This window comes from Dromaius novaehollandiae, chromosome 6 (genome assembly GCF_036370855.1).
Source record: "Dromaius novaehollandiae isolate bDroNov1 chromosome 6, bDroNov1.hap1, whole genome shotgun sequence".
Classification (NCBI taxonomy): domain Eukaryota; kingdom Metazoa; phylum Chordata; class Aves; order Casuariiformes; family Dromaiidae; genus Dromaius; species Dromaius novaehollandiae.
This window is the reverse complement of record NC_088103.1, coordinates 31288740-31785999: the sequence shown is the minus strand read 5'-3', so window position 1 is coordinate 31785999 and position 497260 is coordinate 31288740. Positions and strand designations below refer to the sequence as shown.

The 497260-nt window shown below is 38.5% G+C and overlaps 5 protein-coding genes across 5 annotated transcripts; 4 read left to right on the top strand and 1 right to left on the bottom strand.

Annotated features, from left to right (window-relative positions):
- The first annotated feature begins 54841 nt into the window (after positions 1-54841).
- On the top strand, positions 54842-336205 carry LOC112989796 (adhesion G protein-coupled receptor A3-like). Its single transcript, XM_026111146.2, has 19 exons — positions 54842-55304; positions 98460-98531; positions 154829-154900; positions 158742-158813; positions 167990-168061; positions 168938-169101; positions 185849-186062; positions 198663-198827; positions 202183-202381; positions 203755-203904; positions 207061-207222; positions 211444-211659; positions 280190-280397; positions 281333-281541; positions 290943-291070; positions 292234-292357; positions 301085-301230; positions 328262-328357; positions 331562-336205. The coding sequence occupies exons 1-19, from the start codon at positions 55084-55086 to the stop codon at positions 332781-332783; spliced, it is 3912 nt and encodes a 1303-aa protein (XP_025966931.1). The 5' UTR covers positions 54842-55083; the 3' UTR covers positions 332784-336205.
- Positions 336206-382634: 46429 nt separating this feature from the next.
- Positions 382635-448432, top strand: LOC135328725 (kinase non-catalytic C-lobe domain-containing protein 1-like). Its single transcript, XM_064514071.1, has 30 exons — positions 382635-382815; positions 387470-387668; positions 390270-390328; positions 407068-407214; positions 409341-409458; positions 409839-410860; positions 418312-418426; positions 420765-420836; positions 420930-420991; positions 423225-423383; positions 423723-423800; positions 424941-425034; positions 425197-425359; positions 425446-426293; positions 426405-426549; positions 428202-428293; positions 429917-430320; positions 436170-436263; positions 436378-436475; positions 436767-436978; positions 438429-438542; positions 438956-439103; positions 439358-439537; positions 441246-441461; positions 441775-441857; positions 443065-443215; positions 444468-444590; positions 444702-444761; positions 445402-445559; positions 445790-448432. Exons 1-30 carry the CDS (start codon positions 382708-382710, stop codon positions 446019-446021), a joined length of 5754 nt encoding a protein of 1917 aa, XP_064370141.1. The 5' UTR covers positions 382635-382707; the 3' UTR covers positions 446022-448432.
- Positions 448433-449343: 911 nt separating this feature from the next.
- LOC112979716 (homeobox protein VENTX-like) lies at positions 449344-461051 on the top strand. The gene is made up of 5 exons (XM_064514464.1): positions 449344-449389; positions 451513-451591; positions 459262-459425; positions 460383-460600; positions 460740-461051. Exons 1-5 carry the CDS (start codon positions 449344-449346, stop codon positions 461049-461051), a joined length of 819 nt encoding a protein of 272 aa, XP_064370534.1.
- Positions 461052-467899: 6848 nt separating this feature from the next.
- Positions 467900-469145, top strand: LOC112979766 (homeobox protein MSX-2-like). Its single transcript, XM_026094189.2, has 2 exons — positions 467900-468247; positions 468651-469145. Exons 1-2 carry the CDS (start codon positions 467912-467914, stop codon positions 468951-468953), a joined length of 639 nt encoding a protein of 212 aa, XP_025949974.2. The 5' UTR covers positions 467900-467911; the 3' UTR covers positions 468954-469145.
- Positions 469146-472181: 3036 nt separating this feature from the next.
- On the bottom strand, positions 472182-473526 carry LOC135328790 (homeobox protein vex1-like). The gene is made up of 3 exons (XM_064514463.1): positions 473352-473526; positions 472943-473136; positions 472182-472586 (listed from the first exon to the last, which is right to left on the bottom strand). Exons 1-3 carry the CDS (start codon positions 473524-473526, stop codon positions 472215-472217), a joined length of 741 nt encoding a protein of 246 aa, XP_064370533.1. The 3' UTR covers positions 472182-472214.
- Positions 473527-497260: the final 23734 nt, after the last annotated feature.

The window sequence follows — 497260 nt, the reverse complement described above, 5'->3', positions numbered from 1 at the left end:
AAATGTTCTGTGCCAGAGCCTTAAATGTAGAGAGGACTGAACAGGCTAATTTATTATATTTTGACAAGGACAAGCCTCATCTGGCAATCCGGAGTGCCTGAGTGCATCTGGCAAGTAGTGCATCCACTTTCTCAGGTCCAAATTGCTCTGTTAGTTTTCGTGACCCTCTTATCACTGGCCTGTCTCTATCCATCCTGGCTTCCTTATCACATAATGGGATTGTGTCTGTATCTTCCAATTTTATTTTGATTGGTTTTCAATGTGCACTCTGCTGAGAGTGCTCGCCGGTGCGTCTGCCCCTCTCGCAGAAAGGTGGGTGCTGGTAGCAGCAAGAGCCAACACTGCAAAATACGTGTGTACATCATCCTCATCCGCAGTGCGGGGAGCTCTTCTTTGGCCTTGGCTGCTGTCCCCTGCTGCCTCTGAGTTCATTGCCGGGGTGTTTACTGATAGCCTGTACGTTGCTGTCTGCTGTCACTACCCGAGACGCCCAGACGGCGTGGAAGACACTAGCCCCGGGCAGTCTGCAGCCCCTTCCTTCCTCACCCGGCATCCCAGGACCTGGCAGGATGCAGTTTGCAACCAGACTGCTTCGAGCGCTGAAGGAAGAACGGGAAACCTCTCCCCACACCTCTGTCGAGGGCACCAAGAGCTTCAGAGTCTTAAACAGACGGGGCGAACGATGTATAAAGCTACATGCATCTCTGTATCTGCCCACTGATTCCTGCTCCCTAGTTTTTGAACCCATTGTCCTTTTTTCACCAAAGATGATAAAAGAACCAAATTGCTAAAGATAGGAAGTTCCTACAGGCTTTGTGAAAATAGATGTCCAGGTAGGAGAGACGTGTGACTTGCTCACTGAGAAAAACGCTGCAGTGAGAGCTTGAGTCTTTTTAGATACAAGAGAATACAGATCGAAGGGAGCACACCGAAGTGCCGCAAATGTAGGAAGAGCTTCAGTCACAATTTACATCTTCGCAGACATGAGAGTCAATCAACACTGAAACACAAATCTGCAGAAAATCAGGCTTCATTAGTTCCAATATTCATGAGCTACTTTTTTTCTGTGGTCCTCAGAGGCTGAAAACGAGGTGGGAGGGTAGAAGCACTGCTCTGTTTGGGGTTTTTTTTTCTGACTTACAGCCTGAGTTAGAATTTATGTCTTCAGCTTGGTTTGTGCGAGAAGCCTATACAAATGATGCTGCTGTAGCTATGGAAAAATATTTATATCCCTGATATTTCTCTTGCTCTCATTCTCCCCCTTCTTTCCGCCTCCTTTCATCTGTGTAAATACTCTCTTTTAGTATTAGAGTAGCTTTTTTTTCAGCTGAATTTAAACCCCTCTCTTAAGCTAACATGAGCTAAATCAAAAATCTGGCTGCCTCCTTCACCTCCTGCTCCAGACGGCCTCATGAAAGTCAAACTGGAAAATACAAGGGGAAGGAATTACTGAAAAAAAGTAACTTCACTTTTGTAAAAAAGAAGAATTAAAGTTAAAATGTTGTTATGCAACTGAATCAAATATATTGTATTTCTCTCCCAAGTAGATTAGGTGTTTGTAATCCTGATTAAAGTGCAGCTCACTGGAATTTTACAGCATATGTAGAAGATATTTTATCTAGACCCTGTAAACTGAAGTAACGATCAGGAGAGGGTGCTCTCAGCTCATGTTGCTTCGCTTTTGTTTTGACCATATTGGTGGTAAACTGCAGAATTTTATTTTCTCTCTGTTGAGATTAATAAAATTTTTTTGGTGATATGTTTGATTGAGAGTGTTCACTGAATAGATCATCCTCCACACTGCACCATATGTAAAATATTAGCTCAAATCTTTAGTTAATTCTAGAATTTTCTGTATACTTTAGAAGGTTTTCGCTAATATTAGCACAAGTCATTCCACAATGAACTTGCTCTGCTTGGGTTTGCACTATTTTGTATGTTGGTTCTCATGCAGGCACTCTCTGGTGCCATTACTGTTCACAGGCATTGAGTGCCCAGAGTCCATGACTCTCTGTGGTGGAAAAAATGTTTAAACTTTGTAAAAGCAGCAGTTCATTCCAATACTACTTGTATTTTTATCCAGGTGTTATGAAGGAAAAATAACATATAACTTAAAGGATCAGTTTCCAGTTATTGAGACATCACAGATACCCAAGTATTCACAAACATCTGATTAATTGATCTTTACAGATCTATTTAGTTAAAACCTAGTGCTGTCAAGATCAGCTTCTTTTTTTTAAGGCCTGAACTAGCAAAGCATTTAAGCAGAGAGTTCCCTTCACGGAGCATGACTGATCAGAAAATAGCAGACATTTGGTTTTCTTTATTACAACAGTGTTGATTTTAAGGATAAAGAAGAGCCTTTTAAAAGGTAATTGATATATGTATGTGGTTTCTTCTTTTTTTGGAGGACCAATCTTGAAAGATGAAATTTTTCTGTGCTCCCACCGCTAGACAACAGGAATAAGCCATCCATAATCCTCGACATTTGCAAACCCGACTTGCGTGTTAGACATGGTGTAGCAGAGGGTAAATTCAGGTAGAAGGATGGCACCTACTTCTAGGTGGAGCAACACAGCATTTACCCCGGCGCAGCATCGCTCATACTTGTATCACCGCTGCTGCCCTTAGTGTAGCCCCCCGCCTCCGCAGTGATTGGAATAGATCATAAAGGGCCTCACTTGCACTCTGTGTATGCATGTATACATCTACACATAGATATGTGCAAACGTGTCTTGAAAAAGCATGGCTTTACAGAATGCTTCCTTCTGCCCTTAAGAGACTGCTTTTCAATTATGAGCATCAACACAGTCAGGTCAAAAATCAAACCAAGTATTAAACAGAGTTCCTGCAGGTCCAGGTGCAGAGAGAAACTCCCCCCTAGGGTGGTCGTTTGGGAAAGAGTGAAGAAAGCAAGCAAAAGAGAAAATAGACTCCCTACCTCACTGAGTTTGTTTATACTAGGGGAAAATGATTGATATTTGCCAAGACTCTGATTAAGGAAAACCTGTCTGCTACCATTTGAGACAGTTGTTTTTCAGAAGGAAAGGAAGAAACGAAAGTGAGAAAACAGCTAGCACAAAAACAAAACCAGTTTTCTTATGAAATATTAACTCTGAAGCACCTTGTAGCATCTTGTAGCAAAAGAGATAACCTGTTACTGTTGTTCTAATGATTCACAATAAATGACATCTTTACAGCCCGTACTGAGAGAAGTCTCCTCTGAAACATTTCCATCCAAGCACCCACTGTTTGCGCACTCTTCAACACGACGAGTTAAAAATGAAGGCACCATGTAGCTGGAGAGCATCATCCCTGCTGCCTGGAGAGATGCTCTTATCTGGTCCCACACGGATTAGTGTCAAGTGGGATTCAAAGGCACATCAGAGAAAAATCATACAAATTATAGCATATCCACTACATTTTGAAGAAGGGAGACCAAGGAACATAGGTCACTCTTGTAGGTACTTGGGCTAGGATAGTGCCTGGAGGGTCAGCAGTGAGGGTGCATTAAAAAGTCATAAGAAAAAGAATGAACTGAACAACCAGGTCAGTGATAAGCTAGCACGGATATAAAAGTAACACATATCATCTGATCACATCGATTGTGAAAGAGACTCTAGACTGTAGAAAGCAATTGCAGAGGGATGTTTGCAAAATCATAGTTGACCTCTCTGAGACTTGGACAGGGAGAATAGATATTAGTGATCTGCACTGCAGCGAAAACACTGCATTGCAGATGGGAGAACTGAATTTTGCCCTGAAGATGTAACAAACATCACAAACGTGTGCGTGGCATGATCTGAGAGCTAGTAATGCACTGCTTCCATTGTTGCCTAGCAAATTCAGTCAGATTCATCTAGGGATTATAATAATGTTAGCAATAATCACTCTGGTTCTAAATGCCTGAAAGAAAACTAGAACAGGTGTAGTGAGAGCCCTACAGGATGACACTTTGGAAAATATCAGTCTGTTTCACCTACTTCCAAGGTAAGTTTCCACCGGAAATGGGTTCACTGCAGTAAAGAAGGGCAAGAGAGTCCCATCGCAGAACATGATTTCCCTCTCTGATTGCCTCTGCATTTGATGCAACATAGGCTGAACAAAAGCCGAACCTGAAGGCTTGATTTTCAATAGATCTCGCTTCCTGCTGACAGACCAGCATAAGCAGCGCTGTAGCCTCACGGAGAGCTGCCCTGAGATTTTGGAGACCGTAGTGCTAGTCCCAGCTCCGTTGCTGTCCTTTGCTTTTCAGCTGGAAGCTGCCCACTTACACAGGGCAGTTAGTAACCTTCTGCGTAAAACTCCTTTGAGCTCCGATAATGCAAACTGCTAAGCAGCAGCCGTATGTTACTCTTAAAATATGAGAACACACTTTCTAAACAAGGTTTTGGACATACTAGTCTCCTGCATTGGGGAAAACCACCTGGATTTTTGGGGTGTCTTTCAGTCCTTATTTCTTTGACTCTGATCAGGGCAAGCTGAGGTACATGGCAATGTAAGTGTCTGCCAAAGTCATATGGTGAATATATCTGATTCATAATTGAAATGTTTCTCAGTAGAAAATTGTGTTCATTGTCAATAAAAAGCACGCAGACTGTGTTTATTATAATAAATTTTGTATCACAGCTTTTTCGATGTGAAAGGCCAATAAAGGTGAATACACTATGCAACACAATTAGCTGCAAAATATTTTGCATTAAAAAAATCTACCCTGTATTTAAAGCAGATTTAAATCAAAAGTCTCAAATAACACTGCAGGGTTTTTATAGCTCAATAATAACTGCTTTTTTAAGAGAAGTCATATTAGTATTTTCTCTTTTTGATGCCTCAGTCTGCAAAGAACGAGCTAAACTATTCCACTACTGAAAATATCCAAGGACAAGGGACTGTTTTTTATAGGTCACAACAGAGAATTTAAATTCAGTATTTCTGCCTTGGTTTGTCTCTACCTCCACCAGCGCTTTCAGAGCTGGCAAATGAGCTGTGAATAGCTGCTCCTCTGGCCCCAATATCTGAGGGAGCAGCAAGCTGTAAATTGTCATGGCTGTGCATATTCTTAAATAATCACATTTGTTGCTTGTATTATTCTTTTGGCTGCCCCTGAAAACCTGGCCTGATTATATGTACAAGGGTATATCTCTATTTATTGCCTATTGCTATTCAGATAGTGTTTTACCCTCACATAATTTTTGTGTAGCTTTTATCATTCACTAATAAATATTTTACTGTTCATAAAAATCCATGGTCTGAAAGCTGCTACTAAGCCTGACTTGCCTGCATTAATTAGCAGTGATTCTACATTAAAAAAAGACCACTAGTTCATTTATTTCATAGAGATTTAAGGCTATTATGATGATAGAAATACCATTTATTCTAATCATTAAACAGATGCAGAAATTGGCCATCCTGTCAGGCTAGGATGAAGATCTACATTTCTCTCTCAACTTTCTGATTATCTCTTAATCATTCATGATCAATACATACTCAGAGCTCTAGACTGATTACCACTTTCCTGCAAGTGAGGTACCAGAACAGCTAGGAAATACCATGCTCCTTTGAATAGCAAGCCTCAGTGCTTATTTCCTCAAAGGATTTTGGACCTCTGAGGAGAATACAAGCAAGAAAAATGAAGAAATCATGGAAAAGTCCTCTGAATATAATTCATATTTGAAAAGTCAGCATGGATTTCTGCAAAAAAGCTAAAGCAAAGAATGTATGACTGATCCTGTACCCTTTGCCCTTGCTGGCAAAGTCTTTGGGGATTGTCTCAGATTTTTTAAACAGAAGAAAATGGAGCTTTAAAAACAGCAGCAGTTAAGTTTTGATTTAAAACAGGCATTTGTACAAGTTGATTTCTTTTCTCCGACATCAACAAAAAATACAATGAGTATATTATAGTTAAAATTCATTTATGTATAAAGAACCACTAAGTTATTTCCTTGTTGCAATGACTATAATTGTATTGCTTCAAATAACCCACAGACGTCTCTATAGGACAGAGAACTATTCAGTACCATGTGAATTCAGTTCTCCTCAGCATTATCACAGCTGGCAGAGAGGGAATAAATCACTGAATGAAGGTTTGCAAAGCCCTGCCCTGTACTGACACAGCAATTTCAGCTATTCATGGGATTGTTTGGGGAATCTCTTCATCAAGTAAGTTATTTAATCTGCGGGGACTTTTCTCCAGTCTTGTTTTCAACCATGCCATTCTCTTTTTAGCACTTTTGAGATATATTTAAGGTCTATGTCTCTAATACTGACTTTTCAAAGACTTAAACTCATGTGGCACACTTTGGGAATTTTGTCTAAGTACAGGATTGAAGGTTGATCCCTGTGCTTAGACACTTCGCTCAAAGAGGAGTAATGTGGATTTAAAATATACTCGCTGTTCATATCTGAGTATTTCCCCTGAAATCTTGCTGGTGAGAAAACAGCATCCGGGCCTGTTGCCCAGGTGAGATAAGTAAGATGCTAATTTGATGTTTATTAGTAAAAGTGGTATCTAATATTGAACACGCCTATGGAAGAGTCTTAGGAATTAAAGGGACTAGAAATAAGAGTTGTAGCTGTTTTTACTGTTATAGCCCTGCAGAATAAAGATGCAGTGATTGAGCAACACTTAATCTTTACACAAACAGGAAAAGAGCTTCTCCTGGAACATCTGTATAGGAACTAACATAGTCTGCAATTTCTTCCCTTTCCTTTCTTCTACCCTGTTATATTTGTTGCATGTGAACAAATGCTTCCGAAAATGATCCAGCAGCATGAACAGATAACTCTCTTAACTCTTTTTTTTTTTTTTTTTTTTTTTTTTTGAATCAATGGAAATGCTCTCATTGACTGCAACCCAGTGTGAAAGCATGCCCTGAAACCTTCTGCAAGTAACCCTAGCGAGAAGGCTAAAATCTAGAAGAAGGGCTATGGGAAGATAGAGAAGGAAAATCAAATTCCTCTGCAACTATTGTCTTTTGCCTTCTCATATTATTGAAATATTTCCTTGCTATTCATCACACTTCAGATGCACTGCAAGTGTGTGTGTGTGTGTGTGTGTGTGTGTGTGTGTGTGTGTGCACGCGTGTGCATGCATGAGAGACAGTGGCAGACCAGGATCAGGCCATTTTCCAGGGCACTAAGGTACTATCCTGTCTCTGGCCAAGTCAGACTTTGTTGCATCTTCCCCTTTACTGCCCTGGAAGGGCTTTGGGCTGCCCAGACACCAGCAGAAGGCAAAGGGGTAAATAACTCTGGTGCCTGGCTGCGTTACCCACCCAGGCATAACTGTGTCTCACTCTCTCTTTCTCTCCTTGAAACTATGTCTAGCTGGATAAAGCAAAGAAGCAAGATACAGAAAAAAGAGATGAAGAAATGCTGGACCAAAATATACATAAGCAGTAAAAGGGAAAAATACTTTAAAAGGAGGAAATCATATCTGAACTTTTAGATGAGATAAATGTATTTTATTCACTTGTGTTGCAGCATCTTATGCTTTTTATCTGGCAGACCTCCTGCAATGCTATGAGTCTCAGGGGAAGGTTGACAGAAAGAAGATGCTGTGGGGATTTCAATCTTACTGACTTATAATTTTGGTTATAGTGCTTGGCTATTGGATCATGTATTATTTCTTCCAAATGACAGGCTGTAGAAGCAGGTAATATTTTCCTCTGAATTTCCATATTCATTTGGAATGCATGATATTTTAATATTCTGTTGTTGTTCTTGTTTCAGTTGACTGGGTCACAAAAAAAGAAGAGCAGGGATTGTATGGGATTGATCCCATTTAGTAGGTACCAGTCTGGAGAGAGAGAGGCACTACACTTAGGACAGTTTGTTAGTCCAGAAAAGTGCTGCCCTAGTCAACTAGTCTAGCCAGCTAGGAGCAATACTCCCAAGAATGCTATCCCTGGCCCTCTTGGTACTTGACTCCAGACTGCAAACAGCCCTGACAGAGCCGAAGAGTACTGTCTTGTCCTTTGCTATGCACAGACATATGTGAATTTAATCTGGTAAATTCTTACACTGGATAGAAGACACTAAAATTTGCTTTTCTTGGGAAACATAGTAGCATCGTTTTGTAATTAGACCTATAAATTGCTTTTTTTAACCTTGCTTTTCTGGGTAATTCTTGTTTCTGAAGAGGATGTCATCAGCTCAGTTGTCCCTTGCATCTGAGGTCAGGCTGGTGCTGCAGTGTAGATCGGGATGTTTGGATCGAAACAGCTACTTGGTGCTCTTCTGTCAATGAAGGGCCGGTGCAGCAGAGCCCTCTCGTATTACATCTCAGACATATGTTCCCTTTTCCACCTGTGCCAAGCGAGGTACAGGGTGTGCTTCCTCCAATACTTCATGAATGAAGTTTCCAAATACCAATTAAGTATTAAAGATAAGTATTTAATCCTCTTTTGTTCTGTCACTGAGTGCAGGAATCATCCAAAGTGGGAAGGTGTCCAGCAGGTTACATAAGGAACTGGGAGCTGAGCAGAAAGACTGGATTTACAGCAAGCTCTGCCTAAGGAAAGGTTTGGACCACTGATATGTGTCATGTTGTTCTTATTCAGTTGTGTGCATGCATTTGACTCGTGTATGGAGATAAAGACTTAAATTTTGCTTTGAAGCCCATCTTGGTATTAACAACCAAATAATTCCCATAGAGTGTTCACTGCATCCTGCTTAAATAATCTTCTAATATCTTCTATATTTACTGAGTCAATATAGATCATACTCTTTACTGAAAACCGCTCCATTCAGTAATGTTCCAGAAAAATATTGATAGTCCTGCTTTATATGTTACAGCCTTTTCAAATATTATTTCACACAAAGTCATTCAGAAGTTGGCCATCGTCACAGGAAATGTGGTAAGTAGTAATATAAAGAAAAATATGACTGATGATGTCTAGCTCCATATTCTTTGCAGGCTAAGTGCCTGACTGAATTTGCAATGGAGCTAATGAAAATCTTTGTTTGACTTCAATTAAAGTTTCATCAGACTCTCAAGCCTCCAAGCATTAACCTATGTGGAAGGAGTATGTTAATAGGAATGGACAAACTCTTGCTTAAACTTTTCAAGGCTTGGGTCTGAAACATGTCTGCAACAGACAGATGTCACCAAATACTTCTGGTAGACAGAAGCTTAAATAATCGATTACAGTTTAGTTGTTTTCCAGATGACCGGCAGTGATCTGGGAAGATAAATTTAACTGGCCTTAGTAGAAAAGGAGATTTTTTTTCATTGCTTTTAATTTGCTTTTCAAGTTACAAAAGATGGTAAGCAGTTTGTGTGTGTATAGCTTTTCACAAAATATCTACAGCAATAGAGAGAATTATATATTGGAAATGAAATGAAAGATCTCCTGCTTTTATATCGGCATTGTCACTAGGGGGCCATTTAGCCTGAATACTCCAGATACTTTTTATATATTGCAATGTATGAACTATTATGAGATTGCTGAAAAAACATGATGATCTTGAGACATTCAACCCTTAAGGAAGTAAGCACTATTCTATCCTGCCCAGTTAATTTATTTTTGTTCACTCCTAAACTAAATGTATCTCTTCATTTTTAACCAGAGGAGTCTAAAGGCTTTGCTCCACATCTTCGATATAAATGGTCCAGGTTATACCAGACAGAGATGTGGAGAGAGCTGTGCCATCAGCTCCTTGATTGTCCCATCTGGAGGTGGGTCCCAGAGCCTTGTACCAGTCTTTCCAGAAGGTACTAGCTCTGATCCCCCATCAGCACCTGACAGCACAGTATTGAACAGGTCAGATGGACTCCTTAAAGTAAAATTAGTAAAACTGAGGAAATGGGAAGGAGGACAAAGCACATGCAATCACCTCGCAGAGTCCAGTTCCTACCTGCTCACCTTTTCTGTCCCTCTTCTGCGGAAACTGAAGCTCTCTGGCCACAAGTGATGATCACACAACTTTTCCTTTCTGTGCTAGAAAAGGAGGTTTTCATAGTAACTAAGTTCATAAGAGTCCAAGACTAGGCTAGGTAAGTGAGCAACACTTACTGATTGTACCTAAAGACAACTGAGGAAGCTGTGGCATAATAAGACTTTTCTCCCAAAGATGGGCTTAGCACCCTTTTCACCCATGTGCAGAGCTCGACATGTGGAGAGCCATGCTGTAAAGCTTTTTGCATGCCCCAAAGACTTGCATGCATGACTTACTCTGAATTTATTTCCAAAATGCACCACTTAACATGAAATATTCTTAAGGGAACCCTTCATATACCTCAATTTATCTCTTTTTAATTCCTGTGTGCATAAATGCATTGATAATGAGTTAGAGTTCCCTGCATCCCACTGGTTCTGAAGCACTTGTCTTGCATCTGTCTTTACCTGATTTTATTGAAAGTGGTAAGAGTATTACTTAACTTGTTTATGCACTCAAATGCATATGTCATTCTTTGCTGCTGTGCTAAAATGAATAATAGTGTGTGTGGGGGGGGTAACCCATAACGCCTAATAGTATGTTCAACTACTAAATGAGTGTGTTAGTCTCCAAATGCGAATTAACCCACTAGTGCACTCATTGAGGAAATTGAGGCTGTGAGGCATTTTTTCAACCTTGACAGACACTGAGAAGTAGCATTTGGGTAACCATTCATGTATAACTGATGTAAAAGCTTTATACTCGAGCAACTAGGGGACACACACATGCCTTCCTATTTCAGCTTGAAAGGTCTGAAATCACCCCATTTCTTGGATCTGCTCAGATATATCATTAAGGTAATGTTTCGCACAAACTCCTTGGATTTAGCCTTTGGAATTTCCAAGCATTGAGCAATAATGCAGTGACATTTGCTGGAGGACTGGGAAATCCAGGCAGCCTGCATCAAGAGACGGAGGGATATGGGTCAAGAATATTCTCCCAGGGACTACACATCCATAGATTTAACACATTTTCTCCTTTGTAATTAGGCATGAATATTGCAGCATGTTTTATGGGTGCAAGATCTTCATGAAATAATTTAGAGATTATCAGATTTTTCTCTTTAGTATCTAGTCATTATCATGAGTGAGAGTTCATGAAATTTCAGCAGAATTGCCTAACTTTCTTTTCCTAAATGACCTGTATTTTGAAGGCTTTAGGTTCTTCAGATGTTAATTGTTTGTGACGTAATTTCATTTGCTGGTAACATGAAATTATCCCATTAGTCTGTGGGTTTTTCACATGGCATCACCACGCAACTTTCACTGGAATGAGTACACAATAGATGCTCTGTGAACAATACAAGGTTACTGTGTTCTTACAAAGCGCTTGGAGGAATCTAGCTTAGAGATCAGTCTTGAAGCAATTAGTTGTTGTGTGCATGTAAGGAGGATTTGAGTGGTTATGTGTGTGTCCCCCTCCTTTTTGTTGGACTATTGCAGATGCAAAACTGCAAATAGATTGAAAATTTTATTTACATTCTGTTTTGTTTAAATACTGTCTATGCAATGTTCAAGGGCATGTACAGTTGATCCACTATGAAAATAGATTTCAGTTTATAATGGTCATGACTACTTAATTTCAGAATAATTTGAGATACCTTTTCTTCTCACTAGCAAATCACTAGCAATTTGTTAAAAATATTTTGTTGGGAAGATATCAGAATCTCCTGTAAGTTTTTTCCACTTTAAAGACAGCTTATGATAGCACATCACAGAATGTCTTTAGGCTTCAGTGAATAAATTCAGAATTCCTAAAAATGATTATTTTTATTTCTGCCTTAAAGGGCAGAATAAAAATAAGCAATGAATCAGCTTTTCTAGTTACCTAAACAGCAAATCATCAGACGTAAGAATACTGCTGTCACAGCACAATGAGTTTATCCCAGAAAAATCTGTTTTTAATTATACCACTGAGAAATTTTAAAGATAAGGTAGCTTTAAAGGATTTGGATAAACTATTTCTAATGCCACTACACCACTTCAAGTCCATAAAATCCAGAACAAACCTACCCAGAATTTGGCAACCGCCGTTATCAGTAAGTTAGCTTGCATAGAGACGTGGTTACCAGCATAGGTAGAAAGGAGACCTGTCACAGTGTGAACATGTTGAGGAGGGATAAACTACCTCAAACCGCTTTGTATTTGTTACTGTGCAAGAACAAACACCTAGGCAGCAGAGCTGCTGATGCTTATTTATGCCTGGTGAGACACAGAAAATGTACAATAAAGCTAAGACTAGAATGAAATTTTTCAATGTTCAGTCTATCCTCCTATGTTCAGGGTTGTTTTTCTTTCTTAGTTCAGTTCCCTTAACAGATAAAGTAATGAAAGTAATAAATCCATCGGGCGGGGGGGGGGGGGGGGGGGGTGGAACCTGGCCCTATCTGTTATTACGATTTGGTTGGCTATCCGTATACCTAAAGTTCAAGCTGCAGATGCCAACTCCTGAAGAAATTAGAGCAAAATTTACATAGTGAACTTCATAGATAGCGTTACAGCTTCATGCTATTCATGCAGAATATATGGCAGAAACACACTTATTAAGCATGGGAGAGGAGGTGATTGTTACATGGGCTCAGAAGGTCCTTAGAAGAGAAAGGGGCAACAGAGTTGTCCGTAAAAAGATGAATGCTTCCAGTCTTTTGTGCTTGGCTAAACTCCTTTCCATGCTATCTATCTACTTTAGAAATGGAAACAAGAGCATCCCAATCTGTCCATTAAGGTTAGCCTATGTCCAGCTTGTTTGCAGTGATTCCAATCACTAGATGGAGATATTATAAATGAAACAACCTGGTGTAAACCTTATTTTCTTATTAAGCTGCCATCAAGTTTCGGGTAGCAATAGGTAGTGTACTTGCAATGAAACTATACGTTCCTGTTATGCCTCCATTCAAAAAATGATAGATTGTGTTTCCGTATATGACGTGACCTTTAATATGGATTCCATATCCAGTGTTGGTTAATACAATTGCACATTGATCAGCAGCTAATGTAATTACACTAAAACTCTAATCTTAAAATTAAGAAAAATATTTGTTAGATATGTCTTTTATTGCACCAACCATATAAATATTTTTACAAGTGTGTCTAAAGCATAGTCTGTGACATAAAGGTGATATGTTTTGCCTTGGAACAGGGTTTTGTTACTTAGTGGTGTTAGTTCAAACAGAAAAGCTATTGAGATGTGGCAGCCACGCGCAGCTGCCGGCGGCCCTGCCGGACTGCCCACCTGTGCGTTGTCATTGCCTTGGCTGCTGCCGCGGCGCTGCACTTTGCTCAGCACCCTATGAACAGCCAGAATCGCACCACTGGCCTTGCATTCCCTCTACTTTTGCTCTGTTTTGATTCACATTAGCAGGTAAATACCAAAAAGCCGACCCCAGGTGACCAAAATATTTTCAATAACCTCCAGGTAGTACTTCCCAGACCGCCAGTGATGCACAGCCGTAGCCAGGACTGCCTGCTGTCAGCTGCCTAGTTGCCCTCTGATTTGTTTTTAGCTCACAGTGAATGTACCAAAACCTTTCTGTCTTCGTCTTACAACAGCAGCGAGCCCAGGTAGCCACAGCAAGCTTTGCTCTCGTAACCTTTAATGGGGCCACGTCACAACTGTAGTCCCTGTTGAGAAATAACGCGTGCTATTTAGCTTAGCCTCAGCAGACTTTATTACAGTTTTAGTCACCCCTTTCAGGTACAATTACTATTTGCTGTGAAATATTATTGTTATTATTCACACATTTATAGCCCACAAAGGCGTGCTAGGTCCCTGGCACCAGACAGAGGGGTAAGTGGTGAAATACTTTAGTGCGGAACAACCTTTATGTTCATTGGAACCGGGATTTCCACAGAAATTCCTGTCCCCAAAGGACAGACGGTCTAACCTCGGGCAGAGGGCAGCAACACTGCAGACCAAACCAGACTTAAAAAGATCAGACCATCATCATTAAGGTATTTATATTATTCATGTGTCCATACCAATTACACGAAATCTTGCCTTAATGAATCCTTTTACATATTTTTTGTGAATTTTGCTGACGAGGAAGCAGTTCTTGTGGGGGAGGGAGGAAAAGGATGGAGGCCTGGCACAGACCCAGCTGTGCTGCATAGATGGAAGGTCAGAGAGAAAAATAAGGTCCTTACTGGATTAAGTTTCTGATAGCTAATAGTTTTTACATCTGGAGCCAGATTACCAAGTTGAATTTCAGTACGGGGAGAGTTTTTGCCCACACATCCCACCCACCCACAAGGACTACCCCATAAGTGAAAGCTCACTGAACTCGGGCTGTCAGTGGTGTATAAAACAACCTGTAGGTCTTCCCTTCATCCGTGATTTTCCTCTGCAATGTAACATCAGCCCTGCAGCTAAATTCGTGCACTTAGATGATCACTCTATGTGGCACTGCTGTGCTATAGCATGAACAGAAGCTAAACAAGCCGACAGGTTGTTTCACCATTTTACCCACCTAGAAATAACATACTGTTATTTTCTTTTAAGCACAGAAACAGTACGCTGGACTTCTGTTGTATTTGCAATAAAATCAGAAAACCTTTTCTGGAAAGAGCTTGAACAGAGATTAATTTTAAGAGATTATAGGACAGCTCTGGTCTTTTTCAAAAGAAGACAGAATAATAAACAGACATAACTCCCTTCTCACAAACATACTCACTGACTATCATTTCTGAGCCCTGTTGCTGGAGCAATTCTTATTCCATTTCCAGCATCCCAGAGAGCAATGACATACAGCACTCACCACACTGCTCCTCACATCAGGAATAAAAGGAACAAGAGCAAAGCGGAGTGAACATGGACAGACTTTCCATTACTCCCATTTTCTGAAGTAAATCATTTTTTTCCTCTCCTATGATCTGCCCCTGCACATAGCTGATAGATGAATACTTTCCCTTTCCTTTAGCTGAACCATCTGTGTTAGTAAGGTTTGCAAGAGAGCCCTATCCAGCAACTAAGAACTAGTGCTGGCCAAAAAATGCAATCTGTTTTTATGAACTATTTTTTTTTTAATTCTTCCATTTCCATTGTCTTTTGGAGCATCACATTTTTTACTCTGTAAGCTGCAAAAACCTTCAACTATATCAGCTGTGAAAGTTATTGAAATATTTAGTATTCCAAGATCTAGTCTTTATAAGAAACTAGATTTTTAACTTTTCCAAATTTCCTGCATATTCTGCAGGGATTCTGGAAGAATTAGGTAATTTTATGGTAAAATGTGAAATATTCTGGCTTGACCTAGGCATTACTATTCTATGTTGCATATTTTCAGTGTATCCAAATTATTTACTATGTTTCATTTCTCAAAAGAGTTTAAAACTCGAGCGTTAATCTGATAATTAGAATGCGCCTTTTAGAGCGCTAAGCACATTCTTGTCTGGCATGCTTTACAGTGAGTCCACTATATATGACATTGTCTCAGTACAAGACTCACCCTGTCTTGTCTTCCTGACTAATTAGAAACAGATTGTAGCCAGAGTTTTGACTGGTGGAAAGTGATTGTTACACAGCCAGGGACAAATGATTTTCCCACAGAGTCACTCCAGTATTCTAAAGCCAAGTTTAAAAATATCACAGTATTTTAATATTTACATTCATCATTCAAGAAAAATGAACACATGGAAGAATCTCTAAGATATGGTATTACAACAGCCATTGTTCATTTCATGGCACTGTACAGAAGCTGATCTAATCCTTCAGTTGTTACAGCTGGCAACCAACCAGTTTTAGGGCCAAATTCTTGCAGCATCTGTGTATAACCATCCAGTACAAAACTGGCAGTGAAATGCAGTTGTACAAGCAGGAAACTGTATATCCTCTGTTCTTTTCTATATGGTTTCTTATCAAATGCTTGGGATCATTTCTTGGGAAGCTCCTTTCAGAACCACACTGAGGAAAAAAGAAAAACAACAGCATCCCTCACATCTGTCTTGGGTTGTTTGTACACTCATTCCCTCCCCAGGGGAAGAAAAGTTTGTAAGTGTGTTTCATTTTGGTATTATTTCCTGTTGTTGTCTCAGTTTCTGTTTATATGTACTTATACTACAGAAGCACAGTCAAGAAAAAAGTCTTCCAACCTGCCTTCTGCACTTGGAGCCTTTATCCTTCAGTGGGGAGTAGCTCTTATTCTAGCTCTAAGGCCTGAGCTTCACTGCAGTGAGTTGCATGGAGACAGAGGAGCAAGGCTCTTGGTTAGATGTTTCTTGCCTTCTTCCTAGATTCTTTAAGTCAAACTTCCAGTTTTCCTGGGTGTAGACCACAAAGCCATAAAGATAAGGATGAACACATGAATCTAATGCAAAACTTTCTGAAATACCAGGCTATCTATGTGAGCATTGTCAGGTCTGTGAGCTGCACCTAAACTGCAAGACGGATGTGCTCCGTGTGTCCTGCTGCCTCAGCTCCTGGACTGCCCAGGATGCACAACTGTGCCACGACTCCTTTCCCTGCTGGTAGCGGGAAGCTGGGGCACGTGAGGAGGAAAGCACACGCCAGGAGCATCGTGCAGACAGGCAGCAGCCGTGCCTGCCTTCTGGACTGGGAAAGTCCATCGGGATCTCACAGGTTACGCGCTCCTACAGAAGCCCTTGGAAATTCTCCTTCACAGGACAAGAGAAAGAAAAGATTTTCCAGTTAATTCTCAAATGCAAAGACATAATAAATGTTGTGGCTTCTAGGTGCTGAGTGGACTGGGCCCATAATTAGGTATTCAGCTGCTGAGAGAATTTCTCCTCGGTTGCTCAGGCCAGGTTGGACGGCCGCCGGCACTCAGGTTAGGTCTTGCAGTTGCTAAGGTATGTTTATCTGAAAACTTAGTTTATATGCCTGCTGTGAATAGATCTCAGAACGTCTATAATTTCATAATCTGCACTATTTTTACTGCATCTTCTTGTCAGGGTTATTTGACCATCACTTCACTTGCTACGTTTTCAGGGCAAAAGTCTGTCATCAGGGATACATATTTTATATAAAATGCTCAGAATGCTTCGGAGTCCTATAAAAAGATAATTTATTAAATGAAGCCGTAATTATTTCTCTCTCCTTTTTAACCCATTGCATAACAGTAATTTAACAGAAGGCTGACATTAATTTTTAAAGGCTTCTGAAGACTGAATTTACAGTCTCATGAATTTACTTATACATGTCTAAAATATCAACTGAAGCATTGCTGGCATGGAATATTTTTAGTGTTTATTTGGAATAATATTTTCCAGTGCAAATAAGAAATCTTTTCATGCGTATAAAAATAATTCAAAATGTGTGTATGGGGCACTTAACAGAGGTATGTTTTGTTCTCTGTGTGTTTTAAAACTGTTTTGTTTAAATATGTTACGGTGCTCTGGAGCGCCTTCTTGTCAGTTAAATTAAAGTCATTTTGTAGCTGGAACTTATGTGCTGCTGACAAGCAGCTACAAAGAATAGTACATTTGCACAGCAATTGCTGAAAGTATTTGAGAAAGACTGTACCTTTCTCCATCAGGTAACAGAAATATCAAGCAAATTTGGGGGTCGGGGAATCATGAAAGGAAGCTTATAAAGATCTATTTCTATGGCTGATGCTTTCACCAGGCTTTGGACCAAGTCCTTTGGCTTTGCTCTGGCGAAAACTTGCATCCTGCTCTGTGATTTTCAAATCTCGATTGCAGATGTGCCTTTCCTTGCAAACATCACAGAAGTTATTTGCTCAAAGAGAGAATCAAATCTGTGTGAATTTATTAAGTCAGACACAGGATTGTAAGTATGCATGATGAACCATATGTTTGTCTAAAGAAGTGCTGAATCAAATGAATGGATGTTTACACAAATAAATAGCTGTGTACACAACAAGTGATATATCACAGATATCATTAACAGAGACATTATCCATCCCTTCTAGAATCCAAACCCTTTCCCTACACATAAACTGGAGAACCAACTTAATTAAATTGTAGTAAGTTGCTCTGTGCAAATTAGCTACGAATACATCCTCCTGCTATGGCTGCAGGTTTCAACAAAACGAGCACAGCTTAGAAAAAGTAAATACACCTGCACATGAAAACTAAACAGACTTATTTTTTTATAAGCTATTATAGTCTCTTATCTAAAATACCGAGGTGAGAACAGGGAGTTTTGACATATATCCTGCTTACAGTGCATGTCTTCTTCTATCCATCTGTAAAACAGATATTATGTTCATTAGGTTTTGTGAGACTTAAGTAATGTTTATACAAGTCTTTGATATAGCTGATTATAAATCAGGATTCAGGTCACAAGTTTTAATTACTTCATTTTATTTCATGGGTATCTTCCTAAGTTATTGGGATATTTTTTCCATCCATTTTGACAAGGATTTGAGACCTGAAAGATTATGGATTCCAGCACCTGCCTGCAGGATACACTCTCTAGTTTCAGCTGATACTGCAAATATATCACATCCATTAAGCTGAAAATGTGCCCAATTTTACTTTAAAAGAGCAGATGTTTAAGAATCAGGACTTTCCAAACCCCATATGGCACCAGCCAAACAGAAGATTTGTTTTCTACGGCTATGAAAGCATCATGTTCCTGGAAGAAGATAGAAGAAAAAGGAGTCTGTGGAATGAAGCCTGAGATAGAAAGATGCAAAATGATCAGACCTCTGTAAGTAAATCATATTTATTTGCAAACTTGAAGCAAATATTACTATTGCTTAGAAGAGTCCCACAACAACACACGTCTGTGTTAGGTTGTATCTGCTACTAGGACTTTGTCATATTTTATAAAACTGTCTATATTTTGGAGACTAGTTGCATTCACTTTCAGGTTATCATTAGATATAGGAACATGAAAGCAGCTGTATTAGGCCAAATCAAAGAACCATTTAGTTTATCACTGACTCTCACAGTGCCCAGAGAAAGCAGATGCCTGGAAAATAATATAAGACAGGACAAACATACAGGATACTTCCCTCTAAGAGCTTCCAGCCATTTGTAGTTCAGGGGCTTCCTGAACCAGACATAGATTCTATTTATTTAGTAATACTTGGTGGATCTTTTTATTTTCCCCCTTTCATTAACTTGCCCACTTTCCACTTCAAGCCATGTAAAATTTCCCTTGATTTCAGAGGATACGGAGAGAGCTAACCACTGTCTCACTCCAGCTCTCCAGTATATTACTCTAGCGGTAGAAGGAAGCATTCAGTTGCCTTAACAAGGTGATTATCTCTGTTCCCACAGCAAAGGCCATCTAAAATAATTACTCCCGTGCATATTTTTCTGATGTTAACAGGAAATGTGCAAATAGATTGATGGTGCTTTTTCATCCTTAGAACGGAAACGGTATTTTGATTAGCAGGCCTCTGCCATCTCTATGATATACCATATGCATTGGAAGTTGATGGTGTATTTCCATAACAGCAAAAAATAATGCCAGTGAGATACACATACCATACGAAGTGACTAAATTAGCATGGCTATAAACACTGACCATCAGTATAGTAATAGTGCCACACAACCTGGGCGGTGATGGTGACTAGGAAGCTTGAACCAGAAAGTAGCAAACCTGTTGGAGAACTGGAAAGGATGGAAAGGGCGAAAGAATGTAAAAAGACATGTTAAAAAAAAGAGGTTTGATAGCAGAAAAGCTAAATGGATCTTTTGCATTGGTGCTTGTGAAAAGAAGGAGCTTGGGGAAGTTCTTGCCTTATGGGAATAAGTTTGAGGAGCTGTCAGATTGCAGTGTCAGTAGAACTGCTTCAAGAAGAAAATAATAAAAGGAGTAGTAACAAATCCTGACAACTAGGGAGGCCTAATAAAGTTGTCTGGCAGCAGACCCAAAATAGACAAAAGGAACACTGTTTCTCACAACACATAATTTAACCTTGGAACTCATTGCCACCAGACTTTGTGAATGCAAAATTATTAATGGGTTCATAAGGTAATTAATGCAGTCACGAAAGAATATCCATGAAAGGCTATTAAGCAAAGTTGTACTGATGCAACTTCAAACTCGAGAAGTCAGTCTCTAAACCACAGACATATCAAGGTTATCTCTAAACCATAGAAACATGAAGTTTGGGAGCATGTACTACAAAATATCACCACTTGCACCGTTTCCTAAGCATCTACTAGTGGCCACTACTGAAGACAAGACAGTGTGTTAGGTGGATCTTTGGTCTGATCCAGTTCAGCTGCTCTCATGTTCTAGTTACTCAAGAAAGTGTTAGATGGTACTATCATCTTAGGAATGGGACCAGGCCATTTATTATGAAGCAAGAAAGGCTTTTTATATTTTTGACTGCAAAACAAATCAGAGCAAGTCAGAATCTTCACATAATTAATAATAGAAGATATACGTTTTCACTCTGACACTTTCATAAAGTGTCATCGCCTCTTTTGAGAAGAAAGAATTTACTGTACATACTGAGAGAAAAAGGCAATTAAGCGAGTGATTATTTCTCTGTTTGTATAGTAGTTAAAAATTGCTGTACAAATATTATTTGTGATCTTCATTCATACTGTGCTGGAAAGATACAGCTGTTTCAACAAAGCAGATAAGTATGGAGTGAAATAGGAAACAGACTTGCTGGGAAAAAAGTCAAAATCTATATTATGTAAACTGTATCCACCAATGAGACAAGCTTCTTTCTTCTTTCTCCATCCTGTATCATAAGATCTTTTCCAGTATCTGTAGTCAGAAGATGACTCTGTTTTGTGCAGTTAATATGCATTCCAGTGCACAAGACACACTCATATTGGGCTGGTGTATGTGAATCTGGTATGGGAGACATTGGTGTATTCTGCTCTAACTTGCAAAATATTGAAATGTTTCTACTAAGACTTTGAAGGCAGAATTCAACTGGTGACAGAGGTTTTTCATCTGTAGTTTATTAAAGAAAACATTGAACAAATTTCAACTCCTAAAAAACTCAAACAAGTTTGATTACATTTTAGACTGAATTTTTGCTGGCTAACAAGGACCAAGTAATAGGAGAGTAGGCCTGTAGTTTCCCGTATTCTCCTTCTTGCCTTCTGGAAGACGAGTGACATCTCTCTGTATCCAATCCACAGGAATGTCTAACTGTCTCAGCCTGTCAGAGAGGACAGAAAATGGCTTTGCAATGGCATCAGCCAGCTCCCACAGCACCCTTGGAGGCATCCTACACAGGTCTATGCACTGGTGTTATGTTCAATTTCCTTAAGTGGTCTACAACTCCATTTTCCACTACTGTGAGTGGTAGTTCATCTTCCAGACTTGCCACAAGGTTATTGGAGTAGTGGGATAATAATTCATCTTCCAAATGGGTAGTGATTCATCTTCCAGACTTGCCACAAAGTTGTTGGAACTGGGACGCCTGAGAGTAAACCTTGTCAGTAAAGACTGAGGCAAAGAAGGCATTGAGCATCTCAGCCTTTCCTGCATCGTTTGTCACTAGGTCCCCTGCCCCATTCAGCAGCCCCATTTTCCTTTGCTGCCGTCTCCCTATCGGAGTCCTCCCTGCCACCCTTCACATTCCTCCTCACCAAGTCCATCTCCAGTGGACCTTGGCATTGCTGATGCAGCCCCTGCATGCCTGGGCTGTGCGTCCACATTCCTCCTGGGTTGCCTGTCCCGGCGTTTACCTTCTGTATGCTTCCCTTTTGGGCTTGGGCCCAGTCAGGAGTTGCTCATTTCTCCTGCCAGGCATCCTCAGCTTCTGGCATATCAGGACAGACTGTTCTCATGCTCTGAAGAGGCTGTCCTTAAAGATAACCAGACCTCCTGGGCCTCTTGCCCTTTCAGGGCAGTGTCCCAAGGGATCTTGCCTCCAAGTTCCCTGAACAAGTCAAAGTCCTCTCTCCGGAAGCCCAGTGTTGTTCTTGTGCTTTTTGCTTCCCTTGTTTCCCTCACGGTCTTAAATTCTACCATCTAATGGTCACCACAGCAAGTCTGCCTTTGACCAAGACATCCCTACTTGTGAGATCCAGTAGGACACCTCTTCTAGTTGGGTTATCCGGCATCTGTCAGAAGTTGTCCTCAATGCACTCCAGAAATCCAGACTGCATCCCACCATGTTGCTCTTTCAGTAGAAGCAGATGTATTTAAACTCCCTTAAGGATACCAGGGCCCATGATCACGAAGACTGATCAAATATTCTGGCTTTCATGGTGTAAAGGAGATACCTACTGTCTCCCCTTTGCTGGTCTCCCCTCTGATCCTGACCCCTAAGCACTGAACTAGCCCATCATTTTTTTTCATAGTGAAACTGTGTGCATTTGGGTAGCACGTCAGTGCAGAGCACAGCTCCCCTTGTCTTTTCTGACTGTCCTTCCTAAACAGCCTGTGTCCTTCCATAATAGTGCCTCATCCCTCTGATCCCAGGGATGATATGGCTATGGGGCCATACAAGGACTTCTAGCTCCTCCAGTTTGTATCCCATGTTGTGTGCATTTGTGTTCAGGCACTTGAAATCGGCCCCCAGCCATGATTGTTTCTCAGGGGACATTTGAAGGCATCTCTCATCAGCATTTTGCCCAGACCTCCTTTCTTGTTCCCCATTCTCCTCTTCTCTTCAGGCTTTAGGGGGGGCTCCAGCCCCCAAAGAATCTGGTTTAAGGCCCCCCCCCCCCCCCATTAAGTTATTAAGCTTGTTTGGAAAAAATGCTCTTGCCCTGCTTTGTCAGACAGGTCCACCCTTATATATTTTTCAGCTTCAGGGTAGACAAATAAAACATGAAGAAAAATCACTTTTCTTGCACCTATAATTTTTACTTATGTGTTTACCTTATTCAACCCTCAGCCTCTCTGTTTTGTTCTTGATCTCATGCAGCTAGGCTCTCTATTAAATATAATTTTTTAAAATGACATTGGCACATAAATCTGGTCTATGTTTGCCCTCTCTTTTTCTGCAGCTCTGCAATTCTCTTGGTCAAACAGCAGGCATTATATATTTGCCTAATCTCTTAGAACTGCTCTCTTCACTGCATGGTCTGCACCTTCCATAGCCTGCCTCAACCTGTTTCATCCTTTCCAAATCTTTTCTTGTTTTCACATACAGTCTTGATACAAATAAATGGTTATGTCATCTTTAGTGAAATACTTCTGTGCTCAAGATGTACCTCATTAATGATGTTGGAATTTTGGCCTTTATATTTCCTGACGTTGGGGGGTATATAACTATATTAGTATTATACTATACTAATGCAGTTTATTGTATTTAACAATTGCCTTCCTGTTGTTTCTGTTGCAATTCATTTTCATGATAGGTTGTATATTTAAATATGGGCAAGGAAAAAGATCTCTCTCAAAATAACCATAGCCCTTTTGTTTATTGTCAGAAACTGTCATTTACAATGAGGTTATCACTTTTTCCATCCTCCTGGGCATACAGTGTGGTACAAGTAAATTGCTGCAGCACATTGATTCTAAATTGCTGAATTACTAGTGTCTAGCACAGTATTCAAATGGGTTTGTGCTCAGAGAAACATTTTTTTCCATTGCTGAGCACTCTGAAAGAGGCTGAAGTTAAAGTAGATTAATAATTTACATTTCAAACTTGCTCCCAGCACATTCAGTGGCAAAGCTCTCATAGCTCTGAGGATAGCAGGGTCCTACTTCCTACGCAGGCTCTGGGGGGACTCTGGTGTGGACATAGCTGAGTGAATTAAAAGTTTCCATCAATACACCAATCCATGTGTGACAGCATTGTGAAGAAAGCTCTCCTTTATTCAGTGAATGACAGTAACCAGACTTATTCAGTTGAGAACATTTAACAAGAATGCAATCGGACAGATCTTCCGTCATTTTGACCAAGGCTAAATTTAAGCAGATGCTCCAGAAAATATAGGTCACTGATTAATTCACTAGGATTCTGCATTCTTGCTCTGCAATAATCACTTAATGACAAGTTACAGCAAATGCTTCAACATGATAATTAATTCTGGTTACAAATTATTAAGGTCAGAGGAACTAACAGGTTCACTAATGATTTCTATTTTAGAACATGGGACATTTCAATCAAGAGTATATAAAATAGTAAATGTAAGGGAATTAAACAGTACTTACTGGCTTAGTACATGATTAAACCGTGACTCCTGCTCAGTGTGCAGAGAAATTAAACACTACATATCAGAGGAGAGAGACAACATTTTTGTTGAAATAAGCATTTCCAAAACTTTTTTATTCAGTTTAATTACAATTTAACAAAAAAACTGCACATGGTTAATATAATATAGACATAAAAATAGTTCTGACCTCTCCTGCACAGGATTAACCTACATATGTAGGGAGAAAAAAGGGCTGTGATACAGCTGTCTTTTTTCCTAGATGAGACCAAAGCAAGAGAGAGAGTCTAACCTTCACAGTTCTGTGATGTCTCATGCCTGCTGGAGGCTGGGGACACATGTAAGTTCACTCACTTAGAAGAGCGGTCTTCTCAACTCCCCATGCCCACCTGTGTTGCTTGGCAGTCTAAGTGGAGGGGAATATGATGTTAAGGTTACCTGGGGTAGCCTTTATACCAGAAGGCTCTACTGTATTCAGAGATACAGACCACCGGGGAACCAATAAGGCTTTATGCATTATTAACATCTTTTTCCTCTAGGGGATTTCTAGTGAACTCATCTGCTTCTTTTCTGCTCTTCCTCTTCCTCTTCCAACTTCACAGACATCCTAGAGAAAGGTTTTCATAGATTCAGGAGAAACAAGAATGTGCTGGACTTCTGGGACAGTCCTTCCCTAGAAATTTAGAAACTCTAAATGAGTAGACAAAAGGAAATTTGCACCTTTTGGTGCTTTGCTCAGTTCTTTCTTAAGCTGTCACTGAAGTCATCAGAAGTTTTTCCAAGCCAAACGCTCAGAAGCCAGTCCTGAAATATCACCATTACTATGAATGTGTTACTAGCGCTACTACTCCAGTAGGTTGTCTACATAATCTATCATAACATAAACTGAAAACTGATATAAATATAAACTGATGGGGCCTCATCTCCATCATTATCTGTCATACTTAGCTCTAAATGACAATATGAAATGTTTATTAAGCTTATCGAAGTGCTTATTCATCTCACTGACAACACTTCCGAATTATACACAATTACTCATCAATCTGATCCTGATAAGCTGAGCTCAGCTCTCAGTTTAAAGCTGCTAATGAGTGATGAGAGTGCTCCTGTCTTACTGTTTGTTCTACATCAGGTCCTGACTGAAGCTGTGACCTAGTGATGGAGGGAACAAGGAGGCTGCAGGTGAGAACACTCGTTTCTGACTGCCTCCATCAGCATGGTCATAACATCTTCATGTATGCTCTGAAACTTCCTTGCAAACTTTGGAGTGCTGTAACCCATGTGGCAAAACAGTAAAAATACTGGATTATAAGGAGAGATTGCTTTTTTGTTCACAAAAAGAACAATTAAAAGTATTAAAACAAGATAATACTTACTGGGAGAACCAGAGTTTGAGGGTGTTCAGGGAGGAGCAATCTGGGCACTCTCTTCATTTCTTTTTTAACCTTATTTCCTTGGGGAATGAAGCCTTATGGGTTCCTCCTGTCTGTATCCCCTAAATGATTTTGTTCTGTGTTGGCCAATGTCAAACAAATTTAAGGCAAATATAGAATTTTCGGAAAGCTGAAGTCCCTGTAAGTTTTGTGAAAACTGCAGAGCCGCTCCACTGGAAGGACACTCAGGTTGGTATCAACACACAGAAAAAGTACATCGTGCAAGGCTCAACACCGTTCTGTTCCGCTTGGCGTGTACCAGTGAAGCAGCAGGCGTAAAACTGGCCCATCACTTAGAAACAGCTGCAGCACAATTTGCTTCTTGTGGACACAGGAGTCAAGGAAGGTGCTGAGAGTTGGGGTACTTCCCGAGAAATGGTAAGGATGAGGCTGTAGCAGAAATGAGAAGGCGAGCTGGAATTTTGGAGAAGGTCAGGAAGTGCAAGAATATAGGACACAAAGCCCTAAAGAAGGTGGGCTTCATTATTTCCACTGCTTACAAATCATCTTGTTAAGTTCAAGACAGTTGTGTGACTGCACATGATCCTTAAACTTTCTTGTATTCATTGTCTGAACTTCTGGACTGATTTCTGGGCTTTGAATGATGTAAAGACCAAACAGCCTGGAGGGCCTGCTGGCTAAATAATGTAGTTCAGGTAACTAAGGGTAGTTTTGACAAGTTAATTTATTGGGTATAAAAAACTGTTAGCTTTTCTAATTTACAAGGCTGTGAATCTCTAAAATTTCCATCACTGTTTAGCAAGAAAGTTCATTAATTACTCATTCCTAAGGTCTGTCTTGGGCTTTCATAATTTTATATCATCCAGAAGTTTATGGATCTTATAATGTTATCCTTTTCTCCACTTGCAGTCTTGATGGGTTTTGATTAATAAAAAACTAAACAAATCACCTGGCGTATCATCTGTTCCGATGTTTAATCAGAAGGTTAGTCCAGACTTGTATGTCATCAATCAACTTTAAAAAGCAGTAGAGAAAAATACTATTTAAGACAATATTTGGAAGTTTCAGAAATAACAGCACGATGATCTAGCCTTTGCAGGTATTTTTAGAAAGATCTGTCCTTTTATTGTCAAATTGCACATAAGTCAAAGTTGAGGAAGGAGATTAAAAGCCACACTTTGCTGTCTTCCTCCCTCTGACATCTGGTAACAAAATTCCATATACGATGACTTAAACATGGCCTGTTATTAACACTCAGAAAAGATGTTAACAGGACCCCTTTTTTGCAGTAAATGCAAAAAATCTACTTTTCTTTGCCTCTGTAGCAATTTCGCCATCCATCTTGCACTGGTTGTTATTTCTCTGAATCGAATAATCCATCTGGCTTTCTCACAGAGACAACCATTAAGGGGGTTATCACAGTTGTAAGAAAATAATTTAAATAGTCCCTCCTGACTCCTTTGGTGCGTGCTGCTATTGTACAGAATAAGTAAAACTAAGTAGCAAGTGTAGTGAACAGCCAATGGGAAACCGTAAATGCCAGCTTTTTTGTTTTGATTCCAGCTCATAAATAAGGCTGCAAGAATAAAATAACATGTTCATTTATTAAAAATTGTGTTATTATACAGACTCAAAAAGAAACTTTTGTCTCTGTTTTGACTTTTGAAAGTTTCCCTTTGTATCATTATATAAAAACTATAGTGTTCTTTAGCAACATGTATATTAAGTAGATCTAACCATAAAATTCAAATTTACTGTACTTACAATACAACCACAATGAGATTTTTTCCTTGGCAAGAATTGATAACCTAAATAATAAGAGTATATCTGAATGAATATTTAAAATCTCTTCATGAAAACTTATATATATTATTCTTTGTAAAGTTTGCTGTGTTCTTAATTTACAGTGACAAGTCAAATGTGCATTCAGAAAAAAAGTGTTCATGCAATCAACTTTAACACTTCAAGAAGGCCTGGAAAAAGATGTACGAGAGTGAAAGGTTTTCTCCTTAGTTCTGCTCTGTTTTAACTCTGCAGGTCAGTATGGATGTGGAACAAAGCCATGACTTTGGCTGTGTCCAATTACTCGTATAACCAGTGACACTTCTAAGGTATTTGTGATAAAAAACTACTTTTCTCCATGGCTGTGTTCAGGAAGGACACACAGACTAAGGCTAGGCTCGTATCCGTGCTTGCAAGAAATGGACAGAAGGTTATGTGAACCCATTTTCCTTCAGTTTATTGTAACTCAATCTAGTCATAAATATTTACTGCCAAAGGCAGTTGCTGTCTCAGATAATAAACCTGAATCTCTGCCGTTCTCATTTAATGATTCATAGAATACTGTAATTTCCTTTGAGTGCATTACTCACACTATCTTTTGCTGCTAAGATATTGAATTAAAAAGAAAAAAATCTGAGAAAAGGAGACATCAACTAAATTCTCATTAGCAAAATGGTGACATCTTGGATGCCCAGACAGAAAACCGCATTTTTGCCCTAACAACCAAATCAACTTTGTAATTTATTGTTAGATGAAGAAAAGAACTGCCATGTCCCCAGTGAGGAATAACTGCTAGAGACAACATCTTACTTGACAATTTACTCTTCCTTAATTCTTCTTTTCTCTGAGGAAATGGTACTTATAATATTTGCATTACCATAGCTGTGTTGTAGTTCCCATAAAAATACAAAGGGAGATGTTTAAAATGTAAAAGCAAGTTTCTTATATTACCAAGCAAACCCTGCAGACCAGCCAGGGGAGGTATCCTCTGAGAGTTACTATGTTCTATCACAGGGAAAAAGACTAATTTGAGTAGATTCATGGTAAAAATTATATATTTTGTTTATTTCTTCAGCAGTTTTTGAAGATTATGGTAAGGAGAAGACCATTTCCTACAGCTCAGTATCAGTTCTTGTGTTCTTGATTCACTTGATCTATTAAGACCTAAAGTAATCAGAACTAATCAAACATGAGTTTGGTTGCAAATGAACTTGTTATCAAGTTGATAGAAAAATAATAAAAATATTCTAAGTTTATGATATTTCAACAAGTATGTGTTTCAATGTTTTGTCTTATGATTTCAGTACTTAACTCAGTCTTATCTCAGTATTTTCTGAGTCCATAATTTCGGACTTCACTCTGTTAGCATCAGGACAAGGCACTACTTTTTAAATGAGAGTCAAGACGCTCACATATCCACGGGACACCAGAGACCGAGCTTTGAAACAGAATTATTTACAATTGCATCACAGTTAAATCACAACTTACAACTGTTGCAAGAAAATTCTTTGCTGTATGCTGGGGTATGTCCAGCTCCGCTTTCTCCCATATAGGGCCCATTTGTTAGCTTTATTTTCATGCAGAGAAGGACACCTACGTTCTCCATCACATGGAAGCCACTTTTCTCAGTAAATGCACAATGATGGCTTTGCCCTTTGTGACACTTGGACATTTAAACCAGCATGTTAGTGGAGCCCAGGAAGGCAAATGGGATTCTAAGAGCCCCGATACTTTGCAAATCAATGATGATGGCATCGTTCAGCTGCCATTTACTTATGATTATTAATTTTACCCTTTGGTATATGTAATTGTATCTTTGATTTATGGAGCTGGAACTATGGGCTTGCCCTGAAATGTGATAAAAACCAGTTCTGCATAGTTTAGTTGACTGCGAGGCGGTGATTTAATTTTCTCTGAAAAAAATGACAGAGTCTGTTAAATAATCCAAAATACTTCCTACATGGAAAATCCCATAAAGAGGAAGGAAAGCTTTATAAGGTTCTTTTCACAGATACAGATGATGGTTTTAGGTTATGTGTACTGAGAAAGGTGGAATGAAAAATGTAACAGGCATATGTAACCTGCATATGTAAGGAAAACTCGCTGTGTCTAATAGCCTCCTCCAGATAGCAGGGTTGTGGCCATGCAAGGCCTCGTGTCTCTGTACTCCTTCCATGCTCCAGGTTGTCCTTTGGCTTCCCAACAGCAAGTAACACCTCAGTTTATTGTCCTGCTGCCACTTCCTTGGTAACATAAAAAGGTTTGGAGATAAATTATAAATTCTAAAGCTAGTAAGTAAATTCTTCAGTCCGTTAAGTGCTCTAGCTATTTCTTTCTTGAGGGCCTGCATTTTTTTGCTCAACAGACCAGCGTTAGCCCTCAAAATTACTTTTCTGTGCTGTTACGTGTTTCACTGTAGACATTACTGGAAACACTGCTGGACTGTTACGAGTGTTTTACTAGGTGGTAGGATTTGGGTGGTGAGATGCATCAGAAAAGTATAGAAGAAAAGTTGGCATTCTCTATAAAACCTTTGCACATACCAAACCTAAAAGCTCAGGGTTTGTGTGGTTTTTTGAGTTGTTCTTTGGGGCTTATTGTACTTTTGCAGTAGTTATATCAATCCTACACTGCACCTTTAAAGCCCAGAAGTCAGAGGGAGAAAGCTCCCATTTTGTGTTCAGTTCATCTGCAACCTATTTCTCAGCATGAACCATATGCTCTCTCAGACAAATTCCATTTTCTGAATTTCTAATCATCTAAAAAACAATAATCAGTCAGTCTGAAAGTATGTAGTTGCTCCTGGTCTGTGGGAAAAATAATTCATGAATGTTTTAAGCCTTACCTGCCCTTACATTAAAAATCATACAGTCAATTTGAAAAATACATATCCGGATGAAAAAAGTGGTTGACATAAATCTTCACACAAACAAAATATCTCTGTCAACAAAAGGCATCTGAAGAGAAATATCCCAAAGACACATTTTTCAATGTTTTATTTTAAGGCCAGCTTCTGGGCTTAATGAATGTTCACAGTCATAGCTAAAAACAGAATTGATCCAAAACCTCTCAAAAATATCTAATAAGTTGAGGTTAAAAAGGGGAAAGCAGTACTAAATAAAAATGCACATTTTTTTGAGCATCCCAGATACCTAAATGTATTTTTTTGATTATTTGAATCAGGCTGGTACACAAATACATGGAGAAATTCCAGGCATGAATCAACATTAAAATAAGGAAAAATAGGTAATCATAAGAGACAGCTAGTTTTATCAACTCAAAAATCCACTCACAGAGGCCGTGTAACACATAAAACAAGGAGAGTAAGCTGTCAGCTCTGATGCTGTTTGGGTCATTGTGATTATGTGGAGTTGAGAGTTGAGCATCAAAACATGCCTTCTGAACGCTGCGGTGTCATAAATGTCACACTGATGAAACCATTTAAGTCGGTGAGTGATGCAGGGAGCTGGCCTCCCTTTCAGAAATGAACATTAACCAGTGAACAACACCAGTGAATCATCTGGTATTTTCTTTGAAATATCCCATTCCACTCCATATATTCTTCTTCTTTCTTCTTTTTTTTCCTGCAGTCATTTTCTTTTTCTCCTGCAGTCACAAGAAAAACTCCTAGTTATTTCAGTATAAATAAGCAGGAGTTCTCAGTAAAGTAAGCATCTAAACCAGAAATTTCCTGCCTTAGTCATCTACATCTGGGCATGCATAGAAGATAGACTTACAACACAAAAAGAGCACAACACAACAGCCTCTTGGACTCAAGTAATTTATTTTCATCTTAATCATCCTTTGCAAATTTTTCTGTAAAAAAATTATTATAGGTTTTTTTTGAATCTCAGTCATGAATATATTGACGGAATAATCATGTATTTTCCGTGAAAACCGTATTTCCAGTAGTTAGAAGATACTAAATTGCTTCTGTACTGCTGGAACCTTGTGAATAAAAAGCTACATCATTGCATTTCTGCTTAGTTTATTAGATGCCTACTCTCATTCACAGAATCAGAGGGTAACACATCTAAGCAGACTGAAGAGCTCTAAGCAGTCAGTTCAGGTGACTGGATTTTTTAGAATTTATTTAAAATTAACTTCTTCATGATAAACGTACACAGTGTGGCGCCTGAAATACCATGCTTTTGTGTGGTTTATGGGCTCCCAGGAAGTTAGAGAAAGAGTAAAAAGTGCAACAAAAGAATTAATGGCAGAAGCAACATGCAAATAAATGGACTAAAGATAAACATTTCTGTTTGGAGGGCACGGCTAAATATTTACTCTTAAGTTATTAAACCATTCTATCAAGCTGAAAAGCTACCCCTTATTACTTCTTCATAATTTTTTCAAGGTGGCTATAAAACTATCAGCAGTAATGAAGCATAAGTGAGATGATTGATTTTGCCAGTCATTGGGAATGTACCAGACATTGTTACGTAACATTATGCATTGCAGGTCATCTGGAGACTTCATTAATCATTACAACCCACTCATTCATGAGCAAAAATGGTGATTACAGTCTGTTGAAGCCTAATGTTAGCCTCACTAACTCCATGGAAGTATAGGATTTGGGGCAAGCCTTTTTCCCTTAGAACATGTCAGGGACTGAAATCTGTAATCCTGCACGAAACTTTAATTCAAGTAAGCAGATATTTCTGTCCAATGGAGCTTCACTGGTTTTAGTAGTTGGTGCCGGCACATATCCGATTACTCGATAGCTGTCCCGCTGCGGATATGATGATAAAACTGTATATATATAAAGAAGGGAGTAGGGAAATTATTTCACTCAGTTTCAGCCAACTAAGATTTAGGCCCATAATCAAAGCTGTCATCTGGGCTTCCTTCACAGAAAGCGCATAGAAAGTACTTCTCTTTGGGTTATTAAACGAGGGCAACAAAGTCAGGTTATACAAAATGGATCAAATGCAATACTTCCCACCTACGCTACAACTATTTATTCTTCTATCAACATTGTCTAATGCTGTAAAACCCTCCCCTTTCTCCTAGTATTTACCCAAGATATATTTATAGACAGCAATCCTATCTCCCGCCTCTCATTTTTTAGGCAAAACAAAGAAAGATCTGAACCTCTTAATAAGTTCTCATGAAACAGGATCTTTGTTGCCTTGATTATCCTCAGGATAATCTTAAACGCTGGTGACAAGAACCACTGGCATATTCTAGAAGAGATCTCACAAAAGGCTTATACTTCTCAGTCTCTACTAAAAATACAGCAGGTGACAAGTCATTTGCTGCATACCTTAAAAAAAAAGATACTTGAAAATAATTACGCTGTTTGTGTCCTGAAACGTTTTATTTACTGCTGTCCTCAGCACCTTCTATTGCTGAGTTGTCTTATCATGCTAACACTTCATGTCCTTGCACTTCACTGCCTTTAACTTTTTTGTTTGTCTCTTGTCTTCTACTTAGACTGTTGCACTTCGGGTAAAGAATTTTTTCATCTTTTGTACAATGCTTAGCACAATAAGGTTATGGCTACTTGGCTTTATGGTGATGGCTACGGTAACACAGCAAGCTGAACATACACATTTTTGTCCTCTCAGGATATGCCATAACGCTGCCAACTTTCCATCTAATGGCACTGGCATCTAATGGTGGAGTTATCACAAGCAATAGCTGAGAGTCATCACAATTACATGTTCTCCTAACCTCTGTGGGACTTCAGTGACACTTTAAAGGACATTTCATTTTCCATAGTCTCTAGATAACTAATCCATTCCAGTCTCTGCAGTCAGAACATGCTGCAAAAAGTCTCTGCTTACTGAAAACTATGTACCTCCTTTTTTACTCTATTAAAAATAAATGGGGTTTAACTGGCTTGCACTGTAGAGACATTTCTTAAAGTGAAAAAAACTCTCATTGCAAGGACTGGAAAAAAGCTGCCCCTGCCCTCGGACTCGCTTTTCTGAAATACACACACGTGCCGAGACCATTTGTTTCCTCATGTAAATAAAGGGGGGCTCTGTCTCCAGACTTGCATGTGTAACTATTAGCTATATCTTATCACCATAACCATTTTTAGATTGATTGTGAAAGACATTGCCTCTGGTGGTCACTCATGCAGTACAATGCACATTATATTGCCAACTGACATTTAACAACATCTAATATGCATTCAGTTGCTACTGGAAAATTTTTATGTAACACTTTTAAAATTCTGCTTTAATGTACAGATTGTAGAAGAGATATGCAGTGTGCTGAACAGTAATCGCCACAGCAGTTATATTCGCTTTAGAGAGAAAATGGTGACATTTGCTTACATTTCTTGCACAGAAGAAATGATCACAGCTAAGATAACAGCTGTACCTACATCTTTTAACCTTGTCTTCAGCTTGAATTGCAGAGATCTAAAATGAATGAATGATGTTAAAACTGGAAGGAATTCCACACAGGTTAGTAACCACTGCAGGAAATCACAGTTGCTATCTAAACTAATTTCCTGTTTAATGTTGTAGAAACTTTTGAATGTGTGATTCACATACAGAACAGTACCAAAATTAAAATGAAAAAGAATACCTTGAGAAGGTATTTGTTTGTAGCCCCTTTCTTAAGTAAACAGACCAATGTAATTAATAGATTCACCTGAGATTCAGGCTGCTTAGACTTTGAGCTGAGACTACTCAAAGCCCTCCAGGGGATTTAGGCATATATTGGTTATTGAAATTAAATCCCTTAAACTACTTAAAAAATTCTCAGCCTGGGATTCCTTCGGCCCACCTGGGAGACTGGCTGGTTTCAATTACAAGAAGGCTCATGCACAAGCCGAGGCAGGTGACAAGATGACTGCAGACACTAAGTAGTGAGTAATGCTACTAATGAGTTAAGAGCTGCTGGGCCCATGCACCATGTGACAAAATTAGACAATCAGAATCTAAAGACGTGGAAACGTGATGTTTGATCCTGCTGTGAATGAAACATCTCTCATAGGACTCCTTAGTTACTTATAGCCTGCTGCCTCCTTAAGGCTTTTGCTTAAGAAGTTTTTAGAAATACAGAAGTTTTATCTACTGAAGCAAAATATCCACTCTTTCTACTGTGTTTTTCTGTTAGATTTTACAATATATTACCTGAATGTTCTTCAGCTTCCTTCCTGGATATATTGATCCAGTTAGAAACATTTCATCATTAAAACATATCAGATCTAAGTAGTCTTAATTTTGTTTTCTCTTCAGCTAACTGAAATCTAGTATTCCAATCAGTGACAAGTAGTTTCATATTCTATAATTCATGATTAACTTTGTTATAGCTGCAATAGCATTAGAAAGTAGAAGTATTTCAAAGTTATTTAAACAAAGGGCAAGGTGACTTTACTTTCAAAAAGAATAAAAACATACTCTATGGGTGCATAAAGAGTATACATGCACAAGGCACCTAATAAAAAGAACAAAACCACACGTGTCATGGTAAATTATCACACAACCATAGTACTACACCCTCACAATAAAAACAAGGTTATCTCCCTATATTCCTCCCTATACTCTGCAAAGCCTAATGCTTCTCTGCTGTTAACCATGATATCTTTGTCAAACCTCATACCTACAGCATTACTCCATAAGCCTGCTACCACTATATGCTATAGAAGAGGGCTGTAAGGCATTTCTCGTTTTAGGAAATGAATCTCAGGTGTGTTAGGCTGAAGTTTGATTGGGGGGGGGGGGGGGGGGCAGGGAGGGGAGCTCTTATTAAGGACCGTGCCAAGGGAAGCTCTTGGGTGTGGTGTGCTGCACAATAATAACACAAAGAGAGTTATGCCACTGCTAACTGTAAGTTTACCTCCTACTTTTTCCTCTTTAGTTTGTTTTATCCATTTTATCCTCTGATAATTCTAATGCTTATTGGATTGGTGGGAGCAAATGGATGACTAAAACACCTTTAAATAAGCTTTTATGAAAGAATGAGAGAATAACCTTTCTGCAAAATCTTTGAAAAGACAGTGCAATAACATACAGCAAGGAGTGGAAATGTTTTCTTGAGTAAAACATTTCCTCTGTTGTACCTGTTTCATTTCTTTCCCCTATTGTTTTAGCTAGATGGCATTAGCTTTCTACTATCTTACATATGTGTGCTGATTATAAACATGATGATAAGAAATATGTAGTACTAGAAATGTGTGATTATTACTGTACCTACAGCCTAAGAATGTATGCTTTGAGATTCCTGTATCTAATGTTTGATTAACCTCTTTTTGGTGAGCAGGAAGTAAGTTACAAAAAGGCTTTAATATCATAATAGTCAGTTCAATGCTGTATTTGGTTCATGGCTCAGTTCTAAGTGATGGGAGAGAGCTTCAGAGAAAATCCCAGAGAAAAAGTTTGTTTTAAAGAAACATGTTATAATCATCTATAAAGAGTTAAATGAGGCAACTCCTGTGTGGGTTTTTTTTTTTTTTTTTTTTGACTTTTCCCCTAATCAGAGAAACTTCAGCTGCTTCAGAAACTTTTTTCAGAACTATTTGGGTGAGGGATTTGGGAAAAGGGGGAAGCAAAGACATCAAAAGCCATATTTTGGAATGTAAAATGATGAATGTGGTGACACTCACGTAAACCTGCTCCAAATTCAAACCTTGTTGATGACTTTTTTTTTTTTCCCCTCAACAGGGAACAGGGCCAGCAAAAACAAACAAGAATTCCCCCTGCCATTAACTATGGAATTTCTGAAGCTTTTTATAAAATCCTAATATAATGCTGTCACTGAAAGGAGCACTGTTACAGAGGCATCTGAAGAGAGGTCCACAGAGGATGAGTAAGGGTGATAGGGAAAGGCCAAACACTGTGTAGCTGGAGTTCGGAGCAGCCTTTCCTCAGAACTGCTTCTATCTCGGAGATAAACTGGTGTGACTGCCTCCCCTCCCGAGGCCTGTTGTTCAGCTGGTGGAAGAAGCTTATGATATTTTTCCTGTCGCTGAGATGAGAGTCCAGTCCATACGACTGGTTACAAAGACAATCAGATTATGGCTTTTTTCGATATCAGATCAAAAGGCTGGCTGCTTGGAAGAACTTCTTGGCCACTGGAAGAGCTGGGAGAAGCAGCTCTGCAGCAGAGCTGCCTCTGCTAACCTACCTGCTGCTCCTCACCGCAGCCAGAGCTCCCTTGTTTCGGGGACAGGGTGCTGCTCGGCCACCTCTCTCTAGCAAAGATGCTTCCGTCACTCCCTCCTTAAACTAGTTTACCAAACTCTCATGTCACAAGAAGTCTTGCCCATTCTATGTCTGGCTTTATACCCACAACGAAATGTGCAATGCTTCCCAGTACAGTGATGCATCTTACCAGTGTATGAGGGCCCAGAACTGGCTGAACAAACACAGGGGCTTGACAAACAGTAATGAATTAATCCCTGAAGTGTTTATAAAATTGCCAGGCAGAAAATCTTTTCAAATATGTTAAGGTCTTTGGCACGTATATTTTTATGTCTGTATCTTCTGTGGAATTTCTGGGAAATACAGTGCTTTTTGACTGATGGATCAGACCGGATGGCTAAAAAGACCCAGCCTTCCTGACTGTTTTCTTCCTTCTGCCCTCCCAAGGTAAGGGTAGGTAATGTTAAATGTAATTCAACCAGGCATTATTAGTTTTCTGGCATACCCGATATTATTCTAATACCAAATGCAAAAATCCCTGGAATAATTTTATGATGACAATAACACAAATCTTTGGTCTGCACCTTAAAACTGACTGGTTTATCTCATAATCTTATGAGTCTCATCGCCTTTGGAAGTCTGCACTTGCTTAGTCTTTGGTCAAATGAATTCATCTACCAGTATCTCCTGGGGTATTACTTCATGCTGAATAAAGAAATATTAGCCAATCTCTTTGACCTGTAGGAAGCCTACAGCTCATCTGAATTTACTTCTTGTCTTGCGTCTCATAAGTGGTGTTATACCAATGAAGTTAAAATAAAACCTTCAAAGTGCAAGCAAGAGTGAATGACTTTTCACTTCATATTTTTCTGAATACAAGGTACTGCGTACAAAAATAGTAATGGTATGGCACTCTCCAGCTGCTCAAGTGCACATCAGCTGCTTCTCAGTTTAGTCTTGTTTTCAATACTAAATTGATTTCCTTCCTCTCCCCCACCCACCCATTCACATTCCTTTCTACTTCAGTTCTGGAATGTGTGGTCTGTGGCCAGCTGACAATTTTTTTTAAAAAAAAATTTGAAGATATTTAAACGAGGCATTTTAAAGATATATGGGTCACTAGCAGGGAGAGCTGCTGGAATGAGGAGACAGTAGCTTGAATGGTTTGAATGATTTCTCTTCCCCACCCTACATTTCCCACCTATGTTTTAGTTATGAAGATGGCTGTTGTAGGCTTTTCAAAGTGCTTTAACAACTTCAGATTTTCTGAAGTGCTACAGATGAATGCCAGAAGATGTATGCATATACTAGGAGATGCACAGCTCCATCATACTGCTTCCTATTTGTGAAATGTTTGCTTAATTTTAGTCTAAGTATATTAATTTTTCAGATATTTTATACCTCTAAAGATTTATTCTTACACAGTTTGGCTAATCCAAACTGAACTTATTTATAAATAGGCTTCATTGTTGGGTTTTTTTTTTTTTTCCCCCTGTTGAGGATTAAAAAGGACTATATTCTGCCAGACTACAGAAGGAACCTGGTGTCACCCAAGACAACGTTCTTTCTGGATAAGCTAGGATTTCCACCAGAATATAATGCAGATACTTGATCAAAGTTAAATAATGTAAGGTCATCTCTGCAGTATAGGACAAACTGCAGTTTGTACAACATCTAGTTAACTACTGAATAATAGAATAAAGCCTGAGTTGAAGAGAAAGTAAAAGAACAGCTAAAATCATTTCAAATCATTATTACCTAACTCGGAAATACTTTGATACTTTCTGAAATCACTTGATATACTTTAAAATAAATTTTGCTTAGCTAGCATAAGACATACATAACAGTAGTTTTCAGAAAGCTAAAGGGCAGTAGTTCAAGTAGTTGGTGTCCCTATAGTTGGGGAGTGCTGGGTTGGTAGAAATCAAAAAATGGATCTCTCTTTATTCTACAGCTAGTGAATAAGGGATAGAAAAACATGTTTGCCTCAATCATATAACTTGTGTAGAAAAAGCTATTAACAAATGTTGATCTGGCCTACCTTGATTCTACTGGAAGCTTTTAGCTTAGTGTCAGAAAAATTCTAAGCTTCCCCAAATTGTTGCCAGAAGTCTTGATCCCACTTCTGCTGAGGTGAGCAAGAACTCTGACATGCAAACTGGAAGTAGGATTAGACCTAAAATCACTAATTATATAATGTAAATAATAACTCTTTGATATCTCTTTTTTTTTTTTTTTTTATTTTTTTTTTTTTTTTTTTTTTTTGCTAGTAAGTTGCAAAGTACTTAGTAAAAACAACTGTTGGGGAACTAAATCATAGATACAGAAGGCTATTTGGTCAGACTTCCTAGTGAACCAGGAGTAGATAGTAGCTCTTTCAAGTCCTGCCATGGCGATTAATACATTTGACTGTAAAACATCTGAATCTGTGTCCCTCAAAGTAATTCTCTGAGAAGAATTAATAAAGCAAAGCAGTTCTATCGTTCATGCTACATTTCTTGAAGAAGTGCCTGCCTTAACCTATTTCAAGAAGGGTTTAGTGTGGAAGTTCAGACATCTAAATTAGCCAGTTATGTCTTAAATTATTTTCACCATAATATCCTGGAAGATAAAATCTGCTTTCTAAAGCAAGCATATTTATACAGTATTATAATTCACAGCTTTATGATATCTTAATGGTTAATATTTAAGTGTTAATAGTCCAGCTTGGAAAATAGACACGGGTCTGATACAATTTCATATACATCCTGTGGGTGATATATAAAGTGGGGGACAAGTTGGACAGCTTAGTTAACCACTGCCAATTTCTCAGTTATTCTTCAGCCTCATAAGCCACAGCTGATCAGCAGTACTAAATTTCTTTTGGGACAAAACTTATTCCTGTATGTGAAGAGTTAAACAACTTTTGGGTGGCAGCACAAAATTTCCCCTTTTGACCTCCCTCACAAATTCAAGGAAGCGTAATACTAGCGGATATAATAGGGAAGACTAATGTGAACTGAAATTGCAATGGCGAGATTATGATTTTGCTGCTGTTTTGGGAAAATCTTGGCTTGTGTTTCAGTAAGAGGTTATGGGGAAAAAAAATCATCTCCTTTAAAAAAACCTGTTCTTAATGTAATTTGCTGCTAGGACGGTGATGGCTGGGTGTGTGTGACTAGTGGACTTATGAAGGTACTTAACCAGTAGAGCAAAACGGGGGCAAGGTGTCTAATACTGTTTGTACTAGAAAATAAAGGGGTCAGCAGGAATTGGCCCTATCTAACCCTGCCCAGGACTGGTGAATTCTGATGTCAGTGTGGGAGACCACACGGGTCCTAGTCACGCTGCATTGCTGGTATAGCTGTGTGTCTTCAGTACTCCTTTTTTTTTTTTTTTATCATCACCACTTGTATTAAAAATATCTTCTTTCTTCAGACCTATTAGCTACTCAGATATCATCGTTTTTGGGAGGAAAGAGCAAATAAGTAAAAAGAAGGGCAAAGTACAAGCTCTTGCTGACTTGCTTCCAGACTTGCTGTGGATGGAGTGATTTGAGGCATTTGTTTTAATTCTCACTGTGAGCATTTGCTTCTCTATCTTTCCTGGTGTAGGCTTTTCTTTTTTCCTCTCCTCTTTAAAGGAAATTTCTGGTAGATCAGTAGGATGTCACGCTACCTTGGGACATCCGACAGACCTGAACTTAACAAAGCTGTTGAGCAGACCCTAAATGTGCTGGGCTGCCTGGGCTGCTCTGAGTTTCTAGATAAACCCGTGTAGAAATTGCTGCAAACAGGGGCATCAGATGTCTTTAGCTTCCACAAGCAGGCTACAGAACTGCAATGCTTGAAACCAAAGCCTCTGTTACACTGACTGTTGCGAGTGTTTGGTATGCATCTGTCATATGCAAGACCATTATTTTAAAACAACATTAAAATGGTTTCTATTCCAGTCATGTGACATAAGGTAACACTGATCATTTATCCTATTAAAAATAGAGAAAAAAGGTGTTTACTTTTTTCCATGAGCACTTTCCTCCAAATGATCACAGCAATCATAAAAAGAAGTAGTAATTCCTATCACCAGTCCTTGTTTTTATTTGTGTTACCATAAAAGCTACTTCAGTAGCTTTCAGGAAGCATGTTCAACTTTAAAAATGTATGTTTTATTTCACCAGCTTCTAAACTGAGTGCTGGATTAATTTTAAAGCTGCACTCTTTGATCCATTCCTGGGTGGAATGGATCCCTGTAACCTTTTAGGAAAGTGTATCAGTTTCCAAACATCCCTTTGCAGACTTAAAATTCTTAGAAATGCTGGATATTTTGATTCATGTTGGTAACAGTGTTGAAGAAGTAAAAGGGGGACAACTGTACGCTGCCGTTGCACAGTCTGCCTTCCAGCTTGGCCCTGCTGAAGCCCCGGGGGTCCCCAGGGTCCACGTTGCCTTCTGCCAGCACAGACCCTACCTGAGGCCACCAGCTGCAGGTACTTCCCTGCTTGTGAGTCCGTTCTCTGGTGGGCTATTGCTATATCAACAAAAGCAACATTGACTTGATCGTTAAGAAGAGAACAGGGCAAGCTTTATTTTACTTTCATAAATGAACACATGACTGTAATGTCCTGTGGGAAGGCACTTCAGGCTTCCTTTCACGCTCTTCCTGCAAAGTTTTTAGACTTGTTTGATGTTCTGCATCACTGTGAACTACTGGCATGTATGGCAGGAAGGCTGGCTAGGTACCTGAAACTGTTAGTGATGGAATGGGCTGGACAAAAGCTTTAATTTGGGGGATAATGTTTGGAAAGTTTCAGGAGGAATGCCAGTTGTGCAAGAGGAAAAATAATACATTAAAGTTGTACCCTTAGGAAAAAAAAAAAGTCTACCCCTTTTCCAGTATGAAAACAAAGTCAAGAAAGTTGGCTTTGAAACACATTCTTAATGCTTAAACCATTATCTGGCATACATAACTACTTAGACTGAGGGGGGGAAATGGAGGGTAGATGAAGAGATTATTTAAATTTTTTTGTTTTTTTAAGGTCGACTGTTATTGCAATACAGGTCAGTTGTACAACTATCTAAAACTGTTATCACCTATGACAATATTTGAACTTCCTCATTCATAATCAGTATTCACAGCCAACTGCTAGTTTATCATAGGTATCCAATAGTTTTAAATGGCAAACAAATTTGTTCTTTATCTGGCATGGACTGATAAGAAAATATTGTTTACTTACTTCATTCAGAGCAGGTTGGATCACTTGGCTTATTCCCGAGCAAAGAGTACCGTGGCATATTGAAAGCCCTGGCCAGGGGAATCAACACCGAACAAACTCTAGGTAAGCATACTGACAGCAATAGTGTGCTTTCAAATAGCTGTTTGAAGTATAAAGGTTTTACGTCCACAGAGAAGGAATTTAAGACTGCAGCGAAGCTGTACAATGATGACAGAATCTCAGCCCAGCAGCTCAGATTAAGATGAGTCCCCCCCCAACACTTTTGCAGTGGCAGTGTACTTGTCTTCAACATTGAAAATATGAAAGCCACCAACTGAGTGTCATTTTTCTGCAAAATGTCATTTTTTGAATTTTCTCTAAAGCATCCAGATTAGGCCTTGACTAAGTGAAAAGGGTTTTTTGCTGGCACTTGACTTCCCGCAACAGATGATTCTGATTTAAAGTTAAAACTTGCAGCTAGGTGATCCTTCTAATGATCATTAATATAGTTGTGGATCTTCAGCAATAGATAGCTAGGACGTTTCTTTCCTGTAATGGAAGAAAGTGTTGACTACTACTACTATTTTTACTTTATTGAAGTGAAATAAAGGATTAGATCAATTTGGCAGCCAAACTGAGGATTTGCTGTGTGTTGTGGTAACAACTTAAAAAATTCAGGCTGCAGAATACCATTAAAATTGGGATTAATCAGGATTAACACACATTGGGGGGTGGGGAATGCATTATTAAGCCTCCTTGTCACCTTCACAGACTTCAGGGCTGAGTTGCATAGAAAAATAAATACCTTCTGAATCCCTGTAAGCTTCGATAAGTACTTTTTTATTGATCAAATATAGGCATTGTCTTTAAAAGAGGAGCATTTAAAACAAACTTATATTTACGAAAGCAGTACATCCTTGGGTTATTTTGGGTTTGTTTTTAATTTGCTTGTCCCCTGACCTGCTTGCTTGTTTCCTCTGGCGATAGCTATTCCTAGCCAATACATGTATTCTGCACACAGAGGAACTCTGCTGTTGACCACGATTTCAGAAGTGTAAATCCACGGTAATAAATAGCCTAAAGTCAAGAAAGACTAGATGTTAAGCCTTTCTTTTTCTTTTTCTTTTTTTAATCTTCTGGTGGCCAGTAGTAATAGTGGCTTGATATAATATATACAAACTAGATGAATATTTTTTGGTAAATATTCTTTTTTGCTTTTCCTGTTTCCTCGTAACACAGTTGGAAGCAGGAAGCTCTCTCTGAGTTTTGAGTTGCAGTAGTCCAAAGGATATCCTTGTCTCTCTCCACCTCTATAAATAAAATGGGAGAACTTTTACCCTGCCTCAGAAAAACGGTATGTGTAACTTCTGGGTTGTTTATAAGAAAAGTCAGAGCTGTTTGTAACTACTCGATTGTCTGCAAGAATTGAAGTACCAGACACTCTAGGATACGTTGCGGGGTTTCTGACAAGTATAAGATGCTCCCTCCCTAAACGTGTATGTGCACATGCTTTGAGTGCCTGACTATTCACTTCAGTTATATAATTCTGCTTGCAAGGGAAGTACCAGAGGAGGATCATACTTTGGCTGAAAAGGGAAAACTTGGTTTTGTTTTATAGTGGTGCAATTTGGAGGCCTCTTTCTTTCCTCTCTCACTTCAGTGACTGGGTAAATTTTCCAGGATATATCATATCTTAATGTAATCCAGTAGTTTTGCTGGTAGGATGAGCTGAAATAATGTTTTGTTGCCTGATTTGTTCAGTAAGGCACAAGGAAGTGCCTTTACAATAGCCTAGTTCTGGTTTAAGCTTTGAGTTTTTCTTACTTCGATTTCTTGCTGGAACATCTGCTTAATCATTCAAACCAGTTCATTACAGGCCTGCACCAGAGTTCACAGAAATATCTGGTTTCAAGGAAGAGCAGTATCAGCTCTGGTGTAAGTGCTCGAATCCTGGGCTCTTGGTTCCCACATGAAATGTGGGAGTGCTCAGAGAGGAACCACAAGAATGACAAAAGAATGTAAAACACTATGTAAAAACTCAAGTAGTTCAATCCCTTTACTTTATCATGAGTAAGAGAAGGTATTATTTTTTCAGCCTGAGACAGAGTCTTGAAAATAGCTACCTCTCCAATTGATTAGTTTAAAAAGTGGAACAAGATTCAATGTTTGCAATTGGAAGTTAAGCAAATTCAGGTTAGAGACAAGCTGCAGATTTTCTAGAAATGACAGTAATTAACCTTTAGTAGATTTTTCCATTACTGGAAACCCATAAATTAAAGCTGAATACTTTTTTTCAAACAGTTATTTCTATTTTAACTTCTATTTAGGCCATAATTCAGGAAACTTCTAGAGCTTCTCTTATGCAGGACATAGACTGTCAGAGCGTGAGTGGGAGTCCCTCATTACTAATAAACGTTCCGCTCTTTTAGCAAGATTTAGTGGATGGAAGCCTGACTAAATTGAGTTCAGGGGAAATACTGTCAGTTATTTAAATTATACCACAACTTTGTGATATTTTTTTAATTTGTCTTGGGTGATCTAAATAACCAGTAGTCATTCTGGATTATGAATTAGGATTATGAATTTTTATTCTTGAAATGTTGGTATAATCAAAAGATGAGAGCAAGGTTTTATTCTTTTGCAAACGAGGAAGCTGGAGGACGTGGTCCCCTCTCAGCCAAGCTGCTGGCCGTGGTTCACAGGCTCTATGTGATCCAGAACATCCATTCAGTGCTTTTAAGACAGAAAGCATAAATGGCAGCATCAGCAGATGGAGACATCTGATTTTGCAGTCTCTCTGGAAATTCAAAACCTGTCTATTAACTCAATATAGTGCTTCCCAAACATAATGACACTGAGTGCCATAGGCTGGAAGTTTCCTGGCAGTGAGATTTTCCATGGCTCTTGCTGTCGAGGAGCACTGTTACCTTCCCGGGTGGTGCAGGCAGGCCGTGGCCATCTGCACCGTGGTGTAACTGCCATCCCGGGAGGGAACGGGGCTCGTGCTGGGGCTCACGTGCAGGCAGAGGTGTACAGCCACGCGCTGGGATAAGACCGAGGAACAGACCTCCGAGTCATGGATCACTAACTTAGGCCACGGAACTTCGTTTCCCCATGTGCAACGAAAGCTGGTTTTGTGCATCTTCCCTGGTCAAGGTGTAGCTAAAGAGTTACGAAGAGCAGTGGAGAGATCAGAAACTCCATTCACAGCCGAGTGTACGAAGGGATATGACATACAGAACAAAAAAGGAGCAAGGGGATAAACTAATCTGTTCGGAAGAAACTTGCATTCACGGGCCAGTAATCATCCAAACAAAATTAGGCAAAGAAAGAGTATGTAATTGCTTTGTCTCTAACTGTTCTCTCCCTGTTTTCCCTCTGCTCCCCAGATACATGTCATGAAGGATGCAGACACATCCACTGCCCCCTTCTTCCCCCTCTCTTTCTCCTCCAGACACTTGCACTTGCTCCTCATTTTTACTAAGGTCTGGGAATGTTCCCCCCTCCTTTGTCATGAAAGCAAAGGATTAATCTTACCAGAGGAGATGTGTGGAGCAGTCTCATTCCTGTGATCATCCTTCTTTGACTGGTACTGTACAGTTCCACCAGATATCTGATACCCTATCTGACATGTGGTGTCCCTGGATGTCCTAGTCAGGCCCAGCTCTTCCGTCGGTACTTTTACTGGGAGCTCTCAGCTGACCGTGCATTTGCAAGGCGGGAGGAGGAAGAGCTGGGAACCCCACCAGGGACAGAGAACAAGGAGCACCCTTGTTCCCTGACCACCACCACTTTTGTCCCCTCTCCTCAAAAGGAGGGAGCTTTTCTCCCTTATGGTCCTTTCTTTTCAACTTCAGGGCATCTTGTATGATTCTGCTTTGCAAAGCAACAGCCACTGAACAGCGCTGGCTACAGCTGGAGCCCCTTGTGACAGGTGTTGCACAAACACCTACTAAGGAATGGCTTTGCCTCGGGAGCTTATAAGTCAAAGAAGACAAACAGAAAAAACAGTGGAAGACGGGAAAACTGAGACACACAGAGTGATCGACCCACATTTACCCAGGGAAATGGATTTGGCCTGGCGACTTCTAAATTGTTGTCATTCTGTTTTAATAAGAAACAAAGTAGGCATCAAAAGAAGCTTGCTACTAATTGCTTCTGGTAGGTACACCAAGAATCTGAATTAATGGAAAATTGTGGTGTTGCAGGAGATTTAGGAGCACCTTTAATCCATGTATTTGTATCCTGTTCACCAGCATGCTGTCTTTCGAGGCTTGGCCTCTGTAATGCAGTGGCTAACCCCATGCACGGGAATTCATGGCTCCAAGGGAGGCGTCCCTGCTCTCAGAGCAGAGCGGAATACTTCACAACTTGGTTTTTGGAAAAGACAGATCAAGCGTCTCTCTTTACAAAAACAAAAATGATGAATAGAAGTTGGAAAAGGATATGGTACAGTTGTGACATTTTCATCATTTATCCTAGTGGTTAAAGCAGCTCACTTTGGATGCAGGAGGCTCTGTCTCTGCCTGAAGAGACTAAAACCCACCTTGCACTTAAGTCAGGCTATTTGTTTATACAGGAAATGAAGACCCTGCCTCTCCTGTTGAAGCTGTGTTGCTGGGGAAAAAAGAGCTAGCTTCACTGGGATAAAGGCAGGGGAGTAATTTAGTATTTGTTTCTACCCTCTCAACTGAAGATATATCCTGGGAATAGGCAGACCTATATGTTAAAGGTGTGTGGGGGGTGGTAGTTTGCTTTGTTTCAAAGCTGTTGAGTATAAAACTACTCTGATAATCTGTATACAATTTCCTGCTAGTCCTTTTTTTGTCTTGCATCAGAAGTAGCTGTGTCCCAAGCAAAAACAATGTTTCATCCTGTCAGACTTGGGTGGAAAGGGGAGGAGAGGATAAAACATGAAAACAATTAAAAATGTTTATTTTTAATAGTGTCTGGCAGTAGTCAGGATTTTTAAAACTATAAATAAACAAAGGTCATAGCCAACGATGAGAAACACATGCTATACACATGGTTTTGAAAATGTAGATAAAGAAAACAGATAATGAATAGTATTATGTAGATGGTTCTTCACAGGAGATGCATCAAAACGTCCATTGCAGTACTCCAGAGTGTGAGAAACTAGCTGCATGCCTTGGCCCAGCTACAAATGCAAAGTGGAGATGCTGGTGTCCTGGTTTTTGCATTACCATCATCCTGCTGGACGAGTATCTTCAGATTTCACTACTTCTTCCCCTTTCCATCAGCTCTGCGGCAGGAGCCATCCCTTCCTGTGCCTGGACAAGGCACCTGCAGTGCAGCAGAGCCCAGGTCTTTGCACCAGTTGGTAGCTGCTTCTGTAACAAGTTGCAGGGTTTTGAGAAAAAAATCCACTCATCTGTGGAAAGTGGGAGGCTAAGGTCAGCGGCATAGGGACTAACCAGTGCTAAAGGCCTGGTAAACAGGACAAAAACTAAACTTGCAATGTTTGAAAGAAGATGAGGGCAACATGAGGATTGCCAGCAACCCAGCCCAAGAAGCTAATACAAAACATGGTGCGTGGTCAGCAGCCCCTCTCTCCAGCGCTGGGGATGGGTGCAGGAACACGGGTCCAATTATCCGAGCTATTTATGTGCACTTGCTTTTGGCAATCTTGCTTTGGAATGCTGTTTGTAAAAAGGTTTCATACTTTCCTATTAAGCTTCTTAAAGGACCATTATGCATTCACAAAAATCCATATCCATCTGGTAAAGAATGTTTCCTGACTCAATTAACACTGTGTGCATACCAATTGCCACCATTCTGGAGTGTGATTCATTATTCCAAATGCACTTGCATATTAAGAGAGCACATTAGGAAATAGAGTGGGGAAAATGGTACATTTTACAAGTAAAGAACAAAGAATAATAGCTTTTTAGTGATTCTCAGGAGCTAGAAGTCTTCATTTAAAAACCAGCTCTCGTCAGCTTGTTTTGTAGTAGGTTTACTGTCTTAGTTAATACCTGTACTACACAGAGCATTACAAACAAGAAACAGAAATCATCTTGATGATCTTCTTCTGTTATTTTATTTTCCTGAATATTATCCTTATTCCAGTAGTACATTTCTAGTTTTATTTTAATCACAGATATTTAAATTGGTTCTAATACTATTCATCACAACTTCCAGAGAACTTGAGAAGGATTTTTTTTCTTTTTTTAAATACAGCATTGTGAAGTGTTTTCACATTAGGGTATTTTGGATATTAGCATTTCTGAGCTGCAAGGCAACAGCTAAATTCTCAGTATCTAATAAGACATTATAAGATTCAGAGGTAGGCGGGATTCTTTAAAAATGATAATGTTAGTTTGCAGTTCATCTATACTATAATTATCAACAGTTAAGACTTTCAAATATGTATGCTTTTTTCCTTTGTCCATTATACTTGTTAAATGTCTTCTTTTTTTGCAGGCATCTGCTGCTGTAGATGTACATAGAATTGCACCTGTACAGTACTTTTATTTGTTTGAACACTGAAGATTTTCCTTTCTAAAAGTAGTAGGAGGAATGATATAAAAGGGCATAATATTGCATAGAAAATGGGATGGGTTATTCTTGATCTCTTTGCAGGAGGAGACACAAGGCAACACCAATTCTCCAAGAGCGCAGAGAAAGTGTGAAAGCAAATTCAAGAATGATGGATAAGTCTAAAAGGTATTGGAAATAGGAGGAAGAAGGCCTCCACCTGATGGAGGAGAAGGTCAGTTTCCAAACTAACTTGAGGAAAAAAATCCTCCAAGGAAAATGTGAGCTCTCTGAAGGGGCTGGAAAGAAATAGTATGTAATAATAACTGACAGCAATTTCAAAAGGCCTGAAGTAGGAAATGATATGGGAGTATATGAACAAAAAATAACAAATGCAGTTTTCTGCTTGTAAGGCAAAAAGGACGTGAATTTGCCTTGACAGAAGGGAATTTAGAGAAAGATGGAAGAGTGTTAGGATTTAGATTGAGGGATTACTGATATTAGTAGACTCATTGCGCAGCCGTTTGTTGTAATTGGATTTGTTAGCTTTCCATGTTAGGCCTTTTATCAATGGAGTTTCTAAGTTGGCCACAAAATATGAATCTGCTTAAATCCTTTACAAAACTTTAGTTCCACCACAGTATAGTTTACTTCTTAAAACTCCCTGTTCAGGTCTAAATAAGAGTTTTCATTTAGTCCTTCTCAGTTGTTTTCCCCCTATTTTCACATTTTTGACAATTTAAAAACAAGTAAGTTATTAGAAGCACTATCAACATATGACAACTTCCCTATACTACTACTGATGGTATTCAGATAGGATTAAACAGAAAAGCATTCCTTGTCCCTGGGTGATAAGGACAGAATGTAACTGATTTGAATAGCTTAAGCATCCCCTATATAATATTTTTTTTATCATTGTCTTTCAGATTATAAATTGCTATTTTCCCATGCACACCACTTTTCTGCTAAAAGTGAAGAAAATAGCAAGCAGCAAAATGCAGGTTAGGTTAATAAAGTCACTTGAATTGACTGGATACATGGTCACAAGGAACCCAGAAATTTGCTGAATGTCCTTGCCATTCAGTTCGTTAAGAAGGAAATAATAGAGTAATAACTACTTTTATGTTGTGCCATTCATATATTGTCACACAACAGTAAAGTCATACAAAAAAGACTTTGACAAACTGGCGCTAACCCAGCTGAGGGTCACCAAGATTGCTGGGGGGCTGGAGCACGTGACGGGCACAGGCAGGCTGAGAGTGGGGCCCATTCTCCCGGAGGAGGGAAGGCTAAGGGGGATCTTACTGCTGTCTTCAATTAGCTAATGGGTAATTAAAGAGAACATGGAGCCAGCCTCCTTTCAGAGATGCACAGCAGAAGGGCGAGAGGCAATGGATACAAGTGGCAGCAAGGGACGTTCTGGTCAGAGCTAAGGTAAAAGTGTTTGCAGTGAGGATGGCCAAACCCTGGAGCAGGGCCCAAAGGGAGCTCGTGGAGGGATTCATAATGCCCCTGGACAACCCCTGAGCAATGAAATGTGCTTCTGAAGCTAGTCCTGGTTTGGCAGGGGACTTGCATCAGGGAATGTCCAGAGCTTCCTTACAAAACAAGTCTTCCTGGGATTCTCTGAGTCTGTGCGTAAAACCCAAACCCTATCAGCAGCTGCAGTGAAGTGTATTTAATGTCAGTTTATGAAGCTGCACAAGTAGGTAATGCATTTACTATATGTCTGCGACTCTGGTCATCTTCACGACCTCAGATCATCTGCTTACCATTTTACGCCTTATCTGCAGTGATGAGAATACCTAGCTGGTAGGCCTAGAAGTACAAAGGAAGGTATAAAGATCTCTCTGGATCCTCAGGAACAATTCGGGAAGGTAAGGAAAAGCCTGATTTGACCTTTTATATGCAGGGAGATAACAGGGAGAAAAAACGTTCTTGTGTAACAGGAAAATAGAGCTTGAAATAGATCTCTGTCAGAAAGACTCAATTTTCGGACGGTTAGATTTTTCCTCACTTTTCTCTCCCTTTCTCTCGGCTATGAGGCTATGCTGGTAAGTCGTGCAGAATTCTCCCATGTCTTAGGAACCGAACAACGCTAGGAAACACAGGCATGCCTGCAGCAAAGTCCAGAAAAACATGTCCTCACAGTGCATCTTAAAACCATGTGCAAGAGAAAGAGGACGCGGCCGTCCCCTGTGTGCTTTCTGCTCTGCCTTCTGCAGGATGCTGCCTCTGTTTCCCACATCCTCTATTTTGCAGTATGAGCCCTACCCCACGCCAGACCTCAGACAGTACAAAATTCAAGAAGCTTCTTCTCCTTTGGCTGACCATGCAAAAGAGTTATTCTTCTGCTGCCATGCAAGTAAATAAAGTGGTATCAAGAGATAAAAGCTAGAACATTCAAAAATACATGCCATTAATATCACTTCTGAACAATTTCAACCTGTTTTCTTCTTGCAGGCAAGGACCTTGGTAACAGTTGGAATTGCATTTAGCGATCATCAGAAGTTTACACTGACATGCATTCACGTGCAGATTTGTTTGGGCTTTTTGTTTGTATATTGTTTGGTAATAACTCTGAGGTTTTCATTGGAAAAAACTTGGCTCAGCTTTGAGAAACAGCTTACACTCTTGTTCTCCAAATATTATTTATTTATCCCACAGCTGACAGTTTTGTGATAATTATTCCACTGTCTGCTGATAGTTTATGATTATTTGTATGTAACTGCACTGCTACATTCTCTGTTTCTAACAGATTTTTGCATTTGTCCAGTCTGCCATGTAATAAATAGAGCCACACTTTTCCCAGGAAGCCTCTAACTTCAAGGACCTACTTATTTCAGTGAAAAACTTAATGCACCTTTTTCTGACAGCTGTCACCCTGCAAAGTGTGTGAAAATATTTTGATTTTGCATAAGGTGTGGTATTTATAATGGTAAACATGGTGTGAAATATAAATGGAGGGAAAACAATGCAATTATGTTGGAGGTTTTCCTATAGTATAAAGTCTGTTTAATTTTTTTAAGATAAAATCAATACAGAGGTGTTTCTGATTGTGCTAATGCAGAATAGCAGCAGAAATGAAAATCCTGTTCTGTCGTTTTTTTCTAATTCACCATTGTTCCCTATAGTACATTATTCATGGCTTTGGGTACTCCAGCTCTAAATGACACAGTTTCTGCCTTTCCTCACAAGCTTGCTCAAAACCGCTACACAGATTTGGGAGTTTTTGCCGAGAGTCTGTTTCTGCACCCAGTTTTATCCCACTTTGGTACAAATTTTGAACAACTTCGCTTTCACTCTTTTATTTATTATTCTTGTTTGTTTTGAGATTGTCAATGCAGCATATGAGCTCTTCATGGAAAAGGAGTCTCCTACCCCTAATGCTGACATATTAGTTCATTGTGTATGAAGCTAAAAATCACTGGACTCCTATGTGAAAGTTCTGCTGTGACTGTTTTTATGCTTCCCCCCCGCCATGGGCTTTCAAAGAATGTCTTTTCACAAAATTCCAAGTGTCCGAGTGGAAACCTGCTCTGGACTGCTTTTCTCCAAGTTATTTTACCTGTCTCTTTTTCTAGGCCGGATCCCTTCTAGGCTAGTTTCTTTCATTATTTCATTCTAAGGTCTAACAGACATAACACTGTGCTATGCTGATGTGAAAAGTTGCATGAGAGGTAGTTGCTATCAGATAACGGTTGTGGAGCACCTCGGCGCTGGAGGAAATGGGGTGGATGATTCATTGTTTCACTGCTGTCAATAAAGGGTCAATGCTTAAGGAATTAAAGGGCTGATAGGGTGCCAACTTCTGGATAAGAAATAAAACAAAAGCCCTGACCATTTGCGGTTATTAAAGTTTCCATGGCTCTCTTCCAATACTAACATACTATTTTGAAATCCTGACAAAATTCAAATCGACTTATTTACATTCTGCCTCCCCATATTTCCTATCATTGTATAATGTGTTCTTGTTACTTAATTGCAGGGCAATCTTCAGTGATGTTAAGCAGGTGCTGCTGTTTGGGCTTGGGAAAATGGTCCAAATATAATGTAAACCTGTAGTTTAATGAATTACCTGTATCTCTAACTTTGGATTCCCTTTTATATTGTTTATCTTTGTTCAGGCTAGTACCATTTTAGGATTATCTTCTTAGATTTATTTACATTCCTTTTAATTCTTACACGCTCTGCCACAGGGTAAAATCTGTCTCTCAAGTGCAGTTGGAAGGACATGGCGGATACAAACACAGACATTTCCACCTACTAAAAATCCTCAAGGCTCTTGCTGAACAGAATTAAAAATAGAAAGAAAATAGTCATATATATAGTCATTTTCTTACTTCCACGCTCTGTCACAAGAAAACTTATCCTCCATTTCTGTTAATTTATTTACATTTAAATACTATTTGATTATGTTAATAACTTAGAAAATAATCCATATTTCAAGTGACTCTCCAGTCTTGCTTCTGTCTGCCACGAAGTTCATCTGAGCAGGGCTCGGCCACTGCTCTTTGAGCACTCCCTACCTGCTTCTCAGGGCTTCCTGGGTGGCCGTGTGAGCAAAAGGGCATCAGTGCATGTCACATGCTGGATGCTGAGCAAACCAAGAGGGACAACTGTAAGAAGGGATAGCTGGAAGTGTCCTTCTCCTATGGTATACATGTACCATAATCTTGGGCTAGATGCAGTAAAGATTTAAGCAAAACTGAAGGGCCCAAGGTCAGCTCTAAATTTAAAAAACTCTCGTTCAGTTTGTTTAACTGCAAGGCACCACAACTCACAAAGTGTCTTTCTCTTTGACGTTAATGTACGCGATATAACAGAATATTATAACAGACGAAAACAGAATTGCCATTTTGCACTTACCCAACTGCCTGTTTAAGGAGCTCAGGCCTTACCGCCTACCTAAGTCTCCACAAGCACCCAGGCTGGGAGGCACGCTCTGTCTAAACCTGGCAGTTTTGGGACCCAAATGTAATATAATTTTCATTACTTTTAAAATTGCAGTGCTACAACTGTGGGTGTTTTTTTTTCTTTTTTTTCTTCCCCTCTCCCAACAGATCCTGGGATTATTCCTTTCACAAAAAACGAGAAACTCTGTTGTTTCCACATCGTGGGAGAGCTGAAGTCGCCTCTTCCAAAGTAGCTATCATGGGTGCGACACGTCCTGCTCTGCTGGCCCAGGCAACTGAAGCGGGGCCTGGCTTTTAGGTGCCCGTGTCCTTATTCAGGCTTGTCCTTTACGTGAATTTAGAGTGTAAGTTCTCAGGGCAGGAAACATTATCTGGGCTTGTAAATCATCATGCAAACTTGACATTATTCATATTTAAGGATGACCAACAGTGAAGGAGGGGGAAGATAACTGAGTTTTTTGTTTCTTTGTCTTAAAGCAAGAACAAAAATGGATCAAATGTGGGAAGCGGAGAGGAAACTTTCTCCTTATTTTTCATGTGTAATATCAGGAATAATAACTCCTTTCTTTTCTACTTTTACTGTAGGATTTGATAGATGGCTTGGATCTGACTGTGAATCTTCTTGTTCCTTAATAAAACCTTGTTCCGCAAAAGCTTTCGGGATCAGTGAGCTAGAAAAAAAGTTAAAAATCGGCTTGCATGTGTTCAGGAGTCAGACTGAAAATTTCCCTTCCTTCTCTACCAGGTTTATGCTGAATGAAAACGATGTTACATTTCAGTAAATGCGTTTTTTCCACGTGTGCCCAGAGCTTTCAAAAACAGTATGGATGAGACAGAATTTTTCAGAGGTTAAAAAAAGAAGCATTTATGAATTGAAATGCTACCTAGATTATCCTAAAGAACAGCATGTAACCATTACAGTGTTGCTCAGTCTCATGTAACACAGTCCATTTTACAGCCTGCCGGTAAGTCTTACACAAGTTTGCTTTTAAAAGAACAAAAGTTGCAATATTAATGATTCTTTAAGTCAACAAATGTGCAAAGCACAAAAAAGTGTTCCCGAGAAAGTTCCTGGTGTCCTGCAATTTCACAAGGGCCCACCGCTCCGCCGATCATTTATTAATAAACTTAGTGCCTAAAGGCTCCAATTAGGTGTTAAAACGCAGTGATAACAGGCATTGTACATGTGCAAGACAAATCTTCCCTAAGGGGCTATAATATAATGTTGCTTTAAAAAAATGGTAACTTAGAGCAGCTTTACAGGCATGGCACGCTGTTACTGACGCTTCAACGCAAACGCCCGTGGAGGGGGAGGAGGCAAGGAAGGCGCAACTCTGGTAAAGGCCCATTCAAAATGGAAGTCTCTGTTAGCAAGTGGTGGTTTTGTCCACTTTCAGCAATAAATAAATTAATAAATAAATAAACAGAGCAACTTGCAACGGATACTGAAAAGCTTCCCTAAGAAACAGCAGTCGTATGACGAACTCACGAACAGCTACTGGAGAGGGCTCCACAGCCGCAGAGCGCCCCAAGGGAAGGCGAGAAGCACCTCCGCCTGCTGCCCCGGACTCGCAGCGCTCTCCCACCGCGGGCCAAGCCTTCACCGCAGGCAGCGGCCGAGCGCGGGGGCGGCGGGGGGGGGGGGGTGGCCCTGCCCTGCCCGGCCCGGCCCTGCCCTGCCCTGCCTCGCCCCACGCCACGAGCAGAGGTGCGAGCAGCACGTGGCGGGCGCGCCGCCACCGGGGGGGGGGGGCTTCCAAAGCGGCAGCCCCCCGCCCTGCTTTTGCGGGGAGCGCTCGCCGCACCGCTGCCTGTTGGCTCTTTCCCCCTGCCCTTCACTGCCGGGCGTGAGCTCGGGCCGGCGCTAGCGCGGCGGCAGCAGGTAAGCGCCTTCCCCCGGGAGCGGCCGCCGCAGGTAGCGGGCGCCCCCCCGGGGAGCGCGGCGGGGCGGCGCTGCAGCCCCCCCCCCCACCCGGGGCCGGCCCCCCCCCCCCCCCCCGGGCAGCGTTATTCCGGTGAGTGGCCGCGGCGGCGGCGGCGGGAGGAGGGGGCCGGCTGCACGCCTCGGGGTCCGCCCAGCGCCGCCGCTCGCTGCACGGGCTGAGGCAGGAAAGGAGCGGCGGCTCCTCGGAGGAGGAGGAGGAGGAGGAGGAGGAGGAGGAAGGGGAAGGGGAAGGGGGTCCCTCGCGGTCCTCCGCGGTGCGGGGCGCGGCGGGCCATGCGCGGCGGCTGCGCGCCCGCTCGCTCAGCATGCGCGGGCTGTGCCGCCGCCTCTGCCTGGTGGCCGCGGTGCTGGGGCTCTGCGGGGGCAGCAGGAACTGCCCCGACCTCGTCGTTGACAGCTGCCTCTGCGCCGCCGAGCGCGCCAAGGGCCCCGGCCGCCCGGCCCTGCGCATCAAAGTGGTCTGCAGCGGCGGCGACTTGGTGGAAACTTTGCAGCCCGCGCTGCTGCCCGGCCGCACCGTGTCCCTGTGAGTACGGCCGCGGGGCAGCGCGCACCTGGCCGGGAGGGGGGTGCGGGAGGGGGTGTGTGTGTGCCAGCTTTCGGGGCACCCTAAAACGGGGGGGCGGGGGGGCAGCGCACCCCCCGCGTTTGGGTTAAGCCGCGTGAGCGGTGCCGCCGCCCCCGCTGGGCCGCGGGGGGCAGGAAAAATCGCCCCCGGCAGATGATGAGCCTGACGCAGCTGTTGGGAAGTATGCGAGAGTTTGGTTTTGTTCCCCGTCTGGGACCTCGCCGGCGCTTTGGTGGCGCTGGGGCAGCTGCGCTCGCCCTGCTGCGAATCGCGGGCGGCTCGGCCGGCGCTCGTGGCGCACCTTGCCCCGGCGGGGCGGCGCGGGGGGCGGCGGCGCCCGGCTGCCTCCCCGGCCCGGTCCCCCTTCTCTCCCGTCCCGGGGAAGCTGGCAGTTTGGTGGAGTTTAACACCAGATTGCGCACAGCCATCGGAAAGAACCGAATCTCCGATATTGCCCCGAGTTGCCTGGTGGTTCAGGATGACTCAGTTCGGTGTTTTCCTGATTTCTCCCTGCCCCCCCCTTTATTTTTTTTCTTCAAGTCAGCTGAAAATAGCTTGTGTTTATTGTTGCCTGTTGCACATAAATTTGAACGAATGATATTTATTACAAGCAAGCCGGGGAAACTTTTTATAGCTGCATCCCCAAGTGGAGGTGCAAGTAATGTCCCTATAATGGACCCAGGCATTAACACGTCTGTGACACTCACCCTTCAGATCGTGCGCGTATCCAACAGATCTTTTACTGTTGAATTTAGTTCTGTTGACAGTTCATGCTGTGAACATCTCCACTGTTCACTGCATTTTCTTTAAGTCAACACTTCTAGGAGACAACTGGTAAAGACAGTAATTTATAACATCTGGGCAGCTTGTGCTGGGGAGTGTACAGATGTGCTGCGCGCGCTTCGGTTCAGCTCCAGCTAGAACCGCTGAGTGACTTTATGCTGATTAGGTGTATGCTGATTACTCATCTGGGAAGCTTCTGCTTGTTAATATACCAGAGATAATAACTGTACTTCCTGTTAAATTTTAATAGACTGTTTTAGAATAATTTTATTACAGCAACACAAGTTTTGGCCTAGCCAATAAATTCACTGTTACTTTTGTTGTTTGTATAACTGGTTATACAGTTATAGCTTGTACTCCCCAAAGTGTATAAAATGTCGACATCTTGGGTGCACACAAACTATTTTTCCATTGGTGAAAGGTTTGTGGAAACTCTCACACTTAGCATATCTACAAAAGCTTCTCAAGTGTTGATTTGCAGAATTGTATTTGGATTTTTTAGGAAATCTTTTCTATTGACTAGGTAGGTGAATCCAGCTGACCATAGGATGAACAGAAGTATGTGTTCACTGTTTAGAAAAAGAAGTTGAGTTCTGAGACACAGAAGTGAGAAGAGATGAGTGGAGGAGAGGGGTGTACTTGTAGTGGTAGGTGGGAGGATTTGCTCACTTATATCTCTGCTTTAAGGACCTGAAAGCAAATGCGGTAATACCACCCTAAACATACACATTTCAGATGATATTTGCTCATACTCACACTAGAAGCACGCTGTGTGAAGTTTTTAAACTTACTTACAGAAGGCCATTCATCCGATAGCTTATTATCTGTACTTAGAGGACATAAAACTATAGGCCATCGCTTTTTCCTGTATTTCACTCAAACATGGTTCCATGTATCACCTAAACATGTCCCTTTTATCTTACTATCTTTTCTCAGGTTTTTTCTTTTCTTTCTAACAGTAAACTTAAAGCTGAATCTTGCAGGTAAAATGGAAAAAGTTAAAATCTTGATTAGGGATATAATACTTTTCAGTAGTTGGAACATACAGATGACAATTTTAGTGAAAGTGTCAAAGACTTTCTAGAAGAAGCTGTTTTTAATGAATTAAGTTACACTGGTGAGATTTGGCCAGCTGCAAAAAATAGTGGTAAAAAGCTCAAACACTAGTGCGCTTACTTTGTTTTTGTAGCTGCATGGAAGACTTAGGGAAAAGAGAATATTCTAGTAGACACTGCCTGTTTCCATTCAGTTTTATGGGCCCACAGAGAGGAACAGAGCTTTAACATATGGAACATAACCTCTTGGATTGCTTTAAAAATTAAGAAATGTAGAGGTGAAAAAAAGCAATGTGTGTTTCAGATACAGTAACACTTTAATGAAACAATGTAACAAGCAGTAGCGATTTTATTTGGTGGATTAAATCATCTCCCTATATATATATTTATCATATAGGGGTGCTGTTTCTCTAGTGCTATTTTCTTTTGGAAGGGAAGATCTAAGCCAAACTCTTTTAGCTGCTCAGCAGAGATGACAGAGAAGTTTCCTCTGCTGTATCTCTTAAGCCATTAAGAATGAAGTTGTAGATGTGCAAAATTTGATTTATATGCTAGGTAATGTTGCTTAGCAGCAAATTTTAATAAGTTGTTATTTGTTAGCTAAATTTTTTTTTCACCTAACTGCCCATGGACTTTGGCTGAGACTGACGATTTCAGCTCTGTATGGCATATATGTACTGAAAGTATTGCTGCTGAAAATACTTTAAAAATGTGATTGGCAATATTTGACTTCCCATAAGCTAGCTTGAAGTCACTGGAGAAATTTATTTATGATAGGTTTGGACCAATTATTTCCAGTTTATGATGTGGGAAAGTTTGTATAGTTTCTTTGAAATCATATGAATACTAGACCCATTCAGTACTGTCCGGATGCTCCCAATAATAAAACATCACACTAGGGAAAAAAAAAAAAAACCACCAAACTTGGATATGAGTTGATAAAGCTACTATTCCCTCCTTTTCCTCTTTAAACGCACGCACGCACGCACACACGCACGCACACACGCACGCACACACACACGCACACACTCATGTATATATGTATGTGTAAATGCCCTTAATTGTTTTGGATTCCTTGTTTCACTGTCTTCATCTAGTGTTTCACTGCTTTGGAAATGGGATTCAAGTGCTTGGTTTGGATTAGAAGAAAAAGCTTGCTGTAGCTTCAAAATCTTGTTAAAAAGAATTATAACCATTATTGATTTGCAACATCTATTTCTGTGCCTTATATATCGGAGCAGGAGGAGGAAGGGAGTTACTCTTTTTTTTTTTTTTTTTTTTTTTTTTTTTTTTTTTTGCTGTGGAGTTACACTCCTCTTCTGTCACCAAATTATGGGAACCATTATACCCACATCACTCTCATTAGGCATGAAAGCATAGACCCAACAAGGAGGAATAACATCCCTCCAGGATAATGTATTTTTCTCAGTTTAGACTTTATGGCTGAATACTTGGGTTTTCTTATATTGAATCAATATTTGAGATTTTTTTTTTGTAGTTGTGTGACTGGATTGTTGCAGTGTGACCTTTTAACGTGTAACTCTGGAGAAAAAGGTTATTTGCCGTTTTCTTTCTCTTCTGCATTAATGGAAGTTTTAGTTGTTAAACTTCTGACTGACTTGCTGAAATTCTGGCTATATGGAATAAGACGATGTAAAAACTTTCCACTTTGAGCAACGTGAAAGGCCTACAGTTTGAAATTTCGGGAGTTAGGAGGTTAGGTCCTGTCACCAATTATTCCACTTATATTGGACAGTATATCTGCAGGTGGTTACTTACTATCTGTGCCTTTTTTCTTTGTGTCAAGTGGTGTAAGAAGCTTATCCTTTTCCTTTTCTTAGAAGTTCTCAGTTCATTGCAAGTCTTGAAATCAACGGGCAGAAGGTACTTTGAAGTTATAAATGCCATCCCTTTCTAATAGTGGTATCACTGTTTTTCCCCTCCCTCTTAATTCAAAAGCAGGTCCAACGTTTATTCCGAAGGCTGCCATTTTTACAAATTTAGCCCACAGGTACATCTGTGCAGGTCTGTTCCTTTAAATGTCATTGTAGAAATGAAAATTTAGGGTAATGTGATTCAACAGTGATTATAGTGGTTCAATATCGTACATGAATTTTCACATTTTCATATATATGCTTTTCTTCAGACTGTGAATCAGGGGCTGTCTTGAACTCCTCATATTCTTAATTTCAGAGCGAGGCTATGTGATTTCAGTGGTGATCCATAGCCATAACTTGTACATTGGGTTTTTTCCCCCATCTTCAAGGCACTTTACAAACGTTAACTGCTGTTCTAAAAGCAGCATTTGTCCCAAAATTTCTTTCCCAAAATTATTTTTATGTCATTTTCATTTATGTCATGTCTCAATTTATTCTAAGTTATTATATTACTATATTTGTTTCATGTCTAGTCTTGTCTTTTACACTTCTATATTGCTTCAATTTAGGATGTATCAATATGGTTTAGTACAAATATCATGCTATAAAAATACATCACAGAAATACATTTCATGCCCCAAAAAGCTTTAAGTTGTCCAAAGCAAGCAAGGCAAGAATTGAGGGGAGAATGAAGAAGAAAACATTACTTAGTAGTTTTATCTCCTCATCTTAAAAATCTTTTTCTTTATTGGTACAAGGTCTCACATAATATTACTAATTTGTAAATAACAGAGTTCTTAAAAAAATTCACAAACATTTTCACCTTAGATAACTTCCTGTGTTCACTTACAGTGTGGCAGCAAAAAGAATAAAAAGCAGGTTTCCTGCTCCATTATTTATGCATGTATACATATTTATACATGCTTTCTCCAAAAAAGACAGTTTGTCATTGTGAAAGAAACTCCTAACATAAGGCAAACCGGCCTAAAACATGCAAAAGGCTTGGGAACTCTGGGACAAATGGTAGGGGAAAGCAAAGGAAAGAGAGGAGAAAAGCAGTAGGGATGAAAAGTCTTTAGTGATTAGTCCAAGTTTCTTTAAATGTTTTTTTTCATATACATTCAGCTAGAGTAGTTATGAAATACCATTACTGGAGTTACTTATTTTTTTTTCTCATGTTATTTCCAGTGAGAGAGTATCTACATTTGCATTCTCTTGTTTACTTGGCAATACCTTGAAGAACTATGATCACTTCTAAATTATGACTTTCTGATTGCGGAACTGGTGTGTTGGCATTAAAGAAAATTTTGACAATAAAGGAGGGTGGGAGGATTGATACACTCCAAGACACATAGAATGCTATTTGCAAATAAGGTCTAATATACAATAAAGGCTTAGCTTACTGTTTTAATAGTTATTCGAATAACTCTTTAAGGTTATACTACTACATGCTGGGATTTCTTTGCCTCTTTATGTGAGGAAACTTGCAGTATGATGACTTAATACTTAGTTTCCTTACACAGGTAAAAGTAAACTTGCAAGGAGAGTAATGGGTATGGGAAGGGAGGAAAAAACTTTATCATATAAATGTATATCTGATGTCTACTGGAAAAACCTAGATGAAGTCGGCATTTAGTGAGGTTGTATAATTTGTCAGCTGGCTAGCTGGTGACTCTCTTTGCCTTAAGCAGGAAGAGATTTAGTATATATCACTGTCTTTTTTTTTTTTTTTTTGATTGGCCTAATAGTCACATAGCCTGTTGTGTTTTTTCTTTTTCTCTTTTTTTTAATGATCAGAAGATACGTGCAGCAAAACTTTGTTTCTGAAGTGTAGGTATCTTCATCTGTTGCGCTGAATTAGTGGCCAGGCAGTAGGTGATTTATGCATGTGGAATTTCACATTTTACGAAGCGGCATGAGTTTTTGCCCCTTGGGACCAAAGTACTGTCAGCCCTTAAAATGGAGTATTCTTTAAAGATTTGAGAACGCAGCGTTCTTTCTAGAAGGCATGTTAAAATGTTTTCTCAAAATACCAGGGTATTTCGAGGGGACAAGGAGAGAAAAAGGTGGCATAATAAGCTATGAGGTGAAGCGGCATAGAAGGGCACAGAGGAGTGTCTTGCAACAACTCTGTAGAGCCAGCAGAAAAGGGTCTGAAGGATGTTAGTAAAAGGAAACTCCTAATTTCATTTTTTACATACGTTTTCCTTTCTCTGCATCTTTCAGAGGTTTAAAATCACACATCTTGTTTAATTGTTTGATGCTGTACGACAAGAGGGTCACATGAACACCTGTGACCCAAGAAGCCCATTTAGTCCTTTGCCGTTAATACAGATGCAGAAACCTTTTGCGAAAAAGGAGGCAGGGTAATGGTGCTTTCCTGTGCGAAGCTGCTCCCTGCATGGGGCCCTCTGTCATCACAAATTTTGCAGCTGTTGGATCCAACCATGTCCAGATAATCTATCCCTACTTTCCTCACTACTGTCTTTTGTCCTGTTTTTGTAATACACAGCTGGCATAAATCGGGAAGTTAAAGGGCAGATTATCTTCCCTGAGACAGATTCTCCTCTAACAGCCACCAGGAAATATATATATGAAGCTCACGCACTTCCTTCATGCACACGTGGGAATTGGAGCTTTGTGCCAGCTTGAGTTTCACCTCTTAATAGTATCTGTGCATGTTTTCAAGCATCTCTGCTTGTGCTCTTTAACTTTGATTTTGAGGAAACCTACCTACTGATTTCTAAACTTTGTCCTTTCCCATCATCCTGATAGAATATTCAAACCCACCACATTAAAAGTACAGGAAACATGAAAACGTTGCCTATATCCTTCTCTAGTCAAGTATGATTCTTTGGTCAGTTGTAAGTTTGCTGTTCAGTTCTAGAATTCCCAAATCTAATTTGACTAAAAACTGTGTATTATTTATACTAATAACAATTTTTCCATCTACTTTGGAAATTACGTAATACAGAGAAAGTTTAGGCTTAGTTCTTACTTTTGTGGCAACGTGCCATTCTTCTCCCTTCTCTTAAAATCATTTCCAACTGTGTTTTCATGCCTGGGACTGATTTGGGAGTACTCTGAAAGTACATTTAGTCATATGGAAACTCTGCTTTTACTGTTTCTATTATAGTCTTACAGACTTGTTGACAGTTTCTTTTCTGTATTAAGTTGGATATAATCTTATCTGAACAAGAATATGTCAAATGTATAAACCGTTCTGCCAATAAAGTAAGCGCACACAGATTTACGGGTTCTGTATTATGCTCATAGACCTATAAATCTTTGCAAAAAACCTGAGATTTATTCTGAGGTCATATAGAATTTAGATCTGCTGATAGCTATGCATAAGTAAGCAGATTCTTTTAAACTTGTATTTTAGGCTTTCTGTTGGTAAGTGCTTTGAAATGGCTATTCATCAAAACTCATGAAGGTATAAAGGCACTGGCATAAATTTTCAGCATATATACTGTGAGTTTTGTATAACTCAAAATGAAATTTAATAGACTTTCTTTGTTATTAAGGTATCATTATGGTTTTTAAGTAACCTGATCAGTTAAGGCCTCCAAAAATAGAAATATTCCAGATTATGGCCATTTAAGATTCTCCTTGTCTATTGAAGAATTACTGTGATTCCTTCCTTCTAATAGCAATCAAGTCAACATCTCCCCATAAAGATCTTGTTCTGTTATGAGGTAGACTATTCCAAAGAGTACGTTAGTGTGTGTTTTATACACAAAAGTATAACTGGAAGGGTAAAGGCTTGTGTATGCTGCAATTTGAGCAAAGAGCAAACTAAATCATAGATTGGAAAAGAAATTTAAAACTAGTAATAACCAAATCAGGCCTAGAAAATTTGGAGCAAAGCAGAGACTTCGTCAAAGAACCGAACACTTAACATTGATACATATTATTAATTCCTTGGCAACAGTTATTTAGATATCTGCAGTATAAATTAATAAGCAAGATACCAATTTCTGTGAGCGCAGAGGGGTGGAAGAAGAGCATGATCTGTTCTTGAACAACTTTCTCAATAGAAGAAGCTTTGTAGAAGTTTCAGAAGAAGTTTACCGAGATGCTCGGAAAGTCCCTCTGAAGGAGTGTGTTAACAACTCAGCACAATGGGAGACTTAACAGCATTAAGAAAAAAGGGCATTGCCAATTTTGCAGAATCAAATTTACTGGCACTCCAGGTCTCTGCTGAGAAACTGAACTTTTACATGTTAACACGTATCCTATCAGAGGAGCTTTGCCGGCTGAGAAAAACGCCTCGTTCTGTGTCGTCCCTGGGCCATCCTCTCTGCACGGAGCCGTCTGCTGTTGTCCCCAGAACCCCATGATTCTGCTCTTCGCCTTTGATGTTTCTGCCCATTTTCTCCTCAAATGCACCTAATTTTTGTTCACATGTATCACACACTTTCCTTTGCTACAAATACTTCTCAACCCCACTCCCATCTATCTCCTTCCTTGTCAGCTCTGCTCTTGGTCGTCTGACGCACCTCATTCTCACTTTGTCACGCGTGTCCCGTTCTCGGCCGGGCTGCCCGCTTCCTTGGCCGAGCGCCGCTGCTGCTGCTGCCAGCTCCCGCTCTCCACCGTTGCGGGGTGTTCAGAGGGGAAGAGGAAGAGTTCCGTTCCCAGTTTTCTCTGCCCTTTTGTGACAACTTCTGGATCAGTGTTGCAGCCCTCTCTCCAAAGCTGTTAAATGCGTAGAATGCAAATAATTATAGTGATAATGGTGAAATCTTGAAGTGTGGTGTTATGCTGATTGTAGTTCTTGAGCCAGAAAACTAAACTTTTCAATATGTGGGCAAATGTACGCTTGAGGGACCGCATTCCTTTCTCCTGCAATATAGCCAGTGTTATTCATGTTCCAAGTTTATCATACAGCTCCATCTTAAATTAGATAAATTAATGAGTTGTTCTCAGATATGGCTGTAGCAGTTGACAACTCCATACTCGTTTTGCAAAAGCCACGATTTCCCATGCATGCTGCAGGTGGAGTGTTGGAGAGAAACCTCCACCCAAACGCGGTGGCCCTCATTGATTGCAGATGATCATTGCTGTGAGCTACGTCCTGCAGTCCTGGCCTGTGACTGGCATTGCTCTGTTAAACAGATAAAAATGGGGCTTTTTTAAAAACAAAGTATGCTTTCCATTGTAGGAAAATGATGTATATTATTCCATCTGTAATGAATGTCATCATTATAAGACTTTTCTTTTCCTGTTGTGCGCACATTTTGCAAAATATATGTACCAACTTCTTGTCATTAGACTTATTTATTACAAGAGGCCCCGAGAGAGTCGTACGTCTCATCTGTAGCAATTCAATAATCCGTAGAGGGGGAAGGGCAGAATTTTGTCTTGTGCTTCAGGTAACCCTTTACAGTCTAATACCGTTATTGTTTAACAGAATTCATGTTACCTGGTGTTCAGAAAATGGAGTCAAGCTGTGGGAGTTATAACCACGTATTCAGGTGGCTGTTTAAGCTCCTGGTCTGTGTAAGAACGTCCCTGTAGTTAGGGGTTGGGGGGGAGAGGTCTTCCACTTTTAGTAGCAACAGGCTCTCAGAAAGTTAAACTGCCCTTTCTTAAGTTAAGTTAAACTTGGTAGGAGTATTATGTAGGAAAAAAATCCCTCCACAAGACTCCTTTAACGGTGGAAAACTTGAGGAAGAATTGTAGGTCCATCCAGTGCTAGTAGGAAGCCATCCCTAAGAGATTTTTTTTTTTTTCCCTGTGATCATGCTTTGCTTTTCCTTTCTTTTATAGCAGTGCTGACAGAGTCCCATTACGTTCTTAGTGTCTGAGCACCTGGTTGACATTTGCAGCATACCTTAGGAAGAGCAGAGGAGGACAACGTTTGGGATATGAACATCAGAAAATGAGATGATGTCAATCACAGATATTTGATATTTACCTATTAGTTTGAAATAACCTGTGTATTAAATGAATGGCAATTGCTGTTCATGTAAAATAAAGACTTCTCTGGCATATTGAGATGCTTGCTAGGCTTCATGAAGGTACAGCTAAATTAGCTACAGTTAATTTAGTTAAACAAAAAAGATAATGAAATTTTCAGAAAAAGGAAAAGTAGTTTTTCAAGCTCTTCATTGTCTTTCTCTTTACTTGCGTAATAAAAGGATGAATAATGAAGTTCCTTGCTAATATTTAAAATGTGGAAAAAGTGTGGAGATGTTCATTTGTTATTCTGCAGTTTATATTCTCTCCACTTTCTGCAAAATTATGTGTTATAAATAACAATGTAAAGAGTCAACAATATAGATTTATGAACAAAAAGGAACTGTAAATGCTAAATAAATGTAATAAATTCTAATCTTCTGAATTTAGAGCAAGTGAAATCACTGCTTTAGAATACTTCATGCTCATTGATTATCATTATAAACATATTTCTAATAAACTGTTCTTCCTGAAACACTTCCTTTTAATTAATTTGTGCCTGAGTTTAATAACTAGTTCATTAGTGAATTGGTCCATAAAGTTGTCTTCATAGCAAAATTTTACAGAGTTAACAGTAAATTGCTGACTGGGTCATCTTGATTTTTAAATACTCAGATAATACAGCAGTATTGGTAACTGGACGAAATTACTTCAGACGAGACTGGCCTCCATATTTTTCATTTATTGCTACTGAGACTAAGAAAGTTGAGTGCTTGAATATCCCTGAAATTAAATGTTAAGTTGCTGTTTTATGTAGGTACCTTTGAAGAGCTCAGGCCAACTGTTTGATATCTTTATTACGATCACTTTACAAACCGAATACGTGGTTGCCACACTCTTTGGCAATGAAGAGGGATTAAATGCCAAGCCCAAGTTTGGAATGGACTAGAGCAAAAATTTTTTAATGCTAGTTTTCCAAGGCACTGTTTTAGCTGAGGCAGGGTGATTGTTTCAAACAAAGAAAGTCCCTCAGGTAATCTTTTATTAAATAGCACTGAAGTCAAAGTTTTTCTCTGCAAGTAGCTGTCAGAATGGTGGTATTGAATTCTGTGCTGAGCCAGTGGTCCCAGATGACGTGGAGTTAGTGTGTAAGGCTTTGTGTTTGCCTGGCGCTGCCTTTTTATCCTGGACCAGACCAGAGATCCATATAGCCTTGTATGCTGTCTCCCATAGTGTTTAAAAGCAGGTGGGTAGGGTGAGATAGTGGTATGATTTTTCCCCCAAAGGATCTTTAGCCCCTTGTGACTTGGAGACGTAGTTCTGTGTATTCGGCCTCCGAAATGTATTGTTTTCCCATGGACCTGTCCAGCCCTCTCTGGGACCATGTGAACTTTTTGCGTTTGTAGCACCCTGTGGAAAGAAGGTGCACTGCTATACAGCTCATTGGTAAAGAACAGCTTCATTGTACTTATTCCTGAGTTTTAAGAGTTCAGAACTTTCTTTGGAATTTGTTTCAGCCAGAGCTGACTTGGTGATCAAACTCGGGGATATGGACCTGCTTCTGTCTTTAACCAGGGAGCCGCTCTCTGTGCTTTCCTAGTTGTCCTTTTACTTTTTTCTTGTCATCATTAATCACTGTCAGCATGCTGAAAGGCAAGGGAGTGCTGAAGTTTCAGGAGATAGAATTAATTTATACTATTAATAGTATTCTTTCTTGTATGTAATTAGCAATGTCTTTAATTTTGTGAAGAAGGAAAGGTGATAAAACTTTTTTGTAAGCAAAGTCATTACATTTAGCTCAATCCACAGAGAAATGCACTTGTGTTCTAGAAAAAAAGAAACTCTATTCCTGCTTCTAATGGTTTGGATTACTGAAAAGTGAATAAAAGTTTAAAGTCAGACTTTTCATTGGTTGGCCTAGTTTTCTGGTGGCAGGTTGATAGATTTACCTCTGTCTTCCTGAATATTAAGTGCATCTTTGCTTTTCTTTGAACATTGAGGCCAATCTTTTTTTGTTTCTTAGTTACTTGTCCTAGAGCGGGGAGAGGCATGATTGAGAGAAAAGCTATCAAATTGCAATAACAGCATGCCTATGAAAAAAGCTTTTGGAGGAGGAAAATGATTTTAAAAGGTACGTAGTACTGGTGGATTGGTTTTCATTTTTTTTCCTCTGCTGAAAATCATTTTTATTGGTACTGATGCTAGTAATTTACTTGTGCAGAAAGACTGCAGGATGTTGGCTCTACTGATACCCAGTTTACTACAGTTAGGTTTGTTTTTTGCTTGTGTGTATTGTTTGGTTCATAGCTCTAAGCCTAATAATGTGCTAATATTGGATTAATAGACTTTGTTTCTTTGAGCATGGGTGACCATTCTGCACATCTGAGACTGGAGTGAAATGGGTAAAAGAAACTAGAAATGGAGAAAATGACATTTTGAGCCCAAAGTTTTGGACTAGAGTAAAGAGGGTGAAGCTATTGACAGCTTTATTTTGAGCTGGATTTCTTCCCCCCCACCCCAATCTAGAAAAACTCTTTTTGGAATGCCTCCTTCCTTTAGTTAGTCTCTCCATATTGCACTTTTTTGGGGGGGACCTACCTGAGATGGATACTCGTTCTCTAAACATCTGCTGTTTTGGGTAGGCTGTCTGCAAAACCTCAGCTTTTCATCTATCTGGGCCTAGGGCAGGCTGCTGATTGCTATTTTTTGTTGTTTGTTCTGTGCCATTTTCCTGATTTCTTGCCACACTGCTGACCACTTCTTTTCAGGGTTTCTTTACCCGTAAGTTTTGGGACTTACCTTCCAGGAACTCGCCAGCCAGGAAGTCCTCTCTCCTGGCCTTTTATAGGAAGGTCTTTGCCTCTGCAGACCATTCAGGGTGCCTAAAGTCTGCTAGATTGACCCTGAAAGAGGACATCATTAGATAAATGGCTGTAGTACACATATCCTCCCCCCCCCCCCCCAATCAACTGGATCTGCACTTCTAACAGAAGGACAAAATGCTTAAAATTCAGATCACTTCTTCCCTGTATTGATCTGTGTGAGTGGTTTGAAGATTTACGGACCGCGTAGGTAAGATGCTGTCCAGTCCGTTAGAGACAGATCTGCTTGACAAATGCACTTCCCCCATATCTGGACAAACATCCGTTGCTGACTACAAGCTAGAGGTTGAAGGCCTTCCTGCAGGTGCCCTGGGCTAGGCGACCATATGGGGCTTGCTCCGCTTGAGAGGTTCCCCAGCCCTGAATGAGGATGTGGTTATAAGGGAGTGACTATCCACTTTGAGCTTGCAGGAGTTTACTTCAAGTAATACTTTTTTCCAGCTTGCATTCTTTTACAATAGAAGTCATTTTGTAGAAAAAGACATGATCTCTAAACAAATAATGTTTTAAAAAGGTTACTTTGTCAGTGCTCAAAAGAATAATGATTTTATGGGGGTATGGGGATGAGTGAGAATGTGAAATGATAACTGGAAAAGAAGTATACTCTATTAGCTGCACTAGTCTTTTTTCTTCTCTATATTCTGTGATTGAAAAGAAGATTCCTATAAAATGAAGATGAAAGTCAGTACTCACAAAAGCTAAGTGAAAAAGGGTGGGTGGAACAGTTTAACTTTACGTATACATTGTTCAACTCTGAACTACATACTACTTATCTTTAGGAATGATATCCTGGAAGCAGGATATATCCTATCAAAGCTTAGCAGTAGGCAGCATGGGGATTAAAAGAAAGCGTCATGTTCCCGCTGTGTGAGTGCTTCGTGCATCTGCGCCTTGAATACGGTGCACAGTTCTGGTTCTTCCATGTCAAAGAGGATACAGCAGGACAAGAAAAGGTACAGGGAAGGGCAATAAATGTGCAGAATTGTGGATTGTGTGTGAGGAGTGATGAATAGCTGAGGGAGTTTGCACCTAAAAAAGTCTATGATATTATGGTGTAAGTGAATAGGGAAGGCTTTTCACTGTGCTCCATAGTTTAGGCCTGAGGAGGCACCAAATTACTGGATTGGGGTTTCATGAGAAGTAAGCAGTAGTTCTTCACATACCACATATGTCAGCTGTGGAGCTTTTTGCCATGTTTTTTTAATACACTTTTCTATGCATCTTCTGTTGACCCTTATGAAAGACAGCAGAACGATCTCTGTGGACTTCTGGTCTGATCTGTTCTTATGACTTGATGCCGTTCAGTGTATCTCTTGGTCATCCAGATGGAAAATATAAATGTTTTCAGAAGAGAGAATCCAGGGAATGATTGCAGCCTCAGGCAGATCTGTGGAGTAGCTAGGATCATTTGGCAAGCTGCACTCGATAGATCAACATCCATTTTAACATGGCCAAGAACAATGTCATATATCCAGAACAAAGAAAGTAGTTCACACTTGTATGTTCAAGAAAACAGTTCCAAACTTATGTCATTGAAAAGCAGTTAATTATAATGGTGTGTAATCACTTAAACATCTGTTCCTGCTGAGATATTACATTAGAAGGGCACTAAAAATATCATCTTGGATCCAAAAGCAGGGAATAAAAAGCAGAATTAAGGAGTCAGTATTACTTTTCTGTGCTGCTACTGAAAAAAAAGAAAAAAAAGATTAATAGGAAAAGGTGTCGTAAATATATTTCAAAGTTTCAAGGACAGTTTAAGGACTAGAAAATACACGTCATAGCCTTAAATGTCTGAGGCCCAGAGGTCAAACATGTCCCATCAGAGTGTACATAGGAAAAAAGATGTCTGATATAAAAGATAATTTAATTTGAAAACTAAATAAGGAAATCCTGTCACTGACAGCTCAAACCTCATGCATTCAGAATAAAAATACCAGTGGAAATTTAAGTAAGAGTGATTAGCCTTTGGAAGCCATTGGGACTGTAATAAAACTTCATTCCTTGAAATTTTGAAGTTAAGACTGGATATTGTAAAAGTCAACAAGAAGTCAGTGGCTTGATGTGTTTTCTATGGGGAGAGGTTCTTTGAGTTGCACTGTGTCGCATGATCACGTTGATCTCCTTTGGGCATTAAAATAAACCATTGAAAATCTATATCTAGGTGCTAGCAGCTCATTATGTAAATGCTATCAAAAAAGTGATTGAACTGTAAAGGCATGTAAATATATGAGAACTTGAAGAAAATTCCTTTCCTAGCTGCCAATCTAGTATTATACTTGTGAAAATACCACTTTTTTTATAAATACAGAAGTAGAATCAGAACAGTATCAAAATAATTGATGGACTATACAGTAGTACACAATGTATTTGGAAATTTTCAGCCCTGGAAAGTTTCCAGGTGTCGTTTGGCTGGACAGTGGCAAACGTGTTCACCAGGTGTGCTGCATCTGTGCATGGCTCTTCCGCTATGCGTTCTGCCAAATACTCCGACTCCGATTTAACTCTTCAGAGACGTCCAACCCAGTGATTTTCAATGGTGTTTATCTGATGTTGCCCAACTAATTCACTTTCTCCCTCATATTTAATCTTTACAGCTTTACCTATGAAACACTGACAACAAAAGAAGGTCAGTAAATGTATTAACATAAGAAGCTGCAATTTAAAAATAATCAGACTGTGTCTGCTTGCTGCTTTAATGAACTGTATTGCTGTTCTCCCTGTCTGTTGCTGCCAGTAGGATTTTTATTGGGTGGTGGGTGTTGGTAAAAAGGATGCTACTAAAAACCAGCATAGCTCTAAGTCAGTGCATAGAAGCTTTATTGCAGAGATGAAAGTCATGACGAGCTTTGTGATTTGAATGTTACCTTCCTTTGATCTTTAAGTTACTCGTTAAGTTTAATGTCTCGGTAGCTACTGTTTTTAAAGTCCTCCCCTATCCCCTGCATTTTAAATAAAAAAAAGTAGTAGTGATTTCTGTAATTTGGCACTGTTTATTTCCTGTACTAGGAAGTGTGACCTTTTAGCCATATTAAAAAGATTTCCTCTTTGTCTCTCTGAATATTTTTTATAATTTATACTACAATGAAAGCAGCATGTTATAATTTATAAAGATAGGCTAAACAAGTTATAATTCAGATATCTGCTCTTTTCACATCACTTCCAATCAAAGAACTTCACAGCTAATGGAAATCCTTGAACTACAGGTTGTCCATATGAAATTAGTTTATTTTAATTACTGACTGAAGTGATAACTATTGCAGGACCGTATTAATTACTCTGAAGAGTAACAGGTAAATTCTTATGTAGTCTGATTACTTTTGTGTTATTTATCGATAATATCTTGTGTAATAGGTTTAAGTATATACAGTATATTATACAAAAAAGTAAGCCTAAAGGTGTAATCCGAAGTATCAGAGGAAGAGAGAACCTCAATGCTGACAATTACTTAATCACAAATGCTTTCTTGACTGTTAAGTTACTGTTTTTTCAGTTTGTAAAGTAAGGATATTTGAAGAGGGGAATGCAGCTAGCATTTAACTTTCTCCTATGTAAAACATCTCCACTAATCATTTGGAATTCTGATATGATGCATAGCTTCTTTTGCTGGGGTGGGGGTGGGGGCTTTTATGCTTAAAAAAAAAAAGGCACTTAAAATCAGCAACTTTTTTTTTGCTTTTTGTAATTTAAAACTGCATGACTGACTCTTCTCAGACAATGTGCAAACTATTATAAAAGCATTCAAGAGCAAACTCCTTTGCCAGGATTCAGTAGCAGGATCTTGAAATGTTTTTATGGCATCCATGCTGCAGGCATTAAGGGAAGCTGCTGTTTTCTGGCTCCGTTCGGCGCTCCTCACTTAACTGTGTCTGAAGTTTGTCTGTAGTATCAGGATAGGATCTTGTTCTGGTAAAAATGATGTTGTTTATTGCAATCTGCAAACAGGGAGCTATAGCAACTTGCTACAAGAGTTAAAGTTGCAGAAAAAGTTGCATTTCTAAGTTGTGTCAATTTATTGTTTAATGGCACTGTTAATGAAGTCTAAGTGATGCATTATGTGGTAGTTTTAGGGTACAGCATATATGATTAAAGATCATTAGTCTTACTTTGTATAATATATATTTATACAGCATTTTGATGGAGTAGATATCCAAATGTCATTGTCAATAAATCTCGACAACAGTGAAACTGAGAAAGTACAAACCGACAATAGCAGCCGGCACAGCAGTGGCAGAATTTGTACTATGGGGTTTTCTAATAATATAAAAAGATATTGAATGACTTAAAACAAAAGCTTTTTCTGAACTTAATTCTTCCCAGGACACATCAATTGTACAGTATTTTATTTAAGTGTTTAAATTATGGGTCTGGCAAGAGTGATAACCACAGGTTTTGGGACTGACGTTTCAAGAACAGAGTACAGAACAAGTTCTGTGTTCTTTTAAGGTGAATAAAATCTTACTTTATTTTAAGGAATACAGAAAGGGGAAACTTACCGTATTGGTCTGACAGAAATACTTCAATAGATTGTTTAGTGCAGGATGATAGCCTGGTACTTGATTCATTTTGATCATGTGAGTGAGAGAGAGTAAAATTCCCATTTTTATGGTGAAAAATCAGCACTACGTTGTTTGTCCAATATTCAAAGTCAAGATCTATTATTTTGAATAATGGTCATTTCTTTTCTATTTTTGAATATACTCAAAACACATTTCTTGAGTTACCCAGAAGAGATGCTTTCAGTAGTCTGTGACAAAAATGCAGTATTATAATAATTGTTTTCTGATTTGAATACCGAGTTCACTTAAAATTTTTAGCCTTTACCAGAATCTGTAGTCTGGCCTAAAGCTAACATGTATGCCATTTTTATCTTTTTTTGTGTAGTTTTGGGTATGTAGTTCAAAACAGCTGAAAATTTTTGTTGTATTTATGGTGCAAATGATTTTTGGAATCAAAATCCATGTTGTATTCTGATAAGTCGACCTATCACTTTTGTGCTGATAAAATACATGTTGAAGTTTTTCAACATTTGGGAACGCTTTAAAAAAGAAAAAACCCCATCCTGCTGGGTCAGACAAATGGTCCTATAGACAAATACTTTGTCTGTATATTCTGTCATTTGAAAAGTGTAAGTTTAGGTTGCAGTATTGTTACTTTTGAGAGGATACAGAAAAAAGGAAAATGAGAGGCAGCAGTGCTGATTATTTTCTACTTTTATATAAAAGTTTCAAAGTGCATCATCCTGCAGAGCTTGTAGGAAAGCTGTAAGCTGCTGAAAATCGTTCAGGTTTGGATGAATGTTGGCAATGTAGTGAATACTGCCCTTCAAGTAAGAATAGATATGTCTTTAGTTGCAGAGGGAAGTCTTAAGGGTTCATCTGCACTTCCTCTCAGTCCGATTATATTTTCACTGTTACTTACCACAGTATTACCATTTACCGCTGTTACGGTAGTGCTAAGGGGAGCCATTATGCCCCACGTGCACCATAAATGATAAGGGAAATGGCCAAACAATTTATTCTTCTTACATGTAAGAAGTCATGGATGACATGATAAAATTGTAATAGTTCCTGATGTGCTTAATAAGTAAAAGCATTACTGCTTTGCTTTCCTAGGCCTTTCTGAATGATCTGTAGGGATCACGGCAGAGGTGTTTAAGGGAGGCTGGTTGTCATGGCTTTTCAGTGTTTCCAAGAAGTTCCTGCCAAACATGGAAGCTCAATAATGTCTAAGCAGGTTAATCCATCATCTGCTGTGCTTTTTGCCTGTACTTTCATCTGATATCCCCAGGAATAGGGAAGGATAGGAGTGTGGTGACCAGAAGGAAATATTTCCTTTCCCTTATCACCATGTAAAATATAAAAGCTGCTAGAGAAGCTTGAGGGCCAGAGGACATGGTGTCTTAATTTGTCTGGAAACTATGTCTGAGAGAGAAAACGGGCTGTTTGCCTAGGATTTCCGGGTTTGCTCCAGAGCCCGCTCCTGTGCTGAACTAAAACACCAATGTGCGCTCGCTGACGGGTGGCAAGAGAAGACTGCTCAAAGACCAGAGGTGATGGGCCAGGTTTTGATACAAGTCAAACTCACTGAATTAATGAAAACCAGTTCTCAAATGAGCACCAGCTCTATAGAAGCAATGACCAGGGGAAGCTATGGAGAAAAACCCTTTTTATTTCTCTTCTGTCTTCCATAGATAGTCAAACGGCGAAACCACAAGGAGAAGGTCTAGGCAGATCCTCAAAGCTCTGGCCACCTTACGGCCCCATCACACACACTTAAGAACTATCAATGCAGGCAGAGTTTTACATACTAGCTCAGAAATTCATAGGAATTCTATTTCATTTCTGCACACAAACTTTGTCAGTTCTCTTGATAGATGGTGTAGCATTTTTGTGCGTCTCTGGCTTGCGCTGTGACGTAACTGAAAAAAGCGGGCAAACCATAGTATGCCTTGCAAGTGCCTGTGATGAGGTGGTCTTTGGATAGTTCCTAGCCTCAGTTCTGAAGTGTTCACTGCAAGTCTTTTTGAATATAATAAGAAACATTGGCACTGAAGGCTGTTCAGAAGTGTTTCAAAAAAATCCACTAATTTATTTTTGTTTGCCAATATTATGGATGTTGCATTTTGAAATGGTCAAGCTGTATGAAAAGGGAAGGAACTAGTTCTGCTTTCAAAACGCTTTGTGTCTTCTCTGCTACCAATCCCTATTACTTCCAGTGACACCTAATAAGTTAAAAGACTAGGTTTAAAAAGGGCAAAGTCTGAACCAGCAAGTCAAGAAGCAAGTTAAGCACAGCTTTTACTTAAGACTTTGACATGTCATGAAGGATGTGTTGGATTTCATAAAGAATCTGAGCGGTAGAAAGTTGAAGCAATGTTGCCAAAATTAATGATGATTTTTCAGTACTGGTTCAATTCAGTTCTTACTGAAGAACAAAACCATACCTTTTCTCAGCTGGGTTTATATGTGGTAGTTGCTGTGTTGTTACGTGGGAACGCCACAGTTTTGAGGTTGCCTCAGTGATTTTATCACATGAGTTACCTGGCAGGAGATATTCAGTAGACCTTTAAGATAATGCAGGAATATCAAGTTCTCAAATACATGTTAATTGTAGTTATGATATTTTAAAAATCTGGAGTCCAGAAAAAATGATACCCCATAAGGAAGCCAGCAATTTCAATGTATTAACCTTCGAAGGTTAATTTTGAAGTTAATACTTCAAACCTCATGGATGCTGATATATAAAAAATAAAATGCTGATGTATATTAAAACAACAGAAATACCTTGAATTTTATTATGATACAGCCTTAAGGACATGGATATAAATTATCTACATTAGGAAGGAAGAGAATGAAATTAAAGGTATATTTTAAAGTACTTTGTCAGAGTAATTTCTTAGCACACATTAATCATATTTCATATATTATTTTTGATGCTTTTATTAGATGCTTTTGTGTTGAACTCGAAGAAGTAAGTGTTCAGACAAAAAAACTTGTCTGATAAATATTTATACTTAGACTGTATAAAGTTTACTAATAGCCCTTCATCCCTCTTTTTGGCACAAATGAACCTGAAAAACTCAATACTCTGAACTTTAGAGAATGATGAGAAACAACCTTCAGTAAGCAGAGTGGGAAAAGAAGAGTGCACCAGTGTAAAGAGCAAACAAATAAACTGACAGAATACAATGAAGGCTAGCCTTAAGGGGGAGGTTTTACTAAAATTGAAGAGGAGGTGAGGTTAAGGAAGTTTAAATTTTTAAGTACAGCTCAAATATTGCTTATGAAAACATTGTTATTTCAGAAGATATACCACTGTATTGGGAGTGGCAGCTCGTAACTCTGATACCAGAAAATCTTCATGATTGAAATAGGAATACCTTAATGAAGTGGTGAAGTTAGTTAATCTGAAAGACATTTGAAATTGATTAAAAACCTACTAGTGCCTATATAAAATGCAAGGACAGAAACTATCAAAGCAGATAATAGGCTTCAAGCAAAATTTGGAAAAGAGAGATGCATTCAATGAGCAAATCTGTTTACAGTGGAGTAGATTAAAAGGCTTACATTAATTGATGTTATGGAGTAATAAGCTTATAGAGGATAGACTTTAAATAATGTGGGATTTTTTAAAAAGTGTGCGGTATCACATATGATTAGATTTAAGGTTATAGATACACAATAAAGTATGGTCAGTCAGTTTATTAATTCCTATTCGTGTCTGTTACCAAAACTAAAAGAAATATATTTTAACTGTTAATAAAATGCAAGAAAACCTTCATAAATAGTACCATAAAAATAGTTTATGCTGTTTCTTTTTGTTTTGATAATTTGCTATGTGTTGACACATTAAACAAAGCTCATACTCTTTTCATTTATTGGCTCATATCAATTGCTGTTTTAATATAACCTATACTCAGGACAATACATGCAGGGTAATATTTATTTTTATTTTTTGGCAGGTTCAGGTCGGCTGCACATTTTGTTATTTTACTTTTTCCTTCCATTCACTTCCCTTAAGTCAGGAACCATAGCTTCCTGTAATGTGGTTTTCAGATATTCTCTAAGGAAATTGAATTTCTAGATTCAAAAGCTGCCCATTTCAAGTTCAAGAGCTCTTCTTTCTTCGTGAAAACAAATTTATGAAACTATATAGCTTAGGGAAATTTTAATCAGTCTTACAAAAGTTCTTTCTGTTTAAGCATAGTAAGAAAGCTGAAGGAATTTAAAGATAAAGGTGCATTGTTAAAGTTTAGAAAACTGTCTCGAACATTCATAATAACACCATAGGATTTAGGAGTTTAAATTCCTTTTATTATAGAAGCAAAACCACTGCTAAGCATATAAAATACTTTGCCTAGTTTACAGACTTAACATTCCCAAGCAGCATGGCCAAGAGCTCCACTCTTATTTTGAGTTTACGGAACTATTAGGAGCTCTCGATACCCTTCCCTGGGGAATGAAGTGAATGTTGTAAAGTACCAAGTCCAGTTGGAAATCAAACTTGGTGTATTTTTTTAAGTTGTGCTGCATGTTAGAAAGTAGATATTGGAATTTTCACTTGTTTAAGTGATAATTCATTTGGGAATGAATGAGGGTAGTGGTGGTTTGTAGTTGATTTTTGCTGCTCATTCTTTCTAAAACTATGCAGCTACAAAATTATGCAGTATAAACTTTGCAACTGGTAATTGTGCTCATCTCATGAATGTTATATGCCTTGGGCTAATACAACTAATAAAATCTTGCTGAAGGTTTGAGGAAATATAAATGAAACAATAGCACTTGTATTGTATAAGCTTGCTGATACAGACTTGAGCTCATTTAAACTCATTCAAGCTAAATAAGAAATCTATTAATCTTATTCTTACATACCTCTCAAAGCCCACAATAATTTTGTATATATTTTTAAAAAATTATGTAATAAATTGCTACCTAAAATGTGTAATTGCTGACTAGTCAGTGGTTAGCTGATGGTTTGCAGATGGGAGTGAGATGATCCAGACTGTAGGCCAAGGAGCTTTTTATAGTCCCAGTATATCACTTATATAACATTACAACTGCAGAAGCTTTGAAGAAGGGTGATCAAATAGTTAAAGAGGGATACCTCTTGTTAGATGTGTTCCTTATTTGAGTATGGTGAATTCTGCAAAACTCATGGGGGGATTCACTGAAATTAGGGAAGTGAATTCCCTTTTTGTTATTTTCTGACACTTTTAGTATTCTTTTCAGAAGTGCCTGAGAGATGTTTCAGTCTGATACAGTTAAATACTTGCTTTAGAAGCCTGTATGTTGCATCAGGATGGTTGTCCTGCCTGTGTCCTGTCTCTCTCCTCCTGTTCTGCTCTCACTCTTTCATCTGGAGACCAGGAGCTCTCTTCTACGCTGTGCTTGAGATGACAGGAAACTTCCTCTATTGCTCAGCTGAGGAAGGAAAAGCTTGTTCTGATAGTGGTTTCTAAGGTACATGTCTTGACGCTCTTTGCCTTGGTAAAACAAGTACTCTCTGAGATTATGCTACTTCCTTGCGAAGAGTTTATTTTGGCGGATAATTGCTTAGAAATGTGGGGAAAAGATTTATAAACTGACCTTCTAGATTTTCAGCAAGACTTGCACAGCTAGTTGGTGTTACTCGAAATGTGGTGGACTGGAGCGCTAAACCAGTGTAATTCAACATAAATGAAAATGGCAGGCTCAGGTATGGAGTCACTTTTGTGGTTGTTTTCAGACCTCTTAAGATGATTCTGATAAGTATTTAAAGGTAGAAAAGTGGTAAATAATACCTAAGAGAAAAGAATGTCCTAAACAAAATGAGAAGTAGTCAAGTACAATATGTAGAGTATCTCTACCATTTTTACTTTATATTCACACACAGGAGTATTATGCGCATGTTATAAATCATATTGCTTGCCATTTGTTAATGTCTTTGGCTTTAAGAAATATGTAATATATAGAAAACCCAAAGAACTTGAAGAAAAAATGCTTTGAATTTGGCATTTTGAAAACAGTGATCTGCCGTAGACAGAATCGGTGTCTATGATGAAATCTCTGAAATCGCGACAGTGCCTTTGTTGCTTGGTCAGGTAGCGTAGCTGCATTGCTCTCTTCCATTGGCGTTCTCCAAGTGAGACTGGTGCTAGAGTATGCTGTTCAGCTAGACTCGGCGGTGTTTCAGGTAGTTGTTATTGTTAGGAGATGTGGTAAAAAGCTTGCCTCTGGGAGCACGAAGGAGCAAGGAGGTACAGCGGCAGGCGGGGGAACCCAAATTACCGCTCAGAGGAGCGGGCGCCCTGTCTAGCTCCTCTAGAGCTGCCCTGGGCACCATCAGCCCCATGGGCCAGGTGTGGGACCAGCATGACGAGGTAGTGGGGGCAGCTCTCTGGAGCACCTTGTGGGCTGGCGGGGGACAGTCTCTGCCTGGTACCTGTTTTGGGATAAAGGGGAAGAGCTTTTGGGGATTGTGCAAGATTTATTATGGGATGTTTAGGGGAGGAACCACCCATATATATGTGTATGCACGCACACACACACGTGTTGTATGTGTGTGTTGGTATGGGTGCTACTGGGGAATACCTGCTCAGCCTTGCTACTGGTGAGACCTAGGAATGTGGTGCTACGGCAGCCTCACCCCATGGGGCGGCTGGGTTTGGCCTCCTTACGTAACGGTTGTGCGTTAATTCTGTGCTTTCCTTGTTTTGCCACATTTTGGTTGTTAAAGCAGAACAGATGCTATAGTTTTGAAAGCATCTGATTTCAGGCTCCAGTCTTAGCAGTAGATCTTTTCAGTCCTAAAATCATGTTTAAAAATGATCTTTAAAAGGTTGCAAGAGTAACCATCTTATTTTGGGGTACAAGCCATAGCTACAAATGCAACGTCAACTTAATTTAAGATAAATTTGCAGTCACACAAACCACAGTAATTTATCACAGCTGTGAAAGGCTGGTGCAAGCTCAGAACCTTATCCAGTGCTGAATGTTTTCATGAGACTTATTGCCATGGTAGGTATAGAGGTGCGTGAGAAGGATATTTTTTAAATATCATAGATGATTTAGTTGATCTGAGTGAGAGCAGGGTGGCAATTTATAATTGACAGATCGAGTAAAAGTCTCTCTGTCAGATAGTATTAGGAGTGGATGAAAGGTCAATGAATGCCACTACAGTTCTTCATTGCTTTTGGTAGCCAATCATCTGTGTAAAAGTCAATGTTAGAACTTGACCATAACAGTGAGAAATGATGTAACCCTTCCTGGACCAAGGCAGGGGTCAATTCCAAGTGAAGATGCTGTAACGAACTGTGACAAGTGTTAAGTGAAAGTGCTCATCGTTAACTGGGTCCAGTTGTTGTCTTAATCTTTAGAATCTTCCGATTAAATTTTCCGGCCTTGTGCCCTTCAAATATGTGTGAAGATTATCGATAAAGAAATTTTGACAGTCAGAAACCTTCCTTTCAAATCCAAGTAATTCAGGAGCTCTGTAAAAATGCCATCAGGTCCAGCAATTTTTTTTTTCTTTGAATTTATCTCTCACACTGGAAAGGGAGCTGAAAATATAGCAGACCGTTGACAGCTCGATGGAGTTCCATAGAGTCCTTTTTCAGGCAGCGTTTGTTGCCTGGTGCCTTTAAGTTTATGATGAACTGTACGGCAATCAGATTTTCTTGTACTGATTCTTAGGTCTGTTGGTACCCAGCATCTGTTAAGTGGGAGAGATTTCAGGTTTCACAACTTGACTTGTGAATTCATACTCCATGTGGTATGTTCTCATCCTTTTAATCTTGTCTGCTAAAATGATGTCAAGCTACATCTGAATTTCTATCAAATCATACCAGTTGTGATTAGTGAGTATCCTTTTAAAGCTGAATTATAAACTTCTTAGGGTTTGGTATCACAGAGCAGATACTGGTTTTCTGAAGAGGCCCACAAAACATTTGGTCTCTGGCATTAACAGAGATCTGATCAGGCACAATGTCTGGTGTGCTGTTTTCATAGCCGCAATTAGCGTAAGAGTTTCTAAAGTCATTGATGTGGCCTATAGGTAGCTTAATTCTGACAAAACTGGAAATTGCCATTACCCCCTCTAGGACTGCAGATGCTGAAATGATGTTACCAGGTTTTATCATGGTGGCGTATAATTTTCTCAGGTGCATTACCTGAGCAAATTCCCAAAGTTTATCTTTTAGAAGCATAGTTACTTGGCGTGTTGGATGATGGTATAGGGACAAAATGAAATGGATCTTTGCTCTGAGGTTTTCTATCTCCTGAGAAGGCAAGTGCAGGGTCCTGCACATAGGGGGGAATAACCCCATGCACCAGTACAGGTTGGGGACCTGCTGGAAACCAGCTCTGTGGAGCAGGGCCTGGGAGTCCTGGTGGACAAGTTAACCAGGAGCCAGCAATGTGCCTTTGTGGCCAAGAAGGCCAGTGGTATCCTGGGCTGCATTAGGAAGAGCATTGCCAGCAGGTTGAGGAAGGTGATCCTCCCCCTCTACTCAGCCCTGGTGAAGCTGCATCTGGAGTCCTGTGCCCAGTTCTGGGCTCCCCAGCACAAGAGAAACGTGGAACTACTGGAGGGAGTTCAGCATAGGGCTATGAAGATGAATATGGGCCTGGAGCATCTCTCCTGTGAGGAAAGGCTGAGAGAGCTGAGCTGGGCCTGTTTAGCCTGGAGAAAAGAAGACTGAGAAGGGACCTTATCAATATATGCAAATATCTTAAGGGAGGGTGTAAAGAGGATGGGGCCAGACTATTTTCAGTGGTGCCCAGCAACAGGATAAGAGAGATTTCATAGCTGAGCTTAATGTTTTAACTTTATCTTGCGTTTAACAAGAAAGGCATCAAGAAGGCTTTCCCAGAGAGATTAGCTGCTGCTTTACTGGAACATAATTGGTTTAATGGAATATGTTAAATGAATATCTATAGGATATATATAAGCTTTTATACATAGTGATTTGATAAGAAGCTCAGTCTTATGAGTGAAATTAGCTTTGTCCAAAACAGTTCAGGTGGAGCTGTTTTAAGCTTTCCTAAGATAGTTCATGATTGCCAGCTAATTCTTGCTCCTAATTGTTGCTTTTGTGGGAATACTTAGCTAATTCCTGCACAAGTTGAAATTAGTGAAGTAGAAAGGACAGTCATCTGCTTAGGGTTGTAGTCTGAAATGCAGAAGATCTGATTTTGTCAGAGCCATGAGTCCAAAGCTGCAAAAATAATTCTCTTTCTGGTGCTTTGATTCACTGTCTGTAAAATAATACCCACTTACGTAAGTGAATATAATTTTAAGTATAATGCATATTGAGATGTGCTTTATTTGGGGCGGGGGGGGGGGAAGCATAGTACAGCTTCTAGTGGTAGGGTTCTAAGGAAGATCATCTCATTTTCTGCTTCTACTACTCCATTCTGGATTTCATCTTTGATCATAAAACCAATGTGAAAGTTTAATTTTTTTTCCTTATTTTTTTACTCGTGATTAAAATCTGCTGGATATCTATATTATTTTGCACTGAGGGTGGAGGAGAGAAGAGACAGCTTGAAATCCTTGTTCATTTGTTTCCTGTTCATTATTGGAAATTAAAATAGTCATAGTTCCATTCTATTAAAATCAGTAAGAGAATGCTTTGCAATGAAAAATAACCTTTGACATCTCAATGTCATTCAGAAGACTGTGAACCATTTTAAATATCCCTAAATCTGTTTTGTTAAAAAGGCTAAGAAGATTCCATTGGCCAAATAAAATTCCTTCCAGAATAAGGAATGATATGTTTATATATCCTCCAGTATGCATACTGGGATCAAAAAAGAGGACACAAGCAGATACTGCCTTTTGCTTTTCTAGAAATCCCATTTGGCATTTGGTGCTGGTTTTACTAAGTCAGTTTAGTTTAGTACTTACTAAAAAAAAAAAAAAAAAAAAAAAAAAAAGCAGCTACCCATAGCATGATAATGGTCTTCAAATGCACATGTATCGCAATAGACAGCTGTTACTGTTCATTATTGTTGATGTAAGAAACATCAAAAGCATTTTAAAACTCCAGCAACTTTGGCTCTGAATCCCAGCATAACGCCTGAACATCTACGCAGCACTGTCTAAAAGGTAAAACATCCCCTCTCTGAGTGACTGGTCTGGTAAAGGAATGCTGTTATGGGCTGTGTGTCTCCAGCACCTATCACTCTGAATTTATAAATTTACTTCAGTTCAGTCTTTGTAAATAGACATTTCATCTGCAAAACCAGCATCTAGGAAATACATTGTCTATTCGCTGTGAGGATTTAAAATCATGGTTGTGTTGCATATTCGAGTATTCAGCAGCAATTGGATAGCTTTTTGTTAAGAAGCGTTTTGGAGCTAGCCATGTGAGGAATATTTGGCTGTGCAAAGTGCACTCCAGAAGCCATGGGTACTCAAATGAAGCCACTGTGAGATACCCCCAGTCCTTACTCTTCTGATTTTTTGCTACCTAGAGAAAGCTCTGAGTGAGTGTGAAAGTCTTGCTGATGTGGGCTCAGTCTTCAGCAGCTCCCTGACAGTTTTCCCGTCCCATGTTCGTGTGGGTTGTGCAGAGTCTCACCGCGGCCGCGGCGGCTCGCTCTCGCAGCTCCCGCTTCCTTCCCTTAGCAAGGGACTTGCCAATTCCGTGGGTTTTCGGTGAGCTCCCGAGGAAACGAATGGAGTGTCCTGCAGCAGGAAAATATGAGGTCTCCTGCTATTTCAGGCAAGCTACTATAATATTTCAGGGTCCCCAGATCTGTTCCGGTATGCACTTGCAGTGTTAGTTTGAAGGAGAAAAGAACGGAGGGAAAAAAAAAAAGCATTATTGTTAAATTAATGTACTGAGAAGTCATAAATCAGAAAAAAAAGGCCTTTTCTCTAATCTTTCTTCTACTTGTCTTGTAATTTTTGAACCTACATGATATACTTGGGTCAACTTTTTAAGCTTTTTATGCAACCATGATACCTAGAAACTTGTTATTTTCAAGAAAGGTAAACCTGACAGCCACAGTTTTCTGAAACTGAGATTTAAAAACAGTGCCAATTACCTCAAAAACAATTTTGTTTCCAAAGTTCTCATCCTTGAAACAAGATATATCTGACATGTATAGAAACATTTTTGAAACCGAGTTGAAAAGAAAATTTGAACATGAAATAGGAAAGAATATTACTATATGTAGACAACCAATGTAGATGCCTTAAATTTGCTTTCAGGTATAGCAGTCAGGGAGTGTGTGATTATCTTGCCATGAAAGGCTTTAAGGTAGTCTTTTATAATTCTGCATAAATATTAAAAACGGTTAAGCCAGAATTGTATATAATTAAGGCATTAATTAATTCTTATTCACTGATTTTCCCCCTGCACACACTCTATACTTAATACAACTGATTTGATGAGTATTAAATGTGCTCAGCAGCAACTCCATATACATTGCTGGACTTAGTTCATGATTACTTGAATCCTTTGAAGGATTTGGAACGAGGAAGTTTTTAATTCGCATCAGGCATCTTTTTGACTATGATTACAATGAGTTAGGCATTTGCCAAGTATAGAATCTGCTGGTGCTGTATCATATGCTGGGTTTTGTGTTGTGATTCTGAAGGAGTTTATTTTTAAAAATGAAACTCTTATTTTCAGCTAACCTTTAATGCATGTCTTTTAGTTGGCTCTGTAGATGAGGTCTTTTGATATCTTTTAACTATTCTGTAGCATGCTAATGTGTGACATCAAATCTCTCAATCTCTGTAAGTGCTTTTCTGATACTCTAAAAGAGCTTGGAGTCTGACAGGGGATAAGTAAACAGGTTTTAGAGAAAGGGGCATAACTAGTAAGGAATACTAAGTTAGCTAAATTGAATACAGGAAACACAACAGAAACTAAGTTTGGAAGAAAATTATCATACTTACCTTCTGTTTAGTCTTTATAATACCATGATATCAGGGGGAAAAATGAATGAAAAAATACTGAAATATTCAAGTTTAATGTTATAAATGTTACTGGATATTTCAGGGAGTGTATGTTATAGACTTTTCTTTCTAGTCCTGATTAAGAATTTTTCAGTTTTTATCATCTGACAGGCACTTTGCAGCCATTAACAAATATTTTATGGTTTCAATCCAAATTTAATAAAGAGACTAAATATCTGTACTAGCAATTTTGCTGACTTAAATACCGTTTAAGTTGGCCATCTCATATTCTACACAGTATGCGTAAATGAAGAGCACTTGCCTGGGTGATCAGTAAAGGAATAACCACTCCGTGTGTTGTGAATAGCACAAATATAAATGAGGAAATGGTGTTTTCATAGAAGAGAAATAGGTGGCTACCTATGTTGGTTTTGGCTGTTGCTAGCACTGTCGGTTATGCTCTGTTCTTTGCTCTACCTTCTTGTCTTTGGGTGTTGCAGCTTCCATTGCTTCAGTTGCACCCAAGTATCTGTTATTTTAAGTGGCTTGCCCGCAGAATGAATGTCTGATCTATTTATTTTAGGAGTTATTGAATAACCTGCCCCTTTCCTGTCATTCTGCTTAACTTCAAGCAGGTCACTCTGCTTTTCTAAATGACAAAAAATGTCTTTCACTTCTGGACTAGCTTAATGAACAGTTGTACGTGCGCCGGAGCGCGCAACCTTTACCTTAGCTTCCTGTAGTTGCTCTTTCTTCATCAGCGCTAGCAGATATATTTTAACTGCCCCTCTCTCCCTTTTTTCTTTTCTTTCTCTTCTTTCTTCTCTTCTTGCTGTGGACATTTGTGTCTTTATAAAAATAAATAAGTGCAACTAATCTCACTTAAAGAAGCTCCCTTTGTGTCATTTCAGGCATCCTTGAAAGGTGCTATCACTCTCATTATTTATTCAAGGCCTGAAGACACTTATGAAAAATGAATAAATTATTCTGTCATCATTATTTTAGGAAAACTTTAAAAACCACTAAAAGAGATGAATTGGGAAACCATTAGGAATAACTGAGCTTCATTTAACATAGCTGTGATAGCTTCAGGACATGATTCCTTACAAAGGCTTTGGAATTCCTTGCGGATATTACTGCCAGAGTTTATTATTGTAAAAGCAATGCAGTCAGCTATGGTTACTGTATATTTAAATGTTTTAGGGGCCATTTGACAGGAATGCACACTGTGAGGTAGTGCTGAATATTCGCAATCAAATATCAAACGAGGGGGTTGAATGGATTGCACCTTGACTAATGTGAAGGAAACAAAGACAAAACAAGGTAGGAGAAAGTTACTTGTGTGGTGGAGCTAAGATAAATGTTAGGTTTCTTGTTTGTATTATTTATATTGGTGTTTTGAACAGTTATGTTGAAAGCTTTATTTCAGAGATTGCAAATATAGCTAAAATGGAAAGAACATCAAATATTGAACAACAAGGTCTTGGGAGGATAATTCAAGCACCTGAGCTGATAGATAGCATTTGAGGCTCCTGGGTGAAGTTCATTACACTGAATGAGAACTGCCTTGCCAAAGTGCTTGTGGGAGTCTTATGTTTTAGCTCATTTCCTTGAGGTAACTGTGTTGCCCTTGAACAGTGCAAAATCAGTTTGTGGAGGTAAGAAACAACAGGCAGACTGAACATTGTTTTCACCCCAAATTAGTGCTCTTAACTAAGCAAGCTGAGTCTTCTATCTGTAATAATTTATTATTAATTCTGTGTACTGATTTGGCACACCTTAATATAGTTCCAGTTTGGAAATAAAAATTAACTGAAAGCTTTGTTTCTAGATGATGACATGAAATGTTTGTTTCTTTCCAAATATATATTCAGTAATAACGTATTAATGTGGAGAATTTTAAAAAATGTAATCCCTTTAATAGTATAACTTAATGCTGGAAGCAACCAAAATCTTATACAGTTTATTTTCCATATATGTTAGACTCTGATAATTTTTCAATATGACTTGGATATATAGAACTGGGATCTGATCTGATAGAGCTTGCCGTCATTGTCCCGTTTGTGTCTTATGAATCCTGAAAATATTAGGTAAAAGGAAAGAACTGACACAGAAATGAAATAGTACATGACAGTTTCAGTTAATTTTATGTTTTGTAGCACAGCTGGCAGGCTATATAGATTGCCTACAGATATATGTTGCCATATAAGCCCTAGTATAAATACTCTGGCTTCAGTTAGGGTTCCAGTTGGATAAACCAGGAGACTGAAGCAAAGGTCAAGGTCCGCATCCTCATATGTGGCTCAGGGTTCCTCAGTTTGAACCTTACTGTTGCAATCTTGCTTTTTGCCGTGACCATCTACACTAGTTCCTGTAGTAGGTTTAAGGTGAAAGAGCAGAGATCCTCAGACTGGCTGGCCTTAACTTCTGAATCCCAGTTTTGGGGGGTTTGTTCAGTCTCCTCTGTTGCAGATAGAAATGCTCATAATGTATATAGTTTACAGAATTTCTACCTTAAAAAAATAGTTAATGCCAGACTAATCTACCATGCCTAATGGCTCTATCACCAAAAAGTGTCACTGTTTCAGCACTCAGAACTGTGCTCTCTGCAGAGAGTTCTGATATGAATGCTGGGTAATGAGTCTCTGGCAACTTAAATATATGTTCTTTTGGGCTCCTGAAATGGGCATTGAAGACCGAGAATTTTGTCCTTTGTGCTGGCTGAAGCAAGGAGTGCCTAGGTTCCCATCATAGGTAGACTGTGAACCAATAATTTCTGGATGGTTGGGCACTATGTGCAGGTGACCAGTGGCACAAAGTCCAGTTTGCAGCCCGTTACTAGTGGTGCCCATCAAGGATTGACACTGGGGCCAAAAACATTTAGTGCGTTCAGTAATGACATGATTGATGGGATGGAGTATACTTTCATACATTGTGGACAATACAAACTGAAAGGAGCAGTGAATGATGTGCTGCATGGCAGGGTTGCCATTTGGAGAGATCTCAGCACCCTGGACAAATGGGCTGCCTGGAGCCTCACAAAGCTCAACAAAGACAGCTACAAAGATCCCTGCCTCTGGGGCAGAATAACCCTGGTCACAGTACAAGCTGGGGGGCAACTGGCTGAAAAACAGCTTTGCGAGGAGAAAGACATGGGGTCCTGGTTGATGACAAACTGACTGCAAGTCAGCAGTAAGCCCTTGCCCTCTGTTCAGTAGTGGTGAGGCCATATCTGGAGTGCTGTGTCCAGTTTTGGGATCCCCGGTACAAGATAAGTTCTAACAGACCGGACTGAGTGCAGCAGAGCGCCGCCAAGACAGGAGGTTCAGGGGGCTGGAGTGTATGACGTATGAGGAGAGGCTGAGGGAACTCTGCTTGTTCATCCTAGAGAAGACAAAGCTAAGGGGAGACTTTATTTTTGTCTACAGCTACCTAATGGGAGGGTGTGGAGAAGACAGAAGTACACTGTGGAAAGGAGAAGCGGTTTTCTCAGAGGTGCACTGTTGAAATGAGAAGCAAAGGGAACAAGCTGGAACCTGGGATATTTCAACTTGTTGTAAGGAAAAAAATTTTACCATGAGAATCGCTAAATACTGGAACAGGTTGTCCTGAGAGGTTGTGGAGTCTCCACCCTTGGAGGCTGTCAGCACGTGACTGGGCATGGCCCTGAGCAACCTGAAGTAACTGGACCTGCTTTTGCAGGAGTTGGACTGGATGACCTCTGGAGATCCCTTCCAACGTTGGTGATTCTGATTGTAAATTAACTGTAATTGGACATGTCCTGCATTGCCTACTTGAACTGGGTGCTATCCTGTATCTCAATTTAAAAAAAAAATCACTTTCAAGCCTTATAGTACCACCAAAAGAAATGGGAACTGATATGATGGCGTCTAGCATTATGGGAGGGGTTGCTGGATCTCTTAAGTATGAATAATCACCAACTGTTTCAAATGTAGGGATCTCATTCTGCCAGAGCATATAGCAGCAGTCATTTGTAGTACTTTAGAAAAACTTCTTTGTCACGCTTATTCACACGTAAATCTCTATTCCTCTCAGTCATCTCTGAAACCAAATAGAGTACTAGGAAGAGCTTCCTGACATGCAGTCCTGTTGGAGGCAAAATAGAACTAGCAATTCAGTTTTAATGGTCTAGCTCCTTAGAAGAAACTCTTTTCTCCTAAAATTCATCTAGGAATTATTTTGTGTTGTCAGAGCAGTGTTTTTTCAGCTTTAAGTTTTTAAACTTATTGGATATATTACCCAAAGGATCCAGAATGAGTTCCTTATCTTACTGAATTATCAGCTGATACGTATCATTATTTAGAAAATACTACCACTCTTCAGCAAAACACAATTACAATCCCGGCGGAACCTATGAGTTAAGATATAACCATTACAAAAACAAACCAATTTGGAAGGAAATCAAAATCAATTACTACATTGAAGAATTTTCACTGTTTTTATGATTTTATATCCAGCAATTTTACTGCTTCTGTCTTGCAGTAATTGAGGCACACAAATATTTGTAAGGCAATTCTGAGTGTGTTTTTCAGAAATATTACGGAAACTATTTGGGATGCTGTATTAGAAATACTTAAAATCAGCAACACTGAGGAAAAACAAAGAAAAAGTGTTTTACGGTTTGAAAGAAGGGTAGTGGACTGAATAAGAGTAATGATGTGGAAAGAGATTGAGAAGATCTTAAAAGGAAATAAATAAAATGTAATTTGAAAAGTATAGTACGGAATGCTGACTCAAGAATTGTTAATCCTTTTTCAAAGCAATTTAGAAGAAAGAAAGGTGTAGTAAATTCCACAGTAGGAAAAGTGAATGATTTCTCACGAAACTTAGAGTTAGACTATAGAAATTACTGAAATTTGATTGATCTGGTTAAAATTCTTGAGCTTAAAGAGGGATTCAGAAGTTATTTGGAGAATAAGGCTAGCTGAATGTATCATAGATAATGTAAACAACAGTTTCAGCTCATGTGAGAGCGCTGCAAGGCAGCCTGGGATGCTGATGTTTTTTTGACTGAATAGAAGAGAGGAGGGATATGCTGCTACCTTGTCCTCACCTTGATTCACCCCAGCAAATTACTCACAGTAATCCTCACACCAGTTTGAAATGGGGAACCTAAATGAACTCCTTGGGCCCACTGAAATTAATGCAAAAACTCCTATCCTATGGGTTCAAGATATGTTTCTCAGGCTCTAGCCTGTCTAACTGGTGTTGAGTGCATTGAAATGCCAAAATCTGCACCTTGTTCCCATGCATGGGTCACCCAGCTGTTCTGTTCCTCCTGTCCTTGTTTGCACCATAGGTAATCAGTGAATTGTGTAAGAGTTTGAATGACAACTAGAAGAATGTCATTTCACCATAAAGTCAACTGTGTTGAATGACAAGTAAATGAAAAGCGAATTTTCTTATAAGCAATAACTTCATTAAGTTCCTTTACATATTACACCAAGTTGCTTAGTGAGGGGGGAAAAAGGAATTATTTTTTTAGTCTGTATCAGTCTTTTTTCCCCCTCCCTCACTAATAAATGCATGTAAAATGTATATACTCATTTATAAAATATGTGTCTATATTTATATGTGTGTCCGAAAAGCTCTTAAGGCACTTTTCAAACATTTAAGAATTAGGTGTCGCATTATCTGTTTATAAGTCCTGTACGCTGAAGAACAAATAGATTGAATGATTTAATGAAGGTTGTGCAGTGAGTCAAAGGCAGAGCTAGGAACAACAAGGCCTGCAGACCCATGCTGTCACCAGTTGCCTGCATACGCTTTTCAGAAATGGTGTGTTATTGAAAGTTCAGACATAAGGATTTCCTTCTCATTGTAGAGATAGCTTTGAACAATTCCTCCCTTTTTCCAAAGAAAATGTTGACAATAGAACCTTTGATCTTCAAAAACTAATGCACATGATGAATTTCACTCGTGAGTAATTCTGCTGGACTCAGTAGGACTCGCTGTGGAAAGTTAAACATGCATAAATATCTTTAAACTAAAGATCATGCACAGAGAAAGTAGGTAGGTATAGCGGCATAGTCCAGAAGTTCTTTTATATCTTTATTTTAAGAAATCATATTTCTCAAAAGATGTAATGAAAATGCCGCCTTCTCAAAAGGTCATATGTTAAATTTTTAGATTATATTCGAAAAAGTTATCTGCACTCGAGTTCAAGACTTCTTAAAGCAAAATTTATCTAGATAGTTTAATGATGGTATAAAGGTTGTAGTAATGATGGGTCTGTAAAGGTAGAGATATTTTTACATCCTCGGCAGTACAACATGCTATGATTTCAGTGAAACAGGACTCCATTTACTGTTTATATTGTCAAACCTGTCTCTGCAGTCATCCACTAACGAAATAGGTTTTCTAGTTGTTGAGTTTCTTGAATACAGTTGATTAAACTTTCAGCATAGAATTGCTCTATGATACTTTGGTTCTTGGCTGGTCTATACATTTATAGCCTATAATTTCTTTTCTGAAGCACTTGCAGTTCTATTAGCAGCAGGAGTCAAAGCACTGCTTCTTGTCCTGTTTGGCTGATGAATATCACCTGTAGTGGAGGGAGCTTGTTTCAAAAGCTGGGAGCTCTTAACTCCCCCTCTGTTAAGAAATCGAATTAAGATTTCTTCTCAAGAGTGACCTTGCTGTCTTATTTTTTGTTAATACATACTACTGAACCAATATTGGGGAGAGGATGAGTTGTGTGTCCTGCTAGTGATAAAGATATTTTGTTTTACAGTTTGAATTGTGATGTTGCTTACATAAAAATGCTCTTGAATGTGATTTTTGTTAATTAAATAAGGTTTTGCAATGATTTATATATGAACTCTCTGACTTGCTATTTTGGATGTGATCTAGCAGTCTCTTACACCATCCAGGAGGAGTACTAGGGAAAAGCCACCAGCAAGAAGAGTAAAGGAACAATCTATGTTTGTTCCAAAGAAAATTCTTTTGTCTACTTTGTAGTTCATGGCTTAAAAATACTATTTCGAATATCAGTTTCCCCTTATACTTTGAGTTAATGAAAGTGAGAATACTGAACAATGATTTTTCACAAAAGCAGTATTGTATTTTCATAATAGGAATAGTCAGCTACAGTTGCTGCTATGTTCCATCAAATGTATGACAGACTATTAGCATTTCTTTGCCCTTTTGGAGAGCCTTTCATTTAAATAATTACCTAGAGTTAATTTTTTCAGTCCTTACAGCTCTTTCACTTTTTTTGCAGTCATTAAATAGTATTCAGATTTAGAAATATCTGTTCAAGTGATACTGTTCTTAGAATAGCAAGTAGTACATTGTTATTACTTCTTCAGCTAGAACTGTTTGTTTGTCTGATCATGTATAGCACAGTGTTTATTTACAATTGAATGTCATGTAGAGTATTTTTCTGTTTTAACTAATGCTTGGGATTGATCATGCTGCAGGCAAATGGGTTTAGCGAAAGCTAATAGTTTGACAACTGGAAAATGCTGAAGGTAATGATAAAACCAACTGGGACGTTGCTAAGTGACTAGGGTTTATTACATGCTACAGGATTTTTGTGGGATTCAACATAGTATTTGTTCAGTTTGAAAAACAATACAATAGATCACAACCTGCTTAGATGCGTCACTTGAGCCCAGTTGGTGTACAATACCTCTGTTTTATGGCAGCTACATGTATATCTACATATGTGGCCTGAAAAGAGCAGGGTTTTTTCTTTCTATTCTTGCCATTTTTGTGATGCGAGTCCCTTTCTAATTTGTTTTTGTAGTACAAGTGTCAATGAATTATGCATGTTCTGTGAATAAACAGTATTTTTGTTTACTTGGAAGAAGGATTTTAAAACCTTTAAAATAGTTTTTCATTTTATACTGTAGTATTTCAATATAAATGTTTCCTGTCTCATCTTATTCTTGTATTATATTACTGTATATTGAGTTACTGTATTATTCTCATGTTTTTTCCAACCATTGTGTCCAAGTATTTTATAGGATGTCTGTCATACTCCTTTTCTATCTAACCACACACTGTGTGTAAAGAGAAGTAGCTTAGCTTAGACTGTGACATGCTAACTCCGTTATTAGTGTTCCATGTCAAGTGAGTCACTATTATTAGTGCTTAAATTTTGTTTAAACAGAAGATAATCTCTTCTGTCTTGAACTGAAATTACTATGTAAGACAAACTGCAGAACTTTGAAATGCACAACCCCAACACAAGGTCTCAGATATAAAATATGTTAGTGGACTAAGTTTTCTATCAGTCATCAAAGGTATCTTGGATATCCATCTCCCACATCTTTTTTTAATCTGAGAAATGGGGAGAGCAGCAGGGATTAAGAAGCGTGCAGCAGTGGCAAGAGTGGTTGGTGTCCTGGTGTAGGTCTCTCTGGTGGTGCATCAGGGGTACCTTCAGCTGGTCTGAATGAGCGGACCTTAAAGAAAGGGTTCTGTGGGATTCATTTTCTAGACATTGCTGTTCAGCTCATATCAGCTAGACACAGATCTGAACCAGTTTCTGCACTGCCCAACTGAAAATTGGGTGGAAGTTGATGTTTTACCTTTTTTCTTTCTTGTGATTTTTTTCCCCCTTCTTCCCCCCCGCCCCCGAATGTTATCGGGGGGAATGCATATTTCCAGTAGCAGGACAGACTTCCTTCTGTGTTAAGTGTGCATTTGAGAATGGCAGTCTTCATCTGAAACGTGTTGTCTGTCTTGGGTCTGGTTATCTGACGTACACTTAGGCTCATGGCTGCCTTAGCGACCTTGACCGGCGTGCTTGAGCTGATGCTCTTCAGGCTCCGCCGGGTGGGAGGCCACGTCTTCTTGCTGAAGAGGCCTTGGCTGTGGAATTTGTTTCCTCTTTGTTTCGAGTGAACCCAAGTCCGCTGACTTGGAGGGCATGGCAGAAAGGTGGTTCTTCCTCCCTGCTTGAGGGGTTGTGGGAAGTTGAAGTTTGTTTGTGTTATGACTGAGAGCTTTTTATTTGACACCTCTTTTTATGATGCAATAGATTCTTTGTGTCGAGCAAGGTTTTATACCTAAATGATATTTTGTCGCACAAGTTTACATCTTTTTGCATGTTTCCTAGTTTCAGAGAAGCAAAATGCTGGCATCCCTTTAAGGAAACTGGGATTTGTGCTTGATTAATCCTAATGGGAGGACCAGGTCCCTCCCAGAGGAGACCCAGGGCCAAGTGCCAAGCCGTGTCGATGAATGCCCCACCACAGTCCCTCCCCGCAAAGGAGGGTGAAGAAAAAAGTCGTTGTTTCAATGTGACCATGTGCTGTTACTCTCAACCGTTATTTGGGTCAGAAGGACAAACCACCTGGGTGGACCACGTGCTCCAGGGCGCAGCTGGAGGCCAGGGGAGGGGGCTGGAAAGGCGCCATTTTGGAGGTGGGGGACAGCGCTGAGGGGCATCATGGGGCAGGAGAGCACAGGCCTGGTCTTGGGGGAAGAAGCAGGGGAGAGGCCAGATATGAAGGGGTTCAGGCGTGAGCTCGCAGTTCGGTAATGCCACTGATGAGGGGCTGCTGTCCTCCCCAGGCCTTGTTTAGGCTGGTGCATCCTGTGAGGGCTCAGGTGGGCAGTAGCACAGCCCGACATGTTTGGGTTGCGTTTACCTTCCAGGTACCTGGGTCGTGGATCATCATATACAACACGAAGTTATTTTGCAAAGTGCATTTTAGAAAACTACTTTTTTAGAAGGAGAGGAGAAATGCCCCTAGGAAACTGTTTTAAAAAAAAAAAAAAAAAAAAAAAGGAGAGATATAAAAAAGTAAAACTTCATGTGGAATTTGCTTTTGGAGAATAGCTTCGCTAAAATAATGTGCTCGTTTTCCAAACGTTTCATCGGAATAAAATATTTGAAATGTGAGATTCTTAGCACATGGCTAGAAACTGATAATTAGTTGAACCAGCTGCTTAGTCACAACGTGTAGCAATATTTGTTTTAGCACTGTGATTCACGAGCACATCAGGAAAAAAACAAGGTGAGTGAAAATGCTGAGGGCAATAAATAGAACTTGAGAAAATTAATCATAGTGGGTGCATGGTGGCAATTTATTTCAAAAATCCAAATTATACTTAATCTTTTGTTAAAATAAGGGATTCATATCAAATAAGTAAAATAAGAGTTTCTAATGTGGTTAAAAATACTGCTACATCTGAGAGATGTAATTACAAGACATACAAAACCAAAGAAATGAATAGCATCTTCATGTGTTTACCCACCAAACCTTCATTTCTGTAAATACATGAAAAGGGGGGTGTTCATGTCTCTGTTTTCCCACAAAATTTCTCTGTCTCTAATTACAAACATCCTCCTGTAAGCAGGTGACTGTATTTGAGGGAAAAGAGATACCAAACTACAATGTGATGCTATTTCAGGCACACTTGCATATATTTCATGTCCATTCAGTTACTTTTCTGAAGAAGTAATATAGCAAATTCTTCAGTGGAATTTCAGCCTCAAAAATAAGAGCCACGGTTTGACTATACATTATTTACTTACCTACAGATGAAGAAATCTTTTTAAGTCTCATTTGTGTTAGTTTATTGAACAACATAACCAAAATTGTCCTCCCTTCTATTCCCATTTTCACATTAATGCCCTCGGAAGGGAAGAATGTTAAGTCTCATCACAAGCTTAACAAGTGATTCATTATTATAAGAATAATGTCATTTAAGTTTGACAGTGCTCTGTTCATAGTATGTACAGAATTGGTCTTCAGTGAAGATCAAATCCTTTTTGATAAGAGCCAGGTGAATTCTTGGTCATCAATAAAAGTACTTAAAAATAGGTATTTTTCCTATGAAACCTACCAACCAGCTGAATGAAACATAGATAATACGTAGTAATTCTAGAGAAGTTTTTTGTTTGTTTTATTAAACCAATGGACCTTATCTGAATGCTGGAATATGCTAAAGCCCTGATTCTTTCCTGTTCTGCACAGGAAAAAAAATATTTCCATATTTTAACTATAACTAATATCCATACTATTGTGTTTAGAAAACCTGCATTTCTGTTGGCACTGTAGAGAACAGAAGGCCGTGAAGGAAATTTAATTTAGAAACCTGATCACTATGTGAAAGTCTGTGAAAGTCTGCTACAAAGATTTGAAAAGTTTAGTTTAGAAACTGAAATATATGTAGCAAAGTTCTGTGATACTTTTTGTGGTGTCCTTTATATTTTTGAAGTTTTAATTTCTTTTTCAGAAAAGTAAAATAAAAGGACTAAATGGAATACCAGCATTGCAGAACATTAGCTGTATGGACTACGTGTTCTACTTAGGAGCTAGATGTTCTGCTTATTGTTGCAATTACCAGTGAGATAGTTCTCTTTAAATTCCAGGAGTCTTTTTTATGTGGATAAACGATACTGGTTTCAACCTACACACTTAGGGCCATACAGAAAAAGACCAAGAGGTGGAGAGTAGAAGACACGTGCTGCTGAAACTTGGGATTTCCATGGAATTAGGTTCATAATGTTCAGACTGTCCTCTTTGTCTAGGCACAATGGATAGAAGACCAGGAAAACAAATTGGCATCATGAAAAACTTTCAATGACAGAAATACTATATCTAAGTGAGATGAGGCTTCTGAAGTACACGTTTCTTTGCAAATCTGGCTAAGCAGAACAGTGCAAATACAATATTTGTATTTATTGTCATTGTAAATGCCTCAAAGATGATCCCTCTATAACACAACATATGATGAAATGCTGTGATACGGGGTGGAATTTAATGTGTTAGTCTTCCCAAGCCCAGCCAACTTTAATTCTTGGGACTTTGCTTTTCCTAGACTGATTCAAGTTCTGTTCATCCTCGGGAGATAAGATCAATAAAAGCAGAATAAAATAGTAGAAAATCTCATATATTTACACTTTCTAGTTTAGATATTCATAATTTTAAAAGAATTTTCGAATTTATATCACTATGTACTGAAACAATTTGCACTCTTTCATCATGACACTTGCTTAAATGTGTTCCTAGGATTGTAATGTAGAGTTGCTAGGTTAGGGAAATATTTACTGTGTCACATGTATTATGATTTTTAGTCTGAGAAGTAGAAGGAAGATCTTGCGAGATGCGGAGTTTCTCACTTGATGGCCATACACTATGTGGGTATCGGACCATTGCTAATTTTTGTCATCTGCGTAGGTTTCTGTTTGCTTTCAAATGTGTGGGTTTGAGCAGAAGGGGCAACTGCTGCCCGGGGAAGCAGAGGGGCTGCCCAGCCGTGCGACGGGCGCGCGGCCTCCGGGAACCGTGCTGCTGTCCAGCCGGCACTGAGCCGTTGTCGGCATCAGGGAGGACAGGGATAACGGATGATCCTCCATCCCCACTGTAATCTGAGCCTAGGCAAACCACTTCACATCCCTTTTAAACTAAATTCTTCTTTGTGGTATTGTTATGTACCTGGGAAGTCTTTCTTGTTTCAAAAGACATGGTGCGTTTTAGTCCCAAGGTAGCAGAAGTTCACACATAGGGCTGGAAGGGAGCTCCTAGATTTAAGGCCTAATATTCGTGAGCAGTCCCAAATTACCGTGGACACTTGTCTGCTCTGCTGACCAGCTCTGGGTAAGGAGTGACTGTTGCCGCACAAGTGCGTTGAGTCACACCATAGCGCGATACCAAATGCGTTAGCTCCTAGCTCAAACCTGAGCTGCTCTGTTCTTCCTTGTGTCTGTTGGCAGTGGGTCGTCAAACTTTATCAAATTTTGTTTGTGTTGATGCTTATTGATGAATTTTTACAAAGACCTTGCAAAACTCCCCAAATCTTATTTACATAATGGTATTTTAACTTTATCAACCATTTTTTGTTTATCTATGGGTCAGTGTTATGCACTGTCTTTTGCTTCTAGGCCTTGTGAATTTATGTAGTATGTATGCACTGGGGCAAAGCACTTAGCATTTCCTATTGTATATTAATAGTAAGAGCCAGACAAGTTAAGATAGTCTTGTGTAATAGATAATTTTAAAATAATTTTTTACAGAAGTAAAAGGAAATAGATTCTCTAAGTCTCAAATTTGCTAGTTAAGGTCATGAAGACCTTTATTTTGTTTTGTTTTCTTGCAAGCAGTATCTCTTATTCTAAAATGGAATTTTGTGCATTAGAGAAGTACGATTTATTGTAAACATTACACTAAAAGACTAATTTCTTAAGCAGTTGGAATTATTTGTTCACACCGACAAAAGTTTCTCCCATGCATTGTATAATCATTAGATCTGTTAAAATGGTTTCTTGACCTTCTAAAATAAATTTTCTTTTATGTATTGTGAGATTTTTAAGAGGTTACGTCTTCAAAACGCGTGCATATTTAAACGATATTGCTTCTGCAATAGTTGGGAAAATATAGTGATGAAAAATCACTAAATTAGGGCCTCTAGTGACATTTTATAGGCAGTGGTTTAACATAGAGGAAAAATATACAGCTTCTTAAATAACTTGTACTCAGATTCAGTTTGCATGTGTTGTGATGGTTAGGGATGGGCCAGATGTAGTCTTCTACTGTAGCTTTCAGCTGGTTTTCTACTGCACAGAGGTTGCAAGGGGAAAACATTTTTTGGATGAGTATGAGTGTTTTTTTTCAGTAAGGGAATGAGTGTTTCTCTCTTTTTTTTTTTTTTTTTTAAATAAGAGATGCATCTGAAAAAAAAAAAAAGTCAAAAGGAAATATTTTGTTTTCCATTCCCATATTTGAGGGAGTAGGTTTGGGCTGGTGAACCATCTGTTATGGCATATCCATCAGCTGTTGCCAGTGAAGAAGTACAGTTCTTCGTAAATCTCTGCTTTTATAGCAGCCACTGCAAAGTAACTATGTTGTTGGGTTCTGGTCTAGTGGAGGAGTTTTAACCTGTCCCTTGCTTCTTCAGCCTTTTTGCTGGCTGGGAAGCCTGACAAGCACCTTTGCCAAGGGTAGTTTACAGTCTTCTAGTGAAGCATGGGCGTTTATGAGTGTTATAATCTTCGCGTTGTAGCCAAACGTCATTTTGTTGATGTATTTCTTGAATGTGCTCTTGTTTAATAAAGAAGTAACCATGTACTTCAGGAAATGGTAATCTTTATCTACTGCTATGATGGGAAAATGGAAATGAAGCAGAGAATTTTGTGATTAGTATTTTACAGAGGCTGCTCTGCATTTACTATAATTGCATGTTTTTAATCAGTGGAATTATCAGGTTCTATTAACCAGATTCTTTCCTGACTTCTTGTAGGATTCTGAGCAACAACAAGATCTTATGGCTAAAGAATGGCTCTTTCTTTGGGCTGAGATCCCTGGAGAGACTGTGAGTAACTGATCAGACTTTTTTCATTTTTCATTAAAAAGCCATCATATTTTAAATGTAAAAGCAAACATCAGATAGTAATGTTGAGATGTTCTGAACAGTATCGCACAGTAGAGTTTCTAGGCAGTCATCAAGTTAAGAGAATAAAAATGAGTGAATGGGGATGAACGTGGAAAATACAGGAAAGCACTACCATCAATTTGGAACTAAAATAAACATTGACTCAAAGGATTGTACTACACTGTGTACACTATCAAAGTGAAGACTGGTATATGTAATGGTAACACTAATGTACCTGACATATAGTTTGGGTTATTTAACTCATTGGTCTCCAATACTTCCATTTTTAATTATATTCTAGACAAAGAAATCGGACAGAATTTATCACTGGAGCGGACAATGACATTGATAAAGCTGCATGCCTGTGTGTTTGTAGCCAAAAGTTGTGTGGGGTTGAGGGGGAAGGATTCCATATAGTCTGCTCAGGAGCAACTAATGAGTTAGGGAGAAAACTTTTGAAAACTTCAGGGGAATAAATGAGCAGCAACAGCTATACTTTAAACACTGTTTTCTGTGTATGTGGGTCATTCATCTGAAATATTTATGTGAGCAAGTCTAAAAGGCTTTTTATTTATTTATTTACTTTTAAATATCTGTGACAACTTGCTTTGCCAGTGTATCTACATTGGTAATTATATTGTGTCCATCTTAAAATATATCCTACAGGTTAAGATAAATTATTTTAATATTCCCTCTTAAGGATAACTTTATTATATAAAAGTACTGACATAAAGTAGTTGCTGCATTTTACGATGTATGAATGTGTATGCAAAAGTTTTACATATTTAAAATCAATTTTAGCTAATATTTGACTATATATGCACATAGCATATATGCATGCTGTTTATAGTTGCGTATTAAGGCAGGTGAGTATGTGATACTGAGGTATGTGAATAGTCCAACTGTAACTTAAGAATATACTGATTTATAAGATACTGGTCTTAAACATCTTCAGGGGTTAGGATAAAGCTAACTATTTCTGACCAGTTTGTGTGAATGAATATTAACTCTTTTCTGCATAGAGTTACAGAGTAACAAATACTTCTTTTAATGTTGGCAATATTAAATCCCATGGAATGAAATTTAGAGTAGCTGTGATGTATGTTATTCACTGTCTGTTTAACTCTAAGGTTTAACAATGATGTGAGATTTATATGTTTACAAATGTTTTAGACAAAAACAATTTAGTGTAAGGGACAGAACTACGAAATCATTGAAACAAATAGTAAATTAAAATCTAATCTATTGTAAATAAAGCATTAAATAGTGTTCAGAAAGTATTTCCTCTAATTTTTTTAAATTGATTTATGTTTTTACACAACTTCTGACCTTGATATTGCTAACAAAGAGGAATATGGATTTATACTGAATTAAATTTGAAGAAGCTGTATTTTGGGGTATGATAGTGACTGGCACTGAACATTTACTTTTTTAACTTTGTTAGTTATCTGGTTAGAGAAATACTTCAACCTGATGAGACATTGCAAACAGCATTGAGAACAGAAATAAAACCAAAAATGCCTTAGGTGTGTATCCTCAAGTAGCATCACCATCTGAATATAATTTTATATTGATTTTTCCTAATATCACAGTTAGAGGAAATGATAATAATACATTTTATATATGGTAAGTGGTATTTGGTCATGATGTTAATGCAAAATCCATAAGTGGCCTTTGAAGTGAAGGCTAGAATCAGGTGGCGACATTCTCATTAGATTTAGACTATTTCTTGTTCTCTGGCCCCATGCGTTCCTCTCCCATATGTACAAAGGGCCACTTTCACCTGGGGAGGTGAGAATAGCTGCAATATTCTACTAAAAGATGGAAGCAATGAATTTGAACTGTATCTGGGGGAGTGCTCTAGCCCTTTACAGTGGTTTGGGAAACCTTTGCTTCTCATAGCACACAAGCCACATCAGAGTGGTACTTCAAGTGCTCAGAGTGGGGAATGGTGACAGCAACTGCAGTAGCTGTTCCTGGCTCATCAGAATTGACCAAAAGGAGTTTTTATTTCTTGCCTGAAAAAAGGGGAGGGAGAGCATCTTATGAAGCACAATAGCAGAAAAATACAACTTCCTTTAAAATAATATTAGGTTTACAACATCACATGCTTAGAACACAGGCATACTAGAGTCAAGGATCACTCATTTCATTTAGCTTTGCAATCCTTGCGGTCCTTATCAGGATAAAAAATTACTAATATGAATACTATAGAGACAAGAACTTGCATGTCTGTAATTCTTTTGTGGTCACCTAAATCATGAGTTGCAAGAGCCATAGCTCATATGATAGTGAAGTCATTCAATGTCAGAATTGAAGACTTTAGAGGGAAAGTAAATTCTCAGGTGCAATAGTGTGTCTTGTGTATTCTGGCTCTTTCCTGTCCTGGAGTGCTCAGAACTGTTTTTTGAGCAGGAGACTGTTTGAAGCCATACCCAAATAAACTAGTGATAACTTTCCCCTTATTATTTTGTTTTCCAATGCATGTCACAACAGCAATTGGATTACAGAAGTGTCAGTGTTCCCAAAATCTGGTGATTTCTCAACAGTATGTTACACAAGTGAGCTGGCTTATTGAGACCCTGTCTCAAACGAGAATGCCTCATTTTATGCAACTTTAATCAAGCAAACCAAGAAACACAAACTGCCTGTCGTTTAACTGTCCATCCTAAGAACAGAGTAGACTATTTATTTAAACCTTAAGACCATGTAGTAGGACTCCTATGTTGTGCATCAAAGCAATGTTTCTTTGAATATAGTTGGATGTTGGTTTGTAATTGTTTCTGCAGACTTCTCGTACAGTTGCATTTTTCAATCATAGCAGTAGCATTATAAGTTTTCTATTTCAGATTATTTTAAATTGTGTTATGGCTGTAAAAGGAAATCTGATACTAGGTTTTCAGGAGATACGCCCATCTAGCCAGGAAAAAACAGATTTGAAGGTGCAATTATTTGACTTCTAGTAATAAAAGAGATAATCATATATTTAATAACAAAACTAAAATGATTAATAATGCTTGTAATAAACTACATATGTAATTGTGATGTGAAGATATTAACGAAATAATGGTATTTCTACTAGATATTTTATAAAAATGTTTTGAAAAACACCATTTCACGAAAAGTACTCTTCCGTACTTTATATGCATATGTGAAGAGTGACTCAGAAGGGTGTTCTGCAGCAATGGCACTCTGTCTGCACTTAGTTTGAGTTTTCTGAAACACAGTTACTGCCTTGTGCTGCTTTAGAAGGATCGACTCACAAATCTGCTATGGTCTCCGCATCATGATGTACCTCTGTGCCACTGGGCTTCCTGCATGGCACTAGCTAACAAAAGGCATTAAGGACTTGATATCATCGTGTGAATACCACGTGAAAGTAGGAACTTCTATAAATTTACATTTTGTACAGTGCAGAGTTACATAGGCCCTGACTACTCCATTGATATGGATGAAAAACAAGTGCAGGTAGGAAATTAAGTGGAAACTAATTTTTTTTTTTTTTTTTGAGATGGGAAAGGAAATGTTTAAGTATGAAGAGTTTTATGGAATTTAATCAGAAGAAATCTACAGACCATAAATTCTATGGGTCAGAGTCTACACTTTGAAAGTGTTTCTGTGGTATATCCTGTAGAGATGTTGATGTTCAGGAGGTTCAGAAGTCAGTTTGGTTTTGAAGCCTGGGGCAAAGTCTTGAGATCTTGTAGTAGTTTGGGTTCCAGTTCCTTACATTGTCTGAATTTCATGTCTTGGGAGACACACTGATCTACACAAGAGAGCATTACATATTCTAGACAAATAGATCTTTCGTATGCTTTGGGTGCCATAAAAAGAAAAGGGGGGGAAGGGGGCAAAATGGGTTTCCAAAGCCATTAAACGGTGAGGTAGTCCTCTGAAGTAAGTTGCAGCAGTGCAGAAGTTTAGTTAACACGGCAATTTAGAGGATCTGAAAACTGAAAGAGTCTATATAATTATATGGTATAATTATACCATAAATTGAAACTATATATTAAATAGAAAAATCTATGGCTTTTTTTTTAAACTTATGGGCAGTGGGGATAATCATTGCTATTACCCACTTAATCATAGGCTAGTACAGATTACCAAGTTATTAGTAGACACTGTAGCATGGTAGCATATGGCATGGACGCTGCTCCAAAGACCTTGAAGTCTCAGAACAGGGTGCAGGAAATGAATATTACTCGTAGTGGTTGCTGTAAATCTCTTTATGCTTGGGAATGCTGGGGCCCTGATTCTGCCTTCTGGAAAATGCCATAACTCACATGATGCTTCTGGGGACAAGGACTGAAGCTGCTGGGCCAGGTGCTCCAGGTGCGCTGGACCCAAAGACAAAATCTAGATTAGGAAATTAAATGCTGCTGGGGCTGTTGCCTGATCATTAGGTCAGCTGGCACAAAACAGTGTTTATCCAAACTGTTAACTATACCACCAGTTTTGTTACCCTCCAAAACAGCGACTGCATCCCAATTGCCTGGATGGCCCCTGTCCTGTGCCAACTCCCCATGTTACCCCTGGCCGGGGGGATTTGGTTGTGGTTTTTACTTTTCCGTGCACTTCCTGGTGCTTGTAAGGGTCGAGCTTGCACTGCAGCACGTCCTGAATTGGGGGTCCATCTGTCCGTCTGTCTCCCCCTCTCTGTTTTGTAAAATCAGATGTGCATTTTCTGGAAGTTTATAGGAGTGTAATTACCACTGAGACTGCTGCTCATCTATTCCCTGTGTTTTACGGGTTCAGAAGTTATTTAGAGAGAACCAGCAAATAGAAATTAAGAAACATACCCAAACAGGCCATGATTGCATAAGCAGTGTTTCACTGGAAAATCAGGGTGAGAGATCACTAAAGCAAGATTATACTTTTTCTACAGTTTACCCAGAACAAAAGCATGTGAGGCACTAAGAGTTTAACAGAGTTTTACAGAATTTCACTGTTGCATTTTCATGGACATGTTTCCAGACAAAATACTATTGAAGCACTTGTAAGAATTTAGCATTGAATTTAATATTTAATTTTGATTTTCTTTTTAATTTTTTAGACCAGTCTCACTAGACCAGCTCTCACTTGTGTTGTGTGTGCCTTTAGTAAGTGCCCTTTTATTGTAAGGATACCAGTTATGAGGCAATCTGCATGTTGTTCTTATTATTAGAGAAGATTGCATAAAACCTACTTTCAGTAGGTTTCAGTATAATGAGATTCTGCAACTTTATATTGTACTGTGCAATCAAAGTAATAACACATTAACTTGAGGGAATGAAAGGGTGGGAAAAGCAAGCACAACAAAGTAGACCATAGGAAAAACATGTTGTTAAACAACTGATATAAAGATCCCATATTTAGAAACTTTTTAGAAAAGCTCAAGTGATGAAAGGGAAAAATATAGAAGCTTCACATTTCAATATACTGAGGTGCTGCTTGTAGCATGCAATTTAAGTGCATATGTGTACACACACACACACACACACACGGAGAAGCAGATGGAGCTTGGAGGGACTGTGAAGGACTGGAAATATTTTTAAAGATATGCTTAAAGAATTTAAATTTCAATGTGTATATAGGACATCTTTAAGAAATTTGGAAACTTCAGATGTGCTTTCTAAATTAAATTTAGAATTACTTGTTCTCTTTCGGAGATTGGAGATTGTTTGAAAATAGATAAATGCTAGTCATTAGAAACTAATAAAAACATTTCAGAATGAGAACTGGGATCTAACTGTGCAACAGGGTGTTTTTCTGAAGACCTTGCACCTAAAGAGCTTGCCTAACTGCATGCATGCACTGTTAACATGGTTATTTTAGGCCTCCAAGATTAATCTATTTTCTGTTAATTCACCTCAAACTGCCATCTAGCCATGTTTATAGAGATACTATAATGTTACTCAGGGAGAGGGCAATTATAAAACCTGTTTCTTAGAGTGGCGTGCTGTGTTAAGTAATCATGGCGTGACTGAATGTATGAAATGCGTAAGGCAGCAGAGAGGTCAGAAAGAGGGAAGTAAACAGTTATCCAGATGACAATTATTTATCACCTAAAATTAGGACAGCTTTATGGGAGATGGATAAGGCTTATCCTGAGGCCTGGAGAGAACCATGGTCTACCAGGAAAATTAGTAGTAAGCCAGTAAATTAGGCTGTGTACTTCATAAGTTAATACACAGAAGCTGCTTAGCTATCTCATTTTTCAGTGATCATCTGTGCCATGGTCAGTCACTGAAAGATGTATTTTTTTAATCTGGGTTGACACCATATCCTTGGGCTTGCAGCAGGTTCTTTATCTGTTTTGGGGCTCCATCAGCATCCACTGTGGCTGGCCTTCCCACGCAGCGGTGGCAGTCGGGATGCTCCCGTCTGCCTCCCTGTGGTGCTTAGCACTCTGCCTTTATGCTGATCCTGGTCATGTTGTTCAATAACACTAATGTCACTCTTATTCTGGTACAGTCAGGATATAGAGACAGCCACTTAATTGCGTATGTTCTTTAAATATCAAGCTTCATGTATCTGTCAATGAAGGTCATAGCACTTAAATGAATTGATGCTAAATAATTAAATGCATGTCAGGAAAAAAAGCATTTCTCCATAAAATCATTTTCATGCCTTACAATTTTAATGACATAGATTGGTAAGAGTGGTATGAGTCTTTTATCAGGGGGAAAGAAGATACAAAAATTATTCTTGTAATACCAGTGTGTCTTCAGTTTCTCACTGTATTTTGGGTTTTTTAGCTTCAAATATTGATTCTTTGTTAGCATTTAAGATGTTTGAATTATATCTTGTGAATCATGCAAAAATACAGATATAAACCTAATTTATTACAAATAAAAGACAATAATGTTGAATAAGAAGTTTCCGCTATCACCTTACTTAGTTAACTTTGTCTCATTCACAGTGTATAAATTTCTGAGTCTCTGTTAAAGATGGAGAACTTCATAATATTTATTCATGGACAGATTTTTGTCATCGTCTGATCCTGGAAGATGCTACATTTCAGACATTGCTTCAATTAAAATATAGCTTTTTAGCTAATGTGTCTTTTACTTTATGATTAAAAATGATTAATTATCTTTAAGATGTTTTTGTAAATAGGGATTTTTATGAATACTGTAGCTAATGTATAATGTATATACAGAGAGGGAGAACACTTATAAATGTCAGGTAATATGTTACTGACACATTGAGATAAAACAGCATCTCTTCAGAGAAAAAAGGCATTTATTCGAGGCAAATGATTGGAAATTAAGGACTCTTCTCACTCTTCTCTTTTCGATTTTGATGTCAGTTTGGGGTTAATCTGTTTCAGATCACTTAACCTCTATCTCTTTGCGTCTTTCATCTACAAAATAAGACCCCTTACCTGATATCCCCAGATCCAGTAATACTGGAGGATCTCAGAGCATCTAGAGAGAGAAAGCATATGAAAAAGTACAGTGGTGATTATATAATATTAATTACTTTACATTTCTACCTTGTACACATTGAGCCATTTATTTGTGACGTGCTGCTTCCAACCTGCTTGGCCAGCTGTCTTCATGGGCACCACTGCCCGAGTGCAGAGAGGGGGCACTGATGCTCACTTGACACACTTTGTGCAGTTCTGCGTGTCACACAAATGCAGTTGTTAGCTGAGTTTAGTAGTAAATGCCAGCTTTGGTTTTTGGTAGGCAGCAGCTGCAGGGCAGGTAGCTCAGGCAGTTGGTAGCTTTGACTGTGATATGGAAGTAACATTCGCAAAATCCTGCAGAGAGAATCCACAGAGACATCTGCGAGTGGTGGAGGCTGAGCAGCGCGGGATGGGGATGGATGGTGCAGGGGGACGGCGTCGACCCTCCGCCTGTCGCCCCTGGTAGTGACAACCTTGTGGTGACAAGGCTGGGCCACTGCCAGCACATCTCTGTAACTGAGAGTGCTGCAACAACTGCTGGCCAGGCTGCAGGGAAGTGCGACTGTGGTCACCCTCTTGCTGGCCTCTTGATGGTGTGTTTTTTTGTTTTGTTTTGTCTAAATTTTAGTCCGGACACAAATCTGCTCTATTCTTCCAGTAATATAACCTGGCCTAATCAAAATTTGGGTAAGGTGGCTCATATATAAAACCTTTGTATTAGTATACTGTCATAAAAGGTAGAATCCTGTTAGAAAATAAATTTACATGTAAAGAATTTTTTGATTGAATGGAAGTCAACTGCAGCTTTCCTATTGGATATATTTTTCTGTGTGTGAACAGTACATTAATTCAGGAATATACCAAGCAAGAATCAATATAGTAAACCAATTTCTTCTGACCCAGAGGTAGGCATATGAGTTTGCACAATTCATGCTCCCCTTCTACCATTGCTGTCACTACCACCAACATTTGCATGCGTCTTTTCTGGGTACAAAATGAGAGTATGAAATGAGGGATCCATGGATGGCCTCACTACTGTAGCTTGATGAAAAATACCTGCCTGGATACATAAGCAGGAGGATGGTGGGTGGGTGGCAAAACCAGACCTTAAGAATCCTTAGAAAACTTCATGAAACAGAAAACTGGACTTGAGAAAAGCACTGTTGATGCTACTGTAAGTTAAAAAAGGAGCACAGGGAAAACTGCATTTCAGAGTAAGCATCGGTTGGCTTTTGGCAATATTTTAACAAATTGCTCACAAGAAGGCAGACGTTTAATTTGCAGCTGTTGCACAGAAACTTCAAGAAACCAGAGGGAGAGAACCAAAGGCAGCATCAGTGTCACAAGTAAAACTGGATGAACTCTGTTGGAATTAATAGGGAAAGGTTATTCTTATGGTTCTCTCTGCACCTCTCATTTACATCCTGTGACCTAACAGGAGGTACTTATTTAGTAATTCAGCAGCTGAGTACATGCTGCTTTTGAAAAAACAACAAACCCCCAAACCCTCAGAACTGCAGTAACTAATATGTCCCAGTGTGCAGGTCCAAAGAGAAATTTAGCATTATATTAGGAGTTATAAAACTATTGTTATTCTTAGTATGACTGTCAGAAAGAGAAGACTTAGAAATTAAAAGGAAAATTACTTTACCCTCTTTCTAATAAGTATGGGTACTGTAAGCCTTACAAGCATGAAGCAACTGTCAAAGCACTTGTAATGTAATCTGACAGAAAGATAATGAATTTTTTTTCGTCTAGTCATTTGCTATTTTCCAGTACAAAGTCACAGTGCAGACTATTAGACATCATGTACTTTGCTTTTTAGAGGATGAGAGAACAGGAAAAATACCCGATGTGTCTACTTGTATAGAACTTCTAAATGGTATCATTAAAGAAAGCAGTATTTCTAAAAGGAGAGGATGCTACTTTTTGGATATTACAGTAGAAGCTAAAAATTAGCAGTCAAAATAAATTACTAAAATCAGTCTCTCAGCTTTAGTGCCAGGGCCCAGAACGAAGTGCGATTCCCCATCTTTTCTTTCTCTTTTAAGCCCGTATGGAAGCAGCATGGACTACCAGCCCATGTCTTTGCTCTTAATGCCGCACGTCGCAATGAGCCTTGTGCTTGCCGGCGCCGCGCTCCCGCCCCGGTGCTGCCGCTTGCATGACGGGCGTTTCCGCCAGCCTGCCTGTGCTGCTGCCGTTACATTCCTCCCGCTCCGACATGCAACTCTGATTTCATCTTGGGCACGGCGTTGCCAGCTGCTGGTATGGATGTGGTAGAGTAGCAGTATTTAAGACTGCTGTGAGTGCCAGCTCGCACCGCTCGACTTTAATGAGTGTAACTAGTTGCGTTTTCCCCCGGCCCCGACTGAACAGATTGCTGTTGGAAATGTTAGCTTGGCAAAATAAAAACTGCACATAGCAGTTTTAGTAACGTCTTTGACAAAGACATCAGTGTTTCATTTCAAGTTTACTGCTTTGTATGCAGATAGTCTCTTTGGAATTGTAGAGCTGAATTATATTACTTAAGCTTGATACAAGTATCTTTTCTTCTCCTCATTACACTGAGGAGGTTTAAATAAAGAAATGGCAGACAGGTTGGAAAAGTAGATAACCAGAAATGTGGTTGATGGGCAGTTTGTATGTAGATGTGCAACATAGCACCAAGCAGCGTAGGTGATAAAAATTACTGTTAGTTGCTCAAAAACTGGGTAAATTTTGCTAGGTGAGCTGGTAGGGAAGTTGCTGGTTGAGTCCTTGTGCTCAGTATTTTGTGGTTTTGATTCCTCGACCGTAGGAGATTTATGCAGGCGGAATAGCATTATCAAAGTAGTCTGGTATTTCTTATGTTCATAAACGATATGGTCTTTAGTACACTGACAGTTGAGGAAGCCAAAGACCGATGCGTCATTGGTAGTCTGGGCATGAAACATGAGAGAATGCAAGCTTTGAAGAAGAACGTCTCCAAATCACCATGTCCTTGGTTAAAGTATCAAAAAGACCATAGCAGAAGACAACCTTCAAACCCCAGCATTCCCTCCCAGAGACGTTTCTGGCCTCTCTGGCTTGATATTGACAGACATCTCTCCTCATCTGCTTATTTATAGAAAATAATATACAGAAACAATCCTCTTCCAAAAGCTCATGTCTATAGACCAGTCTATAAGGTCTTGGAAAACATGCTGTTACTCATTCATATCATGCTAGCACATAAATCCTCCAAGGGTAACCAATGAGCCTGGGAGCTTGTGGCCCTCAAAACTAGAGAGAGCATAGCACTTGTACTTCACCAGTAACCTCTGAGAAGACAACATAAAAAACAACATAATGCACTTGAAACGAAATAGATGGAAGAGTTATGTTTTATGCCAATTTAGTTTTTTAAAAAAAAAGCAGCTCAGAATGAGTTGTCTGAAGTAGTTAGGAAAGCTGATGCAATATAACAGCTGTGGCAGTGTTTCTCCCCACTTCTTAATATAGACAGAACTGATTAGTTGGGTGTAGTATAGCAGTGCGTGTGTCAAGTAGGTACAAAATGGTTGTTCTCACGAGAAAATTGCATGCAGACTTAGCACATCATAAGCTGTCTTGTGTTAACACAAATTGCCTCGTTCTTGAAATGGAAAGTGACTGGGAGAGCTATAGAGATGTTTGTGTAGTCTGAGCTATGCACATATTCTGGGGGGAAAAAAAGAATTACAAAATTCCTCTATACTCTACTCTAGAAAGTGTTTTGCTGAGGAGAATACAGACATTGTGCTGGAATAAAATTTGTGTTTTTATTTGCTTGTGTACTTGAATGAATAAAAGGAAATTATTCTATTCAATGGTAGTGAGCTTCCCCTTGTAAAAATAGTTTAAGTTAAAAATAAGCCACTTCAGTTACTGTAATGCAAGAAACTTACTGAAGCATGAATAAAATGTTTTATCGTGCTTTTATAACCCAAAAAACTGCTGAAGGTGCAGCTTGGAACTCTTCCGATCAATTCACTTCTGTCCATGAAAAAAATATGAAAGATTCTAAGTCAGGGAAAAATGTTTTCAGTTGTAGCTACCTGTAAACAAGAATTTATGAAAAAATCCCTCTCTACTGTAGCTGTAACAATTTTGCTATGATGTTGTAATTACTGGCCAATGAAAGAAACTTTTGCAGCTAACGCACCTTCCCCAGATACGTGGTGCATTTATTACTTCCAGCAAGTGTTCTTTTTATTTTCTTATGTTCAATATTCACATTTGTTTCTTAATGCAAAGTAAGTTAATACTTTTTTAAAGACCTTAAAGACATGCTTTTCAGCTGAAATGGGAGTTTAAAGTACACTGTGTTCAGAACAAAACAGTGTTTTCTGTACTATGTCAGCAGCTAAGTTGAGAATTTGATAGCTTTTTTCCCCTTTGTACCGTTAATTGCTTTTAGGTATTTCTGAAAAGTGCAAGTGCCTCACAAGGGACAATTCTCCCATTTGAGTGAAGTACTGTAGTACGCTTTCCTACTGTACAGCGTTATGTGAACTTACAAAAATATTTAGGAATGCGAGACCAGAATGGGTTGCAGCCAGGCCGAGCACGCAGGGATAAAAAGAAAATTGATTCACTGCTGCCCCCATCATAGGCACCATAATCTAGCCACTCCATTAATCGCTTTCCAGCGCTCCATTAAAAAAATGTAGTTCAAGTGCTAGTGTGTCAGAGGAGAATGATAATGTGTCACTATTTTATTTTATTTTATTTTCATGTACCTCTGTAACTGCAACCAGTAAATCCTTATCAGTCCACATCTGGCTGTTATTTTAACTATGAGTCTGCCAGGAAGGTATATCAGTGCAGACGTCTGAAACTTATTCACTGCGAGACCAGTGCAGATTATCAGCATGTACTACCCAGTGCTCCCTCTTTAGGGGAGTATTAGCCCACCTGACTGTGGCATTTCAGTGGAGAGAGAGCAAAAGGGGAAACTCCTGGAGCTGTGTTCTGCATCAAGGAAGATGGGAAAAATTATTGCTGATCCCAGAGAGGAATTGCAGATGCCCAGAGAGGAAGCAGCTATGGATATGCAAAGATTTATGTCACAAGTTACAATTTCTAACTGTAGTAAATACTGCCTAGGCATAAAACCCCTTCCGTAACAGTTTCAAACTGCATTTTGAACTCTCAGTTTGAAGGCTGCCCCAAATCTTTATTTCTGTAATAGCTAAAACTTTTTTTTAAACCTCTTCTAACTTGTCTAAATGTACTCAAAGTCTATTTTTATCCATATTATCTTACAGTGGTGTTATCCTTTAAGCCATTTTCTTCTTGTAGTGTTCACCCTTTTTAAAGAATGCTGTAACACTCACTTTCCTTGGCTAAGTAAACCAAAAATATAATAATGTCGTAGTGACATCATGAAAAGATTCATGAAATGTATATATTGTTAAAAAGTATTTATGGGCACAAAGCCTAAAATGTACTTAAAAGTAAGATTATTATCTGCAAAGATTTATTTTGTATGTAATGACAGTCTATTCTCTTTTTATATAGTCTAAAAACTGGATTTGAAGCCAGTTTATTGAATATTCGGAGAAGTACCATTCCGGCTTAGTCTTACTAACAGTCAGGAATTATGTTTATGTTGTACAGTTCCCATGCAGCTGAACACAAGGACAATTCCTCTGAAAGCTCTACATGCGGTACATATTCTCTGGAAATTCACTGGGACTTTTGGGTTTAAATACATATAAAGCTGCTTTCTCAGGTCTTGTGTAACTAGCTAGCGCTGACCAAATTGTCATTTGGAGAAACATAGCGAAAAGTGGAAAGCTTCCTAGTGATGACATGGACTTCACTCCTCCCTTTCTCCTTGTTTTCATTTCTATTCTCCCTGTTTTCAAGTTGAATGCTGACATTACTGAATATGGGTGGAGGAGAGTTTTTTAATTGCTTTTTTATTATTATTATTTTATTCCAACTGTCCTCTGCACAGGGCGAGAGGGTGAAACATGGACATTTTGTTACAGGCCTTCTCTCCCGATTTCCTTGCATTCAGATGTATGGGTGGTGGTCTGCGATGATCACTTTGTAATTTATTTGTATAAATCAAATGAAATAAAACATTCCCCTTTTCTGTTTGTTTTTTTTTTTATTGACTATGCTATCACACAAGAGCTGCTCCCAGGTTTCAGACACACGTCTCCTTGCGTTTTCAGAATCTGTCTTACTATAAGAGGGAAAACTCGTAGCTAATAGCTCTGATGTAACTTCTCCTTCATTCTGTGCTTTCAGACTTTTCTGCTTGCCTTGTCCTAATTTATTTTGAGCAGTAACCATGAAAGGAAAAATATTTAACAGAAGTGGAAAAATAGTGTAGGCATGACGCTGCTGCTGTTACTTAAACTTGTGCAATATGCTAGCATGTAGCATGCCACACTTTCTTGTGTTGAATGAGCCTAGCAAATGCATTTTTTTAAATACTTGATGCATCTTTAAGTTTGACAGACTAAATCTCTTGCATTTTTAATGGAATGTAGAAAACTGGCTTTTTGTGGAGGTTTAAAAATTTTTTTTTAATTAATGCTTGCAAGTTTCAGATGTTGTAAATCTATTGCTTTAATATACAATATAGAACTCGCTGGTGGTGCATGATGAAGAAGTCCCATTGCTTGCCCAGACTTTCTAGCAAGTTAGTCTGATATAAAAGCAGATGTGGATACTGTTTTCATTAACTGGGTTTACACAAAACTTAAAACTTATTAAAAAAAAAAAAAAAATCTGGAAGTGTAAGCAGTATGCACGCTTCTGTGTCTTCCACAGTCAGGCTTCCATGAAATGAGGAAAATTTTCTGAAACCAAAGCTTTTCTGATGAACTATTTAAGTCAACTTGCAGTTCAACAACACTTAAAAGATGATATATGGAAAAGATACATGGTAAGAACAAACCCTAATGAGGTGTGGTGAGCTAGCAAAAAGGAGAGAGGATCATAAAAGGTATTATCAGTCTTGCAGAATGAGTGAAAGAACCTTTTATACTGGCTTACAGGTTTTACTGTGAAACTGTAGTAATGGGCTAATATAAAAAGAACCATCTATTACAGCAGACGCTGATGATTTTCCTATTTCAAATCCACTGGCTGGGCTAAAACTGTAAGTGGAACCTCTTCTTGTTTGAATATTGATAGTAATATACCTGGACAGTTTGTATTGATCTTAACTTTTGGGAACAACCCCTTTTTATGCACTATTATTTTTGTGATATTACCTCTAGCTTCATTGCTTGTAAGTCGATGTTCTGACATTAAGAATAGCACAAATTATTATGAATTTCTACCTCGGAGCTACCTTACATATGGATGCACCATTTACATCTGTTGCTAGCATGAATTCAAGTTAACTAAGTGTGAACTGACAGATCATGGTAATACTGCCCGTTTGGCAATATTTGTTCTTGCAACTACCTTTTATTTCCCATTAAAGTTTCAAGCTCTTATGTGAGACAAAAAGAGCACATATTCAAAGAAAAAAAGAAAAAATGGAGTGCATGTACATGTATGTATAATATTGGTGCCAATTTGCCAGCAGTGAGCCTGAAGGAAGGCAGCCTGCCTGCTCTTATCACTCACCCAGAAAGTCAGCAGAACAGTCAATCAGGCAATTACCCAGCAAGCTATCCACATCCCAGAATGCTAAAACTCAAAGCAATTTTTTCTTTCTTTGCTGGCATTTCTCCTTTTGGATGCCAGCTAATCTGTGCATTTTCTGTGTTACACTTGGGAATGTGTAAGCTTTGTTTTTTGGCCTTCTCGCTTCTATTTTCCGTATTGTATATTTATTTCATTATATTGCTGAAAACAAGAGAGTTTCTAAGTATTATTTCTATTACTATCATATGTGCCTTAGTTCAGCTGTTTAATTTTATCCTACTTGAATTTATAGAATTAAATCAAAGGTGTCTGTTTTGCTTATTTGCTTCTTTCCCAACAACGTCAGAGATGAGACTTGGGGCAAAAAAATGCAAGAAGAGGCTGATAGAAGCACGCTGTGAGACACTGCAGCAGGCCATTACCCTATGTCCCACTCTTTGCTCCCTTCTCCTCTACTCTCAGAAAGGAGATAATGGATGTGAGTAAAGCTTATCACACCTTGCGGTGAAAGGCTAGGATGTGGGTAAGGAAAATATCCATACCCATACATAGGCCATCTCTTCAGGACATGTGCTTTTTGTTTCTGGGGTATCTTGCCTATTATTGGCAAGCAACCTTTATTAGAAGATTATTTTTTAACGTCAGTTGGCTATTGTCATCACAAAATTAATTGACTATTATCAGAGGCAAAGAAGCAACCTTTATCTGAACCTGAACAAATCCTTCCCCTCAAGTGTATACTGTGGGTCATTCCGGTTTTGACAGAACACAATTTTCATCAGCACCAAGTACATCAGGCATTTGGCCTATATGATTTTTGCTGGGAATAATGCTCTGCAGTCCTCTTTCTACATATTCCTCATTTCCCTGGCTTGCTTTGCTTTTCTATGCACTTAGAACAGACATGAGTTTGGGTACCCGTTCTTGATTTGCTTCGTTGCATGATGAATATGGATCGTAAATTCCTTTTTTGAGGGAGGGAAAAATTTATTTTACTGCACCATAGAATTCTTTCTAAATATATTTTATATGCTGGTTTTGTAACTGTTTAATAGAACTGTATGCTGTATTTTCCTAAAATACAGTAGATGCTTTTATAAAATGTCGTGTTGATTTCATTTAAGCCAATGTAATTTTGGAATGTGTCTCTTCCCTTCTTCTGTGATTTGAATTACATAAATTATTTGTACAAAACTCTCACTTAAATCTTCCAAAATGGGGATATATTTCTCCAGTGAAACACCTAAAAGGTTAAAGTTTTAATTTTGAGATCTTTTTTCTCTTTTGCTCTATAACATGTCCCTTCTGAAAGCTTAGTGCAGATTTGTTCTAATTCTGTATATTTAATCTCTGATGCTAATAATTTGTCAGACCTTTTGCTTGTTTTTTGGTTTATTTTAGGTTAAGCTAGGGGTTAACTTCTTACAGAGATTCATTAAAAAGCAGCTGGGTTCTTTCTGAGGACAAGTGGAAAAACATTTTGGCCAAGATTTAAAAAATTACACGAAATTGTGATTTTTCTCCTCCCCTCCCTCAACACTGTTATGTTCAGGTTTGAAATATTCAGGCTTGAAATCTGGCAGAGGTTTGTGCCTGAGTTTCAGACGTGGTGTTCCACGGTTCAATAATGATCTGTTTGCGTTTGGCTGAGTTGTAAGGTTTTAAACAATAATACTTTACACTTGCGCAAAGATTTATATTAAACAATAAAATTAATGTTCTAACAACATTCACTCGGTACATTGTATATGTGTGCATCAAGTATAAATGTAGTGGAAATTTCCACTGAAAGCCATTCTTGCAGTAACTTGCTGGATTTGCATGCATAAAAAAAATAAGGGAAATGATTTCAAAGAACAGGGGTCTGGACTATAATTAATAATAGTGTATGTGGATGAAATATGTTGAAGGAAAAATTGTAGCCTCGTTAATTAGAGGGTGGAGTATGAAAATTCTGTCTGATTACCAAATTGTTGCACATGGTGGAATTATAGTATCAGTGGTATTAGCATGCCTATAAAGGAACTTAATGCAAAACATTGAATAACAAATGAAATTTCTTACCTTAAAAGTGAATATCATGTTGTCACTTAAAGAGAAATTTTGCAAGTGCAGTAAACCTTTGAATGCCAGCCAATCGGGCAAAAAATAATTATTTTTGAAGTTTTTGGTATAAGCAAGTCAGACTAGATGATTACATTTGCCTCTGACCTTGGTGGAATGAACTAAGAAATATTAAGGATAAGATGGATTAAGGACAAGAAAATGACAATTGTATTATAGATTTACCTAGTTTTTTGTGTTGATTTTAGTCCTTAAAAAATGTGAAGAAAACAGTATTTTAAGGGTTGCTGTGTGCGTAAGGCTATAGGATGTAGTCATTAGGAACCTGGAAGTTTTCCTCACTGAGATGTATCAAATACCTGATGCTGAGAAGTATCCAATAGCCTCTTGTTTTTTCCCTAAAATCCAGGTGTGATAAGCAGAACTGCTCCTACTGTTTACATTGCAGTTGTCGGGTTGGTTGCCTTTGCCTATGCTAGTTGTGCTCATAAGCACTTGAATAAATTTTGCATACTACCATGGAATATTTGTGATTATAGCATGTTTTATTACCGAGAATATAAAACAAAGCAAGCTTGTACTGAGTTACTTTGAGCTGTATAGTTGAGCATACTCACACTGGTAGAATTTACATTTTAGCTGCCTTCCCTAAAGTTTGCTGCTGCGACCAGCTAAATTGCTTGCTTTTGTGACTGACATTTATTGTAAGTATACTGTCTCATCTGTCACTCCTAATGTAGCTGTAAGATATGGTAAGCATGAAAATTTATGGGTAGAATAGTAGTACCCATTATTAAACTCTAACTAACCCTGACATAGTACAGATGTAGTCATTCGCTACAAAAATATTCCCTCTTCCTGAGGCCAGTAGTGAGATAATTATCTGGGGATATAGAGAATTTTATTGCCAAATAAGTCTGGGGAATGAAAGTCAAACAGAAAACGCTAAATATTTTATTAATTTAGGGACACTGGCGTTGGATGTTTTATGACGAGAAGCTAGAGAGAATAAGAAAGTAGTATATGGGAAGGCCGCGTATTTTATCAGGCGTTTACGTGCTGTGGATGTGATGCAGAGCAGCACCCTGCAGCGCCCCGTCCGTGCGGCAGTGTCGCAGGATAAGGCCGTTAGCACCGTAAGATAAAAACAGGAGTATGAGATTTAAAGATCAAGATGGAGAAAGAAGAGATGGAAAGCTTAGGATGGTAGAGGGAGAGGCAAATACAGGACACCCCTGGTCATGTGATGGGGTTAGTACTGGTGCTAACGCGCTCCGTTAGGATGAGGCTGAGGAAGTAACTCACATTGCTTAAAAGTGACTCGCTTCTGCCACGCGTTGCGGGGCGCTGTGGGGGTTCTGGCCAGCGAGTGAACGGCCCGTGCTGCTTTGGAAAAAAAAAGATCTAGGAGTGTCCAAATAAAAAAAAATCACGTGAAAAATGCTAATCCCTCTGCAGGGCAACGCTTGCACAGTTAATTTATCCGTTGCAATACTTTTCCTTTGCAAAACTATGCCAGAGGTCTAATGACATGTAACTCAATCCTGCTTCCCGTCCCTAATACTAGACTGGGAAGTTTACTGAAGGTTTGCTGATGCCCACCTGTCTTCTCTCCAAAGTCTGTGCGTTTTACCAGGTGCTGATGGTCCTGCAGCGAAAAGAGAAAAATAAAGGAACCCCTGAAAAGCTGAAGGGGTCATTTAGACTGCAGGAGGAAATGACATGGAAAAGAGCAGTAAAAGGCTCTTCACCTTTCAAGAGAAAATAAAGTAGCCAGGGCTTGTAAGATGACTATTTTGACCATTATGACTACCTAAAAATATGGCTCCCCCTTTGAAATTCAGCAGGCTGTAGCAGGACTGCAGTAGCACCTGTGCCAGGAAAATGCCTTAAAAACATCAGTGCATCCTTAAAACAGTGGTGGTTGCAGGTGGATCCTGCTGAAGCTATAATTATCCTAGCTTGACCTAAAGAAACTCAGTGCTGAGCTTTTGTATCCGAACTTTTGACTTGGAGGGGGTGGGCTCTCTCCCTTCCTTCATCCTTTTCTGCTTTTTCCCCTTACTGCTGTTAGGAAGCCGTTCAGGGTGCTCCTCACAGACAGGCTGGTGGTTGTAGGAAAGGTGTGTGACTAAGGGATGTGATTTCATCCTTTGTTGGGGCAAGAAAATGCAGAAATAGAGAAGTAGGAAATGGGCAGTGGTCCTGAATATGAGTTACAGCAGAAATGCCGATTCTCTCCTTTCCTATTTGTTCAGGCCTTAAGAGCAGGCTTTTGCAGCAGCTCTGCTTCAGTGCTTAAAAAAGAGGGTCCCATCTCCCATGAAATGGGAGTCAGTTAAAAAAGAGTAAAGCATCTTCTCTCATCTCCTTTCCTTTCCTTTCCTTTAGGAGTTCTGGCTATTGAACTGTAACACTGGCCACATGTGCATTAAAACTATAAAGTCCTTATGAATCTTTAATGAGGAAATGTTCTTGTGCGTACAAAGTGGATGGTTTTAACAGAGGCACCTCAGTCAGTTTTAATTTTGTTTCCCTCCCCATCCCCCAAATACCTCAAGGGCTCCCGTTCTGCATTCCTCACGCGTTTTGCTGGCTTGGGAAGGGCTCTCATTCACGGTAACTGAAAGACGTCACCCCCTACCTCCCCAAAAAAGCCCCACGTAACACAGCCACAGTCCCTTTTAAAACCCGTTTTGATCGCAGAACACATATAAAGAGTTTGTTTCTTGAGTATTGGCCGAGCTTTTCATACAGGTAAGGAACAGCTCAAAGAGACTTGCTGGAACTGCAAGAAAGGTAACCTTTGAGAAAGGATCCCGCTCCGTGTTTAGTGCTGCTGGTCACTGATGTTGCAACGTTGCATTATAGTCGCTGCTGTAATTAGGGAGTGGAAAAAAAAAGCAGGCCCGGTTTCAGAGCAGGCAAAAGCAATGAGTCCAGTCACATCTTGAGAGGTCACCAAAACGGCAGCGGCAAGGCTGTTTCCTGTTGACTCCACATGCAACCACGGTTAACGGCTTCATTGTTTTGATTCAATATTGGGAATAATAAAGGTCAATGCCATTAAAGATAGCAGAGGGGTAAAAAGCTGAACTTGCAGGAAAATCGCTAAAGCTAGTAAAAGTAATTTAATTGTGAGTTACTTAGTTTAATGAAAAGAATCTCTTTTCTGCTTTCAGAGTTAACTGTGTGTTGAATGCAGTCAGCAACTCTAGGACTGTATAAAATAACATCCTTTTTATTAATTTTCTTTTCTCAGGAAGGTTGTTCATGCTTCATAGTGTACACTTCAAAAAGTTATTCACCTTAAAATATGTTTCTGTTCTTAAGGAGATGAAACTGGATAGTGAAGAGAGAAAATAATACACTTTGAAAATCCAAAGAGCAAGGCAGCTTATAAACACAGTGCTTTAAAGTTCTCATTTCTGGTACAGCAAATGTGTATTAAATGATAGCAGAGGAGAAAGAGAGCATGCTTATTAGTGTATCAGTGATTTTGAGGGGTTCAGATTGCAGTAATAGTTTTGCCTGTCTGACTAAGCCCTGCTATGAAGATTGGGGGGGGAGGGGGGAACAGGCTTTCTCTGATGCAAAAAAAACATAGAAGTCAAGGAGTTACTGTTTGAGGCCACACTTGCCCGTGTTTTGCTTTTCACTTTAGAAACTGGGATGACTTAATGGTGGAGCAAGGAGCAGGTAAAGAATCTTTCTGGTAGTTACTGGTTACCTGCTGTTGAGGCACTGAGACAGCAGTGCACAAGCTCTCTGGATGCATAACCATGAGGTTTTATGGGTACCAAAGACCATCTGTGTGCTTCTACTTGTTCTCCGTCACCGGGACCCTGCTGCATGTGGGCAGCCCCACATCTTGCAAGGAGCACTTCCCGTCTACTCGCGCAGCCCCCGTGCCCTGTGCGTGGTGGACCTCTTCCCTCAGCAAACTGAGGGTCTGGCACAGTGAGCTGGGTACGTTGCTGCAGTAACGTTGCTGCAGTAGTGCCAGCAGCAGCCTCCAAGTTGTCATGTCTCCCAGGGCCAGAGTCTTTTGACCATCGGCTAGGATAAACTGGCATCTGCAACTGGTTATTGCCACTGCGGGGCAAACAGGCCTGCAGCCTGCTCCCTGTGCAAGTGCCCACCCTCGAAAAACAGGACACCAGGGATGAAGCGCTTGCACCTATAGGCAGTAAGTTGGGCACGTCTGCTTCGAAAGGGTGGGCATCACCGCAGTAGCAGCATTGGTCACTCTGAGTATATGCTTGTCTCTAATCAAACTATATTCTTTCTGATATTCTGTAAATGTCTGTGGAAATAACACTTAGAATTAAGGAAACATGGAGGCTGAGGTGGAATGGGATTGTGCTGCTCTGTGGAATCAAGATTAGGTGTCATCCAAAAACAACTTGCAGGAGTCTACCTGGAGTTTGTACTAATCTTCCAGAGACTGTTCCAGCCCTTGCAGCCATCTGAAAGTCAGGCAACACAGAGAAAATAGGAAACGTTTTTTGGCTCCAACCTGCCTTTTAGCTGTATTTTGAACGGTGGTTTTTCCCTAGTCTTGTCATAGGCTGTACCACAGTGTGCAGAAATGAGAGCGTTTAATTTGCTCAGAGGTTTATTTTGATGAACTTTGTATAAAGCTAGAACCGATAAGGCTTGGATTGGCTAAGATGTAGAGAAATCAGGACTTTACGTGAAGTTCCAGTATTTATCCTTTATCTGTAAAAGGAGGATAAACACATGGAGCTCAGCATGTCACAACACTGACCATAGCTAAACAGCATGACACCACACGGTAATGTATTATGCCAGCTGGAACTGCTGGCAGACAACTTAATTCAGCCATCAAATTGTAACCGAGGTTAATAGTGGCAACAGCACTGGGCTATGCAGCTGCTGCTGTCCCTGGAAATTTGTCGTATGTCAGTAGGTTGCCTTTTAAAGGTTTTGAAATGCCAAAGAGTTTGGTGTGCGACAAACCCTCCTGAGTGCCTGTTATGCCAGGTTGTATGCAGAGTATTTTACAAGGGACTGAAATATAACCCAGACTTGCAGGAAAGGCTTAATATTCCAAGTAGTCCAACACACAGGAATGAGACTTTCCTTTTTGCAAACTTTTTCTTTTGCCTAGTGCATATTTGGCCACCCAAGAGATAAAGCAGATACTATATAAGTAATAAAAGTAGCCTCACTTACAGGTTTGAGGGTTTTTTTCAGTGAAATATTTATTTTTTGTTGCTATGCTTGATAGAGGGTTTTTGCACAGACAGTGTATTCTATTTTTCTCACATCAGATGTTTAATGTACAAGCTGTCTGCAGTAAGGAGATAAAGCTCGTGAAATCTTTCGTTATAGTGTACAATAGTTGTAATTCTAAATATTTTAAGCTCAGTGGGTGGTTTTAAATCTGTCTTTTTTTTTTTTTTTTGTTAGTTATGAGTCACAGCTACGTTGATATTAACTTGTATGATACTGAGCGCTATTTTTTGTTGTTTTCTTTGCAGAAAGGTATTTGGATAGTTAACTGACCTAAATAGTTTCTCATCTGTGTATTTGCTCATATTACAGTGCAATTTTATACAGCAGAAATTAAAAAAATTTAAAATAAGCCCCTCTTAAAAACTACTAAACTCTGGATTTCTTTTTTTTTAACAGTATAGTTGTGGAGCTCTGAATTCAAGGAAATAAAATTAGGAATTTGTGAGTTAAAATGCACCAAAGTTGCATGTCTTCACGTTCAAGTGCCTGTTTAAATGTTCAAAACATTGTGAGTAAATGACGTTTTTAAAATTTTACTACATATATTTTGATTATATGAACATTAAGAACTTCTGGCTAAAACTTTCAGAGTTGCACATATACATTATCTGTAGTTAATATAATAGAATTTAATAAAATATGTTATGTAATTAACTATATAATATATATATAGGGTTGTTACATTAATGTAATAATTTATAATGATGTCTATAGATATCTATTAGACTAGGTTTTTATACATAAACATATAAAATGCACTCACCTACCATTTCCCTTTTCTGGCTTCCTAAAAGAAGCAAAATTTCCATTGACAAAGATTGCTGCTCATGATGAAGCTTGCAAATATAACATTTTCCAGAAATACACTCAAAATGGTATTATTGTTGTGTTACTTTTTTCTTTGTTGAGCATTTTCTCACAAGGAAACTCACCAAACATAGTGCAATAAAACTTCCTTTAATTGCACTGATAGTTTAATTTATGGCAGATTTCAGGGAAGATGTCCACTTGCAAGCAAAGCCAACCTCCTGAAAAATATCCTGAATGACCGAAGCAGCTGTGAACCACTTGGGCAAGTACACATCCTCTAAGTGAGGAGTCTTAAACTAGTCCTAGCCAGCTGTACGTGCAGACTCGCAAAAGAATAGAGTTGAAGAAGAATCCGTGAATGCAGTGTGGACAAGTGTGCAGCCACCTTCTTGGTGCTCCCAGCCACCCTCGCATGTCCTTCAGTGCACTCACCTCCCTGTCCCAGGAGAGAAGGGACTGATTGCAGAAATAAAGCTTTTACAATTGGAAATGGGGAAATCTGCTAGTATTATTTCACATACTGATGAAGTTACCAGGTTCAGTTATATTTTGCACTTCAGGATCTTGCAGCCAGTATTCTGTTGTTTTACTAGTCGGCCACAATTTGGAAGAAATGGAAAGCAGAATCTTTCCTAAATTAGGAAAAGGGAAGAAGGAAAAAATCTATAGGCAGAACTTCAGACCTGGACATGTGTATGCCTCTTTCCCTGTAGTCATTAACAGAGTGATGAATGCAACGCAGGTTCAGTTTTAGTTAAAGTTGCTGAAAGATTCTTCCACTCTGGCTGGACTGAAACCACAAGAAACCATTATTTGCTGAAGCGCTGCATACAGTCCCTTCTTTTGAGGATTGTATTCTCCTAGAATCATGTATTCCACGTCAGATTTATAGTTGCACTGTTAACGAATAAAGAATTACCCCCACCTTTTTTTCTGCAAAGCCATTAAAGAAAAATGGAGAAATGGAACTTCTACTATTAATAAGCTGAAGTGCCAGCTTTTTTCTAACTGTTTTATTTTAATGCTAAATAGAGGTACTACTTAATAATTCCCTTGGGGAATATTCGTCTGTTGATGCACTGAAGTTCCCATTAACTTTGATTTTTATTAATGTTGTGAATCTCAAAAAATGCTTCAAACATGTGATTATAGAGATGGTCTTGGTTATATAAACTAATATAGTATTTTTAATATTTTATATGGGGAAACAGATTGATTTCTATGCTCATTTCCTCAATGTTATGAAATCTGTCATGTTCTTTTCCCTAAAGAAACAATTCTTTTGCTATGTTGATGTACTTCCATCCCCTGAGAAAACTGCCCCTACTTTAAAAAAAAAGCCTACCTAGGGAAAATGATCAGTGTTTTGCACAAGCCTGTATAGAAAAAAAGGCACCAAGCATTGCTCTAAGGTATGCTCCCCATTACTACAATGAAACCGTAGGATAGTTTAGCAATCACGGTGAGGTAATTATGCACCCTGGTCACTGGACTGGGCTTTTACATATAGTGGAAAGTGTTGCTTTTAGCATAAAAGATACATTCTGCTTCTGGGATTTTCAGAAAGTGCTAATCCAAACAAATACTGTGAATGTTTAAGTAGATGAGAAAACAGTTCTTTCTGCCTTTTCAGCTTTCCCATTTTAACTATTTTCATGAGATTTTTGTCAAACTCTTCTTTCCTTCTTTGGGACTCTTGCAATATATTTTGCTGATCCCTGAAAATGCGCCTCACTTTAAACAAGGACAGTTTTTGTTTATCTGTTCTGTTTATTTTATTTATTTGTGCAATGTATATTTGTTGCAGCACAGCAGTGTTATGCATGTAGCTACACAGCTTTGACAGCACTGAGTTCAGAAGCAGTGAAAGCGTTTGGTGTGGGGCAAAGATTGAGCTAATCGGGATCTGTGTGCTGGATCTTTGTTGAAACTAGAAGCACTCAGAAGTATGACTTAGAGATGATGAATTTTCAGCAGAGCGACAGCAAAATAATTATACGTAGAGATGAGTTCGGTACTGCTTGTGCGCTCTTCCGCCCTTCTGAAATGCAGAGTCCTGGGAAGGATGGTGCAAAGACATCGGACTTGAAGGAATTGTTTCTCTGTATTAGCCCACGTATTATCTCACTTATAACCCAGACTTTCCTGCTGTGTGGATTCTGTGGTCCCCGTGGCTCTGGATTAGAGAGATTGTTCCAAATTTGATGACCCACGCTGGTCAGATGGATATTTACAGACAGGAGGGCGAGATGTGGTAACCTGTTAAAACTCACCTTTTCTTAGAGGTGATGTTGCCTGACAGCCAGTCTTTCCTTGTGGCACGTTCTGGTGAATGTTTGCCCAACAAGTCTCGGATAGAGACCATGCATCAATTTAATTCTAAAATACTTTGCATTTTGCCTTTCTGATTTTTCATGTGGGATGGAATTTCTGGTGTTTTCATAAACTTTTATACAGTTTGCAGATTTTACTGCCGATGAGCTGACTCAAGGTCAAGACTGAAAAAGTGTAATGATATAGGGGTTACTGTTTCCTTAATGAAGTATAGCAGCTAATTAATGCAAGATCATCATCGGTCTTGAATATTCATTATTGTCTATAATTTTTTTCCTCAGTTGACCCAAAGCTGATGAGGAGAGCAAGTCGATTACTAGTCAAGGAGCAGGGTTGTGAGTGTGTGTGTGTTTTATGGTCATTGTTGCTTTAACAAGTCATATCAATGTCAACATAAAACTGTAAGAAGTGATTTGCAGCTTTTTTTTTTTTTAATATTTAAAACTCAGCCAGTGTTTTATTTTTTATGAGGGTGGATTTATAGAATAGTTTTATGGCACTTTATATAGTTATATTCATTGTTATGTCACATACCATGGCTGCGGATGTCATAGCTGGGGGTTGGATAGCTGCGTGGAAAACTTCGGAAGTGAAGAAAGCCTCAGTGAGCGTGAGAGGGATGCTCTGCAGCAGCCACGTTGCAGGGCTCTGTGTTTCTTTTCGGAAAGCCCAGGCAAATGTATGGATCCATGAACCGCAGCACGTGCTCATCCAGTGAGCATGTGCTGCACTTTTGATCGGTGCATGTGCGATAAATCTGCTGGGTCGTATTTCTGGGCATATGTTGACCTCTGTGCGCCCTAAACGCTGCAGGGTTCAGCTGTTGGGTCTGCTATGCGCGCTCTTGGATGTCTAGAAATTTCAGACTAATGCATATTCTGGATAGTACCACTTTCAGGCTAAAATAAGTGATGAGTTTGTTCCTTGCCTTCTGTTTTCTTTTTCTCTATCATTTTAATGCAATTTTTAATTACAATTTGTCTACCCCCGAGTCAGTGAGAAATATATTTAATGGGAACAGACTTCAAAAGTGGTGCTCAGCATGGCATTGTACCACTCGTGAGTGCTCTGAGGGCAGGTGTCATTGTACCTATAGCAGTTATAAAATTGTTCTGCAGCTATACTATGTTCACAATAGGTTGAAGAGTCTTATTTTTTGCCATTCACAAACACAGTCCTCTGTAAGTATTTAGGATGTCATGTTTTTCACTGTGTCAAGCCAAACTTTGTATTTTTGAACAGGAAGTTGGCTATACGTAGAACGTTAAAGTAATGAAGAAAAACTGGGTGCGAAAATAATTCTTGATGGTACGGAATATGGAGAAGATGACAAAAGTTCTATTAGACGGTTTTGTGTTTTCTGACTTCAACCACTTGTTGTGAACTTTGTATCCCAGTCCCTTGTGATAACAGATAGGAATTGATGATGCTCACTCTCTGACACTATAGAACATTTCAGGCAGACCTCAAAGTAGCCTTGAGGATAATATTCTGAACCAGTAACATGTAGGGGCTCTGAAAGTGTCTGACCAGGCTTGAGATCACTTTTTGGGTTTGAATATATCTCTAAACCGACTTACTTCTTTGCAGCTAGAAAATATTTGAAGACCCAGAGGTACTGGAGGGAAATGTAAGCAGACATATAGGCTGAAAGACTGGTTATACCAAAACTGCCTCACTGCTAACAGACCATGATGGTTTTAGAATAACTTTTTACCAGGATATATTCTCTTTATATTTGTTTGGAATAGACTTATGAATCACAAGCAATCATTTTAATGTCTTTCCTCTTCTTGTTTTCTTTGTTAATATCGAGGTTACCTTCCTATCTTCATCTGGGCCACCCAGTCTCTTTGAGCATATTCTTTACTCTCCAGTTATCAGTCCAGATTATTTGCTGCTTCTGCAGTTTTGGTATAATTGATTTAATTTTAATCTTTTCACTGTGGTTCAGACTTTTGCTGTCTCACTAATTTAACTCATTAACAGTTGATGACCTGATTATAACTGAGTAATGTTTGCTTCCCTTCGCTTCCCAAACCTTTTGCTACTTGGCAAACTCTTCCTTCATGTCCAGCCCACTCCTGTTTTTGAAATTTGCATTTAACTTTCATTTTTCATAATGCTTCTTTACTTGCCTATTTCCAGACAAACTGAATGGCTGTTGCCAGTTAGCTCGTTTGGAGCCTTCCAAATGAGATTTTTAAATGTTTTCTGCATCATGGCTTTAACAGCCTTCAGCACTGTGGGTTTCGGGTAATATAAGGATGGAGAACTGTAGAAGAAGTTTATGCAACATATATTTGTTGCTTTTTTTAAACTTTGACTAATTACAAGTTGTTCCACCCACATAGATTTTCATCCATTCTACATGTTTTAAAATTACAATTTATAATTTGCCATTGAATGCGCTTATGTCTAAACCAAAAAATGAATTATATTTGAAATTTATTCCTTCTGTAAATACATCAGAGGTAAAAAGGTCAAGATGAAGGGCAGTACTGCTTCCTGCACTGAATACCACGGACGTCTTGGCTTTGTCTGTGTCATGTTCAGCCGTAGATGAACCTTTACCAGCCCCTTATTTTGATTCATTGTTATTGTCGAATGCTAAATGTGCCAGTTAGCTTGGTGCACTGGCTCGGTTTACAGAAGACCAAAGAAATATTGTCTCTCTATTATCTAAAATTATAGCAACTTTTCTATATTGAAAAACTTGGCATATACTAATCATTCCACTATTAAATTATAATTAAGATAGAAGATTATGTCCACATCAAAGCACAGAAACAGCATGGAGTTAGAAAACAGTAATAATAACACGTGTAAACGTCTGTGAATAAGGTTATAGACAATACTAGAATGACATGTTAGATGTGCCATGTATCCACTCTTTATTGCCTATTGTAAGTTTTGTGTTGAATTTGGTACTTATTTAAATATATTTATAAAAATGATTTGGCATCAGTGCTTTATATTCTATTGCATTTTGTTTTGTATTCATATTTTTATACTTGTGACGGGATCCTGTTTAAAAACAAAATACCAAACCAAACAACTCAAATGTCTGTGACTAAAAGTAGTGCCTAAAGGTAGCAATTCATTTGGAACTCAGCTAATGTAATTAAGGCATGAAAATACTTTCTATTAAATTATCTTTGCTACTAAGTAATAGGCATGGCTTGATTAAATAGAACTAAGAACATCTGTACAAATTTCAGAGGTCTGCGGGATGTAACCCTCTCTTTGATGCAAGCTTACAAAAATGCCTGGAACCACAATACTTTGAATACTTTAGGTACTTTTTCAGTAGTTTTACTGAGAAAACACAAACTGTTCAATCTATTATCAAACTTGGTATGTAAATTTTCAGTTTTACATTGTGGACTAGCCTGTTTAGCTCTTTAAAATTCAGTAGAATTGAAAAGTAGTGCGTCAGAAATAGTTGCGCGTATATTAAATTGGTCTGCTCATTTCATAGCGTAGGCTTCCATTTCAGCCAATTGGTTCTTGTACGTTATGTGGCTTTTTTCAGTTCAGTTGTTTAACTGTTACTCCTTTAGGATGATGCAGATGTCCTTAACTATCATGCAATATTCTAGAAAAGAAGTTCAAGCCTTAAATTGCACTTCCCCAGCCAGAGCTGCTAAAGGGAACCATAGAATAAACCACTTTCCAGTCTTGATATGTTCCTTATCTGTAGCTTGCTAAGATTTTGGATACAACAGAATGACTGTTAACAAGCACATAGCTTAAGATCGCTTAGCTCAAAGACGCAAAGTTGGCAATGAAAGCATTTTGATTTAATAGTTTCCTGTCAATCAATAGTTAGTCTCTCCTAACTAGCTGAAGTTTAAAATATATTATGGTGTTACCAGTATATTTGACTGGAAAAGGTCTGCTGCTTTCACTGTTTAAGCAAATCTTTGAGGCGTGTAAACAATTTTACTTGCATCTCCTTAATGTTGATGGTGGTGAGGTCTAAGGGGATGGTATGGAGAAAAGGCATGCAGCTTTGTGTGGTTTGGAAAATTAGTGGCTGTCTTTTGGCCACTGGCTGAGTAATGCTGCAGAGCGGTTCTGCAGAGAACAGTGTCACTGAAGGAGTGCAGTGGGTGCCATTTAAAAGGCTTATTGATTAAAGCAGAAATAGATTGAGTCTCCTTTCCTTTTCACTTATGGTTGATTGGAAAGAAACAATGGAAGTTGCCTTTTATGCCAGTAGGTTTATTTTAATTGGATCAATTTAATCAGTGTAAAAGTGGATTAAGTTAATGATGGCAGTCTCTCACTCTTAGCTGAGAGCCAATTATTGCTATGAAAGACAGCAGGATAAAATTTACAGCATTTCTGCTCTTCTTTTATTGTAATAAAGTATGTGCAATTGGTCACATTTTCTGTGTATTTGTATATTGTTGGATTTTTTTATTCAGTCTTTTTAAACAATAATTTTAAATACTTGAAAAATAAAAGGTCATGTTGTCCCTTCATAGCTATTTGATTAATTGGCCTCTAGCAGTTTGTTTCCTGGACATTGCTGCTGCACGACTGAGGCACTGAACCTTATTCTTTCCAATAAAAACATCTGAATTAAACAAAGCTGATTTGCTGCCCTTTACTTAGTGTGATAAACCTTTTTCCTTCTCTTTCTAGATCACCATAATAACTATTACAGGGCTGCTGTTTAAATGCATCATGTTCATGGATTTTAAGATAGGTATAGAAGTCTCTGAAAATAATGAGTAATGGGTGAAGGATAAACAAAAAAGTCCTATGCAAAAGAAGTCCTGAAGATGATATTGCTGTGCGGAGCTCTCTGGTTGCTCTTGCTTGCTCATCTATACGTTGTGTTAAGTAAGGATAACTTGTTCCCCAACCACGCGCAAGTTTTTCATATACAAGCATCATAAGATCTTAACTGGAAGACATTTCTATCCTACTAACTTATCTATCTTTCAGAAGTGAGATATGAGAGCTTTTTGATTTTGAGAGGTTTGAATGGACAATTATTTAAATAGACGCTTTGAATGTTTTAAGAGTTATTGAGCTGAGTAATATGTCAACTATATCACGTATCTCTAGCTCCTGTGTCTGAAAACTTGCGTTTTTACTTCTGTTTTATCTTATATGAGATTGTCGAGGTTAGAAGATGAGATTTAGCTGAGAACTTTCCTAAAATGTTTTCAGTAGTGTCAGCCAAATTACCACCTTACTGAACTGCTCTCTCAAGCTGCTAGTTAATAAATTCTCATCTTAAGCAAGTATTTACAGATCTAAACAATGTTTTATTTATTTTCCATTTTTGTGGTTTCATTTAGATTCAGTAACAGCTTCCGTGGTACATTGCAGTGTGGTGATGGTTCTTTCTCAGCGAGATGTGTATTTGGGGATATCTAGCAATTTTTTTTTCTTTTTTTTTTTTTTTTTCCATTTTCTGTTAACCAGCAGATTAGATCTACTCAGTTGCATGTTGAGGTATAAACAGTCTGTAATGAAGTCTTGGTAGATTACAAATAAACGTGCAAATTACAAATTTTGTAATAACTTACTTTGATGACGTAAAATGAAATACAGAGCTGTTCTGCTGATGATGTTCAAATAATTGCTAGAGAATGTACTACGAGGTAAATGTTTGCCACATACTTTTCTTTAAAAACAAACAAACAAGAAAGGCAATGAAATAGCCCTGAGTTTTTGAGCTATTTTTGTCTTGTTTTAGAGCCACTCTTTTGTATGACAGAGGCAGTTCAAAACTTTAAGACTGCAGTTTTTTGGTTACATGCAATTCAATCCAGTCGAACGCGTCACCATTATAGCCATAACTATTTGTTATAATTTGTTGAAGATTTGTTAGGTTCTACAGTGGAAAGCTTTGATGTTAAAGTCCAATCTGAGAACCTCAAATACCTGGATGAGGAGGACGTGTGTAAAGGGGGTGTGTGAGAAGAGAGATCTTTTTTTGCTGGGTATATGTGTGCGTTCCTTAATCTAGAAGGGAGACAGCATCACTATCACCATCTTCCCTTTGCGAAAAAGTAGATAAACTTAGTTGAGCGTTAAAGGCTATGAACGGAGGGAAGTACCATCCCTGCAGCCCAGAGTGAGGGGAAGTTTGCATAATGAATGGCTGGTGTCCTTTCTGATTCACCAAACTATTTGCACTTTGTGGGAGCAGACTTTCAAATAATCTTGCACAGTTTGGGAGAATCGGCTGTTAATTCTAACTACCTAGTCAAATTTAGGTCACAGTTTTTGGTAGTCCACATCAGCAGGTTGCCAAAAATGCCTTCTTCAAAACTGGTACAGCCCCTCATATCTATGAATCTGGTGCTTGGGGGCTGCCGAAGTTCTTCATGGAGCTCCATAGGACTTCCTTCCAGCGTACAGGAGGTCTGAAGTGCTGACGGCCATTTCGTGTTGGTGGGACAGTGCAGTTCTCACCTACTGCTGCCAGGCTTCTGGCCCTCCAGTAACCGCTGGAAAAGTCACAGCAACCTCACGTTGCATCAGCTCGCTGTGCTCAGCCTGTCAGCGTGCTGGCTGCGTGAGCTCTGCGGCACGGCATGCCGTTGTCTCCTCCGAATGACTAAGTGCTGACGAAATGTCTGTGCCGCATCCAGCCCAAAGCTGGGGAGGCGCATGAGGGAGGCGTTGCTCCCTGTCTGTTCCTCGTAAACTCTTATTACGAGTGTCCGCTACTGGCCAGGGTTGGCCAAAGGAGTCTTGGCTGGCTGGACTTTTAGTGTCATCCTGTCTTGCAGCTCTTCTACACCGTCTGCCCAGGAGGGCTAAGTGCTCCGCGCGAGGCTCCGAGTGCAGCTGTGCGTTTAAAGGCCAGGCACTTGCCCTCGTAGATCGAACCCACAGAGTCCTGAAAAAGCAGCAAGACTCTCACTGACAAATCTAATAATATCTTTCAGAAAACTATGACCAACATGCCAAATGCTATAAATATGCTGTAAATATGAGGTTCCAGCTACTCTGTCCTTTTCTTCGGTTTTGCAAATGTCCCTGTTGCTTATAAAGAGAATGAAAATGAATGAAAGTACAATGAAAGAAATTGCGGTTCTAGAGGAACACATTCATCTGAGAACAGCAGGCTTGACTATTCAAAAAAGAAACATAAACAAATGATCTGTAATGAAAAACGATGTAAAAAAAATGCTATCATTTTAGAAATTTTCTGCATTCTGCACAGTTTGGGATTTGGGGTTTTTTTTCTATTTTTACATTGAAATGAGCTATTATGAGATTTCATTCAATGTTTTAAATGCAGTTGACAGTTTGTCTGGCCCACTTCATAGAAAACTCATGCATCATTAATGTGGGATTTTCATGCACTTGGAAGGATGTGTCCTACACTTCTCCAACAGAAAGCAGCCTCTTTAGTATGTACAGTATGTTCATTAAATACCTTTCCTTGTTTATACAAGTGCTCATGTCTCCATTATTCATTCAGGCAGAAACTAATGGAAAATGTGGTACATCTGCTGTAGTACATAGAACTAACTAAACAAAAAAAAAAGTTTTGCTGAAGAGGAGTTAAATTCTGCTCATTTAAGAGGCATTATGGCACACTTTTTTGATTTTTGAAATGTCATCTAATTTTTGAGGGAGGTCAGGTCATGTTAGTCCCACACGTTTTGGAAACTGAGAGGGGTTGTTATTTCTTACTCAAAACTGGAAATTTTAAATAAGTTAATTGAAACTTTTGGGGGGAGAGACTTCTTGGGGGTTTGAGAGAGGAGAGGTGCCTGGAACTGCAGGGCTTTGCTCAGGCTCTTTGCTGTGCCCGAGGTAAGTGACTTAGAGGTGTTTTCTGTTGGGTGTCAGAATCAGTGTGACGCAGGTAGCATTTATTTATACATACAAAGAGCAACACATCTGACGATTCAGCCTGACGAGCCATTTGTCTAGGACACGGGGAAGTACGAGATTCAGATGTTTCTCTGTGTTAAGCAAACGTGGGTCTTTGCTATTGCAGGGCATGCCCTGCCGGCTGGGCTGTCAGCTGTTCTTTGGTGTGTCTCTGGCTCTTCCTTTTTCTTCAAAAACATTGGAAATGGATTTCTTTTTGTCATGTAGAATGAGAAAATCATATCAAAGCCTCCAGTTTTCATGAAATCGCAATGTTTTTTGACCTTTCCTGTTACTACTGCATTACTCTAGCGCTACCCTAAAACCTTTCTTTAATACAGTGCCTACATGGATATGATTTTTATTAAAGTAGTGACACTTGGTTTCATACAGAAACACTGGAATACTGTTTTTGAAATATTCCTTTAAGTTTTGGGGAGTGGCACTTTGATCTTTCTGCACAACTGTAGAAAGATGACCCTCTTTTAGAGGGAGATTTCTCCAGCCTGTTTTTAGGAAGCACTGCCATAGTCTCTGCAGGCACACTTTGTGCTGTAAAGATCTGAAAAGGTCCAAATTGTTCAGGCAGCAGAGTGGAGCTCTGGATGCGGGGGAAAATGTTGCAATTCCCAGGGAGCCAGTTCGTAAGGGTGCTGCATCCTGAAGGCTGCGTGGATCATGTGCGTCCGCCCTGTCACTGAAAGTCTCTTACATTTGTTAAGGCGTACTTCCTTTAAAGTATGAGGGAATGTAAGATCCGTCTTGATGAAGCAGAGACAGTTCTCTGCGTTAACCCATTCTGCAGCAATTACTATAGGCGTTGAGTGTGTTTAGATAAACCATCAGGAAAGTCCTGCATTATCTCTGAGCAGTGATTTCTTTCTTTTTTTTTTTTCTTTTTTTTTTTTTTTTTCCTTTTTAGGGCATATAATCAGGTAAATTGAGAAACTCGTTGTGAAATGCAACTTTAAAATAACACTCCATTTTGCCATTCCTTTATGTATATCTGTTGTCAACAGTTTATTTTTTTAATGTGAGTTTCTTAAAAGTTTGGAAGAAGTTTTCAAAATCCTGATACTTTAATGGAGGCTGTAGATGAAATATAATCCTCATCTATTCATAACCAGTCAAAAATAAACAATTTTTTCAAGCCATTGGAGCATACGGAGGAAAAGTTCATGAACCAATCATTTGGGGCTTTTGGCAGACCATACGGAACTTTTCTAACAGCTATTTATAAGGTCCTAATGTGTTTATTTTCACAATAAATCTGACTTATTGCTGAATGTGTTGGTTTCATAGTAAAATAAACACTGAAGATTACAAACATAACCTTTTGTAAAGTCTTCTGAAAGCCCCAAGCTTAATTTAATAAATGTGATGTTCTCTATATTGCCTGGGAAATGAATGCCAGCTCTGAAGGGAGGGGGCCGAAACCCATTGCTTTAAATTACAACATCAGTTATCACCAATTTACATTATATCTGAGCCATTTGACTCATAAAAACTATTAAAAAATGATAGCTTGATAGATATAAGTATTAATAAGGGATACATGAGGGGAGATTTGCACCTCAATGCTGTTTTTGAAGCGTTATATGGAAGAAATGCTGTGCCATTTAGAATGATTACAGTATATAAACTTTATTTCATTTAAAGATTGTTTAAATTTGTTTAGCTTAATTTTGTAATTTACTAAGAGAAGTAACATATAGCTAGGCAATTTTAAAGTGCTCTGAATGCATTTACACACAGCTTTTACTGGTTTAATTGGAAGAGTTAAAATCAGTATACCCTAGATCGTAATATTTGTGCAATTGCTCCAGTATCGTGCCACTTGCCGGTAACAAAGATGAACATCCTGCTCTGCTAAAGTTAATGGCGCCATTAGCCACCTTGTTGAGTCAGGATTTCAGCTCAGTTGTATTATAAAATTATAAAATTTTCAGGAAAGGCAATTAAAGAATAACCAATCCATAAAAGAAACTTCTCATTGTATCTTGTGTCCTCAGAAATCATGCCTGCCGCCTATGTGAGCGTTCTCGTTAGGCATAAAATTCCTGATTCTTTTAATGAATCTTACTAAGCTCTTGACCTCAGTGATATGTTGCAGTAATGAAACTGTAGGTTAATTACATATTGTGTTAAAGTACTTCCTTCTGACAGCTTTAAACGCACCATTGTGAACTTCATTAGATCCCCCCCTTGTTCTTGTCATGTTGAAATGTATCACTACCAGCTATCAAATAGGCTTTCTTGTAGGATTCATTGTTTTATATGTCCGTTACCAAACAGAATTGATCTTTTTCTCTTTATAGTAAAGTCCCTTTCTACTTCTACCAAATGCTTTAGCTTTCGCATAATGAAAAGTTGTTTTATGTAGATTTTGTTACGCTTCTTACATGTCCAATTGTATGGGTGGGAAACAGGCTTGGTTATGATTTGGTGTAACGCTGAGCATCCCGTGTCAGAAAGACTGCTTTATATAGCATCGCATTGTTTCAATACATCATTTATTTTCAAAAGAACTTGAATCGTGGCCATAGAATGTGCTTTATGTGCACGCTTTGTTCTCAGATAGAAGCCTGCAGGATCTCAAACAATTAAAAAGAAGTTGTCATTCCAGTTGCTGAAACGCTGGAGCTTTGGGGATAGTTTGGGAACGGCTCCAAGAGACATGGCTGGGAGGGTGGACCTGGACAGCAGATTGTTTTTAAGAAAACATCCTCCATCTGAGTGATTTTATGTAAAAGAAGAAAGAGACCATTGAAACCCATTTAAAATGCTTTGTATTTTTGGAAATGGTTTTTAAAGTTTAGAAAAAATGGACCAGCTGGACTAAGAATCTTAATACTCTACACAGTAGTTATCTGTTTTCTGGGTTACACTGTCAACATTTATAAATGCCAGAAATATTGGTCTATGCCAGGTTATTTTTTGCAGAAATGAGACAAACTTTTTTGCTACTGGGAAAGTTGCAAATTTCTGATATTTCCTTCAGTAATTACTGTCCTGTGGAGATTTTATGAATATTTTGTCTTCCTAGTGAATTATTTTAGCCATATTTTTGATTAGTTGAAAGGGGGGAAAAAAGGTTATGACAATAAACATGTTCATCACATTCCCCATTTTTCTGAAAGTAATTAAGACTTTACTGGCCAGAGCTCACACTGTGGTAGCCCATAAATCTTGTATAGATCCTTAAACACTGGCCTCCTAAATAAATTAGATAAGTAAGAATGAGCAGATTGGTTGTGAAGGAAATTTTTAATATCAGTATTATAAAAGTCTATATAGGCAAATGTTCACCATTTGTGGAATTAGCTTAAAATGAACACTGCTCCTACATCAGAGCAATCTGGGTAATTTTAATTTAAATCTTGTTTTATTTAAAATTTTGTTTCAACTATTACTTTGTGTTTCTCTTGTCTTTCAAATATTTGTAAGACAAGAACTAGTTTGGCTTCATTTTCATTCTGGTCTCACCAAGGTTAGTGACATGAACTTTATTCTGATCTCGTTAAGGCAGGGAACATCACATCTGTGGCTGATCCTGCCAATGCCTGTACATGAGTGAGCTTACATCCAATCATTCTATATATACGCAGAATAGGAAAAATATGTTTGCACAGCACAAAAGAGCTCTAGCTCTGATGGGGAGCCTCTGGATGCTTCTGTAAGATACATATAAAATACATGTGCATTTTTTCCTGGAAACAAATTATTGAGCCAAAAACATACAAAACGTAAGAATACTTCCAGTTCAAAAACTTATTGATGAAAATTCTGAAATTGTTCTGTATATCAGCCTCTGTATTTTATTTAATGTATAAATGGGTCAGATTTATCAGTTTAACAAAATGTAGCAATGTTTATTCATGTCTAGCTCTGTGATTTTTAGATGGATAAAGTTGTAAAGGTAAGACCAGTACTACTGCAACCTGTCAGTAAAGCAAGAGCAACAATTCACTCTGAATGTTGACAAAGTTTCTAGATAAATTGCAGTATTATACCTCCTGAAAAAAAATTCCCATGCTGAAGACACAGGAAAATTACAAAAGTGGGGAATAAATCACAGGTAGAAACGGGTTATTTCTAATATCCTGCTAAGAGACAGTTTAAATACTGTACTGAAATTCTTGCCCAGTTCAACTTATATTCTCCTGGAATCTACTGAAGTGTGAAAATTAATGTGTTAATTTGTTGCACTTAGCACTTGCAGGTTTTATGTCAGAGAGTGCTTTAAATTTATAGCATCTATATAATGTTGTTTTGGATCAGTCACCCATACATTACATAGATTCAAAGTTAGAATTACTATTTATATTTAGCCCTACTTTACATGGGACTGGAGTATTCATTAAAAAAAAAAAACAAACCCTCACCTATCAACTTTTTCAACACTCACAATTGTTTAATAACAGCAGTCAACAACCCAGCACTTAAAAGCAATAAAATGAATAGTTAAATACACCATAAATCTTATAGTTCATACATATTAAACAAGTGTATTATCATCAATTATGGAGAAATATGTACACAGTTGCAACTCAAACTGTTGAATTTGTCTGAAGATGATAAGTTTTACCAGGTTTTAACTTTTAAACTTTGGCATCCACAAAGTATTTTTGAGGCCTGTATAGGAGTATTTCCATTAGCACTTCCATCAGTTGATCGTACTTGTTTTGATAAATCTTTTACATTTTAAGTTCTTTGAAAACAATGCAATAAGGTGTTATCAGAAATGAGGCAAGATACTGCAAATATACTAGTGAAAAAAAATGGAGCTTGCACTTGAGGTTAATATGTTACTGACACATTTGTAAGCATTTGTTTTTATTTCAGAAGGTTTGGGGGATAGTTTGTTTTGGGGTTTCCAGTTAGAAATAAGCTGCTTGTTTTGTTATTGTCTATGTGTAATAACATATATGTGCATATGCTTTTTTGTTATGCTGACAGTTTCAGACGCAGGGTATTTTTAATATATTTCCTTGTGTTGAAAAGCTTGTGAATTATGCTGAAAGTAAAGTAAGCAGTCTTAACTGCTTTTTACTCTTTTGCTTACTGTGTGAGTTTTGTTTCTTTCAAATGTTGACTGGTTGAAGTAATGTGTAGTGTTCATTTTATTTCATATAGTACTTGGCAGCAGGGACCTTACAGTCTTTTCATTTCCATCAAGCCAGGATCTGTCTCTCGGCACATCCCTGCTCAAAAAAAGGGGCATAGTACTTGAAGGGAGTGAAGCAATCCAGTCCTATAGGTTGTTTGCGTATAGCTCTAGTCAAATCGAGAGCCTGCTGAACAAAATGTTCAACAATGTTGTTTTCTTTTTTAGGAGAGTTCTCTGCTTAATGAATCTAACTGCATACGGTGATGACTTCTTTTTAATGGTGTTTGTAACTCATTTCCTTTGGTAAACCGTAATTAATTAAGTATTGAATTTGAATTGTGCATTCATTGTAATTGGCATTTAAGAGAAAATGATCTTTATTTTCTTGATGTGAAAAATATTACATATTGATGGATGAGCATGTAATCTGTGTGAAAAATGTTTTGTTAAATCATTAACACTAGGTTGTTTGTCTGTTGAATCAACGACCTTTTGATGGCAACAGATTTCGCTGTGATAGTTTTTAATATTCTTCTTTTCCCATTAGCACAAGGAGCAACAGTTTTAAAGCAGCCTCTGTTTCACTTTGATATGAATAGATAAATTGTCAAAGCTGCCAACAAGAATGCTTCCGTATTACGGGGCTATGTTGTAAGCAACACTACATACAGTGTTCTTGCTGGTAAACACAAACTGCGCACATTTAGTGGTGCAGCTCCGTTCTCATCCTCCAGCTGAATTTAATGAGCTGTAACCCTGGGACGAGCTTTCGGAGAACTGGGTTAGTGTGTGCTGAGTGGGAGACAGATATGGGATGGCATTTTTTCTGAGCTGCCCTTTCCCACCGCTATCAGCAGAGGGGAAGGGATGAGGGTGGAATATATGCACAGTGCGTATTGTTCCACAAGAAAACACTGTTCCCCAGAATTAACCCATTTTAAAATACTCTATATGGGAAAGGAAGCGCAAAAAATCATATTAGGCTTTACGCTCCATATCTTTTTAAATTAAAAAGAATAATTTTCAGAGTATTGCCTGCAGGGTTTCTGAGGAATAAGGGGTATTGCACTGTACCATTATTTCTTAAGAGGTTTGAGTTGCAAGCCTCAAGCATATACATTAACACTCTGCATTGGAAGGGAGCATGTGTCACATTAATTATGTTCACAGCTCTGGTCTGCTACCACTGTCTTGTGTATTTTTTGCTAGCTGGTTTGAAGAGAAAGTTGGTTCTAGTCTTGGCCTACTTCAAAGCATCTGAAATGTGCTAAAAACAAGCTAAACCATAGCCAAATGTGTAGTAAATAATACATACAGCCCTTAAAACCAGAAAATATAGCAGCTTGTTAGCTGAGGAAGTCCTTAGAGTTCAGATCAGCAAAAACATACAGTAGACTTAATGGTTCTCACCAATACCACAGGCCCCTTTCACAATACCACTCTCATCGCTTCTTTAGAGACTGAAGCTCTTTATACAGTGAACGGGGAGAATTAGGTGTGTAGGAGGAGGATCCAAACAAACCATGGTGCTAAGGGATGAAGCAGGCACAAAGCAGCCTACAGAAGTGCTGAGAACTGTCATGATCTTTTCCTTTCTGGACCTAGGATCTGCAGCTACCACGTCTTCTGCAGCCATTCATTCTCATACGCATAATTGACTCAATATTTTCTTTTAAAACCTGGTTATACAAGACAGTGCTTTTGCTTTCCATTAGGGCCAGGAATGGGGCTGGAGGGCTCTGGTTTGGGCCCCAGCTGAGATTAGGGTTAGGGTTAGGAGAGAGAGGAAGCATAGAGCCCTGTATGGAGTGGGGCTGCAAAGGGCATGCCAAAGGAAATGGGGGGGCTGCACCAAGACTGCTCCCAGGGCAACTTTTCTATTAGGGTTGGGAATGAGCCTGGTGGGCTCTGGTTCGGGAGCCAGCTGATGTTACGGTTAGTTTTGGGGTTCGGGATATGGGAGAGAAAAAGCGTAGAGCCCCATGTGGAGTGGGCCTGCATAGGACATGCCTCAGGAAATTGAAGACTGCACCAAGACTGCTCCCAGGGCAACTTTTCTGTGTGGGCCAGGAATGGGGCTGGTGGAAACTGGTTTGGGTCCCAACTGACGTTTGGGTTAGGGTTAGGAGAGAGAGAAAGCGCAGAGCCCTACGGAGTGGGGCTGGAAAGGGCATGCCAAGGCAAATTGAAGACTGCACCAAGACTGTTCCCAGGGCACCATTTTTGTTAGGGCCATGAATGGGTGTGGTGGGCTGTAGTTTGGGCCCCATCTGAGATTAGGGTTAGGGTTAGGAGAGAGAGGAAGCCTAGACCCCAATGTGGAGTGGGGCTGTAGAGCGTGCCAAGGATATTTGAAGCCTGCACCAGGACTGTTCCTAGGGCAACATTTGTGTTAGGGCCAGGACTGGGTTTGGTGGGCTCTGGTTGGGGCCCCAGCTGAGATTAGGGTTAGGGTTAGGGTTAGGAGAGAGGGAAAGCATAGAGCCCCGTGTGGAGTGGGGCTGTAATGGGCTTGCGAAAGGAAAAGTGGGGCTGCACCAAGACTGCTCCCAGGGCAACTTTATAGTTAGGGCCATGAATGGGTGTGGTGTGCTGTGGTTTGGGTCCCAGCTGAGATTAGGGTTAGGTTTAAGGTTAAGGTTGGGTTTAGGAGAGCGATGAAGCGTAGAGCCCCATGTGGAGTGGGGCTGTAATGGGCTTGCGAAAGGAAATGTGGGGCTGCACCAAGATTGCTCCCAGGGCAACTTTTTTGTGAGGGCCAGGACTGGGTGTGGTGGGCTGTGGTTCAGGCCCTGGCAGAGATTAGGGTAAGGGTTAGGGTTAGGGTTAGGAGAGAGAGGTATCCTAGAGCCCCATGTGGAGTGGGGCTGTAATGGGCTTGCGAAAGGAAATGTGGGGCTGCACCAAGACTGCTCCCAGGGCAACATCCGTGTTAGGGCCATGAATGGGTGTGGTGGGCTCTGGTTTGGGTCCCACCTGAGATTAGGGTTAGGTTTAGGGTTAGGGTTAGGAGAAAGAGGAAGCGTAGCGCCCCATATGGAATGGGGCTGGAATGGGGATGCCAAGGAAAGTAGAAGCCTGCACCAAGACTGCTCCCAGGGCAACATTTTAGTTAGGGCCATGAATGGGTGTGGTGAGCTGTGATTTCGGCCCCAACTGAGGTTAGGGTTAGGCTTAGGGTTAGGGTTAGGGTTAGGGTTAGGGTTAGGAGAGAGAGGTATCCTAGAGCCCCATGTGGAGTGGAGCTGTAATGGGCTTGCGAAAGGAAATGTGGGGCTGCACCAAGACTGTTCCCAGGGCAACTTTTTTGTTAGGTCCAGGACTGGGTCTGGTGGGCTGTGGTTCAGGCCCTGGCAGAGATTAGGGTTAGGGTTAGGGTTAGGGTTAGGGTTAGAAGAGCGATGAAGCATGGAGCCCCATATGGAGTTGGGCTGCAATGGTATGTGAAAGAAAATGTGGGGCTGCACCAAGACTGCTCCCAGGGCAACATCTGTGTTAGGGCCAGGACTGGGTGTGGTGGGCTGTGGTTTGGACCCCAACTGAAGTTAGGCTTAGGGTTAGGGTTGGTTTTAAGAGAGCGATGAAGCGTAGAGCCCCATGTGGAGTGGGGCTGTAATGGGCTTGCGAAAGGAAATGTGGGCCTGCACCAAGACTGCTCCCAGGACAACATTTTAGTTAGGGCCATGAATGGGTGTGGTGGGCCCTGGTTTGGGTCCCACCTGAGATTAGGGTTAGGGTTAGGGTTAGGGTTAGGGTTAGGAGAGACAGGAAGCGTAGAGCCCCATGTGGAGTGGGCCTGCAAAGGGCATGCGAAAGAAAATGTGGGGCTGCACCAAGACTGTTCCTAGGGCAACTTTTTTGTTAGGGCCATGAATGGGTGTGGTGGGCTCTGGTTTGGGTCCCACCTGAGATTAGGGTTAGGTTTAGGGTTAGGGTTAGGAGAGAGAGGTATCCTAGAGCCCCATGTGGAGTGGGGCTGTAATGGGCTTGCAAAAGGAAATGTGGAGCTGCGCCAAGACTGCTCCCAGGGCAACTTTTTTGTTAGGTCCAGGACTGGGTCTGGTGGGCTCTGGTTGGGGCCCTGGCAGAGATTAGGGTTAGGGTTAGGGTTAGGAGAGAGAGGTATCCTAGAGCCCCATGTGGAGTGGGGCTGGAATGGGGATGCCAAGGAAAGTAGAAGCCTGCACCAAGACTGCTCCCAGGGCAACATTTTTGTTAGGGCCATGAATGGGTCTGCTGGGCTCTGGTTGGGGCCCCAGCTGAGATTAGGGTTAGGGTTAGGGTTAGGAGAGAGGGAAAGCGTAGAGCCCCATGTGGAGTGGGGCTGCAAAGGGCATGTGTAAGGAAATGTGGAGCTGCACCAAGACTGTTCTCAGGGCAACTTTTTTCTTAGGGCCAGGACTGGGTGTGGTGGGCTGTGGTTCAGGCCCCAACTGAGATTAGGGTTAGGGTTAGGGTTAGGGTTAGGGTTAGGGTTAGGAGAGCGATGAAGCGTAGAGCCCCATGTGGAGTGGGGCTGTAATGGGCTTGCGAAAGGAAATGTGGGGCTGCACCAAGACTGCTCCCAGGGCAACATTTTAGTTAGGGCCATGAATGGGTGTGGTGAGCTGTGATTTCGGCCCCAACTGAGGTTAGGGTTAGGTTTAGGCTTAGGCTTAGGGTTAGGGTTAGGGTTAGGGTTAGGAGAGAGGTATCCTAGAGCCCCATGTGGTGTGGAGCTGTAATGGGCTTGCGAAAGGAAATGTGGGGCTGCACCAAGACTGTTCCCAGGGCAACTATTTTGTGAGGGCCAGGACTGGGTCTGGTGGGCTGTGGTTCAGGCCCTGGCAGAGATTAGGGTTAGGGTTAGGGTTAGGGTTAGAAGAGCGATGAAGCATGGAGCCCCATATGGAGTTGGGCTGCAATGGTATGTGAAAGAAAATGTGGGGCTGCACCAAGACTGCTCCCAGGGCAACATCTGTGTTAGGGCCAGGACTGGGTGTGGTGGGCTGTGGTTTGGACCCCAACTGAAGTTAGGCTTAGGGTTAGGGTTAGGGTTGGTTTTAAGAGAGCGATGAAGCGTAGAGCCCCATGTGGAGTGGGGCTGTAATGGACTTGCGAAAGGAAATGTGGGCCTGCACCAAGACTGCTCCCAGGGCAACATTTTAGTTAGGGCCATGAATGGGTGTGGTGGGCTGTGGTTCAGGCCCCAACTGAGATTAGGGTTAGGGTTAGGGTAAGGGTTAGGGTTAGGGTTAGGAGAGAGAGGTATCCTAGAGCCCCATGTGGAGTGGGGCTGTAATGGGCTTGCGAAAGGAAATGTGGGCCTGCACCAAGACTGCTCCCAGGGCAACATTTTAGTTAGGGCCATGAATGGGTGTGGTGGGCTCTGGTTTGGGTCCCACCTGATGTTAGGGTTAGGGTTAGGGTTAGGGTTAGGGTTAGGAGAGAGAGGAAGTGTAGAGCCCCATATGGAGTGGGGCTGGAATGGGAATGCTAAGGAAAGTAGAAGTCTGCACCAAGACTGCTCCCAGGGCAACTTTTTTCTTAGGGCCATGAATGGGTGTGGTGGGCCATGGTTCAGGCCCTGGCAGAGATTAGGTTAGGGTTAGGGTTAGGGTTAGGGTTAGGAGAGAGGGAAAGCATAGAGCCCCGTGTGGAGTGGGGCTGCAAAGGGCATGTGAAAGAAAATGTGGGGCTGCACCAAGACTGTTCCCAGAGCAACTTTTTTGTTAGGTCCAGGACTGGGTCTGGTGGGCTGTGGTTCAGGCCCTGGCGGAGATTAGGGTTAGGGTTAGGGTTAGGGTTAGGTTAAGGGTTGGGTTTAGGAGAGGGAGAGAGAAAGCTTAGAGCCTCATGTGGAGTCGGGCTGGAAACGAGATGCCAAGGTAATTTGATGCTTGCACCAAGACTTTTCCCAGGACAACTTTTTGTTAGGTCCATGAATGGGTGTGGTGGGCTCTTATTTGGGCCCCGGCTGACGTTAGGGTTCACGTTAGGAGAGAAAGCGTCGAGGCCCGTGTGGAGTGTGTTACAGAATAGCAGACATGAATGAAAGACTGTAATTGGGAGATGAATCTTTGTCACCTTGGAATTAAAAAGTCTTTCCTTTGTCTGTTCTAAGTGCTTACGCAATTAAATGCATAGTGGCTTCTCTAGGTTAACTAAAGTTGTATTCCTACCTTCAGATAATATATTGGTGTAGTCGTTTAGATAAATTTCATAGGTGGAATAATTTTACATTTTGTACACACATCTCAAAGTGCAGATGTGAGACGTACAATGTTTCTTAGTAGTTTTCCTTCTGCCCATGCCTTTTGGCATTATTTAAACAATTATTTTGCAATATAATTCAGTACTTATGTAGTTGAACAAACTAGTTGATTGTGGACTAAATTATATCTGTTATAACATCATTCATGAACAGATTTGTAATGGCATTGCACTTCTATATGATTGTGGGGAAAAATTATATAACACAAGTTCTGCATAGAAGTCCCATATTAGTAGTCGGTAATGACAGGAGTATAAATAAGCTAACTTGTAAAGTTAATTTATAGAGCTGTTTGACTGATGGATGGTATGAATATATATTTTTTAAATTTATGTAACACCTGAAGTTTAGCCGTATTTCGGGAAGTGGCATGACTGGATTTGTGAGCGTCCTGTTGCCCATGAGGACGGCAGACGGGCAGGTTGGTGTGACGTGGTGTGAGCCACCTCAGCTGCCCGCCCTGCTCCTCCGGCGCGTCATGTAGTGATGGCTTTAGGATAACACGTGATTTGTGTTAGATGCTGTCAGCCCTTAAGAAGATGTAGCAAGTGCAGATTTATAAATACACATGTTAAAATAGCCACCAGTAAGTACCTTTGCTGCAGTTTTTTGTGGGAAATAGGTATATTAGAATTTATCATATATGAACGTGACCCTGAGCTTTAAAGTGAGATCGTGTTGCTGATGAACCCCCGGTCCGTATGCTCTTACTCAGAAATAAAAATGGGTGCTATATTGAGAAATACAGTCCTTATTTCACTTCCCAAACCAGCTGGGAATAAAATAAGCCGTTATGAAACCAGCGTGGCGCCAGAGAAATGAGGTCCCCAAGGCACTCGGCTGTTTTCTGCCGCCTCCCGGCAGGGAGGAGGTTTCACCAAGTGCAACGCAGCATTTGCCGGCGAGGGTGGCCGGGCCCCTGGCCCGCAGGGAGCCCCTCCGCGGGGTGACGCCGGGCGCTGGCTTACGGCTCAGGGGACACGAGGCGAAGAAAGTCGCAGCAGGGAGAGAACGGAGGAAGGTAGGAAACAGCAAGCGGGGCAGAGAAATTTTATTACTCTCTGTAGTGAGAAAGATGGTGAAGGGAGCAGATACCTCCCAGTGGCGTTCAGCATCAGCTCTCCCCAGCAGTGCTGCCCTCCTCCTTTCTCTGCATCCTTTTCTCCTCCTTCCTTTTCTGTCTCCGCCAATTTTTATTTATTTTTTTCGTATGCTTTCAAGGCTTGAAGACCTCTGTGTGTTTCCCGCGGCCTAGTTATATGTTCTTACTGCTGTGGCAGGTTTTTTTTTTTAATAATCTTTTCATAAGCTAGTGCTGAATAACTTGGGCATTTATTTTAGCAAAAGAAAATTTATTTTAAAAAGCTGTAACTTCACCTGAAACAATAGGGGAAAACACAACAAAGCATAGAAATCATTGAAAAAACATATTTCAAGTGAGACCAACAGACCCAGGTTTTTAAAAGGATATAGCAACTTTTTATTATCTTTAATGGGACAGGTTTGTTTTGAAATAAAAATCAGTGTCATGGCACTTCTGAGGCAGAAGAAAATCTCAAAATTATGCATGTGTGGCCTAGAAAGTACATGGTATGAGTTTAAAGAATGTGTAGGAACTGTACATATATCCTATAGGTCCCATCATTTTCAGTCTTCTTGTTTGCGCTATCATTCATCTATATTTTATATGAAATTTCAGGAAAAATTCTAAAAGTTCTGGCAAGTCCCTATGCGAAAGAACATGCAAATGTAAAATTTGTGCAGGGAAAGTGGTCATGGAAATTCTTCAGGGTGTTTGAATGGGGAACGCTTTAATTCCAGTTTCTGCAGGAGAAGACTGTTCTACATGCTGCCTTATTGGCACTCGTGGTTGTTTTTGAAATTACTTACACTTGTCTAAGTTATTTCCAGAGGCAGAGTTTGTATAACAGAGGCTTCAAGGGAAAGGATTCCTAGACCTCCCCCCCCCCCCTTTTTTTTTTTTGCCAAAATTGAATTCCTCTGAGCTAAAGTGCTTATAGACAATTCTTCCATATTGTGCCTTAAACCACTTCTTATTTCACTGTTGAACACTTATAACTTTACAGGATTTCCATGTAATTACTGTTTCTTCTGATATTGGCTGAATAAAACGCTCATAATTATTTTTTGCTTTTCTGGAAAAGCCTTCCTGCTCTAGCTGATGCTAGAATGAATCCGGGTACTTTCCTGACCCCCGGGATTGCCTGGGCAATCGTCACGACTGGTTTTGAGTTTATTCATTCCCGGAGATCAGCGAGGGGGATAAATCAAGCAACAATAGTGAGGGTAATATAGTGTTCTCCCATCTACCTCCTATCAGCAGCTAATGAACGACTGCAGCTCTCTCAATATTTTGGATATAGCAGGTGACTACATTTTTGTGATACTGCTGGTTAAGATTAATTCTTTTTCTTTTAATGAGATTACACAGAAATGGCATACAGGCTGAAAGATGGAGGCCCGTCTTGGTATTTTATAATTGCATCATGTTAATTAATTTTTAGAATTTTTCTGCTCCTGTGTTATGAAGTCATTAGGGTAAATAAACATTATAGGAAAGATGATTTTTATTATATCAGTTTACACTGGGTAGTGAAGTATCTTATTTTTGGCCTAGAACTATTCTAAGATTATTTAGGGGTCATCTGCAAAAATGCTTGTCTTTCCCTTACGGATAAGGGTGGAATTCTTTCTTCTTTTCTTTGGATGTTTTAAGCTGTGGAAGAAAATATTTCTCTGAAGTTTAAATTACATTTCAATAAAGAATCGCTTGTATTGTTCCAAGTCAATAGTGGTTCAATAATAGAAAAAGAGGAAGAACCAAGCATTTCCTTAAAAAAGAAAACACTGATAAAAAAAGAAATCTCCGTGATAAACTAGTTTGTGTATTTTAGAGGTCTCATAGCTAAAAAACACACAAGTTCATTATCCTAATACTTCTGTTAATTTAGTGTAAAATGCCCATCTCCCTATTTTATTGTGGAAACTGAATTCAGATACACTTCTGAAAATACAGAATGAATTCCTAATATCCCATATGAAAAATTGTGATTATGTTGTTAAAGAGTGACTCAGAAGTTTGAAATTTGACCAAAGACTATTGAATACACGTTGCTGGAAATCTGTAATAGGCAAATAAGTGCAGTCTTACAACATGGAATAACAATTCTTATCCTGGAGCTAAATCTTTTCCAGCAGAAGCTACTTCTTATTCACTTTCTCTATATTTATTTTACATTTTATTTGGTCTATGTACTTCTTAAAAAACCCATTTATTATGAAGGAAAAAATGCTGAGGATACGTTTTGCCCTGCTTCTCTGCTTTCTGTGCAAATAGTTTTCTCACATATTGGGATTCTGCTCAGAACTGATCCTTTTCTTTTCTTTTTTTTTTTGCCTCCCCCCTCGACGATTAGCCGTTGTCAAAGAGCACGTGCCCAGATCCCCAACCCATGTTGAACTGCCTGCTAGGCAGGAGCGCAGAGAAGTCCCACGGGGTCTGAAAGCTAAGGAAGCCTCTGGCTCTTTGCAGCCGGCAGAGGTTTCTGTGCGGAGCCAGCTGGGCCGCCGGCGCTCGCTGCCTTTCTCTAGCCACCGGTCTGACAGGTAAATCCTGGAGGGGGCCCACGCAGGACCGGCGGGGAGGGGAATACTGCTGGATGCAAGGCTGCTCACAGAGCTGACAAACCTCGGAAAAATGGCCCACAGGGATATAGTGACAGATAGACACTCTTCTGCTGTCGGCATCAGCTGTATGCCGAACCTCTCGTCGTGCACCAGCGCGTGATTGCCAGCACTCACAGAGCTGTTTTCTGCTGGTGCTGCAGAGTCACCTGCAAAGCTGCGTGGGCTGAGATGCGCTTCAGGTGCTTCCCTGGGCAGCTGCTGCTCCTGATCCTGCGCTCTCGCTTCCACCCTGCGGAGCTGGTCCAGGCCTCCTGGTGCCAGGCAGCATCACTCTTCTGCCTGGGCTCTCTAAAGTTGTAACTCGTAGGCATGTGAGGCAATGCTTTTGCACATACACAACCAGTAATGTTTAGACCTTACGTGGCCCTAGCTTATAGCTCTATTTTTGTGGCATTTTCCAGGAAAATAAAAAAGATACAGCAATAATTACTTATGTTCTGAACATCATTATTTTGCTGAATTTTTCTCCTTGAGAAATGGGCAAAGAAAAAATATCTGGAAAAGCCTCAATGATTTTTCTTTATTAGAAACTGCATTTCATTTTGAACTATCAATAACAAAACATTAAACTAAAGGTAGGTACTAAACTTTTTTGCATCCTCATTGCAAATTCTGATTGGTTGGCATTATATTTTGAACATAACTGGAATTTATACAGGGTAAATTAATCCTTAAAAATGTATGTACAAGCTAGAAAATGTTATTTTCTGATATATACATATAGAGAAATGTTCAACAAAAACATTTGTCTGAATGTTTGTCCTCCTTTACCAAGCTTTTTGCTCACTTTTCCTTCTTTGGTGTGTTGCTCCTTCAATTAAAATGCTCTGAATTTCTGTAGTTCTACAAGCTTTATATTCTTGCTGTATTATTATTACCATTAAAATGAATATGCTGTAACATCCTTCGGGGACTTTGAGTGAGGAAGCCTTTACCTCTGTCCTGTTTCAGCTACCATTGACACTTTGTTTAACATTTTTAGACTTGTTCCTAAATGATGAGTACCTGCCAAGTTACCAAAGCACACTCCATGAGAATGAGTCATCATCCTTGAATAAAATAGTATCCGTTTATGCAATGAGCTTTCTGTTGCTCTATGCATCTTTATTGCCATCAAAAAAGACAGGTTTGAAATTTCTGATCATACTGTTAAGAAGCATCAGATATTTTCTTGCCTGGTCTTCAGGATGTATTGTCTTAGGTAACCCAACCAGTAATGGGTCATCATTTAGGTGAGACTTTTTTTTAATAAAAGAAAACTAAGGGAAAAAGCATAACCAAGGAGAGCATCACCATGTTAAAAACAAAACCAAAAAACCTCCTATCTCTCCCCACCACCACCATCACCACCATGTAGCCTCTGTGTCTGCAAAGGCGCAGTTACTTTCCATATACTTAATATCTTGTGGGAATCCTTTTAATCTAAATAAGGATTTATCCATCTCTCTTGGAACTTAACTTCAACAGTCATAACTTTTCTAAGTCTGGAAAGTAGATTAAACATCCACTCCTACCACAGAAAACAAGAAAAAACAACAACAGCTCCAGAGTTTCATAGGAACATTGTGTGCTTTAGTTATCGATGATGATATCAGATAATGGATAGCACTTAAATCAAGACATCTGCCTGCTTCTCTGTCTCCGATGTGTGACTAGCAATACACTCCCCAGCAACGGAGGTGAAAATGTGTTTTCACAATATCTAGAACATCAAAGTATAATAAGCATTGAGTCACTGGCTGCTGTGCTGAAAGATGTGTTTAAGATGTCTTCATACATATTTTTCCAATATCATCTTAATTCTTTGTCCCTGTATGCAAGACTGCTAACCCTGATAATCAATATTATGACTGCAGGGTATGTACTGAATGTGGTCTTTCATCAATGGCTATGCCACTTTCCTACCATGATCATAAAGAGGTTTTAAAAGCATATCTTTTTTAAGGGTCCTGATTCTGCCTTCATTTATTGGGCAAAACTTGCATTTAGTTTAGCTGAAGCATTTTGCATAAGAAAGAAGTGGAAGATGTGACCTTATATTTTTTTGTTGTTGTTTCATAGTAATATGCAAAATGTGGAAAGCCAGTCATATTTCACTGGTATTTGGCATCTGCTCAACAACTGATTGCTCTTCTCAGAGCTTTTTTGGAAAGTTTGCAGCACCATAATGACAGCTTTCTAAACACAGATGTCCTCTTGGTACAACCTATAATTTTTTATGAAAGATGTATCAGTGTCAGGAATTTGAACGAAGTACTGGAATTAGTTGAACATTCTTGTTATGAATATGTATTCAGAATATCTACAGTGCATATCGTGGAAATAGGGGGAAGAGTCTGCAGTGTCTGAAGGCGTAGACTTTGATACAAAATGCCCCAAATGTCTGCATGTAGTTTAAGATAAACTGATTCTTTTGTTAATGTGTATATTTTAATAATTTTCCCGCAATGTGTTCTGCTGTATGAACGCGTACTGTGAAGCTGAAGCATCAAGAATCTCAAGAATACATTTAGATAATCAGGGATTTGGCTACGGAAGGTACGTAAGGGCTGAGAGGCCTGGAGGAGCTATTAAGTGTTCTTACAAAGTCTCATTAGTAGCCTCTTTCTCGTATTTCATTTCTATCTCAGCTAAGCTATCAGGAAATGAATATTTCAAACACAGATTTCCCCTCCTTAAGTCAGCTGCCTTTGCTGAAGTAACTCCTCTTCAGTGTCATTAGTAAGTAAAAAGTTAAAAGATTAATGTGCAAGGTGATAAACTCTCAGCAGCTTGTGATACTTAGTAAAAGTTCTTGTATGATTTTACTTGTGGACTGTTATTTTCATACACATGCAAATTACATACGTGGGTGTAGGAAGATAGTGCTGATTGTTTATCATATGTAATTTATATAAGTTCAGGCTTGTAAGTGAAAAGGAAACTCTCCTCTGGTAAGTTATAGTAACCATTTCAGATTACTTTTTAATGATAACAGAGTCTGTTCTCTATTGTCCTTTTCCCTATTCATGTCTAATTAAGATCAGAGTACCATGCTGCAAGTACATCTAGCAACTTTAATAAAATTAGGGGAAACACAGCATTTCAATAACTATTGTAGTAACTTTTTGCATCAGCTGTGCAGCCTAGGTATAAAGGCTGCAGTTGTTTCGACTAGAGCTAGTTTCACGTAGCTTCCATCTATCTGTAATTGTAACAGAAGTTTGGGTTTGATTTATTTTCAGGTCACGCCACGAGATATATACACCCACACCACTAATGACACGTCATTCGGATTCAGAATAGATACTTTAAAGTTAAAATGCTCCGTCAGAAATGATGCAAAACCATAAATGTTAGTTATAATTTTTTTTTTTTTTTTTTTTTTTTTACTTTAACTGGGTCATGCGATGGTCATTCAATATTGTGATACTGGGGTTCTTTCCTTTCTTTTTTTTTTTTTGGTTGATGACAAAATCGCTTGCATAGTATGTGTGTGTGTGTGCATGTGTGTGGCCCAGCCTGGGCTCTCGCTTGGCAGGCCTCGGATCATGACCTTTTGCCAAGCCTCAGCAGTAGCTCTTGGGGAAAAATGTAAACATACGACCAAATATACCCTGGTTTCTTTTTTTAGCTCAGTAAAAGTTGATGCTTGTTGCTATAAGGCTTCAATATAACAAACTGTTTGCTAAATTAAAAAATGGGAGATGCTAATTCAAGATTTCAGTAGCACTAATTTTGTAAAAGGAATAGAAGTGGGAGGCAAGAACATAGATTCTTCTAGTACAGAAGCAAGAATTGTAAGTGGTTAGCAATTGTGCTCATTTATTTATTTTCATCATGTTTTAGTCTTCAAAAAGAGACAGGGAAGAAAACACCTATTGTGTTAAGCTAGAGGTATATGGAATCATTATGGAGTAATACTTATTACCGGGAGAGTGCCAGGACTGTGGGTAGCGTAATCATCTACAATTTTCTGAGACTATCCTTACTGAAATGACCTACCAAATTTAAATGTAATTTCCAAAATAAGGAGACCAGATGACTTAGCTTGTTTGGGACAGTGCAATTGATGGACACTTTTCCTTGAAATGGCCTGGCTTCCACTAACATTACCCTCGGCTTTTTTATTTCTCTAGATGATAGTTTTGGATTATACTGTTTTTGCCTATGCTGTTACAAGTTATGAGGAAACAGAGCAGAGTTTCCATAAACTAGGACACGGAGGTCCAAGACCTTTTGCCTGCTCGGTTATTTTGACTGGCGTTAAAACTCACCTGCCAGCAATTTGCCGCTCATACAGATTTTTTTATATTTGTTGTGAGCTGTTGACACTGTTGGCCATAAGAGATGATCACTTCATCTAATTGCAGCCTGCAAGTGCACTTAGATGGGTTGGCAGTTAACACAGAATATGGCGAATTGGCATACAGATTATTGTCAGTTTTCCCTGCCTAAAATGTGGATATTTGGTTAATCTTTAACAAAGGCACGAGTTTGTCTTTGCAAGTTGATGGGACTCTGGAGAAGACATAGAGACTGCAGTGCTTTCGCATGGATCTTTTTGTTTATGAGGATGCAGGGACAGTTGCGAGCCAGCTCTCCGAAGCCGTTGTCACAACTGCCTGGCCAAATGAAGGCAAAAAAAAAAAGAACAAAATAAAGAATCAAGTGCTGCTGCCAATATGAAAACTAAAAAAGAAAAAAACCTTTTTCCAGTTTTTACAGTGTTTTGTTGATAACAAATGTCATCAGCTGTATTTGACTTGTGGTTATATCAACTCCTGGCACCTTGATCCCAAACCAGTATGTCACACAGAAGGGAAAAAAACTGCCGTGGCTGGGCTAGGTAGTCGGGAGAGGGCAGAGTAGCAGCAGGATGACACCTGGAGCCCACAGTTCCTCCATGTTGCCCGCTGGGGCTTCTCATGTGCCTTGGCCAGTCGGTCCCGGAGAACCCACTCGAGCACACACCTCTGTGCCTCTGTTTCTGCCAGTGCTGTGATTGTACTTACTTGATTTGCAGGAGAAAGAAGAACCTAAAACTACGCCTAGAATTAGTTATTGACTATGCAGTTTTCTCCTTAATACTCAAATTGCCATCCAGGTCCTTCCCCAAGCTCTGCCCCTTGTTGGCACCTGGAGCTGTCTCCTGACTGATAGTTTTATTTCTCTGTCCCCTCCCCTGCGCCACCTTTTGCTCTCCCTGGTGGCTTCCTCAGACCCTGGCGAATTTTATGGGCTCTTTCCCTTTCCAGAGCAGTGTAGGCACGTGTATCTCCATATCGCACAGCAGCAGGGAAGAAGCACTTCTGGGTTTTATGCTTTTTGCTAGCTTAGGAACCAGGTACAGCTGCTGCGGCTCAAGCAAATAGGACTGACCTATGCCATGTAATACATATTCCTTAAAGTTCATATAGGCATGAGTTAATGCATCATTATTTAGAAGTTAGGTCAGTGCTGGGTCAACTGGCACAGATCAGTGCATTTTTAATATGTTCTTGTAACATTGTAGTATTTCTGTTGGGCTGAGATTTTTTTTGAGTTAGTATACTTTATTTGTATAATGAACTGGATAATGGTTATCTGTTAAAATAATAACTGAAAACAGGAACTATGAAATATCTTAAACTAAGGAAAAAACAGTAAGAAACTAAACTACTGGCTTTTAGAGAGACATGGCTAGCAACTTTACTAATACATTTCATTGCTTCATGGATGCTTGTTACTTCAGATTAAGTACTTTAATCATCGAACCTATTAACCAGTAAACTTGTATGGTTTTGCAGTACTTATATTCTTAGCCTATTGATTGATTGCAGTTTTAAATACACAGTTCCCTTCTCACCTTTCTTCTGTTCGTTTGGGGTTTTTTCCAATAATGTCACAAGATTAGTGGAAACATATTCATGGCGAAAGCACTGTGTAGAGCAAGCTAGAACAAAGAACAAGAGCTAATCTAAAAGTATTGGACAGGTGAGGTTGCGCTATATGATCATTGTTTGTGAATGCAAATTGTTCAGTTAGAAATTACAGTTCACTAAGATTTCAATTTACTCAAAAATCATTTTGAGTTAAGTAGCTTTTCTGGATTATTAGTAAGCAGTGTCAGCTGATGTTCATTTTCAAGATTCTAGTTGCAGCTCTGTTAATAAGTTTTCATGTTACATTCTTCTACAGAAATTTCAATCTTACCACTTCCTTGCTTTGTGCATAGCAAAAAATGATGCAAAAAATGTGTTCTTAAAAATGAATTGCAATAAACCATAAACAGTGTATTTGTGAATGATGGTATAAATATGGAAGTGTTCAGTTCTTAGCTGTGTTATCACACCTTGCAGAGTACGCTGCATAAGCTTTGACATGGGTAGATTTTAAAAAATACTGAGTGATTATCTCAAACCTAGTTTACAGCTAGTTTTTTACAACTTCAGCAACTGACTGCCTAGATACACTTTTCAAGCTGAGATGGTAAAGACTTTAAGGTTTTCTCCATCAAAACTGTAGTCTTCTTCTGCTGTGTATTGGTAGCACTGCATTTCTTATATGTGGAGATGAAACTTCTTGTACATAGAAGTCAAAATGTCTTATCACCTTCTTCAGGATTTTGAGTGTTAGTGATGCAAGCTGAAAGCTGAATTGGAGCTTTTAAGAGTCTGACTGAGAACTTTGCTAGACAGAACCCTCATCAGAGTCATCCCTGAAACAAAGTGGCTTTGACAGAACACATTTTTGGAATAGTATACCACGATCTGCAGAAATGACTAGCAAAATACGAAGATATTTATGATATGGAATCAATTTGACTTTGAAATTCATATCTATCCTACTGTGGACTCAGCATCTGGGGCGAAACCTTGCCCTATTGAGAGCAGGACATTTCAGAGGAAGCAAGATTTCACCTAGGGTGCATTTTATCTGCAATAAAATAGAAAGTCATAAATAAGGTGACTCATGCTGTTGATGCGTCCATACTTTGGTAGAGTCCAGGCGTGTATGTGCTGGAAATACTGGAAGTGGCCAGTCTGAGAAACAGCAGTGATGTTATTGAGCGCCAGTCATTCCCTATGAATTGCAAATTGTCAAAAGATGAACACCGACCCTGCAAGAGCTGACAGCAGCTGTCTCCTAGGCCTGCTCATCTGATGGCACTAAAGGCATTTCCTCGGCGTTCACATAATGAAGAGTCTTAAGACAATTCAATAGTAAATCTCTGCGGGGACTGAACTGAGAGCAGTGTCATGGCCCTGAGCACTGTGCCCAGAGCAGATGAGTTTATTAATGCTTGTAATGCTAATGTTCTTTATCTGTACAACAACTGATCCTCTGGATTGTCCCCAAATGCAAAATGAAGCACCTATCTGCCAAGTAGGAGAAACTGTGTATATGCTAGGACTGAAAACTGACCTATGTGTTTCTGTCTCACATGCCAGCTGCTTTGCCTGCATTAGGTGGGAATGAGAAATTTATTAAGTGTAAAGTGCACAGCACGATGAATAGGCAAACTAACAGGCTCTTGCTTTGCTGACCTAATTATTTTATTCACTCATTGATTAAAACATTTTTTCCTGAGGCAAGAATGGCTGGCAAGCTCGTTCTGAAAATTACAAATAGGGAAAGAATTAAAACAGACTGCTTTTTAACATCTACCCTTAACCTTCTTAGAAAAATATGTTTTCATAAGCTGCAAATGATGTAATGTTTCTGGTGTTACTATTTAAAATAAATTCATTGCTCTTAGTTAAGACAAAGGTTGAAGTTGCATTGCCTTTCACACTTTTCATGTATAACAGAAGTACAGTATGTAAAAGTGATAATTAATTGCTCCTCCTATTCTGTCTCCCTAGAGATCTGAAGAATAACTTAATTAGCACAATTGAGCCAGGGGCCTTTCATGGACTTTCAGAACTGAAGCGCCTGTAAGTATTAATTGTATTTGAATTATCCTGAAAATTGGGTTTGTATCAACATTTCTATCCTTGGGGAACTCAAATATGCCACCAAGCAATAATAACATAAGGACACTGGCTATAGAATGGAAAACCATGCAGTGCACTTTCTAAATTTACCAGGGCTGTTGCTTTTTTTCTTTTGGGGGGATGTTATTAGTATATTTAAAATTATCTGTTTGTCTCTAGTAAATGTCCTAACACGTACATCTAGAAAGCTTTAAAACATACATGATGATACCTAGCAGAAAATGTATTTCTACAGAATTAAGCAGACATAAAACTTAGTGATTTAAATAAGTGGAAACACCATTTTGTGCTATACTAAGTTTTTTAGGTATGCTAGGTCTCCTTTACTTTTATCAAAGGCCTGGTCTGTAAAAAATAATTTCTTAGGAAGAAAACTTTTGCATGTTGAAGAATTTGTCTACCATTCTCTTACCTATTAAATTCACTCTGCTTAGTATGTTTTATTTAAAGAATTAAAGGTTTTCTAAGGAAACAAGACTTACGCAATTTGCTCTCTGCTCATCATCCTTGCATTCCTCTCTTTGGGAGTCCTCTCATAGTACTTTTGAAGGCAATGGCTGATTTTAAACTACATTTGAAACAGGGAAAAAATATCAAACTTACTAAGGTCCTACAAAGTTGGAGGGGGAAAAGAGTTTCTTATAATTAGCACAGGTTACAGACCTTCCTTATTTCTTCTCAACTTGAAGGAAAGGCAAGAACAACTCTTTTTTTTTCTTTTTTTAATATATTATTCTAAATGGCAGCATCGAAACGCACTAGCCAACCAGGCCATTAGCACATGCCAGAAGCTGTTGTTTATGCTGTCTCATGTCTGATGAGACCTGTGAGAAAACAGGGATTATTTTAGCGGGTAGGTAAGATTTAGATGAGAAGCAATACAAATCCACAGGAAAATAAATTTACAAATCCTGCTGCTTTTTTGCTTTGGGGTTTAATTCCCTAACTGCTATGTACAGTGGACATCATATAGCATCAGGAAAAGGCTTCCATCTCCCATCGTACAGGTAGCAGTATTTTCTAATACCAATCCAATGTGTTTAAGTGCATTTGGGTAGAAAAGCTATGACATAATAATGACGAAGTTAGAGTAGCATACACATTTTTAGTACAGATACAAAGATAAGATTGAAACTTGCTTGCTTGCTGTCTCTAAAGAGATAATAATACAATGCCCTGCTCAGGAGGAGTGCTAATTACTGCTTTGGCCACATGCTCTAATAACACAACCCTGACCTCTGGTGGGAAAAACGGGAAACCTGTACAAGTCATGGGCTGCACATCTGAAATCTGCTCAGGTGAAGTTGTGGGTCAGCTGCAAGAGAGAGGTCGGAGAAGATAAAGTCACAATACGCTGGCAAAAAGTGAGAAGAAAAGACTAGCAAGCTAGGAATGGCGATACTGAAGTTCATTATGCTAGGTTTCAAAAAACCTTATTGCTAATATGAGCACGTAACACTGGGAGCAATCTGCGGACAATGTATAGATTAATTATTAGATTGTCACATGTTCGGAACAAAGTGCTACGGTTTCAAAATAAAGAAGAAAATCTCTACACTCCCTCACCGTTCTTGGGTAGCAGACAGCTGAACAAAACCAACATATAGCGTAAACTCGTGTTGAATGCTGAGTACAGTTATTACTTTAAGAACATACTTCACATTCACTAACTCTTTTTTCACACATCGCCTATGAATGATACTGTGGAAAGTCAAGGCTAACGCAGTATGAGCAACTGCAGGAGATCTGAATACGGTGAGTCAGGTGGCTACACTGCAGGCTGTCAGCATCAAAACGTGAACGATTTGGAGAACCGATGTGGTAATTTGTATTGGAATGGCAAACTGAATTATTTCAACGGTTAACTCAAAAATGTACACACAAAACTGATGAAAAATGAAAATTTATGAAGCACTGACATTATGGCACTAGTTTATTCAACAGAGGAGTGTTTCATTTTCCCTAACATCAATTTTACAAGTCAGCAATAGTAAGATAAACATTTTACTCCTGATAAGGAACACCAGCTTTGTATATTATGAATTGAATTATATTTATTATAACATGTATTAGTTGGGAGGAAGGTGCAGCAAGCTGTCTTTTCTTTTTACTAATGTTTCTTTAGGAAACATATTTTACAACACAGAGATTTCAGACACTTCCATACATCTTAGTATGAAAATAACACTAATTAATACAAACTTTAAGAAAAGGACATGTAGCCTTTTGCTTTGTTAAGAGTACAGTTTTACTGTGTGTCGCATTTTGAGAACTATGCCCTGGTTTTGAGTGGTTTAGATGAAGTTTACGTTTGCTGCCCAGATTACGCTCCACACAGTGATGCATTTTCTAATATGTATGTTCAGATTTTACTTATGTGGAAGTGAAGCATTACCCAATGAAGGATCCTGGATTCCTGTTACAATTTACCTCTTCTCCTGGGGGGCAGGAGGAGGAATTGTGTTTATCTTAACACATTTTTAGTTTTTATACAACAATGTTGTTTTCATTAGAAAAACATAAAGATTAATTGTTAATATGCAATTATTGCATTATATTGTTATCCAGCCTCTTTTCTTCTGCCATTGCCTACTTGGTATTCCTGACAAGCATTTAAGAAGTACTTCTATTCTAATGCTTTATTTCATTGTTTAGTTGTACAACAACATATCCTTTGTCTGATAGAAGAAGCCTCTGTAGTGAATTCTAAACATACTGCCTTCATTTTCTAGTTAATTTGATATGTCTCCATAAAAGCAATAACTACATTTCTCAAAATACAACCATTATTTTCCTATTTTGATTACTTTGGTGCTGTCGTGTAACAATAGAAAAAATAGGTAATCTGAACAGTGTAACATCATATTCACTAAAATTTACTAAAGTATTTACTAACTAAAACAAAAATTATTGAAAAGTTTTTCATTTTTATGGCTATATAATCTCTTAAAAACCTTACTTTATTGCAATTATATAAAAAATATACTTGATAAGAAGGAAAACTAGAGTCAAAGTTGAAAAGTAAACATTTGAAAATTAAACATTAATTCAGAATACCCCATGGGGCAGTAAAACTGGAAGTACCACAACATAATTCTTCATATGTATCTCTGTCTCCTTTCTAAAAGACCCCTAAACATTATTCTGTATATATGAATTACTGCACTGGAAACATCCATTCACCTTTCTGCAGACAAGAGTTGTGGAACTTAATGCCTCATGCTACTTGTGGTCTGAGATAGCCGCAGCATTGCTCTTAGAAACGCTTGCCAAGTGTTTCTCAAGACTGACCTTTCCTACTGACTAAAAAATTAATTGCTCTCTCGCTTCTGTGATTTCTTCAGCAGGAAAGAATGCTGTCTATGCAATGAGGCAGTAGTAAACAGTGAAAATCAATCTTTGCTGGATATTGCACGCAACAGATTACAAAATACGTATTATTTTTCATGATTAAACAAACAGTAACTTGATAAAGACAATTCTTTATATTGAAGACCGTTTCTACTTTATTTTACACCTCTACACATATGTAATCACGTTTTAATGCAATTAGTATGAAATTTGGTGTAGTATGTTTAATTGCAGAATATTGTTCAATGGTGTTAATACAAAGTTGTGAAATCTGTTTAATTCAGATATGCTCTGCTACCAGAAAAGGTTTTATTTTTCATTTGTCTCTAACTCCTTAACAGTTGAAATTAGAGGGGCTGTATATGATTGTTTGGCCACATATACGAGTAAGACTAAATTAATGTTTTATGGGTTTTTTTGTTTGTTTCAGGGACCTTTCAAATAATAGGATTGGTTGCCTAACACCAGAAATGTTTGTTGGACTTAACAGTCTTCACAAATTGTAAGTATAACATGACTCTTGTTTTGTAAAGGAAAAATACAAACTATCACCTAGCTTACCTGGGGACAGTTGGTAACAAACTCTCATAAAAAAAATAATTTCATTAAAAGAAAATCCTTCTGAGCCTTTGATTATGATCAATTGGCGTCTTACAGATGTTTCTATTTGTAATTGTAATATCTATCAGAACTGCAAAGAAATAAATTGAACTTATTTCATTTTCACATTGAAAAGATGTTTCACATTGAACAAGATGTTTCTGTCTGCATGTGCTGGAAACAACTGAAGGTCAAGCACACGAATGATGGTTCATAAAGTTGAGTCTCATACTGATTAAAACATAGATGAATTGCTCTTTCTATCCAGTACAGATGAATTAGAATTTATAAATTTGCTTACTAAAATGTATCACAGAAATATTTAAAGAGACACTAAGAAAAAATATATAAGGTATCAAGTCAATTTGAACTTAGAATATAAGGGTAGTTCCAGTTGCTTCAGAAACACCAGTTTTAGACTGTCCAATCAAGGTGCCGTATTGTACACAGTCTTTGTCATGGTATTTTGTGATTCCTTAGTTTCCCACACGCACCTGCACTGGAATGTGGTGTAGGGAGCAACACGATCAACTTACATATCCATAAGCATGCCAGCGAGTCTGTCAGATCAATAGATTATCAGGCTATTATAAAAGGGGAACTCGGAGAAGATAAGACTACGATAGTATAATGGAGCTGTTCGGTTTTAGAGAGAATCAGATGACCTGGAAAAAGGGATAAAACACGTGGTGACAAAGTTTGCTAATGATACTAAATTAGTCAGGGTGTTAGACACAAGGGCGGATTATGAAGAAGGGCAGAAGTAATGTACAAGACTCCATGACCATACAGAAATGTGGCAGATGAAATTTCATGTAGGTAAGTATTAAGGGATGCAAGGGAGAAAAAAACAGTCTGTTCTGAGCTAACCACTAAAACACAGGAGAGATGTTTTGAGACTAAAGTGGATAATTCTATGAAAACACCTGCTCAGTGTTCAGTATCATTTTAAAAAGAATAGGCAGTGTTATTAAAGGAAGAGAGAACAAAGCAGACAATATCCATTATACTACTGAAGAAAGCCAAGAATCTGTGTTTTGAATATTGTTGACAATTCTAGTCTGCTCATCTCAAAAAGGTTACCAGAACTAGAAGAGGTTGAGAGAAGGACAAAGAAGAACGGTCAGAGTTGTGGTACAGCATATGGAAGTACTAGGAATGAACAAGTTGGCTGGGACTTTATTGTCTGGAAAAGGAAAAATTCATGGGAAGGGAAGTATGACAGAAAGTGGTAAAATTATGAATAACAGAGAGAGATGAACAGCAATCAGTTTTTTGTCGTCTCTCATGATACAGAAACTAGAGAATATTGATAGGAACTCCTGTATGGCAGATTCAAAACACAAAAGGAAGTATTTTTTAACAAAAGACAAAGTAAAGCTGTGGAAATCCTTGCTACAGGATGCTGTTAGCAAGATTTTGCATGAGTTCAAGGGGGTAATGGACAAGTTTATAAAAGGAAAATCCCTTAAGGGTTGCTGAGTTCATAGAAACCGTGTCTGGTTCAGGAAATTCTGGGCCTCAAATAGTTGGAGACTGAGTGAATAAATGGAGGAAACAGCATTTTGTTATACACTTGTCAATGCATCTAATGGCTTAAATGGCTTAAATGGACATTTGGTCAGACCCAGGAAGGCTTTCTGTTTTTATCCACATCTGCCTTCATTCCTGAATGGGAAATGAGTTCCTTTACTGCCTTGTAATACGTGATGAATCTCATGCTTCATTTTCATCCTCCTCCTATCCCTCCCTATGGACATTTCCTTGGAAAATCAGGGAAATCTTTCTAGAAAGATCTGTCATGGGGCAAGATGACACCAGCTAAAACGCTGAAATTTGGCACACTTGGTTATCTAATTAATGATAGTTACTACGCCAGATCTTCTCTGAGTTGCACAAATGAGAACAGATGATGAGAAAAGCCTTGATAGAAAGTCGATGAACAATGACAGGATACTCTTTTTTTACTGATCTCAGGCTGCCAAACTGGAGAAGCCCAACTCATCTTTTGAAGGTTGCTGGGTTTCCTTTTTTTTATGTGCAGTGAATGTAATTATGATCAGATAGCCAGATTTCCATAGAAGGTACCATTTTAGATGGTACGTGCTTCTGCATGCTGGGCGAGAGCTCAGGAGAGATTGAGTGCAAATCCACGCACTCTCAGGGAAGCACATCATAAAATCCAATTCATAAACCTTCCAAACTCCATCTTAAACGTTAATTAAAAGTTAAATACAGAACTGCAGTCTTGTGATAACGAAGAACATAAATTCATTCACAGTGAGCGTATGACATTTGTTCCTGTGACCACGTTTGGTTGGTTGTCATAGCCCTTTCCTCTGGCATTTACAAAGACCGGGCAGCAGTGTGGCAGTCTCCCTCCACATCCTTGGTTGATGGAAGGTAGCAAGTGGTAGGAAAAGGGCACAGTCCACATGCCAAACCCTCTGCAGCCACTGGGCTCAGCAAGCCATAGCTTTACAGTTGCCTTTTCCAAACCAGATTAGACATATCCCTGCTTACTCTAGTAATCTAATTCTGTACCTATCCCAGGGTTAGTTAATCTTCTCTGAACATGTGTATCCAGAGAGAATCTCACCAGGTCCTTGTACATTATCATTAATACTGCATTTGCCTGCCTTGAGTGGAAATCTCTATTCTTGAACAGCTTAGGTAAATATTTACCTTTTCTTCAAGTTGGGGCTAACTTTCACGTGTAATTGGCTATAGCCCCGGGGCTTTCTATATTGTTTTTCTTCCGAGACCCCAGTTTGTAGTAGAAATTGGAATTAGACCTTCCTTAAGTATAATTCTCAAGTGATATTCTTGTTACACCTTTCACTTTGAATAATATTATTTAATGAAATTACTAGAACTCTGATCTTCAAGAACATTCAGTTCTTCTTGTATGATAGTTTTCATAATATTCACCATTTGTTTGTTTTGCCATTATGAGATTTCATTTTCACATGCTTACATTTCTGTGCCAGAATCATTAGTGAGAACATTAAATACAATCAGTTTCTGCAGAACACCAGTAACGTCTCAGCCCACCTCCCTTGTAGTCTGTCCAGTACATTACAGTGTCTTAAAATAAATGCACTTAGCTCCAGGTTCTTCACACTGTTATGGAAGTTGTTATGTCCATTTGTCAGTGGAAAAAATGATGATTCTGGTAATTGTAGACCTGTTAGGCTGACCTCACTTGTACTTGAGGCAGTTACTGAGCGAGCTTGGAGAGAAAGAAAAATAGAAAAAATGTTGGGAAATTGTAAATGGGAAAAAAAATCAATACACTGCTATTGAAGATGTATCATGTAAGTATATGAAAAGATCGCTAATTTTCTCGACAAGGAGACTTATTTATTGATTTCAGTGTACATCTAACATGATGCTACATAAGCAGGAAAACACCATCAACATTTATACCAGTATTTTCACGTGGTTGGGATTAGCCTAGCAGGCCTTGAGTTCCCCAGGTATTTTCTGGATCTCAGGTAGTTCTGCAGATCACTAATACGGTAGGAGTTCTGGGTTTAGTCAATACTATTAGATTCACCATTTCCCGTGATAGTTCTTTCACTGTCTTCCGGCCCCTTATCCAGGCCTAGCTGAGCAGTTTTAGTTTGTTTTCTGTCAGTCTTGGGAAAGTTTATTTTCATTAGTGTATGCTTTTACCACTAATACCTATAATCAAACTATCATCTGTATTGAACAGACAAAAATACTAATTATGGGGTATATTTAGTAGTTACATTGTCCTCACTTCTTGTTTATGATATATCTGTATTGTTAAAGTGTGTTTTGCACTTTGTTTTATTATACTTTCCAAAGTTTAACTTGATTTTTGGTAATCCTCATTGTCCCTCTATGCGCTCTGGCTTCTGAGACAGGGCTGTTTGCTAACCTTTTCCAGTTTGTTACAGACTCTGTGCTTCATTGATCTTTCTTAACTCTTAAAAAGAGATTTTAATCTTAAAATGTGATTATTGATTCATTTAGTCTTTCATTTAATTTTTCTGGTTTGGTTTTCAAATTGCCTTTCTACTATTCACTTAATGAAACTGGGGGGATCCTGCATTCAAGTTCATGGACATTACTAGTTCCTGGCTAATTACTCTATTTTCTTCTTCCAAAAGTTTGTCCCTTGGAAATCAGAAGGCCCAGTCATAGATAAGTCTACATTTCCTTTTCATCTGAAGTGACACAGTTCATGATCGCTGTATCAAAAGTTATGACTGTCTTTTATAAGGGGTTTTCTCCTTACTAAACCAAAGCCAAAGGTAATGCTACCGCTCGCTGGGTCAGTGATTATTTTGTGAAGAAATACAACTACAGCCACATTCAAGAATAACCGTTCCCTACCATTCATATTATTATTTGCTCCTCAATCTCTATCTCAGAAATCTCACATAATGACACATTTGCTGTCAGTAATTATTTGGGTAGGGATCTCAGTTTTGCCTGTCGTGTGAGAGCTAGTGATTGTTCAGTGACTGCAGGCTAATGCCCCCTGGTACTTACCTAACACTTTCTAGCTAACTTTCCCCTTGCAAGTTCGTATACAAAATTTCCTACAATCAAACCTTTGAAAACTTGTTTAAAATACAGTAAGTCAAATTTCCATTGCAACTGATACCTCTGAACTGTGTATACTAGTAATTTCAAGAGAATGAGAGAGCAATTCTCTGGAAGGCTTACGGGGCAGCCTTTATTTAGTGTGACATCAGTATAGATAACTGTGGTAAGGAAAAGATGACAAGTTATTGAGCTAGTAATGGGTTTCAAAGCCATCAAGTAAAGTTTAGATTACTGAAGCAGCAGTGTGGAGAATACATATACTCTGACTTATGCAGTTGTTCATTTTGGTACTTATGTAGAGCTCTACTGCGTTACCTTAGTAAGATGAAGTACAGAAGGAGCTTTGCAGGCTGTTATCAAAACCAGTAGGGAGAGCCGTGAGTCCACTGGAAAGAGTACAGGACATAAATCTTTATGCACCTTCTGTGAAGTACAGCCATGAGGCTTTCATACCCTGTTTATGAGCACACATATCAGATAAAACAAAATAACCCAGTATTTGATCTTGGCCTTATAAAATGTAAGTCTGATTCAGTTTTTAAGAAGTTTGGTAAGAGTTGAGCTCTGATTTTTAATCAAATGATGTAATGCTTGTACCTTACTCAGTAGGATGAGGGAATGTCTAAATGCTTCATGGAAGTGAAGGACAAGAAGTGCCTGAGCTTTCAGGGATACTGCAAAGGCTCTTCCAAGAGGTTAAGGAAGGGCTGGGTGCTTTCGAGCAGTCTATTTGAGAATGGGCAAATCTACAAGTTTCTTGAATTAAAAAATAATAATTAGTAGTGATATCCCTTAGCATTGATTTCAAAACATGCACACATACGGACTCCACAAAAAATTCTAATGCTCTTGATGACGCACATAGAAAACAAGTTTTTTATTCAAATTGCGGTTAGGGTTTATATTTTATTTATATTTAATCTAAATATCAGGAGCTGTGGAATAGTGGGGCAGTGACTCTGTGCTGATGTACCTGAGTTCATTTTGATTAGTCTGCCAAATTTTTAGCCCTTCAGATTCTGAGGTGTTGCAACCTTAAACCTGTTTCAACAAGCCGTTACTGCTGACTCTTCCTTTTGATTTGAAACAGGCCTTCCTCCCTACTTCCAATTGTTTGATTAGAGTACCTCTGATTTATACTTCACCCTGCCTCTGAATCATCAACCGCAGTTAGCTTTATGATAATATTATACTGTAAATTCTCTTGTGACTTTGTTGCTGTCATTGAACAACGGATCACTTTGTACAGTGCCAGGGGTAAAGTACAAAGCAAGTAACAGAGTGAGTCAAACTGACCCCACTTTAGCAACCTCAGAAAAACATCAGGTGGAATCTGCTATCTCCATATTTCTCTTATCATTTTTTGCCCTTTCTGTCCCTGGCTTTTCCCACAGGAGATGAATCTGTCACCATTGCATTCAGCTTTTGCTTTTTAATGCTGTTCATGAGTGGAGTGTACTTCATACACTCCTGCTTTCACCTGTACTCTGCCTCAAAACTGTCCTTCATGACACCTAAGTCTCTCTGACTATTTCTTGGTATCTGTCATTTATATTAAAGCTTTTGGCAAAAGTGTTCTATTAATTTCTGTAAAAGTACAAGAGTATCTGGTATATGGAAAATAAGTATAAGACCTTGGACATAAGAGTAAAATGGTTTACTTCCAATATAATGGAGAGCACATATTTCTGTTAATGGAGTTAGTTAATGGCATAGTAAGTGCTATCAACCTTGGAGTGCATTAATTTGTTAGATTTGAAATGTTTTCAAACTAGGTGACATGTTTTTAGAACAAACGTCCTTTTAAATCAAGCTAGACTGGGTTTTCAAGATATCTGAAATGACGGAATTTGACAACGCTGTGGGTTTGGAGGTGTCACAGTATAGGATGTGAACAACAGAACCAGGCATTTGCAGCTGGCTGCAGATATCAGGCTCAGAAATACGTATGTTATTCGGATGGTTTAGGAACATATTTGAAGGCTTTGTTAGAGAAGGAGGTATTACCACTGTAGGAGATCACAGAAATCTCTCATTTCTGTTTTCTTGTCAAACATACAAATATAATGATACATATAAATCTTTACTTTGTTATAGTTTCACTTGATGTGAATATTAATGCGTATTCATATATACAGAGGGGTATAACTTGATGGCACTGTAAAGACATAAAATATTTGCTGTCATGTGTCAGATAAACCTGCCCTGACAGTCACTAACTCTCTAAAAGAAGTGGGACAACCCCATTCCTTTAGCAAAGTGGGCTAGAGGAAAAGGAAGGAAGAAATGAGATGGTACAGCTTCATGTCATCCTCTGGGTCTCCATTTCATGTGTGTATCCAGTCTTTTATATTGTAATTATGTGTTTCTTGGAGATAGGAATGTGGTCTTTTCTGAGTTATACAGCACAATGAACATGGTCTTAATTTGCTAATTAGCAGTGGTTATTATGGAAACTTCAAAACAGGTCTTAGGCAGAAGAATGTGAAAGAATATGAAAAATTGCCTTGCTGACTTTGTGCCGTCTTGAGCTCTTGGGAGCTCAATTCTTCTAACATCAATAAAAACCTCTGGAGAAGAGAGTTACATGTTTCTCTGTCAAGATAGAAAGGAACCAAAAATGTGTAAAGGAAACATAAACCAGGGATTTTTAGGTTAACATGGTGCTGACTAGGTATTACGGTGAAATCTGTAGGACCTATGGAGAGTGTGTAGATTTGGTAGTTACGGCGTGGGTACCGCTGGCAGGAGCAGAGCAGCTGCACGCCTGCTGAACCCTGCTGCATCAGCTCTGGGGATGACTTGCAGGTTTCCTTGTTTCCTAATATATTGACCAGGCATAAAGCCTTCCTTTGGTCCGAACAGAATTACCAGACTTCAAGCTTGGTGTTGTGTGTATTTTGCTATACGATGTCTGGAGAGTTATTTAAGGGAAAAGTTGGGATTTGCATCAGATTGCAGTGTTATCATGCTGCAGGTGGGCAAGGAGAAAAGAAACCCCTGGCTGCCACCCATGTAAGGCCCAGTGGATTGCTTTCCCCTTCCTTCAGTTCAGCCTGATTCTCCTCTGTCAGTGACTTTATACTGCTGTAGCTGCTTTCATATTAGTGGAGCCACTTCTGATTTACTTAAATGTAAATGTCAGGATTATCAGTTTCTGATTAAAGGTCCCAGTTCACTGAGCTGCTTCAGCACATGCCTAGTCAGGTCTTATTGCCAGTCGGCATATGAGTAGATCCACTTAATTCTAAATGAATATGTAACTGGGTCTTTGTGATAGGCCCAATATTTTTAGTTCCTGTTGATAAATCCAAAATAGTGAAAGAAATGCAAAATAGTAAAAGTATAGAAATAGGTTGCCACAGGCAAACATTCATTTCCACCTTTAGGCTATGAACAATTTCATAATGTGGGCTTACCCATACTTCAAGAAATACTTGAAAGCTCTTCCATTTCCAAGAGCTTTGCACCACAACTATATTAAAGAAGCACAGTTACACAAAGTGTTAAGTGACCTCAATTATATCAACTTTAATCTACTTTATAGACATAAGAAAAGTGAAATCAATAATTATAAAGTCATCCTTTTTAAGGTAAAAAAGAAATAATCCATTTTCTTTGGCAGTATGAATTATTTTGTTATAACAGCAAATCTACACTGAAGGATCTGAGAACTGCAATTTTGTAGCCCTCTTGAATTCAGACATTTAGGCTTCAGGCATTGGCTGATTTGCAGAGATGGAAAGCGACATGTATCAATATTTCAAAAATGGGTATTTCATATGATATGAAATGTTAATCTTGGATGCTACACTGATTTTTAGTTTACTGGTATAGCAAAAGACAGTATTACTTGACATTAAGCATTTATCATTTATACTGTCAAAATCCTGGTACAGCAATACTGTTAAACTAGGCAAAATTGAATTGCAAGTATTCAGCTTAAACCATTTGGTGATCAAGACCAAAAATAGTAAACCCTACTTAGAATGGAAATGTTCTTAAGAATTTAAGGATGGGAAAATAAGTTTATGTAAAGTCCTCTGTAAAAAATTGATTTGTGTAGTTACTTTGAAAACTTACTATTTGAAGCAATTGCTTGAATTCTTCTCTGCATCATTAAATTAAGACATGGCTTTTATTTCTTTATCTTGAAGTGACATTCTACAGATACTATAAAAACACAACAGAGGTCTCATTATCTAGTCACCATATGAATATTTTCATTTAAATTCTAGAATATGTTACTGCTATTAAATATGTACAGATATTCCCATTTATTAGACTAAATTGTATGTATACCTGCTGTGAAAATAAAATTAATAGAAGTGTATGAGTTGATTTGAATGTTGTTGGCATTTGTGAAAAAGTAATGTATAAATTCAAGCATTTTTGTTGTTTAAAAAAAGCATAATTGTTTAAGTAGTATTGAGAAAGTTATACTCTATAGCAACTTTGTTTTATTTGTTGTAACTGACTAAATTTTTTTTTTTCTAGAAATTTATCAGGAAATATTTTTTCAAGTCTCATGAATGGGCTTTTTTCTGAGCTGCTAGCTCTGAAAGCACTGTAAGTATGCCTTAGGTTCTGAAATCTGAAATATTTAAGAAGAACCTTAGAATAAACATAGAAGAGCTTGATATGAATTTGAATAGGATTGTTTCAGTCAATGTACTACTAATTTAAAAGATGCTATATTTTTTAATTGGTGTCTTTTATTCTTTTAAATTTTTCATTTCATTTCATTTCATTTCATTTTAAATTTTCATCTTTTGGTGACCCCCATTTGGGTCAGTTTTTGCAGGCATCTTAGCCAGCCACGAAGGGACTCTGCAAGCAAATGTGTACATCTTAGAATTATAAAGTGGTTATTTATTGCGTAACACACATAAGATATTAGGATTTCATGAACTATTAGACTTGCCATTAGCATGTTCACCTGAGAGTGCAGCCAAAGACTCTTTGCTGGCCACGCAGGCATCTGTCATGGGACAGAGGGTGAAAAGGCTTGGCCTTCAATTATAGTAACAGTTCCCACTTATTTATATTAAGTGCACATATCTGAGATTTAAAAGTGTATTCCTGATCTTTCTGTGGTGTTAGAAACGTAAAGGAGTTTTTAATAAGTAAAAAGATGTTATGGCATGACTTTCTACAGTAGCATTTACTCTAATTTATTAGTGAATGATGCTGTTCTGTAACTGAAAACAGAATTTTATCATAGTGTCTTGGAAGTCATCAACAGTGGTAGAATGAGTTTTACTTAATTGTCTCAGGATATCTTATAATTATATTATTAATTAAAATTAATTATTAATTATATATATAATATATATGTGCCTATAATTAGTTGTCTTTAGAGTTAAATAATTTGAATCTAACGTAAGAAGATGTGTTTATCAAAAATGCATGTGTACCAATTATGATCTTTGTTTGCCTTTCTAGACATTTCAATACTGATTCACTCATATGTGATTGTAATCTGAAATGGGTCTTACAATGGGCCAGGAATGCTTCAGTTCGAATAGCAGAGGAAACAGTTTGTGCTTACCCCAGTACTTTACAAGGACTCTCATTTCGCAACCTGAAGGAAGAGCAGCTGATTTGTGGTGAGCTGTACTCTCATTTAACATTACAAGTGGAAGTGGATTTCCAGAGAAAAGTGTTAAAAGAGAAATGATGCCAAGCAAAATGTGTTAATAACTCTGGCTTTCTTATAGGCACAAGAAGTCTAGGTATACTGCACAGAAAATACAACTAAGATTGAAAGAGGAAAACACACATCTATCTTGTTTCATATAAAACAGAATATATCTATCAAAAGAACACCACTGTCCTGCCTGTATATCAGATAACATGTAATTACAATCTGGAACATTAATCCATGATGGTAGCTCTATGTTGCATACTGCACGAAACCATGGATTCCTAAAGGAATATAGAGAAAGTTCCTTTCAAGTTATATGTCTGAGAGTGTGACATGAATGTCTAATTGCATTCTTTTATTTCTCATTTTTATAAACCTGTACTATACAATATACCACTGCGTCCTGGGGATGAATAGAATTTTTATAGTGAGCTTCAGTTAGGCAATTGCTTTATTTGAAAATCTATAAATGAAATCACCCTTTGAGAAAGCTTTTCCACTATAGCAAGCATGGTGGATGTGGCGTGAGGAAGAAAATAAGAAAACATGTATGAGTAAATAAAATGCATCTTAAACTGAACACTGTATAGCAAAGAAGAGACTAAAACAGAGGATTCAAAGCTATCACATCCTGCAGAGAAAAGATACTGGGCTAAGATACTGTGCTGCTGCGTTCTATAATCAGAAATACCATTTCACATGCACTTCATTAATCACAGAATCTTTGAATCTTTGACTTTTCTTGAATGTTGCTGGCATGGTAACTATGCTAATGTCTTATAGAAATAAAAGGAAAGTCACACTTTTATCCTAGTAACCACAAGAGCAACAATACGTGTGGCTAATATGTTTATAGCAGAACGGAGATCAGGCTTGACTGGTCATAACAAGTCAACAAGTCATAACAAGAATTCAGTTTTAACAGCAACAGCAAATTCGAATGTTTACAAGTGGGACAAGGTTTAAAAGGATGTGAATTCCATCCACAGGCTTTCGGGAAAGAAATGAGGTGGGGGATCCAGTTGCTGAATTTTTAAGGAAATGCAGATACCTGCCTGGAGAGAAATAAGGAATGAGCTCTTGTGGGGGGAAGGGAGAGGATTTTCAGTAGCCGGCATGAGTAAACATTTGAAAATCTGCAATGCCTCTCAATTATCAAGCTGCCATTTTATAGAGACCCAGCACAAGCAGCTTCATAGACATCCATTTCTCAGCAGGGCAGATAGGAAAAATCCTCCTCCTTCAAATGCTGGAGAGGTCATGAGAATCATTTAAGGACTGTTAATTGATATTTCTAGGTTGCCCGTGAATACGAGCCTGCAAATTATACAGAGGAAATGAAAGGGCAGTTTCTCGGAATGTTGTACTTTAATTCATGTTAGCTCTTCTTACAACACCTCTGATACAGAATTTGTAATATCCATCTAGCCCTAACTGCTATTTGTAATGTCCACAGAACACTTGACAAGGTTTATAATGACTGCCAGTAACTTGACACTGCTTTTAATATCCGCAGAGAGCTTCCCCATGATTATATCTGCTGAGTGCTCCACCAGCTCTGTGATGTCTGCCAGGTGCTTCATGGTGTTTGTAATATCTGTTGTGTAGCTCACAGTGCCCACAACATTTAGCGATTCCATTTTCAGTAACTTAATTTGAATTTAGCTTTAATAAAAGGTTGTCTGGCACCAAAAGAATAACAACTACTGAGAATTTTTAGGAGTAATATGTGTTGAAATATACATAGACATAATCAAATTAAGCGCATCTTAAAGAAAATGTTAAGAAGTGGTTTAAACATCAAAAACACCGGCATGTGAATATCTTCCATACTGTCAGACATTTCTATTTACAGTTACTGATCTTCCTTCTAGACGCTAGGAGAGGTCATGAGGTATCATGCTGTCACAAAATTAGAAAAGAAAAGAATGGAGGGGGAAAAATCAAAGTAGAAGAGAAATGGCAAAGATCTTTGCAGGGAAGTTAGGGAATGAACTGAAAAGTCAAAGTACATGAAAAGGAATGAAGAGGAAACTAGACAGCCAAAGAGTTTCTGAATAGCTACAGAGGTCAGTTTGCCATGAGCTTTTTAGAGTTATTTTTTATTTTGATACAAGGAAAATTCATCTTTGAAATTTCTACATGGCAAATCTTTCTCATGAATCTGATGACTAGCTCAGTATAGCCAAAGAGGTCACTCATCGAAAACAGTTAGAAACCTGCTTTGGGGATTTTCATAAAAGTTAATTTAAGTAACTGCGTAGTTTTGGAATTCACAAGAACCTGCTTGCATGTTTCGTTAACAGCTTATAAGAGCTACTCAGATCTTCTTTAACAAAAATCTCCAATTCTCAGAAATGTTAATCTACAAAGCAATTTTTGACAATGTTGGAAATAAGGCTGAAAAGTAGTTTGGTGATTAAAAACTGGTATTACAGTCTTCCGCCTTAATTATGAGGGACTCTAGTGACTTCTTCGTAACGGTATGGCTAGAATATCTCTCTGAAAAGTGATTGCGAAATGGGCATCATGCAGTGCCTTGTTACTGTTTTGCCATGACTCCAGCATTGACTTCCTCAAATTACGGGAGGCAAATTGCATTTCCCAGAATACCAGTCCTGTAAATTCCACCTGAGGTCTGAGAGCAGTCTGAGACTTTCCCTTGCACACGTCAACACCAGAAATAGATTCTGCTGGCCAAAGTCTTCCCTCAGTAAAGACCTGTATGAGTTTTTGTCGTAATGGGATTACAAATGATTGCTCTTACGCTGAGATTTAGTTATTTATGTTGATGGATGAGATATTAGATTTAGTTTCTCATTCTCAGACCTGTATTGATGCTATTGAGCTAACTGCGCTAAGTAATAAAAGTTCATTTGTTCTGCAAATCACAACTGACCAGTAACTCTGATGAAGCCCTTTGCTGTTGATGTTGACTCATCAAAACAGAAGATGTTTGTGGGGAAGAGTTGACTTCCCTGTATCTCCCAATTAGATTTTATTTAAACTTTAGAAAATAACTGATCTAATATGTATCAAGAAACTTTAGTTTAAAGGATTTGGCTCAAAGTGATGTAAATATTTATTGAATTGTACTAGAAAATCAATACCACCTAGATTTAGGTATAAAAATGAGTCTTTTACCAATATCGTTATTGTATTCTGAGACATTGGTGTTATTTATTTCTTTCCACTTTGTGACAAAGAAAATTGTCTTAATTCTCCTAGGAGAAAAAGCTTTCTCATACAGGTCTCCTACAAATTAAAGTTACAGCTTTTTGCATATAGATTTTCTCTACAGATAGCATTAATAAATAAATAATTAGAACAATGCTATCATCTCTACTAATATTTTATTGCTTCAGAAATAAGAAAATATAAAATGATGTTAAGAAATATATTTCTACATTTCTAGAGTGGTCTTGAAGCTTTTGCTCCTATCCTGCTGGTCAGATATTTGGCTCTCGCCCCTTCTTGGTCTAGCAGGACACAAGACTTGTAAGATTTCTGTCCTGAATCTTGAGCACTAGTAGAGAGGAGGCATCTCTGATCAGAGAACCTCTAAGAGAGACTTTATCACTTGCCTCACTTTGTGAGGAAGCTCATGGCTGTGAGAAGTCCTCAAAATCTCAGTTGTCCTTTGGGCACCCAAAAAATAGGCAACTGGTGGCAACACATGATACCCGAGTCCCCCAACTCTTCATATGTTTATTGGAGAAAGAGGCAGCTCTGAGTAAGAAATTGCAAAAGCCTGGAGGCTTACTGGGAAAATACATGAAGTAAATTGAGTTTTCTTCTCAGGAATAGGTACATAAATAAGTAGAGGCTGGAAGTACTCTTTTTGTAGGTTTTTCTGATTTTATTTGTGTTTTGTTTTACTTAGTGATTGGTACTACATATTGTTGATATTTTCCTTTAAATAATCATTTATTATGTGGACATTTTTCTATAAAATAGTTGTGCAATGGCTATCAGTCCATACTAGCAGAGCTACTTCTAGCTCTTTGTGTCTAGTCCTTTCCTAGGGAACGTGCTAAATTTAGTCCCCCAAAACTACATTTACCCTCTTCCTTCATCTGTGTGTATGGGAAGACCTACACAGATCTATTTCTTAGAAGAAATGAGTCTCTTATCAGTATCTTTATTAAGCTTCTGTCCTGACTTTTTCTTAGTTTCTTATTTCTATGTTTGCTGCATTGTATTGGATGCGAGAGACTCTTCTTGCATGTTGAACTGCTTCAAGGTGGGATTGTAGGGCAAGATTTGAGAGCAGATATACTATACAGCCTTATTTATTCACCTATACCATGCACATCTCTGAAAAAGTGTATCTTGGCAATAGTTACAACCAACAAGGGCAAAAGGAGACGATTAGCAAAGCTAGTGTTAATATATGACCTTCGTTATATCCTCCTCAGTCAAGAAATTTCCAGAGCAGGGAAAAAAATATAAGCTCAAAAGTTAGGAGCATTCCTTTTTCAGATGCAATCTCAGGGAAAATATGGTGGGAATAGACCTTGCAAAGCACAGAATGATGGCAGATAAAATATTGCAAAATGAGTCACTTCCCTTTCTTTTATTGCCATGCCAGAGATAGGACCTGTCTTTACAGAGTGTCTCATCTACCTCAGCAGTGGGTAGGGTGGCATCCCAGGGCTCAGAAGCCTGTATTTCAGAGGCTCTGAATGTCCAGCAGCTGTTACTGAACTCTGTTGGTGCTCTGGGTGCTCCATGCTTATGAAAATCAACGGTAGGGTGCTTCACCCGACTCTGGAGGGGCTGTTACCCAACTCTGGAGAGGCTGGTAGAGTTATTTTGACAGTATGTATTTTGACAAAGTGCGTATTCTGTTTGTGGTAGTGCAGCCTTTGGTTGTGATGAGTAAAACTGTGACTGTTGACATCAAGCTTGTAGTGAGGAGCTGTTTGAGTTGTTTAATAATATATTTGTGTCTTTAATAGCCAGTAGGGACTTTCACTACTAACAGCAGGGAATGAGTACACAAAATGCAGAATTGCAGTTTTATCTGTGCAATATCTGTATGATTACATTTCTAGCATGCCTTAGAGTGCTGTCTACTGAGAAAAGCCTTAACACTGAAGAAGAGTAAAAATCCATCTTACTGAAAATAGAGGTGAGAAACAGTGGAAGATAATATCTACGAGTTGTGAGTGAGTGTCCAACAGCATTTGAATTATTATTCAGTCTCTGAATTCTGTAAGCTACCTTAGTTTTAAGTATCAGCTCATAAGTGAAAATAGCATGTCGTATCTCATAAAATATTATTGAAATGCACTTTTTTTGGCATAATAGACTTAGGAGAGACACTCCTAAGGGAAGGATACTACTCAAAGCGATAGATCTTTGCTGACTTCTGTATTCTGGAATACAATTCATTTGATGTTTCATGGCAAATATAAATAAAATATCGGAGGGAGTGGTATACTTGGTAGCGAATTGTTTGTAGCTATCCAGCAGCTCATCTCTTGTAGTTTGCGACTCTGAGTATCAGAAAGATTCATCCTTTAAAGGAGCAGAGTCACTTAAGAAGTAAGCACTTGCTGCTCTGATACTCTGTACTTACTTGCACTGAAACTGACTCAAAACAAAAAAAAGCACATTTATTTCCTTTATCTACTCTTTCTACATTTGTTCTTAAAGAATTCTTGAGAATTTTAAGACTTAATTTTTTACACAGAAAGGTATGAAGTTGTTTCATCCTCAATATCACATTTTCCAGTCTGCATTTCTCACTCTTGACTATCAGCAGATCATTAAAGCATATTTCTCTTGGGCCATATGCAACTGCCTAGCCCATTTGCATAGGGAATTCTTTTTGCAATCTTACCTAAAACACTACAAAAAATCAGAAGATTCATGACATTTTTTTTAGATCAATTACAGTAATACCACTGGGAAAAAAAAGGAGAACATTTTTGCTTTATATACTTGTGATATAAGGTACTTTCCTTTTTTGATGAAGCTCCTTTTCTTGAAATATTTTCCTAAAATACGAGATGGCTCTAACTGCTTTCTCAGCAATGGTGGAAAAATGATTTTTTATACCCAATGTATGTTGAAATGTCCTTATAATTTTACATGATGTGTCTGCATATCCTTTTCCCTTTATCCCTAACAGAGTAGGTCTGTTTCCACTGTGTAATGGGAAGAGCTTTGGAAGAGATATGCACTTTTAAAATGCCAAAAATAGAAAAAAATAGATTGATACTGGGAAATTTAATCTTTGAAAGGAGTCTTTTTCAGCATTTAAATTTAATCCTGAAATCAACAGAATGCATTCAGCATCATTCTATATCAGCTTTTATATGAATAATGTTAAACAATTTGTGCCAGGGATATTGGCTGAGAAATGGGATTTGAATTTGCTTTTTTCGTATTGTGACAAAAATGAATTATCTGCATTGTCACTCAAGTCTTAAAACAATAATTGTTTGCATCTGCACATAGATTTGTCTTTAAAAGTTTTCCTTCCTACATGAAGTATATTGCAATAGCAAAAACTGGCTCAAAGTTAACAAGGTACATTTTTTCGTCATATATTTCTGTCATTGTGTAGAAAACATTTTGGCCCCATTTGTTATTTACTTAGACGTAGGGATGGGCTTGAGATTATAGTTTCAACCATTTCTTTCTTCATTTACAAGTCATTCTTACTGCATTAACACAATGTAAATATTGAACTGTGGGTTTTTTCAGTATGCAGTAACGGACTAAACTCAAACTCTCAAGTACAAAGAATGATGGATTAATTATCCAGATTTAGATTCCAATCCTGCAGTTTCTTGGCAGCCTGCAGATAGCCTGCCACATTCATGCGGAGCATCATTGTCTTCAAGAATATGCAGGATCAAAGCTTCAGCTCCAATTCTACAGGGAGTGCCTAATCATATGAATAGGTCTAATTATATTTAAATAGGAATTTGCACACTAGTAACCTTTCACAGGATTAGGCTTTGCAAGATATGAATAGCGATACAATTAGCTGTAGTTAAATCCTCTTGCAATTGTTTCTGTTTTACATTGCTAGCAGTTCAGGATTTTTTTTAATAACAAAATATGGATGGTAACAGATTGTATATAAATCAGATAATGTAACAGTAAATTTTGGATATTTCAAAGATAGATGTGGTAAGTTCATTTTCTGCCAGAGCCAAGTGGCGCATTTTACATACTATCGAATGGCTTTCAGTAGATAGCCATTTAATAGTATGAAACCAATAATGCTAAACCACCTTTGGCTCCAAATCCCAGATATCTCATCCAAATGTGACCACTCTCAAACTGGAAAAAAGGAATATTGTGCACTGCACTAAATATTACACGTTATTATTTGATTTCTTTAGTGGTAATTTAGAACACTGCCATAAGATTGAGAACATGAAATTAATAACATTTAAAGCTACTAATTGTAAAATAATAGAAACATTAAAATGGTCATTTGAGAAATTTAAAGGAAGAGGTTTTTATATCACATATTTTCTTGCATCTGTGCTCATACATGAAAATGTAGTTAAATGGGATTTTTCACCCTGAAATTCTGCTGGTTTAGATTCTGGAAATGCACCCATTTGGTTTTCTTCCTGTAGCTTATTGTTAAACTACATCAGCGGTTTTTAATGTACAGTTCTGCCTGATTTTTCTATATTCTATTTGCCTGCTTGTTCCAAAAAGCATGCAAAATAACCAAAGGAAAATTTATCTAAGAAGATGTAGGGAGGAGGAGATCAGCAAAAAGAAGCTTCTTTAATCTTCAAAGCTTCTACCCCCAGAGCCTTGACTGGATGTCTCCAAAATCTCGTTGCTCATGAGCAGAGCAATGGGAAGCACAGCCAGCCCTGACTAAGACCCATGGAGTATCCAGGAAAATGTATTCTTTAATTTAAACGTGATAACATGTACATTAAAAAACTTGAATAAAATGTTACAGTAGTAATTCCTAGACAAAATTATTTAAGCTGCTTTGCCAAACCTATATTAATATTGCCCAGTAAGCAGTACTTAGTCCGCTGCGTTGCAATTAGTCTTAATTGTTTTGTTGGGAAAATTCCCAATAAAGCCTCCATCCTGTGCTCTAATTAATTAGAGTATACCATAGTGATATTTCATGTTTTTATAGCACCTTTCGTCATACATCACTTTAATATATCTGTACAAATGTGAATAAAAGGCTGTGTAGATCTGCAGTTAGTGATGCTCACTGTCAGCCAGGTCAAGGGAAGTTGGGAAAGGAAAATTTCATGCAATGAGTGGGAAAAGTTTTTCCTTCAACAGGGCTCTCCGTTGCTCTGCGTCTTGAGTGCAATTTCTATTTTTTTCTTGTTGGGCACTCTTGCAGCGTAGACGGGTACTCAGGCAGCCGGCCGGGCTGCGGGCAGTGAGGGGCGGTCACTGCCGCTCCTGCGGTGCTTGTGGCGCCCAGCTCCTTGGTCTTGGACGTTCAGAGGCAGCAGTGCTACCTCCACACGCCCCAGAGGCATAACGCTCATCTCCAATACATTTTGTAGAGATGGGTGCTCTAGCCTTGCCACCGCTTAGCCATTTTTGTTAACCGTAAACTGTAACGAATGTGCATAGCCGTGAGCCTGCCAGCTTGCTTGCTGTAAGGAAAAGTTTGAGTCATCGAAATTGTCGTTCTAGTAAAGGCTTCTGACTCTGTCCAGTGGAGGAATTTCCTCCTATTGATGAATCTTCCAATGTCATAGCTGTCAATTTCTCATGGTCTTCACATTTCAGGATGTGGCAAATGTATTCAGACGCTGATCCCCAATTTCCAAAATAGACTTTTGGGGACAAATTGAAAATAAGAAAATAAAAGTGGCAGCAGTTTTATCTGATAAGGAAGAAATCAATTATGAAAAATCTCTTTGTCCGTTCTTTGAAATTTATGCTAGATATGCCAATGCAAGATCAGGATTTTAGTTTGCATGCATGCCAGTAATATTTTGGATTAATTAATTGGACTGAAATCTTGCCCTTCCTATTGTGGAAAGTTTTCAAGTAGGCGTTGCCTTTACAGATTAATATTATGGTATTTGGCATTTATGTTAAATGCTACGGAGTAAAACCTGCTACCTCTATATTTCTCTACCTCTGTTCACCTACAAGTAAATCACTGCTATTATCAGGAAATCACTACTATTATCAGTAAATGAGAAAGAGTTTTTTCACTGCTCTCTCAGTCAAAGTGGTTGTAATGGACACAACACACACCAGTCCCTAAATTCAGTGCAAAACTGATCATTTATTTTCACATGGGCTTAGAAATTTTGCAAAAACTACTGTAACATATATAACATATATACTGAAACATATATGAGTTGGATTTGCTAAAAGTGACTAGGTTTGAATGCATTTTTGCTTGCAGTTTACCACCACCTTTAGGTTTTGCACAGGTGTAACTTATTTTAATTAATTAAGTCTGAGAAGTTAGGGAATCCAGGTGTTTCTCAGTGGGGCTGTCATCCAAAACTATGATTGCAGCTTTTTTTTTGGCATAACTACACTAACTTTAATCTCCTGTTTTGTAGATATGGAGTAAATTTATGAGGTTAGCTAACCCAGATAACTGAAGCAGTGGGGTGTAGCAGCCTGGGCTCGTAGTACTTCTAACTCATTCAGGATAAATCCCAGGATTGCTACCTCTGTTCAGCTCCCTGTAGCAGCATCTGCCTTCTTATCAGTGCTGCAGTTCACTGGCTCTGGTTTGGCTATGCGAGAGACATACCGTCCCTTTCTCTTTTTCTCAGCTTTGATAGCTTTACAGAAGCCAGCGGGAGAAAAAGTAACACAAAATTTGTAGCAGAAAGTAAAACAGTATGGCCCTGTGTACATGCCTGAAGTCTTTCTCTTGTTAGTAGTATTTCTATTCAGTTACAGTTCAGCATTTTGGTGTTGCATTTGGCATTACAAAGTAAACATAAAGCTGTGATTTAATTATGAGATGCTGCAAAAAAACTACCTCTAGCTTAGCGTTACTCTCAGCAGAACATGTATGATAGTGGAAGAGACTGATTAAAATGGTGTGGAATATGCCTTCTCCTGCCAGCATGATGAAGCTGGTGGAAATAAGCAGCTATTACCCAAATGGAAGCTCTGCTTTTTCTGCAGTGAGCGGTACATGAATATGGTACGCAGCCGCCTTTTCCCAAGCCTCAAATCCTTAACTCATTTTGATGTGTTTAATACATCTTGGCATCTGTATTTTCTTGATATTATGTTAAAATTGGAGCCAGGCCAGGTTTTTATTAAAACCAAACCTTGGCTCCAGTTCATTCTTGACTTCCTTGGCATTTGTGACCTTCTACACCAAACCTTTTGTTATTCTCAGCAAATATTGCAATAGGGAAATTGGTGCTGGTTTACTGGCTCCTCCCCTTCTTGGCAGAACTGGCCTCCAGAGCAATTCAGATCACTGTTTTCTTCAATTCCATTCAGTCAATATTAACAAATGTAATTTGCTTTCTCAGCAAACTCAAATTTTAAACTACTGTTTTTCAATTTGTTTTTCCTCATTTTCCTTCAATTTTTCATCAGTCTTTTTTATTGGACTTGTTCCTTTACTTTGTCCTCACTTCCAGCTTCCCTTTGCTGCGCTTTCCATGCACATTTCTGTCCCACTGAGATTGTATACAAATATTAGAGCTCTAACTCACACTTTTGTCAGCAGGATGTGCAGCACTCAGTAGGCACACTCCGTTCAAATAAAAAGCCCATTGGCAATATAATAAATCAAGTGATTAACAAGAAGCAAAATGCCAACCTCTGTTTTTTTCTGTCCCTAAAGCTTGTGTTACTCTGTAGCAAACTGCATTTTCTCCCAAGAGACAGGCAGAAGTCAATGCTGTATCCTGAGACATGAGCATTGTAAAACTGCGCTGACATACGGGTGAGCTGGAGAAACCCATGGATTTTCCCCTTCATGATTGTAGGACAGCTATCAATATCAGGCAAAGGGAGGACATAGCGTCCAGAAAATGTATGACAGAAAGTTGTGTAACACTTGATGGTAAGCTGAACAGCAGAGTGCTCTAGTGCCGTAGCCAGGATTATGCACTTACTAGCTTTTTTACTGCAGAGAGTTATCCTGCTCAGCCTATGCATAGCTTGTGCCAGAGACAATGCAACAAACTTGATTGCAGGTAGGACACAGTTTCATTTTCTCTGGTCATGTCTCCAAAATCTTGAGTTGGCCACTATGGCCAATGACTGGCCAACTTGCTGTTGTGTTTGGAAAAGCTTTCTGTATCTAATGCATGTACTTGCTCTTTTGCTTTTCATCATTCATCCAGAAAACAGTCGTGTTTGTTCATTAGAAGTGCATACATTTCAAGTGTGATCACATACAAAGGGTTCTGTTTAAAATGCAACTAAAACACAGGGTAGAGATGCATTGTATGCAATGTCTTTTACAGGCTTTCACCTTCCATGTATGTCCAGCTGTAGTATTTCCTTCACACTCTTGTCCTTTCCATCTTTTAAAACAATAAACAAAAAAGAAGGCCAATATGAGATGGAAGATAGAACTATTTTTAAAAGCTTGAGAGATGAGATATTAAGGAAAGAGGCAGAAGGTATTTAAAGTGTGTGTGTGTCAAATTATTTTGTGAAGGCTTACACTTTTACTGAAGGCTTACACATTAGAACATACCATCAGAGCCTCAGTGTATCTTGCTGGTTTTCATATTTTAGCTAATGATTATTAAAATCAATTCTTCTTTCTTTATCAATTTTACGTACATCTTGGGACAATGCAGGCATTAAAATGTTCATGGACGTACTTTCTATGAGAAGGGCTCTTAAGTGATGTTCTAATTCAGTGGTATTTGAGTAACCTGATTCCTCCTCCATCTGTGCTTGGTATTCTAGTCTAGAGCTAATCTGAAATACATGATGGGATAACATAAAGAATCTGGCCTTCAGTCAACAAAACCCTTTTCTGCTGAGAAGTGAGAGATAAAGAAAAAGATGTAATTATTGTAATGAGGGGTTAGACCTTTAGATTCATGCTGCAATCAGTGATTCCTGTGGTGCTCTGCTGCAATCATGGTTTAGTGCTGACTAGAGAGAGAAGATAGGTAATGACTGTAAAATACTTGAGCAGCCCTTGATCTAAATGTCTATAGGAGATTCACACCTTTCTCTTGCAAATGGTAGTGCTGCTTCCAAACTTGAGGGCAGCAGAGTGTGTTGGCTTGGAAGGAGAATCTTGGAATATATTTCGATTTCAAAAATAGTCCTCCTCTCGAGATATGGGAGTGGACTGTAAATTATTTTTAATCTTACGAGGCAGCTGCATTATAAAGCTCAGCAGTAACACTGTGACATTTGTGTGCAACGTTGTTATATGCATGTATGGGCATCAGAGATCTTATATATTTGTTTGGTCTTCAGTAATCACATAATCAATGAATAAGTTTCTCTCGGGTCAGCATATGACTGTCAGAGCTGCTGTATTTCAAGTGCTGTCAAATCAATGCTAAAACATTTTAAATACTTTCAGAATCTCTGTCTTTCCCACTTTTTACTTTGTTCTCAAATTCCAGCTTGAAAATGTGAGTAGAGAATTAGTAAATACTTTTATTTTTATTCCGAATTTGAAGGATTGTTGGATTATGGATTTAAGATAAGTATTTCCAACTGATGCTGATGAAACTATACAATCATTTTATAGCCATTCAGGATAAAGGATATTGGCCCTAATCCTGAAACCCCTATTTATGTAATTAATCCTTGTATCTGTGAGCTGTGTCACTGAAGTCAGCTGGGACTTTAGCATGAGTAATAGTTGCAGAATCAGCCTCAGCCATTTAAATCATGATTATCACTGGAAAACAACTGAAGATTAACTCTGGTAATCATTATTTCATAGACATCACCCACATTAAAAGCAGATGTTTTGTAGCAGTGCTTAAGTTCACCTTCCATGCTCTGAAAATAACATAATCCTTCAAAATTTACTAGTTTCATTTTGAAAATGAGTTTGCAGGATTATTTTGTCGATTTGGCCAAACCAAATACATACACTCTGAAAGAGTTCAGCTGCTCAGAAGGGTGTCCTAGCCTATTGGTAAGCCAATGGTATGCTTCATGCAGTTGGCATCTTCGTTGGCACTTAGACAGATTTGCAAAGGAAAAATTGAGCAGATTGCTTGTATGTTGATGTCAATCAGAGGATCATTTTCTCCTTTTTGGTATCCTGCACTAAAAAAAAGTTTCATTTGCTTCTGATCTTTACGTTAGAAATCTGCACAGAACACTTCGTTCTAACTCCATCTCTGGGTTTGGTCCTATTCCCAAGGCTGAGCGACAAGTGGTAGCTGAAGAGCCTCAAAGACCAACTGTAAAGGCGGGGATAAATTCAGAGTGTTACTCTTACACTACATCCATATGCCAAACAAGTTATTTAGCTTAAGAAATATTGATACTCTATTTCACACTCTACTAGTTTATAGTTTCATGACACAGTGTGTCACTCATAGCATGAGCAAAAACTTACATTTGACAAGGTACAATAGCCTCAGTTAGAAATGACTGTATTTGTGAAAAATATCGTGTTTCTGCTACTACCATATGTTGCTGTTGTGGTTGTGACAGGAAGTTTAATTTTTCTGGACTCCATTTTCATAATTTTTGGTCAGGGGGATTTGAATTTGGCCAGGAAAACAGATTATTCAGTTAATTTTTGGCTAAATTCCACACCATAACTTATGCCTATATTCCATAATTGACTTCATAATGCAACGCAGAAATTGCAGTCTTTTGGAGAGAGAGAGAGAGAGAGAGAGAGAGAAAGGGGGGGGGGTTCTCTTCATCTTCTAGTGATAACTATTTATGTAAATGATGAGGTCAGTCGTGCATCTATCATAAACAAGGTGTTAATCTGGTTTTCTTTCTCTTCATTTAGTTATAAATTAAAGATTAGATAAAAATACTGATTATATTCCAAGGAATTTTTACTAATACATCCATATCCAGAAACAACAGGCACAATCAGGAGACGAGTGACAGGACGTATACACTTGTAAGGAGAGAGAGCTGAAGCCAGTCCTTTATATCACAGCAGACCACTGCAGTGGGCAGTACTGGCCATTCCCTTAATCCTCTCTGTGTTATTCCCCAGGCAGCAATACCACATATTCACTCATGTACAAATCCTCCACATTATGCTGTCCAACATTCCTGCTAAACATTATATATATATGTATTATTTAATATTTCAGTTCCCCAATAGCATCAAGGGCCCAAAGCTAGCTTTATAAATGCAATGTAACAGTTCCAAGGGCAACACCTGGATGACATAAAGATGCACGTTAGGGTGGGATGCTGAGGAAGGACAGGAACAAACGCTATTGCTTGTGCACAAATTTTAGCAATTCTAGAACCAGTGATTATGGCTCGAAGTCTGGTTAGGCAGGGTTATGTTCATCTGTATTTATTATGGGCAAGAGGAGAAACTTTAAGGAAGATAAAATGGTGAGCAGTGAAATGGAAAAAATGTTAAAGTACTTGTCAGAAAAATAGGTGCTTGAGATTGACACTGGTGGTGCAAATTTGGAAGGGTGACCTTTCAACTGACAACCCATAGGCTGGATTGATATTAATGATGCGAGGGCTTCAAGTGAAAACATAAGAAGAATAAGGGAAAAGAAGATCTAGCTTAAAAATTTGCTTTCCCCATCAAGTTGAGAGGATTTCTGAGGGGCAGGACTGCAGGCGTTTCGTTTAAGATAAGACTGCAGTTATGAAGTGACCCAGTGTAAAGTGTAAGGTGACCGAGGCTCAGTCAGTTGCTTCGGCATTGTAGGCAGGGTGAAAAGGCTGTGTTTTAGAAATTATTGTGCAAGAAATGCACATTAGTGTGTTCATCAGTCACAGATGCGAGTCTTTAGTGTTTTTATTACTCTTAGAATTTTGTGTGCTGAGGCAGTAATTGTCTTCTCATGCCCAAAGAGTGTCTGTATGAGACGAGAGAAAATAAGGTATTTTTCTTTATCCCGGTAGAGGATGATCTATTCCTTCCGTAGATGCAGACCCTCTGTTTCAATTATCTTTTCTAGAAGGCTCCTTTTCAATGCTCTGCTGTAAATTTAAAGAAATAGCATTAATCTCACAGTGCACAGAAAATATTTTACCGAAATTGTATTAATGTAGTTCAGGATCTAGCAGTACAAATGGAAGAAAACAAAAACTGTAGAGATTCAGTCATAAGGGTTATGGCCTTCAATCAGTGTCAGATCTGTGAAATTAATAGGCTCCCAGCAGTCCCAAAAATACATGTTCCTTCCAAACTTGCAACATTACTTTTTTTTTTTAATTGTGCTTAAGTATTTGTGTATGACAAAGTGATGACAGCAGCTGTTTTGTACAAGATTCCACTTAGAATATGCACTACTCTTCTTATTAGGGTATTTCTTGGGGAAAGACAATATATTTTTCTGTTGAACAGATGAAATGTAATTAGCAACACTCGGGAGAGATCAAATTAACATCAAGATGGCAAAATGTACTGGGCTAATTAGAAGTGGAAAGGAATATTTAGATAGATACTGAATGTTGAGTTCAAGATGACTTGTGGAAGAGGTGGTGGGAAACACTGGGGACAGTGAAATAAGAAATCACAGGGATAGTTGAATTTGAGGGAAAGTTTGGATTCAGTTTAACTTTTGTTACTAGCCTTACCAGCATCCACATCCCAGGCATATGAGACAGTTTAGGCTCTCCTAGAGTGAATAATTTCCACTCTGGAGCACAGTGGAAAATGTCATCCACTGACAGTGAAATGGTCTTAGAGATGTATACTGTACCTGTACTAATAAGGGTAGTTTTTTCTTTACTTGGATGGCTTTTTTGGATGGCTTTTTTTTTTTATATATACCTCTGTAATAAAGCATCCTGCTTCAGCTCGCCCTTCTTTGAGCAGAGAGATTGGACTAGATGATCCCCAGAGATCCCTTCCAACCTCAACTATTCTATGAAACCTGTGTTTTGTAGTATTTTCTAGTAAACTTGTAATTATCTGGACTCACACCAATGAAAGAAATGTGATCTCTGGAGCTGACAATATGATCAGCTTTAAGTGAGTATTTTGTAGGTACATATTTTATATTACTGTTTTCAATATTAAGGTCTAGGAAGCTAGAGTTCTGTGCAATTAGTGAAGTTTACAACATAACCAGACTAAAACAGCTAGGCATCTTAGAAGATTTAGCAGCTTTTCTAGGCAGCCATCACCCTTAGTTAAAGGAAGTGCAGAAGCAATGTATGAGCTCACCCCATTCAATGAAACAATTAAATGATTCAAATCTATTTGCTGGAGAAGTCAAAAGAAATCTGTTCTGTGCTTGATGGGTGCACAGTTCACCTGGCATGTAGCTAATGGTTTTTGGGTTTGAGGGGTTTTTTTCTGTTTCATCAAAGAAGTGGAGATCAGCTCATTGATTGTGTGCTTTGTTCTGTGCACAAAACTTTCATCTTTTCTGGAAAAAAGTGATATCGTAGAACTCATAATTGTCTTTGATATTACTATACTATAGAATACAAATATTACAAATATTTATATTATGTGAAGTTCAAAAGAAGGATGGCTGTTAAAAGCACAGTTAATTTTGAAAGGCGTATTACAGACAGCTTGCTACTCCTAAGAAAGACAGACAATCTTTTTTTCCTTTTTTTTCTTCTTTGCCCTGCAGCTGGCCCTTTGGAACTTCCTCTTTTTGAGCTGATCCCATCACAAAGACAAGTGGTTTTCCACGGAGACCGCTTGCCATTTCAGTGCACTGCAACGTACGTTGACAATACTACCCAAGTACATTGGTACCACGCCGGTCGTCTTATTGAAACAGATGAAGAGAGTGGCATATTTGTGGAGGACAGCATCATTCATGACTGCTGCTTAATTACACGGTAATGTACACACATCCCTTGCAATATTCATACTTGTAGACAAGATGAACATGCAATAAGCCTCATTAAAACATGCATCAATAGTTATTTGATTTGAAGCGCCCCAGTCACACACTTGAATCTTGTAGGGACGGATTTTCATGACTGCAAATGGCTGTGATTGCAAATCATATTTATTGTGTCTGAATATTCAGATTTTAGTAAATACTACTTTGAGACAGGTGAGGATAGGGTTTCCTGCACACTAAGTGCTGAAAAAGGAATGAAGTTAGAATAACTTCAGTGACATAGAGGAAATGTGGTTTCCAGCCAAACTACTTCTTCCTGACACCATCTAGAAGATTGAAGTGTGATCCACCTGTGAAGAACTGTTCATTAAAAAGGCTCAGATTTAGTTTTGTAGACTCCAATACTAGATCCCAGATTTCTTTAGTTAGACAATCACATGTTTGTTTCACATTAAAATCTTTGTCAACAGTCTATGACTTTCCCCGTTGGTATATACAGGAGTTGTACGTATGCATGAGAGAGAGATACACAGAAACCTCTGCTGATAGGAAAAATGCAAGAGGAATGAATTAGAATAGACTTCTATAAAAGGAAGTAAGGTTCATAATATAAAACATCTTTCACAAATAACAATTAATATAAATATTATTTGGCAGTGACCATATAGTTCTTTTTTGATTCAAATTTTCCCTTTTAAATCTTATTTAATTATGTAAATTCTTATTAATTTCTGTATTTATTTTTGCCTTTCATCATAGAGGCCAGGTTTGTCACTAAAAACTGCTAAGCATTTGCAAACATCCTTTTGTCCTGAGACAATATCCATTATTGATCCAAAAAAAAAAAAAAAAAGTCGGAGTCAGTGTCTATGTTCTGCATTTCCCTATGTAGAATATGGAGCGAAAATAGCTGTGCTAATTAGCTCTGCATCATCATTAACTTCTTCCCACTCAACCACTTTCTATGAATATAATTGACCTGAAATGCTTCTTGAACTGTCATACGAGAGTTACGGAGCCAAATTGTTTCCTCTCCACTGGGGTCTCTTGGCTTCATTGGTTTTTATTTTGTCTATTCACTGAGAATTTGACCCCTTTTGGTGTCATATGGATCTAGAGGTGTGGATCTGACCTTTTCTCACAGCTACTGGCTTGCTTGTAATACCAGTGTGTAGGGTTGTAGCGGATGGTGAAAAAGACAATTAGATCAATTAGTATGATAATGCCAAGTGCATGAGCTATTATATTGCTGCCAAATCACTTAAATTAGAGCAAATTCTTCTTATTTCCACGGTATCAAAATTAAAAGACATACTGTTAATCACCTCATTATACTTGACTGAATTATGTTTTGCACTGTATAAGCAATTTGTAAAGAGAGCATAGTAATATACCGAAATAATAAGTTTTCTCAGAAGATTCTCAAAATTGCTATCCTTTTTAAGACGTTAGCTTATAAATAATTTAATTGAATTTTATTTATCATTGCTTAATTTTTGCCAGATTATAAAATAAAAGTCATTGTCTACCATAGTGGTATTTTAATAAGGATTATTGATCTTCTACCTACCTCTTTTAGTGTGCCATTAAATAGGTGACCTTGATGCCAACATTGCAGTATGCACTGGGACCTGGAATTCAAAAAGAATATTCTTTAATTGTGTAATGGCATTTGCTGTTATAGACTGGAAAATTTCTTTAACTTGCTTAAGCTATGTGATAAAAACTGTCAAAATGAGGCAAAATATTTTCAGAATAAAACCTCAAAATTTAAGCAGCTATTTAAAAGCTTAAAGCATTTTCATTACTCATTTATTTCAGCTGTGTGTTTCACTTCATGATCTAGTAGTGCATCAGCACTGTGATAATACATTTATTGTACTGCATGGTCCTTATCCAGTCAACAATGCAAATATTCAAGTAAGCGTGGCTCTGCCTCGGTCAAGGGGCTGATCATAACGAGCTTTTTGAAGGCATTGGTTGTCAAGATGCTTGAGAGACCTGTGCTTTTTAAAGTAGCCTTCAAAAAGCATACTATTTTAAGTCTATTAATATTTTTGATAAAATAGAAATTTTAAATTTTTTAAAAGACACACTGTCTCTGCATGTTGAAAATGAGAAAACATTGACCAACTTACATTTCTTAAAAGTCTCTTCAACATTTCTTAACTTTAATCTCATCTTCATGAACATGTGTACTATACCTCTGCTTATATTTATTATTATTAGTACATGTTAAAATAATATGTAACAATATGTTTATTGCATACTGAGTAATTAGTGATGGTTTCTAAGGAAGCCTCAGCTGTACGAGGCACTGTGAAACATCAGAAAGACTGTGCCTCTCTGATGGCTCTGAAGAGAGTCTGTGTCTCTTATCATATGCTAAGCATAAGATTTGGAATAAAAACAAAAGTAATTTAAAATTAGTTCTTACAGTGTCATATTTTACCCCCCTATACCTACCCTCCCCAGCAAATGTCCACTCTCTGTGGCTTTCTGTGATTGCACTGAAGGACAGACTTTGACTTTTCCTGCTTAACAATTTCAAGATTTCTGGAGCTAGTTTTAAACAAAGGTGTAGTTCTGCTCCAAAAGCTGCTTATTCAAACATTTTTAGATGGTTATTTTATTGGGTAGCTCCAGATATTTCTGGACATGGATTTACAACACAAATATCATACTAAACCCTTCTGTTTTATTAACTGGCGCAGTAGAAGGATAAAATATCCAAATGTGTATTTTTTGTCTTCTATGATAAAGCAGAATAAACTAAAATAAACGTTTTCGTTGCAATAATTAAACCAAAGTTTTGAGCTGTATTCCGGCCTGTGACATTTTTCTTGGCAAAGACTATTCCTTTACAGGAGATTTTGAGAAGGTGTTTTCAATTCTGCTGCTAGCTCACATTTACCATTTCTTGCCAATGATAATAATATTTGATTTTGCTCATGTTGAACTTCTAGTTGTTATGCCTGTGTATAAATGTCATAGTCATCCATGAAAATGTAATTGTGATACGGAACTAATTTCCTGTCATCTGTGAATGGATCTAGCTGAAATTGTGACTTGTGTCTGTATGAAGACAGCTGATTTTTTGAGGCTGGAATAGTGGGTTATCAGCTTGATCACAGTCAGGGGCAATGAAACACTCCATATCCATGAAGCCACATAGGAGATGTACGAGTCCCTACATCACGGTATCTTTCCCAGCATCTTTCCCAGCTTCCCTACTGTTCCTCTTTATTGTTTGGAGAGACTGGCAGGACAGTTATTAGAATATTAAACTAAAAAAGTATATATTTTAATTTTATGGATCAAGCAATTCCTCAGAAGTAAGAAACTTTCGTTTTCAGGAAGCTGTTTATTTACCTAATGGACTGTAATGACTATTTTAGAGTCTTTTTAGTTCTACTCTGTAAATACTTGTATAGAGTGTTTAACAGTGCTTATTCCTCTGACAGCTGTAACGGCTGCTCTGGGACCATTACAGTGTGCGAGTGCTCTTTTTGAAAACATTAAACTACGCAGAAAGTTAAGAACTCATAAGAAGGAGTGTTGCTAATGGAGAAGCTAACACGCTGTTAACTAAACCTAAGATAGCCGGTGCTAGTATAAGAGAAGTTATTTGCATATAATTTTTTATTAGGTTTTGTAGGTAGATTTGCCATTGGAAATGGGAGTCAACTGTGATGCACTGCAAATAATGTTTTTTCTTTTAAAGTGTGTCCTAAGTATTTTAGTCTTTTAAGTATGGCTGCCAAAATGCAGGTCCTAAAAATATTAAGAACAAAGAAATAAGCTTAAGAATCTGGGTGTTTTAAGCATAGCGCTATTTTTTAAGCGTATAGTGTTTTGACAGTAGTTTCTTGCCAGTGCAAGGTGGTCAAAAGAGAATAAGGAGGCAAATAGCAAGTGTCTGAGATAACAGAATGCAGAACTACATTTGATCCTTCAAATATTACAAAAAGTAAGAAAACTCATTTTAAGGCAAGTCTTCCCTTATATTTCATAAAACAAATACATTGATTTCATAAAACTGCTTTTAGAGGTATATGGTTATGTCAAAATCTCAGCTTCTATTTGCAAAAGAAATGTCTGATGTCAAAGAGCTTCAAATCGTGATCTGCTTGTACTGTAATAATGAAGAAACAGGGAGAGAAATAGAAAGTAATGCAGTATTGTGGATTAAAAATCATGATTATAATGTTGGTAATCTAAAGCTTTCTTTGAGCCCAACTAATAATTTTAAATGTCTTAAATTATCAGTGCAGCTTTTAGTACAGAATTTGACTGAGACAGAGGGTTTTGCTAAAAGAATAAGGATAGGTTGAGATATGGCTAGTGAAAGAAATGAGTTTGAATAAAAACAGATTCCAGAAGTTGACAGTATCATGACAAGTTTGTGATCCAGGCAGTCAAACCAAATAAGAAAAAACAAAAGACTTGCAGAAATTTTGAGAGAAAGGCAGGCATTTTTTGCCTGTGTTTTGTGGAAGGAAGCCAAGTGACCCCTGAACTCTCTGAACAGTTTGTGGCAAGAGTACATCTGGAAGAGAGGTGAAGCAAGCAGCAGTGGTTTGGACTGATAACTAGGTTAACAAGAGCAGTCTGAAAATGGTGTGTTGATGGTGAATACATTGCTGGGTTGGTCGCACAATTAGAAGAGCAAATGAATGCTAAATCTTGGCAAGATATTGGATATTTACTCTATCCAAGATTAAAAAAAAAGGTGCAAGTAGCAGACCAAATAACCTGGTTCATACTGCAGGTATTTTCCAAGGACTTTGTGTTCTGCTCTCACGACCGTTTAGAGGAGGATGAGCAGCTGGGGTTCGTGCTGAGCAGCCAAGGGAAATCAGCAGAAATTGTTTAGTGCTGATACTTTGCTGGGGCACCTAATTGACTCTATTTGACCCTTGGTTGTTGAGCAGTTAGGAAAGAAATGGAGCAAAATAACCATTTAAATTGTAAATCAATGTTTCTTTATTGTTTTGAGATTACTTTAAACCCTGTAGTCAGTGGTCTACAGTCTACTCTGGGCAGTGTACACAGTAAAGGAGAAGTGAAACATGTCTTTTACCAGCAAAGTTCTCATATTTTCCAAGGAAGAAAACATTTAAAGCTGTTGCAGAATATTGTGAAAGGCACAGACTAAGGGTTTGATTATTTGGGATTAAGAGATTCTTTATGCTAATTAATTTGGAAGATTAATTAGTTGTGGCCTTTTTTCTAAAATAATTTGAATTAGCTGACTAAAACCCAGTGACAGCTTTATTATTAATCAGTTTGGGGAATAATTTAAAATATAACCTGTGGAAAGTATACTAATCCTATGAGAAGTAAAAGCAGCAAGTATGATATTCTCTACTGCTATAAAAGAACAATTATAAAAGAATTGTGCTGTGGCTTGAAATCTGTATGCTTAATTTGAGGAACTGCTTATTGAAGAATGGTTGAGAAATAGATGTTTTCAGCAGAAAAATATGTTAGTATTTTTGGCTGATAGAATTAAAAAACACTAGAAAAGTAATAATTAACAACTGTAAAAATATTTTGATGGAGTCCTTCTTGAGGAAATTTCAAACACGATCAACAGATCCTGTTTTGATGTTGAGACTAGATTAACAACACGCCTAGCACTAAATTTTGACCTCTCATTTCCATCCCTGCTTATTTCCTACAGCTATGTTTGGCCCATATAGTCATACCATTTAAATGACTGGTGTTAAGAACAAAAATTTGAACCCCATCTGAAGGGGGAATCAGTGGAGTTTTGCTTTGATTTTTAAGGCCAGAATGATTTTAATGTGGCCCTTCAAGCAGCTACAGCTAAGGAGATGCTGCACTGCAGCAGGGGGTTTGGAGTGAACATCCCAGGACAGCAATTTTTAAATTACTTTTCCTGTCAACACCAATGTTAAGGTATAATTATAAATTTTCTCACAGTCCAGGCTGTTGTTTGTAGCCCCGTGCATCAGCTGTGATTATCAGAGCAATTCTGACTTATGCCCAGACTCTACCCAGAGTTACACTTTTCTCTCAGGTCAGTGTCCCTAGATGAACAAACTATATCTGTAAAGCAAAACATTAGAAATATTAAAACTTACAAATAGCTGAATTACTCATTACTTTTCATGTATTTCAATCTATTCAACATAGAGAGCATGCTGTAGGACATTTTGCTAATGGACTTATGCAAAGCCTTCTTACTCCATTATAATGTAGGAATTCAGTGAAAATAAGTCCCCACTCCTCCCCACCTTCTTCCCAGCAGGATAAAAGAAACTTTTTTTTTTTTATTGTGGCCATCACAAAACAAAGTTTATGCTGTTGGAGATATACACTACACTGGAGACAGAACACAGATTCCCCCTGAAGTCCTTCTCTGGGAATCTGCTTTGTCTTGCCTCCTTGTTAGTTCTTCCCAAATATCTTCTCGCTCAACAAATAAAGCAGGTCACATTATAGACCCAACATGCAGTGACCCTATCCCATAGCATATTCATTAAAAATTAATTGCTGTATTTGTAACATCATCACTGACTCTGGCAGAGCACCCAGCTTCTGTCAGTGTTCTGCATTTCACAAATAATTTCAAATTTCAAAATTAATGTTGTGAACCATAGCTTTTTTTTTTTTTTTTGGCTGGTCCCAGTGGCATGTAATCAAATAATCAAGAATTGTTTTAAGGACCTTAACACTTCTGAATCATCTGGGAAATATTTTACTTCAAAAGCTTTTTATGCAATTTTGACTGTTGGGCTGATTGTCACAGTGTTATTTTTGTCTAAGAACCTCCACTAGTGTGGAGATCACAAGAGCTATGCTAATGAAATAGAGCTTTCTCTAGATATGACTTTGCAGTGCACAGACTACTTAAGGGCAAATGAAAGGCGTAAAGCAGGTGTAGCAGCATTTCCCCAGAGGACTGCAGTCGAATGCATCCTGCAGTCAAGTGGTTTGCAGTTGGAACAAAACTAATAACAATAAACACATTTGGACATCCCCAAATCTTTCACCAAGTGACAAAGCAGCTCAGCGATAAATCAGCTAATTCATGAAGTCCTTTAAATGAGCCCTGGCCCAGGTGTGCTCTGTTCAGATAGCTTTGTAGCGCAGTGGTGCCACTCGCCTGAAGATTTCTCCAGCAAGAGAAGGCTTGGAGCGTTCCAGAGCTGTTGATGCCTTTTCCCCCCACTCTGTGTTCCCTGCTAGCTGGGCTGACATGTATTGACTCTAGGACTGTGGGAGTGTGACTGTAGATTCAAGCACCTTTCAGCACACTCTTGGGTGAAGCACTGTACCTGGTCATCTGTCTCGACCTGACAAGCTCAATGAGGGAGAAACAAAACTTGTTGTAGTATGTTGTATAGCTCTTCAGGACACAGCGGATTTCTGATTACCCATCTGAAAATGTTAGTATGCAGTCACTCTAGTATTACTACTATTTATTTTCTCAATTTTAAGACACAAATTGATTGCATATAATTGTGGGTCACAGATTCTTTGACATCCGCTTGTAGAAAATACATTGGGCAGATGTTTACATAACAAATAGATAATACTAGCCTGTGACAATGTTTTTGACCACTGACATTTTAGTCAATTTAATTTTAGCAATAGAAATGAAAATAATGTGAAATGGATTACTAATTGGCATACAGGTCTTTCACCCATTTTGAAAGTAGCTAGCTCATATATATTTTCTGCCATATATTGTCATTACAATTAGCTCCTTTCCACTGACATCTCTGAAGTCAAATCCACCTGTTGTTCTGGTCCTAACTGACAGGAACAAATTAGGCAATAGAAAACTTATGGTAGAAGTAACTTATGGCACTTATTAAATGCCTTGCATGGCTACCAAAGGAATTAAATAAGTTACGCCTTGTTTTTATATTTGATCAGAAGAAATGGTATTGAATATCCTCTGTCTGTGACAAATTGATTACACCTGAAAGTATTTGCTAGACATTAGCATAAAATGAGTACTTATTTTAATCTTTAATCTTCATTTTCTCTTGCTGTTTCCTGGACAGAAGCTTTCTTTAAAGGCTATCAGCCTTCTAAAACTATTGCTTTCATGGGTAAATAAGTAATTTTGTCAGAGAGATCAAACTAGCATTTTAAGTTCAGTTTAAGTGCCTAGATTTACACGTTCTCTCTTCATTTTCCGTGTTTTAACCTTATATCCTCTGTAACAGGCATCGTTCCAAGCAGCAGTGTACTCTGGAGACTGACAGTCGTGTTTTTAAATTCTGTGTTAGTATTAATAATTTAAGGTAGCTTGGGTTAGATGCAGGTTGTGCAAGCCTTCTGCCTGAACTGTAGAAAAGCATTCTCTATTTATCTGTCTGCAGAAGAATATGAGGAAATCTAAATATTACTACTAATTTTTATTTTTCTCCTAAAACAGAGATTGGTTCTTCCAGAGTCCTACAGGAAATCAAGTCCAACTTTAAAACCTTTCTCATGGAAAGCTGATTAAAATATGGTGTTAAAGTCTCCTTTTTATTGGTTACTCTCTTTCTGGCATGTAAATGACTGCTGGGACATACAGTAAATGTCACTGAGGTTTTACTTTAGGACATGGATGAGTAACTTTGCATAATGAGACCTACTTCTGATTATCTCATTAGTTATGCATAGCTGTAGCAATGAAAAAGTATGCCTCAAATAGAAATATTTTGCCATAGTTTTCTTGATTACATGGATATGACTTCTATCTGTATTAAGCTTCCTCTCTTCATAATGACCAATGCCACAGATTTCCATTAAGTATTATAACAACTTCTTCATGCAATTGTGTCAGCTGTACGTTTTAATTACATTTCCAACATGACGGTCATCACATTTGAAAAGGAATATTACCATTCATGAAATCTCCCAGTACAAAGAAGAAATAGGTATCTTCTCTTTCTTCCATTCAGTGTTCTTGGGTTTACTGAGAAGGCCAGTATAATTTCAAAAAGAAAAAAAGCTTATTAATCATCCTTTTGTTCTCATCAGGCAGGTGGTCAGACAGGATTCTTCACTTTGCCTTGACACCATCTCATGAACGTCTGACTTTGTTTTATCTCTTGATAGGTCATAAATTTCCACAAAAATAGGAATTACCATCCTCCAAGGTTTGGGATATGATTGCTAATATAGAGGGAGGTGATGGCTGAAGTAGAAGCTCTGTCTCATACTCCATTCTTGGGAAAGCTCCATAGTACAGGCCAGATCTTTGCATTTGTGGCCTGATGTTTATTAGCTTCTATGAGACAGGAGTTTATGAAAAGTAAATCACAGGCAAAAGTGCCATCCTCTTAATTTTGTTGTGCTCTTATTGGGTTCCTAAGACTTGTAATCCTGCCATGATCTCATGTGACAGGAGACTTCTTACCTTTTACCAAGACTTGTTGCCACTCCTCAAGAAAGATCAAGAACACCTTTATGCTTAGGATCAGAACAACACTGGAACTTCTGGGCATGCTATTGTAATAGTGCCAACACTTACAATATCTAAATTACCTACTTGAACGTTTTATAAAGAGATTTAAAATTCTGCATAGCTGTCCCCTGCTTTTCCTTTAAGTCTGCCAGGACAGTGAAGTTGCCAAGGATTATAGTTGGAGAAAATATTAAAGAGATCAAGTTAACTGCTCTTTTCAAGAATTTAAACATTTCTTTGCTTAATTCAGTCCCCCAAATTCTCCAGGGGTGCAAGATCAATTTATCCTTTGTCATATCCAGATGGCAAACAAATGAACAGTTTCACCATTGGGCATGCTATACAAAATATTCCTAGAGAAACATAAATGAATGCATCATTTACAGTGCCCAGATGGCAATTCAGAAGACAATTCTATGTTCCAGTCATTATGCAGCTTCTTCTGTATAATATAACCCTATTCTGGCCTGCTTTTGTTCAACATATGAAGGAAGGACCATAGAAAATTAGAAGTGTGAATGTGAGAATTTACTCTTCATCTTGGAGAACTTGAACCAGAGTTCAAGTATTGGGTTTCTAACAGAAGCAACAATGGTATAGCAGTAAATACCTATCTGTGCAGCTTCATTTAATTAGCTGCCAGGAATTCCACAGAGTGGCAGATAGACAAATTTGCCCCAGAACACATTCGAACCGTTTAAGAACAAAGGAAAATATACCCTTTTTCTTCATATTTGTTTTTCTTCATATTGTTTACCCATAAAATTAGTAATATGCCCAAATATTCCTTTCATTTCTATCTCCAGCATTTACTTAAAATCAATATGGTTCTCAGCTTTATCAAATTTGTAGTGTTAATCATGGCTATAAATACTTTAGTAGTAACTATATCAACAGATCAGCATATCTGTCATATGTTCCGTTCAGTTGGGAAGTCCCTGTGTCTTGGTACCACAGGTGAATTTTTATGCTACCTATTGATCCAGTGAAAAATAGCTTTTCCAGATAATTGTTTTTATAAGCTCTAGGAATAGCTCATTCTTAGCTGTCTGTAAAGGTGATGTGAGACTGTTGTGACGTATGAAACTGAGGATTTATTTTGAGAATCTTTATCAGCTGGCTAATTTCATTGAATTATTTCTACCTGAATGTAAAAAGATGCATTATGAGATAGCTAGGAGGCTGCTGTTACAGGGCTTTCTCATCTAAGACTGAACGGATCAGTTGCTTCCCTTGACACGAAAAATTTCAGTTACTCTGCTAGAGAATGGCCAGTATTACTTTTCCTGTACTCCCTGCAATAAAAACATGCTAGAATTTGTTGTAAAAATGGGATGGGGCTTCTAAGCTGCTTAGAGCTCAAAGCCAGAGTAAATTGGAGCAGTGTGAGATTTTTAAACTTACTGCATAATGATGAATTTGGCTGAATTTTCACAGAATTACACAAAAAGGCAGAAGCATTTTAACTTTAATCAAAAGCTATTTACCACAGGGTGCATTTTTTCTGGGGATCAAGATAATGGTCCTGTAGTACATTCCCAAGAAAATCATCCTTCGTTATATGTCTTTTTCAAAGGGAACGTAACATAAGCAGCTGTCTAATCACTTCTTACTTTGGTTGTGGTCTACTTTCATATACATGTCGGAAGTTTATATGCAAGGAGATTGGATCCTTTCATGTAGCAAAGCTAGTAGAAGCGCATTTCTCATTAACCAGTGTTTAAACTGGAAAAGAATGTTTTTAGAGAAATTTAAAACAGCAAAATATTAAAAATATGTACAATTTTTTTGTGTATCTTACAAAATGTCAAGGACGTTACAAAAATGCCAAAGGCCCCAAAAAGAAATTTTTAAGATTTTGTTTTTATGTAGATTTGAAATCAATTTAATAACTCTTAAATTCTGCGATTGTTTTTATTATGTAGCTTCCCCACTCTCTGACTGTACCCCATTTCTTTCCACACAATTTCCAATTGTGTAAGCCACAAGGCATATTCAAAGACCAGCCATTTGTGCAAAGCAAAGTAAATACTTCAGATAATTGCTACCATTTTCCCCCTCCCAACTACTTTCAAAAGCTGTACTTTAAAAACTGCAGTTAAATTTCTTTCTGGGCCAGTGGCAGATTTAAGATCTAATGTATTAGTTTCTTAAAATGCAGTAGTTAGCATTATTTTTGACTGTGAGATCTATAGAGTTACAATAATTGGATGAAATTCTGTCCCTGCTGAAGTCAATTGAAAAACTAAACTTTTATTGACTTCATTTGGGCCTGGGCTTCATCCGTTAAATGAAGGAAAGATGCTCTATTGATTTAAAATATATAGAAAATACTAACCAGAATAGTTCTAGGCAATTTAAAATATTTCTAAAATTATTTCTTCCCTCACTAACTATGTAGAGTATTTAGCATAGGCAGCCAACATATTGGCGTGGTGCAGCAATGCACAATGTTTGTATTGTAAGAGAAGCCAGGGAATGTCTCTATGTTTAACTTGTCTAACACTTTTATTGTAAAGAGTTTTTGCAACCTTATTTTTTGGATATTAATAACTGCATTTCATATTTGGTGGGGGATAACTATGAAAGAATTTTATGAGTAGCAAAGTACTAAAAGAAGTATTGGCATTTGCCTCATCTCATTTTGCATTTGTCAGGAAAATTATATAAGGCTTCCAAAGTCATCAGCTAGCCTAGAAGACTCGCCCCACGCTGCCCCAGGAGCAGCAGATGCTGCTTTTGCAATGCCCCAGGAGCTGCAGTCGCGGCTGAAGGGACGCATGCTGGATGGATTAAGGTTGTGTTGTCAACTTGAAATGCGTTTCTGATTTTTAAGTGCTTTCTTAAGCAACCAGAACGTCTTACAATATTTGGGGAAAGGAGAACAGGGATTGATACATACGTGATATTCTTTTGTGGTGACTTGTCATCCCTGTCATAGCTGCTGATGACCCGAGCAGTCCATCCAAGGTGGTGTCACTAAAATCTTAATACAAAACCATTGCATATTGTTTGTCCCTATAATAGCATAGGCCAAACCCATTTGTGTATTTTCGTAGAAAAGCTCTGAAGAAAACTTAATATATATCAGGAAACCAATGTTTTAATCTCTGTAATAAAGTATATTGAATAATTAATCTTTTATTTTTGCAGCGAGCTTATCCTATCCAGCATTGACATTGATGCAACTGGAGACTGGGAATGTCTAGTCAACAATTCCTATGGGAATAGCACTAAACAAGTAGAGATTGTCGTACTTGAGACAGCTGCACCCTACTGCCCTGCAGAACGAGTAATTAACAACAAGGGTGATTTCAGGTACAACTTTCTGGTTTCACAGTTTGTTTCATATATTAATATAGATATGCACCATATCCATGATTAGGTGATACTTCTGTGTCCGTTATAAGAGTGTCACTTATTTTACCTGTCGTTTTCATGTCGTATAGTAGGAACCTTGTGTGGTTATTATGAGAGATGGCAGCTAGTGCTTCAAGAGCAGCAGTGGATCAGTCTGAGATTCCTCCTTCTTATTCCTCAGAGAGAGATTAAGGAAGATTTCAAAAGATGTAGACTCATTATAGCTAAATGAGAGAGGGTTCAAAAATGTGTTGTCTTTTCTAACATATAGAATATGAGACCACTGCATTAGAGCATTAGAAGATTAAACCTTTTCTAATCTATTCCAGTTCTGTTAGTTTTGATTGATCAATGCTAGAGGTAAAAAAATAACATAAAATAAAAATAATTCACTGAAGAGAATCAAAATAGTAAGTAAAAACTATTCAGTAAAATATGGATTGTTTGAGATGAGTTTCAGGACACACACAGTTCCCCCAACATATAGCATAATTAGAGAACACATCAGTCCTGCTTTATGACTCTTATTGTCTGCACAGTATTGTTGACTTAATGCAAGTTTTATTTCACTTTTACCTTTATCACCATATGTAGTTTTTTTATTTCGCTTTAAATCCCATAAATTGAAGAAAGTCAAGAATTCTGTAAAACTTAGTATTGTTTCCAACTGGCTCTAAAATACTTCAGTGGTATGCATAAATCTCTTAAACAAAATATCAATACCTGCTTTACAATAACACTGAGGTATGGCAGCATTCTCACTGAGAAATCAAGAAGGTAATTTGTTACCAAGTGAATAACAATGAGAATAGTTGATTGGAGGAAAAGCAGACCAGAGAGAGTTTCTCTGCTAAACACCAGAACTTTCTGCAAATGCTTCTGACTCAGATGCCTCTTCATTTTCAATCTTTAAAACTATTTCAAGGGCCTTTTGGTACTAGTTTTTGTTTTTGATGAACCAGGAATAAAGCTCAAGAAGTGAGGAGAAACCCACTCACATAATTGTTCTTTCAGTGCTACAAAGCTAACTTTTAAGGTGTTCATCTCAGTTCCAATGAGTATTACAGATTTACTGAACATATATTTAATTCATTAGAGATTTTTGAAAATCTTAGGTAGAGATTTTTTTTGTCATGACAAAGATGCCATTGTGTTTACCATAATTGATGTGTTTAAATGCATTTTAATTAGATCTCTAAAAGAATATATGCATCCTATCAGATAACACGTAGTGAATCTTTTAGATGACAACTTTATGAAGTCCATGGTCTAGTCATAAAATGACATCCTGTTCTTCATAAATAAAAAATATATAAATCCTATCGACTGCACAAACTAACACCAGGGGCATTTTGTCATTTTATATAAATCAAAAGAACAGGAGGGCACATTTCTCTCCTTATTGACCATCTTTCCAGAAGTCCATACAAATTTATTTTTAAAATATATATCAAGAGGATGCTGAGTCCATACATTCTTCTGACATTTGAGGGGAATGCATTTGAAATTACAGAGAATTTATCAGGCTCAAACTTAGCATTAGCACTTGAAACTATTCCAAAGGTTTATCCTCAGAGATGCAGCTATCACACCCATAATTTTTCTTAGAAAGGTCTTTGAAGTTTTGATAACATAGCAAGTATGCAAGTAGAAAGAGCTGAACCACAAAAGGAAAGCTAAAAAGAACTTCTTTTATTGTGTAAAAAAAAGGGGGGGGGGGAGCATTAAGTTTAACGGAAGCATGGTTTTTTAGTTGACCAGCCTAGGTGGTATTTATAATTGCACAGCTGCAGTAAAAATTATGCACTGTGAGTCAGAATAAACTGACCTTATGTACTAAAAGATATTCTATACAATGACCGTATTTTGCTCATATTTTGTTCTTCAGCTCACTATAAACTGTTTTTCAGCTCACTGTATTCTGAAATACAAATGGTGATGTCGTTATTTCCTAGCATTCCTAATCATAAAGGTCAGATTCTGCTACCTGTGCTCAGACTCAGTGCACCTTAGTTTCAGAACTGCCTCTTTAGTTTTACTTTTGAGATATGGTGCTACCATGTAGCCCAGTTTGATTAATGCAAATCTTTTACTGAAAATAGTATTTCAGCCCAGGGGCAAAAGGAAAATACAATAATATGGTATATGTTAATTTTTTCATGAAACTCCTTTCATGTTTCATTTTGCATCAGCTGTTTTTACATCACATTATGTAATATTCCAGTGACAGCTCTGACAAATGAAAATATTTTTCTTCTTGCCTGTTCCTCGTTTGAAATTAAGAAAACATACCTATCCCAAAGCCTGGCAGGTTATTGTGTCCAAATGGATCTGTGTCTTACAACTGACAGGGGCAAATATGTATTTTTGAGTAAAGCTGATTGTCAAGATGTGGCTTCTGTTTCACTGGCAGGCAGAATACTTTTATGATTGCTTGGTTTCAGTCATTACATCAGTGCAATTAAAGTAAGAACCACATCCTTTCCAGACATGGTATGGGCACCTGGAAACTTGCTGATGATACGCTTCTATTTTTGTCTGGTTCCTCCTAATTACCCACCCTGCTTTGTCCATACTTCTCTGGAAAAGGCAATGGATATGGTACCAAAAGAAAGAGATCCCAACTGTGCAGTTCTAGAGAATGCAGCAGATATAGAGAACAAGAATACCACGTAGTAGACCCACTAGCTAAACAGAGCAATACTGGCTTCTCTTGTCTTATTCTTTGTCCTCAAAGACTGGTTTAGCATCACAGTGGATAAATCATTTATACCTAAATATTTAATTTGTGAGGGCTAGCACTGTCATCGTCCATGAGATGTAATCTCTACTCTTTCAGTCTTGTTTGTTGGTTTCTGGTATGTTCAGGAACTTCTGAGGACTTTGTGGCCAAGACAGCTTTGTGGCATTGGGTCAAAATGCGAGACAGATTGTCACGTACATTTTGGAACCTTTGCCTTTTATAGATTTTAATGATAGTTGTTTTATGCTTGATGGACTTTCTGCTCTGCTTTGTGCAGTCTGCAAAAAATGAATGTAGGGAAAATGTCATTCACATTTTTTTTGCTTTAGCAGCAAACACATTCCTAGAATTAATGCAGAATTAATGTGTCATCGGCCAGACTCAAGCCTGCATGTTTTTGTCATTTTCCAAGGAAACAAAGTAATTTATTATAAAGCATATTATAAAGCAAAGTAATTTATTATAAAACATTACCACATTTGTTTCAAATATTCTGCATATAGTACCTTGTAAGTTGCCTTTAAATCAGATGTTCCATGTTGACATTTTATATTATCATGTTGTTCATAGATGGCCCAAAACTCTGGCTGGGATAACTGCCTACCATCCCTGTCTTCAGTATTCATTTAACCCCATTGCCTTTCACAATGGAGCAGAAGAGTCTAAGGCATGGCGTAAATGTAATCGAACTGGACGCTGGGATGAAGAAAACTATTCTGAGTGTCCTTATTCACAAGAAGTAACTCAAGTTCTTCATGCCTTTAGTCAGGTAACATTATGAAATCCGGGGCTTGTTTCCTGTAGTATTGATTGTATTGAATAGCTTGCAAGAAAATGCCTGTTCAGATGCAACTTTGGGACAGCTGGACTTTTAGCAGAATGTTTTACTTGAATTGTAATGTGTTTCTTTGGCCATTGAAGTTGTAGTAGGAGTAAGGGCACTGCGTTTATTGCCCTTATTTTAATTTTTTTCCTCTGGGTACCTGGAGTCTAGATGACCATTAGTAATGTTGGCAGGGTTACTGGTGCTTCACTTCTTTGCCTTTCATTCATGCATTTTTACCAGAAAGATGTTAATTTGTCTTAAAGTCCTATATCAGAGTTTTATCAGCTGAAATGCCTTTCCCCATTTTTGTTGTCCCATAGTAGATTTAAAAGAGCTGCAAAAATGAAGACTGCTTTAGAATGTCTTATGATGTCTTCCAAGGAAAAAACAATAGTATTCACTTGGTTTCTTGTGGATAAAAGAGAGAATAGAAAGAGATACGAAGTAAACGGACAGAAATGCTGCATGAGAAAGCAAGCATAACAGAATGGAGAGTGGCACAGACCTCTCTCTGCCATACCAACTTTAACCACTTTCAATTTCCATGATCATTTCTTCCCAATAAATAGTACTAGATACCACCATAGGAAGTTTATTTTCAGATGTGTTCCTACTTAAATAAGAGCAACCTTTGTATTAAGAGTATCCAGTGAAATCACAAGATGATAGAATAATTCACATTGGAGTGGGGGTCTCTAGACTGTACTCCAACCTATTGCTCAAAGCAGGATAAACAATGAGGTTAGACCAAGTTGCTCAGAGCTTTATTCACTCAGGTCTTGAAAACTTCCAGGGATAAAGACTGCACAACCTCTGTGGGCAACCTGTTCAAATGCCTGACTGTCCTTCTGGTAAAAAAGATTTTCTTGATAGCCAGTCTGAACTTCTCTTCTTTCAACTTAAACCCAACAACTTACTTGTCTCTTGTCCCCCCCCCCCCCCCCCCCCCGTATATTAACCCTCAGTGATACTGTTGTTGTTGCCATGATGATCTGAAGATGTAGCCAAGGCAAGGTTGGTAGGTAGGTGTAATATTTTATGAGGCCACATAGTTCCTGTCTAGGAAGAGCAGACAAGCAACAGATTCCAAAATTTGTTGACATGTTGTGGTGGTGTCTTCAGAGGACAATGATAGTGTCTAAGACCTGAGGCTGAAGATACATTCATATGCCCCTTAAATTTATGTCAATGGGACTACTAATGCATATAACTCCACGTGAAATTATAGCAAGCATTGCACAAGTGAATGGGATCTCTATTTTTAAAGAACTGAGCTAGGTGATTTATTACACATAACAATTCTGATGTATTTTCAGATGCACATCAATTTGACCAGCGTGCTTGAATTTTCCCGCCAGCTGACAGCCTACACAAGAGGTGCTTCCCACTTTGCGGATAAAATGGATGTAATATATTTGGCTTATATAATGGAAAAGTTAATTGTCTTCGTGGATGAAGTTGAAGATGTAAGATATCTTTTGAATACTGAAAAAATTATTACTTAGAAGTGAAGTCTTCACACATCGTCCTGTTCTTAATGTACGCAGGCATGCACTGAAGAGTAGCTTCTAAAATTGCCTGCTGGTCTTCTGATTGCAACCATTCTGCATATACTATAATGTGTTCCTTTATGCCTAAAAGGGCATAAAGGGCATAAAGATTGAGCCATCTCATCTGCCTGACAGATGAGCTTGCTGCTTAAGATTAAATACTTGGTTTTGGTGAGCCACTTCTTTAGTTTTCTTTGTCATTTTATTTTTTACTTTGGCTAACAAATTAGAATGTCTCTCCATCTGCCTGCTTCCTTACCTGTATCTAAGCTTGTTTTGTTTTCTGCTTTCAGCTTTAGTAGAATAACAGTGGAGGAAGTTTTCAGTGAGTTTTGAAAGTGTGTATGACTTCATGTGAAGAGAAGAAAATGTGTCTTTAAGCACAACTTGCTACAGAAACGTTTAGCACAATGTATGGCATTTTTACAAGGAAGGCTAATCAAAGAGTTATGCAAACCCTAAGGGAAAAATAGCTTTTTATAGAGAACAGCAACATTCATAATAGTTTTTACTGTTAATTTTCAGAGTAACTGCTTGCATAAAGATTTCATAACCTGTAATTTTTGTACACATGATAGCTATAGTTAAAACATTTGTTTTCTTTTGGTTTGGCAATTTTCATTTCTTTCTGGCTCTGGGGTTTGTAATAGTTAACATTTTAGTGCCAATTTGAGAAAGCCTACAACTTCAATTTCATCATCGTATGCCAGACCTAGAGTGTATTATTAAGCACTCTCCAAGAATCGTGTTTCAAAGCTACGACTGTATTTCAGCCTTCTTGCTCAAATTCCTGATATGATATTACTGCTTTTTGACAAAACAAAACTTTACCATTCAAAAAGAAAGTGTCTGATTCATCCATAAAGTCTCTTTACTTTTCCTAATGTATCATCTAGCTGATGGATTATTCATTAAAATTGAGCATCACGTCTAATCTCTTAATTGACTTCTTCCACCTTTCAAATAAGGTTTGTTTCTGTTTTTCAGTATCAAAACATCTCCATTTCCACTGCTTATCTCTACACCTCTTATTTCATGATCCCTTATAGTTTTCATTTAGAACATTTCTGCTAATTCACCTCTGTTTATTTTTTATGATTTCAGTTATACACTTTCTTCCATCCCTCAAGTTCACTAAGCTGGCTTCTCATATTTTCAGCCCTCTATTAACACCTTTTTCTTAACTCTCACTCAAAAGATACAAAAATACATGCCCAGTTAAGTGGCAGTAGCACCCATGTAGTTAAAAATGAGGTCAAACTTCATTTACTACAAGCCAACATATGAACAAAGGTATATTAGTTTAGAATTGACTGACAGCTGAAGCTACAATTAGATAAAAACCTTTAGAAATTAATAAAAATACAAACACAGAGATTTTCCATGATTTAACAAAATAATTTTAAAACAATTCTAGCTAAACCAGTACAGTTTCTGTACATCCTCTCTGGAATTATTTCCCAGTTGGCCCAGGATTATTCATTTTTATATAAGTTAGTGGTACTTCATACCATCTGGTGGTTCACCTGTCAAACAACAGAGCTTCAACAGCGGCTCTGGGGGCCTGTTTGCAATATACTGCAACTCACTGCCAGGAAGATAAATGCATGTTAGCCCAAATTTTCATTTTTTTTAATGTCATGCTTTTATTCTTCATTAATGCATTTAATTATAATATAAATTATTTCCTCTCCTTATTTCTCACCTTCTGTATATTTATAGACTGTTTTTCTGACCTCAGTTAATTGTTGCTTTGCTGATTGGTGTATGCTTTAATCTTTCCTCATAAATCACTCCTTTCAGTCTCTTAATGTGATTTAGTATTATTCATTGTATCAATAAGTCTGTTTGTCACATTGTCAAAAGCCATCTACATCTAGTAATTATGTTTTCAAAAATGGATTGAGTATTTCTGGAATAGTCACAAAAAATTTGACATAAAATTCCATTATTTCTGTGTCCCTTGCAATGTATGTGAAATGTATGTATTTTTTATTGAAAACTCAGAACTAATGTTATAACCTCAGTCATTCCTTAAACCTTTTTCACCACTGCTGAATTTTTTTCCATTCTCTCTGAATTATTTGTGTATTTGCCTTACTTCTCTGTTTCTATTAGTTTGACTTTTTAGCCTCCTGAGCCTTTTTTAGCTATATTTCTTTCTCTCAGTCATTTTTTCTCTTTTCTGTACCTTTTTATGCAGGTTTATGTGTGACATTCTTGTATATCTTTATGTGTTCTGAGAAAGCCATAAAACTTCAAAACTAATAATGATAATGTTACTTTAAAATCCCATTTACTTTAGATTTTAGAATTTAAAAAGGTAAATATTTTCATTTCAAATTGAAATTCATCACCAAAAATATTCACAGGGGTGTTTATTCTTTTCAAATGTGATATGCTAGCAGAATTTTGAAACATACAGAGTCATACTTAATTTTTCCCTTTGCCAGATGACATTTTGCAGGTTTTATTATCATGTGGGGGTAGTCACAGGAGTAAATGAAAATATCTGAAGTTACAAAACCACACTTTCTGTATAGCCAGTAAGATGATATAGGTGCATATCTTAGTCTCCTAAGTGTGAAACAAAAATTTCTTCTAATATACTTTTGCTCTTCTTTCCGCCCCCCCCCCGTCCCCAGAGGTCCTTTGATTAACCATGGGACAGTTCTTTAGAGGGGCATGGTTAATTTAAATTAGTTTAAGAAGGATGGTAATTTTGATATGAGAAGCACATTTTCCCATTTCCTACTGTTTTTCTCTGCACTTTTTCAATTCATAGCTGGGATTCCATTAATCACTCAGTGAAAGACTCAATTTTCTTGGTGTATCTTGGAGATGTGCTTTAACTTTGTGAATCAAAAAGCTTGTCCTTGAACTCGGTTGCACTTTTGTTTTCTTTCCTTGGTCTTCATTTTTCCATCCATTTAAGTTTCTTGATAAAATCAAAAGTGTCTTTAAATGATGGTTATTAAGAAAAATAAAGTGCCTGCTTTCGGTTGCATTCTTACGTACTTTTCTCCTGGTTTTGTGGATTTTTCCAGATACTAGATTTTTTTTTTTTCCCAGATTGGGGATGCTCTTGTTGAAATTGCCAGCAATATAATGTTGGTGGATGACCATGTGTTGTGGATGGCTCAGAAGGAAGACAGGGCCTGCACCAGGATCGTACAGTGTGTGGAACACATTGCAAGTCGAGTGCTGACCAACAATGTGCAAGTTATATCGAAGGTATTTCATAAAATTACAAAGCTTTTTGCCAAAATATATTTGAAAAATAAGTCTTTTTTTCTTCATGTTTTTAAATACCAACCAGTATACAGAGAAAGAAGATGAGTTTGTATAAGGCAGATATACCGTATAGTCCATTTATTTAGATCTACTTGGATTCTGTGATATTTTTTTTTCCTGGGTTCTGTTTGGAAGACTGAAAAATTTATCTGGGTATCACTGATTTTCTTAAAAATTTTTCCTTTTGACTTTGATTTATTACATTTATTGTTACAGTAGACTGTTTACAACTTGTCTTTCTAATGTTCTTAGTCTTTGCTCAGTTTCTATTTTTATCATCACTATAGTAGCTGGGTTCATTTTGAAAGGATTAAGTTGAGCAAGTGAAATTTTTAATAAGAGAAAAGACAACATGCTCCTTTGTTGCCTGAAGATTTTAATATTCCTTTCAGATAGGATTCTAGATAATACTTGCTTAAAGCATTTAGAGAGTCCTGATCAAAAAAGGTGTCTCTTGTCATAAAGATCACTAATTTGTGGCCAGATTTAATTTTTTAGAAGCAAGCTGGCACTTTGAAATAATTGTTCATATTCCTTGGCCTCCAGCTTATGTGAATTTGTCATTTGTACTGAGGGGTTGTTGTGTTAAAATCTATTTTTGTCAGTGTCCGCATCTAAATGGTAGCAATGGATCTAAAGCAGAAGCTTGAAACTAATCCTCTCAGAATTTTAGACAAATATTTCAAAGTCTTATTGCTCCTTGGGCTGGTTTGCTTGCTTGTTTTTAAGCCGTCTTTATTATTTTCTCAACTGTCGCCTGTGTTTACGTTAAGGAACTATGTAAAAGTGAGTTCAGTGTTAGTTTCAATTACAGCAAGAGATATGAAAGGAAAAAAGACAATGGAATTATAGGCTGAACTAAATAGCAGAATGGCCTTAGTCCTTTCACAGTGCAATCTTAGAAAAGCAGTCTTTTCAGTTGCAGAATAAACAAAATATATCGGGCTGTTTTTTATTTAATCCATTGTTACATAAAACAACCACATTTGCTGAATATATTTATTTATGTTAAGAGACATAGAGATAGTAACAGGCCTTTTAGAATAATTTTGTAACCTGACAGCTTAGGGGGGCTCTGCTGCTATATGCTTAAGATTTCCTTTGAATGTCAAGTGCCAAAGGTCTTTTTTTTTCTTGTCGCTGCTTCAGGAGCCTGTTGACATTCCTCTCAGACTATTTCTGTTTACTGAAATACAGATCTGTGTCTCTAACCTTTTTGCCATGCTTTATCTTTTTGCTTCTTACAGTTTTCTGTCAGAGAATTAGTTTACACTTGAGTGTAATTATAAATAAACAAAGCTGTGGAGGTTTTTTGTGTCCTGGCGTGCAGTACCGAGCACGTCCTCTCCTTTTGGAAGCCAGCCAGAAAGCTGTCTCACCAAAATTGCATCTGTTTTGTGCTTCTTTTGTTTTTGGTTAAACAGCAAAAAAAACCCCAAGCTTAAGTAGCCACTAGTTTATAATACAATTTCTGAAAAAATGGGCCTCTGTAAGATATGGCAGTTGTATACCATACGCATGGCTGTGTATTCTAGATGTTGGAAATCTACTTGAGTGCCATGACTTTTACTGTTATTCCTATATCATTTTTGCAAGACGGAAATGTTGTTTTTTTTTTTTCTCAAATTCCGTGAGACTGTGGGATGACTAATTTCAAGCTCAGGCAAACGTTGGGATGGATACCTTCATTTAGCTTTTCCTAAATCTCCCTCACTGTCAGAGGGCATAAAAAAAAGTCTGCAGATGAAGAACGGCCAGTTCCATCTTTCAAATGCTACATAAATGCCAGATAAATATACTGCATGTGAGACAGTACATTTAGTGTTTTATTTAATATACGGATACATATATATAATACAGCGTAGAGCAGAACATGTAACAGCCCGCCATGGGTGCCCAGCCCTGAGAGCTCCCGGCTGCAGAGCTCTGCCCTCAGCTCGGGGGTATTAATTCATGTCCTGGCGGTACTGGGTGTTAGACGTGAATTTTGAAAAGGAAGACTTGCTGCGGGTGGAAAAAAATTTATTTCCATAGTGCTTCCTCAGGAGTGTACAGTAACCTTCATGCCCCCCACCCACAAAGAGTTTTCATTTCTTTCTCTATCCGGTGAAAGTGTCAGCATATTTTAGGCTAATTGCAAAGTGACTTTTTGTGTGTGCTCTGTCTTTGCTCCCTCTAGGGCTATTCTCGGCTTAGCCATGTAGCGATACTCCTCGGCCCTTCTGTGGAGTGGTGCCTTTATCTGAGGTTTAGAAAATGGACACCAAATTATCATTTGCTATATCTGTAACACTTAGAGACAAGAAGATTAGCTTGTGGCTTTTCATAATGCGTACCTTTCTGGCTGCAGCTTGTTTCCATGGATAATTTTGTTCTGCATTCATCCATACCCATTTTATAGCTCATTTTACAGTCCTGCATAAGGAACTTAATTTTACTGTGTATTTTACCCATCTGTTTCTATATGCTGACAGTGGTATGCTCATATTATTTCAACATTGCCAGGTGTTTACAGGAATATTTTGAGAGTGGAAAACCTTTATGTTTAAAGAATTTCATATTCAAAATTTTAAAAATAGGGTTCACTGTTGTAAAATCACCAGACTCCTCATTACTACGTTATCTAGCTAACATTTGCTTGTTCAATATCATCTCACAAGTGTGAAATAGGGAACTAGTGTTATGCCCATTCTACAGCAGGAAACTTGAAATTATACATGATTAAATGACTTTTCCCAGGATTATAGAAAACCTGCAGCCAGATCAGGGTCTAAACTGAGTTTAGCTTGTTTCCCATTATATGGATAATACTCTCTTGCAAGCAGTCTATTTTTGAACTGCTTGGCAGATAGCCATCTGCAGATAGTACAAAAAGTTATCCATACACTTGGTTTCAGGTATTAGGACTTTTCCATTATCCACTGGATAATTTTTATATACTACAAAATGTGTTTGATTCTTAATTTTCCTCAAGTGTAAAAAAAAAAAAAAAAGTGCAAGGACAAAAAAGAAAATTTAATATAAATTTAACCTAAAATGGGAGTATTTGGGGAATTTAGAAACTGAAAAGACTGTTCAGAGTATTAATTTGAAATTTTAAATATACTGTCAGTTTCTGCTTTTTATCTTATTAGAGGTAAAATACATTGTTTAGTGAGGCTTCAGTACTCTCACTTTGGACATATGCAGAATCATCTGTGACTGAAAGAAGTGCATTAGAAAATTTTTCATAAGTCCAAAGGAGGACTGAGCCCTCCAAATCTGGCAAGCCATGCAGTCTGTCTCACCCTGAAGATTTCATTTGTTCTAGTACTCACGTATTCATGAATCTTACACTTCTTGATGGTTTTACTCGGGTATCTCTACGTTGCAGTGCAGGGGGAAAAATATATATGCTCACAAATCACCAATCTATGTTTGGAAGCAGAAACCATTCAGTCCCATTAACGTGGTGATAGCCAAAGCTAGTTAACCTGATTATAACATGAGCTGTTTGTATCATGCACAGAGTTAGGCTGCAATAAATCCATTACTCTAGGGGTTCAGACTGATTATCTCTTCACTGTGCTCTAATCTTCATCTAGACATATCGCCTCATTCAAGGATAGGCCAAAGATCTTTAATGTGGTGTTGCATTGCACCATATAGTCACGCTTAGCGTCCTAAAGGAACATGATCTGTAAAGAGCAATGAGAAATCATCTGATCCGTCAACCAAATAGCTAAGCATTTTCTGTTTCTTTTCTGAGGTACAGAGCGCATTCTTGTGGTTTTTTTTCTTTTTACTAATTCCTACCACTACTATTGCTAATTCACTTTTAATTTTATTTCTTTAAATCAGGATTAATTTGGCTGAAGCTGATAATGACGCAATTGCGACACAGAGATAAATTAAGAGTTTTTGTATGTTTATTGGTTATCCCATTATGCATTTCTGCTTACTCATGAAGAAGGTTTGAGCAAAACCACTATGTTGTTACAGAATACTAGTTCAGCTTTTTTAAGAAGTACCATTTTCTTTGTTACACATATGCATATGTATGGAAGCATGCACATACACAACGCTTTATAAAGTATGTGCAGTAAATACACACTGCACATATAATGTAATTATGCTTAACATGCTAGCAACATACCAACGTCTCAATATTGTTTTTGACAGGTATCTCTTAATATTGCTCTGGAGGCCTTTATGATCAAGCCGTCCAGTTTCACAGGAATGACTTGCACTGCCTTCCAGAAAGTATCTGCAAATTCCGACAAGTCAGCAGTGCATGATTTGGGAAGCTGGGAAGCAGATCATCACTCTGATCAACATTTGAATTTCAAGTGCAACACTGGCAATCTGAATGGTTCCTTGGTGAATTCTTCTACCAGGGTAAGTCAGAACCGTCATGAATATAACGTATCTATTTAAATGTGCGTCTTTAAGCAGAATACTCATTTTACAAACCTATATTTTATGGGCTATTAGTTTTGTAAACCTGTTAATAATTTCCATATGTAAGTGGCGTTGAACTGGTGTATTGGCTGCAGCGTGTTGTGTTGTGGATATTCCATAAATGTGCAATGCGGGATATGAATAGAAAGGGGCAAACATCTTCCTCTTTCTACCTCGGTGTCCAGTTCCACGAACTTGTCTATGTGCAGGCAATCTCTTTGAAGTCATTTGGAAAAATCTGTTTTATTGAGGTGCTCTTAAGGGATTTTACATCGCAGAAATATATTATTTTAGGGAAATTATCTTTATTTCCTCTGAATTATATTGCATTTTATATATCCTAAACTTTATACAGAGGGAGAGTGTTACATTGGGAGTTCTTGAGTAGTGGCCCAAGAAAAACAATAATAAATAAGCCTTTTAATAGAATGCACTCTTATTATCAAATAATGAAGTGGAACAATTAAATTTTGATCTAGAAGGAAATGGAATTTTGCATTTGGCTGAGCGTGTTATTAAATTTAAGTATTGCAGAGTTGAATTCTTGTTATCCTTCAGCAGAATCTCAGTTTAATAGGCTTATTTCTTGAAATACTTAGTATGACAAAATGATACTTTTCTAATACTCCTAGCTCATTGAACTTTGCAATTGCAGTTTGATTGCAGTTATTTTCTCTTTGGTGTATTTTAATCTTCTCTATGGATTACGCAGGCAGCAATGTGGTAGGCTGTGCTTTCTGGATCTTCTTGTAAAAAGAAGCCATCTTAAGCCATTTTAAGAATAGGGTAAATTTGTTCCCTGCAGTAGGAGTTCATTTCCTCCTGGACTCTGTTAACATATCGATCTATAGGTTTACCTGGAAAGTTGCCTCTGAAAAGAAAGGAGTTTGATGTCCATGAGATTAAAGCAAATGTCAGAGATCTAAAAGATACAAGATTTCTTCTTGCTAGCCACTTTGGAGCGTTCTGTGATGTTTGGGAGGCTGCTTTCAATATAGATATGTATATGGAATTAGACAAGTTGGAAAGTCTCTTTATCTGTCCTACCAGTATATTTTGTATTCCTGCAAAACTGAGTACCAATGTTTCTCGTAAATGCATCTCTTGAAAGTTTGATGGTGAAACACTGGTGTCTCTCTCCTCTTATAATACTTCATTCTACCATAAATATAAATTTCTTATCTCTCGTATCACTGGGCACACATGTGCCAAATACGCAGAGTAAGGCAGAATATTCTCGTTGCAGTCCCCTTTTACAGTGCTGGCAGAACATCGCAAAATAAAGGGCTCAATAAAATTTTTGCTTACAGATTTTGCCATGTTTATAGAAAAACTCCAAGTTGCAATGTCTATGAAAATGTGATTTTCATTTCTAGTGTCAGTGGACAAAAGTATGTTTTGACCTATGAACTTACTATGAAGAACCTTTTGAGAGTTTCCTTTTAAAGACTCGCTTGAGTTGCAGGACTCAGTTTAGCAACAAAACTAATTTTACATTCGTGATGAAAACTTCCATGTGATTACGATCATAGAACAATAAAGCTCTGAAGAACATTATGAAATAACCAGATGCACCTGTAGTTAAAAACATACTTTTGTCCACTGACACTAGAAATGAAAATCACATTTTCATAGACATTTTTCTTCTTATTCTGTTTATAATAACTTCTTGAAAACAAAACCATCCCATTAGACATAGATTTCACTTCCAAAACATGTGAAAAGTATTTTTACAGGCATACCAGACTACTGAAGTCTACCATGCCTTTTTAAAAGACAGAAAACTGTATAGTTACTTTTTTTTTAAATGGCACATATTTTATAAACAGACACAAAAACCACAAATAAATGAAATTCTGGTTGTCTGTAAATTACGCAGTTTAAGTACAAGGGCATGAATCAAAGAGCTCATAATTAACGCTTGCTCATTAGAGGAAGATCACTGGAGTTGCATGATATTTTTCATTCCAAATTCTATTTTTCCTTGCTAGTAAACATTCAGAAATTTTTCTTTTTTAGGTTGGAAATATGTAAGCTTGATAATGCTCCATAAGTGAATTTTTTCAAAAGGTGAACATTTTTTCAAAAAAAAAAGTCAGGTCTTTTTTCATTCTAAGACTTTAAAAAACGTTGTGTTAGAAATATTGAAAAAATCAAAACAAAACTGATCTACTGGAAAGTTTAAAGAGACTAAAATTAAAAGGTGGCACAATGACCTTTCCTGAGTAGAATATGGTCCAGCAAAACGTTCGGTTTGACCACATTTTTAAGTCTTTGATAGGACAAAATGTGAATAAGTAAGCTAAGTAAGACTGTGCAGCCATGGTGTGAATAACCATGAGAAGTGAATTTACAGCTATGGTCCAAGGATTGGCTTTTTAATGAAGCTGATTTTTGCTGTCATGCTGCTTTAGGTGGAAAAGTTGTGCCGCGTGTTCCCATTCAGGGAATACATGTTTTGCGTAGTTCTAACCTAGCTGGCTTTATGCGACATGCAGAGGGGAAACTCTCACTACTGACCGCACAGAGGAAGACGATAGAAAACAGAAGGTAAACTTATTAGCATGCAAAGCAATTTTGAAGTATATGATATATATTCTAACAGAAGTGACTTTACTAGGTGGATCATTAGTTGTCCTGTGTATGAATTTGTAAATATTATAACATATAATCTACTGTACATTACAGCAGATTATAGATTAGGCTGAATGTTAGTTTCATGGCTTTATAATTTAACATGAAAATGTTCTCAGGGTTTAAATGTAATATGTGGATAAACAGACTGAATGTATTCTTTAACTTAATCCTGAAAAGCAGGAGGTTTGCATTCATAGTCTTTCACTGAAACTTTTAGGTTAAGCGCTCCTTTAATTCATTTTGAAATGAATTGTATTTCTTCATTTATTTTCTTCGCTGCTAAATAAAATGATCTGTAGAATTGCAACTGATAAGAGAAAATGGGATTCTTTATCATTATCCACTAGCAAGATTATTTCCATATTTGCTCAATAGAGGCAAACTGTAAACCTACTTGAGTGTGCTGTGCAAAGCTGGGGAAAATAGAGAGTTTGTTCAGGAGGTGGGAGTTGACGGTTTCAGTTACCAGTGTTTTGTCACTATATTTGGAAATAATACTCATTGTCATATCTGGTGCTTTAGAAGTTCATTTTATGTGTTGAATTTATGGTTCACATCTTGCTCTATTTAACATAGGATTAATCGAAGGAAAAAATCTAATAAAAATTGCAAAGTACAAAGAGTAATTACAACTTTAATTCACTTCTAATAAAAGCATGAATAGCTGTCCTTAAAACTTTATTAAAAGAGCAATTTTTACATTGTTTTGTGCTGAAAAGCGTAGCCACCTTCAAATGTAAAATAGCATAAATCATCTGCTCACTAGGCAGGAACAAGTGTTTCTGCCATGTGTATGTCGGCAGCCAGCACTGTCGGTACTAGTGAAACAAGAAAAGCGAACACTCACGAAATGCCCAGAGCGAGCAGTTTGTAGGCGATTGATGGGGGAAGGCTGAAACAGGTGATCACGAACTCTATTAATAAATACAACCAAAACTTTTGTAGTCTGCCCATAGCCGTATTTTCAGGCATGGTAAGAAACGGACACAGTCTGTATATAACTTAATTTGATCGGGTTATTATGGGATATAGAACCCAAAAAGGGGAAGGAAATTTGAAGATTGGAATAAGCAAGTAAGAACCAATTTAAAAGGCATGAATTTTGAAAAGGAAATAATTTAAAAGCACTTAAAGTGCTCCAGCATTCAGAGAAGTCAGGAGTCAGCTATCAAAATACACCTCTATCTGCTTCTGGTTCTGTTTTGTGTTAGGTCTTGTATAGAATAACTAGCAGTGTTCCCAAATATCCTAAACAAACTCTTATTTCAGCTTGATAAGACATTTTTATCTTTAAAGCCAATTTCAACTCTGTAGCCAATAACCAGTCTGAAAGATTCAAAAGGATCATTTATCGCTGTTGCAGATGAGAAGTTTCCTCTGGTAGGGCTTAGACCCAGCTGCCTTCTCTTAGATCCCATTTCTGCATGTTACAGACAGCTTTTGCTGCCTGACTGGACCCTGTTGGCTGAGGAAACTGGCTCAGGTGTATCTTCCTGCTTTATGGTGTCGTGGTTTGTATTTCGACAGTAGTTATCTCTGTTGCAGGAGGCTTTGGGGCATCTTCCCAGGCTGAGGCTTCTGCCTGAGACCCTGTCGCGGGGGAGACAGCTCTGTCCCCTGTTCTGGCCTTGCTGGAGTCTCTCAGGATATCGCTATATTGGCACCCCAAGAGGGGTGTTTTAACATTTGAATTCTGGCAATGTTGAGAGCACCTTATGACGTTTTAGTGCAGCTGAATATGAACCCAGTGCATGGTTCCCATTCATTACAGGCCTGAAGTATAGTCTGAACCTCATGTTTATTCCAGCCCGAGCTTGTATTACCTTCAGTGTGCAAATCTTATCAGTTACGCAGTTAACTGTTCCTGTCCCTCCCTAAAACTACATTAGCATAAAATGAATTTTTAAACCTCCTGTATTATCACAGTCAAGCGTGTAGTTTATACAGGACTGTAGATTCAGTGTTCATGCTTGGACTTTGAGGAAAGTGCTTTATTAACATAATTTACAGTTTCAGCTTCATTGAAAGCACTTACTAAATAAGGAGATCTTATCCTCTCTTTCATAGTTCATCCGGTACGGAATTGAATTAGTGAGTTAAACTTCAAAGGTGCAACAACAATCTGTATTTTCACATGGAATCACTCACTTAAACTCAAGTTCAGCAGACTGTACTCTATACCTTCCATTTAACTTTTCAATTCTGTTTATTTCTTATATTTTTCTGAGCCATTTGATTTGTCAGGTTGTATTACAGGAGATGTCCGTATTATAAAATGTTAAGAGCTGAATTGCTACTGTGTTTTTAAACATGCTAACCACAAAGAAAAATACCTGAATCCTGAAGTGCTTTGGCAAAATTCTGTGATTATTTGCTTATAGCACTTTAAGGCATTATAAATTTTAGAACTATTGTTATCTCAGATACTTACTGAAAAATACGCTATCGGTATGTAAGAAAAGGATTTTTCTTCCATAAAATCAACTTTGAATGTCAGACTATACAAGAAATGTGTGAATAGCAGTAAGTTCATATGTAAAAGTTTGGCATTCACAGGTATACACAAAACACCTCAATACAAGGCTTTTCAAGACCAAGTGACAAGGTGATCTTTGGGCAAGGATCAAGCCCAGAAATAGAAACCCAAAGAAGGGCTGTGAAGGGGAAAGTTATGAGCTGCAGAAAATAGGTCTTATAATGAAAGTGCCTTCCACTAGAGTTCAGCACGTGTGAAATGTTCATAATCTTTATGGATAATTAACTATCTCCATTCAGAAGCTGCCTAGTAGTGTGTGCAATAATTAACTTTCCCATTAATGCAAAAGCTAATTCTTATATAAATAATAATGATGATTTATACTGGAAGTGTCAAAGACAGACTGTTAGGCACATGCAGTTATCCAGCTATATGTTCCAAAATGGTTTCCTGCTGTATTTTTACAAAAGCAATTAGTTTTGACTCAGATTTGGGCAATACTTCATATTCCTGCAATGAAAGCATGCAATGAAGGCAAAGACAGCATGTAAAAACTTCAGGCTCTTTAAAGCATACATTTTCATTAGCAGAGACCTTCCTCTTGCACTGGCAATTTGCAATGGTACATATATTCTAATCAACTGAAAACCTGGTTATGGAAAGTACTTTCATTTAAGCATGTGCTTATTATTATTAACTTAATGAAGCTGCTTATCCAGTAGAGATACAGTTTTCCATGTTCAGTATGCGGGTGTACAGAATTTTTCAGGGCAAGAGGCTCAGCGCAGGAAATTTAGAATTTGAAATAATTTATGTAGTTTGTAAAATCAGTTAAAATGTAATACAGAATGAAAATACTTCCTGGCACTTTCACAGTAGTTGGCTACTTTTAACTCATATTTCAATCCAGTCTATCAAACCTAATGTTCTTGCAGGCCAGATCTTCTTTCATTCACTTCTACATTAAAGAACTGGACAAATATTTTTCAGGCTGTAGTTGAGGATCACATGGAAATGTTGTGTACACACATACATCACATTAACACAATACTACCCATAAGAGACATTTACGTGCCATAATATATCATTGGGGCAATTCTGTATTTCTTGTTCGAGAATGTAATAATAAATAAGCTGACAGGTACCTAAACGTAGCATGAATTATGTTGGCATCATCATTTCCATCACGATTTCCTCTAGTTTTCTAGTGCATACAGGCATGTAGTATCTATTTATTTAATGTTATGAATAATCGTTATAATTATATACTTTACATTTAAAAATAAGAATTTTATATTATTCTTCATTTTTACATGTGATGTCTAGGAGATACAGAAAGTAGCTATTGGTATCTCTCTTGAGTTATTACAGCCATTGATTCCTTGTTTTAAATAAAAGAAAAGTAAAAACATTTAGTATTTCCACCTTTTTTAAATAGCAGTAAGATGATGGAAAAACTGCTATTGTGTGTGAGGAATGAATTTGCTTGCACATCTATGTGGATTGCTATGGAAAAAAGCAAAGTGTGTATCACTCAATTAGGTGCGTTTAAATCCAAAACCAAACACAGACAAAACAAAACACCCCTCTCTTTCCTCTCCCAGAATGCTCAAATCACTCATTTATATTCTTACACCTCTTACTACTGTTCCCTTTCAAACTGTGCATTTATTTATTTATGCCTACTACTACATCTGCACTGTAGGTAGTCTGGTGCTGTGTGTTCAGTGTGCTTTCTTTACTCTGCCTATACTTCCATGTTCTTTTATAAGGTTGGTGGCTATCTCATTGTGAAAAAATGTCTCTAAACACCGAGGGAATGAAACAATGCCAAAATAGTATCCATACATGTGTAACAAATTTCTCTTATGTTAGGTGCACATAAGTGTTTCTACAATTCTTACATCTGCTTAGCATATATCCATACCAAAAGAAAAAAAATACATTACCTTCTTTGAAAGTAGGAAAAAATTATCTTTTTCTTCTATTTTGTAGATGGCTTCTACTTAGAGCAAACTTTAAAACCTTTAATTACAATCTTGTGTACCTTCTTTTTTTCTCATCATGCCCTTTGTTACATTTTCTTTAGCAGAGAAAGAGCTCATTCTGCAAGTAACATCAGTCACCTGCAAGTATTTTCTGTATTTCATTGTCTTGGTGTTTGTGAGGCAAGTATTGTTTAAAATTTTTAGTTTTATAACCGATATTAAGTTGTCCATTAATGTCAAGTATAGTTTGGATTTCTAATTTCTATATGTATGAAGAGGTGAAAAGAAATCTGAATAGCTTGAATAGAAGAAGAATAAATACAAGGACAAAAGGACTGTGAAAATTATAAACTTGTATTTGATATAAAATTCTATTACTTCAACTCACTTTTGACTTCTCATGAAAGAAACTTCTGTCCCTGGACAGGCGTGAATCCTATTGATTTTACGTATGCTGTCAATATATATCTGAGAGATCTGTTAAAGCAGTCACTTTCTTATCCACAATAGTTGGGTAAAAGACTGTTTTCTTCTGATTTTCTGCACCATCTCTCTTATTACAAAAAAGTTCTCTTTGGGATTTCCCAAAGGGCACTGCAAGATTAGTTTCCATATTATAAATTAAGGAAGCAAAATTACCAGACTCTCTCATGTGCATTCTGCTGTTAAATAATAGTTTGTAGACTAATTAACATAAATCTCATAGCAAAAACACATTGACACTGTAACAGTTAATAACACAGTACATTAGTTGTTAGAACATATTTTTTAGCTTAATGGTACGAAAGTAATAATGAACAAGTAGAATCCTGAGCACTAGAGATGTTCCCAGTTCTGCATTGACATTTTAGGAATTACTCTGTTAGAGTATTTCTAATACTCTAATATTTTTATTAGACTTACTATAATTGTGTTACTATACTAATAATCAGCTTTTTATTTTTGTATAGATCTGTATGTAAGTTGAATACTTCCAGCTACTGCTTTCTAAATTCTTCTTTCTAAAGCCTATTTTATTTTCACTGAGGAAAATTGATGCCTTCTAACAGAACATACTTCAACATCCAATAAATAATTGCATTTGGTTACTCAAAACCTTTTTCTCTAAGTGGTTGTTTAGTTAATTGACTGTTACCTACTTTTGCTATTACAGCAGGCATTTCCAGTTTCTAAATTTTAGTAATTGCAGAGGTGTGTTTAAAAGTTTTGCAGGTTTTCTTCGGTGTTGGTCTGATTCCATTTGGCTTATGCAGGACCACAAATAGTTTGATGCTGACAAAGCACGTGCTGAAGCAGATTGCTTTGAAGATTAGCAGGTGATATGGCTGGAAGTGTTTTATGAGTGTGGGTGGTTCTTCCCATCACACTAATTGTTTAATGACTTTCCACATGGATTTCAGTCTGCAGTGGTATGCAATAATTAGGGAGAAACAGCCAGTGGTCAAAGGGTGAGGGAGGTTCCTGCATTGGGACTTGAAACCTGCATGTAGCATTTGGGTGCACTATGTGGATGGATGGAAAGTCTGATTTCCATGCAAAAGTGATAGTGTGGGACTGGAGCTCCTCTTTAGACTGGTGGTCTGCTCAGGGTGAATGCAACAGTGCCTGAGGTGGTGCATCAAAGATTTGGGGATGGTTTTGGGGTTTGCAGGGGTAGAGAAACTAGTCTGTGTGATTTTTCTGTGTGGTAGTTTTATGTTAATTGTGTGTTGGGGGGGGGGTTCAGAGATTGTGTATTTAGCCACACAGTAGTTACTGAATTTGTAGTGGAAGCCACCAAAGGAATGCAGATTTTCAGCCCAGGAAGGGGGTGTGTTGTCTCTATGTTTTAAACACAGTATGAACTTGGGCGTACAATCACGTAAAACTCCTTGAGAACTCTTTTGAAGCAACTTAGAAAGAGGCTGCCATACTAATGAGGGGATTCATGAAATGACTAGTGTGCTGTTGAGCTATCTTTGGGTTCAGAACTGTTTCCATGCTTTTAGTGATCTTCGGTTTAGGTGGGTGAAAGAACTCACCTCTGATTTTTCTGTTGCTTCCAGAAAAGCAAGCAGATACTGTGCCTGGTGGAAATCTTTCAGGTTTCTTTCTGGGTTAAGGAGTTCAATGTTTCTTTATTTCCGTTACTCTTGTTACTGAGTGAAATTTGAGAGATGCTCTGTATCATGGTGAACCCAGAAACACTTAGCCTGTTCTGACTTCTTTTGTCAGGAGATTCCTACATATCTGAAAATAGATAATGTTAAATTCTGCAAAGTAAAACATTGTCTTTCACCACTTATTGTATGAGAAATAGTTGTGTTCACTAAAACACATACATGAAGTAATGATATCAGAATATCTTTTATTTTTAAAAATCAGGCTAAACTTCTAGACCTCTCCACTGCATGAAAAGAACAGTAAGTCTGTTTATGTCCATGTATGCATGTACATGCACCATGTGCATATAGGTAAATAAATTTATTATGGAGTTTTTAAGCAAGTCATAGTTTTGGGGACTGGAATCCTGATTTCTACATGTATGAGGTGTATATATGTTCTCAGATATAGATATGCTTATCATTCTTAATGTACAATGAATGCAGATCTAAAAACCTGAGGACAGGAGTAATGATGCTTGTCACAGACCCCACATCTGTTAACATCCTCTCTTTGTGCATGCATATATTTTTATATATATATGTATGTATATATATATATATATGTATCTGTAAAGTATCAAATTGCAGTCACAGAAATTTGCTGCCATTAATCCTTGTACTGAATTTTTTCATGCATCCTATGTTATTGGGGGAAAAAAAATTGCCAATTGCTTTAGATCTAATACAGGCTAGAGGCTATGAATTATGGATAGACAAGATAGCATTGAATAGTATTCCTTTACTAAATTTAGATTAAAGCCCCTCAGACCAGAAGTTTGATGAACCAGGATTTAAAAACACAATGGCTAATTCAATATGTACAGGTCATACAGTAGATGTAACAGCTGGGTAGCTTATGCTTCACTGACCAGCATATGCTGCCACTCTAAAAGAAAAAGAGTAAGCCTGGGACTTGACACTTTAACAAATCGCATTTCTGTGACATTATATTAAACAGAAAACCTTCTGCATTTCATAAGCTCACTTTGGTGATCAGTACTGTGTAAAGTGTCTAACAAATCTGAAACTCTTGCTAAATATAGTCTATCAAAGTTGCATATAATTATCAGACTCATTGAACTGAAGAGTTATTTACAGCTATGCTGTGTTTCTTCAGCCTTTATCATTGCACTTCTGATAAGAGCAATGTCATCTACGGAAATGCCATAGAACATCAAATATACTGTTTAAGTGGTACTGATCGTTTAAATGTGTACCTTCTTAACTTCCACGTAAAATAGGATGCAAACTATTTTACTAGCAAGTCTTGCTCACCAGAACACTGATTTTCAGTCTCTGTGGGCTTTCAATGTACTTGATTGATTTGGCATCTATATTTTAAACCTTCCTTCTCAGAAATTTAATGTCTGAATTAAGTGAAGTCTGTAGTAAGTAAATGTCTAAAGGGAGCATATGTCAGAAGGTGTGCACTTTATTGGAGTTTAACTTAATTCTATCAAGTAACAAATCAAATCAAAGGCAGAATCAAACTTCAGCATAAAGTTTTTCTCTGCAGTGCAATTCCTAGAGTTGCTTTCAGTGAGGAACTTTCAGAGAGGACAGATTCAGTTGGTACCAAACTACACTGAAAAAGGAGGTCATAGTTAGCTTGATTAATGGTCTGTGAATTCTTGGAAATATCTTTCCAGTCTGATGTCAGTAAAGAAACATAAACTGACTAGGGCACTATTTTACATCTTGATTTTTGAAAACTCTCAAAGGTGGGGGTTTTTTCTTTACTTTATCCAGATTCCTTTAATTTATGTTAAACCTAAATCATCAGCATTTTAAAGAGCTGAAAGTAAGGTATACAATAGATGTTGAAACACTACAAGCGTGAGCTGGTAACAAATTGCTTCTGCTAATCACCTGCTCATCCTTCACAGCCTGTAATGTGTTTGTTCAGGCTTATGTTTAAATTGCTATGTAGTAGATATGTCCTGGCAATCCTGCTTCTTCTAAAACCCAATTAACAATGGGAAGAATAAGGCATCTTATTCTCAAAAAGATGATTTTGTTTCCAATATGCCTTCCATTTTGGGGAACACATACAGCTAATATGAGCTACTATATATTTGTTCATTTCTCAATATCCTTGAAAGTGGCACAGTAGTAAAAGTGTTTGGCCCTATATTTCAGTCCAAATTGCGGAAATTTTTAATGACTTTAAGGATCTGATAATAAACTTCCTTTAAAATGAAAGACATCTTCTGTAGGGTTATGGATAGGAGAATTGAATAATAAAATACACCTTCTGTAGGCAAAATGTGCAGATGTGTCATGTAAAGTTGTTATATAACCTGAAGAGTCCAGGAGAAGATGTTTATTCAGCTCAGTGAACAAGTGCTGGAGTGAGATTTGCAACTTTAGGACACTAAATTAAGCATCATCAGTGCAAGAAAGGAACAGGTTACAGAATTCACATACAGCTACGGTGATGTCTTAATGCAACTCTAAAGGGGAAAAACATGAAAAATTTCTAGTAAAAAACCATGACAGTTCAACAATGGAAAGTACAAAGGGTATGGGATATAAGCTGTAATTTTAAGAACTTTTTCTTCACATGTTGTTTGATTGGCTTTGCTAGTACTGTCTCTTGTGAAAGCATATGACACTGATTTGCAAAGAAGACACATAACGGTACCGACTCCATTTTATGTAAAAATTGAAAGAGCTTGAGAGCGCAAAGGCCTATCTCCCCTGTAGGTTTCAGTATATATTTTTAAGCACATTAAAAAAGTTCTGAATTGCTGAATAGATAATTTTAGAAATAAGTTTGTATTAGCACTTAATGTGTCATTTCTTCTTTTTGCTCCCCATTCAGTTTAAGGGTTTTGTCTGCGTGGGGGGAAATTAATCCGAATGAACTTTGGAAGTGTTTAAGTGAATCCCTGTGCAGAAGTCCTCATCCAGAGTCACAGTAGCTTTTATTCAGTTCAGCTGGTTTGAATTAAATTGGAAATGAATTCAGCTAAATTGAATTAAGGCCACTTCAGTTTTGAATGAAAATGTCAACAGAAAGATCCAAGTATAGTTAATTAATTCATTTTAAATTGAGACTTTTAATCAGCTTGTTCTAACTTTTCTTGATTGTGCCTTGCATACAGTCTCACCACATGCACTCTCTCTGGATTTTACCTACAATTTTTCCTGTGCAGTGTAAGAGTCTCATCCTATGCTACTGCTGCCATATAGAATAGCCTTGTATCAGCTTGCTTAATCAGTCTTGAAAATGCAGATATTTTTCCACTGTCTCTTTCTCCCTTTCCTCTCGTTATTACATTCTGGTTGGTTGTTTTCTTGTGCTAAGCCATGCAGCAGTCCTGACTGACCTTTCCTTATCCCAATAAGAAATAGGGCAGACAATTTTAACTGTCATACTACATGCTGAAAAATGCTGTATATTTGTATCACACAGCATCATTAAAGGTCTGAAAGCTATGCTGGAGCTGAAATGGACTTTTGCCAAGCCAAAACAAAATATTCAGAAGCTGTTGGTTAAGTTTCCATGGTAAGCATGCATGCTCAGGGTGATTTGCTTGACCATAACATCATTATCAACATGTCGTGATCAACAGTTTTGCATTTAATGATTAGGTCCATTTTGCTGTCATTAACATGATGATCTATGTAACAGTAACTTTCTTGGCAATTACTGGAGGGTGCAGGGGACTGAAGATAAAGAAACTTTAAAATGAATGGATAAAAGAAATGATTAAGATATTTCTTATGGTTTATAGGCAGCAAGAAAATGAAACTCCAGTAAGTGTAAATTTACTGGAGTTATGTGACGTAACAGGGTCATGCAGCCATCCCAGACAGAGCCCTGTATGTACATACAATCTAATAAAAATACATATTAATTCCTCAGATTTTATCTCTGTAGAGTAAACAAGCAGCTAAGTCTACAGAAGTGAATGAAAGAAAACTTATCTGTGATGAGCCTTAGGTACAACAAATCTTCATAAAGCTGCTGACAGCCTGTGTCAAGATAGCCGGCTGTTTTTCTCATCTTGTATCTGTTTATATTTTCTTATGCTGTTGGCTCGTAAGAACTTCTTTTGTAATTCAAACATCTTAAAACCCTTAAGCAGAAAGGCAAATGCTTGGTGCTGATTCAGTTAGCATGCTGTTTGGGAGGGTAAATCCTGCTCCTTCCTGCCTAATCTCAGAAAGCTTTGCCTGCTGTGTAGCTCTGTTTTGTAAGGAGGCAGGAATCTCTCACTGTCTGAAAGAGGTGTCTGCATTTCCAGTCTTATCATAGCCACCTGTATTCAGACAAGCTTGCTGGAACTTGTTCTGTGCCTGTGGGTTGTGAGATGTGTAGGATAGGAAGAGAGTTAGAGAAGTGAATCCATCTGCTCTGTGTCTGTTACCCAATCCATGGCAAAATACAGGAGCATTACAGTAGTAAATCCCACTTCTGCAATTACTGCCATAGCATGGACAGGCCAGCATTCCTGAGCAGGGTCCCAGAGCAATAGACAGACACAAATCCACAGTAAGAGAAGGATCAAGGAGTTCACCTTTGGTGTTAAGATCAGATACTCTATGAACTCCATGCACTCTGATGTCAGGACACAATACCATCTTCTTTCTCTTCAAAATACTTCTCATAATCTTTCAAGAGTTAGAAAGCTTTTTAAAAATTAATCTGTGGCAGTGTGTTTTTTTTTTTATCACTGCCTGAGAATTCCTTGGAACTTAAAAGCAGATCTTCTCAAGCCTTGGCCATGAAGAATTTGCTTATCAGTAGAGCAAAACTTGTAATAATCGCTACAAATTAAGATGATCAGAATTGTTTTCACCCATTTCTTTCACCGCTTTTTCAATGTCGTCTTTGATATTTTTATTCCTCTTTCCTTTTCTATGGTGTTTATTACTCCCTTCTTTATTTTGGGGATTTTGTTCTGTTAATTCTATTTTCTCTGTTTTCTAATGCATTCCCTTTCTCTAATCAGGTAATTTGGGGTTTTTTTGCAAGAAGGCGCTAATGCACTGCTTAGCTCACCTAAACTCTTCTTTAGTTCTTTTGTGCTATTTTTGATTTCCTTCCTTTCTCTTTTCTTGGCAAAAGAAGTTGTCAGGCACATCTCGCCCTTCAACTGCTTGTGATGCCTCTGCTGATGCTCTGCGGATAAGGTGACTGCCACTCTATAACAGACAGAAAATCTCATGATAAAGATGGTCTGGGTAGCATCTGAATACACATTCCCACTTCTACAGTGTAGGAATTTTCAAGAAATTGGCAGTTTATTATCATGTCAAGACAGAATGTCACCTATCCAGACATTTTGGTGTAATATGTCTTGCTTATGTGAAGAAGTAATTGAAAAGTCTCTCTTTTTTCCTCATAATTTAATACAAAGTGGAAGTTTGGAAGAAATTATATTTTGAGCAAGTAGAAAAATTGATGGTTGTGATTTCTCAAGGTGAAAATTCATTTGAATATGGGATTTTTGATTAAAATTTAAAAACTTCCAGAGGGAATCTTGGACAACATGTTGAGAAATGTCAAACTCTTTATTGAATTGTTTCAATAAGTTTTAATTGCGTTTGAGTGCTTTCTCCATGATTGTCTGAGCAACAAATACAAATTAGTAATCAGACAGTATGTCATGAATGTATTTGGTAAATTGAACTGATGTTCCTTTGCTTAAAAAGCACTTTGGCTTTTTTCTTGTTTGGGGTGTTTATTTTATTTTGATTGTGGGCTAGGGAATGTTATTCCTGGAATAGCATTTACTAATATGAAGTTAAGTCGTCTTAACTGAGAAGAGGCACTTACCTTTAGAAGAGATGGTAGCAACAGCAACAAGATAATAGTTACCTCTATGTAAATCTCTGCAGAGGACTGTTCATGTCACCTATCTCCCTATACTTCCCAGATAACAACTGAAGCCGGGTAGGTCCCTCTAAAAAGAAATTTAGAGTGCCTGTCTCCAAATGTCACCCCTAACCCTCAATTTAGTGTCCAGATGTCACCCCTAACCCTCAATTTAGTAAAGCTCAGAATGTCAATATTTAAAGTACACGTAGTGGTTTCATGTATTCACTGCTCTTGGCAATCACTCTGGAGTACAGAGCAGCTCAGACAAACATAGCAATGGTAGCTACTAGACATGGCTTCTCTGCGGGCATCTCTATCCAGATGTACCTAAACATTTAAGCCAATGTGACTTAAATGATGATAATTCTTCCATCCTTCCTTTTAAGTAAGGTTTCATATGAAGAGTCTAAATTATAATGCAAAGTATTTATTTCGTTATTACCTCTGGCACAGCAGTACTAATTGGAGCTTATATGCCTACTTGATCAAACTATTAGTAAACAGTTTTGTTTTGTTTTTTGTTCTGACTTCCATTTTGCAATTTGCTGTCTGTTTAAAAATCTGCTATTGATGCTTTTTAGAGTCCTTGCCTCCATTTCAACATTTATTCTGTAAATACTAACACCGGTTTTGGACAGATTTATTGGTCAAACACTTCAGTGTTTTCCTTTGGTTGTGCAATTGCTTCCTCTTCTCTTCTCCCAGAAAACTTCACAGTTAATGAACAAAAGTTCCTCAGACAGCAGAACAAGTTGCAGTGTCCGGAGATTCTGATCTCAGTTGTCAGGAAAAAAAGCAATTTGGCAAAGCTGTGTTATTCCTAGTATAGTAGGTATACCTACAGTATACTGTGTTCTTTTTAAATACAATGAAAATTTAGTTTGCATTGTTAGGGGGAAAAAAAAATCTCATGATGAACTCCTTTTCACAGGTAGCCCAAGACCAGATATTGACAATGGTATTAAAGTGCTGAAAACAGACAAGTTGGTTATTGCAAGGAGAGAGAATCAATTTATCTCTGAACACAGTAACATCCTTCTGTAGCATTCTGCTCAACAATGTTTGCTTTTAAATTTGTACATGTACTGACTAATGCATGTAAAAGCAGTAGATGTGAGTTTTAACTGTTTTTGTCAAGAGCTTTAAAAACAGATTGGTGCCAAGATAGCAATTACTGTTGCTTACAGGAGACGAGGGAAATTTCCTGCTTCAAGAAGATGAGCCTGTTTTACCTCTGGTTAATATATGGTAAATTTGGAGTAGAGAATTTGCAACATAACTTTTTGATGAGTAACGTACATGATTTTTAAAAGGGGATTATCTGTCTAGGTTATAAGATAATGCTTTGTCAAAAAAAATGAGCATAGTTTAATAAGTTTTCTTAAAATATAGTTTCAAGGTAAAAACTTGTCCTTAATGAGGAGGAAAGGATTCCCAATGGTTTCAGCGAATGCAGGACGTCACTCTGATGGTTCTCTGAGCCCAGGGGATTCGAGATGTCTGTGAGAGGGGCTTGGTACAAACCCCTTCTAGGGAAATAGTTAGGAACCTAACATACTGGTAGGTGCTCCAATAAATTTATATGAAGATTGACCTGTGGCCTCAGTATTATGATAAATCATGCATGTCTAGTATAATAGGAGAAAAAAGGAAATTATGTGGATGTTACATTATACCAGTAATGTATCTTACCAGGTTCATAGGGAATAGTTCAGTGGGTAGAAAGTAGTATTCCCAGAGGTTTGGGGAGGATTTTGAGGAGTAGGAGCCGTATCTACAATATATTTCAGTAATGGAATTAAAAAATTACGTACAATTAATAACATTTATTAAACTATGTCCAATTGAATATAGCTTCCTGATTTGTTTAAAAAATTAAAAAGCAAAGCAACATGAGTATTGACAGAGCTCAGAGTTTTAATGATCATAATTAACAATAAAAATTACTGTTAATTTTACCCTTCACATCTTTCCTCAGTTCCCTTTTGGGGAAACGATGTTCTTGCTTTTCTAGCCACCATTTTCCAACAGTACTACCAAGATAACAATGTGTACTTAAGATTTTCAAATGATACAATTATAATAAATTCTTTAGCTTGTATTGAAAACCTTGCTGCAAAGTTTGAAAACCAGTCAAAATACTATGCCTATATTATGTACAACATTAACCAAATGGCCATGGATTCATGTGTTAATTATTCACCCATTTGCCTTTGAGTTATTGGAGCTTTGTTCTGTTTGAAAGCACTAATTATTTTTCTCCAGGTTAAATAAATTGAGTGATTGAGTATTAGGTAGAAGCCTCGGAGATCATCTCAATAGCAACCCAATTAGATAATTGAAAAATAATATAGTAATACACATATTGAGCCAAAAGTTCTTTTTATTATTGAATTGCTGTAGAATCTTTTACTCAGCAAAGCTTTTGTAGTATTTAATCAGGTACAATATAAACCATATAAAAATAGCTCAGCAACTGCTCCATGCATACCGAAATTACAGCTACTACTGCTGACATAAGTTAGGAGAAGTTGAATAAAAATTTACTCATTATATTTCAGGGTTTTTATAGCAATATGTTTCAGTCTGAAATACACAAATCAATCAGAGTAAATTAATTATTGTAGGGAAGTAGGATTAAAGATGTGCACATTCACAGTACATTTCCTGTGTAATGAGTTTACTAGAAAATAATCATAAAAGCCTGCCAGACTGGCAAACAAGAACTGGCCAACAAAGTACCAGGATTTGTGTATTGTACAGCTGTTGAAAAACATCTGTGCAGTCATTATGCCGGTCAGATCTCCCACAACCAATCAGGCTTTTTAAACAATAGAGCAGCGCGCTCATTACTGTGTAATTTAAAAGTCCTTCTGTAAGCTCTTCGATCTCTGATTATCTGCAAGAATTCAATGTATTTGTGGTAAATGAGATTAATCAGCACTAGCATGTCTTTCTGTTGTTGCTTTGACAAAGGCTAGTTCATATCAGACTGATAATTTTCAGTTGCCAGGTATTCGTGTGAGTCAGCTAAAGAGAAATATTATACCATTTACTTCCCTGATTATTTTCTCCTAAACATGAAGTAGTAAGGGGGGGGGGGGGGAATTATTCAGGTTTCCAACCTGATAAATGACAAATCGTATTTGTGAAAGGACTGAGATTAAGGAAGATGTGCCCTCTCTTGGTTTGTTTCCGTTACAGACGTGAAGAGCAAGCAATAACTGCACGCTGGCGCTTTCTGCTTCAGTTACCACTGCACTTGGCACAAAATAGGGTTCGGTTATGTCATTTGTCTTGTGAGAAGTGCTGGTCTGACTTTTTTTTTTTTTTTTTTTTTTTTTTTTTTTTTTTTTTCTGAAACACTCCATAAATCAAAGTTAGGTGGAGAGGCTGAAACAAACAATTGTTTACTTGGTTTGGCTGTTGCATTTTGTATTGACCTTATCAGAATCAACAAGATTTAGTATCGGTACGGCCACGTGATAGACAAAGCTATGTTACACAGTAAAAGAACCACTCTTAAAGCCTCAGTATTACTAACTGATGTTGGAAAAATAAATCTGAGCTTTGGATACCCACAGCTTTATAAGCAGTGAGATATTAATCACTGCCTTCTGTCTCTAGAGAGATCTACTTTCCTTTTCTTATTAAAAAACATGGACTTGGATGCAAGCAGGCCTGTTGCTGTAAAGCTGTGTACCTTTTATACATGATTTAGGCCTCTCTGATATGTCACATGTTCTCAAGACTATTTACAGAAAATTCATCTTGCAAAATATGCCCCCATGAATCTATGTGCATCTATATGTGTATACCACAAAAGCTTAATGCCCATCTTACTCAATTTTTCAAGCAAGGGAGTCATTCTCCAGAGCACAAAAGCAAACTCAAAATGTACTTGTGGTGGTATAATAACTGATACATTGAAAGTGTTAGTTTTGAAAGTGTGGATAACTGATAAGCAAAAATGAAGTTTTTTCACAGACAAAGCATTAGAGTTTGTCTTTATTTTGATACAAATAATTTCCATACTGTTGCACTTGGCATAGCTTTAATGAGAAATATTTACACAATACGAAATGTAATATGCCCTACCCACTTCAACAGAGTGAGCAGCTAGCAATCGAATACAGCAGGAAATTTTACTGCTGCCATTTCTTCCAGATGTCTAGATTAGTTCCACGTCTTCTGGAAAGTTTGAAAGAAATTTGCCTTTTCCTTTGAACGCGTCATGATTTATCACACTATGTCAAGAAGTCATGAGAAGCATACTGGGATAAGAGAGTAAGGAACCAGCAGTTACTTGTCTTATCTGTCTTTATATATAGAAACTCAAACTTCTATCTTAAAAGGCATTGAGAAAAGAAAAAATAATTAGTTTCTTCTTTCAGAACCTGATTTCTATTTGATGATGTTGAAAATCTGAATGTACCAGAAAGAGATTTATAAATTTTTGTGACCATTTTTTCTAAACTTTTCAATGCAGATGCAATCTTTTCAATTATTTCTTCTCAGCTGGAATCTTGTGGCAGAATGTATATACTTATCAGGCTAGCAGGAAAAAAAGATATGTCGTTTAGTCTTTTAGGAGAGACAGGCTGCTAGGCACTACTAATGTCAATGAGGGCCATAGTGACTGGAAACTGAACCAAGAGTTTGTCTTCCTGTAGTTATATTAAACGGGGGAAGGCAGTGAGCAATTTTGCATTTGCAGTATGGCTCAGATTTTTGTTATAGAGTGTGTATATCTGTGTGTATATATATATGCATGTGTGTGCGTGCACGCACGTGCAGAAATATTCTTGGTGAAGTCTCATCCCAGGATTTGAATAAAACCCTAATACTTTTGTTCCCTGTAGTGCCAGTACTGAACTCCAGTGACCTCACTAGCAATGCTGCATTTTTTTTCAGTATAGTTGAGCTTATTTGTAAGCTTAAAAAAAGTAGACAGTGAAGAGCTGCTCTAGATCTTCTGGATCATCTGCATTTGGCCAACAGAAATATTCAAGAATAAAAGTTTATCCTACTTTGGATCTTCTGAATTTCACTCTTGCTAATATAATTTTAGTCTTGTCTACAGGATCTTGATTTTTGGGGTTTTTTTTAAGTCATGCATACTCCTTATAGATGAGTTCCAGACTGTTCTCTTCTATGTTTGAATTTCAGTATCGACTATCCTACCTGGTCAGGTTTTTCACCAGTTTTGAAATAACCAGCTGGGTACTTTCATTTTGATGTTTAATGTCTTCCAGAACGGTGTAGATATTCTTTCTTCATGGTGAACCCATTTGGGCTCCTGTGCCACCCTTATAGCACTTCTCAGGCCATCACTGGGGTGAGTCTTACGATGATTTAATTTTGTTTCCTGACTTCTTATTCCTCTTTCTGGTCACAAACCACATTATACAGTAGCTTCCTTTAAGACACAACTTCTCTCCACATTCCTCTAAGTCTGCTGAAGAAGCAGGAATTTTTACTCCTTGCTTCTCCAGACCTTTTCTTGGTCAGTTCTTGGTCTTCACTCAAAGTATTATGGAGGGCCTGGTGAATCTGCTCCAAACTCCTCCTTTCTTACCCTGTATTCTACTGACCAGAAGGCCATTTCCTCACCTGTGATAGTAATTGCAGAAATTTTGCGGTTTTGGGTAGTGGTTTTTTTTAAATGTAACAGAAAGCAGCCAGATTTGTTGAATTGTTGTAAGCTAAATAGAGCAGTCACACCAAAGGAGGACTGCAGACAGTGTGATCACGTATATAACAATGTACCATCCTGATCGCTCCCTGATATTTAATGTGCTAATGTTAATATGCTAACTCTAATAGTAGCTGGCTTTTCTTTTCTGTTTCATAAAAGTCACAAAACACAATGAAAGTTTTAACATACTTAGGTTGTTTGGTTTGCCTCTCAGTAGAGATGGTGGAAAGTATTGAAGAGAATTTGCTTCAGTCTGTCTCATTTAGAAGCAAGATGGGGTGGATATTGTCACTGACTAATTTTATTATTGAGTATGATGCTGTCATCGTGATGAGTCTACATTTGCTAGGAACAGCTGATTTTTCATGAGTCACTGCTGCATTATCCCTCATCAGTGACCCGAGACATCTGAACTAAATTGCTCTCATTGTTTTTCTGATCAGGAAAACGTCACCCAATTTTTCCAGTCTGTCATAATTTTCTCAGATTCTAATAACCTGTGCTGGAAGTAGAAAGAAACTTACATTTTATATTGTTACATTTCAGCTGGAGATATTTTTGTCACACCTCAAGTCCTAGGAAGTGAAATCGTTTAGGTGTGTAAAGAACAAGAGAGAGAGCCCATGGGCAAGCTGCTGGGCAGTGCTCGTTTCCCACACTGTCACTAAAAGGGTTGGATTCTGACCTAAAGTGAGTCCCCTAAAGACTGAAGCAGTAATTCAGTTTTCATGTAATCCTTGGCTTTTCTGACAACGGTGGCAGCATGGTTGCCGGACCCAGCCGAGATGAGGTTTTATTTCTGGGTGGATGTATGAACAGTAAGAATTAAATGAAAACGTGTCAGTAATTTCATGTGCAGCAGTGATCAAATATTCTAGGTAGTTCAGATAATTATTGTTAAAGCTTGATTCAGTCTGGTAGTCTAAATGTGAAAATTCCTGAAAAATTCCATTTCTAGCAGTCAGATATTGAAACAAATTGTCTCTTTCCCCAACTTCTACTTGCCTGTTAAGGAGGGGTTATTGCATAATCCTGTGAGAGCTCCACCTGCAAACAGTTACGGTGGGAGAGGATATGTGGTGGTTCTTGGCCATTTTACTGATCAGCTAAAACTTCTCCTGCATCTCGCTTGTCTGTTAGACATGCCCTAAGGGGCCAGGAGAGCCCCTCACGTTCTGAAAGACCCATTCTTACATCTGGCTATACACTCCAGAAATGCTTTGTTTTAAAGGTCGAAGTGCACTGGTCTACAAAACTTGAATTATTAATGCCACATTGCTATCCGAATATCCTTTTCAGATTAAAAAAAATTAATAACTTTGGTATTTAAATTAGTTATCAATGTTGATAAACTTCAAGTTATTTTCAGCTGATTTTGAAAATAGAAGTGAACTATTTTTCAAAAGATAGTTGCAGTTCTCCTATTTCCCAAGCAAGTTAAATTTTTATTATCTTACATTTATGTTTCCATGACATTATAGTAATCTTAAAAAAAAAAAAAAAAAATCAATAGAAAATAGCACTCTTAATATGGAGAGAAAATACCAATAAGAAAATAATCTTTGATGCAGGTTCACTTTTTCTTTTTTTCAACCAAGATAAAATGGCACATAAACAGGAGAGGGAAGGTAATACACAAATTCCCCATACAAGACTAAAGAGATAATTAAAACTTTTTCCTATACTTGTTCTTCACTATACCTGCTAAACTTAGTGAAATAATATATTGCAATTAATTTAAATCTTTAATATTTCAATCTTCTCACATGACATTCTAGTGATTAATCACTTTGAGTTATTTGTCAAACAATTTAAAGTTATAAATCAGACCAAAGAGGGAGAACATTTTCCTCCTTCTTTGACAAATGAAAATCTTGATGTCTGTTCTTACAAAAATAACTTTAGTTTCAGGAAGCTGAACTTGAACATAGAGATACCACATCTGAACTTTTTGTAATGAAGTGATGAAAAATCTCTTAGAAAAAGAGTCTTCAGCAACACTGTTTATTTTTGTTTTTTCTCTAGAAGAATGATCTTTTTTTCATGAAGCTTTTCATCAGAAATTAGACCCTTCAAAACACTTTAGAATATCTTTAGTTTCTGACTGTTGACTCCTGTTTCCCAATTTATCTGTCTGTAGTGAGTTCCCTAAAGGCTGAGACCATCTGGTCCTTCAGTTTATTTAACTGTTTCTCAGTTTTACCGAGCCTTGAATTAAAACTGTCAGGCTCAAGGTTTATAACCATAATGATTTTTCAGACTTCATTAATTTTAATCTTTCCAGAATCTGTCCCTTTTTTTCTTCCTACTCCTATTTCCCACAGGAGTAAGAGCTCCTTTCCTGTAGAATGTGCTTTAAAAGTGGGCTCAAATGAAATGAGATGAGGTGGAAAAAAATCAATAAGTTGCAGTCTAAATCTTTATACAAATTATTTTAAATTCTCACATATCAAATAGCTGTTTATACATTTCAGTGATTTTATTTAACCTTCTAGTAAACATAGAAGTCATTCAATTTTGCCAGTGGGCAAACTTCTCTAGTGTAAATGCTAATTATACGTAGTAAGTGAGTGTGTAACAGTACATTAATTACTAAAATTTTATGTAAGGGTTAACCAGCTAGTCTCAAAATACCAGTAACTATTATTTATGCTTGTTTTTTTTATTTGAGAAGTTGAAGCCAGTTTGATATAAAGAGGATTGACTGATTAAAGGTTCGAGTACATTCAGCCAACTCTAAAGGAAACACTCAAGTAGAGAGGACGTTCTTCCCTTTGCTTTTATATTGGTGGTACTAAGGCCAAGACAAAGGGTTTTCTCAGAATTCCTGCTTCAGAAATTTGAAAGAATTATGAGAATGATTGTAGGTTTTGGAAATACAAGAGACATAACAAAAATATAAGCAGCTGAGAAGTCATTTGTATAGTCATTATAGCAGTTATAAATAATGTATTGCTTATTTCTGTGTACAGACACTGACTTATGAATGCTGATGTTGTCTTTCACCCATCTTTTTTAGGGTTTGAATATTCAGTATACATTCAGTTAGATGTGCAAATCCTTCTGCTGGCAGAACTAGTTGCCATTTGCTATCCCAGTGAAAGAGTGGAATCTTAAATATGTTTTTATGGATTTTTTTATGACATATATGTCATCTTGTTATTGTGAAGCATAGCTCACTGAAAAATAATACTTTGAGCATTATCATTGCATAAAAAGAGAAATTTTACATTGATGCAGATATTAAAGATGAAAAAATATACATATTGATCATGCAGTCATTTTAACTGTCCAGAATGATAATTTATGTAGTCTAATAGACAAAGACAATTTACAGAAATATCTAAGGCTGTGTGGTGCTTTGCTTGCATTTTTGTTTTAGGCTATAGGAAACTTTAAATACTATCCTTTTGGAACGTGGGATTGTACCATATTATAACATACTTGGGAGAGGGCTACCAGAGCCATGTGCACTTTAGAATTATCCAACATTAGTTCCTCAGATCCCTATTTTCTCTTCTGCCTGCTACCATCCCGTCTCCTTTGATTTCCGTTTTTGTGGCCTCTGTCACAAGTTGATGCACAACAAGAATAAGATTCCAAGTGAATAAGATTCTGCTAGACCTGGATAGCGAGGAGCTGCTCCTTTTCTCCCATAACAGACTTGCAGTTCTTCTCTTCAGAGGCTTTCCCCTCCCAGGTGTCTCAGGAACTTTGAAGAAGGGTATGTTACTTCTGTTTGAACTGGGAAGCTCATCTAAACTAGGACAAGTTTGTTTGTGTTTTTTTTTTTTTTTGGTTTTTTTTTTTTTTGTGGAGCTATCTGCTCTGAAGTATCAGCTCCACTGTATTTCACGCTTTAATATTAATGTTTTCAGAAGTGGTTTGCCTGGAGGAGGGCAGCAGACTCACAACTCTCATTTATATACAGATTAATGTATTTAGAGTTTTAAAGAATATTTAATACTTGTTTTAAGAAAATTTCTTTTATTAATCTCCCTTTTATTAGGGATGGAGGAAGTGTCAGAACTTTAGCTGTCCATGCTGTGCACCAGCTGGTGCTATGATAATAATCAATCTCTTACTGCTCAGGAAATCAAGGAAACACTCCCATTCTCTTGCCAAGATAACACTGGCCTGCTCGTTCATGGAGTGGAAATGTGCTCTTCTTCATGGTGCCAGATGTGAAGGTGACAGGGGTAATCTTTTCTGTGGGTCGCCAGGAGAAAGAAAATTCTTGGCCCCTTGTCTCTTCCTTTTTCTTGCTAAAAACAAGAGAGGACAAAAAGAAGCTACTAGGTTACTCCCAGTACAGCTCAGCATTTTTATTACAAAGGTGTAGTTAGTTGCTCAGAGTCATGCTCCACTGCTAGATACCAACATAGAGACTGGTTTTGTGACTTGGACTTGCCAGGATAATCATTGCCTGTGTATGGCTGTTAGCTGGAGAGCTGCCTTTTAGTTTTACAAGGAACAGACTGGCTGGAGTGCGGTTAGCAAGAGAAGCTTTGAGCATGAGTCTGGTACTTGAGCTGTGCTTTGTCACTGTCCTAGAGATAGAAAATGGCCAGGACAGGAGCTCAAAGATAAGAAGGAGCATTTTTTAGAAACACTGTGTTCATGCAATAGCCAAATAGTTGCTGCATTTTTGTTTCTTTGTCCAGAAGACTCTCTTGTCCTCCTGCAGATTCCTCTCTTTACTTCTTCCAGCTGTCCAGGAATATTCAGCACAGCTAACTTCCAAAATTACAGCTGGACTAGAAAAAAATGTCCCCTAGTAGTGGACTAGGTCCTCTAATATCTGGTACTGCATCTCTTGGAAAAGAGAGTTAGAGAGGTTTCTGCAGTGGGTATGAGATGGGACTAGCAGAAGAGGAGTAATCTGTTACCATCAAGTAGGACAGACCAAAGTGGGCAGGATTGTCAAGTACTTCCTAGATGTGTTGCACAGTACAGTTGTAGCCATGTTATTAATATGCTTGGTGTCTCTTCTGCCTTTTTCGATCAGAGGAGTTTACCCCTGATATCGGAGTACGGTTATATTCATTAAATCTCTTTTGAGCTTTTTTGTCTCATGGACAGATGAATTAATTTATCATCATTTCATCTTTAGTAGCAAGTTGTAGACCTTTTCCATTTGTAGCTGATAGAAGTGTTACTCATTATTCTTATAAGCCACGTGTTCAGATTGGAAGAATATACATCTTACAAGTAGCTATTTATCCACGGTGTAAGGCATTCTCATGTCTTATGTACATAAAAGAACATTGTAGTTAAAGCCAGTTAAAGAAGACAAAGTCGCAACATCCATAATGAAATGCTTTATTTCCTCAAGCTGGAACAGTTCGGTGTATATATGCTTGTGTATCTTTATTAGTATACTTAATAGATAAGCCAGAGGTATTCTTAGTGCTCTTGGTTAACTTTTTCTCATTTAGAAACATTAAGATTTTTCAAGAAACACATTCTTCTTCAGACTGTGCATTGTTTTGCATTGTCATAGCAATCTCTTTAGTGCCACATAAAGCCCTCTGCATGACCTTCTCACGGGCACCTGTTGTCTCTGTTGTGCTGTCTAAGCATAATTAATGACACTCTGCTAGTGACAAGGGTTGAATGTTAATTTATCATAGAAAGCTTGATAGAAGGGTTTTGTACTCCTTGTACTTTGAGTGCTGCTGTAGCAGTACACTTAGGTTTGAAAGATATAATTATTATTTCATATTAAGCGTAAGTTAAATAACATCCCAAATAAGTAAGACAGCATGGTGTCTTGCCTTGTCAGTTAGAAATTAGTGAAATAATAATATTTAACATTAATACTATTGCACAGTCGTCATAAAAATTTATGAAAAACAAGGTCACTTGCCCTAGGGATTTTAAATTAAGACATTTTCTGTTAAGAGATCAATATAAAAAGTAGAGTCCCCTGTGTAAGATATGCTTCTTTGGTGATTTTTAGAATCATGGTATAAATTGTCAATGGAATTAAGCAGTTTTATACCAGTGGAAGTTCCATTTGTAAGGATTAAAACTGCTATTGCTACATTTACATTGTATATTAAATTGGGGGTTATTCCGGGTTTGATTCCTAATTCAAACAGTTCCCATTTCAATTTCAGAAAACTGTCTTATCTAGCTTTGAAACTCTAGGCAGGCCTTTCTGTCAGTGATGAGTGTGGTGGTCCAGCTCACCTCTAGTACATATTTCATGCAGAAGTGAATCTGCATCTACCCATCTCCAGGCTGTTAGTCAGCTCAGCTGATTCCTGAGCTTTGGGACAGAAAAAAAATGCAGGAATTTTTATAAAAACCCTCAGAAAGAAAGAGAAAGGGTTTTATACTCTCTTCCATCTCTAAGTTTCCAAATTCCAGCATCTATGCTCCAACCAGGTGGTCCAAACAGAGGCCATGAAGATGGAGGAGGCCTGTACAGCCACATGTTTCATAAGACAGCTTAAACATGAATTGTAAGTCTGAGTAAGAATACCTGTGCTCATTTTTGATGCATTGACTTTTAAGTCAAATTTCTTTTTAAGAATAGGATTCACCTGTAGATGTGATTATAGCAGTGGTACTTATAACCCTGTTTAATAGAAGTGAAGATAAAATACAGTCTGGGAAACTCGGAATGGATATTATTATAGAACTAGATTCTACTCCTCATGAGAGAATTACTGAACTTTTATAGATTTAAGTAAAAGCAGCATTATACCCAAAAATAAAGAACAGTGTGTTAATCTGTCAGACTGCCAATCAGTGACTGGTCTTTTGGATTTAGGATAATCCAGTATTTCTGCACAGTATGTACATCCTGCATTTTTACCAGTTTAGGTACACATTGATATTGATTTTTTTCAGTACAGTTCTATAAACTAATGCCTGATTTTTCAGAACTTCTGTGTTATCCTCTATATTGTACCAATCTCTATATCATACATCGGTTAAAAAAACTTAGTGGTTGTGACAATGCAATTTCTGTTGCACCTGATGTATGAAACAGTAAGCCACATTTTAAGTCCTAACTTAGCTTGAAATTGTATTGCTTAGCTCCCTTTTCCAGGCCCAGGAGCATCACCATATATGTTTGTGTGGGCTAGGTTATGAGCAGTCACCTTCAAACAGGTTCATTGCTGGGGTGTCCCTTTGGTTATGAATTTTCCTTGCTTCTCTACCATGATCATTTACCCTTGGACAAAACCGAGGTCTCAGGTTTGCTAGTATTCCTCTGCCTCTTCACACGTTGTCAAATGACTGTTCAAGCGCTAAAATGAAAGTCTCAGTAGAGTTTCAAATTAAGGATTAGAACATAGCTGTAAATTAACAGGGACGTGATTATCTAAGCTATGCAAAGACCATGGAAATGAGCACTGCTGATTCCTAGGAAAGCCTGGCTACAAAGTTCTCTGTTTACTTATGATTATTAAATAAATGCTGCTTCCAGAGTATTTCTCTGGCTTTCTCTTTTACAGGTGGTAAAATATTTGTAGAATGTAAAATAAGCATGACCTTTTTCAATATTAAAATATTTTTTCCTACTGTGCTGTTGAATACCAGCGAGTGATATTCTAACACAAAAGGAACAGGCAAATGATTTTCTTTTCTATGATTAGAAAAAGGCACCCCAGTGCAAATCTACAAATTGTAGGCTGTTCGACTGTTTAGATGCCAAAAAGCATTATTACAAAGGAGATTGACAGAGTTAACCAGGTTCTCCCATGTTGTGCCTTATTAAGCACTCTATCTCAATATTACAGATTTAATTAGCTGGAATAGTAGTTACATCACCTTCAATGGTGGGGATAATTGATGTGAGCTGAAGCGAGCCTAATAGGCTTGACCTTCACTCTGTTATGTGAGTAGTTTAGAACTTAAACGCATACTATATTTACCATCTTATTGAAGGTTCAGACTGATTAAGTCTCCAAAAGAAAGAGCTGAGGAAGTCAACCGGAGTGTGCCTATGCAGGCATACACACCCTTGCAGTGTAGCTGGAGGTGAAGCTTTTTCCTGGACCTTAAACTCATATGTAAAGTATTACTGATGGGAACATGTGTCCCTTTATCTAGGGAAGGAAATACTCTTCAAAGCAGCAATAGATTGTCAGTAAAATTCTAAATAAAAGACAGTTTTCTGTTTAGAGTCATAGTCTAAATATACCAATATTAAGTAACTTCATTAAATTGAATCTACCTGCCAGTTCCTTGGCAGTTTCTGCATCTGCATTTCCCTCAGGAATGACTTAAGTATAGGATTTACGTCTACGTTCTTGAACTCTTGAGTACAGTCCAGGGCACTGTAATGATGCCTGTGAACTGCAGACATGCCTGAGAGTCACAGCTATGGTCTGAACATGTCTTTCTGCACTGGGCCCTAAAGTGAAAACAGCCTCAGCTGCTGTTTCACAACAATTTCCTCCTGTTCCCAGGAAGGTCTGGAGCAGCCCAGCCTGTGCCCACGCTATGGGAGGAGGTGGCATTGCAACCCATTTTTCCAAGTGGCCTGTGCACATTTCTTCATGTAGGATACAGTCCCCTGAATTTAAGAAAGCCTCTAAAGATACAAGGTTTGGCTTGTATAAATACCATCCTTAACTAACTGATGCTGAAGCAGGGATACATCAGTAAAGAACCAAGAATATAGGAATGGCCCAGACTAAAGATCAATCCGTTCTTTATTTAGTCTCTGACAATGGCTAAGAGCAGGTGCTTGGGAAGGAGGGGCAGAGCAAGGCCAGCCTTAAAGGGAGTTCCCCGAAACACTTTCCCAGCCTCTGTCAATCTGCAGCTCTGGGATTTCTTGTGCGGTCCTGACTAGGGGAACATGTTACAATGAATTACTATACAAGACTTAGGAGAAATGGTTTTAAACCTCAAGCAAGCCGTGTGGCTCAGTTTGTGGCTGCTGGGCATGTTGTTGTAGGCTCCTAAAAATGAGCACTTAAGAATACCTAAAAATAATCTTTTGAAAACTGCAAAGTAGCTGCATTGGCTTTGAAGTTACTAAGCTCGCTGTCTACTACAAATGAACGGTAAAGATTCAGTGATACCCTGTTTCCTGAGTTCTGTGCCTGTGGGAATTATCTGGCTTTTGTATAACTCTCCCTGAGAATTTTAACTTGGGATTTTAGTGTATATATAGAAGTATGATAACAGCGAAAGTTCATACTTAATCTTGGCCATTCACAAACGTATACCCAAATAGCTTCTCAGTTTAAGAAGTACTGCTGTCATGGTGTGTCATAGGTGAAAGCCGTCTTTAAGGATTTGTTTCTGTGATATTTCATTGTGTTTTTGTTGGCAGCTATGATGAGGTCTTACTATTTCTGATAATCTGGCTGTTTGACTGTATTTGGGTAGCATTTTAGAGGTCATTTAAAATCACTCTAGAGGTCTCTTCCAGTAGATCAGGAAATGGAAAACACAGGCTAACATGTTTATATTACTTTTTGCTATCTTGAGAAATGAATCTTGATGTTATGTGGAAGCATCATGTATACTACCCTATGTGGTGCCTCAGTATCTAGCCAGTGATTTTCAGTCCTTTCGGTTCCACTGGTGGCATAGACCGACTTAGGGATTTTACTTCCATTAGTTGGTGTACAATATCTATGATTTTATATTTCTTAGTACTTTCTTATAGACCTTTTAAAATTTGTCATGGAAAACATGTTAAAATCTGCTAACTAGATAGGGTTGACACAACTCACCAGCTAGCCATGTAAGGAAACTTAGATCATCGGCTCTTTAATTGTGAAGAAGGCATGTCCTAGGGAAAAGAAAAAATCAGCTCTTTGTATTTTACTTCTCTTGGACTAGTAGCTTCAATATCTTTTTTTTTTTTTTTTTTTTTTTTTTTTTTCTAACACATCAGCTTTTATAAGCTCACTGTATTTTTAGGTGGAGAGCTTTTATTTCTCTAGCTTGCCTTTTATAGAAGTGAAATGTTTTGTATCGAATGGATGGCTGCTTCAACATATCATAAAACACAATTGTTTTTCTATAAAAATGGACTAAACTCTTCTTTATCTCCTTTGACAAATACATTTTACAAGCAAGTACAAAATACTGCATTTCACCCTGGAAGGCCATAAGTTGTATATATTGAGTTACAATACCCTGACAGTGATCTTCCTTATTCAGGAAGAATAAGTGCCCCAGTTATCAATATATAAAGCTCTTGCCCAGAGATTGTTACTAGAAATTGTGCTCTTGTAACAGCAGGTCCTTTGTCTTCTCCAATTGTCATCTTCTGAATCTTCTCAAGCATACTTAAAAAGCCAACAATCTGCAATTGCTTAGTTCTATATCGTTCATTATTTATTAAATAAAGTACTTCAGTTATTTGGATGAAAGGTAAATTTTGATATTAGAAGCCTGTGACTGATTATTCATAAGATTGTCTTCCACCCTGTAATAATGATAATCCTAAACCTTAGGCGTCCCACACAGAGAAAAATGCTAACAAAAGACATCCGTTAGCTGTAAAAATAGTCCCCTCACAACATCAGTGTTTATCTCATTTGCTTAAGATAATATAAGCATTTCTCAGAAAACAGGAAAAATAAAAGTGTTATCGTGACCTCTGTGTGGTTTTTCTATGCAAGTATTTCCTGTATGGTATTTTATTATGACAACTGGATTTTTGTTCTGCCTATCTTGAGTGAGAAATGTCAGAGAAGGAAGGGTTTTTGATTTTTCAGTTCTGTTTTACATGGTCACACCACAGTATCACAGTGTTATATTTTATTTCCACAAATTTATTAAGAATTACTTCTTCAATAACAGAACCCAAACAGATTTCAATATTGCTATAGAATAAATACAAAGATTACCTTAAAGTCTCATGTAATAAATAGAAATACTAGTATATATCCTACTAAATGTAGAAATATTTCATGATATTTCAGGATATTTATAGACACAAAAGAGAAACATTTCTAGGCGACAGCCAAAAAACAGGGGGAAAAAAATTGGCTTTTTCCTTGCCTGAAAAGTCCTGAAGCCACCTTCTTTAACCTTTCCAACAATACTTCAGAAAGTTTGTATTTTTCCCCCGTAATGTTAGTGTCTATGCAACATTCCTTCGTTCCGTTGAGTCTTTCCCATGGAGTGAAATGTTATGGCACTCAGAAGGTTATGCCACCACTGTCGTCCTGTTGCCAGTTCTTTCTTATCATCTGTGTTGCTAAATCCACTTGTGCTTTTCTATTCTGAGAACTCTTATCTGCAGAGCGTTTCATTTGGCGCCTGCATCTTCATCTTGTTGCCACTGGCAAGGCTGCAATGGGAAATACCCAGGCTTCACTCTTTGCCTGAGCCTCAGAATATTTTCATCATCTTTGAGGGCAAGTGCAGGGAGAAGAGAAGGCTGATGAACTCTGAGAAATTTTGGCGTGTTTATAAGTTGATTTAAGTTAATACCAAGAATCTTCTTAGGCAGTTGCTTTGAAAGCTTTTTGACATCTCTTGGCACCGCTGATGAATTTCCAGCTATGAGATCCATATGGTATGATGGGAACATCACTTGAGTTGAAGATTTGTTAAAATATAGCCTAACTGCCAAATCTTGTTGATGCTGCTGAGTGACTTTTCAATCTTCATTTGCTTGCATGTTATCTTAAGTTAAATAACTTATTTCTGCATTTCATCCCCTTTTGGGGCAATACTTGAATTGTGATCTCTTCAGTGGAACTCTCCCTAGTCGCACAGACCTGCTTGTTCACTGTCATAGAGAAAACCAGTATTTGGGGTTTTGATAAGCATGTGCTTTGCAATGAGGGAACTGTAAACAAAGCTTCTAAAATAAAACTTACTTACCTGCTATGTGGAAGTGGCTGATTGTGCTACTACCTTGTAATAATAATGTTTCTCTCCCTGTTATCTATTCCTTGAGTAACGCATACATACAAGGATAGGCCTAGAATAATTTGTGTTAAGGAACTATTTGCAAGATGGAGCTGCAAAAAACAAAACCTGTAATGTATAATCTTTCCTTCAGATCATGTTAGTTTTCTATCCCAGTGCACGGACATACACGCAAGGTTGCACAAGTTCATAAACGCCCACACTGCAGCTGGGATAAATTAAATTTGCTTTTGGACAGGATGGAGGCTTTATGGTAAGAATACAGATAGTGTCACTGGTCAGAACTATAAAGCAGACACCTCGTCATGGTAGTTAGCACAGAGCTTATTTTTACTGTCCTTTTTCTTAGAGTTTTTATATGTGTGTGTATATATATGTATACAGTAACATGTACAACGTGTGTGTGTATGTATATACATATATATATATATATATATACACACATACATAGAGTAATAGGGTTCCTGCAGAGGTATAGGACTTGTACTTCTCATTCAGAGGTTGGTAAAGGCCTGACAGCGGAGAGGGCTGAGTGCTTGATCTTCCTAATGAATAGCTGTGGCCAACATACATTCTCATGTACCTGGACATAAAAATGACTGTTTTCTTTTGGAATTAAATACCAAACTCTTAAATAATTCTAGCAAAATAAAAATAGTAATATCCTCCCTCTCCTTTCTTCATGAGAAATTATTTTTTCTTTGGCAAATAAGCTCCGCATGCTTCTTGCTTCAGTGGTAGTTACATATTTCAAAGTTGTAAAAGGTTGAAGTTTTTCCAGGTTACTTTTGAAAAAAAAATTCAGTCGTCTTACAGAACATAGTCCCTCTAATTTGTGTGTGAGAGGGATAGCTATAAAGTGGTAAGACTATTTGTGTTCCACATTGGAGTTTATCTGTTCTTTGTTTTATCTTTTGTCTAATTTCAGAAAATTAAGTTAAATACTTTTAATGAAGACCTGACTGCTTCAGGTGAAGATGCTGAGAGCTCTCAAAGACATCAGATTATCTAGTAAACCTAAATATGATCAAAGGCTTTTAAAGGTTTCAGTCTGACTCATGCCCTTTCTCAGTTTCTTAAAGGATGTCCATCAGTTATTTTGACAAAAGCTGCCAAAGGAGTCCCATTTGGGTAAGCTCCAGAGACATGCTTTATTCAGACTTTTCTGCTTTAAAGATGAGGGTTTTTTTGCTTTCATGACTCTTTTTGTCTTGTGCTACAGTTTGTCAATATTAACAGTCTGATCTCCAAACTTCTATCTTTAAATAGTGTCACCAAAAATTATTCCCAGAATTATCCAAGTACCTGTACGTTTTGTTTGTTTGCTTTTAATGGATATGTGCATTTTGAATACATTCGCAGTTACAAGGTTTACTCTTTTAAATAGTCTTTCTGATTCCATCTTCTAAGCATATTTTAGCTGCCTGATCTGCCCAATAGAAAAGCAGTAAGGTACTCTGTATCTCTCTGAAGTGGATTTTACCTTTTTAAACTTTAAATTTGCAACAAAATTCCCGTCGTCAGGTTGGGAGTTTGCTGGCATTTGTGACTTGTGTTAATGGGTTTGCAGCATGTTATCTATTTGTAAACTAAAAAGGTGCGTAATATGACCAAAGTAGTCTTTGCTGTAGCAGGCTCTTAGGAGGCTTCATTCCAAATGTCAAGCTTAGGAAGTTCACAGTTAAGCAAACACTATGAACTTCATTCCCTTGGCTGGCGTAACCAGGCTTTTTATGCAGTTTGGCTTTGATTTAGCCTCAGTGACTCTCAGTAGATTGGTTCCAGGTGCTGCAGCAGGGGGGAACAAGGACGGGCAGTTTGGGGCTCTCACCAGGAGTCTGCTCCTTGCAGCAGTTACGGTCAGCATACCGACAACGGAAAATGAAAGACAGCCTAAGTGTCACTCTCACATCAGCAGTCCTAATCCTTGGTTTGAGAAATCCCCTCTTCCCAACAGCTGGATAATTAGTTCCTTCTCCTCTCTGGCCTGCTGACCTGGCTGTTTATCATGGCATCTGATGGCTTCTCAAAGATCTTCCATGTTTGGCTGAAGCAGAATTCCTTCTTTAAGGCAAGTTCAAGCATATGTAGTCCGTATTGACAGTTTTATCTGATCTCTTCATAAAAACCACCACTGAAAGGGGGTATCACAACCTCTCTATGCAACTAGTACTGTAATATATTTATTCTAATAGCTTAAACCATTTTTATGATATCAGAACTTCTTTGGTGCGAATAAACTAGCTTATTCTTTATATCACGTATAATATGAAACACTTTTACACGTTATTATCCTACTCCTCTTCAGCCTCCTCTTTTCTAGATTTAACAGTCGAATCATATCAAGAGTCATTGAATATGATCATCTGTCTTTTGGAAGCAGGAGCCCAGAACTGGACATAATATTCTATCTGAGGACTCAGAAACTTTGAAAAAAATGATATACTGACATTCTGCATCTTTCATATGACATTTTTGTTACCCAATATGACCTATTTCAGAACAGTAACTCCTTTTTTCAAACATCAAAGGTTGATGACTTATGATTTTGTTTCTGTTGAATTAACCAGTTATAGCACCTTTGTCTTCATGCATTTGATGTTTTCTTTAAAAGTGTAGTAGGTTGCATTTGCTTTCAAAAAGTTTCCCACTGAGTAACTTGTTCTAGATGATTCCTCCAGTTTATCAAGATAATTTTCAAATCTATTCTTAAAATGTCAAGAACATTGGTAGCTTCTACACAATATCTAAATCCCTCATGGCTGTATAGAACAGCGATTGACACAAAGAGGGCTTTTTGAATGCAACCAGAAATGTTTTATGTTGTAATCTTGTGTCAAAAACTACTTTTTCCATTTCTTGTTGTCTGCTCGTCTTGTCACACTTTCAGTTAGACATTTCCCTCCTTTGCTTATTAAGTTATCACATAAGTTGGTACCTAACTTCTTGATGTTTAAGATATATTCCAAATATTTCTTCCTCCTTACCTACTAGACTAGTTACTCTGACAAAAGAAAAAAGAAATTAGATTGGTTTAATATGATTTGTTCTTGACAAATCTGTGTTGGCTGTTTATTATCTTATCCTCAGGTGCTTAGAAATTGATTTTTCAGCAATTTGTTCTAGTAAAATTTCAAATATCCAAATTTAATCAACTGGTCTATGAGTCCCAAGATCCTCCTTTTCCCTACTTTTTAAATGTAAGTGTTGGTTTTGGTATCTTAATTCTGAATCCTCCCCCTCTTTCATAGGTTGTCAGGCGTAAAAGCTAAAGGTTTGTTTCAGCTGGTAATTTAAGAGAAATGTTAAGTCCTGCTGAATTGGAAATCTAAATATTGTTTTCCTTTTTCTAGTTTTCTCTGCTGTCTCTTTCTTATGCCAAGTGTTGGCTCACAATTAGTTGCTTTCTAAAGACAAAAAAATGCATATACTATTTTAGCTTTGTATTATCAGTGATTTGATTTGTTTTATGGTGACTTTCACTCAACCTACCTCTTCCCTTACACTCTCAACCAACTTCTCTATATAAATAGGAACTGAAACTGTAGTCCTTAGCTGTAGCTTCTTGCTTACTATTACCTACTTGTAGCTACTTGTTCAGCTCTCCACAGCTGTCTCCAGCAAACCCCACAAGCTCGTGGCACAGTTCATATCTTCCAGAATTACTTTTCTAGCAGTTAGGGTACTCAGTTTGCCATCAGCACCAGTTCCTATCCTTTGATTGCTTCTGGAAAAGATTTATCCACTGTCTGCTTGACTTCATATATCACTGAGCACTGTCATGAGATTGGTCCAGTCCTTCCTCCCTTTCATCCTTATCCAAAGGTCTCTATTAGGTCTTAATTTCGCCCATTCTTGAATAGCAGAGAAAGTAGATACATCATAGATATATGGTGCATTGCTGCCTCCATTTTTTGCCTGTACGTCCTTCCTGACAGCATTTTATTTACAGCTTAAGGAGACACTGTATGGAAGTACTACAGTGATAGACTATTATTAAACTTTATTTAAAAGAAAAAGTCTGAACTCTTAAACTGAAATCTAATGACTTTAGTGAACTGTGCTAAATGACTGGGAAGTATGTCATGATCAATGTATTGAGTACAGCATTTGTGACAGGAGGAAGAAAAGAGAGGAGAGGCCTGAATGAGAAAAGAGAACATCATTAGTCTTCTAAGGGCATGTCCAATACTGAGAAAAGGGTGGAATCTGGAAAAATACCAAGATACTGCTTGGAAATTGTAAGATCAGCTAGAAAAATTCTAACAGGTCTGAGCGTGGGACCTTAAATAATTGGAGACTGATATAATGAATAATTAAAAGATGGAATTGGAATCTGAAAGGGAATAGCTTTGTTGACAGAAATTTTAAATAGAATTGGGAATGAAATGCATGTACAGATTAGCAGTAAGGACTGGAAAACTATTCCATTTGTACCGCAGATGAGAGGGCACACTTCAAATCTGTAGGTACACTTCACAAACCAAGTTTGCATATAGAGAAAAATACAGGGAAAAGTGAAGATGCTATAGAATACAGACTTTGCGTAGAAGGCCAAAATCCATTGTTCTATACAGTGCAGATAGCATTAAATAAGGAACATTTTGCTATGGAGAAAAGCCACAAAAAGCATGCTAGGAATTAGGCGTTCCTTGTTCACACTGGGCAAACCTCTACAGAGGGCTTTCTCCTCCTTTTACCAGTGAGAAGGAGTTAATAGCTGGGGGGAGGGAGGGTGACCATTAGGTCTGTGATTACATGAATCTGCTGCCCGAGATGCCTGTTTAGGGTAATGTATAACAGCTGTGGCTGCTACTGCCTATGGACTGCAGTAATGACTGCAGAACAGCTGCTTTAATGCTATGAACCCTATGGGAGGAATTTGCTCTCTCCTTTATTCTGCAGTACGTAGAGCTAATTTACTTGGATTGCAAGACTATCCGGAGTTTGCTTTTAAATACTTGCTCGAGAATAAAATTTCTCCTATGAACAGAGAATTAATTCAAAAAGCTGCACATTATCTGTGTAGCCATTCAAAACTACTTACTGGATTATATCAATGGTTATTTTTTTCCACAAATATTCTTTGAAATGTAAACATCTATTTCATAAAGCCATAAAGGGACTCTCAATGGTTGATGTGTGGTTTCATTTAATCTCTCTGAAACTGATAGGTATGTTTTCACTATGGTGAAGAGACTGACTTTTTATTACCTTCATTACCTCTTTCTGAAGTGCTTCCTAAGAATTACAGGCCTCTTAACAACAAGGGTTTGGGGGCTTGTTACATAAAGATGTGTATAATAGTTCATATTGTTCCACAGTCCTTCAAAATCTCACTGCACAAAATATAACATTCAAAAATAGAAAACATGTGCTGGATCACATAATAAATATATAGTGCACCCCAGTAGATGGAAAAAAAATCCCTAGATTCTTGAGCTGCTGATCTGTTTTGGATAATAAACAAAGTACATGCTTTGATTTTATGGAAGACTTGAGCTTCTCTACTGCTACCGTTCTCCACCTACCTGCTTTTTTATTTACAGGAGTTTATTTAAAATATTTGTAACTCTAGAGAATTTTGCATATGTTGTATCTTTACCTTTGCAGTCATCTGCCTTTTTATTACAAATCCATACCACTTAGTGACTTCAGTACGACTGTTCATAGTCACTTCTATATTCCAAATCATAATTTCTCTCCAGATCTGAGTGTATTTTTGATAGTTATCTCAAATGTATTCCGTGCTGCCAGAGTAAGGAGGTTGAAGATGGTCTTTGATCTATAGTCACCATTTAAAAGTTCATTGACAGAAATATCACTAAACTCAGTGATTCTAATATGACAACTAAACCAAAACACGAGAACTTGACTGTTTTGACTGCAGCCTTTCAAGTAGAAGCAGCCCTCAGGCCCGTTCTAGTGCTTTGCTGTGACAACAGTAGGATAGTGAGTACTTGAATATTCAACTTTTTTGTAACATTAGTTGTATTTGCCTCCTACTGAGTTTGTTGTCTATTTGACAATCTCTTTAAGGAGGATATAGAAGTATTTTTAGTGTGCTGAAGACTTTAGCAGGTCTAGGATCAGACTACAGCAGAGACCATGCAAATCCCAGCTAGATACTGCAGTCTGTCTGCATTGTATGATCTACTCAGCTCTAGCGGGGCCATTTCTGGAGGGCAGTGTCCAGTTCTGGGCTCCCTGGTACAAGACAGACATGGATATACTGGAGCCAGTCCAGCAATGAGCCACAAAGATGATTAAGAGACTGGAGCATCTCTCGTACAAGGAGAGACTGAGAGAGCTGGGACTCTTCAGCCTGGAGAAGACAAAGCTCGGGGGGGGGGGGGGATTTTATCAAAGTGTATAAATACCTTCTGGAGGAAGTAAAGAGGGTTGAGCCAGACTCATCTCAGTGGTATCCAGTGAAAGGACAAGATGCAATGGGCACAGATTGAAATACAGGAAATTCCACTTACCCGTAAGAAAAAACTTTTTACTGTGGGGGTGGTCAAACACTGGAAGAGGTTTCCCAGAGAGGTTGTGGATTCTCCATCCTTGGAGATACTCAAAACCTGACTGGATGTGGTCCTGAGCAACCTGCTCTTGCTGAGCCTGCTTTGAGCAGGGGGTCAGACTACAGATGATCTCCAGAGGTGCCTTCTAGCCTCAGTGATTCTGGGACTCGGTGACCTTTTCTTGGAGAGCTAGATAATGAGAGGCAATGCAAAGAAAAGATAGAGAATGTAACAGTAAGGCAGTGCTAGAGATACCTATAGAAAGCTTCATGGCTAGACAGTTTTAAGTGCCTGAACTGTTTAGTTTGATACAAAGTGCAACATAAATACAAGTGTGGTATTATGGGTAAGGCTTCAGAACAGAACTCAGGAGGTCTGGGTTGTATTTTTGCTGGCAACCCATATTTTCTGCATGATGATGCTTAAATCATCTGAATTTTCCGAGACTCAGTTCTACAACCTGAGCAATTAAGGGATAATTGCTACCTTATATGATTATGTAAAATGTAAATGAAGCAGTTTCAAACGTTTGAATGGAATATGCTGTAGGGCTGGAAAGTTTTTTTAATTAACAGAAGAATTTTGTTTTAAGGAAGTTTGCTACAATGGTCAGTCCTTGTTGCATTTAATTGTAAATTAAATTCATCGACAAACTGGGCCAATCAGTGAGTTAAATTTTTAAACAAAACAATTTACAAGGTTATGCTGACTAATCTTACAAAAATTTGTAAAACTATGAAAATAATTTACATTAGAATTTACAATACTGTGTAAACTTTGTTTACTATAAGAATAAGGGACACCACTATATTAGGCATGTAAAAGTTACATAATAGAAATTTTGCATTACCATTTTGGTTGCTTTTTTTTTGTCACCTGAGGAAATGTTTTCAGTCTATATTTGTGCCAAGTTTGTCTCTAGAGGAAGTCTAAACTAAAGCACTAAGTGAAGTTAGTTCTGGGATAAATTTGGCTGATCTTTTTTTTTTAATTTTACATAAATCCTATTGCCAGCAATTGCTCTCTTCAGATAGCAAGATATAGGGTGTGAATTACTTTGCATTTCTTCAGTTAAATATAAGACTGAGTTGCAAATTCTCTCCAGTATAAAGAGATGTGAACTGAAAGAATATACATCTCTCTCAGAAGACTGCTGTTACAATTATTTTATGGTCATTTGAGACTTTTCTCTGCACATTCATCCATCAAAATGTGTACAGCCGCAGACTGCTCGCTCTGAACCCTGTATGGAGCTTGTGGTCTTCCCTGATCTTTGGGATTTATTTCTTCTTTTTTCTGAACTTGTATTTTATCCCCTATCAAGACAGCATTTTGGGTGGGATATTGTTTCTGCTTGAAGGGCCAAAAAATTTCAGGCATTAATTGCAGATTTCCTTATACAGTGTTTTGTAAAAAACAAGGTTATGCTGGCTATGTCTGCTGGGAACCAGGCAATGGCAGAGTGAAAATGGTGTGGACAAACTAGGAATTCATTCTGAAATCCCACCTAGTGGCTACTCTTGCACAGTAGTGTGGATGCAGCTTCTTGAAGGCAAAGTTAGGCTATCTTTACCCGGAGATCTTAGAAATGGGTCCTAAATTCCCTCAACTTCTCCTAGAAATCAGATGAATAAGCTCTCCTTCTAGTATTGAAACACCTGCTGCTAGATCCCCAGAAAACCTCTTGTCATCTCTTTGGAACCAAATACATATTGTTAATCAGCATTATTTATGAGTAGAAGTACTTTTTTTTTTTCTTGCTAACCACGGTTGTAGTGAGTCTTCTAAATTAATTCAATGTGTTTTGTCACCATTCTGATATCCTGCTAGGAAATTCTACCTTGGAGCAGTAAAAGTGGGGGGGTTTATTGTTATTAGGAGATAGGCTTTTTTTCCTCCCATTTCCTGTCTCCAGAAAATGTTGGACACTTTGTTCCCTTGTAGCCATGAGACTGTTAAACCCAAGAACCTCATGATGTAAATTCTGAAGTTTGGCTTCCTCTCCTCCCTCTGTGTTTTCAGGCTTGTTCGGGCGATCTCATCATACTATTCTCCATATATTTCCTTAAAGACTATTCAGTGGAAGTATTGATTTGGAGTATGAACAAAAAGACTGTTAAAATGAGCTGTATGCAGACTGGTTTTCTGGGTGTTCTCAAAAATGCCATCTTCGGTGGCTCCATGTCTGGACTGTACATTTGTCCTTATCTGAGTGACCATGTCATGAGTGCTTTTTCTGCTAAGAAGCTTTTCCTGAATCTTTATCCTCCTCTGTAACATTCGTAATTGCTTAGGCGAGTGTTTAGTTTTGGTGAACCTTTAGGAAAGGAGAAAATGTAATTTTTGTGTTGGAGAATCAAAAGAATTTTTGAAATGCCAAAATATCCCACAAGTGAATCCTACAACATTTAAGTAGCTTTATTCCTCACTAGTGAGGAGAATACAGCAAAATTCATAGCTTGAAATTAATGATATCCTGACCTGTGACTTTTACTTTATTAGAAGAGAAGGTTCAGAGTTGTTGGCTAAACAAGTCATTTTTTTTTGACCCGCCATTTCTATTCTCTATTACCATTTTTTAAAGAGCATGATTCAGCAATTGTAGTATTATCTCTAGTATATAGATACATCTTCTTTTGATAAGATGAATTACTATCCGTGCCTTTATGGCTACTGTGGGAGTAATTTGGTGCACCAAGCTAACCATTCAAAAATACAGCACAAAATGTAAACACACTGACAAAACCATATTCTCTGCTATGAAGCACATATGCCTTCCTGGAAACCAGATACAAAGCCAGCCAATAGGGACTGATGAAAGACATCAGAGTTTATTAATTCCCAATTCACGTGGCAGCTTCTTTGAACAACAGTGTAAGCACAGACATAAAATGTGCCCTGAGAAGATCTCTCATTCTACAGAATTTCTGTGCCTATGTCAGGCATCCTTGTGGAAGCCTTTGCTGAGTAGGTAACGTGGATTGTTATTGAATGGTCCATATTGCAGAAATAAGAAATTATCTTACATAAGTCTCAGAAGTTTTATCCCATCATCCCCTCCCAACATCCCTGGTAAGGCAAGCGCTGACCTATTTCTGCTACAAGTGTTAAGGCCTAGATATTTCTTTTCTTATTATGTTCTTATGCACAACATACGTACTTGGCATATTCCCAGAGTTTGCTGTTGTCCTCTCATCTTGAAGACTGCTTTGCAAAAACTCTTTGGGGATTTCATGGAATAGTCAGGAAGGAATTTCTCTATCCAGATCTCTGCATGTATAGAACTTTTTTCACCTTTTACTGAATTTCAGTAGGTTACTGGGTTTCACTGTTGCTGAGAAAGGTATGTTATAATCAACATTAAACTGGAGTTGTCTTTTTTTCCGCACAGATCACGTATTGTCAGAACCTGTGTAATTCATAAGTCTAAGCTAATTTGCACTTTTGAGTGAAAGCCATTTATCAGTTCAAAGCATTGTTCAAGTTTTATATATATCCAGAAGAAAAGGAAGGTATTCCATCTGGAATATATCCAGAGGAAAACATACATCTATCATGCACTCTCAACATCTTCCCTTTACCTTTTACCTTGGTTCTCCATGGTGGTTCAAACTGGTTATATGATTGATTTGTATTTTATTTTTGGTAGCATGCGTCTTTTCTTCAGTCAGAACCCTCTTCTTGAGGGTTTTTTTTTTCCTTAGACGTCCCATCCCATGCCATGCCATCCCAGTCACACAACCCATTACTTACCATCATAGCCAACAAAGTAATGCTTTTACCAAGCAAAAAACGATCGAGTACTTCTCACTTCATGGATAAATTCTGCCAAAAAAATAAGATGTATTTTTCCTTTTGTTCAGTATTTGCATTCATTACTATTCTTACTTCTGCTCTAAACCCTTTCATTGTAAATATATTTTACAATTTATTATCAATATTATAATGATCCAAATAGCAGATGAAAGATATCTACAGTTAGTATGCATACATTATAACTTACCAGTCCACTGAAATTGGGCCAGAAATGCTACTGCAGTATGTTGAAAGCCAATGTAATTTATATACAATGCTCTTTCACAGAATTGTATTGCACTAGGAGAAAGATATGTCAGTATGTACAATTAGATTTTTATTTGCAAGCCACGTGTCAAATAAAAAGGTTGTTTTACACTAATTCATCTGGCTGCTGGACTTCCTGTTAGTATTGCTGTAGGAGTTAATGAGCCAGGATCAGAAGTTTCAATTATTGGTAAAATGTAAGGTGGAAGATTATTTTTGTGTACACATTTATGTGTACTGAATTTGTTTAGATCCGATAGTCTTTGCTGAATGGTGGCTGAGTATCATTAATGACCTTTTTAATGACAACATTCTTTAATTTAGTGATAAATTTATTTTGCATTAAAATATGTAAGCTTTAAGTGTTTATCAGTCAAAATGAGATCTGAAGTGCAAACAAGTAACTACAAATTATATTCTTTTTTTAAATGTACTGTAAACAAATAAGAATCTTTTTTCTTTGATGGAAGTACACTAGGGCTGCTTTAAGGCACTTGTAATGCAACACATTTATATCTATTATATAAATATATATAAAAAACAGCATTATTATCATGTCTACTTACTTAAGTCCATTTCAAATGCGAACATTTTGGCTTATCAGGAATGGGCATAGTTGGCCTCCATTTGCTCCAAGACAGGGTTGAGTGCTGGTGGTCTAATTATCTACAAAATGCCAAATTCTTTTTAGTGTCAGTGTAACTTTTGAATCCAACAGAGTGAGTTCATCTTGAATTCCTCTTGCTTGATACTTTGCACACAGTGCATGTTGGACTAATAGTCTTTGCATGGGAGATGTTGACTGAAGCAAGAATCACATTTTTTGGCACATACAAGCTGGAATCATAATTTTCTAAAATCTATTGTTGGTCTTCTAAGGATGTAGACTTGGCATGTGAATTTTTGTGGATTTTGAAAGCTTTCATGTTTGATTAGGCTTGAAAAGGGTTGACAGTCCTGTTCCTCCTGCACAGCTTTTAAGGCTTCCAGCTTTCCCTGTTTTCCCAACCTGGCTGAATGAGCCTTGATTCACTGGTGGAACTATACAATGTTTGTGTCTGCTCCTGTTCCTTGTGTCCTGTACCTGTGTTCCCAAGCTTAACTTAAACCTCTCTTGCATCATGCTCCATCTTCTATTGATGTTGCCTCGTAAACATCCAAGACGGTATCAGTTCTACCGCTTAGCGCAGCTGCCCGCAGCACTTGTGAGGAAGCATGTTCCACAAGCTCTGCAAAGGCCTTTTAACACTATTCATTTTTTGGATTGAGACTCATTCTCGCAATATGACAGACAGGCGGTTTGGGGTTGCTTTACTCACATTGTACACTCCCTTCTTGCAATTGAGTTGTTTGGTTTTTGTAGTCATCCACTGAAACAGTGTCAGGACTAGGAGTTATGGTTTACTGGGTGCATGCCAGTACTTCTCTAATATCCAACTGTGTTTTGTGCAGCTAACATTTCTCTCCTCAGATTTCTTTACTATTGCTGTTGATAATTCAACGTGTTAAGGTTCTGTTTAAACTTCTGTGAGGGAGAATCACACTCAGATTTTTTTTCCGGAACTCATTATAAGCAAAACTACAAAATGTTCTTGGTCTGTCCAAATCCTAGGTATTTGCAGATCTGCTTCAGTTTGCTAGGAATTTCTCGGTATCACATGACCCAGTTGTCCCAGATGCTCATGCATGTCCCATGTCCCTCGTGTCCCTTGCTCATCAGTTAGGTGGTATCAGCTGACAACCCTACACTTGAGAACTTTGGAGTCTCATTGTCTTTATTTGTTGTCTTCTCAATTCTCTCTGATTTTTAACATAAAGTATAGAGATTCAGAATCAGATCCTCCACCCTAACATGGGCATAGGCAGAGGATAACTGGTACAGCACATAGTAGACTATTGAGTACCCTGCCTAATTAAACTTAATACGTGCAAAAGTACAGGGAAGCATGGCATAGATGGACTTCAGATGCTGTAACTAAGAGATAACTCTTAGGCAACTGAGGAGCACTTTAATTACAAATGCTTCATGAAAATGAGGACAACGACTGTGAGCAGACTGATTATACATATAAGTACCAGCTCCAAATAGGTAATGTACATAGAAACTACACCAAAAATAAATAACATTATGTAAATAAGAGCAAAAGTATCAGAAACAAAACTGTTCAATGGCATCCAATTTTCATTCTGGAATTCCTGAGAGCGCAACTCTCACGAAAAGAAAATCACCCAAAAAAGACCTAACTAAGCCATATAGATAATTCTTTCTGACTCAAGATATAGCCAACTTAGTAACCAAGAAGGTACTAGCTGGCAGCCCAACTTAATGGTTATTTCATAGAGTCTACTGGATAAATTCAAAATCATACTATAAATATAGGTCAAAATCTGTACCTACAAAGCTTTGAATCCAGTATATAAATCCTCTGTTTAGGCATGGTGTAAATGTCATGCCCAAATTAAAGTCAAACTGAAACTCTCAAAGACCTTCTGTGGTCCTTAAATAAAATCTGTTTTAATAGCGTTTTGAATTTTTAAAGCAGCAGAAAATCATGTGGATTGCCCATCAGCTTAGGTTTTCTCATTAACAATATACACAGTTATACCTCAGAGTTTCCTTTTGTCAAGAGTTTTCTAGTTAAAATGTGCACAATTTTAGCTTCTCAGAATACTCCATTGTAACTTTGATTCAATATAACTTCCAGTACTCTGGTACCAAGCACCCATCAGATATGTGTAATAGAAAATCCCTCTCTTTTTGAAGATTTCTACTTTTAGCTTGTGTCATGTGTTCTGATTTTTCTTAAGAATGCAATATTTATTTCATGGGCTAATAACCAGGTTTAATAGAAGATTCGGACATGATTTCTCATCCTGCATTGTTTTCCTGTTCTTGGATGCTGTAAGTATTTATTGCCACTTCATTAAAAAAATTATTCTTTGTAAATTCCTAGTAAAGGAACGTTGGAAACTGTTAAGAATGTTCAGTTGCACAAGCAGGAGAGCAATGCAGTGAAACTTTAAAGGAAAATCTAGTCCTACAAAGCTCACCTTGGATTTGAGAGCTGAGATATTGGTGCACGCTGTAATCGCCGTACCTGCTGGCAGCTGCAGAGCTGTGAGCAGTGTGGCTGCGCGCGACCCGTCACAGAGCACAGCAGGCAGACGGAGGAGATGTGGGGACAAAACCAAAATTCACTCAACACAGGAATGTAATCGAATATACTTTGTCTGTTCCTAACTCTCACTTCATTTATGAACTTTGCCTAGTCCAGCTCCTGTCTTCTGTGTGTACTTTTTCCAGTTCTCTTATTTTAAGTCCTCCTCATCTTCACGTTTGTTAGCTGTTTATTCTGTACTAAAGGCCAGTTTATGTGTTCTCTTACAGTATTCTGAGGCTGTGCTGACAATCAAACATTTTTTTCCCCAAAAAATAAACCATTACCAATTGTGAAGTAGCTTAACATAGGAGTTTGTATTTTTAAATCAGAAACCATTTTTTTTTAACAGTACAGATGATACCGCTACTGATGCTGGCCTCTTTGTAGGTGCAGCTGGCTGGACAGTACTGCACAAGTCTGGTGATGCACAAGGAGAAGCAGAAGCCAGTTTTCTCTGTCTTTTGCTGCGTTATGTCTGGGCTGATGAAAATACAAAATCAGAAATAATGCCTTGGCACCAAAATAAGAAATTATATCCCAAATAAACATGATTAGAGCCAAGCTGCTGATTAAAACAATGCCATTTTAGCACAGTCATTTTTGGAATAAAATTTCATTTAAAATACTCATTTTTATGACATAAAGCTGAAGTTAGCTGATTTAAGACTGTGTTAAATGTGTAAAATTAAGTCATCTTCCAAAAATTATGCTTTGATAGTTTACTTTTAATTCTTGGAACGTAGTGGATAGTGAAAGGGACTTCAGGGACTTTATGCTTGTGCTGTAGCGCCAAAGAACAAACAAGGTTTAATCACCTTTGTGGTGGTTATGGCTGGTAAAATCTCTCAGGCAATTTGTGTAAACCATTTTATAGTTCCATTTTTGTTGTGGAGGCACCAGTTTCAAATCACAATATTACTGGACTGCCTTGTGACATTTGGATAGTTCACTTCTGAGCTATCCATTACCACTGAAGTAGACCATAGTGTTTCCATAGAGATGATCTCTCTCTTTTCTCTCTCATCATATAATCCTTTCCATGCAACTGGTTGAATACTCTGTCAGAGCAGTGGGCAAAACTCTGTTCTGACACCTACCCAGTGATTTTGAGTTTTAATATTGTGGATTTCTGCATGGATGGTGCTCCTTTGATCCATGTCTTCAGAAGATCAGCGCGTTGTGAGACAGTGCATAAACGTGGGAGCAGTTTTGCCTTTTAAATGGCCTCTTGTTAAACAGCTAGTAAACAGGTATAGTTTGTTGTCTGGATCACAGGTTTTAAGAAGGGAGTTGAAAATTGTGGTTTTGAACTTTCCACTTAAATTCAGGGGGTTCTTTTATGGATTTCAGTTGTTTAGGTTGTGGGAGCTAATGAATGGGGGCCTAGGAGGGGGCTGAACCTCTCTCTCTAATGCTGGGAACCTGTTCGACTGATCTGCAATGAGTTGATGAAATGACAGTATAAATGCTAGCAGAACAAATATGTATAACAAATATAATAGCAAATATCTGCATGAAAATGACAACCTTTTGAGATTTGTAGGAAATTCAGTGCAGTTTCAAAGCAAAGTTTACTTTAGATCAGAGACATCGTGTGTCCCTTGCATTGCTGAGATAAAACCTGCAGTCCCGACTTGTTTCAGCTGCTTGTGGTCTGGCTCTGGCACCTGGTTCCTATGAGATAAACAAAAATGTGTGCACAAAACTGTGACTTTCTGGATGTTTGCCTTACCTTGCAGTCTATGTGAGGTAATTTACTGCTGAACAAAGACAGGAAAATCAACTGGGCATTTACCATACAAGCGAAAGGATGTATGGAGGAGGTTCTTCTGACCTGTCATAATCCATGTAACCATCCTCTTCATCACTGTTTTGCCAAAGTAAAGAAATTCGGTCCTTAGCAATAAATGATCCTATTTTATACAAGCTTTCGCCTTCGCTCAGTGCTTCTGCCTCTCTCGTTGTCTGTGGAAGTTGCTCATTGATTAAGCAGGAAAAGACCTTCAGTGTTTAAAGTGGTCCTACCTGCTGCCAGAGATTACAGCAGATGAAAATACAGACTCTGGATGTGGAGTCATACGGTATTTTTACAGTCGTTTGTATGTTTGCTGAAAAACAGAAAGGAGGCTGCAGCAAATCCTTAACTGCTGTAAATGAGTATTTTTCAGTGGCTGATGATCTGCGTCACTCTTTCTTGAACTGTCAATATTATGTAGGTGCCATTTAGCAGTATTTCCTGTGCATGTTTTCTTTTTATGTGAAAGGATGGGCAGACGTGAACGTGTATGCGTTCTGGTCATCCTGTTAGATGATTCTGTTTCCGCAAGGTTTATACAGGCAAGTGATAATTAATGTTCACAGTGTGAAATTGCTAACTTTCCTTCACATCCAGCAGAAAAGATGTGTGTTATACAGCAAACAGCAGAATTACAGTTCTTTGTGAATCGAACTCTGCCAGAGTAACATCTAGCTGAAGCTTTTGCTTGGTGCAGATCCAGCTATATTAATTGACTTAAGCCTAGGCTACATTTTCAGCAGGGTATCAAGTTACTGCAGTATATTGTATATGCCCTGTACATACAGGTCCTTCCTCTGTGTTGATTCTTTAAAACTAGTATAAAAAAGTACTTTTTGAGCTATTCTAAGAAATTATTTTAAAATAACAAACCTAGCTCTTTTTAGGCTTTCTTACGTTTAACTATTCAGTTTTATATTTAATATACCATTTTATACAAATGTTTATTTGTGTGCATTTTAGAGTAGGGATTTACAAGCAACAATTTAATTTTTTTTAATTTCAAGGCAAGTCTATTAAGTGTTAGCTTAATAACTAATTATTTTATTCATTCCAGAGAAGTAATACTGTCTGAAAAGAAAGCATACAGTCATTATATAGTCACTTACCTATCTAAAATACAAAGTTTGGATTGCCTTAATTGCTTCAGTCAGACAAGTCTTAAAAATATCCTGTCTGATTGCCTCCACAACAGAAGGTCTCATTTCCTCTGTATGTGTGGCAGAACCAATTGAAATTTTATCCGGGGTTCCTTTATGTATATATCTGAGAAAAGGTTCACTGGTCAGGATAAAATAAATATTTTTGCTTTACTCTTTTCATTGATTTGATCCCATTAACAGGCCAGCCATCACAACTTCCTTCAAAATCTGCATTTTTGGATTATTGCCATTACCTTGCTTCAGGTGATATTTCAGTATTAGATTAAAATGAAATCAAATATATACCTTAAAGCATTAAGAAAGGTTTTGTGTTTATAAGGACATGAGACTGACAGCACGTTTTTTTACCCTGTCCTTTCCAAATGGTACCTTCACTGTATTTGAAAGCAATACCATGGTGTTCTGGCTAGCAGAGGGCTTGTTTTCCTTTCCCCCATCCCAATTCTTCCAGCTAAAGTTAAATGTAGCAGTTACAGTGTATTTGCTTAATTTTGGGGCCTAACCAAAGTGGGCTGAATTTGCTCTGAAATGAGAGCTTAAACAGGAAGAGCCGGGTAAGGTAGTTTTCTTAAACAAGCTGGTATTGTATTAGTCAACCGAATATATAAGGCACAAGTCTGAGTCTGAATGCTCTTATAGTAAAATCATTCTCACTAGCAGACCAGATCAGCTGTCCCGATGCCACTCTGGGATCCACGCGTTGCTGGTGTCCTCTTTCTCCCTGTGTCTTTCTCCTACTGGCTTTTCAACAGGCTTTAATTGCTTGATTTCATCAAGATCTGTTCCAGGGGATTTACTAGCAGAAGTTACTGTCTAGCAGTTGAAGCTTTCCATGTCTCATCTTAGGCTTGTTGACTCCATTTGGTTTGGGAAGGCCATTCAGTTCCAGTTCGTATAGTTGTCCTGGAAGGCAACAGCAGATGACGCTACCTATAGCGTAGTGGTGAGCCTGTGGAGGTTCTGGCCATCATATGTAGAGGAGGTTTTGTGTCTTGGGGGTGACATGAGGAAACAATTGGTGAGATGTGGGCATAGCCAGGAGCTCCACAGTGAGACAAGAATAACAAATGATGCCTGCATAACAGTCCGAAATGATTGTGGGGACTGCAGAGTTATCAATAGTTTTAGAAAGATGAAGAAAAGAAAAAAGGCTATAAGGAAGGGAAGAGCAAGAGCGCTGTGTTAGCTGGTTTTGAGGTTTCGGAGAAGACAGGTTTCCACTACTCCAAAGAGGAAGAAAGAGAACCAGGAAAGAACAGAGTAATACAAGGGGAAAAAAAAATTTAAAAAATGAGCATGGTTTAAGCCTGCCTGAGCACACGGTACAATGCAATAGGAGCAGATCTGTGGAGTAGAACAGACAGTACTGAAAATCCAACATCAACATTAAATATATTTGAGGGGGGGTTATTCCAGATTAGTTCTAATCTGGTCCCAAGGGCTGAATACCCATCAGTGACGTTATGTGACTCCATTTCATCCAAAAGGAATCCACACTGTGCGCTGTGGGGCTACGTTGTCAAAGCATTGTAATTGGGAGCTCATCAGGATATTTGTCTGAAAATTGGCCTTCAGATTGGAATGTGATATGTTGAAAATCAAAATCTGAAAATCAAACTAGTATTCCTAATCTAAACTAAAATGCTAATGCAAACACAGCCATAAGTCTACCGTAGTGAAGGATCACGCAGCTGGCAAGCTTGCTCATATATTTTGATGAGTCGTATTTCAGTTAAATGCAATCGTGAGACAGTGTACTTTTTTATTTTTTAAATTATTGTCTGAAAGGCCTCTCCTCTAACTTCAGAACAAATAATAATCAATTTTTTTTACTGGCACTGTCAATGGCTTTTTGAAATGGAACAAGAAAACATCCATTAATTGTTAGCAATGTTACTCTTTAACCACATTAAGGCGTTTTTGACACAAGAGTATAGACTTAGCCTCAGGGCAAAATGATGCACATCTGCCTATATTGTCATCTTGATTTATTTTTAATTTGTGTTTTATTTTATGATATTACATTCCAGCTCAATCTAGGAGTTAATGGATTGTTACAGATCTGTTAAATTCCAGTAAAAATCATATTTGTTTTCCTACTGTTATTAACCTTTGCCTCTGCAGCCTTTTTGCTAGCAAAAAAATTGTTTTTGTCTGGGTTTGCAGATTTGGAGCCCCAGGTTATGTCTTATTCCTTCTCTTGCTTTCTCTCTCTTTTTTGCCTTGAATTCTCCAGTTTTTACTTTTAAACATTACGCACTCCCATTTTTGAAGATCGAAGTGTTATATAGAAATCCATTTCTTTTTCTTTCTTGCATGTAGTGTTCTTGTCAGTTCAGTTTAGTGTAACCTTAAAGATGGGTTTGATTTCAGTTTGTGCTTGACTTCACATTGCCTGTCACTAATAACAAATGTATCCACAGTGATCCAGGACTGGATGCTTTCCCGTGCTACTCCCTTCCTCAATCTTCCCGGATTGTATTTATTTTTCTAACTTTGTCCTCTGCCCAGCACTCCCAAATAAATGAAATAATTTAAAACTGAAATCATTATAGGCACACTACAACCTTTAATTATTATGTATTTTTGTGGGGCTAGGATTTGATACCTATCGCAGATTAAAATTGCTTAATAGCATCAGATTCCATATGACCTCTGCATTTTTTAATCCTTAATGCTTTACACTGATTTGTCCAGTTTTTTTTTTCGACATGTTTTAAAGTTCTGTGATGCAACAAGTGCCATACCATGCACCAAATGTGGAATATACAGTAATGCTGAGTTGTGACATTTGCTTTCAGAAAAATAAGTGAATTAAGAATCTTTCATTTATGTGAGAACTTTAACATATAACATTACCAGTTTCTCTAGTAAATATAGATTCTATTTAAGTTTTCTGTCCTAGAATTTTCTTTATGCTTTTGCACATGAAAAATCAGTTTTATTACTTTATTACCTGTACTTAGGTCATGCATTAATTTTTTAATAGCTTAATGGTCTCCTTCTTTTCACTATTTCAGCATTTTCTTTCCCCTCTCTCCCCACACTCAATAGACACATGCACAGTAGATGCGTGTGCTTTTTATGTTGTTCTGGCGGTTCTTGCTTTCCCTCTCCTTGTAACGGCACATCCTAATGGCAGAAGTGGCCGTGGCTGCCATTCTGTACCCTATGCAATGTCAGTCAAAACTGTCCGTTCTGCACTGAAAGCATGTTTGGTGATCAAAAGGATCTTAAAACTGCCATGTGGCTGCTTCATACAGGTGACCAGACATGCATCTTCATGATGTTTCACCAAACATTGTAAATATGATATAAACGTGATATACTCCTGTCCCCTCTCTCCTATACACCTCAGCTGTTTTAAGAACAACTTGGGCCTTCTCTTTGCATGTAAATTGATATTTAAGAAGACCCAAACTTATTGGTAAGTCAGGAACCAAACTCAAACTGCAAGTTTAATGGAAACAACATATTTTATAATTTCCTAGCCCAGAAATTTTATTAGACGTTTTAGATTATTTTCCCAACTGAAATGGAGAGTTGCTGGCCAATGCTTTCAGATGAACGTGGACTGCAGATTTTTTCCCAGTGAGAATCTGTACTATGACTATACGCTGATGATGTTAGTGATACTTCTTAAGGTAATCAACAGCATCATTCAAATGTAAATTAAAAAAAATTAAATAGGTATTTTAATGCATTTTTCCTCACAAATTCTTCTATGAATGTTACGCCTTCTCTTCTCCCTATGCAATGGACAGCCAGTCATATGCTTCTTCACCTTAAGCAGCACAATTTAAAGACCATAAAAGAGAAAACATGTAAAATCTATCTAAAAGAGGCTTTTTCTTCCATCACTTGCTACATTGAGTCAGTTTTCCAAAAGGGCATTTGACTAGAATTTTTAAATGTTACTTATGATAAAACAGCAGAAGTTCACCTTTAATTTCTGGCGAAAGTCACCGCAGCGCTCTCAAGAACTACCAAGTCACACTTGGAATTAATGTACTGAGCTTAAGTAATACTATGAAACTGAAAATATTTATTTGTTCTTAAAGCAGGTTTTTACCTTAGGGTAATACTGAATTTGTTGACTTAAATCATTGTTAGAAATGGTCTGCACAAATTCAAACTGATGCTGTGTGTAGGAGACAGCTGGTTGTCATGGTAACTGTAGTGCAGTTTTTAATTCCACTTGGTGAGTAATGCTAACACAATGATGCTGAATAGACCATGGCTTAGCAAGTACAAGTATCTTGCATTTTCCATGTCAAGGTTACAAAGCAAAATAATGCTGTTGCGCAGACATGCACACTGCATCATTTCTCGCTTATTGCTTCTGAGCACAGACATTAAAAAAAAAAAATCTTAAAAAGATAGAGAGTATCAAAACTGTCTGTAAAATATGTATTGGGTAAGTCCCTCAAAGAGCCCCAATGAGGTGATAAAATCAAGAGACAGATTCAAAGATATTTGTAACTAATTAGTGCTGTTTTGTTTTGAATATATTTGTCAATGTATTTCTCATGTAGACCTATTGAAGAAATGTGAGAATCTCAACACTTTGAATGGTGGTAGAGCACAAACTATCCAAACAATCTTTATTTTTGTTTCTATGCCTGGAAGAGAAGACGACAATCTAAGTTATTTCACTATTTACACTTACTGAATGCTGTTTTCAAGAGAAGTCACTTGCTTTTCAGATAGTTTGTCCTGTATGAAAGAAACAAAAGACGAGTGTACTTGGGGAAGTAGGACCAAAATTCATCAGTTAGTTTGCTGAATTAGGCTTTTCTAGCTTTATCTAGGCCCATATATTTCTTCTTGCAAATACTTCTTCCTGATGTTAGCTGTGGAGGCCTGCAGACCCAGAGAAAAATGGGAGTCCACTTGTTAGTAGTGTCTGTGCCCTTGGCAGCAGCGTTTTCCTATCCTTGTAGATATATAGAGCTTCCAGGACCCAGAATTACTGCTGAGGAAAAAATCTGAGGTCTTTCTAGTTGCTGAGACAGACAATTTGGGACTCAGCCAGATTTTCCCAAATACACTGTCTTTCAGCTAATAATGTTAGTTATTAATTTTGTACATGGTGCTAGTCCTTCAGCTGGTGTGAGAGACCCAGTTTTTTTCTGTATTGATTTTCTTTCCTTTTTCCTCCTTGAGCACGTTTCTTTCAGCTCCTGGCTCTTAAATAATTGATTCGTCCACTCAGGTGCTCATACCAGCATCTGGTGGTGGTGGTGGTGGTGGTAAGAGTTCGGAAATGCACGTGCAGGATTCAGCAAAGCACTCGCCTCCTGGTTAATGCTGAAAGTAGAATTAGGGACTCCAGGAGAAAAAGACAGCATAAATGGTGAACATGTTAAGTTTTTGTCTTAGGAAATGAGTATTGCTGCTGCTTAAAATAAAGGCGTATCAGTTTAATAGGACACTGGGAGTGATTCAGCAAGACTGATAACACACTTGGAAAAAATATATCAGTCAGATTTGGCGGTGGAAGCCCTTGAGAAAGTCTGAATTATACAGACTGTTGATGTGTCTGACTGATAAAATGAAGCCCTTTAGAATAAAGGCCTTTGGTACAAATTTGTGAACACATTAAATATACTGATGCCAGAAGAATTGACCTTTACTGAAAAAGATTAGAAAATCAGTAGAGCAAGATGGGAAAACCAAAAATATTCAGGCCGTTGCAAATGCTTACATGTAACAATGTAAAACAATTCATTTTCTACTGATTAAATTGCAAATTTGCTGCTTATATAACTAACTTACAAGATTTTTTTAAATGAGCACTTCATGGCATATAGACTCCTATTTTTAATGAACATGTTTCTGTTGCTTTTTTCAGGATACAGGCCCTGCAGCACTAATACTTGAAAACTTGTATTAATTCATAAGCCAGGAGCAAAACAGAAAGGCTGTGCTTTCCCATCCACTCCTTTTCCCACTCCACTCCACTGAAAGCATGTGGAAGAATTAAGATTATTGTTACTCCCTTCTGTTTGACCTAAGAAATGGGGGGAGAAGACTGTGGTGTAAGTTCTTAGTTCTCAGTCTTCATTTATTACTTAAATTTATTACTATAATTCATTTATTATTTATTTATTTCATCCCATCTAACTTCAAGTGCTCAGCTAGGTGTCCAAATTAGGAATCTGCATTCTCAACAGTCAGTGTGTGGGGTGAGGGACTGCTCCTCCAGGGTTAAGTCAGACTTTAGTGGGGTCTGTGCACTGTATAGGAAGCCTGAAGTGACCTGATTTCTTTGGCATCTCAGCTCAAAGGTGCTCCCTCAAGCAGGAGGAATACACTGCTGAGAAATATCACACCATCCTCACTCAATTTAAACTATGAGTTTTCATGTAGTGATTACATGGCAAAAATTGATAACGTATGTTACTATTTTCAAATCTGACTCAGGAGAACATCATTCTTTTGTAGCAGCTGAGCTACAAAACTTCAATTATTTGAGTAGAGGATTAAGATTTTGCTTCAGTCAGCTTTTAGGAATGAAATGACTAACCTTGACTATGTCAACTGATTATTTTTGCAATAACAAAGCAAAACTTGCACACATGCCTAGATTTTTTCTTAACATCTATGTAACTTTAAGAAATACAACTTGGGTTTCTTCCAACCTGCTTCAGCTGACAGCGCTATATGATGTGATGACTAGATTAGCAGAGACATGGTCTGAAGGAAGCAACGCTCAGACCTCGAGTGCTTCTACTGTGATTGTTACTGGACTTTACCGTGGATACTGCTAGCAAATATTTTTGATATTCGTGTGACTCTGTGACAAATCCCTTAGAAAAACTTGGTAGAATGATTCAAGGTAGACTGCCCATTAGTACTTGCTAAAATAGATGCAGTCTGTCCAGATAAACTAATAATCTGTTATGAGACAAGTGAGAGAACATGTAACTCATCTGGAGGTGTAAGTGTGCTGGTTGGCTCTGAATGAGTTCTGGCTTAACCAAGGGATTGACGCAATAGTTTTTTACTTGAAGCATACAAATATTTATGTGTGCTTACAGGAATATTTAATATTCAAGGCTTGCTATGACTCTGGTTCTGGTTGTTGGTGAAAACGTATCTGCAAAGATTTTACTTCGAAGAACAACAATTGATGTTGTTTCTTTAAGGAGAAGAACCAGGCTTTCTATTCCTCAGACAATATTAATTTCATATATATTACCCCAAAATGTAATGGCATGGTGACTTGGAAAAGAGTACTAGTCTTATGCATTGACACCTTTCTTTCCAGGTGAACTCCTTTTCTTCCGTTTCTTTTCCATATAGTTTTCAAGAAAGTAAGACAGAAACAAAGGCTCACGTCACTGTTAGGGCACAAACTTGAGCCCTCTAATGCTGTTAATTGAGTCATGTAAACGTAGCCTTAGATAAATCCCTTTACTTTAATATCCATGGTCTCTCATTTCACACGCAAACATTAAGTACCAAATCTATGTTTGGTTTGGCTCTATCTAGGTGTTTAATGTGGCCAGAACTGAACTGTGGCGAAAAGTGAAAGATGAAAAAGGTGAAACTTGGACAACGTTATTTCATTCTCACTCTGCGGTCGTTGTCACATCTTCTGTGGCCACACTGGGTGTGTGGGAGGACTTGCGTGAGACTTGGGGAGCAGAAGACAGGATTTAGCATTGGAGCTCCAGGGCACAGTAGTTACTAACAGTAGCAATAGCAGTAGCAGAGTCTATGTCTTTTCCTTCATGCTCAACACCTCAATTATATGAATTCTCTTAAAATGTCACTTTTCATCATTGGAATACATCCACTTTACCACCAGGTAACTCAAGGGTTACCCCAAGTACTTTCATCCAACGTAAAGACACTTCTATGACTCAGAACCACCTCTCTTGCCAAAGTGACTACACTCACTTTTTTTCCATTTCATCTTGTGGCGTATGCTTTGTGACTGCGCTGTAGAAGCTATTAAATCAGCTGAGTGAATGAAATACAGGAGGCAGATTATTCTTTTGGCAAGTTGGAAACTAAAATGTATCATTTTTTTAAAAGGGAAATTTGAGTTTGGGAACAGGAGGAGGGAAGAAATTATATTTGCTCCTTTTGAGGAAGCACATTCTCTCCACTGTTGTGAGGACAGGGAACTTTTATCTTGGAAGAGAGCAAAGGAAAGTGTGATTGTGCGTATGTGAAGTAAAGTAAAGGCAATGTTACCACTTTTTGTTTTCAAATAATTAACTCCTCCTAGCAAAGAAAGGGAATGTAGCGATCCCATGTCCTCCTCTAGAAATGTGTGTCCTGCTCAAGTTACAGATTGCGGGTGTAATACCGTGTCTGAATTGTTTAATGGCTATAGGCATAAGAGATCATTCATTAGGGTAGTATCCAAATCAGTCAAAATCTGCAGAATATTGAGGCGTTTCAAGGTGTGGAACTTTTAAATTCACTTCCTTGAAGACCTCAGTTGCTAAAATGATTTTCAGCAGTTTCAGCTTTCCTTCCTTATCAGACAGGGGCAATGTTTCAGTAGTCATCAAGCAGCAGTGTCAGCATCTTATTGCAGCCATCTTTATAAAAAAGCAACACCGGAAAACCATTTAATACTTGGTCTTCTGTACGCTATATGCACTATAGAGGCTCACTTTGCTTCTGACAATTCTATTAAAATCGCATATTAAAAATTTCTGAATTAATTTTTGTGCACTGCACTCTCACTTATGTTCCCAAATGAACTTTACATTTAGCTAGCTTAGCTAAGTTTGAATACCACACCAGTGAAATTATAAATCCTTAAAACTTAAATAAATCCTTAAAATTAAAATTGTATCTAAATTAGTAATTAACATAATAATGAAACTGTATCATGTTTGCTATATAAAATTCAATTGATATAAAGTTGCTCCCAAAGTGTCAGTTTTTGGTGTGCTTATAGTAAGGGGGTTTTATTATCAATACATGGCTGAAAGATACTTTTCTGGAAAAGATGAAAACTTAAGTAAAACTTGGGAGTTTCAGAACAAGATAACTGCTGTAGGATTTTGGAACAAGCAAAAAGTATGATATTAACGTTAAATTATCTGCAGTAAATCAGTTACAAATGTGGATCTTAAAAATGCTGGTTCTTGCATTATATCTACTGGGGCAATGATGTTTGAGGCTTTCTGCAGATTCAGTGTGTCTTTTGAGGCTTTTGCAGAATCATTTGTTTCAATTTATTCTCAAGTTGCTTCAAATGCTTTCTCTGCAGTCACCACAATATCAGAGTCAAGCATTATGGCCCTGCGTATAGGTGTAGCATTAGTGTATGGGAGATTGCTGACAGATCCAATAGTGTAAACAAAGGATTTTGTCTTCTGTTCACAGCCATTAGATTATCCATCGGTGCTACCAGGATACCTTCATCTTATATCCTACTTCAGGTGGGGTAAGGCTGAGACATTTGCTAGAGAATGATGTTGTAGTAAATCAGGTGATACCATTTCTATGTAATTTTGTCAGGACTGTTCATCTGAACGTGGGTCAGTAGTTAACCCATCTGTGTCAGCTATTGCTGTCTTGACCATCACACAGCATAGGAGGCTGAGCTCTTGTACCTTAAGTGCTAAAGGTCTCTTCAATTTTAAAGATGTTTAGTAGGAAGATAAATAATAGAAATATGCCTACGTCTCTATTTCTCTCTTTACTATTCCATGTAAGAGCTGTATTTATTTGTTTTGGCTTTATGAAATTGTATTGACATTTCAAAAATGGGTGCCTACATTAAATAAGTGGCTCAATTTTCCAGCTTGCTGAGTGTCTGCAGGTTTTAGGTGTGTGCAGAATTTTTCCAGTTTCTCTGAAAATGATAATTCCAATTCTGTGCTCAGTGTTGTCTTATTGCAGATGTGGGTCACTTGAATAGAACATGACTGGTTTTCTTATTTTTTTTCCTTTCTGCTGACATTTTTACTAATGTCTGAGGAGGTAAGTAGAAGCAGGAGGTTCAGTAATTCCTTTATACAGGGAATTTCCTAAGTTCCAAAGTGGAATTTTAGGCATTTATTGAAAAACAGAAAAATAAATCCAAACTTTTCTAAAACAACTTTAGTTTTGCTTCAATCAAAACGTCAAGAATACAGAATTGGAGGGAACTGTCCAAAGGAATAGGAATTTACTCTGAAAGGTCTAGCACATTCACTCCGTATCGCTCACATCACAAGCCTGAAAACACTTACAAACACCTTTTGGCAAGCTTCAGATATTCTGTATGAATGACTAAAAAGCCTCAGAAACAATAATGTGCCACAGAAACAGAGCAGGAAAGAGTAGGGGCAATAACTGTATTCGATGAAAGTTCCTGGATGTTAGAAAGATCAACAACCCATACCCAAAGAGAATGCAAAAAATTCCAGTGATCCTTGCCAGTATGAAATGACAGTAACATATTCACATATATAAAATAAAAATTCTGATTGTGAACTTTTTCAGCTTCAAAACTACTCTAAGAGAATGTAAGTTTTGTCTTTACTTTCATTAAAAATAATTTAAAAATGAAAAAGCAGAGGCATTTGCTTATCTTGGGCTCAGTCCTTCCCTGTCCCTGGCTACACAGCTTCCAGCGTGGAATCAGCATCCATCCAGATGGCTCAGAGTGAGGGAAGACCTTGCTAAGGTATGCCCTGAGCATGTCTTTGGGATATATATCAAAAAGAAGTGATGAAATGGGTCATTCATTACTTGTACGTTGTCATATGTTAGGAACGTTTCTAAAATTATAAGAGAAACCTGGTTTGTTTCTGTCATTACGTTGTTGCTGTGTATAATATACAGCTCCTTGATTTTAAAGCGATCCTTTTTTAAAAAAATAATAATTAGGATTAAAACAATGTTTTGAAAAATATTTCATGTAAATAGGACTCACAAAGTTACTGCTACTTGAGTCAACCATGTTGTGTAATTTCCTCATAAAATACTCAAACATTATCTTAGAAGTTGCTGATTTTTTGTGTCCATAGCACTCTGAAGGCTGTCCCTGTCCTCTCTGTTTTAAGGGCTAGGAAACATTTTCCTACTTTTAAGCCTGCATTTTTGCTGTTGACCGATGTATACTCATTTGTCCTTGTGCTCATGCTGGCTCTTTCCTCACATGACACTTCCTCGTCCCTAGACTCCATTCCTGTGGTGTTTTAAAAGACAGCAGTCACAGCTTTTTCTTTCTTTTTGCTGGGCTAACAAAGCTGAGCTCTTCTTGGCTATGCTTGTGAAACAGGATGTTCATTCCAGTAAATAGGTGACCCTATTAACAGTCTTCTGCATCCAGAAGATATCTAAAATATCATTTTAGACTGATATTTCCTAAGCCTGTTTGATGAGAATTGCATAGTGTATTGCTGACTAGGCCTTTAAAATCACAGTATTTCCCTAATAGAAATGCTTCACCTGATATGTTCTGGACTATATTTGTCCTTTTTATTGTTAAATCGCAGTGTCTCAGAGCCCTCCCGTGATCAACCAGCGCATTCAGATCCTTTTCTTTGTCTGTTGCTTCCAACAGATATCACCAGCTTATGACAGAAATTCTCATTATAAGTCGGTAAAGCACATGATTTTGAACGTTGTGTCTGAACATTGGGTGACATTCCTCTTCTCTGTTTCAAGGTTGTCAAATGAAACATTGCAAGTCCCCAAACTGATTTGCATGGAAACCTCTGGTATACTCTTCCCTGTTCAAAATACTTCACTGTATCCTCAATTTTCACTACTTACTTATTCACCTGATGCTATTTCTGCTAATTGTCAGTGTCTCTACTTAACTAAGTTTTCCATGTAGTATCAAATATTTTACTGAAGGCCAAAGAAATGAGGTCAGCTGCATTTCCTTGTCTAGAAAAATGGTTCTGAAAGAGGACTGTCATATGAGTGTAGTGTATTTGCCTTTGGTAGCCCTATGCTTCTTCCCTCCGTGTTATCTTCGCTTCAGTTTTTTTTCCTCTTTCTTTTTTTTTCTCGTGATAGCAGATTAACAGGTCAGTTTTTGCTTGAGTAATTCTAAACATCTTCCTTTCCTTAAATAAAAGTATTACATTTTCTGACCGTATTACATTTCTGACCGTATGACCATGGGTGCATTAATAATGAAGTCCCACATGCGATGGCCCGGACCTGTGGTTTGGAGGAGTAATGCGTGAACGCCTAAACGGCTTCAGTGCATCAAAGTGAAATGCAGAGACAATAACACAGTGGTCCGTGGAAGTGCCTCAAGGATGCCCCAGTTTCATGCTGTTTGCCAGTCGGCTCTTGCGGTCTCCTCCGGGCAGACTGCCTTTGGACACAGCACGCAGTGATGAGGATATGGCAGCAGCCGCAGCTGTGAGTGATGTTTTGAATTGGGCAGTAAAGTTTTTCATCCATGCCTAGGGCTTGCTGTTATCTACATGGCAAACTTGGTTCAGCCTTTCACCGTATTTGTAGATCATTCTACAGAGAACTCATTGCTTTATGATAGATTTCTTTAAAAAAAAGCACTGTCCTTTGATTTCACGTATCAGTTCTGAATTTTTCTTTGGAATATGTAGCAATTTTTATGTCCTTCTTCCCATTATTAATGCTAACGTTTCCTCCATGTAAACATCAACATCTTTATTGAAGTTAAATAAAAAATGTATTAGCTCAATTTTTCCATGTTTATCTCTACCTGAACCTTTCTGTGTAGCAGCTCTACTTCTTTTCTTTTTATATAAAAACCTGAAGAACTTACTGCTGTATGTCTAGTATTTCAGCAATCACTGTTTCCACCCCTTTCTTGATACCTAAAACAGTATTTTGCTTTATTTGTCAGTGTTTTTCTTCTTTTCATAGGCTTTCTGATTATACTCGATATCCTTTCTGAGCTGGTTTTCCCTCTTACTTGATCTTGTTAGTCCAATTAACTTTGTAATTAATTTCCTGAGTTTACTATGTTTTCAATTTGAAATAAAATAATCCTAATGTGGAGACCAGTTTTATTTTTACATTCGATAAAAATGGGGTAACTGGTAATCAGGTTTTCTAAGATTATTTTGTATTACCAGCTTTTCTAAACTTTCTGCGTTATTTGCTATATCTAACACTCAAAACATGACCTTTAAATGATTCTAGAATAACTAGATAACTTTCTAGTGAACTTCTAGGTAACTTTCTCAATAATTAGTGAGAACTTTAAACTCACATTAACGTAGTTTTGTACCTTTTCACACAATTGTCCGTATTTCTTGTTGATGCCGTATTTTCACTGTGCATTACAGCAGCATTTATTCCTGGCCAGGATAAAGATATCTTGAACCCTGTGCTTAGGTTTCCAGGTGTTGAGATGGATATGGACTGCATTCATATTTTTCATGCCTGTTTTGCAGCATTGCTGCATAATGACTTTATCATGTAATAATCCTAACATACATAGCAATTCCATCTCTACAGCTTCATGATTTTATTGCATTTCTGGTAGTGCCTCATCATTTCTCTCTAGGTATCTATATAAATTTTGCTTTTTTCTTGCCAGTCATCCCTGAGCTTTTCCAGACTTGTGTTTACACAGCATTTTAAATAGGGTAGTTTAACTGTGACAAATCAGGAACAAATTTACATAGATAAGTTAACGTGGCTGGGAATCTCCGTACGCATCCCTGCATGCCTCGCTTTGTACCCTCGCTTTGTATCCTCCCATTTTAAAAAAAGCAATCCTACCTTTTTTACAACCTCTAAACTGCTTTGTCACTGAGTATGTGTCTTATGTAACTATATTTCTTGAAAATGACATTGTTTCTATTCCTTTTATAGATCCTTCCTTTGGCTTTCTCCCAGACATTCTAAATTTTTGTTTCTTTCTTTCTTTCTTTCTTTCTTTCTTTTTTTCTTTTTTTTTTTTTTTTTTTTTTTTTTGATACTTTTAGTTCCAGAAGAAGAGATCAGTACTTAAAGCTGACCTAGGGCCTCACCGGACTGGGCTAAATGCCTCTCCGTTGTACAGTTGTGCGCTTTTTTATTACCTTCAGCACCGAACCTTTGACACGGGTTGCAGGCTGACCTCTGCACTTGCTTCTGGGGGGAAGCGGTCTTGTTTGAGGGTCTTGTTAACACCTATTGCATGTGCATAGTTTATTTGCTTGTTTTTTTATGATGACCACACTGTTAACTCAGCCAGTGCTCGTTCAGTAGTATCGATTATTAGCAGCAGCACTTAGTTTCTACTTTTTCTTTACTGGTACTGTATCTTTATCTAGCATGTGCATTTTTTGGCAACACTCTTGGATCTTTAACAGTATAATGTATAATGTCTTTAATGCACTTGAATCTGTTAAACACCTCATCAGATTCTTTCAAATTTGGGAGGGGTGAAGCTGCTTTTTCCAATTCTTTGCTGGGTTTTAAGGTGATTACATTTACTCCCTTTTTTTCCCCTCCATTTTTCTTCTAAGCTCACGCTACGGTAGTTCTTTAAGTTAAGAAAATTACTTATTGGAAAAAATATAGGCTACGACTGTTCTGAGGACTCCAATGGCTTAGTGTCTTTGAATCAAGATGGATGCTTTTCTAAGAAATATATTTTATCCCGAACAGAAATACTGTCCTTGAACTCAGAACCAATCTAGTATTAAAGCAAGAAAGCACTACTGAAAATAATTTGATTTATGTCATTCCACATGGTTACCAGGTATTTTTCTTGATGCTGATTGTCTGCTAATGGGTGTATTCTCTCAATATGCTAAATTTTAGGCAAGTAGAACAGGACAATCAGGAAGCAATGCTGAAAATAGGAGGAGGTCTCTTTAAAGGGCTGTGGAACTAGAAGGGCCAGCATATCACAAAGGCACCTAAGGCGAGAGGCTGTCTTTCCTAAATGCTTAAAAGCTCCTTGTAAATGCTAGCATTGATTATAAGGAAAGGACTGCAGACCAGAATAAAATTGCCTAGGGAAAAACTTCATTTTAAATCTTTCATTTTTCCCTTAAAACATTTTTAATAAGGGTCACACATGCATGAGCTGCAAAAATGTCAAGAGTCTGTAGCTCTCAATATCCTGAGGACCATTTCCTTCATGGAATGAGGTTTTCTGTTCAAACTTGAAACTTTCGGAATCCAGTCAGATTTATCTGTGCGCTCACAGTTCCTTTTCAGAAACACTGCAAACTGGCTTCTCTTCCACACACAAAAATTAGCTCTGAAAGGACAAGAAATGAAACTTCAGTTCTTACAGAACTGGACTTTCCAATTTATGATTCAGTGTTCAATATAACCTCTCCTCTGGGTCTTTGGAAAGTTTCCCAGGTTTCAAGAAGTCTTAGGAGATGGGAGTCCTAGGAGTCTCCCGGACACTCCCCAGAGCTTTTTGCTACTGATAAGCCCCATAACCCTAGCTACAGGTCACACAGCAAAGTTTTGAATCTCCAGGCAGGTGACATGGGAGATAACTGGGAGGTTTTGAAGTTTGCGTGGTTCCTATCATATTTATGTCCAAATGGATGGGTTTCTGTGGACAGCCCCTATTTTTAAGAATTGGCATTTTCCAGCACAAAAATATTCCTTAGGATAAATATTCCTTAGGAAAATCTCCAGTATGTTCAGGATTTCCTTTTTTATAATGAATACCTGTCCAATTCAGTTAATAGGACTAGAAGTGGAATGGAGTCGTGAAGGGATTATTGACAGACTGTTTTGAAAACGCTTACAGAATGTCTGAATCCTCACTAGTAAGTTGCTGACACAAACTCTAAGCTTTTTGTGGGAGAACGAGAGATGCCGGTGCTCCTGTCATTGCAGAGCTGCGGATCCCAGGCAGGACACTAGCTGGTGGTTCTTTCTCTAGTCCTCTTTCTCCCCTCCTAGAGGTGAAGCAGCTTCCAGGGATGCTGCCCCTAACATGCGGAGAAATGTCAGTTGTTGTGTGACGTGGTGTAAATACATGGAATAAAATTTTAAAAAGATGTTTTAATGGGGAGTTTCAAACGTCTGAAGCACAGTCATTCATTCAAAAATTAATGCCACTATCATTGATAGTAGTAATATTCAGTTTCTGTATTGCTTTTCATCTCTAGATTCAGGAGCACTTTACAGAGGAAAATAAATACCATTACTTTTATTTCACTAAATAAAAGGGAAACTGAGGCAAGAGTGGTGAAGTGACTACATCACTGCACATAAGATTAGCAGCATCCAGCACTGAGCCTCCACTCAGGCTTCATCCATCCTCTGCTGCAGTAACAGGGATTGCTTTATTGCTCAGATTCCTCTCCTGTGAATAATGACTAATGGTACTGAAAAAAGGATTCTCACATATCTTAATGTAAAATTGTTCACAAATATTTATTCATCTTTTTAAACAGCATTGTGAATGTGTGGGCTCTTTCAGTGTGTGCATTTTTCATGAATATCATAGCACATGAGCTTGTTGGCAAGCATGTTGCTGTAGCAGACAGTTTAGTTTTGAAGAATATTTGTATAAAGTAAATATTTGGTGTGCAGTGAGTATTTTCACTTCATATGTACACAAAGAACAACCATGTCCCTTTGGCCTTCCCTCCCCCAGATAACCTGCACTCGAAAGTATTTCTTCTTGAAATGTCAGATATACTTGGGAGAGCATTCATAAAGAAGCTGTGGCCCAGTAATTGGCTGTGGACACTACTTAGCAATTATTAAATGGTTAATTTTATGGATATTAATATCCTTGGTGAATTTTACGGAGAAAAACAGGAAAAAAACCCTCTCATGAGGTCTAAGGATGAAGCAGTTTTCTATAAATGTGTCTTTCTGCCATGTGGTTAGCTTCGTCTCATGTTGCTACATGTGTGAGACGTGCTCAGCCGATCCGAGGAGCGCAGCCAGTCCGTGCTAAATACCTTTGTAGCCTATATATATATCTACAGCTTTTCTTCACTGTGTTTGCCTTTGCCTCTGTGAGGAGAAGCCGTAGCCTATGGATAAGACCTGGGGTGCTGCAGCCGTGATTCCTTCTGTGGTTGGGGGCCTCCGTGTGGGCAGGGACCGGGCAGAAGCAAGGAGGTGAGGCAGGAGGTCCCGCGCTCCCCCAGCCGTGCAACCTCCCATCGCAAAGCTCGGCTTATGGTATCATCACTTTTTTTTGTGGTATCGGAGACTCGCAGTAGGGAAGACACTTGAGAACCGCAATGAATTAGACGATTTCGCCTCGTAGCAAAAGTGCTATAAACCTGTTGTGTTCCTTTGGCTTATTTAGGACTGCTTTTGTCAAGTCATGGCACATTGTCACTTATCCCGGCGCCTTTAGTTGTTAGTTTCATTATCATAAGCTTATTTATATGCCTCTAGCTTTCTCTTTTTGTGTATAATAATTAATTTGTGTAATTTAATATCATTGCTGTTGTTGTTGTTCCCAGCACAGAATAATAATAAAAATCCAATATAAACATAAAGTTGATCGTGCTATAACTTGTCTTGCACTACTGTACCTCTTCAGAGTAGTCCTCAATAGTGATTTGGAGTTTGACAAATTATACTGCTAAAAAATTTTATATCTACTTATTGATAACCATTTTACAGCTAAAATGGTATTATCAGAGGTTCAGATTGCACAGCTACTTTAGCGTATTGTACAATGAAATATGTCTTTTTCAGAAGTGTGAGGTAAAGCTATTTATGACAGCTTTATAATCAGTGAATTAGGCAGTAGAAACTATCTAAAGACAAGTGCCTGATGATTAGCTCGATTATTTCAAATGGAAACCTTCATAGCCATTTTAAAATCTGATGCAAAAAAACCCCCCCATACCCTCCTGTTGCTATTTGCTGTTTTTCTCCTGACAATTTTTAATAAGTGGCGTCACCTCGATTGAACACGTAGGAGAAAAGGGGGGGGAGGTTGGAATTTTTATTGCTAAAATCTCAAAACCTTTCCAAAATATACGTGGTAACCCAGGGGAAATAGTGCACCAGCCTTTGCCTGCTTATTTAAGCAGCGCAGTGACGTCGCAGGCTGCTCAAGCTTTTCTGCCACGTTTGCTGTGATGTCACTGGACGTCTCTAATATTTTTGGTAAATTTCTCATCCCTTTTGTACCTTTTCTCTTTCACATACGTATTTCTCCCAGCACATGCACATACATTAATGACATGTTTGTTTACATGATGGAGAAGATTATTGTTTTTACCTCTCGAAGAGGTAGTGCACATGTACTATGAGTAAACTGTGTCATAAGCTATGTAAATGATGTGCACAGAAGCTACACTTTGCCCTTGGGGATATGCAAATGAGAACATTTTACAGTTTGTTTGTTTTTAAATACATACACTTTTCACTTACAGGCTCAGGACGGACTCTTTCCCTGTTTATTTTCCCATTGCTCATCATTCGCCTTTTCTTGTAAATATCTCAGTCTTTAATGATTACTTTGCTACTTTGGCTGGAAAAACAATTGCATGATGAGTAAAGTCCTCAGAACATAGCGTTTGGTGTGTTATATGGATGTGCTGTAAGGGAATTATCTGCTTGTAAAAGGGTGTATAATGCACTCACAACTCAAAGCCATTATAGTGATCTGACAGTCTCCATTGATTTCCTCCTAGTGTTGTGTTGTTTTCTTCTGCTGCGTTAGGATTCATGCTATTTTTAATCCTGCATTACTAAAACACATAGTTAACTGATTTTCCATATAGAAAGCAAGAAAAATGTGTTCATAAAATGTGCTGTTTGCTATATTTGCAGTTCTCCACTGAGGTAATTTTTTGGTATTAATAAAATTATTTTAGTACTCTTTAAGTACCCTTTCGGAGAAATGTTTTAATGTAAGTTGTCTGATTCCGTTTTAAGTGAAGGAGAAAACCTGGTAGAGGTTGTCTCTTTAAATCAGATCTGCAGTGTTGATGGACCCTCTAGCAGGCACGGTAAGAACCATTCTCACCTCTGCAGCAGGGAGCTTGACCATATAGACTCACACATTCAATCAAAACCTTTTCCCTTTTAATATGCACTGTACTATGCACTATTCCCATGGTTACAGCTCATGCTTCTTTGGTTGCTTCCAGTCTGTTGGAAAAGGAAGGCAGCACACATTTCTTGTACAGGAGTTTAAAACATCATGAAAGCAACCCTGTTGTGATTTGCATTTTAAATGTTTCTTTTTTTTTCTCATTGTACAGAATGCTGTAGCAGTAGCTTCAGTTCATTTGCCACAGTCTGTCTTCTCTCAGTCTTCAGCCTGGCAATCTGTTGATAACTCCACTTGCAAGCTACAGTTTATTGTCTTTCGGAATGGAAAACTCTTTCCTAGCACAGGAAACTCATCAAATCTTGCAGACGATGGGAAACGTAGGACGGTTGCCACGCCAGCTGTTTTTGCTAAAATAGGTGAGGACTTGTTATGCATTATTTCCTTTAATCTGAAAGCTGTGGTATACTTGACTGTGTAGAGAATAGAGGAGTAGAGTGTACGATATGCTGAGAGGCTGGGAACAGTCTCTCTCTTTAGCCCAAGTCTTTGGATTTATTCCTATCTGCATGATTTTATTCAAATTATTCTGCAAAGAAAAAATGCAATTGCTGTATGACTAGAATGCAGATTTGGGATTACTGTTTGTTGACAGTGTTGTTACAGATGCTTGTTTCTCAGAGCAAGGTGCCATAAGAAAGAACCTTGTTATACTCTTTAGAATGAAAATTGCAATACTAACAAGCTAGACACTGATGAAAATAAGATTGTTGAGGTGGGAGTAGTGCCCTGTTGCATGTATCAGTACTCACCGGTATACTTTCTGATATGATGGACCTAAAAGAAGGTGTTGTTAAAGGCTTTTGTCTAAATGTGATGGTTCATATATGCTAGTGAGTCATTATTTTTATTAATTATTCACCCAGGTAATTTTAATAATTTTATTTGACTCGGAGCTCACATTTCTATTAACATTTTTAAAATGTTTAAATGTGACTTTCAAAGTGCAGAATTTCCTTAGCTATTAATCATATTGTGAAACCAAGCCTTTTTTGCAGTTGCATGAGCAATAGAGTAACATCGGTCCTAATTTAAGAATCCAAAACAAAAAAATCAGCTTTGTGAAGGATGATTAGATCACTTGGACACGTTATGAGACTGAAATGTGCATTCAGGTTTATTTAAACTATTGCAAACTTTTCTGAATGTGGACATTACCTTTGATTTTAACCGTTAAGAGTATGTATCTATTGCTTTGTTTTCCGTAGTTCAGTACATTTGACCTCTTTACACAGCGTGCATCAAAAAAGGGTTTTCCACTCCATCTCTCTGATTCAGTGTGTTGCTTTTGCAGATGGGTGCAGTTTTGGAAACCTTACCAGCCCTCTGACTATAGGGCTGAGGCACTTTGCACGGGGTATAGACCCCATTGCAGCCTTCTGGGATTTTGACCTTCTAGATGGACATGGAGGCTGGTGGGGAGAAGGGTGCCACATAATCAGCTCTGCAGGCAATATTACCACCATTCAGAGTACACACTTCAGTAACTTTGCAGTGCTAATGGTAAGTATATGACTTAGCAAATATACCTCTCTCGCTCTCTCTCTCTCTTTTTCAAACATGTATATGCTCTTTTTACATGTACCGGTATCATTCTTGCTTGTCAGTAACTGACCTTTTTTATTCTATAATATTTAATACAAGACAGTCTTAAAGAAAGTAAGTTATTTAACTGCTAGTGAGTGAATAAACCCGGTCAGTTCTAATATCCGGACACTGGCCTGATCAAAAATGACATTAAATTGAGTCGTACAATGCAAGTTCCATCAAGGAATGATCAGTGTATAGTGGTTATAAATTATAAGACAGGGTTTAAAAATGTATACTCCTGTGTGCTTTTACATCAGCACATCTCGGAGGCTGGTCTGCTTTTGTTCCTGCCCTGCACTGTGTTGATCATACTAATTAGTTGCAGGCATACCGCAATGTTGAATCATTTAATAAATGGAGAGGAATAACATCTTGTGCTCTTTTAAACAAGGACAGTGCTGTCCTTGTTGATCTTGTAGGAGTTGTAGTTTGCATACCAATGCCGATAGCCTTTTTTGCTAAATTGCTGCTCAGGAAGAAGAATATTTCTGTGCAGTGCTACCCCATCAGCCTGCTTTGATCTGTTCTCAGTCACACTTGCAGTTCACATTGCAGCTATTTAACTATCCTGCTTGGCAGAAAGTTACCTTCCTGAGAGCAAACAGATTATCTGTGCAATAATGACACGCGTTACTGTCCAGGGCAAAAAGGAAAGCAAACAAAAAAATCCAAAGTGTCCAACAGATGCCAGTGAGAAAACGTTTGCACCATTAAAAATATTGATTATAAACCAATTGTGAAAAGGTTAGCCACATGCGTGTGCTTCATACTGGACTGATCCTAAATGCAGGTGTAGCTGCTGCTTGCGTGCATCACTGGAAAGCGGATAGTTGAGTCAATACCGTGTCGCGTGTGCGTGCGAGGGGCGGCCGGCCCAGCGCCGGCAATCGCGGGGACGTGTGTGGAGAATACCAAGCTGCGGCTGTCAGATGGAGCCCAGACGGCAGCCAATCGCGGCGCGCGGCTCTGCCGCCCACGAGTTAAATGCGGACATTATCGTCGGCCACTTCATAAGGACTGGTTTCCCTCCAAGTTTCTCCAAGGCTTTGTCACTCACGCCAGTGTCCTTGGGGGTTTAAGAGCCATCTGATAGCATCAGGCATACCTCATCTTTTCACAGCTTCTGTAAGTTCCCTGTTTTCCCCAGGCCTTTGTTTCCCCAAATGTGGAGCGCAATGTTTCTTTGAGGATGTTCCTCTCGGTCAGTTAAGGAGGCACCTGTTGGCCTTGCAGGGGCCACACCCAAAATGGCTTCCTGCTCCGGCCCTCGGGCCTCAGCCCGTCCTCAACTTTGTTGCTTATTAACTGTTAACTAATCTCGTTTGCAAACAACCAATTCCATGGTTCGGTTCTGTTTCCAAAGTCGTATACTGACATAAAGGGCTGCGGTTTTAGTTTGCGAAGCCGAACACAGGTTTATCTCTGATAAAATGCGACCGACTGGGTTTTCCACAGCCCTAAAGGCAACTGAGGCTCCTTTTAGTGCAGCTTTTTGTGTCTGGTATGTAATGCTAGTTTAGGTCTTGTGTTCGTTTTCTTGTGGTAATTCAACTTTGCTTTTTTTCCCTGTGTGCATCATTTTTATCTGTGCAAGAAGAAAATCTTAGATTCACCCTCGCTTTGTTGTTGCTGTAGTAGCAACAGTGCTAATGTGATATGTTCCCTAACTTATGTTTCCTGCTCACTGTAAGAAAAGAGATGCCCGACCTTAAGTCGTTATAGTGCATACATACAAACATGTCTGCCAACAGCTGTCTGTCTAAACAGCTTGTGGGAAACTTTTGTAGCTTCATTATGTGCATCTGTTCTCGTATGAGTGAGTGCGTTATTCGTTAATTGGTGTTTTGTGGCGTAATGTCATGGACTTACTTTGAGTTGGATTATGCTTTTCTGGGCAGTTCAGTTCTTGTACGATAAAGGAAAAATATCCATTGTTCTGCCTAGCTGTTACTTTATAATATGGACAATATGAAGTTCCTGTGTGCACCTGCTGATATCACATCTGAGTGGCTGACACATTGTAAAATACTAACAAGCTGACAGTAAATTCAAAATAGTTAGCAGGACCTAATAGGTAGCCAGTGGAATTAGATACGATGTCATGATAAATGTTAATTTTTTTATCTGTATAATATAATATATATATAAAATATAATTATATAATAATAATTATATTATCTGTATAATATAATAAACCATAAAAACTCATAATTGATTATTGTGTTGTGGGATAATAGCCATAAACTGATGTAATAGCTGTAAACTGAACTGCAGCAGTAAAGCAATAGCGAACTTGAAGGTTTACATTGCTCTCAGAATGCTGTATGTACAGACACGGCTCAAGATGAAGGAGAAGCCTGAATTAATCCAGCTGTCCATTGTATGGCTAGTACAGCACATATTCTCATTCATCGTTGCTGTTTATCATCTTTTTTGATGTTAAGACAAAGTTCACTGAACTATTTTTATACAAGCTGTTTCTGCCCATGAACCATAAAAGGCTTAATATAAAGGTTTCATAGGGTCCCTTTCGAGAAAGGCAGTAATCAAGGATTTATCAACTGTGATTGATAATTAATGAGCATGAGTGTGCTTCAAGTGAGAAGATTCATGTTGAGCCATTTCTTTTCTCTCAGGGACAGTTGTTAAAGTGATGTTGATGAGAAAGAGTACAGTTTGGATACTGAGTCAGGGAGGAGATGCAAGGAGGTGTGTTACCGTCTCATACTGCTCTGCGTTGGGCAAGCGGGTTGAGTAAAAGAGTAGTGTCAAACAAAAGAGCATAACACAGCATTTTCTTCTCCTGATCAGCTTTTGCATGGTAGGCCCCAGGGGTGAGAGCAAATGCTATGAACTAATGCTCCTGAGTTATATTCCTGCATTTTCCTTCATTTACTATGTGTTTAGACCAGTCTCTTGCCTCCACTTTTCCACTGTTACCTGTAGGTGAAAGAGAGACAGTCACACTCTAGTTTCTTCTAGAGGTGGCCAACTCTCTCAGTGGTCTTGAACTATGAACCTCTGCAATATGTTTTTTTGATTAAGAGTAACATTACAAATCTATTCTGAAGCTTTGGTGTATCCAGTTACCACTATATGGTGTATAAATACAATACATTTGTGCTTTTCTGTGAAATGAGCTTTATATTAGTATTTTAATTCTTCAAGACAATGTTTCTGTGTGTTATGACCAATGTAGTGGCCTGTAGCCATAGTACATATGACTAAAAGTGTACCTTTTCAGGAGATAACAATATCCAATAATAACATCTGAAATTCACATTGAATTTCAAAATTTATTTAATATGTTTTGACATGTGTTGACCTTTGTTCTTCCTTTCATTTTTCTTAGAACAGAGTGGCAGTTCAGTAGTGATGGATATTAGTGTAATTGTGTACAACATAACCTTTTCCCCCTCAGACTCCATTGTCTAGTAACTTCCTCAAATTTAGCAAATAAACACGAGTAAAATTCTTAAATTTGCCTATCTATGTTAATTCTCAGTTAAGAGAAAATGGATTAATAAACCTTGTTAGCATTTTTTAATAAACTTGAATATAGGTCATACAAACATGAAATCGTAAACAACTTTCCTGTTTTTGTCACAGTTCAGTGCATCTCTTATTCAAAACAATGTTGGTGATTTTTTTTTCTCGTGAACATAAAGAATCATTCTTTCAGAAAGTAGCATACATCCAGTAGATAGCTATTTGAGATAATTAGATCTGAGGAGACTGAGCTGACAAAAACAGAACAAATCTGAAACTTTTCTGGAAACAAACCTTGGAAAAATCTCTGTGAAAGAGACCTTGAGGAGAGGCAAGACAGTAGTAATGGGTCATGCTAAAAGAGTTTGAGGGTTCTTCTCCTAGTTTTACAAGCATTCCCTAAATCTTTCACGTCTTTCCAAAATGGAAAAATCACAGTACCACAAAAGCTACTTTTTCAGTATTTTTAATGTGGCTGGAGTCAGGTGCACAATTTCTGAGGCCTGTTCATGACATTTAGTTCTGGAAACAGATAGTCATCTAAACTTCCATAACTTAGGGCTTCTCCCAAAGAAAACATCTGTCTAAACCTTTTGAAATTAATTCATGAGTCAAGGAAATATTACAGAAACATTATTTACAAGGTTGACATAATTATGGTATTTGAAATTTTACTCATAGAAAACACAGAGTTTTCTCATAACAGACTGGAAAAGTGGTTCAGTACTTTCAAAAATCAAGCTGTTTACAAAGAGATAGGTTTGAGAATGAACTTTTCAAAGTCTTTTTTTTTTTCTTTGTCTATAAACACCTATCTTCACACCTACAAATTAGACCTTAGCAAAGTATGAGCACCAAAGACTAAGAACGTGATGTGATCCAATGACTAGCCACTAACTAAACTACAAGGTACAAGCCCATCTGGTGTACCGGGACCAGTGAAATTCCCTCATAGCATTTACTTTGATGCTTGTGCACATGCAGAGATGCTGCTCAATGTGAAGAGCTAGGTGTCTAATCTCTGCCGTCATTCAGAGACCTCATCAAGAGGCACATACTCTTCACCTAAGTCCTCAGCTGGCCTGTACTGCCCGCGTAAGAGAGAATGCTTAGCACATACGGACAGTATTGAGTCCAGCTACTCAGCAAAGGTTGTTTTTATTTCAGAATATTCCTGATGGTGCCTGTCTTTTGTGTAAAGCCTTGGGTTAGAGTACTTGTATGAGAGAGCAAGATCTGTCTTTCATTTCTTTCTCCTTGGATTATATTTACTTCTTGTTCAATTATGCTGAATAATTTATATATTATTCACTATGTAAAATACATAAACTGGCTTGGCACTGGGGACTAAAATCCAGGTTCATCTGCTTCCAAATGCCCTAACTTTTTAAGAAATCAAACCTCTGACTGAAGCTCTTTCTTCCTATATGGCTTAATAGATCTTGCATCCTTGGTGGTGCATCTTTAGCAGGAGGGTAAGGGATCCAGACTATGAAGGAGCTCAGTAAAATGGGCAGTCTCCTGGGAGGCAGAAAATGCAAGTCAAAGACATAGGATCTACATCTCCAGCTACCTTACTATCTTGGTTGTCCCTGCTGGACTGCTTCCCCTTTCTCAATGTCTTTCTTGTACTGAAGTGCCCAAAACTGGACACAGCACTCAACATTTAGTCTCACAAATGCTGAATAGAAGGGAACGATCACTTCACTCAAATTGCTGCCTAAACTCTTGCTAATACGGTCCAGTATGTGGCTAGCCTTACATGCCACAAGGGCGCACTGCTGACTTGCTTTCAATTTGTTTTCCACCAGGAATTCCTGATCCTTTCCTGCAAAGCTTCTTTCAGCCAGGTGTCCCCCAGGGCAGGTGTTATTCTGTCCCAGAGGCAGGAAAATCTGTATTTGCCTTGGCTGAACTTCATGAGGTTCCTGTCAGCCTATTCCTCCAGCCTGTTGAGATCCTGCCAAATCGCAGCCCTGCTCTCCTGCGTATCAAGTGCTCCACTCAATTTGCATTGCAGTGTTTTGGGCTCTCCATACAGAGGCCCAACCCATTGCAGAATTGCCATATTCTGGTGCTCCTAAACGTGCTAATAGAGCTTGTCATCTAATTTTTAAGTTGTATGTTGCCTAAGAATCTGTAAATGTGAATAGGGATTTAAATCTTACTATAACTCATAGTTCAAATGCACTTGTGTTTCTAAGTCTCTGTGGCACTTGGGTATTGCTTCCTGGAGGAATGCAATTTCACCTGTCCTGCTTTAAACACAGAAATCAATTAATTATACTTTCTGAAGTCATAATAATAAGCAATATATTAAAAGTAAATCTTTTATTTGCCAATATTAGTATATAAATAACAAGAATATACAAGATGAACTAGACTGATGGGTTTTTTTTAGCATCTGTGATTTAGTGAAATATACCAATATTTAGTACTAGTCAACTGTATCTTCCCTTCAACTTTGTCTGTATTTGCTATTCAATATCTCAGGGCTGCCTTCAATACATAATTCATCTGTATACTTGTTTATACTTTCATATTGACTTCTAAGTCATCAGTATAGATGTATCAGTTTTAGTTGACTTTTGGAATGAAGTCTCAAGTAAAAGTGAAACAGTCCCACTTAGACTGTAATGTTTTTATAATTCCCAATGTCGGATGAAACAGCTGAGAAAATGTCTTTTCTGTCACTAATTTACATCACTAGTGTCTTCAGTGCCTTACACATGGTGGTGCTATTTACACCTGAGAGTGCTTGGTTTCACATCTTCTTATGAGGGTAAATGAAAGACAGTTTCTCACTAGACAACATTTTACTGGCCTTGTAGTTGTAGACTTTGTAATGTTAAAAGTCTTGTGTATATTAATTTTCTTTCAGAAAATTCCTTCCAATTTTCACCATTGTCATCCTTTGAATCTTCTTCAGGAAATAAAATCAAAAACACCTTGTATAAATGTAACATACAATTACGCTGCTTTGCATACAACATGGAAAAAGAAAGCTTTATTTTCTGCATGCTGTCTTCTCCAGAGGATTACTCAGGGGATGTTGACAGATCAATAGGTTCTAATTATCATTAAAAAGAAGACGAGATAAGTTTATTGTGTATCTGTAATGAAATCAGTTTTCAGTACACAATACTCTTAAAAAGGGTATTCTACGTTGGTAATAATGCATTATGGTACCCTTACTGAAAGGTTTTACCACCTATTTACTATGCAAGATTAGAAAAGAGATGATAAAATATGAATACGTTTAAATGTAATTAGCTTTAAGATGCTGATTGTTTCTGATTCTTCTTCAGGCAAAATGACTGTAAGGCTGTAGAGCATATGGCATTTGCTTTTATATAAGTGCTCAAACATACAGTGATTGGTCAGTCCCTGCATTCACACTATTAAAAGCTAGTTCTTTGTGTATTAAATGATGCCACCTCAAGTCAAGTCACTTTCATATGTTGTTACATAAATGCATTGCTTCAGTATATGTTTCCTTTTTCACAATTCTGTTAACATTTCAGTTGTCTTCCCAGAAATATCCAAGACTTTTATATCTTCAAATAACTGCGCTGTTACTGTATCAGTTATGGTAACAGTTTTCTTAATATGCAGAAATGAAACAAGTATATACATAAAAGTATAACAAGGTGTACTATTGGTTTACCAAAATCCAATTATAACAGCAAGACCTAGAAGTAAGTATTCCATTGTTTTCAGCAGAATATTTCTAGTTAAATAGTCCAGTATTTACATTGCTAGTCTAGTAATGTGAGCTAAAATTACTTGAGCTAAAATTGCAGTGAACATTTCTGGTAAAGAAAAGTCTGTGCCTCAAGAAACTCAGTCTCTGGAACAATTAATAGGGACATAATGCAAATAAACATATGGGAGAAAAGCTGGTTAAGAAAAGGATATTAGCGTAGAGATTATCTGGGTGCGCAGTTCTTAGCCTGTAGACTTGAATGTATGATGTGAATGTGTTAATACACAAAAACAAAAAATCAAGGGATAGCCTCAAGAGCATAGGTCTGTAGGATTAAAAAGCTACCAAATGACAAGGCAGAGTCCTCTCCCTATTCTCTTTCAGTAGTGATTGAGGGAAGAATAGTGAGAGACATTAGCAGAGAGTGAAAATACCTCTGTGACTGAATTTGAGCCTTGGTGAATGGGACAGGGCTGGGGAGGGCATGAGGGACAAGTAGTGACTGAGCAGATTTCACTGAGGCCTTCGAACTGAGGGACACACACAAGCTGAGGAAATACTTGAAGGGAAATAGATATGGTGACATATATTTGCCATCTTGTTCATGTGGTACTTGTTGGGTTTTGTTTATGTGTGTTGCAAGCTGCTCTATTTTAGGACTTAATGTTAAAAAATGTAGCTGAAGAGATTACACATAGTACCATCACTGTTAGGAACTTTAAAGCTAGTATGAAGAAAAATAATGACTACCAAGGCAGGTATTACTTGTAAGAAGGACCCTTCTGGAAAGTAAACTAAAGTGTACGTCATCCACTGATTTAATAATTGCATATACTCGCAAACATTAGCTGCTGATACATGGACAAGTACAAATACATAAATAATGGTCCTGGAAATCAGCTCCCTGCATGCAAATGTGATTAAAAAAGTATTAGCATTAAAGTCCCAATCTCCAAGAGAAGATCAGCTTCTGTCTTTCACCCCAGCAAAAGAATGCATTGAATCTTCTTCCATGGAAATCTAAAACTGACAAATATGAAGAAGAGCTTTTAAATGTATGTCAATATTTTTAGCGTTAAACTTAGTTTGTCAGATTGTCATATTCAGCACTTTTTCAGGGTTTGGGGTTTTTTTTTTTCTGTTTTAGGATGCATGTTTATCTCTGTGTGCACGGTTAGTACCATTGCACATGGAAACTGCCATGCAGATAATACTTTGTGTGTGCTCCAGTGATGGTTTGTGTGTCTAATTTGTGGTATTTGCAGAAATGTAGTGGCACAAACACATATGGCTTAGTGAACCTCTAATGCTTAATTTAATTCAGATAGTCTGAAGACTTACTGTTTTCCATAGCAGACTACTTTTGCTTTCCATCCTTCTCACCTGCAGATTTAGCTCTCCTGTGGCTCTTTACTTTTATGTGAGGTCTTATTCCTGGGTTAGATCCAATAAGTTAGAGTGGGAATTTGATATGGTTAATTTTATAAAGATACTCCTTTTTCATCATTTTTTCCATGGAGAATTGTGTCAACAGTCTAGCAGGCCCGAAAGGAACTTGTGGTTCTTTAGTTTGCCGTAAAACTACTTCTGAATTGATACAGACAGTAGCATATGTGCAACTAAGAATGAAGGTCACTGGGCCAGAGGACATATATCAGCTGTGAATGGTATTTGAATATAGGAGCCAATCAGTTGATATTTTGGGTGTATTCTCATGGCTTTTGCTTTTTTGAATGGTTCTTCTGAAGTCATATATATGCCATTTAGAGACCTTTATGGTAATTTGATATTTTGTACTTAATATCCTGGTAGAATACATGCATAAACTTCATGTTATCAGAAGGAACAGATATTGCTAACATGGGTTTTTTCAGACTTTTTTTTAACTAGGATGTGTCTGCTTGTACAAAAAGGTTAATTTCTCTCTTGCAAAGTGTATGGAGATGAGGAAAGAGCAATTTGATGTTATTGTAAATGCATGAACTCTATCTACAAAAAAAGTTCATCTTATTTCCCTGCTCTTGAGAGGGAACAGCTGGAAATGATGTGACATATTGAAATGAAGTCTCAGAGTTTCACACATGCCTAACTATGTTAAATCATTTTGCTTTCTCCGTAGGATTTTAAGACAGTGCTGTCTTTCCCCCAGTACCCAGGGGAGTTTCTGCACCCTGTGGTATATGCATGTACTGCAGTTATGTTGTTGTGCCTGTTTGCTTCCATTATCACCTACATTGTCCATCACAGGTAAGAATTCAAATTTAAAGCACTTGTTTTAGTACGGTCATCATTATGCTGAAGTACTCTGATTTTGCTATCCCTCACTGAAAAGACACAGTACTTTAAATGATCTTAATTACTGTTGGATAGTAATATCAATAATATGATTTAGACCAGAGAAATCACAAAAAGGTTATGTCAAAAATAAAAATAGAATAAAGATTTATACAAAATTGAAGTCTGACATGCATCTAAGTTGCCTTCTGGGAATGATGAAGAAAATGGAACCTTCCATTCAAAAAACAGACCAATACAAGTTCTTCTAAACAAGCAATTTATTGTAATATGTCACTCCACTAAGGAAGAAAAAGTCCAGTCCCATATGAATTCATCTTTAATTGTATGAAGATATCCAACGTTTTAAAAATGGAAAATATAAATCATTATGATGACTTTGTTCCCAAGCTATAGCTTCCTGAGATATACGTCTAAATGGTCTGCATACTGTTTCTAAAACTTCCAGCTTGACAATTCAGGAGAAATCTCTTCAGTATAAAGCCACAAGGACTGTCAGACTGGTGTGGGAGGGGTTCTGGTCCAGCAGCAGCACCTTGCACAGATACGCCAGTGGTATTGGCGTCTGAGAACAAGTTAGGTTGAAAGATGTGGCAACTATCATTGGATGAAAGAGATTTTCTTTGACTTTTAAATCTGTTTTATTTTAGCAAATTTGTGTTTTCCTTTATATAAAAGATTAATATAAATGTCATTTTAACTACATACTTTTGCTAAAAGACTATTAGCAATTTAAAAGAGAAGGAATGTATTGTACTGTAGAAGCTGCTAAATATTAATCAAGTGAACTTAATGCAATGACTTCTGATCATCTGCTTCCATTTAATCCTTCAGAAATGTCTTGTTACAGTTCTGCTTATTCGAAGCTATTCAATGAGCTTTTTGCTTGTATCACTCTTCATTAGATGCTTGATTGGAAGGCACCTTCAAATCAGTAGACTCTTTTTTTCCTCCTCCCCTATTGACTTCAATGCTTTATAAATCAGACTGTTCTATAGGTAAATTGTTATGTAGGTATTCAAGAATCACAGAATACAGTTCTGTCATGTTAAATATTCTTCCAAAGTATAATTTTCATAATAGATATATATATATTTTTAATGTTTTTTCAACAGCACAATCCGAATCAGTAGAAAAGGATGGCACATGCTTCTCAACTTTTGTTTCCATACTGCTCTTACTTTTGCTGTTTTTGCTGGTGGAATCAATCGCGTTAAATACCCAATTATATGTCAAGCTGTAAGTATCTGCCTTACTTATTCTTAATAAAAAAAAGGAAACCTGAAGCTGTATCTTTTGATATAAGGTTGATAGTTCTCTTTCTGATCATACATTGTTTCTGGATCTTAACGCAGATGTTCTTCAGAACAAGTCATCGTTACAAGCACAACTTTTAAAGGCCAACATTGAGAGATAGGAACTTCTGTGTTTGGTGTTTGGTTGTGCCCTGAGTTTCTATGAGAGGCTGGCCAATTCATTAGCTTCTCTGCAGCTCAGATTTCCTTATGTAAAAACAAACTAAAATTGTAATATTTCTCTGTTCTACAAGATTGTTGGAAAGTATTGTTCATGAATGTTTGTAATGTCCTTTCTGATCTTAGAATTGAGTACATAGAACTAAAATTACTGCTGCTGTTCTTTAATATATTACTAGACCACATCTGCCCAAGGTGGCTCTAGATTCGCTGGGTGGTCATTAAATCTATACTTGGGTAGCTTGCTGCTTATAGTACAATTACATCTTTTAATTACAACTCAAGCTTAAGAGACAAAGCAGACCACAGTGCATTTGTGCTTTATGTACCTCTGTGTGTAGAAACTGGACTATTTTACCTTCTTTCATTCCATCCTTTCAAAGGGTGTCATGCCCTGAGATGCACAGAGAGGGCATGCTATGAATACAGGGGATGAGTCTATGCAGTACATGAAGAGAGTTATTTCAGTCACCTTCCATGAAGCCTGATGTGGGCCTGCTGCAGTGTTTGCCTCTAATATTTCTTCTGCCTGGATTCTGGACAAGTGCTCCAGATCTCACGAATGATGTTGACATTTATCCGTAGTAAAACACTTTATTAAGCCAACACTCTCCTAGATGTTTTGTCTGTCAGTAGTCTGGTTCTACTGATTGGCTTGAATGGGTGTAAATAGGAAGAGTCACTAAACAGTGGCAGAGCTACGTCTCCTTTAGTCCTCTGCTGCAGTGCCTTCTTGCTCTTTTTTGCACCTGATGGGTATGCCCTACAGTTTCAAGAAGGTTTCATTAAGCAGAAACATCTGTGACTGCAGTAATTGTCACTAACTATTATCCAAGATATATATTTTTCCCTGAGACCTAAATTTTTAAAAATTAGCACATGTATCTTCTCTTTCTCTTATGCATGGAGGAACTGACTCTGCCTACTGCTGTCACAGTATTCCTGTCTAATTCAGAAATGAAGAGCATCATGGGGTTTGGGCTTTCAAGAAAATAAAAAATATCCCGCATAATAAACCCTTCTTGAGACCAGTGCTTTTGTTAGCTAAATTATGAGTTATTCTCTTGGCTTGGGACAATGTTCATCCTTTGAATTTAAAAAAAAAAAAAAAAGTCATTAGTGCATTATAATATTTCTATTATTAGTAAGAAGAGTCATAATATTAATCTTCTAAGCACTTGTGCCGCTTCTCAGCAAGCTTCCTGGAAACAGCAGCATGTAAATTGCCCTTCTGTTTTTGTGTACAAATTTTCTTCTTACAGTTTCTAGATTCTCTTACCTATTTCAGGTAAAAATATAGCTGAGATACAACATTCAACTTGAATAGGTACAAGGAATAATAAACAGCAAGCTACATATCTTACTTGGAATGACTCCTGTCTAAGAAAAAGAAGCAAAGAACAAAATTGAGCGCCTTTTATGTATAAATGTGTTGTATTATAGGCTTATGAAATTTTAAAGCAATGAACTGTTGTTTCATAGCTATTGCTAGATGCAAATAGAGATAATACCATACATATACTTACTGCAGTGTAATCTTCAGGCTTTTGTGACATCTTAAATACAATTCAGTTTAAAAACTGGTGGAATATTTTAGGTCTTCTCAGCAAGCTAATGAAGATTTTTAAGGCTATTCTTACTGAAATATTGCTTTGTACTTCTGTAGTCCTGTCATTAGAAAATGTTAGGAAGTTTTAGACAGATAAAAAATGTGCCTCAGAATGCTCCTCTGAGTTATTACTACTATACTGATTGCATAGGGAGGTAACCTGTTTATCCAGGGAAGTTAGGTCTAAGTGACATTCAAAAGACAAAGGAAGGTCTACTGACTTCAACTGCTGTTCTATGTGGTAGAGATGTGTTTTCTATTAGAATTAATTTCTAATTACTTCTGTAGCATAATTACTGTAAGTTTTTGCTCTAGTTTCCTATGAGGTCCTGTGAAAGCCTTTTGTATATCCTTGTGCATGATTATCAGGAAACAGCACTTGTAGATCCTGTAAGCATCTATACTGTTTTATGTGCAAAGTTTAGGTATGTTCATTACATGGTATTAACTTAAATGACACAGTTGTCCACTAAATTATTCCGAGATAAGTATCTTACAGTATCTAGTGAATTGTATTGTAATAAATCTGTATATTCTAGCAGATTGAAATATCATTTACCATCGTCCTTATCTGCAGTTTGCAAGTGAGGGTAGCAGATTAGATTGTAGGGCAGCCATGGCCATGTAATTACACGATCACAAATGACCATCTGTTGTTACAATCATTGTCTGGTTATTTACTTTGCAGATTGCATGGTAACAATGCAGTATTAACAGTGATAATGAAAAACTGATTGAGATAAATGAGTTATTAATAATCTGTTATGAGTAATATATAAACTACATGAATATCTTCATAAAATGCATTACCAGTGACAGCTGTTTCTTGCTATGATTTGGAGCCAGATCCTGAGCTGCTGAGAAATATGCACAGTTAGAGAAAATGAATAGATCCATACACATATGCCTTCTATTCAGTTTCATAAAATTATTTATTTACCTGACACCATGCCCCATCAACAGCCACTATCATCAGCAGTTAAGATATAGGAAGGAAACAGGGCAAACAGGACACAGACATGCTCTTTGGGTTCCTACCAGAAGGTGCCTGATGGAATTAGGTAGGGCAGACTGACACAGCAGTCCAGATAATCTAAGATAGGACTCCTCTAGCTGAACAAATGTCCTCTCCCAGAACATCCTCAACCCAGACCCTCCTTTACCTACTTCCTTACCAACAGTAATGTTTTAAATATTTGCATGAGTCCCAGTGCCTGTCTCCTCTTGTGATAACCCTTAGAGGACTACTGCCAAAGTAAATACCTGTGAATTAACCTTTAAGGTGCTAAACCTGGGAATAAGAGAAATGAAATCTTCTGAAGTTTTCCTGAGGAGTTCATGTAGTCGAACATTTTCCATAGCCTTTCTAAGCAGTGGTGGGGTGCACAGTGCTCCTTTCCTACTGCTACAGTGCATATAGCCATTCTTTAAATCACTCAGCCCAATGAAAGGTGTTTACACAGCTGTTGTGGGCTCATGTCTCCCCCAAGTGTAAGCTTTGACTCTTTTTCTTTAAGTTTTGGAAATAAGCTAGTATTACTGTATAAGAATAGATTTGTGAAAATATTATTGCTTCAGGTAGCATTGAAGTATTAGTTATATTCCATTTGTAACACCATTAGTGTGGCTATAGCACAAGTATCTTTTTATCTGTTACAGTTCATAACACAACTTCACTCCTGCAGCAATGTGATTTGCACTTCTGGTTTCCTAAGTGCGTGGTGGAAGATTTCTAGTGCAAGCATTTTCTGTCATAACAGCTGAAACGCACTGTCAAAGCCAGTGAACCTCTACCTTGCTTACTGTAATTACCTCTAAAATTTTTACATAAATTTCACTGCCACATCCTTATCTAAGTGAATAATAGACTGAGTATTTTTTCCTTCCTAATTAAGCAAAAAGGGTGGTTGTAAAATAACTTCAGTTGGATCACCTTCCCCTTCTAAAAGAGGTGTCGCAGGCTAATTTTAAGCAGCAGGAATTAATGCTATGGAAATGGACCCATTTTTTCAGACAGATAACTGGAAGAACCTCCATATCTCCTTGAAGGCAAAGTAATTGAACTAAGAAATGTGTTTTCACGGATAGTAAGATATTTATTTTTATCTGGAATCTAACAATCTAAAATTACCTTTTAAACCTGCATGTCTATGTCAGAGAAGATGTTGTGTGGACTGTCTCACTTGGCTGTTTCCTATGTGCTCTTGTTATCTGTAAAGAAATGTTAGCGTACTGGTCTTGAAGATCTTCCTGCTGTTTCACAGATTTCCTGCATGAATGAGGTATATACCCGCAGACTGTTTGAGGTGTACCCACGAATCTGATTCTGAGTGTCCCTGAGGCCTGGCTGCTGGTGTGCAATCCAGAGCTTTGAGTTTATGCCAGAATCCTTCAGACAGCACCAAGGTTGTGTTAGGAACAGCAGAACAGGATTAATCAGAGCCAGTGTGCTACACAGGAGGTTGCTTGAGAGAGCCAGTAGATGATATTGTCAACCCCTTGCATCTCCATGGCTCCCAGGTTATTTCCTTCAGAGGGCAGCAAGAGGTTCATTCTTTTCACAGGAGGAATGAGATGTGGGGAGACATGATTGTAGTCAGAGGCATCAGTTCTGTACCCTCAGTTTGAAAGGTTTTGGTGTCATCGCTCCTCCTTTCCAGGACAGCATTGTAGCCATTAGGCTATGGCTGCTAGGGGATGAAAACAAGATGATGTCCTAATTTTTTATCCTAGAAGCCAGTCAATCAGTGGTATGAGACTTGATCACATCTCCAAGAAACACATGCAAGCTTTAATTGGATTGATAAAATCTTACCAATACAGTTTAACCTCAAATCTCAGATCATTCTCTTTCTTGGTACATGTCATGCATGAAGCTGTCTGGCTTGTGAATGATTTTCTACCAAGCAGTAAATCTTCAGCAGGAAAGGTGAAGGCTATTCCAGACTAGCCAGTAGCCTGGTAGTTAGAATACTGTCCTTGGAAGGCAGAAGTGTGGATTTGAATCCTGTTAAACTAAGGAGGCCCTAGAATTAGGAGCCACATCTTGGGTAGGAGCTCTAGATACAAAAATGTAATGGAGGAAAAGAGCAGTTCTTTCTGCTGTAGCTATGCTTTTTGAAGTAGTGGGGTAAAAACTAATGTATTTTGATGAAATTTGCCAGTCAGGGCTTCTCAAGAGATGCACAGAAGAATGTTCTCTAATGGCTTTTGAGAGGTCTTTGGTGAGGTGGATGCTGAACTGCTCAGCTCTGCTGAGACAGGAACAGAACTAGACATACGTGCTAGCAAGGCTTTAGGTGGCTGGAAACTTTATTAGCAGCAACCTACGACCACCAGAAACTTTGCACTCTATGGGGTTAGATGGGCACACTGAAGATTGTCCCCCTGGTCTCAGGGAGCTGCTTTGTGCATCTCAGCTTCTTGCTTTAAATTTTCTGCCTACAAAGTGAGCATGGGGCTGTTCTAAGGCTAAATGAGATTGTGAAATACTCACATATTGGTAGTGGTATTGAAGACCTCGCAGAAATTCCTGAATCCCTTCATTTCACTGAAAAGAAGTATTTCCTCTGCAGGTTTAATGGTTTAATCAGAATGTCAGAGCATATCCATACCCTCCTTAAATAGAATTGACTGAGGAAGGACAGTCTTATCTGAAATATGCTTACAATTGAGAAAAAAAGCAATGAAATGAAAAACTAGGAGAAAACAAAGATATTTGTGTGTAAGTTAAAGCTGTTCAAGAGAGCTTTATGTGCCAAAATGTTAGGTAGCTTTACATAAAAGTGTATTCTGGTCATTACCATGGCAACGGCAACATGCTGTGGAACCTGTGTTACCTCTAAGGTACTGAAATTTATTGAAGGCACGCATACTTACTGTATGTATTGAAGGCACATCTTCTTACTGTAGAAAAGCATAATCTTCTTTTCAGTTGGCTGGTACTTATTCCCAAAGATAAGAGTTCTAAAAACACAGGACACAAAAAATGAATTTAAGGGAACAAGGAAATTTTCGCTGTAATAATTGCAGATATTAAACAGCTTTAAATGCAATGCTGGCTTCAATGCGTGTGTCCTGACTGCTCGTTCTGTAATGTTTGACCTGTCAGTGGAAAACTTTCTTATGAATAAGCATCATCACTTTGTTTTGTGAGAAAAACGGAGCCCTTCCCGCACGCATGTGTGTGTGATATACATTGTGGTGCAGGTAAGCTCCACTTATGGTGAAAATAGGTTTTAAGTGAATGTTTTGATATTTAATTTGTATCTATTTATTTGGCTCTTAACCCTGACAAAGGCACAAGTCCAGTAATAAAATGAACTCATGATGATGTACTCATACCCACCCAGGATTTTGAGCATGTAAACTTAAAGCATTTGTTTGCTAACAGAGCTAAGTGACAGTTTACTGAACAGAGCTACCTTGGTCCTGCTCCCCTCTTTGCTGAGCCTTGTCTTCCACTTCCATGCCACGGAGCTGGTAACTTGTGTTTTGCGCAGCAGGCTTGGACATCTTCCTAGCTTAAGTGAGCTAGAAAGAGGCTGTCCCGCTGAGGGAGACACGGCGTGTGCACCTTTCACCAGCCACAGCTGCCCTATGGCATGACCGATGGCTGTGTGGGGCAAAGAGCAGGCAGGGAGCAGAGCCCACCACTTTGAAAGACTGTTTTTTCAAGGCCAGGCATGACAAGCGTTCCTTTACAAATGAAAATACAGATAAGACCAAAAATTCTACTCCAGGAAGCCTTTTTTTTTCTCATGGGAAGTGAGAATCATCATCATCATCATCATCACGTAGAGAAAAGGGTACCCTTTCCTTTGGATTTTAGTACAAGAGCTTAGTGCACCCTTCCAAATTCCACATTTTTTGTGTCATACTGCTTTGTCTCCAGATTGTCATCATTGTTCTTCAAATCTGTCAGTTGTCAAGAGGTCGTATATCATCAGGATATATCCTCTTTTGCCTGAAGAAAGAAATGCAAATGAATTTTTTTTTGAGAGAGAGAAATATACTGCTGAAGAGTTAGTACAGAAGCTGGTCACATTTCTATCCTTTTTCCATGTTTGCTTGAGATGTCCATATATCAGAAGGAACTAAGTTGCTGAAAGACACATTTTCTTCACATTATGAGAAAAGTAATGTGACTAAGGGATGGCATAGCAATGATGTTGTCAGTTCAGTTCAGTTGCCTCCTCAAAATTCAAAACAATGAAATTGTTTTATTGTAGTATTTTTAGGAATCTCATCCTAATGAGATCCTGTGATTCAGTGGTCCATTTAAGTGCCTGGTCGTTTCTGCATGTGATCATCGGCCAAGTCTCTAGAATTTTTTCCAGCTCTTCTTCCTGGTTCCTGCCACCTTCTTCCTCTTTCCCTTTCTCCCTCCCCATTTTCTCCCTCACAGCTTTTTCCCTCCTCCCCACCCCCAGTTCATAGTCATATTCACTGTGTCCCTACAGAGATGCTGCAAGCTGCACATGCACCAAGGCCAGACAGCACTAGCCACTGACCTGGCACCGTCTGCCAGCTGATGGTACAAGGTTGTCTCATTCTCTTATTTCTGCTGCTTTTACCGCAAGCGACAACAGCTATGAAGGCTTTATTCTCCCTGTCTAATGTGTCAGACAAGTCCCAGAGAAAATTACAAAAGGCTTTCCGTTGATGATATTTGCTGCTATCTTCAAGTTTTGTGCTGTATGACCAAATATAAACAAAATGCTTGGATTTTTTTCCTTTACCCATCAATTCTTTTGTTTTAACTTGAGCAAAAATGGAACACTTTCAAAGAAACCATTATAATAGATTTGTGTTAGCTTTATTCAGCAATTCTCTGTATTTCTTAAACATTTATGTGCTTTCCAATTATAGCAATATTTTACTTGTCACTGCAAATGTCAGGTTATTGCTTCAAAGGTAACCTCATTTTATATAATCAGATGGAGACTTAGCTAATGTAATAAAGCACTGGAGATTGAATAAAATTCCAATTACTGTTTCCATAGTAATGAATAACAATTTCTAGCGTAACATAGATGTTAGTATCTTAGTGGTGTTTGTATTTTATTTTACTTTTTAATGATATACACACTGGTCTCTTGGAGACATCATGATAATAACACTATTGAGAGTGTGCATTTCCTTTTGATGGAGGACACTGAGATCTGTCATTTAATTTTTAAAATTGCATGGCCAAGTTTATAAATCCCTTAAAATGAATCTGAAAATAATCAATCTCTCTCTCTCTCTCTCTTTTTTTTTTTTTTTTTTTTTTTTTTTTTTTTTTTTTGGCAGCTAGCAGTGATCCCAAACAAATAATTGGTCATTAAAAGAAGTCATTCTTAGCTATATGCAGCTGAGAAGGAACTATGACAGGATATTCCAGTATATATTGCTGAAAAATGAAAGAGGATAATAGCATAACAACAAACAAAAATGCTGTCCTTTCATTATTTTTTTAAATTTTGTCGTCTACAACACAATACGCAGTGCAGTATCTGGTTTTCTACTGACAAAGTTTGCAACACAAATTGAGCTTCACATCACTTTAAATCCAGGTGTAAAAAGTTGTCACTAATTAGGTTCTTAGAAAACAAAAGTTTTATAGCCTTGATTTTATAACATACCATCTGGTATCACAGATATTAGCTATAATAGTTTAAATTGCAGATTCCATCTGCTTTTTTAAAGTATTTTTATTCCCTTGCATTTATTAGAAATAACCAGAGAGAAGGAAAATGTTGATGCAGTTACAAATTCAGTTATTTAAAAAAAAAATCCATTTTCTTGTACATTGATGTAATAAAAATATTCTAGAAAGTCTTGTTTTACTGATCCATTTATTGACATGTTTAACATGTTTAATGTCATCTCTTGTTCTAGGTTGGCATAGTATTGCATTATTCTACACTGTCTACCATGCTATGGATTGGAGTAACTGCAAGGAATATTTATAAGCAAGTCACAAAAAAACCTCAACCATGCCAAAACAGTGACCAGCCTTCTTATCCAAAGCAACCACTACTCAGGTATGGAATATTAGCTATATATTTTTTGAGTATTCCTAAAACTTCTACATTTTAAACAAATTCTTACTTTTATTGCTGTATTCTTTATTTTTGCAAACTATAAATAGGATCTGTAAAGAGATGAGTCTTTAGGGTGTATAAAAATCTAAATATTTATTGTATGCTAATAATTAATTATACTCAGAAGATGAAAATATGTGGAGCTGGTACAGGCTAGGTTCAGATATCTTTATCTGAATAGGAACAATTCAAGTGTTCCCGTTGGTTTCCTATGGAGGAAAAAAAAATGGCTTGCTTCTGGGTTAAAGCATTATTTAATCATCAGAAACTACCCTATAATGATTTTCCCTTTACCCTTATCCTCTCTCCTATAAATCTTGCCCATACTTGTATTGATTGCCTAGTAACCTGATAGTGACCTTCCTCATCCCACACCAGGGATCTAATGCTATTACTAGAGAGACTGAAAGTCTGGGCTCCCTATCAGCTTTCTAGATGGAGCAGACGAACGAACGTGTCCCTGACAGTGTGGCAGGTGGAACGTAGCAAGAATTTCAACGAGGTGCCTATGAGATTCTGTGACGCCAAGCTGAAATACGCAGTCCGCAGGGATAAGAAAAAAGTTATGGCAAACTAGGATTTCCTACCAAGGACAGGAGAAGGGGGATTCATCTTTCTTAACTTTCGCAATCTAAAATTAGCTATTGGCCAGAGATATCTAGTGTTCCTCTATAGATTTTGGAGAGAGACTGAGACAGAGAGCATCTTCCAGAGAGAAATTCATCCTCTCTGTTCTGGGTGTTTGTGGGGTGCCAGGACGAACTGTCTTCTGGAGGTGCCTGCCTCTCCTCACTGATCACAGAAAGACCCAGATGGACAACTTAGGCTAAACACCTCGGTTTTATGTAGTGAAAGGCAAGAAGGATGAATTCTGTTCTTTATGGCTTTGCTGAAAAATCCTGATTACTGTAGTTTTGTCAAGAGACTTTAGTTTGAACACAAAATGTGTTTTAAGTGGCACTTCAGAGATGGCTGTGTGAGCCTGTTGCAACTTGTTAAAACTCCATAGAAATATGAATTGTGCTTTGCTGTCTGGCTTTGTTGAGTGAAATCTTTATTAACATAAGTTCTCTGCTTTTCAAAACATTTTCTTTCCAGAGATTAAATTGATTAAAGTTCACATAAAATTTGTATAGTGAGGAGAAGAAGGGTCATACTGAACATTAGCCTTGTGTTAGATGTAAGCAGGAGGATATGTTTTCGCTGAGAGAGCCTGACTTTGCTAATCCATGATTTACTATTCCATTCTTCACCAATGTGAATTTCACTCATTCAGTTTCTAGCGCATGGCAAAATGAATAATTGCCAATTTTCAAATGCTGCAGTATGGCTATTAAGGTAGAAAATTGTTTCAGGTTACATAGACCTAGCATAGTATATGTTCTTCAAATTCAAATCTTGTTAAGAGTTGGAAAACAACAGACAATTGGGTTACGGAAAAGATTGCTCTAATTAGAATTCTTGTTGTACCAGTCATGTTGAGGTTCTCAGCCAGTGAAAATAAATAGCAGATATTTTAAGCTTAGTAATAGAAATGATAAACCTACTTTTAGCTGTAAAAGAATATGAATATAATTGTTTAATAGCTAACTAAAATGATTCTAGAGTTATTTTTCTCACTCAAGGCACTGTGCTTCCTAGAGACACAGCCACTGAAATGTCTAATATGATTCCATAGCAGTTAGCAGTAGCTTCAAAGTAGTAAGGATTAATTTCATTTCATGTAGAAAAATGGCATAGTATGTGGAAAATTAAAAATCGCTTTAAGGGCGAAAATGTCAAACTCATAATTAGTAATTGTTGTTCCTGTAGAAGGATAATGATCATTTTTATGGTCATTTTAACTTTCCTGGTTTTAATAAAGTTAAAATCAGAATTATTTTGTATCATGATATTTCCATAAAATCTATTTAAGATGCTTGTACAGTCATGTACAGTACAGTGTTGTATCTAAAAGCTGATGCTAGCCTTCATACCTATTATGCCTCAGATGCATCACAGTTTTGCTGGGTCTGGGTTTGGGTGGGGTGGAGGGCTGTTAATTTTTTTTTTTTTTTCATTTTGACACCAATAGATAGCAATATAAAGATTATTCAAATGGAGTTAAACTCTTTTATGTGTCAGGACTATCAGTGCTAAGAAGTATATAATGTGGCCTGCAAAGATGCTTTTTTAAACTGGATGTAGTTTATCTGTAATCTGTGTTTATAGACCTAGTCTGACTTATTTTCAGTTTTTCTTGAACATAAATACATGAATGTGTTTGACAAGAATTGCACACTTTGCTGTTCTCCTTCAGTCTTTTCTGGTAACGAATATATAGGATAGGCTAGGTTTGTAGTTCACATATGAATGGTTTTCTCTTCCTCTTACGTACATTTGCTGTAGGAGACATAAGGATATCTTCTGTGAGTCACTAAGATGAAACTACTGCCACAAATCAATACATAAATCTGTGGCGTGGAATTTACCAACAAATTTTAAAAATTCTCTTATCATGTTTTTTCAAGGCACTTAGTCAACTTTTCAAGTAGTAAAAATAAATATCAAAATATGTAAAAGACGACCTGACCTGTGTAGAAAAGGACACTTGCTTATACAGTTGCTTTGGTTTCTCTGCCTTGCCACTTGCATATGCATTTGCAGAAGTAAGATAAATACTTGACTCAAGTATTCAAGTGAATACTTGATCTTTTCCTCCTAGTATTTTTTTGAGCTGCAGCAAGATGTATTCAATTATGTAAAATCATGGTTCTCTATTAGTTTTCTGTTGTTTCTGGGTACAGTGATCAAACTTGAAATCTTTTTGCAATGTAAAGGACATCATTATGTACATGCTATTGTGCTATAATTACTGAAACCTATTCTCCATGGCAATATAATTTTGAATATTGCCTCATTTTGTACATTAATCAAGAATTATAGAGCTAAAGCTCTCAGGGCCTACTACTTTGATGAATGAAACTATTACAATTCTGGCATTTTTACCAAATGTGCCTGGATGCTAATGAGATAGATCAAATTAATGCATCATTGAATTTTGCGTTTTTAAATACTGAACCTTAGCACTGCAACAGATAATGAAATTACTTCTGTAAAATACACTCTCTGGTATGCTTAATAGAAATAAATAATTCTGTCTGTTCATCCTCTGTGGACATTTCTGAAATCTGACAATGTTTTGGCTTCTGACTCATCTGATATCAAATTTTGCCAGCAAAGTCACAAGGGGCACAGAAGATTAAGATATTAGATGTGATGTACAAAACTTGTAGTCAGCCCAAGCTGAGGCACAGGTAGCATCAGCTTTTATACCCGGTACATGCATGCATTTTTGGTGTGATGCCTTGTGCATATACTTAGAGCACAGACAGGAACATGGGCCAGGCAGAGAATTCTTTCGTAAAGATACTCTGTTAAAAAAATTCTTTTCCAGACAAAAAGAGCAAATTAGACTACTGTCATTTTTTAATAGGATAACTATTGAGCAGAGTTGCACTATAAACATTTAAAATAGTAAATAAGCTGCCTACTGGGCCAGAGATTGGTGTTAAAGAGAGAGATTATTAAGTTACCTTTAATTTCAGAGTATGTACAAATATATCTCCTATTTTCCTTCTTTCTCTTTAATTCACTGAACATCTAGCAAGGCAACTAAAACATAGCAAACTTCAGATTACAGAGTCCAATTTCCTGTCTCTGTCATGAAAAAATTTCCAGTGCATAGATAAGGTTGCAGAATCAACTCCAAAATGGATATCGAGTGATGTCACTGTTGCTATTGAACTTCATCGTGTTTATTGTGCAGGGCACAAAATGCGTGCCTTCAAGATACACTTTTTAACAGGTTCCTACTAAAAGCTGTGTGACTTCTAGGAGAAGTATCTCATTTTGAAATGTGAAAAAGTGTATATCTAGCTGTAGTAGCAATTTATGAATGGACTGCATGTCTCTCCTTTCTTATTCATAGTACTAAGCTTAGCGCAACAGATATTCAAAAAAGCATACAGAATTTTTGGGAGAGGATAACTCAGGCAAATTAAATCAGCTTTCACCAATACTCTGAGTACCTATGGTCAGTATCATTTGGCTTGGATTCGACTCTCTGATGGCTTTCGTCTTTAAATAATTTTACAAGTTAAGAATCATTTTTGTAATGAGAAAGCTGTTTGAATGTTTCATGTATTTTGCAAGGTCATTTCATATATTTTGAATTTCATAGAAACTTGCCTTTAACTGGGACACAGAGCAGACCTCTAAATAGTAGCTGAGAACTGAAGTGATTCAACGGTCATAACTAAAGAACTCACTTGAACTATAATATCCGCTAATAGATGCGTATATGCATATTTGTGTGTGTGTGTGTGTGTGTTCTGTATGAGCTTAAGTATGGGCAAGTTATGGGTCTGTACTTCATCCATATGGTTACAGAGTACTGAGCAATGTCTTGGAAGTAGCAGCAATGGAAGTCTTCCTCATGGGCTCTGTTAGTGGTGTAGCAAGGACTAACAACCTAAACGCTGATCACGTGCGTGTGCAAGAGGAGATAATGTTCGTTTTCCATCCTCCCCCTCTCCTGTGATTGTGGCAGCAGCTCTTCATGGTCATTCTCTCACTCATTACTTCTCTCAGCTGCCCCAACGTTAATCAGTAGTATCCAGCTGAATACTAGACAAGCATCTGTGTCTATGGCATTGAATTCTGTTAAATTCATTGCAAAAGGAGAAATCCTGCTGAACTTTCACATTCAGGAAAACTATCTCCTCTCTCTTAATTTGTGTCACCAAGTCCTGTGATGAGCCCCTTGCCTTGCAGGGAGGAGGCTTTACAGACCTTTACGTGATACAGGGGTTAAAGCATCTGCCTTGTCTCTTGTTCGCGCTGTTAACCCTGCTTGTCTCAGGATGAACTGTTTCGATGCTTGGTCTGAATTCTGAGTGAATTCTGCAAACCAGCTTATGGGCACAAACGGACTACTGCAACACACTGCTGCATTTGACAAACTGCAGATACCAAGAGAGCCTGTCTGGAAGTGTTATGACTTCCATCACAACCTGATGATGTGGCAATTTTTACTGAATAATCTTAGATACAGTAGAGCAGGCTTTTTCCTGAATTTGAGTTGCCTACAACAATATTCAAGACATTGTTGAAAACTGGCACATGAAGTTTTTGCACTGTAATGGAGGTACTAAAAACATTCCAGTATTCAAGACTGAAGACTTTTTATATTTAGTTCTTTGAAGAATGATTATATCTGTTACCCAAAAAAAACCTCTACAATAAAAAGGACTGATGGTTTCTATTATTCCTAAGGTCACAAGTGTCTTCAGCAAGTGATCTTTGTTACTCTCAGGGTCTAGAAATTTTCCTCCATCAGTTATAACAAATTGACTATAATTTATTCCAGCATAACACTGTTCAGAGTAACAGGGGATCAAAATTTGCACATGACGACAAATCCTCTATTAAATATCAAGTTTGCCAAATATGTCATGTCATCTTCTTGGCCATGTTCTTTTCTGGATCTTGAGTGTGAATCATATGAAGTGACTTAATTTACATCCTGACAGACACAGAATTTACTTGTCCCCTTGACACCAGTAGCTCTGATATGCAGTTAAGTTCTAGTGCATTTTTCATTAGCACTGGCTTTTGTGAATTCATGCCTTCTATTATCAAATAATGATTAAGAGGGAGGGAGGGAGACAGATCAGATGAAAAGCATCAATTATAGTCAGGTGGTTTCCTCTTTGTGCTATGCCCTTAAACACTAATTCCTCTAATCTTTGTCCATGGAAGCCCATTCTTCCTTTCCACAGTGAACATACTAATCCTCCTCTGTAAAGTTTAAATTTAGGCCTGATTATCCTAAGGACTGTCAGTCTTTTCCGTAACAACTCTCAACAGTTTGCACATATTGGAATAAATGGGAAGCGCCACAGGTCAGAATTATCTGCAGCCCTGAGGAGATCTGTGCAGTTCGGTCTTTACTATTAGAATAACCATGGTTCTGTCATTGGTGGGTCAGTGGAAGTGAGAGCTCCCTGTGAGTAAGATTTTCACTGTTTGGATGAATAGTGGTAGACTAAGCCAACAGCCTCACTGAAAAATCTGCTACACCATGCTCAAGGGACGTGGCTATATTTAAAGTACCTGACTGCATCCTTTTACTTTGGGGAAAGAATCTGTTGGTATGGACAGAGTCAGTCATCAGGAAATCTCACTAACGTCTCCGATACTGTTATCAGCATGTCTAATTTTAGCTATTGGAAGTAAAGACCAGAAAGTTGTCTTTTCTGATGTACATTTTTAGATCATTTTCAAATCATGCTGTAATTAGTTTGATTCATTATTGAACAATGAAACTTTTTTGCAACCCTCATGTATTCACAAGGCCACACGCTGCCTCCGTACCAGAAAATCCTGAAAAGAATGTAGAATCTAGTGTGTAGCCGCTGCTTTCATACCTATTCTCTGCAAAACACTAGTCCTATGTTTCCTGTTCTAACATTTATCATGTTTTCCAGGAAAGAGAAAAGTCATATTGCTGAAATGCCATTTTTTAATATGTATTTGTTAAAAATTGAAACTGAGAAGCCTTTTTTACCTATAAGCTATTGTTTTAGTTTTATTCACCAAAATACTGCTTATATTCAACACCAAAATAATCTAATAGATTAGTATATTAAGTATCAAAATAATCTAAGGATAACAGCCATTTGAAAGTTTTTGTCTGATTTAATTATGAAGCTGATCTGAACAATGCTGTGTTTTCTGAAGATAATTTCAGTGACACTGACATTGAAAGAGGACACAGTTAATGATACGATGGTACCACCAGAAATTATGATCTTATCAATGAGGCTGTATTGGGCATCATGAGCCCTGCTAGTTAGGCAGGTTCTCATAGGAACTCAAAAAATGATGAATTGTAATGCTGGGATCCTAACCTGAATGGACAGAAAGGTTCTGCCACCTGAGGTGTAAAAGCTAGAGAAAGGAAGAAAAAGAGTGCAAAATGGGTTTTACAAGTCTGTTGATTATGAGTGAGATGGAGAGAGAGGATTCCAGAACCTAAAGGTACTTTGAAGCTGATTTTATACATCAGGGACATGTTGATATTACAAACTATTTAACATGATCACTCTTAAAAGGCTGATATATGGTCTGATGGAGTCATGGGTTATAGCCAGGGCCATTTTATTGCTAGCTAGCAATGAAACTGAAAAATCTGCAGTGGAAAAGGGTATAAAATGGTGACAAGGGAAACATTTTCATGAATTCTTCTTATTCAGCTTCAGCCTGAAGCTAAATGCATTTCCATCATATGGGGAAAAAATTATCCTAGGCTAAAGAAAATGCTTAGTTCAGCTTTGAAACAATTGTTTCATGCTAGCACATTTTCAGTAAAAACAAAGGGTTAAAATAACAGGGAGTTTTACAATAGCTTATATATATTGTCGGTGGTACCCTGAGAAAGCTGTTGCACTTAGTACAGGATTTGTAAATATTCATTGCAGACAGCACTGGAATGCCAGTAGCTGCTGTCCGGCGGCAGGTGTTTTCCTGCCTGCTCTGAATCAAACAAGAGACATGATTAGAAATTTGCTTCTCCACCTTCCAAGTGAGCAACCGGATTATTGGGTTAGTAAGAGCAAAATAGTAACAGAGCCACTTCCTTTTCATTTAGTTTCACTTAATCTGGCCTGTGAATCACACCTGAAATTGAAAGTATTTCAAAGTTCGTTCTCATTTTCTATTTGGCCAAAATTATTCTCCAAATCTCACCTGAATTCACAATCAGGTGTCCTAAGAGCATGATTCCTGGAGCAGAGGGTACCTCTTTGATGACAGTTCTTTTTCAAGGGTTGTTCGTTACAGTTGAAGTAGAAAAAGGACTTTTTTACTGCCAGAACTTCATTAGCTATGGTACAGATAAGATACCTATAATGTCAGCACGTTCCAGAATAGAAATCCAATAATACCTGATCTTTATGGGATGTTGAGTTAGAAGGGAAAGTTTTATGCTCTTTGTTAAAAGAACAGTGTCTGAACTCCTTAGTGTAAATAAAAAGAAATGTTTTGTAGTTATTGCAAAAGAACAATACATGTCATCTTATTACATGTAAATAAAACATTAAACAACACTGCAAGCCATGTATCAGGATCCTTTGAACTGAAGCTCTGCCCAGTTCATGATGCAACACCTGCTTGATACCTGGTCATTTACTGAAGGAATAGATGGTCATCTCTAAGTTGCTTGGGACTTGGAAATTATTAGTTATCAATATGAGTTAGGGCATTTGCAAGCTTGCAAAGGACTTGCAAGCTTCAGAAGGACTTATAATAGTTCCTATGATATTTTCAGGTTTGAAAGACCATAACTGCAACATGCTGATCTGCAGAACTATACTAGCCTGAATTTTCAGCTGCTTTTATCGTGAGTTCACATATAGATATTTCCTGGAAATTCAGAATTCTTGTCACACTATTCCTTGCCTCAACACTTTCTAGAATTCGAGCTAGTCATATACATAATTGTAAAGGATAAGTTAGAGGGTAGGGTAAGCTTGATAAAATGTCTGACTTTGATATGCTGCTCCAGGCAAAATGTAAAACGCTGATTGGAAATTTTGCAAGTTCTAAAAATCCTTGAAGATAATATATTCAAACTCCAATGGGGGCTTTGTAGAAAACTTATCAGATTTGAAAGAGCTAAATATTTTCTCAGATGATTCTCTAGTGTCATGTAGATTTAAACTTGGTTATGCAAAAAAAAGTTGTAAAGAGAAATGCATAAGATATTTCAAATGTTTATTTTATCATGGTATGGACAAAGGACTAAACAGTCACTTCTGCGTGAAATATTCACTGTAGTTACAGAAAAGGTTATTTGACTTTTAATTGTAGATGATCATACTGATTTAAGTTATTAAGAAAATTTAAAAAGAATCATTTGTTTTATTTATATAAAGCCAGAGACATATTAAATACCAGTTCTTGCTTTCAAATATTGTTGCCTATGTGAGAAAGACGCAACTAAAAGCTTATTACAAGACATCTCTCTCTTCAGTGGGTGTGAATGTACATGGAGCTTCACTGGAATAGGAACAGTGATGCTGCAAGAGAACAAAAGACCTGAAGAATTATGAAGTAGGGTATGCAGACTGATGAATCGCAAAGTTGCAGAAACCTAGAACACTGCTAGCAACCAGCTAGTATAATATAAAATGATTCAATAATCAATAATAACTGCAGTACAGTACAAGCACTATGCATTCAAATAACAGCATGGCATAAGTCTTATGAGATTCTTGCGTTTGTCAGTCCATTGACACTATTTCATAAAGTAATTTTGGCTTAAAAGTGTTATAAGGTACCAAGAGCAAATTCTAAATAACAAAAAGTATATGGGTTATCTTACAATAAATTAGTAATAAAAAGCAAATATATCTTTTTATATACATATACATGATATTTTTAAGCAGTGATCATTTTAAATGCCTGATTCTAACATTTAAAAATATTTTGCTTAGCTTTATTAAGTGGTCTGAAAGTTCAAGGAAAGGAAAACGTATTCCTTGGAGGAACATTACTGATGAAATCTACAGGTACACACGTGTGTGACTAGCACGTTTAACTATAGCTGTTGTAAACTGAGCTTCAGACCTGACTTATTCTGTTTATGCTCCTAACAAATGTGTGTGGTAATCCGTGTTTGGTTTATGCCTGTTTGACTGGAAGGCTTAGAAGTTTTGGGAGAAAAACTTGTATTAGATTAACTCACTTGGTTTTGAGTTGGGAGACTCTGGAAAAATACACATATACTTCAGTTGACGTTTTTGAGCTTGTACATCATAAATAATTGAAGCCTATTATTGGAAATGTGGTTGATTCTATTCTTTTTGATTTAGTCTTCATCAAAGAGTCTAAATGAGAAGACATTTAAGTGAAAATTACACTTACAGTTTTAAAGTAGAAATGTTTAAAGTTAGCATCCTCCTGGGGTATGTCAATGTTTTTTATTTGATTTTCAAGATAGACCAGTTTAGAACTTTGTGCGGGCTTTGGACCAATTTTAGTTGCCCTAGGAAATTTTGACTCAGAAGAAAACAGGGAAGCAATGTGAGAAATGACATAAAATAGTGTGCTTTGAAGAAAGCTTTAAGGAGAACTTTAGTGAAAATAGGTCTTGAAACAAAAGTGCAGACCAACATAAAGACTTTGGGACAATTATGAGGAGTCTCAAAGATGCCAGCTGGAACCTAACACAGAAAAGGAGAAGCCATAAGGACAGCTGAGATGGTGGTTATATTAATAAAGTAAATGAAAAGGGGAAAATAAGGGCCTGCAGCAAGATAAGAGACAAGCAAACTGAAGTTATTTAAAAAGATTAGCATGTATTTAAAAGGTTCTTAGATCTATCTTCTAGAATTTCTGTTCAAACCTTATTCTTCTTATTTGTTAATGGGATAGCTGACCACCTCTCTGTTGGTTAGACACACCTCTTGAAAGGCTTCAGAGTTGAAAGGGCAGGAAAGGAACAAGAGAACATCAATGCGGTGTTACCAAAAAGCTTATGGTATTTCATGTTCTGCTTAGAGCTTGTCTTCCTGGAGATGTGTGATTTTGTTTGAAACCTTCAGCCTGGATTTTTAAAAGAAAGCTTCTAATTCCTTGGTTGCAATGACAAGGGTAAAAATGTGAAAATAGGAGTACATGAACTCAAACTGCCTGAAAGCTGTGAATCCTCACTGCTTGTTATGACCATTAATATCAACATTGAGAAGAAGTTTAAAATCTATTAAAACCCTAAATTTTCCATAATTAGTGAAGATCAGACAATAAATAATAAGCTTAATTTGCAGCAAGGGTTGATATTAGAAAAAGATTTCTAACTATGAGAATAATTAGCAATTGAAACAGATTACCTGGGAGGCTGTCAAAATGTTGTCAGTAGCAATTTGATAACGTAGATTAGATAAACATCTATCCTGACTGGTGTAGATTTAATGTGACCCTGCCGCAGAGCATTTGAGTGGACTAGTTGACCTCTAGAGCTTCATTCCTGACCTACAGTTCTACTGTTCTAAAAAAAAAAAAAATTTCCTAACAGTGTTCTCATTTTTCAAACCTGTGTTTAATGCTGAATTCCTACAGCCTTGTGGATCTCCTAAGAACCTTTCATGTTTTATTATGAAAGCAAATTCTGACAGAAGAGACTTTGAAACTAATGTGTTCCAAATATGCCTTCAGTGTTTGGAAATGTTATGAATCTAGTAGAAACTGGCTCCTGATCCTCCAGGTATTTTTTGTTCAGGTACCACATTATATAAAACTATATAAAACAACAAAAAATTCTGCTCTGAGACATACACACCCAAAGAGGGTTTTCAGGGAATCACTGGGAGTTGCACATACATAACCATAGGAAGATTTTGGTTCATGGATGAAAATTATTGCAAATTAAGTTCTGTAAATTCACTGCAATTTCAATGATAACAGATTAAAACAGTTTAATTATTTAATATACTTTAGCAATGCTGGTTAATATCCAGATTAAAGTTTATGCCTATATTGATTGAGTACTCCCACAGATAAATGGGTAATACCATAATCATTGACCACACTCTGGGCTTGAGGAATCATTCAAGATTTTACCAGTTTATCTGAAAGTAAAAACTGGGCTAGGTTTTCTGTGAAAGCAAACCTGAGCCTGAGTGATACCTGAGTATTATTTATCTATTGCTCATGAGATGGTAGAACTACAATCACTGAAGAATCATATGTGTTTGCCCATCAATAGTATAAGCGGTGCCAAGAAATTGGATATGTTAGTAATGCTGGAGAGAATGACCTTCAAATATTCTATATGATTACTGTGGAAAATATATGAAGTCTGAGAGGTACAGTTCCCTGTTTTAACATCCCTTGATCTGCAGCTACACTTATTACAAGTAATCACTTCAGCAGAGATAGGTAATTAACAAAGAACATAATCCACAAATCTATGTCTATGAATCTGAGCAGATTACAATTTCTTCAGATATATCTATACCTCTAATTTATCTCCTAATTCTTTATTTTTGCAGTAACTGGTTTTATAGCTTGCTTATGCAGGGTCTCTGAATTTGTGGTATTTGCTAACTGTGGTCAGTCATAGGATCTTGCTTGTTCTTCATTGCTAGATGGGTTTATGGACATCTCCAGAAATACCTATACAGGCAAAAATCATTTCCCGACATATTTATGCATACCACTCTGGAATTTGATTCCTGGGATAATTAATGCCAGTAAGACTCATTCTCGTGAATGGAAGGGAGAGGGAACGGGAATGACAAGCAAAGAATTATCACCAGTGTTATTTTCAGAAAAGCTACTCCATGCTGGCTCTAATTCATATATAAAGCATTTTGGACTTTCTAACATGTCAGATTATACTCATGTTATTGTCTCATACAACAATGGTATTAAACTTGTCTGCCCATATAGATGCTTATTCTTCCATTAGTAATATTGAAGAAGCAACCAGTTAGCTATATTCCCTCCCCATGCATGTAAGACAGTGTTTTCCATAGGTTCTGACACTGCCAAATTCTATAACTATTATCATAACTACCAAATGTAGGCAACCTTTTGACCTGGAAAGTTGAGCAAAGAGATGCTTTTAGAGTTTTGTTGAACTGGCAGTGACTGCTATTCACTCCTTCTCAGATCTCCATTTTCTGCACTACTAACCCAGTAATGTAACATTCTGGAAATTATATGTGATTTCTAACTTTTAATTAATATTTCTCAACTATTATTTATTCATAAAGATAACTGTGCTCTTTCTCTGCTTGTCCTTTTCTTTCAAAGTTTCATGATCACAGCTGGCTGAGTGCTCCAAAAAACCCTGTGATTTTTCTGAAACATACCCTTTGATCTTTTTATATATGATGGAAAAGTTTTGTTTTTGCTTCTGGTTAAAATCTAGGATAGGGATCACCAAAAATAGATTTCTGTGTATGTCAGTTTTTTAAAACCAGGAAAAAGCAAATGTTCATACAGTCATCGTATATATAATATTTCCCATAGCTCAACTTAGTATGACTAAAACCGACAACAGTAAAAAAAAAAAATCAACATTAAAGCTAAAGAATTGGGCTTGACACTCTTGAACTCATGCCATTGTACCTTTGTTTCTTACTTTTCACGAGGGTGAATTAAGGACAAGATGTCAACCTGAATTTCTACCATTAACTCTAAACCTCCTTGGTTCTATGGATTCAAATCATTACTTGAATACAGTTTGTCTATGATTTAATAGCAGAGAAATCCTTAATAACTTCCTTATGTATAGCATTAAAAGAGAATGCTTTTTGCTGCTTCTAGATTAGCACATTGAATAATATCCTATGGAAGAAGCAGAAAGAAGGAGAAAGTGTTCTAGAAAGAAGCCAAAAGTCCCAAACCATCAGGGAAAGTGATTTCCGTCATGCTTTAATGCTTCACTGCTGCTTGTAATATTTAATAGCACCTACTTGGTAAGATTTTGAGTTGTTCGCTACCTGGATATCTGTCAAGATGATAAATTGGAAGCTGTATAAGTGGACCACATTGCATAAATCCTAATATGAGATTTTCTCCATGAAAACAAACATAAAAGAGTAAGCTTTTTCTTTGTGCAAACTGTAAAGATGAAACTTCACCAAGATAGTTTAGAGGATAAACCAATTTCTTTGAAAGAACCATGCATTTGTGTAGTACGAAATCCTGCAAGTCTGCATCTCACTCATACTAACTTGACCAAAGTCAGTGGGGACACTTGCATGAGTAATGGCTGCACAACTGGTCTTGTACAGTGGTAGAGAGATTTTATAGTTAGCATAGATTTTTCTTCCAGTTGAGCTCTTCTTGGCTGCTATCTCAGCAGTAGTCATTGTTGATGTAATGTGAGATGGGGTCTCCCCCTGACTGCTGAGCCCTGCTCTATCTCAGTTATACTCTAATAAAGCTCTATAAACCTCTAAAGTAGCCTGGCTGGCTCTAGGCATGTAGGCTTCTGACCATAGGGAATACTGAGCTCAGCTCATCACCTCATGGCCTTTCCCAGGAGTTCCAGAGATCTGTAAACCTCCACACGAGTTACAAAATTCCCTCAACTCAGCATAATTCAGTGGTTTGTCTTTGTACTGTCAGGAAAAAAAGGTGTCACAGAAGAGCCAGAAAATGGCAAAAAAAAGTCTGAAACTGTTGTGGACCAACTAATGAAAAATGAGACCTCAGACAGTTCTATAATCTACAAAATCTGTAATCGCCATACATGATGCTCATCTCTATTTATCAGAAATTTGTATAGCAAATATGTCAGTCTACTCTGAGTAGTACATGTTTCAATTTGCAATATGATATAACGTACGAGAGCAGTAGGTCTACAGAGCCCCTCTCTCAGCATTGACCACTGATATGGATGGACCCTCATAGACTTAAAAGATACCAATCAGTAGTAAGTGGATCACAGAATCATAAAAATATTAAGGTTAGAAGAGACATCTGTAGGTCATCTAATCAAACTCCCCACTCAAAATAGAGCCAATTTAAAAGTTAGCTCAGTGACATCCCAGCAAGGTTTGAAAAGCTCCAAAGATTTTGTTTCTTTCTCCCATCCTACTTCTGTTTCATTTTAGTTTTCATCTTGGATAGAGCACAAACAAGAAATGGAAGAGCTTTATCATTCTTAATCCTGTAAATGAATCTGCCTGAGTTTTACAGAACATCATTAAAATTGATAGCTATATAATAGAAAGTATATAAATGTCATGTATAAATGTAAAAAATTCATATCAAATCGCACATAGTATATCTAGCTATTAATGACAGGATATAAGGTAGCAAGAGAGACTCGTCATTTGGTGGCCACCTCATCCTGCAACAGTCCATAAGGACTTTGTTTTGATTATATAGTCCCCATTCTTTCAGCCTGTCCAGAGGTTAACAATTCTTTGAGAAACTGCAGAAATATAAATAAAATAGTTAGAGCTGTGCAGTAAATGATCTTCTATCTTTGCAAATGGAAAGTATTTCTACCTCAGAAGGAAAACAGCATCATTTGTGGTTTCAAAACTTTTTTGCAAAAAAACAAAGGGAGAGAAACAGGAGAATGCTGGATAGCCAGTGCTCAGAGCACTCATATGTAATATCGTTGATCCTTAGTTGTCTAATTCAAGCAAAGGGACAGGGTCTTCCCCACCCCAGAAGAGAGCTCATCTGATTATTGACTATTTACAGGTGGTTTTTTTTCTCACTGTCAGTGAATGGAGCAGGTCCACCTTGTATAATAATAGTTCATTGTACAAAATAAAGAGAACATTTATAGCCACCTCCTTCTATTATTCTTTCTCAAGCTGTGAAATCTTCCTAACAAAAGCTTAATCAAAGCCAATATTTTCTCTAAGTTGTTTGGTTTCAACAAGTCTGCCTTTTCCAGCAAATAAAGAAACAGAAAACATTTTCTGACAGTAATATATTCATACCTCAGGTAGAAGTTAGGTATTGCCAAAAATGTTTGTCTGATTTTTATAATTCAAGTTAACTGACAAATGACAAATTTCAAGTAAACTTGAAATCGTTTCTTGCTTCAGTGCATGTTTTTCTGAATAATAGCTTTCCAAATTCTCTGACGTCACGTGCTGCAGAGCCTGAGCTGACAGATTCAGTAAGAAATGGAAGAGAATGAGTCTCTTCTGCTCTCTGCATTTGCTCCTTTTGGTCAGTGTATATACAATGTGTACAGCATCAAGAAGGAAGGGAGCTTTGTTGTGCTATAAGGTAAATGCAATGTATTCAATTATATGAAAACTGAAAGATATGTGGTTCAGGTCAGGGGCCTCACTTGTTATTCTTCCAGAGAAATATCATCAGAATACAATAAGCATTAATACGTGGATTCAAAATTATTTGGTCCAGGTAATACTTAAGTCATGGAAAGAAGGAAATCTAGCTTTCTTTCAATTAGTGAAACTAGGTCAAATACTACAATATTGAAATACATGAAAATGATGCTGTGATTAGTAAGGATTCCTTAGTGACAAATGATTGAGAGTAATACAATACTCTTGAAACAATGTTGGAACTATCTAATTAGCAGGTCCAGGAGAGTAGTTATTCACAATTAATCAAATTAATAGATTTTGGATTTCTAATGATTTCTTTATATATGAGTCCTTTGAGGTGTAAATAGTGGTTGCAGATTTTATATAAACATCTTCCAAATGTGGCCAGCTGTGAAACTGAATTAGCATTCATGGGAGACATGTTTTATATTTCTTTTTGTTCTGAGTAGGAAATTAAAGTAAATATGTAGAAATTATTACATAATAAAAATTCAGAAGAATTTCTGGTTGGAAAGATTTCATCTTGATAATTTGGGGGAGTAGGGGGTTACCCAAACTGTATTTTCTGGCTTCACATTATAAACTTCTGGAGCCTAAATTTTCACTACTTTCAGCCCTTGTGGAGTGCATGTTAATTCTTGAGGCAGGCACTCTCTTCTATTCTGCTGCTTCCTGTAAGTACTGAGATTTATTTTCTCAGAAAACATCTCTGAAAATATAGAAAATAAAGAAAATAAGGGTAGAAATACAGAAAAAAGATAAAGTTCCATGTTTAACTTACCCAGATACTTTACCAATAATACTTTTTTTGTTGTTGTTGTTGTGCAGTCTTGGCAAATCAAGCAAAAATGTGGTGCCTTGAAAATTAAGTGCGTATGTAAAGTCACCCATGGTGTATCTTAGGACGTTAACATCTGTGCCGTGCACTGACTTTCCCTGGAAGTATAAGTATTCTGTGTTTTTGAAAATCATGTCTTTGGTGTTTGAAGCCACTCATTTTTCTTAACTCTCAGGGACGCCCCCTGCTTAACTTGTGGCCTGTAGCAAACCCTAAAAATACTAGAACTATTCAAAAAATTAACAGAAACATTTTCAAATGGGATGTATTAGGAAATTAAAATAAAACATGGTGTCTCTTTCTTTACTATGCACTGAATGTGGACTTCAGAGGAATTCAAAACCTTCTTGTATGCTTTTCACATCAGAAACAATTCCTTTCAGGAAAGTGCTTCATCTTTTCTGTAAAAGTGTGGGTTTGATTTGTCCACGACAAAAGCTTGGTAGCTGGAAAGATTTAACAGAAAGAGTTTTGCGGTTTCCATGGATCTTCTGTGTAAAGGCTTTTCGATTTCAAATAGCCCTCTGGGTTTGTGACTGAATACTTCTCTTAGACCGAGAAGATTTAATAATCAAAATGATATTATTTTTATTTAGTGTGTAGTTTTCTCATGTCTTAAACAAGACTGTTTGTTCTCTCACTTTGCCTGAGGATACGTCTTGCTCTAGCTGTGTGATTAGATTTTAGATACATGCAGTTGAAAATAAACCCAATTACCTAAATAGATGGAAGGTAGAAGTAAATTGTGATTAGCACATAATTGTAAAACCAGAGATTCAGAAGCCTGAAACACTACCTCTGTTTAATTTTGGTGATGTAGCACCTAGTCCATAACAACATTTTAAAGATGCCCTTTATTGCCTTATCAGTAAATCCTTCAGAAACAGTAAGAATACTTTAATACTTTAAATTTTTAATATTTAAAGTCAGTAGAGCTACTTCTAAGTATACACACACACACACACACACACACACACATATGTATATACACAGATAAGATAAATATCTATCTTGAGTATCATAGGTGGATATCGTTTAAAAATATGCATAGGATAAGCTGAATAAATCTCGATTAAAACATAAAACTTATCTGTTAACTTCATAATAAAGTGCTTTATAAGGAAATATGAATATATGGTATTAAATATCTAAAATATATATGTTACACTATGGCCAGAACATGTACAATTTGAAAGTATTTCTAATAGAGTGTTCTGTATAACATTAACCACCCAATGACTATTATGCTTTAGAAACCAGTTGATGCATTCACTGGTTTTACATACACTGTGTGTGGAGCTGTAATTTTCATTTTCATTGAAAACCCATTTTTTTATGGCAGAAATGGCAGATTTCATAGGGCAATGTTAAATTTCCTAAATGCATTATTTTAATGGCCTGTATCAATCAAACAGGCTTTGTAAGTTGCTTGAAATGTTTCAGGGCCAGCAGGAAAAATAAAAATGCTTTTTAGTATGTTGGAGCTGTGCCTTCTTGCTACAGTTTTCTTTCTGTAAATAGTAACGCCAAGACTCGTCATTCAGGAATCTAGAGTCCGGGGTAAAAATCATGATATTAGTGTGAAAAACAAGGCCTTTTTTGAAAACAGTGTATTTAAGGTTCCTTCAGTTTGCTAGTTTTTGAGCTATTAAAGTTCACATTTTTCACTTTTTGTCTGTAAATATTTGTAATGGAAATTTATTTTTATTTTTAGCATGGTGTTCCTATAGAAACAAGGTTTATATGATCCTGCAGTTTGTGTAACCATGTGACTGTCTGTGAGACTTTCCCTCTCTAATGACTGGCTAGTTAATCTGAGAGAGATAGAAATCATTAAGTTCCTATAAAATTCATAGATGACTAGATGAGCATGCGCAGGACAGAGATAAATATCTCAAAATAAGGGAAGGCTGAAGTGTGTGAGAGAGACAGAGCCTATAAATGTCGTAACCAAGGGAAAGACGTCAAGAAGAGCTTGCACCTTCTTGTTCAAAGACAATCATAAAACAGAAACTGCAGGAAATCAGACTTCAGTTGTTTCTGTACCCATGCTCAGCTCAGTAGAGAAAGCTGAGATTCCCATATAACCTGCCGCCAGGAAGAGGTGCTTAATGTTGCATTATAAGATAGAATGCTTGCAAAAAGCTTGTGTGAATTAGCAATGTAATTATTGTGGAAATTCAATTTTCTCTGAAGTATTTCTTGTCTTTTTCTCTAAACAATTTGGCTCCCTCTGGTAGTGTGGGGCAAAGATCTTGCCCTTCATATAAAACCATGGATTTATGTAAGAGAAAAGGAAAAGAAGACAGGAATTTAGGAGAAAGAAGTTAGCATCTCCTCCATGGACATATTTCCCAGCCCATGAGTCCCTGTGTTCTCTTTTCATTGTCTGTTTGCACATATCTGTCTTGAATGCTCAGTCAAGCAAATCTAAGAACAAGCCACCTGGGTCAACCAATAAAGTCCTTATTTCAGGACATTGATTGCGTGGCCGTGAATATCTTCTGAATCATTCTGTGCTTGTATAGCAAAAGAACTTAACAGAATATAAAACTGTGGCTATTTTTCTCTAGAAAATGGACAGTTTCACGTATTATCTGTGAAACTCCTGCAACAGAAATGATTCAGCTCTAGCTTGGCAATATGGGTCATAAAAAAAATGTTGTCACAAAATATCTCTTTTTAATATAACAAATAGATTTTTGGTGCCATTTTTTTTCTATTAAAAAAAAGCCATACCAAACAGTGAATAAAGCACCCCTGAAGGAGCTCATCAAAGGTTTTCCTCCTGTGAAAGAGCAAAATAATATATTTTCAGATGATGTTTAAATTACAAAATAAGGACTTGACTGGCCCATTTGAAATTTTTAAAAAGTGCTATAGAAGAAAAAGCATTCTTCCTGAGAAACAAAATGTTGCCTACAGAGCAAGTAAGTGTCCAGTTCTACAATACATGAAATACTGGGGCATTCAGGAAATTGAATTGGTGGTTGCCTTAATAAGATACAGGATTGACGTAAATCCTTTTAAAACATATGATTTCAAATTTCAGTCCCAAGAGAACATAAACCAGAAGCCACTGTCAGCACCTGTCATATTCGATCCAAATTAAAATCCATTTCCTCCTGCTAGTAGTTTGATTTGGTTCTTTTGGCAGACTTAATGAAATATTACATTGAGTAAAATCGAAAAAATCCATATTTTCTATTTAAAATGCAAGGTGATTCTATTGACAGTTATAAAACATTGATGCTAATGTAACATGAATCATGTATTAAATACCTGACAATATAAGGTATAGAGCTTATTATCACTATCTGTGTGTGCTTTACTTTTCATTCGCTTTCATATGATATAAAATGACATTGTCATATATAGGCTGTTATCAGACTTTCTTACCTTGATGAGGGTTGATAGGTTAATGGTTCTTTTCTCCGTTTGAAAGGCAGAAGGACATCTTGATGGTAATTAACTTTCTGAAGGTGTACCGCAGTGCTCAGTGAAGCAGTTTTGTTTGATTCAGTAGGCTGGAACTGCAAAATAATTTCAGCTAACAGCTCTACACCATAGTCGTCAAATGTCTGGAAAAATGAGGTAGCAATGAATTGCTCAGAACAAGAGTATCAGCTATGTTACTACTAGAAATTAACTGTGTAAACAGAATTGAACAGCCTGTTGTGTTTCCTAGGGATAAAGTGATTGTGCAGATAGGGAATGCTCAAAGCATGAATAGCTTGGAAGGGTGAAGCTTTCATTTACCTGCTAATATTTCTCTCCAAGCATTAATGTAATCAGTTTTCTCTCTGTGAGCTCCATCCTCTTTTTAAGCTTTAGATAGATAGATGGATAGATAGATTAGATAGATAATAGATATGCTTTTTAAGAAATACTGATAAATATATTTTCTCTCTCATCAACTTGCTGTATAATATTTTATTTACTTTTCCTTCAGAAATACATTCAGCATGAATACCTCCTTACTCCAACTTTAGTTATTTATTCATTAAGCCTGAGCAGGAGTAGAAGTCAATAGAGCTAAACTGCAGCAGGGAATGCACCATAGAGAGTCCTCTCTCTCTCTGATTTCCAGCAGCATCTCAGGCATTCTCCAAAAAATAATAATTAAAAAAAAACAGGTCTCTCTCTCTTCTGATGTAGCATGACTCTAGGAGTTGGTCTGTTTCTCCAAGAGATGAACAATTTATCTCTGTGTAAATGAAACATATCTCATTTACTTTTCTTCTGAATTTTCTCTAGGCTCACTAAGGCAAGACTATCTGGGAATAGGATACAAAATAACAAAAAAATTTAAAAATGAAACGTACACTTCCATAATACTACCATTTCTATGAAGTCTTCTTTCCATTTTATCAAAATTCCCAGGGAAAAGAACCATGGAATGATCTGAAGCATGAAAAATTCAGAAGGAATATCTTGAAAATCAGACTCATAAATGCTTAAGCTTTATACAGAGAAACTACTTATCTGTCTGCCTGCCGGGTATTTGAACTGTGGCATCTGGGTAGCTCAGAAGTTAATGACCATTTTCTATATGGATTACTTTCACAAAGATGTTAAAATGAAACCCCAACTCAAGGAAAGATAAAGGGGAAAGTCTTCTTGCTGTGGCTTCTTTTCTTCTCTTTTATTTTTATGTTTATTTTGCAAGCAGCTAGTATAGTGGCATCTCTTCCTATATGAACTGTGCCATAGGAGTCAGTGGAGCTAAACAGATCTTTCTTTCTTTGTATTGGAGAGGAGAAGAAGAATTGATGTTTCACTTTTATCTTTATGTATCTAAAATGTGCCTATCTAGAGCTGTGCATGCAGAAAGGAATGCCTTTTAAATATATATACATTTTAATCAAGAAATGGATCTGCAGTAAGGACTGTTTAAAGCTATTAAATCACGACCTTACACGTCAGCATTCCACCAACTTCTGCAGAAAATAAACTTAAGAAATAAGTCCTGCATTACAGCCACAGAGCCAAGGTCTGGTCCTTTTTGGCACACAGGAAGAATTCATTCTAGAGTCAAGGGTCTTATTCTGGAAACAGTTTAGGGCTAACAAAAACCCAGACACTCAAGGAAGAAACTCATAACTGGGTAGAACTCTCCATTTACTTGGTGACTTACTGAATAATACTTATGGAAATAAATTTAGAAGAATATACTGTATGTTAAGTTAGCAGAATTGATGCTGCCTGGAGGCTATTGCAGTCATTCTTGCTGACATTATTCTCTTTCTGTCAGATTGGCTGCGTAGCTCCCAGTATTTTGCAGTACTGTTTGCCTTACAAGAGGAGTTCTTGCTGAAAGGAAGCAGCAAAATAGTACGCTGTGGAGTCGACAGAGGAACATCACCTCAAGCAGTGTCTGCTGCTTCATGCGTTTTTTTTTTTTTTAGTTTATGTCCCTGCATGTAATAAAAAATACGGTACTTACTGGTCCCAAGCGCACACAGCAGAAACTTAGGGGTCTCTGAGTTCAGTGATTATGGCTCCTGCCCCCCAAAATTACTGCATGTCATCTGAGTGCCTACATAGCCTGGTTTTCAGGCCCTGGTGTTGCCCACACTGCAGCTGAGAGGCGCGAGTGCAGCGCGATAAAGCATACCAGGCTAGCCTTTATCTAATTAGCTTGGAGAACAATATCAGTGCAGATGTGAGGGAATGAGTTTCAGTAAATGAATGTGTGCTGATGTAGAAGCCTGCGAGGAATCCTGCCGTTATCCCTGGGAGGCCAGCAACAACAATGCACAAATTGTAGAAACTCTTCCCAAGGGCTATGGCTTCTAGGTCCAGAATCATCCCACAGGCTGAATTCCCTGTTAAACAATTTTAAAATATTATATAAATCAACTGGCTTATCAAGATCCATTTTTAGCTAAAAAGAATTTTTCATTTCCTCTCTGTGTTTTCCCAGGGTCTTTAAAGATCTGTGTGTATGGGTATCTCAGCTACAGCCAAACCGTCTGTGTTAGCTGACTCCATCATAACAGTGAGATCTGTCAGAGCAGCGTTGTCCAACTAGTCTGTCTTTTCCACCTTACTGATGCCTACAGAGTTTCATTACTGGTAGCTTGAGTAACAGCCTTCGCTTTCTTGAGCTATAAAAGCATCACACCAGTAGATGAAATTGGCTCTGAGCCCTGAGTTACTGTATCGGCTTTTGCGGAGAGGGGGAAACAGCCCACTGGTTTACTGAAAATGAAAAAAATAAGAAAATGAACTCCTAAGTCCCACAGCTCCACTCTCACGAAGTCACAGGTGTGGAACCAGGGCTTGTATAGATTTCATAATGTCCTGAAATATTTTTTATGAAATTTCAGAGCAAACTGCAAAAATCATTTGTTCTTCCAGTACAGAAGTGATTCAGATAACACTGGTGAGAAATGGAAAAGAAATGTTTCAGCAGCTGGGCCATTATATGGGTTCGTTGGATACCAGAGGTCCTTCACTGCATTAGTCTTTTTAAAAATGGGGAGGAGTGAAACTTGCTCTATGGAATAAGAGCATTGACTAAAATAGACAACTGTGTGTAGATCTAAAGCAAGTAGCAGATCACGGCAAATCTTACTTCTTCCTGACTGATGCCTGCAAATTGATACAACTGCCTAATTTGTGTCCATGTTAACAAGGCCATACAACCTGAACCTGGTCTTCTTCAGACCACTGTGAAGTATTTGTCTCTTGACAAATAGTCCATGGTTCTACCACTTTTAAATACCTCTATTCCATAGATACTTCAGATAAACATGATACTGAGTCAACATGAGCAAAATAAAGCATAGAAGGATTAAATACCCCACAAATAAAAATTCAGGCTGGGAGCATGGTACTACATCTTGGAAAAGACCTAAGTTTGGGTTAAAGGTGTTAAGCGCTTAAGAGTCGCAATGTGAAGCACCACATAGTTTGTATGTGTCAGTAAAGAAGGTGGTTGTACTCTGTGTGTGTGCCCGGCCAGAGCTGTCCAAAATGCCGGTGGCTCGTGGCACAAAGGCTGGGCAGGGGGACGTGGCACGAAGGTTGGGCGGCCCAGTGGCTGCCTCTGCCCCAGCAGGCGCCACGGGGAGGAGCGGGCACTGCAGACCCTGGCGAGGGCTCAGCGGCGGCACCACCTTTCCCAGGGAAGCCTGCGCATAAAAGCTATGTTCTTCTCGCTCCTGCTTTAACCCAGAGAGGCAAACCGCGTTTCTTGGGCTGGATGCCCCGATTTGCCCAGTCCCCTTCATTTACAGGGGCAGAGGGGCCTTGTGTTTAAGCACAGGATGGGAATTAAGAAGTCTCACTCTGCAACAGATTTTCTGTGTGACCTTGAACACTTAATCTCTCCTTGCTTGTTTTCTCATCTGTACAACAGGGATAATAATGTTTATTGAACGCACAGGGGGCTGTAAGGCTAAATTAATTAATGTTATAAAGCACTTTGATTCCTTAGATGAAAGGTTCTCTAGAAGTGTGAAGTGTTGCCATTTATTAGCTACATTTTCTTCACTTTTCATTCATGCCCTGTCAATTCTAATTTAGCTTTTTCTTTAAAATTATTTACACTAATCTTCTCATCTGGTTGGAAGAGAAGAAATTGATAAAAACTAATGATTGCAGAGAAGCTAATGTTTGGAAATGCTCGTCTAAATTTCTTAATTATAAGTCTACCTCCTCACTACTAACATCCATTTGGACTTTATTGAATAAGCTCACATATATAGACAACAAAATGTGTTCCTGCTTTTATTTCTTTAATTATACTTTTATTATTATACTTTTATTTCTTTAATTATACTTTTATTTCTTTAATTACATTTTCCGTTCATTCTATTTTAATCCCATTCCTTTTGTTCATCTTCTTTCTATTTGGCAGGGGGTTTTTTTCTCCTTTGCTCCTCAAGAATCCTGAAGCCGCCAATGAAGACTCATTTGTACACACTGTCATTTCTCTTTGCTATTTTACATTTTTTTTGCAATGAGACAGGGCAGGCAGCGCACTGTGCTGGATATCAGTACAGTGCACCTCGGGTGCACAGGAACCATTTGACTTCACCTTATGTCATTTCTAGGATGTATTTTCTTTCTCTTAGCAATGAGACAGGACAGGAATTTGGCTGGATATTGCCGTGTTTCTGAAGCGCTGTGTAGCTAAGTGCTTCCAGAACATCTGAGCGCTACCGTTGCAGTGTACGGCAGCCTGCTCAAAGTGTGAGATAGGAAATAGAGATTATCTAACACCCAAATACAGACTCGTATGAGACTTTGGATCATGATATGATTTAAGTGTACGTATGCAGTTTGTAAAAAGTAGCTGCTTTGCAAAAAACAAAATTATAGATTGCATTATAGGTAAATTCTATAGTGTAATCACTCGAGATGAGTTTGAAGTGCAGTTTCCTATCCTTGCTTCTGTATTCCTATTTTTCTGCTCCTTATTATTTCTTAGACAAATTGGAATTAAATTTTCTATGCCTCATTGCTTACCCTAGTCGTGTCCCGAAGTTTTAAAAAATGTCATTCAATGTGTCTTTGTTAAAAATAATAATAAGCTATTAAGCTATCTTATTCAGTATGCTCAAGTCAAAAGATATGCACAATCATTAAGCTGCAGTGAATGAGTGGATTTTGTAAGGATGCAGCTTGTTCATTGGAATTCGTTGAGTGCTACAGAATAAGCTAAGTTTGAAGAAAATGTATTTATTTAATGACTCTGAAGTTATAAAAGCTGAAGGGCTTTTTCATGAATGTGGAGAATGATTTTCTCTGCTCTGTTTACAGCTTAGAGCGTGAGGACAAAGGCTGGCTGTAACTGTTAACAGGAAATTCTCTGCGGCCCAGCCTCTAATACTGGCCTGCAAGGAGGTGGGGGGAGAGGTTAGGAAAATTTTGTCACTAATCATGGGTTTGGTTTAATGCTGGGTTACTTAGTCTTACTGTATCTCTGTTTCTGTAGAAATCCTGTCTTGCAATGACTGTGAGATTTCCTAATGTTTGTATCCCATTTTAGAAGAATCATGGCCAGATTCTGCTGAAAATGTATCCTGTATGTCATTGGGTTCCTTTCGGATAATGCAATAGCAGTGTTTGGGCAGTGTCCATGTCCCTTCCTAGTGCTTCCTGCAGCAGGTAGTGGCTTGGAAAGATATGAATTATGTATACTGAGAGACAAACATAGTTTAAAATAGGAAATGGGAGGGGATGTTCATGGCCTCTGCTGAACAGGTCTAGTGGAGCTGTAGCCTCCCGTCTGCCGGGGCTGGTGCTCTCTGCCTGGGAGACCACAGTGGTTGAGTGCCACATAATCTGTGTTTTGCTTATATGAATGGAAACATATGATGATGGTGTACTTTGCTGAATATGGATGTAGGAATGTGGGGTTCCAACATCAGTGAGACATCCCCTAGGAATTTAATTTAGCCTAATTAATGATCGTGCGTTGGAATGAATGCTGCTTCCAAGTAGCTCAGTGGCATGTAACCAGTTGAAGGGGCGTGAAGCTATGTGCTTTCAGTCCTAGCACACAAGTTTCTAAAGAAAGATTAACGCTTAGCTATTCCTAGATGAGGTCTGGCTCAAGTCTTAAAGGTCCTCACATTTGAATGCATTTGTGAGGCTGGGTGTTTGAGTAGTGAACAGAAGTGTGGTATATGCAGAAGAACATTTAGTGATCCTGATTGCTGCAGATTGCTCCTCTGATCAGAAAAAACATTTTGCCAGCTGGACCACCCCTTTTCTCCTCCTAACTGAGCTTCATTTTGTTTGTCATCCCAGAGTTAGGAAACAGTTTCTGCAATTGCAGAGTTTCACTGGGAAAATTTTCAGGTTCAGTATGAAGTGTAAACAGTTTTTTGTCTGATTTTTTAAAATGTATAATGCTTTCATATTTAGTAATATTAAATACAAATACTTATGTGAGTGGAATAACTGAGATGTGTCATTAAAACAAGATTTTGTTCTTAGTATGACTGCAATAGTAACTACATTTCCTGAAGGCGTCAAGAGATTGTGAAAAGAATTTAAATGGTTCCATATAAATATTAAATATTAATCTCTCTGCTGTTTGCTTTATAAAGTACAATGTGACAATGTTTATTGTGACAATACTTCATGTTTTGTTTTTCAGGTTTTAGGGATATGTTTAAAGTTTCAGGCAATATTTATTGTATACTCAGTAAACTTCATCAAAGAAGAATGGTTTAAAAAGCAGTATTCTTGCCTACAGGTCAGGCAAATTAAAATATCAGTTATTATCTCTCAACAGATTTTATCTGATCAGTGGAGGAGTTCCTTTTATTATATGTGGGATTACAGCAGCAACCAATATCAATAATTATGGAATTGAAGGCAATGCGTCATAGTAAGTATAAACTGTTATAATCAAACTGTTAAAAAAAGCATATTCTTTTTCTTATGCTGATAAATGTAACTGACTTCATAAAGGGTACAGACAGGCCATTTGGGATGAAATTTAAAATGAACTTTTATGGAATAATACCTATGAAAGAACAATGTCTTAATCTGGGGTTTTCCTCTTCACTGTCTGTCTCCCAGTCTGACTCCATTATGGTCGATAGAGTCACTTTTCATTTAAAGAGTCATTCCTCATTTTCACTTGAGTAAGTGAAAGGATATTACAAAATACCTAACATATAGCATATTTAATGGGCAATTCTAATTAAATACTTTTAGTTCATTAAGATATCTACCTTGAATTAATACCTGCCATGTGACTTATCCAAAGTAATATACAACTAATTATGTGAAACAATGACAAGTAAAAATCTTTTTTTGTTTTTTCCTTTGAAACAAATGATTTTGAATTTTTACCAGCCTGGAAATGTTCCAGTCACAACGATCATGACATAGCCCTCCAGTTTGTACTAGCATGTTCAGCATACCCACACAAGCTGTCCAGGCATCACGTTATTATTAGTTCTTGACATGAAACACAAGGTATCAACAAAGTGCAATAAGCCTGCCCGTAAAAGCAGAGCAAAAAGTGAACCAGACTGCAAAGGTAAATAGATTCCATATAAATGTTCAGGCTGTCAATGACTGGCACACCAACGGGTATATTAGTACTCTGCCAGCACTTTGTTGCTGGTACTCTGGAGGACATTAGTCTTAGTTACTGCTTTTAGTAGGTATCATGATACATTTGAAAGTAGTTATGTTTTGGGTAGGAAAAGTGCTGGAAGCAAAGTGGAGTGGATTGTAACTGAGCATTTGGCCTCTTAAAAACATTTTTATAGGTCCCTGAAGTTTAAAACCTGGTAACAAATTAGTAGATACTATGGGTAGCTGTATTTGCTCTGCCTAGGACCCAACTCATATTCATATATTTATTCACACTTATCCAATTAGACAATCACTTATAATCAACAGTATATTAAAAGACTCAATTATTTATGTTCATGAATGTGTGAGACATTTCTCATTTTGGCACAATTACAGAGTTTGTACTTCTTTAATCATGTTAATCAGCCAGTCGATACCTAGCTCCACAGTCTGTACAGAAAACAAGGCACTGGATGGTTATAAAATTGGGTGAAAAGACAGTTGTAATTCAACAACAGCATAGTGAGTTATGTGCCTTATTCATTTTTAATGGTATTAACACAGAAAAATGTAGATGCACAAGCTTGAACTTTTTTAATGGAACTGATTTTTGAAGTGAACCACAATGAGATACCACTTGAAATAAGAGCATCCCAAGAGACGACTGCACTGGGGAGCGTTCCGTTTTCCACTTTGCATCAAATATGCAGCATTCAAGTGTACTTCAAGTATTCATCTAGCTTTGTGCTCTCTGCTTACCCAGTTAAATATATTTTGTAACTTACCTATATGGACTCTTTTGGCATGCATGTCAGACAACAAAATATATACTCCTTGCAGTGTCTTTCAGTTCATTAATAAATGTGTGTGTGTTTTTGTTTAAGATTCAGATTTTAAAAATTTAAAGTAGTCATGCTGCAGTTTCTCCTGACAAATACCCAGTGGGGCTGCATCTTTTTAGGTGAGAGGTTCTCAGCCTGGGAGGTAAATTAGTTCTCCTTTTTTTTTTTTTTAATGAAGTGATAGATGGTTCCTGGCCTGACAAGCATGTGAGCAGGTTCCTCCCTGTATTGGAGGGACTGCAACCAGTCAGGCCCACCTAAATGAGTGTGAAGTGCCAGAGAGTGTCACTTTTAGACCCAGAATGGATCATGACAGATCACCTGATCTATTCTTTTGACCCAGTAGGAAAATTAGCTATATCCAAGCCATTCCTGACCATTACTTATCTGAGGGGTTTTAAATGCTCCAGTAATGGATACACCACAATCTGTTCCAACAGTTTATTATCTGGATTATCCTAACGTCTAGGAAACTTTTTGAAAAACTTCTTAGTGAAGTTTAAGCCCATTACTTCTTGTTCTATCTAATAAATGAGGAAAATAACTTATTCCTCTCTCCAGCAACCCATGAAATATTTAGAATACAAGAACCTAATAGCAGTTGTACCAGCTTAAACCAACAGCCCTACTAGCGCAATACCATGTCTTTAACAGTGACTAAAAGCAGATCCTGGAGAAGAGTAAAAAACTAGGCAAGTATACAGCTCCCCACAAAAGTTCTTGCAGTTTCCATCTGGGATTTCATTAGCCAGAAGTGCTTTCTTATCCCACGTCTATTTGATTAGATCATTCATCCTCAGGACAGTCCTGTTACACTGCTCCCAAATTATGCAGTTGACTGAGGCTTATGTAGCTCTTACTGGTCTATGAACTACATTGAACTACTCTAAACATTAGTGATTATTTAAAGCATAGGTCAAATAATGATCCATGCTGCAATGAAACTGTATTACCAGTGTACCATAAAGAGACCATAAATATCCCCAAGTTGTCTGAGGATATTCAAATGGATGTAAATTAATAGGAATTTTAAAAACTATGAAAAAAACAGAAGTGGCATATATCTTTTAGGTCCACTCACTGACAGAAACCAGTGACTCTGTTCAACTGGAAATTGTTTTTTCTGATCTCCTTTTATTACCAGGGCTGGTCTCTACTTCAGCAACAAGAAAACTCTATAAGAGCAATCTTCAAGCTTAAAAGTTTGTATAAATGTTCATGGATACAAACCATTGAAATCTGTACATGCCTATTGCTCATGCAGATTGTATAAACTATGCCTCATTTGCTTTTTAATCGAAGTATTAAAGCTGACATTTATAATAGTCTAGAAAAGGTTGACAGAAATGGTCTTATACTTTAGCGCAGTTCTGGGTTCTAAACTGACCTACATTTCTTGGAAAGTTTTGGCTTTAATATACTGTGGATTATACTAGTTATTTTATTTTATTTTATTACAAAATGTGGAAGTGATGTCTCAGCTTAGTTGATATTAAAGGCGCACTCCCTTTCTCCATAACAAACACATCTGACTCTCTGAGACACTGTTGGGTTATATATGTTAGTCACTCAGACAGACCAGTTTCACATCGGTCTGTCACCCATCACACCTAACGTGGGCTATAAAGAGTTTTTGACTCTGTCTTTTTTGTTGTTTACAGTTGTTGGATGGCATGGGAGCCTAGTCTTGGTGCTTTTTATGGGCCAGTAGCATTCATTGTGCTAGTTACCTGTGTTTACTTTCTCTGCACTTACGTGCAGCTGAAGCGCCATCCTGAACGCAAGTATGAGTTGAAGGAAAGGACAGAAGATCCACAGAGAATGGCAAGTACTGAGGCGGGCCACAGTCATATCACAGACCCCGTGTCCGTTCCCCAGACAACATGCTCCTTGATTTCTTCTTCCTTATTGGAAAATGAGCATTCATTTAAGGCTCAGCTTCGAGCCGCAGCATTCACTTTGTTCCTGTTTACTGCCACTTGGACCTTTGGAGCACTTGCAGTTTCTCAAGGTCATTTCTTGGATATGATATTTAGCTGTCTTTATGGAGCATTCTGTGTGACCTTGGGGCTTTTCATCCTGATCCATCACTGTGCAAAGCGAGATGATGTGTGGCATTGCTGGTGGTCCTGTTGCCCATCTAGAAGAAACACCTATTCTGTCCAAGTTAATGTGCGCCCAAAAGTTAATGTCAACGGTGACACTCAAGTTCATGCACCTTGTCTTCAGGAATCACCGTGTCCCAACAAATCAGGCGTGTTTAATCACCCCGCTGCCAGCCACTGCAAACTTACTAATCTGCAAGCAGTTCAAAATCACGTTAACTGCCTTTCACCCGTGACACCGTGTTGTGCAAAAATGCACTGTGATCAGCTACTTGATGATGAAGCTCATATTCACGTCCACAACGAGGGAACCTTCAGACCCAATATGCACATTCACAGATGTCTGAAAGGCAGAACTAAGCCACGTTATTTTAGTCGGCATAGGTCTGCAGGTGAAAGGGAATATGCCTATCACATTCCTTCAAGCATCGATGGCAGCATCCACAGTTCACATACAGACAGTCCCCACAGTACGCACGACAGCCAGTCGGGTCACAGGCGGGCCTGCTGTGCAAAAAGTGATCCGTATCCTACCGTCAACCAGCCTGAAAGTAGTGACGCAAGTACTGTCATATATAGTTGTGCTAAGATGCCAGAAAATGACACTGCGCACCACACAGCTCATTTTGAAATGCACCCACGGACACAGTCGTTGCCGTTTAACACGGCGAATCACAACGGCATTCTCAAGGGAAACGTGCATGAAGCCATGATATACAGCTCAGACAGTACAGGAAATATCAAAACTGGCCCGTGGAAAAATGAAACTACTGTGTAGTTCCCAGGCCCTCGTATTGTCTTTGGTTCCACCTAAATCACCGTAGGCTTTGTTTTGCTTCTAAACTAAATAAGATGACACATTTGTGTAGCACATCAGCAAATTGTACAGCTTTTCCACCTTTATTTCCTTTTCCTTAATAAGAAGACACTAAAAGAGAGATAAGTGATAGTGTTTTAAAAGTGAAGTTATTTTTAAAAGAAAGCTATAAAATTGTTCTGAAAGATAATTAGAAAATGAAGTCTGGAGAACTGAATACAAGAGGCAATATCCTTTTGTTATACAGAACTATATTTCTTTAGAAATACATCATTTCTGTTCATTATTTTGACTTTTTATTCTGTAGTAACTTCAGACACTTTTTATAAACATATCAACATCTTAAACTTTTATGTATTTATTTTTGTAGCAAAATATTATTACTGTGCCATGGATTTTAATCAGAAGTGACTATAGTAGAAATGCCAAACAGGATTTTATAAAATTACAGCTTTTTAGATCTACAAAAGTGATACTGCCTCTAAAGATCTTCTGTAGCATACGGCCTGTAAAATTGTGTAATGTACAGTCTCTGTTATGTCCCTTTTCTTGTTGGAAAGAAGTGCTAGGTAATATCTCTGTTACATCTATGGTGCTGTATTGGTTGTATTTTGCATGACATATGTCAGGATATACCATTTGCTGTTTTCTAGTGTTACATGTGTTAAAAAAAAGAACAAAAAAAAAGTGTTGTACAAGGCTGTGAAAAACCCTATTGATATTAATCTAGAGCATTATAAATCCACAGGAAAAAAAATCACTCTGCACTAGTTTAAGTGGCACAATCCTTTGTATAAGGTTATATGATAGCTTTGATAAGGGTCCACTCTAATGTCTTTACAGAGCATGCACTACTCATTGTATGTGACACTGTGCAGTGTAATAGCAATTGTCTCAACAAGTTTTACACTTCTTTGTAAAGTATGCCTTTGGAACAAATCTGTAAGCTGTTTCACGATAACCTTCCCACATCTGTTAAGGTAGAGCAGTTTTATCATTAACTCTTTGAGGACTACAGTTATTTTCTTAAAAAATAGCTTATTCGAATTCAGAGAGACTGTAAATATGATATTGACTATTTAGTTACCTGATCCATGTAGTCCAGAGTTGTCAGGAAAGAGAAAGTTCAGTCATTTCTTCAAAAACACAACTTCTTAGATTCCCTTTATTTCTTTCACCTCTTACTATGTGAAAACCCATTTCCTCTCCTCGGAAATTTCGGTTGTCTTCATCCTTTAATGCAAATTTGACCTTCAGAAGAAGTTCTTTCTATTCAGGATTTCTGCTGAATTGTAGGGCATTCGAGGGTCAGTAACATTCTCTATTAACAAGGCTCTTGGCAAGAAATTTTTTCATGTTTCCATGAACATCTGGACACAAAGCATCAACTCACAGTACAGAACTGAATCATAATTATCCCTATATGAAACAAAACTACTTTTTTTCAAATAGGAAGGGTGCAGAATAAAAATGGATCACATAAAGTGAATAGGAGCATAGTGCTGAGACAAAAATGTCTACAGTGTGAAGTGAGCAGTGTCTCCGTAAATAAGAGAAAAAGCACAATTCTGTATGGCCACATGAGAAAGTTTATTGTCTTGTCTTAATGCAGGCTTATGTAATTGTTACATTGCTGAAGAGAGTGGAGGAAATGGAAGAAATCCCTTGAGAGATCGTCAGTCTGTGATGCTCTGTGTATATTTTGCAGAAATCCTCACATACTTCAACTCTTTATTTTTCTGTTATAAGCAGTTTATTAGCCTCTACCTTTTTTAAAAAATATGTAGGAATACATTTCCTAGCAGTGTATATAAAGATGACAATTATAATTGTTAGAATGTTATAAAAACATGTAAGTCAGATGAATGTGTTCTGCAGTGTTGCAGGTGGGAATTAGTACTCAAAGGGTTAATGCTCAGTATCTGAGTGCAAGAAATCTTGTTTTTTCTGTATTTTTGTAAATTTGAAATATATATTGTAAACTCCAGCAGTGCAATGTATCCATCTCAGATTGTGTGTTTTTAAAAGGTGAGCAAGAAGAATGCACTAGGTGGTTGTCAAGTTTTAAGCCAATATACAACAGTTTCATGGCTGCTTCTTTAGTTAATGAAAAAAAAAAAAAAAAAAAAAAAAAAAAAAAGCCTGAGCTTTATTATGTATATGCTGTATATGCTTGAACTGTCACTAAACTAAAATACAGTATTTTTCTTTGTTTGCATAATGAAATATTTTCTGTTTAATAATTATTTTCTTTTAATATTACTTTATCTCATTCCACATAGACAGTGAGCCCTAAAAAAGTATAAACATAATGTGAGATACCACTTCTCTGTGTTTCGGCACTATATATGTATATTCTGTAATAGCAAAATCCTAGGAGGTCTGTAGACCATTATGCAAAATATTCCACACACAGCCAAGTGAAATACTCACTCTGCAAGAACCCACTCAGTGAGCTGCTTTATTCTGCTTGTGTTTCAATCACCTCTGTTGGTTTGTCTGAGAGGCTTGTTTGATCTTCATAATGGCTTACAAAGAAGTAAATAGGTGCTGCTTTCCACAGAACATCTTATGTGATAAAACTCTCTGGAATTTAAACATAAAATATTAAAACATTTTTCTTATTGTGTTAAAAAATTAATTTAGTGAATATTTCTTGGCTAATTTGGAAAAGATGTGTTATGCAATAATCTGCATATTATTTTTTCAGAAAATATACAGTATAACTACAAAGTAGGAGAACATATTAAATAAATATAAAAATGTTTTGTAACATGAAATTTGACCAAAATGCTTTTTGTGCTTTTGACTTTTTTTTTTCCTTAAGATAAATGAGATAATTTAAATGTTTTGGGAGTTCGGCTTTGTTTTGTTGTGGGATTTTGGTCAATTATAGTCAGTGAGTCAGTACTACTTTACCTGATTTCCTTTCCTGTAAAAATAAAGTCAATGAAATAACTGAAATACAAGAGATATATTGTCCTAGTAAATTCCTCATGGCCATGCACATGTTACATGCTTCAGTGTCAGCATTAGTTTTAGTGATTCATGGATGACATAAAAACGACTGAACAGAATTTTACTGCTCACTTTCTGGTGTGAGATCAAGCATGAGAAATTTCATCCCAAAAGATAATTTTTGCAGAAAGATTCAATCAACAGAAATCTGAAGGATTGTTTGTTAGTACTATTGGGGTAAAAGTATGCTCTGATGATGCACTGTTCTTCTCTGCATATACAAATCGCAGTTCTCACAATCAAATTTCAGATTGTCTAAACTACTTAAAATGAAGATTTTTAAGTCACCGAGGCTGTTTTACAAGAATTCCTACCCGGCCTGGTATAAAGGATCTTGGTGTAAAAATAAACCATACACTTTTGCACATTGTGCCTGATCATATGTGTTGTTCCCACGATGTCTCTTGGTCGTGTCTGCACTAGTATGAATGAGCAGCCCTGGGAAGCGGCCGTGAACACGTGTCCTCCTTCGCTGTGGAGCTGCCTCCAGCTACCCTGGGGACAGTCCTTCCAGGGCACAGCCCCCTGAGGCAGCTTGCACCATGGCTGTAAAGCATTTTTGCTTCCTAACCAAAAAGCAAAGTCTGTGCTTCAAGCAGAGTCAGGACCACTTCAACAGACAGCACAGGCAATTGTAGCTTTGCAGTTCTGGGCAAATTCCACTTGGACACTAAGGGCTGCAGGCAGATAGATCTGACTGAAGTGGTTTTAAACAGTATCACTCCCGCTCCCTCCGGCTCTCTGCCAGAACTACCAGCCCAGTCTGTCACCAGAACATCTGCCAAACCCAGGCAAATCCAGGAAAAACCTGTCATCGTACCTAAAATGTCTGGTTAGCTGAAATGAAAGTGAAACAGCACAAGAGATTTTATGACCAGAAAGGCTCAAGTCAGAAGAAACATTTTCAGGTGCTCTGTCACAAAGCTACTTCAGGTTCATCATGCCTTGATGTGTCTCACTGTTTGGAGCATAAGAGTCTAAGTATCTTGGATGCCCTGAATGTTTTAAATTGTTCTTGGGTATGTGTGACTAAGGCTACGAAGTAAAATGTGACTCCACAGATTTGGAGCTATCTTCCTCACTAAATTACATTCTGTGAAGGACTACATGGCTTTTCTTATAATTAAGAGATTGTCTGACACAGGATGTTTTTCCACTTGAGTATTTGAAATAGAAGCTGTCACCAGGAACAGGCCAGTACCCTTTATAAAGTATAGCCCTCTTCACATGGAAACAGAAAAAAGTGAGGAGGGTATGGTTCTCTCGGTGAAGGAGACCAGCTGTAAGGAAGTGTCAGGCCTATAAAGGCATAAGAACCTCACCAGCTTCGTTCCCAAAGCATAAATTCAAGTTCCTATGCCAGCATCCTCCTGTTCATAGAGAAGCTGCAAAAGGCATTAATGAATCAGGATTCATCAGGTGTGTTTAAAGGCTGATCTGGTTCAGTCAAGTAATTTTAGTGGTAACAGAGAGCTTTGGGCAGCTTTTACTCACTGGGTTAAATCTACAGAGAAGGGGGTGAGGGTTGTTTGGCTGGGGTTTTTTGCTTTCAACTTGAAAGTCCCGTTGGTCAATTTTTAATTAGCTGTTAATGGGTTAAAAATAAAACTTCTACAGATCATCTTGACTGTACAGCCCATGACTTCTGAATCCCTGTTACTAGCTCTGCAAAGGTGCCTATCTACCCAGGATCAAACATGAATCCTGCTACCCTATCCTATCTGTGTAGCGTTTGCATTTGCCAGGACCCGACCAAGCAAGCATAAGTGAATTCAGGACAGTATTACACGGCTCACTTCTTTGCAAGGAGGGTTGAGATCTGGTTTGCAAGCTCGAGGTCTGCTCAACTTCATATAAATATCCTGCCTTAAGGTTGTGCAGCTGGCCATGCCTGAGAGGTAAGAGTTTTTTTATGACCATGGTGTCTGTATACCCTGTAGATACTACTGTCTCTTTATGTTTTGGTCTATTTAAACTCTCTGGTGCCTTGCAGTCTGAACAGCCAAATGACTGACTGCTCTAGCTGTTGCCCCTAACCTGCAGTGCATTATCAAGTGAGATTAACCAGTGTGGCCAATGCTTTCGTTCATTCATTTCCCAGGTATGGCTCAAGAAGGCAGCAAGAGCAGCTTATCTTGGGGTTAGGGGGAAACTGTGAGAGAAGACAAAGTAATAACATCCGATCGGGTTTCCACATTATTCATATTCTCGTCACAGCACTCCCTCTTGTTAGCCCATTTGTTAACCGAACTCTAAGCAGTTACAGTCACTTATTCCCTGATTCTTCCCATTGTAAGACCTTGTTCTCTGCTAATTAGGACATGGCTGAAGGTTAGGCATTTAGCTCAATTTATACCCATGGCAGTTACTGCCCTCAGATGGATGGTTTTAAAGAGCTCGGCCAAAATGGCTGCAACATTTTCAAAAAAGAGGCTTGAGGAAAGTACACTTGGCTATAATGACAACTTCTGGTGATTTTTCAACAGTTCTGTCTTCAGGGTCCAGAGCAGGTGTTTGAAAACTGGGAAGGATGGCTGTTACATAGGCAGGTGAGGGTACTTTTTGCTGTTTCTAGAAAGTAAGCAGTTCAGTACAGACTACAATTTTAGCATTTAAAAATATCCCAAGCCCCCACAGTGGGAAGTTTCCCCTCTTCTCGGGGTGCATGCATGCCTTGACTAGGCTGCACTGCCTCATCACATGCTGCTACAAAATACAGGGGCCCTGAGGGACCTTGCCTATAAATGATTGACTTCAGGTGCCCTCAGATAGGATTAGGATTAAAGGCAGGGAGCCTTGATTCTCATGGTCTCTGCTAAACTCTTCAATTTCTCTTTTCTTCATAAGTGCTAAGAGAGTATGGAGGAGGGAGCCAGCTAATCTGTACAAGGAGAGACAAATGTTGGGCTAGAGGAACTCAAAAAGAAGATTGAGCTTCTCACAGTGGCTTGAGGTGGCTAGAATAAGCTGACCAGGAGCTACAGGAGGAGAGAGGTTGGCATGAGCAGGAGGCTGCAACAAGGTGGCTGGTGGGGTGATTTCAGCCTGGGAGGGAAAGGAAGCTGACAAAATTGAAAAGAGGAGCTGGGAGGTAGGGAAGAAATTGGGACAAAATTGATAATGGGAAAGGGAGATAGGGTGAAACAATTATGTCCACCATGTTTCCAGGCTGGATGTGTGAGCTAATGTACCTGATTCCTCTGCAGTCTGTAAATATCTGAAACTCTACTGGCAAAATGCCTATTCCTTTTTAATGTTGGTCCTCATAGAAAATGACAGCATATTAATGCTGTCAACTATTCCATTAGCATAAGTGTCAGAAATCTGTGTGATGAATCACAGATGCTCAAAGCAGTTGATTAACCAGATAGCTGCTTGTGTGCCACATGATAGAATTGCTGTATTTTTAATGTGCTCTTTCAAAACCCCAGGAACTATCACAAAAAAGGACCACTGATTTCAAAAAGTACTAATAAAGCTCAAAGTCACACATACTGAAGTTAGGACATGTCAGAAGCAAGGCTGCCTTTGGAGCTTCCATTTGGCTCTGGTGTCTTTTGATACTGTTTTTAACTGTGTGAGTACATGCTGTTTTCTAGCACCTTGGTTTTGATGCTGCATGTTTAATATTCTGTAAATGTGTGTACCTGTAGAGTTAAGCCAGCTATTTCACTGTAAGCCTTTTCTGCTGTGGGTTTTTTTTTTTTTTTTTTTCCTGGAATGCTTAAAGAAAGCTTTCTCAGAGGAATTTTGAGGCTGAAACCTTTTGATAACATAGGTAGGGCCCTTTTACCTTTACCTTTCCTGTGCTGAGTGCTAGAAATGAAGTGGCTTGGAAAACTTTCCTTTAAGCTTCTCCTGCTTTGGGGATATTTTCCAAGGTATTTGACCAGTTCTGGGACTGCTCTAAGTGTTGGCTGTCCCAAGGATGTAGGAGTGTTAGGAGACAGCTGAAACCAGGAAATTCCCTCCCCTGGCCGTGTGGACCTGTAGCACAGTCAGTAGGAAGCCTATACCTTAGCTACCACAGTTCACATTGATTGTATAGGCTGCCTTTAAGTCCCACCTTCTCTTGATTTGGAGCCTTTTCCAGGAAGCCTCCCACAGGGGAAGACGCCTGGGGCTGCTGCGCTGGGCACTGCATTCCCAGTCCTTGTAAGCCACCAGTTGGGCAGGCTTTGGCCCGTGAGGAGTGGACACGCTTTTGTCCCTGGCACTCCACAGTGGCCTTCTCCAGCCAACAGCTGGCTAACCATCAGGAGCGAGTTTGGAGTAAAATGTGGGCTGCAGCCCTGGCTTGCTGGGTCATTTTGCTATCGGCTCTAGAAAGTTGCCTCCCCTTCACATACTCGCACATCACTGCTAATCCTGAGCCCGTTGCCCAAGCTGGGCTGGGAAGCCACAGGCATCTGTGTAATCAGCCCCTTGACAACACAGCATGAAGATGCATCATCAGGATGGAGGATTGGTTCCCCTTTGTATCCTGTATAAAACCTCTTGAAGCTTTCCCTACATTCATATTTGAGGGGGAAAAAAGCAGGGAAGAGAGAGTTAAATGACCAGCTTGTCTCTTATGGTAGTATTTAGGGGAATAAATAGCTTAAGTGCTGCAAAAAAGACAAACAAAAAACAAAACAAAACCCCAGCCATTTTGAGTTAGCACAGACATCTTAATTCTTGCATTATAATAATGTTATATTCCACCTGACAGCACAGCACAAGCAATGTGACATACAGCCAAGGACTATAGTACATGGAAAGTAACTACACTTCACCCACAGTGCTTTTCCCCTAGGTAAAAATAAACTGTATGCAGTTGTACTGTGGCAGTACCATTTCCTGTACCCTCTGCACATTAGTGGACTATTTTTAAACTAGGGACACATGTAGAGTGGACATGCAATTAAAATCTTTTTGTAATAGTTAAGTGCAAAGAGGGAAGGTGACTTCTTTTTTCCTGACACAAAAAACATAAGCATCAGGATTGCACTGAAGTGGAGTTTCTTCCTTCAATATGTGTCTAATGCAGAACCATACAGCTGCCTAACAGAGCGCTGCACAAGAAGCAAAAAAAGTAACCATGGAAAATGGGGGGAAAAATCCTCTTGCTGTCAGTGGTTCAGAATTTTACCTGTAAGGGAACAATTCCAGATCGTGCAATCAGCTTCATTAGCCCTTTCGTCTTCTCTGTGTGATATTAAGGTTCAACTTACTTAACAAAACCAGGGAGATCAGCCCGTGTGGAATATGCCAATCAAATTCAGAATGAGCTGAGCAGTCTCTGGTATAAGTGGCTTATGTAGTTCATTGTAGATTGATGCAGGGAAACTGCTGATAGAGACAAAACACACAGGATGTGATTTCAAAGGCCCTCAAGCTGTAGGATGAAAATTCTTTAGTAGAATTCCTTTTACTTAGATGAAGTAAAAATAAAATATCTTATGTAGCGTATAAGGGGGTTTGAATTTAAATCTGTGAAAGTATGAAAGAGGCCAACAAAGCAGCATTTTGAACAGCTCAGCTCAGGCTCTCCTTCCTTGTGTAACCATTGCAAGATGCAAGGAAACATTTAATTTATTCAGTCTTTAGCCAACCCTTTTTCACTTTAGGATAATAAGCTGTAGAGTTGCAATTACAGGAAGGAACCTTTCCATCCATTTCCATGGGCAGTAGATTGAATGCAGAGTCAACAAAAATGCCATGACATATGGTTCAGAAGCTAATCCGAAAACTGGCAAATTGCAAACTTCATTAAATGGAAGCTTTCCCTTATAGGACGGCATTGCAGGTGCTGCCACGTGTTCCCACCAAGGGGGGCTCGGAGGAAGTGCTGGAGGAAGCGAAGGGGAGATGGGGCATACGGGCAGGAGAGTGTCACGATGGCAAATCCGACGAGCAGGAGTGCCAGCTGAAATGGGGTGAGCACAAGAGCACACACAAACCCTGGATGAGTAATGCAGTATATTGAGTGGGAATAAGATGACTGTAGAGGTCAGCCAGCTCCTGTTCCAGTGTTTGTTCAGAAAACGTGTTGAAAGACTGGGCAACATTCAGACAAAAGCCTCAAAGGTGAGCTGACAACTAGAAATGTGCTTCACAGTGCTGAACTAAAGGCACTTAATGTGTCAATGCTGTGGAAGACAAAGTTCAGATGTGACTTGACCAGGGTCCAAGGGACCCATATGGACAGAAATTATAATACAGAAGACTCTCTAAATCTAGCAGCAAAAGTATGAAAAGTCAGTGATTACAAGCTGAAGACTGAGAGTAAGACTTGTGCTTTAATCTGCAAAAGGAATTAACTTTATAGCAGTTTCCTAAGTGATATGGTAGCTTGAAATTGTTAAAAGTATATATCTTCAGAAATATGTTTCAGTTCAGACTCAAATTTTTGACCTTGGTGCTGTAAGAACTGCAGGGTAAAATTCTCTGGCCAAGATACATTATACTTAATGTTAGTAGACTTAGACGAGGGAAATGCATACTTTCAGATAGATACAGTAGAGATGAGGCAGAATGCAAAGGATGGTGCTGTGGTTATCTTCAACCTACCTATAATAAACCTAGGAAATTATACTGCACTTCAAGGCCAAAGTCAAGGCTGTTTATGGCATTATTCAGTCTATAGTCTAAAGTGCTATTTTAATGTTTGTGATTCCAAGTTGTTTGGAAATTGTATTTCTGAAAGGAAAATCTTTATATTCTGCAACATAATACAAAATTCAGTTAACCTCTAACTGTAGAAACACAATGGTGCTTGCTTGACTAAGATTTTCACAATATGTCCTGTAACAGCCTCCATTAACTCAAATTTTTCCCTGCCTTCTGTCTCTGAGTACCTAATGGCCAAACTTTGAGCTGTGTTAAGAATTTGATGGTTCTAATGGAATCCCTCCATTGCAAACTTCCACAGGTGTTGCCTATACTCAAATATATTGTTTATAAATCCTTATTTTTCTGTCTTTCTGGCAAAATATGAATTAATGCAAGAATTCACATTTCCAATACTAGAAAAATTGAGGCTACCTCAAGTTCCCCCAAACCATATTCCATATTCTAGATCTAGCACTTCACTTTCTCTGGCAGGTATATTTACTTGGTCTTGATGTAAAATGACTGAGCCTTTAGTCTGTTAGGAACAAAAGTAAAGCAGTCGTGGTTGTCCTAATATACTGCCTGGACACAGGGCGGGTATTTTCTATGGAGGTAGCCCTGATTTTGCCCCTGCTGTTTGTACATGGTCCCAGTTTTGTACCTGTGCCTACATAGGCGTGCACCTCAGCAAGTGATGAACAGGATGAAATTGTTCCTGGGCTGTGTGGGAGGATCCTTCCTTTTTTCTCTTTCCAGCCTTATGCCCAATGCTGCTTTTCACGTCCTTCTGTTTTTCACTGCCTGACTTTGCTTTGTGCACTCAGTCACGTTGCTGTTGCTCCACTAAGTTTTTCATGTCCTCCTGGAAAACCAGCAGAGATTTGGCGCTGACCTCATCACTTACCTGACAGCCCTGGGTCGCGTGTTGTCAGGGCAGTGTCGTGGTTCTGATCTGCAATGCTCTTTGCTGTCTTTTTATCTCTCCTCGCAGATGTGGATTTATCCAGGGGAGATAATTAAGCTGAAGTCTCCCCACCCTCTCCATTTTGCCTGCCCAGTGCAACGTGCTGGGTCCTGTGATATAATCACCTGTGTCCTTTTTTCATGCAAGTTGCGTAACTTCAGTTCTGGGCATCTACAATGTCCTCTTTTTCGTTCTTCCTTTCTGAAAATACTTCTGCACAGCACATAGCTCTGTTTTGTTTTCTGAGTTATATGTTATGAAACATCCCCATATGGGAGGGGTTGTGCTCATTACCAACCCATGGTAATGCGACTGGGATGATTTCTGCTCTTACTTTCAGTGATTATTTTATTTTCCTAGCGGTTGTTTGTTTCCGAATGCAGAACCACGAGTACCAGACTTGAATTAGGAACGTCCTCTGCTCACACTCCCCAAAGCATCAGGGCTGTGCAAATTTACCAGGAAATTTTATTTATTTTTCTTTTAAGGCACTCGCCTGAATTCTTTATTTTCGCCCCTGGGTTGCCTCTTGCTATTTCTTGGGTTTTCTGTTCTCCCTCACACTTTCCCCTGCGCAGCCCTGAGACAGGCTCCAGATGGTCCGTTCCTGAAGTGAGGCCTTTCTGGAAAGAGCCTCGCCGTTGCCACTCACAAGAGGATGAAGCTGAGCAGAAAAGACTGAAGCAGAGAGGTTCTTTCTCCTTTCACTGACATTCGGAGTTATACAGAGATGTATATACATGCATGCACACACATATATATACACATATATAAAAACTGTAGAGAGTATTAGAGAGATCAACTTAGTGTCTGTTACATCTCCCCTCTTTGTTTTGAGCAAGCAGACCTTATTTTCAGAATACTACTTCTTATCTGAAGTATTACCACTATTTGCAGTATTTTCTACTGGTTTTAAATGGAACCTACAATTTTCTAAGTGTGCCAGGTATTCAAACTCTGCAAAAAACGAATAAGCCATATAACTGGTCTAGGTGGGTGGCTCTAACTGCTCCTCCGTTTACATCGTAACTACCTCCTCAGAGCTGTGGGCAGAGAAATGTGTGTGAGAGAAGGACAAGGCTCCTAATGGTGATATTTCCTACAATTTTGCACTGGCTGGACAAAATTGCCCCCAGTCTTTTATATATTCCTGAAATGTGCTATCAACTTTAAATTCCTTTTAACATGGAAATTCCTTTGCCATGGAAATTCCTTGATTTGTAAGCAAAGAATGGTACTATGCAATATTTCTAGTGAACTGAAGCCACATGGTTCAGATTTAAATTATTTCAAATTAATTTAAGTTACAAGAAGAAATTCCTCCGTAAATCATAAGATACTGCCTAGTTTCTCCTGTTAAGAGTTAAATGAGTCAGACCACAGTCTATCTAGTCATAACAATTAGAGGCAGAAATCATTAATAATTTAATTTAATTATAACCACTCTTTTTGACTGTGGCTGGTGTAGAAGGTTGCAAATATGAAACGCTTGCATAATTATTATTATTATTATGAAGATCATTCAGGACAAATAAAAGTCTGAAAAAGATGTTAAATCTCTTAAAGGACTTATTCAATTATTTTTAAGTCATACATTAATTAAGGTGTTTATTTATTAATCCCTGGAAAATGAAGTCTGTACTCAGAATAAGTGCTGTAATTTTCTTGATCAAGTGCTGTGTTTCTCATACAGAAGTGAGGTCAAATTGCTCAACCTTAACTTTAGAGTTGGCTGCAATAACTTGAGGGATGCTAACAACTCGCTCGGCAACTTCTCTATGCCTCTAGGAGGCTTTGCGGCTCTAACATCTCTCTGTTTTGAAATCTTGCTGTTGGCATAGTTTATCTGGGTCATTTACCAGTCATTGTCTGCTGCTTTATCTCTTGCTGACCCTAATTTGTCCATCTGGAATTAAAGCCGGATGGAGACAGAATGGAGTCTATGGCTGCAGTTGCATGCCAGCTATCGCAAAATGTGAAGCTGAAGCACTCTCATATTTGTAGCATGGCTCCTTTAGAGGATACCTTCTTGTGAACCTCAGGGACTGGGGCATCTTACTACTTTCTGTCCCTCCTCTTGCTGCCTCTTTGAATGTGGGAAGTAAACTTCACATGCCCATAGCTCTCCCTGAAATATCTGTGTGGGTCAGAGTTTTAGCTGTCAGTCCACCAAGCATAAAAATCAGGTTTTTTATGATTTTATTCTTTACCACTTGTGTGCATCGTATTTCCCTTCTTATCCCTCTCTTTGGGGTCACTCATACAAAATCTCCACTGAGCACTGTGTCCTCAAGCAGAGAATCAACCCCAGGATTAGGGACTAAAGAGAAGTGATTTGAGTGCAAGTAATTTTTGCTAGAAAGCAGAATTCACCCCACTGAAAAGTAAGTTTTTGACATACATACAACATTGTAAGTAGACTAGAAGTGTGGGGAGAAAAATAGGTGTTTTGGATTAACAAGAAATGCAGAGCCACAGCAAGAGAATCCACAGAGTTTTTCAGAGTAGCTTTTCTGTTCTTGCAGGTCCCTTCTAGCTAAAACCATACATTGCCTTCAGTGCTACAGTACCCAGGGAAAGATGACAATCCTGTCTCTTCAGCAGAAATACAGCAATCTCACTGCAGAAGACAAAATACAAGCCACAGCTCTGCAACAGCAAGCTACAGAGCTGCCTGGGAGGACACAATCTCAGGAAAATGAGAGAAGTGCCCAGCAGATCCTGTCGTAAGCCTTTCTTATTTTCTTTTCTTTTTCCCCCCCTCCCTCCTCTGTGGCTGTATGGACTGTGAGAACTACTACCGCACCAGCTGGAGCAGACTTCAGTTTCACATGGGAAGTAAAATATTGGGTAAGAGAACGATGTGAATCATTTTACTGTTGTGCTGTAGCATAAGGATTATCATTCATTCTTCATCACTTTGTTCCATCTTACAGACAAAATCCTGCGTTGTAGCTGTAACCAAGGAGGGCAGACTTATCTGCAGCCAAAGCCTTTTTAAATGTCGTCTCCCAGCCAGCTGATGGTTAAGACCCTTCTCCCGTACCTGTGTTAGCTAGGGACTAGCTGCAGGTTCTCCACCGAGCACTTCAGCTTTTTAGCCAGGTGACTCTGGCTTTAATAAGTCGCCCTTTCCAGCAGGTAGGTGTTGTCCTCTCACGCAGACCCACACTCCAGTCTTGTAGGTGTTGCCAGGCTGCTGTGAAGGTGGCTGGTGGCCCTTCCCTGGTGCCACCATCCACTGCTGGTGACCTACGCTGCTCCAGGCAGATGCTAGCGGCAAGAATTTTCCTCGTTTGACTCTCCTGTTTGTGCTCCTTGCTAACAAAGCTTTCTAGAAGAATCTAGACAAACATTTAAACATGGAAATCTGTTGAAGCCATTCTAAAGCTCCTAAATATATAGCTGTCATTGATTTAAAGATAACGGATTCATTGTCTGTAATGCCCATGAACTGCCTCTCTGTGAAAGAGCAATCCTGTGTTTGTGAAATTCAGGCCCCAAATAAAGGATTAAAGCCTCGAGCTTGATTGCAGCTGTTAGAGCCCCTTTCAAATGCAGAAAGTCACTGGCCTAAAGCAATTTACCTTTTCAGCCTGATGGAAGCAGGATGCATAGAATTTCTCTGAATGCCCGTGTGAACCAGCTCTCCTTAGCCACGGACTGCAGTTACTGCACCTGCGATTATCGCAGTAATTGACAGGGTCTATTTTTCCCACGTTGGACCAAAAATGAAACATTTATTCTGACACACTGGGCTATCGCCATCTGTGCCCCAGCATCAAAACATTTTTTTAATGTTCTATTTCAGCTGTTCCAGTTGGCCTCAAAAGAGCTTAAAATCTGGCAAAAATAGCACCAATGTTTAACTGTGCACAGAAGGTGTTATTTATATGTCAGTAGCACATTGTTCACTTTCTAGGTCTGTAACAGCTGTATGTGGTGACATGATCCTCTACACATGCTAGTTTTCGTGAAATACGTCACATGGCTATTAAGTACAAAGCTGAGGGTCAGCAAAACATTTTATGCTTTTCGCATATATATAAAGACTATACACAGTCACTGTATGGAATCTTAGCATAAGCCAGATACTATATCATCTCATCAAAAGTAATGATGTTCTTTTTCTGGCATTTGCAGAAAAATTGATTTCTGTTAATCTGAGTCTGTTCTTCAAATATTCGGTTAAGAGTTCCATTTAAATCTTTTTGTATAGAAGCATATGGTATGTAATACCAATAATAATATCCCTGCAGGCAAGAACGAGGACTTGGCTCTCAGATGACCTGATTTTGAGAGAGACAATAAGATTATTAAATTGAGGTGCAGCTGATATCAGTGCCCAGGGCCACCCCTGAGCTTCGTCGCCGTCTGTGTGATGGAAGGTCACCTTACTTCAGCGTCTGCAAACTGTAAAACAAACAAGGCAAAGTCAGCTGCAGAGAGGGCCTGAGAACGTGTCCTTTAGATATTCGGATGCCAGCCCTTTATTTCAAAGTTCTTTAGAATAGGTTAATTCTAATTTTTATTTTTTTACAAAAGAATACTGGACACAGGACTTTTTTTCTAAACTCTAAAGCTAGTTGTAACAGTCAGTAAATAAAACCACAAACATTAATCGGGTGCTAACAACTAGAGGAATGTGAGATAGATCTTCTCAGAAGTATCAGCAAAATGTAAGTAATATGACACTCCAAATTTCCAACTTGTTCGTCTCGAGCACTTGTCAGATAAACTCTTCCAGTTCATAAGCAGCAACTTCCAGATGCTGCCTAATACGAGTTCTTCTACAGAGCTAAGGGTGCACATCAGTCTGCAGACACATTGCTTAGGAGTTACAGAAAAAAATGTCTTCAGGAAGATTTTTAGGCAAAATGCACGCATCAGTCTCCCGAACAAATCGTGAAAGTTTATCCTGCGTTGTTGATACTGAAATGAAAAACATCATAGAAATAAATGTCTTTCAATTCAAGCTTACCTCATTCTGTTTGGACAGCAGCTTGAGGGGAAAAAAGTAGCAGTTTCTGATTTGCCCAGATACTGTATCTGCCCATAAGCTACCACCCTATCTAGCAGCAGCGTTCAACATCCCCCTCTCCTCACCGGCCAATGCTCAAGCACCTTATTCCAGTAAAAAAAAATTTATTAGAAGAAAAGTTTAGACTTTATTCAAAGAAGTTTAATAGAGAGGAAGATAGTCTCTTTTTTTCTTTTTTTTTTCTTTTCTTTTTTTTAAATGCACAGGATGTATTCTGAAGGGGAGATTAATACTATAAAATCGAATTCCGGTCTGTGGTTCAGTGGTGAGCTGCGGGCCAAAATAGAAATATTAAGAATCAAAGTAAGGATGTATTGCTTAGCTGGAAGTTGAAAGTCATAACTGGGTGCCTTAAAAAAAAAAAAATCTTATAAGACCCAGTTCTTGAATGCAATTCAGCAGAGTCTTAAATCAAACCCTATTCACATCCCTATTCTTATGCCTCATCATATTCATGAGGTGTAGGTACAACCCTATTATTAGATAGTACATTTTCCTATAGTTCAGTGTCATTCAGGCATCCTGGGGTTAAGAGAAGTGAGTACAGAAGGTTATTTCTGAGATTGTCTGAAAGTCTGAGAATTCACTTTGATTATTCATAGATGAATCAGCATGTCGTCATCTCTGTGGATCTAGACGTAAGAAAGGTATAACATCCAACCCCATGCAAGTCACGACTGCAATGAAAGCCCTTTATCTGAGCAATATGAAAGCACATTCAACTCAGGAATCAGATGCAGGCTCAGAAGCAGTCAAGCAAGAGCAGCTCAGCTAAAGCTCTGGGGAAGAAAAGTAAATCCTGGCCTGAAATATTGTGAAATATAAATAACAGGACTAGTTTGGGTTGCATAAGCATATGCTGAATGATACGTGAAAAATAATATCTTTTAGAAACAGAAGTCTCTATCTCCCCAAAGGTAAAGCCATTCATGGCAGTTTAAGACCATTCTTGTTCTTTGCAACTCTGCTATACCTGCAAACACTATCTTTGCTGACAAATATTCATCGCATCAGTGTCATCAGAAGAAAGGTTCATGGTCATCTAGCTATATTTATTTAGTCAGCAGCATCAATATTTTCCTTTCTCAGTAAACCTCATCTGACATTATAAATGTAAAAGCTAAAAGCTCACTAGGGATTGTAGAGCAATGCAATTTTTATGGACAAGCTCAGATGTTATCTAAAACTTACTTGTTAACAATTCTTTTGGGTCCTGCAGGGCAGTTGGTGCACATAAAAAGAGGTTTCCACAGGAATCTGCAGACCTTGCAAGCCCACTCTTCAGTATTTTTCAGTGGAAAACAGTGTTTCAGCTGCTCTGACTTGAATGGGACTCCCTGCAGGGTTGCCTGCCCTACGATTTTTGGTCAGATTAATATCCAAGGTGCAAAATTTTCTTCAGTGAAACCAATAGAGTTTTGACAACATGGGTAAAATGCAGGATACTGGGATAACACATGCAGGGAAAGCTCCTATTATTTTAGCTGATCCTGCAGTATAACCCCATTTGGCTTCTCTTGCTCCATGAAAAAATCTCAGGTAGCTTGCATGAGGTCTGTGTCTTAAACCATTTAGATATGATTTATTAAGCTACACATGGAAGTTATGAAAACTGTTCTGTACATAAACTAAAAATATATTGCATCTGTGAGAGCTGCCTTCTATTCTCTGTGGTTGTAGCATGTTAAAACAACTGGTGCCCCAAAAAGCAATGTTGGCTGATGCAGCTTGCCCATCCAGAGGAGATCAGTGTACTTGATACTATCTATCCTAACTGGTCAACATCACTATAGGACACCTGAAATATATATACAGAGAGATAGTATATACAGAAAGAGAGATTAGTATTGACTAATGATAGGCATAGTAAATGATAGTCAGCATGGATATTATTAACATTTTCATGAAAGCAGACAGAGATGAGAGATTATCTGGAGAGGGACCAATTACAAATAACCCTGCACACACATGCATAATTAACAGAATTCAAGAAGCAGCAATGATTATTCTTTTAACACAGTGTAAGTCTGCCTAGAGAGAGGTGAACACATCAGAAAAACTCAGCATGAATTTTTTAAAAATCTTTGACTAGTTTGGCTTTGGGGAGCTTGTCAGATTATTAACACTACTTTAACTAATTTTAATTTTGTTTAATGCAATTTCTTTTTCCATGAAGCTCTTTGAAAAAATGTTGTTTATGCAAATAAACTACATGGAAAATTGGTTTTATAACTAAATGACAGTTGACAGACTAGACGGTAATAGCCAATTGGGACCTCCTAAAGCATGATTTGTTTACTCAGTGGTACAAATTGAATAGCTCTGATTATTAGGGACAGTAAATATTTTAATAGTGGCTATTTTAATTAACAGATTCCTATGGCTGGATCTCAGTCCCCACTAGGACTGTTTTGTGCTGCCCCAGTGGCAGCAAAAATAGGCTTAATCCTTATTTCAGTACTTGCCTTATTTAGTAGTTCAGAAGAGCTGGAATAATGAAGGTCAGATTTGTCCCATTCATTTCCTATCAAAACAACCTTTCTTGCTTCACTGTTTGCACAAAGAATAAATCCTGCCAGTTTTTATCCTCGCTGTCAGCCACAACTTCTCTACTTGCCTTCATCTGACTCCATGGTTCTTCTCTTCTGCCTGGGATGCAAGTCCCTGCAGTAATCTCTCCCCCCACCCAAACCTCAAACCTCAGATTCTATGCCAATGTCTTTTTTTTTTTTTTTTTTTTTTTTTTTCTAATTTCTTGCTTCATTTGGATTTCAAGGTATTATTGTCATGGAGTTCTACAGAACTAAACTAACCTCTATAATCTCTACCATATCTGTAAGTAACCCAACAACTTTCTCACGTGTTCAAATGTACAATTACAGATGCCATATAGGGGGAAAAAAAAACTGTTATGCATGTTACCATTTTTCTGGCACTGCAGGATTTGGCCTACTGGCAGCAATATAAAATAGTACCTTATGTCCAGATTATATGGCATGGGCCCTGTATTCTTGGCCTTACTGCTCAGCTCTGCTTCTACCCCATACTACGATTCTGTGTTTCTATGATTTATTTTGGATGCAAGCAGCTTTAAGACAAAGGGATAGCTTGCAGGTAGGTAGGTAGGTAGATGTAACTCTTTTAAATGAATATTGCAGGTATTTTCCAAGAGGACCCACTGTGAGGATTACAGTGTTCCAACTGCATGATCCATGTAAGCTGAGGAAAACTGTCACTGATTTACATAGAAGCATCTACTTCATTTCTGAAAAGCCAGTATTCCCAGAGATATCTTTATTAACCTACCAATATTTGATTAATCCTTTAAGGAAATCTGGGGAAACACCTGGATGCCCATTCTTTCCTAACCCCCAAAGCAAGTGCTCTGTCAAACCTGCGCCACCCTGAAGAGACAGCTCCCCACGGCAGGGGATGATGGAGACCAGTTCCAGAGACCTGGGACTCCCGGCTCAGCATGTAAACTCACTGGGGAGGGAGTGAGGAGCCAGCCAGCTCGCTCACCACATGAGAGAGCAAAACCTTTTTGAAATGACCAACCTTGAATTTCAAAATATACTCTCTTTGCCCTCTTTTCTGCAGGTCCTTTCTCACCTACATGCCTCTCGAATTTCTCCCTTGATGGGAAGGGCCTGGACGTTTGCTTTCTGCGCCGTTTTGCTCCACCTCGGGCTGCTCAGTGTGCCACAGACCATTGTGCAGTGACGCAGAAGGGCAGGGAAGTCCCTGCAAGGGAACTGTCATTTGAGGAGCTTGGAAAGAGGAGAAAATGCTGGTGACAATAGTAGTCAGGTGAATTATGCCATGAATGAAATATCCCTAATCTAGCTAGGAAATCATATAGGGCTGCAGAGAAACAACAGAAATATTAGTATAGGAATGAAAATCACCTGGACAACAAAAGAGAGGAAGCTGAATTATGGTGCAGGATGTCAAACCAGATATTACAAGGATAACCAAGTTGAGGTAGAATAACAATCATGAGGCACAACATAAATAAGAAGGGTGCATATTGTTCAGGAAAGCTAGAAATTAAAGGGCAGTGAAAGAATACTGTATATTCATGATGTGCTAAACTAAAAAAAAAAGGGTAAAATGGATAAGTTTGGGTAAAAAAACAATTTAAGGAAGAATCATAAAAAGGTTTGGATAATGTTGGATGTCTGCCTTAGCCCCCTAGACTTTAATTTGCATTGGATAAAGATCTCTATAATGTTATTAGAAAGAGAAATACTAGCATTACGGGAGACATACTGTCTTTGCGGGAGATACTGACCTTCCAGAAGCAGACTGTAGAATAAATATTACTAATAATGGCAGAATGTAGGAATATCTCGCTATGGTAACTAAAAGATTTTTTTTTTCATTGAGCAAATGATATATTACAAAACAAAGCAATTAGGGAGGAAAGTAACAGTTATGCATTTACAGTAAAAGATTTGAAAACTTGACCTTTACAGGTTGTCTCTGAGCCACCAGTGTGATGGGGAAGAAGAAAAAAAGTAAAGCCTGTGCTGAGATGTATCAGGTGAGCTAAGAAAATATCAGGTACTAGTTAAAGTTTATCACAGTGGACAACACAGGGGACAGTTCTGGTTACATGTATTAAAGAGAAAAGATATTCTGATAACCAGTTTGATGGTAAAGCTCTTCTATGATTTGAGAAGAATAATACAGATGCACAATATGTGAAAACTATTTGAAGGCAGAATAAAGTTTGATTAAACAATCAAACTTGGCTTGTTTTGGAGTAAAGAAAGCAAGGCTGGAGGGTGACTCAGGGGAAAAGAAAAGAATTATTTTAGCATAAATCATAATGTTGGCATAACTAGACCTACCCTAGCACAAGTAAACATAGTCTGAACAATAAAAGTTCCTTAATCACTAGAAGATTTAACTTCTCAACAACATTCTGTATATAGATACAACAAAGTAAAGAACACAGTGAAGATTATCTGTTGAAGATCAGGATTGTGACCTGCAGTTTGATTTGAGATGGTCACTTCAAGTGACCTCGGCATCCCAGAAAGATGAGGTGGTTTTTATTCTTGGCACTGACTAGCAATCAAGATATTTTTTCCTGAGATTTTGCATACTGCACAGACAAGGGTGATTTCCATTTTGGACATGAGGCAGATTTTGTTTCTTTATTCCCTGCTCCTACATACCTTGTCAGTAACTTGGAGTGTTACTGCGCTGTGCCACAGTATATGCACTTGCAATAACTTAAGTCTTGGCAAGAATGTTTTTGGAAATATTTTTGAGTGCTTTTGAAAGAAAAATGGAAAACGAGAAAGAATTACTTGATTAAAAATAGAATTTTCCAAATGAAATGGTCTTTTATCTGTATGATGTTACTATGGAGATACATACCGAGAGCAAAGAAAAGGCATTTGGTTAGATAGATGCATACTCTCATAGTCATATAATAGGAGGGAGTTAAAATGGATAAGCTTGTTGCCACAATACTTCTGTGGAAATAACGAACAAAGAGATATTATTTAACTGCTGCTGTTTCCTTTTGAAGTTGGATAAATGGAAGCTGAACAGGTGTGAGTCTCACCGTTTTACACATCTAGTGCCTCTATCTGCAGATTCATATGGGCATCTCTGATTTATTTGTTAGTGTTACTAAAGGTATTTTTGCCCCTAGAAATAGTTAGTGAAAGCTGAGCTACTCTGGTACAGTAATCTGGCAACTTGCAAAAACTGAGAATGAAATGACCAGGTATATGATTGTGTAACAGTATTTCAAACATCAAGTGCAAGAGCCAGTGGTTCTTGGAGTTTTGTGAAGCATTCCAGTACCTGTTAGCATAAACAATACAATATAAACAATAACTCTCACTGTAGTATATGACAAGGTCTATAAACCTAATGCCTTTTCAGATTACAATAAACCTTAACGGCCTCTGTCTTTTGGAGACCTGCTTACAGAACTTTTTATGTTGCAGACATAAACCTGATGGAGTGGGTTATCTGCTATTCAAGATGTTTAAGCTAATACTAGCGATGGGGAAAACAGCTTGAGCAAAATAATGACCAGCCCAGTCTTTCCAGGGACTCCTCTGGCAAGGCTTTATGAAAACGTAAGGTCTTTGTTATCAAAGGCAACCTAACTTACTCTGTCTCCACTAAAATACTACCACACCTGTTGGTGCCAGGCATTTGCAGGGCAGTAGTCAGGACTGATGACCTGCTGCTGCAGCTCCACCACCAGCAGCACTACAGAATCACCTCAGTATTTATACTCCAGCCACCACCTTTCCTTCAAAACCTAGGGCTAAAGGGGTCAGCTATAGCTGGCCAGGCTCTCCCAACACCATCTTGCAGAAGCCAGGCATTCAAACACATTAGGAAAGCTCCAAAACTAAGTGAGTTAATGGCTAGAGAGCAGTTATATCCTATTGAAAGCCACCTGCAAGCTATCAATTAAATTAGCCACCCCACAGCTGAACCTACTTTGCTGCATAGTATGGGATTTTTTTCTGTTATATGCAGTGGAGTCAGAATATGTGACCTTAAGGGTGTACCCGACAGTTTATGAGGCCCTGGCTAAGTATTGCTTTGTCTTGCCATGCAGCAGAAGAAATAATTTTACAACTTTGGGAACTAAAGTCCTTACTCTGTCATTCACTAGGAATTTATTTGCCAAAAAAAATCAGTTCAGGCTGTTCTGATAGCAAGCAGAAAAGATATATCTCAGCTAAGTTGCCCCAGATGAATCATAAAATATAACTTAATATGCATATGCATCTGTTTCATGGAAACTACAGGGGGAGAAAAATTATGTGTGTATTTTAAAGGTTCTTGAGTAGTGATGAGCTCAATGGTATTTTTTAATGCGAAGTTAAAGTTGTAAGGAAGAACAAAGAACAATAATGGACTTAACATCTTTCTCTCTTTCCCATGCCTCTCCCTTCTTATTTCATGTCTAGTTCAATAGGCTGCTACTATGAGAGAGATCCTTTTTCATGTTGCCTACGACATGCAGATTTGTTTGTATTTGTTTCCTGGAGCTGAATTCTGAATTGCAGAAGCAGTTCTGGCAGAACCTCTCTTTATCGTTGTTTTAAACTACTAAGACCAGTACAATAATGCTGCGGTTTACAGGAATGATGCAAAGAGACAATTGACTTTTATTTCTTGCCCTCAGATACTTGACCTGTTCCAGGACTGCAAAAGGCAGCGATCCTGCTATATCACAGAGATCAGAATTTACTGGCCCCAGTGGTAGCTGTTACAGAGAGCAAAGCACTAAGGTATGCAGTGTGGTGAGTGGAACACGGAAAAAATACCGTGTATCTGTTCTGTGATAGTGAGGAGTGAGTAATGGCTTATTTTGTGCCTTGCATTATCCTACCTAGATTTCTTCAGTTTGTTATTCGTGTAACTTGCGCAGTTACATGATGTCTTGTTGACTGTGCTGTCTGTCTCGGAAGGGGGGAAATGCCATTTCTGCCCTTGTTCCCTTTTTTCCTCATGACAGTGAGGAAAAAATGTAATTAATATTAAAGAGAACAATGCTGCAACACCTAACACAGACAAAACTGGACACCTTGTCTGTGTAAGGGCTGATGTAGCTGCCCAGTAATGCACAAGCACAGTTAACCCTACAGATCTGGGAGCATCAGTGCACTGAAGGCCAATTGGTTTCGGTGGTAAGACCCCGAAAGGTCGCACTGATGGCAATACAAAGGAAGCATGGAATTTGCACAAGGGGTTCCAGCACACTGGTTTTTTGGAGGTTGCTGACAGGGACAGGTGTAGTAACCAGGAGGCTGGGTCATTCCAAAAGTTACTTGAATTTCATGAAAACTGCTGCACTACAAGGAACTTGCTTGTATACAGGGAAATTTTCATTCCTAAATGCCATCAGATCTTTTTTCACACTTAATCTTCACAGATCCCAGCACAGTGACAGACTGCACAAATTTGAATTAAATGGTTGAATTACTGTAACTATGAAAACTGGGGTTCTCACCTGTTGGACTTTGTTATTGTCGTAAGAAATTTTCTAACAGTAGCAGAGAACTCTTTGTTGTATACTTGTCTTTCCCCAACACACACTTACAGTCCTGACAGTTGTCAGCATATATATATAACTGTCCGTGCTGATAGCTTAAAGGGAGAAGAGAGAAATGTGTTTATTTCACCAAAATAAGAGCTTCTGATGATCATAACTTTAGTCTCTCTGAACTGTAAGTCTTTCCCCCTCCCAAATGTCCAACAATATAAACTGAACAGGGAGGCAAACAACTTGGTCATTAGGACAAAGAAAGGACTTCTCTTCTTTTAAAAGAAAACAAAACCCCATCAACAAGCTTTAAGCTTTTTGACTAATCGATATAGCTCTTCTAAGGTCTTTTCATTGATATTATAAATAGAGCTTTCTGCAACTTTTCCTCGAAGGATTCCTTTTTACAATATAAAATTTTGAACAAAATGGACATTTTTCCAACAAATATTGTGGACAAATGAAATCTGGAAAAATGTTCCATTTCTGGTTTGGAAACAGGAGGGAAGAGTCATATTAGGTTGGGAAGCAAATTCTCATTAGAAGATTTTAAAGTTTCTTAAAAACTTTTTCTCACAACTATAGGTTGAAAGCTATGATAATAAAATCACCATTTTGGAGCATAAAAGTTCTCTGTCATTAAGAGGAAGTGAATGCCTAATTAAGCCCCAGGTATACCAACGATTTCACATTTTCAAAGGTCTTAGGAAGGCCCCAAATTTGCCATATTATAGCTATATATATAATGTTTAGAGTTGCATAGCAAAAACAATTCTGATGAGTACTGTTGTGCCAAATACCTCTGAAAATCCAGCTCTCTGGCCACCTTTTACAAAAAGGACCTGTCCTACAGGCTCACATTTATCTGGAAAGGGCATAATTGTCCTCACAATGTCACATACTATGCGAAGCCCTAATTATGTTCTTTGGACAAAGTGAGGTGCAATTTTTATTATCTTACCCGTAAGTTATAACCTCCACGTTGTTTGGAATTAGCAGAAAAAACAATAATGTAAAATTAAGGGTAAGATTTCTGTGCACAAATTTGCAAAAGTATAGGCAGCTCTCCTCCTTGCTAGTTGTGGATGAACAGAACTCTCGTCATTCTTAGCAAGGAGTGAAATGTTGGTATTCCTAAAATATCCATTCCTGAGAGCAGTCATTTATAACTCATATTTTCATGGAGTTTGAAGGCCAAAGGGACCACCTATGCTGACTTATATATCAGAGCCCAATAATCATGTCTGATGAAACTCTATCCTCCAGAAAGCAAATCGCCATTTTTCATCATTATTTGTTTCAATAGTTAATGTTAAACCTGTGCTGCTCTTATAATGTGAATTTTCTGTCTTCCATTTCCAGTGAATATTTTTGGTCCCTACTAAGACTGTTTTAGCGAATACTATTTCCCCCTTTTGGAGGTAAACATATTAAAAATCAAACCTATTTTTGATTTTCTTTTGCGTAAGCTAAGCAAATTTATTTTGCTAAGTTGTTTGTTATTTTTTTTATAGTGCTGCCATCATTATTTTGATTCTGTTTTTGTGAGCTTCCTAGCACATATTTTATGCTGGGCAGGACTGTACAGCAGTCTGTATCATTTTCATATTGTTGCTTCTGAATCAAAAAATTAATCTTCCCTACTAATCACCTTGTATTTAGGGTCAGTTTCAGCCAATTTTCAAGGCAATATTAAGGAGAAGGGCACAGTGTTTTTTGTATTTTTTATGGAAGCTATTTAAGTTAAGCAACAGTTCTGAAATGAGAAATTACACGGTTATACATATGTCCACCCTGCATATGTCCACCCAGTGAACTGCAGAGTCTGTTCCCTCAGGCAAAGCAAATTGCCTGCTTGTCTAGAGAGATTTCGTCTGCATGCCACGGGCTTGGCAGAGCAACCTAATGTCTGTCTATAACTGAGCATGTAGATGTGCCCTAAACATGTCCTGGGACCTGCAGAATTATGCTCACTTATTTATGACACTATTATAGATATAGCCAGAAGTTCAGAAGAGCACCAGCAGAATCATGTACAAACAGCAGCGGGGACCTCTGCGCCTGCTTTGCACAGGCTGCAGAGCTCTGCCTGCTAGTGAATACGCACACATCTTGCGAGTGAATATGCAGAAATCTCACCAGTCGTTTTCAGGCAAGCTTGGGAGTGTTTGTGCGAGTAGGACTTAATGTGTGCCAGAGCCTGTATTGTTTTAAAAACTGCATAAATTGCAAGCTATTTATTGTTGCTTTCAAAGTTAAATATGACCTTGATACTTGGTGCATTTATTTTTTATTGCTAATTCTATGATATTCAGACAAAAAAAAGCCATTAATATTTCCAAAATTGGAACTTGGCATTTAACTTGGTCTTTGTTATGTCCTGTCAATATAATCCCTTTATAAGATTCCTCCCTCCTCCACAAGGGGAAATCAGGAGTGGATACATTGTAATGTAATCTATTTTTTAGGTCTTTCTCAAGAAAATACTCCAATCTATCATTTGATCTTGTATCTGAGATATTGTATTTTTGAATTCAGGAACTTTTTATATAAAAATGCAGTGTTTCAGTCCATTAGTTGTTCACTTTAGCTTGACCCAGCTTTAACTGGATTGCACATTGTGCTAATGAGATAGATGGGAAATGGCCTTCAGTAGAATGAATGATTTGATGATCTCCACTAATTTACTATAGAACAATGACCACATTAAGGGGATGTATTTTTCTGGCTTAGAAAAGACCTCAGGCTATGAACTAATAAAAATAATAATAAAAAGAAGGAACTGGCTGCTATGCCTATTTGATATCCCCTGTCCAAATACGTTTCTAACACATATGAAAGGAGTTCATTGCAAGTCCAAAGATTACTTAATGTGCTGATTTACGTTACATATACATGTCTCACATTTTTTCTTTCTTTTGTCCAAGCTAGTGCTCTCATTATAGCAGAACGTGCAGCCTAGATTTCATTTCAAACTATTGTCTGTAAAATTCAGTTTAGAATCTTTCCTCTGATCATCTGAAGAGTCTTATCTCTCTAATTCGACAGAAAGAATTCTGCCTTGGCAGCAGGACGGATCAAATATATCCTTTTTTTTTTTTTTAATTTTCAGCAGCTGTCAGATTAGAATGAGACAGCCATGACTAAACCACGAGTAGCTCCCCATCAGCAAAGAAGTTGTGCCAGCAATAGAAGTAGCTAGCAATAGGAGTGCGGACAGGGCTCCCAGTGGTGTTCCTCTTTACCAAGAGACTTCCCAGCAGGTTTCTGGTGACGTCTTCTCCAAAGCAAGTGTCCAGCAGCGCACTCCTGCGGAGTGAGGGCTTTCAGCAAACTCCTTCCCAGAGAGTTTTCTCCAGCAAGCTAAGCACAGGACACCCCCAGAGAGAATACATCTTTGGAGGTCGGGAAGGGGAGATAAGAAGGAGTCATACGAGGTCTTCTTCAATTTATATCCAGTGCATTCAAAGATGTCACTTAAAAGAGTGCTGAAATAGCATCCTGTGTATTAAAACATACAAGATTTCTGGTGGGAATCATTCACAGCCCAGGACATTACATTCAATGAAAACTGGCATGGGGTTCGAAAGAGCAGAAAATGCTGTGAAGAGAGTATTTTAGGATCTCTATTGTTAACTAGTCTGTATTTGATCACCAGTTTGATCATTCTAAATTACATTTTCTGTGCATGAATCATAAAGTAGCTGTGAGGCCAAGCTAATCAGAAGAGTTTAAACCAACTTGTTGCCGTCCTTCAGGGTCTCATTAACCCACAAAGAAGAGGAAACCTGTCACTTCTTACTGTGTTTCATTTAACTTCCAGTCAAGCAACCAGCCTATTTCAACTTTTCTAAGTTGTCACTAGGAAAAAAAATCTGAAATATTAAATGTATAGACATTTGATGTCATATTATTGCTTTTGTTTTTAATATCTAGGATGGGACTTCCTTGTTATGTCTTACCTCCAGGATTTGACCAACACAGGGGAGTCAGAATGCCACAATTCACCAACATTTTGGACCCCAACATTGCCCTGCTGTCTAAGCTGGAGTGTCCGTTCAGTCATCACAGTCAGAATAGCTATTCCTGCCTAGTTCCCTCCACTGACTAAAAGGCAGCCTGAACAACTGGATTATACTACATACCTGACTTTCAGCTAAAGCAGATGAGATGAATCCTACGTTTAACCAGGAAGTGTCTTAGCTGAGTTTAGTGTCTCCTTTCACTTGCTGCTCAGCACCAGGCTATTTAATCTGCATGGGCTTAGCCACTGCAGAAGACCAGTGAAACTGTTAAAACCAGATCACTGCATAACCAAGTAAGCAAAAAAAAATGTAGAAGAAAGCAAAAGAGAGCTTCAGTAATAACATTCCTTAAAACAAGAGTCTTTTCAAAGATGATAAAATCTTAATAGGTGCTATCATTTTCTTCTATTCGACAAGAATTTCCCCATCCCTTTGCATTTCAACTGGTTACTCACAGTTTCAAAGTCATAGCTGGACCCATCAAAATGGAAGACTCATCTGGGACTTGATTTTCTCTTCTCTTTTCCTTTCAATATTAAATAAATAGCTAGGTTGCTCTCGTTCAGCCTGGGTTCACAGACTCCAGAAGCTCATCCGCAGGCTCGGCTATGGCTCAGGGGACTGCGCAAAGCACACGTTTGCAGTTTGGAAGGGCATTGTTTGGGTGTCATTCATTAGGACAATAGTGAGGACAGCATCCACATGTGCTTACTGGTGCTGCCTGTAATGCTGTCATGCATATGCATCACTATATTCTCCTATTGTCATGAGGATGATTTGTGTTAAATCTGGATCCTTTCGCACCTACTAGAAAGTCATTGTAGGAATGCTTTTTTACCGTGCCTAGTAATTTCTTTCTGTGTTATCAATTTAAATCTTTAAAGGAAGGCAAGCAAATTCTCCCTCTCTTTTCCTGCTAAATGCATAGTCATATTTAAACAACAGCTTGTCTGAAGTCTGTAAACATCCTTAGTTATTCTGTATCTTTGCCAAAGTAAATGTAGCCACCGAGCATTTTGAATGAAATGAGCTCTCTCTGGTGGCTAATTTTAGTTTTACAGTCTCTCATCAGTTTTGCTCATGTCGTGTCTTCATTAAAAAAAATCCTGTTAATTTTTGCCTTTTGTTGCAGTTATAGATTATGACTTTCCTGGAGCTAGACCAAATAAATGTTTTTACAAAATAGTGTCCCAATTAAAAATTCTCCTCCCTAATGCTCCTATATGTTACAAAAGACAAGTATGATGGAAATAAAGGAAGAAGTGGTTCTCCCCTACATTTTTTCCTTTCTCTGGTCTTCTGGAAGTTTCTCTGTGAATGTTTCCTAATTAGTGCAGGAAGGTTAAAGGTACAAGGCAGAGAGTAGCTGGATAGTCTGCAAAAGTCTTAAGAATCTCTCATTTAAGTCCATAAGATAGCTACACTATCTATCTTACCGAGTTCTGGTTCAGGCAGTCGGGCTGCCAAATGCATGTTCATATATTTGTTCTCTGTTGAAAGCCAGCAGCATGGAATATTTCTGTATAACCAGGGTAAGTCCCTACACTGTCAGTGCAGCATCTCCTTTAGCAAAAGCATACTGTGTACTGATGTGCATGCTTGGATCAAGGCCCAGCCTCAGACAGCAATTTATTCTAAATTATTTTAACCTTGATCAAGAAACAGCAGTTAGACCAATGAAAGACTTGTGAGGTCGTCCAGTTCCCTCTTCCTGCTGAAGTACAGCTGTTCCTCGGGATGTGTCATCCAGGCAAGGCGTTGTCTGGCTGAACAGAGAGCCCCAGGGGACCCTAACAGAGCCTCTGAACATTGAACTTTCTCTGGAAAAGTCTCTCTTAAAGTAGGAGAGAATTAATGGAGATTAAAATGCCATACTGGAGTAGGAATATTTCCTGGGCCTGTCATACAGTGAGGCCTAGAGCAGGTTTGTTCCTATGGGTTTGAGAAGATGGGTAATGGTATAAGAGGCAGGGTGACTTCAGAGTACAGCTAGGAAAAGGTAGGTATTGAATATTCCTGCAGTCTCTCTGGGAAAATATCTTTTTCTGAGACTGTTTTAAAGTGAACAGAAAATAATGTGTTTAATAAAAAGAATTTTACTTTTCTTAAGTATATTTCTGTGATGAATAGGATCCCTTTTGTTGCTTGGTTCATCTGTGTGCTTTTTTCTAGCAAAAAGCACGGCTGGGCAGGAAAGAAGGTGGCTGCCTGTATGCTTCATACTGGCTGCTGCTCTCCGGCCTTGCAAGGAGGCAGAGCCTGGTGGCGGAGACCCACGGTGGCTCTTGCAGAACTGACTGTGGGGCTGGCACAGCTTTCCGTGCTACGTTATGATAGGATTTTGATAACTGGAAATATTGCCATTAGAAAACAGAAGAATGATTTTTTACAAGCATGCCTTATATGGGTACCTGATGGAAAAAGATTCAGGCCTCTGGAAGGAGAGAAAAGTGAAAAAGACAGATGTTTGCATGAGCCAAACTTTCGTTCCTCCTTATGATTGGAAACAGGTTAAGTCTAATGCTTGAGGGGTAAATAAACTGGAGCTACCCTTCTGCAAAGGCCAACTCAAGGTTCATGCATAATTTAAGTCATACTTACACTCTATTTTAAGGTTTTAGGTGAGACTTTAATGACTTATCAGCTTTAAGCGGAATTTTCCCCCTAGAGAAGCAATCTATATGCAAAGAGTAAATCGGAGATACATTAATTTCTTCAGTACATAACTCCAGTAAGAAACAGTATTTATGTTTTATGAATCACCTAGAAAGCAATGAGAAAAGCCTAGTGCATCATTGAGATGCCATCTCTACTTCTAAGGATGAAGGTAATGCTCTGTGACACTAATGTATCCTTGCACCATCTGCTTTTTCAGTCAATAACACTCAAAGCTGTTCCTTTCAGAATTCATTCATTTTGTATGTTTAAATTTTCTGTAGAAAGTACATAGATCATATTTTTTCGAATGAGTTTTCATTTATATTGGATTTGTATATTTTAAAATCAGAGGTCAAAACCGTATATTAACAAGAGATAGCTTAGTTGCACAGAGTAAGTTCTTAAAGTAGACTTTTCTGCTTTATAAGCTATTACTGATATAGAGAGATACAAATCCTTTGGAGGGGACTTATATTATTCAGTAAGTTTTCTTGTAATGTTTTAGAAGAGATCAAAACCAGTGAAATCAAGTGCTCAATATTTCTTTTTCTATGAGTATCATAATGAAGTAAAAACTCAAGATAGGCTGACAAACATAATCAAGAGTTTCATGTTTTTTGGGTCTTGGAAGCTGACATGTAAACTATCCTAGCACAGAATAGAGCTATTCAAACCCACAACTGTGGGTGTCAGCTCAAATCACATCCAAAGTCATCTGGGGAAAGAGGAGCACTGAAGAGTTATTCAAGGAGATGTCAACTTTTCAGTTGCAAAACTTTAATGTTCTCATATTGAATGTTACCTGCCAATTGTCTTTTGAAAGTAAAACATGAAATAAGCCCTTCTTACTGTAATAATATATCCTGTACTAGTAGGGAACATGTGCAGGAATGTTTTCTTTGCCTGTCCCTGCCTGAGGAGAGGTGCAGTGTTTTCTCACAAATCTGGCTCTATTTTCATATTGAAAACTTTGTCACCATCAGTTTATATTACTGTAAATTCCTCCTAGTGCTAGTACAAACATTAAAACCAGTGAAGCTACAGAAGAATTTAGAAGTCCTGCACAAGGGGAATTTTATGCTGGCATTCTATTAAGATATATATTATGAATATTAACTTCTGAAGATGCTCCCAAAATTTTGGGCAGGCGTTTATTTATTTATTTATTTCTCTATATTATTACTATTAATTTTTTATGCATAAAGGTAAGTGTGCCAAAGCAATAGTGAGCCTGAGGAAGTCTCCTGTGCACAAATTTGAATGTATCACAGGGAACGCATTTGTATGGAAAAGATTGAGAGAGACACCAGAGGATCTACTGTGTAATGTGAACAGACAGAGCAAAAGGGCTACATGACATTTCAGGGAGAGAAAGAGAACTGTCAGATAAAATATAAAGGTGGAGCAATCACAGGACTTTGGGCTCTGTTTAACTCCAGCGGTGCCATGCCACCACTTCCAGGGAAGTTCTAGGACTTACAGTTTACATTCAGCTTTATGTATATAACCGATTGCTATGATGCAGACAAATTGTTGTTAGAGACAGGCCTGCTCACCAGACTTTTCTATCACATATGCAATATATTCATGTGCAGGCAAAGGATTAGAGCTGAGAGAAGGCAGGAAAAACTTGAGCATATGTATTTTGCCTTTATAACAGTCAGTTTTTCCGGCAGCCAGATTAAGAATTCATTGGAAAGGAACGCTATAAATTGCACTCTGTTTCTGTACTGGCCAGTACTCACAAGCTCTATTCAAAGGGCTTGTTGAGATACACCCATGCAGAGAGCAAGTTAATAAAAAAAAATATATCTTGGGTTTCCTGTTCTCATGTGTAGCTGATATCCTGGCAGATCTTTCTCAAACTATGATGTGAACTGGTAAGTGGGTTGCCAAGAGTGAGATGAAAGAGCATGACAGAGACTGCAAAGTATGGTAATAGTATTCTAATCCCAGCCACACTTACAGTTATTTTATTTATTATTTGTTACATGCCTGGGGGATTCCTGACACATTGCAAGACAAAAAAAAAGATACTTCTCCGTGTCCTTAATGCATTTTGCTGTGAAAAGCCCAGCTGTGCCTTTTGCAAAAGCAGAGCAGCAACCTCCTTTTCTTCTGAGAGGCATAAGCCCTTCAGAAGCAAGAAGTAATATCCAGAATTCTAGTAATTCAAGAGATAATACCTGCAAGTTCTCTGAGTTACTTAATCAGCTGAATAAATTGTTCCTATGGGATTTTTTTTTTTTTATGGAAAACTGGTTTTTAGCTGCTTTTTTTTAAAAAAAAAGAGACAGCTTTCAATTTTTCACATAAGGACACAGATGTGTGCTTCTCCCACATCCCTGTCACACCTCTGGAAACTTATATCCCTTTTCTGTCCCTTAAAAATGTAATTAATGTCTCAGTAGAGACATTGTATAAGTCTCCTCTCCCTTTTATCTCCTAGCCTATGAAATCCTGACTTTCAGATTTTATCAAGGCCTTCCTTGAAGGAAATTGGGAATTCCATTTATTAAACAAAATACAAAATTTCATATTCAATATGAATTTCATATTCAATATTCAATAGACAAAATCTTACTAATTAACAAAAATGGGCCAAATGGATCAGCTTCCAAAAGAAGAGCATTTCATGACTGTAATGCTGTACTGACAGATAGAAAGACAGATAGAAAATATCTATTGACTTTTATTCAGAAATCTAATCTGAGTTTAATAAAAAGCATTAATGACATAGGGATGCAACTTAATGGAGATATAATCACTCTTTGACTGAAATTTATGCAACCAGAGATCTTTTTTTTCCATTGTGTGTGTGTATACTGTTCCTTGCACAGTCAAACCTTGATGCATGCTTGTAGTTCCTACATAAAACAGCAGTATAAGTAAATAATACTATGGTATTTTATGGCAAGTTTGGACAAGTATGAACATGAGGTCTATCTATTGTTTTGGTTGAACAGTGTCTTTGTGAACAGATATAGCCAAATATGAAGAGAAGCAGAGAGAGAACATAGAAGAGTCCAAGACAGAATAGAAAATGGTCATTCAGCTTGACTTTAAAGGCAGCTGAGGAGAGAGACCTTTTGGGGCTGCCAGAAAGCAGCTTGGCATTGGAAGCTGTGGGGGAGAATCCCCAACTCTGCCTTCTGTCATTTGATTACCATCCTGTTTCAGGACCCAGGACCTTCTGACTGTTCTTAATAAGTAATAAACATGGTAGCACCAAAGATGTAATGTGATCAATGATTCTTAATCAAATTTATATGATGACTCCAAATAATGTCTGACTGGTTCAAAAGTGGGTAATGAGGAAAATTTGTTAGAAATCTTGATTTATAGTTCTAGAAAAATGGTTTTAACATTTTTTGTAAAGACAATTATAAAATTATTGTGAAGGCAGGCAGATCAACACTACATATTTATATTAAACATATTTATTTATATTATATTGAGAATATAGTTATTTTTCCCAATCTTGTTATAAGATGCTAAAAGTTGGGATCTTTCAAAGAGAACTTAAATAGTTCCCCTGGAGCACTAAGTTAAGCATTGAAACAACCAGTGTGATATAAATCACTTAGCAACCTCTCTAAATGCATTTTTCCTTAGATTTACATGCGCCTGTGTTTTGCTTGTACTCAGAATCTGATTAAGTTCCAGGAAATTCTGAGAACAACTGTGCATTTTGTGTTCAAAATATACAGATGGCTGAGCCTAGATATGTGATGAGGAGTGAGTGGCAGTTTGCTTATTATCCTAGGTTTCAGCTCTGAGGGCAAAGTCAATGCTGGCAGGAAGAAAGGAAAGGGAGTTTCAGGGTGCTTATGCATCACACAAGTCAAGCAATACCGCTGCACACCCTTAACACACAAATTCTCTTCAACCCTTTTATTATTGCATTGCTTGCTATTATTTAATTATGTCTTGTTAATATAGGATCTTTGGCAAGCATGGCGCTTCACCCACAGTCTAATGCAATTCCTGTTTTCTATTTGGAGAACAGACAGGGCTTGATGAAAGTGGCAGCTGTATTCCCACACCACATGGGCCATAGAGGTGGTGATGTGTAAAAGAGTGTCCTCTGCTGCGTGAATGGAGATAATGCGCTTGTGATAGGATACCCTCAGAGGAAGGCATGCTGGAGCTGAAAAGCTGCTTCCCTTTAAGTGAAGATATTAACCTGTAGCTTTTCTGCTGGGGTTTTGTTACTGGATGCTGTCCAGGACTTCTACTTAATTGGGACTGAAATAATAAAGTACTTCTGACATTTACCTTTTGGAGCGGAATTATTCTGAGGGGTCTTTCTTGCAGATTCTGTTACATTCTCCTGCATTTCCTTACTTGTGATGTTCTCAGTAATAACGAAACCTGATCTAAAGGTAACATTTTCTTGTACCTATTGATGGCAATATGATTTATCTTAGGAAGGAAAAGAGATTGACAAAAACTTGTGTCTCGAAGAGAGTCTTGGTCCACTGTAAAAGTCTGTGACTGTTACTGATCTTGTCACTGTTATTTGTCTCTGCCATAAATGAATGAGACTGTTAACATGCAGCACACACTGTCTTGGATAGAAACACTACTATATTCATTTCACTCTTTAAAACACCTGAACACTAAGAAGCAGTCCAACTCTGACTTCAATTACTCTACTGTGTGTCTAAAAAGGCTGGTAGTCCTGATTTTCTGCTGAATAACTCAGCTTAGTTTCATTGACCACAGCAGAGTTACACAGCCCATGACAGCAGAGGATAGGACTCATTACTCTGGATTTAGTTAGATGTTAACGAAGCAATGTTTGATGCTGATGGACACTGGCCATGGTACACACAGGGCATTTCTCCTGTCCCATAATGTTCTGTTTCTTTCCCAGATACACTGTTCTGTGCAGAAAGCCGTCACATGATGGTTCAGTGATGCACAATAAAACATGAGACTAACATTTTGAACATTATTCAAAATGAAATGTAATATTTATTTGGCTTTTGCAGCTCTCAGAGTGCTACAGGAATGATGAGGAGGCATTCTTAATCCCTTTCCACAGGCTGAAGCAAAGAGGGATAGTTGTTGGGATAACCATAAATTAGAAAAGTGTCCTGTCTATCAAACTCACTCCAGCTTGTCTGATTTTATTCCTACTCTGAGTAAATTCATAGCTTTGGGAAGACGGGTTTGAGTCCCTGAAATAAATCTGAGAAATGAATTTAGGGTTTTTTTTGAAAGAATGCTACTGTTTGTCCACTTTGGACAGTATGGACTTTGCCATGAAACAGCTGACAACGATCTTAAGCTTATGCAGTTATAGAATGTCATGTCTTCTTGTTATATCCTTTTAGATTTTTTTTCCAGTTCTGCTGAAGTCACATTAGAGCTATTCTTCTGTAGTATTCCTCTTTTTTTTTCTTTACTTACGGGCTTTTAGAGTCCTAGTATGAAAATAAGTTTGTTGATATGATAGGATTTCTTTTCTGAGTTTGATTACTCATGGTCTGGCCAACTTTCTTGACTGTCATAACAATAGAGTGTTCTTCTCTTTAACTTGCCTGCTACTATTTCCTTTTCACAAAGCAAATGATAATTAAATCATGCCTAGAAGGATAGATTTGTAAATGGAGTTTCCTAGAGCCTAAAACATAACAGAAGCAATATGAGTCCATTGACCCGGGAAAGAATGTGACGGGCAAGTGTATGTTATGAATGAGACCTGAATGCAGGACAATGACTTGGTGATCTATTGTGGATGGAGCAGAGACAGATCAGGTACCACAAATGATTGTGATCATAGTCATGAGATTTAATAGCTATCATGGTGTTCTGAAAAGACTGGGGGAAAGAGAGAATTTCATTGCCAGTTCTTTGCAGAGATCTTGAGGCAACAAAATTGAATGGAATACATTCCCTCTGCCACATAATTCCTGCACTCAAAAAATAAACATTATTTTGGAAAACAGCTATTTTAGAAAAACACATTCTGAAAAAAGAAGCATTCTGGTCAGCTTTTCTGTACAGGCAAGCCCATTTGATGAGGATATTTCCTTATAGTAATATTCATATTTCAATAAGAAGCGATTTCCTTGCTGCTGATTATGCTTAAAAATTGTTCACATGCTTGTTTGCATGGCAGGCATTGTTGAAGGGGCACCTTTTCAAAAGTAAAATTGTGACTGCTACTTTTTACTTTTTTGAAAAAAATGAATGCAGTGGGTATAAGCTTTGATCGTTAACTCTAAAGATCAAGAGGAAAACACTAATCTACACATGTATGAAGGTTACGTGACAATGTGTAACCTGCTGAATTATAGTTTTGTAAAGAGTGAAATACATTTTTCCTAATCTGGAAAATGTTTGGAGGTTTTTAGAGGAAAATTTATCACCATATCAAATAGCAACCAACATGGAAGAGGACAGCCTGTCAGACAGTAAAGCAAGAAAGAATTCCATTGTATCAGACATCTAAAATCTCTGCTATATTTTAACAAAGTGAAAAATATAACTGGACTTTTTGATACTTTCTGATTGACCTTTTTTATTATTTAAATCATAAGACTTTTTAAAGTGTAAATGAATATTTGATGAAATATATGGAAAGCAGCCAACCTCTTACTTAATATTCCACGAGTGAATAATATTATTGACAGATAATGTGCAATTTATTGGAATACAGCAAAGAAACTCATGCATACTTTTTCACTTATAGGTACAATTCACTGAGTAAACTAGTTTTGTTTATTTTTCTTATTATTGTCCTATTAAATAGAAGAACAAATAGAAATGAAGAGACATAACATGAGATATGGCTTTTCTGCAGAGTTATATTTCTACTTTCTAGCTTTTGAACAGTGGTGATTGATGTAATCATGTAAAATTGATATAAAAATGTGAATGGAGACCACTGTGCAACAAGAGAGTATACTGATGGTTTCAAAATAACATCTCCAAAACAAAAACATGATGAATAACGTATCCAAAACATAACCATGGAACACCTTGGAGGTTTCTGAAATCAATTTGCAAATAAAGAACAACTCATCCATCTTATCACTTTTGCAAGAAGAAAGAATACACAGTGTACTGCCTTTAGATGCTACACAGAAGTTTGGACATAACAAATGTTGGGAAAGCATTTGTGTCTCAAATCAAGACAAAATGAGTTTCCTTGTCTCTCTATTTTGAGGCTGCAAGATTATATTAGCATAATTTTTATTGAAAATTCGTTTGAAATGTGCTTATGCTGTTGTTCTCTGCAAATATGATATCCCAGTCCAGTTCCACTTTTTCTTTCTGATTCTTGCTGAAAAGAAAAATAGGTGAGAGAACATCTTGTTTTCATACCGTCTGCTTTTGCAAAACTTCAGAATAAGAGTATATATACTTGCAGTGTTGTCAGACTGAAACTATTGTATAGATACCAGTATGTATTTACTCTCACAACACTCGACATGCCTGTAGCACCATCCTCAGAAGTGGTAAGGAAAACCCTGACCTTATCCTGAATTTGAGAGTATATTCAAAGGCATACTTATCAGCCTGACTGGTGGCCCTGGCATTCTGACCTATAGACCACCTGCCCTTCACCTGATGTAAACTCATAGGAAGGACACAGGATAATTGGGGATCCTTTCTCTAATTTCCCAACGTCTGCTCACAGACGGATAGGATTCATGCACAGGCATTTAGGCAGCCTGTGCTAAGAGGAAGAGTGTGTGGTGTCACATATTGAGAACACCCTGGGCATCAGATCACTCTTCAGCAACTGACAATTCACATTCAAAGTAGTCATAGCTGCTAGAGCCATATTAGAATTTCTTACCAGACTTGGTAAATCCCATGTCTAGGCTAAGAAGTTATAGCTATGTCATCACAACAGTGAACAAACATGGAATTCCACTGAACTTAATGAAAGCCCATGAGAAACAGGCATTGAGTTCCATTCATATGGGAGTGAAAGGAAGACAGATGATCAAAGCAGAGGCATCTAAGAAGCAGAGGCCTCTAAGACAAGAGAATAGTAGACTATGCTGGAGTTCATTGTAGAATTTTCTGTATGAAGGATCCATACTGTTATTCTCAGGCTTAGAACATGCTCTCCCAACCCAGACTCACAGGGACTTCCTCTCCTCTGATGCCACCACCCATTTCATTGAATGATTGCACAAAAATCACAATCAGGTCCTAGATGGAAGGAGGGTGGGGAGCAAGGAGAGGGACTGAAGACCGGTCATAGTAAGGAATGAGATAAACAAGTTTGTTGAGCAAAGATTTGTTTCACACCAGTCTTACTGATTTTTACCAGGAACAGCAATACAGCCTGTGTCCTAGGACTGTCAGTACCTGTTCCCCTAGCTGCAGTCAGAGGAGTGATTCCCAGGGAGCTGTGCTAACAGGATGCCACCAAGGGTAGGTGTTGGGAACTCTGCCAGTTAATACATATTACTTTCTCAGAGGATGAGGGGGGAAAAAATAGGAGGGCATCCTCACAGACATTTCTTATCCATGTCTTCACCTTCTTCCCTCCTTCAGCTCCAGAAGGAAGGTTCATCTTTCCTTAATGCATTGTATAGTAGGTCTTAAAATCTGCAGGTGGAAGGCACTGCGCTGTTATTACTACTTATTGTTATAAGAGACAACACAGGGATTGCCATCGGTGAATCTGTCTCTCCGAGTTAGGTTTGAAATTTGCACTCCTCAGCTATCTGGGTAGGTTTAAGGAATAATTTTTGTTGAAGCAATAAATGGCTACTGAGAATGATTAATAGCCAAGCTGTAGCTCAGACATTTCATCGATCTCAAAAGCCATTTATTGCAAGTACATGAACGCAATAGAGATAATTGCTATTATACAACAAACCATAAAATCAGAAAGGAGGAAAATGCATCTTTTTCTTCTTTGTGGATGCTCAGATAGTGTTCTGCACTCTCTCCCTGTGCTGGATTTTCCACAAGTGGGATCAATAACATCATAGACACAGCCTTAAATACTGATTAAATGATCAAGGACAGATACTGTTTGAGGATAAGCTGAAAAATCATTCACAAAAGCAGATGGTGCAGGACAGAAGTGACCTGACTAAACAATGAGGGTTTTGTGTGCAGATATGTTTGATTTTTTTCTGGCTGAAGCTCTATACTTGTTATATAACCTCTGTTGATTAATTGAGCTTCTGTGCCAGGTTGCTGGCTGCAGCTGAGGTATGCTCGACACAGCTGAAGGGAACTGGAATGCCAAACTGCTGCGAGGCTTTACTTTGTTCTGCCTTAAGTCTGAGACAGCTCTGTGCCAGTCTGGCTCCCCAGTATAAGATTACAGACCGGTCTATTTCTGTTGCTTCTAAACCCAAGGAGTCATTACTACAGCTGGTATTACTGGGACACAGCACTGTCTCTGCCATAGTCTGTGTTTGCCATTGGGACACTTGATAGGTCAGATGCTCCTGGAGTGGTTCTGCAGCATCTGAAGGCCCTCCTTCATAGGGAAAAAAAATGTCTAGTAGCTTGAGATCCTTCTGACTTTCTGCTGCTCAGAGCAGTCTGAAGGTGGCTCTGGCTTCAGGAGGACATTTCAGGAGCCAAGCCACTCTCTGTGTTCTCCAGCTAATCCAGCTAGCCTCTTCCACAAGGTAGGAACTGAGGAAGCCGTTCCACTGGTCCTATGTCACATGGTAAGTACTTATGTTTGGGGAACCCAGAAATCAGGTGCTATAGGACTACTGGAGCCACTCAATGCGAATTTAATGAGCCAGTGCATCTGGTCTTGTGTTTTTAGGTACCAAGTGTAAGGCCTAGGCCTTACATGGGTGTTCAGAGAGAAGTCATGCCTGGAGAGTTTTCCTCTTATTCCATGCAATAGGAAGGAAAACTAGGGAAGTGTCAGGATTAGGGAAGCCTAATTAGGGAAGATGCCTGCATACAAGTTGGGGGGGGGGGGGGTTAATCATTTTTCCTTGAATAGTAGTGTTTCATTTCAAGAAGCTGCATTGAAATACTTAATTTACCTATTGCTGCCCTGTCCTTGTGAGGCAGATTAAAACTGAGTTGCATTGCCTTTGAGATATGATTGGCTGATTCTTTCCTATCTCTTGAAAGGGGTGCCCATGGGACACCAATTCAGGGACCAAAACTTGCATGAAATTTTAGTGCATAACAAAAATTTCATGAAATTTTTAATTCAGAGGAGTCCTACTCAGTATGGGAAGGAGGCACTAGCGATCTCTTTGGTTTCTCTCCGTGTGCTACAAGAGTTTCTGTCTAGGATATTCATGTGCCTAGCTCCTTGCTACATACAATCTCTCCTCCTTTTTTTTTCCCTTAATATAAATCAACTGTCTTTACTAAAAATGAAAATTGAATAACATGTTATAGATTTAGGTGAATCAATATCTCTAACAGATTGAAAGAGGGTTTTGCCCAGTTGATTCATTTGGATTATCAGTTTCTGGAGAAATATACTGCAGCTCATGGATTTTATGAGGCCCAAGATGGCTTTGGCTTCATGCAGGAGGTAATTGACAGTGCCTAATTAATGACAAATGTTTCAAACACATACTCACAGTAGCTAGTATAGACTTTGAGCTGATCTCAGCAATTCATCTTTCTTCCAGGCTCATTAAACACTATTTTGATCTCCACTAACAAACAGCTAATGATCATGTCTTTAGGAATCTTTACAAATCAGTCACCTCTGCCCCTGAATTAGTTTTAAAGGTGTAGGACAGGGAAGCCTAAAAATATGTAGTCCTAAAACCAGGCTGCAGCTCAATTGTTCAGTCTGTTTCATTAGGAGGTTGATGGGCTGTTTTCTCCCTCAGGTTGATGAGCTCCTTTGGTGAGAGAGAGAAGCACCCTTTCTCTCCTCGTGCTGGTTGATGTGTGTGAGGGACAAGATTCAGCCTGCACTATATTGCCCAGTTTTATTTGTATGTTTTATGAATAGACTGCTTCTCCTCAGAGGAGAATTTCTCAGTATAAAGGAGTTCCCAGTGGCACAGTGTATAGCTATTACTACTGTATCCATCAGCAAATTATCTAGGCAGCAATTACAAAATTGAGGCTTGGGCAGTGCAAATAATTGATTTTTCAGCTCAGTAGCTGAACTGAGAAATTGGAAAAGAGGTTGCATTTAGTTTGACTGGAAGTAGAAGCTTTTTTTTCCCCCCCTTCTCTCTCACATAGAATGCAAGAAGAGCACTCACCTACATACATGTGGTGCTGGGATTCAAGCTCAAAGCCTGCTTGAGTAATAGGACTACTTCTTCCATCTGCCAGGAGATTACTCTAATCACAGCATTTGAAAGCTATCATAGCAGAGGTCAGCCTTAGCTAGTGCGCTTTCCTCTATGCTTGTGACTATTGTGAAAAATAAAATTCTCTCTGGAACTATTTTGGAAATTAAATCTACATTTTTAATAGCTTCAGTATGGCTCCTGCTGTGCTTTTCTGCAAACATTTGCTGAGATCTCATGTGAGACTTGCCTTCAGTTATGTAAAAAACCTCTTCCCTTGACCTCTTGCTGGGTCAAGTGACCCTATGGGATGATTTACGCCTTTGAAAGTTCTTTCAACTATCTTTATTACTAATTGAAGGGCTTCCCAAAAAGACTGAATTCAGCAGTGTGATCTGAAACTGATTGTGACCAGACTCACTCTAATCAGCACTGGCACAAAGCAATATAATGTAGGGCCCTTTGCCAAGGACAGTCCGATCTCAGCTCCTGAGAGGTGCACAGTGCAATACAGCTGCCCTTGGGCTTCCAGGGAGAGCAACAGTATTGCCAGGGTAAAGATGGAGAGCAGGTTGCTGGATTAGCAGTGTTCTCCTTGCTGAGGGCCTGTAAGGAACACACAGGCAGTGGAGTGTAGTGAATAGCACCCAGTATGCTGTCAGCATGTTTTTCGCCCGGCAGAGGTGTCATGCACAGGTGGAATATCTGAATGCCTTCCCAATGCAGTACCGGGAGGGAAGAGCAATGACCCAAGCATGAGAGGTAGCTGCTAAATCCTCGTGGGAGAAAAATAGTCATAATAAATAAACCAAGCAAATAAAATTGGAAACACTGTATATGGCCTCTGTTGCTTGTAGATTATGTCACTTACGTTCCAGTTTGTCTTTATGTTTTAGTGAGAAAGATTCCTGGAATAACCATGTCTCTGGGGAAGGGAACACAACAACAATGACACTGGTGGATTTCATATCAAATGTTGAGGACATCAGATGATTATATTGGAGACATCAGTTCTTCAGGATGGACTCTTCCTGCTGATTCATTAACTTCAAGAAGGGTTTAAACAATGTGGTTTAATTCACTCTCCCACAGAAAGGAGAATTCTTTGGCTTATCAGTGTTTTCCTTCAGTGATTATGAGCAAGTCATAACAATATCATAAATCTCTGTAAAGGAAAGTTTAAAGAGATAGCTAAATGTCTGAAATATAAGCAATTTCAGGCTGAGAACTCTGCCTGCATATAGTTAATTTTTATGCTTCTTTAATTTGAATTTAAGATTTAGTTAATTATTATGAGAGGTTTTTCTGAAGGATGGCCGATATCACCCTGAGGCTTATTTTCCAATGTGGAATTGCCAGAGGCATCATATTAGACTTTATTATGCATATAAAATGATCTTTTGTGTAACTTTTTCTAGTGTTCTCAAATGAACACCACTAAAATGAATTAAAAGAGCAACGGGACCAATAGGTATTATAAATACAATATTGTGTTATGAAGTCAACGTTATAATGCCAAAACTGAAGCAGTTCAAAATCAATTGGAGGATGCTTTGCAATTACAGCATAACTTTGTGTCTCCAGGGTTATGGCTTAAGTTTCCAGTTGTTATGAGCCTCCTGAGTAATGTTGGAAGTGATTTATTTTCAGGGTGCCTGACTTTGTCATGTAAAATAGGTAAAGCTGCCTCCTCCCTACCATACAAGCCTATTGTGGGAATACCTGGCATGTGTTAACATGCCAAAGTAAGGGAAGTAACGTAACACTCCACAGTGATAACAGAAAGAATCCCATTAACAATTTATCTATAGGTGTATATGTGTGAATACACACACGCACATTTCTGGATAGATACTGCCTATGAGAAACCTAATAATCTGATCGAATTAATGGTACAAGGAGTTTGAAATTCCCAAATATAAGACTTATCATTGGATTGCTTTTTGGACTTACATATCCTCTAGTCTTAATTTTCCAATGGTGAGAAGAAAGCCACACATCTGAATGTTGGACCGTTACTAGGTTATGTTCCCATTTGTATAAGCAAAAGCAATACTGGTCTTTGATCTTGCATCTCAATGAACTCCCTTCAAAGGAATTTTTGCCGTTAGCATTTTACTATTGACTTCAATGGGGCCAAATTGCATCTTTATTTCTGCTGCCTTTCCCTGCTTTTCAGCTGGTACAGGAAGATAAGATCCAACTGCAATAGCAAAGGACATTTAAAGGATGACAGAGAAAATGGAGATGCCTAAATACAAAATGTATTACCCTAACGTGTTTTTTGATGGTGGGGAGCTATCTATGCCTGAAATGCCACCTAGCAGAGTTCATGCCAGGATTGGAGATGCAGCTGCAGTTCAGTCAAGAACATATTAGGTAATTGAAAGATGTCCTGAGGAGAACAGGGAAAAATCCTCTGATAATCTTTCATATGGGGACAAAAGAAACTACCATTCAAAGAAGACTCAATGAAATCAAAGCCTTTAGACAGTGTGTGGGAAAATAATGATGATGAAAAAATGGTGCAAGCATCCATAAAGAAATATATTAAAGAGGTATATAAAAGAGGAATTGGTTGTAAAGATCAGATCTCCTAAGCACCTGAGGAAATTATGAGATCAAAGTTTATCATTTTTATAGGTTTATCAGTATTATAGAGGCAAGAAAAGCGTAATGTAGTAGAAAAGTAATCATGGCTAGAACACAGGTTTGAGACTACGCATTGTTTACAAAAGAGGAAAACAAAGACAAAGGCAACAGAATGGATGCATGCATAGTGACAGGGCAATCTCGAAGGAAATACAAACTGAGGTTAAGAGATAAACAGCAATGTTGGAGAAAAAATGAATCAGTATAAACTGAGGCTGGAAGTCAGAAGATTCATAACATGAAGAAGGAAGTGAAGTTTTTGATACATTTATGAGATGAATGATGTTACAGGTGCCTATAATGACAGAATTACTCCCAATTACTGTACTTGATGAATCTGAAGTCTATATTCTTCACCATTCAGCGCCATGAAAAGGGAATGCCTGTATATGGTTTTCCCATACAGTATGTAGTCTATGCATATAATTTTCCCATCCTCTTCAGAAACACACAGCCAGCATATCCTTACTGTCTTTGTAAGATTCTGAAGTATTTGGAATACAAACTAGCCTGCCACTTCAGGCAAGCAGGCTCATATACAATCAGTAGCAGTAATGGGGCTGGTTTAAAAAATTGCAGTGTCTTTACCTCCAAATTCTTTCAGGTTTGTTCAATAGCAGCAACACATAATTTGCTTTTTATTATAATGCTTTCTCACTACTGCAATAGAGACAGCAGCAGCTGGCAACTGGCAGAAAGCTTTTCCCTGTCTTGAAATATATGTAACTGCTAAAGGAAGAACAGCAGTTTTATAGACTGTAAAAGTATTAAAGCCCATGGCATTAAAGCAATCTCTGATTAATAAAAAACAAACAATTGAAAAGGATAGAAAAAGTCCAAACACATGCAAACCCAATTCTTTACACTCCACCCTTCAGTTCCCATGGTTTCACCCAAACTAAATTAAAATGAGAACCTTCAGGCAAACTGCCATTAAACAAAACTCTTAAAAGGAGAATGCACAATCTAATTATCATGTAACAAATGTGTAGCTTTCATCTACAAGACCAGTATTCCAAAACTGTAATAGTCAATTATGATTATATAACCTATAAAGAAGAATAACTGATGTGCTACAATGAAAAGGAAAAACCTGCAAAAGAACATGAAAGACATCACCAGTGGCACAAAGTGGTATAACAATAGTACCAAATACAATTTCCTTTCTCCTGTAACTTGTATTTGGATCATATTACAGAGATGGAGGTGCTCACAGTCACTCCCTGAATTCCAGTTAATTTATTCCCCATAGCCAGAGCCCACTGAATAATTTTTTGGCAATATCTCATGAACCCAGAGATCTGGAAATATAAGACACGAGGCTCATAACTAAATCAGTATGTCATAGTTAAGAGAAGTACTTTAAGCTTGCAGGTCATTAATATATTGTTTTTAAAAACCTCTCATTTTTCCTCCATTTATCTACCAGTTCTTTCATTCATTCATTCACTCATTCATTCATTCAGATGCCAGCCTTCTCTTTCACAATTTTTAATTACATAAAGGCACAACTAGAAAAAGCACTGTGAAGTGCTACTACATGATCAAAGGCATTGAATGGTTTCTATTCTGTGAGTGAGCAACTAGACCCAGACCCTTCAACCTGAAGAGGTGCAACTGAAGGAGATATAAGACAGCTGTGTAATATTGTGAGTGAAACAGAGGGGATAAACAGGGAATATATACACCACCTTTTCCAGCCCAAGAACTTGGGGGCCTCAAATGAAACAAAGAATTTACTTCATGCAATGTGAGGTAAACTGAGGAATTTTGCAATAGGACATGGTAGTTAAAACTATCCAGGCTCAAAAAATGAATGGACAAATTCCTTAAAAAAATATTCCAGTGTCTCTTAAACAGGTAGACACTACCATTGGCTTAGGAGATCTCTAAACTGAATCTCTGGAGGCTGAGACTGTACTGGAAAAGCATAAGTACATAGTTACCTGGTTTATATACTCTTTCTTCCCTGGCCATCTGCTATTGACCATGATCAGAAACAGAAGTCAAGTCAGCTATTCTGCTGCAAACGCACCTTATGTGGAAATTCTACCTTTACTCTGCTGCACTTACCACAATTAGATACAGCTTGAGGGCACGCGCTAAACTGTGAGAATACTCAAACGAGGTTTATTTGATGCAGTCTATTGTCTTTGATCCTAAACGATGTCTAAGGCACAAAACTTCAGGTTGCCTCAAAGATTTTTTGGTGAAGAGGTTCCTCAGTTGTAATATCTATACCATACCTGGAGCTTACCCTTTTTTTAGTATTTTTTTCATCTCTAATCTACAGCTAAAAAGTCAAGATCTCTAATAATTGTTATTCCTGCTGTAATTAGTATTAGAGATCTCAACTCATACTCAAAATCTGATCATGAGGCAAGCATATGTCTGATACTTCCTTAATGAAACACTTTAAAGTATACTTTTCCAAGACAATTTTTAGTCACAGTATATTCCTTTTTATGCATGCTAACATTTTTTTTCTTTTTCTCAGGCTATATAATATTCTTAGTGTACAATAATGTTTTTATTTCTGCCTTTTGTGAATCCTGCATGCCCTTCAATTCTTGCCCTGGTATCCCAAATACTGTCCTATATATTTATGTTAATATAATACTCTACACCTGTAGTTCCAGTTTTTCCATTAGGTTACCCTGACTCCTTGCATTTCTGTAACAAAATTCCCATTTTTGCATATACTTTATAAGAGTTGTACTTCATATAGGTTAGTTCCCTCACTTTCACTGACTGCAGTGATTGATTACCTGTCAGTCAGTACAAGTCCTTTCTTCTTGCTGTCCCTCTTATTCTCTGTTGTTCAGTTACTGCATCCTTCTTTAACTGATCTTTCTCATCTAGCACAGACATCTCATCTTGGACATTCTTCCATCTGTAAAGGATATTACACTTCACTTAGCTATACTGATTCTCTTAAAACCATCTTTCCTCTATTACTTTATTTGAACTCTCTTATCACCCAAGCCAACCTCAAACTCAGAAGATTATTTCCACAGATACTCAGGTATCTATCAAAACATCTTTCAAAAAGTCTGCCAATACTCTACAAAGAATTCTTAAGGACTCTAAAGTTTTTAAGTAATATTGTGAAAAAGAAAGAAAATATCACTGCAGACAGACTGACAGCTTCATCTAGGCATCTACATGCCTTTTTTGTAATGTTGAACTGTGTAGTGTTGACTGTCCCCCAACAACTCCTATGGGCCCTGATTAATTGCGTATGTTAAGGATGACTATTCTTCCGTGTGAAAATTGGCTGCAAGAATGTATCAAACAAGTTTCACTTAATTTTTTCTGAAAGTTATCTCAATCATGAGACCAAGGAAGACCACAAAACAATAGAATTACTAATGAGAGCAGAAGTTTATTAGACACTTTTCTGGAAAATATACCAATCCATATTAGTTCCAGTTCTGTACTGCCTATCAAGGCACTTGTGATAAGGCTAAGTCCACTGCGACTTCTGATTGACAGGGGAATCCAGTGCTATCGTATATTATAATTAACCTGGAGTACACTCTTTCATGCTGTCTATAAATATTTCATTTTGTTTTCTGCTTTGTAGATATTCTGCTTGGTATGAATAGTTCTTCGGTGGAACAAGCAAGTTAACCAGGGGATCAGGGAGGCAGCTCTGAAGCACCTCTAATCACTCAGCTATAGTTAGTCTTTTCCTCTGGCAATATCTACGCAAGCCTGGATTCAAGCCCCAGGTCCAAATATTGCAGGGTAGAGGTCTGAACCTGAGTCTTCTAATCTTACAGAGAAATGCCCTTTTGCTCAATTACTAATTGCTTTTAGCAAGTGAATATATGTCAAACAAAAGATACTCATCTTTTCAAAACTCCTGCATGCATCCTTTCAAAGCATGCAATTTCCATGAAGCATACATAGTTTTGATTTCAACTACCATTTTACAGAAATGTTTATGATTGCTTGCTCAAGTGATTGCAATGGTGTGCTTATCTAAGCTGTATGTATGGATGAGTGTAGATTTTAGACCTAGTTTACACAGTGGAGAAATTCCTTTTCTCTCTTTTTTTTTAGACTAGTTACGCGCCTGGTCCATGAGAGTCCAGAACTTAGGGAACTTTGGGCAGATCACGCTGCCCCAAAAAATTATTTGGCCAAATACTGTGGTGAAGTGTGTTAGAAGTTAAATAGTACTGACATTGGGGTCATGTTGGGCCTTGTTTCCAGAAGTGCCAGGCACTCACTGTTTCTCATGCTCTAATATTCATTCATAGTTAAAAACCTGAGTTACCCAACTATGAACATACATATTTTAGAAACATTTGTAGTCATGAAAAACATTTTGTTCCCATCAATTGAGTTCAAAATGTTAGTAAGAGGACAGCATATATACGAAAAAATCCAATGTTTGGGTTTTTTTTTAAGTAGTATGTCATAATTATGGAATATATTCAATTAATATTTAATTTGGGAAGAATCTTATAACTGCTAAAGGATGATCTTTATGGGACAGTTAATCAGAGTATTTTTCTTTGTTCCATGGTGTTTATTGATGCATATTTTAGTAGAGTATTACTCTTGTACTACATACGAAACAGAATATAAAACCCTTGCTTTGCTTTATGTATTGTGCACAGATGAACCTGTTAGCACACTCTATTTTGACATAAAATTATAGGAATATGGGAAACAATAACACAGATAGTGCTATCATTTCCCAGCTACCTGTAGTTGTGAAATTTAATGAGGCAAGAAAACAGCCTCTTCGCTCCATCAGCACCCTGCTACCACGGAGAAGGGAGTTTCCGCAGGGGCTGCGCGCAGCCACCGAGCCGAGCCAGCACGTACCCGCTCGCGGGCCGGCAAAGCGGGCGCAGGGGCTTGTCTCCAGCAGAAGGCCGGGTTCCCCGTCGCCGCATGGAAGCGGGAACCTGCTTTTCCCACAAATCGTGTTTAAACATGGTGGTTTAAACAAAAATGTACCATATTCTCGTACTACTTGTGAACCTCGATCATGAACCTTCAGGTTTAAAGCGAGCATTGAGGTCACCTGAGGTACCCCAGTCGGGTGAACAGCAAAAATACCGGGGCTGGGGGGGATAATCCGATAACCACTTTGACGAAAACGGCTTTGTTTGTGCCTGCTGCGGCTCGGACGCGTGCGGGGAACCAAACCCCTGGCCACCGGCCTAGTTTCAGCCGCGGGAGTAACCCGGCGGCCCGGGCTGCTGAGGAGAAGACGACCAGCCCCCGTCGCCAGGGCCGCGGCCGGACCCACGCCCCGCGCCGGCCCCTGGCGCCCTCGGTGGCCGCCGCCGAGCGGGGCGGGACGGGACGGGACGGGGCGGGGCGGGGCGCGGGCGGCGCCGCGGGGGCCTCGGGGCGGGCGGTCGCAGGAGGGCGGCGGCGCCGCGGGGAGGCCGCGTTGCCATGGCAGCGCTTCCCGCGCCCGGGGCTTAGCCGGGCGGCGGCGGCGGCGCGGCGGGGAGAGGCGGGGGCGCCCGCTGCGGCCGCCGGGGGGAGAAGGGGTTAAGCGGGGAGGGCGTGAGGCCCGGCCCGGCGCCGCGGGGGTCGCCGCCGGGGGCAGCCGGCGGGCGGGCGAGGGCATGAGCGGCGGCGCGGGCCGCGGGGGCGCAGCGCGGCTGCGGCGGTGAGGCCGCCGGTGCCTCCGCGGGCGGCATGGAGGGTGTCGGCGCCGCCGAGGCCGGTTTCTACGCGGAGGAGGAGGCGGAGGAGGCGGTCAGCTGCTACGACTTCGAGCCGCTGCCCACCCTGCTGGAGGACGAGGTGAGTGCGGGCACGGCCCCCCCTTCCTCCCCTCCCCGGGCCGCACCTGCGCCGCGGCGGCCGGGGCCGCGCCGGGAGTGGGGCCGCGGGCAGCAGGGCCCCGGCCCGGGGGCACCGCGTCCCCCTCCGCCAGGCCTCTCTGGGGAGCTGCTGCCGAAATCCGGCCCCCCAAAAAAAGAAAGTTGCCGGGTGAAATTACCTCTCTCCAAAGCATTTCGTTGTTTTTTGTGCTGTCAAGGCATTTGTGACCTGCCTTCTCGCTTTTACAAAGCCCTACTATAGAAACATTCCTAAATTAATATTTTTGAGGTAGGTTTTGAGGCTTTTGACAGCTGCCAATCACATACAAATTGGTGCATTGCCCTGGCCACTCTTTAATCACATATAATAATCCCAGCTACCGAGTTGCTGAGTTGGCTTGTTGGGTGCCGGTCCATCTCCGCGGTGCCAAGCAGAGTCATCGCCGCTGCGCGCGGTGTTTTGTAACTCCTGCCGTGCCCGGGGTTCCCAGCACAGTCATGTTGCACGCTTCCTTCTAGTACCTGGCAGAATTTCTTACATGGGCAAAAGCGGTTTCAGCAGCGGCCAAACAGATTTTTGTACTGCCATTTCTTATGGCCCTGTGTGAAAAAAGGCCTTTGTCAGTGGGAAATAAGCTGGGGAATTTGTTTATTTTGTGTTTATTGCACCAAATAACCTGTAGCTGAATCCTCTTCTGTAATGATGTTTGCCTGAATGTGTCTGGTTTTCCTCTTGCTCATCTTTCTTTGCATACTTTCATGTAAAGTGTGTTCCTTACCCCCAGGGAATATTTTGATAAAATGATAACTTTTTGGTTTTACACACCAAAACCATATCTAGATTTGTTTATATCTTGTTATATCTCCTGGTTCGTGGACCCAAACTGAGTCAGGAAATGAGAGTGTGCTAAAAACAGAAAGTCCCTTCAAAGTTTCACAATCCGTTTTTTGGTCAAGAGTTTGGCTCTTCTGCTGTTAGCTGAACTGATTTTTCCAGTCTTGGTCTAGAGTTTCTTTTTGTCAGTCAGATGGGTTCTCCTCCTCCGTTATCAATAGCATTCACTGTGGTAGGCCTCCTTGGACTGGTACATGCAAAATACAGAGGGAAGAGGCCTCCTTTTGCACATTTACTCATCATTAAATAATCTTGTAGAGAAAGCGAGTATGACCTATCACCTGGTGATTAGAGAAGTTAATTTAAAAGGGCTGCTTGGAGGAATAGTCAATGGATTTACCTCAGCATCCAGTGTTTTCCTTTAAATATGAGGGATTTAATGAATCATGTTTGGTGTATTTTTCATGGTTCTGGGACAGATTGTTTTGAGGTTTGTGTCCCAAAGTACCAAAAAAAAAAAAAAAAAAAAAAACAACCTTTGCAACAAGACTTAGTTGCCAGAAGGCTGTGAATGCTGAGACACCTGAGCTTTTAGCTGCTTAGTCATTTAGCGGAGCCTGGGCTTCCCTTGGCTGAGGGGAAGCGTAAGGGCAGAGGCTGGTGGCTGACTCCTGTGCTTTGCAAAAGCCAACAGGCGCAACGGGAAAGCTGCCAGAGCAGAGGAGCAGGGAGTGCTGAGGATGAGGGTGTATTTGAAACACCTTTCTTGGTCTCAAAGGTGCCTTAATATTTTGTTTTAACTTTTTTAGAGAAGTTGTGGCCAATGGGTTTCTCCTCCTGCTGTCCCTCCCTTTGCTTAATTACATATACTGCTGAATCATTTTATACTTTCTGAAGAAAATGTAAGGGAAAACTGAGAACTAAAGTGCATAATTAAACCATGGTTATCTGACCAGTTCACTTTTCATAGTTATTAAACAGTAATTGCTTTTTGCAAGTCATTTTGGCTGATAATGAGATGAGGGAGGAAAGACATCAGCATCTCCGTTATGTAACGAATGCTCCAGTTTTTACTGCAACTTTCCAGTGGTCCAGACAAAGTATTGTATGCATGTCAGTCATGTATGGGTGCTGGCTGTGCTTTTTCTGATAGGCTTTGGTCTAGCTTACCAGAAACTCCTGTGTTATATTCTTGAAACCATTTTTTTTTTTCAGTGAAGACTCTGTTTCTTTATTGTTTTGAGGATGCAAGCTGAATGCATGTCCCAGCTGTTTACAGTGCTTGGTTCCCTGTATTGACATGGCTTTGCTACAAGAGCAGCTGTGGTAACTAACCCCAAGATAGTTTGGCCATTTGGAAAAATACAGGGGTTCTGTGAAGCAAATAACTTCACCTGCTGGTCTTTGGAAGGAGGGAGGGTTGCTGTGTTTTCATATCTTCGCTCACCATCCATTTTTGATGGAAGCCACTGACTGTTCAGCATTTCATAGTCCTTTTTTTTTTTTTCCCTCTCCTCCTTTCGCCTTACCTAAATTTCTCTTTCACTGGAAGCGAAGATAAGCTTGTCTGACATGACATCATCACCACATTTCATTTACTCTCAAATAAGAAGTTAACCACAAGACAAAGATGGCTTTGTAGATCAGAACTATAGATATTTCCTACTGCTGATTAATGTCAGCTCTGAGGTCACACCTGACAACCACAAAGTAACCTCAAAGCTTGGCTGATAAGAAATCCTACCAAGTCCTATATAATCTGGTCATGATTGGAAGTGGACACTGAGGCTGTTTTAGAAGCTTGCAGATTTTATATGTTTTGCAGTGCCTTTCTTGTCCAATTCTATCCCCATCCTACCTATCAGCTTGCTCAACTCCTATGCCTGTGGTTTGTGGTCCATCTCCTGGTCATATGCTTATATTTTCAGACATAAGAACCATGTGCCACCCTCCATGCTTGGAAGAACTACACCATAAAGATGTATAAAATTTTCTCATCCACCCTCAAAATTTGATGGCCAGTAAACTTGCAGCATTATGCACATTGTGCCGAGTACAGTTGGCAGAGAGAAACAATGAGAGCTCTTGTCTCGTGTAGCTGAACTACAAGGGCTCTTGCTGTTTACTGCATAGCGCTGAGCTCCTGTGAGGCCCAGCTCCATGAGCAGTGCTAGAAGGCACTGTAGTAATACTGCTGTTAGTAAATTAGTCCCTCCTCAGAAGTGACAGAAAATCAGAACATTAAAAATAGAACCATATAATAGTAAGTGTGCTTTATTTCCTATGCATTTGCCCCCCCCCCCATATTTATGAAGCGTTGCACTTTGGACTAAAAAGCAAAATAAATTTTGGACTCATGTTTGAAGGATGAGTGCAATACTTCCTTCTCTGAAAATCTTGTTAATAAACTGTTACAGCTTCTGTAAATAGTAGTCCAATCTTATTGATGATCTTCAGTATTGAGCTATGTAAACTGAGTTAAAACTATATTTTCCAAGTTTCCTCTTCGGCAATGTAAGTTTAAACCACTAAGTTTCAGTTTGCGTTTCTGAACTGTAAGATACCTCACATTCTGCTTTGCTGATGATGATATACTTTCTAGTTTCAATATGGTAAATTCTGCCATTCTAGAGAGAGTTTAATAGGCCACCCAATTTAAATGCATTGATGTGCATCTTGAATTGAAGGTATATTTATTATCATTCAGAAGTAAAGGCTTTATTCTTAATTATCACATATAAATTAGTGAGAAATGTATTATGCATGATTAATAGTGAGTATAGTTTTGATACACACAGTGACTTCTGTAGATATTTCCATTCTTCTGTTTATCTTTCCTACAGACAGAATCAGGCTTCTTTTTAAAAAAAAAAAAAAAAAAGTTTTTAAATTTTGTTTTTGTTCTCAGGTCTTCCAGTTCATGGAAATCTTACTTCTGTAGCTACGGGCGATGAATTAGTTCAGTATTCTAACAACATACAAAAAAAGTCCGGCTGCATTCAATCAAGCATTACTTCTGAATGTCTTGACCAAAAAAGCCACATCAGAGCCATTTTTTTTAACTGGACTCTTTATAGCCTTCCTTTAATGACAAAGTCAAAGGAAAGTTGTAAGTTGAAAGACTTATAATTTAGGACAGTAACTTAGTTTCTAAGTCCATAAACTATTATGATTGTGAAGAACCCTGGACATAGAGGGGAGGCCTAGGACAACCGAAGCGTTTGTATTTTTGTTTAAGTCAAAGTTTAAGAAAAACTTTCCAACAGCATGTTGGACTTTGGAGGGCTTATTAAATGGTCTACACAGTTAAGCCTCACAATAGCATCATTCTTAAGATGGCTTAATTAGGAAGGTACTTTTTCCCCAGATCACAGATGGCGAAGGGAACTGCTGTGAAGAGAATTTAAAAGTAGCTTATGCAAAAGCACTCGGGAAAGTTCAAGAAAGATGTGGATTAAACAAAAACTTTCTCTGCTCTCACCTCTGAATGTTCAGTTTCCGTACCTTTGGTGCAGGGTTGATATAGTTTGAATAGCTCACAAAAATATGTTTTTGGGTTTTTTTTTTTCTGTTAACATGCATTGGTACCTTCATTCGGGTTAACTGTGCTCCTTACGAGACTTATGGTGTTAACCATGATTTCATGCACTTGGTGTTTCTTGGGGTGTTAATCAGTGTCCTAGAAAGTCTGAGAACTTTCTGGAAGCTTTACATTGTGTATCAGAGATTACATTTGACACAATTGGCTACAAGTAATGTCATGAAATGCAGAGTAATTTATGAATTCATGTCTTGGCAGGAGAATGTGTCCCTTGCTGATATTTTGTCACTGCGGGATAGCTGTCTCACGGAGCAAGATATCTGGGCAATTTGCCTGGAGTGCAGCCGCTCTCTGAAGAGCATCGCCCATTCTGCGATCTTCCAGACACTCTGCATCACTCCTGACACTTTGGCTTTTAACACCAATGGCAATGTATGCTTCATGGAACAGCTCAGTGGTAAGTATTTGTGTTTCCAGGCAATTTGTTTCAAAAGTATGAAGACTCATGGTGAGAGGCTGTAGTAAAGCATTATACTCTATTCCTCAGACCCTTAATTAAAATGAAGGAAAAAATACAAAACTTCTTCAGAAGTTGGTGAATATCAGTCTGTATGAAACAGTATGCTCAGTTTTGTGAACGGTCAGCAAAGACTTCTGAGTTTGACCAGAAGACTTTTCCCAGCTAGAAATATTAGCCAAAAAAAACCCCACTTTTTTTCTCCAGTCCCTTTAGAGTTATATCAGTTTGTAGCTAGAAGATCCATTCTAGTCCCTATATGTTCTATTCAGATTTTTATTATATCTTCTTTAACCTAATTCCTTTTTAAAAGGATGTCAGAATAAGTGTTGTTGCTTTTTTCTTAGTCAAAATCTAGATCACAGTAGTTGGAAAGAATGGGATAAGGTAATTTTTAGACTAATATTTGCATTCTTTAGAGTCAAAAATCGTATTTCGAATAAGAACGTAACATCATAAAACTTTTTTCATAGTTGTTGTGGTATTTGTTTTGTGCTTTGCATGACTTGTTTTAGTCTAATTGAATAGCTGGCAAGCAATTGATCCATGACATTGCCTACGTTCAAGTGCTTAAAACGTGGGCTAATGGGAATTCCTGTGCAAAGCAAATGGTGTACCAAGATTTTGTTCTCTGGATACACAGTATACTTTGAAGTGACTTTTCATTAGTTCTGTTTAAAGAAGGTTGTGTTTTTCCTTGAAATGCTGGAAGTTACATAGATACACTGTTTGTTTCTTCTCCCTGTTCATCTATGCCCTTGGATCCGCCCCCGCCCCGCCTTTGCCTCCATTCTTGTTAGTGTTTGAAAATACAATTTGCTAGTTAGGTGCTTCTGGAAGTTGTCTTTCTGCTTTCTTGTACTTGTAGCCTATGGATCTATTTTTCTGGAGGACAGTGATAACCTCTGGATCTGCTTGCCAGACTCTTTTTTTTTTTTTTTTTTTTTTTTTTTTTTTTTTTTTTCCTTCCTAAAGTAAGTGAAAATGAACAGCCTGTCACCACAGCTTCAGCAGAGAGTTCTGCTTCCTGCAGCTTCTGTGGCTCTGAAGCCAGTGACAGACATCCAACGGGGTGTTGTGCCAAAGGCCTCTTATATCCTCTTGTCTCTTCAAATCAGACAAATCTCCATTGTAAACATTATACTGCAAGAATCCAGTGAATTTCACCAGTGGTAAAACCGTATGCTTGTGCAGACTTTAAACCATCCCATTAAAAGAAAGGGAAAGGGTAGCAAGGAGAAGGACAGAATGAGCAGTAATCTATGGGAGAAAAACAAAACCTCCCCCTTTTCCTCCTCCTTCCCCCACCCCTAAAAAAAAATAGCAGGAAAAAGTGTGTGGGGAAAAATGCAGAATTAGTTGTGTATCATCTTTTCTCAGTGGGGAAGCAGAATCAGGAATGTTCTAAGGAGCTTTAGATCAGTTAGTAGCATCTGGATGTTCAACCATGCCAGATAGCTGCAATATATAAATATGTAAAGCAAGTCCTCTCTGGACCTTTCTACCATATATCTGAGTTTAGTATCTTCACAATAAAAGAGCTGTGTGTTTTGCTGCTTAAATATAGGCACAAAAATTCTATTAGAGCTAAAGCTGTGTATGAGTATGCAAAACCTGTGAGCATATTTCTGCCCCTGGTTGAGAAAGGAAATTTATAGCATTCATATATTTATATAGCCTTTTAAATAAAGGAAATATATAGGCTCATAAATGCTATCTGTCATCTGTTGGCTTCACAGAAGGATAGTTTGGGTAAGCTGAATATGTACTTGAAGATGAGGTTTTTGGTCAGGCACTCTTTAACCCCAGTGTTCTTGACCAAGTTCATGTGCCATCAGTACAGTGTGATGTTACATGCATGCCTGAATGCAGCAGCAGCTTCAGTCCCTCTTAGGATGCTCATTTTTTCCTTCTACCTCTTGACTCAGCAGTGACTGTGGCAATAGCTCAGTTTTCCACTCAGCAGCGTGCAGATGGGGAATGCACTTCCAACTTTATCGTAATAATGAAAAGATAGTAATTTTAAAAAGAACAGAAAGGCCAAGGTTCAAAGTTGGCCCATAGAAGAGGAGTCAGTTAGCTATTCGGATTGTTTTTGCTGGCTGAACCCTTATCCCCCAAGTCTTTAGTGGAAAACTGAATGGAAGTTTCCCATTAATCAAATCAAACCAAACCAAACCTGCAAGCCACAGCTGAGCCACACCAGCTTAGGTGATAACTTGGTGCAAACATAAATGTCTGAAGGCCTGCAAAAAGTGGTCAGACAGGTTAAATGTATTTCTGCTCTCTTTTTTTGGTCTGTTTTGTTTCTTAGTAGGAAGTATGGGTTTTTTTGCAGGAAGGTTGAAAATAGCATTTCGTTTTATTTATGGTACTCTAAATATGGATAACGTGATCTTCGTAGGTCAGATATGAGTGAACCAAAATACTGTTAAATATCTAGTTTCTTTTGTATCATGAGTGTATTGCCAAATTAGTATGTACTTTAAATAAATACAAGTATTAATTTTTAATGTGACACATTTACTCTTTCTTTCAAAGATGATCCAGAGGGTGCCTTTGTACCACCAGAATTCGATATCACTGGCAACACTTTTGAGGCAAGTTTATAAATTTATTGGTAAAATGGGGTGGGGGGGTTCAGTTGTGTTGATATTTCTGCGGTACCAAATGCTCAGCATTCTCAATGTATAATTTTGCCACATTTGAAGTTTCATTGTGCTGTTTTCAGAGTACACTGTGCGTTTTGTAGGAATAAAACAAATTTAAAATGCTATGTTAATTTTTTGTATAAACATTTGTTTACTAACTGATAAAATGGGAGAATTGGTCTACCCTAAGCCACAGCTGGTCTGTATTATGTTCACTGGTATCCTTCACTGGTTACATTTGCTTGTTTGGGGATTAGCCATGAACTTTTATGACTAAATATAAAATTTGCTTGCTGTCCTCTTCAGTAAAATAATTCATGGAAGGGTAATCACCAATTTTATCTTGGAGTTAATGAAGAAACAAATGACTATCTGTTGCTTTGCAATGCACAAGTGCTCTACATTGTTAAATTAAATTAGATTTAAATTGTTTAGACTAATTCATTAGCCTCCCAAGTCAACCATCTCATTGCCTAGTGCAAGAATGCTTGCTTGCTTAATTTCTATAGAAGACTTTTTTAATACAGTGTTTTTCTGGCATGTATTTCTAGATAATTCAAATGGTTTAATTAGCAACATGTTCCATTGTCATTCAAGGTATAAAAGACTTTATTCTGTTGTTTCATAGTATGATACAAATAACTAGCAAGAGTAAACGATATCTTTTCCATAATTATGTTTATAATTATCTATATTTCCCCAGGGGAGAAGGGTAAGTGAACTTTAAAGTGTAGTACTAGAAGTGAGATGAGAGTGATGAGCCGGAAGGATGAGAGTGTAGTATCACAGAATATGAAGTAGCACAGTCTTTGAAGTTTAGGGATGTAAACATTTTTCCCTATTGCTATGCCTTGTTAATGTATTTATATAGGTCAGCAAAGCTTTAGTGATGTTGCTGTCCTCCCCAGACTCTTTTTTTGAGACACTTTATTTTGGGGCAGTGAGGAGGGAGGGGGTTCAGGAGGGGACCAATGTTGCATGTCAGCTTGGCAGTTGTTGTATTCAGATGTGTTTGGGGAAAGCAAGTCCTGAAGTCATCCAGTAGTGCCTATTTATTTGGTCCCTTGTTTTGTTGTACTTCTGAAGCTGCTGTTAAAATCTGCTGAGATAAATGTTCTTTATTCCTTGACTTTTAATAAGCCTTGAAGGCATGAGACGAAGACATTTCTAATGGGAGTAACTGAATTTGGGATTTTTCAGTTTACAGCCTATTTCCACATTTCAGAGTCCTCTGGTCTTCAATGAGATCACTTTGTGTGTTAGGCAAAATTGACTAGCCAGTAGACAGTGAAGATTTATGGAATTATTTGCTTTTCTGGAAAACTTGTGTTTTTTGCCCTTTCTTCACCTCTAGATGAACTCTATGCTATGTGTATAGCAAGTGGACACACTGGAGGAGATTCTAAGACCAGGGCGATGGAACAAGGTGAAATGGGAGTTTGGAAAGGCTGTAAGAATACTAAGTGACTTGAAATTCTAGTTCTGTCTGAAATACAAGGCCATTTTATCCCTGTCAGGTAAAACTCTTGTTGTCTATATGCAGGTTTAGTGTTTAACTCTTCTCTTAGGGCAGTACTTATCAGTCTCTCATGTCCCAGTGAATCCCAATACCAGGCACAGCACAAATGACAAACATGCAGTCGGGGAAAGCTGTTTGAGTCAGGAGTGGCTCTGAACGTTGACCCTTTGACTTTCTTTGCAAAGGCCCTTGAAGGCACGCATTTGTATGGAAGAGGATCATTGTCAACACGCTTTTCCTCGTCCCACTGACTGTGAAATGCGGTAAGGGCTGTGCGTGCTGACTTTTGTCCATGGTTCCCATTTCTTTTATCTAGCAATTGGGGAGCCTTGTAGAGCAGGAGAGGGGTGTGACAAGGGGTGTCTTGTTGCCTCAGCTGTCTTCCATTGACCAAGCTAGCTCCGAAGGGCAATGCACAAGACCGAAAAGCCAGGGCTTTCCCTTGCATTGAGATGGAGGTGTATTGTTTTATCCTGACTTTGTAGGCATTTCATCAGGCAGCCGGATGATTCTGTGTGCTCATGGAGCTTTCAAAGCTTGACCTCTTACTGCTTGTGGAGTTTGGTTCAATCTTAAGTACTTTTTAGTAGCAAATTAGATTCTGCCAGGAATTCCACACTGACCTCAGCTTGCTTTTGCTTCTGCAATTTTAAGACCTGCAACAGGATAATCCTTATATACCTGTTATGGGGATTTTTTTTTTTTTTTTTTTTGAGCTAGTCATCTCCTTCCCATCGTTAATACTTCGAGCTCTTCTGTTCTCTTTTTCAAAGGAATTGACACTTTAGTGTATCCCTTCACCCACAGTTTTTACCTCCAGGTATGTAAAAACAGAATATCACTGATATATACATGTCTCTGTGAGCAAATCCTGGATGCTTATGCTTTCTTAGCATTGTATGATTCTTTATACTATATCAGTAAGATTGGTATAGTATATATAATAAAAGCTCCTCAACTTTTGTGTTACTGCTCCTTCCTTGGTAGTGGCCTTACTTGGTTGTTTTTTTATTGAAGGAGTGTTTTTGCAGCTGCTTAGTGTGCTTTGATGAGAAGAATGGGAAGCAGTGTTTATACTGAAACTGTCCGATTCCAATATAAAGAAAAAAATCAGTATTGGAACTGTTAATTATGTTCAGGATCTTTGATAGCTGTTACTCCAGTGTCAAAGCTCAGCTGATCCAAATTGCTTATGTCATCCAGAGGACTTACTTGGTTTGAGGGTTGACCTATTTTGTGGCTTCTAAAATGGAGCCACAGAATAGGGGTTGTATAGCTATTGGATGACTTCCCCTTTCTGAACTCTTTTAAAAAAAAAAAAAAAAAGTCTCAAAGCTATAGTTATTTCAACAAGAGATGTTTTGTTTCCTGCTTTGTGAATTACTGATCCAGACCTCTAACAGAATTGTGACTCCAGTCTAATTAGTTGCTAAAGTTAGCTGGCACTTGCAAGCACACAAGGGAAACAAGGAGCAGGACACAGGAAACAAAATGAAATGCATTACTCTCCTGGTGTCTGAAGTAACAGTATTAAAAATTTGAATTTCCAATGAGAATCTCAGATAGCAAGAGATCTAAAGCTCGGTCCAAGGGACAGTGCATGGGACTGAAAAGAAAGTAATTGATTTCATGTGGTTTGTTGTAGAGTTGTCGTATTTGCTGACCTGCTGTCTGTTTGTAAAGTGGGAATAATGATAACAGCACCTTCAGTTACTTTTGAGAGTAGGAAGGTAAAAAACAGCCCTTCAGGGACTTGCCAGCTTCAGTGTCGGGTATGTTATAGGCTCTTTAGAGAGAAAAATGTTAAGAAGTAGCAGTGAAAAGGGCTTTTGGTGTCATCAATGAAGTGTCTGAGCTTTCCGACTGGTGACTTCTTTAGTGCTGTTACAGGCCCAACCTGTGGGGTTGGAATCAAAGGGCTGGGGAGGGTTTCACTGCAATAAACAGTTCCTTCTGGGTGTCTGTTCGCTTTTTTTCTTCCCTCTCTTTGCTATCCCCTTACAAGCTACTGTTATTACCAGTATGCCCTAGTAGCTGCACTCTATTAAAGGCTGGTGCTGCCAAGAGAGAGGGAAACAGGATTCTCTCCTTTCCTAGGAGAGAAATTTCAGAGTTACAATCCATACTGTAACTCCAGAACAGAGGAGAATTTCTACACAGTCCACTTAATACCATTTTCACTTTTATTCCTGATGCAAATCAAGGTGTGTGATGTGGCTGTGCTCAGTAAAAGTTTTCTGATGATGTTGTTACTTCTCTGCATTGGCGTGATTAGTCTCACTTTTCCACTTCTGCTCTAACTTGGAAGATGTGTCTGTATGTGTTATAAGAAATACTGACCACTCTTCTCGTTTGCACTGAACCTTGAGCCAAAAGTCAGTTAGCAATAAGCATCTGAGTATAAAGGCTAGCTTCAAATTATCTAATGCTTTAATCGTATGCTGCTGTAGGAAGTGGTATAGAATGTGACTTTTTTCTGTTCCAGAGAAAAGAGACTGAGATGTAAAAATATAGATTTGAGACTTCTTTTAGAATTTTTCTACTTGAATATTGACTGGGCTTAACATGGTAACAAACTGTCTAGCTTTAGTATAAGCTAAGTCCTGACTCCCTTCTCTGGATATGAAGAGCTTTAACTTTTTCTTAATGAAAGTGGTTACCACTTTGTTTTCTTGCCCTGAGTAGTACAGTGCTAGACCTGAAGTTTGACCAATGAGAGGCACAACAGGAATAGTTAAGTATTGGTGAGTTCATTAATAGACTTATTTCCATAACTATCACTACAAGTTTGCCTCAGGTTAAAAGCACTGGCTGTCTCAAACCAGTTTCAAATAGCTATTTGTCTGTATCACAAAACTGCCATTGAGTCTAACACAGAGGTTCATTGATGCAGAACCCCACATTTCTGAGTTATGAGCTTGTACTGAGATGAAGGACTGATGTCTGCCATGTGTGAATTTGGGTTTATAATCTTCTAATAATATAGCTATTCAATTTTGCTTGTTCTGATGAACCTCTGTAATAGAAATCAGTGAATATCCAGTCTTGACTGCCTTTTTTTCTGTCTAAAGCAGACTGGATAATTGAGAATATAAATGCTTCTGCTAAATGACTTCCTTCATTATTTAGAGGTGATAGAATGCTATAGTTTTTTAACCCTGCTGCACACTGAGGTTTAAGATTTGCAGGAATAAAAATCCAGAGAAAAATGATATGGAAATGAACGCTACCTTTGGGGAAGGGAGAAATGTGGGACTGAGAAAGGGAAGAAAGTAAAGGTCACGCTTCTGTTTTTCTCTTCTAGAATTCGTTTTTGCCTTTTCCTAACAAGGTAGGAGAAGGATATGCAGATCTCTCATCTGAGGGAGAACCAGAAAAGGTCAAATGCTGCCTATCTCTTTGCTAGAATGTGACAGCTGTCCACTTGTAGTTCTCAGTGTGTTACAGTAGATGAATTTTTTTTTAAAAAAAAAAAAAAGGTCCAAGTGTTTCAACAACCTTAAAAATAAACAATAGCCCATTCTATATAAGCTAGTGTAAATAGAAAAGGCAAGCTAAAAGCATTAAATTTCATCAAAAACTAAATAGTTAAGATGCATATGGCTGTTATTCCTATGAAATGTGGCAAGGAAGTTGGATGGATACCATATATGTATAAATACTTTATATACATATAAATGCATGGATTGAAATGCCATATGAAACCTACTGATCTAGGCAACAGATCAAAGAAAGTAAGGTTCAGGCTGATCCTACTAAAGAAAACGGCTGACAGTCTGGTATTGCAGGTATTTCTCACTAGTTGATCATTACTGAGCTAGTGTTCGGGTCTGAGCTGTTGGTCTTTCTCTGAATATGAAAGCCTCCATCTTTTTCCCAAATCAAAACAGCAGAAGGTATAAAAGAAGTCTTGCCTTTGCCTCTTCCCTGGCTTTTTAAAGCAGTTGCCTGGAGGGTTATAGGATGATGATCTCTACTGTTCTGTTCCTTCTTCAGCTCTGGGTGCAAAAGGAAAGGGAGATGTCATTTTACCTATTCTTCTAGTGGCTTTTTTTGGTTTTGTTCTTTTCCGATGAGGGAAATAAGTCTTTTGAAGCACCACAGCTTGCTTTATTTTGAGTTCTGTTTCTCCTTAGCTGACTTCCCCTGAGACTCTTCTAATTCTGTCTAGCAGTGGCAAAGCTTGTCATCAATGAGTGGTACCTTGTCTGTCCTTGTGTAGTCTCAACTGCTCTGTCTTCCAAGTGTTATTTAAAGCTGTCTTTTCTTTCTCTGACAAAAATAAATTACTTTTGGTTATCTATGTCAATTCTGTGCTATCGGATAGGAAAAAGGATCCTCCTGTTCTTGCTGTTACATCATCAGCCCAACTGCGGTTCCAATCATGAACTTTGTGCTGAGCAAATTTCACTCTTTAATGGGTTTCCACAAAGAGCTAACCAAAGGCAGATTATGAGGCCAAGAGGAATTTAACAGCTGGGTTTTTTTGTTTCTTTCTTTTTTTTTGTTTAAACTAAAGAATCTCTTATAATGTGGATGTAAAACTTGATGACCCCAAAAGCCTACAGTTTGCTGCTCACTTCTGAAGTTGAGCTTGCAAGGTTCCTCCAGGGTCCTTAATGTTAAAGATGCACTAAAGGCAGTGGTGGTGGGTTTGGATCAACTGTTATCTCTAGCCTTTTCCATATAAACTGTTACTTCAGGTTAGTTCTGGTACCAAAGCTAAGGATTTTATTTCCTCAGAAATGCATTGCAAGTGGCTTAAGCTTTCTCAGATGGTACTTTATCCCTGGAGCAGGTGCTGTATGAACCTACAGTAGGTACTGTACAGCAGGTAGTACCTACCTGCTCCAGAATTCATGAACTTCTGAGCCCTTTCACCAGGTTTAAAAAAAAAAAGGTGTGGGGGGGGTGTCAAATGAGACTTTCCTCCTTTGTTCCAGACATAATGGCAACAGGTATTTTCTTTTTACCCAGGGCTGCTGGTCAGTCTGAAGCTATCAGTTTTGAAGGAAAAGCTCATGAAAGTAGTAAATGTTATGTTTTACACGTACAATTTTTTGTCTATATGGGCTGTACAGTTCAAGTCATATTGCACAATACATCAGCTTTATGGCTGAATAGACAAGAGCATGGTTTACGTGTGCTTTGAGTTTACCCTCTTCTATTTACATTCTTGGGATACACTGGGAGCCAACTATTCAACTCATTTGCCACTAGTCACCTACAACTGTTCTGTGAAAATCAGTGTTTTAGGAGTATCAACAGGATTTGAGGTCAGAGACAGCTGGTGATGTTCTGTGAGTGTTGTCTCACAAGATATTATGCAGTGGGATAAGTTCAGAAGTGTTTCACCAGCTTTTTACATTTGGAGTTCATCAAAGATCCTTATATCTCTTCCTCATAGAAAAAATCTTGTGCAGGAGCTGCTGACATTGGGCTACACCAATCTAGATTATTACTTCAAAAAAGAATGAACAGATTACTGTACAACAAAGGATATTTTGTGATAGGATATATTCTTCAAACACAGTACTTTAGACTCCTGGTGTCATTGGTTCATGGCATGTCAAGGAACAAGGATGCTGCTCGAGTTTATCGGCCTGTAATGTTCTAAATGGGAAACAGTAAAATGTGAATTGTGTGTGTTCCCCTTCAGTTCTTTAGCTCCAAAACATGGAATAAACATCCCCCAACATAGGACTGCATAAATGGATTACTCAAAGAGCAACAGATTTTATTACCAGTAAGCAGCTTCTGTTAGGTTTAAGACAAAAATAATATCCTTTTTCTTTTTTCCTTTTTTTTTTTTTTAAACAAACAACTTTGTGTATTTATGGGGGAAAAAAAATCTGCCCAGCATGTGTATAACTGTTTCCTAGGTTTCTTTGTTACTATGTTTACAGAGAATAAATTGTGTTAGTTTTAATTAAGTGATACCTGTGGCAGGTAACTTAAAAGTGAGGAGGTTAATGGCTGATAAATCATAAGAAGTGTTGTGATATGTGAAACTCGCAGTTTCAAAGAGTTCAAAAAAAATTACGTTGTTTAGGAAGCTTTAAAGATAAATGGATCTATAACTTTTGCTATCTAACCTCTGCAGTCTCCGGCAGTTTTACTGCTGTACTCTTCCTTACCTGTCGTAATTATACTTTTACAGTCCTGCAGAAGTGGAATCAGCTGGGATATTATTTATCAGTTCTGGGAGTGCCAATCCTTATAATTAAGGAAGGACAATATTGGGATGGAAGTGTAAGAAGTATCTTCTTAATTTGTCCTCTCTCCCTGCAAACACATGAGTTATTTCATGCACTAGTGTTATAGCATGGTTAAAATTACTCAAGCTATGTAAGGTCTAGCTCTTCTGTATGTTCATCTTCATGTGACTTGCTAAAGTGCAGTGAATGCATATGAAGGTGACTGGCAGTGGCTGAAGGTATATCTCACCCTTGACCACAACAATTAGGGTAACAGTTTCTTTGTTCTTCAAACTATATTGAGGTCCAATTGAAAATTTCCTGCTTTTGTAGCTCTGGATTGACAGTATTGCTTTTCAAATTCATTACAGCTGCACATACTAGCAAATTAGTGTATGGACAGCAGGCACCCATTTTTTTGTAGCTATATGTAAAACTAAAACAACTGCTAAAATAAAATGTTTGCAGGTAGCATGCTGATTGCTGTAAGGCTATTGTAAGGTGTTTTTAAACAAATTTGTACCTCCTGTCAAACAAGACCCTAAAAGACCTAAAAGTCTTGTATGCAGCTAGCTAAGCAGATGATTAGAACTGAGTTTAAAAAGTGGGCTTTAAAAAATTTCCTTTGTCAAAGTCCTGCCCAAATAAAGAAATTGGAAAGGACTGTAAGCTCTGGCAGGTTAAAGGAATAGAAAATGGAATAAGGTGAGCCGAAGCCTGAAAAACTACCAAATTTTCTTTTCAAATCTATCAGACAAAGGAATCCTGCCAGTCTGCAAAGTCAGCAGATGATCAAGTTACAAAAGAATTCTTCAAATAAGGCCATGGCAGAAAAATTGAGTTTAACTTTTTTAACCTGTTTTCATCTTGGAGGACCTTCAGGAGGTTCCTATATTGCAACTCTTCTTTATGGGGAATTCATCAAAAACTTTGTCTCAAATCAGTGTGTCAGTAGAAGAGACTATGAAGTTGACAAAAATTAACAAAATAAATTTCCAGGAACAGATGGTGAAACGATTCATAAAAGAAGCAATTAGTTAGAGTAAGATTCTTTAGCCTGGGAAAGAGTACCCTCAGGGAGAGGTTATTGTAGAAGTCTGTGAAGTCTTCAGTGGCAGTGGCCATACAGAGTGATTATTTGCCGGATCTCATAAACATAGAAGTAGGTGGCAACAGTGAAATGAACACAGGGTGGATTCAAAATAAACAAGAGGAAACGCAACTTTGCTCAATATGCAGTAAGCTGTGGAAAAGAATTGCATGTGGATAAAGTGTAGACAAATTCATGGAGGAAAAAAAATCTGTCCTGAGCCTTTCCAGGTAAGAGGCCCGGACTGCAAACTGGTGAGATTTGAGTGCCTTGCTAGGTAAGCATCACCATGCAAATACCCTTTTCTTGTGTTCTTCTCTAGTATTCGCTGTTGGAGATGAGACACTGGACTCAACAGATGCCACTTTAAAACATTGACAGTTGTACAAATAAGTAATCTTTGGGTGTTACTTTACCAAGAACCAAAATGTCAACCAGCGATGTCAATATGGCACTTCTTCCTCCCCTTTCCCCTCACCCGAAGGAGTGCAGTGTTTCGTATAAATTTGATTATTGCTTTAGGCTCTCTGCCTTTTCTCTCTACGTTCTTTGCAAACCAGAGATGCTACTTGTCTGATTTGTTAGAAAGAATATTTGATAGCTCTGTTTTAAGACAAAAAGTTTATTTAAGACTATTGCCCTACAAATCTCTGAGACATGGTCGCAACGAGGACAGTGGCTAGCTCTGTATGTGCACCAGGCTTCCCAAGTCTGAATGACTGAGGGCAGCGGGTGATCACTGGCCCTAATGATCCTTTGCTAATGAACGAGCCCTATGAAGGTAGGACAGGGTACTTGAGGCTTTACTGAAATAAGCCCAGTGGGACTGCTTCCCTGATCCCACTTCTCTCCTGTGGGATTGGGAGGGAGCCCGTGTGAGTGTATACATATGCCAGCAGCTCTAAGATCAATCATCATTTCTGTGGGGGGGAACGGTTTGATGCAGCTGTAGTTCAAATTTTATTGGTCTTTTCTGAAACTTCAGTACGTCTCCCTCTTTGGTGGTTCTGCTTCAAGGCCCTCTGGACTGTACTGAGCCCGGGCAGGGGAGTCTCCCTTGGGAGGGCTGCAGGGCTGGAGGCAGAGCAGCAGGAACTGAGCACTAGGAGCTGGCTCCCAGAGACCTCGACTCCCTGCCCTTCTCTTGTGGTGTGGTTAGTCTGTATTGTTAATTTTGTTCTTTCAAAAGAATAAAAGCTATGACAAGCATTACTTGTTTAAGTACAGCTGCTTCAGATGGAAATGTTTATGGGCAAGCTGGAGTTTTATAAAATTCAGGCAGTTCCTTGCAAAGGCCATTTAAATTGACTTGAAAAAGAGGTCAGATGCTGGCACCACTTCAGCTGTTCATATAGATACCTCTTCGCCATTTGATGTAGACCCTCCCAAGGCAACAAGCTCATTTTTGTTTCCCCTAGTCTTTAGGTTTGTCTTTCTTATATACATATGTGTGTATATATATGCATGTGTATATACGCATATGATTATATACATTTTTTTTGTCTTAGGGTCAGCTTTATGGTGAAAATCTTATGAAACTTCCTAAATGTTTGATTTGATACACTATTGATAGGGGAAGTGCTTGAAACACTGAAAATAGGAGTCTTTGGGAATACAAATGCTAATTTTCTCACTTCAGCCTGAGTGACTAAAGTAGTCAGAGATCACAAGAAACCTAAACATAGTAAGAAGGTGGTGTAGGCAACATTCAGTCATAGCAAATCTGCTGCATGCTCTTTCCTACTGCATTTAGATTTTGCTTGGTTCATTTCTCTTTATGTTGTTGTAGCACTGCTTTTTAGATGATTGTATCTGTAAAAGCTTACTTGTATTGTGGGATGTAAACTGATTGCTTGACATTCACCTGTGAACAGCCTTCTAAGCTTTTGCTTAGGTTTTAGGCCAATAAAGTGGCAATTTGAGAGTGGGAATACATGCACGTTTCGGCTGTGAGTAGATTATTTGAGAATATCTGACCTGTAATTGCATTTCTTTCCCCATTTTTTAAAAAGAAGTCTTTTGGGGAAGAACTTTGCAATGCTGTTCCGGACTTCTCAACTTTTGCAGGCACAACAAGGAACAACTCTATTTAGAAGGGGCAAAATGAAAGTATGGCATCAGTTTAAAATGTTATTTTTCCAGCATTTGCTGGTAATTCAGGAGCTAGAGTATACTTTTTGTGAATAGTCTACAATAGTTTAGCACTTTTATCCTGCAGAATAATTAATCTAATGTCTGAAGGGCCAAATGAATTAAAAAGCTGATATTTAATGCAGCACTTTCCAGTATTTACAGTTTGCTTATGCAGAAAAGCATTTGGTCCCTTTGTAATGAAGGAAAGTATTAAAAAACTAATAGGCCTATTTCCATTTCATTTTGTTGCTGAAGAACATTACTGTCTGACTTCATTTGGCTTAAAAATAGCACATTTTAGAATGAGTCATGAGTCAGTGAAAAGAGACATAGGTAAATATTAAACTTATTTTCTTAATAGTAATTTTTCTTGGGCATTAGCTTGAATTTGTTTATAAAATTTAGAGTTTATAACAATTCTGAAGCTTTCATTTGTGGAACCTTTAAATGCTTTGAATTTTGAAAGGGTGGAAATATCTGCAAATGTCCAGCAATCAAAAAAAAAAAAAAAAGAATGGTGCAAGTTCAAATAAGGGTTAGATATGAATGTCAAAACAGAGTTGTCATATCCTATTCCTGTATCTTTTAGTAAGAAATATTTTACAGTGAGTATTAATTCTATTACGGTCACTTTTTCAATTCTTTTGGAAGACTGAAATTTCCAAACTCAGTGGAATCTTGATACAAAATGTAAATGGCCATTATTCATAATTGCAATATGTGAAATGCTTATGCAGTCACTATTCAAAAGCTCTTTTGTCAGCTTTTTCTCTTTTTCTGTATTGTTTATCTGCAAATACGAGTTCCTATAGAAGCTTGCTTCTGCCAAGCAGTAATACAACAGAGCCTCTGTCACACTCTGTGTGTAGGCACTGGAGCTTTTACTGCTTCTCATCTTTTGATTTACAGATTTGAAAACCAGAGAGGATCCTTATTGTTCCCTGATTTTACTTCTGTAGTGTTCAGTGGTCATAAAATGGCATGAAGTAAGCCAAATAACTTGCCTGGAACTAATACAAGCCTTTTTGAATATATTGCTCTCATGATATAATGTTCTAATGTGATGGTAGAAACGGTCCTCTCCCTTGGTAAGTTCTTCCAGTACTTAGCCTAAAAGTTTTAAAAATCAGTAGTATCTCTATCTTTTTGAATTCTTTATCTGGTTTTGGTTGGTTGTGTTGTTCTGTTTTTGTGGGGGTTTTTTTGAACTTCTGAGTTTTGTTATGCCTTTTTGTCTTGAAAAACACTCAATTTTAGAAGTTATCTTAATTTGGAGCTACTTGTATGATTATCACTTTCAAATTTTTCTCTCAAATATATCGAGCTCCCATAGCCTGTTGCTGAAAGGGATATTTTGAGGACCTCAAATCATGCTTGTGGTTTTTCTTGGAACATCTTTCCTCTGTGTTGTTCGTGCTGGTTTTGGGGGGGAGGGGGGGGCTGTCTTTTTTCTTGCTGTGTTTGCGAACATTAGGCTAACCTTGTCATCGAGTGGATATATGTCTCTACCACCAAATCTGGAAATCCTATTTTCTAGCATGACTTCCTCCCTTTCCCTGCACCCTTTTCAAAGTTGATACTGTAGTGCCTGCCAGCACAGCCTATGTTTTTTCTTACTAAAATTAGTCTTTGACTTAAAAGTTTTTTAGGAACTGTGAAGAGAGTCTTTCTTGAAACCTATAGTATTTATTGGCTTCTGGAAATATAGCATGCTTATGCTATAATGCAATAGTTCTTGTAATTCATAAATCATTCTCCTTGGCTAGATTTAAAAAAAAAGCTTTTCCCAGAAAATAAGAAGAATTAAAAAAAAAAAAAAAAAAAGCAAGAGGGGGAAAAAAAACTTCAGTGGAAAAATTTTTAAGTAAGAAAATTCTTAAGACTTCCAAAGTAGTGCCAGCTTTCACTTGTCTTCCAAGAGAAGGAAAGTTGGTTGCTGCTCTTTCCTGTTCATTTTCTACACTACTTACAAAACACAATGAAAACTTAGGTTAAGCATGAGATTGTTTTCGCTGAGAGCAGTCTGTTTTAGTGAGCCCTGGGCATCTTATACTTGTGACTTTGCTTTATTTACTGCGTGTAGGATCTTGCTCTCCTTTCTCAGAAAGTCAGATCATCATCTTAGGCCTAAACTAGTAGTATTAGCCGCAGATCTGGTGCATAAACTTGAGGAACACCCCACCTAGTGGATGGCCACAAACTCATTCTCTCATTGTTCGGGCTCGGATGGGAAGCTAAGATTAAGCTGAAAAAGCTGTTCTTTACCTGATGGATACCTTAATAAGAGCAAATGCAAAGGGGAATACTGTGATGTCAACACCACCATATGTCAAAGTTGCGTAGCTGTTTCTTTTAAAGCTTTTTGTAACCAGTATGTCTGATAAATTGAAGTCTCTCAGCCTCCTGTTAAACTTCCCTATTTCTGTTCCCTCCTGTAGTTATGAAGTAGGTTCTTTGAAGTTAGTGTAACTTGAAGGGACAGAAGAGCTGCAAACATGGCTGCAAATCCCATGTAAAAATGTACCTGTGAAAATTTGTGTTAAATGTGATACATATGGATAAAATAAGACTGAACAGCAAGCAGTAGGTTTTTTAAGGTCTTATTAATGTGCTTATCTGTAGCAAAATAAGCAAAATTTTAGATATAACATGCACCCTATCTTCTCATTTGGAGTATAAAGGAAAGATCCCTAGAGATACATAGATAGCCCTGGTTAAACTAGGGAAGCAAAATACATTGGGATGCTGTAAATCCAGATGTCCCTTGGTGTGACACCATTTTCTTTTTCTGACTGAGAATTAAAAATTTCTAGACCCAGATGGTTGGACATCTTATTACTTGATTGGCATGAAATATCAAAGTACCCAGATACGTGTTTTGACTTGGGAAACTCATTCTAAGCTATGGTAACCAAAATAGCCATCTTCAAAACTGGATTTTCTGGATGTCAGAAGAAGGAGATATCTCAACCCAAGAACTTTCTATGCAAGAAAAAAAATCCCTTCTTTCTTCATTATAAGAAGACTGGCGTATCCCTTGTACAGAGAGAGATGTGGTGAACTTTAAAGCAGGACCGCAAAAGGGAGTGGAAGTCGGTCTTGTTGCATCTAAAAGACACTTCCTCATGCTCTTAAAGACAGACTAGGGGTACAAGTTTTACCCCACTGTGAACAGAAATTGTGAAGAAGAGGGATGAGATAATGTCATGTTGGCCTTGCTAGTCCTGCTCCCTGTAATGTCCCCATCCATCTTCATAAGGATGAAGAAAATTTGCCAAAAGAGAAGATTAACCGGTGCTCCCATCTTTGTTTTCTTTGTTCCCTCAGAGTAGTGTTGCTTATCTTTCTGTCCTGCTTTTGGAGTTGGTATTTGAGTTGTAGATAATGAGATTATAACCAAATATACTTTATCTTCCTCACTGAAAGAAGTCTAGATAATCTCTTATTTAATCTTTTGCATTATGTATCTAGAATAGACACTACACTCTGTAAATGAAATCAGATCCTGAGGAACTGCACATCTTTTGGAGAGACTTAAACATACAGGTAATGTCCAAGTGATAAGATATCAAAAGTGGTGCCTACAGAAGTCTGTGAAATTCCACTTTTGAATTGAGCAAAAAGAGGAGGCAGGAACAAGAAACTTCCACCCGTATTTTAGTTTTCTGGCCTTTCCAGAAGTATTTTGTGTGCTAAATGCCAAGATGGGAAAACAGAACTGTTTCAAGAAAGTTGAAGATTTGGAGTAAGCTGTATTATTCTAATTCAGGGCTCAGATATAGCCTGTCAGTTGATGTGAGTTGTTAATGTCATAATACTTGGCATGTCCTTATCTGTTTCTGAAGGCTGAGTTTTAGGTGGTGGTGGTGGTAGTGTTGCGGGGAGTTGTTAAGGATGAATTAATAGATTCTTTTTTTTCCTCTTCCTAGCTGTTATTCTGCCTTTGTAAACCTTAACATTTCTGTAAATAGAATTCTCTCCTGAATAAATGCAGGTGCAGGATTTGCTGATAGAGCACAAATGTAAAGTGTCGTCTGCTTTTGCCATATGATGTAAGAGCATGAGAGCGGTATGTTACCAAACTTCACTGGTGATATTTTTAAAGGTATCAGCTACATAGTGGTTGTTGGAGTATAAAAGGAAATTTTCCTAATAAAGAAATATCCATTTCTGAAGTTGGTGGTAGTAGTATGGAGAGGCTGAAATGGGTTATTCTAAGGTGTCCCAACAAAATATGGTCTTGGTTCATCTGGTATGCTGACATTGCTCACTCTGTATAGTGGAAGTGCATTTTAGTGAGTTTCAGGACATACTACTGAAATTATTAAATTTAAATATCCAAATATGTGCCTTATGGATTTTTTCCTCCAATTCTTAGAGGTATAATTAATTCTTTTTTTAATAAAGCCATTTTGTAGAACAGATGCCATGTGTTACAGATCATATAAAATACATGGAATAACTCACTAATATTTTATTGAGTATATTAAATTACTGCAGTATAATGTCCCATTTGTACAAAATTCAAGTAAAACTGTATTAAAATTTAAAGCATTTGGCTTTGTATTTCCTTGTTCTTTTTTGGCTTTATGTTCAGCTTTGTGTTATTTTGTCTATCAAGAAATGTAAAATGACTTTATTCCCTGAAACAGTTTGATATCAAAGAGAAACAGAGTCTATCTAATATCAAAGTAAAGGAATAAGTTGTACACTTCCCTTTGCAGACTGTTTCATAAAGTTTTGAACAGCGAAAAAGAAAAAAAGTTATGAAAAAAAGATCTTCCTAAGCTCTTGGTGGAGGGAGGGGGGGAATTTTAGTTTAAATTTATTCTACAATATAATAAAATATGCATCTAGAATCTTGGGCAATTACTAGTCTTCAGTCTTGAGCAGCCTTAGAAGGTATCAGTTTATACCTAGTTAGTTCTACAGCAAATTGCCTTGTACAAACTCTGAGATCACCATCCACTAAACTTCTGTTAACAGGGGTTGTATATTTTTGTGAGTAGTTCTGTTAGTCCAGAGTAGAGTTCATTTTCCTGCAGCTGAAATAGTTATGAATGGGGTAGCAATGAATTAAGTCTAAAGAAATAACCCTCTTCCCATCATCTTGTTAGAGTTTTCTGTTGTTCAGGCTTCATGTTTTCATATCCTTGTGCCAATATAGTCCTTTCTCGTCTTGCAACAAAAGTCTCGCCAATCTTTCAATAGTGTATATGTGTGGTTCATTAGGGCTACTGGTACTAAGTTTATTACAGTAGCTTATGTAGTAAAATAGAAGAAAGAGTGAATCTTACTAGTCTTACTGTATTTTGTCTGCTAGATCAAAATATAAATCGTAACAATTTCTGCCAGAGTTCTTCTGAGATTCTTGACAGAACAAAAAAGTCTTCGGTTACCTTTTCTGCTTAATAGTGAAGTTGTAAAATGGTGAAGAGCTTGAGGCTATTTTTTTGAAAAGCAATAATTTCAAGTTTTGATCTTTTTTTTTTTCAGGTCAGATTACATAGTGGTTTTTTTTCTTTTTTTTTGTTCTAACCTTTCTCTTAATCTAGAAGTCCCAAAGCAGAACTAAAATCCTATTTTGTTCATCCTATTCTGTTTAATTTAAACTACCTTTCCAATGAACTGTTACTTGGTAAGTTTGTAATGTGAGCTATGTCCCTTGCGCTCTTGGGGTTTTAGAGAGCGAGAGAGTGCGTGAGAGAGTTGGTAAAAATATTGAATGTCTCTTTTAAACTTTATGCAGGCACACGTCTATTCTTTGGGTGCAACCTTGAAAGCAGCAATTGAATACGTAGTAGAACCTGAGACAGAATCAGAGTTTGGACAAGATCTGCACGCTCTCCTCGAACAAATGCAAGAAGAGAATCCTGAAGATAGGCCTGATATTGAGGTAAAACAGCCCTCCATAATTTTAAGTGTTTTCTTTTACAGAAATGACAAAGTTTGTGGATGTGTGCTCATTAGTAGAGAAGGATGCTCTATATATGTAACCTGCTCCAATTTTGGAACAGGACTGAAGTTTTCCCTCACTCAGCAGAAACTCCTGTGACTTCCTAATCTAATGGCAATGCAACCTGAAAAGCAGATGTAAATATTTTATGGTAATTCAGTCTTTAAGAAGATTGTGTAAATACTCTTGTGGATCTGATTTGTCTCATTAGCCAATTCTTCCTGTTTAATATTTAGGAGAGGGAGAAAAAGGAGAGGGAGGAAGAGGGGGAGACATTAGAAGTAAGCACAGAAGGCATTATGCCATGAAAATAAAAAATGTCTAGTGGCTCAAATGATGCTTAGATTGCATTCAAGAAGGGGATGGGAGGAGCCATGCTCCAGGATCCCGCTACTCCTTGGCATGCTCAAGGCACTATTATTAACTAGTTCTTCTGTAAATATATAAAACTTGAGTAATGCTTGATTAGATTTCTTAATTATTTTTGTGTTTTACTCCATTTAGCCTCTTATTTTGCCTACCATTTTTAAAAGTATTTGAAGATAGGTAGATTTTGAAAAACGATATATTGAAGGAACTTGCATTCTGAATGTTGATCACCATAGTCTGTGTTATTCAACATGGATGTGTGAAAGTACATCACTGTAATATTACAGGCTTTTAGACTATAGCTGGAGAATAACAGTTGTCCAAATGTGACATTTTTGGCCTCAGTACTACTACTTCTACTTCAGAATAGTGGTATCTTAATCCTTTCTTCCTTTTCTTTTTTTTCCCCCCTTCTGAGCTGATAGTATATATTATAAATGGTCTAGCATCTGCAATCAGTGCTTTGCAGAAAGAATCTGTTCATTCTTCTTTTGCAGCACTCATTTGCTATAAAGCAAATAGAAATAATTTTGGTTCCCTGGCTGAAGATCAGCTAGGCTGGGTACCATTCCCGGCATGGAGCCTGCATGATCAGCTCCTGTATTTCTCATCATGCCCTTTCCAGCATAGTCAGGAAAGGGATTGTGTAGCGCCTCTTACTATCTTCAGTTGGTTTGCAGTTCCTGAAAGTTATTCCTGACTGCTCACATCAGCCCAGAAATGGTGTGGGTCAAAACTGGATGGGGGTAGCATATAAATGTTGCTTTATGATTATCTGTTCTTTTTGCCTGCCTTTTCTTTCAGGTGCTTTCTTGGAGGTGTGTGTGTGTGTGGGGGGGGTGCCTATGGAGGAAAAACACAGAGCTTTGCAAGCGTTTCACTAGAACTTTGCAAGTGTTTTGCAGGCTCCATCACAGCTGGATCCCTTTTTCCTGTCTTTGCTCAGTCTGATATGTGAACCAGCAGAGCCATTTTCTTTCTTCCACTCACAATAGCAGAAGAATGGTTGAGTGGCTTTAATGGGGACATAAGAGCAGCTTCTCAGAGCTGCGTGAGGTCTTGTCAGTGTTTGCCTAGGAACAGTCGCCAAGGAAGCAGTGGGATGCATCTGGAAAGAGAGCCCTCTTCTACTTCCTGCCCATCCTGACAGTTTTTAAATGTATGAGTGTCTGTAGCTAACACTCAGTTGACACCAGTGCTTATCAGATGATGCCCAGGCTACAGATTAGAGATGCTCATATACTGTTTCTTGTGACCTGGTAATTCTGTTTTCCAGAATTTGCTTTTATTGTGATATTGGCAATAAAAATATTCATCATACTGCCTATGTCGCTGGATTAAAGTGAATCGCTGTCTGTTTAAAACATAATCCACGCTCTAGCTTTTTACATTTCCAGTACATTATTTATTAAGGATAATATTTAAGATGATTAATTTTCATTGGTTGTTTTAGTATTTCCTAACTGCAGGCTAGAACTTGAACTGAATTAATTTCATGACAGCCCGTGGTAAAAATAAGAAAAGAATTCAGCTACATAATAGAAATAGTACAGTGAACGTACAGTGAACAAGAGACGTTTAATGTAGCATCTTATTTATAAATTCAGCTGTATTGTGTGAGTGAACATGATTCAGTTTAGTCAAAATTCCTAACTTTATTCAGCATTAAATAAGTATTTAACACTAATTTTCTCTAGAGCATTTTGTCATTATGTGAAGAAAAACTGAAGATTGCTTCACCAAGTAATATTTGTCGAAGTCTATCTGCTGTTGGAAGAAGGGTTCTTTCAATTGAATCATTTGGTGCTTCTCAAGGTAAGCTTAAAATGTATTTACTTTAGAATTTTTAGACCTTCTGAAATATCTAACGATTTTTAAAATGCTATGTTTGTGTACTCTCCTGTCAGAGGGTATTTTCTGGATATCCAAAAGTCATTAAATATTTGTGGGTTTGGGTTGGGGGGGAGGAGCAGACAACACCAAACTCTCAATGAACATAATATATTTTGAATAAACTTTTAACTTATTTTGACTCTCTGTATAGTGTCCCCTTTATGATTAAAAGTAGTCCACTCACTCTTTGTAACATAAGGAAGATACTTAGTAGTGACAGAAAAAGAGCTATAGAGACTTGCTAGGAAAGAGGAGAAGGTTTTAATATATTCTTAATATAAGCATCTGTTTTTTGCATCTAGATGGCTGTGATAACATGTGGAAGGGAAGAGTGTGTCAAAGAAGTTTGGGATCTAAATTATACTCAGATGAGAAAAACAACATAGCAGGTGATTCCTCTGCAGTGGAAGATGTGCCAGCTACCTGTCACAAGGACTCTTCAGCAGTTACTATGGTGACTGGCAGAGAAAGTGGATTAGCGGAAATGCAAATTGATCTGGATAATGACAAAGCTCAACATTCTCAACTTGCAACTCAAGTTAAAAAGAGCAAAGAGGAGGATAAACATGCAGTATATAATGACAGTTTTGCTAGTGTTGCTTTGGATATAAAATCATGCGTTATTGACATGGAGAGAGTTGGCATTTTTAAGAAAGGCTGTCTGAGAAAAATTAAAACCTTTCCAAAGCTACCACTTGAAGCTTCAGATACAAACCCCTTTTTTACATCTGTAACCAACAGTGGACTGCTAGCTAGGAAAAATCACTTGCTTACACAAGAACCACTACCTCTAGACAATAATAATGAGGTTGCTTTTTCAAAGGGAAATCTTAATTCATTTGCTATTAGTAATCCACCAAGAGTAGAACCAAAGAATCACCAGGTTAATGATCTTCATTTAGAAGCTCCTTGTGTGTGTACGCAGGTGTCTGGCATGAACCTAGAAGAGCACATGTCACTTATTAATGGTAAAAATACAGGTTTTCTTTCATCTGATCACAAAGAAGACTGTTCTGATGCTACCTCTGAAATGCCAAATATGGCTGGTATGCTAAAAAGCGCTAATCAATCAATTGCTGGAACAAAAATGCTAGACAATTACATGGCACTGGAAGACTGTACTGAAACTTCTCATGGGCCAAATGAAAATTCTTTAATACATTTTAACAAGATGGATGCAGTGTTAACAACAAAACCCAGTGGGAACAGATATGGATCAAACCTAATTAGTTCTCCAGAATTAAACAACGGTGTGATGAGCGCAAACAATAATGAAGATAATCTTTGTGGAGGCAGAGGGTCAGAAATCAAAAGTAATGAGCAGGTAGTAAAAATAAAGTCTTCATTATATAGTTGCTGTAGTCACTTATGTGGAGAGGAAATGACTTGAATACTGTGTGATTGCTTCCCCTGCCCCCAGCAAGTTAGTGTGCTGCAGAACAGAGTTCTGCTAGTCTGCACGCTTTCGCGTTCACATTGGAAATATGGTGACCCTTTTTTCTCTTCAAAGGTAAAATGCTACAGTGAAATTTCTCCTATTGCAAAATCAACATTCATTTTAATTTTTTAACAAAGTGTACGGGAGCTCACTCACTAGTGTGTTAGTGCAGCATAATTAATAGTTAATTACATTTGTAAGAATACATTACCAAAGCATATGTAGATTTTTGAGTCTCTATGTTGCTGTCAGTACATGAAGTTCAGTACTTTGCAGTAGGCCTCCCAGGTGCTTATGAAAATTGTAGAGTTCCTGGGTGTAAACTTGACCTTGTTGAAATCAATGGCAGTATCCCATCTGCTTCAGGAGGGGAAAAGATTCCACTTTTTTTAATCTACATATGCATTTAGGATTTTGAGAATTGTACATATGCTGTATCTATCCTGTGTTCTGAAATTACTGCTTCTGTGTGTGCTATGTATATTTCATGATCAAATTCAAATATGTGCACAATATGATGGATATGTCTCAAGCATTTCATCTCTATAAGTAGCCAAATAAGAAGAGGGAAAGTTGACTACCTTTTTTTTGTCTACTAGAATTCAGTGATAGGTAGTGTAGTGTGGTCTCTTCTCTGCTCAGATTACAGATTCTCAGGGTGGACAAATTTGGTCTCTCACTAGATGGTTTTCTCTTGTGCCACACTTGAAGAGATGTAAACAATCCATGTAATAGGAGAACTGCTGGCTGAAAATGCAGGACAGTTGATGCTTCTCTAGCTGTGCTGTGCCTTGGAAAGAATGAGCAGCACAAGCATCCAGTGCACACTTCATTTCCAGAAATGATGGTGAAGACTTTTCCTCAGCTGTCTCTACTGACAGCTCTGCCTGTTCTCCTTGCCTAACAGCTTGTCTTTCAGTCATCCAATGCAGTGGCCTCTAGGGTTATTTTCAGTCTGTATCCTTCCCTGTTTTCACCCTGCTCCGACACCTCCACTGGAGCAGTAATCAATGACAGTCAACTGCGTAAGGAGCCTGTGATTCATTATAGCTGAGAAATGGATGCCACATTAAAGAGACTGTTCTTACTGCCTTTTTCTCTTTCCCTCTCTTCTCCTCTAAATATCATGTGTGCTTATAAAATTCATAATGCAGGAGGATAGTAAATATGGATACATACCTCATGGCATGGTTTTGTTCTCTCAGGGAGTTACTCATTGAATGCATATTTATTTCTTTATTTAGTTTTTAAATCCTGTAGGTTTCTTCTTCAGACTCTAGGAAAAGATCCTTTTGTTGTAAGCATTTTTTTCCTTTTTCCTCTCTCTCCTGCTCTGGACTATGCAACCCTACATGCTTCAGAAGGGAGTGAAAGGGGATCATGAGCTCCAAAATCATTCCAAAATTGTCTACTTCTGCGACATCATTTGTTCCTCTGGACTTCCATGAACCTGCTTTATTTTGTAGATGTGCTTGTATTTCTAACAAGGATCGTGCCATTTTCAGCCATTGATTTCTTGTGAGGAAGCTTGTTATGTCTTAGCATTCAAGTGACAGAAACAGCTCTATCTGCAGTCTTTCATCTGTGTTATGCCATGAATCTCCTTTCCTGGAAGGATATTTTATATTTTTATGCAGAAGTGTATAAACCTAAAATTAATTGCATGCAAGTTGTCAGGGAGAGGGTGACTGAAATAATTCTAGCTATCGGATGACTATAAAGCCATGCAGCTGCTTTTTTTTCCTCCAAGGAATATAGATACTATACTTCAGCATCACTTGTCTGAATATGGAAGTGGACTTACTTCAGGCTCTGTTAACTGGAGAAGTACGTGGGATAAATAAGCTGCCACCACTTAAGAACATGAATTGAGTGCATTGAGAAGGCGTACTGCTTTAGGAAAAAGTCTATTGAATTAAGACCTATATTCTGTCCTCACTGGACCACCAGGACCAGGTTTTAAGTCTGTCTGGGTACATGAGGATGCTTTCAAGAAATTAAGCTTTCTCAGAATTACGACTTCCCAAATTTCTCCCAAGATTTAAAAGCCATAGGGACTGTTCTGGTTGCTTTTCCAGCAAAAGCAGTTGAAATTGGCATACAGAACATATGTTTTCAGATTAGTCTGCCATTCTTCTGAATGTTAAAATGCTTCTTTTCTTCAGACATTTTATCATCAATTTAAAACAAAATGATCTACAGCCTGCACAGAACTTCATTCTTCCAGACAGGTAGGCTCTAATCGAAGTGAGGTTATCCTGCTCCTGCCTAGTCTGTTGGCCGATCACAGTGAATTAAGAAAAGGTAACTGCTGTTCCAGCTATCTGAAAAGCAGAGTAGCAAATATGCTCTGAAATGAAGACAGCAGGGCAGCTGATGTCCAAGAAACCAGAGGCTTATAAAGCTGTGTTTTCAGTAGAAAAAAGGTTTTATAGACTCATGCTCTATTTTCTTTTTTTAGTAATCCCAGCAAATATTCAGGTCCTGCCACATAAAAATATTATGCTCTTTAGAAGTTGTTAAAATCCTATGTCTCAAGTAATCTAGGAGAGATTTTTTTTTTCCCCCTAACTTGGGTAGAGAAAGAAAAGCATTTCGGTATATCAGCTTCTGTGAGCAAGACCTTTAGCTTTCATACCAAACAAAATGACTGTCTGTTCCCTGAAATGCAGAGCTTCTAGCCTGCAAATCTATATTGTTCGTTTGTTTGTTTTCCAGAGGAGATGCTAAGGGAGAGTCATTCATTTTCAATAGTTGCTGAATGGTATGGAGGGCTTTCTTGTTTGTGAGCCTTCTCCTTAGTGAAAGGGTTGGGGTTTTCTATTGTATTTTTTGTTTTTATTTTTAGAAGCTTTTCAACTCTCTCCTCCTCTGGAAGCCAGATTTTATTCCTCAGGTTTCTGAAACAGCTGTTTCTGCCTCTGTCTTACGTCCTGACAATTGCAAAAATAAACCCATACGGTGCTATCCTTTGGTTCCAAATTTTACAGCTGATTTCTGCTTACCCTTTCAAGTTCCCTTTCATTTCTGAATGCCACAGTTTTAACAAATACCTGAAAATGTTTGAATTTAAGAAACTAATAATTGAGTCTGCTCACTTGCTGCAAAGGGACAAAATGAGTGCGGAGCCCTAAGAATGTATTTTCCATCCTCTGGGCTAAATGGATAACACCTCATAAGATTTACAGTGCTGCTCTTGTATCAGTTTTCTGTAATATATAAGCATGATTACTGCAAACAGAGCTTTTAGACTAGTATCTCTAGCATCTCTCTTAAGTATTTCTTGTTATTTAGAGTGCAATACAAGTCCCATCCGGCTGAAGATCAACCTTGTCTACTCTGGAGAATAGATGGTTTTTCTTACCTGTCAATAGTACTTCTCCAGTGGACAATATTTTTCTAATATCCCAAAACTGCTTCTTAATGTTGTGTGCTTTACTGCTAGTAGGCATTACTAAAAATACTTGCTTGCTGTGTCTTGCTACTGCAATGTATCTTGTGAGGGTTTTCTTAGCATTTTTATAGTTTTGCATGCCATAAATAAATATTTTTCACTTCAAGTTTGAGTGGAGATCCTTTATTTCTCTAACCAATTTCATTCCAATCAGGTGTGTCCCATCTCTAATGCTTTTAAATGTTTCTCTGTGATTCAGATGCTGTGGCTTTCACATGGGAAGGGTTAACAGGATCCTGGCATACGCACATTTGTTTCATGTTGATCATTCATACCCAGTCAAGCATAAGAGAGGTGAAAACCCATGTAGCCAAACAATGACACTTGAACACTGGGGAAATAACACTTGCAGGAAAGAAAAGTTGTCTATTCCCAGAATAGTACTCCTTAAGTAAAGAATAATGAAAGTCTTTGTTTGCTTTGGCTGTTTAAAATATCCCAGCATCATGTTCATGAAATCTTTAACTGTTGGCATTGTTTGGATACTTTGCTAAAATTATGGTTGTACAGTTCTGGTATCAACCATGAAAAAGAAGACCTGATAAATGCTTTTACTAACACTGAAGGAAAAAATCATTTTCTCAACAAGTGAGGTTTAAATATAATCTTTTTGGCATAAAGCGAAATGTCACCATTATGTAGTTATAGGCATTAATCAGCCATGTGACTTTTCCATATTTTTAGTCAAATTTTCTGTGTGGTGAGAAAAACTTTCTTATTTAAAAATTTCTCTTATGAAAAAGTTCATTTTAGAGCATGAAAAAATTTCCAGGAAGAGGTGCTGGATTAAAACTTTGCTTGTTTTTTGGTGCAGTAATCACCAGTGATAATATAGATTAAATGTTTTATATCTCAGCATTAAAACAAGTAGAGGTAATGAGCAATGTTAATGATTTAAGTGCAGTGGACCTGAGGCCTTATGCATGCTGAATGGTTGTCTTCAGCTTGCTCTGCTAAGTGTCAAAATAGATACTTAGGAAGCAGACTTAAAACGTGCTACAGACTGTTTTGCTAAAAATTTTAGTCAGATATTTTCCAGCACTTCAGACTTCTTTTTTTTTTTTTTTTTTTTTTTTTGAGTTGTAGAAAGAGCTAATAGCTGTGAATTAGATCTGGACTTGCATGTGAGACAGATACCTAAATAAGGGAAAATTCCACTTACCTGTTAACCAAAACATAAGCAAGTGCAATGGAATCCGAACGTCTGCTAAGTTAAATACCTGCTTTGAGGGTTAAATAAAAATTTCCTCATGACTCTAGGTTGGGAAATGCATATATTTTTTTTTCCTTTGGAAAGTATTTTAACCAGACTCTGTTGTTCATCACAATTCCTGCATCCTTCTTTCTTCTGAGACACAATTTCAGTTCCTGATGCTTTTTCATCCCCTATTTTCTTTCACTTTCCTCTTTCTTGTCATAAACTTTTGCTGCTGCTCTTAGGGGTTTTTTCCCCTCTACTTTCCTGCTATATTTAAAGCTTTCTGTCATGTCTTTCTTCCTCTAGAGAGTTTGGATATGCCAGAAGTGATGAGAAATACATTTGAGCGCCCTACTGTGCAGCTAAGTTCAGTCTCCAGTGCAGTGGGAGATTGTTCTTCCCCTTGCGAGCCGTCGATCGCCTCCTCCGGACACGGGGGCCCATCTGTGTGCGCAGCAGAGAAAGTCCGTCTTTCTCTGTTGCAGCCCTTAGAGCCTCTAGGGACACAAACTGCAGGAGGAGGGATTTTCTTGGAGAGAAACATGGCAGGGGTGTAGGTACCTACTATTTAAAAAAAAAAAAATAGGTCTTCTTTAAACTCAATCTGTGGAAGTCCTCTTCTTTTGATTTGTCTTTTCACATGTCAGCTCTCCACCGTGAATTTGAAGCTTTGACTGCTGTTTTTGTGGTAAAGCATCTGTGAGCAAAGACATTTCTGAGGCATTTGGGAAGTGTTACGCTATGAAGAGGGGAACACAACCCTGATCAGGGACAGTAATCCTTCAACAGTGTGGAGCTCTGTCTGTTTTGAATAGTCTCTAGTTCATCCCTTTGACTGTCTGGTCTCTTCCTCCCTGCTGCGCAGCTGGTGTCTTGTCAGGCAGCTAGAGGTTACTTCTCTAGATGCAGCCAAGGAAAACATTTGCAAAAGAATTTTGCACTCCAGGGTGCTGATGATAGCAAAATTTGAGAATGAAATTTAACCCGATTACCTGTATTCATATCTATCTGTACTAAATTTACTACTTTTTGCAAAGTGATACCAAGAAGTATGTGATAATACAAGCATCCAATTCTTTTTTTAATGTGTTGAAGGTGGAGAGGTTACATAACATTTTAAGTAAAGCAGTGTTTGATGGCACATCTTATTAAAAGTTAATAGCTCATCTGGCTCACCTTTAAGGATTATTTAAACAGTATGAGGCCAAAGTATTTACCTTCTCTGACAGCTATATTATGGTAAATATTAAATTATCGAAAAAGGTACAGAAATTAATGTGGTTCTCTTTTTCTCCCCCATAGATTGCAGGGGAGTTGTTTGTTTGTTGATTTTGATTAAAGGTAATGCAGTCATCTATGCATTATATGTTGTATTATAAAATCCAAATAGTGCTTCACTGAAGGGTGATCCATAGCCAGGATCATGAAAAACTGACTGCAGCAAACAACAGTTCAGAGATTGACTTTATCAAACATGTAGCATAGTACTACCATGCTGTGTAACCAGACTGTAAGTAAGATCAGACCCCTAGTCTGTTTAGATCTGGGGATTTAAAGGTGTTTATAACAGCAACAAATATTTTTCAAGGTTTGTATTTTTGGTTTTGTTTCCTGTGTTCTAGTTTTTAGGGTTTTTTTTCCCCCCAATTAAGTTAATCTCGAATTGATGTTGGTAGTTCTTTTCTCCAACATGGCTTAAAGTTGCTATTTAGCAATAGTTAAATATCTTGGAGGCTGCATGCACAACAGAGAATGTACCATGTTGTTTTAAATAGTTTGATGGTCTGCACTAACCCAGAGGGATCTGCCTGCAGTGAATTTGTTTTTTTACTGCTCCTTTGGTCGATGGCTGAAGGGGGTAATGTCCAGCTGGTGGGTAATAAAAACCACCGATAGTGATAATCTCTTCTATTAGCACAGCTTGATCTAGAAGATAATGTCTATGTAGTACTATCAATGTCAAGTTCTTATATAAAAACAGCACAAAATATAAAGTATGCATTCTCTGAAGAACAGTAAATAAATGTCCTATTGCATTCGAGCAGTATCTTTGTCATATTAAGGTATAGGCCAGGTATAAAAGCTAAATTTATAACCATGTTTTGCAAACTGAACAGCCAGTGATTGAAAACAACATAATGTGCTTCAACTTCAAAATAAACCTGTCATTAATTCTGTCAATACTGTTAACATTCTTTCACAGAAGAACAAGAAATGTTGATGAAATCTTTAAGGTAAGACTTGTAATGCAACTGTTAGGGTAAATCAGGATTTGAATTTTTTGTTGTTTTTTGTTTGGATTTTTACATCTTTAAGCCCAGATGATATCCCTTCGGTTATAGGTCGTCTTTGACGTTATGAAAGGATCTTTTCCTAATGTAACAAGAGAGAACTTCCAAACAGCTCACTTTGCCTGAAGCACTTCTATTCTTTGTGAAATCTAATTTGAATTACACTTTTGTAATGCAATTAAGAGATTTATTCATCTATACAGTTAACTGGGGAATGCTTTTTTCAGTAAGAAGAACTATTAGTTTACTACCAGCAACCACCATAAATACCTTTTCTTAATGCTTTTAAGGTATGCACATTGTTTGTTAGCATTTGATTTTTCATTGCACCAGTAAACATTTTTGTTTTGCAATAATTTCTAATAATTCTCTCCATGCTCACTCTTTTTTGCAGTGGATATCTCTAAAACTCCTTTTGTCCTGGTATGGTAAGCCTCTGAAAGACTATGAACTGTGGGCATTATGTCATGAATGTTTATGTACTCTGCAGACTTGCATAGATTATCCAGGTAAAGGCTTAATTATTTTGAAGTATTTGTTTATTTATGTCCACTGTTTTAATGTTCTGTTTAGGCCATTGATGTAAAATATCACTCTTCTATTTTTTGTATAGAAAAAATAATAGGCAATATTTCTAATTTCACACTTTAAACTGTGACTTTGATTTGTTACTCCATTTGGAGGTTTCTTCTATGTATAGCATTGTAAAAATCTCTTATTTTCTCCTTATTCTGTGTTGTTATGATATTTGGGGGGGGAGGAAGGAGAGTGCAGGGGAAGGAATATATGTTTCATATCTAAGTAGTCTTAAAACTTCCTCTTTGCTCTCTCTTGCCTGGGTTTGTTTGTGACACCCGACATGTTTTTGACAATCCAGGCCTTTGCCAATATAAAGTGCCCAGGGTCTTGCCATGACTTTCCTCTACTCTTTGCCCATTCTTTTGCCTGAGTTTATGGGAGAGTTCTCAGAAGGCAGCTTCTGAGAGAGGAAAGGGGAGTAGACCTTTGACAAAATTGGAATATGTTGTATGTCACATGGGAGAAGACGGTCCTACGTTTCGGTAGGTGTTGTGAATGTTTGGTCTAGCTTATACTAACTAGAAAGCTGTAGCAAATAAGAGCAGAGATGACCTGCCTTTACTTTTTTCTTGCTTTAAGAAGCCAGCTTTTGAGGATTTGGATAGGAATTAGTTTGAAGTCTGGAACTAAATATGAACAAATGGATAGTAGGGTACAGAAAGCTTACTGCATGTCTTCTGTTTTCAGTTTCAACCACTTTGTCTTTTATGGTATAAAAAAGTTACAGGGAAGCTGACTATAAAAAGAGATTTCTGAGCACTTTAAGCAACGTCGCCCTCAAAACTGAGTATCTGATACCTGCATTGCAACAGAAGGACTATTTCAACCCCATAATGCATGTTCCTAGTGTTTCTGAAGGCTTCAAATTACTGTACATAATGGCCCAGATTCTAATTCAATATGCTTAGCAAGCCTCTGCTGCCATACTTACATGCATCCAGAATGCATATGCCTTCAAAATACTAAAATCCAACTTATGATCTGAACCTTACCTAGCCTGTGAAAGTGAACATAGTGATACTAAGCCACTAAATGGAAGGCACCTGACTTAAAACTCCCTACTTGAAGAATAAAGCTGCTTTGAAGTTGAATACAGTTTTCAGATTTAGAATGTTTCTGCCAGAGGAATTTCTGCCTGTTCGGAGCGAGTGACTGCGCATCCCGGAGTGACTTACAGTTGTGCTGCTATTTCGGGGCAGGGTGAAGAGCAAGGAAGTCGAGCATTCCCTTTTAAAAAATTAGCTTATTAAAGATGATGCTGATATGATATAAACAATATGTTAAAATATCCTTTGTCTCATTGCTGGTAGACTGGTAGCTGATGAATGATAGCTAAATAGATGAAATGTGGAACAGGCTGGACTAGTTCTTATTTATTTATTCTACTAGACAGCCTTTTCCTCAAAATCCTCCCTTGAGTGCATTTTTTCATTATGCTTATGAGAAATTATCCGGATAAGAAAACATACCCTGAAGTTAGCATTTTCATATATTTTTGAAAATGGTCATGCTACAAAAGACAAGACAAGTAGTTCAGGTCAGGCTTAAATACTGTGGAAGGTAGTAGGCAAGCCTGTATTTACGTTAAGCATATTGAGGCCAAAATTGAGGTCAAGCACATTTTAATGAAGTTAGATGGTTTTAGATATGTTTTGTAGAGATAACTACAAAAGGATGATTTGCTTTTTTATATCTCTTTTTTACTCCTAGACCTCTTCAAACTTGTCTTTTAGTATTTAATTTTAATTTTATTGTCCTAGCACCCTGTTTTTCATAGGAAAGGGGCTTATTTGGTGGTAGCTGCAAAGGCAGGACTACATTGCTGACTGTATGGCTTATTATGCTAAAGTATGTTAAATTAGGCTGTGCTTTGAAGGCTGTAAAAAGACTGGAGCACATCTAGCCGAAGCATTTCTTTCATTTGTTCCTTTCTTGGCCTTCCTCTTCAATGCTCAATATAAAGAGAATAAACTTGCAGCATTCTAAGTCCTTTTATTTATCTTGTTCCCATTTTGTTTTACTTTCTTGTCTTTTTTCTGGAAGGAATTACCTGTCTGTAATTGCAGCTTAGGGTGATTTCTTATCTGCTGTTATATTGGGTGGTTTCTGTTCCAGCACTAGTGTTATTTAAAGCTTCATTTATCATAGGCTAGGATGATAGCTGATGTTGCAAATTATTATTCAAATTATTTCATTTCTTTGACTGGTGTTACACAGTTACAAGGACAGACATTTATTACAGCTTGTCTTTTGTGACTTGTTTTGCAGTGTTCTTATGTTTGGACTCTGTACAGATTGACTGCCATGGAAGTATCCTCTTTGCTGCTCCAAAAGCTGAAGGTAAACTGATACATTGAGCAGTCTGCCTTTATTCCTTTTTTAAGGAGAAAAGAAGAAAGAAAATATCTGTTTCTGTTTTCTTTTCTCTTTCAGAATCTTGTGATGTATTTTATTTAGCTCCTGAAATTGAAGAGGAGGATGTCGTTACCGAGAAGGTAATGTGGTAGGTTATGTGGGTTGCTCTTCATTTTATCAGTGGGCAGTTGTACCCTTCTGTTCCTTGAAGGAGAAAGCAAAAACATTTTAACATTTTGATAATAATGCTATTTCTCATTAATCTGTGCTTTGGAATGTGTTAGTCTCCCATAAAATCAGTTGCTTCTTAAAAACTATTTGCCTTCCCTCTCCCAAATTATTGGAGTAACTGCCAAAATCTGTTCTTTGATAGTTTTCCGTAAGGTTTAATTGCTTTCTGTTTTTTAGCACTTGAAGTCATATTTCATGTTCTTGAAGGCATGCTAAGGTGACTGTTTTGAACTGTTCAGGTTAAAGCCGACAGGCGTTAATCTGCTATAGAATATTGGATACAAATAACACTGTTTGCATACCAGCATAGTTTTCCTATGGAAACATTATGAGTTTGTCAATGTAACTTTAGTAGTATCCCCTAGAGCATTTTCCTATAGAAATAAGTGCCATGGAGCTCTCAGACCAAACATGATAAAAATATTAACTAATCAGCAAGTGAGTATTTGTCTCCATTGCAATTGCATCTCAATTGCAAACTGTACTGTAGCAATTTTATGAGTTAGGAAAGATTTGAATTTACAATATCTTTCTATTTTGTAATATGAAAAGAGAGGAGCTAATAGGTATCTCCTGTCCTGTGTGTCCCTTTACAAATATGAAATAGTAGTTGTGAATCAGAAGAAAAACGGCTTTAAAAATCTTCAAAAGCCAGATTTTGTCTTTCTGTAAAATTACTTGTAACTAGAAAATATTTATATATTTCCTTTCTTTAAAGTCATTCCTTCTTCTTAAATTAAATTGCTTTGATCCAACATGCAGCTTTTTTGAAAGCTTCAAAAGCTATCTTGAAGCTTAAACTAACCCTGAAATATAATATAGCAGCTTCAGCAGACAGTGGAATTAATAATCCTGAAGCTTTCATGATTTATGCTTTATCTCTAGAAAATCCAGATAATTTTTTTATTGTTTTTCTCCAACATTATATGTAGAATTCTGACTAAGTTCACTTCAGTTTTTGGCTTTATCCTGATACTTGTATAACTGTTTGGTTGTTATGAACGTTAACAGTTAGAATTGTGGTATGGATATCAAGGCTTGTGTAGTGCCAGCCACAGTAACTACGCTGCTCATCAGTAAAAGGAGCTTTTGCAGAGCATGTGCTGGGTTGGATGGCAACTTTTCCTTTAAAAGAAAAAAAAAAGTTAAAATTGTAATCTTGTTGACCTCTTGGGACTCTGAACCTAAGAGGAAGATAACCTGGGGGAGCTGCTTTCTCTTCCTTCAGACTTTTTGTACCTGTTAATAGCTTTTGTTCAACAGTTCAGATGGTTCACAGGCTGCTTACTTTACAGTGAACTTGCTTGTTGTCCAGTGTTGTTTACATGGCTCAAAAGAGTGCTAGAAAACTCTGTACTGTACAGCCACATCATTTAGTGCTATGCTTAGGTTGCTCTTCCCTGAGCCTTTTCAATGCCCCCCAGAGGCAATGGGATCAAGCGTGGTGCTTTAGCTATGGCAGAGCTTTTCTAAACTCTGCTGAGCGTTAAATAGTCTGAATGAGTCTCTGTCTGAAAATAGTAATTCTTCAAATAAAATCAGACCGCTTGTCAAGATCAAGTACTTTTCCAAGGTCTCTCATCATGGCAACTTCAAGTAGTCTAGCTGCCAGCACTACAATTCCTGAAATAAATATATAGTACCTACTTCTTCTGATAGGCATAATCTTCTCTGTAAAATGTGACTTGTGCAGACCAGCTTGTAATTACTTTGTGCCGCTTACTTGCTGGATTGTCATGGCCTTTTTTAAGTAAATTGCTGCTGGTCAGATGTTATGGTAGAACCCTAAAGCTTGCAGTAATCTAAATTTTTACATGAGAAAGGGGTTCATCAAAATGTAACACAAAACACTTTTAATAATTCTCCTAGACAAACGATAAGACAAATTATGTCAGTTGTTCCAACAGTAGAATATTAGCTACTATTATCAGCACTGCACGCATAGCTGCTAGTTTTTGAAATGGGCTGGGATTTTCATCAGCATCTTCAGAAGCTGACGGCAGCCTGCTCTTTGGAAGCTCCCGTGCATTTTCTTTACTTTGGGGGTGGAGGAGGCATTTTTGGATGACTACGGGGGATTGGTTTTGAGGAAATTGTTTTGGTCGCCTTACATCTTTCCTCTCTCCTATGTTATACTAATAGGTCTGCATTTATGGTGTTGCTGCAGTTCTGTGGATGGCAGCAAAATACAGCTTCCCACCTGATCACAAACTAGCATTGCCAAGAAAGTTAAAAAGCCTTCTTCTGGATATGGCAAAAAAAAATCCTGAAGAAAGACCTTCTCTAGCTGATGCAATTAAGGTTACTATATTTAAACAATTTTATGTGAAACTGTTAGTTGTGGTCAGAGCCTTATTTTAGTGATTTGAAAATCAAAATATTAATTTATTTTTGGTAATAGGCTACTATCAAATTAAATGATAACCACTCATTTTTTTTAATGTTACTCCTCTAGGGAAATGAAGGGGTGTGTTTTTAATTTATATTGAAATTATCAATAAAGTAACTGAAATAAGTTCATAAGACTTCCTTAGATTAACTTTGACTGACTATTTATCGTGACTTTGTCCTTCTCCAAGAGTAGCTCGCTTAATTGAAAACTTGTTTACTAATTGAAAATTATGGTTTTTATGTTTTTAGACATGCAGTTGTTATTTACTTGATCGAGGTATAAACAGCAAAAAAATTCTGGCATTGTTGAGCAAATCTGTCTTTAAGGTAAGAGTGCCCCTCCCTCTTTTTTTTCTTAATTTGCTGCATTTTTTTCCACTTATTTCTGTAAAATATGTTCTAGTAAGATTTTTGATCCTTGCAAGTGTAATTAAGTTTGTTCTAATTTTTTTAAAAAATTTAAGTAATCTTTAAGTATTGCTCTTATGAAAACATTATTAACAGTAAAATATTTATATAATACTAAGAATTATATGTATGTGTGTTTATATATACACATAATATATAATATGCTTAATTATATAGTGACACACAGAACAAATATATATTTTTAATTCCTTGCAGTAATGTAAAGGAGACGTGAAAATTATATTCTGATTTTAGAAGTCTGATTTTTTAATGTCTACTCTTAGATATGTATTTTACCATCTATATTTAAGTTTGCTCTGCATATGTAAAAGAGCCTGAAAGTTAGTAAGTCTTGAAATGATGTGGTTGCACTTCGCAAGTATTACTTAGTCAGGAATTAGGGCCAGGATGCAAAAGCTTTTTAATGTAATAATCTAAAGTTAATTAAAAGATAACAATTTTGTCACACTTTTGATGTAGCTGTTACAGTGGGCCAGTGAATTTTTATGAAGAAAAATATTTGTAGTTCCTGAGAGGCAGCAGAATATCTATCTCTCCGTGTTGGAGTGGTCACTCGCTAGGTTATGACACCTGAACTCCACAACCTGCATGGATGACAGCCCAGAAATAAGGCGAGCCGGTGACTTAGTTTCATGATCTCTCCTTCACTTACATCCCTCTAATCAAAGAATGGAAAGCGTTAATATGAAGTTGCTGTGTTCTGTTTATGTTTCATATCCATGTATAGGACACACAACGCTGTTCAGTTGGTCTGGGGAATTGACTTTGTTCAACACTATGAATTGCCTCAAAATTATGGTTATGAAAATTATGCAGTGAATTATCAAGATTTACAAACAGTTCTACCAATCCTTAGAGTTTTGTGTAGCAGTCATTTTAATTCTCCACTTAGGTGTGACTAGATTGTTACCTTGCAGGTTACAGAAGTTCAAAATCTTAATATTCTAGGTTTATAGCTTTTTGAAGTAATGTGCTGAGCAGAGTTTAAAGAAAAAAAAAACTGATAGATTGAGTTTGGACTTCATTTTTTATTGCTAGGCTTCCAAGGAAGAAGTAATCTCTTCTCAAGATCATGTTCCTTTTGGACTTAAAAATGAAAGACATGAAATGGACCCTTCAGAGTCAAGTCTAGGTAAGCAGTCAGATTCTCTGAGACTTCCTTTGTTTCAGTATTCTCTAAATCAATTCCCTGGGTGAGATTTTTTCAGTCAGGTACACAGGTTTTTTTCTTTCTCCATTGCCTTTATATTTTACATATTGTTCATCTTTCATCTAATTCTCTTTCTGTTTTCAGGATTTGTGCCTATTACCAGTGAAAGTAAGCTTATAGCAGTTAAAGGACCAGTACCATGCCAGATTTCTCTAAATTGTGAGAAGACTACACTACCTGTTGCATTCACCTCTCCTGCAACTCACTTTAAGCCTATTATTTTGCAACAAAATGCAAATATAATAAAGTTAGTATATCCTACTGCAAAATAAGTTAAAAGTTTGTTATTAAATCTACTGAATTTGTCCTCAAAAATACTTTGCTCCTTTTCAGAGAGGTTCACAAACCAACTTCTGTGCAATGCAAGAAAGAGATAAGAGAAGAAAAACACATGGACCACAACAGATCAGTATTATATGAAGGAGACACAAATGGTCATGGTACCGAGGACCCAGCTGTTGTTGAAACTGCACCTGAAATACCTGAGTGTCATTTACAAATGCCAGCCTACTCATCCCAAATATCTTCAGAAGAGCAAAAGTCTGGCAACGTGGTTATTTCTACGGTTACATTACCATCACGGTCTGATTCCTCACATCTTTTACAAGAAAAGAACATTTTATCTGAAGTTTCTTCAAGCTCCTTGGCTTTTCCTGCATCTTCCAATACTCTTCATATAAATAACATCATTCTCAAACAGGACACAGAGAAAAGAGTTTTAACGTTTGTACCAGTACATTTAGCTGTATCAGAGCAAATACCAAATAAACCTCTTCGTTCAAGAATTGCTTATGACTGCTGTCATAGTTTGCCAGTGCTACTTTCGAGTACTATTGCAAGTTATAAAATGAGCACACAAACAGAAGACGATGCCTCCCTTCGTGAAGTGCAAAACTGTGAAATCACTAATACACAGAACAAGTCTGAAAAAAGTAAGCAAATTAATAAAACCAACTGCCAAGATCCTGAGTGTGCTACCAGTTTAGACAGTGTTTTCACTGAGCAAGGACATGCACTGTGTACCTCAGTGAATCAAAACACTTCCTATCTCCTTGATGTAGAAGCCTTGTCCCAGCAGAACAGAACAAGTGACACTTTATTACAGAAAGTAGTTCATCTTATACAAGAGGAGTTTGCGTTTGATGGCTATCTTGAGAATGGAGTTGAAGTTATTAATATGGGTATGTATGTTTTCTTATATATATTATATCATTGATATAAAAGAATGTTATTAGTAATGTGTTCTTTCTGTTTCTCTTTCTATCACTCACTCTTTTTTTTTTTTTAATAAGGTAACTTTATTTTAACCTTAAAGGAAATTAAGTTTGGTATGTTCTCTGATGCAATTTGTGAGAAATTTTGTGACCTGTACTGGGATGAAAAATTACTGGAGAATCTCTACCAGGTTGTAAATGGAGAAAGAGCTTCACATTTATGGTAGGTATTTTTTCAGCTTTTTCCTTCTTACAGTTTGGCTTGATGTTTTTTCTATTTCCAAAATTTTAAGAGCTTGCCTATTACTAGCAGCAGGAAAGGATATGCTGCTTCTCTTCAGGTGTCTTTACTTGTTTCCTGTCAACTGTTAATTTTCCATTCTATCAGATACTTCTTGGCTTCCCGCATAGCAAATAGTACTTAATGAATTAGCAGGAAATACTTTGTATAAAGCTTGTCTGTATCTCTGCCCTAGGGTAGGTGAATAATGGAGATCTAATTCCGATCAAATACTGTTCGTAACTATTGATGGAGAGCTTCATACTCATGTTAGAGAAAGGCCATTTAATCAGAACTGAAATATATTGTTTTTACTGTTCAACTTGCTTATTCTGTTTGGGTTCCTGTTTTTTTATGCGTTGGCTCAAATTCTCCTTAATTTAAAAGTAAAGTTGCCTTGATGCATCCTTTTCATTCTAATGACACCTTAGAACAAGAAAATTAATTTAGCTTTGCTAGAAGTGTCTTTTACTTAACTACCTTAGTTTGACCTAATGTTCCTCCTCACAATTTTTGTAGGTAGCATGTTAAGTGAGAAAACACCATCTTAATTAAATTCACATTTTTACTGTTTCATTTTCAGTGACATGTTTACCTTGAAAAACAATAAAGACTGTACTTGTTTTATTGCAGCCTCCAAATGTAACACACTTTTAAAAACATCTTACCAAAAACTATTGTAAGCAGCAGTGAATGCATATGCAGAAATTATGTATGTTTTCTTTGTCTGTGTGGTCCTGAACTATAGGCTGGAAGTTTTGACAAAGCAGCTTAATACATGCAGTCCAGGAGAACTTCAGTATTAGAGGTGTTTCATGTGAGCAGCATGTCCAAATATAAGGCCCTCACATGCTGGCCCATTACTTGTTAGGGTTGGGAGTTTTAAGGAACCATTGAAAACTGGTGAGAGGTTAGGTTCTTAATTCCCAGAGTTGAATGTTTTGGCAGGAGAAGGTTGAGCTATTGCAGCTGAATTACTGAGACATCTGAAGAGGTCAACATCTATATGAACTTTTCTTAGGATGTAAAATCTTTGAAAGTGGGAGAAAAAAGGAAATCATCATTTATTAACCACTAAAAAAATACAGGTCTAGCTTTTAGATCACAGTTAAGAACTGCCTCAGAATATCACTGAGATACTGTTTTCCCATTCATCTGCAGAATACAGCAATTCTTAATTGTTATGTTCTTTAACTCAAAACTATCATATTCTTGTTAGGGACAACTTAGAGTCAGACTGTTATCCAGAGACTGAATCCTGAATGAAAAACCCATTGCAATAATTTGCAGTCTAAGTTATGCCTGGAGTTATGCCTTCTGTTTATGTGTGTTCTGATATTTTTGTTGAAATTTTGCTAAATGTTGTAAAGGAAAATCTCTGCACCTTGCTCAGTGTGCCTTAATGTCGATACGAATTTGAACATTTTTCCTGTAAATTAACAACTGAAATTGTGCATACAAACGTCAGGAGTTAGATAAATGCAGTGAAGTCCTTCATGTAGATGCTAGCATTATTCGTAAGATCTCATTTTATCCTGATGTAAATATTTAAGGATATGAAACATTAATTTTCCCCCATCCTCTTATATTTTCAGCATAACTGAGGCAGGTGATTCAAAATGTGGCAGTGTATTCCAGGAGCTGAAGCAATCTGACAGCTTTTTGGCAAGCAGCAATCAGATGGAGGGTGAGAAGGGACTTTGTGTTTCTAGATCTTTGTGTGTGCTGAGAATCCACCAGTGACTCAAGTTTGGAGAGATTGGCACTTGCAGTGTGCCTTCAGAAAAACATTCACCTCAGAGCTTATGACAGAGTATCTGAACATTGTTGATGCCTTGTGGAATTGTTTTTTATTTGAAGCTTATATATCTGACCAAATGTCATTGAGTGGGATGCCTGCTTCTAAAGCAACATGCGACTGTTGAAAAAGTCATGAAATCCTACTTGCTACATGTGTTTTTTTCTTGTGTTCACCCAGTAGATGATCTAGTGGCATGCTTTAACGGAGAGAGGGGGGAAGAGGTCAGCCTTACTGAATCAGCTCCATACAGCGTAGCAAGCTTAGCGAGAGAGGAGAGCTTTAGAAAATGCTTGACTCCTTAGGTATTACTGAATCAGGTGAGGATAGACTGAGAGGTGACTCACTAACATTTAGCATACCTGGTCCTTCTTTTTTCACTTACCAGAATTTAAGCAAAGCCAGGCAGTAAAATAAAAAATATATTAAAATAAAAGTAGGGATTGTCAACTAAATTATTTACAAATTCTGGGAAAGGGATTGTACAGAGCTTGTACAAGCTGTTTCATAGTCTAAAGTTACAGAAATTTCACTTGTTTCTGTAGTCCTGAATCTCCTTCCTTGCACATTTTCATGCATTTGTACATAAAGCACATATAAGTCCATCTGTTTTTAAACTAGGTTACTTCTCTGTTTTGAGTAAAGTTGCATTGGGTGTTATGGCAAAACTTAAATTTGTGAGCTTGCACTTGGCTGCTGTCACGCTATGTTACAATTTTTATTTCTGCTTAGAATGATTGCAAGTGTAGAGCGAGGCCTTCCCATGGGGTATGTGACTTCTTTGCACCAGTAACTCAGGTCCATTTAACTCTAAGGCTGGCATATCTAAGCCCTGGGGGATTGCTCAAGTGAAAAGGCAGACTTCTGGCAGGTGGCTCCTGTCTGCATCGTGCCAACCTTTGACTGTCACCGCAATCCCTTAGGACTGGTAGTAGCTGTTATAACTTCAGAGAAGTCCCATCATAGCTCAAGGGAACTGGTCCTGTAGGAGCAGAAAGTTCAAGAGTAACATGTGTGTGTCCTTTGGCTGCAACAAATACTCTTGCTCTCTATATATGAAGTAAAGAGCTTCAAGGTTTATGGATGAAAAAATCTAAAGAGCTAAGTTTTTTAATGATGTATGTACAGGTTTGACATGTTTAATTTTGTTCTGAAGCTTCTGTACTATACTTTGTTTAAATGCTTTTTGTACGTATTCAGAACATATTTTGTATTTTTCAAAAACTTATTGACCAAAACTTAATAGTTTTGCAGTTTCTTTAACCTTTACCATTTTACAAGGTATAGCTGAGAAAAAGAAAGCACAGAGCCAAAATAAGCATAAAGGGAACATGAAAGATATTGTTGTCATAGCAATTGACATTTTAAAGTGGAGTAGCACACCTATAACACTGTTAGAGGGCACAGGCAGTCTCACAATTGTATTTTGTATGTGTGGCATTTAAGTTTAACAAAGCATACATCAAAACATGTGACCATTATTCCTTTCACTCCACCCCTCACACTCTTTAGGAGAAGTGGAAGCAACCTTTGACATGAAGGCTGAGCCTGTGATGAATACATCACTAGACGAAAAGGACTTGGACGAGTCACCTGCAGATAACTGTGAAAAAGAATTCAGGCTGCAGAATACTATTCTTATAGAAAAAGAGGGACAGTGTTTACAAAGCAATGACTGTTGTGTTGGTACAGACTTTGCAGAAGAAAATATGGAGCCAGGGGAAGAGAGCATGATAAAGACAGCTGAAAACAGCTACCTTGCGTCTCCCAACCTACCTGACTTTCACAGCTGTAATCCTGGTTGGAGCAGTGCATTTTATGGAGCTGACTGTTTTGGTTCCGAAGTTCATAGTTACGTGAAAAACCTTGGAAAGCAGAAATCAAGTGAGTCACAAAATATAGATGCTAAGAAAGTGGTGAGTACATTGATTTAAAATCATTAAGATACCTCTTTACTTACTAGTTAAAAGTATGATAATGTTTGTTGTGTTATAGTCAGTTGAACCCCTCTTTCTTCTGTTAAATACTGACTCTAAAATGCTTTCCTACTGAAATGTGTTGTGTCTTAGGGATAAAGCAGGGTAGGGATAGTATTCTGGAACGAAGAGCACTGATATAAAATTGATATCATTGAACTACAACCTGTCTTTTCTTCCCGAAGCTGAGTGGAAAAGCACCACCTGCGGTATGCACCAAACCTGTGGTGGTAATATTATGAAAAAGAGCTGAGGCTGGCTATGACTGGTGTATGGCCCAGGCTCTCAAAAGGTTCTGCCCTCCGTATGCACTGAGCCCTTTCCCTTGGTCACAGTGAATTCCCTGAAGCTTCTCACCCTTGTCAGCAGAATGGCCATTAGCTCTCAGATCTTGGAGACCACTAATCATCATCAAGAGGGTGGCCTTGTGCCTTTTAAACAGTTTGGGGGTTGGGGTGGGAGGAGTTTATTTTAGATTAGCAAGATCTTCCATGCCCTTAAAGATCACATTGATCACATTTACTTAATTTTTACATTTGTGCATCTGTCTGTAACAAGCTTCAGTTCATAAATATGTTAAGTCCAAAGCAGCGGTAAGGATATATATGAAACTGTAGAAACCTATGTAGTTGGAGCTGGTTCATGGAAGGAGACAATGAAATTGAAGTAAGTGGGTTAGTATTGGAATACCTGTTAGTGTAGGGATACCTGAAATCTTTTTGTGTCCCTGCGAGTGGTTAATTATTTGGTTGGTGTTATCAGTAATTTTTCAGCTGGATAAATATTTAATAAAGATGAAGCAAAAGTTGTACTGCTTTTGCAGATTTACTTACTATGAAATTGGTTGAATTTGTTGCTTTATATTTAAATGAGCATAACATAGTAGACCTGGACAGTTGAAAATAAGATCTGGACTTCTTCATCTCTAGATAGTCTGTTTAAATCTCAGTGGATCTATTCACATCCATCGTCTGTGAAACGATGTGACCTCACTACAATTTGCAATAAAAACCATCACTGTATTTTTCTGTCAAGCAAGTTAAAGCCTGATTCATTAAGGACGTTCAGCCTCTCTTTTGCTCCTTAATGTCCAGGTGTTGGCACATAGGAGAAAACAGCGTGAGAAACGTGACCTACTCTTGGTTTGTGTAAAAATAAAATGAAAAAAAGCTTTCAGGACTGTTGCTCTAAAAATTTACATCTACTCAAATATTCACATTTTTAATCCTATAGGGTTGTTTAACACTGTGTAAGTATGCCAGCTAGAGAAAAATGGACTTGCATATCATCTCCCTTATTCAAAGGACTGACTCTTGTCTGCAGAACTGATTTTCAAGAGTAAGGAGCTTTTATAAGCATCTAATTAGATTTTTCTAACAAGTAGTCGTCTTACTCTGAGATTTTACAGACCTCTCACCAACTTAGCTTGATTCAAAAGGATAAATGATCTTTTCTTCTGAGTACTTGGCAATTGTTTTTCCCTATTTAACTAGCAGATGTACAACAAAAATGAAGCAAGATTTAAGGTGTTTAGAGTGTTGGCTTTGGAATCTGCTTGCAAAATTAATGTATGCTATTATATATTGCTACTATTTGCACTAATGTGCAAGAACTTGGCTAACCCAACAACCATGCAAGGGGTTGGGGGCAGGGGGAACAGTCATGAGATATGTCTGTAGAAAATATAGTCTTTGTGCCCCATGCATTCCACTGAGGGAGATTACTGTTGATACTAAATGCAGATCATTCAGTAATCAGTTCATAGCAACAGAAAGTACATTGCAGTACCTGAAAAAAGTGCGTACTCTTCTCACTACTGAGGGTAGATGAACTAATCTTTGTTTCTTGTTTGTTAAATATATAGGTATATAAATATACATGTATGTATATATATGTATTACACATATATGACTAGTAAAATCAGATGGTTATAATTAGTATGAAATCTTAGTAGATGGACAAGAATTAGACCCTGATCTTATTCTGTTTCAGTAATGCAGAACTAGTGTATGTGATCTGGACTGCACATGAGGCCAGATGGACCAACAGGAATAAAATAATTATTTGTAGAAATAGAAGCCTCATATCTTACATAAAAAGCCTTCCTAATGCATCAGGTCACTCTGTGTACAAGTTAAAAAGAATACCATTATAAACTATCATCTTCAATTATGTCATTAAATTCAGTTTATATTCCACTATCTTCTTCAGAGATTAAGAGAAGACTAAATTCACTTGTATGCTGTATTATTAATGCACTGCAAAAGGAAAATTAATTTGCACAGAAACATATATTCTGTGTGTTGTGCTAAGTAATAGCAGGTTCGGCTCCCGCTTATGGCACGCATCCTGCAGACACAAAGCCTTCCAGCCCTTGCAGCAAAGCAGGAGGGGAAGGCAGCCGCCAGGGCTGCCCTCTCTCCAGGGGCACGTACAGGGCTGCCCTCACAGTAAGGGTTTTTCTGTGCTCTGATCAGCCCGCTTTCACTTCTCTTCCGGCACCAAGCCTTCGCCCTTAGCCTCTGTCCTCTTCCTCTTTGCCTGCGCTGGCTTTCAGCTCTTCCCTCCAGGGCTTGTAAGTCCCTTTGCAGAGTCTCCACCCAACTTCTCTGCCCCCAGCCTGTGACCAGGAGGTTCGTAGTGAACACGCAGCACGTTCTGCTCACGCTCTTCCCTGTCCCGTCCCTCTTCCCCAGTATTCTGGATCCGTGCAGGGAGCTGCCTTTCAGTATGTAAACACCGGTGCTTTAAGGGCAACTTGGAATCATCACTTTTCCCAAGTAAACAAGTGATTCTGCCATTCCTTTGTCCCCCGGGCGAAGGGACATGCTGTAGAAAAGTGTCTTGAGGAGCAAAATATACTTCAGAGGAAGCAGGATTTAATCCCATAACATTGCACATACTGCTTCATCAAGAATTCGATTTATGCTAGACCTGAATGGTCTATGGAAGATGATGATGTAGAATAGACTGGGAAGGCATCTATCTTCTACTACTCGCCCAGAGTTATTTAGGGGACAAGACGCTTCTTAACGTATCCATTAGATGCCAAACATCAGAAAATGGCCATTTTTTCTGATTCCCTTCCTGTGATTATATTCTCTTAATCAATTTGTTTTCACTTCCACTGATGAAATAAAAATGAATCTTAAGCGAAAGCAAGCTGTTTCCAATTTATAATCTAGATGATAGCTTTTCTGAGCTTTCACTAGTCTGTATGTGATGACTGTATAATAAGTTTTAAAAATCCACAGGGTTTAAGTTGTGTGCTTCTTGCTGCTAATGTGAACTGTGTTGTTAAACCTTTTGAGCTTCTGTCAAAAACGCACCCCTCAGTGACAGGTTTTTGCTCAAACTCAAATTAATTTCTAGTAAGTCCATGCCATCAAAAGTTAACCTATTTACCAATCTGTTGTTTGATATTTTAGCTCTGAGCCATGTGTTTTTTGATTATTCTGCTTATGGGAGTTCTATCTGCTGCATTGAGTGAATTTATTCCATTTAAAATGCTGTTTCACATAACTAGGTCGCTGCTAGTTAGCTTAGGGCCCAAATACAAAAGCCACCACTTTGAAAAACCACAGTACACATTATGTTCCAATACCCTTGTTTCCTAATGAATCTCTAGATAGGTGTGTTTTTTAGTTTAGTTTTTTTTCCCTCTGGTAGCTCTTTGCAGGTTTTATTTCAGTATATCATGTTCTAATCATGGGGTAGCCTTTTTTCTCTGCTGTCATTTCTTTTTTCCATGATCTCTTAATTGCACTGCTAATTTTTTCATCTTTACATACAACTTACTTTAAAAGAGGTACAATCAAGTGTGTTTTGTCTTTTCATACTTATTTATTCAGCAGCTTGTTTACCTGTTATACGCTGCTTAAGGGAAAGGCATTCTGCAACGAGAATACATATGGAAAGTGTGCATTTCACTCTCCTATTTGGAACTCAATTGCTAAGTGTGTATGTGATGGGAAAAAATTATGTAGGGTCGATTTTCATAGTGCATTCTGGTTTTTAAATACTATTTAAAACTTCTTTTAATACATAAAAGCACTACTGGATGTAATTATTGAATTGACTGTTTTTGGTTCCTGTGAACCTCATTTTATTTGAATGCCTAGGATCAGACCCTTCTAAAAGTCCCAATAGATTTGGGATTTGTTAGACTTCCACATACCCCTGAATGTCTCATCTGCATTTAGCTATGAAAACTGAGGGGGGGGGGGGGGAATCTAATCTGTTTGTTTTACTCACTTAGTTTCTGAACAGTTAATTTTAAAATACTTGGAATTTAACAGAATCCCAGTTTTTATCCAAATATTATTGCATGTGATTCAAAAATCGTCTAGCAATTGGCATTTGACATTCAGCTTTATCAGTTTCTACTTTCTATTTTGCTGGGAAAACAAACTCAAATGCAATGTCCCTTTATGTTTTACAAGGGCAGCTACTTATCAGAAACTATTATCCCAGATCAGAAGCTGACCCTAGTATGGACGGCCCACTTTCATTGACTGGAAAAACAATGAAAACTTGGATACACAAACAAATATAAATGTTTATGTTAAAAATGATATTATTGTGCTAAGCAGGATATACTTCTGTCTCTATCCTCTGTTTAAAAGTTACATAGCTCAAGAGAAATTTAGTTTTTCTATTCTATAAAATGCATAAATATAAAACATATAAACTGAACTTCAAAATTGATATATCCTTTATACAGCAGGTCTCCTGCCTGACTTTTGACCTGGTTGTGTAGTATAATGTAAACCTGGCATGTATCACTTCCTGAACAGCAAAATGAGCAGTCTAGTGGGAACTTTTGTAACACTTCAAAGTTTTCATCTAGAAAGCATGTGTTCTTAATGATGACTAACTGCTTCTGACTTTGCTATATTTTCTTCTGTTCTGAAGTTATACTCAATATCAAGAGAATAAGTGCATACAGAGCTTTTTTTTGGGGGGGGGGAGAGTCATGAAAATGTAATTTAGATAAATACATGAAAATACTAATGCATTTACAAAAATTGTTAGCACCCCAAAATGTATTTCATAGTCTTTCTCATATGATCATAAGTTAATTCTGGCATGAAAGATGACAGCAATGCTTGGAATCAGTAAGAAAAATGTAGTCTCACTACTCGAGTCCAGCAGCAGTAGTTCCCAAAAACTCATTCTCACATATAATCATGAGACAAAAAGACCCATCACATGCCTGAAACCATGTTTAGTTGTTTAGCCATGCTGAAGCCTGACCAGTGAACCTGCACATTGACTGAAAACCAGAGCCTACAGACTGGTTTGGAAACCACTGCTTTAAGTCAGACATTCAGTGCTTGCAGCAGATCTAGGTCAGCTGCTTAACAGAGCATTTCTGGGGTGGGCTCTGATTTCAGAGCCTATTGCTTTTAGTTTTGGAGGACTTTGGAGTGTCATTTTAAGAAAATGCTCTTGAAAACAACCAGATAAGTGCAATTACATGTCAAGGCATATTTACAGAAATGGATTTAGACAAACTCGAATGTACTCTCATCACACACAAACCAGCTCCAGTTCAGAAGTTGTAAAACTGTAACTCCAGTAATGTTTTGGGGGGCAGAGGATGCTTGCTGTAGCCATCCTGCACAGCATAGCTGTGAAAGGCTGTTCTTCCTCGCTGTCATCATATTGTTACTGTTTGGATATTCTTTCTCATGCAATTTAACTCTTAGGTAGCTTCTGTTTCTTACTGAAACTTTGCGGGAAAAGCATTTACCATTATGATCAGAATCTTTTTCGTCTTTACATAGGAACTGGAACAATTGCTAATGATAGAGACAAAAAATTATAGAAAGACCATAAAGTTTTATCAGAAGCTATTGCAGAAAGAAAGAAGAAACAAAGGTAATATTACAGCAACCTGCTAGTAATGAAATGGGATATCACATCATTTAAGGAAATTTCCATATACATCAAATCATTGATGTTTTTATGCTGTGTGTATTTTTACATGCAAAGGTTCTGAAATCAAATCGATGTTGCCCAAACTGAAAGGACAGCTACAGGAAATGAAATCAAAGGTGCAGTTTCTTGAACTGGTGAAGAAGTATGTGCAGGCAAGTCAGATGTTGTTTTGCTTTGGTTTCATGTGTCATTCCAATACTGCATCAGTGTAGCTGGCCCTTCAAGTCAGCATGTGAAATGTGGAATGTTTCGACAAGAGCTAAATTAGGTAAAATTTAAAAGAATGATTGGAATAAATATAATAGCTGTCCAGTATTGTTTTAAAAAAAGCAATTGTTTAAATAAATGTGTTTGACTTTAGGTTGAATTGACTGCATTTTCTGTGGATTTTCCTCTTTGTTTTTGTACGTTTTATTTTTGCATTGCTTTGGGTCTTTGAGCAGATCATGTATGCGGAGCAGTGGGGTGTGGAGTCCTGTGTGCTTCCCACAGTCGTTCACAACGGCAGAACTGACACGTTGGATGTGGCACCTACCGAAGAGCCATCGTTGCTTGTTTACTATAATACAGTGAAACACCAATGCAATAATGAAAATGGAATAAGAGATTTGCAGGCTGGAACACCACTTGGTTTAATGGCTTATTTATATTCTAGGTATAGTATATTTTGCACATCCTTAGTTGGGAGTGAAGCAGGGTGTTGTTATTAGTTTAAAAAAAACAGTTTCTATAATAGATCTTAAATATTCAAGATCGCATGAACTCTCCTTTGTATATCAAGCTTACTGTTCCTGTGCAGAAATGGGCATGGGAAAGGCAAAAGGCAGTCTAAGAAATAAGTTGAACCACAAAGTTTGGATTTGATCTTAAACTGGAGCAGTTGATAATAAATCAAAAATTAATAACTTTAAACTTTTTAATCCTTTCCTTATTTGAAGTTTAGCTCTGATAGTTGCCATGGAATCATGGCTTTATGTTACTGCTAGCAGGTAGCAATTCTTCAGAACATATAATTTGATAATTCCTATTACATAGGGTCTGGAGGTGAAAACACAGGTTCTGCTTTACAAATTATGGACTCAGTCCTTGAGACTGATCAAGACATATGCTTTTCTCAGGGCTGTAGAGGGGGACAAAGATGTCCTTTAACGCTCAGTTGGGGTGAGGGGGTGTCGTTCTAAGGTACCCTGGGAGTGACGGTAGGAGGGAGGGGAACAGCCTGAGAGATGGGACGGCTCCATCAGCCTTGCACCACTGTCGGGGTCTAAATACAAAAGACACTCCCAGGTGATTTGTAAGTCACAGTTTCATCTGGTTTGAACAGTCAAAGATACAAGGATTCAGTTTCCAAAAAGCGCAAAATGAAATGGAGCGTTTTAAGCGGCAGAGGCAGGTGATAGGAAGCAACATAAGCTTTTACCCCGACTCGTCCTGACCCTTAGACCCAGTTACTTATCCTGCGTGCAGCCCTTCCTGGGTCAGAGCAAACAAAATGCCTTGGAATCAGAGCTTCACCATTCAGCAGTTTGCAGTAAGCTGTCAAGTAGACATGACAATTAGCTCAGCTTAATATCTTGTGTACATGTATATAAATATATATAAATAAAATACACTCATATATAATGTGTACGTATAGTTTTATCGTTAAAGCAGCTGCTATTCTAATTACTGCTACAAGAAAAATCTCATTTTCTTTATCAAAGCATCTACTTTTTATGCTTTTACTGTAAAAATCTGCAGCAGCATCAAATGAGATGACAGAAACAAGAAAATTAAATGTGTTCTTCAGTACTAATATTAGAAAGTAAATTTTGAAGATAATAGAAATGTCAGAGAGGTTCTTCATAAAACTCTAATCTCTTTATTAACTTTTTTATTAAACAGAAATTATACTTCTGCTGTTGGCAGTCTCAATATTTCTCATTTTTCTCCAAAGCATTGATGTGTAAAAATGAAATAAAAATGAATCAGAATTTCCTGTAGAGCTTGTGAATTTGAAATCCCTGCCAGTTCCTGGTGTTTTGAGGATTTTTATTGTTGCTGTACTGTACTGCAAGAAGAAATCATGTTCTTGCTTGTCTGAAGTTTTCTCTTGTGCTTCACAGAAATGCATTTTTGGAAGGTTACGTACAGCAGTTTCTCTACACTTTTCGTTATTTCTGCACACAAGAAGAGTTTTTGCAGTTTCTTCTTGAAAGAATCAGCAGCACTTTATCCAGGTACAGTAACTTCCTGTGAAAAATATTATCAAAGCACAATTGGCTTTTCCTCTAATGGCAAAGAGCTGCTTCTGAAAAGAGCTACTTAATGAACTTTAGTTTTTGATGGTTGTTTTTATAAGACTGGCTTGGCAAGTGAGAGTGAAATTAGAGCAAGTGATGTATTTGGCAATATGCTTTCTTAATGTTTTCTTCTAAATTCTGTGAATCTTGCTTTAGCCAACTGTTCGATATTGGGTCATAAACACAACCACAGTTTTGTTTCCGTAAAGTCACAGTCTGTAGAGATGTGAAACGTAAGCATTTAATTGTACGGTCAAAACCATATAGTATCTGCAGTTTTTTCAACATTTATTTTTAATTGTAATAAGGTATCAATTTTGGTACAATAAGTGCCTTTTTCTTCTCACCAGTGCAAGTCTGGACCCTTCCACATCATTTACCAAAATATGTAACCGCAGTTTCTACATCCTGCAGGCTTGGATTGAAGACTGCTACAGTGTAGACTTTGCAACAAATACTGATCTTTTGTATACTCTGAAAGAGTTTATTTCTTCCAAGGTAAGACAATTTTGCTGGAAGCTTTAAGAAAAAAAAGGTCAGTTGAAGTCAATTATGGTGTATGAGACACTGCTATTATAAAATCTGTCTTAAGTACAAATAAAAGTAAAGTACAAAAAAAAATGCTGTCTTTGACAGCTATGTTCAGTACAGCTGATTTTGGACTGACTCAAGTCTTAGAAGTATTTTGTATCTTGCTTATAATTTCTGGGAAATTCAGTTCAATATTCTATTAATCTATATTCCATTTACAGGTTGCTCCATTAAATGGCTATGGTGAGCGCTTGTTGTCATTGCTTGAGGATTCTTCTGCCAGGAAAAGTGGCAGTGCTTATCATTGCTCCAGCATGGACAAATGTGAAGAGGAGGGTGAGGAGGACAGAAAAGCATTACATTCGTTGTGTAAAAAGCTCTCAGAAGATGTTTCCAGGAAGGTATGTGGTTTCTTTAGATCGTAGTATATTCAGCACCTTTTCCATATATTATTTTCTCACAAAAAACAAAACAAAACAAAACCAGAGTATTCAGTTTAGGAGCTGGACCCTGATTCTGTAAAATGTATATACCTGTGCTTTGTCTGCTGAAAGTTTCTATGGTTTAAACAGTTGTACAACTAGAAAGCTCATCTGAAGCCTTAATTGTGCCCTGTCAACTGTTTCAGTAATAATAGATCAGATAAACCAAATTCTGAGAGGAGTCAAACACTTCACCCTTGATACTAGCCGGTGATTCATAGTTACTGGGAAACCTTTTCTCCCCCTTGGCAATTATTGATACTTTTTATTACATATACATCTTCATTTGTAAGACCAGAAGTATAAGAAAACAGTGAGGGGCAAGGTTTCCTTCTAGAATTTCAAGCTTGTAGCAAAAACTCTTCTGCACTTTTGTCTGTCTTTACTCATTTATAGAGTATGCTAGTGAAAAGTAACCCCAGAACCTGGAACATACTATAGCCTTTGCCCGAAAAAAGTCCTATTCACAGAGTAACTGGAGTGGCATATGAAAGTTGAATGTATTGATATTGTGCAAATTGAATTTGGGATCACCGTCTTGATAAAGTTGCAAAATTCTATGGGGTACATCAGAGATTCAATCAATAAAGGGCAAAAAGAATAGGGAAAAAGCAGACTTCTTTTATTGATGTTGCATCACAATGATACCGGAAGATAGAAGGGAAAAGAATGGAAAAACGAGCAATGTTACTTCAAGCAGTATGTGATTAGAAGTTAATATCAGGATTAGAAGTTAGTATCACAGTGATTAGCAGTTGATATCACAACAGTGGAGTTAGTGAAGAGAGGGCATACTGAACATACAGTGAAATACTGCAAGATTATGCCCAGGAAAATAGCATGATCTAGAATGAGATCAACAGTTCACCTTCTGGAAGGTCGTTGATTACAAGTCATACAGGGGAAAAGTTTGAAAATAAAGTTTGATGTCTGTCCTGAACAAAGTCAATGAATAATGATTTGGAATATACAGTACTGCACGCTAGAGCTGTGAAGGTCAGAGGAAATCCATGCCCTGACCAAAAACTGTAAAAAATAAAAAATCCAAAGAACAAGTTACCTTTCAGTCTGATAATGTTGTTGTAAAGAATAATCTTAAGGCATTGACTTGGCCTCATGTTAATTTTTTTTGAATTTGGCGAAAGTGCTCTGTGCTCTGGAAAGAGAACGATAATGTATGCATTAATTCTGATTGCAGCAATAGCCTTTGTATGAGCTTTCATACATTTTCACTCATATGTAGTATTTGTTTCACAGGGCTGTTGGATTCCAAGCAAAAAGAGTGCCAGAGATAGTAAGAGGTAAAATATAAAACTCCAGAACATAAATTATTTTATGTTGACAGGCTTGAATACATAAAAGTTTGTTTTAAATACAGATTGGTTTAGATCTAGAAGCTTCCTGCTCAGGCTCATTGACTGTGCATATCATATTAACCTAAAATAGCAGTATGGGGAAACCAGTTAGTGTATGCCTCTCTGGGTAAGCTTGAAGACTAGCTAAAGAGTTTTGCATTTCCAAAGGTCTTTCTCTGACATGGTGTTCCAGAAGGTTAGATCAATAGGAGACGTAACCTTGGCCTTAGAGAACAGGAGACATAACATTGGCCGCCTTTTTTTCTCCGCAGAACTTCAACTGGAAGCTTTCCAAAGGTATGGGACCAATTGCCCATCATCAGAGACAGCGACTGTACACTATTTCATCCGTTTTGCCAAAGCCATGCTATCACAATTTTACAGAAGAATTCCCAGTTTCCTTTGCTAAAGCAGATGAAGTGGAACCATATCTCTTAACAGAATACAGTGTGCAACAGCTTTGTTGTCAGCTGACATTGCTACAACAGGTACAAAGGACTGGGTTCACTTGGAAGTACCAATAATGCACATCTTACCTTATAGTCAGCCTCTTTTCTTTACTATTTTCCAACCTTATTTCAAGTTGAGTGGGCTTTCACTATTTTGTAATACTTGGAATTATAATACTCCATTTTTCTCCAAGTCTCTACAGTGAAATCTAGAATGGCTAACTCGATTCATAGGCACTGATGCCTCTGATAAATTTTGTGAAGAAAAGAAATTTCTGTCATTTTTATCCTCTAGCATTTTAAAAGGATTGCTAGCTCTAACAACAGGATGTATCTTGTTCTTTTTGTTTAGGAAATATTTCATAAATGCCATCCAGTACACTTTCTAAATTCAAGAGCACTTGGTGTTAAAGACAAATGTGTGGCTTCCCAAAAGTAAGTACATTGCTTGTTTTAACCATCGCTCTATTCTGTTGATGCACAATAGTTCATGTTATACCTTTAATACATCCAGGAAGAGAGAAACTTTTAAAATACTTTCTGTTTTTCCTCAGAGTAGATATTATCTTTACATGCGTTTTTGAACTTCAGGAGATTTTATATATAGGTATATGTGTGTAGCTACATATGTGTGTACATATGTGTGGTAGCTCACATATGCAAAGTGATTTCCTTGAAATCTAAAGTAAGTCAGGCCAAAGTATTAGGGAAAACTTATGTTGTGGGCCTTGTGGAGGATTTATTTTGCGGGGAGAAAATTGTAATGGTTTCTGAAGCAGGCTACTTGGCAACTATATCCATGTATAATCTCCGTGACTATTCATTTTGTGCTGTTACACCTGCTGATGTTCACAGATACGTAAGAATTTTCTTATAGTTCCTATAGAGTGATTACAAATTTTAAATTATTTGTTCAACTGTAATTATTATTTTCATCCAGCCACATGGGCTCTTAATTATAATTGATTGAGGTCTAGTTCTTACATACCCAATGGATTCTGCTAGCTTCTGATTAGTACTTGTTAATTATACTAAATGTAGTAGAATTTTCAGGCTAACAATGGGGAAGGTCCATGTAAATCAGATCTTCTTGTATAAGTTGTTGAATGTCAGGGGCAAGATCAGCTGGTTTATACTGATTTCGGGTGGAGGCATGGGGAAAGGAACTTGTGGTGCCGCTGGGTGTCGGGACCAGAGAACAGCCACTGGCCCATTGTTGAATAGCATAGATGTAGCCTTATGTCCTTTCAGGCTCGGTTTCTTATGTGGTTTCAGGTTTTATTGCATTTGGATTGTCGCTGTTATTTTGTGTGTTAGCTGTTTTTCCGCTTGAACAAATTGTTTTTTCAGGAACAAGTGTGAAGGTGTCCTTTTATACAGAAGTGTATGCTGCACATGCTTATCTTGTAATTATATATGCTTATCTTGTAATTTTAAGATATTTATTTATTTATTAATAAGTAATTTTAAGGTTTAAGACAAGTAACATATCTCACCATGTACTTTTTAAAAAGTTTTAAAAATCAAGATTGAAAACACTGCAAAGTTATTTTAAATGGTTAGAAATTGACATTTTTCCTTACAAATCCAGTATCTGCATTACTTATTTTTGCCTTTTTTTTTCTCCCCACCCTTTTCATAGAGCTGTTTCGACTGAGGCAGTTTCACTTAAAGTCTGTAATTTGTTTCTGTCAAAGTGTGTACAAGACCAGTATCTTCTACAGTTATTAAGAAATGCAGACAGTATCAGTACCTGGGTTGCTGCTGAAATTGTAACGTGTCACACTTCAAAGGTTTGTCATAGTTTTATTATATTATTAATTATGAAACTGTTACCTATTTTCTGTCCCTGTCAGTGGACTGTCAGCAGTTTGGTTTATTGTCACTGGGAGGGTCTGCTTGATGTTATGTAGTAGCAGGTTTGAAAACTTAATAGAATATAAGAAATTAGTTGCCTAAGGATAAGAGAAGTCAGACTTTAACAAGGAAACCTCAGTGACAGAAAAAATAGTGACAGAGGGATATATTACTACAGTCAACAATTTTGATGACAAATTCTGAAAGAAGGTGCATCTCTTTTTTCCTCCTCCTCATCTAATTTTCTTATTTCCAGTCACTTTGTACATTTATGTAGTAGCACATTCGAGGAGTAATTAGATTTCTGTCTGGCCAGTTACTATTTCTGTCAAAACCAAGCAGCTGTTGACTGTTGTGATTAACTGAAATTTCAGAACTGCGTGCATCGCTTATCTACCTTCTTGTTTAACGGAAAGTTTAACGGAAAGTCACTCCTTAAACTTGATTTATGCTTTGACTTCTGAACTGACTGCTGGAGTAATATCTTAGTAAATCTGTGTTTCAATGGCTACTAGGCTGCTACCAGATGATTCCTTTCTAATCACTATGAAAAATCTGAGTCTACATCTATCCACAGTTGTTTCTGTGGATTCAAGGGATCAGAGACCAAACCTCTGAATTCCCTTATCACTCTTTCTGTTGGGTTATCTTCTGGGTTTTTATTTGGCTTCCCAATTTAAAGTATTTCTCAGAAACATATATGTGAAATGAACAATTCAAATAGTTTTTAACAAATCCTGGGAGAAGAAATAATCTGCTAGAATCACAATATATAGCTCACAGTTTATATTTCTGACAGGCAGTACAGCACTGGTTGGTCATATAAAGTCTGCATGTTTTGCTAACCTTTCAAGGTACTCAGTAGACACTATATATGAATGATTTTCAGTGAGTAGTGTCGTGTTAGTCCCTTGCTTTCTCTCTGCTGTTTTCTTCTAGTGCTTCTTTCCAGCCTTGCAAAAGTAATAGAATCAAGAAATTACTGGTGATAAGCACTGGGTGTGAGTCTTAGCACCACTCACTCCTTGCAAGGGCACTTTATCCCCACGAAATCAGTAGAACTACTTTCTAATTCCAAAATAAAATGGTACCCGGATTAAGCTTTTTTCTAGCAACTGACTGAATTTGATAGCTTCCAAACACACATGAGCTCTAAAAAAAATTGTGTATCTTAATATTTTTTTCCAGCTGCAGGTGAGCTTGTTATCAAAATTTCTTCTTATAGCAAAATCCTGCTATGAACAAAGAAATTTTGCCACTGCGATGCAAATCTTAGCAGGCTTGGAAAATCTTATTGTTCGACAGTTACCAGTAAGTGATACATTTTGGGACTCTTTTCTGTAACTATTTTGTTTAAACATAATCTTGTTCTGATACGGAGAGTAATGTGAATAACAAAACTGTATTTTGTTTTATTGGAAGGCATGGAAAATTTTACCTGCAAAAGTAGCTGAAATAATGGAAGAACTCAAGGCTGTTGAGGTATAGTATAAAGTCTTTAATGTAAAATACTCCTTGGGGGTTGGAGAAGATATGAGATCTGCCTACATGGGTGCCTCTGCAGGATAAAAGCCAAAATGATTATTTTGTGCTACTAAGGAGATTTTAATTTGATTTAAGACTGTCAGCTCTTGATTAGTCCAGAGTTAACATTAATTTTCATCTCCGTATTTTTCTTAAAAATGTATCCTATGTGGCTAAAAAAAAAGACATTTCAAAGCAATTTAGGAGATACACTTTTTCTTTTGATTTCTGCAGGAGTTTTGTGACTCTAATCTGTTTTGAACAACCTTAAATGTTTGTTCCTATCACAGGCATTCCCTCATTGATCTATCTGATTTTGAAACCTAGAGTAAAATTCTAAGATATAATTTTGTCTGTGGATTAGAAACATCAAGAATTCTCTTTTGGGATATCTTTTGATTGAAGTTACTTTCTTTAGTTCCGTATTTTAAAATGTCTGCCACCAGATTAATTTAAAGTGTTTTCTTCAACTGCAATGCCAAAAGTTAAAATTCATTACAAATAAATATGTAGCGCTAAACACATAAAATGGAGACCTTCTTATAAAGCCTGCTGTGACACTAAACCTGAGATTTGTTTGTGTACATTTTTAAACCAGGTGTTTTTAAAAAGTGACAGCTTATGTTTGATGGAAGGAGAAAGGTTCAAAACACATCCAACAATTCCATCAGCCCATGTTTTGGCTATGCATGTCCAACAGCTTGAAACTGGAGGATTCACGATGACAAATGGAGCTCACAAGTGGACTAAACTTAGGTAACTATTTTAATTATATGTATATCACCTAAATTTTTAGAACAGAATATGGTCTAATGAGGTAATAAGAGGAAACACAGCATTTCACATTAGCGGTTTAAATCATTGCAGTCATTTTGACATCTAACTAAAGGGACAGATATAGAAGTGAACGCTCTGTGCCTTTGAATGTAAAGTTTTATTATCAGCAGCAAAAGAAAATAATCTTTTTTCCCATATTTTCTTTCAAGAAATATTGCAAAAGTTGTGAGCCAAGTTCATGCATTTCAAGAGAATCCCTATACATTTACACCAGATTTCAAGCTGCAGTCTTACCTCAGACAAAGAATAACTCGTTTTAAAGATGCAGACATTTCTGCCTTGGCAGCTGACAACTGTGCCAACTTCCATCAGATACCAGCAGAAAAGCATTCTCGAAAAATTCAAGACACACTGCGCAGGATGAAGGCAACATTTCAGTAATTATTTGCATTTTATCTGTTCTATGCCAAGTGTAAAACTGCATTAAGTTGACTACATCTCCTGGACCAATTCCCAAGCAAATAGTTAAGTGAAGTGAATTTCAACATACTATCTCAAGTTGAAATGGATATATTTCTTAACATGGAATTGTAAAACACTGTCTAATGAGATTGGATTTCCTGGATGACTTATCAAAAGGATTAAAATAAAGAGAAAAGTAAAGAGAGGATATAGATGAAAAGGATAACTCATTCTGTCACTGTTCTTTATCAGAAAAATAATTAGTCCACAAACAAATGTGGAAGAAATACTGTGGAAAGAACTTAAAATCACGGTTGCTGTTGCAAAGTTGGCCTAGGAGAGTTCAGAGTGTAGTTCATTAGATGTTGAATATATTTTTATAAAAACATAGTGCATTTGTACCCTGTCACAGTGTGCATATAATTCAGGGGCACAAGTCCTCTGCTATCCTCTAACTGTTGGTGGTTTTTTCTGTTATGGCGTGTTTCATGAAAACTATACTTGATTTAAATAATTGGCCATCTTTTTCTTCAAACATACTAAAGAAGGAGAGGAATGCCATGCTGAAACATTTTGGTTTGCTTTTAATGCCATTGAATTAACCTGTTTCCAAATAAAAGTAAGACCTGAATCTAAATATTACCACTTTGTTGCTCTGGTTCTGCCTTCATGGCAGATGTGAAATTGTTTGTTTCTGTCTGTACTTGGTGCAAGAGTCACTTTGCTGATTTGTGTACGTATGTGCACACATTTGATTATAGCTTTTGCTCCTGACATTACTTTACTAGACTGTAGTGCTCCAACAGCACTAAATAAAGATAACTGTGTGTGAAATTTGGATCTGCATCTTGTGAAACTTTGGTGCTAACATATTTATAGAGCTTATGCTTACAAGGCCATCTAAATGCCAATGAAATTGGACGATATTGCTAGAAAGTTTGTTGAGCTACCAAGGTTTATGCAAGGCCAAGACTTTAAGCCTACAAGTTGCTTACAAATACAAGTATTTCTATCAGAGTGAAGACTAGTAGTACTCAAAGAGAGATAGGGAAGGGCAAGAAACAGCTAAAATAAGCTCTATCCTGAAGGTAGTTTCTTAGAAAAATGAAGAAAAAAGATATTTTGGAAAGAGCAATGTGAACTAACTGCACTGGAATATTTTTTTGAGGGGAAAGATAATGAAATAAGAAATGGGAATGTGCACATCTTTAGTGTTTTGCAAACTGTAGTATTGCGTTTGACAGAAATGCATGTGCGCGTTAAATTGTAGCTTGTTCAATGTTGAAGAGGAAAGCTTCTCCTTTTCTCTTATCAATAATGGCAATATATATGAACACAAGCCTTTTGCTTCTGCTCTTTCTCAGTCAAACACAATTTGTGCCAGTTCTTTCCATTAAATACCTCAGTAACTTATTCATGCTAATATATTAACACCAGACTAACTTTTGTGCTGTCTTACTAGTTTAAACAATTGTAGAACTCAGTCCTCAGCAGGATTTTCTTGCATTTGTTCTACTTTTAAGATGAATTATTTTGATACATATATGTAAGTTTATCTTGTCATTAATTGTAGTATCCTGACTTACCCCTAGGAAGTAGAATGTGTTGTTATTTTAATAATATTTCTCTAAAATTCTTAACTGTAAAAACACTTAATGATTACCTCCTATCTTTGTGTAATACAGTGATGCAAGAATGTCAATGATAACGCTATCATCAGGCATAAATTTCACATAATATTTGATCTATATGCATTTATTCTAATTTTTTTATTTTTAATTATTTGCTTTGCTTTCTCAAATGAAAGTTTACCACTCACTTAAAGCCACGCCTTGCCTTTGAAAGACAGTAAAATTTAAAGTAGCATAATCTTAACTAATGCAAAGAACTCCACAAAACTTTCTAATCACATGGTTTTAGTAAATGCATTGGATACAGTTGTCAGTCAGACTGTTGAAATTGCTTTTCTGGTTTTACTTAGCATTTACATTTTGCACCCATGATATTTAGCTCATATATTTGTTACAGTTTTGATCAGGATTTAAAACAATTACTACATCTAGAAAATATTATGTTTCTTCTATGACAATAACTGGTGCTATTCAAGCATTTAAAAATCATTTCTTACCTTCTGTGTAATGCTTCAGTGTATCAGACTTGGTATTGCTGTAAATGCATATGATTGCATTATGGTACTACTTTGGGGTGTTCTCATCAATCAGATATTTAAGATTTTCTATTTAGATACCACCCCACAATAAAAAATAATGTAAATAGCTATTGAAAAAATTGCACTTTTACAAGAAAACTGGTCTGCTTTTGTCCATGAACACTGATGTATGCACCTCTTATGACACAGATTTCTGAATAAAGTTATGTCTAGCATCTAACTGTATTGTTTGTTTGTAAGTAACTTGTAGGAGGGATGGGGATAAAGTTTCCTTTCCTTGTCGGGAATGTCCTTTTAAAACAAAATGAAGGACAAAATTTTTCAAAGAAACAAGTTCAGTATGATTTAGTTGACAAAAGTTTCTTGGTGTCAGTAATGCATAATTGAAGGAGCATGCAGTCTACCCCATGTTCCCGTTCCAATATCAAATGAGAATGTTTGGAAAAAATGAGGTGGTTCTATAACCTGGAACTGCCACTAGCTCTCCTATTTCTTCTCCATTTTCCACTCTCATCCCTCATCTTGTTTTTATGTTGATTATTTTTCAAACAGTGACCCATGGAGTTTCTGAAATGAAATGTGCTCCTTGCTTTGCAGTTGCTCGGTGACACTGGTGTTCTTCCTGCTTCCCTTCGCGGGTGTCTGTCCCCAGAATCCCTGGGGGTTTTAGGCCTTCTGCTAGATAGAGACCTGGGTACCAAGTCCTAGCTACACTACGTGCATTTGAAAGCTTTATATTTGAGTTTCCAGGACGCACAGCTCCAACACCTCTAGAAGCCAGGAAACATGACTGAATTCTGTTGGATCCTATGAGTTATTTCATAGAAGCCCAACCCAGGAAACTGGAAAATATTTCATGAATCAACACAGATTCATGGTTCTGACAAATCTCTTTCCCTGGAAACTTTTCAACCAGTTCTGAACTTTGCATTTTATTTTTCTCCATTCTGCATTCTTTGTGTATTAGATTGGGTTTTTTTAAGCATTCCTGGGACTCTTTTATAACTCTTCTGAGTATTGTATGTGATTTGCAAAGGATCCAAATTTTAGGAAATCCATTTCTAAATAACAAACAAATAAGCTATAGTCTGAAGGGAGGGAAGCCGGCAACGTTTTTTCAGTGGTAAAGATATGATTGGGATTGTTTCAATCGCTCATATTAAAATGAAGAGTGCGGGTAAGTGGTTTTTTTTTTTTCCTTTCTCATACTTGCTTAAATGCAATCCAAAGCATATATTCCTTTAAATTACATATTGTGTTTTCTTAAGAGCTTTTCTCCTTTTTTGGCAAAGCTTCTTTCTCAAAGCATGCTTTACAAACAGTTATTTTAAAATCTATGTTGACCTTTAGAAGGGATCTCTAAGCTTTGGAAATGCTGGTTTGAGCAGTATTTTAAAGACTACGCCCCATAAATCAAACTCAGTAATTAGCTGAGTGGTCATCTTTGGGTCATCTCTGCATTACTAACAGATTTTCTGACCTATAAATAATTTTTTTATCTTCATTTAGTTATCATTAAGATGTAAATATAAATCTAAAACATTTTCTGCTAGTCATCTTAACTCCCGCCACTATAACTTCTATTAATAGGGTTTTCCGAAGTGATCTTGTAATTTTTTTTAAGTAACAATGAAGACTATATTTATGGTGGAAGGTTCCATTGTGTTTTGCTGTGATTACACACTCTGACTCTCTGAAAAATATGCGAGAATGAACAGTTCCACCTTGCTGATCTCTATTTAGAATTTCCTGCATCACAAAAGTTTGAAGGACTTTTCAGTTTTCATAATTCTGTATTTCTTAACGCAGGGAACTGAAAGAGCAAAGAGCTTGAAGATAAAATGCCAAAAAAGAGCAGACAACTCCTGAGATGAGTGTACAGATCCACAGAAGATGTCAGCAAAGTAACTTTGCTCCCCGAAGGTAAATTGCAGGACAAAAATGGGCTCCATCTGTTGAAGATCATTGTAGGAAATGCACCATCCTCTAAATTGGTTTATTTAAATAAAAGATTATTTGACCAAGAGGTTGAAACCTAAAGAAAGAAGATGTGGGGAGCTGCAGTATGTCATCGAACACCTGAGATAAGATACTTAGCAATTTACTAGACATCGTAGGCTGCAACTAAAATTGCAAGAATGGTATATTCAGAAATATTGCCAAAAGTCTCATTCTTTGAATGTCCAGGCCAAGGGACATGCTGCAGTGTTTTGCATCTCTACCCATACAGTTACGTATCCTCCTAATGATGGCTAGGACATGCTTTAGTCTGAACCCAACATGGGGACAGTTTATATGTAGCCTTGGATGTCTAAACCAGTGCTGGGACCGTGGGAAATAATGGGAAGAAGCTAGACTGTAGTGCACACAATTGCAAAGTATTGGAGAGAGCAAGCCCACACAGGAAGGAAAGATGAGGTGAAAGGATACAATATGTTAAAAAACTGTCATAAATGTATATACTTGTTTTAGAATTCAAAGACAGGCCTACTGGACTTTCTCCGTGAAAATCAGAAGGGGAAAAGTGCCATAGTAGTGTCTATAGCCAATATAACAAGCAGGAAGAGAGGGCAGAGACTTCATTTGTACAAAAATGATTCATCTCAGTACAGGGAAGAGAAAACTTTAATTATTCCAGATCTTCCAAAACACAATAGGACATAGGCAGTCTAATAAGCTTGTGAAATAGGTTGAGAAAAACTTTTCCTTTCAAAAGATGGTGGATATAAGTAGGAGGGCTGCTTTTTTAGATTTAGTGTGATTAATAGAGAGAAACTGGTTGAAAATCTGAAGGTGGAAAGCAATTAGGATGAAAGTTACTGTGAAACAACAGAATTCATGATTCTAAGGAAAGAAAGGAATGAGAGCAGCAGAATAATAACAACGGGATTCAAAAAAGCAAACTTCAATAAGCTCAAGAAATGGGTACACAAGGTCACAAGGGAAGGAATTCTAAGGCAAACAGAAGTTCAGGAAAGCAGAGGGCTTCTAAAGAGCGGTTCCTAAAACAGGCCACATTTTAAGTATAACAACAGTCTATCCTCATGCAAAGGAAAGAAAATTGATAGAGCTGTGTGGCTGCAGTAGAGCCTTGTCAATGACCTGAAAAATTAAAAAAGAATGCTGAAAAAGTAGAAACAAGAAGGGTGCATCAGCAAGAACAACTATAAAAGAATAACACAGCATGTTAGGAATAAAAATGGACAGACAAAATGTTATGGCCAGCAGGGAAAAAGAAGTCATAAAAATGGGATCTTAAATACTTTTTCTATCATATAAAGTTCTTTCTTTGCTTACCAGGAAAGGTGAATAAATATCAGACGGTGAAAAAGCCTGGAGTGTTTGCCGTTTCACTCCCTACCCTCACTCCAAACAAAAGGTAAGATAGATGATGCTTATCATGATGAAAGCTAACCAAGAAACAGGCATGCTGGTCTGAATAGGAGATTAGTAAGCTGAAGGCTGTTTTTAGATGTCTTAGATCATTAAAACCTCATAAAATCTGTTCTACAGTAAATAAAGAGAAAAAGAGTGGGATGTAGTAGGGGTAAGGGTACCCTTGATAGCTGGAGTAGGGCCAGGACCCAGCTGTATCTGGTATTTTTACTACTGACATGGAGGATGGGATGGAAAGTACACTTACATAACATACAGTATAAGAATTCACAAAAAGTATGGTAATGGTTTGACTTTAAGCTAATCAACCTCTTGAAGCCCTACATTTTTGAAGGATGAATATAAAATGAAAAATAACTGCAGAACTTGAGGAAAAAACTCTGGGTATTATAATGGATTCCAAACTGAATATGAGTTTATGTGTACAGTTTTCAGATAAGAGGGCAAAAAGAAAAAGGAAGACCTGAGATACAATATATGAGAGCCATACGTGACAGAAGGTATTTATTTTGCTCTATTTGCTACTAATGAAGCATTAGCAGGAATATTTTGCTGTTTAGGCACTGCACTTAAGAAACACACCAACAACGTGGAAAAAGTCTAGAAGACAATAATGAAAATATATTTAGAAAACACAAATAAAGACTGAAAGAATTAGACTTATTTAGAAAAGATTAGATTGTGCAGTACCATGTGTGTGAAATGTTGCTGGAAAAAAAGGAGTTCTTATAGCTAGACACAGGAGTGTTTTCTCCGTGCTTTGTGAAGGGTAAGGGAGGCAGTACGAATTTTGAAGTAAGGGTGATTCTGTTTCAATTTTTGAATTGGAGAGCTTCTTGTAAATACTGGAATAGGTTACTCACCTGTAACACACCTGTAGGACCCCCTTTCCTGTAGATTTGTGAGAACAGACCACATAAAGCTGTCATGAGTGCCCAGGGCTATTAGTCCTGTCCTTGAGGAGGCAGAGGGACTCGGCAGTGATCTTCAGTCTCCTCTGCACCCTTTTTAAAGTAGAGGGAACCCAAATTCAAATACTCACCTGCACCCAGGATATGCTGTTCAATGATTTATTAACTTCATTGTATTCCAGTCACTTTCATTTTCAAGATTTTTATTTGCATTTTTCCATTGATGCAAAGCAAAGGAGTAGATGTGGCCAGGGTCTGCATTACTTGAACACATGTAAAAGATGTGATTGAAGAATACGGGATTTACATAACATACATACATTAATGCAGTGGAAAAGCACTTTAGTTCTAGAAACAGGAGGGGGGGAAAGCCCTCCTCTTACATTTTGCTGTTGTAGGAGAGTGGAAGGCATCTCTCAAAGTTGCCAAGAACATCATCGCTTCAGCTAAACTTCTGCAGCTTTTTTATTTCCTTTGTGTAGCAATTTCCTGGATGCTCTGAAGCCTTAATGCAACCAGGAGATGGCACAAGAGACCCTTGCAGCCTTTCAGGTGCTCATGCTGCACTAGAAGCAAAGGTAGCATGAGAAATGTTCAGCCTTCCAGATGTCTGCATAACATCTGTCCACTAGAAACAGGCAAACGCAAAATAGCAGAGGCTTTTCGGTATTCTATGTTTTAAACAAACATATGTGTGTATTCAGCTGCTCCCTGTAATGTTTTAGAGAAATGCAACACACAACTTCATAATGCACTCATTTCCAAATATGCCAGTTCTTTTGTGTAAAACCTGCCAATGTAAGGAAGTACACTGTGTGGCTTGCAGGGAACACAGACACTGCTACAGGTGTACTGTTAAGCGTTGTGTATGACTATATTCCTGCCCTCACCCACTCTACAGCCCAGCTCTTCCCTTACTGTTAAACTGAGTGGGAATGGCAGGAGGTTGTCTCTCTGCTCCCTGGTTTTGAGTGCCGCGAAGTCGGTGGATGGGGGGAGTCATCTGAGCTCTGTTGCTGCAGTTCTACATCCCCTCAAACTTGTTCTGTTCCTTAACTAGTACCAACATTTGCAGGGTATTTGATGGAAATGAGTGGAAGAAAGAAAATAGGAAGAAACAACATATAGTGAGGAAGACAGAAGAGGGCAAGAAATCACTACAGACATGAAATGGAGAAGAGCCTTGAAGTCAGAAAAAGAAAAGTATCATTGATTTTCTTTTAATTTGAATGGACAGGTTTTGGGGGACTACAAACACATGATTTATATTAGATGAGTTAAGAGAAGGAAGAGTCGATAAAATGTTTCCACTGCTGGGACCAATGCATTTCAAAGCAGCGCTGTCTGGCACAGACCAGGATGGGAGCAGAGAGTGATAGATGACCCAGGGCTACCCGCTGCGGTGGCACATTCTGCGGCTGACCTCACGATGTTCAAATGCTGGCTCTAAAACCAAGAAAAATGATTTATTTTTTTTAATAGCTGAAGGTGAAAAGTTACTTTCAGGAATGATATATGCTTTAGTGGTGTACAGCTATAGTTCTCTAAAAAGGCATTTGTGGGAAACAAATAGTAAAAATAATGGAACACTTCTTATTTAAGCCATTATCAGATTTATGTTATTTAGGTTGTTAAATGTGATTTCAGAAGTAACCATCATGGGAACATTTATTCTTCAGCAAAGACTAACAAAGAAAAAGGCCTTGATCTGAGATACCTGAAGAAAGTCTCTTTGTTAGCTTTTGAAAAGATTTCAGGATGTCTGGGTATGACTTGTAGTTTTGATCAGATTTGTAGTCCAAGTGATCTGAACTATTGCTAAAACCAGTGCAATCTGTGTGTGTATGTGTTATGCAAATCACTCTCTCTAGGTGCATCTCCTATCCGTAGATAGTTCTCATTCTTAACACAACATGGATCCTAAAGCATATTTGTGTGCCTCACAATTAATCCCTGTCTACTTTAGGAAAATAAAGCCATTTCTAAATGTCCTTTATCATCCTAACTGTTTAAACCAGCAGTTTAAAAACTCTAATTGCTAGTCTAGACAGAATTAAACTATCTCTAAATTCTTAAGCACTGTCCGTAGAGATGCCTCTCCGTTAGAAGATGACAGCAATGAGTGATGAAGAAGGATCTGAATGCCTGAAACTTGGCTGTTTTTCCAGTTATATTAGTTGGTCTAATAATAATTTAAAAACGAATCATGTGCTGGTGAACCTTGCTTCTGTAACAGCAGTAATACATGTTTGAATGTGGTCCTGACATATCTACTTTGACTTCTTTTTTGATATGCTTAAATTCTGTCAAGGAACTGTTAAAAACACAACCCATATGAGTCTTTCTCTCCTTAGTATTTGCAGCATCTCTCTGCAGAATATATCTTTTTAAAACATTTCACGGGCTCTGCTAAGCTGCTAGTAACAACCTTATGGTAAGGGGCCATGGGAGCTCTTGGCATTTTGAGTGCTGTGTTGATTTAGATCAGTTCCGAGCATGATGAAGCATTTAATTTTCATCTAGGCATTGTCACTGTGTTTATTCCAGGCCCTCCTGGTATTTCTGCACATATGGTCTCTTTATTTCTCCTGGAAAAATAGCTGTTATTCTGTCAAGGAGGAGAGATTATAATAATTGATAATAGAGAGCTTGGTGAAAGGCCACTTGTAATGCTTTTAAGTCCTACAGAGTGATTCCTCAGAAACTACAATGATAGGATAAACGTGCCAGGGCAAAGCCCATAAAAATTGTATGACAGATGCCAGCAGCCCTTGCTTCACGGACCTCCCATAATAAAAGTACTGCATTTCCGCAGATGAACACGCGTCCCCCTGCATGTCCTAAGCCAACTTTTTTGCTCCTTTCATTGCATTGCCACCCAGCTGCTCCTAGGAGCGCACACTCGCTCTGCTCTGGTCTCACAGGACTCTTACAGGAAGGGGCGACTTGCTGTTACCAAAGGACAGTGCCCACCTTTGGTCTTGTGTGCCCCACTGCAGCAAGGCCAAGTGGGTGGCAGCTTTCTTCAGTGTAGCTGTGGTGGGGGGCTGCTTGGCAGCCCGGAGGTACTCTAACTCTTCAGTTATTTCAAAGTTTCAGTGGGAAAGGGAATAGCACAGTCCTGCCCCTCTGCAGGGCTGTGACCCGGCCCGTTGGAGCAGGACTGGCCTTTGCTCTGCAAGATGTGGCGCAGTAATTAGTTCTCAAAGGCTGGGGCTGTTATCCTGAAATATGTCTGTTATCAACTGCTTAATAGGGGTCTAAGCAGGAATAGCCAGTTCTGCAGAACCTCCTCAGCCTGAGCCCAGCCTTGTGTGCATACATTTCAGCAGAGCTGCCTTGCATAAGCACTGTTGTCTTGATCCCATCCTACCTGTCCCAGCCAAAGACATCTATAAAGCCGATCTTTCTTCTCGGCCTCTTCGAATGCAGCTTCTGCTCACAAGAAACATAGGGAGTCTGTGTCAAGTAACAAATCTCAGTTCAGTTTAATTCTCCAGAAAGCTCAAATGTTCCCTTCTACCTCCCACAGAACAGCCTGACCTGGACTGGCATTTGGCATTATGAGCCTCGATCTCCTTTATCATCAGGAAGCTGGTGGTCTTTATTTTCATGGAGAAGGTTCCGTCTCCCCAGAGAGAGCAACTGTCTATTGAACAAACATCTGCATGAAATATTGTCGTCATCTTCAGCAAATAGATCTTAAGACTTCTGCTATGGCAGCCATGTCGGTATGTCTGAGCTCTTCATCTCTACTTTGTAGCAACAGAGCTAGAAGGAGCTCTCCGTTCCTCTTTCAGTCTTTGGCAAAATCCCCAAGGACTTCAGAATGAGCAGGTTCTCATCCTATCAGAAATATCAGTTGATTTTAAAGATAGTATTTTCTGACTCACAGTTTAGCAGTAGGTTTTCAAACAAACACCTCACGAATAACACATAGAAACAGAAAGAAGGCATTTTAAGAAATGTAGATAAAGTTAAACCAGCAGCTATTAAATATTGTAGCAGTCATTACATCTAGAAGTCATCTGCCATCTAAATGGAATATTTAAGCTCACATTTTATGTAGAATGGAAATGACATTTGGTTTAACCTTGTCGGAATGGGATCGGTTTGAGTCTCTGAGAGCTCAACATTTGACACCATATTTTGGCTGTGACATTTGCCTCAATAAAATGCAATTAATAAGCCAGCAGTGTATAAAGATGTAATTTGCAGCTCAGATGGTGAAAATGGCTTAAAATCTGTAAAGAAATTATGTGACAGATGTATCAGTGGATGCTAAAACCTGAGACTTTCTAATTTTTAGATCACCATCATATGTCATGTATTCTGTGTCCTGCGCAACAGCTTGCCAGTGCCTTTGTACTCTGACATAGAAGAGAGTCTTGCAGACAGACTACATGTATATATTGTGTGTATACGTGTGTTTAGATTATTTACATAATATGTTATATATTGCACTATGCATTATATATAATGTTTTACATATAATATATAATGTTATGTGTGAATATATATTTTAATATATATACATACACATTATATTGTACAGAGACTAGGAATGGAAATAATCCTCTGCCTGGGCACAAGGGACCAAATTATTTCCTATTTGGCCCTATCCATAGATGCAGAATGCAGTTGCATTAATCACAGATTTAAACTGAGAACGAATCCTGCAGAAAAATAACACTGCCTTTTTTTAATGGTCATGAGAATTTAGTCCTTGAGAAAGGCACCTTGCTTATTTTTGCTCTTACTTATGCAAAGGAGGCTTGGCTGGATTTTCTGGGCAAGCAAAATGGCACTAGTATTCCCATCCCTCAACGGAGATGCTGTTTCCAGGCCACATGTTAAATACAGCTAACTCAAGGGACTCATCATTCAGCTCCGCTAACTCGGAAAACAGAGCAGATTCCTCTGAGACTCCTCTCTGTATATCTCCTACCTCTTTGGTCAGGTCTATGCGATATGTTGGCACTAGAACTGGCTGATACTTAAATGCTTAGAAATGCTGATGTTTTAAAATATTTCCTCAGGCTTTGGGAGCGGGAATCTTCACATTTACCTACTGAAAAGGGTAGTTAAGAACCTGTGCTTGAAGACTTCTTGGGTGGGGGCGGGAGGGGAGAGGAGGGAGAAAGGGTATGAAATGCAGGAAATTTAAAACTAATCTTGTATAGCTTGGACAAGTGAACTTTCTCAATTTTGCAATGTTAATCAGAAAATGCTTGGGATGGATAAATGAATGAGTTTTAAGTCATCAGCTATAGATCAGAGTCTTTCACACAGCTGAAAAAACTAATGCAAGAGGCATTTGTGGGCTTGTTTAGGTATGCAACAGATGTACATTAATACTTGCATCTCTGTTTAGATATTTTAACACCAGTTCCCTTAACTTCCTCCAGGAAGCTCATTTAGCAGGCTCAAGGGTATGGTTGTTGTTGTGTGTGTTAGTGGTGATTTTTATGAGAAATGTATGTTCAAATTAAGTGTTCGGCCTGTGTCTCGATCCCTATGTAGGCCAGAAACAAAGGGCTCCAGGAGGACTATGGTCATGCCTGGTTGTGGTAGTATCCACAGATTCTGGATTGCTTATGAGCCACTTTTAAATAAAGGCAACAGCCAGGTCTATATTCTTGTTGATCAAATAGACAAAACGCTCGAACGGTGGCATCACTGGTAGGACAGAGCACTCAGACTGTGCCACGAGAATGGACAAGCAGGTAGAGCCTGAGCTTAGACTAGGCTCAGAAGTCAAACTGAACTTCATACAAGGCAACAATCTGCTAGTGAGCAGAAAATGGTAGGAATTCCGGACGGCTGGATATAGCAACTATGTTTTGATTGGACAGGAGGTAGGTTGAAATGTAGGTTTTAGGACAGATGAAAAGGGTTTGAGAAAAACCTTTTACTGTATGGCTATAACAGAAAAGATTCATCTAAGCTTAAAACGAAATAAATTGAAAGGGTTTAGACATAAACTAAATAAATAAGTAGGAGGGGTTCGGTCCTCAAGCCTTCTATCTCTGACAGACCAAGAAATACAGCCATGGTTAAACTGACTGTGATCACAGACAAAGTGAATGCTGAGAAATCCAGCAGGAGAGGCAGAATAACAGGATAAATGAGCAATGGAGCATCGGGTTTGTGTGCAGATGGCAGAGGATGAGTCTAAAGAGGAAAGCAGGACCAAGGACAGACAGATCAGACATGCAGTTGTGATTTCTGGAGGCAGAGTAATGCCAGGCAGGGCTGTGATAGCAGTTATCACAGGTGCTTGCAGAAGGTCCCAGTCTGTTCTTGTGCCGGAAGGGAGGGGGAAAGTGGAAAAGAATTGATGGTTACTGTTCGGTGAAAAGCACAACGGTCAGTAAAACAGCAGGGCCACTAGAAACCTTTTCTCAGTATACTGCAAAGGCATTACTGCAGCAGCCAAGTGTTGGTAGTGCACACAAACCCCAAACATGGATGGGGAAGTTCCTGAAAAACATTTTAAAGAAAGTAAGAGGAAAGGCAGGGAGAGCAGGATATCAGGGAAACCTGTGTAACCTGTGCAGTTGGAAAGATCTGGGAGGGAAGATATGACACAAATCTTGCAGCCTCAGCAGAAGGTTAATTTTAAGGGCGTCATTGTATTTTCCTGATTCTTTAGTTCAGAAAATACACTTTATGTAAGCAGCCGAGAGCCAGCTGATTGGTACGACTCAAGACTTGACCTTTACCTTTTTTTGTTTCACAGCCTTCTCCTCCAAACTCTTCTCCCTGTGTTTGGTGCTAATAACCTGGCGCAGCAGACCCGGGAGAAGGTGCTGAGTGGGTCGGTCTGCCTGCCTGCCTCCGGCTGTCTCGGCAGCACGGTGCTCAGCCCAGAAAGCAGCAGGTTTGGGAAGATCCCTTCAGAAAGTGGAACTTGTGCTTGAAGGGGGAATCGAGAAGTGTCTCGGGGAACGGGGACTGGGAGCCGCCGGCGACCCCGGTCCCGCCAGCGCCGGGGGGAAGGCGGTCCCTGTGCGCCCCCCCGGGATGCATTCCCCAGCGCCGTTTGAGGCCGCTCAGCGCTATAAATGCCATTTGCATGGGGATAGGATGTAACAAGTGCTGTAAATCACTGACGGCGGAGTGAACTCCTCCAGGGGCAGACACGGCGGAGCCGAGCCTTCTCGAGCTGTGGCAATGTGTGAACGGTATCTTTTGTAGAGGGGGAGGACTGATGGCAATTAGATGATACTTATCTGGCCCTTTGATGTGTATTTACACAAACAACGTTTTCCTCTGGGACTTGCGGTATAAAGGAGGGGCCGTGCTCCCCAGCACCCTCCTTCCCGGCAGCTCCGAGGCGAGGCAGGATGACCAAGGCCCCTTTCTCTGTGGAGTGGCTCTCCCAAAGCAGCCAGGCCCCCAGGGACCCCGCCGAGGGCGCCCCGCGCCGACCCTCTGCCGCGGGGCCCCGGCCCGACCCCGGCTGCAGCCCCGGCCCCGGCGAGCGCGGCGGGAAGGAGGGCGCCGGCCCGCGGCCCGGCAGAGGCGGCAGGAGCCGGGAGCGCCCGGCGGGACCCGCCGCCGCAGGTAACCGCGGCCCCCGCCGCCGTCGGGGCATTGCGGCGCAGCCGTGCTCGGGGGGAGGAGGAGGGAAGGGCCTTGTGCCCCGGGGGACCGGGGCCTGGCTCACCCCTACCTGTGCCAGGGCCGGCCCGCAGATTTCCCCGGGGGAAGGGGCGCCTGGCCCCGTTTCCCCTCTCCCTGCAAGGGGCAGCGAGCCTCCCCGGATCCCGGACGGGGCGGGGGGAAGAGGCGGGCGGGGTGGGCACCTGCAGGGCCCCCGGGCCTGGCTGACCCCTTTCTCCTTCGCCCTGTGCCCAGGAGCAGGCGAGCGGGCGTGGGCAGCGCGGCAGCCCCCGGCGGCGGAGCCCGAGAGTCCCGGCGCCGAGGAGCCGGGCGGCCGCGGCGGGCGGCGGCTGCGCACGGCCTTCAGCGCGGAGCAGATCAGCACCCTGGAGAGCTCCTTCCAGCGGCACCAGTACCTGGGGGCCGCCGAGCGGCGCAAGCTGGCGGGCAGGATGCAGCTCTCGGAGGTGCAGGTGAGCTGCGGTGCGGTGGGGTGGGATGGGGATGGGATAGGGTTGGGGATGGGGATGGGGATGAGATGAGACGGGGAAAGGGGCGCCCGCGAGGGAGAAGTCGAGACTTCATCCCTCCTCATCTCCCCCGACCCTCCAGATCAAGACCTGGTTCCAGAACCGCCGGATGAAGCTGAAGAGGCAGCTGCAGGAGCTGAGGCCGGAGCCCTTCTGCAGCCCCCCTCTGCCCTACGGACCTCAGAGCGGGCTGGTGCCCCTGCCCCTCGCCTACGCGGCCCGGCCGCCGCCGCTGCCCCGGCAGGAGGCCGCTCCCGGCGGCTTCGCCCTGGCGGCGCTGCCCGCGCCCGCCCTGGACCTCAGCAGCGCCTGCCGGGCGCAGCCCCCCGGCTTTTGGGCAGCGCCCTGCTTCCTAGGGTACCGGGATCCCAGAGGCTTCCTGGTGGGCGTCTGACCCGCCGGCGTGGACTGCGGCTGAGGAGGATTTGCACTAACGCCAGCGATGCGGGCCGCCCTGGTCTGCAGCTGCCTGGTGGAGCTGCGGTGAGGCGCAGAGCAAGATACTGTGCAGAGACTGGACAGTCCGGGTCATGGACTTCAGGCCCCTGCGTTTGTAGGCAACTGTGTAAAATATAGACATGGTGGGGCCAATACGAATACAAACGGAGTCTCTTAATAAACCTAAACACTTTCCAGCTTTCACCTGAATTCCTTCCGCAAGGATTGCACAGCTGCTTATCTTGCCCTGAAAGAGTTCTCCTCCCCGTGAAAGGAAGCACAGACTCCTTAATCCCTAGATCTATTCTGGCTCTGGTGAGAAATCGGAATAGTCTTTCGTTTGCTGACGATGAGCGTAAGAAACCTGTGAATCTTCCATTGTTCCCTAAAAAGGAGAGGGCCCACCCCTTCAGGTACTTCCCAGGTGGCACTTTCTAAGGTGGGACCATGTCTTTAAGCAGATATGTAGGTGCATCTTGATTAGTTACTAATATTAAATATTGGGCTCCTCTCAGCAGCAGAATGGATCCCTTGGACCCCTTTAAATACCATATCATATAGAATTTTAAGGCGTAAAAAGCTACCTCCTAAATAAGCATTATGTAAGCCTCTCCTCGCAGTTCCCTGGGGTGGCCTCGGTAGATTAATGAGCACCTCTCACCTAAATAGGCCTTGGGAAGGATCTAGCCTTGCAACTCCTTATCAACGGTAAAGTCACAACGAAATATTGTCTCGGCATCTCACATGCATCTGACAGGGTATGAGAGTGATTATCAGAACAAATGCAACTATCTGAAGCTATTTGTTTAAATAAATGGCAACCTGGTTCATTAGCATTGTGTTATGCATTTTTTTACTTGAATAATGCTCTAGAAAATTCATGATGAAAAATGGCCTGATTGCAGGCTAGAGAAAGGGCTGTTGTCATAAATCTTTTCAAGTCAATTGTCGACTGACATGAAAAGAGCCATAAAAATTTCCATCAGTTTGGAATCAATCTCCGGGGTTATTAAAACGCTTCCGGTGCACTTGCAGTCTGGGCTCATATAACGAATTGTTTGGAGGTTCTCCGTCAGTCACCCCGGAATGCACCTCTTTTATTTTTTATGCAGGGGCCAGCCTCCTACTTGACTACACTTGTAGTAGCAATTCGTACACAGCAGCATTATGTGCTCTGATTTTCTGAGTAGCTGTCACATTTGGAAGTCTTAATTATTTTGTAATCCGTGTTTTATTTTTCTATCCTTTTGAAATTTTACTATTTGCTTGCATTTGCACAACTAATGCAACTCTAATCTTTGGTTTGAAGCAGTTTCAGAAATGCAACAAGGCTTCAGCTGCTATTTATCTTGTTTAGATGTTTTCAGAGGTATAGTGCAGTTTGGTATAAAGAAAATGTGTTGTCATGAAATAAAATTTCCCACTGAATGGAGTCTTATTTCTAAAATTTAGCTAAACGACTATATTAACTGAAACGATGATATTGATCCAAAGGAGGGAGGAAATCTGAAATTCTGTGTCTGTCTCTCTTCCGAATGTAATTAAGGACTCAGATGTTTCCAAAAGACCTCTGTGATGGCAGATATTTTTCTAATGCGGCCACGTTTTAAGGATAGCTAAACAAAGGTCAATAAATACACAATTTACCTCCCCAAAAAAGTCTGAAGTGTGGGACTCGACTTGGCTGTCCCTGTGCATGTGGGCAGTGGTGGAGGTAACCCCCGTAATGTTGTGTGACCACGGAGGCAGCCCCCACCTCTTCCCCAAGTGCTTTTTTACCCTCTGCATCAGCTCCTCGTGCTCCGAGGCCGGCAGTACCGGGGTGGGGGGGGACCCCGAGGGGGCCGGTCTGCCCCCACCAAAGCGGGTGGGGGAGCCCAGGAGCTGGCCCCGGAGGAGGCGAGGAAGAGACGAAAGGGCTCGGGAGGAGGCAGCGAGCCTCCCCCCGGGGGGACCTCGCTTGCGGGCCCGGGGGACACGGCCGCAGGGGTCGGTGCTGCTGCTGCAGGCGGGGGCCGGGCAGGGCTGACGGGGCGCCCCGTCTTGGGCCGTGCGAGCTGCTGAGCGGCTGGCGAGGGAGAAGCCGGGCTCTGCTTGAGAAGGCGCTAATCATCGCTTAGCATAATGACTCCGTGGTCACCTGTACAGTCAACAAGCCCACGAAATGTCTTGCCGCTGCTTGGGCAGCACTAGCTCTCAAACGCACAGTTTTGGCAGCACTAGCTTGCAAATATTGTCCCGTTCCCCGAGATTTGCTCCGGTGGACGCCAGAGGTGATGCTCGCTTGGTGAGTCCCTAGGGGTATTAGATTTCTCTGAATAGATATTCATCTGAAAACTCCTATTTTATCCAGCAAAAATACGCATTTTTCTAGCAAGTGACAACTACATTCCAAAGGTATTGAAGATGTACATGAAATAACTTAAATGGGTTCATTTTTGCTAAACTAGTCAAATTCTGTTTTCAAACGCGGTCGCAAGGTTTCCCTTTGATCAGAGAAGAAAAGAAAACCAGGCATCACTTCATGTTTTATTCCTACACGTTTCAACTTCCCACCTACCATCTTTTACCCCGGCAGCAACAACCGCGCATTAGTGCCAGCGCAGGTCACCGCGGAGCCGGGCGGCCGGGCAGGAGCAGCCGGGAGCGCCGGGCCGGGAGGCTCTCGGGGCAGGGGCTGTACGGCCTGGACCGGGGCTCCCTGCGGCGGGGGAGCCGCTGGGAGGGGGCACAGGCCGCAGCACTAACTTCAGAGCCCCCCCACCCCCCCCCGCCGCAGGCTGTGCGCGGGGGGCGAAGCGCGGCGTCGGGGAGCCGTCTGCGGCCGGCGCTCCTGCGCGCCCGGCCCGGCTTGGCGAAAGCGGCCAGCCGGGGGGGGGGGGGGGGGGGGGGGCCTGGGAGCGGGGGCCGGGGCTTCGGCCCCCGCAGCTCCCAGACACGGTGGAGCCACTGCAGGGACCTGTTTACAAACCAGGTGCAGTCATTCGGCGTTGTGTGCTAATCGGGAGAGCTCTCACACTGCCAGACCATTAGATCTAATTGCAGCCCATTATCTCTTTCTTTGATACACAATTAGATGACAATTAACTTGATAAATCCCGCCGGAGGGAGGGGAGAAAGGGCCTTCGGCTCATGCAGGCTTTGCTAGTTTTCCTTTCTGGCTGTTCTTTAAACTCCTAGGTCTCGACCCATCTTCTGGTGGCATTTAGTGGGGGAAATAAACCCAGCAGCTCTTTGGTATTCAGGTAGGATAAGTGTTTTCATTCCCATTTCAACACTTGGCTATTCTGCCTGGCCATCCCGAACAACTGCGGAGGTGTCACAAGCCCCAGGCGACGCGGCGATGGGGTGCATGCGAATGCAAAAGACGACTTTGTTTCGGTTTAACTCGCGTTTCCCTTATCTAGGTGCTTTGCCGATTAGTCGAGCAAAGAACTGAAGGAGATGTCCCTGATAAATCGCTTTTGATGCAAAACGCGTGTTTGCTCCCACAGCCCCGCGCAGAGGCTGTGGGCTGGCAGCGGGCGAGCGGGGCGGGGAGCGGGGCAGCGCTGCGAGGGAGTCGGCAGCGTTTGTCATTTATTGTGTGCGAGGCAGCGGCGTCCCCGGGGCCGAGGAGCGCCTGGGCGCTGGCCCTGTTAGTGCTCACGGGCGCTTCAAACAGCAGAGCGGCTATTCCGAAGCCATCCATCTCGCTGATGCCTAATTGACTGTCTAATAGCGCCTATCAGGACATCAAAGGCCGCGCTCAATAACCTGCTTAGCATTTCTAAAGGGCAGCAGTGAGCGGGACAAACAGCCATCAGCTGCCTCCCGGGCCGCCCCGGCGGGGGGCTGCACCGCGGCGCGGCGCGGAGGGGAGCGGAGCGGAGCGGCGGCCCCGGCCCCGGCCCCGGGCAGCGGCTCCCTGCTCTCCCGGCAAAAGCCCCGCTTCTGGGGCGACCAAAGCGAACTTTCTTTCCTATTCCGCCCCCTCCTCCAATTCCCTTTGTGAAACAGTGAGAGAAATCCAGAATTTGTCCCTAAAAGTCTCGTAATTTCGCATAAAAACTGTGCTTTGTCCTGATGATCCTAGTCAGAATTCTCGCATCCTGGTGTTAATCGCTGCACTCTGCGTTTTGGGGGCATTATATTGAGTTGTAAGTGTTTTATGGGCTTCTTAAAGCAGGCATGTTTCTTATGGTTGTAAGATTCACATGCAAATGCAGAGCAATGACTATTTTGAAATGTGACTTGGAGAAATGAGCTCACTATATTCTAAATATAAATAATGCAGGGAAAAAACATATGTCTATTATGTATCATTCTACAGTATCCTCAAGTTCTGGGTATACAAAACTCAAAGTGTAAAAAACCAAACCCACTTTGTTTTCCCTAAAAACTTGTGACATCTTCAAACAAACTTATTTTTGATAGTGGCTATAAATCAAGTGGTATGAAAATGGTGGGAAAATAACATCTCCTATGAGCACCATATTTCTTTAGGAGGAGGGGATGATTTAACTGCAGCCATGGGGCCTCTGCTCACCCAAGATCATCAAAGTTTTGAAGTTTGTCAAGTTCCCACCTCTTTCTGATGAGAATTGCAACAGCTCCTTAACGCCTTCCACCCCTTCCCCATCTGTTCCAGGGTCTTGTGGTCTACAGATACAGCTAAATGCTTGGGGGGGGGTGGTGGATTTTAGGGTCTGATATAAACACATACATAATACAAAAGGAAAGGCAGATCATGTTCTAATTTAAAAAAAAGAAAAAAAAACCAAAAAACAGCCACAGTTTTCACTGACTTTCAGCAAAGAGCAGGTTTAACCAGGGAAAGGCTGTGGGTGTCTTTTTTTACATTGCTAATAGCTGATGACAGTGATGCTGCGACGTGGGGCCTGTGGGTGAACGTGAGTCACTTAGGCAGTGCACTTGCCCGATCATATCACAGCTCAGTCACCTGAGGAGCTGCCAGGAGGGGGAACGAGAGCAAGGGTCGAACCCGGTGACTCAGAAGCCTGTGAGCTGTCACCCTCTTGGGGGACAAGGGGATGCTGCAGTGCCGGGGAGGCCTTGGTCCTTATGAATCACAACTGGAATAAGCAGGAGGGGGACAGGTTGTGGCTGCTTCCCTGTGTCCCTGCTTGAATGATAGGAGCTGGCAGCAGCTGCTCAGGGTCACTAACTATTTCTCTGCATAAGACAGGCATAAACATGAAGGCACATGCTGGTGTCCTTGGTTAGCCCACCCACCAGAGGTGGGTCATCTCCTGCCTGTATTTTTGGCAGGAGAGATGAAGTGCCTCTCCCTAGGCTGTGCGTCCCTGGGCTTCACTGTTGTCCCAGAGGACCTGGTGCTGCCCAGCCTGGCATAGGCCTCATCCTGCTGGAGGACCAGGGGGAAGGGGGGAGTACCCTGTTTGCCAGGAGGCAGGTGCTCGGCTTAGGAGCTCCTGAGTCCCAGTGGTTTCCAGGCACTAGCTCCAAACTTGATCTCGACTAGGCAGTTGGCACCTGCAGAGAGCACGCAAGGAGGTTGCCCCTGTACAGAGGGCTGATGTACACTCACAAAGGAGCGAAGGAGAAGAGATAAGGGAAAAATCAACACTGCAAGCAACAGCTTGCTGTTGATGAACTTGTGCGTGGTGAGCCTGAGCTGCTCTGCTTGCATGTGCCCACGTGTGGGGTTGTGCAGAAATGGTTGTCCTGAAATAGATGGAGATACTGAGGAGGAGGATGCGTTTGCTCCAGGGAAAGAGGACCCATGAGTGGACCTGTACAGGAATACTTATTATAACCAGGTGTGATTAAAATTAACGTGCAAATGAGTGCTTAATGAGTGCTTAGCTCTTTCTGGGCCTCTGGTGGTGTGGTCCTGCGAAGCGGCGAGTCTCACCTATCCCGTATATTCCTATGCTCCTGGACCAGGATGGGAGCCTGCACTCTGACAGCCGTGGCTGTGGGCAAGCCCAGCCTCCCCCCACCCGCCGTGGGGGCTGGCACTATAGGGAAAGGCCCAGGAGCTACCCAGCCCCACGGGCTGCGTGGCCTTGGCAGTGGGTTTGCACGGCCCTGGTGCTTCTCCCATCCCCGGGGCTGGAGCTGGGCCGAGCCGGTGCCGCCTTTGTGGGGCAGCCCGGGCCCGGGCAGGGAGACGCCTTTCCCCGCCGCCGCTCGCTTCGCTGGCTGCGAGGGGAGCTTTGCCTTGGGGGGGGGGGGGGGGGCTCGCGGTGCCCCCCCGCATTACAAAGGCGCGGCCGCGCTCGGGACGCGGCGTGTGGATTGGGGGCGGTTTGGAGCTGACGAGGTGCGAGCTGCCCCCCTCGCTCGGCGCTTTGATCCCTGGACCCCTGGGGAGGCCGGCTGCGCTTTCTGGCGAGACAGACGGCGCCAAGGTCAAGCTGAGAGGCTCCTCGGCCCTGCTCCCCGCCCGAGCCGGCAATAGTCCCCCAGGGCGAGGGCTGAGCCCCGGGGATAGAGACTTCTCGGTAGCAGCCCCCGAGGGTTGGGGCACCGCCGCGCCGCGCAGGGGCGCGGGCAAAACCCCGCTGCTACTGGCACCGCAGGTATCTTGAACCGCCCGGGCCCGTGCGCTGCCCTCCAGGGCCGAGGGGCAGCTTTGCACTTCAAGGGGGTCCCCCCGGCCCGGCAGACTCGCCGGAGCCAGCGGCTGCAGGCGTTTGCCAGACGTGTGAACTCTCCCCCTCGCCGGCAGCCGCTCGCCGCGCTCCTTCCCGGCTTTGATGCGGCTTCGCACTTGCAAACGAGCCCGCCCGGGCCCGCGGCGCCCCTATAAGAGCGGGCCGAGCCGGGCGGCCCCAGCCGCTCCGCGCCATGAGCCGGGCCGGGCCCCCCCCGGCGGAGCCGAAACCCCGCGGGCTCCGGCCCCACGTCTGCTGCGCGCCCCCTCCCCGCGCCCCCGCGGCCCTCGGCAGCAGCCCTCGCGCTGCCGCCCCCTCTGCAGCCCCCGACGGCGGCTGCCTCAGCGCCGACGAGTCCTCGGGCTACGAGAGCGAGAGCGCGGAGCCCCGCGGGCGGCAGCGGCGGGCGCGCACCGCCTTCAGCGCGGCGCAGCTGGGCGGCCTGGAGGAGACCTTCCGCCGCCGGCGGTACCTGGGCGCCGCGGAGCGCGGGCGGCTGGCGGCCGCGCTGCACCTCTCCGAGACCCAGGTGGGCCCGGGGGGACCCGCCCGCGGCCGTGAACGCGCTGGGGGGGGGGGGGGGGTCCAGTGGGGGAGGTGTCACGGGTGCTTTTCCCCCTCGGTTCGGGATGCGGTGTGTGTGAGCAGCTACCCGGTTTGCGGTAACAGACCTTGCGGAGGCTGCAGCTGGTCCTGAAGGCTGGAAGGGGCTCGCCGAAAATCGCCGAGCCGGGAAGCAGGGACCCCCCGCCTCCCCACGCGTGCACACACCCTGCGCTGCCCGCGGGGGGACACCGGTGCAGCCCCGTCGGTTCGAACGCAGCGAAACGACCCGGGCAGCGGCGCTGGTCGCAGTCCGCACGTTATTTTTTAGGTAAAACTCCTGATTTGTCTCCCCTCCCCCCACACACCCCTGGCTTTTTGTTACTCAGATCAAAACCTGGTTTCAGAACCGGAGGATGAAGCTGAAGAGGCAGGTCCAGGAGCCCCAGCGCCGCCCGCCGCTCTGCAGCTGCGCCCCGGGGCCGCCCCGGGGGCTCCTGCCGCTGCTGCCCGGCGCCGCGCGGCCCCTCGGCCTCCCCTTCCCGGCGTGCGAGGCACCGCAGGGCACCCACCGCCTCGCGGCCAGCGAGCTGCCCCGTGTCCACCGACACCTCCTGCCGCATCCGTCTTTCCCCCCGGTCGCGCAGAACCGAAGGGACAAGCAGCACCGTCCCCTGTACGCGTCGTCGTGAAGGCAAGGGCCGGGCGGGGGAGGGAAATGCTGCAACTTCTTTTGTGCCGCTGCTTCTTTTCTTCCTTTCTGCTCGGAATCTGATTCGCAAGTGTATGTGTTTATTATATTAAATTAAATATGAAGAGTAATTTTATATTTGTACGAATTGATATTAAAATTTATCAGATGTGATCTGCTCTTAAGTCGTTTTTGGTTTAATATCCCACCGTTTCAAAAGTGGTCACTGTGTAAAAATATTGGTAGTCTACTTGCTTCCTTTGATTTCCGGATATGGTAAAGAATATCTTGCTCCGTATTGCTATCTAGGCACTTTTGAAATGTCTGAAATTACGCTGTAGCCTCAGTGAGAGCCATGAGGTACTACTTATGGCTTCTGTGCCCCAGCCTGTTGAAAAGGGACCGGGGGGGGGGGGAGAAGAAAAGCAGTGGCAGAAACTTGCTTTTGCCAAATATCCCACCGTATAGGACAAAACTATTAAGTTAAAGACTAAGTGAAATGAGATTGTTAAGAAACTGATTTGTATTGCACATCTCCAGTTTTTCTTTATGTGTAAAACAGACACCAGTTTGGATTCTGGTGTGTGAACTCTGTAAAGTTGCACTAAAACTGCATTGTAAAAGAAGCAGAACTCCAGTTTTGGCTCACACATGGGGTATGGGGTTAGATGTTTTAATATGCCTTATCTGACTTTCCTACACCTCTGTTGAAAGGCATATTCTTAGTTTGCCGAGTGCTTTTCGAAGCCTGGTCTTTACCCGGTTGCATTATGCAGTGCTTTTGGCTATGGGCATTCTCGCAGGTATGCTGCAGGAGGAAGGATAAGCTGCTCAGTGAGTTTCTATTCTAAATATTTATCACTTCACTGCTTTGCACTTCCAGTGTCTTTCACCTGAAAGCCTCAACAGTGTTAATCTCGTATATTTAAATCTTTAAACAGTGATTAAATAGTTTAAGACTTTGATATGGAATTTTAAATAGGCTTACAATTATCAAAGCCAATACCTTGTAAAAGATTTAAGGGCATAACTCTGTTCTCCTGTTCATGGTCACACTATCTAGATGAGATTTTAATCTCCAAATTTGGCTCTCTGATTCACTGCTAATGTCCATGATAATTGCATACTTTGAACCATCTTTTTTGGTAAACTGACCCTTTCAGGAGAAGAAACATCTCAATGGAGAAGCTCAAGTTTTTATTCTAATCCTGAAATTTGTTAAAGTTCCTCATTATGAAAGGTGTGGTAGTTGTTGCTGGGAACAGAGTTTTCACTCCTTTAATGAAAGGGCTTGGTTGGCATTTCTCATTTCTTGATGTTTTAGTCTTTCTTTAACGAAGTTTCTTTAATTCATCTAAAAGTTCTTCTAAGTGCATTAGAAACCAGGCTGATTGTTGCAGTGTAGTCTAAATTTCCCTCCTCCACCCTCCAACCCAGTGAGGCATCAGTTTCGATGTAATAGCCTAGGGGCGTCTCACTTGTGAAAGGCTGGTGTAAAAGGGGAAAGGAGATTTTTTTCCAATTCAGCCATTTGAACCCAGATGCTGTCTTAACTCCAACAGGATCCGATTTGCTAGGTTTGAAGTAAGTTTACTGATTGTCAGGGTAAGGGGGAACAGGAGAGAGTGAGAACAGGGCCTGGAATTACAGGCTGCCCACTCATAAATAGCCATGTTTTTTTTTACTCACACTGTAGTCTGTGTTCAAAATGACTGAGAAATTCATGGTTTTGTTCCTTCAGTTCCCTAGCCAGAGCATCTCGGAGCAGTGGTGTCCTGATGTGACACTGAGAAGGTGGGGAGGGGGAAATCCTTTGCATCTCTCCTGCATTTCCCTGTAGGACTGTTTGAGAGGAGCTATAGTGAGAGAGAAAGAGTGTGTGGCATGCTTGGGGGATTTGTTTTTCCTCAAAGGTTAAAATCAGAAGAGGAGGTGGGATGCAGGGGTAAGGAGGATGGTCTTCACCCCCTCCTACACGTACTCATGTTGGACTACCAGCAGGGCAACTGTGATACCAACTCCATCCTTCCCACTCCCCAGAGGTAACTTTTGTTAAGTGCAAGGGGGGAAAAAAGGGGCATGATACAAGTTTTGCTGACTTTTTTGCTTATAAGTAGTCTCTGCATGGCAGTGTTTTTTTTCTCCTGAAAGTTGCAAGTTGGGCAAAGTAGCCCAACCTTCATGCAGGGAACAGGTTAGGATGGTTAGGGCAGGGAAGGAGATGTAATCACACATGTTGAAATTCCTTTACACTTATGCAAGAGCTTGTGCTTCTCATTATTTGCTACAGGCTTTGCTCTTTGCTTTTCCTGCCTCGCTAAAGCCTGCTTTTTGATTTTTAGTAAGTCTCGATATACCTGATAGCAAGTGTACAAAATGCCGCAGCTTAAAATTAATGAAGCTGTCAAGTTACAGCTGAAATTTTAGAAGTAATAATTAAAACATTTTCATTCTGAATGTCACAAAAAGCCTGAACTTTGGAACAACTCAAGTGTTTTCCATCAACGGATTTAAATTACAAATATGGTTGACACTGGCATCAGGGGCTTAGGCAGCCAAATAATTGTTAGCCTCATTTCTCTTTAAGTGCATAGATATTCTATCTACACACATAAAGGAGAGATATCACTTTAGGGGTGGTACAGCATACATAGATAAAGGACGATACTCCAGAAGCTTTTATTAGCACCCAGAACTTTGTGTCACTTGCTCAGATTAGTTTATAGGGTTGCCGCCTTTGTTATTCTATTTGCTGTAGTTATGTATTTACTGTAGTTCACAAATCTTTCCTTAAAATTAGTTCATTTTTACCCCCTCAACCCACACCCAGGTAGAATGGTCAAATTCTTTAAGGCTGTTTGGTTTTTGTCTATTACACAGTATAGAGAGTATTTGTGTCAGTAGTTGTATTGAAGTGTAAGCAATACTCATTTTTCAGTGGGGATCCCCACATACTCATAGGCAGTTGCTCTTAAAAGAGATGGAAAATTATGGATAGGAAAACTTTCATGGAATTTTTGATACAGCATAGTGAAGACTGTGGAGAAATAAGGACAGTTCTAAGTCCTTCTCTTCCACTCTTAGTATTATTCCTCTAACATAGATTAGTTTCTTTGTCCCTTTAACATAAAAAATAAGGCAAACGGGATTGTTTTTAGAAAACATTAAATAATCCATATATTTGATATAACAATAAGTTAAATAAGTATTCTTAAAAATATTTGGCAGTTCATATTCAGATTACAGATAGTTTTTGGCATGTTTAAGAGGAAGGAAGATATGGCTGGAACCTCAGTCTTTTCTGGTCCTTAGTTACAGTCATTGTGGGAATTACAGAAGGATAAGAAGAAAATTCTGGACTGGGAGGCACCACTAAACCTGGGCTTGGCAGAACTGGCTCAAGGGACTGAGGTGGAACAGTAGGTAACAACAGGGCAGGGCTTGGCATGGCCGGGTGAAGGGTAACAGTAGAGGTAGAAGAGACACTGACATCCATCCCATGAGAATATCTGGATGCAACTATGTCTGGGTAACAATGATAGGGCAGAAATAAGCCTGAGAAAAGAGCTTCAACTCTGGCATCCTGAGTCTGACGTTTGAACTTCATACGACGATTCTGAAACCAGGTTTTTATCTGGTGAGAAGAAAGATACAGTCAAGAATCAAGGTTTGCCATACATTAACACGCATAAATCAGATTTATCTGATTATTAGCATTATAATATAGTACCAGTTACATGATTTTGTGCTAACTATATTGCCCTCAGTGAATGTGGAGCAACTCTAGGCATGAAGCATCCATGACGCACAGCAAGTCTATTTACAGAGAGATCAGATCTGGACCAGGACCGTAATTCAGACTAGCACAGGGGGGTTAAAAGGGGTGGGGGGGAAAGCTGCTTTTGCTTTGAGAGAAACCCCGCAGTACTCCCGGGTGCCCTTCTCCCCTCCCACCCCCGGCCTCGGGTGACCGCAGGGCTCCGCGCTCACCTGGCTCTGGGAGAGGTTCAGCGCGGCAGCCAGGCGCCGCTTCTCGCTGGCGCCGATGTAGCGCTGCTCGCGGAAGCTCCGCTCCAGCTCCTGCAGCTGCACGGCCGAGAACTTGGTGCGGGGCCGGCCGGGCACGCCGCCGCCGCCCGCCTCCGCGCCGTGCTCTGGGCTGCTGCGTCGCGGGCTCGGGGCTGCTGCAGGGACGGGATGGGGCGTCACGGCAGGAACCGCCGCTCCAGCGCCGCGAGGCCCTTCCCCCGCGCGGGCGGTGACGTGGCCAACGGCCGCACGTGCGACCGTTGCCCGCCCGAGGGCCGCACGTGCGGCGACCGTTAGACAGCGGCCAACGGCGCCGCCGCGCGCCCCGCCGCTCCCTTCCCGCCCGGGCGGGCGGGGGGCCGTGACTCACCGAGGTGTCCTGGGCTCGGCAGGGCGCCCTCCGCGCCCGGCGTTGGCGTCTTCGGGCTCTCCTGGCCGCTGGCGTCGCCGGGCGGGGAGCGCGGCGGGCGGGCGGTGGGGCCGGGCTGGGCTGTGCCGCGGCTGCTCTGGGCCAGCCACTCCACCGAGAAGGGCCCCCTGTCCATGGCGGCCGGCCCTGCCGTTGCCCCCGGCGCGCCGCGCTCACTGAAGCCTCCCGCGTTCGGGGGCAAACATTTAAAGCGCCTTCCGCGCCGTGGCTTGAAAAGGCGGCAGAGCATCAAATGAGACCGAGAACAAAGGACCCCATTGAGAGGCGCTTTAATCTCCCCTTTCAGGTGATTGTTACATCCGCCTAATCTCTGAACGCGGCAGTTAGCAGAACTCAAGGCTACCTGACCTGGCGCCAAGTTCAGCCCTGAGTCACCCCCTGGCCATAGAGCTGCTGATAATCGCATCAGGGCCTGCGCTTTTCACCCTGCCCCGGCCGGCCTCGACGCTGGAGCCACGCAGCGGTTTTCGGTCTTTATCTCCCAGCTATGGAGGACAAGGGCTCAGAAGGGGCTGGTGAGGAAAGGGGACGAAGAGAGGCTACTCTTCTGAGAGCTAGCCCCAGATTTGGAGCCCCCCCTCGCCTGTTGGAACCAGGGCATGGAGGAATCCAGTTGCCTTCCTAACCGTCGAAGGAAAGTGACCCCTGAGGTAGGAATAAGTGCGCCTCAAGCTTGGAAACATGTAAAAATCATGAAGAAATTTAAATGCTAATATTTTCCTATTATGCCTAAGGGTAACCTGCTACTCTTTGTCAGGGCAGGAGAGGCAGATTTTGTTTGGATTAGGACTTATTTGGAAGTACAATTTGCTACAAATTTTTCGTGACTGTACACGGGACAAGGAGTCCCACATTTAGGGCTTGCTTCTTCCTGTGGAGTCTAAGCTAAAGCTGCTGTCGACTTCAGTATATCAGAGTATTTAAGTGGTCCCAATGGAGAGGAGGTCTGAAACTACATCACGGTGGCATTTGCATGGCAATTTTTTAGGTCGCTTTCTAGAAAATACTGTGTGAATCTTTAAAATATCTGGCACACAGGCAGTAGAACGAGTTAATTCTTGTGGGTTCATTTAAGAATGACATCAGGCAATAGTCAATTATGTTTCAGGATATTGGACCTGATGACAAAATGGCTATTTGGCTTGGACTATATCAGTTCACGTCCTGAAACACCCTCTCGCTCCCCCCCCCCATCCCCCTCTAAAAAAAGAAAGAAGAAATGGGTGCATTTCAAAGTAAATAGTTCTGATCTTTTTATAAAGTAGATCAAAGAAGAGGAGTGTAAATTCTGTTCAGAGGCAGTCTGTTCAAGGATGATTCAGATAAGGGTGAGAAAAGAACCACTTTTACGGTCTGAAGTGGGCCTGGGATGGCACAGTCCTTATCCTCTGCAAACACCAACTAACACATTTACAGGTCGTTTCAGTAAACTGTCGCCACTGCTTGAGTTTATACAGCCAGAGATAATGAACTAGCTTTCACGGAGAATTGAACATGTTTGAGACATCATGGTAATTCTTAGACTTCAAAGAAATTCATGTCACGTTTTATGAACGGTGATGTATTTGCAGTGAGGTGGCAAAAGTCGGATAATACTACCCTTCTAGCTCTTTTTCCTCTTTGGTTGTCTAATTTTCTCAGATGGTAATGTTTTTTCCTCTCATAAAACATAATGCGATTTACATGCTCTTTTTGCTAAATGTGTTGAAGCGTGACACAAGGAAGAAACTTTTAGACCCTGACTTTGTGCTTCAAACGTATATCTGTAGTTAGAAAGTTTTTTTTTCTGTAATAGAGAGAAAAAACGATTTTGATTGTCCAGTTGGGCAATCTGTTTTTCTTTTTTAGCAGGACCAAACATCTAGGAGGTGACTGTGTGTGCTGTGAAGTATAGAAATGACTTCGAATAGTTGACATTCATACTTTCATAAAAAGCTTGTCTCAATAGAGTAACTAGGGATAGTAGTTGCATTGTCTTCATGTTCGTTGGTCTAGTTGCACTCACAGCAATCTACAATTTTTAAAGATTATTAAGGTGCAAGTTAAAAATATGGCGATTCTTTTCAGGGAAGAAAAAGACAGGGAAATCTGCAGATCCTTTTTCTACTTTTACCAGTTGAAATCCGTCAAAAAGATCTATGACCTTTTCCTTTGTGAAAAGACAGAAATGATACTGTTGCCAAATAGTCTGTCGTTCATACCAGTGAAGAGATTCACTCTTGTACCCTTAGTGTAACTTTATGGAAAAAATACTGAGAAATAATTCATTATTCAGAATGATTTGTCAAAATCGACTGTTGCATATACTTTCAGTTAGCCTGGTTCCTAGTCCTACAGACATCTGAAGAATTTTAAACATGGGATAATACAAAGCTTTCCATTAATCATAAGCTTACACATTTGCAAGGTTGAATCTGTTGATCAGAGAATTTACTTTTTGCAAAGAACATGAAATAATTGCTTACCAACTAAAGTGAGTTGGTCCTGGAAATCGTGGGGTTTGGTCTGAGAAAATGATAAAATCTAATAATAACATAGTCAATTTCTTAACTGAATTGTTACAATATATTTACTGTTACAGATAACACCTAATCTGAAGGACCATAAGGCATTATTCCTTTATTATGTTATTGTTTCTGCTCGTTAATTATTATTGTGTTTATTTTAGTAGTTGAACAAGTGTTTTCAAGCAATAAAAGGAGTATCATTACGTCAGCAATTTTTAAATTTATATTTTAGTTTTAATGGAAACTCTTTTTTTAATCCTGATCTAAAGAGTTCCAATCATTGATCATCTTATTATCTAACTATGCTGGAAGAATCCATTTTATTGTTTTTAGGAGATAAATTTTAGTTTCAAAAGACATAAGAAACTTGTTAATGTTTTGTGATAGAGTAGTCCTTCAGGTTCACGCTTTGGTTGGGCTGGTGAGGTTTTCTTCCTGTTTTTTTCCGTGGGATTGATTCACTTCAGAAAGTCTTTCTTTCCTTTCTCTTTATGTCCTCTGAAGTGGTTTGGCTTTGAAATTATACTCGGGAGGCTAGGAGTAGGGATTTCATATTGCACAGCTCTTTTGGAAAACCAAATGCCTGGAAAAGATCCCCATTGCTCTCATTGCTTTGTATCTGCTAGTAATCAATGCTTTCATAGATTTGGTGGGTTTTTTTTATAGACTTGCTCTGCAATTTCCACTGCTGCAGACATTTTTAAATTGAATGCAATTTCTTTAAAAACAAAAAAACTAGTATTTTTAATTTATAATTGTAAAAAAACCTAGTATTTTTTACAAAAAGGTCAGCATTCCTGTGTTCTCTGTTATTATGATGATTTACCTAAGATGCAGAATTTGGCTTGAGGCAAAGCTCCACATTCAAAGAACTCTGATAGAGTAATTGCAATGCCATAAGGGACCATTACGTGAGAACAGTCACAATTTAAAGGGTCATTGCCGCGTGTTCCTAGTTAGCAATTAACATTTGGCAAGTCCTGTGATGAAACAGTTACCCCTTTTTTCCACTGAGCATTAGCAGTCCCTATAAATGTACAGGCAACAAAGAAAACATAATGACCACAACTTTGTATGTAAATAGTAGGCTAGAGAAGCGCAGTGGAGGTACAACTGACTCCTGTTTTGCTGCTGTGATTTAACGGTACCATTTCTTGATTGAGATTTCCATGAAAATGCTTGATATCACTTATGTTTTCTTTTGGTCATTTCAGCTTCTTGTTGAAATGGTATTATGAAGTGTCTCATAACAATGGATGTGGTTTTAGTCACTGCATCCGTTGTGATGATCATTTACTGCAAAACCACAATTGCTTTCTTGGTGCTGTTTTGATTACAGAGAAGATTAAACTGTAGTGACTGTACTAGGCTTTGTTAGTGTATTAGCAGTGAAAGTATTTAAACAAAAACACTAAGAGCAGCTCAGATCTGTAATTTGTACAAATTCTGATGACACGCATAAAATAAGATGTTATGTACCACATTCATGTCTACCTCATACAACAGGCATCACTAGCTAAATGGGATGCTTCGAGTGGAACTAATAGCTCACTGTTGCTGAAAGGAGTTGTTTCATTCCCTTCCTTTCCCTCCTCCCCTATTTCTGGCCCTGCTTTCCCACATGCTCTGAGTTTAGGTAACCTTCTGATCTATCAGGGAGTTCGTTTAGGTTTCTAAGCTAACAGGAAAAAAATATAAGAAAATCAAATGGCTTTTTAAAAACTATGAGAGCTAAACTGACTCACTGAGAAGCTGGATAAGTTCTATAACTTGCACAGAGGAATGCCTAGATGCACACACTATTTAGATCATTAGCTATTAGCATTCAGTTTTATGACCAAACTGAGTTTATCTAATTGCCAGTGATGAATTAAAGATGGTCCTTTCCATCTCACTACAGCCGTTTTCCGTGCTCTAGGATTTATGTTTGTCTGACGGTAAGTTGTGCCAGTTCAGGAAGCAAAGATGACTGTTAATGCATTACAGAAGGGGAATATAGGAGCAGCGGGGAAAGTTTCCCCCTCTTGCCAGCAGTTAACCATTGAGTCAATCAGTCTCTGTCATAGCACTTCTAAGAACTTTTGAGAGTCATTGAGAGAAGTTCCCTGAAACAGCATGTCCATGAGGTGGTCAGGAAAGCAAATAAAATATTAGGAATTATTTGGGAAAAGAGCACTTGAAAACAGAAGTATATACAGTATTTTTATGTCCTGCATAAACTTATTGTGGATCTGTACTGTCTGTGCTTTTTTAAAGTGATGTTTTAGAGGAAATGTTTAAACTTCTCAGCCACATTAAAGTAGAAGTCTACCTGTTGCAGTGGAATAAATGCAGAGTGCTTTTCTTTAGCAAAATTCTGTTAAGCCAAGAGGGAAGAACAATCCTGTGTGACTTGATTGGTTAATTTCTACAATGACCGTATTTTACAGGAGTGGTGTGCTGCAGATGTTTCTGTAAATCACTGCTAAACAAATGAGGATTTTTGAAATGAATTTCACTTCATCTTTTCCAACTTCTCTAGATGCTTTGGTTGGATTAGGTTGTAGTATATCCTCCTCTCTTTGCTCCTGTGCTTTATGGAATTGAATTTTGCTTGTTTGCATGGTGCAAAGCCCTTTATGATGGTGATGAGTTATGTCACCTAGTGGCACTTAGCAGTACTGAAAGCAGAATCTGTTAATGAGCTAAAAGCATGTGCTTGCCTTTGTAAAGTACTATATGCATCCATGATTCAACAATAATTAAGCAACAGCTTAATTTTAGTAGTGCATTGTGCTCCAGGAAAGGCATACTCCACTGTTGCTTTCAAGTTACCTCCAATAGAGGACAATGCTTCTCTTGTGTAAAGGGTATAATATGATAATGGGAAAAAATTGCTTTTAAAGCAAAACAATACATTTTATTATAGCACTCAATCTTATTTTAACCTCTTTGATACATTATGAGATACAAAACAGTAAGAAAAAATTGCAAGGATATTTGTTTTAAAAAATTGACCAATCACACAGGAACTCTGCAGCTGACAGAAGATATATAACCATTGATATGTCATTAAACTTTCTTCACTGCAAGATCTTCCTTTTTCTTTCTGCTCTCCCTTCTTCATTTGCTCCATGCCTTCCCACATCTACAGCCAATAAGACTTCAGTGCTGTAGAACAGGGGAGGATATTTAGGGGGGAAAAAAACCACCCTCCTCCCCCCCAAAAACAGTAGTAACTTATAGGACAGACCAGGATGGCTGAAATCAGGATGCACTGGAATGCATATCCCTTACGAGGTTGAATTAACGTTTTATGAGCAATTTCAGCATGTCTTAACTTTTTACAATAAAAAGGCCACTATAACAATATATTGAGCAGCATAAAGAAACAATATAAAGGTCTTTCTTCCCAGCTCAATCTGTAGTCCTCCCATATGTTTCGCGCAAGTCCAGCCCTCCCTTTGCTCCTCTGCTTTCGTATCGCCAGGCTCCTTTGGCGTGACCGGCCGTGCCTGCGCCGCCATCGCCGGCAGCTCCCGGCACAGCTGCTCTGGCCTTTCCGTGTCTGCGGGCGGCTGCCAGCAGGGGGAGCGCCGGGAGCGCGGCGCAGGCTGCCTCTGGTCCCGGGAGCTGCCCTGGGGAGAGGGGGCCCCGGCGGAGGGCAGGCCTTGGCAGAGCGCGGGGCTGCTCAGCTCCCCAGAGGCCGTCTCCGCTGTTTGTGTGAACTCCAGCCCTTTTAACTTGGCTTTTTTGGAGGCAGTACACTTAGGCCTTGTTAAAAGTTGGGACAGTTTTCATGGGGAAAATAACAAGTACACACCTAATACTTCTATGCTGTGTTTCTTGAAAGTTGGAAGAATTAGAGCTCTTTAAGTAAATTTCTGTTAGAATTTCCGCGATGTGGGAAAAAACAGATTAGTTCCCAGTTGAGCTATTTTAGGAAGGGTATTGAGGCAAGCCTCTGTGTGTGTGTGTTCATGCACAAAAGCATGTGAATGGTGAAAAATCCTCGTCTAACTGGAATGCTGCAGTTCTTCAGTAGAAAAAAAGTTAAAAAAAATTGTTTGGAGATTTTTAAAAGTTATTTTAAAAACAGTTTTCCTGTTTCTGGATGTGTTTGGTAAGAGTTCACCGGGGGTCAGACAGCTAGCCTGAATAGGTGCAAGGTAAGCAGGAGGAAGGAGGAGGGAGGGATGGGGGACTCTGCAACATCAGTGTGCTTTTTAATCTGCTCTGCTTTTCATATGGGACTGCACCTTCCTTTCATGCTTAAAAGTAGTAATGAAACAGAGCTCTTGACATCTTCAACAGAAAAAGGTAACATTTTGTGTAGATGCTGGAACATGAATTTGTGGACTTGTTTTTAGGTTCAGTTAAAAATGAATCTGAACGTCTGTGGTATGGTATGCTCTTGCTGCAAGTGTTCTCTGTAGCAAAATACTGTTTTTGGAAATACAGATCGTGTTTTCTTATTGCCTTCCAACGTCACTTATGCCAGTGCTGAGAATATTGCATGGTAATGATAGTATTACAGATGAGTTAGATTTATTCATGTCACGAAAAAGGCTAACAGGGAGATATTTCCCTCTAGCTAAGTCTTGGCCCTTTTTTCTTGGGCAAATCTGTCACTGCTGTTCCTGTGTTAGAGAATGTGAGTACAGAGAAAGGGTAAGCCCTCTTTCTTTCCTCAGACTGTGATTCCAACAAAGGTGTTCCTAAGCATCATTTCAACTTAAGCAACTTCTGCTTCTCTTCCTCCATGACATTGATGCAGCTGGTTTTGCAGCTATAAAGTGAATGAGATCAGAGAACTAATTCAGCTGGGGGAAAGAAATGCAGTTTTTCTTTTCTTTTTCTTTTCTTTTTCTTTTTTTTTTAAAGACAGGTTGATTGCCTGATGTAGTTTACAGCACAGATATACTCATGCAAAGGTAAGCATAGGGAGTCATGGGAGCTGTAGAGCGGTCATGTAATGCCCACTGTTACCAAATATGAGGCCACTTCTGAAAGAGATATTGTTCCCTGTGTCTTGTAACACTGTTCCATGCAGTGATATTGAAAACATTGTAATGAGGTTAATTTGGCCTGACTTCTGAGAGGGATTTTTTAGAATATATTTTTGATAAATTAAAATGCTTCAGATATAATTGAAAAACAAAGTGTTTGTAAGCACCTTTTAACTCAGATATATGTAAACTAAAGAAGAGATACTTAAGAGTACTTTTTCTTTTTTTTCTCCTTCTCTAAGTGGCAAGGTATGCTAAGGACCTGAAGGCTGGCTTTTCTCTACCACCTCAAAGCTTGACAGTATTAGTTCTTGACAAGTCAAATTCTGTTAGATCCCAGAGACTTGTTTTGAATAAGCATTAGCAGTTTCATTGTGTTCCTTTCACAGCATTTCTGCAAAAGAAAATCTGGTTTCTGTTTCTATTTATTTGTCTGAACTATTTATGCTTCTTAGGGAACTGCTCCACAATTGCTAGTGCTTTCTCCTGGTATTGGGGGTGTGCACATGTTTGTTATTTATTGTGAGCTAGTATTTTAGTAATTTATTTTATAACAGTTTATTGCTTTTTATAAATAATACTATTTTATAAATGCAGTTTTAAACAGTTGCCAGTTATGAAGTCATTTGCTTGTAGATCTGATTTCAGAAATGGGGCATGCAATGTTTTAAATTTTATGGGAGTATCACATACAAGCACAAGCTGATACTATCAATTTGTGTACAATATATTACTAATTAGCGCATTCAAAATCAATATGATGTAGACTCTCAAAAAAAGTCTTCGTTTAGATGAGATAAAATAGCAAGTGTTAAAATAGCATATTACAGGATAAAGAGGAACAATTGTACAGCACGTTAGAATGGAACCTGACACTCCACTCCAGTCACTGTAGTGCAAAACATTACTATTTGTTGTAATGTAGCCAAAACTTGTTATTAGTGATCTTTGTTTTCTTACAGGATGATAATGTTCTGATTATGTTCCTATGGGTACAAAGACAGAGACTCCCTTTCTGAGAAGAACAATTGAACACAAAATTACTTAAAGACCCTGAGCTGGTGAATTTTACTAGCTTGCTTCTTTTACTGGAGATGGATTTGAAATGATCTAGAACAAGAAAAAACTGAGTTAAAAGCAAGAAATATTTAAAAAAACATATAATAATAAATAGTAAAAAATATTGGGGAATAAATCACAGTAATCAAACTGCCAACAGTGAAGTAATTGATACCTTTTCCTGCCATGAGTTGTATATATTTGGTAAGGACATGGTTTCCTTTTTCAGGTCTTCAGATTTTTGTTATAATTTATGAGGCAAATGACTGTAAAAATGCCAGATGTCCTTTAAAATTTAAAGTTTCCCTCTTGCAATTGGTATAAAGTCAGTCTTCATCACTGTCTTGATTCATACACGACTTAGCTTTTATGTTATTTTAGTAGTAGACATTCTATGCTTCTGCCAGCAGGTAGAAGTAACATATACATTTCACATTCTCCTGTGCCCTGTCCTTCCCATTTTCCAACAGCTACCTGAAAAATGACAAACGGAATGAATGAACTATAGGAGTTAAAGGCTTTCATTGCACATTTAACTCAGGCGGTGGTACAAACTATGTACTGTTGTAAAGCAATAAAAGCCTTAATACTGATTTTTTTTTTCTTCTGCATTTTTACAGCCCTTCATTTTATTTTGCTATGTACTAATTCATAAACTGGCATGTACCTCCGCATATTATTTTCATCATGCTATTTTGTCAGTTCACCTTAATCATACTTTTTCAGGAGGTGAAAAGGACACTTATAATAGGGTTCTGCTGTTCTATTTAAGCCATACAGGATGGGTTCTTCCTGCCCTTGCTTCCTATAGCTTCACTTGTAACACTTTCTTTTGGGGTAAAAAAATGAGGTTAACTCTTGCCATCACTCTCTTTCACTTCTCTCATATAGAGTCATTATTTTTTATGATAATTAGTTTGGATTTTACAATATGTCACAAAGAAAAAAAGAATAGGTCTGTCTACCTGCACCTAACTGTGCTTCTACTCTCTTTTTAGTCCTGTTCAGCACAGTGCTGAAGTTGCTGAAGCGTTGTGGTTTGTGATTAAGGAACTAAGCACAAGCTGTGTAGAGATGGAAAAACTTAAAAGTGTTTGTAGTTAACATATGCTTTGATGTCCTATCCCTTCTCCAGCTTTGCTAGCTCTTCTCCCAGTATCTATCCTGAGGTTTATCATTTGTATCTCCTATTTTTCATCACTTCATATATGCCTCGCAAAGACTGGCCCCTTGGAGTTAGTCCAAAAAAGTGAGGTTTGAAAACATTTAGGGGTATGCCATGGTTTGTAAAGTTTTAACTTTAGTCCTGAAGGCAGGGATTGTTAATCAGTGGTATTTAAGAGTGAGAACTAGGGTCACTCTCCTCAAAGCATTTTTAAAACACACTTAAAAACAAAATCTCAATGAGATGCTTGCCCTATCAGTTCGGATAGACTGCCTCCCCAGGCTTTTGTAAATGAACTGAAATGGTTCCCACAGCAAAATGAGAGAATGTACATGTTTCCTGTTTGATTTTAGGTAACTCATCTGCTTGTTCCAATTTTCTTTTATAAAAGCCACTAACTTTAAAAAAAAAAATCCCGAAGAGTAAATTCCTCTTCCTTTTGACATTCATTTTTGTAACTTACTACTTCATTTCAATCTTTTCCTCCCTACAACCATGTTTGATACGATTACTCTTGGGCCTGATATTTATTACTCCTTTCCCCCACCACAAACACTTTTTTTCCCCTTTTGCTTTCTGTAATAGCTGAGATTACATTTTTCTTCCTGTTATCTGTTCATTTCAATTGTGTACCCTGTCTTAAAAATTAGGTGTGCAGTTGTAATCTTGTTGCATAGGTTTCTGGGAATTGTTATAGGCTAAATTTATATATTGTACAGGGGATGTATTAAAGGTAAAAATATACAATATTCTGATGTAATTGCATTTTTTATATTTGATATAAATGTGAACTATCTCTGGAATTTGAGAAGCTATAAGTGGTACAGGGTTTTGCTTCTTGTTTATTTACATTTTCGTTTTTGTGTGCCTTTCCCCCCACCCTTATGTGATGTAGTCGTGCAGGTTCTCTTGATTTTTTTTTTTAATGACAGTAATTAGAAGGAGATTTCATGTTTTTTGTATTCAGAAAGTCCTTCTGTCCCCTCACAAGTGAGTTAAGAAATGCATTGTTTATATTACCTCTCAATTCCATCCTCCCACCTTATCACAAGCCTTGAGTATGAAATCAATGAATAAAGGTACATTGGTAGATGTAATTTTTTATTGCCTTTTAATTTAAGAAAGAAAATTACATGTAAATAGAATAGCCCTCTGACACAACTATGTTGGAGACAAGTGAAACAGCTTTATACTGACCTAAAGTATTAGTTTGGGCCTGAATAGAGAAGCATAATAACTGCTAAATAAAAGGGCATGTAATTTATCTGGGTTTGCATTTTCTAAACACATAGCTTTACAATCATTGTTAGAATTTGTGATACAGGGTAACACAAACTTTTGATCTGTGACTGAGAAACATTAGATTTGTATTTGATCTGCAGAATGCACAGCTACATGGTTTCTTTATAGTGAGATTTGTCCCTGAATTGACGCAATACATCTCCGCTTAGACAAAACAAAAGGAATTAGACATAAATATAAAAATTGTTTAATGACTTTTTTAATGAATGAAAGAACAAGAATTCATACTGCTTCAAGATACCTGTGAATGAAAGAAAAAGAATTAGCACATTTTGTTGCTTGCTTTACTATGAATTGTCTGATTTTGCATGATAACTTGAGTGCAATTACAGGTTCTTTACCTCATGTATGAGATACTTAGTATCTTGCAGGATCAGGCCCTGAGAATAAATGGGAGAAGGAAGATGACCTGTCTGGGTAGCATCTGCATTACTGGGTCTTACAGGCCTGAGTCGGCGCTCGCTGAATTCGGTGGAGACAGACTCCCAACAGCTCTGAGGCCCAACAAGTTACTTTTGCAGTCTCGCTATGTCTAAATTCCCATTACTTCAGTGGGAGGTTTATGCGAATAAAGACCACAAAAGTAGCTTATTAGTAATACATATCTTTTAGACGGAACATTTATCCAACCACGTTACTTGATTTAATGTTTAAAGATGAAATATTATTTCCATAATAAGAAATCAGTATTTTAGGATGAAACCAACATTCAGCCGTTATATTGGAGTAAATAATGCCTGTATCTTTTTACTGAGCTTTTGACAGTTAAGTGAGAGTTTCACAAATCAAGCTTTCATTTCTTCATATATCTGTATTCTGTAGACATTTCTACAGGCATCTTGGGAGCACTGTTTGGAATGAATGGTGAAGTACCTCAGCCGCCCCATTTTCCCATGCCCTATGCCTCTTTAGATCCAATTCTCAAAGAAGTATATGCATAGGAAAAAGGAACAACGAGCCAAACCAAGATCTGTTCATGGCAGAGTACAAGGAGTAAACCTGGAATATAAATGCATAGGTTAAGGAGAATAAAAATAAATTCTATTCTTTCTTACACAGTGCTTGTTCTTTTGAACTCAGTATTACAAGGCTGTAAAAACTAGTGCAGGCTAGAATAGGATTTAAAGCAAGACACAATGAACATTAATATCTATGATCCAGCAGCGACTTAAGTATTTAGTATGTTAAAAATTCATCAATGTAATCTCCTGTTTTGAAATACATAAAAGAAAACATAGACCTCTCAGAAAGAAAAAATGAAGTCCTCTCTTTATAAGTGACCTGAAGATGAATACAAGTCAGTAACAATATAGTGTTTTCATTTGTGTGAAATCAGAGGTACTGCACAATATTTAAAGTTTTTGATTTAAAAGCTAGGAAAATACCTATTAGAATTATCCAACAAATACATGAGAGAGGAAAAAAAATTGTTTATAAATTACAGAATACTGTAAAATCTGCTCTGCAAACAACGGTAAGACTTACCTGGTAGCTGTCTGATGCTCTAACTGCAATAACTTCGTTTTCATGAGAATTTATGCTTTGCTCAAGACCTTGAGGAAGTATGAACAATACAGTTTAACTGTTTTCATAAGTGATAATCAGTTTGCCCCTTGCCAAGGTCTTTGCTGCACCTGCAGACTGGGTGCACAAAAGTGCTGCTTTGTAAAACTGCTGAAAACTTGGAAAGTATCATTCATATGTTGGGGGAGGTAGGAATGGGAGTGCAAGGGACAACAGGACTGATAGGAATAATTAAAAGGGATGGCTGGAAATGTGCGCTGAGGATGAGAATTTATCGTCTGTGTTTTCTTTCGCATACGTCAATGGCTTGGAAAATGTAAATCTAGGAGAGGACTTCTTGTTCTGAAAGGCTGCACTGTGTTTTCTGTCTTCCCCCCCAGCCCTCCCCTAGCACACTTTTTTGAGACTCTCTATCAATGTCCTTCACTGCAAATACAGCTTTACTGGGGAGATATCAAGGTCTGTGTACAAGGCTTTCCTCTGCTTATCCAGACACCAGTGAGGCTCCCTGCTGGATGCCAAGGCTGGGAAATATCTTTCACCATATTTAATCCTGTTTGCTAACAAATTCTTTAACCATTCACTTTCTAGTTGCTGTCTTCCTTTTAGTAGTTTTATTATTATATAACACTTCAGGTCATATGTAAAGATGATCTATTTTATATATTAGAGGAAGTCTGGAGGGATCAGCTAGAAATTGTTTGGAATTGGTTCAGATTAAATCAGAGTGCCATAGTGTCACGACTAGCCTCAATACTAATTGCTACGTGTTGATCTGCTCTTTCAGCTTCAGATTTGTCAAAGTTTGTAACAGGTTAGGATTTCTGAACTAAATGCCCTTTTTTCTAATGAAAAGGGTATTGGATGCCTAAATGAATATTTTTGCCGTTAAATATCATTTTCAGGTCTTTAAAGAACAGTCTGCGAAGATTTAGTCACATTCTCAGTTTTCCCTAGATTTCTAATTTTCATTTTGTAATCTCAGGTTCAGTTTGTTCCTTCCTGTCACAACAAACAGTCATTGCATTCTGATTTGTGTAGCGTGCCTTGAAATGAGAAGATGATTTTGGTTTTGGGTGAATCTCACTGTAGTTTCTTCCAAAAGGTACAGTCAAAATTTTTATTTTTTTCTTCAGATAAGTTCTGAGCTTCTGGTGTGAAGCTGTCCTAGTTATGTCCTGAAGCAAATATTTTCTGCCTTGTAATTTATGCCATCTAATGCTTCCTTCAGCTTTGCTAGGCTTTTTTGCCTTCAGTCGGGCACATAATATCACCTGGAAATAGAAAACCTATTCTGCACAAAAATAGAGGCTGTTCAGAGCAGTGCTGAACGGCTTCTCATAGAACAGACATGCTAGAGGAGTTGTCAGTTTTAGTTTTGGTATCTGTTCTTCTGAGAGGCATATACACATGCACTTGAGCGATTTATTTTTCCCAGGGGATTGAACAGTAAGTGGCAGGATTAGCAGCTGAGATGTAGGCAGCATTTATGCTTTAGTGATGAGTCCTGCATAGGCCATCTAGGCAGGCAGGGCGAAAGCATCACCAGACTTTGGAATACTTTGTTTTGACAGAAACTGATACACAAAAAAATTGTTTAAGGGCAATATCCAATTAAACATGAAGTGTGATGGTTCCATCTTTATGAAGAGCAGTGGCTATTCAGAGAAGTGTTTCCACTGACAATAGTAAGATTGATTACTTGTGTGTGAATGTTTATAGGAGCAATCTTGTGATTTTTGTGGTTTGTAATTAATATTACTTATTTGCACATTGGGAAAATACTTGGTACAGTTGATCTATAATTTATCGGTCTCCCTTAACAACATAATCAAAGCTCTTTGATTTAGATTGTAAAATCAGGCCTTTATTAAATGATGTATTTTGCTCAAAGATAGAAACAGAGCAGGAAACTTTGACTAGTATGTTCATTTCATTGTTTTTTCAAAAAAGTCAGTGTTTCACCTTTGATGTTGGTTACAAAGAGGTGCTCTGATCCCTTTTAACCTGGAGGCATGATTACTGAAAAGTACTCCATCCAGATTCTCCTCTGTAAGGCACATCAAGTCTGCAGCTAGTGTAAAATAGAGTAGCCTGAAATTTTAATGCCTGCAAGGGTTCATGTTACCAATATTTTATGCATTGTTTGCTTGTTGGAGTGTGCAATTTGCTATCAGAAATGTTTATATTTAAGAACCTTGTTCTATAAAAAAGATTCATGCAAACTTGACTTCATGCATATGAATAGACCCCTGGGATCATGGTTGTAAGCTGTTGTTTAAAAAAGAAAAGCAGCAGCCAAATGAATTATATGGGGCTGATGTATCTTAGAGAATATTTATTGCTTTAACCCCCTCTGTGCACTTAGAATTATTAGTGGGACGAGAAATGCCAACCACCCTGTGATATATTTTCAGAAGGGCAGAATATAGTGCTTGTGAAGCTCTGGAACGTATTTTAGTCAGCCTTACCAGAGCTTTCTCTTAGCTGGTGTCTTAAACAGCATGAAAGCTGTTTATAAAAACATGAAAGCATAAAACCAGCATTTTTTATTTTCTTTATGGGGGGTGTGTGTGTGTGTATTTTTGCAATGATTTATTTATGGACCTCAGGATATTTATTGCTTTGGGAATGTTTTGTGTGCATTATGACATATATTGCTTTTTATAGAATGTTTACTTTTAATGTTTCTGGCTTTGTGGGAGAGAGATTGAGGTATATTGGAAAAAGCCTCACTTAAAACACCACTTCCCTAAGAATAAATAAAATTCAGGGTTTGGGGCAGCGAGGTTGGTTTGTTTGGGTTACAAATTTTTACTGGGTGTTGCTGAATCTATTTTTTTTCAATGAAAAATTTTATACTGGTCAAGACTGAGTTGCTGCGGGGACACATAGAGCTATTTGGCTTTAAATTCCTGGTTTGTAACCTCCTAAAAATATGACAGTACTATGTTATTACAATGTCCATTTGTAATGCCTAATGTAAATATTTGGATGTACAATACCTTGTTGAAGTTGAGGGCTGACACAAAGTTTCTCTTCACTGTATAAACACTTAATGGAGTGTGCAAATGAGGGCTGAAGTGTCTATGATGAGAGTATTTTCTTCATGCTAATCTTAAACAAAATGGTAAGATGCACAGCACTGGGTAGGCAGAGGACATCTTGAGATTTGCTGTTCCACTGAATGACTAGGATAGAAGAGCTCTTTATTCGAGAACAGTGAGTTAGAAGAACATTTGGCTTGTACAGTCTCCATACATGAATTCTGTCCTGTCGATATCCAGCTCTCTTGCAAGGCCCAAATATTTGGACCTTGACCAGGAAGGATGAACTTCACTTCATTTAAACTGTTTCTTAATAATTATTTCAACTGTCTTATTTATTATTAAGAGATGATTCTCTAACTCAGTATTCTCAAACAGACAGGGCTATGATAATGTTATTCTCTAAATACCTGCAATTATGGAAGAGCAGTTCCTAGTTTCCTAGTTAATATATGAACCCTCCCTTTTCACATTCGTGATAGCAGCTGTTCTATTTTGTAATGGATCTGGATGTTGTTACATATGGGGCAGTGCTGGCTATTTGAAGCATTTGACAAACTCATTTCTGTACTTTTATGCAACTCCAAAGATAAGTGATCACAGGATAAATGAGAGCAGACTCATTAAAGTCAATGATCAAACTCCTTTTGGCTTCAGTGTAAGCATGTTGAACAAACATGTCCAAACTGATTCCTACGCTGTTAGGACAATAGTCTGAATAAATCTGTGCATCTTTTTGATTCCAACCTCAGTAGTTCTGTATGATTCATCTCACACTGTTTTTAAGAGGAAGTAACAGTTCATTTTAATCATTAAAAGTTATATTTTTAGAATAATGTTTGGTTTTCTCACAATTATGGGCTATAAAGATGGGATAATATGTTGGTATTGGACCAGATTTATCAAGATTAAGGGCTGGACCAGATTTATCAAGGTAAATATGACAAAATTGTTGCTAGTGATGCTAGTGTTCTTGGTGTTATTAATGTATTGGTCGTTATAGATCATTGTAGATGCATAACAGAATATAAATGGGCATTTTGGGGGAGAGGGGGAGTTTGATGTATTTAAAGTGGTAGTCAAAAGCTAATGGTCTAGGTAAGGAATATTCTTCAAAGTATGTGGCTGCCAATCTCTGAGCACTTGGTTTGAACAGCCCCTTTCTAATGTTAAAAGGTATAATTTTATTCTATTTTAGACTGCCCATCAAAAACAAACACCTGTTACCTGTCCCTTCATGAATGACTGTTAAACAGCAGATGCAGCCAGAAGAGAAAGCTTACACTAGGCTGTAATACACAGACCTGAGAGAAAGCCCTAGATTTATCTTCCATCAGCCACATGATCTACAAAAGTTTGAATTGTAGCTTTGGAACAAAATAGGTTGAAATTTGGTTCACTGGACATGAGTGGTAGCTTAGAAAAGTGCGATTAGGCTGGAGGCATAGTTTTTAGAAGTTGAAGATGTAGTACTAGTTTGAGTGGTTAATTCAAGAAAGTATTTATGACTTTGACAGGAGAAATCCAACTGAGGCCAAGCTTTTGGGATAATATCTTTCAAAAAACCTTAGCTATAACAGGGCTGTACCTTCTCTAATGAATGTCTTAGACCTTTTAAATACCAAAGTGGTATTTCTGTGTTCGACCTTCTGTCACAGCACCTGAATTAAAAATTACTTTCATTTAAAAGCTGGAATATTCATTCATAATTGCAAATTTCATGTGATACCAAAGAAGAGCAGGAGGATCAGAAATGAAAACCTATTTTTTAATGCGAGTTACTCTCTGTACATTCAAAATATTCACTGGAGAGAAATGTTAACTGGAATGGGATCTACCAGCCTACTGGGAGGCTTTCACAATTGAACATATACATACATTTGCTTTTCTCTTTCATCTTTATGCCTCTTTTTAAAAAAAAGTTTTTATTTTGTTAAATGCATGCACTTTGGTATATTTCTGATTAGGAAAATGAAGATCATAGGTACAATTCAAGCAGCTGACATGTAAAGATACCTTTTCAGAAGGTATCTACAATGAATGTGACATTCTTGTGAAGTGTGTGCTTGGTGTGTGTGTATTTATATAGGCATGTATGTGTGATTTCAGTTGCTTTCAGTCTTTATCTGTAATTACGCTAAGCAGGTATGAATGTGTATACTGAAAATGCACATTCTGAAGGTAGTCTTTAAAAACATTCTGAGTAAGAATTGTTGTTATATGTCAAAACTGCTTTGGGTTACAGTGGCTTAAGTTGGGATTTTTTTGACTAATTGTAGATGCATTTTGTGGTGTAGGCATGAGATGACTAATTTGTCTTGCTCTAGGAAATGTTTTGACTCCTATTTTCACTTTCTCTGTGAACTCATAAGAAAAAAACATTCCTTCTTGAATATTAAATATAGTTTTAATATTTCTTAATATGTGGCCCCGTGGATGGTAGAATATCTGGGATCAGGTATAACGTTATTGCTTAGATTTGGATTGTGGCCTTTCTGCATTCCTCTTTTTTATTGTATGAAACTGGGAGCTACTTGTTTTGCTTTCAAGGCCTTTCGTACGCAATCTGCACTACATCAGTCTCCTTTCATTCGCTATTGAGATGTCGATTCGTTCCTCTGATTAACCCAAGATGTCAACATCCATTGTTACAATTTCAAAGGAGAATCTTTGGCTTGCTACTCTACAGTTTAGGCTTGGGAGAAACTTTGTTTACACATCCACAAAGCTTTTTGATTTTCTTTCTACAACTCTTCTGTTAAAATTCACCTTTTGCCATGATGCCTACATGAACTTCCTCAATAGTTAGGCTGCTGCGGGGCTAAATGTGTTGATCATCCTGCTGACCAATATTGTCTTCTTGTTTTCACCTACTCCCTGTCTTCTGTTTTGTACTTAGTAAGCTCTCTGGGGCAAGAATTGCCTTCTCTGTTTGTGCTTAACAGAATGCAGTCAGGATCCTTGATTACAGATGTTCTTTCAACTCCTTTGAGTGAAACTACAGCTCTACATAGCCCTGTGAATTTCAACACACACAAATCAGTAGATTCCTTCCTACTGTTGTCAGGGAGGAGCTGCCAAGGGCTTTACAGATAAAACTGCTGAATTTAAATTATAGGCCGGTCAGGTTATAAATTCTTAATTTATTCTGTGACATGACATACTAGACTGGACAAATAAATGTAATTACATTACTATTATTTGTGTATTTGAGGTAATTTTTATGATGGAAAGCATAACTCAGAAACACCAATGTGTATGATATTTATATGTAACATTAGGCTTCTTTGGAAGTTCCATGTAGTGACATTCTGCTTATGTTCAATATTTTAAAAAAAGGTAAATTATTTCACTGAATATCCTTATGCCTGAAGTCTTAGATTTTTTGCTAAAAGAAGGATCTTTGTGGGTTCATTTCAGGAAAATATACTAAATTCATAAAAGTGGTGAGTGGTCCTTGCAAAAATGTTCATTTGCATAAAATGATCTGTTTATATAAGCACTATATAAGCAAGAGGGAATGTGCATTCTGCTTTGCAAATGTCAAGTTCTAATTGTATAACAAGATGTATCATTCTATTATTCCTCTTTTTTTATTAAATTGTCTTAAGCCAAAGATCCATGAAATCCATCCAGATAGTTGAAACATAAATATGAAAAATATGCTACTGACATGAATGGTGATGGTCAAAGATGTTCAAAATAAAGCTTGCATATTTTATGTCTGAAAGAATGAAGCTGGCAAGCATCGGCTACAAAAAGAATGCAAGATACAGAAGTTGGCCTTCAAAACTGTGTTTTTTCTGGGCCAAGTAGGGTGAAAAAAGTTGAGTGTATGCAAACTGCAGGAAGTGGTTTATGAAACTAAATTGGAATATACTCATATTTGAAGATCTGATTCAGCATTCACTGAAGTCAGTGAAAGATTCCCAGTGAAAACACTGGACTTCAGAGCATTCTGAAAGTCTTTGTTAGTTTTTTTGTTATTGTCTCCAAATAATATATGAATTACAAATAGTTTACAAATCAAAGCTGAAACCTAGCTTAACCATACAGATTCACTAGAAATTGAGCACAACTAATAGAATTAATTTATTTAAAATTAATTTTGCATCTGATTTTAAATTCCACTGTGATATATATTAACCAATTTGAGCATTCTTCAAAACTACCCAAAGGAAGAGAAGTTTTTCAACCCCTCAATTTCCCCTGCCATTCCTTGAAAGGAGAAAGAGGTCTAATTCTTTTAAAGATTTAATTTGGAATCAAAATTTTTTGGAAAGTGTAGCTTTTACATTTGTTCTAAATACTTTTAACTCATGCTCAGACAAGATCTCCCACTATGTATGTGTTTGTATGGGTGCTCTGTAGTCAGAACTTGAACATAAGCAGTGGCACTGGTGGCTTACATGGAGCAGAGCTTGAGTCTTGAACTGCAGGTTGCTCTGGGCTGCTATGGTACTGGTTCAGCTTTCTTAAAGGGAAAATAACAAGAATTGGCTTTAATTTTTCACACTAGAGCAGACTGAATTTGGACTGTTACTAAAGTGTTGTTGCTGGCTGCTCTCCTCGCAGATGGTCTCTCTGAATGAAAAGGTAGTCTGTATTATTCGTGTGTTAACCGATCCATCTTGAGCATACGTAAAAGCTTGCAAGATGCCTTTGCATGTTGCTATCTTCTCCAGAATGTCAGTGAGGATGCAGGCTGAACTGCTCAATTGCTAATAATTCCCTGCGTCCTCTGTAGGATAAGCAACTTGTTGCACAATTCCTTGCGACAGGTTGTTCAGCAATGCAGCTTACTGCAATATTACGACTGGGAGGATAGGCTGCCCCAAGTCTCTGCACCTCTACCAAATATGTACGGTGTCTTTGCTTGCAGGTGACTTCACTGTCTTCAGTAATAACTCTGAAGCACTAATAAAGTCAGTATAATACTCAAAATTCATCATGTTCAAAATTTAACCTCACTGTTCATGTTTGTGCAAATATAGAGGAAGATACTGCTGCAAGCTAATCCTTAACTGGGTCAATTATAAATGTGTGAAGATTCAGTTGCATGACATCAGTTGAGACAATCTATCAGTTCACAGCTGCCTCTCCCCTTTCTTTCTCACTCTCAGCTATGTCTTTCTGCTGCTTACTCTGTGTTGGCTATGGCATTCATTTTACCTCTCCATGACCCAGTTCGACCTCACTAGTTAGCTTTCAAAGGAAGATTAATTCAACAAAAAAGACAGCGTTCAGCCAGATTAGCAAGGTGTGGAGGAGAAGAAGGAGAAATAAGGCTTCTCCATTTCAGTAGAAGCAAAATTAGCTAGCCTGGCTGCAGAACCAGAGCTTCAAAATACAAATAGCCAGCATAACAGAAAGACTGTTTTTTTTGTGTCCTGTCTTGCTATGGTGTAACTGGTAACTGTGTGTAACCCCCCCACACTTTGTTTTGTCTGTGTTCCCGTTAGTAAGGGAGTAGGAAATGTTGTACACTAACAGCATGGTGAAATCGAGACCTTTGTTATTATTTTATTTCTCTGTTGTTGCTGTAGCTCTATGTCAGTCTGTCAGCTGCAGGCCTTGTGTTAATATAAAACATTAGCAAGTTCCACTGTCATTTTGTTTGTTCTATTGATTCCAAATAATACTATAGTTTCAAAAGACTACACATTTTTAATGTTGTTAGATAAAAATTTTTAAAATAAAGGATTTCAGATTTGGGTGAAAAATACCTAGATGTTAGTAAAATGTGAGGATTTCTTTTACCTGTAAATATGTGGATTTTCTCACAAGATTTCTAGTACTTCAGGCATTTTGATTTTTTTCTTCCGTCTCCCCCAATGTTTTTCATTTCTGCTTATCCAAACTTGCTAATTCTATATTTGAGAGAAATAATTATTTAGGTTGTGCAGAAAGATATTTAATATTGTCTTTAGAAAAGTATGATATTTTTGAAGGTAACAGTCATGGTTTTATTGTTACTTATTAATCGGTATAAAGAAATTCCTGACTTCAGAAATCACGCGGTAAATCACTTTCCTAAGAGTTCTTAGGAAATGGTGGTAGCACATTCAGACAGTCTGTTAGCCTCAAATGCAAAGTAATACATCTTCTATAGACCAGATCCTCAGCTGGTATAAATCAGTAGGGATTCACGGGCTGAAGTTATGTTGACTCATGGCAGCAGGCCCAACAGCTTTTGTGCTATACTTTGAACTTTACATATTTTAATATTTGACAGCTTGTTCAGTTTTGGCAAGTGTGCATTATTAACAGGGATTTATGAACATATAGTATTGTTGTTAAATCTAGTTCTTAGTTTAAGTCTAAATCTGTTTATTTTGTCAACAGCTAAACTGTCTGTGTCCAAGTACCAGTCATTTAGCTATCCAAATCATGTATGTGTTTTTTTTTTAACTGCAATTGATTTCTTCTCTTGCTTGCTGTTTTTTTGTTATTGAAGATATATATCTCTACTAATGAATTATGTATTAGCTTAAGGATAGATTTGTATCTTACTACACGATTCATTAAATTTGAAAGAATTGCTTGAAGATAGAGTAGTACTCAACATGAAATTTGACCCTTTAGTATTGTGATTCATTAATTTCTTGCTAAGCTCTAAACACTTTCTGCCTTGCTGATTTGCAGTTTTTGCATATTGATATACATTATTGATTTTATAAAAACTACATCTATTTCCATTATGGGATCTAAACATCATGCCCCCAAAATTCAATAATTTTACATGTTGATACTTAAAAGAATAGTCTTGTTTCAGTAGGATTACTAATATAAGTAATATGAAGAAGAAAAACTTTTTGGTGGATATGATCTATAAATTACAGTTTATGGCTTACACAGTTCATTTTGTGTTTTTCATTCATATTGTACTTAACAGATTTTTTTTTCCTCCCAACCCTGGTATACCACCACAGTGGCAATTATTTTTGATCAGACTTGAACAAATCCTTTTCAGTTTTAATTACTCAGAAATAGAAATGGGAAAATGCAGCAGTTTTGCCTATGATGTTGTAACTGAAGGTATGCAGCATTCTCAACAGCCTTACTAACAATAAGTATCCTGTATTTTTTCTACAGCCTTTGAAATATCAGTATTAGTTTAAGAAGTATTACAGACATAAAAATTCAAATGATGGCCTTGACAAAAGATCAAAACTTCATTTAGCATTGGTACAAGTTACTGATATCAAACAAGCTGAGAAAGAAATTAGCAAGGAGACAGAATTATCTTCTTACCCTGTTGGAGGGAGTAACAGCAAAATTAACCTTGAAAACTGTTTGGAGAGCATTCTTGTGAAAACAGTATGACACAGTGTTAAAGTTATGGATATGAGGAGGTCAAGAGTTCTCAACTGATTATAGGCAGCAAAATTTTATTTGCTGTGATTTTAAAGCAATGTTACAGCAGACCTATTGGTGCTAAGATTTCTGAGTGCAAATACAGTACCTTCTCATTTTCTATAGCCTGATCAACATTTGGTTAAAAATTCTTATGTTTATCTTCCTAACTGTTGTGGTTAACCCTTCTTCATAAAGTGAGGTTTTAATGAGATGTCTTAGTTTGGACGTGTCAGAAATGTGTCACCCCAAATTCTTAGTTTTAAAATTCTTGGTGTTGCCCTAAGCTCAGTTTCAGACAGTTGTCAGGATTAAATAATTCTGTGTGAGTAAGAATGTATTTTAAAGAAGAAAAAATGCAGATTGGTTTGATGTATTTGTAGAGCTTTTTCTACTTGTAGTAGCTTCCTGGAAAACTATCAATGATGCATTCCGCATGTTACAATTGTAATTTATATTTCAGGACATCAGATTTTGTTAAAGTAATGTTTAGGTCAGTAGGATGTGTTAACTTGGGCATATTTGCTATAAATTGCTTCCTAATATTTGATGGTTGTGATAAACAGTCTTGTAGTCTATTTTTAAGAACACCTTTAGAATATTTTCTATTTCTATCCCTTCAAGAATAGTGTGTCCCAGAGTAGAATTTTTGGTACCTTCAGTAAATTAGTGTATAGAGCGGTATGGGATAATTGGGTTATACCCAAATTAAAACAAGCCATGAAGTGTTATCTTGTATTTGTGCTTTGAAAATAGGAGAAATTTAACAAGTATTTGCTAGATTTGAATTAAACTTGACCATTTAAATAGTTTTTACTGGGAAAAAATACTCGTGTTATATGTTGGCTATCTCATGGTAACCAGCATGTGCTATTCTTACGTAGACAGTGTTATCTGTAGT

What these genes read in the sequence shown, in the direction of transcription:
- LOC112989796 (XM_026111146.2), top strand. Translation starts at nt 55,084, where the DNA reads ATGCGCGGGCTGTGCCGCCGCCTCTGCCTGGTGGCCGCGGTGCTGGGG. An exon ending in CTGAGATCCCTGGAGAGACT is followed by an intron (nt 98,532 to 154,828) that starts GTGAGTAACTGA and finishes CTGTCTCCCTAG; the next exon opens with AGATCTGAAGAATAACTTAA. An exon ending in GACTGCTGCTTAATTACACG is followed by an intron (nt 186,063 to 198,662) that starts GTAATGTACACA and finishes TTATTTTTGCAG; the next exon opens with CGAGCTTATCCTATCCAGCA.
- LOC135328725 (XM_064514071.1), top strand. Translation starts at nt 382,708, where the DNA reads ATGGAGGGTGTCGGCGCCGCCGAGGCCGGTTTCTACGCGGAGGAGGAG. An exon ending in TGCTGCTCCAAAAGCTGAAG is followed by an intron (nt 420,837 to 420,929) that starts GTAAACTGATAC and finishes TTTCTCTTTCAG; the next exon opens with AATCTTGTGATGTATTTTAT. An exon ending in AGTTGAAGTTATTAATATGG is followed by an intron (nt 426,294 to 426,404) that starts GTATGTATGTTT and finishes TTTTTTAATAAG; the next exon opens with GTAACTTTATTTTAACCTTA.
- LOC112979716 (XM_064514464.1), top strand. Translation starts at nt 449,344, where the DNA reads ATGATTGGGATTGTTTCAATCGCTCATATTAAAATGAAGAGTGCGG. An exon ending in TATTAAAATGAAGAGTGCGG is followed by an intron (nt 449,390 to 451,512) that starts GTAAGTGGTTTT and finishes TTTGCTTACCAG; the next exon opens with GAAAGGTGAATAAATATCAG. An exon ending in TGCAGCTCTCGGAGGTGCAG is followed by an intron (nt 460,601 to 460,739) that starts GTGAGCTGCGGT and finishes CCGACCCTCCAG; the next exon opens with ATCAAGACCTGGTTCCAGAA.
- LOC112979766 (XM_026094189.2), top strand. Translation starts at nt 467,912, where the DNA reads ATGAGCCGGGCCGGGCCCCCCCCGGCGGAGCCGAAACCCCGCGGGCTC. An exon ending in TGCACCTCTCCGAGACCCAG is followed by an intron (nt 468,248 to 468,650) that starts GTGGGCCCGGGG and finishes TTTGTTACTCAG; the next exon opens with ATCAAAACCTGGTTTCAGAA.
- LOC135328790 (XM_064514463.1), bottom strand. Translation starts at nt 473,526, where the DNA reads ATGGACAGGGGGCCCTTCTCGGTGGAGTGGCTGGCCCAGAGCAGCCGC. An exon ending in GCCGAGCCCAGGACACCTCG is followed by an intron (nt 473,137 to 473,351) that starts GTGAGTCACGGC and finishes CCGTCCCTGCAG; the next exon opens with CAGCCCCGAGCCCGCGACGC. An exon ending in TGAACCTCTCCCAGAGCCAG is followed by an intron (nt 472,587 to 472,942) that starts GTGAGCGCGGAG and finishes TCTTCTCACCAG; the next exon opens with ATAAAAACCTGGTTTCAGAA.